This window comes from Elephas maximus, chromosome 26 (genome assembly GCF_024166365.1).
Source record: "Elephas maximus indicus isolate mEleMax1 chromosome 26, mEleMax1 primary haplotype, whole genome shotgun sequence".
Lineage (NCBI taxonomy): Eukaryota > Metazoa > Chordata > Mammalia > Proboscidea > Elephantidae > Elephas > Elephas maximus.
The window spans coordinates 19,045,555-19,622,270 of NC_064844.1; the positions used below are offsets into that span (position 1 = coordinate 19,045,555).

At 43.5% G+C, this 576,716-nt stretch overlaps 2 protein-coding genes, 2 long non-coding RNA genes and 3 pseudogenes across 9 annotated transcripts; 4 read left to right on the forward strand and 3 right to left on the reverse strand.

Annotated features, from left to right (window-relative positions):
* Positions 1 to 31,880: 31,880 nt before the first annotated feature.
* On the reverse strand, positions 31,881 to 32,367 carry LOC126068091 (60S ribosomal protein L21-like; annotated as a pseudogene).
* Positions 32,368 to 44,779: 12,412 nt separating this feature from the next.
* Positions 44,780 to 405,768, forward strand: THADA (THADA armadillo repeat containing). Of its 6 annotated transcripts, XM_049870447.1 has the most exons (39): positions 44,786 to 44,876; positions 49,280 to 49,379; positions 49,594 to 49,688; positions 50,575 to 50,705; positions 51,038 to 51,186; positions 51,306 to 51,338; positions 51,624 to 51,672; positions 56,905 to 57,092; positions 59,591 to 59,685; positions 60,703 to 60,923; positions 63,533 to 64,224; positions 66,054 to 66,205; positions 67,256 to 67,411; positions 68,134 to 68,256; positions 72,718 to 72,841; positions 78,670 to 78,821; positions 80,547 to 80,760; positions 85,408 to 85,543; positions 85,829 to 85,965; positions 89,709 to 89,867; positions 91,434 to 91,591; positions 100,975 to 101,084; positions 123,826 to 123,958; positions 125,922 to 126,035; positions 127,924 to 128,046; positions 137,589 to 137,680; positions 190,594 to 190,683; positions 191,761 to 191,892; positions 229,911 to 230,079; positions 285,991 to 286,106; positions 310,551 to 310,645; positions 338,374 to 338,753; positions 339,373 to 339,491; positions 339,840 to 339,912; positions 342,530 to 342,683; positions 348,315 to 348,446; positions 403,316 to 403,485; positions 403,575 to 403,713; positions 404,594 to 404,709. In XM_049870447.1, the coding sequence occupies exons 2-39, from the start codon at positions 49,304 to 49,306 to the stop codon at positions 404,611 to 404,613; spliced, it is 5,601 nt and encodes a 1,866-aa protein (XP_049726404.1). In that variant the 5' UTR covers positions 44,786 to 44,876; positions 49,280 to 49,303; the 3' UTR covers positions 404,614 to 404,709. The 6 variants fall into 6 exon arrangements, with proteins under 6 accessions (XP_049726401.1, XP_049726404.1, XP_049726400.1 ...); XM_049870444.1 differs by lacking the exon at positions 403,575 to 403,713 and having other exon boundaries at positions 44,780 to 44,869; positions 404,594 to 405,768; XM_049870443.1 differs by lacking the exon at positions 403,575 to 403,713 and having other exon boundaries at positions 404,594 to 405,768.
* On the reverse strand, positions 211,858 to 217,906 carry LOC126068073 (uncharacterized). Its single transcript, XR_007515539.1, has 3 exons — positions 217,793 to 217,906; positions 217,026 to 217,115; positions 211,858 to 211,928 (listed from the first exon to the last, which is right to left on the reverse strand). It is a non-coding gene; the product is annotated as an uncharacterized LOC126068073 (long non-coding RNA).
* On the forward strand, positions 361,602 to 370,061 carry LOC126068071 (serine/arginine-rich splicing factor 3-like; annotated as a pseudogene).
* Positions 405,769 to 409,769: 4,001 nt separating the features above from the next.
* ZFP36L2 (ZFP36 ring finger protein like 2) lies at positions 409,770 to 414,064 on the forward strand. The gene is made up of 2 exons (XM_049870450.1): positions 409,770 to 410,127; positions 410,635 to 414,064. Exons 1-2 carry the CDS (start codon positions 410,077 to 410,079, stop codon positions 412,075 to 412,077), a joined length of 1,494 nt encoding a protein of 497 aa, XP_049726407.1. The 5' UTR covers positions 409,770 to 410,076; the 3' UTR covers positions 412,078 to 414,064.
* An 89,482-nt stretch (positions 414,065 to 503,546) lies between these two features.
* On the reverse strand, positions 503,547 to 504,124 carry LOC126068070 (dnaJ homolog subfamily C member 12-like; annotated as a pseudogene).
* A 28,924-nt stretch (positions 504,125 to 533,048) lies between these two features.
* LOC126068072 (uncharacterized) lies at positions 533,049 to 547,444 on the forward strand. The gene is made up of 3 exons (XR_007515538.1): positions 533,049 to 533,293; positions 546,781 to 546,898; positions 547,267 to 547,444. It is a non-coding gene; the product is annotated as an uncharacterized LOC126068072 (long non-coding RNA).
* Positions 547,445 to 576,716: the final 29,272 nt, after the last annotated feature.

Consider the following 576,716-nt stretch of genomic DNA (forward strand, 5'->3'; position numbering starts at 1 on the left):
GGGTTTTGTGTCTTGCCTGCTTGACTGGGAAACGATGGTCCCATTAACCAAAGTAGAGAAGTGATGAGGAAGGACTAGTTCAGGGGAAGAAAGATGAGATCTGGCTGGCATGTACCGAGTGCAGCCTGGGGTGCCAATGAAATATCCAGGAGGAGAAAGCCAGCAGAAAGTTAGGCAGGCTGAGTTGGGGAAAAAGGCCTGGTCTTGGGTATATGTTTCAAATTAATCTTCATAGGGGGAGATCTTGCATAATGGTTCTTCTGTATGGTCACTTGGCATGCTGGAAGCAAGGACAGAGGAGTTGGAGGGAGCAGGGATAAGGGAGACGGGTAAATATCATGGAAGTAGTGGCTGGTTCTTTAACTCAATGCCATCTAAAAGGAGGCAAGGGAATAGGGGAGACTGATCTTACTAGAATGAGCATGTGGCTTCTGGAGCAGGGAAAGTGGAAACCCTAGGTTCAGAAGGTAGAAGCCCCAGCACTTGGGGAACTGTATCAAAGGCAAGAGATGGAAGACTGGGAAAGAGAAACAGGGCTGGGAGGAAAAAGCTCTCATCTGGTGACTGGGGTACAAGTCTGGCATACAGGCCTAGGCAGCCTAGACTGGTTACTACAACCCAGGGGACCAGGATCCAAAGAGGCAGACAAGAAGCTGGGCCCTACCACTGGGCACGGACCTGGGTGGCTGCCTTCCTTGTGTGTCCTCAGTGTCCAGGGCACAATGGCCTGCTCAATTCTTTGAGTCTATAGTAAAGGCAGGACTCTCCTCAACCTTACCTCACCAGGAGAGCTGGACTCCTACTATCACAGATCGGCTATGGGCAGCCTCCTGTAGTTAGGGCCACGCCAGGGTCAAGACTGGAGGTGAGTTTAGTGGGAATCAGTAAGACACAGAGAACCAGTCTGCACTACAAAGGTGGAAAAAAAATGCACTAGAGCAGAATTTTGTGGATCACTTATTTTAAGGCAGCTGAAAGGAGGAGAAGAACCATTGAAGTAGATTGAGGGATAGTCAGCAAAGTGCTGGCCAGGAACCATGAAGGTAAAAAACAAACAAAACACACGCAAACACAGCTCTACACAAAGGTTTGTACAAGAAAACAGTGATGGGGTGGGTAGTCTAGGCAGAAATACAGCTGAGAACTAAAAATCTTCCCTCTCTCTTCATTGTGTTGCATAAAGGGACAGCTTAAGCCAGAAGTGAAAGGAAAAAAAAAAAAAAAACATAGCAAAACTGACCACAACATCCCCTGACACTGACAACTAGAGAAAAGACACATATAAGAACATTATTATTTGTAAAAATTGAGAGATGAAAACGGGATCTTCAAAAGATGGAGAAAGCTGAGGCCAAACAAGACGGTAACAAGCAGAGAAAAACTCAGCGAGGAGGCAAGATTTGAATTGGGGAAAGGTTCGGTTAATCAGAAGCCACTGGTTACTGCATTATCGGGATGAGGGTGGGACGAACCGTCTGAGCCAAGCCCACCACAGGAGGCGCTATCTGTGAACAGAAATGAATGAATGAGGAAGGTGTCCCTGAAGGAGATGGAATCATCCTGCCCAGCTGGAGGGAAAAAGATTTCACATCAGTTGACAGTCTCCAATCCCAACAGCGGACCTTGAGGAGCAAGGTCAACCACAACCTAATCTTGCAGTATCTGTATCAGTTTTCTTCTAACATCATTACCTTTGGAATATAAGTTTTTAGAAAACCAAGCAGGGTGGTTGAAGAGGGATTTGCTTGCCCTGAACTGACTGTAGTAAAACCCTGGTGCGTTTAACGGGTATTGGAAGCTTGCACAGAGCATTTATTTGAAGATACACAGCAGGAAAATTCCAGGAGTTGAGGTTAGGAGGAGGGGGCAGATGAAGCAAGGGAAATGTAAAGTGAGAGAGGGCTGTATGTAGGACCAGAAGAGAGTCAATGTCTTTTTTAACTCAAGGGGTTGAGTTTGCCCTGAGCTAGTTAAAGTAATGTGAAGTGACTTGGAGCAACATTTTGAACTAACAATTGAAATGAAAAAGTTATTACTTGCATCTTTATTTTCAGTAAGTCTTTTCCTTTACTTAACCAAATTCACATGGTGACCTTTTCCTTTGAACTATAGCGTGCTATGTTAACATGCAATATACTCAAATCAATATAAAAACTTTTTTAAATGCCCCGTAGCCATTTTAAAATATTTTGCTTCCTGATTATACAAGCAATATAAACTTAATTTTATTGGGAAATACGAAAAGATAGAGAGAACAAAGAAGAAAACTAACCCCACCCACAACTCCATGACTGGTAACCACTTTAACATTCTGCTGCCTTTCCTTCCAATCTTGTTTTTAAAAACGTACTATGTTTTCTCTAACATATGAGATTATGCTAATGTTTTATCTTGATTTACGGGTAATATTTTATTTAGAGCATTCTCCTTGTCATCAAGTATTATTTGAAAATATTTTAAATGACTGCTTGATATTCCACCATAAAACCAGTAATGCCACCATAGGATTCCCTAATTTATTCAACCATTCTTTTGTTATTGTACAGTTAGTTTATTTCCAATTTTTCCCTAGCATAAAAACATGACCATGTCAATACTTTTATGTTTACCTAATCTAATAGTCATTTGGAAGACTTTTTTATAACAACTTTATTGATATCTAATTGGTGTAGCATACAATTCACGTATTTAAAGTGTACCATTCAATGTTTTTTAGTATACTCAGAGTTTTGCAACCATCACCATAATCAATTTTGGCATGTTTTCGTCATGCAAAAAAAACCCATATCCTTTAGCAGCCACCTCTCTATCCTTCCATGTCCCCCTCCTCCAATCTTAGGCAATCTTTCATCTACTTTCCTGTTTTCATCATGTCATATAAATGGAATCATGCAATATGTGAGCTTTTGTGACTAGCTTCTTTCACATGTTTTCAAGGTTTATCCATGTTGTAGCATGTATCCGTACTTCATTCCTTCTCATTGCTGAATAATATTCCACTGTATGGATATACCACATTTTGTGTATCTATTCATCAGTTGACAGACATTTGGCTATTATGAATGTTGCCAGTTATGGATATTATGAATAATGCTGCTATAAATATTCATGTACAAGGTTTTGTGTGAACATATATTTTTATTTTTCTTGAGTATTTATGTATATATATAAATATATACATATATGTATACACTCAAAATCCCCACACGTTTGTCAGTTTGTCGTACTGTGGGGGCTTGCATGATGCTGAGATGCTGGAAGCTATGCCACCGGTATTCAAATACCAGCAGGGTCACCCATGGTGAACAGGTTTCAGTTGAGTTTCCAGATTAATACAGATTAGGATTTTCTACTTCTGAAAAAAATTAGCCAGTGAAAACTTTATAAATAGCAGCTGAACATTGTCTGATACAGCGCTGGAAGATGAGCCCCTCCGGTTGCAAATAATCCAAGAAGTTGGACTATATGAAGAAGAACGTGGCATCATGATTGGAGGAAGACTCATTAACAACCTGCAACAAGCATATGACACAACCTTGCTTGCTGAAAGTGAAGAGGACTTGAAGCACTTACTGATAAAGATCAAAGACCACAGCCTTCAGTATGGATTACACCTCAACATAAACAAAACAAAAATCCTCACAAATGGACCAATAAGTAACATCATGATAAAAAGAGAAAAGATTGAAGTTGTCAAGGATCTCATTTTACTTGGATCCACAATTAACACCCATGGAAGCAGTAGTCAAGAAATCAAAAGACACATTGCATTGAACAAATCTGCTGCAAAAGGCCTCTTTAAGGTGTTAAAAAGCAAAGACATCACCTTGAAGACTAAGGTACGCCTGACCCAAGCCATGGTGTTTTCAATTGCCTCATATGCGTGCAAAAGCTGGACAATGAATAAAGAAGACTAAAGAAGAATCAATGCCTTTGAATTATGGCAGTGGTGAAGAATATTGAATATACCATGGACTGCCAGAAGAAAGAACAAATCTGTCTTGGAAAAAGTACAGACAGAATGCTCATTAGATGCAAGGATTGGACATATTATCAGGAGGGATTAGTCCCTAAAGAAGGATATCATGCTTGGTAAAGTAGAGGAAGACCCTCAACAGGATGGATTGACAGAGTGGCTACAACAATGGGCTCAAGCATAACAACAGTTCTGAGGATGGCACAAGACTGGGCAGTGTTTCATTCTGTTGTACATAGGGTTGCTATGAGTCAGAACTGACTCGATACCACCTAACAACATACTTAAAAAAAAAAACAAACCCATTGCCATTGAGTTGGTTCCAACTCATAGGGAAGCTGTAGGGTAGAGTAGAAAGAGTAGAACTGCCCCATAGGGTTTCCAGGGTTGTCTTAAATAAAAAGTTTTTGATCCATTTTGAGATCCAATTTTTGTATATGGTGTGAGGTATGGATCTAACTTCATTCTTTTACATGTGGAGATACAGTTGTCACAATATCATTTATTGAAAAGACAGCTTTTTCCCCATTGAATTTTCTTGATGCCCTTGAATACTATACAAAAGAAGAAAAATTACAATTTAGATTTTTTGTCTTGGAAAATGACTAGGTTATTTTATGTTCAGATTGGTAAAATTTCCTTTCAGTCACCAAATTATTTTGTCAACTTTTGGTACCTCTTGATATAGTCTTAAATCATTTTTTAAAAGTTTCCTTATATTTGGAAAAATAAGTTCCTAATAATCATTGTTGCTTATTGTTACAAGTTTTTACAATGCTTTCTGCATTTTTTTTGTTTTTGTATTTATGTCTTGTAACTTGTCTCAACCATTTTTTTTAAAAATTCTTTACTTTTGAAAAATGAAGTTCCTAATAATCCTTGTTTTTTACTGCTAAGTTTTTACAATGTTTACTGTGGATTTTTTTTTTTTTTCCTTTATATTTATGTAAGTCATCCCATTGCTTTCTTGCCTTCATGGTTTCTGCCAAGTAGTCCGAGCTTATTCTTATTGACTCTCCTTTCTAGGTGACTTTTTGTTTATCCCTAGCAGCTCTTAAAATTCTCTCTTTATCTTTGGTTTTGGCAAGTTTGATTATAATATGTCTTGGTGAGTTTCTTTTAGCATCTACCTTATGTGGAGTTCCATGAGCATCTTGGATAGATATCTTGTCATCTTTCATGATATCAGGGAAGTTTTCTGCCAACAAATCTTCAACAATTCTCACTGTATTTTCTGTTGTCCCTCCCTGTTCTGGTACTCCAATCACTCGTAGGTTATTTCTCTTGATAGAGCCCCACATGATTCTTAAGGTTTCTTCATTTTTTTTAATTCTTTTATCTGGTTTTTCTTCAAATATATTGATGCCAAGTGCTTTATCTTCAAGGTCGCCAATTCTGCCTTCCACTTGCTCAATTCTGCTCCTCTGACTTTCTATTGAGTTGTCTAATTCTGTAATTTTATTGTTAATCTTCTTAATTTCTGATTGCTGTTCTGTCTATGGATATTTAAAATAATAAATTATAAAGTAAATAAAATATTTTAAAGGAGCCTGGGTGGTGTAAGTGGTTTGCAATCAATTGCTAACTGAAAGGTTGGAGGTTCCAACCCACCCAGCAGCACCATGAAAGAAAGGCCTGGTGATATTACAGCCAAGAAAACCCCGTGGAGCAGTTCTACTCTGTAACACATGGGGTTGCCACGAAGTGGGGGCTGACTTGACAGCAACTAACAACAACAAAATTTATTGATATAAATGTTTCTCAATGATTGTATACTTTTCAAGTAAGTTTAAGGAAGCATATTCATGTCTAAGCACAAAGACTAGTACAATAATTTTTATTACTGTTCTTGCATGCCTTCAAGTCAATCCTGACTCATAGTGACCCTATAGGACAGGGTTTCCAAAGCTGTAAATCTTTACAGAAGCATACTGCCACATCTTTCTCCCACAGAGTGGCTGTTGGATTTGAACCGCTGACCTGTTGGTTAGCAGCTGAGCACTTAACCACTGTACCACAAGAACTCCTTGGTACAATAGTAGTCTATCAGAGTATTTTTTCCAGGATTCTAGATTCACAATCGCCTTTTTCCTTTTTGTTCATACAAACTCTGAAGAAGTACTAGGGGTGTTAACTCAAATATGGTATAGTCTTCAGAGGCCTGTTGCTTACTTCAGAATTTTACTCAGTAGCTAAGACATAGGCACATTGTCTAAAATTGCAATAGCAATAGTAAAATGTGTAAAAACCTCAACTGATTTAGCTCTAAATTTAGCTGTATAAACCCTTCTATTGCTAGAAAATTCTCATCACTTTTTAGCTAGTCACCTAACCTTTCATAAAATATTGTTGCTTTGCCCTTCACACATCACTGCAACATGAACTCAGCCACCCTCCTTCCTTTACCTGGAAAAGGAGGCCCCATGATTAGTAAATCCTTGTTAGGGAACTATGCATGTCCCTTACATACCTTCTACAGGCTCACTTGGATATGCATGGTTTAATTTTGTCTGTTAATGGCTCATACTTAAAAAGAAAAACTAAAAATTGCCAAGCAGGCTAAGCTATTACAGACTTGAATTTACCCTTGATATGTAAGCTTCTCACAGAAATCGAATCAGTTCAAACGGCCAAATTAACTGCTCTTTCCCGGGTCTGCCAGCTAACAAAAATAAAATATTAGTACTGATAGTAAGTATTATTTGGGTTAGTCGATGATTTTGAAATGCTTTAGAAACAAAAAATTTCCTGGTCGTTGCAGGAAGCCCTATAAAATGAACAGCAAATTAAAGAACCTGGAGCTGCTTTGTTATAACCTAAAGAAATAGCCACAATAAAAGTAGAGTTTAGGAGGCAGGGCCAAGATGGGAGAGTAGTCAGATGCTTCCTGTGGCCCCTCTTACAACTAAGCCTCCAAAAAACGAGTGAATTGATTTATATGATAATCTAGGAGCCCTGAACATCAAAGACAAAGTTGAGGAATTGGACTGAGTGGCAGGGGGAGGGAGAGACAGTTCAGAAGCAGCAAAAATTTGCCTGACCTGACCTGGCCAGCACCCTGCAGGTTGGATTGGCTGGTGCATGTGGGCTGGCAAGTGGTAACACTTGGGATGCATTTTCCACACTGGGAGAAACCAAGCAGCGGAGTCTGCACAAGCCTCCGGAGCCAGTGGAAGCAGTGCTGGATCTGGGACAGTTAAGTGCAATTGTCTAACCTACAGTGTGGGATCAAAATAACACTTCCCCCCCTCCGCCTTGAAGTGCCTCTCCCCTTCATCTGCCCCCTTCCCGCTCTGCTCAGGTCCCAGTCTGGCTTCAGCAATTGCTGTGCCCCCTGGGCTGGAAGTGGGACCCGTCACTCACCCTGAGCCATTCTCCTGGCTTTGGAGGGGGAAAAAATTAACAAAAATAGAAAATAGGAAAAAATAATTGCCAGCTTCTGTGGCAGACCTCAGGGCAGGCATAGCCCCTCTGCCTAGATCCAGGCATAAGGGATCCACTGATTTTGAATGCTTTTCACCCCTGTCTAGACCTGTGTGGGCCCATTTCAACAGTGTAGTCCCTCATTACGATAGTATGACACGGTATATACCTGAAGTCTATTTTCAACTGCAACAGCTAAGGAGTAGTGGCAGATTCGTGACATTTGACACTACCCTGCCCATTAAGTAGGGTCCTCAACTGCCCTGGTGACATAGTGGTTAAGTGCCACGGCTGCTAACCAAAAGGCTGGAAGTTCAAATCTACCAGGCACTCCTTGGGAACTCTATGGGACAGTTCTACTCTGTCCTGTAGGGTTGCTATGAGTCAGAATCAACTCAACTTTTTTTTTTTTTTTGGTCATCTACCCATATCAGGAACCTGAGGACTAGTGGCTCCACCCCACTCCACCTAGCCACCCATGACAGGGATCCAAGAAGTGGTGCCTCCCAATCCTTACAGCCAACAGCATTGGGTGCCCAGAGTATAGCTGCAAAACCTACCCACCTAGAGGTTGTAAGGAACAGGGACACATCTTCCACCCAGACACTCAGGGGCAGCCATCAGCCTACTACCTTGTTCAGCACATAACCCCCTACTGTAGCCAGATACCTGTGCCTACTCCAATCACCCCTACCTGTCTAGGACTGTAGGTGAGACCCTGCACCACACACTCAGTGACCGGTGAGCTGGATACCTGAGCTGAATCCACACAAGAAAAGTAAATGAACTCCTGGGCTTACATACCCAGTAGCAGCTCTAACCACCCGGTGATGGAACGTGAGAGCTTCAAAGATGCCAATAATCAAAGTAGCTCACATGACCAGCCTATTTGGGCATATTAAAACAAAACAAAACAAAAAGCTAGGACACAGTAAACAAACATAAAATAAAAAAATATAGTAACTTATTGTTGGAGACAACAGTTAATATCAAATCACATAAACAGGCAGACCATGATGGCTTCAGCAACAACCAAAACAAGGAACCAGGAAACCTCTCAGAGGAAGAGAAGGTCTTGGAATTACTGGAGATAGAATTCAAAAGATTAATATACAGAGCTTTTCAGGAGATCAGGAAGGAGATAAGGCAAAATGCAGCCCAAGCCAAGGAACACACTGACAAAGCAATAGAGGAATTTAAGAGGGTTATACAAGAGAAAAATGATGAACTTAACAGGCTGCAAGAATCCATAGACAGACAGCAAATAGAAATCCAAATGATAAACAATAGAATTTCAGAATTAGACAACCCAATAGAAAGTCATAGGAGCAGAATTGAGGCAATGGAAGTCAGAATGAGTAAGATTGAAGATAAACCACTTGACACCAACTTATTTAAGGAGAAATCAGATAAAAGAATTTTAAACAAATGAAGAAACCCAAAGAATTATGTGGGACTCTTTCCAGAGGAATAACCTCCGAGTGACTGGAGTACCAGAACAGGGGGAAATAACAGAAAATACAGAGAGCATTGTTGAAGATTTGTTGGCAGAAAATTTCCCTGATATCTTGAAAGACAAGAAGATAACTATCCAAGAAGCTCATTGAACCCCACACAGGATAGATCCTGAAAGAAAGTCACCAGGACATATTATAATCAAACTTGGCAAAACCAAAGACAAAGAGAGAAATTTAAGAGCTGTTATTGGGTAGGGTTAAACAAAAATTCATCTACAAAGGAGGGTCAATGAGACTAAGCTCTGACTACTCAGCAGAAACCATGCAGGCAAGAAGGCAATGGGATGACATACATAAAGCATTGAAGAAAAAAAATTACCAACCAAGAATTATCTATCTAGCAAAACTGTCTCTCAAATATGATGTCAAAAAATTTAGGGAATTTGTAAAAACCAAATCAAAATTACAAGAAATGCTAAAGGGGGTCCTCTGGTTAGAAAATCAATAATATCTGATAACAACCCAATATTAGAACACAGGACAGAACAACCAGATATCAACCCAGATATAGAAGTCACAAAAATAAGTAAAATCTAAAACACTGAAAATAGGGAAACAGATGTCAATATGTAAAAATGACAACATTAAAACAAAAAAGAGGGATTAAATAGTGTAGTCATAGAACTTTCATATGGAGAGGAAGTTAAGGTGATATCAAGAAATAAAAGATTGGTTTAAACTTAGAAAAATAGAGGTAAATTTTAAGGTAATCACAAAGAAAACTAACAATCCTACATATCAAGATAAAAAACCAAGAAAAACATACTCACCAAATACAAAATCAACAACAATGAAAATACATAAAAGAAAAACAACTCAGCACAGAAAATTAGGTGGAACAAAGAAACTGTCAAGCACACACACACACACACACACAAATATATCAAAACAACAGCACTAAAAAAAAAACTCATACCTACCAATAATTACACTAAATGTAAATGGACTAAATGCATCAATAAAGAGACAGAGAGTGGTGGAATGAGTTTATATATATATATATATATATATATATATCTATGTTTTTATATGCTGCCTACAAGAGACATACCTTAGAGTTAAAGACACAAACAAATTAAACTCAAAGAATGGAAAAATATATATCAGGCAAACAACAATTAAAAAAGAGTAGGAATGGCAATATTAATGTCTGACAAAATAGACTTTAAAGTAAAATCTACCATGACGGATAAGGAAGGACAATATATAATGATTAAGGGGTCAATATTTTTTTTTACACCAGGGGGACATAGCCATAACAAATGTGTACACACCCAATGACAAAACTCCAAAATACACAAAACAAACTTTAACAGCATTGAAAAGAGAAATAGACAGCTCCATAATAATAGTAGGAGACTTCAACACACCACTTTCGGTGAAGGACAGAACATCCACAAAAGAAGCTCAATAAAGACATGGAAGATCTAAATGCCACAATCAACCAACTCGATCTCATAGACATATACAGAACACTCCCCCCAAGAGCAGCCAAGTATACTTTCTTTTCCAACGCATGTTGAACATTCTCCAGAATAGACCACATATTAAGCCACAAAGCAAGCCTCGACAGAATCCAAAACATTGAAATATTACAAAGCATCTTTTCTGACCATAAAGCCATAAAAGTAGAAATCAATAACAGAAAAAGCAAGGAAAAAAATTGAAACACATGGAAACTGAACAACACCTTGCTCAAAAACTACTGGGTTATAGAAGAAATTACGGATGGAACAAAGAAATTCACAGAATCAAATGAGAATGAAAACACATCCTACCAGAACCTTTGAGACACAGCAAGAGCAATGCTCAGAGGTCAATTTGTAGAAATAAATGCACACATCCAAAAAAAAGAAAGGGCCAAAATAAAAACATTAACCCTACAACTGAAACAAATAGAAATAGAGCAGCAAAATAAGCCCCCGGGCACCAGAATAAAGCAAATAATAAAAATTAGAGCAGAATTAAATGAAATAGAGAACATAAAAACAATTGAAAGAATTAACAAGACCAAAAGCTGGTTCTTTGAAAAGATCAACAAGATCGATAAACCACTAGCTGATACAAGAAAAACAGGAGAGGAAGTAAACCCAAATGAGAAATGAGATTGGCGATATCAAAACAGACCCAACTGAAAGAATCATAACAGAATGCTGTGAAAAACTGTACTCTAACAAATTGTGAAAACCTAGAGGAAATGGACAAATTTCTAAAACACACTACCTACCTAAACTAACATAAATCAAGTTAAAACAACTAAATAAACCTATAACAAAAGAAGAGATTGAAGAGATAATTAAAAAACTCCCAAAGAAAAGCAGACCTGGCCCTGACAGCTTCACTGGAGAATTCTACCAAACTTTCAGAGAATAGTTATCACGCCACTACTACTAAAGGTATTTCAGAGCATAGAAAAGGACAGAATACTCCCAAACTCATTCTGTGTAGCCAGCATAACCCTGATACTGAAACCAGGTAAAGACAGCACAAAAAAAGAAAATTATGGACCAATATCCCTCATTGACATAGATGCAAAAACCCTCAACAAAATTCTAGCCAATAGAATTCAACAACGTATCAAAAAATAATTCACCATAACCAAGTGGGATTCATACCAGGTATGCAGGGATGGTTCAACATTAGAAAAACAATCAATGTAATCCATCACATAAATAAAACAAAAGATGAGAACCACATGATTTTATCAATTGATACAGAAAAAGCATTTGACAAAGTTCAACACCGATTCATGATAAAAATTTTCAGCAAAATAGAAATAGAAACAAAATTCCTCAACGTAATAAAGGGTATTTATACAAAGCCGACAGCCAATATCGTCCTAAATGGAGAGTCTGAAAACATGCCCCTTGAGAACGGGAACCAGACAAGGATGCTCTTAATCACCTCTCTTATTCAACGTTGTGCTGGAGGTCCTGTTGTTGTTAGGTGCCATCAAGTCGGTTCCAACTCATAGCAACCCCATGCATAACACAACAAAACACTGCCCATCCTGCGCCATTCTCACAATTGTTACTATGCTTGAGCCCGTTGTTGCAGCCACTGCGTCAGTCCATCTCATTGAAGGTCTTGCCCTTTTTCACTGACCCTCTACCTTACCAAGAACTGGAGGTCCTAGCCACAGCAAGAAGGCAAGAGAAAGAAAAAAAGGGCATCCAAATTGGTAAGGAAGAAGTAAAAGTATCTCTATTTGCAGATGATATAATGTTATACACAGAAAACCTCAAAGAATCCACAAGAAAGGTAGTGGAACTAATAGAAGAGTTCAGCCAAGTATTAGGACACAACGTAAACATACAAAAATCAGTTGGATTCTTGTACATCTACAAAGAGAACTTTGAAGAGGAAATCACCAAATCAATACCATTGGCAATGGCATCCAAGAAGATAAAATACTTAGGAATAAATCTATCTAGAGAAGTAAAAGACTTATTTAAAAAAAACTACAAGACAGTACTGCAAGAAACCAAAAGAGACCTACATAAGTGGAAAAACATACCTTGCTCATGGGTAGGAAGACTCAACATTGTGAAAATGTCAACTCTACCCAAGGCAATCTACAGATACAACTCAATCCCAATCCCAATTCCAATGACATTTTTTAACAAGATGGAGAAAAAAAGTCACCAACTTCATACGGAAAGGGAAGAGGCCTTGGATAAGGAAAGCATTCTGAAAAAGCAGTGCAAAGTGAGAGGGCTCACACTACCTGCTTTTAGAACCTATTATACTGCCACAGCAGTCAAAATAGCCTGGTACTGGTACTGGTACAACAACAGATACATAGACTAATGGAACAGAATTGAGAATCCAGATGTAAATTCATCCACCTATGAGCAGTTGATAGCTGACAAAGTCCCAAAGTCCATCAAATTGGGAAAAGACAGTCTCTTTAACAAATGGTGCTGGCATAACTGGATATTCATCTGCAAAAAAATGAAACAAGACCCATACCTCACACCATGTAAAAAAAACTAACTCAAAATGGATCAATGACCTAAATACAAAACCTAAAACGATGAAGATCGTGGAAGAAAAAATAGGGTCAAATCTAGGAGCCCTAATACATGGCATAAACAGAATATAAACCATAACTAACAATGCACAAACAGAAGAGAAACTCGATAACTGGGAGCCCCTAAAAATCAAACACTCATGTTCATTAAAAGACTTCTTGGGAAAAAGTTTTCGGCTATGGCGTATCCGATCAGAGTCTAATCTCTAAAATCTACAAGATACTTTAAAGCTTCAACAACAAAAAGATTAATAACCCAGTTAAAAACTGGGCAAATGATATGAACAAACACTTCACCAAAGAAGACATTCAGGGGGCTAACAGATACAGGAGAAATGCTCACGATCATTAGCCATTCCAAAAAAACCAAACCAAACCTCTTGATTCCAACTCATAGTGACACTATAGCACAGAGCAGACCTGCCCTGTAGAGTTTCCGAGGAGGGCCTGGTGGATTTGAACTGCCGACCTTTTGGTTAGCAGCCATAGCACTTAACCACTACGCCACCAGGATTTCTCATTAGCCATTAGAGAAATGCAAATCAAAACTATAATGGATACCATCTCACCCCAACAAGGCTAATACTAATTCAAAAGACTCAAAATAATAAATGTTGGAGAGGTTGTAGAGAGATTGTACACTTATACACTGTTGGGGTGAGGTGGTATCTTACTGTAGTTTTGACAAGACAGGAAACATTGGTGGAGGTGACTGGTTTAGATTTCCACCTTTGTTCAGCTTGAGGTGCCTGTGGGACATGCAGGCATTCAAGAGATTTATATTAGTTTTCTTTGCTGCCACAACAAATTACCACAAATTTAGTGGCTTAAACAACACAAATTTATTATCTTACCGTTATGTAGATCAAAAGTCTGACATGCACCTCACTGAGCGTTTAGGCGTTGGCAAGGCTATGTTCCTTTCTGGAGATACTGGGGAAGAACTCATTTCCTTGTCTCTTCCAGCTTCCAGAAGCGGCTGACATTCCTTGGCTGGTGGTCCCCTTTCTCTGTCTTCGAATCCAGCAACATTGCACCTCTCTAACCATTATCCTCAGTCCCATCTCTCTCTGACCCCAGACAGGAAAGGTTCTCTAATTTCAATCACTCACGTGTTTGCACTGGGCACACCCAGATAATACAGGAAAATCTCCCCCTCTCAAGGTTCTTAACCTTAATCCCATCTACAAAATACCTTTTGCTGTGTAAACTAACAGATTCATAGGTTCTGGGAATTAGGGTGTGGACATGTTTCGGAGAGTCATTATTCAGTCTGCCACAAGTTCAAGTCTGAAGTCAGAAGTCACATCTGGACTAGAGATCATATATCTGACAGTCATTATCACATAGATGATAGTGAAGGCAATGACAGGAGGGCAACTCAAGAAAAATAGTGATCTTGTCCCTGCTCACCTTGTCCCTGCTCACCTGGCTCGCCTTGTCCCTTATTCACCTCTTCTCCCACCTCCCACATACGGACTGGATGTTCCTGCCGCACCTGGATACTTATTCCTCCCAGAATGCGCTGATCTGTTTCATGTGTCCAAGGGTTTGCACATGCCTTTGCCTCCGTGTGGAATGGCTGGAATGCTACCCCGTCTTCCCCATAATCACCTCTACATCCTGAAAAACCCTTTGTCATATGGCTTCTCCTGACTTACAAAAGCCAAAGTGATCACTTCCTTCTTTGTTCCACCACTATACTCAGTTTTCTCTCTGTTATAGCCCTTAGCAATGTTTTTCTTCAACATTAGATGAAATTCCTTAGGGAACAGGAAATAAGTCTTGTGTACTTTGTATCCCTAGGCACTCAGAATCCAAAGGGCCTGGCATAGAGTAGACAGTCACTAAATGTTGAATGAATGAGTGAGTAAGTAATTCTGCTTCTGAGTGTAGTTTCCTGATTCTATTATTTAGAGAAGATGATAACTGGAAAATCCCCGGACCCTCTTGCATCAAGAAAACAATGGCAGTGCCATTTGTCTGCAGTCGAAACTAATTAGATAGAAAGGTATCTGTTTATCTGTGTATTTGCATTCTTGTTCTTTTTCTGGCTCTTGTTTGGTTAGTAAAGGGCATGAAGAACTATAAATATGTCTTATCCATGAATGTGTTACTATTTGTCTCTGAGTAGGTGCTGTGGAAGCAGAAGCTGAGGTGGGGCGTGGCACACAGGATATTGATTAGGGATCAACATGTGGGAAGGGAGAGGGAAAGCACAGAAATGGCAATAGGGAGAAGGCAAAGTGCAACGCAGGCTCAATAAAGCCTCATCCAAGGCCTCCGGGAGCCCTGGACATACACCATCCCAGCCAGAGTTGTCCCACCAGCTGCTGCTGCTGACTCATTTCTGACTCATGGTGACCTCATTGTGTCAGAGTAGAAATGTGCTTCAGAGTTTTTCAATGGCTAATTTTTTGGAAGTAAATCACCAGGCCTTTCTTTCTTTTTTTTTTAAGTGTGCTTTTAGTGAAAGTTTACAGCTCAAGTTAGTTTCTCATACAAAAATTTATACACACATTGTTATGTGCCCCTAGTTGCTCTCTCTATAATGTGACAGCACACTCCTCCTTTCCACTCTGGATTTCCCATGTCCATCCAACCAGCTCCTGTCCCTTTCTGCCTTTTCATCTTGCCTCCAGACAGGGCTGCCATTTAGTCTCATGTATCTACTTGAACTAAGAAGCACACTCCTCGCTAGTATCATTTTATGTCTTGTAAAAAAAAAAAAAAAAAAGCCCGGTCTAATCTTTGTCTGAGGAGTTGGCTTCAGGAATTGTTTTAGTTCTGGGTTAACAGAGAGTCCGGGGGTCATGTCTTCCGGGGCTCCTCCAGCCTCAGTCAGGCCATTAAGTCTGGTCTTTTTACCTGCACTTGAGTTCTGCACCCTACTTTTCTCCTGCTCTATTGTGTTCCCTGTCAGGGCAGTCATTGGTGGTAGCTGGGCACCATCTAGTATTCTGGTTTCAGGCTGATGGAGTCTCTGTTTGACGTGGCCCTTTTGTCTCTTGGGCTAATATTTTCCTTATGCCTTTGGTGTTCTTCATTCTCCTTTGCTCCAGGTGGGTTGGGACCAATTGATGCATCTTAGATGGTGGTGGCTCATAGCTTTTAAGACCCCAGACACTGCTCACCAAAGTCGGATGTAGAACATTTTCTTAATAAACTTTGTTATTCCAATTGACCTAAATGTCCCCTGAAACCATGGTCCCCAGACCCCTGCCCCTACTACTCTGACCCTCAAAGTGTTTGGTTGTATTCAGGAAACTTCTTAGCTTTTGGTTTAGTCCAGTTGTGCTGACTTCCCTTGTATTGTGAGTTGTCCTTCCCTTCACCTGAGATAATTCTTGTCTACTATCTAGTTAGTGAATATCCCTCTCCCCTTCCAACCCTCATAACCATCAAAGAATGTTTTCTTCTACATTTAAACCTTTTCTTGAGTTCTTATAATAGTGGTCTCAAACAATATTTGTCCTTTTGTAACTTCACTTAGCATAATGTCTTCCAGATTCATCCATGTTATGAGATGTTTTGGGGATTCACTGTTGTTCTTTACCATTGTGTAGTATTCCATTATGTGAATATACCATAATTTGTTTATCCATTCATCTGCTGATAGGCACCTAGGTTGTTTCCATCTTTTTGCTATTGTGAACAGTGCTGCAATGAACATGGGTGTGCACATTTCTATTCTTGTGATGGCTCTTATTTCTCTAGGATGCATTCCAAGGAGTGGAATTGTGGGATTGTATGGTGTTTCTATTTCTAGCCTTTTACAGAAGCACCAAATCGATTTCTAAAGTAGTTGTACCATTTTACATTCCCACCCAAACCCCATCAAACCCATTGCTGTCGAGTCAATTTCGACTCACAGCGACCCTATAGGACAGGGTAGAACTGCCTCATAGAGTTTCCAAGGAGTGCCTGGTGGATTTGAACTGCTGACCTTTTGGTTAGCAGCTGTAGCACTTAACCACTACACTACCAGGGTTTCCTACCTTACCACCAGCAGTGTAAAAGTGTTCCAGTCTCTCTACAACCTCTCTAACATTTATTGTTTTGTGTTTTTTGCATTAATGCTAGCCTTGTTGGGGTGAGGTGGTATCTTACTGTAGTTTTGATTTGCATTCTCTAATGGCTAATGATCATGAGCATTTCCTCATGAATCTGGTAGCCGCCTGAATGTCTTCTTTGGTGAAGTGTCTGTTCATATCCTTTGCCCATTTTTTAATTGGGTTATTTGTCTTTTTGTCGTTGAAGTTTTGCAGTATCTTGCAGATTTTAGAGATTAGACACTGATTGGATTTGTTGTAGCCAAAATTTTTTTCCCAGTCCGTAGGTTGTCTTTTTACTCTTTTGGTGAAGTCTTTTGATGAGCGTAAGTGTTTGATTTTTAGGAGCTCACAGTTATCTAGTTTCTTTCTGGTGTTTGTACATTGTTAGTCATGTTTTGTATTCTGTTTATGCCATGTATTAGGGCTCCTAGCGTAGTCCTTGTTTTTTCTTCCATGATCTTTATTGTTTTAGATTTTATATTTAGATCTTTGATCCATTTCGAGTTAGTTTTTGTGCATGGTGTGAGGTATGGGTCTTGTTTCATTTTTTTGCAGATGGATATTCAGTTATGCCAGCATCATTTGTTAAAGAGACTGTCTTTTCCCAGTTTAACCAACTTTGGACTTTGTCAAATATCAGCTGCTCATGGGTGGATGAATTTATGTCTTGATTCTCAATTCTGTTCCATTAGTCTACGTATCTGTTGTTGTACCAGTACCAGGCTGTTTTGAGTACCGTGGCAGTATAGTAGGTTCTAAAATCAGGTAGTGTAAGGCCCCCCATCTTCTTCTTCTTCTTCAGTAATGCTTTACTTATCTGGGGTCACCAGGCCTTTCTTCCAAGGTACTTCTGGGTGGACTCAAACTGCTAACCTTTTGGTTAGTAGCTAAGCACTTAACTGTTTGCGCCATCCAGGGACTCCACAGTTGTCCCACAGTGACCGGAAATAGCCAGGCCTTTGTACGCAGAAGGAGTCCCTGGGTGGTGCAAACAGTTAATGAGTTCAGGTGCAAACAGTTAATGAGTTCAGCTGCTAACCAAAAGGTGGAAGGTTCAAGTCTACCCAGAGCCTCAGAAGAAAGGCCTGGCAATCTACCTCCAAAAAATCAGCCATTGGAAATCCTATGGAGCACAGTTCTACTCTGACACACAAAGTTGCCATGGACACCGCAACAATTTTTTCAGGATGCCATTGTAGTTGGGTGTGGGCCTTCTTGGGGAAGGAGTCTCCCTGGACAGGGCAGCAGTTTAGACAAACCCTGGAGGAACTGACAGGTGGAGACTGTCCATTGACTGCATCCCCAGCAGTCAAGGCAAAGAGTCCTTCCCTGAAGTGGAATCTGTGTGGCATATTTCTGTGTCCTTGGAGCCTTACCGCATAAACTTACAGGCGTAATTTCAAATGAGGTAGGCCATGCTCAGATTTCCCTAGCAAGAATGTATGTATTAAAAACAGTGTGGAAAACATCAAAGTTGTACGATGGAAATCAGTGTATTGCGCATATACCAAACCAAACCCGTTGCTGTCGAGTTGATTCCAACTCATAGCGACCCTATGAGACAGAGTAGAACTGCCACATAGGGTTTCCGAGGAGTGGCTGGCGGATTCAAACTGCTGACCTTTTGGTTAGCAGCCGTAGCTCTTCACCATTGTGCCACTAGGGCTTTGTTGGACGTACACTACAGATATGCTTTTCTCAGAGATATTATTGTAACTTGAGGCATTGCGAGTAGCTTCTTGTTTTTGGGTTTGATGGGCAATACTTTTATGCCAGAATTTTGTTGTACTTGGTCCCAAAAGATATCTAACTTTTTCCATGGCAGATTGCATACTACTCTTCCTTTGAGGTGCTGTGAGGTGCTGTTTCCACCCCTTTCCGTGACATCAAGAGCCAACTATCCAAACTTAAACTGATTTATATGGTGGTGCTGTACTTTGAAGTTTAGTGTTATTCTTTATGTTATAAAACCATTCTCCAAACCTATTTTAAATCAACAAAGCCAACTGATTTCTTAAAATTTCTTCAATATCGTAGATATTATTGAAGACTTTTACTTGTAAAGGTACTTTTTTATCTGAAAAAACAAACTTTTTCTCTGAGCCTAAGACTTTTTTCTCTTTTGCTCCTTTTTTCCACCTTTGTTGTCCTGAATCATTCTATTCTACCTTTGCCTCTTCTTTCTGCCTGTGTTTCTCACTGACTCCAACTCATGCTTCAAGTTTTCCTTCGTAACTCTTTTATTTCACAGCGTATATGGTTATTGCTATCAATGGGATGTAGGGCTCACCAAGACCACACTAAGAGTTAACTCTGCATTAAAACAAAAAACAAACGTTAGATTCCTACAGACACCTAAAAGATTAGTCTGTCAGGTCCCAACACTTCTAACTGTTGAGACTCAGCTATGCACTTTTATCTCTAGCTGCAACTGGAGGTTGCATTCTCCTTTTCTGTGTTTTTACTAGACTGTATCAGAATAACATGCAGATCCGCTCAGCTGAGCTCACTAAATGGCTTTGGTGCATTTGTGTGTCAAACAATGTAACAGAAAGGTATGCTGCATGAGCATACTGGGAGGACGAAGAACCAACACTTGGTCCAATCCAGAGAGTTCAGAAAGAGTATCATGCATGAAAGCAGGAGCAGAAGCTGGAAGTGTAGCCCATGGAGGTGCTCCTTGCTGTCCCAGGGAGCGTCTGCTGTATTCTATAGGCCACAGAGACCCATTGAAGAGTTTTAAGCAGATAAGTGGTTTGTATTTTGGGGAAATCATTCATTCGCTCTGGCCTGGCATGAAGGATGGCTCCAAAGCAGAGGTTCTTATAGTGTGGTCCCTGGACCAGCAGCCTCAGCATCATCTGAGAACTTGTTACCAATGCAGATTATGGGATCCCACCCCAGACCAACTGAATCAGAGACTCTGGGTTGGGGGCTCAGCAGTTAGTTTTCTAATAAGCCTTCCGGGTGATTCTGATATAGATGAAAGTTTGAGAACCACTATTCTAAATTAGCAGGAAACTTTTGGCAATGTCTGAAGCAGGGCTGGGATTAGGGTAAGGTAAGTGAGGTGTTTGCCTTGGGTTCAAAATTAAGGGGATGCCAAACACCTCAGTAACCAACATAAATAATATCTTACAGCAATATTATACAAACAAAATTAATGCAAAACGTCCACAATAAACAAAACATCAACATTTTAAATAAAGGCAGGCTGTTGTTTGTTTTATGACCCTGTATTTTTTTCTTATTATTGCACAAAAGAGCTCTGTGGTTAAGGTGCTTGGCTGTTAACCAAAAGGTCAGTGGTTCAAGCCCACCTGCTGCTCCATGGAAGAAGGATGTGGTAGTCCATAAAGATTTACAGCCTTGCAAACCCTGTGGTGCGGTTCTACTGTCCTATAGGGTCGCTATGAGTCAAAATTGAATAGAATAGATGTCACAGCTAAACCAGGGGACAAGGTAGGCAGTGAGTTTGGTGGGCATTATTGTATAACAGCAACAGTTGTTTCCAGTCAGCCTGGAATGTGGCTATCACGTTCCCCACCAGGCAGGTTTATGAAGGTCTCCAATGGTCAGTGAACAGATGGGGTAATGCGGGGTTGAAGGCCAGCTTCATAGGTGTGCAACTATGCAATGGTACAGGGCCTAGGGCTCAGAAGGGCTCAACACTGAGAAGAGCCTTGCACTTTTTAACTTTGTCCACTTTGTTCAAAATATGGGATGATATTTTGATAAATGTATAAAGGGCACACATATTCCTTTTGTCTCAGGCTCCAGCATGGCTTGACGCAATACTGGTCTGGAGACATTTTGGATTGTGACAACCAGGGATGCTGCTGACATGCAGTGGGCAGAGGCCAGGGTTGCTGCTAAACATCCTACCATGCACAGTACAGACCCCACAACAAAGAATTATCCAGTCCAGAATGTTAATAGTGCTGAGGTTGAGAAACCCTGGTCGAAAGGGACAACTAGGGAGGTTTTTTAAAACTGTATCTTGAATGGGGCAGTGACAGTAAATATGGAAAGGAGAAGACAGTTTTGAGAACTATGTAGAGCCTGATAATCAGCTGAGAGGGGGCGAAGTTCGGGGAAAGAGGAGGAGCTAGTTAGGTAGAAAACCAAAAAACCAAACCCATTACTGTCGAGTCGATTCCAACTCACAGCAACCCTATAGGACAGAGTAGAAGTGCCCAATAGAGTTTCCAAGGAGCGCCTAGCAGATTTGAACTGCTGACCTCTTGGTTAGCAGCTGTAGCACTTAAACACAGGGGTTTAGGTAGAAGGAAGGGAAAAAAAGGATTTTGAGGTAGTACATCCAAATGCAGATGTTTGATAGAAGGCAAGCCTAAAGCTTCAAAGATAGAGACTGCAGAATTGTCAACATATACCTCTACTGTGGTCCTCTGCCCTACCCAAGACTTCTGCGCAATTCCATCTCCCCTGCCTCAGGGAATAGATGCCACAGCTAAACCAGGTGACAAGGTAAGCAATTTCTGGATTTTTTAGTTTCAGGTGATTTTTTTCTGAAACTCTTGGCAAAGATATAGTTTGTGCATTTCAAATATTTAAGCCCTCCCTGAGGGAGCAGGAGAGCAGTGGGATGCAGACCCCAAATCCTCATAAAAAGACCAGACTTAATGGTCTGACTGAGACTAGAAGGACCCCGGTGGTCATGGTCCCCAGACCTTCTGTTGGCCCAGGACAGGAAACATTCCCAAAGCTAACTCTTCAGACAGGGATTGGACTCGACAATGGTTTGGAGAGGGACGCTGGTGAGAAGTGAGCTTCTTGGATCAGGTGGACACTTGAGACTAAGTTGGCATCTCCTGCTTGGAGGGGAGATGAGAAGGTAGAGGGGGTTAGAAGCTGGCAAAATGGACATGAAAAGAGAGAGTGGAGGGAGGGAGTGGGCTGTCTCATTAGGGGGAGAGCAATTGGGAGTATGTAGCAAGGTGTATATAAGTTTTTGTGTGAGAAACTGACTTGATTTGTAAACTTTCACTTAAAGCACAATAAAAATTAAAAAAAAAAAAATTTAAGCCCTAAAGGGCTCAGGTGTGTAGAGATCATTGTCCTAAGTAACAAGCTGGGGATAACAGGAAAGGATCCAAGCACTTTTCCTTGAGAGGAAATAAAGATTCCACAGGTTGGGAGGAGAGGAGGAACAAAAGGGATGCAGAAAAGGAGGTGGCTGGGACAAAGGGGATTGGGTCAGGCGGGACTACATGACAAGGGCATAATCAGCATCAAACCACCCTGGCTCCATCTGAGCAGGCATGCCTCTTGATTGTACCAAGGTGCTATGTCTGGGGAGAACCACCCAAGATCTGCAGCCAGCATATCCCTCAGGAATGGCACCTGCCTATGGGCAGCCCTATTCTTCAGATGGTCTCTAAATTCAGGTGGAATATACTCAAGGTCATATTTTGGCTCTCGTGGACTTGCTCTGATTTTCTTCAGTTTCAGCTTGAACTTGCATTTGAGCAATTGATGGTCTGTTCCACAGTCGGCCCCTGGCCTTGGTCTGACTGATGATATTGAGCTTTTCCGTTGTCTCTTTCCACAGATGTAGTCAATTTGATTTCTGTCTGTTCCATCTGAAAAGGTCCATGTGTATAGCTGCCGTTTATGTTGGTGAAAGAAGATATTTGCAATGAAGAAGTCATTGGTCTTGCAAAATCCTATCATTTGATCTCTGGCATTGTTTCTATCGCCAAGGCCATGTTTTCCAACTACTGATCCTTCTTCTTTGTTTCCAACTTTAGCATTCCAATCACCAGTAATTATCAATGCATCTTGATTGCATGTTCGATCAATTTCAGACTGCAGCAGCTGATAAAAATCTTCTATTTCTTCATCTTTGGCACTAGTGATTGGTGCGTAAATTTGAATAAGAGTCGTATTAACTGCTCTTCCTTTAAGCATATGGAAATTATCCTATCACTGACAGCGTTGTACTTCAGGATAGATCTTGAAACGTTCTTTTTGATGATGAACACCATTCCTCTTCGAGTTGTCATTCCCAGCAGAGTAGGCTATATGATTGTCCAATTCAAAATGGCCAATACCAGTCCATATCAGCTCACTAATGCCTAGGATATCGATGTTTATGGGTTCCATTTCATCTTTGATGATTTCCAGTTTTCCTAGATTCATACTTCATACACTCCAGGTTCCAATTATTAATGGATGTTTGCAGCTGTTTCTTCTCATTTTGAGTCATGCCACATCAGTGAATGAAGGTCCCGAAAGCTTTACTCCATCCATGTCATTAAGGTCGAATCTTTTGAGGAGGCAGCTCTTCCCCAGTCATCTTTTGAGTGCCTTCCAACCTGGGGGGCTCATCCTCCAGCACTATATCAGACAATGTTCTGCTGCTATTCATAAGGTTTTCACTGGCTAATGCTTTTCAAAAGTAGACTGCCGGGTCCTTCTTCCTAGTCCGTCTTAGTCTGGAAGCTCAGCTGAAACCTGTCTACCATGGATGACCCTGCTGGTATCTGAACACCAGTGGCATAGCGTTCAGCATCGCAGCAACATGCAAGCCCTCACAGTACGACAAACTGACAGACACGTGGGGAACAGAAGAATCAATTTGACGCATTGAACACTAGTGACCGAAGGCCAGATGAGTTGTGGAATGACATCAAGAACATCATATATGAAGAAAGCAAGAGGTCATTGAAAAGACAGGAAAGAAAGAAAAGACCAAGATGGGTGTCAGAGGAGACTCTGAAACTTGCTCTCGAACGTCGAGCAGCTAAAGCAAACAGAAGAATTGATGAAGTAAAAGAACTGAATAGAAGATTTCAAAGGGTGTCTCGAGAAGACAAAGTATTATAATGACATGTGCAAAGAGCTGGAGATGGAAAACCATAAGGGAAGAACACGCTTGGCGCTTCTCAAGCTTAAAGAACTGAAGAGAAAATTCAAGCCTCGACTTGTAATAGTGAAGGATTCTTTGGGGAAAATATTAAACGATGCAGGAAGCATCAAAAAAAGATGGAAGGAATACACAGAGTCATTATGCCAAAAAGAATTAGTCGATATTCAAGCATTTCAAGAGGTGACATATGATCAGGAACCTATGGTACTGAAGGAGGAAGTCCAAGCTGCTCTGAAGGCATTGGCAAAAAACAAGGCTTCAGGAATTGATGGAATATCAATTGGGATGTTTTGACAAACAGATGTAGCGCTGGAGGTCCTCACTCGTCTATGCCAAGAAATGTGGAAGACAGCTTCCTGGCCAATTGACTGGAAGAGATCCATATTTATGCCTATTCCCAAGAAAGGTGATCCAACTGAATGTGCGCAATGTCATTAATATCACACGCAAGCAAAATTTTGCTGAAGATCATTCAAAAATGGCTACAGCAGTATATTGACAGGGAACTGGCAGAAATTCAGACCGGTTTCAGAAGGGGACGTGGAACCAGGGATGTCATTGCTGATGTCAGATGGATCCTGGCTGAAAGCAGAGAGTACCAGAAGGATGTTTACCTGTGTTTTATTGACTGCGCAAAGGCATTCCGCTGTGTGGATCATAACAAACTATGGGTAACATTGTGAAGAATGGGAATTCCAGAACACTTAATTGTGCTCATGATGAACCTTTACATAGATCAAGAGGCAGTTGTTCAGACAGAACAAGGGGATATTGATTGGTTCAAAGTCAGGAAAGGTGTGCGTCAGGGTTGTATTCTTTCACCATACCTATTCAATTTGTATGCTGAGCAAATAATAGGAGAAGCTGGACTATATAAAGAAGAACAGGGCATCAGAATTGGAGGAAGACTTATTAACAACCTGCGTTATGCAGGTGACACAACCTTGCTTGCTGAAAGTCAAGAGGACTTGAAGCACTTACTAATGAAGATCAAAGATCACAGCCTTCAGTTTGTATTGCATCTCAACATAAAGAAAACAAAAATCTTCACAACTGGACCAATGAGCAACATCATGATAAACGGAGAAAAGATTGAAGTTGTCAAGGATTTCGTTTTACTTGGATCCACAATCAACAGCCACGGAAGCAGCAGTCAAGAATTCAAAAGACGCGTTGCATTGGGCAAATCTGCTGCAAAGGACCTCCTTAAAGTGTTGAAGAGCAAAGATGTCACCTTGAAGACTAAGGTGCACCTAACCCCAGCCATGGTATTTTCAATTGCATCACATGCATGTGAAAGCTGGAGAATGAATAAAGAAGACCAAAGAAGAATTGACGCCTTTGAATTGTGGTGTTGGTGAAGAATATTGAATATCCCATGGACTGCCAAAAGAACAAACCAATCTGTCTTGGGAGAAGTACAACCAGAATGCTCCTTAGAAGCAAGGATGGTGAGACTGCATCTTACACACTTTGGACATGTTGTCAGGAGGGATGAGTCCCTGGAGAAGGACATCATGCTTAGTAGAGTACAGGGTCAGTGGAAAAGAGGAAGACCTTCAGTAAGGTGGATTGACACAGTGGCTGCAGCAATGAGCTCAAGCATAACAACGATTGTAAAGATGGCTCAGGATGGGGCAGTGTTTCATTCTGTTGTGCGTAGGGTCGCTCATGAGTTGTAACCGACTCGACAGCACCTAACAACAACAACAACATGGGCAGCCCGCCTTTGTAATAGTTCATAACACTTGTAGGCTCCAGGATACAGGGAAAGCACCATCACCTATCCTTGGGTAGAGCTGAAGACAGCCACACTCCATTATGGATGAACACCATAGTGATCTCCTCCTGTGCTATGGATTGAATTGTGTCCCCCCAAAATGTGAGTTTACTTGGCTGGGCCATAATTTTCAGTATTATGTGGTTGTCCTCCATTTTGTGATCTGATGTAATTTTCGCATGTGTTGTAAATCCTAACCTCCATGATGGAATGGAGCCCTAGTGGTGCAGTTGTTAAGACCTCTGCTGCTAACCAAAAGGTTGGCAGTTCAAATCCACTAGCCACTCCCTGGAAACCCTATGGGGCAGTTCTACCCTGTCCTATAGGGTCGCTATGAGTTGGAATCAGTTTAGGTTCTTTTATGATGTTAATGAGGCAGGATTAGAGGCAGTTATGTTAATGAGGCAGGACACAATCTACAGGATTACGTTGTATCTTGAATCAATTATCTTTTGAGATATAAAAGACAGAAGCCAACAGAGAGAAGAGGGACCTCATTACCACCAAGCAAGAAGAGCGAAGAGTGGAGCATGTCTTTTGGACTCAGGATGCCTGTACTGAGAAGCTCCTAGACCAGTGGAAGATTGATGACAAGGACCTTCCCGCGGACCTAACAGAAAGACTTCTCCTGGAGCTGGCGCCCTGAATTCAGACTTCTAGCCTTCTCAACTATGAGAGAATAAGTTTCTCTTTGTTAAAGCCATCCACTTGTTGTACTTCTGTTATAACAAACCCACTGACATCAAGTTGATTTGATTTCATATGACCGCATAGGGTTTCCAAGGATATAAATCTCTACAGAAGCAGACTGCCCCATCTTTCTCCCATGGAGCCGCTGGTAGTTTTGAACTGCTGACCTTTCGGTTGGCAGTGGATTGCTTTAACCACTGTGCATAACTAAGATGCCCTACTTTAGTTAAGTTTCATAGGTACATTTCTCTGAAACTGTTTCTAGACATCTTTTGTTTTGTTTTCCACCTCCAAATTTTATATCAGCAGAGAGTAAATTCAGTTTTCGCCTCAAATATTTTCAACTTTCCTTATTCCCATGAACAAAAGGCAAGGCTTTTTCTTTGATGTTTAATCTGATGGGATACATTTTTTTTTGCTACAAGATCATTGTTTTCTATTTCTCATTTTTTTAACCCCTGTATTTTCTATAATGCTGCACCCCTGGGTATCTCTGAAGGCAGAGGTGATGTCTTGTTTAACATAGTATCCCTCAACCACGGTACAGTGCCCAGAACATAGTAGGTGTCTGTACTGGATGCTGTGGTGTGCTGCCCAGAATCCCCTTTAGGACCAAGGCACTCACTCCCCCAGACGCGACCAGTTTCGGTTGCTGCAGCTCATCCAATAATTGAGCCAATAAACCGGTGATGCAGCTGTTCAGTTACCTTGCCAAGCCAGCTGCAGAGCTCCCAGCAGGATTGGTCGGGCCTCTGGTGCAAGTTCTTTTCAGTTCAACTCTTCCTGACCAGTTTTGTTTCCTTCAAACCTTTAGGAGAGTTGTTCTCAAGAGTACCTCACAGTAACCCTTCTTTGTACAAATCTCTGCCTAGATTCTGTTTCCTGGGGAGCCGACCTAAGACAGTATTTAAAAAACATTGGTTGAACAAATGAATACATGGATGGACTGCGTGGTTTCTCGTTCCGAGCAGAGATATGTGGAAAACGCCAACATTTATTTGTATATTTAACAATTTATTTTGTCATCTCAGGCCCTGAAAGTCAGAGCCCAGACTCAAATCATTCACCCAGCTTTGGGGTCATATATGACTTTTATATGATTGTAGTATCAATACTTAATTGTTTTCGTTATATTGTCATATGACCACCAGATGGCAGAGGTGACACTTGGAAAGCCAATCTCTCTGGCCCTGGGTCACCTACTCCAGAACTGAACATGAAACTCAAATTACCCATTTAGTACCATTAATTCCCAACCCATGTAATTATGGCATTGTTTCATTTTGTAGCAAAGTGTCTGCCACAACTGGCCTCATTTGCATATAAAAAGGAGAGCTTGGAGTATACTGAAAACAGGCCTAGAGTATGGATCAGAGCCACTGCATGCTAGCTAGCTATTTGCTCCATTTGAATATGGTTTTTCATCAGTAAAAAGATGAGCATACCAGCCCTGCATGCTTCACAGGTCTGTTGTCAGGAATAAATGAAGACGATTGGGGATGATGGAGGGGCCTGGTTGAAGGGACCACATGTGTTCCTCCCTAGTCCAGGAGAGCTCGGGGAGCCGGGCAGAGAATCAAGGCTGCAGAGACGGAGGGATATGGCTTGGGCCCCCAGCTCCCTGTCCTGGCTCACAGAGTGAGGGGCTGGTGTGAGAGATGTTCTCTAAGGAAGCCCTGGTTCTGATACACTTGATTCTAAGTCAGACTCTTGGGCCTGGAAGTTATTCCTACTGTTGTGGGGCCCTCTGAAGTTTGTCCTCCCTCCTAGAATAGCACAAAGAGTTCTACGTGCTGGGGTGCAAACAGTGTGGTTTATTTCTTCCAAGAATCCTTAGCTCCTGTCCTTCTTGCTTGTGGGTGCTATGAGAGCATCAACAAGTAACTACTTTTGGATGAGTTTCTCACATTTCTGTGGGATAGTCCTCACCTCATTGCCTGAAGTCACCCATTTTCCCACACCAATGTCTGGCTGAAGAAAGAGGTAGAGCCCAGATTCAGTGTAGTTTGATCCACAGGGTGCTATATGTGTTTAGTTTCACCAGTACTAAGGCTGCCTGAGCTAAAGGGCTGAAGACAACAGCCCAGGCAAGTACACTAGAGTTGGTCTGGCATGGATAGTGAGGTCAATGGAGGCACGGAACCTGGTGTCCACTCTCCACTCCATTTTCAGTTCAGGAGTGTATTAGTTTCCTACTGCTGCTGTAACAAATAACTACAAACTCAGTGGCTCAAAACAACACAAATCTATTATATTATAGTTTTGGAGGTCAGGAGTCTGAAACGAGTCTCACTGGACTAAAATCAAAGTGTCCGAAGAACTGCATCCCTTCTCCAGGGGAGAATCTGCTTCCATATTTTTTCCAGTGTCTAGAGGCCACTTACATTCCTTGGTTCATGGCCCCTTCGTCCTTCTTCAAAGTGCATCACTCCAATCTCTGCTGGTGCAAGTTCTTTTCAGTTCAACTCTTCCTTTTGTTTCCGTCAAACCTTTTTCTGACTCTGACCTCCCTACCTCCCTCTCAAAAGATCCTTTGTGAGTAGATTGGGCCTGCCCAGATAATTCAGAATAATCTCCTTACCTCAAGATCCTTAACTTAATCACACCTGCAGGGTCCCTTTTACCATGTAAATTAACATACTCACAGGTTCTGGGATTACCACATGGACATCTTGGGGGAGATTTTACTCAGTTTACCATAACCCATAAACCCATTGCCATCAAGTCAATTCCGTAGGAGTTGTGAAAACTGAGGGGGAATGAGACTAGGAGGGCTTTTGGTTTAGGGTCAAAAGTGAATAAGAAAAATAAAATAAGAGATCATTTGTTGAGCATGTATTTTGTTCTAGAAACTACAATTGGCAGTTTACATGTCCTACCTTATTTAATTCTCACAGCAATGTAGCAAAGTAGGTGTTATTACAGCCAGGGACAGATTACCTAGTAAGCAAGGTAAGCATCTGCTTTAAAAAAAAAAAAAAAAAAGGGCATCAACAAAACAGAGACACTAGTTATCCAAAGCAAAAAACCAAAGATGCCAAGCAGACAGGACACAAAGAGAAGTAAGCACCATAGTAGAAGAGAACTGGCAGGGCACTAAATGAAACTGATACAAGCTCCAGTACGTGAGAATGTTCACTCAGGGTCACGATGGCACCCACATGCAAGGGTGTTTAAGCTGTAAGGTCCCTACCACCTCAACACCTTCGTTGACATCTGTCTCCTGTGGTCCCCTCCCACACAATTGAAACTCCTTATCTCGGTGGGTCTCTTGGGAGAATGCTACACATACATGCGTTTATATAACTCACGTATCCCATTCAAATTTGTGAGTAAGCAGAGGAGGGGACACTAAAGATTAACAGACTTTAGGGCCCTTGAAGTAGCGAAAATGCATTTTCTTTACTGTTTTAATATTAGGGAGAGAATATATTTTCTCATTTGTTTTAGTATAGCTGTATAAAGTAAAAAACTGTGATTAATCTCTAGTCCTTGAAAAATAGTGCAGGCTCTGTTCAAAATATAGCTGAGCAGCCTGTTCCACTCTTAAACATAACAAACACCCTAATACCTTACAACATGTTTTCTGCTATTCAAAATAGTTGATTGAGAGCTTGACGTGGCTAACGCCATAATGATGCTCAAAGTAATCTCTAAACATTTTTTAATTGCACCAGCTGCACCGGTCTCTTCCAAAGGGGTGCGAAGCTATCTGAGCTCCTGCGGCCTTGGTCTCTCTTCTTCTTTCTTTGTTCTCTTGAGAAATGGCCTTCAGCCTGAAAACCGACGGGAAGGCTTTCTTTCTTGCTCCCTATCTCAGCCACAGTGGACTTGGCAAAGCAGCTCCATTAGCCGAGAGATTCTTATGAGAGTTTTTCAGCCTGTTATAAATATACTGATTAGAGTCCAGGTGCTTGACAACTTTATCTTTAGTTTAATAGTTTTTGTAGTTGTTTTGTGATGTATAAGACCATCTGTGGACTACGTGCTCAAAACATTAGGTAACCCTGATCTTTCCTGTGTAAAACCCTCCCATCAACCCTTTAGGGCAGACAGAATTTGGGAGAAATTTAACCCCCTCTGTCTCTTGAATACCGGTATTCAATAAAGCCTTCTTACTGCTTATCTCCTCCTATCTCAGTATTGGCTTTGCGGCAGGCGGCTCGAACCCGCGATTTGCGGTAACACCCTCACACACCTTAATCTGGCCCTGAGTACAGCCATTATTTTAAAAAATGAGGAAACTGAGGCTCAGAGAGGTTAAATAACTTGCTAGTCACTGGTGAAGTTTGATTTAGGAAATAATTTTGGAATCGTTATTCCCTGTCCTTGAGGATAGAGATTGTGACCCAGCTGGAGCCGTGGTAACAAACAATCTTAAAATTAGGTAAACATGTGCATTTGATTGGAGAGAAATTTCCGTTTCAAATACTCAAGGAGACTAAGACAGGGTATGACCAATTCCCTTTTGGACAGGCTGCATTTGAGATACCTTTCTGTCACATTCAGTTGCAAATACCAACTGAATGTGCTACGACCATACAAAGTAGCTTCATGTTGCCATTAATCCAGGAGGAATTATAACACCAGTGATGAAGAGCCAATTGTGGAGCCTGACTCTTTACATTTTTTACGTGCACTACCTGTACCTTTGAGCAAGTCACTCAACTGTGTCTGTTTCCTTTTATGTAATTAGGCAAAGTAGTATTTAAGGAGCCCTGGTGGCACAATGGTTAAACGGCCAGCCGCTAACCAAAAGGTTAGTGGTTTGAACTCACCCAGTGGGCCATCTGCTTCCATAAAGATCACAGCCAAGAAAACTCTATGGGAGCAGTTCTGCTGTGTCTCATGGGATTGCTATGAGTCAGAATCATGGGGTTGCTATGAATTGACAGCACCCAACAGCAAAGAAAACAGTACCTGTTCCCACGCTTTCGGTGTAACGTAAAATGTCACATTGTTTATATGAATTGCTATATAAATGTTTGCCCTTGGTTAGAATAAAAGACATTCTAGCTTCAAGTTACTATAAGCACTAGTCTCTGAACTGTTTCATGAAAGGTCCGTGCAATTTGGAACTAGTATATAATTCACCAAGAACAGGACACTTTTAAACAATCCATTTTTAAGTAACAGGCTTCAAAGGCAAGTTCCTGATTCTTAAAATCCAACTACTTATGATACAATCGTGAGTAATGAATGTTCCCTGAGCTTAACTGTAAGGCCACGGGTAATCCTCTATTTATTTTTACAAATTCTTGTTTTTTCACGGTGATATATAGGGGTTAATGTCAAATTAATATATTTTATAAATAACATGTGGCTGTTTTCTAAGGACTAATCGAATGACAGCCCTTGTTGATCAGTAAGCCACCTTGCATTTTTCAGCAAGCACTAAATTTTAATAGAAAAGACACTCATTACCCAGCAAATTAGGAAAGAAAGCATTCTTTAGATACTACAAAACCAAAGAACTAACATTTTGACATCGCAGACATCTTTGTTTTACACCTCTTAGGCCATGAATTCATAGGGAATGGGTTACAGCAGCTCAGGCTCCTTTCCACGGGTTCTCACAAAGTGTGCTTCTCAGGGTGGAGCAGGCTGGAGCTTCGGTTGAACCCAGGTACCTCTCTCTTTGGCTCCCTTCTTTTTCTGATCATTTTCCTTCACGTCTTTCAGGAAGCTATCTCTTTTCTTAGAGTGCTTAATGTGCTTAATTAATACACACATTAATTCTCTTGGCAAGAATCTTGCCCTTAACTAGCTTGTTCCCAACAACCCCAACAGCATGCTGGGTAACACTGCAGACTCTTCCAGTTTTGCCATGGTAACATTTGTGAGGCATTGCTTTTTGAACAGTGCCCATTCCCTTGATGTCTACAATATCACCCTTCTTGTAGATTCACATGTATGTGGCCAAAGGAACAACCCCATGTTTTCTAAAAGACCTAGAGAACGTATAACAGGTGCCTCTTCTCTTTCCCTTTGTGTTCGTCATTTTGAGAATTCCTGCAAGATGGCGGTTCTGGCTGAAAGCAGCAGCGCATAACTTGCTGATGTTATCGTTCTCAGATGTTCAGAGATCAGATTTATAAAGATATTGATAATAAAAGGCAATAACAGTGAAAATTAAAAAAATGAAGTATTAGACTTATTTCAGGACCAATTTACAACAAAGTCGTCAGAACGGAACTCATGTAAGTCAGGGACTGCCTGTAGGTGTGCTGCCACAGAGCTGTATCGTGAGACACTAGAACAGAACATTCAACTAGAGAAAGAAGATACTATTTTATGTGTATATTAAAATAAAGTTGAATAGCCCTATTTTGTAGACTGTCTTCCAGAAGTGTCCACAGAGGTAAAAAAGGGGCAAGAGTGTTAAGTATGTTTAGCGCTGTGATGGTTAAAATTCTGTGTCAACTTGACTGGGTCATGATTCTCAGTGTTTTGGCAGTTGTGTAATGTTGTGATCACTTTCCTGTTGAAATTTGGTATGTGATCACCTCCATGATGGAATCTCCTGAGTGGGGGGGGGCGGGTGGCCTGGGCGGTTCACCGCCCCCTCAGCCTTCATCTCTCCCCCTTCCTCTGCCTACTTCCTTCCCGCTCACCTTGCAAAGGTTATTGGCTTGTACTGGACCCAGCATCTGTTTCTTGTCTGACCTCTGGTTCTTGGGACTTGAGCTAGCAGCTTACCTGTCCATCTTGGGATTCGCCAACCTTTACAGCCTGTGAGCAAGAGTCCTATTCCCCAACCTGCCTATCTTGGGTTTGCCAGCCCCTGCAGCTAAGTTACTCCACAGAAACCTTGCGTTCTTGCCTGCAGACCTTGGAGATTCCTTGACCGTCACAACCTGTGAGCGGGATCCCTGCTCTCCAGCCTGCTCATCTTGGGTTCACCAGCTTCCGCGGCTCCATGAATTGGGAAAGGACTCTATCCTGGTCCAAGTACTTAGGATGTTCCAACCCCTACAATTCCTTAATATAAATCTCTCTCTATATATTTATATGCGTTGCTGGTTTTGCTTCTCTAGATAAGCCCCGCTAAGACAAGCGCATACCCATGAACATTCTCAACTCAGTCTCAACAGAGGATCAGCACCAGGAAGCACGCATTCATTCAAACTAGAATCCCACAAATCACCCTTGATTCTTTCCTTTCATTTAACCAAAAAAAAAAAAGCAAACCCAAATGCATTGCTGTTGAGTCGATGTCGACTCATAGCGACCCTACAGGACAGAGTAGAACTACACAACAGGGTTTCCAAGGAGCAGCTGGTAGATTTGAACTACTGACCTTCTGGTTAGCAACCAAGCTCTTAACCTCTACACCACCAGGGCTCCTTTCACTTTACCCATGTCAGATATTTCACTTAACACCCATATTCAATTAGTCATTCAGTTCTGTCAATCTAGACTTCTAATCATTTTTTAAATCAATTTTTATAACTGTAACCCACAAATAAAGAAAAACAAACCCATTGCCATCAAGTTGATCCAATTTGACTCAAAGCAACCCCATAGGACAGAGTAGAACTATACAACAGGGTTTCCAAGGAGCAGCTGGTGGATTCCAACTGCTGACCTTTTGGTTAACAGCCAAGCTCTTAACCACTATGCCACCAGGGTTTCCTATCCCACAAATAGAGCAGTTGAAAAAGAGTAATTGAGGTATTGAACTTCATACCTCCAAAAGATTACCCAAAGCAGTCCAGTTCCTGTTCTCAATGCTGAGAGAATTCATCCAAGGAAATAAGAATACATTAAAGCATACAAGTAAATGGATAAGGCCATAGCTGTGGGGTTCCCACCCTGGCCTGGCTGCTCTGAAGGCTGAGGGCTCATTAACTTGGGGCGTGATTGCCCGTTTCCAACGTCAGCCTGCCAAGCACAACACTTGGGAAGTTCAGATCTAATCCATTTTTTTGATAGCTGGACCATATTTGGATCTTGAGATAGAATGATACCTGGCTTTTGGAAGCTAGCCCTTGTTCCCCCACCCATTTACTGAGGAAGCACAGCCTCCACTAACCTGCTAGTTCTCTGCTCTATGAACCTGAATTCCTGCCCTGAAGCCCAGCCTGACATTCACTTGGCATCCCCTCATCCCAGTGGCCAGGCCCTGTTCTCTATATAACCCAGGTACTGGTTGGGTGCCTGCTGTGAATGGAGAGCTCAGAATGAGGTTGCTCATGCTCACTTGGTATTATCTACCTGTGGGATTTTTGCCTCTATACTGTCATAATTTTATGGATTAAATTGTGTCTCCCCAAAAGATATGTTCTAATCCCTGGACCTTGTGAATGTGATCTAGTTTGGGAATACGATCTTTGAAGATGTTATCAGTTAACATGAAGTCATGCTGGAGTAGGGTGGATCCTAATCCAATATGTCCCTGGCTGGTGCAAACGGTTAATGTGCTCAACTGATAACCAAAAGTTTGGTAGTTCAAGTTCATGCAGCAGTGCCCTGGAAGAAAGGCCTATTTCTGAAAAAATCAGCCATTGAAATCCCTATGGAGCACAGTTCTACTCTGACACACACACATGGGGCCACTATGAATTGGAATCTACTCAATGGCAACTGATTTTTGGTTGATCCAATATGAATGATACCCTTATAAAAGTGGAGAAGAGACACAGGGAAGACAGCCATGAAAAGATGGAGGCAGAGATTGGTGTGATCTGCAAGTCAAGGAATGCCAAGGATCACCAGCTGTCACCAAAACTAGGAGAGAGATATGGAACAGATTCTCTCTCAATGCCCTCAGGAGGAATCAACAGGGCTGATACCCTGATTTTGGACCCCTCACCTCCAGAGTGGTGAAGCAATAAATTTCTGTTCTTATAAGCCATCCAGTTTATGATACCTTGTTACAGCAGCCAGAGGAAACTAATACAGCATCTATATACATAAAACCCAAGTCCACCAATATCAGATTAGCTACCTATACTCAGGGGTGTCTTGCTCGCTCATCAGGGAAAAGGAAAGACAGGATGGCAGCTCCTGGGATGCTACCGTGTGTATTTTAGACAAAGAATACTCCATTGTCTTGCAGGCAAGGTTCGAAGGAAGCAGGACTGGGGTGAACTTTGTAGGTCATTCTAAGTTGCTAGTGATATCAAGATAGGACAAGAACAGACTTTTATTTACTTGTTTCTTATATATGAAGCAAAACACTCCAGCACTTACATATCCAAATGAAAATAGTTTCCTTCAGAGAAATCACCTGGGGAGGTCACGTTCTTGTTTCTTCAAAATTTGGTGTATCTCATAATATTTTAGAAATCTTGTTGAATTTTTTTTTTTTAATGTTTATTGTGCTTTAAATGAAAGTTTACAAATCAAGTCATTCTCTCACACAAAAACTTATATACACCTTGCTACACACTCCCAATTGCTCTCCCCCTGATGAGACAGCCCAATCCCTCCCTCCACTCTCTCTTTTCATGTCCATTTCGCCAGCTTCTAACCTCCTCTACCCTCTCATCTCCCCTCCAGGGAGGAGATGCCAACATAGTTTCAAGTGTCCACCTGATCCAAGGAGCTCACTCCTCACCAGCATCCCTCTCCAAGCCATTGTCCAGTCCAATCCTCATCTGAAGAGTTAGCTTTGGGAATGATTCCTGTCCTGGGCCAACAGAAGGTCTGGGGGCCATGACCACCGGGGTCCTTCTAGTCTCAGTCAGACCATTAAGTCTGGTCTTTTTATGAGAATTTGGGGTCTGCATCCCACTGCTCTCCTGCTCCCTCAGGGGTTCTCTGTTGTGCTCCCTGTCAGGGCAGTCATCAGTTGTAGCTGGGCACCATCTAGTTCTTCTGATATACTCTCTGGTTTATGTGGTCCTTTCTGTCTCTTAGGCTCGTAATTACCTTGTGTCCTTGGTGTTCTTCATTCTCCTTTGCTCCAGGTGGGTTGAGACCAATTGATGCATCTTAGATGGCTGCTTGCTAGTGTTTAAGACCCCAGATGCTACTCTCCGATGTGGGATGCAGAATGTTTTCTTAATAGATCTTATTGTGCCAATTGACTTAGATGTCCTCTGAAACCACGGTCCCCAAATTCCCACCCCTGCTATGCTGACCTTCGAAGCATTCAGTTTATTCAGGAAACTTCTTTGCTTTTGGTTTAGTTCAGTTTTGAATGTTCTTTTTAAAACTTTCTCTTCATTGTCCTCAATGGTATGGAAATCTTTACCCTTTGGAGCTGGATTCAATGTTTAGAAACCACCAAAAATAAATTTAGGACAAGTAGGTATGATCAGGAGAGTGGCACATCGATCAAATCGTTAGGCCATAAATAATAAGACTGGTTTTCTTACGAAGTCAAAATAACACAGAATAATGACAAAAGGAGAGCTTTAGAAATTTTAAGTAATTATAACAAGATTGGAATAAGTGCTTTGAAAAATCATACTAATTTGGATATACAAGCTTTGGGATGTTGTTTTAACCAATCTGTGGAGTTGTAAAGAAGATATTTTTGTTTTTGCACAGTTAGAACCTTTAGAGCAAATTTTACTAAAACCTGAGACCTGGACTAAAAGGAAGTCTTGGAAGATAATTTATGATTGATTAGATAGTGGAAAAGATTCCAGAGATTTACTTCTTATATATATTTACATTTCAAGGAGGGGAATGAGACCTGGGATCACGGATACATCCCTGGCTTATAAAACCGGAGACACGTGGCTTATCTTTCTCCTGAAGAGAATTATTTACATTCAAAAAGTTAGAGTAAAAACCCAGGATCCTGCCCTTTGCATTTCCAAGGACACTCTCCCAGGGAAGGGATCGGTATAGCTGCCTCTCCTTTCTATACAAATGCCTGGGTACATTTTTTCCCCTTGTTTTTAGTTCTTTGCCTATAATACAGACTCCATGTAGGGTTTTATTCATTCGGCTCTCATTGTGTTGCCTCAGGCATAAGAACTCAGACATGTAGTTGTTGTTTGCTGTAAGCAAATAATAATAATCTGTTGTACTCCAGAAACCTCATGTGTGCATTCAAGATAATATTAATAAAATGGATATTAAAAACTTACTGCAACCTGTACCTTTTCTAATAGGTTGGAACTATGTTTTATAAGCTTTGTTTTCTCCCCTTGCAGGACCCACTAGAGTTCTGCTCTCTAAAATTTACATCAAGCTTTTCCATCACTTTCTGTCCTAGGGATTCCTTCTCCGGACGTGCCAAAGAAACCATGATGGGTATCTATGAGTCCCTCCAATGAAGAGGGCTGAGAATTCGGATTGGCATACGGACAGAGCAAATTGACCTCATCTGTCTTTTCCAGATAAAGTCTATTCATGGGCTGCAGAACGATGGATGTTTTGGGTGGCAGAATAATATGGGAAATGATGAAGTTGCTTTTTGCAACAGGAGTTCAAAACAAAACAAAACTTTCTCTTCAAATGTATTTTAATCAAGAATGGTGTTATCCCCTCTAATGAGGCCGGCCACTCCTGAGGTTCACCCTTCGGCCAAAGATTGAACAGGCACATGGAACAAGACAAGATCATAGGGGTGTACCAGCCCTGGGGCAGGGACTGGAAAGTAGGAGGGAACAGGAAAGCTGGTAATAGGGAACCCAGGGTTGAGAAGGAAGAATGTTGACATGTTGTGGTGTTGTTAACCATTGTCATACAACAATGTGTGTACTAACTGTTTGATGAGACACTAGTGTGTTCTGTAAACCTTCATCTAAAGTTCAATAAAAAAAATAATATTAAAAAAAAAAAAAGGATGGTGTTATCCCGGCTACAATCTATGACTGTGAGACAATACTTATTTCGTGTTTTAAGCAACTATGATTTGGGATAACTTGTTTCAGCTCTCATACCGCAAATGAGTTCTTTTTGTGGTCTATTTAGTACCACATTTCTTGCTTTTTTTTTTTGGTGATTTTGCTATTTAAAATGGCTCACAAGAGTAGTGCTGAAGTGCTCTCTAGAGTTCCCAAGTGCAGAAGGCTGTGATGTGCCTTATGGAGAAAACATGTGTGTTAGATAAGCTTCGTTCAGGCAGGAGTTATAGTGCTATTGGCTGTGCGTTCAAGGTTAATGAGTCAACAATAGGGTATACCCAGATAAAGGAAGAGGAAATTCACCAATCTGTATATGAGGCTCTGTACACTCCAGAAAGTGCTAAAATAACATCTTGTGTGTAACGAAGTTATGGAACAGTGGCTCAATTTGTGGATTCATAAAATAATGGTTAAAAAAACAGTAGTGGACAGCATTGTTGTGTGGCTCAGAACTAAAGAAATTACAGTCACATTACCCAGTGTCAGGAAAACCATTCTTTGCTAATGTTTTATTATTATTATTTACTTACAAGAAATAGATATTAAATAAGGTGAATCCTGCATATTATTAATTACTTATAAGAAATAGATATTAAATAAGGTGTTTTGAAACAGAAGCACATATAAGACAAGATTATGTGTTGATTGGGTGATGAAAACGTTGTGGCCAGAGGCTCACAGGAACCTAACCCTGTATTTCCCCTAGGGACAATGGTTCAGGTTATTCGCTAATTCACTGTTCATGGTGACTTTACAATAACTACCACGGATAACGAGAGTCAATTGTACTCTACTTTCTTTTACTTACGTGGCAACAAACTGTGACGTATACCATCTTCTATTAATAAATAACAGAAATTCATATTCATAGCTCCAATATATACTTCTGAACTTCACTTTAAGCATGAAACTATTAAATAAGTCTTTTTACAGGGGCGTTGCTTAATGATGTAAGTCACTCTACACTGCTGGCGGCTTATCAGGTTGCATTTTTTAGAATGTAATGATGATTATGTAACTGAAAGACTCTAGTATGCTTTTCTGTTCCGGAAAACAGTTCTTACGGAACCCCTGATGGTCAGTTGTACTGCTTCTGAGGTTTTGGCTGGTATAGACTCTTTTATGAACAGGCCACAGGCAATGAAAGCCTTTTTGCTTTTATGGTTCTAAAAGGTCAAATTCTAATATCCAATTGTTCTTTCAAATGTAAAAGAATTAATCTTGTTATGTACGAAAACGTGTTACTGAATACTCATAAAAAAGTATTCCCTTCCATAATTGAGGGGAAAATATTTTAATAGCTGCATATTATAAAGCTAAATTATATTGAACAAAACACAGACATATGGATATATAAGCGTGAAATCCATTTACATGATTCTATGTCGTCTGCTTTCACTGTAAGATGTCAGCTAAGTGTGTTTTCATTTAAACTTTTAAATACTAAAGACCACTGATTCTTTAAAAATTTCTTTGAAATGAATTATTACAAATAAAATATGTAAGTACTCTACTTTGTAACACATGGGGCTGCCAAGAGTTGAAACTGACTTGACAGCAACTAACAACAATTTTAAAAAGTTTGTGGTCCAAATTTATGCTATTGTGTTCTGGAAAACCTTAAGCAGAGGATTTAATTTAAAGTGATCTCAAGTTTGGTAGTGTTGCCAGGTGACCGGCAAAACTAAAGAGTGTCCTCTGCTTCCAACATGTTACTATTTGAGTCTTTAAAACCAAAACCTTCTCTTGCTCGTCCTTCCCCTAGGAGTTACCATGCTATTTGTCTGTTCCTTTTCTACTAGAAGTGCTAGAGTTGTTTCTACTTGATTTTGCCAATTACTTTCCTCCCAGTATCTCTTAAACCCATTCAAATATGCTTCAAGCAAGCTTTTGCCCCTACCACTCCACCAATGGTAACTGTATCCTTCCAATTGCTCAGGTCGGAAAACTTGGAATCATCTTTGACTCTTTTCCACATACCCTGTATCCTTTTCATGACCAATGGGATACACGGTTGCCCACCAACATTTTCTGCCTCACAACTTCATTGAGAAGCTGCTTTCCCACTGACAGTGCATGCTGCTGCAAGGTAGGGGCCTTTATGACTATTTGAAACTGAAAAAACAAGTGTGTGCCCCAAATTACTGTTTCTACAGGGTGTTGTATCAGGTGTATGCATTTCTCGTAGGAAAACTAGAAATTTTGAAGAATTTTTGGGGACATATATGTCCCAGTGGACTTGGGAGGAAGTAATCTGGAGGTAGAATTAGTGGGACACTGTCTGTCCCTCTGGACTCTAAGGGTAGGCTTGTGGGAGGGGGCAAGAAAAAAAAATCATACTATCTACCAAAAATTCAACAACACTCAATGATTCAACATGCTTCCATTAATGAAAAGACATGGATGGTATCAACAAAAAATTCAAAGGAGAAAATAATCAGGCTTGAAAGGGATATCCTACCCTTTAGAAAATCCTCTACTTCCAAATTATACCAGAATCTGTCCACTCCTCACCCCATCCACTGTTCCATCTTGGTCTGATCCACTATCACCTTGCCTGTGTAGTTTTCAGTAATAGCTTCCTGCTTCCATTATAAGTTTATTCTCCGTGCAGGAGCTGTGGTGATTCTTTTAAAATGTAAATTAGATCCTATTATTCTTCTGCTCAAAATGACTCCCTATTTCACTTAGAGTCAAAGTCAAAGTCCTTACAATGGATTGTACGGCCATACGGACATAATCTGACCCCCCTTGCCTCATTCTCTATTACCTTCCCTCTTGCTAACTTAACTTTAGCCACACTGGATTCCTTGCTGTCCTTCCAACAGGCAAATCCTTGGGACTGTTGCACTGGTTGTTTACTCTTTATGGAATGTTTTTCTCCCTCAGGAGTCCACAACTCTTACACATCTTTGCTCAAATATCACCTACTCAATGAAGCCTACCCTGACCACCCTATTTAAAATGGCAACCATTCTCCCCCATTCTTATCTTCCGTTCCCCTTGTTTTTCCTATAGCTGCTATCTATGTTTATGTTTAGTATTTGTTATGTTTGCCTCCTAGCCCACCCCCTTATTATATAGTGTGAAAAGTCACAATATCTGTTCCTTACTTTCAAATGGTTCAGCCAGAATAAAAAAAGGGCTGTGATCCATTCATGCTATGTAATTATTTTAGTAAGCCTGAAACCACATTTAAGAAAACAAAACAAAAACAAAAAAGGAAAGAAAATATAAGAGCTCCTGTTAAGAGCAATAGATAATTCAAGAAATCTTTGTTTCAGTTACATGTGTTTGAGTACATATATGGACTTGGTTTCAAAGACAACATATTTCTTAATATCAGACTCAGTCAAAAATATTTGAAAAAAAATTGCCGTAGAGAAAATTCTGCATGGTTATCAGCTGACATGCACAAGCAAGTTCACAGCAACACTGTATGAGCAAAAGCCGGGAACAATTCAAATGTCCAGAGGTAGTAGAAAGGATACATAAAATGAGTGTCATAGATTGAACTGTGTCCCCCAAAATATGTGTCAGTTTGGCTAGGCCATGATTTCCAGTATTGTGTGGTTGTCCTCCATTTTGTGATATGATGTAATTATCCTATGGGTTGTAAATCCTAACCTCTATGATGTTAATGCGAGCCTTGGTGGTGCAGTGATTAAGAGCCAGGGCTGCAAACCAAAAGGTCAGGAGTTCAAGTCCACCAGCCGCTCCTTGGAAACCCTACATATTATAGGTTTGCTTTGAATCAGAATTGACTTGACAGCAACATGTTTCTTTATAATGTCAATGAGGCAGGATTAAAGGCAGTCATATTAGTGAGGCAGGACACAATCTTATAGGATTACGTTGTATCTTCAGTCAATCTCTTTTGAGATATAAAAGAGAGAATTGAGCAGAGAGTAGAGGGACCTCCTACCACTAAGAAAGAAGAGCTGAGAGTGGAATGTGTCGATTGGATCCGAGGTCACTGTGCTGAGAAACTCCTAGATGCAGGGAAATACTGATGACAAGGGCTTTCCCACAAATCCAACAGAGAAAGCCTTCCCCTGGAGCTGGCACCCTGAATTTGGACTTCTAGACTCCTAAACTGTGAGAGAATAAATTTGTTTGTTAAAGCCATCCACTTGTGGTATTTTTGTTATAGCAACACTAGATAATTAAGACACTGGAGGTATATTAAACTATGCAATATTATACAATAGTGAAAGAACCACGACAACCTGCTTTTATGTTGATGAATCCCAAAACCCACGCTGAAAGAAGCAAATTACTGGAGAATACATATTATATATGATTCCTTAACAGAGCTGAAAAATCAAACAGAATAAGATATTATTTAGTAAACAAACACATCAGTTGGCCAGCTGACTGGAAGAGATTCATATTTGTGCCCATTCCAAAGAAAGGTGATCCAACAAAATGTGGAAATTATCAAACAATATTATTAGTAAAATTTTGCTGAAGATAATCAACAGAGAACTGCCAGAAATTCAAGCTGGATTCAGAAGAGGACATGGAATGAGGGATATCATTGCTGGTGTTAGATGGATCTTGGCCAAAAGCAGAGAATACCAGAAAGATGTTTACCTGTGTTTTACTGACAATGCAAAGGCATTTGACCATGTGGATTGTAACAAATTATGGATAACATTGTGAAGAACGGGAATTCCAGAACACTTAATTGTGCTCATGTGGAACCTGTACATAGACCAAGAGGCAGTCGTTTGAACAGAGTAAGGGGAAACCGCATGGTTTAAATTCAGGAAATGTGGGTGTCACCACTGTATCCTTTCAGCATACTAATTCAATTTGTACGCTGAGCAAATAATCTGAGAAGCTGGACTACGTGAAGAAGATCATGGCATCAGGTTTGGTGGAAGACTCATTTAACAACCTTCGATATGCCGATGACACAACCTTTCTTGCTAAAAGAGAACTTGAAGCACTTACTAAAGAAGATCAAAGACTACAGCCTTCAGTATGGATTACACCTCAATATAAAGAAAACAAAAATCCTCACAACTGGACCAATAATCATGATAAAGGGAAAAAATATTGAGGTTGTCAGGACTTCATTTTACTTGCACCTAAGATCAACACCCTGGGAAGCAGCATTGGGCAAATCTGCTGCAGAAGACCTCTCTAAAATGTTGAAAAGCAAAGATGTCCCTTTGAGGACTAAGGAGTACCTGACCCAAGCCATGATATTTTCAATTGCCTCATATGTATGTGAAAGCTGGACAATGAATAAAGAAGACCGAAGAAGAATAGATGTGTTTGAATTATGGTGTTGGTGAAGAATACAGAATATACCATCGACTGCCAGAAGAACAAACAAGTCTGTCGTGGAAAAACTACAGCGAGAGTGCTCCTTGGAAGCGAGGATGGTGACACTTTGTCTTACACAATTTGGCCATGTTATCTGGAGGGACCAGTCCCTGGAGAAGGACATCATACTTGGTAATGTAGAGGGTCAGTGAAAAAGAGGAAGACCCTCAAATGAGATAGACTGACACAGTGGCTGCAACAATGGGCTCAAGCATAATGATTATAAGGATGGCACAGGACAGGACAGTGTTACATTCTGCTGTACCTACGGTCGCTATGAGTCTGAGCTGACTGGACAGCCCTAACAACAACAAACGTGGTAAAACTGTAAAGAAAAACAAGGAGAGATAAAATTCAAAAAAGTAATGCTTAAAAACAAACAAACCCAACAACATGACTGAAGGTTTGGAGCCTTGGTGGTGCAGTGGTTAAGAGCTCAGATTCAAACCAAAAGGCTGGCAGTTTGAATCCACCAGGGGTTCTTTTGAAATCCTATGCGGCAGTTTTACTCCGTTCTACAGGGTCGCCATGAGTGACACAGTGGCTGCAACAATGGACACAAACATAGCAACGGACTAAAGGTTTAGGGAACCAAAATGTCTCTCAGTATTTCCTATGGTAACATTCCTGAAGATAGTATCCATGTCTATTTTCTGATCTTGCCTCCCTGTTCCAGTTCCTAATGTAGTGTTTGACAATTATTTATTTTTTTTACAGGTTGAGTCATCTGACAACTTATCTTTGAAAAAATCCTAATCACGGGATAAACTTTCAAGGCCAGCACCTGGCAACGACCTGACAATAGAACTCATAACTATTTGTTGAATGTACAAATGCACTTTGGCATTTCAGCACTTCTCATTTTAAAATTCTTATTGTGGCTTCAGTTCAATACCCACTCAACAACCCACCCCATCAGCAGGCACTGGAGGCAGTGGGCACATCACTTCCACTGCCTGGAGTATTTCCTCCCTGTCTCACGATTGGGTAAACTGAGTCGGGGAAAGGCTGGCACGTTTGAGTTGAGGCAAAGATGGCGAGGCCTGTTGAGTCTGCAGCACAAGCCGCTTAAATAGAAGGAGACGGGCAGTTGCACCTGCGCTTACAGAAATACCAACGTCTAATCAAATCCACGCTATAACGCCCACTTCCCGGCGACATCTCCGAACTCTTGATTGGATGAGCTGCGTCCGGTCAACTCTCGCGATGATTCCTCCTCCATGCCCGCTGCCTCTGTCCCTTCGCATCGACCCGGTAGTCGTGTATAGACCACGTTGCGAGTCACTGACACACCGTAGGATTCGACCAGCTTCCGGGACTCATCCAGGCAGCGGCGACTCTTCTCGGACGTCTTAGGCACGAGGTTTGGTTCCCAGGCGGCTTGCCCAACGGACCCGCGGCAGCTCGTCACTGCCTGTCGCTGGGCGCAGCCAGTTTGTGGTGGCTGCCCGGCGTTGCACCCCAATTCCCATCTTTCAGTATCGCGAGATTTTGGCGGTCATGACTCTGGTTTCCGGTCTCTAAGGTTTCTATGGAGACAGAGCGGTAACTCGTTTGTTTCCCGTCATTCCCGGGACTCCAGGTGTCTCGGAATCGCCCATAGAACGCGGGAGTCAGCCGGAAAGGTGTAGGTGGGAGTGAAGCAAAGACAGCCAGTGTGACCCACGAGGAGTACAACCTGCTGGGCACCCGCCGGCCACTTAAGATAGGGTTTTAGGGTGGGCACGGATTTTCCTTATTGGGAAGGCCCAGTGCATCAGGACACAACGTTTAGCATCAAATGAACACGCATAAGCACTAGACCTATTTTTGTGCAGTGTCGAGGATTCCGAGGTCAGATCCTGCTGCGAACCTGCTTACCGTTTACCAGGAAGTAGTTTACCCAAGTAACTTCCTAACTTTGTACACTGGTCACTTCCTTAGGAAGTGATTCTCATTTATTCCCTGAGATCTAATCATACCACGTTTCAGATTCCTCCCTTGTCAGTGTCTTCCTAGCTGTGTCCATTTTTATTACCATTTTCCATTAACTGGATTCTTAATTCCCAAATAGATCTTAGGTTCTTACAGTGTCAGGGACTAGACGGTCGCTTAGATACAGAATGGATTTTAGGTACCAGGTAGTCCACCTTCCTGGTGTTGAAGGCATTCATTCCTTCCATAATATCTCTGGCAAATGCTTGTTAATTCATTTGTCTATTCATCAAATATTTGCTGAGGACTGTTTCAGGCATTGAGAATTCAAGCAGTGAAAATAACAACAGGTAAAAGTTACTGCTTTTATGGAATTTTGCTATCAGCAAAGACAGTCAACATACAAGTGAACAAGTTAAGTAATTTTGGTAGTAGCCGGTGCTATGAAGAAAATAAAATGATGGAAATGGTGTGTATGTGTGTAGGAATGATTGTGCGTGCAGGAGATAAAGTGATCATGGAAGACTTCTCTTAGATGTCATTCAAGCAGAGACCTGAATGATGAGGAATGAGCTTTGCAAAGATCTAGTGGGATGGGCATTAACAAGCAAAGGGATCAAGAAATGCAGACACCTTATATGGGAATAAGAGAATTGGGAGGTATAAAGCCCCTGAGATAGTAAAGAAAAGATTGGTTTGAGATGAAGTGCAAAGAAATGCAGTTGTTGTTGGGTGCTATCAAGTCAATTTCTACTCAGAGCCACCATATGTGAGGTATGCGACAGAGTAGAACTGTGCCAAAGAGTTGTCTTAGCTGTATTTTTTAGGGAAGCAGATTGCCGTGTCTTTCTCCCCCAGAGCCACTGGGTGGGTTAAAACTGCCAACCTTTCAGTTAGCAGCTGAGCACTTAACCGTTTGTGCCACCAGAGTTCAGGGCCAGATTATTAAGGGCCTTGAAGGGTGTGGTCAAGAGTTTCAACTTTATTCTAAAAATAATTAGAAAGTTTCAAAGAAGAAGGTAAATAGATTTGATCAGGGTTTTGTCAACTGTGAAGAGAATGGGCTCTTTGGAGGCAAGGGTAGGAGTGAGGAGACCAGTTGGAGCTCTTGCAGGGGTTCGGTTGAAAAATATTCATTCAGTTTGTTTGGACATTCTCACTGTTGGGAAGTTCTGTTTAAAAGGCAGCTCATTCTGACCTCTGGACTGCTGAGTTATCCCTTTGTCTTGAGCTGGAATCTCCAACCCTGAAGCTCACTGTCTTTTGCTAATGCCATAGCAATACAAAAGAAATCTATTCCCTCTTTCTGCATGACAGTCCCACGGCTATTTTAAGGCACTTGTCCTGTTATGTTTTCTTCAGAGCAGACACCTTTGGTTAACTGAGTTGTTTTCTGGAGAAGGTGCTCTCCAGGCCTTTCAGAAATCTGGCTGTTCATTGACAGCTCCATTGTTTATTATGGCTTCTTCTTAAAGTATGGCCACCAGCACTGCATGTAAGTTCCACATGGCACCTGACCTGTGCAGAAGACTGAGGGATCATGTGCTTCTCTGGTCTTGATAACTTCGAATGTTTTTGTCAGTCGTGTCATGCTGGTGGCTCATGCCTTTCGCCTCCCATCCTGTATTTCTGTTATTTTTTCCTAAATGTAGCATTTTACGTAGATTTCTGTTTTACCTTGGTAAATTTCATGTTACTCATTATTCCACGTTATCCCGTTCAAGACCTAATTATTTCCTCCTTTGAATTTTTGTTGATAATTACGTGTTTTCACTAATGAAGGCATTCTGATTAAAGGACCAATTCACAATTTTTGTTATGAATTATGGATTTTGATACCCATTATCTGGGATCACGTGCATCCCAGTGGACCCTAGACAACATAAATCCTGCCAATATGCATCAATGAAAAACTACATTAAAAATTTTTTTATTTCTAGAAATTTGCAAAATATGGGGTAAAACATGAAGGTACCTGGCAATGACTGCACGTACATTTTATTCTAGTCTCCTTCTTCTTAGCCTTTTTATTATTTTAAGCTTTTAAAAACATGGTACAATGCATTCTTCCTTACTGCAGAAGTAGTACTTACAGCCCAAATAAATAAAGCCAAGAGTTTTTTTATCTCAGGAAAAGTACTACAACAATGCATTCTTCATTACTGCAAAAGTAGTACTTTCAGGCCAAATAAATAAAACTAAAGGAATTTGTATCTCTGGAAAATTACCACTACCATTTATTCTTCATTATAACAAAAGCAGTACTAAAAGCTTAGAAGCAAAAACAGCTGCCTTGCAATACTGCAGAACTGCTTACAGTGGTATGTTCCACCTGCTACATGTGGAAGCAATGATTGGGCCTTAAGAGTGGATGTAGGGTAAGAATAGCTTACAGGAGTTCTGAGCTCTTGAAAAGTACCATTGCAATGCATTATTTCTTATTTCAAAGGCATTATTTACTGTTTAGAAGCGAGAAAAGCAGGGATCCAGTAACACATGGAAACAATGAATGGCATCAAGGAGAAAATGGCCGCCATGACTATAGCATGAGACTGGCAATAACTTCTTCTTGTGATAAGTACATTCTCACGAGAACTTAGTAACCAGGAAACATTGTGAGGAGGCTTATCTCACGCAAAAAAGGCAAACTTGTCAAAAGTTTATGAAATTCATACATCCAGGAGGCATCACCTAAGACAGTGCTCAGTCTACACAAAAATAAGGCTCCAACTTATGGTTCTTGAAATTCACGCATTTCAAAAGTCTCCACCTTGAGGCTAAACACTAAAATTGGGATACCTTCTTTCCAAAGAACTCCAGGGGCATAAAAAGTGGGTGTGATAGTGTCTGTCCCGGAGGTCTTGAAAGGGTTGTTGAGGTGTTTTTAATCCTGATTCTACATCCAACAAAGTTACCCAGCTTTGTGTCTTTTGTAAATTCACTGTTATGTTCTTTAACATCTGCATGATAAACATTGCCAAAAATACTAACTGCACCAAGAAAAGAGCCCTGTGGCATTTCCCTAGACACTTTGCTCCAGATGACATGGGCTATGAGTGTGTAGTCTTTGAGTTCAGCCCGTCATGAAACCATTGATCTGTTAATTAAAAGCAAACCCGCAAGGATAGCATACAAGAATATCCTTTAACAAATACTTTGCAGAAATCAAGATACAGTGTGTTACGGCACTTCCTGATCTATCAGTGGAGACCCTGGTGCTGTAGCAGTTAAGTGCTATGGCTGCTAACCAAAAGGTCAGCAGTTTGAATGTACCAGGTGCTCCTTGGAAGCTTTATTGGGCAGTCCTACTCTGTCCTATAGGGTCACTATGAGTTGGAATCAACTCAATGGCAATGGGCTTGGTGGGTTTTTGGTCAGTCTAGCAAGTCATTGAGGTTAGTTTGGTCCAGATTATTTTTGGAAAACCTATCCCGGTTTCTTTTGTTTTTACTAAAATGAAGGTTTGCTGTATTTTAAAATGCGTAGACTGGTCACAGTAGGTAAAAGTAACTTTAGATAATGACTCTTCTGAAGCTTAAAAAAAGCTGCTCCCCCCCGCAAGAAAGAAAAGACAAAAACAAACAAACAAAACCAAAAATCCTTAGACCAGTGGGTCTCAGCCTGGGGCAGCTTTGCTTCCCGGGCGATATTTGGCAGCGTCTGGAGACGGTTTTTTGGTTGTCACAACTGGGTGGAGAGGTGCTACTGGCATCTACTAGAAGCCAAGGATGCTGCTAAACATCCTATAATGCAGGACAGGCCCCACAGCAAAGAATTACGTGGCCCAAAATGTCAGCGGTGCTGAGGTCGAGAAACCCTGCATTCGACAATACTGTAACTTCTTTCTTGCAGTGACTGTTATTAAATCTATTTAAAATGGGTATAAAGAAGAAGAAAGAAATGCAAGTTGCTGCCTTGACCATCTATCGTCAGGACCTTGAGACTTTGAGATGTAAGTGATTTCTGACTTTACCTGTTTAATATATTTCTTTTCTAGTTTGCAAGCAGAGTATTTTAATCTCTAGGAAGCCCATATCACAAAATGTTCAGATTCTTTCTATTTAATATTCCATGTTTCCGTAGATTCAGTTTTGGATGTACAATGGTTTCCTTAAACTTGTATTTTTCAATTCAACCTTTTTTTTTTTTTTTTCGGTGTTATGTAGCTTTTGCTGATGAGGAAGGAAAAAATCTAGCTTCTTTGCTATTACATTGTGTACAGCTCACAGATGGAGTATCACAAATCTGTTCTATCAAACAGGTAAGGCTGAATTAATAACTCGATGCATCTTAAATATTATCATGCTATTTATGGACTTTTTGAAAGAATTGACTCTGGCTACCAATTAATTCCTTAATATCGATGTAATATCAGTGTACCATTAAATTTTTTTTTTTCTGCTCATTATATAATATCTTTTTAGTCAAAGCCGCAGGTTTCACTTCGGTTGGAGCTGTAAATCAGAGAGGATAATAAGATAATTGTACATACTTTTTTTCTGGAGATAAATCATTTCTATTACTGAATCTGAATCTTTGAAACTTTTTAGCAGGCACCTTTTAAAATTAATTCAGAATGTAAAGATTATCCTTATGGAGTATTGTCCTCAATATTAGGACTTAGACCATTGGAATTTGCATAGTATTTTTTTAGAAAGCAGCTAAATGTCTTGTTGGTTTTTGAATAGTGCTACAGAATTCCTGGAAGGAGCCGTGGTGGCAAAGTGGTTAAGTGCTAGACTCCTAACCGATAGGTTGGCAGTTCGAATCTATCAGTTCTGCTGGAGAGAGATGTGGCAGCCTGATTCTGTAAAGATTACAGCCTTGAAAACCCTATGGGGCAGTTCTACTCTGTCCGATAGGGTTCCTCTGAGTCAGAATCAACTTGATGGCAGCTGGTTTTGTGTTTTTTTTTTTTTTTCGGAATTCCCATGCCTTCTCATTGAGATCTGTGATTCTCAATGGAGATGGACTGGTGGGTGAAGTGGGAGTTGGGGTCATGGATTAAAGAGGTTAATAAGTACTGAGATAGGTGTTTAAATCAGAATCCTTAACAGTGCAGTGTGAAAACACTTGGTGTGATATAGTTGAGACTTAAAAGAGTATCTGGAACCAATCACTATGGTTTTGAATTTTTTGGATTACAGATTGTACCTTTACTAGAGAAGGAAGATAAAAATGGCGTGTGTGATCCCATTATTCGAAGTTGTTTGGATATTTTAGCAGGCATCTATCTTTCTTTAAGTCTAAAAAATCCCTTGAAGAAAGTATTGGCAAGGTAAGGTCTTAGTTATCTAGTGCTGCTGTAACAAATACTGCAAGTGGGTGGCCTTAAGGAACAGAAACTTGTTTTCTCATAGTTTAGTAGGCTAGAAGTCCAAATTGAGGGTGCCAGCTCTAGGGGAAGAGGGGAGGGGTCCATGTGTTGGGGAAGGGGCTAGGGAGTCCTTGTCTCAGCTTCTCTAGCATTCTTAACAGGTGTTCCTTGGTCATTTGGCTGTATTCTGAAGGTTTAATTCAATTTTCCTACAGTCGTATAATTTCTCTCCCTCCCCACATATCACTGTGCTACTAGGCTGTCAGAGTTTTAATTTTTGGTTCTCTCTTTAGCTCCCTAAATGGCCTGCCTGAATTTTTTCTGACTGAGGCTGTGCACAGTTTTACTTGTCGGCTTCAGGAAGAATTGAATACTACTGATCTATACTCGTATAGGAAAGTAATGGACAATATATCTTCCTGTCTGGAGAACTTTAACTTGGGTAAGCCAGCACTCTTCTAGTACTTTTTCCGGCACTCACCTCTCTCATCATTGTTTTTCATCAGTGATGCTAATTCTAGTCTTGAAACTCCTTACCAGTATTGATTTTGCCCCCCATAGGTAGAGCAAGTGTTAATAACCTGCTTGAAAATGGTAAGTCTTATTATTTTATTTTATCCTGAGATGTGATTGAGTTTATGAGTTATTTTGGGACTGATTCTTATACATTTCTTGGCAATGAGTAGAGTGTTGCAGGTAACTGCAATCATCTCCTTCCCTTTTAAATCTCTGCTTCTGTAATATAGTATCATTTCAGGAAACAGTGATTTACAATATTTTCTTGTACTGTTTTAAATTTCTTGTTTATATATATATATATATATGTATGTGTACACATACACATAGACACATATATATACATATGTTTGTTTGTTTCAGTGCTTCATTTCCTGCAAAAGAGTTTAATTGAAATCCTGGAAGAAAATAGGCAAGTATTTGCATACTTGGGAATGTGTGCCTGCATGCTTCAGTTGTGCACTGCTTTTGTAAGAAGAAGATTCCAGAATGTACCCCTTTTCATTACTGTCCATTAATATTGGACCTGATTATTTAAATTGTTTGTTTTTAATTTTTAAAAATGAAATACATTATTATGAAAGTGATAATAATAATGCAAAATAACAAGAATGAGAGAAGCTCTTTGTTTCCCCCTTCTGAATGTTCTTTTTCTATAGCATCCTGTTCTCATTTCATTGGTGAAATAGCCTCTCTTAGCTCTCTGAAGATATTAAAGGTAGTTTTTTCTTTCTTTTTTTAAGTTTTCTTGTTTCTACACAGTATCATTTTCTTCCTACTTGCTTTTTTTCTGTTTGCTGGTTTTGGTCATTATATTTCTTGCTAGAGGCTTTCCTCAGTGTCTAGTGGTTTTTGGCTTAGCACTCATATTTAAGAATGGGCACTATAAGTTGATTTGAATCTTTGTGCGTATGGGTGGGGTTGATTGCAGGTTTTATTGTAAGCTGGTCTAGCCGGGCTGTTTCTTTGGGACCCTCCCCGATATCAGTAACTTTAGGTCCTTTTTCTTGGCCAGTGGATTTTCCACGGAAGAATCTTCCAATCCATTGTCCTAATATTCTGGTTGCTGAGAGAAGAGAGGTGAAGTCTTGGCATTTGGCATTCGTTGTGTATATGTTGACCTAACTTGCTTGTTTTTTCAATGTGGTATTGCTTCCTTATCTGTGTGTGCTGTCTTCTTGTCCAGAGACCTGCTGTTTTACCCTCTTTAGAGGTAAACCAGTTGCCTGTTGGTTTGGGGATGGTAAAACTAGGGTTCTTATTGTTTCTTATACAGACTTATAACCAGTCTTCCTGTTTTCAGCCCTATGTTTAGTCCTACATCAAAGAGTACCTGATGTCAACAGTTCCTGAGCCTTTTGGGTATGCAAATCAGGTTACTTTTGGGCTTGTCCTCTGTTGGCATAGTATTCACCTTTCTTGATTTTGCTAAGTTAGTGTGTTGGTTAAGATTGTGTGTCAACTTGGCTGGGCCATGATTCTCAGTGTTTATATGTGATCACCCCCATGATTAAATCTGCTGTGAGTAGCCAATCAGTTGAAAAGGAGTTTCCTTGGAGGTGTGGCCTGCATCCGAATAAAAGCAGATGTTCTGGCTTTTTTGCTCACTCTGGATCCTGTGGCTGCCTCCTGTCCACCTGACCTCTGGCTGTTGGCAATGGAGCTACCAGCTTATCTGCAGACCTTGTGATTCATCGATCTTCACAGCCTGAGAGCGGGAGCCCTGCTCTCTGACCTGCTGATCTTGGGTTCACCAGCCCCTGTGGCTACGTGAATCGAGAGAAGCCTCTATCCTGACCCATGGACTTGGGACGTTCCAGCTTCTACAACTGCGTGAGCTGTTTCCTTGATATATATTTTTCTCTATGTGTATTTATATGCTTTACTGGTTTTGCTTCTCTAGAGTACTCAGCCTGAGACAGTCAGGTATCACTCTGCTTTGCAGCTTCCAAAGTTTTATTGTTACTGTCTTATTGCCTTTGTGTATTTATGCCATCTGATATTTTAAATCCTTTGGCTGTTGATTTAGCATTTCAGGAGGGAGTGGAGGTAAAGCTTATGTGCCATCTTTAATCCAAGGTCTGGCTCCTTTTTGCCTCACCAGGAGTTCCTTCTCCATCTCCTTTTAGGCTCCCCTCCCTCTCCTCATCTCTTAAATGTGGATTCTGTCCTTATTCTGTTCTAACTGCTTAATCTTGCCCATTTCCTTGCTGGCAGCTATCGTCTATATACTCGTGATTCCCAGATTTTTAACTCTAAGCTAGATCTCTTCTCTGAGTGGTAGACTCATATAGTCAACAGCCTCCTGTATATCTCAGCCTGGAGTTTAACAGGTGCCTCAGATTCAGCGTATCCAAAAGAAAATTTGCGTCTTTTTACCCCAAATCTTTTCGGTATTTTCTATGTTAACGAAAAGCCCTCTGATTTACCAAGCTATCCAGACTAGAAATTGGGGTATTATCCTACCCTGCTCCCTTTTGCACAAGCCCCTACATTTAATTTGTGAGCAAGATAAGGCTTCTTACTTCTTTCTCCTTGATTTCTTTTGTATCTGTCTACTTCTGTCTATAATCAGTACTTAGCCTAGACCCTCATCATCTTTTACCCAGGCTAATAATTTTTTTATTTTTTTTATTACAGTAGTCTTCTGGTTGTTCTCTCTGCCTGCAGTGCTTCCTTCAATAATTCATCCTTCTTATTCCTTACCTATCATGTGACATCCAGTGTGTTGGCTAGAGATTAAAAGCCAACACTCAACCTAAAGCCTTCCATGATCTGATGTGTCCTTACCTTTTCTGTTTTATTCTTCACTACACACCTCTCATACCCTGTGCTTTAGCCACAGCAACCCACGTGCAGTTATTTAAACCTGCCTTGGAGAGTCACAGTGCTGCCTTTTGCTCATGGTGCTCCTTCTACTTGGAATGGCTTTCCCTGCTTGTCTACTTGGGAAAACCTATGAATCTTCTTTGAAATTCTATTTAAACGTCTATAAAGCTTTGCCCAACTCTGTCCTTGCCTCCGTCAAACTTGCCAGCCTTATTTTGTGCTCTCAGTATGCCTGTTCATACTTTTATCACAGTGCCTGTTAAATAGTTATTGTACTTATTTGTTATAGGCAGGGCCATCTCATTCATATTCATATATACTGTGCCCCACACAGTGTATGGTACCTAGTAGGTTCTTGTTAAACATGGTAAATGTGAGGAGATGCTTAGATGAGACTTAAGGAATGTGTGTTAGCCAGACAGGAAAGGTAAGGGTATTCCTGGAAGAGGGGTTAATGCAAAAATCTGAGAGAATATATCACCTTTTGGGATGACAGTTACTTCCATGAGACTGGAATATAGGATTTTCGTGAGGTCTCGATGACTGATTGCATTTGGAAAAGATACTAGTAGAAAAAAACCAAACCCAAACCCGTTGCCGTTGAGTTGATTCTGACTCATGGCGACTCTTTAGGACAGAGTAGAACCGCCCTGTAGTGTTTCTAAGTAGTGGCTAGTGAATTTGAACTGCTGACATTTTGGTTAGCAGCCATAGATCGACGTATCTCTTAACCATCGCACCACCAGGGATCCAGTAGAGAGAGAAGCGGGAAGAATGAGAAGAGGAGACATTGCTGAGGGATCAGTGTGATGACTGGTCTTGGATAGAAGGAGTCACACATGGCTCTTCCACTGGGAAGAAAGAAAAGATCTAGAGATGATGTGGATACAGAGAACTTTGTAGATAGTTGGTTGATGGGGAAGAGGAGCAGGAAGTTAGGGTAACCCTTCACTTATTCAACAAATATTTCTTGAGCCCCTGCTGTGTTTCAGGTACCATTCTAGGCTCTCAATATATAGCAGTTTACAAAATCAAGGTCTGTGTCCTCATGGAACTTACATTCTGCCTTGTGGTATCTGGCAATAAACAATAAACATGAGGAAGTAATCTATATAGTATGTTAGAAGGTAATGTGTGCTGTGGAAATTAAAAAAAAGCCGAGCAAGGTAAAAGGATCCAGAGGGCTGCTGAAGATAGGATAGGTTTCATTAACAAGTGGATGCTTGAGCAAAGACTTGAAGAAGGTGAGGTGTGAGCCATGCAGATATCTGGGAGCGGAGTGTCCCAGGCAGAGAGAACCAGCAGTGCAAAAGGCCCTGTAGTGGCAGTGCGCCCAGTGTGTTCAAGGGTTGGCAAGGACACGTGTGGCTGGAGGGGAGCGAGTGAGGAGGAGAGAGAGGTGGGCAATGAGGTCGGGGCAGCAGGAGCCAGATGGTGGGCCATGGTAAGGACTTTGGCTTTTGCTCTGAATAAATGGGGAGCCATTATAGGCCCTGAGCAGAGAAGTGATGTGATCTGACTTATGTTTTAATAGGCTCACTCTTGCTGTATGTTGGGAATAGACTGAAAGGGATAATGATAAAAACTGGGGGACTAATTAGGAGGCCATTGCGGCAATCCAAAGGAGAGATTGAGTGGCCAAGGCCAGGATAGTAGCCATGCAGGCAGTAAGAGCCTGGATATATTTTGACGGTAGAGCCTACAGGATTTCCTTATAGATGGGATGAAACCCACTGCTATCAAGTCAATTCCAACTCGTAATGACCCCGTAGGACAGAGTAGAATGACCCCATAGGGTTCTAAGGCTGTAAATCTTTACAGAAATAGGCTGTCACATCTTTCTCCTGCCACCCTTTTAGTTAGCAGCTGAGCGCCCAACCACTGCATCACCAGGGCGCCTATAGATGGGATACAGAGTATGAAAGAAATAGAGGATTTGAGAATTGTTACATAGTTTTTATAGGATAGAGATCCCAGCAGGTGGAGAAGGTCTGGGGTTGAAGATGAGTCGCGTATTTTGGGATGGAGCCCTGGCAGAGCAGTGGTTAAGAGCTCAGCTGCTAACCAAAAGGTCAGCAGCTCAGATCTATCACCGGCTCCTTGGAAACGCTATGCAGCAGTTCTACCGTGTCCTGTAGGGTTGCTATGAGTCGGAATTGACTTGATGGCAATGACGTTTTTGGTTTTTAAACATCCACGTGAAGATGTTGAGAAAGCAGTTAGATATGAGTCTGGAATTAAAAAAAGTTAGGGCTGGAGATAAAAGTTTGGGAATTATCAGCATATAGATCATAATTTATAGCTTATATGGTCAACACCAAGGGTATGATAAAAGATGACTGGAGGTGGAAAAAAGAAGAGGACCAACGACTGAGTCCTGGGAAGCTCTAAGTTTACAAGACCAGTGAAGGTAGAAGACCCAGCCAAGGGGTCCGAAAAGGAGTGACAGTGAAGTAAAAGAAAATCTAGACGAATCTGGCATCTCGGAAGCCAGATGAAGAAGACATGTCAAAGTGGAGGAGTGATCAACGTTGTAAATTGTGTCATTTGTTCTTGTTTTTTTCTCTTTACTCTGTAAAGTAGAAATAAGGTTGGTCACTGGCTGAGAAAGAGGGAAATGTTGAGGTAAGTTAAGAATGTTGAAAGTTTGCAATGACTGTCTACTTATTGGAATATTATGGGCACGGAAGAATGTCTACTATAATCTAAAATTGATTTTGATACTTTGAGGAATGTGCTTACTTTGGAGAGAGGTGGGAATGGTGACACTTTTATCTGAATTTCCTTTTGTAATATTGCCTTTTCTTCTTTGTAGAAAATTGACTGGAAATCATATTGCTCAGACACAGTTGATGAATGACTTGTTGGTAGGCATTAGACTTTCAGTGACGTTAGTACAGAAAGTACCAGGCTTCCAGGGAAATCTCTGGAAGGCTTCCAGTTCTCCGATCTGGCAAAGTATGTGTGGCTTGCTGAGTATTTTCACCAGGTTTTTAAGCGATGGTAAGTGTAACAGCGAACAGATGATTAATTCCGATGTGTGTCAGTCAGCTTTTCCTAATGATTGCATGAGATACATGACAGTCACCTGAGATGTGGAACTTCCCCTCCCTGCCTGCCACCCCCAAAGAAGGGACTGGTTCTGGATTGTACGGTTTTAATGTTTGCTTCTTTCAAATGTACTGGTTCAGCAAGGGATAATGTTAAATTTATACGTATACTGTATGCAAAGCACAAAACCTAGCAATCTTACTGTTCAAAAGCAACAGACTTTCAATAGCAAAACGAATATTTTTAAAGGAAATTTCTGTTTCTGGAGGGAAGATCTAGAAAGGTTAGTGTAACCCATACATTTCTCTTTAGCAGGGGGTGTTATCTTCAGTTAATTACAGTAGTTGCTGATTGTGGGGCTGGTTTATATTTCGTATACTGTTTCTGTCCGTATGCACAGTACCACTGGACACCCAGATAGTAGATGAAAGGAAAGTGTTTTTTTTAGTAGTATTCCACTAATAACTGAAAAAGAAATGGTAGAATACCATCATTTTGTAACTCGTATTGAATGGTTATAGACATGAAGCATTAACAGGTGCTAACATGACAGAAAGAGAGACAGCCAGTCCACATGTATTCTTAGAGTCTTGCCATCACGGAAAGGATGGAACCTGAGACCGATCCAGTCTCTAGGTCCAGTTGCCGATTTGCAGAGAGAACAGGGGAACACACTGAACTGCTCCAGGAGTAAGCAAACAGCAACGTCCAAGTGGTGGGAAACTACAGGTCAAATGGCCAGGGTTCTTCAGCAGAGAAATTTGAACAAAAAGAAAAGGAAGGAGGGGATGCCTGTAGATTAAGAGAGACTTAGAAGACATGAAATTAAACAAACAAACAAAAAAAAAACGGCAAGACTAAACTGTAACGTCTAGGTATGGACATTTGGTCGATAAAACTATATAAAAACGTTCCTCTTGCTGTTCAGTTGCTTCCAACACATAGCGACCTTATAGGACAGAGTAGGACTGCCTCAGAGGGTTTCCAAGGCTTTCATCTTCATGGAGGCAGACTGCCACATCTTTATCCTGTGGAGCAACTGACCTTTTGGTTAACAGCCAAGTGCTTTAATCCCTGTGCCACCAGGGCTCCATATATAAAAATATAAGGAACTGTTTATTATTATTATTTTTTCCATTGCCATGGAGTCAACTCAGACTCACAGCCACCCTACAGGACAGAGTTGAACTGGCCTGTTATGTCTCCAGGGAGCACCTGGTGGATTCAAACTGCTGACCTTAACCACTAGGCCACCGGGGTTTCCATGTTTATTGTTAGAGTCAGGATAATGCTTACTCAAGGTGAGAGGGAGAGGGTTGTGATTGGGATGGCACATGAATGAGCCCTCAGGGCCGGATGGCCAAGTTCTATTTCTTACGTGGGTAGTGGGCACAAGAGTTCCTTCTGATAATTCATTAAGCTATGTATTTGTTTTGGGTGATTTTCTGTGTCTGTGTTTTACATTACACTAAGAAGAGTAACAAAACAAAGTGATCCCTAATGAATAATATGGATACATAGTATCTACCTAAAAGGTTAAATTACTTTTTCTCCCCTCCCTTACCCTTTGGCTGGGCACACGGCTGCCCTAATCAAAGTTGCAGTTCTGTTACAGAGGATAAGGGCAGAATGGATATGTAGTAGGTAATTTGTAGTAACTGTCATTCTTCTTATGCCAGGTTCACCAGACCATTTTGTGTAATTTTCTCAAAACAAGAGGCTAATACAGATAAAACAAAAGGATAGTCAAATCAAGACTGGTTGCATTAGGACGGTCCACTGAGAGCATAGTTTATAATTAGCGCTGATACAGACTCTTTACATAAGCCCTAAAAGCCCTTTAAGAAAAGTATGTGAATGCCAGAGTTGGGTATGGTGGCATTGGTGGAGGGGCTGAGACAGGTGGTGGAGTATCGCTAGGTGTACGGGGGGCCGTAAATGGAGAGGAAGAGGAGTGGCTGTTACGGGAGAGAGCAAGGACTCAGCATTTATTGAGTACCTATGAAACATTTGTATTCACATAAACCTTAACAGCATTTGTGTTTGATAGGAATTGTGTTTTTTTCTCCCACTTTAGGAAGGGTGGTACAGAGGTTAAATACTTGACTGCTAACTGGAAGGTTGGTGGTTTGAACTCCCCAGCTCTCCGAGGTAGAAAGACGTGGCAGTCTGCTTCTGTAAAGACGACAGCCTTGGAAACCCTATGGGGCAGTTCTGTTCTGTCCTGTAGCATTGCTATGAGTTGGATTCAACTCAAGGGCAATGGGTTTGGTTTTTGGGTTTTTTATAAAAGGGAAAGCTAAGTCCCAGGGAAGTTAGCTAACTTGCCCAAGGTGTGCTCATCTAGGAAGTGATGGCCAAGCTAGAATTTGCTCCCAGGACTGTCTGACCCACCGTACCAGCATATCCATTGTCATTTCATGCATGCTTTCTGCTTCTTTGCCAAATAGATGACCTCTTACAGACAATTCAGAGCACATCCGGATTAGCTATCATTCTCTTTATTAAGATTATGTTTGATCCACCTGAAAAGATCCCTGGTTTGGTAAGTGCATCTCCTTTTTAGAATTGTACTTTAGTGACTTAAACATATGTTTTAAAAATATAACATGAAGAAAAGTAACATTTGTTTATTTTTTGCATAGTCTGAATTGTTTTAATGACCTTTTTCTCTTGTAATAAGAATATATGTTTATCATTGACAATTCTGAAAATTCAGATAAAGAAAAAGAAGATGATAACAGTCAGCTGTAAGTCCATCCCACAAAGATAACCACCATCAGCATTTTTGGTGTATATCATTCCAGTTTTTTCTGATGATATTTGTTTGGTCCAATCACTCATCAATGTCGTGAGGCACGCTGTAATATTAAAATTATGCAGAGATTAATATATAGACATGCATACAATAATGACTCAAAGGCACTGGGTTCTGGTATACAATAATAACTTCTTAATAGTTTTGTTTATTAAAAATAACCTAAGTCGTGTATTTTGGACAGGAAATATATTACAGTCAGTTGTTCAGTGAATTTGATCCATATGGAAGATATAATTTGATAATTTGGACCACAGTTCCTGTGTTTTTTTTTTTTTTCTGCTGTGTTTACTACTAGCAGATTTTTTTCCCTTACTGTATTGTATAGAAAATTATTTCAGCCTTCTGCCTGACTTTATGCAAAATGTACGTGCACTGTTCTATGAGATCATATGAAGTAATTATCATTGGAAAAAGTTTTTTTTTTTTAAAGTTTGAAATTTTTATTTCTCAGATCACCACTAAAAAGCCTTAGTGAAGCTCACCCACCTGTAGGTAGTGCTGTTTTCTGATCTCAACCAGTATATTCATATCAACAAAATCGTTCATGTACAAAGATTTTTTTTTTTAAATTTTGAGATAATCTTACTGCTTGTGTCTTTATTTTATTATTACTATTTTTAATAATAAAAGTTTAGTTGCAGTTATTTTTCCTGGAATGTTTTAGGGGAAGGAGGTTTTTGGATTCTTAAATTAAAGTATTAGAGACTTTATTTATTTGTGTGAACTCTGTTGTGTTCCCAGATTAGCAGTTTGCTCCTTCGTTCGGTGGACTGCGCCAGCATCCCCGAGTGGTTCATGAGCAGCTGCAGGAATCTCTGTTGTGCTGAGGTCCCTGGGTCAGCTCTCTTATTCCTGTGTCAGGGGACGCTTGCCATGTTGGACTGGCAGAATGGGAGCATGGGCCCGTGTGGGGAGGCCCTGCTCTTGGATACTGCACATGTTCTTTTCACCTTGAGTTCACGGTGAGTTTTGATGATGCTGGCTCACATTTTATTTTGAGTTTTGTTTTGCTTGTAAGGCATAATTGGAAGCATTTCAAAGATGGCCACTGAACTGGCATATTTAGTAATTCTACGGAAGGTGGTCAGGAAAAATCCCAAATTAAAAATGATATGTGTGTAGGTCCGATGACTGCCCTGACAGGGAGCACAACAGAGAACCCCTAAGGGAGCAGGAGATCAGTGGGATGCAGACCCCAAATTCTCATAAAAAGACCATACTTAATGGTCTGACTGAGACTAGAGGAATCCTGGCGGTCATGGTCCCCAAACCTTCTGTTGGCACAGGACAGGAACCATTCCCGAAGACAACTCATCAGACATGAAAGGGACTGGACAGTGGGTAGGAGAGAGATGCTGATGAAGAGTGAGCTAATTATATCAGGTGGACACTTGAGACTGTGTTGGCATCTCCTGTCTGGAGGGGGGATGGGAGGATAGAGAGAGTTGGAAGCTGGCAAAATTGTTACAAAAGGAGAGACTGGAAGGGCTGACTCATTAGGGGGAGAGCAAGTGGGAGTACGGAGTAAGGTATATATAAACTTATATGTGACAGTCTGACTTGATTTGTAAACGTTCACTTGAAGCTCAATAAAAGTTAATAAAATTAAAAAAAAATGATATATGTGTAGGGACTGAAGTGGGTGTGAAAGAAGAACAAGAGAAGATGAACTGATGATGGGAGAGAGAGTTACAGGAATTGCTGGTGTAGATTAACCTGTAATGAACATTTCTAAAAGTAATTTTGACATTCAGGCCCTATGCTGGCATTTTTAAAAACTATAAAAATTTCTCTATATATAGTGCTTTTAGAGCTTATGAGGAATTTCAGCATAGGAGATCTAGTTTGATCCTCACTTCTAAGAGATAGGATAGGAAGGCTTTTGTGGAATGAGTAAGGTGAAGCTAAGAAAAGTAAATGCTTACCAGAGAGCGTATTGCCAATAAGAACCCGAACCAGAACTGTAACCAGGTCTTCTGACTTCACTTGACTGTATTTTCTGTATTTTTGGTGTTTTTGCCATACTGGCTGAAAGTGATCATTGTATTTAAAACGTCCAACCATAGATACAGCTTGATAGTAATGAGCATGTGGATAAAGAAGGAACACTACAGTGTTCTAAAATAAGATTTTTACATGTTGTTTAGTTTCAGTGTTTAAAAATCATGCATATTTTAAAAGAATTTTGTAATTATTCTTTATTATGTTTTTAATAAGTTTTATTGAGATATAATTCACATGCTGTACAATTCACCCATTTAAAGTGTGAAATTCAGTGGTCTTTACTCACAGAGTTCTGCAACCATCACCACAATTAATTTTACAACATTTTTGTCATCCCAAAAAGAGACCTCATACCCATTAGCAGTCTCACTCCTCATTTCTTCCTAACCCCCCCTCCCCCAACCCTGGACCCTCATTCTGGGTTTTTTTTTTTAATTGTGGGAAATACGTAGGTAACAAAACACTTGCCTTTTCAGCAACCTTCGCACATACGGTTCAGTCACATTAAATATGTTCATTGTGTCGTTCAGCCGTCACCATTCCTCAGTGTCACCTAAGTATTGTGTCTTCCTTTCTCTCTCCCTCCCACCTGTCCCTGGTAACCACTAATAAACTTTAATCTCTGTATACTTACCTATTCTAGATATTTCATGTAAGTGGAATCTTACAATATTTGTGCCTTTGTGACTGATACTTCACAAAGCATAATGTTTTCAAGGTTCATCCATGTTGTAGCATGTACAAAGTCTTTATTTCTCTTTATGGATGAGTAATAGTTCATTATCAGAGAATATCAAATATACCATGGACTGGCAGAAGAATGAACAGATCTGTGTTGGAAAAAGTACAGCCAGGATGCTTCTTATAAGGGACGATAGCGAGACTTCGTCTCACATACTTTGGACATGTTATCAGGAGGGACCAGTCCCTGGAAAAGGACATCATGCTTGGTAAAGTAGAGGGTCAGTGATAAAGAGGAAGAGCTTCAATGAGATGGACTGACACAGTGGCTGCAACAGTGGGCTCAAACTTAGCAATGATTCTGAGCATGGTGCAGGATCAGGCAGTATTTCGTTCTGTTGTACACGGGGTCACTATGAGTCAGGACAGCACCTGACAACAAATATGTGTACCACGTTTGGTTTATCCATTCGTCTGCTGGTGGACATTCAGGCTGTTTCCACTCTTTGCTTATTGAGAATAGTGCTGCAATGAACATGTCTGTACACCTCTGTTTGTGATCCTGCTTTTTGTTCTTTTGTCTCATTATGTTTTAAAACATGCGTGAAACCATCCTCATAATCATGATAATGTACATTTCCATCACCCCCAAAAGTTTTCTTGTACCCCTTTTTGGGCTAGCTTTGATAAGGTGAAAAGGTTCTTATGCAAATTTGAAATCTGTTTTGTCCTCCCATGTAATTTTTTATTGCTGTAAATTTTACAATGGTTGGATTTTCTGGTTATTCTTTATAGTTTTTTTTTTTTTAATCTAAATAATTACAATATTGAATTTCTTTTACTAGTTTACAATAATGTGGCTCTTTTTTTTTTTTGTCTTATTTAGGATCAAGGAATCAACTCTAGAAATGTTTCTGTCTAGAATCTTGGCTTCTTGGACCAATTCAGCCATCTACGTCCTCGAATCAAGTTCTCCAAGCCTAAAGAACAGTCTGAATGGGAATTCCAGCATAGTCGAGAGACTTTTGGGATATGTCTATACCCACTGGGAACATCCATTGGATGCCCTGAGACACCAAACCAAAGTCATCTTCAGCAACCTGCTCCGGATGCACCAGCTCACTGCGGAAGGGGCGGATTTGGCCACTGAGCCTTTCTTTTGGGGACTAACTGAGAGTCTTCTGCGATTGGAATGGCATGTTAAAGGGAAGTACACGTGCCTCGGTTGTTTGGTCGAGTGTATAGGAATCGAGCGTATTTTGGCAGTAGATAAAACTATCCCATCTCAAATATTAGAAGTGATGGGGGAGCAGCCATTGGTTCCTTATGCAAGTGACCTCTTGGAAACAATGTTTAAAAATCATAAGAGTCATTTGAAATCCCAGGCTGTTGACAGTACTTGGATTGACCAGTTGCATGAGACTTGGATTTCTCCTCTACTTTTTATACTATGTGAAGGAAACCTAGATCAGAAATCTTATGTGATTGATTATTACTTGCCAAAATTATTAAATTGCAGTCCTGAGAGCTTAAGCTACATGGTAAAGATTCTTCAGACTTCTGCTGATGCTAAAACTGGTAAGAAAATGAATTTTTGTTACAGTAATTTCTATTTATGATGCTTAAATGTGGGTATGTAGGTAAATGCTGGGAGCCCTGGTGGTGCAGTGATTAAGAGCTCAGCTGTTAACCAAACGGTGGGTGGTTCAAATCTACCAGCTACTGTTTGGAAACCCTCTGGGCCAGTTCTGCTCTGTCCAAGGGTTGCTGTGAGTTGGAATTGACTCAACAGCAACAGGTTTGGTTTTGGGTAGATGTTGACCATATTCAAGCTTAAATATTATCACTTTTATAAATAAGTATGTTAACGATGGAGATTCAAAATTGAAACGACTGTTGCTATACATAGTGGAATGGGTTTTTTAGCTGAAGTAATTTCTATAAGTTAAGCAGTGATTCCAGTTTATTACTAGGTTTTAATTCATTTTACTAAGTTCTTATTTGTTACATTTTGTTGTCAGACTGGAGTAAAAGTTTGTGCATTTTATATAATTTGCCCCTTCAGATGATTGAAAGAGTAATTAAAAATCACGTTGGGCAAGGCCAAGGACTGGCAAAGTGACAGTAGCAAGTTTTTCTCTCTAGGGGAAAAACACAATTTAGAGACATGACCTTGAGAAACACTGTCTCGTCATTTAGTGTCGGAGCAGATGTTACATTTGCAGCCCAGTGATCTTGAAAGAATCACTGTGTTAAAGCACAATTCAGTGATGAATGTGTAAAATGATCTTGACTTATCCCTGGAAATCTTAAAATTTTCATATTCTGTATAACAAAGCAGGAGTATGATAGTCTGTAGCCCACTTGAAGACATATTTCCAGTGAAAATAATTAAAACCTTCATATTTCAAAGAGTAACATGAGATACCTGGAAGATTTGATTCCCATAGACAAAAATGAGCCACCAGTTATAATTTTTAACAGTGGTTGTTCTTGGCTTTTTGAGAAGTCTTCTAAAATTCAAGATTTGCAAGTCCATTCTGAAGTAAAATAAAAATAATAAAACCCATTGCAGTTAATTCCTACACATAGTGACCCTATAGGACAGAGTAGAAATGCCCCATAAGGTTTCCAAGGCTGTGAACATTATAGAAGCGGACTGCCACATCTTTCTCCTGCAGAGTGGCCTGTGGGTTCAGACTACTGACCTTTCAGTTAGCGGCTGAGTGCTTTAACCACTGCGCCATCAGGGTTCCTATTCTGAAGTAAAGTCGTCTTATTTTTATAAGAAGGCGCTCTGGGAGCCATATCGCCCGTCACCATAGTAGTGGCTGATGTCCTAGCCCGTCAAAGCATCAGGCTCATTGGGTAAAGACTGTTATTCCTCAGGACAGGAAATCACCAGATCCTCCTTTCACCTTCTTTACTATTTAGAAATAGTAACTCCGAAGTATACAGAGAGGTTCAATGCTTGTTTTCAGAGAAGTGCTGGCCTTTTATCACCGAGGTGTGTCTTCTGTTTCTGGCTGAAAGCCATTTTAGTCTTTTTATTGGTTTTAATATTTCTCCACTGATGTTTTTCTGGATTCATTTTCTGAGTGTCAAGGAAAAAGTAAAGATACAAACAAATAAATTATGATGTTTTTAAGTTAGGAATAAAAGGATTATGCTTATTTGAAATGATTGGCGTAAGAACTAGTAGATGATTTAAAGTCACGATTATTTTCTAATACGTACTTGAATTCATGTTAGAATTTAGTTTAAAATGTGAGTTTTATTTCTTGAAATATAATGTTCATTAGAAACGTGAAGACATGGCTACTGAAAGTGGTTGCAGCCATTGCATAGCACAGTGACGGTGTTTGTTGTTGTGGTTCCTGACCAAGAGCAATCTTTTCTGTCTTTAGGGTCTTGTAACAGCAGAGGGGCTCTGGGAGCTTTGATGGCATGTCTGCGAACAGCTAGAGCTCACGGGCATCTCCAGTCTGCCACTGATACCTGGGGAAGCCTTGTGTCCAGCGCGAGAATAAGGCAGGGCTTAATTCATCAGCACTGCCAGGTAAGTAAACATACCTGGGAATTCACATGTTCAGTAGTACCTTGATTCGTTCATTCATTTAGCAGTACAATATAGAAGCCATTGCATTGTGCATAGCACTGTTCTTTTTTTTATTGTGATTTAGATGAAAGTTTACATAGCAATTGGTTTCTCATTAGACAATACACAAATTGTTTTGTGACATGTCAACACTCTCCCCTTTTCCACCCCAGGTTCCCTGTTTCCATTCGTCCAGTTTTCCTGTCCTTTTCCTGCTTTCTCATCTTTGCTTTTCAGCTGGTGTGCTCATTAGTCTCATACACATGATTGAACTATAAAGCACATCCTTCACGTGTGTTATAGACCTGTTTAATTTTTCGCCGAAAGGTGAACCTTAGGAGTGACTTCAGTACTGCATTTAAAAGGGTGTCTGGGGGCACCCTTGAGGCTTCTCCAGTTTCTGTCAGACTAGCAAGCCTGCTCTTGGTTTTTATTTGTGAATCTGAATTTTGTTCTACATTTTTCTCCCACTCTGTCCAGGATCCTCTATTGTGATTTCTACCAGAGTAGACAATGGCGGTAACCAGGCACCAAGCACCATCTAGTTGTTCTGGGCTCAGTCTGATGGAGGTTGTGGTGGTTGTGGTCCGTTAGTCTTTTCATAGGCACTGTGTCTTTAGCAAGGACCAGAGTGGGAGCACCTAGAAACCAGGAGACCACTTAGAAGTACACGGTAGTAATACAAGGGTGAAGTGATGAGGTCCTGCGTAAAGGGGTTGCTGAGACAAAAAGAGAAAAAGGAATGAAGTTGAGCATGACCATGGAATAAGAATCTTGAAGATTGTTGCCTTTTGTCAATATCCAGTTTTCACATTTAATCAAATAATTTTATAGGAAATAACCACAGGATCTCTGGGAATAGGGAACCTTTCTGGTGTATATGCAGGTGAATTGAGGTTTAATCCCCACCCCCGACCTTGGCAGCCTGTGTAAATAATTAAGTTTTTCAAGTGGTTTAGACTTCACCTATTCCATTGGAAAGTTAACATTTTATTGCTTGTTGTATTTTAGGTACGGATAGATACATTAGGCTTGCTTTGTGAAAGTAATCGAAGCACAGAAATTGTTTCCACAGAAGAAATGGAGCTGATCCAGTTCTTCATTACGTACAATCTTAACAACCAGTCCCCGGGAGTGCGACAACAGATCTGTTCTCTTCTTAAGAAGGTAGAAGTTCCCATCATGGAGTATGGGAATGATTGTTGAATCGTTAGGAAAGTCGTGAATTCTGCTCTGAAAATAATTTTTTGAAAGAGTCCCAGATTTTGGGAAAGTGAAATGGCCGTGGCACTGGACCACCATGTTTCTTCTTGTGGCCCTTCTGTGACTTGTGGTTCTGTAATTCACAATGATTAAATTTGGGATTAAAATCCAGTGTGAAAAGTCCTTCCATTCTGGCAAAGTAAATGAACCTCGTGCTCTTTTTTTGAAAGGAAAAAATCTAGTGCTGGAGTTCTTGGGGCATAAGGTGGTTTAAAAAGATTTTGGTAACGGGAGGAAGGAAGCCCGTTTGCATTTTTCTAGTTTCTTTAAGCGTCTCATGAAACAGTCATTATTGAATAGTCCAAATTGAATTAATCACGCAACACATTGATGGGGTAAAGAATCGGTATAGAGATGAGTATATCATCTTCAGGTTCATGCCAATTTCAAGGAAATAGGAAAATTGTGTGGTGTAATGACTGTATATTCTGGTTTGCGGTAGTACTTGGTTTTTGGTTTCAAATATATAAATGTTAATATTCTCTCAAAACGAAACACTGCAAAATATTAAGGGTTTAAAAACCAGTGCCCTCCTTCCTTGAAGTTTTAAACTTCCGTCGCCTTTTAGGCTACCATTTTAATTTCAGTGTGGCTCACATGCGCTTCATTTTTCTTTTTTTCAAAAGTTGTTTTGTAGGATACAGGAAAGTTCTCAGGTACTGTATAAATTGGAGCAAAGCATGTCCAAACATGAACCAGAGAATGAATTACCCAACCAGCACCCTTCTGTTTCTTTACAGCAGTACAAGGTAGGTGATGTATTTTTAGTCATAAAGACCTTTAAGAAACCTGAAACAATTATAAACAAACATTAAAGGAAAAGAAATGGAAGTCTCTTGGTCAATAGTGTTCTTTTTTCCTGCAGCCTAGGTTTTCCATATTCCTTCTGGTGCTTTGGTACCTCTCTTGTGGTGGCCTGGGGTTGTGGAACCAGAGGTAGATTTCTGGTCTGTCACAGAATGCCTTTAATGGGCTAATCTCAATAATTTACAGCTTATGAGCTGGATGAATTTAGTACTTTTAAAACAAAAAAGATGGTTGCCTGGCCCTGAACTCCCCTATGTCATCCCATGTTAGAAGACTGCTGGGTCTGAGCTTGCTTCTCCTTTAGACTAATTGACTTACAGTTGCTTAATGTTAGTGACTCCTGGTCCGTGGTCCAGTTTTGAAGGTTCTTGTCTATCCCATTTCGGGGCGAGCTTGAAGAGTAGGGCTGGGTTTCAGAGCACTGTGTTGATAGGTTAGACGGAACCCCAGGTACAGCAGCTCCAGCCTAGACCAGAGCTCATCCTGACAACCCTTCCCCTCCATTTCTACCCATCAGAACCGAACAAGTTTTTCACTGGGTAAGAATCCCACCCCAAATCTAGCCTTTCACAAGCAGACCCTTGTTTTCTCCCAAGGCCCAGATAGAGAACGGTGCTCATCTATTTTATCTCATTTAAGGAAACAGGTATAATAAATTAATGATACATTCGAGCCATGACATATTCATTGCCTACTCTAAACATTACTATGGGTGGCTTGGTTTTCAATTTTGTACTTAAAAGGTAAAAAACCATCTAAAGAAGAATATTCCTTCACCTTTGAAAAGTCCCATTGTGAAGATTAGAAAGTCACAACCTGAACTTAACGTCATAGGTTTAGGTCCCAGTTCTGCCACTTATTCATTGACTAACTTAATGGGACTCCTCAACTGTACAGCAACCTCCTTCAGAAGGTTGCTTTTGAGAACCAAGAGAGATAGCTCTTTTTAAACTATAAAACCTGTACCTGTTGTCGTCAAGTTGATTCTGACTCATAGTGACCCTATGGGACAGAGCAGAACTGCTGCATAGGTTTTCCAAGGAGTGCCTGGTGGATTTGAACTGCCAGCGTTTTTGTTAGTGGCCGTAGCTCTTAACCACTATAGCACCAGGGTTTATAAACTACAAGTCACTCTGAAAATGGCAGTTGTTTTTTGGCCTCTTTTTGATCATTGCTAGATTTAAGAAAACACATCTCTTCTGCTTATCTTTGTAAGGGATAAGGTGAAATTTATGAAATCTCAGTTAGATACTTAGAACACAAAAACTATATTGTGGATGCAGGTTCTGAATTTAGTCACGCATTGCCTAATGTCCACGGTCCGTTCTGTGAAATAGGACGTTGTGTGAACACCATATTATATATAAAGGCAGTCCCTGGATTACAAACAAGTTCCATTACTAAGGCTGTCTTTAAGTTGAATTTGTATGTAAATCAGAACAGTTAGGTACGGATTGTATCTAATGTCAGCTAGCCACATGTTTGTATTAGTATATAGTATACAGTGTACCTTTCTACACATAAAAAATGTTATAGAAACATTTCCAGATACACTAAAACATCTTTAACATAATAATACAGTAATGATAATAATAGTGTTTTGATCTGTTATGAACCACTGTATATACCTTGAATTTTTAATATAATAGGTTTTCTGGGTGTTGGTTCATAACTACAGCTTATATGTAAGTTGGGCATTCCTAACCCGGGGACTGCCTGGGTAACCTTATGAGACCGTGGATGTACATACGGTCAGAGGTTGCCTGAACGAACGTTATGTGGTGTGTGACTGTATATATAAATTTCTCAGTTTAAAAAAAAATTTTACTGTGCTTAAGGTGGAAGTTTACAACACAAATTGGTTTCTCATTCAAAAATTTATACACAAATTGTTTTGTGATATTGGTTGTAATCCTTGCAATGTGTCAGTGCTCTTCCCCCTTTCCCTTTTCACCTGGGTTCCCCATGTCCATTCGTTCCGTTTTCTTGTCCCTTCCTGCCTTCTCGCCTTTACTTTTGGGCAGGTGTTGCCCTGATTTCTCAGTTTTGCTTGTGACTATCTACTTTGTGAAAATTAGTCTTTGAGTCTTGATCTGAGTCAATTTTATGATATCAGTAGTTTTTGATATTTTCTCCCAATTTGTAGTCTCCTTTGGTTTTTGGAGGTTGCGGCCTTGGCATTGTATCATCATTGTCATCATTGTAACAGTGGTGCCATGCATAGTGTGGTAGGCTCAGTGCGTATCGACACACCAAGTGCTGGGAGGGAAGAGGAGGTGATTAATTGGAAATGATGTTTTCTGGTCTCGTGAAGGAGTTTATTTCATACTTAACCTATGGCTGTCAAGTTGATTCCAACTCATAGCGACCCTATAGGACAGTCTAGAACTGCCCCATAGGGTTTCCAAGGCAGTAAATCTTTCTGGGAGCAGACTGCCACAGCTTTCTCCCATGGAGCCGCTGGTGGGTTTAAACCACCGACTTTTCAGTTAGCAGCTGAGCACTTTAACCACTGTGCCACCTGTGCTCCTTATTTCAGACCTAAATGACTAATATTAATAATTAGAGTACTTTTAAATTTACAAAATGCTTTATATGCACGTTGTCATTTAATATTTAACAACAAAGCTGGGAGGTAGGCATCATTATCTTTGCTTAACAAGTTCAGTAACCTGCCCCAGGTCACTAGCTAGTAAGTGAGGGTAGAGGCTGGAGTCAAATCCAGATCTGCTGTTTACTCCAAAATCCAAATAATTTTTTTCCTAGTACCAGTTTAAATGGAGGCTTAGAGGTAAGAAAGTGCAAGGAAAATTTGGAATGGTGAATTCACTGGTGTGAGTGATATAAGATACTTGGGGCAGTGGAGGTGTTGAGTCATGGGAAATCTGGCTAGAAAATCAAGTTGGGAACAGGTAGTAGAGAGTTTTAAAGGCTAGGCCACGTCGTTTGGAAGCCTCAAGGGAGCCGTTAGAAGTGACCAGAACATATACTGAATGTGTTGTGTGGGTGGGACACTGTGCTCAGGATGAGGGATCCAAATGTGTAAACTGTGGTCTCCGCCCCTAGTGTGGTCACAGAACTACAGGCAGTCCCTGGGTCACCAGTGTCCGACTTACGTACAAACCATAGTTATGAACCAATCCCTGTAAAGCCCATTGTATTAAAAATTCCAGGTACGTACAATGATTTGTAATAACAAATGGGCACTACTTTGTGATGCGCATCAAAACATTATTATTATCAGTATTATGTTAAAGATGTTTTAGTGTATCTGGAAGTGTTTCTTTAATGTTTTTTTCTGCATGAAAAGGTATACTGTATACCAAGACAAGCGTTTGATGTTAGACATGAACCCTACCTAACTGTTCTGAAATAAGTACAACTTTGACTTAAAGACAGATTTAGGAATGGAACTCATTCATAATCCAGGGATTGCCTGCATAGTCTAAAAATGTAAATAACGATACAGTTAGCATTTTTTTTAGCATAGGATAATTCTTAAAGGATAAGCTTGTTGCCCTTTGATTTAATATCGGTGCTCTTTTACTCATTTTTATAATTAAAGCCAGTTTAACTAGAACGTTTTCCAATAATTACACCATTACTTTGAAACCCAATAGATTAATAAACTCATAAACTCTCAGGACTTGAGAGGGACCAAAGGGTAAATCACCTAGTTTGCATGTTAGGACTTGAAAGGGACCAAAGGGTAAATCACCTAGGTTGCTTGTCATTGCCCAGAGGTCTGGATGCAAGGACCCCATCCAGAGTCAGGTGGGACTGGGGCTGTCTGTAGTATATGCTTTTTTTTAATCTGCCCTCTAAATTACATTTCATTAAAAGTTTTCATTTTATAATCCTTTGTATAAGCAGTATGGTAGAGCAGAAGTTCTAAAGGAGCAGGTAGCAGACAGTGGAATAGTTGGATCTTTGTAGGAATTATGTCATTAAAGCCAAATTTATCATGCAGTGTATATTGGATACTTCTTTGGTCATTTTAAAACTTTAAAAAGTGTCTATGCCTTTGCTGCCTGAGTGGAGATTAGCTTAAACTCTGGTGAGGAAAATCAGTATTCTTAGAGCCTTGGCATGAGCTAGGGCTGACAGGGCTAGCTTTCACTGAAAATATGTCTGGACTATGATAGGAATTGTCTGGACTATGATAGGAATTTTCTTTCTTGTTCACCTTACAAAGATGGGGTTCAGGAAAGTCACGGCATAGCTCACAGTCAAGGTGCCAAGCTGAGTTATCAAGGGAAGTAAGCAACTAGTGTTGTTAAAAAACAGTCTTTGCTGTCTTATTAAAAAAAAACCAAAACCCACTCTTAAAGGTGATACTTTGAAGGTAAGCTCTTGTGAGTTAACTCTATTATACTTACTGTAATTTTTTTTTTTTTTTTCAGAATTTCATGTCATCAATTTGCAGCAGTCTTTTTGAAGCGTTATTTCCTGGGTCTTCCTATCCAACTAGATTTTCAGCCTTAACCATTTTAGGCTCAATAGCTGAAGTTTTTCCTGTCGAAGAAGGTAAGTTTTCAATAATGTTTGATAAGAGTATTCTTTTGTCTTTGAAGACATGTAATTTTTCAGTATTCTCCTTTCCCTGGTGTTTCAGTTTTATTGTCTTTTCTTTAGATTCTTAGGAGAGGTTTTATCCTCTGTATGTAATTCTCATTTGGGCATTATTAAATTTGCCAGTGAGGGATATAAAGGAGAGAAACTGTTTTCAATAACCATTATTTGCCAACTCTAAACGATAGTTTTCATGGACTGTACTTCTTGTGGAAAGAATTCTTGCTCTCATGTGTTTGCTGCTGTTTTAAGATAGCGCCCAATCTGCTCTGTAAGTTAAGTTTTAAAAATTAAAATAATAATAGTCTGTTATATGTAGCATTCCCCAGTGAGTCTCTGCGGTTAATATGTGGTTTTCCTAATATGCTATCTGTTTCATAAGCCTCGATCTGGTTTCAGGAAGACAATGTGAGGCTGTCATTTCCAGGCATTCCGATATAATAACGGTGCTTTGTTTTTCCTTCTGTGGGGTACCCAAGGGGGTGAACATTTAATTTTCCGCTTTTACTTGTTTTTTTTTTTCTTCCTTTTTGGCAAGAAATGATTCTTTTTATCCCCATACATGAGTGTGTGTGTGTGTGTGTGTGTGTTTCAACGTGGATTTCTTGTTTTGCTCAGGCTTTGTGACTGTGGTCAGAGAGGAAAATATCCTGTTCAGTTGCTCTTTCTGACAGAATGGACAGAGGGCCAGAGTGCTTTCCACTGCAGTCGGGTTTCTTTATAGTGTACATTTTTAGGCAAAGTGTAAGTTTTTAGCTTGGGGGAGGGAGAAATTGGTTGCTGTAAATACAGGCTTGCTTCATTCGAGGAAAAAAAGTTTTGCAACTTTTTATTTTGCAAAAAGCTTAGCCCAACAGCGAAGTACAGCTGTACACCCTCTACCTAGATCCATCAGCTGTTAGTATTTTGCACGTTTGCTTTCTCTCTCTCTTGTGAATTACGTAACCACAGCACAACGATCAAATTTAATGTTACCTAATAGACAATTCATATTCAAATGTTGCCAGTTATCCCAATAAGTGGCCCTTTATGGCAAAAAATACATTTTTTTCATGATCCAATGCAGCATCCAGGTTGCATTTTGTTGCCATGCCCACGTAGCCTCCTTTGATCTGGAATGGTTTCTTAGCCTGCCTTTGTCTTTAATGACATTGACATTTTGAAGACTGTCTCTCAGTTTGGGTTTGTCTGATTGTTTCCGTGTGACTTGGTTCAGGTTATGCAATTTTGGCAGGAGTATTGCATAGGTGATGTGGTGTTCTTGTCAGGGTATTACGTCAGGAGGTACATGATGTCAGCTTCTCCCATTACTCATGATGAAAAGTTTGATCACTTGATTAAGGAGGGCGTGGCTGGCTGAAAAATGGCCCCTCCTAAAGGTATCCATGTCAAATCCCTGGAACCTGTGAATATGAGCTTATTTGGAAAAAGGATCTTTATAGCTGGGATTAAGTGTAGAATTTTGATATGAGATGATCCTGCGTTATCCAAGTAGGCCCTAAATGCAGTCACAAGTGTTCTTGTGAGAGAGAGACAGAGGAAAATTTAACACACAGAAGAGAGGAGAAGGCAGTGTGACCATGGAGGCAGGGTTTGGAGAGATGCTGCCACAAGTGAAAGAATGCTAGCAGCCACCATTCTTTGAAAGAGGCAAGGAATGGATTCCTTCCTAGAGCCTCTGGAGTGAGTGTGGCCGCGCCAACACCTTGATTTCAGACTTCTGGCTTCTAGAACTGTGAGAGAACAAATTTCTGTGATTTTAAGCCACGAAGTTTGTGGTAATTTGTTAAAACAGCCACAAGAAACAACTACGGGGTGTCTATCAACTTTAGGCACCTCTGATGGTACCTCAGCTAAACTTACAGAATAAGTTTGTACCTGAGAGCGATCTATTACTTTATCAATTTAAGAAAAAGTTCTCTGTACATTTAATGTAGTTATAGTAGCACCGAAGAAGCCCTGGTGGCACAGTGGTTAAGTGCTTGGCTGCTAACTGAAAGGGTAGCAATTCGAACCCACCAGCCACTCTGTGGGAGAAAGATGTGGCAGTCTGCTTCCGTAAAGATACAGCCTTGGAAACCCTGTCCTGTAGGGTCACTATGAGGCGGAATTGACTCAATGGCAATTAGGTTTACGGTAGCACCTAGATGTATGTGAAATAACACTAGGCTGAACTGTAATGGTAATTTTTAAATTGAGAGAGTTCACTTTAACAGTGAAAAACATGAGTCATCTTCCTAATGAGTGAGTCACCTGTAATTGGGCAGTGATTGATGGCATAGTAATTATGTTAGGTAAAGAGCTGGGAGGTAGTGCAAATAGAGTTAAGCCGTATTACACCCATTATATTAAAGGAGGCTAAATTTCATTGGTTGCTGACTCACTGCGACCCCAGGTAACAGAACTGCCTTATAGGGTTTCCTGGGCTGTAATCTTTATGGAGGAAACCCTGGTAATGTAGTGGTTAAGAGCTACAGCTGCTAACCATAAAGGTTGGCAGTTCGAAATCACCAGGTGCTCCTTGAAAACCTTATGGGGCAGTTCTGCTCTGCCCTGTAGGGTCACTATGAGTTGGAATCGACTTGACGGCAGTGGGTTTGGCTTTGGTTCAGTCTTTACAGAAGCAGATCGCCAGGTCTTTCTCTTGCAGAGCTGCTGCCAACCTTTTCAGTTAGCAGCCGAGCACTCAACCATTGTGGCACCAGGGCCCCTTGGCAATGAAATAAAGGATGGGAAATGTAAACTTATCATTCATCTTCATTGCAAGGACGTTTAACATGGGGTTTTTATATTTCATGGAAGGGCAGTGACTTGGAATCTGTCAAAATAGCTTTTGCTTTTCCTCAAGCATACCCTGTGTCCTAGTTTCCCAGGGCTGCCATGATAAAATATCACAAAGTGGGTGGCTTTACATAGTTCTGGAGGTTAGAAGTCCAAATCAGGGTCTCGGCTGTGGTGATTCCTTGTGGGGGCTTTGAGAGAGAAACTGTTCCATGCCTCTCTCTTAGTATCTGGTGACTGCTGGCAGTCCTTGGTGTTCCTTTGTTGCTTACAGACGCACGGCACCTCCCTCACCCGTTTGCGTCCCCTTGTAAGACACTACTCAGAAGGGCTTCTGATTAGGACCCACCTACCTGTAATGACCTCGTTTAACTTAACTGATAACAAAAGAAAAAAGCACTATTTCCAAATCAGGCCATATTCACGGGTACAGGGATTAGAACTTCAACATATCACTTTGGGGATGCAAGTCAATACAAAATACCCTGGGCCAAGAATAACCCGTATGCATCTTTCTTACTCAGAGTCAAGTGTCACAACGCTTAGGGTGAAAATTGGATTCCATAATTAGTACCTGTAGGGTTTGTTCAGCAAATATTTATTTAGCACTTATTATATGTCAAACAGTGTTCTAGGAGCCAAGAATATGCAGTGTACAAAACAAAATGCCTCCGTTTTGAAGCTTATATTTTAGCAAATATGTGGAGTGTCAGATGGAGGTAAGTACCATGAAGAAAAATTCCAGTAAAGGAAGGGGAGGCTGTGGAGTGCTTGTTTGTGAGGGTGGGAAGTGCTAGCCATTTCAAGCAGTGGGGTCAGAGAAGTCTTCAAAGTTGAGCAGAGCTTTTGAACAACCAGTGGGTCAAATAAGAAATCACAAGGGAAATTAAAAAAATACCTTGAGATAATTAAAAAATGAAAACAGCAAAATTTACCAGATGCGGCGAAGGAAGTGCTTAGGGGCAATTTTATAGCTGTAAATGCCTACATTAAAAAAGAAGAAAGATCTCCAATTGATAACCTAGCTTTACACCTTAAGGAATTAGAAGAAGTGCAAACAGAACCCAAAGCTAGCAGAAGGAAGGAAATAATAAAGAATAGAACAGAGATGAATGAAATAGAGAACAGAAAAACAATAGTATCAGTGAAACCAAAAGTTGTGTTTTTTTTTTAATTTATTGTGCTTTAAGTAGAAGTTTACAAATCAAGTCAGCCTCTCATACAAAAAGTTACACACACCTTGCTATGCCCTCCCAGCTGCTCTCCTCCTAACAAGACAGCACATCCCTCCTCTCTACCTTGTGTTCTGCGTGTCCATTCAACCAGCTCCAGTCCCCCTCTTCCTTCTCATCTCGCCTCCAAACAGGAGTTGCCCATATAGTCTCATGTGTCTACTTGAGCCAGGAAGCTCACTCTTCACCAGTATCATTATCTGTCTTACAGTCCAGTCCAATCCCTGTCTGGAGAGTTGGCTTTGGGAATGCTTCCATCTTGGGCTAACAAAGAGTATGGGGACCGTGACCTACAGGGTCCCTCTAGTCTCAGTCAGGCCATTATGCCTGGTCTTTTTATGAGAACTTGAGATCTGCATCCCACTGTTCTGCTCCATCAGGAATTCTCTGTTAGGGCAGTGATCTGTGGTAGCTGGGCATCATGTAGCTCTTCTGGTCTCAGGCTGATGTAGTCTCTGGTTTATGTGGCCTTTTCTGTCCCATGGCTCATCTTTACCGTGTGTCTTTGGTGTTTTTCATTACTCCTTTGCTCCAGGTGGGTTGAGACCAATTGGTGCATCTTAGATGACCGCTTGTTAGTGTTTGAGACCCCAGATGCCACGGATGCAGAACATTGTCTTAATACATTTTGTTATGCCAGTTGACCTAGATGTCCTCTGAAGATGACCAAAGCCTTGTCCCTGCTACTCTAGCCTTAGAAGCATTTGGTTGTATTCAGGAAACTTCCTTGCTTTTGGTTTAGTCCAGTTGTGCTGACTTCTCCTGTATTGTGTATTATCTTCCCCGTCACCTAAAATAGTTCTAGTCTTTTTTTTTTTTTTTACTATCTAATTAGTGAATACCCCTCCCCCTCCCTCCCCACCCTCATAACCATCAAGGAATATTTTCTTCTGTGTTTAAACTTTTTCTAGAGTTCTTAAAATAGTGGTCTCATACAATATTTGTCCTTTTGCAGCTGACTAATTTCACTCAGGATAATGCCTTCCAGATTCCTCCATGTTATGAGATGTTTTGTGATAGTTTTTTATGTTTATCTCTTGGTTGGCTGAAATTCATCTTTCTTTGAGAAGAGTTTTTGAGATAAGTCCTTGATTTCTTGCACATTCAATAGTGTTTATATTGCTCTCATACTTGAATAAGAATTTGATAACACAATTCTTCGTCACACCTTCTTTCCCTGAGGATTTTGTAAACATTGCTCCACTGTCTTCTAGCACTGCATGTTGCTGTGGCGAAGAGTGAAGCCAGCCTAATTTTTTCCACTTTGTAGATGAATTGAACGTTCTGCCCGAATGGCCAAAAGGGACTTCCTTTATCTTTGACGTCCAGTAACTCTGTTAGGGTATATCATCATACATATTCTGTCAGTTCATCCTGAGGCGTGGTAGGACTTTGGTTCCAAGTCAAAACGTTTTATGAAGATTTTTTGAAGACATGTTCCTAAATTTATTTTTGTTTATTTAGAAAACAAAAAAAGAAAAAAAAACTTAGGAATTTCTGTATAATACCCTTAGAATGGAACGTTAAAAAAAATGTTCATTTTCTATTTGGAGAATGTAATACTAATTATTTTGCCACTTTAGCTAATAAATTAATGGAAAAACTACTCTTTTATCCTACTTTGGATAAAGTATGAAGTGAGAATTTTTGTGCTAATTTTCTATAAATCTGGCCAAGTAACTTTGAAACTGTAATTTCTTTTTCTGTTTTTTTTTTTTTTCCACTTCTAAATTGGTGCGGTTTTGTTGTTGTTGTGGTTTGCGCTTTTAGGTGGAATCCAAACAGTGTATCTGCTGAGCCATGATATTGATGCTGGTCGTTTCCAAGCACTAATGGAATGTTTTACTAGCACTTTTGAGGACGTGAAAGTTTTAGCGTTTGATCTTCTGATGAAGTTAACAAAAACCGTTGTACAATTTCAGGTATTTGGACTTCTCCAATGTAAATGTAAACGTGGTATCTGCATGAAAACTTTCTATTTTAGCAGCAGGGGAAGCATCCTGTGAATTACCCGGGCACGTTCTGTCTGCCCTGTCTCACATCTGCTGACTGCTGTAAGTTATCATTACTACCTCCATTGCTGTTGGCTCATAGGGAGGAGTGGGGAGGAATGGTGAAGAAGGAGGAAATACGGTAAATGAAAATAAAGCCCAAAGCAGTAAGCTTTGGCTTTTTTAATGCTCTGCTATAAAGGAGGTATAGGAAACAGTAGGTTTGATTGTTTACAGGATTATTCGTAGATTTTTGTTAACTGCAGCCTCCCCAGTTCCTTTGGATGTGTTAATATTTGATCAAAACACATCACTTACAGTAATTAAAGGTTTTCAAGATAATCTCCTTCCTTCGTAGGCTAGGAAGCTGAATATAAGTGAGATATAAAACAAATTTCTGGTCTTCCAGCAAGCAATAGCTAAACTGAGACTGAAACTCATAGAGTGCTTGAGGTTAGCAACAGTTCTCTTGCTAGGCGCCGTGCTCCATCCCCTGCCCCCGCATTCCTGTTCTGACATTTTCTTCTTCTGCTCTGACCTTGGGGTGAGAACCAAAGATGAGCTTGGACAGTGAAGCCACAGCGTGGAGATGGGTCTGCAGGGAACCCCCTACCCCAAGATGATGGAACAATGACATTCAGATGTCAAAGACTATTATGTTCTTACTAATTGACTAATAAAGCAATTCAGGGACTGAATATATTATAAAAATGACTTAGATGCTTTAGGCCGTTGTTCTTATGTGTTTTAGGTCATAGAAAATGAAAGACATCAAACAGCAAAAATTAAAATAGAAATAAACTGATCTTTGGATCAGTACATTTAATATTTTTAATATTGTGTAAATCATCATTAAATACTAGCATACCTATAATCGACTTCAAATTTAAGTTTACAGTAGTTTTCCCTCTTATATTAGACAGTCGTGGAGTAATCCTAGTAGAATCAGCCCAACCCTGAATTCCAGGTTCCATGCAACTTGTCAACCAGGCACTTGGGACTGGGACCTGTGTCTCCTGTTCTTAGCCTGTGTCTTTCCATGAATGTCACAGTGAACTATCCTTCATTCTTTCTCCTTTAGGACAGGCTAAAAAAAATTTTTTTTTTTGTTTTTATGTGAGTAGATGTTTATATGCGATAAAGGTGTGGGAGCTGTGTTGCAGAATTTCTGAGGCCGATTGTATCATTTTGTTTTCGATGTATTGCATACAGGGAGCTTTACCAGGAACAGCCTTCCTGTGGATTTGCATTTTTCCGCTTGAACTAGCTGTATTGGAAGGGGGAAGAGGGGGAGGATGAGGGCCAGGTAAAACGTAAACCCTGACAGACAAAGGAACTGACTTAAATAGGAATAACAAAGGTAATCTGGCTGTAGCCATAGCAAATTTTCTACAGGAAAAACACACAGTTTTATTGAAGAAAGAAGGTTTTTCATTTTTTTTTTTTAAAGAGCTTTATCTATGTTGAATTCCTTAATCGAATTTTTTTTTAAGACCCTCGTCACTAGAACCAGTGATTATTTATTACTGTAATAGAAGCTCCAAATAAATTAATGTTACTGTTGAATTGTATGGCTGATTCTGTTTTTATGTATGTGTTATTTCTTCAAACTGAAGAAATCTTTCAATGACAAACTGAGGCTGTGCTTCATTCCAGGGTTCAGAGAAACTGCAGGACTTGTTCCAGGCAGCACTGGAGCTCAGCACAAGCACCAAACCGCACGACTGTGTAACAGCCTCCTACCTGCTGAACTTCTTAATCTGGCAGGATGCTCTGCCGTCACCTCTGTCTGCCCGCTTGCAGACTCAGCAAGTTGCGTATGGCGACGGAGAGAAGTCGGCATCTGTGGTGGAAAGGAACACATTAATGGGTTTGTATTGAGTAAATGACCTTTTGTTTTTATTTGTCAAATCCATACATCTTACTTTCTCGCTATTCATTTGGTTAGAATATCTAATGGTTAAACATTTACTTTGTGGTTTTTTTAATTTAATGGTTTACGAGCCTATAAGGCTGTCGGAGTTTCTCTCAAGCAACTGAATAGCTTACTCAGCTATAAGTTTTCTGTAGCGCTTTTGAACAGGAGATTCCTGTTAAATATGTAGATGTCCAAATGTACATTCATATAGTTCTTTTTTTAAATAGAAGTTCTTTGACAAGAGTCTTTTTTTTTTGGCAGAAATTTTACAATGGTTATAGCCAGGCTATCTGTATTATTTCTACATAGAACAGAGTTCCTTTGTCTGTTGGGGTTTATGTTTTAACTGACTGTCATACCCCTGCCTTTCACCCTTTCTATATGACCAGTTCCAAAACTCAGGGTCTTAGGTGGTTTAGATTTAATGATTTTCAACAAACATTTTTGGGGATTCTCGTTCTATAAATAAGGACAAATGTGGAATTTTTTTTTTTTTTTTTTTTAATAGAGGAAAAGGAGGTCAGTTATAGAAAGAGAGTTGAAAATTACTCTCTTCATGGTGGTTGAAGAAACCATGAAAAAGAGAACCAGTGATGGGGAAGCCCCAGATGAGCTGATAGGGAGTGGTCTGCAGTTGAGGTGAACCAGGATTGCATGCTGCATATAAAGCATTCAATTTCAAAACATGTTAAAACTTTAACAATTTATAAACTTTTCGAAATATACAAATGCATATTTAAACATATATATGGTTTAAATTGGAAACCCTGGTGGTGTAGTGGTTAAGTGCTACGGCTGCTAACGAAGAGGTTGGCAGTTCCAATCCGCCAGGCGCTCCTTGGAAACTCTACCAGGCAGTTCTACTCTGTCCTATAGGGTCACTATGAGTCGGAATTGACTCGTTTGGTTTTTTTTTTTTTTTTTTTTGTATGGTTTAAATAATAATAGCAAATTTTCACCGTTTTTTTTCAGGCACTGGGTGTTCCCACCCAGCTTAAGAGGTAGAACAGCACCCATACTTTTGAAGCCTCTCCGTTATCATACCCCTTTCCCCAGATAATTACTATCTTATATTTTGTAATAATCCTTCATTTTGTTTTTCTTTACAGTTTTACCACATGTGTATATATCATTAAATGATGTTTGACATAGTTTTGTATCATTTTGAATTTCATATTAGTGGCACTGTACTGAAGGAGCCGTGGTGGCACAGTGGTTAAGCCTCCGCTGCTAACTGAAAGATTCATGGTCCAAACCCCCGCAGCTGCCCCGTGGAGAAAGCCGTGGCATCTGCTTCTGTAAAGATTACAGCCTTGGAAACCCTTCGGGGCAGTTCTACTCTCTCCTCTAGGGTTACTATGAGTTGGAGTTGGCCCCATGGCAGTGGGTTTGGTTTTGGTTTGGCATTGTACTCTATGGATTTTACAAATTTACCACAATTTATTAATCCATTCTCCTTTGGTAGACTTTTTTTTTTTCCTAAAATAAATAATGCTGATGTGAATATTCTCATACTTATCTTTCAATCGACACATTTAAGAGTTTATCTGTGGTAAACATAGAAGTAGAATAGCCTGGTCATAAAGTATGTGTACTCTCACTTCAGGAGATGATGCCAAGTAGGATTTCAGATTACACTCCCACCAGCAAATGATGAGAGTTGTGTCGTATCACATCATCACCATAATTTGCTATTGTTAGCTTTAAAAAATTTTGCCAGTAGCAAAATATAAAATCATATCTCATATCTCATCTTGCACTTTAATGTGATTGACACATGGGTCAGTTTGTTGCACTGTGGGAGCTTGTGTGTTGCTGTGATGCTGGAAGCTATGCCACCGGTATTCAAATACCAACAGGGTTGCCCATGGTGGACAGGTTTCAGCTGAGCTTCCAGACTAAGCCAGACTAGGGAGAAGGACCTGGCGGTCTACTTCTGAAAGAATTAGCCAGTGAAAACCTTATGAACAGCAGTGGAACATTGTCTGATGTAGTGCCAGAAGATGAGCCCCTCAGGTTGGAAGGCACTCAAAAGATGACTGGGGAAGAATGTCTCAAGAATAGATTGGATGCATTCAACACTAATGGCCAAAGACCAATCGAGTTGTGGAATGATGTTATACATGAAGAAAGCAAGAGGTTATTAAGAAGACAAGAAAGAAAGAAAAGACCAAAATGAATGTCAGAAGAGACTCTGAAACTTGCTTTTGCATGTAGAGAATAGCTAAAGCAAGAGGAAGAAATGATGAAGTAAAAAAGCTGAACAGAGGATTTCAAAGGATGGCTTGCGAAGACCCAGTAAAGTATTATATAATGAAATGTACAAAGACCTGGAGATAGGAAACCAAAAGGGAGGATCACCATCACCATTTCTCAAGCTGAAAGAACTGAAGAAAAAACTGAAGCCTTGAGTTGTAATGTTGAAGGATTCTATGGGGAGAATACTAAACGATGCAGGAAACATCAAAAGAAGATGGAAGGAATACACAGGTCACTGTACCAAAAAGAAATGGTCAATGCTCAGTCATTTCAGGAGGTGACATATGATCAAGAACCGATGGTACTGAAGGAAGAGGTCTGAGCTGCACTGAAAGCATTGGTGAAACACAAGGGTCCAGGAATTGACAGAATATCTATTGAGATGTTTCAACAAACAACGAATGCAGCCCTGGAAGTGCTCACTTGTCTATGCGAAGAAATTTGGAAGACAGTTACCTGGCCAACTGACTGGAAGAGATGCATATTTGTACCCATTCCCAAGAAAGGTGATCCAACTGAATGTGGAAAGTATCAAACAATATCATTAATATCACACACAAGTAAAATTTTGCTGAAGATCATTCAAAAGTGGTTGCAGCACTACATTGACAGGAAACTGCTAGAAATTCAAGCCACATTCAGAAGAGGATGTAGAACCAGGAATATCATTGGCGATGTCAGATGGATCCTGGCTGAAAGCAGAGAATACCAGAAAGATGTTTACCTATGTTTTATTGACCATACAAAGGCATTTGACTGTGTGGATCATAACAAATTATGGATAACATTGCAAAGAATGGGAGTTCCAGAACATTTAATTGAGCTCATGAGGAACCTGTACTTAGACTAAGAGGCAGTCATTTAAACAGAACAAGGGGATATTGCGTGGTTTAAAGCCAGGAAATGTGTGTCAGGGTTGTATCCTTTCACTACATGTAGTCCGTATGCTGAGCAAATAATCCGAGAAGCTGGACTGTATGAAGAAGAACGGGCATCAGGATAGGAGGAAGACTTATTAACAACCTGTGATAACCACATGATACAACCTCACTTGCTGAAAATGAAGAGGACTTGACGCACTTACCAATGAACATCACTATGGACTACACCTCAACATAAAAAAAAAAAATCCTCACAGCTGAACCAACAAGCAGCATCATAATAAATGGGGAAAAGTTTGAAGTTGTCAAGGATTTTATTTTATTTGCATCTTCAATCAAAGCCCAGAGAAGCATCAGATAAGCAGTCAAACCCACGTGTTGCATTGGGTATATCTGCTGTAAAAGACCTCTTTAAAGTGTTGAAAAGGAAAGATGTCAGTTTGAGGACTAAGGTGCGCCAGGTCCAAGCCATGATATTTTCAATCGCCTCATCTGCATGTGAAAGCTGGACAGTGAATAAGGAAGACTAAAGAAGAATTGATGCCTTTGAATTATGGCGTTGGTGAAGAATATTGAATATACCATGGACTGCCAGAAGGACAAACAAATCTGTTTTAGAAGGAGTACAGCCAGAATGCTCCTTAGAAGTGAAGTTGGCAAGACTTCGTCTCACATACTTTGGACATGTTATTAGGAGGGACCAGTTCCTGGAGAAGAACATTATGCTTAGTAAAGTAGACGGTCAGCAAAAAACAGAAAGACCCTCAACAGGATGGATTGACACAGTGTCTGCAACAATGGGCACAAACATAGCAACAATTGTGAGGATGGCACAGGATTGGGCAGTGTTTTGTTCTGTTGTACATGGGGTCACTATGAGTTGGAACCGACCCGATGGCGCCTAACAACATCAGTGTGATTGAGCGTCTTTTCGTGTGTTCATAAGCTGCTCATTTTACTTTTCTGTGAAATGTCCATTCATATCCTTTGTTCATTTTTACGTTGAATTGTTCGTCTTTTACTTGTTGATTTTAGGAGTTCTTTATATATCTGAATATTAATTTATCGATTACATACAATTCCAAAATTAAAACCGCTCCATCCAGAAAAAAGGAAACGCAAAACATCTTCTGGTCAAACAGGACATGCCAAATGGGTGTGGAGTTTGAGACCCCAGGTAGATGATGAGTAGAAGGAATGACTCATCCACAGACAGATTGCTCTCAGCAGATCCAGGGAATTAGGGAAGGACACTAAGGTCTACCTTTTAGGATACCAGGTCATAATGAGAAATGGTTAACAGGCTGGGTAAACCTTGAAAGATCTCTTTTTTATTCAAAACCTCTGGTGTAAGAGTTCAAAGAATTAGATGTTTTCACGGAAACTGTTTTGTCATTCACAAATTTACAAGTCTGTTTTTCAACTGGCATTACTTGGACTTCCTGTTTGCTTTTCCTAGTCATCAAATGCTTGTTGGAAAATCTTGAGGAAGAAATATCTCAGGCTGAAAATTCCCTGCTTCAGGCAGCAGCATCATGTCCGATGTATGGACGAGTCCACTGTGTAACAGGAGCTTTGCAGAAGTTGCCTTTAAAGTAAGTATGTCCACTGCTGACTCCTGGACACTCGGCACTGAGCAGTCAGCTCTTACTGGGTTGTGTCCTGGGAAAGGAATGTAGTTCATTGCCTTAAAGACAATGGAAAATTAGATTTCAAAATTTACATGTATGTGAACATATATTCTTTTAGGTTTATGAAATATTTCATAGATTGCAAAATTTTGAAATGTAAGTTTTCTCATTCCTTTTTATCTATTAATTTCTATTATGAAAAATTTATTTTTGCTTTTAGCATAAATTCCTCTCACATTTTTGTTGCAGCAGCCTGCAGTTGGTGAGCGAGTGGAGACCTGTGGTGGAGAAGCTCCTTGTGTTGTCCTACAGGCTGTCTGCCGTGGTGTCACCTGTCATTCAGAGCTCCTCCCCAGAGGGCCTCATCCCCATGGACACAGACTCAGGTCAGCAAGGAAAGGAGGGTAGAGTGACATGGTGTGACTATTGTGTTTTTCTTTTCCTTTTTTTTGAAAATTCCTTTGGCGGTATATAAAAGCTAAATGGGGGGGGGGAGGGGAGAGAAGAAATTATTAATACAGTGAAACCTGTGAGAGCTGGAACTCAATGGGACTGCCTTGTTTTTCCAGGACTCCCAAGCTTTCTGCCTTTGACAGGGCGCAGTCTTACCACTTTTCTGTCGCTTGTTTAGTGGAAAATATTTGAGTTTTCCTTATCTGGCAGGTTTCTGCCTTAAACAGGTCCTGGCTTTTGTAAGTTTTCTATAGTAGTAGTGGTATTTCTGCCTTGTTAGTAATATTTGTTAACTATTAAAAAATAACCAGGTGATGAGCAAGGTACCTCCTCCTCTGGGTTAACAGTATGAATACTGTTATTTCAGAACACAACCTACAGGTGGATGCAGGGACTGGGATACTGGGGAAAACACATTAGAGGGATGGGCAGTTGATGGAGTTCAGTTAGTGCAGGTGACTTGTTAGGAATCTGGAATGGGCAACCAGTTAACATACAAAGACCAGTGTGCCTGGGTTATCTAGTACTGCTCTAACAGAAATACCACAAGTAGATGACTAACAAACAGAAATTTATTCTCTCACAGCCTAGTAGGCTAGAAGTCCAAACTAAGGGCGTCAGCTCCAGGGAAAGGCTTTCTTTCTCTGTCGGCTCTGGGGGAAGGTCCTTGTCATCAATCTTCCCCTGGTTAAGGAGCGTCTCCGCACAGGGACCCGAGATCCAAAGGACGTGCTATGCTCCCGGTGCTTCTTTCTTGGTGGTATGAGGTTCCCTTGTCTCTCTGCTCACTTCTCTCTTTTATATCTAAAAGGAGATCGGCTTTAGACAAAACCCAATCTTGTAGATTGAGTCCTGCCTCATTTATTTAACGGCAGATAATCCCACTTCATCAACAGCATGGAGACAGGATATGCAACACACAGGAAAATCACATCACGTGACAAAATGGTGGACAGTCACACTATACTGGGAATCGTGGCCTAGCCAAGTTAACAAATATTTTTGGGAAGCACAGTTCAGTCCATGACAACCAGTTAATGGAAAAAAATTCAGAGGAGATACTCAGCATGCCCAAAATTGAAGTCATGCACTTTCCTCTGCCTTTTCCCTCCCAGCCCCTGCTTCTTCACCAGAGATCTGTTTATGCAAGTCAGCAGTCTAGTACTGCTTGGCCTCTCTCCCTTGCTCCTCGTATCTGGCTTGCCTCGTGTTCTTACAGTGTTACACTTTAAATATTTCTCAAATCTTTTTTTTTTAAATCGGCATTTTCTCACCCAGCTGGTTTCTGTGCATCCACTATTTCCGTCCATTTCCTGCATCCAAAGTAATCTTCTTGCTGCATCCAAAGTAATCTTTTCTAAGTATGTAATTGATTGAAAACCAAACCCAAATCCATTGCCATTGAGTTGATTCTGACTCATAGCGACCCTATAGGACAGAGCAGAACTGCCCCATAGGACTTCCAAGGAGCAGCTGGTAGATTTGAACTGCTGACGTTTTGGTTAGTAGTCGAGCTTTTAACCACTGTGCCACCAGGGCTTCTTATAATTGATTGCATTACATGTAATCTTTGCTTAATGCCTGTACCCTCACCGCCCCTCCCCACAACCAGGTCCTATAATGGTTTGGCTTCTGCTACCTCTCCAGTCTGTTAGCACTTTCCCCTTCCCATGGAGCTTTTCTTCCCATGAAGCTTTCTTTCTTGGAATTATAATTTTACAGGGATCCTGCCTATGTATTTGCTCCCTCGTGCTTAGCGCAGTGCCTGGTAGAAGTAGATAGGCAATAAATATTTGTTGATAATGAATAAATAAATGAAGGAAAAATTTCTGTAAGGAGGGGAACTAAGCTCAGTGCCTGGATATGAACTAAGCTCAGTGCCTGGATATGCCAGGTGGCACATTCCTGTACTGCAGCTGGCCACAGGATTGGCTCAGAAAGGTATGTGCTCACATGGGATTGTTCCTTTACACAGAGAAAATCATGAGGGAAATTTACACTTGGTGTGGAAATAAAGTTTGTAAATGCATTTTGGAGCACAATACACATTGAATGTATCAGAAACACACACTGTACCATACGCTGCAATACCTTGGGCTGATACGATGATAGTTTAAGTGACCTGAAGATGTGTGTTTTATGTAGAAAATGGTGGCTTTTTCACTTTTACTAAAAATGAATCAAAGATTAGTGATGGTTCATAATACTAAAATGGAAGTGTTTTTGTTATTTATTTTTGTATTTATATTATTTTGTATTTTTTGGCTAGTGTTAGTCTAAATACCAAAATTTGATGCTTTGGTTTTCTGGCTTAAACAGTGCATGGAGAGAAGGAATGTCCAATCTTAGAAGTAAAGTTTGGATTAGTGTATTCTGGATGAGAAATATTGAGTGTTTCTGTCACCTCTTGTGGTTAGGACAGGCAAAGTATACCAAAATTCTATTTGTTAATGAAGAGTTTTTAAACATCCTTTGGTCACAAAAACCATCTTTGGCTCACAGGCTTTTCCTTAATTCTGCCTTTTCTTTTCTCTTTTGGTTGTCTCCATTTTTCCCTGCTTCTCCTTCCCCATGTTAGCTGCCATACATTCTGAATTCCTTGAAGAAAGTCTCCCAGAAAGCCATAAAAATGGATGGGTAGAGTTCTTAAAAATTTATTCAGATCCTTCCTCTTGTTTCTTGGTCTTCCCATGGTTTCTTTTGGGGCCAGTGTTACTTTTTCATGGCTGTCGAAGTTTGTTTCTTTTTGGCAGAATTTCAGGGAAGCAGCAAGTGGACATAAGATGTTGGTTGAATCGTCATGATAGCAGTTTGGGTGTTTGTATTTCCCATGGTACCTAAAGTATAAGTATATAAGTGTATATAGTATGTAATATATACTATATACTGTATATTTATTTTTTGATTTGGTAATTGATCGCAGATGATTACTTGTTGCTATTTTTAAGAAATCTGAGCCTGGCTACTAACTATTAGGTATCCCCTAGCTGTCCATTCATTCCTCTCAGCCTCTGCCACTAGCCAGCTTCTGTTCTAGGCACTGGCGATTCAGCAGTGAACAGACAGACAAAGTCTTGCATTCATGGAGCTTTTATTTCCTAATTCAGTGAGTGCTTAGGAAATAAAAATGAAGTTTAAAACTGACTGTAAAATATACTTTAGAAAGCAGTGTATTATATAATGCATTTCAAACCCAAATATGGGAGTCTTTATGATATTCCTCAGCTATAAAAGTCTGCTTTTATGAGAGTGGGGTTTTCCTTTTCTGTTGGTCCTTTTACTTTTAAACCTTGATAACTTATGTTGTATATAGGGAAACTATATCTTAAAACAAAATCTATTGAAGTTTATTACTCTTCTTCCACATGACTGAGTACCGTGTTTGAGATTCTCAGGCAACACACCAGGAAAAGCAGAGTGAGTGAAATGGGCCTTTGTTTTGTGGACAGTTACAGTCGTGTTCTTTTGTCACATCTGCAGTGGAAATTGCCTTGTGTTACCAGTACATGAAAACTTTATGAAGACCCTATGTAAATAATTTTCACATTATCCACCCTGAGTCCCTTTTAATAGAGTTGATTATCAAGTATTAAAAATTACAGAACGTTTGAGGGCAGGTACCCCCAAGGGGTGAGGTGGAACTGGCGTTTCAGGTACTCTGGTCTCTCTCCCTCAGAGTCGGCAAGCCGCTTGCAGATGATTTTGAATGAGATTCAGCCACGAGATACTAACTATTACTTCAGTGACGTCAAAATAGTGAAAGAACGTGATAGTTTTGACTTGGAGGACTTGAATGCTAGTATGCCAAATACCGATACTTCTGCAGAAATCAAAGGTAAGATACATAAAATTGATATTGTAAGCAGTGTTTAAGTGAAATGTAAAGTATACAAAATGCCCTTTATATTGAGTAAACCACAGGCTGCAGATCCGAGAAGAACATTTCTTTCAAATAAAGTTTTCTTTGAGCTTATAAATGGTTTCTTTTGGGAATGAGGTTATAAGACTTTAGCCAGAAAAACATGTGCCCCAGTGCAGCTTATAAGGTGCTGTGACAAACAGCCACGGAGCACCCACCTTGACAGTCCAGGTGACGCTACAGCAGTGTTGCTGGATGAACCTGGCTGCGGACAACGTCAGCTTCTTCTGGCAGGAAAGTTCACTTTTGTCTACTGAGGAAGTCCCTAATGTCAAGCACTTTTGAAGAAAATAAACCTCATTAAAAATGTGACTGTCTGTTGTGCCAAGCCTCCAGAATTTGAGTTCTCAAGGCTTGTTCTAACATTAGCTGTCATTATATAATTTTCTGTACACTCTAAAAAGCCATGAGAAGCAGTAGTTTTTGAGTGATTTATTTATATTCTGCTACATTCTCCACTAGGTGGGGATATTGCCTTGTGAAAATTTCTTTTTGTGATTTTTTTTTTGTTTGTTTGTTTGTTTGTTTGTTTGTATTACACCAAATAACATAAATACATGTTCATTGTAATAGTTGTAAACAGTATAGAGGTAAATGTAAATTAAAAACAAATTAAAGTCCTCTTTCACATGCTGTCTAATCCCACTTCCTCCCTCTTTAGTGTAAATCCTTTTAGACCTATTCTCTGTATTTATGGGAGCCCTGGTGGCGCAGCAGTTATGAGTTTGGCTGCTAACCAAAAGGTCAGCAGTTCGAGTCCACCAGCCACTCCTTGGAAACTATGGAACAGTTCTGCTCTGTCCTGTAGGGTCACTATGAGTTGTAATCTACTCAACAGCAACGGATTTTATGTGTTTATGTGTATTGTACATTTATTTTTTTAGTTTAGTGGGCTTTTTAAGATATAAATGGTACTGCACTGTATCATTTTGTTAAATCATCTTTTTTTTTAATAGTAGGTCTTGGATATCTTTTTAAATCAGTACTGAAATTCTTTTAAAACCGGAATAAGAGAGTGAGGGTAATTGTAATTTATTGACCGTGGGATTTAAATGTGTTTTAAAAGATAATTTGTATTTTCTTTTGATTTTAAAAGTCCTGTCCTATTACTGATGTAATAACTGCCTTCACCAAAACAGATGATTAAGTATATTTATTATAGTCATATTATATGGATGGCAGAGTTTGTTTCATTAATTTCCAAAGGTTAAGCTTAAGTTTTGAAACAATGTGTGTTATTTTTGAATTTATTTGAAAATAATATGTTAAAAATACTGGGCGTGATTTCTCCTCACAGCACATGCTCAACAAATGGTAGTTATTTTCTCCTGAATAAATATAACATATGACAAATTGGTTTGCTCAACCGGATTATTCTTGGGGAAATTATGAATAAGCTTGTTCTAAGAAACCTGGGCAATGAGTAATCAAAGTGTCTAGTGTTGCAATAGATTTTCTCTCTTTCTATCTCTTTTTTTTAAGGTAAAGGAGAAAAAACATGTGATGTAACTGCTCAGATGGTGCTGGTATGTTGTTGGAGAAGCATGAAGGAAGTCGCTTTACTTTTAGGGACGTTGTGCCAGCTTCTTCCCATGCGATCTGTGCCAGAATCTTATGGTGGATTGTTGACAGTGGAACAGGTAGGGTAGATGTTTATTTCACCTGGTGTAGTTTCTGATCAAAGCATCAATCACAAGCTTTTATTTATAACCCAACTTGAAAAAGAAAAAGAAAGGCTTTGAATTTTTCTTAAAATCCTACAGAGAAAAAACTAAAAAAAATTTATGGTTGTTTAGGAACTTTGACCTTGCAACACATTTTAAAACCATGGTAGTTTTAGAAATATTTTTCTTTTTCTGACTAAACTATGTTAGTCAAGGTAGATTTTTACAAAGAAAAGAAAGTATGATAATGGATCTCGTGTTCCCCACTACACTGATGATAAAGTTGTAGTCACTTCGGTTTTTTTGGCTGACTTTTATTTTAAGACCACAAAGTTAGTTCACCATCTGGGACTGTTCAAGTGACTTGACTGCAGTGTTTACAAGAAATTAGCTTACCACAAGCATTTCATTTGGAAATATTTTAGATTTATTAGATTTCTGTTTTTAATTGATTCCCTCTTCCTTTCCATATGGTTTCAACAAACCCATTTCCCACCATTTTCCAGCGAAGATATACCCGTACTTTCATTTTTAACCTTTTTCAAATAAAGAGAATATTTTCCCTAGGGTGTTACAACATTCAAGAACAAAATAAATATTGTAGTATGCTGATTATTTCTGTGAGAATCATGTGACTAGTGCCATGGAAATAATGCTAATATTTTTATTCTCACACTCTTTGTGGCTCTTGAGCTTACATCTGGTTAACAGCTGGACTTATAATGTTGCAAGGCCCCGAGATGGAGAAAGGCAAGAGAGAACAGTACACTGCCAGCATTATTATGTTCCTCGCTCTCTTCCAAATCAAATAGGCATCAGTGTCCTGGCGTTACTTGCAGTCATTGCTGGTGCCTGCCTACGGTGCCAATGCCAACATCTTCACTGAGGAATCCAGCTATGATTAATGATGACTTCACTGATGTTCACCACCTCGCTAAGGAGTAAACATGTGCAAAGTCCCTTGGCTTCCCAACTTTCTTTCCAAGGACAAGTTAAAACATCTAGTTTTTTTGGTTTGTTGGATAGTGCTTTAAACAAAAGTGAAGAGAAACATGTTTTGCTTTCATTGTACTTGAAAAAGACCTGAAAGCTTCCTGTGAAAATCATTTTGCCTTTACACTTTGTACACAGCACCCAAATGTTATGACTTTTATTTATAGGGAATAAACATGTAACATTGAGAATTAATAGAAAATGAGAAAGATGCTTGTAAAAAAGAGAAAACCAACCAAACAACAACAAAAAGACTCAGAGAAGCCAGAACTCTTCCAGTGACCTTTTTCCTGCGTAAAAAATAGAACCCTGTTTTTTTTGTAAAATAATAGTTTCCCTTCTAATGAAGTCCAGCCGTTTTTCCTTGTGGAAGGTCATGCTGTACCCTCACATACGTAGGTTTGAGAAGAGACCGAGTGGGTGATCAGGAATATACATGATAGCATTGTTCTAAATGGAAACGCTGGTTTTCGTTACAAACTTTATTCCTCAGCTTGATGACCTTAAAAAGAAATGTCTCAGTGTAGGAGCACTTAATCCATGAAAACCCAGAGTCAGCAAGAAATTAGTGTTTGTCGCATTATGTGAGGAGTCCTGCTTTTAATAATGAAATTTTGCTCTGTGAAATTCCTGTAATTAAAAGTACCCCCTTGTAGTTAAAACTTTTAAGAGTTAAAAGTATAAACGACAGAGAAGAATGTCATTTACATTTAAATGGCTGGGTCATGCCTAAGGCACACTCTTCCTTCCAAAGTGCAAAGTCGCTCTGGCAACGCTGGATCTGTTGTGCACACCTTGTGGCAAAACTACTGATTTAAGAGTCAGCACCGAAGTGTGAATACAGCAGACCTGCGGAGACAAAGGCAGTGAATGGACTTCCAAGCTCGTTGAACTATTAACCTAAAGATTGGCAGTTCTAACCCACCAGTGTCTACACAGAAGAAAGGCCTGATCATCTACTTCTCTACAAGAGTTGCGCTGTTCATTGCCGTTGGGTTGATTCCGACTCATGGCCACCGCCATGTGAGAAGAATACAGCCAAGGAAGCTCTACGGAGCAGTTGTACTGTGTAACGCATGGGGTGGGGGAGAATATAGGACTTGGATATCTTATTCCCAAGGATAACTTGGGGTCCACCTTTCTGTAAATGGATAAAAGAAGCTGCTTCAGACAGCCTAAGATACTAACATTCTGCCTGATGCTTCTCTACTAACCCTTCACTCTTAGAATTTGAGATTCCAGGGCTGGAACGTAGAAGGACCGCGAAGATTTCTTTTATAGCCTAATTTTTTAAGGCCACCCTGATTTTCAGGCCCTTTGTTAAAGAGGTGATCACTTCAGTTCTACATACATTATTATATAGTGTATAGGTAGTTAAAAGGTAGTGAGATTACAATTTGGGGGTTTTTGTGGTTGTACAAGAACTGGTACTCATTTGTGACCCTGAGTTTTCAGTGCTGTCTCCACAAACTACCTGAGGTGGAGGAATCACAGAGATGGTATTATTCATCTCTCTTGTACAAAAGGAAACTGAAACCCCTGGATGTTCCCCCTTTTGCCCAAGATCACAAAGCTGGTTTGTGGCAGCTTTGGGATAAGAACCCAATTCTTCTCCTTCCCATCCTGTGTTCTGATGTGGCACAGGGCTACATGCTTTGTTCTGAACAGCTACTTTAATTTTTCTTTTACATTCAATTTTCCCTGCTTCCGATACCCAACCACATTTTTGCAAACAATGGGATGGTAAGGGAACTTGCTAACAAAAGTTTTAGCAAATGGCCCATCTCCCTAGGTCACTTCTTGTGAAGCAGTGTGTCCCACCGGCTTCACCAAGACGAAAATCTGTTCATTGAGAGGCACGTCTGCCTTTCCTCTTACTCTGTCAGCACATAATGAAAGGTTCTTTCATAACGTCCCTGTCTGAGAGGCAGAGATAAAACCAGCTCTGAGGGTTGTAAGTCGAGACCCTTAAAGAGTGAGTAGGGCATGCAACTTTATCTCAACAACTTCCTGACTTGTCTGCGTCTGGGTTTCAACCTCGAGGTTTTGCTGATATAGAACTTTTGCTTGATACATGTTGTTCGTCCTTTTTCCATGGGCTATCTGATACCCCGTGCTACTGATTTCATGAAGCAACTTCCTCTATCTGTGTATTAATTTATACGCTTATGTATTCCCCCTGATATTCATAAAAAGAAGCTTTTGGGTAGAGTTTTCATACTTGCTTTTCCTTTCCTAGTAATAACTGCTATGGAAATCATGTGAACAAAAACAATTGCCAGCTGTTAGAAATGAGCTGTTTTCTTATTCCTGTTTTAGATTTTATTGTAACTTTCATGATGCACGTGGCTAACTGGGTTCGGAGGTTCCTTCTGTATCTTTTGTTACTGTTTTAGATTTTCTGTAATGGGCTACAAGTGGGATGTACATTTACTAGCATTCATAAGTTAAAGAAATTGCCTTTTGTATTTTCCTTTGCCGAAGTTTGTTTTCCTCCCCCCCTAGAAATTACGAATAAAAATTCATTGAATTATACTGAATGCAAGTCCACTTTAAGCTTTGAAATGAAGTTGAGCCTATAAGCACATCACTAAGTCACGTATTTATTGACTGCCTTACTATTAAGGTGTTATGGGGATATAAAGAAGTCTAACGTGGTTCTCTGACCTCAAAGGGCTTTAGAATCTAATAGGGGATATAAGAGAGAAGTTCATTTTAAAAAGTCAGACTAAAGAACAAAGTCAAAATGGCAAATGGTTAAGAATTTCCTAGAAAGCAAAGAATAAACATTCTGGTAACAAGACATCTGAATGCCCGAAAACTATTACCTTTGTTCTTATAGTGTGGGAGAACAATGTTTGGGCTTGGAAGAAATCCCGTATTAGTAGTAAATCACTATAGTAGAGAATGTACAGTTTAGAACTTCATTACCTTACTGGAGTATAGACTTTTCTAAAATATTCTGTTTAACCAAACTGGAATTAGAAACTCTGAACTGTTGACATTCCCAAGGTTTTAAGAAGTGACTTTGTCTTTTTTTTTTTTAATTGTGCTTTAAGTGAAAGTTTACAGATCAAGTCAGTCTCTCATACAAAAATTTATATGCACCTTGCTATGTACTCCTAGCTGCTCTCCCCCTCATGAGACAGCACACTCCTCCTCTCTACCCTATATTCCCCGTGTCCATTCAGCCAGCTCCTGTCCCCCTCTGCCTTCTCATTTCCCCTCCAGACAGGAGCTGCCCACATAGTCTCATGTGTCTACTTGACTCAAGAAGCTTGCTCCTAATTAGTACCATTTTCTGTCTTACAATCCAGTCCCTGTCTGAAAAGTTGGCTTTGGGAATGGTTCCAGTCTTGGGCTAACAGAAGGGCTGGGGACCATGACCTCCGGGATCCTTCTATTCTTGGTCAGACCATTAAGTCTGGTCTTTTTATGAGAAATTTGAGGTCTGCATCCCGCTCTTCTCCTGTTACATCAGGGATTCTCTGTTGTGTTCTCTGTCAGGGCAGTTATCAGTTGTAGCTGGGCACCATCTAGTTCTTCTGGTCTCAGGCTGATGTAGTCTCTGATTTATGTGGCCCTAAGAAGTGACTTTGTCTTTAAGTAAGAATTTAAATTAAGGTTCAGGGATTAAAGTCTCACTATTTTACAATGCAAAATAAAAACAAAAATGGACATTTATTGATTGCTACTCTGTGCCAGGTACTCTGCTAAATACTCATATGCATAATCTCATTTATTTCTCAATTATCCTGTGAAGTAGGTTCTAGTTTTATCCCCATTTCATAGATGAGGGAACTGTGATTGCTTAGTGTTAGTAAGTGGTTGAGTAGAGTTTCTGAACTCAGTCCTCTTGGCACCGGAGTTCCCGTTCTTAACCACTGCACATACTATTTGTAGAACTATCCCACCTATACTTAAAATCCTACTGGGATTACCTAGTATATAGTGAGTAGGATTAGCATTAATTTCTCTACTGTATTGCTTTTTATCGTATAGATAAAAGATAAATAATGTATTTGCATTTATCCTTTTTAGGTTTTATGTTCTGTATGAGCATTCAGCTCCCCTAATTAGTCTGCTGGAAACCCTGGTGGTGTAGTGATTAAGAGCTACGGCCGCTAAGCAAAACATTGGCATTTCAAATCCACCAGGTGCTCCTTGGAAGCTCTATGGGGTAGTTATACTCTGTCGTATGGGTCGCTATGAGTCGGAGTTGCCTCAACGGCAACATATTTTTTTAATTAGTCTGCTGATAAATTATAAATGCCTATAGACATTTTTTTTTTATATAGATATAGCCTATTGCTGTCTTCCTCTGTAGAAATTTATACCTAATCCACAAAGCTTGTTAATTTGCTGGCAGATAGGTATGTTTTATAAAAAAGTGAGAAGCAAGATAAAATTTAAAAAGACAGTGACTAGAAATTTAATTTGAAGAGCAGAAATCAGTGCCAGATTTTTACATTCTACCTTACTTTCCTTTAGAAAACCCTGAGATGTATGTTATTTATTAAAAATAATGAAGGCATTATCATGTTAAAAGAAAGCCTTCTGGGAAATTTAAACGGAAACTCAGTGGTATATAGTAGAAAGGCAATTGAATTGGGTTTTTCAGAGGACTTCTAAATTCTGTTTCATTTTTAAAATTAAATCTGTTTCTGAGCCTGACTGCTATCATTAATTTTCTAAGTAGTTTGGGTTAAATCTGTTCCCTGAAGTTTGATTGTCCACTGGGAGGGTTACAGCATGACCCTTCCTCTGTCCTGTTGCTCATAGACTGTACTGTGTTGCTGACTCTTCTCGCCCTTTATAATTGGGCACACTTGTACCTCACTGCACTGTCTTCCTCTGTCTTCCAGCATGAAACCTCTACCTCAGTCAGGTAGGTCTGCCAACCTTCCCTGCTATATCCTGTGTTCATTCATAAAAAAAGATCTTGCAAAGTGTCTGGTAGGTAGTTGATGTTAGTTGCTGTCAAGTTGGCTGTGACTTCTGAGGACTTTATGTATAACAGAATGAAATGTTGCCCAGGCCTATGCTATCTTCATGATTGTTTGTATGTTTGAGTCCATTGTCGTGACTATTGTGTCAACCTGTCTCATTAAGGATTTCCCTTGTATTTGCTGACCTCCTACTTTACCAAACATGGTGTCCTTTTTTAGTGATTGGTCTGGTAGGGAGCAGGTACTAAACCAGTTGCTGTCAAGTTGGTTCAGACTCATGATAACCCCATGTATGTCAGAATAGAACTGCTTCCTAGAGTTTCCAATGGCTAATTTTTTGGAAGTGGATCGAGAAGTCTTTCTTTCAAGGCACCTCTGGGTGGACTTGAACCGCCAACCTTTCAGTTAACAGCCAATCTTTTTTACCACCCTGGTACCCCAGCAAGTATTTAATAAATGCTTAGTCTCCCAGCCTTTTCTCATGTTAATTAACCTACCTGGAACGCCCTCTTCCATTTTGGTCCACCCAAGTATCCTTTTTAAGGTCTAGACATGAAGCCTTTTCTAATAATTATTCCTGTGCAAAAGGGTCTTTCATTTCTTAGAACTCTTATGCTTCTAATGAGTACCACCCAACATATTGGTTTTCTCTGCCTATCAGAAGTGAAAGCCTCCTGAAGACAGTGATCTTGTTTTGTGCTTCTCTACCACCCCAGCACTAAGCTACTATGCATTTGACAAGGTGCTAAAGAAATAGTTGGTGATTACAGGAATCTTACCCTCTCTTTAAAGGGAAAAATGCAGAATAAGCCTGGGTAGGTTTTTTCGGAGGTTATTGAGTATAGAATGAAATGAGAAAAGCTTTCTAAATCTCACTTTAGTCCTTTGGACTTTATTCTGTTTTCTGGGGGCCAGGATTACCCATGGGTGAGGCCCACCCTTGGGAAGACCACCCACTGCTCACACTTCTGCAGTCTGATTTTATTAGATGTTTTTTGGTTTAGTTCCCCTTTGAAGGGAGTTAGGTTAAAGGAAGCAGTGAAAATCTGATCTTTGCTTATAGAGTAGATTGTGAACCATTGTAAATTCACAGAGACACACTGTACCAGTAAAATTTAAGTTTCTCTGAAGTGTGGTTAATATTTGTAACATTATGAAAAAAAAAAAACTAAGGAAGTTAGAGAGATTCCATTTTTATGGCTTCTGTTTTTATTTTCTGTGTCTTGAAACACCTTAGAAGTCTTCTTTTGTTTCTCTAATAATAGAAATTATGGTCATAACAAATTAGCTAGCTGGTGTTTCTTCTGATCCCTATGTTGTAGGATTAATGACCTTTACCTCTGTCTTGGGGGTTGAATTCAGATGTAAGGCTTGATAATTTGGCTCAAAATATACTCTGATATTACCGTAATGAAGATAAAATCATAAGGCTTATCTTAACTGTGTCTTTTGACAACTAGTAGTATGTGGCCTTTAAAAAGTCTTAAAAATTGAGAGTATCATTGGATCTTTACGGGAAATCATTAACTGAAGAATGTGACACGTCACTCTCTGGGATATTAAAGTGTTAGAATTTCATTGTGTACTTTTCTGGTTCTTTGTTGGTCTCACATCTGATTCTTGTTTCTCTAAATGCATCATTCGTTGCCTCTCTAATCAGATTTTCAGAGTGTAGATTATGGCTTTACTTTTCCTTTTTTTGGAACCCCAAATGTAATCCAGTTGAATTGAGTTGGATTATAGAATATTGGTCTATTCTGAGCTTTTAAACTTATTAGCCCATTTAATATAATACCCTCTGAGGTAGGTATTGATATTAACTCATTTAATACAATGACCAGTGAGGTAAGTATTCATATAAGGCAAGTACAGTTTACAGATGAAGAAACTGAGACACTTGTCCATGATCACATGGTCAACTACTCCTAGCACTGGGTGAGGAGCCCTGATAGAGCAGTTGTTAAGCACTCAGCTGCTAACTGAAAGGTCAGTGGCTTGAACCCACCAGCCGTTCTGTGGGAGGAAAGATCTGGCAATCCACTCCCGTAAAGATCATAGTCTAGGAAATCCCATCGGGCGGTTCTACTCTGTCCTGTAGAGTTGCTATGAGTTGCTGTGTGCTGAAGTAGAAGGTGTTTCTAAGTAAGCATATTTGAGACATCTGGGATAACTTGCCTTTTCACCGTACAGCCTTGCTGGGGACACCTAGATCAAGAGATAGCTGACTACGGCTTTGGTCTGGAGTTTTATACAAAACCTGACTTTTCTAAAGCTGATAGCTACCAGCCAATGCACTTCAAGCATAGCCGCCACTCATCTGTCAGTGGAAGCTTTTGTGTTGCTGTGATGCTGAACAGGTTTGCATAGAACTTCCAGACTAAGACAGACGAGGAAGACAGATCTAGTGCTACTGATAATCAGCCATTGAAAACCCTGTGCAGCACAACTGTCGGATCCTGTTGTGCATGGAGTTGCCGTGAGTCAGTCAACAGACTCAAGGGCAACTAGTACAACAACCCATGAAAAACAAACAAACAAACAATTGCCGTCGAGTTGATTCTGACTTTACCCTGTAGGACAGAGTAGAACTGCCCCATAGAGTTTACAGGGAGCACCTGGTGGATTCCAACTGCAAACTTTCTGGTCAGCAGTTGTAGCACTTAACCGGTATTACAGCAGGCACCACTAAATCTAATGGTAGGAATGCACAATCTTCCTAACGAACTTAACAGTTAATTCTGCACAAAACCCTCAGTCAACAGCTGATTGTTGATTAGTTTATAATCACGTGATTTAAAACCTGTAAAGTATCAAATTTGTCTGCATTGTGTGAAGAAAGGCAACATGTAGGAAAGCGATTGTTTGGTGTTCTGGTAAATTCCATGGTTCTGACTCAAAGTGAAGGCTGTCACTTTTTTGGGAGCCCCTAAATATACTAAATTGTCATTGCCATTAACATTTGCCTATCCTAAAAGGTAATTATTTCACCTAGGCCTGGGTGTGTGAGGGTTGTGTGCCTTGCATGGTTTGCTGATGGTATTGAATGACATGAATTATCGAACAGTGAGGTTTTTGTGAAGCTGGCAGCTCACAGCTCTAGTGCAGCAGTTAAAGATGGCGGACTCTGGAGCCAGCCTCCCTGGGTTCATGTGTTGACTCCACCACTTACATGCTGAGTGACTTTGGATAAGTTCCTTAGCCTTTCTAGGCCTCAGTTTCCCCATCTGTAAAGTGGATTTAATAATAGTACTTACTTTATAGGATTAGTGGGCATTAAAAAAAATGCTTAAAACAGTACCTGTCATATAGTCCACGGTAAACAGTGGGCATCTGTACCTGGGTTCTAAATGATATGCTGCTGTACATAAACCTGTAAATGTGTGCATAAATTGAACATTTATTTTTTATTTTTTAAAGGTAAAAGACATAGGAGATTACTTTAAACAACACCTTTTACAATCCAGGCACAGAGGAGCATTTGAACTGGCTTACACTGGCTTTGTGAAACTCACTGAAATCCTAAGCAGGTAAAACAAAACAAACATCCTTTTGTGTAAGTTTTGTACAGACTTGATGTACAAGCCATGCGCTCGAAGTTATGTCTTTTAATGTTTAAAAGAGTGAGACTGCAGTTGGCGATAAAACTCTTAGAAGAAATTGTTTCCTTAGGTTTCCTTGTGGGTCTTACTAGGCATGATTGAGTGAAAGGTCCAAACCGCGTGCTCTCTCATTGAAAGGGGATTTGAAGCAAAGGCAGAGATTTTTGCTAAAAATAGCTTTGAAATTACGATGTCTGTTCATTGAATGAAATAAACGTTTTGGCTGTTTGAAAAGTACTTGGCATTTGGAATAAAATAACGCTCACCAGTGTTTTCGGATTTGTGTATATTACAGACAGAGAAACACTTTAAGGATTTTGTTTTTTGCTTCATCATTTTATCTTACAGAAAAATTGAAAAGAACAGTAAGTAGATCAAAAAGTACAGGGGCTTTTCCTATCCTCTTACCCTAGAAAGATATTTATGTAAACTTCATGTATTTAGAGAAATGTGTTATTACTGTTAGACATTATAGGTGCTGATAATTTCATTCATTCATATAATAGCTTTCCTCCAAAGAGCTTGGGAGGAAACCTTAAATTACTTAATGACTAAGTGTTCATGGCAAGTGTTCTCTAAATAAAAGGTAGTATTTTCCAGGAAAACATTTCCATTGCCTGGAAACTTTTTGAAATGAAGCAGAGTTCTGCCAGCTTTGTAGCCTCAGCAAACATTTTATTTTGAGCTGTTAAGACATCTACTCCTTGAATATTTTTGAAACACTTTTTTCACACTCCTGGTAAAAACATTTATAAAACATTTTGGCAGTTATGAGCTGCAGAGGGTCTTTAAATGATGCTTTCAAAATGTCTGTGACATTAAACTGCTGATCCTGAAAATATTGTGTTATCTTTTCAACTCTGTTTCCAGTGTAGACATGAGTAGTTTTTTCTCACAACAGACTTCAAATCAATGAAATATATAATGAGCGCTAGCTGTGTGCTTGGTACCATGCTTGGTTTGGTGGGGGATAGTACTGCTTTATAAGACACGATTCCTGTTCTTAAAGACCTTATGGTTTAGTTTGAGAAATAAGCAGGTATGAAATTCAAAATATTTAATTAGCATGGGCACTGGCTGGTCAGAACAGACACTGCTGTGAATACCCAGCCTTGCTGTATATACGGATGTGTGCTGGCTGAATACCAGCCTGGGAAGTCAGACCAACACACTTGAAAGAAGGTAGACAGTCCAACATAATTAGGTGCCAAATTTTGGGTGAAATTTACCAATTCTGTAGGAACAGCAGAGAGAAAGCAACAGGACTAGGCTGGTGGACTTCATGGAGGAGGTGGAATTTATGCTAATGAATAAGGTTTAAGCAGATAGAAGGAAAAGGGTGGCATTTTTTGTTAAGGGAAATATGAACAAATGTTCAGATGTGTGCCATGTTAGGTGAACAAGAAAGCCAGCTTACCATGGTGGGTTGAAGTTTAGCAGGAAATACCTTAAACTGGATAGATTGAGGTGATTATGGAGTATTTTGAAAGCAGATTTGCTGTAGGAGGGATGGAAAGATGCATTGAACGTTTTTGATCTGCAATAGATGATAGGAGGCATCGTAATCTATGAGACAAGATCTCAGTTCTATTTATATCTGTTTCATCTATTGGCAGTGATGTACAGAGATTAGTTAATCTTCTTAGCTTTTGATCTCTTCATCTCTCGTGTAAAACAAAGCAACAACAACAACAACAACAAAGAATGTCCTATGACAGATTCCTCTGGTTTTTGCTGTATGGCTCATATAAAATAGAGATTTATGAAAATCTCAGGCGTAAAAAGCATTATAAGTTTGATGTTGGTTGTGGGGTTGGTATGTGAAAGCAGTTTTTAGGTTGGAGGTGCTGGATTAGATATACTGTAATGACAGATTATAGTCAAGAGAGCCTGGAATCAGTTACAACAGTGTAAACCTGAGACAAGGGCTTCCTTTCTGAAGATGGTTCTGGGAATGGAGAGAAGGAAGTGGTGTCTGAGTTAACATTTGGCCCCGTGTAGTAACAACTCCACACATGACCTATTAAATGCTTAGAAGTTACAGATGTATTTTACTATGTTTCATGATTTTGTATTTCAAGAATTAGGTCAGGCTCAGTGGGGTGATTCTTCTCCCCAGGGCATTTACTGAGATCATTTGGTGGTGGGATTCATTTGGCAGATTAGCTGGTAAGGAAGGTCCAAGACAGCTCTGTTCATATTTCTGGCACCTTAGCTGGGATGTCTGAAAGGCTGGTGTTATGGATTGAATTGTGTTCCCCAAAAATGTGTGTCAGCTTGGCTAGGCCATGATTCCTGGTATTGTGTGGTTGTCTTCTATTTTGTGATCTGATATGTTTATCCTATGTGTTGTAAATCCTAACCTCTATTATGTTAATGAGGCAGGATGAGAGGCAGTTATGCTAATAAGGGAAGATGAAGTCTACAGGATTAGGTTTTGTCTTGAGTCAGTCTCTTTTGAGATATAAAAGAGAGAAACGAGCAGAAAGGAGGGGGGCCTCATTACCGTCAAGCAAGAAGAGCCAGGAGCAGAGCATGTCCTTTACACCGGGGTCTCTGTGCCAAGAAGCTCCTAGACCAGGGGAAGATTGATGACAAGGACCTTCCCCCAGAGCCAGCAGAGAGAGAGAAAGCCTTCCCCTGGAGCTGGGACCCTGAATTCAGACTTCTAGCCTCCTAAACTGAGAGAATAAATTTCTGTTTGTTAAAGCCATCCACTTCTGATATGTCTTTATAGCAGCACTAGATAACTAAGATAGCCAGGCAACTCTGTGAACTGGAGTACCTATGTATGGCTTTTCCAGCATAGCAGTTTCAAAGTAGTTGAACTTTTTACATGGCGGCTGGCTTCCCCCCAGATGGAGTATTCTAAGAGAACCAGGCAAAAGCTGCACAGACTTTTTCTGACCTGGCTTTGGAAGTCTGATAGGTTTGCTTCCGTCACATTCTTTCAGTTACAGGAGAGTCATAAGGCCAGCACAGATTTAAGGGGTGAAGAATTAGACTCCACCTTTTAGTTCGAATCCACCAGCCACTCCTTGGAAACCCCATGGAGCAGTTCTCGTCTGTCCTATAGGGTCGCTATGACTTGGAATCGACTCAATGGCAGTGAGGCTCGAGTTTAATGAGGAAGTGAAAAGATGATACTGTAGAGGTGCATGTGGGAAGGAAGATATCGTTGTGGCCATCATTGAAAAATACAACGTATTGCATGAATGTGGGTGATGGTGATCACCGGGGAATCCAGTATGGCTCCTGTGGTTTAAACCTTGGTTTCCAGAAAAATGGGATTGATGTTAATAAAGCCAAGGAAGCTGAAAGAGGGAATTTGTTTGATAAGGATGAATGAGTTTTGGATATTTTTCGTGTGAGATGATGATGGCGTATCCTGGTGGAAATGTTCTAGTCAGCATTTGGAGATGGTTGATGAGATATAACAGAAACAGAGATGTAGATTTGTGAGTCATTTCCACAAGCATCCTCCTTAGTAGGATTGCAGTCTTGACGGGAGAGTATAAAAGGAAGAAAGAACAGAGGCTTTTGAACAACTGTAGTTGAATGGTATGGTTTAAGTGGAATGGGGAGAATTGGTAAGGCCCAGTGCCTGGTATCTCAGACATCTCCCAATCTACTTTAAAGATCTGCTAGTGGCTGTCACTACTGGCTTTTAACCAATCTGTTATAAGTTGTCAACTGTTGCTTCCAAACCAAGTGGTTCTTGATCCCTTTGGAGACATTTCAAATATGCTGAACAGAATGTTTTGCAAAGAACATCTTTAAAGTGTGTGTGGCTTCCTTTTGTCTGGTTTTTATTTTGAAAAGAAAAATTTTTTTCTTTTGGACTCCTTTTGAGAGCTTTTCATAAGCTCTTAAGTTATGAAAAAGTTGTTGAGGCATTGAACATTTAAAAAGTTGGTGAAAAGAAATCTGGGAGTTCGTGAAAAGCCACTGAAATTAAGGCCAACTGCTGGCCACCTCTTGAACTACAGCTGTGTTGCGGAAGGAAACACTTAAAGAGATTTATGGATAAATAGCTGAAGAGTTAAACAAGAGCCACATTTGTTTGCATGGATTTTTAATAGGATTATTCAGAATGTCTTTAAATGTAAACTGACTTCACTATTAAACAATCACTGAAGAGTAAATAGAAATGGGAGACGTCATTCTCTTTTCTGGGAATCTTTTGAAAGCAACAATTACACATACATACATACAAACAATGTGTTGAGTTTATTTTCTAAAAATCTATTTTTCTTATATAGTGCTTTCTATTTAGAATTTGATGGAGGATTCATATTTTCATTTAAAAAACACAATTACCAGCTTAAGTGCGTTAAGGTCATAACTCTAAGTTTTTAATGAATCTCACATTTGCTTGTTCATTTTCTATGACCTTAGTCTTTTAAGTTGTCCTCTCGGTGAAAATGAACAGAGTCCTTAACTCGAGGGTGTTAAGTTGGGAAATCTTGCTTTTGTTTGTCTAACCATGAATTAAAAGCCTAAACCTAAGGAGACAGAATTGCTGACTCCAGTCAGAATCTAGAAGGGAGGTCCGTGACTACTTGATGTTGTCTTACTCTCCATATATTTTGAATTGCTCTGCTTATTGAAGTATAGCTTAGTCTACAAATGTATATTGCAATAAATACAATCATTTTTCCATTACTGACCAGAAAAAATAAACTGCTGACATCTAGCAGTTTTTGTCATAAAAAACTAGAGCTGAGTCATAGATGCCAGCAGTTATATGGTGCGCAAAACAAATTTAAATCTGTATTTAATTTTCCTTGGTTAATTGTAACTACTACCATTCATATTGAACAGAAAACTTCTTATGAATAATTGAAATAGAATAATGAAATACTTTCTTCTACCTTTCTGGACAACTAAAGACCAGGTCTCTAAAGAGCAAGAAATTGACCAGAAATAAATGTAGAATGTAAAATGTCAGATTTGGGGGAAAAAAAAAATCATTCAACTCTAAGTGAAAGAATACACAATCTTGTCTAAACCTTTATTCTCAATACCTTTTATTTCTCATTCAAGTGTCCTATAAATTTAATTTGAAATATTAATAATTAAGTAAAGAATAAGTGGAGATACACCCAGGGAAACCATGTTCTTTACCGAGAGAAAAAATTAAAAAATTTTAATTTCCCATTATTTCTGTAGATTAAAAAAATTTGAGGGAGAACTAGAATGTTGATTTTTAAAATTCTAAGTCTTTGGTCTGTGACTTGCTAGTGAATTTTTATTTTTAAGCCTATTCCTATAGATCTGTCAGATATTACATTCTTCCTGGCACTTGGATCACTCATTTTTAAAGCCATCATAATAGTATTTTGTCATCTAGACAGACAAACAACTGAGAAATCCTGTTCTCAGTGAGTAACCTCAATCCCAGCTTTATTAGTAAAGTCCTAGTTTTTTAATGTTAATTTTTCTCCTTGGTCTCAGAGAACAGTGATGTTAAATATTAATAGAACCGACTACCTGGTGTATCTCTCCATCTACCTCTTGTAATCCACTGCACCTTGCCTTTCTTCCCAAGGCCACCAGATGGGTAATTCAGTTTCGATTTGGTCATTGTTGTTATTGCCTGGGCCTGCAGCTGAGGACTCAGAATAGCCCTCTGATGTTTTAGCCTGCACTAGACCTCACCAGGTTTTGATGGTGGTGAGGGAGGTTAAGATGGCCTTTGTTGGTAATGTAGCCTTCTCACTGGATCTCATTTGGGCAAATCATTTTTCAGGCTTAAAGTTTCTCCATGCTTCAGGGTTATGTTCCCTTTTTAAAATACGCGTGGACGTGCCAAAAACCTCTCTGCACATCTGTCAGTGTTTAGCTTAATTGAAATAATAAACATGAACCTTAAAATAACAAACATAATATTTAACCAAAGGATGAATGAATGGACTGGAGAATTTAGTGTATGAAATAATTGGAGATTGGAAAATCTCTAAGTTAGGCAAAATAACCACCCTGAAAGAGTTTGAGGAAACGAAGGCAACATTCTCAATTAACAAAAGTAATATAACTAATCAGAACTCAGCAACATCAGAATAGCTCTGTGTTACCGTGCCTAGGTGGATGGTTTCTGCATGAAGCCATTGGAAAGCTGCTTTTTGGTCAGGGCCCCTGATTTATTGGCACAAAATAGTCTCATTACCAATTAGTTGGGTATACAGCATATGTAATTGGATTTCAGTCTGCGAGTTTTATGCTTATCTTAGAATACTTATCCACTACAAGTGAGATCGCTGTGTGCATGGAAGTTGGGCTAATCTGTTTATGGAACAACATAATTTGTTTGAGTGATCTGCTCAAGACGACACAAAGGCCTGAATACCAGCTATAGCTCCATCTGTTCGCTTCTCTCTTACTTTTAGTAGGGACTCAGGCCTCTTTCCTATCAGCTTTTCTTATTTCTGGCCCTTTTTTGACTGTGATGAACAGGAAAATCAGAGTGGTCTGATTCTTCTCCCTTCAGCAGCCATCTCCCTTGAGTGCAGAGGAAAGAATAACTGAACTGTGAATTAGAGCTGAGTTCTACCTCCCAGCTTTGTTGGCGCTAGGAAAGGCATTTAACCTCGCTGGGCTGCTGTTTCCTCTTTGATAAAACAAGAGGACTCGGCTCTCCTAGGCCTTTTTCAGTGCTGAACATTCTACTGATTATAGTTGCTGCTTTCTGGTTTCTGATTGGAAAGTCTGGAAATTTCAGGGTATGAAAGATTGAGGGGAGTTAGATACATTTTTAGTAAACCTCCTTTAGAACTGGTAAACTGATCTCCCAGGAGTATTTTGTGGGTTCATAACATTTACTGTTAGTGAGTCATTTATGAAGATCCTTGAACCCCTTATAAGAAAGTTACAATTTTATGATGTACTCAGAGGCTAAAGACACTGTACATTTGTATTAATTTGACATGGGAATGAAATAAAACAAAAGGGCCTTTAGGCAAAGAGGATATGTTTGCTTTTTTAGTGGAGAGACAGTCAGTAACAAAAGCAGGATTTTGGAATTCCCCATGGCTGTGGTTGGTGACTGCATTGAGTTGGCACAAGCAACCAAGGACTGCTTCACTAGGGAACCTTTCCGTCTTCCCTTCTGACCCCTGGATTGTGTGATGAGGAACCAAAACAAACAACTAGAGTTCGCTGCATTGTTCTTGGGAACCTTGCATGGTTCCATTTCTAACACTCAGTTCCTTCATTATCACAAACAACTCTGGAGTTTTGAGATCACTTCCTTATAATCTTCCTTTGCTGGGGACTAGACAGGAGATTGAATAGACATTGAACTGTAGGTTAGGCTATTGTATCTGTATAGGCACAGGCACAGTGACCTTACCATTGAGAAGCCTTAACGTTCCAGGCCCCGTTTTCTACACTTGGTTTTTCAGTTTTCTGCTTACGTGAAGGCACAGCTAATGTGTAATAGCTGGGACCACCACTAAAACCTGTTGCCATGGAGTTGATTCCGACTCATGATGACCCCGTATGTTACAGAGTAGAACTTTTCCATAGGGTTTTCTTGACTGTAATCTTTATAGCAACAGATTGCCAGGACTTTCTTCCGGTGCCTCTGGGTGGGTTTGAATTGCCAACTTTTAGATTAGTTGTCAAGTGCAAACTGCTTGAGCAACCCAGAGGCCTTGGGTCTAACACTAGTCCTTGTTAAATCATTCAACGAGATGGTTCTTGAACATCTACCGTGTGCCAGATCTTATGGTAGATGAGCTTTCTTTGATCACCATAGGTGTGGTATAGTAGGCCTGAGTTGCTGTGAGCCAGGAGACGAGAAGGAGGGTCCACATCTGAAGCAGTCAACTCTGTGGAACTAAGAGACTTGTGAAGACCTAACAAGGGGCTGAGGCTTGTGTGGAGCCATGGTGAGATGTTTTGGGGGGCATTCTCATCAGGAGCTTTGAGTACTTATATATTTTAAGGCCGTTACTTTCTCTATTTGTTACAGTAACCCCGGTAATAATAGCTCATTCAGTTTTCAAAGCATTTTTATAATGATCTTATTTTCAATCTTAGGCACTGAGAAGTCAAGCAATTTGCCCATAGTCACACAACCAGTTGGTGGCAAAGTCAGCACTAGAAACCAAAATTTTTTTTTTTATAGCTTCATAGTGTCTCCATGATTAACGATTCAACAAAACTTTATTGATCACCTGATTTATATAAGGATTGTAATAGGAAGGCACTCTAGAGTCTAGAAGGATTGGTAAAACATCATCCTTGTTTTAAAGGATCTTCCAACTTCGCATTTTAATCTTTGGAATTAGATGAATAAATTAGATAATTGACAAGATAGCAATTAAAGGCTATCTGTGGAACCAGGGATATCATTGCTAATGTCAGATGGATCCTGGCTGAAAGCAGAGAATACCAGAAAGGTGTTTATCTGTGTTTATTGACTATGCAAAGGCATTTGCCTGTGTGGATCATAACAAATTTTGGATAACGTTGCAAAGAATGGGAATTCCAGAACACTTAATTTTGCTCATGAGGAACCTGTACGTAGATCAAGAGGCAGTCTTTTGAACAGAACAAGGGGATACTTCGTGTGTGTCAGCATTGTATCCTTTCACCATACTTATTCAAACTGTATGCTGAGTAAATAATCCAAGAAGCTGGACTATGTGAAGAAGAACGCAGCATCAGGATTGCACGAAGACTCGTTAACAACCTGCATTATGCAGATGACACAGCCTTGCTTGCTGAAAGTGAAGAGGACTTGAAGCATTTATGATGAAGATCAAAGACTACAGCCTTCAGTATGAATTACATCTCAACATAAAGAAAACAGAAATCCTCACAACTGGACCAGTAAGCAACATCATGGTAAACGGAGAAAAGAATGAAGTTGTCAAGGATTTCATTTTACTTGGATCCACAATCAACACTTACGGAAGCAGCAGTCACGAAATCAAACAATGCATTACATTGGGCAAATCTGCTGCAAAGGACCTCTTTAAAGTGTTGAAAAGCAAAGATGTCACCTTGAAGACTAAGGTGCACCTGACTTAAGCCATGATATTTTCAGTCGCCTCATATGCATGTGAAAGCTGGACAATGAATAAGGAAGACCGAAGAAGAATTGACACCTTTGAATTATGGTGTTGGCAAAGAATGTTGAATAAACTATGGACTGCCAAAAGAACGAACAAATCTGTCTAAGAAGAAGTATAGCCAGAACGCTCCTTAGAAGCCAGAATGAGGAGACTGCATCTCACATACTTTGGACATGTTGTCAGGAGGGACCAGTCCCTGAAGAAGGACATTGTGCATGGTAGGGTAGAGTGTCACCGAAAAAGAGGAGCACTCTCAATGAGTTGGGTTGACACGGTGGCTACAGGAGTGGGCTCAAGCATAACAATTATGAGGATGGTGCAGGATTGGGCAGTGTTTCATTCACTTGTATGTAGGATCGTTATTAATCGGAACCGACTGGACGGGATCAACCAACAACAACATGGACCCTGCTAAGTAGCTTTAAGATTATGAACAAAGTACATATGTGCTTGCTGTGGAGTTGCATGGATGGGACAAATGAGAAACTGCATGAATCTATAAAATAAATGGAGATAAAGTTTCTGTTGCCAGAAAGCACACTTTTACTCTCCAAGCTACCTTTATCCTACTCCTTTCTTCTACCTGTACTTGGAACCCTAGATCTGTTCGTTCAGCATCATCAGCAGGTGATTTTGACTAGTGCATGGACTATTTGAAGCATGTAATTTTTGAAAGCAAACACTTCTTTTTACATGGTAGAGAGTTTTTGTCTTCCAAGCCTAAAGAATGTGTTCCTGCCAAGTATATGGGTGTAGCCTTCCCACTCTAGTTCAAGATGATTAGTCTGAAATTTTTTTTTTAATGTTCCAGGCAGCTAAAGTTTTGCTCTGTAAAACCTCGGACTTGGCTGAGGGTTTGAGAAAAATGGAATTTCTCATAACAACATTTATATGGTACGTGTTTGGTGGTGATTCTAAAATTATTAGATTATCTTTCCACCTACTTTCCCTGACAGCCTCACGTTTTTTTTTTTATATCTACAATATTTTTATGCACATAACTCATACTGTCTACATTTGTTTACCAACTGCTCCCTTCCTCCCTTGAGGTATTTTCGTAAGCGCTGCTATGCCAATTTTTTTTTAACATATTGTTGTAAATGGATGGAACTTCATGGATGCGCATGATTAGTTTCCTGACAATTGGGTTTTGATCATCTCCCAGAAGTTTTGCTTTATGTATTGTCTTTAAACGTACTCCACATTTAAATGCGAAATTGGTTGATTTGGATTTGCAGTTGAAATAATTCCATATGCTAGTGGTGAATCATTCAATTAATGTAAGAAAACAGTTTATTAACAATAATAAACTTCCCGTTACCCAAGGGAGTTGGAGTACTTCCAAAAATGAATGAGAGACAGTTAATTCAAGCCAAGTGGGTCTTCTGCTGAATAGATTTTCTGCAGCATACTCCATTTCCCCCTCCAGCTAACTTTCTATCCGTATCACCCAGCTCATTTAGAACTACTTTAATCCCCACCCTGATGGTAGGTGTTCAGGGATTGAAATACATTTGAATGAAATTCTGAATAAAACATGATTGTTTTTGTTGTGTGCCATCAGTCGATTCTGGCTCATAGTGATCCTGTAGGACAGAGTAGAACTGCCCCATAGAGTTGTCTAGGCTGTAATCCTTAAGTGAGCAGATTGCCAGGTCTTTTCTCCTGAAGAGCTGCTAGTGGGTTCGAACTCCCGACTTTCAGTTAGCAGACTAGAGCTTAACCGTTGCACCACCAGGGCTCAACCATAAAACAGGATTAGGAAGTGTCTTGGTTATCTAGTGCTGCTGTAATAGAAATACCACAAGTAGATGGCTTTAACAAAGAAAAATTTATTTCCTCACAGTAAAGTAGGCTAAAAGTCCAAATTCAGTGCGACGGCTCTAGGGGAAGGCTTTCTCTTTCTGTTGGCTCTGGAGTAAGGTCTCTGTCCTCAATCTTCCCTGGTCAAGGAGTTTCTCAGGCACAGGGACCCTGGGTCCAAAGGATGCGCTCTGCTCCCAGTGCTGCTTTCTTGGTGGTAATGAGGTCCCCAACTCTCTGCTTGCTTCGTTTTATCTCTTGAAATATAAAAGGTGGTACAGGCCACACACCAGGGAAAATCCTTTTACACTGGCTCAGGGATGTGGCCTGAGCGAGGGTATTACATCCCACCCTAATCCTCTCTAACCACAGGCAGAGATTACGATTTATAATACACAGGAAGGCCACAAAATGGACGACAACCACACGTGGCCTAACCAAGTTGACATATATTTTTGGGGGCCACAATTCATTACAGGAAGGTAATCAAAAAAAAAAAAAAAAACTCAAGTATAGTCTGTGTTGCATTCCTAAGCCACATGAAAATGCTGATTGAATCATGTGCTGTTTGGAATTATTATCCTACTGGATCCCTTCCTTGGGTACAGCATAGTGCCAAGCTACTACTGGATACTTTGTAGATCTTTTTTTTAATGAATGAATAAGATTCACTGAAGCAAATAATAGAGAGTTGACTGTACCTTTATCATGAGCCAGGTCAAGCCAAACATGTAACTGAGCATTTATTTAGGGCAGGCAGCTTGAAGTAATGCCTTCTTATTAAGCATCAGCTTTGGTGTCAATCCACGTTATAATTTATTCTGCCACATTAGCTGTATATAACCTTGGGCAAATTATTTAAATTCTCTTCTTTTTTTTATCTGATGTTTAAAAATTAGTGTGAAATATTTGAACATTCTGAAAAGTATAGAGAATACCGTACTGGATAGTTGCGTAGTCATATCCTAGCTTTTAAAACCTTAGCAATCTTGCCAAATTTATTTCACATTTTTGAAATTTAAAGTATTACAGATACTCTTAAAGCCTTCTGTGTACTCGACACTGATCCTAGCCCCCTTTCTCCCTCCACAGAGGTAATCGCAATCTAGAATTTGGAGTTTATTATTCCTGTGTATATTTTTCTATTATTATACATAATATAGTCAAATAATATACAGTATTGTATTGCATGTTTTAAATCTTTATGTAAGTAGTATTATATGAATATTCTCCTTTGTTTCACTCATTTTTTTTTTTAGATTTATCCATATTGATACATGGATCTCTAGTTCCTTGATTTTTATCTGTATATTGTGTTTCTTGATATGGGAATACAGTGATGGAAATGGTTAAGCCTTCAGTTACTAGCTGAAAGGTTGGTGGGTCGAACCTACCCAGAGGTGCCTCGAAAGATACACTTTTGGTGATCTGATTTTGAAAGGCCACAGGCTTGAAAACCCTATGGAGCAGTTCTCTCTGCACACGTGGGGTCACTATAAGCTGAAGCCAACTCGATAGCAACTAACGACGACAGCTTGTGAGGCATGTGCTTTTTCTTTGTACAACGTAATGTTCTGTTAATTATAATTATTGTATCTAATGTTTATTACTGAAATTGATTTTTACTTTTCTTATAACATCTGTCTACTTTTGTTATCAAGGTTATACTCGTCTCATAAAATGCACTGGGTGATCTTTTCTCCCTTTTCAATTCTCTGAAATAGTATAGGGTTGATAATTCTTATTTTCTAAAAAATCTATGTAATTCATTAATTGGTTTCTTTTGTTTTTAATTATCTTACTTTCTGCCTTTATTTTATTTTATTTTTATTATTTTCTTTCTTTAAAGTTATCCTGTTGCTCCCTCTCAGGCTTTTCAAGTTGAATTCTTAATGGTTTAGTCTTAATAAATTTTTAATAAATGTTTTTAAAGCAATACATTTACCTCAAGCACTTTAGCCGCATCTCACAAGTTTTGAAATGCACTTTCATTGACATTCATTTGAAATATTTTCAGTTTGTATTTAAGATGCATTTTTTAAAGTTCCAGATTGTGGAGCTGGTTGTTTTTGGTTGTTGTTGTTGTTGCACTGGGGTTTGTGATCTATTATTTATGATTTCTTGAAACTAAATCCTTTGCAACTTACTGTATGGTCCAGTTTTTGTAAATTGGACCATTTCTCCTTGCAAAGAATTTGTATTGAGAGCAGAATAATACGAGGGTGTGCGTATTATTAGATCAAGCTTATTTTTGTTGTTCGTATCTTCTAAAGCCATATTAATTTAGGTGTGCTTGATCACCCAGTTTCTGATAGAGGTATATTATAATTTCCTACTGTTTCTTGTTTTAATTCTGTTGGTTTTTGCTTTATATATTCCAAGGCTATGTTGTTGATACATTTAGGCTCATGAATGTTTTTTCTTCTTGGTGATTTATTCTTCTTTTAACTATGTTGTTCCTTTATTCTTTTTCAGTAATTTAAATTCAATCTCTTTAACAGTTATTAATATTGCTACATCATCTTTCTTTTATTTAGTATTTGATACAGTTTTTCCATTTCTCTATTTTCATACTTTGTGATGATTTAAAATGTGTCTCTTGTCAGAAGCATATAGCTGAATTCTATCATTCTTGTCATTGTTGCCTAAAATCTTATTTCTACCTTTTACGAAATAGAAGTTTTTTTTTTTACATTTGGGTTGTTTAATGTTACCAATATCTTTTATTAGTTCTTACCTTCAGAGTTCTTTTTCATCCCTCTTCTTCAGTGTTCGTTTGATCAAATATTTATGAAGCACCAACTCTGTGGCAGGCACTGTTCTAGGCACTAGAGATGCAACAATTAAAACACACACACGCATCTATAAATTTACCATAATGGAGCTTACATTTTAGTGGAAGGGCTGTAGTCAATAAACATAATAAATAAAGCATATAGCATGTTGAAAAGCAACAAATGCTGTAGGAAAAAAGGTGAAAAGCTAAGTAAGAGGGAATGGAACTGTGGGATGATGATGTGGTTGTGATAAGTAAAATGGGCAGGAAGTCCTTGATGAAAAGGTGACATTTTGAGTAAAGTCGTGAAGGTGAAGGAGTGGGTTATGTGACTATCTAGAGGAAGGGCATTCCGGAGAGAACGCTATTGCAAAAGTCCTGAGAGACACCATCTTGAGATTTTTGAGAAACGGCAGGTAAATCATTTGTGACTGAAGTGGAGTGAAAAGGGACAGAGTCCTAGAGGATGTGATCAGAGGGGCCATGAGGACTAGACCGCATAGGGCCTTGTAGACCACTGGACGGACTTCGACTCTTAACTCTGAGTGAAATGGGGAGCCGTTGGAGGATTCGCGAGCAAAGAAGTGACACGAGCTGCCTTTTTAAAAGAATTACTCAAGACTGCTATGTTGAGAACAGACTATAATAGTCAAAGCAGAAAGAGCAGTGAGGAGTTTACGGTATTACTGTGATGGAGGAAAGAGATGGTGATGGCTCCCATCTGGATATTAGCAGTGGAGGTGGTAAAAAGTGTTCTGAATCTGGATATAATTTGAAGGTAAAACAGACCTGAATTTGGTGTTTGAGAGAAAGGATGACTCTAACATTTTTGGTCTGAACCCCTAAAAAGATAGATTTGTTGTTTGTTTGCTGGGATGGAGAGGACTAGGTCAGGTAGGTTTTGGGGAAAAAATCAGGAGTTCATTGTGGGGTATGTTAAATTCGAAAGGTCTAGTAGACATCACAGAGCCCTGGGGGCGCAGTGGTTGAGAGCTCAGCTGCTAACTAAAAGATTGGAAGTTCTAATCCACCAGCTACTCCTTGGAAACCCTATAGGGCAGTTCTACTCTGTTCTATAGGGCCACTATGAATCAGAATCAACTTGGCAGCACTGGGTTTGGTTTTTGGTTTATCACACAGTGATATCGGGCACATTTTAGATCTAGGCACAGAGTTAGAAGTTGCCCTGTTCAGAGTCTTCCTAGGCCTTTTTCAACAGCTGGTGTTTTTGACAGCTGCAGCCCCAGACGGCTCTGACTGTCTTTTTCAGCCTCCCCTCTTGAGAGGTAAGCCCTGGTGGCACAGTGGTTAAGAGTTTGGCTGCTAACTAAAAGATCAGCAGTTAGAATCCACTAGCTGCTCCTTGGAAACCCCATAGGGCAGTCGTTCTCTGTCTTATAGGGTCGCTATGTGCCAGAATCGACTTCATGTCAACGAGTTTTGATTTCACAAGAGAGAAACATACTGCCATCTAGTCGATTCCAACTCATAGTGACCCCGTAGGGTTTCCAAAGCTGTAAATTTCTACAGAAGCAGACTGTCACACCTTTCTCTCGTGTAGTCATTGTTGATTTCACACCACTGGCCTTTTAGCTAGCAGTCCGGCACTTTAACCACTGTGCCACATGGGCTCGTTCGTGAGAGATAAAGCCACTGAAATGCCCTGTTTCTTGGAAGCACTGTGAGCTGGCCCACAGGAGCTGACTTCCTGGCCCCCACTGCCTGCTTTCGCATCGGGAACCCCACAGATCTGTGGTGCCAGCACTCTTGCTGCTTTGCATTTCTGTGCTGCTGTTCCAAAATGATTGTTTTATTTTTTTCGCTCAGCTGTTTTTGGAGTTTCTATTTACATATTTTATTTTTAGGGGCCAGGGATGGTTCAGTGGTAGAATTCTTGCCTTCCACATGGGAGACCCAGGTTCGAGTATGACCAGTGCACGGCGTGCGCAGCTACCACCTGTCAGTCAGTGGAGGCTTGCGTGTTGCTGTGGTGCTGGACAAGCTTCAGCAGAGCTTCCAACTAGGACGTAGTAGGAAGAAAGGCCTGGCAATCTGCTTCCCGAAATGAGCCAGTGAAAATCCTATGGATCACAACAGTCTGATCTGCAGTGGATCATGGGAGGGAGGGAGGGACTGGACAGTGTTTTGTTCTGTTTGGCATGAGGTTGTCATGGGTTGGAGGCTGACTGAGAGCAGCTAATAACATTTCTGTATTGTGGTATTAGTGTTACTATCGCTATGAGTCGTAATCGACTCGATGGCAGCGGGTTTGGTTTTGGTTTATGTGCTATTGGGGAGTGCTCTAATCAAAATGTAAACCCACAGTTTCGTCTTTATCACAAATTCAGTTGAAACTTTTAAAAGACGCTTTTCTCATAGAAAACGGATATTAAGAACTTATTAAATACTTCACAGGAATAAAGTTACTTATTTCTCCCGACAACCTTCATTTTATACAAGAGGAAAGTGAGAAATGGGGAAGTTTTGAAACTCGTCCTGAATCACAAAGCTATCAGGTGGCAGAGCAAGGATTGTAAATCAGATCACTTGGCACCATAGTCTGTACCCCTGCCCACCGTGATGTGCTATGTGCCTCTCACCTGCCAATTGGGGAAAGTAATGCCTCCCCACAGATTTGTTTTTTGTTTTTTTAAGTGAGATAAGGTGTGAAAAGCTTGATATTGTACCTGACATGTAATAAGCATTTGAAAAATGTTTATTTTTCTTTCTTTTGTAGAGGGCAAAACTATTTTCAGTATGATAATTTAAACAAAACTTGTAATAAGATTTTGCTTAAAATACAGAATATTTCATTTTACTAAAAAGGGTGGGAGTTCTATTATTAGACCAAATTCCCTCCTATGGCTACAGGGGTGTGACTGGCCTGGAAGACATGCAGAACCAGGAAGCAATCCAGGAATCAGAGAAATAGGGTCCAGTGGCAAAGCTAAAATTAAAAAAAGCAGACAATTGAAGGGATTCTGTAGAAAAACCCACATGATCCCGGGGATTTCCAGACTAGAACAAGAAGTTTTGGACTTGATGGTAGAAGCTGGTGCCTTGAGCATTTCCCAGAGCTGCTGAGGTTTGTGGGCGCTTGGCAGTGGGCAGAGAGAGCCCTGTTGAGGGTACTTTGCCAGCCTTGAACTCGTTGAACTTTCTCATGGCTTTTGTTTTCATATTTCCCAAATTAACAAGCAACATCTAGTCCTTAGTATGCGACACTCAAGGGAATCACTAGACCTTGTCAACTGGAGTCCCGAGGTGGTGTGAATGGTTAATGCTCTCAGCAGCTAATGAAAAGATGGAGGTTCAAATCCACCCAGAGGCACCTCCAAAGAAAGGACTAGTGATCTACTTCTGAAAAACAAGCCTTTGAAAACTCCATGGAGCACGGTTCTGTCCTGACACACATGAAGTCACCATGAGTCAGAATTGACTTGATAGCAGCTGGTTTGGTCAACTGTTCACTGTTACAGTAACCAAGAATCTAAATCAGGAAATTACCTTTGGGCCTTGACTCAAGCCATTTCCTTTGTCAATTCCATCTCCTGCTTCCTCCACTCCACATATGCAGGCCTCCCGCCACTCTCCCTACGTATCCTTCAAAGTCCAGCTCAAATCTTACCCTTCCAGGACCTCGTATTGACCCCTCTGTATACCTTATGCCTAGTAGTTACTCTAAATACATCACCAGGGATAGATCTTTTGAGTTGGGTTATTTGGAGGAAGCTTCATAACTTCCTTCAAGAAGTGTGGAGACCGTATGAAAAGCAAAAAGCATAGTAGAGACTGTGAACACATACAGGTAGTCCCCGATTTGTGACGGGGTTCGGTTCCAAAGACTCTGTTGTAAGTTGGCTCTGATGTAAGTTGAATACCTCTTTTTTTCCTAGTTTCCATTATTGCCTTTTTTATCTTTATAAATCTGACCTTTATTTATCTGTAGGGTTGGAAACATTACATATAAACACAGATATATTTTAATACATACGCACATAAAAAAATACGAAAATCCTAAAAATTTACTCTGACAATGAAGACGAGTTGGATGACATTGGCGTTTTGTCAGTTATAGTAATAACTCCACTTGTGGAAGGTTCTGGGTCATCTGGATTATCCCTGGGAGTGGGAATGATGATTCTCATCAGAAAATTAGCAAGAGTTGTCTTTATTGTTCTTTTCTTTTTTCTGCATATGTTTCATGGTAATGTCTCGCTGCTCTTTGAATCTGCCCATCAGATTTAGCAAAGCGATCAATGCTTGGGTCCATGTTTTCAAGCAACTGAAGCTCCTGATTTAGTTTAGGAAAAACTTCAGCTGATCCTTTCGCTGTAAAATTTTTTTGACAACTTCTCTCCTTCCTCTAACTCATCCTTTCTTAACTTCTTCAGCATTTCTTTCTTCTCAAAATCCATTTCCTTTTTTTTTTTAAATAATATTTTATGTGTTTTAGGTAGAAGTTTACACAACAAATTAGGTTTCCATTTAACAGTTTTTATCCAGATTGTTCTGAGCCATTGGCTACAATTTTTACAATGTGTCAGCATTCTCATTATTTCTATTCTGTTTGTTCTGTTTCCATTGATCTAGCTTCCCTTTCCCTCCTTGCCTTCTCATCTTGGCTTTTGGGTACATGTTGACCATTTGTTCTCATATAGTTAATTGTTTAAGGGAGCACATTACTCATGGGTGATACTGTTTATTTTATAAGCCAGTCCATTATTTGGCTGAAAGGTGATGTACAGAAATAGCTTCAAATCCAAGTTCAAAGGTTATCTTAGGGAGATAGTCTCGGGGTTCCTCTAGTCCCTATCAATCAGCTATATTTTTTTAATGGCTATTGCAAGCAAAGTGAAAACTTCAGAAGCTTAAGAAAAGCTTGGTTCCTGACCAGTGACCAGTGCAGGCCAGGACAGGGTCTCTTCTCCCTGCAGTGATTTCATGGCCTCAGGGTTTTCATCTGCTGCCTCTTTCCCTTGTTGGAAAATCTGTTAAGTTTTGATCTGTCACTTCCCCTTCCTCATCCACATGGGCAATATGAAATTCTAAATTCCGTGTTGCCATGTGGATGATTTTTCCACCAATCTCTTCCATCATATCCTGATCAAATGCTTAGAGCGTGTTCACATAGCTTGGAAATTTTTTCCATATCCCCTGTATGCATTTTCCTGTGATTTCCTCCCAGGAAGATACACTAAGGATAAGATGTTAAAAAATAAAAAAGACAAAGTCATAAGTGCAGTTCATTGTAACTTGAGTACATCATAAGTCAGGGACTGCCCGTTTCTGGAGTGTTGGTGGCGCAGTGGTTAAAGCAATCAGCTGCTAACCGAAAGGTTGGTGGTTTGAAACCACCAGTGGCTCTGTGGGGGAAAGATGTGGCAGTCTGCTTTGGTAGAGATTTACAGCCTTGGAAGCCCTATGGGGTCGCTATGAGTCAGAATTGACTCGATGGCAGTGAGTTTTGTTTTTTAACTGTTGTTAGTTGAGAATGTATTTATCTGGGGAGTGTGTTGTGTGTGTGAGTATGGGAACCAGCAAAGAGAACAGCTGTACTAGAACAGAAGGCCTGTGTAGGAATTTGAGAGAGTTAAGACTAGATTTAAGTATGTCAGTTGGGGGCAGGTCATAGGTGACCTTTTCAAGCTGAAAGAGGAGTTTGATCAAGATTTGGTTCACAGTCCCTGTAATTTCCAGCAAGGGAGAGTGATGCATGTTGAGGTGGCCTTCTCTGATCCTAGATGGGCCTGCCTTCTTGCATTGGCTGGCTTTGTTAGAACTTCTGTGTGGTCACTCTCTGTAGGCTCAATGAGTGTCAAGGAGCGCTACTGAACTGGTATTTCTTGTACTAGTATTTCAGTGTACTTGGTAGGAAGATACCTCTCATGCCCTGCAGTTCCTTTCTCCCCTTAGTTTTTCCCCCATAGTGAATTTCCATAGGGGACTTGACTTTAGACTGCAGCATTATCTATAATCCAGCTCTAAATTGCCCATGGCCCTGTGATGAGGAAGAAAATACAAGTAAATGAAATCCTCAGGTAATCTTAGAGCAAGTAGTTTTCACTTTCCTCACCTCTGTAACTCCAACTTTTTCTTGGGTGATTAAATCACCGAAAATGGCTTTTGTTTTAATTCTCTCTCCTTCTCTTTTTTTTCTTTTCCCTGATCACCCATTCTGGAGTGAATTTGGATGAAAAAAAGGCAGCAATTCCCTAACTGTATCATTTAAAAAAACAGCAAAAGCAAGCCCGTTGCCATCGAGTTGATTTCAACTCCTAGCGACCTTATAGGACAGAGTAGAACAGTCTGGTCTCATAAGCCCTTAAAAACTACTCTGAGGAATTTGGATTTCAGTTTTTGATTGGGCAGCTATACCAAACTGCCAATGTTAGTAATAAACTAGAGAAACTATTTTTTGAAATACAAGACATTTAGTTTTAAGAAGGTGTAAAATTCAATGATTAGGAAATTACTTCAATCCTTAGAACTGTAAAAGTGAGGGAAGATTTATTTTTATTTCGAAAATTTTCAAACAGATATGCATTTAGAAGTAGAGAAAATAATGTAACGAACTCCCTATGCTCATCACCCAAATTCAGCAGTTACCAAAGTTTTGGCCACATTGGCTTCATCAATCTCTTTTCATTGTGGTTTGCTGAAGTATTATACAGTAAATCCCAGATCTGTTATTCTTACTTCTCTGTACTTAAGTGTGCATATCTAAAAAATATGGATGCTGTCTTCCCTGTACACAATGCCATTGGCACACCCTATAAATAATTGCTTGGTGTCATGTAATATCTAGTACGTATACAAATCTCTCTTATTATTTGAAAATATCTTTTTTTATGTTTGGTTTGTTCAAATCAGGACCTAAACAAGGTCCACATATTGCATTTGGTTGTTAATGTCTGTGGATCTCTTTTAATCTAGTGGCTCAGATTTTTGATGGGTGATTTTAGTGGCTAAGTGGGGAGAAAACCCCGGTGGTGTAGTGGTAAAGTACGACGGCTGCTAACCAGAAGATCAGCAGTTCGAATCTACCATGCGCTCCTTGGAAACTCTATGGTGGCAGTTCTGTTTTGTCCTAAAGGGTCACTATGAGTCGGAATCGACTCCATGGCAACAGGCGTAAGTGGGGAGAATATGTGGGAAGAAGTAGGGGTGAGGTGTTTGATTTTAAGCCATACTTTTTAAAAGGGAACTTTTTTTTTCTTTTTAATTTGCTTTATTTTGCAATGCCTTGTTTACAGTCTGATAATGACATTTAATTCCCAAGGCTTACTGATTTTGTACCAATACTCTTTTTTTTTAATTAATTAATTTTTAAATAGTTTTTTTTTTAATTGTACTTTAGATGAAGGTTTACAGAGCAGACAAGTTTCTCATCAAACAATTAATACATGTATTGTTTTGTGACATTGGTTGCCAACCCCACGCCATGTCAACACTCTCCCCTTCTTGACCTTGGGTTCCCAATTACCAGCTTTCCTGTCCCTCCCTGCCTTCTAGTCCTTGCCCCTGGGCTGATGGTCCCATTTAGTCTTGTTTTGTTTTATGCACCTGTCTTATTTTTGGCTGAAGGGTGAACCTCAGGAGTGAATTCAGTACTGAGTTAAAAGGGTCTCAGGAGGCCATACTCTTGGGGTTTCTCCAGTCTCTGTCAGACCAGTAAGTTTGGAGTTTTAAAAGGGAACTTTTAAAATTACAGTGTGCTGGTATTAGGGAGATTTGATTATAACCCTTACGACAAAAAACAACAACAACAACAAAACCCGTTGCCGTCTAGTCAATTCCGACTCATAGTGACCCTACAGGACAGAGTAGAACTTACATAGAGTTTCCAAGGAGTGCCTGGTGGATTCAAACTGCTGACCGTTCAGTTAGCAGCCGTGGCACTTAGCCGTTATGCCACCAGGGTTTCCAGCACTTATGACTGAACTAATATTTTTTATGCTATGTCAAACTTTAAAAAAAAAAAAATCCTCCTTAAAAATAATATTATTAATACATTATTTTGTTTGAAGTAAGTTATAAGTAAGATATACAAGTAAGTTGCTGTTGGAATGTTTAGTCAGAAACTGAAGCTTTCTGTCTTACAGCAAACTAGAATACAGAATAATATTCTAAAATAATGTTTCTAAGAGATCTGCTTCTCACTGCAAACATCAATTCTATCTCTGTAGAATGTGTTCCCCAATTTAAAGAGGAGCATTTTTCCTTAGGATTTCATGTGTTTATTTTTATATACTATTAATTTTAGTTAAATCTAGTTATGATGCTCCTATTAAAATAATTGTGTAGACCTGCCACTGAATATGCTATTTCCTAGGAAAATGTTATACAGTCGGGTAGGGCGTATGTTTAAAAATTAAAAACAAACAAAAAACTCTTAAATATTTGTAAGCACTCTCGGATAACAATGTAAGGAAACAGAGCTCACTGATAATAATGTTCAAATGTTGAAACCTTAAAACATTTAAGCCTCTTCCCATACAGCCTGCTTCCCTAATTCTCTACTGGATCTGCTTGAACATTTTATTGTAGTATGCCACGTTTTGAGAGAGATGAAAATGATTACTTACTAAAATAGAGTTTAAAATGTGTTTTCTTTGGATATATATAATTTCTGCAAATATAGAACATAAATTGCAGTAAACTAAAAGTTATATCCTCTTTGTTGGAAGTCTTGAGTCTTGTAATGTAAAACATCAGTGAGTGATTAACCTTCTTCAGAACAAGCATGGGTATCAAAGCTTGTGTGCAGATAACCACTCACACAGAGCGGTTGTAAGTAATGGCGTCTTCTGTAGCTTCAAATCCTAAGACCCATAATAAAGAGGAAGGTAGGTGAAAAGTAGACATTAGGACATTTTCATGGTTTCCTCCCTCTAAATGTAAAGGTATGTATTCTTCTGTAACGGTGTTAATGTTTAGCAACAGTTTGTGCTTTTACTTTTTGGTACCTGATAATTCCCAACATTTGCTTATATATGTCTCTTAGGTGCCCTAACGTGAGTCTGCAAAAGCTCCCAGAACAGTGGTTATGGAATGTTTTAGAGGAAATTAAATGCAGTGATCCTTCATCGAAACTCTGTGCTACAAGGCGCAGTGCTGGGATTCCTTTTTACATACAGGTACTTATCTCTAAGACTAAAGCTGTGTATTTCATTGTGTCTTTCCTTCCTTTTTTAATTCTTTTTGCACATTCCTAAAGACGCTTTGTGTATTTGTTTTGTTTATGACAATGGGCATCAAGTGCAGAAGTTGTTAGCTTGATTCAGAGATTATCAGGGGATAATGATGGTAGACAGATCGTGGTGACCTTCAGAAATCAATTCCAGTCTGTTCTGACCCGTCCTGAATGAGTGTGTGGTTCATTCATTGGTCTGTAATCCATTCTGACCTAGTGAGTTTATGCCTCATTCGCCTGAGCACAGATGCTAAGGCAACAGCAAGGTCTAGTTGCATATTCTGAGCTGTGTGCTTATTCCATGTCTGGTGCCCATCTTAACTAAATATTGGTCATGATGATAGAGCAATCAGGAGATGCACTTTCTTACCCCTTCCTTGGTGAGACGGTCATAACTATTGCCAGCCCTTTGAGGAAAAGAAAGCCATGGCTCCCAGAAGACATTTCAGTAACAAAACATTGCTTTCTTATTTATTTTAGTTTAATAAAATCTAAATTATTAGAAAAACCTGCTCAGAGAGCATCCCTATTTCTCTTAGTCTGATTTACCAGTAAAGTTATATTCCTTGTTATTATGGAATTCTGCTTAGCATTAAGTATAGAGAAAAACTGCCTACTTTGTTTGTCAGTTTACCTTTTGAGGAATTAGAAAGATATAAAGTTTTTTTGAATAGTCTTTTAAAAAATGATATATATTTTTTCTGAGCATAAGTATACCGTGAGAAATATTTTTAAACCTAACCGTTTCGTGTATGTGTCTTTATTTGTCTTCCCTTACACGCTATAAGTGCTTCAGAAAAAGCTGGGTAGCTCGACACTTTCACTCTTTTGGGAGCTAGTAGCAGCTTATGAAAACTAGAGCTAGAGGAGGGGAGTTGAGAATGTGACTAAAGTGATTTTTTTTTAGACAGCTTTCTTGAGATACAATTCACATGTGATATAACTCATGCATTACAAGTACAGAATTCAGTGGTTCTTTTTCTGTATCCACAGGTCTGTGCAGTCATGATCACAATCTGATTTTGGAACATCATGCATTAGGAAATCTGTGCCCATTAGCAGTCAATCCCTGTTCTTCTCTGCTCCTGCTACACTCAGCCCTGAGCAGCCACTGGTTACTTTTTCTGTCTCTAGGGATTTTCCTCTTCTGGACATTTCATATAAAATGGAATCATATAACGTGTGGTCTTTTGTGACTAGCTTTTTTCACTTACCATGTTTTCAAGGTTCATCACATTGTAGCACATATCAATACTCCATTCCTTTTCGTGCTTGAAGTGGTTTTGGTATCTTGTTTTTATGTTTATTGGATAGTAGCAAAGTATTATACCCAAAGTCAGTAAGCTGCCCTTTGAAAATTCAAGTACAGGACCCCTGTGGAGTTTATAATATTTTCTTTTGTCTCATGGAGCCTCAGATGTTCACACCAGGTCCTCCAGGTGTAGACTCTAGTGAAGGAGAATTAAATATTGATCAATCTCCAGTGAGTTTTAAAATCCTTATAAGAAATTTAATCCAGAGATTTTTTTTTTTAAAAAAGAATTTTCTTGGTCCAAAAATTTGTTATTAAAATCAACTTACTTATTGTATCTGAGACCTGCCATCCAAATATGATCCTTAAGGTGTTGTCAACAAGAGCTATTTTTCAACCTTAGAGTTATTTAATTAGTAAGCAAACTGGAAGTGACTTTAGAGATTGTATGATTTCACTGTCTAGTTTTACAGAGGAAGAATCTGAGAAGTGGAGAGGTTAAGTGAATTGCCCAAGGCCACATAACTTAATAAACTTGTCTGGATACCACGTGTTTTTATAAAGGGGATTTTGCATTTTTAGATTGATTCTGGGAAGCAGCAAGGAGGCGTGTGTTACAGAAGAACTTTGTTAATTTTGCCTTGACTTTCCATAGGCACTGTTGGCATCTGAACCAAAGAAAGGCAAAATGGATTTGTTGAAAATAACAATGAAAGAGTTAATCTCTTTGGCTGGACCTACAGATGACTCACAGAGCACAGTCTCCCAGGTAATAATGGAAATACTCACACAAGCCCTGCTAAGAAGGCAGTGCTTTGCCGTGCCTTTTAAATTTAAAGAAAAAAGTGGTAAAGATATAGAACTCATTTTCATAGAACTCTTAAAGACAGGACAGACATTTGGAGCTTGTTTGGATGTTTTTTTTTTTTTTTTTTTTTGTCTTTCCTGTCTTTTTGTTGATACTGACCAAAATGAGCTATTTTTTACACTGATATCAGTATTTAGGAAACCCTGGTGGCGTAGTGCTTAAGTGCTTTGGCTGCTAACCAAAGGGTTGGCAGTTCTAATCCACCAGGCACTCCTTGGAAACGCTATGGGGCAGTTCTACTCTGTCCTGTAGGGTCGCTATGAGCCAGAATTGACTCCATGGCACTGGGTTTTTGGTCTCAGTATTTAACGGATAAGATGGGCTATAATATCACTATTGTATCTCAAAATGAATATGCAGCTACTTTAGAATTTCACGTATGCTTCTGTGAATTGGTACGTGTTTTGTAACTCAGCAGTTGTGTCTTTCTCTAAAATGTAGTATTTCACTTTTTGATATACTCACATTTTACTTTTAGCTGGTATTTAGTCCCTTTGAGTCATTACCTGTGTGCATGGCCTTGGGTTAAGCACTCCTCCCAGCTTCACTCTGTTAACCCATTGCCCTTGAGTCACTCTACCACTAGGTAGTAAATTCCTGTCAAATAATTCTAGTATCTTACATTTTAGGCTTTCTCAGTAAATGCTTCAGAGTAGGATGTTCCCGTCATCTTGACTGGACAGTGAGCACTTTCATTTTTAGTCTTTTTTGAAAATAGAAGCATTTAAGGTATAAACCCAGTAAACCCAGTGCCATCAAGTCAATTCCAACTCATAGCGACCCTATAGGACAGAGTAGAACTGCCCCATAGAGTTTCGAAGGAGCGCCTGGCGGATTCGAACTGCTGACCTTTTGGTTAGCAGCCGTAGCACTTAACCACTACGCCACCAGGATTTCCATTTAAGGTATACGTTTCTTTTTTTTTTAAGTAACACGTTACCTGTGTACTATGTTAATATGTAGCATCTTTGTTATTGTTCAGTTCTAAATATTTAAAAAGTTTTCTTCTTTTACTAGTGTTTTAAAGTGTCAGTTCTTAAACTATTAAAAAAATTAATTTGAATGTAAGTCCAGTGTGATCACAGCACAATCTATAAGATATTAATAATTCGGTATTTGTTGAGACTTTATTCGTGGCTAGGTTTGAGGTCGTTTTTTAAGATAAACATTCCGTGTGTGCTTGAAAAGAATGTGTTTTCCTATTTGTTGTTAGCTGCCGTTGAGTCAGCCCCCAATTCATGACGACCCCATGCAGAACATAATGAAATGCTACTCCATCCTGCATGGTCTCCATGATCAGTTATGGTTTGGGCTGTTGTGATCCATATGGTCTTCATTGGCTGATTTTTGGAAGTAGACCACCAGTCCTATCTTCCTAGTTTGCCTCAGCCTGGAAACTCTGCCGAAACCTGTTCAGCATCATAGCAACACTCAAAGCCTCCACTGATGGATGGGTAGTAGCTCCTCATGAGATGCGTTGGAGTCGAACCCGGGTCTGCCACATAGAAGGCGAGAATTCTACCACTGAGCCACCATTACCCTGCCTCCCCTTGGTTAGGTGCAGGATTTACATATGTCCAGTGTACAAAGCTCTTTTTATTGCACTCTTCAAATCTTATTAACTTTTAAAAAATTGCTTCATTAATCATTGGGTGAGTCGTCTTATTTGTGGTTTGTCCAGTTCTTCCTGTAATTCTAGTTTTGTTTTGAGGGTATGCAATTGGATATATACAGATTTAAAATCATGATGGTTTTCAACCTACAACTAATCTTGAACTTTTTGTTCTAGGTTCATGCTTTAAATATCCTTAGAGCTTTGTATAGAGATACACGCCTGAGAGAAAATATTATTCCTTACGTGACTGATGGAGCTAAGGCTGCAATTCTGGGCTTTACATCTCCAGTCTGGGCAGTAAGTGCTTTTTCCATTTATTTCCATTGCCTTAATTATGCTTCTGAGTCGGTTTTAATCAGCTAACCTTTCACCGAATGGTAAAAAATATATACTGTATTTTATCAAAGAGTTTCTCTAAGGGATAAAACCTTAAATCGAGCTACATTTTGACCCTTGTTGTCTTTTGATTTTATGTCCTCCGTTGGCTTATTAGCCATAACTCTTTGTTTTCTTCTTTTAGTGAATGCTTTGGGGTTTATAGTATGTATCTTTAATACCTTATCATAGTCTGCCTTGAAATGATATTTTACCACTTCACGTAAAGAATAAGAACCCAACAGTAATGTACTTCCATATCTGTTCTCCCCGTCTTTGCAATTCTTTTCATACATTTTACTTTTAAAGGTATTCCAAATGCACACTACCTTGTTACTATTTTTGTTTGAACAGTTAATTCTCTTTTAAAGAGGTTTAAGTAATAACAAAACAGTCATGTATTGACCCATGTAGTTGTCATTTCCGGTGGCATATTGGATCCGTATTTCATTTTGCCTTCCTTTTAGAAGATACTTTCACTGGGTATTGACACTTAGGTTCACAGTTTTTTTCTTTCAGTGCTTTAAAGATGTTCTGTTTCCTTTTTTGACTGCCTTGTTTCTAAGGAGAAATCTGCTGTAATTTTTATCTTTGTTCTGTATATAATTTGCCATTTTTTCTTCCTCTTTTTGCTTTTTAAGATTTTATCACTGATTTTGAGCAGTTTGATTATGATGTGACTTGGTGTACTTTTCCTCATGTTTCTTGTGCTTGGGGTTCGTTTAGCTTCCTGTATCTGTGTTTTTATTGAATTTTGAAAATTTTGGTCATTATTTCTTCCATTTTTCTTGACCTCCTCCCCACCGTCTTTTATTTGGGAGCGCCAATTACATTTCTGTTAGTCTTCTTGAAATTATTCCCCATCTTGTTGTTGTTGTTGTTCTTCTATTTTTCTTTCTGTGTTTCACTTTGGACAGTTTCTGTTGCTTTGTCTTCATTACTTATTCTTTCTGCAATGTAGAATGTGCCATTAGCCCCATCCAGTGTATTTATTATCTCACTCATTGTAATTTTCATCTCTAGACGTTCAATCTGGATCTTTTTTATATCTTCCGTATCTTTACTTAACTTTTTGGTAACTGCTTTCATGTCCTTATTTGCTAATTCTAGTATCTGTATTTTCTGGGTCAGTTTTGATTTTTGATTGATTTTTCTCATTATGAGTCATATTTTCCTGCTTCATTACATGCCTGATGATTTTTGATTGGATACCAGGCATTGTGAATTTTGCCTTGTTGGGTGCTGGATATTTTTATATTCCTATAAATATTCTTTGTTTTAGGAGGCTAAGATAATTGGAATCAGTTTGATCCTTTTAGGTCTTGCTTTTAAGATTTGTTAGGCCAGACCTGAATAGTCTTTATTTTAGGGATAATTATTCTCCACCACAGAGGCAAGATTCTTCTGTGTATAATACCCCAACGCCCTATGGAGAATGAGATTTTCCATTCTGGCTTGTGGGCGCACTCACTATTCCACGTCCTGTTTGAGATATAGGCACCATTAGCTCTAATCATTTCTGATGATTCTTTCCTGGGCCTCAGATAGTTTTCCTACACGTGTAGACTGATGAAGTACTTAGCAGTATTCCCAGGGTGGCCTGGAAATTCTTGTAAGGCTGTAAACTTTGACAATCATAAGACTCACTTCATTTGTTTCCTGTCTGTAGGGCATCACTGTTCTTCAGTGCCTAATGTCCAGTGTCTTAAAAACTATCATTTTTAATGTTTTGACCGTTTTTTGGTTGTTTCAGATGGGTGGGAAACCTGGTCCCTGTTATTCTGTCTTGGTTGAAAGCAGATACTCTTAGTATCTTAATGTACCTGATGAACTGTTCTTTTGTGAATCTGTGGGTTCTGAGTATCAATGTGTTGAGTGAGTGCTGCAAATATATATACCCTATCAAAAGTTGAAAAAGTGAACACTTAAAAAACATTAAAATGGAGGAGGTTAGATACTGAGTCACATTTTCTTTTGTAGTATGACCACTGTCCAGAAAACTTTTGCTTCTCATTTTAAAACGTTTATTGAAAGAACTCTAAAGATAGTGGACAATACTTAGTATAATTGTTAGATTTGAGAAAGTAAACTTTGAAGTGGGTTTTTGCATGATTCCTGGGAGAAGTGCCATGGTTTTATTGTTCTCTCACACCATCATGTTTTGTAGAATAAAGGAGAACAACTATGGTTTGTAAATGCTTAACGTATGGCTTAAGAAGAAAAAAAAAAAAGGAAAGGAGAAAAGAAGCTACGTCTTAATAGATTAACTGCAGAGTGAGATATTTACCAGAAAAGCTGGCTTTCCAGTTAGTCAAACCGTTTCATATCTGTACCATGAGTCTCTGATTGAGAGTATACTGCAGTGGTAGCCAAAGGCACAGATGCCCCATGTGAAGCGGAATCCTCAAGGTTTCCAACTGCTGCCTGGAAACTGTGCATCTTCCTGTAAGAGATACAGACTTCTGAAATTTTGTCTAAGAGTGTTGTGTAACTACTCTTGAGGACACAGTGTTTACCTTCTGCATTTACAGGAAGTAGAGCAATACCTGTATACCGTCAGTACAGTCACAGAGGACCGTGAGCAAAACTAGCGATCATAAAACCGATTGCCAGAAACATCAGTGTTCTTTTCTTCAGGCTGAACAAAGAAATGTTACATGTGAAAGTGCTTTCAAACGGTGAAACCTGATGATTTTTCCAACTTTGTAGCAGATCTGAAAGTATCAGAAATGAGTGGTTCATTTTTCGAAACATCTTCTTTGAGACCTTTTAAACATTTACACATGTGCACTGTAGAAATTTCAAAAACGCAGAAAAGTATAAAAAGAAATTAAAAATCACCTGTTAAACCACCATACAGATATAATCATTATCAGCATTTTCTTGTTTTTAATGTGGGTTTCATATGTATACAGTACACATGCATACACACATATATCCAAAAAATATAGATAGCCTGCTTAAATTATATGTGAGTGTTTTATATCATTTTATTTCTTGGGACTTTTTAACACTGGTTTCAAAAGAATATTTTTGCTTCTATTCAGTTTGTTTGCTTTATTAGAGAAAATAAACTTCATAGCTACAGTTATCCATATTATGGCTTTAACATATTGATGTTTATTTTCTTTTAACTACCTATAAATCAGATTATAAATTATTAATAAATAAATTATAAATCAGATTAATCAACGGATGTGAAAAAGTCCTCTTTTACGGAACAGTTTGCCACAGCGTTCCCTGTTGAAGTCATTTGAAATATGACTTCATGTGAAATGTGGTTTGATTTACAGAAATTCGATTTGCAGACATCTCCTCAGGAATAGATCTTCTGCCTAAAGCTGGCCATATTATTACTTTTGACTTAATTGGTTTTGCATATAAGTTAGAAAGGAAAAAAAAATAAGTAAAATGATTTTATTATTTTTTTAACCTTAATTTTAATTACGCAGTAAAGGAATTTACTTTTATATTTAAAAAAAAAGATTACTTTTATTGAGACTGTACAAATCTTTGCTGCCTTTTAGACTTTTTTAAAAAATTGTGCTTTAAGCGAAAGTTTCCAAATCAAGTCAGCCTCTCATACACTTATATACACCCTGCTATGTACTCCTAGCTGCTCTCCCCCTAATGAGACAGCACACTCCTCCTCTGCACCCTGTGTTCCCCATGTCCATTCAACCAGTTCCTGTCCCCCTCTGTCTTCTTATCTCCCCTCCAGACGGGAGCTGCCCACATAGTCTCATGTAACTACTTGAGCCAAGAAGCGCACTCCTCACCAGTATCAATTTCTGTCGTATAAACCAAAACCCAAGCCTGTTGCTGTCGTCGATTCCGACTCATAGCGACCCTATAGGACAGAGTAGAACTGCCCCATAGAGTTTCCAAGGAGCGCCTGGTAGATTCAAACTGCTGACCTTTTGGTTAGCAGCTGTAGCACTTAACCACTGTGCCACCAGGGTTTCCTTCTGTCTTTAAGTCCAATCCAATCCCTGTCTGAAGAGTTGGCTTTGGGAATGGTTCCAGTTTTGGACTAACAAGGTCCAGGGACCATGACCTCTGGGGTCCTTCTAGTCTCAGTCTGACCATTAAGCCTGGCCTTTTTAAGAGAATTTGAGGTCTACATCCCACTGTTCTCCTGCTCCATCAGGGATTCTCTGTTGGGTTCCGTCAGGGCAGTCATTGGTGGTAGCCAGGCACCATCTGCTTCTTCTGGTCTCAGGCTGGTGTAGTCTCTGGTTTATGAGGACCTTTCTGTCTCTTGGGTTCTTATTTACCTTGTGTCTTTGGTATTCTTCATTCTCCTTTGCTCCAGGTGGGTTGAGACCAATTGGTGCATCTTAGACGGCTGCTTGCTAGAGTTTAAGACCCCAGACGCCCCTCACCAAAGTGGGATGCAGATTTTGTTATGCCAGTTGAACCTAGATGTCCCCTGAAGTTACGGTCCCCAGGCCCCCATCCCTGCTACTCTGGCCTTCGAAGCTTTCGGTTGTATTTAGGAAACATCTTTGCTTTTGGTTTAGTCCAGTTGTCCTGACCTCTTCTGTATTGTGTGTCTTTCCCTTCACCTAAACTTTTAGGCATTTTTAAAGTATAGGGAAAATGTATTGTTTTGAGTGTATTAGGCTTTAATTCATTTGACTAATGAATGTTTGAGGCGTACCTACCGTGTTGCAGGCAATAACTAATCACTGGGAATATAAAAATAAATAGGACATAACCATCATAATGGCTGTGTTATTGACTATTTTTCATGTACCTGGTGTCATTTTCAGAGTTCCCTGGGTGGCACAAATGGTTAGGCACTTGGCTACTGACCAAAAGGTTGGCGGTTTGGACCCGCCCAGAGGCACCTTGGACGATCTCATTCAGAAAGGTCACAGCCATGAAAACCCTATGGAGCAGTTCTACTCTGCGCACATGGGGCCTGCATGAGTCAGAACTGACTTGCTGGCAGTTGGATTTTTTTTTTTAATGCATCATTTACATTGATAATCTTATTTAATGCTCAGAAGAACCCTGCAAGGTAGGTGTTATAATAATCCCTATTTAGAGCTAAGGAGAACAAGACTCAGAGGTTTCTCAACCGGGCTTTGAAACTGGCTTCCACCTCTTTTGAGAAACCTTCCATTAGAAAGCGTTATCTGCAGGGGAGTGATGGAATCTGATGGATGCATTTAAAAGTGGAGACTGGATTATAAGGTCGCAGGGAGACTCATCAGAAAGCTATTGTAGTAGTTGTGCCATGAGAGGATGGTGGTTTGGAATAGAGAAATATTAGTAAAGATAGTGAAAATTGATTATCTTTGGCATGTATTTTTAAGATGAAGCTTGGCTTAGTTAAAAATTTAAGTAATATAAAGTAATGTATAGATACATATATAAAACATTATCTCGCATGTATGGAACCTGAGAATTTTCTGGACGGTTTTTGTTTCAAAAGATCTCATTCTGCTTTTTATGTTCGGAGACTACAGAACACCTTATTATTCCTTGCATCCTCATTGCAGAGTACTTAACTCTCAGCCTGCCAGCTGGCTTGGAGACCCCACTGAGTATGCCACTTTAGGGTCCTTCTAAGACCCACCCTGAGCATATATTTTCACCTGGGTATATCTTTAGCTTGCTTTTCTCTGGCCAGCGCTGGTTCACAGTACACATTGAGTTTCAGAGGAGGTTAGGAAAAAGACTCTTTTGAATCTGTCTGGTAGAGCTGCTGTATGTACTCTCTGCCTCTGTTGGCACAAATGTCTCCAGGGGCTCTGTGGATAGTTGTGCAGGTTGTTCATTACACAAGGATGCCAGTCTGAGGGCTGAGTAGTGCTGAACCCCAGCCATGCTCCACTCACTAAGCTAAGTACCTTAGCATGGAGCTTCGTGCACTTAGGCACTTTTTTTTGAATTTGTGCAGAAATGCTGTATGGGCTAGTGGAGGTCCTGTCTTGTCTTTTGTCTTCTCATGGGAGAAGTGTCTCACTGCTTTGGAAGAGGGTCACCATGAACTGCCTGTTCCACTTACTATAGGCTCAGCAGTTTTCCTGTGTTACAGATGAGGGACTTGTTAAAGGTAGCATGGCAAAGAAGTGATGGAAGGCAAATTAGAGCCCAAATCTCATTTAATTTTTTTTTGAGAAAACATTTCTTTCTACTACAAAGTGGCACCACATACTCTGGACAGAATTCCAAACCAAAAACCCATTATTGTCGAGTCTTTTCCAACTCATAGCTACCGTATAGGTCAGAGTAGATCTGCCCCATGGTGTTTCCAAGGAGCAGCTGCTGGCTTCGAACTGCAGACTTTTTGGTTAGCAGCCATAGCTCTTAACCACTGTGCTACCAGAACTCCGCTGGACAGAATAGGTATGTAAAAATGTCATACGTGGATCTCATCCTCAAGGACTTGACTGTCTTTTAAGGGTAGGGTATAGAGTATGTAAATGACCATATTACATGGTTGGCAGTTATAAACAACATGAAAGAAAAATACTTGCGAAGTATGGGGGAATTAAAGCCCCTGGGACTCTGTACACAACAGCTTGCTTTTTTAGTGTAAAAGGGAAATACAGTTGTATTCTAGAGCTGCCCAATACTGTGAGCAGCTACACTAGGCACCTCTTTCATACTTTTTGAATGTTTGTCAAAGGAGCATTTATATAATGTAAGAAAAGATGCACCCACACACACAAAGCTATATAGAGTTTTGTGAATCCTAATTTTTATTTATTTGACTCTTTTATATCTTACAAAAGCCTACGTGGAAGTCCTTTCATGTCAGAAATGAAAGGAAAAGTATGTGAATGGGGTTTGCAAATCATGTGTCTGATAAAGGTCTAATATCCAGGATATATAAAGAACTCTTACAAATTGATAGTAAAAAAGACAACTCAATTAAAAAATGGACAAAGGATTTGAATAAATATTTCTCCAAAGAAGATATATAAATGGCCAATAAGCACATGAAAAATGTTCAGCATCATTAGTCATTCCAAAACCAAAACCAAAACCAAACTCATTGCCGTTGAGTCAATTCTGACTCATAGCGGCCCTATAGGACTATAGAGCTGCCCTATAGGGTTTCCAGGTAGCACTTGGTGGATTCAAACTGCCGACCTTTTGGTTAGCAGCCATAGCTTTTAACCACTATGCCACCAGGGGGAGATGCAAATCCAAAACATTGAGATACCACTTCACACCCACTAGTATGGCTCTAATAAAAAAAGGTGAACAGTAACAAGTGTTGGGTAAGATGTTTGGGAGAATTTGTAACCCTCGTGCATTACTGGTACAAATGGTACCTCTGTTTTGGAAACCAGTCTGGCAGTATTAAACATAGTATTACCGTATGATCCAGCAATACCATTCCTAGAGAACTGAAAATATATGTTCACACAAAAATATGTACACAGATGTTCATTATAGCATTATTCATAATTGCCAAAAAGTGGAAACAACCCAAATGTCCACGAGCTGATGGATGGATAAATAAAATGTGGTCCATCCATACGATGGAGTATTATCCAGTCATAAAGAGGAATGAAGTGTTGGTAACATGCAACAACATGAATGAAACTTGAGAACATTATGGAAAAGAAACTAGACGTAAGAGGCCACATATTTGTATGATTCCTTTTAATATAAAGTGTCCAGAATAGGTAAATCCATAGAGACAGAAAGTAGGTTAGTTCTTGGCTAGTGCAAGAACTTTTAACTTTACTGCATCTGGCAGCCATTATATCAGATATTTTGGTTTGGGGGAAGGTAAAACTTGCATTTTTGGTTTATTTTGTGTAGTTGTGTGATTTCTGAGGGCAGAAACGGTCTAGATGTCTTTACCAATTGATGTCAAACCTGGGAGTCTTGGTGAACTATTTCAGTAGGCCAGATAAGAGGTAATCAAGCCTGTGCTAGGGCCAAGTTGATGTTGATAAAACAGCAGAACTGATTGATTTGTTGCTTGGTGACATTAGGCAACGCATAGTAGGGCTTGATCAGTGTTTTGTTAAATGCTGACTGGATATAATTGTTTTTTTTAATCTAGTTTTAGGATTTCACTGGAACTTTGGATTGGGCCAGTGTATCTAAAGTTCATTACCATGGAGGAGTTGAGTTAGCACTAGGCTTCTAGAGGAGGGATTGCAAACTGGTGACCTATAGTCCAGACCTAGCCCACAGCTGAGCTTTATTTGGCCTCCATGATGTATGTGTGTGTAATTTTCTTTAATTTGTTGCCAGCGTTTCAAAATAGCGAGATTTCACATAAAAATTGAAATTTCTGGCTCCTCTTGAAAAAGCAGAAGATCTGGCAATACTGAGTTCATATTCCCTCAGGGCAACAACGTAGTTGAAACCGAATAATGACTGAATTAGGCGCAGTGCCCCGCTGCCTCTGTCACTCGCTACCTCTATCACTCACATCCTCGGGGGCTTTTGCATTTGTGACCCTCGCTCCAGAGGTTTTAGGAAGCTGTTCTTTAAGTCTTACACTGTTCTTTTTAATGGACACTTCTTCTTATATTGGTATTTAACATACCATGTGGTTATGACACCTACCTAATTAGAATGTAAGCTCTGTGGTGGCAGTAAGTGTGTGTCTTCTATTTCTGGGATATTCTCCATGGTGCTGGCATATTGTGTTAAGAGCTGTAGGGAAGTCAGTACATATTTATACATTGCTATGCTGATTTGGCAAGATAATTGAGGAAGCCCAAGATGCCATGGCTTTCCGGATATTTTTATAATATTCCAAAGCATCTTGACAGTTTGGTTTGGAAGCAGGCGTGTTCTAGTATTATCATTTTGAGAAATGATTTATGTTTATAATGATATTTCCTTCCTCTTATTTTCATTAATCGGTTGTCTCAGATGATTTAAGGGTTAAAATTACTTGATTAGGTCACTGACATTGTAAGGTTAACACAGAGCATTTTAGATATTAATTACAAAAATTTCCTTGGCCGTGCTAATAATGTGGATTCTTTGAAATTAGATCTTACAAATATTTTCTCATAGTAGATGATTATAGAAAATGTATTAGAAGAGCTGAAGTCTTTGCTAGGATATTCTTCGTCAGGAAAGATATGGAAAAATGAATTCATTGTTTTTCTTAAAAGAAATGTTATTTGATGATACAAGCACAAAGAGATAGAACGATGGTGGATAATATTGGAAGTACAGGAAGGAGCTTCATTGTGTACATGTGGTTGGACTGTCGAGCTCAGTTAAAAACAAAGTCATTGAATCAATTACTACAAAGCTTTTTAAAAATATTTTCTGAACATAAACCGTATTTTCTTGAGTCCCACCCTATCCAGTTGGGTGGTAGTGGTAGTTGTTAGTTGCTATCGGGTTGATTCTAACTCACGAGGACCCTGTGTGATTTGGCATGTCTACTTTGAACTTTGTAAATGTTGGTTTCATGCTGTGAGTATTTCTTAACCCTTAATGTATGTTTATTTTTATATTAGGTGAGAAATTCATCCACACTTCTCTTTAGTACCTTAATCACAAGAATTTTTGGAGTTAAAAGGGGAAGTGACGAACTTTCCAAAAAAAATAGGTAAGTTACATGTAATGTTACTTCTTACAAAACATTATCCTGCCAAAAATAATTTTCAAAATTGTGCTTGCTTTTATAGGTCGTCAAAAGCATAAAACTATAAAAATACTATAGTAATTTAACCTAATATGGCCAAGTCTTAAGCCCATGGGCAAAAATGTCTACTCTTTAGTTAGTGGATCTTTCAAAGCAACAGAAATAGAGCAAAGTAGCAAAGGCTGAAATGTGGCGCTTGTTTGCCAGCATACCGGCTAAGGCTCTTTTTCTTTGTGTCTTTCCCAGGTATTTCTGAAATGCCTTAAATTACTTTTTCTTGATATGTCAAGTGCTGACTTTGTGAGGCCATTGCTTTTACAGCTGGAAGTTTAAATGTTTATGATACACTCATTAGAACGTGCCCAGATTACCTTTCTATTAAACTGGCTTAGGGAAGGGGTACAGTTACCGATCTTGATCACACAATAAGTAATGCTCTTTACTTTTAGGCCTCGAGTTTTATGTTTACTCTCTTAAGATATGTTTCTCTTAACCAGATTTTTTTTAATGCCTAGAAAGAAATCTATGAAAATGTTTTCATTATGGGTAATTTTTAAATATAATGTACAAGTTTTTTTGTTAGTTTGTTTTTAAGGAGAAGCTTTGAGTAGCTCTTTAGCACTGAGGAGGATTCAGTGGTCCTCTAGCTGGGTTGCAGTTGTCAACACTAGATGTCACTGTTGCTGCGTGTTTAATTATTTTCTTAACGTCATTGAAGGTCCAGTTTTCCTCAGTGGTCCTTCTCTTGAGGATCTAAATTTGAATTATGCCCAGTTCTTCTCCTAACCTAAAAAAAGTTATCACATTTGAAATTTAGGTTTCAAACTGTTGCTTATTAAAATATCGTTTCCTGGGATGGAACTAAATCTTAGGAATTAGAAAATATCGTGAAAAAATTTCATGATGCACTGGTGGTAATAATTCTAATGAAACCTGTGGTAGTTCTGAATTGTCATTTAAATGGCCGCTTATCACCCTATAAAATTCACCAAATATTTAAAAGGAAGGCAGCTTCTTATTAGTATGAATCCCTTGAGAATAGTCAGGAAACACTAGAGAGTTTATTTTTAACTGGGTTGTGTTTTTTAATTAATGATACAATTATTCCTTTGGAAATATGACTATAATTTTTTTTTTTTTTACCCTGTTCTTAAAGAAATTCTTTCTGCCAGCATCTAGAAATCACTAGTATTTGTTTCTCCTTAACTTTGTCGGTTTTGTTAATAACCCTATGGTGTGCTAGAGTTTAAAACAATTGAGGCATGTTATGAGGCCATTATAAATAGTTACAAAAATACAACGGAGCAGTGGTAGAATTTTTACCTTCCAAGCTGGAGACTTGGTTTGATTCCCCGCCAAGGCACCTCACATGCAGCCGCCACTTGTCTGTCAGCGGAGGCTTGCGTGTTGCTGTGATGCTGAACAGGTTTCAGGTGAGCTTCCAGACAAACATGGACTGGGAAGAAAGGCTTGGCAATCTGCTTCTAAAAATCAGCCTCTGAAAACCCTAGGGGTTACAATGGTACGATCCTCGTATACATGGAGTCGCCATGAGTCAACTTGATGGCAGCTAGGAACAACATAAAATATGATATGAAGCTATCAAACAAGGAAAATGAATGTTTAAAACTCAACTTAAGAATGAAAGACATGGTTTTGCCTTATGTTTTTTGCGGAGTGATTCTTGGCTATGTATACAAATTTTACTACGTACACATTCACTTAGGTTGCATCTGGAGGTGGGCAGAAGAATAGAGCAGTGAAACCACACAGTTTTAACCTTTTTGCCAAACCATGCTGATAGGAACCATCATTATACGTTTATTCCTCTTGAATAGCAAAGGTTATAAAATATACAACTTTCCTAAAAGAGGGAAATGTAGTATTGGTATAATTGCTTTGAGTAAAGCTGAAAAGTGAAATAAGGGAAGTAGGAGGTGAATGTTTTTAACGTGATGAACATTTTTGATAAGAGCCTGTATTTTAATCATTTAAAGATTTGTGTGTATCAACCCATACACAAGTCTCCTGCTCTCTGTCTGTTTAACTCTTGAAGAGTGTGTTTCTTGGCAGCACCCGCTAGCTTTGCTCTGCCAAAACTTTGAGTGTTTTAAATTTGCAATTATTTGTAGTGGTTTTTCTTCTTGTTGTAGTTTGTTTAATTATGTCACTTTTTATTGAAATGTTTATATGTGGGTTCCCTACAGTATTAACTCCCTGGAGGCAGGACTGTTTCTATCTAGTCTATGTGTACCTAATGGGCGCTTTAAGATTGCTGGTAGTAATGATGTTGTGTTGGCTGGTTACTCAACCATTCAGTAACTAACCTTAGTTGATGAGACCTCACGGACCAGCTGAGTTTGCTTCCGGAGCCACAGGTTGTCCTGAACACCATCTTGCAAAATGTGTGCCCTTGGTCAGAAGGGAACTGGACGTAAAAGGAAAATCTGCCTTTTCCATCAAGTGGGAAAGAAAATAATAATCTAGGAGTAAACACTTGGTTTCTAGGCATTTTGCTGCCACTGGAGATGACCTTAATAGACTCCCTGAACCGCTTCGCGCTTCGGTTTCTCCAGCTGTATAAAAGGAACGTGCTCTGCGCTCACAGGACTGTTCTGAGGATAAAGCAGACTACTAGAAGCTCATTTTCTTTGAAAATATTACACGTCCTAGGCGAATATAGATGGGGTTTGCTTTTCCCCTCTGCTGCCACAGAACTTGTTACTGTACTCATCCCGTTGTCTTGCTGTTAGGTGGTGCTTTTTGAGGACATGATCAATAGCTTACCTTTGTATACCTAGTGCCTACTGTAGTGTCTGGCATCTAGTAGGCATACATAAATACTTGCTTAATGAAACGTAAGTAATAAAGTAAGTTTTGTTACTGTTGGAGAGACGAGAAGTCTGGTTTTTTACTCCTGTCTTTGGTGCCATATAGCCATGATAACCAACTGAGACAAGTTAGTTTTCCTCTCTGGCCTCAGTTTCATTTTCAGTAAAATAAAAGGTTCGGAATATCCTTGAGGTCTCTTTTTTCTGTTAAATACTAAGGTAAGGCTTTATGTAAGGAGCCTTGGTGGTACGGTGGCTAAAGTGCTTGGCTGCTAACCGAAAGGTTGGCAGTTTGAATCCACCAGCAGCTCCTTGGGAGAAAGATCTGCCAGTCTACTTCCATAGAGATTATAGCTTTGGAAACCTTATGGGGCAGTTCTACTCTCTCCTGTAGGGTCACTGTGAGTCAGAGTCGTCTTGACGGTATCGGGCATTAAGGCTTTATATAATTGTTACTGAAATCGTAAATTTGACAAATTGCCATATTCCCAGTGCCTAGAACAGTACCTGTCATGTAATAGGGCCAAGATTTCCCTTTTCATCTATCAAGAAAGAAGGGGATTCTACCTCCCCATTTGTAGGTAGATAGATTGCCTTTCTAATGCGTGGGCTTCGAGCCCATTAGTCCTTTTGGAGTTGTGTTCTTTGGATCATGAAGAGTGAGAAAAGACAAGTTTCACTTGTGTGTTTTTAAATAATGTGATTACATTTTAATTTCCTAAAGCTTCTTTTCTTTCCATTTATTGCCACCTGACTGACTTGACCTGACAGAATGAATAACTGATCCTTGGTAGAATCGGACCCAGCATAGCTCTGCAATCTGGGAAGTGTGCCGAACTATCAAAATATCTCCATCTGTACTGTCAGTAAGCTTACCTTGATAATTCCTCATTTCTTACTGAAGAAAGTAGTTGGCATCAAGTTGATTCTGACTCACAGCGATCCCATGCGTGTCACAGTACAACTGTGGTCCATAGGGTCTTCAATGGCTGATTTTTTAGACATAGATCATCAGGCGTTTCTTCCGAGGCACCTCTGGGAGGATGCCAACCTCCAGTCTTTCAGTGAGCTGCTGAGTGTGTTAACCGTTGGCACCACCCAGGGACTTCTTAACTTTGCTAATCCCAGCTAAATGACAAATGTCAATATATAACAGTTTGAAAAGCATTGTTTTGGACTTATTGGTGTTGAGTGGTTAAGAGCTCAGCTGCTAACCAAAAGGTTGGCAGTTTGAATCCACCAGCCACTCCTTGGAAACCCTGTGGCGCAGTTCTACTCTGTCCCATAGGGTTGCTATGTGTCGGAATCGACTCCATGGCAACAGGTTTGATTTGGTTTGATTTTTCCTGTGAATTCAAAGAGCACTGGTGGAGCAACAGTTAAGTGCTTGGCTGCTAACTGAAAGGTTGGCAGTTCGAACTTACCCAGCGGATCCATGAGAGAAAGACTTGGCGATCTGCGTCCGTAAAGATTACAGCCTAGAAAACCCTATGGGGCAGTTCTCCTCTCTCACATGGGGTCATTATGAGTTGAAAATCAACCCAATGGCACCTAACAACAAAATTCAAGGAACCTTGGTGGCACCTAACAACAATGACAACCATGAATTTAGTATTGACAAGAAAGAGGAGTATATGGGAAATATAAAATTTAGACTTTGTTTAAGGGGCTTACGATTCAGCTAGACAGACAAAAATTGTTAATTGGTGAAAATGATGACCACATATAATAATCAGCCAGACAATGTGATATGAGTGATAAATGTGTTAGGAATTCATAGATGGGAGAGTTGAGAGGGATATTAGGGGGAAAATTGTGTCTTTTACAAAGTTTTGAGGGTGAACAGATTTGGGCTACATGGAAACGGGTAGATTGAAAAAGAACAAAATTTGTTTATTTTGATGTTAAGTGCAATCTTCATCCTGTCTTGTTGGAACGAGCTCATATTCAAATTAATAGTTCTGAGCAGTTCAGTACAATTTAAGAAGAAAGTGTGTTTGTAAAAACACTGCTAGGTCTGAGTGAAATTATTTCCAATGACTATGTTAGGAGATGTTAAATTGCAGTTATTTTGTTTCCCAGGGTGTAAATAACAGAGAATTATTTCAGTTCGTTCTCTTAACATTGTACTGGTGTAGGTCTGGAAGGAACCTCCAAGGGTCATCCAATCTAGTCCAGCACCCTGCCTTATAAACAGATTTTTGAAGCAATTTCCAGACAGACTGACTTCTCTCCTGTTCCTATTTTCTAGGAAAAGTGATTCCAAAAGTTTCTGTGGTTACCCACTCCATTGTTTAGGAAAGAATTGGGTTCCCAAAACTAAAACTGAGAGCTGTAGGGCAATTGGGTTTTTATAATTTAGAGACTGTGATTTTTAGAATTCTGAATAGTTTATTTGTTTTGAACTACATAGTAGCTGTAGCAAGTGCCTAGTCCGCCAAGCTGAAAATCAGTTTTTTTTTTTTTTTTAACTGTGGCCAGGACCCAAAGGATTCTCATTTTCTTCACTTAACAAGCATATTATATCTTTACTCTGGGCCAGGCCTTCTGCTGGGCACTGGGAATCCAAAGATGAATTAGCTGTACTCGGTGACCTAGGGAAATTGCCAGTTCAAAGAAGACTCTGGCAGTTATCTGTGGTACTGGAGTTTTATTCCTAGTGGAGAAGAAAGGAAGAAGTTGTGAAGGGAGATGGCGTGTTTTTTGTGTCTGTTAGTATGCTTTGCATGTGTCAGACCCTTTGTATCTGACTCACTTAGCCCTCACCACAGCCCTGCGAGGTAGGTAGTGCCATCCTCATTTCACAGGGGAGTAAATTAAAGTCAGTGAGGTTTAGTTACTTGCCTAAGGTCATATACCCAGAAAATGCCAGAACTAGAATACAAATCCAGTTCTGTCTCCAAATCACATGCTAATATATATCACACCACACGGAGCCCCTCATGAGCAGCGAGCCACTTTTTAGAGTTTGATTTTAGACTTTACATTGTCAAGTTCTATGGAAAGAGGTCATCTTCACCGAAAGTCTGAACGTGACCAGGTAATCTCACATCGGCCCACAGCAGGTTGATTTTAGGCAGAAAGGTGGGAGGACCCCAGAGAAGAAGTTTGTTTTAAGGTGGCCTTAAGACCCTTCCTATGGATGGTGGAAGGCAATATGGACTGTGCATCTTTTGGCTCGTGAATGTTTTCTTCCTCAGTGAGCGTCACACTGTTTTCACGTAGACAGAGGTGAGGGAGGAGCAGGTCTCAGGAGGAGCGGGTCTCAGAGTTGCTAGTGCCATACTGTAAACCCTGGAAGGGAGAAATCTTAGTTTTCTGATTTGTCAAGTAGGAAATAAATTAACCCCGATAGAATATCAGTATTGCCTTAAGGAATTTACCGCTTTTTTTACGTTTACCTCTGTAAAACTTGGCATTTGATGATAGTTTGGTGCTGTGGGGAAGAACTGATAAAGTAAAAGAGCCGAACAAAAGATTTCAAAGGACAGCTCAAGAAGACAAAGTAAAATATTATAATGAAATGTGCAAAGACCTGAAGTTAGAAAACCAAAAGAGAAGAACATGCTTGGCGTTTCTCAAACTGAAAGAACTGAAGAGAAAATTCGAGCCTCAAGTTGCAGTATTGAAGGATTCTATGGGCAAAATGGTGAACAGTGTGACAAACATCAAAAGAGGATGCACAGAGTCACTGTACCAAAAAGGATTGGTTGAATTCATCCATTTCAAGAGGGAGCAATATGATCGAGAACCTATAGTACTGAAGAAAGAAGTTGAAGCTGCACTGAAGACGTTGGCAAAAAGCAAGGCCCCAGGAATTGATGGAATACCAATTGAGATGTTTCAGCAAATGGATTGCAGTGCTGGAAGTGCTCACTTCCCCGTGTCGAGAAATCTGGAGGACAGCTACCTGGTCAGCCAGCTGGAAGAGATCCATATATATGCCCATTCCAAAGAAAGGTGATCCAATAGAATGTAGATATTATTGAACAATATCATTAATATCACACGCAAGTAAAATTGTATTAAAGATAATTAAAAAACGGTTACAGCAGTACATCCACAGGGAACCGGCAGAAATTCAAGCTGGATTCAGGAGAGGACGTGGAACAGGGGATTCATTGTTGATGTCAGATGGAACTTGTCTGAAAGCGGAGAATACCAGAAGGGTGTTTACCTGTGTTTTATTGACTGTGCAAAATCATTCGACTGTGTGGATCATAACAAATCATGGATGACATTGTGAAGAATAGGAATTCCAGAACATTTCATTGTGCTTATGAGAAACATGTACATAGACCACGAGGCAGTCATTCGAACAGAACAAGGAGATGCTGGGTGGTTTAAAATTAGGAAATGTGTGCATCAGGGTTGTGTCCTTTCACCATACTTACTCATTCTGTATGCTGAGCAAATAATCCAAGAAGCTGGACTATATGAAGAAGAATGTGGCATCAGGATTGGAGGGAGACTCATTAAAAACCTGCATTATGCAGATGACACAACCTCGCTTGCTGAAAGTGAAGAGGACTTGAAGCGTACTGATGAAGATCAAAAACTACAGCCTTCAGTGTAGATTACACCTCAATATAAGGAAAACAAAAATCCTCACAACTGGACCAATAAGCAGCATCACGATAAACAGAGAAAATATTGAAGTTGTCAAGGATTTCATTTTACTTGGATCCACAATCGACGCCCATGGAAGTAGCAGTCAGGAAATCAAATGATGTATTGCATCGGGCAGATCTGCTGGAAAAAGTCCTCTTTAAAGTGTTTTGAAAAGCAAAGATGTCACTTTGAGGAGTAAGATGCTTCTGACCTAAGCCATGATATTATTTTCAATCACCTCATATGCATCTGAAAACTGGATAATGAATAAGAAAGATCTAAAAAGAATTGATGCCTTTGAATTATGGTGTTGGAGAACAGTATTGAAATGTACCATGGACTGCCAGAAGAAGAATGAAAAATTCTGTCTTAGAAGAAGTACAGCCAGCGTGCTTGTTGGAAACAAGATGGTGAGACTTCATCTCACATACTTCGGACATGTTATCGGGAGGGACTAGACCCTGGAGAAGGACATCATGCTTGGAAAGGTAGAGTGTCAGTGAAAAATAGGAAGACCCTCTTTGAGTTGGATTGACACAGTGGCTGCAACAATGGGCCCAAACAGCAAGGATTGTGAGGATGGCGCAGGACTGGGCAGTGTTTCATTCCGTTGTACATGATGTAGCTGTGAGTCAGAACTGACTCAATGGCAACTAATAACAACAACAGGCTCAAATGGAACTTTAAAAAAAAATAACTGATAATTTATAAATGGAGTTTCTATTAGCAACAATAATACCAGTTTGGATTCAAATAATTTAAAATTAAGAGCTCCAGTGTTTTGATATGGTCTGGAGGTGTCATTTGTATATTTTCCACAATTATTTATAGAACATTCAATCTGGTTCTTTTGTCAGAGTAGGTAAATGAGTATTTTTGGAGACTGAGAGTTAAAGTACAAGTCTTGCATAACCCTTGTTGAGAAGTTCTTTAAATTGGAATTAAATACATACTGATGCATGGCCTACAGGGGAATTTCATGTTTCAAGGTTTTGTTCATTCTTAGATTCATGGATTACATATAGGAAAACCACAAAGAAAAATTTTAACTAAGAAATTCTTTAAAAAGAAATATGTTCATGAACTTGAAATGGGAATTAGTCATTGTGTTCTTAACTATTGACTTGCAAGGACCAAGTAATCTTTGTTCCTTAGTACTGCTTCAGGCCATTGCCTTCTTTAATAATGAAGGCATTGTTGCTTTAGTTTGAGCATGTTCTATGGAATTTTGGCAATGTATGCATCCTCTTTCTGCATGTTAGTAAGAGCATGAGTAAATATTTTTTCTTAGCTTTGGTATTTTTGCAGCTTACATTTTATATGAACCAGACTAATATAATACCAGGATTACATAATTTAAGACGTCAGGATTGCTTCCAGGATTATGAGATAAAGTCTTGCATGTATCAGGGGGTTTACAAACAGTATTTGTTGCTCATTCAGTACCTGTAGAGAAATTCCACAGACCTATCTTCCAAATGAGCAAATGGAGTCAAAGAGGTTAAAGCCAGAGGGAACAGTTTCTTTACAACTTGGATAATGTTTGTTCTTTATTTAGAACTTTGTCCTTATAACCGTTGATTTTAGTAATGTATAGTTTAGAAATACCAAAAATTTCCAACTACTGTTGTTATGTACTGAATTTTGTTTTATGAAGAATAATAAATTTCTTTAATTGAATGCTGGTTCTGTGCCTTGGCACTCTGGTATGTACGAAAGTATTTTATGGCATAGACGTGGATTTCAGAGAGCTTATTATTTATTGAGAGAGAAGACCAACACGTGAGCTCGTTTAGAAAGATAAGTACCAGACTCTGGTACTGTCAGGAGCTGGGGGCTCATAGGAAAGCGAGGTCAGTCTCCATGCAGGAGTTGGGGCTTAATCTGAACTTGAAAGGATTCGCAGGATTTGGATAGGTGGAAAAGAAGTTGCACGTGGGGTTATAGAGCATGGACAAAGATGGAGAAGTCAGAACACACGTTGTATGTGCCCAAGAAAGTTAGAAAATAAACCAGGATAGGCCAGAGAGAACAGAATGGAACCATTCATTTATTCATTCTTAGAGCAAAGATTCATGGACCATCTACTGTGGATTGGCACTGTACTAGATTGTGGAGCTTCATCACCAAGTAAAACAGACATCCTAGGAGCTTAGTTTGGGTTGTATGTGACATAGGAATTGGTTAGGAGTTTTTGTCTCAGAGTGTTCTGTGGTAAAGGCATCAGTTTAGGACTCGTTGGAGAAGTGATTGCATACTGTGTCACTGGCTGATGGGATTGGAGAACCCCATGTGAGGCCCTGGAAGATGAGTGCTCTCTCTATTGGTTGCTAAATTATGGTTCTAGCTTGGTGTGGTTATTTCAACATTTATTCTTTTTGTCACTTTTTTTTAAATTCAGTAGTGGCTATGCTAGAAGAGAATATGTCATTTTAAAAATAATTTTTTTGTTGTTGAAAATATGTACAGCAGAATATACACCAATTCATCAATTTCTACATGTATAATTCATTGATATTGATTACCTTCTTCAAGTTGTGCAAAGATTCTTACCTTCCTTTTCTGTTCCTCCCCCCTTAATATAAACTGCCCCCTAAGCTTTCTATCTAACCTTTCCAGTTGCTGTTGTCAATTTGATCCTGTATAGATAGTTCTTTAAAAGAGGACAATGCTCAGGGCAGGGAATAGGTCATATGTTTTTAAGGAAGACTAATTTCCCTAAGATATTAAATGTTTTCAGTGAAAAATAGATTCTAGAGTCAAGCAAGTTTGGCAAATGCTGGATTAAGTAAAAGTAAATGTTTCTTTATGATAGAATTTTTCAGAACCTTTAATATGCTATGGTGTGTTTTGTGAATCTTCAAGAGTGGAATATAGTATACAGTATTTCCCCAAATTATTTGACCATGGAACTCTTTTTTTGTCTTCTTTGAAGAACATGTATTACCGTCTTGTGTGCCATTAGACACAGTTTGAGACCTACGACTCTGGAAATACTGTTGGGAAGCAGGTGAAAGGTGTGTTTCAGATATACAGGAGCAGTACCATTTTTGAGAAAGAAAGGAGTTCATTTCAGATATGTCTTGACAGCAGCAGAAAGCCTTAGTTTTATTTGCTGTTAAGTATACTATAATTAAACAAAACCAAATAGGGTGGCTGTGAGTCAGAATTGACTTGACGGCACTGGGTTTGGTTTTTTTTTAATACTATAATTTACCCCAAGTTGTCAGATTAAAATTCAAAATAGTATCCTAGCACATAGTCCAAACCAAAAAAACCAAACCTGTTGCCATCGAGTCAGTTCCGACTCATAGCAACCCTATAGGACAGAGTAGAGCTGCCCCATAGGGTTTCCAAGGAGCAGCTGGTGGATTTGAACTGCTTATCTTTTGGTTAGCAGCCAAGCTCTTAACCGCTGCACCACTAGGGCGCATAATAGGTAGTCAATATATGTGAATCAATGAAAATTTTATGATTAGAAACCTTTTAAAATCCTATGATAATTAAAATGATTCTTTGCGAAAGTAAACTTTATAACTATCTTTCTACATTAGAATCTTCTGCCATTTTGTCAGGAGGAGGTAATTTGGTATGAGGTCATTGGTATGAGTAAGATTGTGCCTACAGTAAGATTGATGAACTGAACAGCAAGCTTAGTACCTAAGCTAGAAGACTGTGTGTATGTATGTATGATGCATATGTAGGAAGAGGGGAAAGAAGCAGTAGTGAGCTTTGAAATACGACAGAGTAGAGCTGAGCTCTGTACCTTTGGACTATATGTCTTGTTAGTTAATTAAGCAGCATACTCTGTTGTCCCTGATCTCCCAAATAATAGCTCTATTTGTTAATATTTAAACAGAGGCTTGAAATAATTCTCATTTGTAACAGAACAATGTTTTTGGCTGCCAGAACAGAAAACTCAAATCAAAATTTTAAAAATAAGGAAAAGTTACGATCTCATATAACAGGAAATTTTAAGAGGGGTTGGTTCATTCGAAGACCCAGGTTCTTTCCATTTTTCTACTGTGTCATCCTTGATGCGATGGCCTTGGCCCCAGGCAGGCTTCCTCTGTAGCTACCAGCCATCGCATCTAGATGCAACCGTGTTTAGGCACAACACCCTGTGGTCCTGTACATCTCTGTTTTTAAGAGTGACAACAGTACCTCATGTTTGTGTTGCCATGTCCCCGCCTTACAGACTTTTCTTCACATCTTGTTGGCCAGAAATAACATGTGCGTATGTCCCAACTTATCCATGGTAAAAGAAATCGATCTACGGTAATTAGCTTGGACTAATCAGTATTCTCCAGTTGGGACTGGGGTTGGTGCCAGCCCTCCCTGAAACCAATGACTACTTGGAGAAAGGTGAACACCCAACCAAAGTCATAGGAGGAATGAATATTGATTAGGCAATTAATGTTGTCTGCTTCTACTATCTTCTAGGCTATCTCAAAAGTTTTTTAGCCTAAAAGGAGAGCATAGTTTTTTTTTCCCTTATTTATGTGTTTCCTTCATATGACTTTTTGAAAATGTGAAATAGTACAAGTGTCGGGATGTATGGTTCTGTATAATTTGTTCCCGCAAGCAAATGCTGATTTCATCCCGGAATAAAGCATATGTCTTTGCACATGAGAAGAGTTTGTAGAGCATAAAAATAGAGATTCTGAATAGAATGGAATCGATTTCCAAGTCAGAAAATGTTATTCTGAAATTCTCTCTGGTTTGAAGCTAATTTCTAACAGGCTAGTAGAATATTAACATTGTTTTTTATTATAAACTCAAATTCACTTGGGAATTTGGCCCATAGATCATATTTTTACACAAATAATGCACACTTTCTACATTTGTTTGCCAACTGCTGCCTCTCTCCACGAGGTCTTTTTGTAAGTGCTGCTATGCCAATGGTTTTTATATGTTGCTGTTAAAAAAATTAGCATAGTGTGCTTAGGAAAACACCTTGGCGGGGAGGGAGCACTCGGCAAACATAGAGGGCACAAGTTATTTGCATAAAAATATGGTGTTTTTTATATATTAAAACATTGGTTTTCTTATTGTAAGATCAAGCAGTATGAAGTAAAATGATCTTTCTAAATGTACTGGAATTGGTAGTTAATTATATTTACTTTGGAACCACAATTTCTATTCTATTTTCATTGAGTATAGTATTTTGATGTGACTTTTTTGGCCTCTGAACTTATATTGAGCCAGTTGTCCAAAAGAGTCTCTTTATCTGCCAAGTTTTTTTTCCTCCTCTAAACTGTAAGTGTTTTGTTCTGTACAAGCTGCCTCTCTGGAAGTGGAACATAAGGCTGTCTGGGTCAGGGCAAAGCAGCTGGGCTTGACAGAAGATGGGGGTCAAACTAGCTAGGTTTGGCAGAGATCACTAAGTTTGATCCAGTTGCTAAATCTTGGAGGGCTAGAATTTTCCCTATAATTTCAGTTCTAGAGGCATCTACTGCTCTTAGTACGTCTTTATCTTTCTCATAATATTTATGATCACTCGTGTCATGAACAATTGATTTAGATACATAAATATAGTCGATTGCACACATCCCTTAATTGACTCGATCTCCTCTCCCACCCCTTGCAGTCAAAGCCCTGCTAGGCCACTGGCTACATTTCTTTAATTGGTAGTCTCTTTAGGTGAGCCAACATTTTTTTCCTTCATTATTCATTCAGAAAATACACTTACTAGGATCAAGTCTAAATAGTTGAGAAGGTGAGGTGAGACAGGAACTCAACTGTAAACTGAGCTGTAATACAAGGGGGAAAGCAGTAAGTACCCTGTACTCCTTCCCTCTCCCTCAGGAGTACGCGTGCCCTACCCCTCCCGTTTCCTCACATCAGTGCCACCATTGCCGTAATTGCCTCTCTGGCCCTGTTCTTGCTCACACTCTTCAAACACACATCCTCTTTAAACCTCCGCTTCCTTCCCATGTCTTTTGGTTCTTATTCCGCTAAAGCAGGAAAATCTCATTGGTCCATTTCTTTATCTTTCTGCTGCATATGTACATCAGTAAGTGATTTGGATCATGGCTGATAAGCACCAGAGCAGTCTTAGTGCTGTGCACTCCCTTGTGTGTTTGGAAATTAAGTGTGTACTAAAAACAGTGTCATGGGCCTCTAAGTGTGGCGAGTGCACAATTCTCCCCAGAAACCCAGCACAACTTATCATCGCCTTCCCCTTTGAGGTTTAATGAAACCAGTTTTTCCTTAAGCAGGTATGACAGAATAGAGCTGCTCCATAGGGTTTCCGAGGCTGCCACATTTTTCTCCTGTGGAGGGGCTGGTGGGTTTGAACCACAGACCTTCCAGTTAGCAGCTGAGCGCTTAACCCACTGTGCCACCAGGGCTCCTGTCCTCTGGCATTAACATAGATTAGGTCTCTCTCTCTCTTTTTTTTTTTTTAACTGTAGAAGTAAAATGTTTCAATGGTGAGGTAAATAGATTTCTGAAGGTTGCCTGTGACGCTACCATTTTATAGCATTTATCTCTTTGGAAGAAATGTATTTCAGTTGCCATGTGACCATTTATAAGTTATGGTCTTTCCACAGATGGACAGACCGTTCTTAAATACTTTCTTGTTTTTATCTTTTCTGTTTTCAGCTCTGCTTGCCTTCAAAATCATGTTCTCATGCACTGCTAGACGGGTTGGCTCATCCACAGAAATTGAGTTCCGTGGGTTCTATGGCATTTTCTGTGGAGATTTCTTTCACAAGAAACCTTCCTCCCTCGTTAAAGGGAAGTTTATTGATTTTTCAGGGCTTTGTATATAATATCACTCTTTCTAGCATTTTTTATCAAAATAGCAGAAGGAATCATATTTCTTGATTTATTTGTCTTAGTCTTGTGTGCTTGATCTGATATCTGTCAATAAATGTGTATTAAGCATCAACTATATGCCAGATTTAGTGCTAGGCACTGTGAAGGATACAAGAATAACCTACTCTTAGGGAGCCTACAGTGTGCTTGGGGGAAAAAATCCTGGCAGGCACAAAATATTTAAGAAACAGAGAAGTCTCATTGTGAAGTGACAATGGTGGTAAGACTTCAGAGTAGGGAATGAGAACTACTTACCAATCAAGGATTATACTATTGTGCTCATATAACCCATTTAGTTATCCTTAAAGATTATATATTCTCCCCATGATATACATGCCATCACCTGTGTGTTAGGAAATGCTTAGAGCTATGCTTCTTTTTACAAGAGGTTTCTCTACTTCTCTTAGGGGCTCTGGTGGCACGGTGGTTAAGAGCTCTGCTGTTAACCAAAAAGCCAGCAGTTCAAATCCACCAGCCGCTCCTTAGAAACCACATAGGACAGTTCAGCTCTGTCTTACAGGGTCACTATGAGTTGGAATCGATTCGACAGCAGCGGGTTTAGTTTTTTTGGTTCTCTACTTCTCAGAGAAACTAACTAATCTTTGAAGTATGTAATCACCAGTGAACTGGTGGCAAAGAGGAGACAGCTTCAGCTGGGGAATATTCACTCTGAATACAGAGAAAGCTAGAGTAACAAAGATACTCTATGACATAGATGTCAGTATTTGTATTACTTTGGGGGAACCATAACTAACAATTTAGCAATATTCTTGTTCCCCTTTAACCTGTATATTTTGATCTGTTTACTGAGGAGAACCCTTGATCTTTATATAAACCAAACCAAACCCATTGCTGTTGAGTCAATTCCGACTTTTAGTGACCCTATAGAACACAGTAGAATGACCCATAGGGTTTCCAAGGAGTAGCTGGTAGATTCAAACTGCTGACCCTTTGGTTAGCAGCCAAGCTCTTAACCACTGCACCATCAGGGCTCCTGATCTTTAGATACCCGATGGCAATTGTAAATTGAAGAAAAACACTGATATTCATTATTCATTAGGCTTGTAGACTCCAAATTCTTTTCTTCTCACTTGTTCTTTCTCATCACAGCCAGCCTTTTGCCTCTGGGGTTCTTCCTGGCATCAGTACCCATAGATGAGCTTTCTCTGCAGTCAGAATGAATATTCTCCAGCTAGGATTGTCTCCTCTTTGCCACCAGTTCATTGCTGATTATATAGGCTAGCTAAATCTGGTTGGAATTGCATAGCCTTTCAGAGCCAGATGGGTGAATGGATTAGGCCAAGGTCTCGTCATTAGCCTTCAAAACTCTACTTTAGTGCTGTTTTTCTATGTCGAAAGTAATATCTGCTTGTTTTGAAAAAATACAAAGAATACGGAAAAGTTAGAAAAAATCTTGCTCTCTTTACGCAAACTCAGCCTTCGTTATCATTTTAGTGTATTTTTCAGCCATTAAAAAAAAAATCAATATGTGTTCACTTTTTATAAAATATATTTGTGATTTTTCTTTTATTTCTTTTTTTACTTGTAGGAAGTATTTTTCATGCAGTTATATACTCGTCACGTATTTTATATTTTTGTAAATTCGTAAGTAACATCCCTTATATTGGAGAAATCATGGTTTATTTAATAATTTCTACTGTTGAATATTTAGTCTTTTCCTCCACTTAAATATTTATTTGATTCTTGGTGAAAACATACACAACAAATATATATAGCTATTTAGCAGTTGCGACATGTACAGTTGAATGACGTTGGTTACATTTTTCATGTAGTTCACCATTCTCGCCATCTCTACCCGTATTGTTTCATTCCTCCATTTCTTAAATATTAGTACAGTAAAACCTGTGAAAGCTGGAAACTGTGTAAGGTGGAAACCTGTCAGAGAAGGAAAGCACAAGTATTTTGCACTAAAATGAGTGATGGGAAAGTGGTAACCTGTCAAAGGCGGGAAAATTGCGAGACTGGGAAAAACAAGGCAGTCCCCTCAGGTACCGGCTCTCACAGGTTTCACTGCAATAACGGTGTGGGAAAAAGCTTTATTTATAAAGTGTTTTTACATGTGTAGGGTTGTTCCCTTCAGATAGACTCCCCTGGCTGTGTTCTCTGGATCGCAGGCTGTAAGTGGTCTTCAGATTCTATTTAGGTATTGTCAGAGATCTTGATCAATTGATCTTCTTGAAAAACAATTTTCTCACGTCACCTTCCTCTTCAGGAATTGTCACTAGTTCTCTGTTGCCTGCAGGCTAAAGCCCAAACCCTGCGTTTGGCCTTTTTTTCTTTTTTGTTTAAACTCTTTTTTTTCTGTTTTAACCAATCACCTATTACCGAGCATTTACCTTCCATCTAATTTCTCACGCTATCAAATGGGTGCTCTGAATACCCTTCTGCGTTGTACCTCTGCCCATATACTTTGTATTACTTCTTTGGGATAAATGATCAGAAATGAAAATATTGGGTTAAAGAATATAAACATTCCCTGAAACTGATAGCCAAGCTTCTTTAAATAAGATGATATCAATTTACAAACCTAGCAGCATGTATTATCTTCCTAGTACTGGATATTATTATTTTTTTGTGCAAGTTTAAGGGAATATGAGGGGGAAATTACCATGTTGTTTCAATTTACATTGCTTTGCTTACTAGCGAGATTGAATATTTATTGGTTAATTATATTTTCTTCAGCTTAGCATTCAAGGCCCTCTATAATTTGGACCTGCCCTTTTCACCTATCTTCTGTTATTCAAACACCTACCAGCTACCCTCTCCCACCCCAACAAACACACACACTCTAATCACGCTGATCTCCCACCATTCCCTTGAATGTCGTATACTTTTCCTTTTTGGCACTTTGTTCATGCTTCTTTGACTACAGAATGCCTGCCCCTCCTCTTCTGCTTACAGTATGCTGGTTGTTCCTGTCCTTCCAGGTTTAGCCTGAACCTTCTTGTTTCCTCTAGGAAGTCTTCCCTGACCTGACCGTGGCTTCTCTGAGAGTAGGTCTGTGTGTCCGATGCTTCTTTGTACCCAGAGCCTTACACAGGCTCTCCCTACAGTGAGGCAAGGAAGCGATGCAGTGATGTTGCGAAGAGGATGCATGTTGAATTAGACAGACCTGGATTTAACTTTCTGCTCTGACTTTGGGCAAGTTATATTGTCCCCTGAGCCTCAGCTTCCTCATCTCAGCATCATCATTAAGTGGGTATGATAACAGTATCTACCTCCAGAGTTACCATGAGGCATAAATGTGGCAGTGCTTATCAAAGGGCCTCCCAGAAACCCAGTGCCGTCAAGTCGATTCCGACTCATAGCGACCCTATATGACAGAGTAGAACTGCCCCATAGAGTTTCCAAGGAGCATTAAAAGCCCTAGTGCAGTGATAATTGGTACATAGAAGGTCTCATTTAGCGATAATTGTTTTTAAATTAATCAAATGAATAAACTGATCATCCCAGCACTGGTTGTTCTCTCTATGCTTGGAGCTCCTTCCAGTGTACCCCAGACGATGTAAACTATCTCTGTCTTGTGTTGGTTGTTGTTTCTTGTGAGTTAGCTATTTGCTCTCAGAATAAATCCCAAGTTCTTAAGGGAAAGGATTGTATTTTAGGTTTTTTTTGCACTGTGTAAATACATATTGCATGTAGTTGAGTGGCTTTGGTGGCAGTAAAAATGAGGGCCACGCAGCAATGAGGACCTCATTTTCAGTTTTTTACTAAAGCCTTTACTGGACCAATTACATTCTTCTAGCGCCCTAAAGAAATGTTTAGATCTGTTGCCTGTTCAGCCAAATGGAGTTATTCAGTAGAAAGTGGTAAAAATATCCAAATAACCTCACTTTTCCATATAATGTATCAAAGTGTTGTATTCATTAGTATTTGTGAGAAATCTATGGTTAATACCACAAAAAGTCAAACTAAACCAGATTTTCTCCCTTTTTAACTTTCACATGCCTGGGATTAACAACAGTGTTACTCTCTAATTTACACCTGGGATTTCCAAGCTTTCTCAAAAAGCTAAAACAATGATTCATATTTAGTCACCATGTGACTGGATTATTTTCACTCATTTGAAATAAAAACAACAAAAAAAATCCTGGGTAAAGATCTCCATGTATTTTAACTGGTGACAGATGCTATGAGCAGAATTTCTACTTAAGTCAGGCATTTTGGACATACACCTCAAGCCTCGTAATTAAGCTTTATGCCTTTCCAAGCATAACAGTTAACCGATAAACCTAAATATCAGCCTGGTCTGGCTTAGCTCAGCGGTCTTTTGATTTCTTCCAGTCTGTTTGATGTGGAGGCTTATTGAGATTTATCTAGTGAGCTGTTCAGAGTTTGCAGGGCTGAGGGCATCGGCTGTATTATATAAGATTCCATTAGTGACAGGAGAATGTAGACAGTCTCTACAGTGTAGATAATTTAGTCAGTTGTGCTGATCATGGTTCTGTTGAAATTTTTAAAAGTATTGTCAAAGTTTTTTTTTATTAATACTCATTGATTTTTCTTATTTCCCAGTTTATACTATGAGCCTCAAAACAGATGTAGTTTGACTGATTCAATTTAGTAGAAAGTTTCTTAACTTTTAAGAGGAGTCTCTAGATTTGAAAACTTTTCCAGTTATTTGGACTGGTATAGCCACAAGAGAAATAAAAATAGAAATATACAGTAATCAGTTATAAAAATAAATATTTGCAAGCGGCGATACAGAGGCAGGCATTAGTACGTTGTATTATTCATGGTAGTAATAGCATCGTTATACCCAACTTCATAATTTAAAGGATGCAGGGAGCTTTCACGTACTTACATATAACCCTTGTAGGAATATTCAATAAGTGAGTATTATCCTCATTCTAAATGACACACTTGGAATTTAGATTATAAATTTGCTCTGGGCCGCAAATCTAGTAAGAGGCAGACAAAACGCATTGCCGTCGAGTCGATTAGTAAGAGGCAGAGGTGGGGTCAAATTCAGATATGATTCCTAATCCAGTTATTTTTCCACTATACTAAAACTTTTTGTTCTGTGATACACAGTATTTCTAAAAGTAACAAAGTTTTGTGGAACACCTCTTCATTGGTTTAATCACACCCTCTTTTCCTGAGAAGTAGAGTAAAATTAGACACATTTGCCCTGCTGGAGGTAAGAAAATAAGATCCACCAAATTGGAAGGCTAATATAAAGTATTCACTGTTTCTGCCTTGGTTGCCTCGTGTATTGAATGGGGGTAATACCAATGAGATTAGATGAGTGTCTGGCACACAGTAAATACAGGCACGGACGTTTAATCTTTGTGACACATTCTGTGAAGTAGGACATGATGTGATTTGGACGTTATGATTATATATAGGTAGTCCCCAGATTAGGATCGTCAGATTGCGTACAACCCATAGTTATGAACCTATCTTGTAAAGCCTGTTATATTAAAGATTCAGTACATATAGTGGTTCGTAATAACAAATGGGCACTACTTTGAGACGGACGTCGAAACATTACTGTGTTACTATGTTAAAGATATTTTAGTGTATCTGGAAGTGTTTCTTTAATGTTTTTTATACATAGAAAGGCACAGTATATACTGTATACTAAGACCAACATTTGAGTAACTGACATCGCATACTAACTGTGCCTAACTGTTGCAACTTACATACAAATCCAACTTGAAGACAGTTTTCGGAATGGAACTCATTTGTAACCTGGGGACTGCCTGTAATAGGCTTTACGGGTATTGGTTTGTAACTATGGGTTGTACGTAAGTTGGACATTCATAACTCAGGAACTGCCTGTATAACCTTATGTGACCGTGGGCATATATGCGGTCGGACATTGCCTGAACGGATGTTATGCGGTACATGACTATACATTTCACTACTGTTAATATTCATTTACTCAGTGGTGAGTGCCAGGTAATGTGCGAGGCAAAGTCTTTGCTCAAGGATGTCACGGTCAAGTGGAGGAGACACACTCCAAACTCCGTGCCATTAGGATACGTGTTCTGGTATAGAGGCATGCAGGACAGATGTTGACGTCTAGAGTGGGGATGAGAGTGGACTGTCAGGGAAGGCTTTTTGTAAGAGTCAGAGCATGAGCTTGGGGATGTGTAGACGTTCTGCAAGTGAAGGGAACCAGTAGAAGGAAGGGAGAGTGGGGGGTGCTGGTGACAGGTTTGCGTGAACGCATTTCTTCAATCCAGGATTTCTTGAAGACTTTAATATGCTTTTATATACTGTTAAGCTAACAAATTTAAAGGTACCGAGTCATGGAATCCTTTTTTAATGAAGTATCTTGTGAAGAACTATTTTATTGTGGAAACTATATGTTACAAAACATTTGCCATTTCAACATTCTTCTCACATACAATTCAGTGGCATTAACTTTGTTCATCATGTTAAGAATTATGTTTTAAAGAACACACTTTGGGAGACTCTGGATGGATTGGGTGGTGAGAAATGAGGGGCGTGAGTTGGGTCAGAAACATGGCAGGCAGGGAGGATAGAGAGGAGGATATTGATTAGAGATATTAAGACAGTAGATTTGACAGGACTTGATGAAAAACCAAGGGACTAAAGGAGAGGAAAGAGAGTGGGATGATGGCGGATTTTTGCTTCGGATAGTTCCCAGGGCTGGTGGTGCCATTCGCGGAGATGAGGACTTAGGAGAAACAACCAGCTGGTGGGGGGAGATACCGAGGTCAGTTTTGCACCTGTGCTTGAGATGCCTGAAGGGCATCCAATGGGACCATATCTGTTAGGCAGTTAGATATACGTGGTCCGGAGCATAGGAGCAAGGTGTGGTCTGGATGAAGGAGTCACAAGTGTATGGATGGTGTTTTATGCCGGCAGAGTGAATGAGGTCACCAGGAGGGCTGAAGGTAGACCACTGGGGCAGCGCTATTTAAGGGACCTGTGGAGGAAGACGATCTCTCAGCAGAGACTACTTCAATAATGTAACATTCTTTGGGGTACCCTTTGACCCCGGTGCCCTTCCTTTCAAGACCTCTGAGTGTTTTGTTTTGTTTTGGTGAGTACTTGGATCTACCCATGCAGAAAGTCTACTTTGTGGGCTACTCATTCTCCCAAGAATCTGGATAGTTGTAGAAGGAGGCACTTCAGCCATGCCCTAAGCTCTCTGAGGAGAACTGTGGGATACCCCACCCAACCCTTCTGAGCTCACTGGGGAGGAGGGAGAGCCATTCTGCATTGCTAACTTTCTGAGTGTTCAGTCCTTAAAGGTATTTCTCTCCAGAGAAATAATGAAAGAAGTATTCCACTGGATTAAACAAGTTCAATGGATTTTAATTTTCCCAATAGACTATTATTAAGAAATTGTTTTGGAGATTTTCTCTCTGAGTGGGATTAGCTAACCTACATTTTTCATTTGGTTAAGTAGTTCTTTAATTAGAAACCAAGATTTAGGGACCAGTTTCCCATTGCTTTACAGCGTAGAAAAGGTGTGTGAAACTGCCAAATGAAGGTTTTCCTTGTGATAGCGAGAAGCAGGGGAAACGAGGAAATTATAATTTGTTAAGGGAAGGAATCTGTTCATCCAGTGTGCCTGCTTTTATCTTCAGTTCTGGAAGTCCCTGCCAGCGGGTTTTTCTCCCCTATTCTTGTCATGCCAGGAGTTGCATATTTCTGGCAAAATGTTCATTACTGGCTAGGGGTGCATAAGAAGCCCTTTGCCAGAGAATTAAGCAAGCAGAAGTCTGTCAAAACAAATATTCTAGTTTGAAAATACAGTCCCAAGGGAGAAGGGGAAAGGACGGCTGGGGGAGGTGACCGGTACGTGTTCTGAGGCTGAATATTTATTTCATCAGAATTGTATGTCCTGGAAGGCTGTTATTTGTCAGAATGCTGGTGGAGGTTGCACTGTGGTGCTTTAAATGCCCTGATGAGCAAGGCTGGGATTTGCTGGGGATTTTCGGTTTGTTCTTGTGTTTGGTATTCAGCTCGTATGATGACAGCCATTGCAAGACAGTGAAACAGTTTGATGACAAATAGCCTTTTTTAATTTTACATTCAAGAGACATTTAACAAAGCTTACATTTACATGGAAAAACTCTCAAGCTGGCGGCTATTAAACACATATCATCAAACATGCCCATAAACACACAGTCCACTTCATAAGCATTCATTTGACTGGGAAATGCCAACTTTATTTATATAAATTTCAACGTAAAAAATTCTTGGCTGATGGATTCAAAAAAGCAAAACGTGTTTTTATCCCCTAACTTTTCCTTTGACTTCTTCCTCATTGCTTTAAAAAATAATAATAATAATTTTATGAATAAGTCCATGTATCGATTGAGTAAATGCAAGGTTTTTGGCTTTCTTTGCTAGGTAAATGTTTAAAGCTACTAGTAGAGAAGTTGCTGGTCAAGTGGGGAAACCCAGGCCGACATTCTTGTTGCTTCCACTGGGCTAGGGTGGGGGCTCACCATATTAGGCTTCAAGGATAAAGACAATTGCAGCACGAGTGAATTTTATGTCTTCCACAGGACTTCCTGACCATATAACTGCATATACCTGACATTATTTTTTGAGATAATTTAAAAAATAAAATATACTGCATTGTAATTTTGAAACAAGTGATAATAAGCAATAGCATTGTTAGTGATAAAGAGATATCTTCAAAATATTAATAAACTACAGGTCAGTGTATTTTCATCTCCTTCTGGTAAATGTGAGACTTACTGCTGGAAGCAACTCAAGGACCGTATGCCTTGATCCAGAGCAGTGGAAGGAAGCCTTCCAGCTCCTTGATCCCCCAATTTGATGTACTTGCGTTACTAGAAGAAAGTTTAATTAATGTAAAAATTCTTTAGTTTTAGTAATTTGAAAGAATAAAAGTTTTTGAGGGGTTGAAAAGATCACTGTGTGCACCATTGGAATTTGCCTTTAGTAAATGTAACATTTGTTTTCTAAAGAATTATAACAACATACTTAAATTCCAGAACAGTAAGCAAAATAGCTTAAGTTCACTGACTTGAAAAAACATTCTTTTATACTGCACGGTTCTAAAATAAATACTTAAAAGAAACAGAGAGCAAGCCATTCTATCTTGGATTTCATTTTCCTTCAGATAGAACGGCTAGAACAAACATTCTTGCTAGTTAACATTGCCTGTGTTTTTATGAAGTTAATAACTGACCTGTCAATCACGCCCTATATAAATACGGTAGTTGAATGCTTTCTGCTTTAGAAGCACTTTTATTTACAAGAGCTGCCAGCCAAGATTTCCAAAGGACTCCACGGGCTGTTTGCTTTGATCTGTTTAGAGGGCTGGTCTCTTTATACCTGTTGGTTTGCTATTTATGATACCTTTGTGTAATCAGGTATGGGGAGAGCAGATGTGCAGAATAAACACATCTTAAGGAAACCAAGGCTCAAGAGAAATCATGTAATTATGCACCAACAGCTTTAAAAAAAAAAAAAAAAAGGAGAGAATATTTTCTTAAATCAACTTAGTTGCTGTTATGACAAGAGAACAGATGTTGTGGTATTCACCCCAGAGAAGCAGGAGATTTTCCCTTAAACCTCAGCGTTAATGAATGGAGGTGGTGTGTGTGTCCCCTTAGCCTTCCAACTGGCGCTCTCCTCTAGATTGGTAACTTGCTGGAATAGTGCAGCTCTTCCCAGCTGGCTGCTGCCTGTGACCTTTTTTCATTTGCTCCTTCCCTCGGAAATGTTTACCGCATGTCTCTATCCAGACAGTCATCTCTCTGTGGGAATAGTTACTTTTGCATATTGAAGTAGAAATGCCTTTTAATGTTTAAGGCAGGTTTCTAAAAAAGGGCGGCTTTCGGTTGTTTGTTTGTTTTTGATTTTGATTTGGAATTTCCCCCCAGGACTGAGGGGACCTGAAAGCCAAATTCATCTTTGTATCCCCTACCATGCCGAATACAGTGCCTTGAGTAACATCAATGCTCAGTGAATGGAAGAGTGGTGAAAATTAAGAGAAACAAAATTCCTTTGGTCTCGTTTCTAAAATGGCCTATTCTGAGTTTGGTGTCTTTCACCTTTCAATTAAATGTTGCCCTAATAATCTCCCCATACTATATATATACATATTACCTTTCTCTAGGAATCTGAGTGTTTGGACATTTGGGAGAGATTATTAACTTCTATTTCAGTTTGAAATAAAAAAGCTTCTCCTGCCTTTTTTAAACTGGAAAATTTACCAGCACTTTATAGTGCTATTAGAAGAGCTAATTGAGAGATTTTCAGGCACTTGGAGGAGTTCACACTACAACTTTGGGAAATCCTTTTTATATTTTTCATGTTGATTTTACTAGTATTTTTAGTCAGAAATTTTCCCTTTTGTGACACTGGTATGAATCTTGGATTTTCAGAGTAAGGGTGCCTGAGCATGTCCCAAGATTTAGAAAGCAAAAACTTTTCTTAACCAGAGTTTTCTCCTGGCTTTGTTGCTCAGAAGACTTTCAACACCTAGTAGTATTGCTATTTATTTGGTCCCTTTTTTATACTTTTTAAAAGCCAACACCAATATGATAATCAACATGGTATAAAATGCAGCCAAAAGTACCCTTGGTTCAGTAGCTTCCTCAGCTAATCACTTGCTGGAGTAAAGTATTTGGTAAACTTGGAGGTAGATTAAAACTTGGCTTTAAACTCTCAGTGTTCCCTCTACACAGCTTTTGGGGTCAAAGGTGGTAAAGCTCTAGGGTTGTCTGGAGCCAGCGCAAACTAGTGCAGACCTGTTGCGTATGTTGAGGCAGGTGCCTCCAAGGGGATACGAAGCTGCCAAAATTACATCTGAGCATCTTCAGGCCTTTGCTTGCAGAAGAACCTGTGTTGGAAGTAGAGTGGTACAGAGCAGCTGAGACTGAGCCAGAGAGGCAAAGGGGAGTGCACCGGTATTTTCTGTACCATAGGAAGAAACTGCCTCTCCAAATGATGCCCACAGGGACAGTTTTGAAAGTCCAGTGGTACAGCTTCGTTGGGAAATTAGCAGAGGGAGACAGTTCACTCTGATGTTTTCATTTTGCATTCGTCCCAGGCTTATACCTATGGTAATTAAATTTTTTCGACCAAGGCCCTATTAACGCGCACCGTCGAGATTGATGACTAACAGCTCTTCCTTCCAGGTGCGTAAGGAAATCTGTAACACGTAAAGCAAAATAAAAACCCTAGTCAGGTCTGGGGGGAGGGTGAGGTAGGGGAGTCGGTGTACTTAGGACTAGGTTTGCCTTTCAAAAACATTTTTCAGTGCTGCTTAAAATGAACCTTTCAATGGTTCCTGCTCTTACTCAAGTACATGTGATTTACTGAATGACTAAAACTCAGCCATGGTGATATGATTTTATGTGAAGGTTTATGAAAAGATACTGCTTTCTGAACTTTTGGCAGATTGGTAAAAAACAAAATTCTCTCCTTAATTCTTTTGTGTGGGCAGTGTAGATGTATGTGAAAATGTTTAGGATGGACCCCAACACAGTCCTTAACGTTACTCATTTGTCCAAAACTTCAAGTAGCTTTCCAGTATTTGAAAAATAAGGCTCAGATTCATTACTTTGGCATTCTAGGCCTCCCATGCTCTTGGCCCTAATTTAGTCCAGCCTGCTCTCCTACGAGAGCTTTTTGCTCTAGCCTTCTCTGTTATACATCCCTGCCTCAAGTGTCCTCATGCCATCCTTTACCCACCTTATACTTTCTTCCTCCCTTCTACCTCCTTACAGCCCTAAAGAGAGGTAAAACCTACCTCTCCTTCAAGGTCAAGCTTCACCTAGAATTCTGTAGGGTTTCTCCTCATCTGCTTTTCCAAATCTGTTAGCATTTTGGTTAGCCACACCTCTTGTGAAACTTACCTTCCTGGAGCCACCCCTCAGTAGCCTCTCCCCCTGCTCTTGGGCCTTCAGAGTTAGGTAATACACTTCTTTGGCCCTTACCATACTAACCCTTCAATTGTTTTTTTCTTAATGAATTTCTGTCTTGTCTTTTAAACTTGACTTGAGGCTTAGAATTGTATCTTCTGTGTGCTGTCCTCCAGAGCACGTAGCACCGTGCTTAATACATATTTGTCAGTTGGTTGATTGATTGGTGTGTTTCTCTGGCCTGATGTATTTGCAGTTTGTAAAGACAACAAGCTATTTTCAGAACCACTGGGTGCCTTTGTACCAGGTTTATTTTTTGGCTAGTCAACTTGGTAGTGGAGATGTTAGGCCCAGCTCTGCCCAGAGAATCTATTTTCCACGTCTTTCTATGAACAGAATGGTGTTACAGTCACACTCTGGAGCAGTTTCACCTGGGTCCTGCCAACTCTTTCTTACGCTGACAGGTGACCCATGGTGAGTGTTCCTTAGATCTCATTTCAGATTTTTGGGTAACTTTTATTTTTAATTAAAGGAAAGCTTATTTCTAAGACCCTTCTTGGACCAAAGGCAAATTGATTCAAAGTTTACTTTCTTGACTTTAACTCACTTCAGCAGGTGATAACTCAGGTGGGATTATGCCTCAGCAGTGATTTGACAGGATCCTTGTTCATGGTAGTTATTGGCTTTTCCAAAATTAACCTTTTGGGTATAGCATGAAGCTAGCATCCTGGTATCTGAACCATGTAAGGAACTGGCTTTCTTCTAATTTTGTTTTGAGTTTGAGGAAGAGGCATACTATGCCAGATTGGGACTTCTGAGTCTTCGGTGCTTAACTCATTTGATCTGAAAATTACTGGTAAAATTACTACTTTTGCCAATTGTAAAATCAAGGCTTAGACTACTGACACAGCATGCCTTAGGCTTCTGAAAGCTTGGGCCAGCCAGACTCTGAAAAGACATTCATTTATTTATTTTTTGATTTTTATTGTGCTTTAAATGAAAGTTTACAAATCCAGTCAGTCTCTCACACAAAAGCTTATATACATCTTGATACGTACTCCCAATTGCTCTCCCCCTAATGAGACAGCCTGCTCCCTCCCTCCACTCTTCCTTTTCGTGTCCATTTCGCCAGCTTCTAACCCCCTCTACCCTCTCATCTACCCTCCAGGCAGGACATGCCAACATAGTCTCAAGTGTCCACCTGATGATCCAAGAAGTTCACTCCTCACCAGCATCCTCTCCAACTCGTTGTCCAGTCCAATCCCTGTCTGAAGAGTGGGCTTTGGGAATGGTTCCTGTCCTGGGCCAACAGAAGGTCTGGGGGCCATAATCACAGGGGTCCCTGTGGTCTCAGTCAGACCATTAAGTCTGGTGTTTTTACGAGAATTTGAGGTCTGCATCCCACTGCTCTCCTGCTCCCTCAGGGGTTCTCTATTGCATTCCCTGTCAGGGCAGTCATCGGTTGTAGCCGGACACCCTCTAGTTCTTCTGGTCTCAGGCTGATGTAGTCTCTTGGGCTCATAATTACCTTGTGTCCTTGATGTTCTTCATTCTCCTTTGATCCAGGTGGGTTGAGACCAATTGATGCATCTTAGATGGCCGCTTGCCAGCATTTAAGACCGCGACACCATTCTCCAAAGTGGGATGCAGAATGTTTTCTTAATAAATTTTATTATACCAGTTGACTTAGATGTCCCCTGAAACCATGGTTCCCAAACCCCTGCTCCTGCTACACTGGCCTTTGAAGCATTCAGTTTATTCAGGAAACTTCTTTGCTTTTGGATTAGTCCAGTTGTGCTGACCTCCCCTGTATTGTGTGTTGTCTTTCCTGTCACCTGAAGTAATTCTTATCCACTATCTAATTAGCGAATACCCCTCTTCTACCCTCTCTCCCTCCCCCCTCTATTAACCATCAAAGAATATTTTCTTCTCTTTTTAAACTTCTTCTCAAGTTCTTATAATAGTGGTCTTATACAATATTTGCCCTTTTGCAGCTAATTTCACTCAGCATAATGTCTTCCAGATTCCTCCATGTTATGAAATGTTTCACAGATTCCTCACTGTTCTTTATCGATGCGTAGTATTCCAATGTGTGAATATACCATAATTTATTTATCCATTCATCTGTTGATGGGCACCTTGGTTGCTTCCATCTTTTTGCTGTTGTAAACAGTGCTGCAACGAACATAGGTGTGCATATATCTGAAAAGAGATTTAAATTGGACAGGATGGACTTAACGCACACAGTAGTCAGTCCTTCACATTTGTGTAGTGCTTTTTGGCGCTCCTTTGTTTATTCAGTCAACAGATATTTTTTGCACACCGACAGCCAGGCTTTGTGCTAGATTTGTGGGATGTGATGGTGAGCATTCAGCAGATATTTTACTTCTCTGTTTATTATTTCATTTTTAATTTGAGGTTTATTTCCTCTTATTAGAATGTCCGCCCCTTAGAGGTGGGTCTTTGTCTCATTCACTACTGTATCTCTAGCGTGGAAGGCGATGCCTGGCATACATAGCAGGAGCTCGGGAAATATCAAATATCTGCAGAAATTTCTACGATGAAGGAAGTAAGGGCTGCTGTGCGGGCACATGGGGGATGCATGTAGTCTGGGCTTGGGAAATCAAGGAAGACACCACAGAGCAAGAAATACACAGGCTGAGAGGAAGGAAATACAATATTTAGCTGGCAAAGAGGAGTGGAGGTAGAGGTGAGTGCTCCTGTGCAAAAGCCATGCATGTGTGGAGGGGTGTGTGTGTGTATGAAAATGAGCCATCACAGAACTTGATTGCTGTGCAAAGTGCAAGGAGGGGCTGGCCTGAGATGAGCTGGGGGACCTTGTCAGCCCATTCAGGGACATGGGAGCAAGGGAAGTATTTTGAGCAGAGGTATAACAAGGTTACATTTATTTTAGTTTGCTCATTTTGGCTGCTGAGTGGCGAACACACTGTGCCTGGTTTGGAGATAAACACTGAGAACTGGGTGATCAGAGTTTGTTAGAATAATGTAGGCTAATGGTACCCAGAGTTTTGGATTTCATGAACCAGCAGCAAAAAATAATAATAATAATTTTGAGGGTCTATATATTAAAAAAAAAAAAAAGTTTTTTTTTTTTATATAATAGGGTTGCTAACCTTTTCCTTTGCTTAAATAAGGACACAAAAAAACCAGAAACCCAACTACCAGCTGCCAAAATCATTTCATAAAATAAAGACCATTTTAGCACACACATAAACACATAAGAATCTCAAATAAACATTAGACATTTAAATCCAGTACATTTAGCTTTATGCGAAACTTACCACACAGCTCTGGTTTTTCTCATTTTCCTCATCATGAACAGGTGCCAGTGTGAGGTCTGATATTTGTAACCAGTGATCTAAGCTAGGATAAAAACCTGAATTAGTGTAGTGACAATGGGGACTGAAAGAGGTAAATAAAATTGAACTTGGTGATTTCAGATCTCTTTCACATCTCTTATCTTATTGGATCCTAGTGGTAACCATGTGAGGTAATTAGGTCAGATATAATTATCCCCATTTAGAAGATGAGGAAACTGAGACCCAGAAGTTAGGTGATTTACCTGAGTCACATAACTGATTAATAGAAGACTCGAAACCACCATTCAGTTGTGTAGGACTGTAGACATGTGGCTCTCCCACCCCACCCCTTTTTGGTTTTGCTCAGATTTCAGGGAAGGAAGGAACATGAGTCTAGGCTCCATGTGAATCATGTCTTTTGGGGCAAAGCATATGATACAGTCTATCTTTAGAATAAAACAATATTTTAGTGATGACTCTTTGATTCATCCTTATTTTGAAACATCTATTACCAATCTATGAACTTGAGTAACCCTGTTTAAATTAGGCCAGAGGAGACCAAGAGACTTCTTTGGCTGCATTTTCATTTTTATTCTATACTATGCCTTGTCCTTTCTATAAATAAGTCTTGGTGTTTTTATCCTATTCATGGATTTTTTTTGGAGGGGGGAGGTGTGTGCAGATGGAAATGAGGCATTGTGTATATATGGGGGTATTTATCTCCTACTACCTATGTGTATGTGGGGTCTTTATCTCCTAGCACCTATTTTTTTCCCCTCTTCTGTTCCATAGTGTACTTGCAGATTAAAGTAATTTGGTGCTATATAAAGAGTAGAGTACAGTTTATAACGGACTACCCCTTGTTGAAAGGCAAAGAAAGGAAGTGGAAGTGAATAAAAAGAACAAACTTGGACTTAAAGGAGGAAAAAATGAAGCAATAACAGTTTGAATTGGACAAAAGGAAAAAATGTGTTAGAAAATATTCGTGGGCAGTTCTCTGTAAATGTCTTTATAAACAACATTTTTGGTGTGTAGTCATAAAATCCTCTGACCTATGAAACACCAATTTAATGGAATTAATTAAAAATAGGTGGAATGCCAAAATTTACATATGTAAGCTATCAGTAACTGGTCTTTCACTTAGTTCTTTTTATTTAGTCTTTATACCAGTCATGTTTGTAAACTCCTTGTGTTCTGGCAAATTGGGGGAAATTTTTGGGAAACCGTTAGTTAGAGTGTCTTTAAATTATTTCTGTATAGTACTCAACCACTAACCAGCTCATTGTAATTACAAATTATTATAAGGAAGATGGTTTCCTTTTACAGGGATAAAATATATATATGGATATATATTATTGAAACCCCTATTTGTATGTATGTTCAGTTATGGAAGTGTCTGTCTTCATGACTAAAACCAGCACATCAAAAACCAATATTATTTTCTATTATGTGTAGAGAGTGTGAGAACAACATTGTATTCAACCATTCGGACTCATAGCAACCCTACAGGACGGAGTAAAACTGCCCCATAGAGTTTCCAAGGAGCACCTAGCGGATTCGAACTGCCAGCTCTTTGGTTAGCAGCCGTAGCACTTAACCACTACGCCACCAGGGTTTCCATACAACCATTTCCAGCATTATATACCGCCTTCATCACTTCACACACACTCTGTGTGTGCATATGTGTGTTGATACCCTCAACCGTGTGTTTATAATCAGTGTGAATCTATCCATTCCTAGCTTTTGCCTCAGATACCCAGTTTAGTGTATAGTTCCTACAAAGTACAGGTGTTAACATGCCCAGAATACTTTATAACATTTGTTTTGCCAAACCCAGATTTTAACCATATTTTAATGTCTGCACTCCCTGGTGACGCAGTGGTTAAGAACTCTGTCGCTGACCAAAAGGTTGGCAGTTCGAATCTACCAGGCATTCCTTGGAAACCCCATGGGACAGTTCTACTCTGTCCTGTAGGGTCGTTATGAGTCAGAATCAACTCAACGACAATGGGTTTGGTGTTTTTTTTTTTGGTTATTTGCATTGCAAGAATGAAAATGACCATGTTCTCTGGTATTCTTGGATCTTGGATCTTGGAGTGTGATGACCTTAATGGTAACTTAAACCAATCTCCTCTCTGTTCCTTTCATCTGCCCTTCAAAGTGAATAGGGGAAGGAAGAGGGCTGGGTGGCAGGAGCCAAGGCCAAAGGACAATGTGTGTATAATTTGTGGAGAAGGTACAGTGCTGCATTTGTTGAAATATTATCTCATTTCTCACAGTCACTCTGCAAAGTAGACACTGTTATTCCTGTTTTATAGAAAACAAAATGGAAAGGTATTTAGCAAGGCTGAATAAATCACCGGAGATTACATTGTCAATAAGTAGCAGTCCTCTGGTTCAGCTTATTCCAAACCTTTGCTTTTCTTTTACATTGTGTTCTTCATTCTCACCCCACCACAGAATATTAGAAATACAGCAATAATTTATGGAATTTACTTTCAGATTTTATTCTATGATATAGTAGCAACCTTTTCTATGATGTATATTATTTAAAAAAAAAAAAAGAACTCACAATTGGAAATAGGCTTCATGTCACAGATAAATAGTATTTGAACTGCCTTAGTTGTGTGGCATATTATTACCTTTGTTTGAACCTATGGCATTATTTTGCTTTAAATGTGATTATATAATTAGGATGGGTATTTGGCCTAACATTTGTGACTTTTACACATTTTTTTAAAGACTTTACTTGGAGGTATTTATATACTTCAAATATTTACTGGGAAGTATCTTTGTAAGGTTAGGTAAAACATTTTACCAGACTCACTCCTAGTTTCAATGAGTCTCTGTTGGGGAAGGTTAAATAGCACTGTAGAGCAGTCTTCTGGCACTCAGGCCGTTTCTCCACTCAAATAACGGGGAATATAATTGATGGTCTTAGTAGTAAGGTCATAAAGTCAAAAAGAGTTACCACAGTGTGGTCAACATTTTGACCATAAGGAACAGCATGTAAAAGTTGGTCAGCTGGAAGGACTTCCTGTCTCCTTAGTAACTATTGTGTCTCTCTTTCTTTAGAGTCATAACTGAATAGGAAAGGAAAGAAAAATCTTCTAAGTAGAACATTTTGTGTTTATAATTTGTGTCTTTAGATTCACATGGTAGGAAGTTTCTGTGGGTGAGGATAAACCAGAACATATCCTTTGTGTGAACGACTTTCCACTCTCTTGCTTATTCAGGGTGGTCTTCATTTGTGTCCTCTTCTTATGGGCCTTTGTTACTCTTGTTTGACACACTACAGCTCTTAACATATTTCTGGTTTTAACTGACAGAATTATTTTTTGCCTTGCATTGTACGTGTATGTGTGTATTAATGACAGAGACCACAGTTGTCCCAAGAAAGAGCTACGACCTATAATTTATAGTCAGTGAAAAAAAAAAAAAAAGTTTTTCTAGGTCTAGAAGTTTTTTTTTTTTTTTAGTGGAAGAAAAATAGAAATAAAAACAACAGGAAAAAAAAAAAAAGAATTCAGTAGAAGCAGATATAATATAGAGACCAGAAGAAAACCTTTTTAAAAAAGTAATTAATATTTTCAGAGAGAAGGGATGAAACTGATTACACGAAATAAGAACAGGGTGCTGTTTTTAGAAGAACAGAGAAGAAGAGCGAGCTCTAAGAAATAAAAAATTAAGAGCCAAAGTAAAAATTTCAATATGGAGAAGAGTAAAAGAGTTCTTTCAGCAGATACAACCAGAGAGAGAGAGAAAGATAAAACAAGAAAAAGAAAAAAATAAGAAAAATTAGGAGATTAATTCAACATCTAAATTATAGAAGTTCAGAAAGGCGAGCAGAGAGAAGCAGGGGCAGGAAATTGTCAAGGAAAAAAATATACAAGAGAATTTCCTAGACCTAAAGGACATGAATCCCTGTGCAATGAATGAAAAAGCGATTCACACCAAGGCATATCATCACAAAATTTGTAAAATCTTCTAGGGAGAGATAGATCAGTTCACATACAGAGAATCAAGATTCAAAATGGCAACATAACTTGCAGTAGCAACAACAGAAGCTCGAAGTCCGTGGAGCTTTGCCTTCAGAATTCTGAGGGAATGATTTCCTTCCTGGTGTTTTATATTTAGTCAAACTATCAAATGTGGAGATAAAATAAAGAGAATGTATTTTTATAAAAAAAAATTTTTTTTTTTTCACGGACAGAGAAATAGACCATTTTCTCTGTGCCTCCAGAATGTAAATGAGGTGCAGCGCCTAAATATCTTTTTTAAAAGCAATTTGTTGAAAAATATTTGTATAGCACACCAATGTTTGCTACTTCTCTGAAAAAACGGTATATATTATATGTATATTTTTAATGTTTTTGTATGCACAGAGAAAAGGTCTAGAATGGTGTAGGGTGGGATTTCTTTTACTGTTTAATCTACACATTTGTGTATTGTCTGATTTTTTTTTTTTTTTTAATAATGAGTATATATTAATTGCAGTGAATAGAGTGCAAGTAAAAAGAGGAGAAGAAAAGAGACCTGACTTATTCGTTCATTTATTTTTTTAAATGTAGGAAGGGCATGCTCCATCAGTCTCCTCTACTAGGCACTGCAGGAGATACAGTTGAAGTAGCAAACACAGCCTTTGCCTTTGAAGGATTTGGGGTCTGGCTATTGAGGGGAAACACACGTGGATGGGAAATGATTCTCAGCCATGTTGAAAGTCTGCCCCTTGATCCCAAAGTACAGGCTGCTTTTGGGGCCAAGCAGATGGCTTCCCCAGGGCCTGCAAAGAGGTAACGTACTAACTTCAGAGTACTTTAAAACTCAGCTTTCGTGAGAACACTGAGCACAGGACCTCAATCTTGCAATGTCTGATTTAATAAATTTTATTTGCATTTCTACAGAAACTGACAGGCTTCCCGCTGCCAACCCCAGGAGCCAGAGGTTAGGTTTTTAATAATAATAACAATAATGAGTTATACTTGTTTCAGATTAGTTTTCTCATTCTCCAAAAAAACAAATGGCTAAGATATCCAAAATGTTCCTTTCACAACTCTGCCAAATGCTGGCTTTTCCTCTATGTCCAGAGATCCAGCCAATCTGTTGAAAATTATCCCTGTTTTTGAGTACTTCCAGGCAGTTGTTCAGGGGGAAGACCAAATCCTGTCGTCTGAGATGGACATCCACTGAATGGGGACTCTTTCACATACCCCTACAGCAGCTGGAGTCATACTTGTGTTCTGAGTCTTACTTCATTTCTTCTAGTTGTGAATTGGGGAAAATATATTTACACCAGACATCACATTATACCTAGTTATAGACAACATTGTGTATTAATTGGGAACGCAACATTTGCCTAGTGACGTTTGTTAGTTCTGTTTTCTCTTGTAAGTCTTGGACTGCATGTTTATAAACTTAGAAAAAGCATAGGCTCACTGAGGAAAATGAAGTGTTGAGCCTGAATAGGAAAAAATGTGAACACAGGTCTCTTCTGGTTTGATTTGCTTGGGAGTTAGAGTTTTGGGGATGGTATTCTAGTGTGTTAGTAGGATTCTCTTAATTTAAAGACAGAAGACTTAGAGGGCCAAATGGAATATCTGTGGCCCAGGGATCTCTGAAAATGCTTTGTAAGAGCAGATGGTTAGATTTTTAAAGATTAGTTTAACTGGCAACTTGCCTGCTCATCTACGGTCTTAAAGTTGTAGGTGGGCCTGCCTCTCAGTGAGCGAAAGTGGAAGCTCAGGTTGGGAACCGTAATCTGGCTTGACGAAGCTGATTGACAGCGCAGGAGAGTATGCTATCTGTCCCAACCATGGGGACTTGAGCCCCTTCATAAACCAGCCTGTGTGGGCCACAGTGTGTCCTCTACTTGCTAAATGGATGCCTGGCATGGCGATGGTTGGATTACTTGTGTAATAGAAACCTTGAAAAGCCACCTGGTTGGGAAATAAGAGAGTTGGGTTCTAGTCCTGTACTTGCCCCTAACCTGTATTTTGATCTTGGGAGACTTACTTAATTCCTCTGGACATTAGTTAACTCATCTTTGAAATTAAATGATTAAACTAATAGATCTTCGAGGGTTTTTCTAGGTCTAGTATGTTCCTTGAAGTCTGGGATCCCTTACTTGGATAATATGAATTAGCAAGTCAATATTAACCTTAGTGAAAATGTCTATATGGTTTAGTGTAGAATTTTTTTAAAGTTAATCAAACAAAAATGTAAGAGGGGTAGAAACCAAAAAGCTTAATTTGGAATTATGCTAAATTAGTCCTCAAACTCCTGGTTGAACCATCACTATGATTTCAAGGCTTGCTGAGTGTGAGATGCTGACTCTGGGACCTTTGACATCTCTTCTTTCCAATCACTTATTCTGTTGTTACCTAGTGAGAAATGCTGTTGTCAGCCCGGACCAGGGGTGGGGAGAATTCCAGGACAGAGTCAGACATGGTCGTCTTGGTAGGATTCCAAACCCAAATTTCTTTTTTATTAGTTGCTTCTATTTTATTAGTTTGCATTTGATCATCTCTTTGAAATGTGCTTGCACACTTTGTCCTCTTTGTAGGTTTCCATTTGTGGATATACTTTTCCTTACAATGAACTTGCTCTTTCCATCAGCAATCACTCTGGCAAGGAGACATCGGCCCTTAGCTTGTTTCTGTCCTCTGGGTGGTTTTATATGCCAGAATTTGGGGAGTAGCTAGGTTTAATAGCTTATTTGGTTTCCATTTGAAATTCTGCTGAAAGCCTCCAGGCTTTTGCCTTCAGCATTTGTTTTCATCTAATAACCGGGTTTATAGTGTTTGCACCGGGGCCTGCGAACAAGTCCTATTAGTGAATTAATTTGTTTTTTTAACTGAGCACAGCCTATGCCTTTGCGGCTGTTTACTATGCAGTTCCTTACTCTTGTGTGTTTTTGCTTGCCTTTGCTAGTTTTTTCTTTTTCCACCTTCGTACATTACTCTGTTGATCCCTGTTGCTGAGCTGATTGAGAATAAAAGAAGATGTGTGTATGGCGGGGGGAAAACCTTAGTTTTACTTGTAACACATGTTTTGCCAAATGCTTCTTTTCATTTCATGATAGTTTGCATCAGGATGCTATTGTTAAGCTCAGAAGCCTGCACTCTGGCATTTCAGCTTTTCGTATCTGTGGCAGATGTTAGGGGCAAGGTCTCTAAGAGAAATCGAAGCATTATTCAAGTGACTGTTTTCTAGGCTGTTAGATGGCAGGCTGGATTCCAAGCCACAATCTGCCAAAATGGCCAAAGTTTAGATGTTCTCTAAACCAGGGCTCCAACCTGATTCAAATCCCTGCTGAGAATTTGCATTTCTATCAAGTTCCCACACGATGCTAATGCTGCTGGTTAGGGACCACTTGTGAGAATCACTAGTAGAGCAGTGGTTCTCAAAATTTATTAAACATAAGAACCACCTGGGGATCTCATTAAAATGCAGATTCTGACTCGGTATATCTGGGGTGGAAATGCAAGTTCTTAGTAGGGGTTTGAACCCGAACGAACCGGTTCAGAGCCCTGCTCAAAACTCAAAATGGCATTACCAAGATTAGACATGGAATGTGTGGACAACGGGAAGCTCTGCACAGGGCTGGAGTGGGAACTGCCTTCAGCACGTGGCTAAACCCAGACAGGGACAAATCCTTCTGGATTAGTGTCTGGGTTGGTGGCAGGGGGCATCTATGAACAGACCTACCTATGTACCAACATAGGAGAAGCATAGAGAGTGTACCACACACAGGCTACTACAATGAAATGAGGTCAAATTTGAGGTGGAACAGTGATCTTGATATATTATTAAGCTTAAAAAGTAGGTTATAGAATAATATACAAGGATTAGAAAAGCATAAATGGACAGATGCCAGAGCGTCAAACTCGTGGCTATTTTGGGCTTCTGGTGACTTTTAGGTTTTTCTTTGCAGAATTCTTTTTTACCCAAGTCTTCCTCAATAAATAGGTAGTGCTAGAGTAATTTTTAAAAAGTGTTTAAAATAAAATGACACCGAAGAGGCATTTTCATTCATTCAGTACCTACTCTGTCCCAGGCCCTGGCTAGCCTCTGAGGAGCCCAGCACTAAACCAGTTAGGCAGAGGAGTGTCTTCTTGGTGCAGCTCATAGCTACATTGTGCTCTTGGCTCCTTATTCTTGATGTTAGGCAAGTAGGTTTACTCAAGTAGGTTCTGTGTTTCCCTCAAGGACCCCTAGTTGGTTGTTCCTGCATAATCCTTACCTTATAGGATAGGGGATAACTCACCTTTTACATAGTCTGACAATTCTCAGTTTAAAGCCTACTTTCTTCTCATCCTCTATCTATCCTGGCATGGTTTCAACTATGCCTGCCTATTTGATCCCATTCACAATTTTTGGTGGACTCCTTTTCCTCTTCCTAGGAACTTGAATTTATGGAGATTCTGTTTTTCCTTTTTGGTTATTACTTCTTCTATTTTTGTAAAGTTGCTGGGCCAGTTCATGACCACATAGATAAACAGATTTGAGATGCCTGTCACTGGAGAATTACCCCCAGGGCTCGCTATATTGCGGAGGTAACATTTCAGCCTATTTGCTTGTTTGGGTGAACTAGAATTGAACTGTTTGCAAACCGGTGAAACAAGCTTCATCTGTTTGTGTTTTAAAAAATTTTAAGCCCTGGCAGGATGCTTGGAGCCCTGGTGCGGCTCAGTGGTTAAGGTGCTTGGCTGCTAACCAAAAGGCTGGCAGTTCGAACCCACCAGCCGCTCCATGGGAGAAAGATGTGACAGTCTGCTTCCGTAAAGACTTATAGTCTTGGAAACCCTAGGGGGCCGTTCTGCTCTGTCCTACAGGGTTGCTGTGAGTCTGAATCGACTCAGTGGCAGTGGGTGTGGGGCAGGATACACAATTTATTAACTTAAGTGATGATTCTGAATGCTCTTAGATATAGCTAATGATGTCCTTTAAGAAATTAATTTATACGTAGTAATTTTTTTTCCTTACTGTCTTAGTCGTAATTGCTTTTCTCCTTGTCTGTCTTAAGCGCTCTGCCCTTTTGTGTCATTCGTTCAGCAAATGTTTATTGAACATCAGCTATGAACTGGGCATCATACTTAGTATCTGGGATCCTGTGGAAAATAAGATAGATATGTTCTCTGCCCATGCAGGGTGTATGATCTGGTAGGGGAAAGAAACAGGTGAGCATGCAATTGCACGTATGACGTACTGCTAGTGCTGTGATGGGAGAGTCTAGGTTGTTTAACACCAAGGAGAGGCACCTAACCAGACTTGAGACATCAGGGAAGATGTTCTGGAAGAAGTCAGCCTAAGCCAAAAATTGAGAGATTCATTTGAGTTAGTCTGGCAAGAGGGGTGAAAGAACAGAGAAGTGTTTTCAGTAGATCCCAGCATTTGCCAAGATCTGGAGTCTGGAGAGGGCATGGAATGTCCATAGAACCAGAGGAGTTACTATATGGCCAGATTGTAAAGGTGGAGAGGCACAAAATGGCTGTACAAGTGAGTCACATTAAGTAGAATTTCTTAAATAGTCAGACTAAGGCATTTAGATTATATCCAAAAAGCAATAGGGCGCCAATAATCTTATAATGTTTCATGATTATTTTGTGTTTTAAAAAGAGAACTCTTATGACAACAGAGAATCGGCCAACCCAACTTCCGCCTTTTCTTGGCTTGACGTTCTCTTGTCATCCAGCCAACCCGTCTACCCACTTGGTTTCTATACCTGCTCACCTCGTCCCTGCTGTCTTCTCGCCTCTTTATCCATTTTTAGCATTTTTTCAAGGCTCATCTTGGTTAACATCTTTTCCACAAAACTCCCTAACTTCTCCAGCTCCCAATGATACCTTTTCTAAATCTGAACTCTTATTGTAAATATCACTTATTCAACCCTTACGATATTTTGCCTTACACTTTCATATTCTATATATCTGCCTGTCTTCCTGACCAGATTTTAAGCTCCAAGAGCAGCGACTGTCTTATATTGTTTGTCCCTCCCACAGGACAAAGCACAGAGTCCAACATGAATTATTCAGGTGCTTTTAAAAAATATTTGCTACTGAAATAAATGCAGTCGCATTACAGTTTTGATTAAGTAACAAATGAGAGGTAAGACTCTTAAGTTCCAGATTCAGAGGAAAGGGATTCAACCGTGTATTAAAATGGTTAGAGAACGTCTGATGGTTGGAACCAATCCACTTCTTTTTCCTCGTACAACGTTTATTAAGGCTGCTACTAAAAACAGGATTCCAAGCAGCAAGATGAGGCCAGCTCGCGGATTTGACGTCAGCCATGTCCTCAGGGTCTCAGACCTAACCAGTTGTACCAATCCTGTAAGCCATCAGGGTCCACCATGGAAAGCCAGGTAGCTTTCTCCTGAACTTCCTCTATTGACCTTTACACTTAGCCCCAGGCACTAACCCAGGGACAGCAGGACGTTTTAGCAATCGTGCAGACTTTGCCTTAACCTGTATGTTGGAAGTCTAGGACAATTCTTCATCCGTAATGACCCTATCCAGTGAGTTGACGCAGACGCAAATGACTTTCAGGGCTGAGGTAGTAGCATTGAACACAAAGTTAGCCAACACGTATTGTACTGAATTTGACTCCCATAGTAGGAAGCTGCTCACAGGGTGTGTAAAAATAATAAGTCAGTTATACCTCTGGGAAGCTCCCCTGAATAACCAGGGGTAGCCTCATTTTGGAGAGATCTCCACAGTCAGTCATCTGAGGGCTGTGGTCCACTGGTGGTGTTTCCTTAAACATTTGATGTTTTCTTATGACATTCCCTAAGGTGCAAGTCACTGTGTTTTTGCGGGGGAAGCAAATTAATGTCTAGCATTCACAAAAAGAAATATAGTCCCAAGGATACACGTGGTGTCCCTATACAGCAAGTGTTATTTACAGTTTTGGCCCCCTCTACATTATTTGGGAGGCATATGTTGACAGGGCCTCTCACTTGGCCTACCAGCCAGCTGGTAAACCTTAAAGTTACTAGTTTAATTCAAATAATTGAGTCTAGTTCTTGTTTTGGAGAGACTGCCTAAGGGCAGTTATTCCAGCCTGTCCTGTTCGTCCATACCACCAGCTGAGTGGCATTCAACTGCCCCATGCAATGATTATGCCATGACTGCAATTTTGCATGAAGGTTCAGGTGCTGCGGCCAGGACTTTTCCGTACACTTCCTGATAGACTTCTCAGTTGGGTTAAGGGGAAAAGTGATCAAACTGTGGTGAGAGGTGTCTGGCAGAGGATGGCAGACCCAACAATTAGTTAAATTTAATGCTTTTGCAACAGGTTGGGAGAGCCACACCAGGATGTTTTCCTTGGTGAGGAAGAGTCTGGGGGAATTTAAGAAAGACAGAGACCTCCCCCCTCCTCAGGTCTGTATTCCCTCCCCAGGTGTCAAGATTGTTTTCCCTCCACTACCACAAAATCAGTGTGTCCCTTTCCAATAGCTATAATTTCATCTTTGCCTTTTTTCAGTCATCCCCTACTTGCAACTAGACCTTTTGTCTGGAAGGGTCAGGTGAAAGAGAGACAAGACATTTCTATAAAACTTACAGAAACTATTATATTTCCCACTTTGGCTCGTGTAGGCCATTGTAGCAAATGGTGCACTCAAACAAGTGATTATTACCTTTATGATACAGAACTATATCAATCCTACAAGAGAACCCAGGTGGCTGAACAGAATTAAGTTTGAATTTTCTAGACACCCTTTGGCTAGGCTGCCACCTGGAGCATGGGCCAACTAGGTTGCCTGGGGTTGTTGTTGGGGGAAAGAAAGAAGCATTATGCCAAGAATGATCAGAGCAGAATCCTGGATTTTCAAAATAGCTGAAAAAGTTTCATGAATATATTATTTTGCTTTTTTTCTTTATGCTGTGTTTTGGGATACAAATTGTTTTAAAAATACTAATTGATGTAGTTGATTTTGTCAGTTGCCCCTATTAGTTGATGCTTTTTGAGTCTTGTTTAATAAATCCTATTCTCTATTATCTTCTAAAGAGTTTAGTATTTTACCTTTTCCTTCTAGGGTTTGAATCCCTGGAATTTAATTTTGTCCATGTGGGTAATGAGTTGCCATAGCACCTTTCTTTATCATCTGCAGTACCAGTTCTTTGTAAATCAAGTTTTCATATATGTATTTTCAATTTCTGTACTCTCTATTCTATTTGATCGCTTACTGGTCACCACAGTGTCTTAATTACAGGCATACCTCAGAGATACTGCGAGTTTGGTTCCAGATCGCTGCAATAAAGAGAATATCACAGTAATGTGAGTCACACGGATTTTTTTTGGTTTCCAAGTGCATATAATCCATTAATAATTGGAACGTAGAATGTACGAAGTGTGAATCTAGGAAAATTGGAAGTTGTCAGAAATGAATTGGAACGTATAAGCATCAATATCCTAGGTATAAGTGAGCTAAAATGGACTGGTATTGGACATTTTGAGTCAGGCAATTATATAGTCTCCTATGCTGGGAATGCAAATTGAATGGCTTCACGTTCATCATCAAAAAGATCATTTCAAGATCTATCCTGAAGTACAGTGCTGTTAGTGATAAGATCCATAACCTATAAGGAAGACCAGTTAATACAACTATTATTCAAATTTACACACCAACCACTGAGGCCAAAGGTGAAGAAATTGAAGATTTTTACCAGCCTCTGCAGTCTAAAATTGATCAAACATACAGGCAAGATGCACTGATAATTACTGGTAATTGGAATGAGAAAGTTGGAAACAAAGAAGAAGGAACAGTAGTTGGAAAATATGACCTTGGTTATAGAAACGATACTGGAGATTACATGGTAGAATTTTGTAAGACAAACGAATTCATTGCAGGTACCTTTTTTGTCAGCCACATAAATAGTGACTATACACATGGACTTCGCCTGATGGAATACACAGGAATCAAATCGACCACATTTATGGAAAGAGACTGTGGAAAAGCCCAATATCATCAGTCAGAACAAGGCCAGGGGCCAACTGTGGAAGAGACCATCAATTGCTCATATGTAAGTTGAAGTTGAAGAAAATTAGGACAAGTCCATGAGAACCAAAATACCACTTTGTGTATATCCTACCTGAATTTAGAGACCATTTCAATAATAGATTTGCTGCATTGAACACTAATGACCGAAGACCAGATGAGTTGTGGGATGACATCAAGGACATCATACATGAAGAAAGCAAGAAGTTATTGAAAAGACAGGAAAGAAATAAAAGACGAAAATGGATGCCAGAAGAGACTCTGAAAGTTGTTCTTGAATGTAGAGTAGCTAAAGTGAAAGGAAGAAATGATGAAGTAAAAGAGCTGAACAGAAGATCTCAAAGGGTGGCTCGAGAAGACAAAGCATTATAATGAAATGTGCAAAGACCTGGAGACAAAAAACCAAAAGGGCAGAACATGCTCGGCATTTCTCAGGCTGAAAGCACTGAAGAAAAACTTCAAGCCTTAAGTTGCAATATTGAGAAGGATACTACCAGGAAAACATTAAACAACTCAGGAAGCATCAAAAGAAGATGGAAGGAATACAGAGTCACTGTACCAAAAAGAATTGGTCGACCTTCAACCATTTCAGGAGGCAGCATGTGATCAAGAACCAATGATACTGAAGAAAGAGGCCCAAGCTGCACGAAGGCATTGGTGAAAAACAAGGCTCCAGGAACTGACGGAATACCAATTGAGGTGTTTCAACAAATTGATGCAGTGCTGGAAGCATGTACTTGTCTATGCCAAGAAATTTGGAAGATAGCTACCTGGCTAACCGACTAGAAGAGATCCCTGTTTGTACTCATTCTAAAGAAAGGAGATTCAACAGAATGCAGAAATTATTGAACAATATCATTAATATCACACACAAGTAAAATTTAGCTGAAGATCATTCAAAATCGGTTACAGCAGTACATCAATAGAGAACTGCCAGAAATTCAAGACAGATTCAGAAGAGGACATGGAACGAGGTATGTCATTGCTAATGCTGAAAACAGAGAATACCAGAAAGACATTTACCTGTTTTTTTTTTTTTTTTTTTTTTTACTGTGCAAAGGCATTTGACTATGTAGGTTGTAACAAATTATGGATAACATTGCGAAGAAGGGAAATTCCAGAACACTTAATTGTGCTCATGAGGAACCTATACTTATACGAAGAGGCAGTCATTCAAACAGAACAATGGGATACTGTGTGGTTTAAAGTCAGGAAGGGTGTGGATCAGGGTTGTATCCTTTCACCATGCTTATTCAGTCTGTATGCTGAGCAAATATAATCCGAGAAACTGGACTGTATGAAGAAAGAACACAGCATCAGGATTGGAGGAAGACTCACTAACAATCTGCGTTACACAGATGACACAACTTTGCTTGCTGAAAGTGAAGAGAACTTGAAGCACTAACTGATAAAGATCAAAGACCACAGCCTTTGGTATGGATTATACCTCAACATAAAGAAAACAAAAATCCTCACAACTGGACCAGATAAGCAACATCTTAATAAATGGAGAAAAGACTGAAGTTGTCAAGGATTTCATTTTACTTGGATCCAAAATCAGTGCCCATGGAAGTTATTGCTGTTGTTAGGTGCCATTGAGTTGGTTCTGACTCATAGCAACCCTATGTAGGACAGAATGAAACACTGCCGGGTACTAAGCCATCCTCACAGTCATTGTTATGCTTGAGCCCATTGTTGCAGCCACTGTGTCAACCCATCTCATTGAGGGTCGTCTTCTTTTTCACTGAACCTCTACTTTACCAAGAGTGATGTCCTCCTCTAGGGACTGATCCCTCCTGACAACATGTCCAAACTATGTGAGACGTAGTTTTGCCATCCTTGCTTCTGAGGAGCACTCTGGCTGTACTTCTTCCAAGACAGATTTGGTTGTTCTTTTGGAAATCCATGGTATACTCAATATTGTTCTCCACCATCACAATTCAGAGGTGTCAGTTCTTCTTCAGTCTTTCTTATTCGTCGTCCAGGTTTCACAGGCATACGAGATGATTGAAAACACCATGGCTTGGGTCAGGTGCACCTTAGTCTTCAAGGTGACATCTTTGCTTTTCAACACTTTAAAGAGGTCTTTTGCAGCAGATTTGTCCAATGCAATGCATCTTTTGATTTCTTGACTGCTGCTCCCATGGGTGTTTATTGTGAATCCAAGTAAAATGGACGTAACAGTCTGTTGGTGTCAGAATTGGTAAAGATGACGGAAAGAGGAGGCTTGTCTGGCTTCTGCCTCGTGGGAGTCAGCCTTGTGCTGCTGATCTTGGTTCTCCTTCCCCCTTGTGGAGTTAGAGGAAGTCAGACAGTGCCCTCATGCTGTTTTTACAGTGTGCAATAGCATTATGTCTAAAAGAACAAGGTACATACCTTAATTAAAAAAATACTTTATTGCTAAAAATGCTAACCATTATCTGAGCCTTCAGTGAATTGTAATCTTTTTGCTAGTGTTGGATCTTGTCTCGATGTTGATGGTTACTGACTGATCAGGGTAGTGATTGCTGAACGTTGGGGTGGCTGTGGCAATTTCTTAAAATCAGACGACAGTGAAGTTTTGCCACATCAGTCGACGACTCCTTTCACGAACGATTTTTCTGTAGAGTGTGATGCTGTTTGATAGCATTTTACCCACAGTAGAGCTTCTTTCTAAATTGTAGTCAGTCTTCACAAATGCTGGTGCTCCCTTATCAACTAAGTTTATGTAATACTCTAAATTCTTTGTTGTCATTTCAACAGTGTGCACAGCATCTTTGCAGGATGCTCATCCATAAGAAGCAATTCCTCATCTATTAAAGGTTTATCATGAGATTGCAGCAATTCAGTCACATCTTCAGTTCCAGTTCTAGTTCCCTTGCTCTTTCCACCACATCTACGGTTACTTCCTCCACTGAAGTCTTCAACCCCTGAAAGTCATCCATGAGGGTTGGAATCAACTTCTTCCAAACTCCTGTTAATATTGATATTTTGACCTCCTCCCATGAATCATGAATGTTCTTAAAGGCATCTAGAATGGTGAATGCTTTCCAGAAGGTTTTCGATTTACTTTACCCAGATCCACCAGAGGAGTCTCTATCTATGGCAGCTATATATAGCCTTAGGAAATGTATTTCTTAAACAGTAAGACTTGAAAGTCAAAATTACTCCTTGATCCATGGGCTGCAGAATGGATGTTGTGTTAGTAGGCATGAAAACAACTTTAATCTCTTGTACATCTCCATCAGAGATGAAGACGGTGACCAGGTACATCTTCAATGAAAGGAATCTTTTTTTCCTGAGCAGTAGGCCTCAACAGTGGGCTTAAAATATGCGGTAAACCATGCTGTGAATGGATGTGCCGTCATCCAGGCTTGGTTGTCCCATTTACGGAGCACAGGCAGAGGAGATTCAGCGTAGCTCCTAAGGGCCCTGGGATTCTCAGAATGGTAAATGAGCGTTGGTTTCAACCTAAAGTCACCAGCTGCGTTAGCCCCTAATGAGAGGGTCAGCCTGTCCTTTGAGCTTTGAAACCAGGCCTTGACTTCTCCCTCTAGCCACGGAAGACCTGGGTGACGTTGTCTTCCAACCTGAGGCTGTTCCGTCTACACGGAGAGTGTGTCGTTTGGTGTGGACGCCTTCACCAGTCAGCTTTTGGATAACTCGCTGCGGCTTCTACATCAGCAGTTGCTGCTTCACCTTCCACTTGTATGTTATGGAGACAGCTTCTTCCCTTAAACCTTGTGAACCAACCTCTGCTAACTTCCAACGTTGATTCTGAAGCTTTCTCACCTCTCTCAACCTTCATAGAATTGAAGAAAGTTAGGGCATTGCTCTGGATTAGGCTTTGGCTTAAGAGAATGCTGTGGCTAGTTTGGTCTTCCATCCAGACCGCTAGAACTTTCCCCGTATCAGCAGTAAGGCTGTTTCACTTTCTTACCGTCCGTGTATTCACCGGAGTTGCAGTTTGAAGTTCCTTCAAGAACTTTGCCTTTGTGTTCACAACCTGGCTAACTGTTTGGCCCAAGAGACCTTGCTTCTGGCCTATGTCAGCTTTCAACATGCCTTCCTGCTAAGCTTAAACATTTCTAGCTTTTGATTTAAAGCGAGAGATGTATGACTCTTCCTTTTACTTGAATACTTAGAGGCAAATTGTAGGGTTATCAATCGGCCTAATTTCAATATTGTCATGTTTCAGGGAGCAGGGAGGCCCAAGGAGAGGGAAAGAGATGGGGGAACGTCCTATCAGTGGACCAGTAAGAACACCCACAACATTTATTAAGTTTGCTGTCTTATATGGGTACAGTTCTTGATACCCCAAAACAATTACAATAGTAACATCAAAGATCACAGTTCATCCTAACAGATATAATAATAATGAAAAAGTGTGGAATATTGTGAGAATTACCAAAATGTGACACAGAGACATGAAGTGAGCACATGCTGTTGGAAAAATGGCACCAATAGACTTGCTCAATGCAGGATTGCCACAAACTTTTAATTTGTATAGAACATGATATCTATGAAGTACAATAAAACAAGGTATGCCTGTATTAAAGTTTTATGATATTTCTAGCTGTCCGATTGGGTAAGTCCTACAACCTTGTATTTCTTCAAGATTGTTTTTGCTACTCTTGGTCTTTGGGTGTCTGTTAAATTTTAGAATCTGCTGGTCAGGTTACACATACATACACACACACCCCTATTATAATTTTGATCGGAATTGTATTGAATCTGTAATCAATTTGGAGAGAATGTCATCTTATAATATTGAATTCCCCAGTACTGTCTCTCCTATTTAAGGCATATCTCTTTTCTTAAGGCATCGCTCTTTAAAAATACAACAATGTAGAAACGTGGAATCTTGACCTCTACCTCACACCATACACAAAAATTGAGATGGACTGCAGACCTCAATATAAAAGTCAAAACCATAAAATGAGGAGAATTTCTTTGTGACCCTGGGGTAGGAAGAGATTTCTTAGGACATAGAAAGCATGAATCACTGAAGAAAAAAGTTTGATAAATTATTGGACTTCATCTAAATTTTAAGACTTCTCATCAAAATGGAGCCCTGGTGGCATGGTGGTTAAGCACTTGGCTGGTAACCAAAAGGTCAGAGGTTCAAACCTATCAGCCGCGCCATGGGAGAAGGATGTGACAGCCTGCTTCCATAAAGATTTATAGCTGTAGAATCCCTGTGGGACAGTTCTGCTCTGTCCTAGAGGGTCGCTATGAGTTTGAATTGACTTGATGGCAGTGGGTTTGGTTTTGGTTTACTCATCAAAAGACATCATTAAAAAAAAAAATAGGCAAACAACCGACTGGGAGCAAGTATATGCAATTCATATATCTGGCAATGGAGACCAGCAACCCAGTAAAAAAACTGGCAAGAAACTTGAATAGATACTTTGATAAAGATGACCAGTAAGCACATGAACTTTATTAGTCATCCAAATGCAAATTAAAACCACAGTGAGATCCCACTGCTTACCCACTAGAATGACTAAAAGGAAAAAAAAAGAAAACAATACCAAATGCTGGAAAAGACGTGGGGCAACCAGAACTCTCACTCGTTGTTGGGAGTGTAAAATTATGTAACCACGCTGGGAGAACATTTTCACTAAATGTTAAGCACACTGCAGTTTTATTCTCAAATATTTATCCAAGAGAAAAAAAAAACATATGGCCACAAAAAAGCTGTGTACAAGAGTGTTTATAGCAACTTTATTCATAATAGTAAAAAAATGGAAACAGCTCATACCCATTAACGGGAGAATGGATAGACTTGTTTAGTCATAAAGTAGGATACTATTTAATAATAAAAAAAAAGAAACCAATGTATATCTACCAATATAGCTGAATCTCATAAACTTTATGATTACGTTTATATGAAATTCTAGAATAGCCAAACTGTGGTGATAGAAATTAGATTGGTGGTTTTTTTAGAGGGGTGACAGTTGATTTGGAGTTGATGAGGGAACTTTTTAAGATGATGGACATTTTATGAGTCTTAATGGGGTGTTGTTGTTGTTAGGTGCCGTCCAGTTGGTTCCGACTCATAGCGACCCTATGCACAACACAACGAAAATGCCAGGTCTTGCGCCATCCTTACAATCCTTGTTACGCTTGAGCTCATTGTTGCAGCCATTGTGTCAGTCCACCTCGTTGAGGGTCTTCCTCTTTTCCGCTGACGCTGTACTCTGCCAAGCATGATATCCTTCTCCAGGGACTGATCCCTCCTGACAACATGTCCAAAGTATGTAAGATGCAGTCTCGCCATCCTTGCCTCTAAGGAGCATTCTGGCCGCACTTCTTCCAAGACAGATTTGTTCGTTCTTTTGACAGTCCATGGTATATTCAATATTCTTTGGCAACACCACAATTCAAAGGCATCAGCTCTTCTTCGGTCTTCCTTATTCATTGTCCAGCTTTCACATGCATATGATGTGATTGAAAATACCATGGCTTGGGTCAGGGGCCCCTTAGTCTTCAGGGTGACATCTTTGCTCTTCAACACTTTAAAGAGGTCCTTTGCAGCAGATTTGCCCAATGCAATGTGTCTTTTGATTTCTTGATTGGTGCTTCCATGGCTATAGATTGTGGATCCAAGTAAAATGAAATCCTTGACAACTTCAATCTTTTCTCCGTTTATCATGATGTTGCTCATTGGTCCAGTTGTGAGGATTTTTGTTTTCTTTATGTTGAGATGTAATCCATACTGAAGGTCTTTGATCTTCATTAGTAAGTGCTTCAAGTCCTCTTCACTTTCAGCAAGCAAGGTTGTGTCATCTGCATAACACAGGTTGTTAATGAGTCTTCTTCCAATCCTGATGCCCCGTTCTTCTTCATATAGTCCAGCTTCTCGGATTATTTGTTCAGTATACAGATTAAATAGGCACGGTGAAAAAATACAACCCTGACGCACACCTTTCCTGACTTTAAACCAATCAGTATCCCCTTGTTCTGTCCTAACAACTGCCTTTTGATCTATGTAAAGGTTCCTCATGAGCACAATTAAGTGTTCTGGAATTCCCATTCTTCCCAGTGTTATCCATAGTTTGTTATGATCCACACAGCCGAATGCCTTTGCATAGTCAATAAAACACATGTAAACATCCTTCTGGCATTCTCTGCTTTCAGCCAGGATCCATCTGACATCAGCAGTGATATCCCTGGTTCCACACCTTCTTCTGAAACCGGCCTGAATTTCTGGCAGTTCCCTGTCGATATACTGCTGCAGCCGTTTTTGAATGATCTTCACCAAAATTTTGCTTGCGTGTGATATTAATGATATTGTTCTATAATTTCCACATTCGGTTGGATCTCCTTTCTTGGGAACAGGCATAAATATGGATCTCTTCCAGTCAGTTGGCCAGGAAGCTGTCTTCCATATTTCTTGGCATAGACAAGTGCGTACCTCCAGCGCTGCATCTGCTTGTTGAAACATCTTAATTGATATTCCATCAATTCCTGGAGCCTTGTTTTTCGCCCGTGCCTTCAGAACAGCTTGGACTTCTTCAAGTTCCTGATCATATACCACCTCTTGAAATGGTTGAATATCGACTAATTCTTTTTGGTATAATGACTGTGTATTCCTTCCATCTTCTTTTGATGCTTCCTGTGTTGTTTAATATTTTCCCCATAGAATCCTTCACTATTGCAACTGGAGGCTTGAATTTTTTCTTCAGTTTGTTCAGCTTGAGAAACGCCGAGCGTGTTCTTCCCTTTTGGTTTTCCATCTCCACCCCTTTGCACATGACATTATAATACTTTACTTTGTCTTCTCGAGAGGCCCTTTGAAATCTTCTATTCAGTTCTTTTACTTCATCAATTCTTTCTTTTGCTTTAGCTGCTCAACGCTCAAGAGGAAGTTTCAGAGTCTCCTCTGACATCCATCTTGGTCTTTTCTTTCTTTCCTGTCTTTTCATTGACCTCTTGCTTTCTTCATGGATGATGTCCTTGATGTCATTCCACAGCTCGTCTGGTCTTCAGTCACTAGTGTTCAATGCATCAAATCTATTCTTGAGATGGTCTCTAAATTCAGGTGCGATATACTCAAGGTCATATTTTGGTTCTCGTGGACTTGCTCTGATTTTCTTCAGTTTCAGCTTGAACTTGCATATGAGCAATTGATGGTCTGTTCCACAGTCGGTCCCTGGCCTTGTTCTGCCTGGTGATGTTGAGCTTTTCCATTGTCTCTTTCCACAGATGTAGTCCATTTGATTTCTGTGTGTTCCATCGGGCAAGGTCCATGTGTATAGTCGCTGTTTATGTCGGTGAAAGAAGGTATTTGCAACAAAGAAGTCGTTGGTCTTGCAAAATTCTGTCATTCGATCTCCAGCATTGTTTCTATCACCAAGGCCGTATTTTCCAACTACTGATCCTTCTTCTTTGTTTCCAACTTTTGCGTTCCAATCACCAGTAATTATCAACGCATCTTGATTGCACGTTCGATCAATTTCAGACTGTAGCAGCTGATAAAAATCTATTTCTTCATCTTTGTCCCTAGTGGTTGGTGCGTTAATTTGAATAATAGTCGTATTAGCTGGTCTTCCTTGTAGGCGTATGGATATTATCCTATCACTGACAGCGTTGTACTTCAGGATAGATCTTGAAACATTCTTTTTGACAATGAGAGCAACACCATTCCTCTTCGAGTTGTCATTCCCAGCATAGTAGACTATATGATTGTCCGATTCAAAATGGCCAATACCAGTCCATTTCAGCTCACTAATGCCTAGGATATCGATGTTTATGTGTTCCATTTCATTTTTGACGATTTCCAATTTTCCTAGATTCGTACTTTGTACATTCCAGTTTTCGTTTGTTAATGGATGTTTGCAGCTGTTTCTTCTCATTTTAAGTTGTGCCACATCAGCAAATGAAGGTCCCGAAAGCTTTACTCCATCCACGTCATTAAGGTCGACTTTACTTTGAGGAGGCAGCTCTTCCCCAGTCATCTTTTGAGTGCCTTCCAACCCTGAGGGGCTCATCTTCCAGCACTATATCAGACAATGTTCCACTGCTATTCATAAGATTTTCACTGGCTAATGCTTTTCAGAAGTAGACTGCCGGGACCTTCTTCCTAGTCTGTCTTAGTCTGGAAGCTCAGCTGAAACCTGTCCTCCATGGGTGACCCTGCTTGTATCTGAATACCCATGGCATAGCTTCCAGCATCACAGCAACACACAAGCCCCCACGGTACGACAAACTGGCAGATACCTGGGGGAATGGGGTGTAGATTACATAAACTTATGCATAAATGTGAGTATATGCATTTTTTAAAACTGATTGAATGGCATACTTAAGATCTGAGCATTTCATTGTATGTCAAATATAAGCACGTAACTCTAGAGTTGATAAAAATGGGCAGGTTAGAGAATATACATGCCACTCCTTCACAGTAGTCCTTCAGGAGTTATGAAGACAGAGTATTTTCCTAAATGCTGTATTTAGCTTGAGCTTTTTAGTCAGCTGTTCAGACTGAGGAACTATTTTAGGACCCATTCAGAGTTCAAGTGTAGTTAACCTGCCTTTATAAAGTTGGAAAAGGTAATCCTTATAGATTTTGGCTGGGATTTGGCACTTCAGAAGCTCACCTACCAGGTCTGTACTTCTGATAACCATACTCTAGACCAGTGGTTCTCAACCAGGGAAGATTTTGCCGTCAGAGTACATTTGGCAACGTCTGGAGACATTTTTGATTGTCATGCCGTAGGGGTGGTAATGCTACTAACACCTAGTGCGTAGAGGCCAGGGATGATGCTAGACACCCTACAATGCACAAGACAGCCCTCAACAAAGAATTATCTGTTCCAAAATATCAGTAGTGCCAACGTCAACAAGCCCTTGTCTAGACCTGCCCTTATCACTGAAACTGAGTCAGTCTCATTTCTACTATACTCATAGTCTATACTTAGACTATTGTGTTTCCTATACTCATAGTCCAAATCAATTGTGGAAAATTGGCATTTTCACAGATTACCATATTTTTACACAAATAACACATTTGTTTGCCAACCACTCCCACCCCCTGCAAGGTATTTTTGTAAGTGCTGCTTTTTTTTACAGCAACGTGTTTTAAAAAATTGGCATACATATTTATGAATATGAAAATACCTCACAGGAGTAGGGCATGGTTGGCAAACAAATGTAGAAGGTGCGTGTTATTTGCGTAAAGATACAGTATGTATTTCTTTCCTGACAGAATTTTAATATCAAATATTTGTAAACACATATAGTTTTAATTTTTGAGATAAAATTTCATGTGTTAAGAGCATGTCCAAAATCAAAATCATTATATGTATTATCTCTGTTGATTGTTAAATTTCTGAGGCACTTTGTTACATATCCAAATGAGCTTAGTTATCTTCCTTTAAAAAAATAAAAATAAAAGACATTATTATCAGATTAGAGGAAAAAAATAATAGTAATTTATCTTATTTTTTCTTCTCCACAGATTGACAGGGAGAGAATTTTTCTCTCGTTTCCCAGAGCTCTACCCCTTTCTTCTTAAACAGTTGGAAGCTGTAGCCAATACTGTGGACAGGTAAGGTGTGAATAGGGCGGTGCAAAGTGAAATCAAGGATATGAATTACTTTATTGAGACTTTTTCTTCAGGAAACAGGTTTTAAATCAACTTCTTCCTTGTAACATGATGATTTAAAACAAGACATTCTCCTTTGCTCCATCACGTTGCCTGGCTTTCTACAGTAGATTTGTTCATGAAAAATTGTGTTTTATCTAATTTAATCCTCTTTTTAGTGTTATACAGAACTAAACTAGCTTTGTAGCATCGCGTGGTGATTCCTTTTGTTAGGAATTATTTTCTTGCTCTTCTATTTTTAATCTGTGAGTTTACATTATTGAGTTTGCGTACTGCACACCTGTCATTTTTTCTCACTGACCTGTTACGGCTGACCACTGTGGAGCTCCAGTAATTAGGTGACTAATCTGGTCAACTATGATCAGAAATGGTATTGGTTTACATGAGCAAAGATGGCCAGTGACCCTGGATGCATAAAGCAAAGCCATGAAGAGGGCTCCCAGTCTGATCAGGGCATATGGAAAAGTTCACCATTGCCCTCTCAGTGTATGCATGTCTTAGAATATGCACTTTTGTGTTCTTCAAGCAATTTTTGCTCTTGGTATGAGTTTATACTAATTGTCTATAATGGGAAAATAAAATTACTTCAGTGAATTTTACTTCTGTTTATGATACATTTCCTCACATTAGTAGTTTGTGCAGACAGGCTTTCCTGGCCTTAGGAAGTGACTGCCTGTTCATATTTTCATAAGTCCATTGGAATGGTGGAAATCTCCCCTGGAAGAGGCACTGCCCGCTGTGGGAACAGCTCTAATAAAACAGGAGACTCGGGTTAGTGATGAGCCTTAGAGTAGAGTTGTATGCAAAAGCTCAGTCTGTGGCTTTGCCAATAGTTCTTCCATATTAGGAATGTCGGGTAGATAGGAAGTGAAATGAGAAAAAGAAAAAAGAAAAACTAGCCCTTGATCATAGAGAGTCTCACTTCATATGGATTGATGATTAAAAAATGTTTGAAGATGTAGCCTCATCTCCTACATTTTAAATCTTTTATATTCAGTAATTTTTTTTTTTTTTCTTTAGTGATTCAGGGGAACTAAACCGTCATCCAAGCATGTTTCTCCTACTTTTGGTGTTGGGAAGGCTCTACCCTTCTCCGATGGACGGCAGTTCCTCTGCTCTCAGCATGGCACCTTTTGTCCCCTTCATTATGAGGTACTATCATGCTTCATGGAAATAATGGGGTGGGTATGGAACTTATTTCAGAAATTACTAGATTTGTTTTTTACTTTGGAAGGGGTCTTGTGCAGGCAGAGGCTGGAGGCTCTTTGCCCTTGACTGGTCTTCAGTGTTTCATAAAAACCAAAAAACCAAAACCAGTGCTGTTGAGCCGATTCCGACTCATAGCAGCCCTACAGGACAGAGTAGAACTGCCCCCATAGAGTTTCCAAGGAGCACCTGGCAGATTTGAACTGCCGACCCCTTGGTTAGCAGCTGTAGCATATGCCACCAGGGTTTCCTTCAGTGTTTCATAGGAGTGTTTATATTGTGGGTGTAGGAGCTCAATAGGGCCTGTGTAGGTAATGTTTCCTTGGAGCCCTGCCTACTAATAAACGTATGGTATTGATAGGGATGCCCCCTTTTGTAAAACACAGCCTCGGTGTTTGTATTATCTCTGTATTGAGGGGTGAATCTGGCCAGCATGGGACAGGCAGCTCCCCTGGCCAAGTCTGCCAAGTCCTTTCATGAGTGCCAGGCCAGGCCTTGGCATGTATCCCCTTTCCAGGGGTTCAAGAAGACTTCTGGATTGTCACTCCAGAGGAATCTGCTAGTGAGCACAAGGGGTAGCAAGTTAGGTGATAGTTCTGTCACTTCCCATTCATTTTCTCTTTCAAATTTTGAGTACCTAAGAATGAGCCATGAATACAGATTACACATGGACCATGAATAATGACAGACTTTCCTTCTAGAGCCTAGAATCACTTCTGTACATGTTTGAGTCATCTCCCAACCTCTGATCACCTTTATCATGTTGGATCAAAAGCCTCAATAAATAGACCTCTAAAATTAGTGAAAATTTCTTGTAAATCATTTCAAAAGCCCTGTTGTATTAGTTAGCTTTTACCTTTTTGCTTACCTCTTGACAGAACAGCACCTTCATTTTTATGTATCTACCAAAAATTGAAATGGACTGGGAGCATGATAAGAATACCAACCTCGAGAAAGTGTGTTTGTTATTTTTGTGGTGTCCCGGGCTCCACTTCCTGGTTTCACAGAGCTGACTTACGCATTTTAATGTGAGAAACCATTAAACACAAGATTCTAGCATGTGATTTCTGTAGCCGTTGTTTGCACCAAGCCTGGCTGTGGCTGTTATCTGTGATCACAGAGATGACTCACTCAGTCGACTGGTTTTTGTTTTTTGATTCGTAGTTACCAGTCTCCTTCATCTAGCATTTGGTAATTCATTTTAGGAATTTGAATGGTAAATTACACTTTCAGGGGCATTGAAAAATTGTACTTTTGTGTTTAACTGGAAAGGACTAAGAAATGTTTCAGAAAGTTGATGCAAGAGAGAAAGCCATGTGCACAGAATCACAGTGTACTTTAGAAACAAAGATAAGCTTTAGGACCTTGTCAGCCTGCGCTGAGAACATTCAATTTATGGAAGCTTATTACTAATTATTCTGTTATTTGTTGCATCCTAGAAACCAGAAATTACTAAATCAAAAATATCCTCCCAAACTGGTAATTAGCTTACATATAATCAGAATGCTCATGTTTGTTGTATTAAAAGCACCTATTATATATTACAAAGATTGCATTAATATAAAAGATTGTAATATTTCCATTGTACTTAGTGCATTGTTTTGTAAACTCAAAAGGCACAGAGTAAGAAGTGTACAATTTTCCTGTCCTTCCAGTGGAAATACCTTGGTCAGTAGTTACTTCCTATCTGAATAAAGACTCACAGAGCACCAACAATGGGGAAGGACCACCACTGATTGTTGAGTTAGTCAGTATGCTGTGATTTATTGTGTGTCCATGGGTGTTACAGAACAGTGCTTCTCCGACTTTAATGTGTAAACATAGTACCTGGGGAATTTGGAAGTTCTGAGTCAGTAGGTCTAGGGTGAAGGCTGAGATTCTGCCTTTCAAACAAACTTCCAGGTAATGCTGATGTTGCCGGTTTGTAGACCACACTTTGAATGGCAAGATTAAAGATACTTGAGAGGGAGGGAAAGGCCCTTCAGGAATTTACAGTATAGTTTGGGATATTAAACTTACGTGAGAAATAGCTAATAAACACCATATATATGTATATGATTTATATATGCAGATGATTTTGAATAACTAGAAAATGGTAGGCTCATGTTTGATGAGGCTATTTAGAGGGGTTATAGGAAATAGATTTTGACCCAGGAATGAGAGAAGAGGCAAGAAACTATTCTGAGCAGAGAGGTTAGTAGGAAGTAGACCAACCCTTGTTGAACCCTGACTTTTGCCAGGCACTGAACTGGGTATTTTTCTTACAATGATTCTGAGAGGCAGGTGCCATCACCCCCAGTTTATCAGTGAGGAAATTGAAGTTCAGAGAGCAAGCCAGTTACGGAGCTGGGATTTGAACCCAAGGGTATTGGGCTTGTCAAGGGTCTTAGGTGTACTCTATTATACCACTGTAACCAGATCTCTTTTGTGTAGCTGAGAACTTTAGCTACACTAAACAGGCCCATGAGGCCCGAAATTACGCAACTCAGAGAGATGAGAAGCCTGTGTCCACCAGCTTGTGAGTACATGCTGTTTTCAGGATGTAGATGCATTACCCCCACCTGCAGTGGGATCTGCTCTTTACTTTGCTTTCCCAGTAGTGACGGTGGCTTGGTTGGGTGCAGGCACACCCTCAAGCTCCTCAAGCTCCCATTTGTGAGACAGTTGCCTGGGGTCATGGGGTCAGTCCATGGTGGGTACAGAGGAAGCCTGGCTCTTCTTTCATGACCACCTTGTGCAGTGAAGTGGAATGACCTTGAATTCAGAGTTAGAAAACCCAGTTTGGGGTTTCATCAGCACAACTACCCTAAATATTCATGGTCACACTGGGGAGATGAGGTATAAACAGATTTTTTTTCATAGTGAATTTGGTAACACTGTACACATTTGATTTTTAAATTACTTTTGTGAAATCCATTCACAAATATAGTGAATATAGCCTGTCATTCCAGTCAGTATTTGTAGTTCTAACTGAAATAAAGATTGGGCTGTTGTTGACCTGGGGTCCTAGCTGAAAAGATGCCGCATGCACAGTGGATGAGCAGTGTTTTGTTTTTGTAGCACCATTGATGGTAACTTATGTACTTGGGAGAGCTCTAATCAGACTCTTGGACGCTGAGTTTAGCTAAAGAGGAATTTTGCGGCGCGTGGGAGGAGAGCAGAGGTTGCTCTGACCGAGGGAAAGTGAATTGCACAACGTGAAGAAGATGAAAAGCCCAACAACAGCTTTTTATTTCTTTTCAATTTATTTGTACTTACCTGCTAGTTCCTTCCTCTCTGTACATGTTTGTATTATTTGTATTTTTAGACCGGTAGCCCACATTTGGGAGTATATCCAAGCTTCTTCCTCTGTTGATTTTCTTTGTTGGCTTAACTCTTAGAAGTCACTGATTTGGATTTTCCAAAGTTATGGGTACATGCAGTTATGATTGTCTGTTGCATCGTCTTGGAGCAGAAATACTAATGTTAAGCCCAGTGTCTTGTTTACAGAAATGTTTTGTGTCCAGTGAATTGTATGTGCCTAGCGCTGTGCCGGATCCAGATACATAGCCCTATACCATGTGAACATGATGCCTTCAGTTTAAGACCATTTACCATTCAGTTCAAATAGTACAAAGCCGTGATGGCATACTTTACAGGGGACCCCTACTGACTTCCTGAATACAGCGAACCAGTACCCATTGGTCCGGGGCTTTCTAGAGGCAGAAGTCTCTGGGCATGTGTTTTTTGAACTGCCTTTCACAGGTGAGTTGCAAGTTTGAATTGATGAGCTGTAGGAAACCACATCTGCCTCAAACCTAGGAGACAGCATGGAGCCCTGGGCTCAAGGGCAAATGCCTGGACTTAGGAGACCTGATTCTGTCCACGTTCTGCCTCTTAGCCACCAGCTGTGACACTTGAACAAGATTCTTTACCCTCTCAGGGCCAATGTGGTTTCGTGTGTGTGTGTGTGTGTGTGTGTGTGTGTGTTGGGAGGGTATCAGTTGAGATGGAAAGCATCTTCTATTGCTCATAACTGAGATCTCTTAGCATTTGATCAATACCTGTGGGAGAAATTGCCCCACTACCTTTTATTTGCTTTTTTAGGTGCTTTTAAAAGGATCTCCCTCCTACACCCCTTTTTTGCACTTATGTTCATTCCGACTGACTTTTAGTATGACTTTCCCCAAACCATTTCAGTCATTGTTCCCTTTAAATGAATTTTAATTGAAGTCTGCCTTTCTTCTGAGGAATATTGAAGTAAAAATAACAGTACAGTTTTAATTAATCACACGTCAGTAGAAATCACCAATGGGGACTTATGCCGTGGAAACTTTTTTAGTGGAGATAGGAAAATCTAGCCAACAATTAAAAAAATCAGAAAATATGTTTTATTTATTTAGAAAATATTTCATGGAACCTTTTGAATCTATTAGTCTTAAAAGGGAGGACTGGAGGACAAAAACTAAGTGTCAGTTGGTCCTTTTAAGCCTATGACATTGGGAAATTGACTTTTTTTTTTTTTCCTTGAAAGTGACATAATTCAGGGATTATCACTTTGCTCCTTACCCCGATTATGACGTGAAAAGAATTCGTTTTCCATGGTGTAGAGTTGAGGTCTTTGCAGCAGATGGCAGTTGACGCCTGCTTCCTTTTGTAATTCTAATACTGGAGTTTTCTTCAAGGCTGCACATCCCATTTCTATCTCTTCTGTCTTCCCAGAATCCCTATAGATAAGAAGAGGGCAGGGTTTGCCTTACACAGAGATAAAGGAAGCAGAGAGCAATTCAGACACTGCTGGGAAAGCAGATATGCCCTTGTCCCATTCTGTCCCTTTCAGGTCCTTGCCATCTCTCCCTTCCTTGAGTGGCTGTAGCATTTGTTGCTTAAACTTTCATTTCTGCCTCACCCAGGTTTGGGCACAGAGTTGGATTAAATTATTAATGCAAAAAAAATATGAAACTAGTTGTGAATGAGACTATTTTTGTCTGAGCAGATCTGTATACGAGGTACTCAAGGGACTCAACAAAGACCCATTGCCACCGAGTCGATTCCGACTCATAGTGACCCTATAGGACAGAGTAGAACTGCCTCATAGGGTTTTCAAGGAGTGGCTGGTGCATTTGAACTGCTGACCTTTTGGTTAGCAGCCTGAGGTCTTAACTACTCCGCCACCGGGGCTCCAAGGGAAGGGACTCACGGTCCTACACTGTTAGAGCCACGTTTTATATCCTACTGATGACTAGTTGTGTATGTAAAGGTTGGCTGGCTTTTGTGTTGTACCTAGCCGCTGAGGAGCCTTGTGTTCTGCTATGATCTCTGCCATTTGCTTTTATTGTGACTTCACCTCTGTATTTCCTTTTCCATTAAATTAAGGTGTTAGATTGGATGCAGTCTAGGTCCTCCCTGGCATCATGAGCCTGTGACCTGAGGTCTTCCTGGACTGTGAACTCTCCTCTGACTACCGTCCAGTGAACGACTCTGGAGGCCCGCCAGGCAGCTACCCTGCTCCATGGCTTCAGCACGGCTTTAGAGCCAAATAAGGAGAGCCTGGACTGATAAGAGTAGAAGGGGAGGGGTACCATTTTTCTGTACAGAGTCGTAGAATTATAAAGAAGCCAAAGCATGTAGGGGAAAGCCTCCCAGATTAACGAGGCATGAGTAGAGGACCCCAAGAGGAGAGCTCCTGTGTGCTTCAGGTTGTCCATCCATATGATGGGGGTAACTTACAAAATCGCAGATAAACGCTCCTTGGTTTCCTTGCTGAGAAAAATTCTAAAGGAATAAAGGGATTGGTAGTAGAATGCTGACAGAGGAGAGCAGACTCTCAGCTCCTGCTTTGGCTTGTCTCTGCCAGGAAGCTGGGAGGATGGTGCTGCAGCCAGATGTAGGCGAGGCAGTAGAAAAGAACCCTGGGTCCTGTGAAGGCAGAGCAAGGGATCCCAGAACCATGTCAGGAAGTTTTGGGAAAGGAGGGCTGACAGTGTTGTGCCAGGGGCCTGCAGAAGGATTTTCAGAAGAGAGGGGAAAAGACATATTTTATCAGTGACCAAACATTCGCGTTGGTATTGATCATTTTAGATTGAATCATTAAACACATTATTTGCAAGTGTTTTGTACTTCATTTGCTGAAATGTTAGTAAAGATTGCCTAAGACTAAGTCATGGCTGAGCCACCTCGTTTGTTTGTTTTTTTTCCTAATGGAATTGCTAGCCTGGTAGGTGAGGACAATGCTGTTTTATTCATTTCAAGTACTTAAATGAAGATAGACCACATTGCATGCTTATTAAATTCATGTATGATGTAAACATAATAGGTTATGAATCAAAATTCAAAACAGTCTTCAAGCATGAAAGTGACCCCAAGTTCAGGCTAGTGGCTATTACCTCTGTGTGGCTGGGGAGGAGGTAGATGAAGTTGAGGCGGCAAATACTGGGAGCTTCACTTTTGTTTGTGATTGTTTTCTTAAGTTAGGTACTGGGCACATGGTTAAATGTTACATTATTCGTTATAATTTTTTTTGTTGTTGTTAAGTCTAATATACAGGCAGTCCCTGGGGTTACAAATGCCTGACTTACGGACACCTGGTACTTAAGAATAGATTGCCGTAAAGCCTATTATATTAAAAGTTTGAGTTAAATATAATGGTTCATTATAAGGAACTCATGTACTACTTTGTGATGTTCATGAAAACATTGCTTGATTTGGAAGTGTTTCCTAAGTGTTTTATATGCATAGAAAAGTAAAATATATATTATATACTAAGAATAACATTTGACTAACTGACGCTAAATAAGAACCATATGTACCTGTTCCGACTTACCTACAAATTTGATTTAAAGACAGACTTAGGAACAGATCTCGTTCATAACCCAGGGACTGCTTGTAGTCTATAAGTGAAAAATAAAATTCAGTGTAGCCTTGGAAAGCTGGATTGAGGGACTGACAATATCAGATGACATTTACTAGCAATATCTATCATATTCTGGTTTTTTTAAAAATCAAAATTACATACATACAGAATGAGGGATATCCAGCTTCATGGCAGTTTTCATGAAAAAAATCCTGGGGAATGGGATTTCCTGATGAGCCACCGGGAAACAGCATGACACCGTTGCCAGAAAAGTGGATGCAACTGTAGACTGCCTCCAAACCAGGGAGGTTATAGTCCCACTGACCTTTGCTGCTCTGACCAAACCCACATTATTCTGCTTAGCTCTGGGCTCCCATTTTAGGAGGGTCGTTGATAAACTAATATTTATCCAGGGGAGGTGACCAAGATGGGGAAGAAGCCAAACATCTGGAAACAGTTAGACTGGAGAAGACTTAGGGGCAACATGGTAATGGCCTTTACATGTTTGACAGGCTGACATATGGCAGAAGGCACATCATTTCTCTTTTTGCTCCCAGTGGGTAACTAGGAGATAGATTTCAACTTTTAATATAAAGAAGAACTTTGTGAAAGTTAGCATTCTCCATCAAGAGAATGAACAGATTTCCATAGCACTGAACTGCCTGTCAGTGAAAGTGTTCAAGGAAACACTTTCGTTTCGATCACGTGTTAAAAAAGCATGTTTTTTAAAAGAATTTCTGCAGTGCAACTGAGGTTGGCCTAGATGACCATCTAGGCATCTCTTTGGAATGCCTTATTTGGGAACAGCACAACAACTCAGCCGTAGATTCCAAATGTGCATTGAATGAAATGGTAAACCTGCCTCTAAACCTGTGGCACATACTTGTACTTTTTTATTTATGAGTTTCTCCACCTCCCAAAGAAAAAGAAGGTGGGGTGCCATTTTTGGCATGGCCCACAGGGTCACGGCGGTCTGCTCCTAAATTGTACCCTCCAGGAGTTAATCCACTCAGATTTAGCTTCTAAGTAACTTCTGTAACTTTGTTATTAAGAAGATAGTTCTGAAAACATTTTTTTGGCCTATGTGATGTTATGTTTGAAAAGCATTCCTTATTAATTTAATTATCTTTTTTTTTTTTTTTTTTGTGGTTGCTATATTTTTCTCCATTCCAGATGTTGGCTTAAGCCACACTTGTTTTCTGACAAGTATAAGGAACATCTGAGTCTTTGAGAAATCAGAGATACTTTTCAGAGGAGTGGTTAAAATAGATAACTCTTTGTTGTCTAAACTTCCAGAAGAATCTTCTTTGAACAGAGTTGCCTGGTGAGGGTATACCCATTGCTGTTGAGTTGATTCCTACGGATAGTGACCCTATAGGACAGAGTAGAGCTGCCCCATATGGTTTCCAAGGAGCAGCTGGTAGATTTAAACTCCTGACCTTTTGGTTAGCAGCCAACCACTTGACCACTGTGCCACCAGGGCTGCTGGAAATAGTATAGGAGTCACCAAACCTAGTTCATTGCAAATGGAAACACCTGAGAATAGGGCTTTCTTCCTTCTGCCTGGCCAGCTTGAAGGTCTAAAACTCTTAAGTACTGGTGTCCGCCTCTCATGCGACTATCACTAAATTCCACAAGACTTAGAGAATAGGGTTAAAAGGTAGGATTCCACCTATACCATCTGATCTGCTAACAGTTGTTGGGTGGAAGAAGGGACCTATGACCCATGAAGGTGTGGAAACCCTGATCTCCGATTGCACTAGTATGAATACCTGATGCCAGGTCTGGCTTTGGGCAAGATTGTCAAGGTGCAGCGGTTCAGTTCTGCTCCGGGCTTTTCTCAGCTGCTCGGCTTTCTTCTTTGCCTGTAAGCCAAACCTGTGCCCACTCCTTCCCTTGCATGGACTTGTAAATGACTCTAGTGTCATCTTCACTGGGGCTATTTGTTGTATTATGGAGACTTAAAGTTTGAAATAAAACAATGAAGCTCTGATGTTGGAATCTTAGGCTTACATATGGAAGGACCTTAAAGCAAGGGTTGGAAGCTTGTTTGCTGATGCTGGTAGTGGAATTGAACTGTTTGGGCAGCTGCCAACACTGCCTCCTTTTCACTAGGAAGGCTGTGCTCCTGGCCTTCTGAATTTCTGCATTCCACCCCAGGGTAGCTGTGGTTCAGTCTGTGGAATGGAATCATGTTCTCTGCGTTGTATTTGTTTGTTTGTTTGCAAAGAGCTCTGGCATTAAAAAAAAAAAAAAAAAACTCTGATACCTGTCACCAATTTTTCTCTCTCCATTCCTAGAGAGGGGCCTGACCAACTTCATTTCTCGTGCCAGGTCTCTTTTCAGTCCATTTTCTAAATATGTTTTTAAGCAAAAGGAAGGAGGAGTTCACCTGCTCTGGAATGCATCGACAAAGCAAGCTAGAGAAGCACAACCGGTAGCGACTAGCTTTTTTCAGTGTTATCTGTTACTTCAGCAGACCAACTCGGGTCATGTTAGAACAAGCGATTTGATCTGCAAACAGCCTCATTCTTGGGTGAAATTTCTGACAATGATGAGGATCTGTGGCCTATTGCTGACATTCACTCTAAAAGTTGGAATCCAATCAGTTACTTAATTAACCAAGTATTTGTTAAACATCCATTGTGTACCTAGCCAGCGTTAGGTCTTGGGTAGGATGCGAAGTATAGAAAAAGATCCTCATCCTTGAAGAGCCTACAGTCTAGCTAGAGAGATAAAAGACATGCTTATGAACCTGAGATACTGTTTATTAGCCACTTAATTGTGGTTGTATGTGATGTATACGCTAAGCGTATATGATACTCACTAAGGACTGAGGGTTATAAAGGGTGGGAAGAGCATCAGTGGCTTGGAAAAGTTCCAGAGGTTTTACCAAGTAGCAAGTCAGGAGGAGTACCTGGGAAGTCAGCCTGTTTCCTTGGGACTCTTAGAACTCCCCCATGGTGATTAAGAGCTCCTATAAGAGGAGAGAAAAGTCATGCCCATTCTCTAGATAGTGGGATACAATAAAAGATAAGATAGTTTTATGATTCATAACTTTGAAGTCATCATAAAGAGCTTTACTTCCACTGGGACCAAGACTGCCCCAGGAAATTGACAAAATAAGTGGTTTGCTGCTTGATAGGAGAAACCATTGAGGGTGATTTTTTGGGTAACTTTAATAAATAGTATTTGCCCAAAGTGTTGTATTTAGATATTATGGAAATGATGACGAGTAGTGGGAAATTTTTTACAAATTTTACTAGTATTTAAACACTTTTAGTGTTTAATAGCATTTTTCAAAAAGGAGCTTTTATTTCCTGAGTCTTAAATCTTTTCTCCCCCACACGTCTGTCAGTTTGTCGTACTGTGGGGGCTTGCATGTTGCTGTGATGCTGGAAGCTGTGTCACCGGTATTCAAATACCAGCAGGGTCACCCATGGTAGACAGGTTTCAGCTGAGCTTCACGACTAAGACCCAGTAGGAAGAAGGACCCGTGGGTCACCTTCTGAAAAGAATTAGCCAGTAAAAACCTTATGAATAGCAGCAGAAAATTGTCTGATATAGTGCCAGAAAATGAACCCCTCAATTTGGAAGGTGCTCAAAATACGACTGGAGAAGAGCATCTCCTCAAAGTGGAGTCGACCATCTCCTCAAAGTGGAGTCGACCTTAATGACGTGCATGGAGTCAAGCTTTCAGGGACTTCATTTGCTGCTGTAGCATGACTCAAAATGAGAAGAAACAGCTGCAAACATCCATTAATAATCGGAATATGGAATGTATGAAGTATAAATCTAAGAAAATTGGAAATAATCTGAGATGAAATGAAATGCGTAAAGACCAATATCCCAGGCATTAGCGAGCTGAAATGGACTGGTATTGGTCATATTGAATCAGATAATCATATGGTCTGCTGTATGCCAGGAATGACAGCTCGAAGAGGAATGGCATTGCATCCATCCTCAAAAGGAACACTGCAAGATCTGTCCTGAAGTACAACGCTGTCAGTGATAGGATAATATCCATACTACTACAAGGAAGACCAGTTAATACAACTGTTATTCAAATTTACGCACCGACCACTAAGGCCAAAGAGGAAGAAATTGAAGATTTTTACCAACTTCTGCAGTCTGAAATTGATTGAACATGCAATCAAGACACATTGATAATTACTGGTGATTGGAATATGAAAGCGGGAAACAAAGAAGGATCGGTAGTTGGAAAATACAGCCTTGGTGATAGAAACGATGCCAGAGAACACATGATAGAATTTTGCAAGACCGATGACTTCTTCATTGCATATACCTTTTTTCATCAACATAAGTGGTGACTATACACAGGAATGAAATCAACTACATCTGTGGAAAGAGCTGATGGAAAATCTCAGTATCATCAGTCCGATCAAGGCCAGGGGCCAACTACAGAACAGACCATCAATTGCTCATATGCAAGTTCAAGTTGAAACCGCAGAAAATTAGAATAAGTCCACAAGAGCCAAAGTACAACCTTGAATATATGCCACCTGAATTTAAAGACCATCTCAACAATAAATTCGACGCGCTGAACACTAATGACCGAAGACCAGACAAGTTGTGGAATGACATCAAGGATATCATAAGTGAAGAAAGCAAGAGGTCATTAAAAAGAAAGAAAAGACCAAAATGGATGTCAGAAGAGACTCTGAAACTTGCTCTTAAATGTCAACTAGCTAAAGCAAAAGGAAGAAACGATGAAGTCAAAAAGCTGAACAGAAGATTTCAAAGGGCGGCTCAAGAAGGCAAAGTAAAGTAGTATCGTGACATGTGCAAAGAGCTGGAGATAGAAAACCAAAGTGGAAGAACATGCTCAGCATTTCTCAAGCTGAAAAAACTGAAGAGAAAATTCAAGCCTTGAGTTGCAATATTGAAAGAGTCTCCTGGGAAAATATTAAACGATGCAGGAAGCATCAAAAGAAGATGGAAAGAATACACAGAGTCACTGTACCAAAAAGAATTGGTCAATGTTCAACCATTTCAGAAGGTATCATTAGGAACTCATGGTACTGAAGGAAGAAATCCAAGCTGCACTGAAGGCATTGGCGAAAAACAAGGCTCCAGGAACTGATGGAAAACCAATTGAGATATTTCAGCAAATGGATGCAGCAGTGGAATTGCTCATTCGTCTGTGCCAAGAAATTTTGCAGACAACTACATGGCCAACTGAATGTGGAAATTATCAAACAGTATCATTAATATCACACACAAGTAAAATTTTGCTGAAGATCACTCAAAAGTGGCTGCAGGAGTATGTGAACAGGGAACTGCCAGAAATTCAAGCCGTATTCAAGGAGGATATGGAACCGAGGATATCATTGCTGATGTCAGGTGGATCCTGGCTGAAAGCAGAGAATACCAGAAAGCTGTCTACCTATGTTTTATTGACTATGCAAAGGCATTCAACCATGTGGATCGTAACAAATTATGGATAACGTTGCAAAAAATGTGAATTCCAGGACACTTAATTGGGCTCATGAGAACCTGTACATAGATCAAGAGGCAGTCATTCGAACAGAACAAGGGGATACTGTGTGGTTCAAAGTCAGAAAAGGTGTGCTTTTGCCATACTTTTTCAAACTGTATGCTGAGCAAATAATCTGAGAAGCTGAACTATATGAAGAACAGCGAGGCATCAGGATTAGAGGAAGACTCATTAACAACCTGCATTATGTAGATGACACAACCTTTGCTTGCAGAAAATGAAGAGAACTTGAAGCACTTAGTGATGAAGATCAAAGGCTACAGCCTTCAGTGTGGATTACACCTCAACATAAAGAAAACAAACATCTCCACAACGGGACCAATAAGTAACATCATGATAAATGGAGAAAAGATTGAAGTTGTCAAGGATTTCATTTTACTTGGATCCACAGTCAACACTAATGGAAGCAGCAGTCAGGAAATCAAAAGATGTATTGCATTGGGCAAATCTGCTGCAAAAGACCTCTTTAAAATGTTGAAAAGCAAAGATGTCACCTTGAAGACTAAGGTGTGCCTGACCCAAGCCACGGTGTTTTCAATCACCTCATATGCATGTGAAAGCTGGACAATGAATAAGGAAGACCAAAAAGAATTGATGTATTTGAATTGTGATACTGAAGAAGAATATTGAATATACCGTGGACTTCCAAAGGAACGAACAAATCTTTCTTGGAAGAAGTGCGACCAGAATGGTCCTTGGATGCAAGGATGGTGAGACTTCATCTCACATACTTTGGACATGTTGTCAGGAGGGATCAGTCCTTGGGGAAGGACATCATGCTTGGCAAAGGAGAGGGTCAGCAAAAAATAGGAAAACCGTCAACAAGATGGATTGACACTGTGGCTGCAACAATGGGCTTAAGCATAACAATTACGAGCATGGCGCAGAACCAGGCAGTGTTTCGTTCTGTTGTACATAGGGTCACTATGAGTTAGAATCCACTCGATGGCAGTGAGCTTTTGGTTTAGTAACGGGCAATCCTTGCAGCTCCTGAGCTTGTAGATTCCTCTGCCTTCTTCAGAGTCAAATAGAGTCTTCTGCCCTCCCCCTGTGTCTGTGCACATGTTTCTTTGTCTTGCTCTTTATATAACTCAGACGTGGCTGGGTTTTACATTCACCCTAAAGGTCACTGATAGGGCCTCAACAAGAGCCCTAGTGGTGCAATGGTGAAGTGCTCGGCTACTAACCAAAAGGTCAGTGGTTTGAACCCACCAGCCACTCCACGGGAGGAAGATGTGGCAGTCTGCTCCCATAAAGATTACAGCCTTGGAACCCCTATGGAGCAGTTCTACTCTGTCCCATAGGGTTGTTATGAGTCGAAATTGACTTGATGGCAGCAGGTTTAAGTTTTTGGTATGGCCTCAACTGATTAATTGTATGACATTAGATTGTATTATGGAAGATAACTGCATTACATTTGATTAGATTGTATTCATAGGTATGTTACTTGCTGATGAGTCAGCTTTGACTCAAGGTGACCCCATGTTGAAGAGAAGGAAACATCGCTCAGTCCTGTGCCATCTTCGCAATCATTCGTATGCTCAAGGTGTGGCCATTGTGTATTTTGAATGGCTTCTAACCTAGGGGACTCATCTTCCAGCATTATATCAGACACTATTCTGATGTGAGCCATAGGGTTTTCAGCACTAGATCACCAGACCTTTTTTCCTAGTCCGTCTCAATCTGGAAGCTCTGCTGAAACATGTCTACATGGGTGACCCTACTGATATTTGTAATACCGGTGATACAGCTTCCATCATCATAGCAACACACAAGTCACTATAGTACGATAAACTGACAGATTCACAAAAATATGTGGGTTAGGATTCCAACATATATGGGGGGGGGGTGCATTATGTTTTGGCTATTTTTCCCTGACTGTCACAATCTTTTTCCTCCCTCTCCTCTGGGCCTTGACACTCACCAGTGTATTTATGATTTTCTAGTGAAACAAGTCGTGCACTGCACAAGATAGATTCATCCTCGCTTCGTCCTTCATATCTTATTTTCCTCACTCACCTGGAACATTGAGGCTCTTGATTGCTCATCTTTCCTCCCCTTCAAACCAGTTACAGATAGTGTCTTCTTCACCGTTCATTCTGTTGTTTAGCCATTATTCATTAAATGCATTATTGAGGGCCTACTGTGTGCCCTTTCCAAACCTGATATCTCTACAGGAGAAAATAGAGCCATGGGCTCTCCCATGGAGACACTCACACTAGCTACCATCATAGCTCTCTCCTTTGTTTTGTAGGCAGACTCTTGGACAAGGTAGTCTGTGTTTACAGTCTCCACTTCCTACCGTCCCATTCATTCCTGACTCCACTGTGGCCTGGCTACTGCTTCTACCACTTTACTGAAATGGTACCTATGAAAGTCAAATAGGAGTGACCTCCTAGCTAGTAAGCCACTGGATGCTTTTCAGTCTTGTCTTTCCTGGTCTTTCTCTGAAATTTGACACTCTTGCACACTCCCCTCTTCGTGCCACTCTTCCCTCTGTGGCCTTCTCTGGCCATTGCATCTTTTTGCTCTTAGAAGGAGCCCTTCCTTCTGCTGCCTGTCCAGTGCTAGTGTATCTCTTTGTCCAGTCCTCAGCCCTCTTCTGCCCTACTTTGCATGTACTTTCTGAGGGATGCTACTCTTAGTCAGTGATGCCTCAGACCTCAATCCAGAACTTGTACAGAATTGTAGATTCAACTTTCTGTTGGACAAGGCCCTCTGTATGTCCCATAAGGCCTTCTGTATGTCCCATAGACACCTGAAAGTCCGCAGTTTCAAAACTGGGCATATTCTTTTTGCCTTCACCTCAAATGTACTCCTCCTTTTAAAGCCCCTCTTCAGTTATCTAGGCACTACCCAGACCCCAAGCCCCCAGTGTAGAGAAACCATCCTAAATTTTTCTTGGCTTCTTTTCCTTTAATTTAGTATTGAGTTATGTCGGGTCTGCTTTCTGATTTTTAAATTCCATCCTTTCTTCTTCTTTTCTGTTAGTGCCTTAGTCAGGCTTTTGTAATTTCTCACAGTATCTGTTAAACTGGGCTTCCTGCCTCTGGTCCTCCCTCCCCTCCCCCCAATGTTTTACCCACTGCTGCAGGTTACCTTTCTGAAACACACATTTGATCACACCACTTCCCTGCTTAAGACCTGTTAGTCGTTTAGCATGGCTGAAAAGGCTTATCGTGGTCTGCCCCCTGTTTCTCTTTCCTGTCCATGTCCGTCCCTGTGTACATGCTGTCCCACTGAAATATTTGTGTTTCCCAAATGTTTCTTTGCATAGGCTGTTTCTTCTGCCTGGTGTTCCCTTTCTCCCATAATCCATCTTTCAGGACTTAGTTCAATATCACCTCCTCTATGAAGCCTTCCCTCATCTTTCCCTGAAGGTCCCTGTCCAAAAGCCCAGAGTGGCACACACCCTCTTCTGCGCTACACGCTCCTATTCTTGCCCCCACTTCTTTGCTCCCGAATGTCTGGTCCCTCACTAAGCTGTGCACTACTTAAAGCCAGAGGCTGTGTCCTGTTGATGTCTCTGTCCTGAGAGTTCCTTCTCGTCACCACATCACCACTGAGAGTGCTTGTTGAAAGGGCAGCGTAATGTGTTTTCCCAGACCTGCGGCATCAGAACCTAGACAGCTGGGTCCTGGAATGGGCAGTTTAACAAGCCCCCAAGCCAGTCCTCTGCACACGGGCCTCACACGATGTCTGGCATCATATTCTACCTGGCCAGCTGTAGTCAGAGGGCTTCTTGAAAGGAAGAATGGTAGAATCACAGAGGATTTTCCTGTTATCATTTGCTGTGTTCATGTAGACTAAATAACAAATGAGCAGTGGTTTAAAAAAATGACTAACTTTTGAAAGTATGCCAGTAAATTCGAAATGCTTCGGTTTTTCCTTACATTGATTTTCATTAGCTTGAGGGAGCCAGGGGTGGGTGTTGATAACATTTCTTTGGAGATGGAGAAGCCAAAACCCAGAAAAGTTGAGCAATAATGTGGCCACAGTCAAAAAGTGATTCATTAAGGAGTCAGGGTTTGATTCATTTATTCACTGACTCTACTGATACTTATTGAGAACATAGATTATGTGTCAGGCGCTGGAAATACAATGGTGAATGAGACAGCCGAGGCACCTGGCATAAGGGAGTATCCTCTATGTTATGCTGCTTCGTGTCCCTATCTTCTTTGCTCTGACTTTATCCATCTAATTTGACATAAATGACAGTAAAAACAAGCAGTTATTATGGGCTAGGCACTGTTTGAGACCTTTACACATTTCAACTCATTTAATCATCAGGACAGTACTGGGAGTTTTAGTACCATTATTATTCCCATTCTACAGAGAGGGAAAGTTGGACAATGAGAAGTTTCAAAATATGCCCTAGGCTATACTCCTAGTAAGTGAAAGGCTGGGAATTGAACCCTGGCAGTCTGGTTCCAGAACCCATGTTCTTAAGCCACCTCCCTTAGCTCCACTAGCACTTCCCACCACTCCGACCTTCTCATATGTTTCTGATGCGATGTCTATGAAGTAGAACAAGCTAGGGCTCAACATTCCAAGGTTAACCTACAATTTTAAATAACAAACATGTGGACTTACTTTGCTTACTTGAGATAGTCTCCCCCCCTTGGGCATTGCCTTGGCAGTGGTCTCAATTTTCAAATCTGGAATCAGCAGAAAAGGAAGAAAAACTTGCAGTTAAGCCCAAGTGGTTGTGACAGGTTGCTAAATAAAACTGGCTCAACTGAAGTTCTGAGATGCTTGAGAAATATGGAGAATCTTACAACAGAAATTTTTCTCATAATAGGAATCATGGGTTATTGCAGTTATAAATGTCTTAGTAAGGACAGAAATGCTTCTTGAGGCCAAGAAACTTGAAATCTTAATGAGATTATTTTGCAGGCTGCTATTTATGCATAATTCTTAAGCTGTTAGGAAATATAGTTTCTGCTTTACTGTGTCATCCTAAGTTTCCACTGTAAAAACTTTACATAGCTTTGGAAATCTTCAGAGTTGCTGAAAGAAAAAGAAAAAAATGATACTAACCAGCATTTAAGCATTTGAAGCTTACAGAGTATTTTCACAAACAGCTTGCCTGGTCATGGCTGCTTTTACTCTGTTAGAATGAAAATGGAATCACAAAGATACCAATACATGTTGAAATTTATAAAAATTGCACACATTGTTTTACGTGGTAATCCTAAACTGGTTTGGAGGCAAGGTGAGTCTGAATCCATGAAGTGACAAAATTACCAGATACCAAGAAACTAAAGTTTAGTTGCTCTAAGCTGCATTACAGTAACTCGAGGGAACTGCTGTGATGGCAGGATAGCAATGGCATTTGGTTAATGTCTGTATCCGTTGATAATCCACACCACCAGGTGGCTGAAGTAGGTGAGATCCCCCTTAGTTCCTGTGTTTGTATTTTCGTATACGCGGTCCCACATCCTCCTTTCACTAACCAGCCGAAACCTCTTTGGAGGGCACACTGAGGTGAGCTGTGCCCCCTAGGCCTCTTGGCATCAATGCCTTGTCTGTGACTTCTGTGCCTTGCTCACCAGCCCCCAAGAGATGACCATGTTTTTCCCAACTTTGGATGAAAACTCTCAGTGCCAGAGATAAAATCAGGTGGGTCCAGATTAGTGAGACTTTTCTGCTCAGTCTCTACAACACCCAGAGCATTAACAAAACGTTCATTTGTACGAAAAGCTGCTACTATGTAAGTCAGCCTGCTTCTTTTTGATTATTGCAGTCATACAGGAAAGGGCCAACTGTTTTGGTAGTAGGGACTATGGAAAGATATCTAGGTAGCCAAGGAAAAGCTGAATTGTTACTGAGAGATGTGTCATACAGACAAGAAAATAACTTACAGAACACTGGGAGGAAAATGTTTTCAAAACACCAAAGAAATGAGTCTCTTGAGCTGTCCCTTAGGGTGATGGGTGAGTAGTGTCAGTTTGTCTCTTGCTTGATATTTTTTTTTTTTTTTGTCCAGAAAAATCCCTTTTTCCTGTAAAGCCAGAGCTTAAAGCTCAGCTTCTTTTCAGTTTGGACAAAATAATGAGTAAAATTCATTTAATACTAGTTATACCCTGCATAAGTCTAGTGAAGAGAAACTTAAGAAATGTAATTCTTGTTTTCTAGCCAAGCTTCAATGCCATATAATTAATATAATTCAATCACTTACCCATTTTTTCCTCCTGGCTATGAATTAAATTCAGAATTTAAAACTGGACTTAGAAAAAACTTGAAAGAACTAGAGAGGGATTTGCAGTCTTCTGCATGGTTGAACACGTCCCTAAAGTAACAGCTTTAGAATATTCCTGTCCTGATAGAATTTGCTGCTGAATGCTGGCCAGCAGAGAGGCTTCCTAGTGCCCACCCCTTCCCTGAACCACTGGGAACTGTCACAGGGCCCTGGATATGAATGAACCTAGGGGGCTCTGCAGGATCACCACACAGCCTGGCGTAAGGGCACAAGTATCTGTGCTCTGGTTTAGAAGCCCCAGGCTGTGGGCTTTGGAATTGGCCAGCTACTCTGGCTCAACCTGGGATAAATATTCCTGGGTTCTAAGTAGAATGGGGAATTCAGCCCTGTTTTTCCTAGGTTCTTCCTCAGCTAATCCATGACATGTTGTTATGACATCTGCGTGGAGTGGCCATGTTTGGAGGGAGACTAAGAGAAAGTTTTCTGTGACTAATTAACCCATACTCCCATCCCAAACCTCAAACCCACTGCAGTCGAGTTGACTCATAGCAACCCTATAGAACAGAGTACAGCTGCCCCATAGGGTTTCCAAGGCTGTAAATCTTTAAGGAAGCAGTCTGCCACATCTTTCTCCCATGGAGTGGCTGGTGGGTTTGAATTGTCAACCTTTCAATAAACAGCTGAGTGCTTAACCACTGTGCTACCAGGGCTCTTTCAGACTCCCATAGCAGTATCTTTTTTCCTCAGGGAGGAAGCCACTGGGAGGGACAGATTCTAACCCCACGGTAGCCATTGGCCAGGACTAGCTTTACCCAGAGGAGGGTAGTCAATAGCTATATGAAATGATTTGAGGCGTCTTACACAGTGTCCTCTACCTTCCTGATTTTCTCGGATCCCCCCTCCCTTCAAACTGAATCTTAAATTTTCACTCTTTTAGTATATTGTTTTGATCTCTTCTAAAATGGAAATCTCCATGGGTGGTGTATTGCTTTAAGTTTTTGTTAGTCATCTATGCCTTCATATGAGTGAGTTTAAGCTTCTTTGGTTTTGACAGGAAGAGAAGTAGGAGCCATCGGTTGGGTAAAGTGTTAGAGATGAGATAAGTCTGGGGTGATGGGGGAGGGTGCAGAACTTGGAACTGAGGCACAAAGCAAGTTGCCCCTTCACGCTTGGGACCCGAATGAGGACTGCAGCCCCTTCGCTCCTGCCAGAATTTGCTCCCATCCTTTCAGCGAAACAGGGCATCCTGTTTTCCATTTACCTTTCCCTTTTGGCAGGGAAAGATGTGGAGGTCTTTTTACAGCTTTGACTCTTCCTTACCCCTTCTAGATGTAGTTCCATTTCCTTTCCAAGATGAAAGCTTGCCTGTCTCCTCCCAGAATAGTTCCAGGCAGCAGAACACAGTGAATCCTCCCAGATAAAAGACTCTGCTGATAAAATGCCAGATTGTTATCAGAGAAGCAAAGTGAGGGGAGTCCAGCCCGTATCATTAATTACTTGGCTACAGCTTGTTTATATCCCGTTAGTTTGGTGCCTGTTTTTCTTAGACAGCTTCTTGTCTGTGTTCTGAACTGCAGTCTGAAGTTTGTAAAAATTATTTTCTGAAAAGTCTAATGGCAAGAAAGGAATATCAAGGTTTCTATCTTCCATCTGAAAGGAAATGGACAAATGCTGGTTTTGGCAGTTCATTCCTCATCTCAAGCATACAAACCCTAGTGTGGTGAATAAACTTTGGCTTTGAAGACTTAAGCAGGAGGTTACCTGGAAATAGAATGGCATTCATCTCTGCAAAGCCATGAGTGTCAATTTCTGAATGACTGGCTATCCAGATGTGGAGACCATCTGGAATCTAAAATACAACCACTTGCTTCCTGACAACTCCAATGCTTTGTTCGCTGTTGGAAATGCCAGATGATTGGGCTGCATGGGCTGTATGGGATTGCTTAGATGCTGTACAGGGGACTGCTGTTGCATATAAGGAGTTATTCATCCTTGTAACACCTGTGGGGCTGTCAGTACAGAGAACCGTAATGAACAAAGAAATCGAAGAGATTGTTTTACCATCATCATATGGACATATTGGGAAGTTTGGGACTGGAAAATGAGCCCTTTCTATCTCGCAAATGGTTGCCTCTAAACGACTTTAGTCACTCTCCATCCACAGGTGACTCAAAAAGGGAAGGAAGAGTTTCTTGATGGCTGAAATAATAGTGCCTGTTGCTTGAAGGGCTCCATGATTAGAAGTAGTATTAGGTAAGGTAACCTCATTTGTGATATCTGGTAGCCCTGAAGTGGCTGAGCACATGTTTCTGCACCAAATTAGACTTGCATCTGATCTTTTATTGTCCCTGTGCCATTCTGTCACGTCTTTACTAACAAGATTTTTGACCTGTGATTCTTACTGTCAGATAGAACCAGCCCTCTCAGCCTAGCTAGTGATGGGTTTGTTTGTTTGTTTGTTTATTTGAGGACTTGGTTGTTGCATTTTTCTTGCCAAGCCAAGGAACTTTTCAGACCCTGCAAACGTGTTACCTCGTGACACAGCCACAGTTTGAACTTCAGGGAAGAAAAGAGGAAGCGAAGCAAGGCGGGGTGGGAAATAGCCCTGCTTTGAATCCTGAAAGTTTTTCTTGTTAACCCCCAAAGCCCTGAACTCACAGCTGTGACTAAAGACGTCCTTTTCCTCTGTGAGTTAAATGTGTATGTATCTGCATAAGCATGTATCCCTGTCATCATTTGACAGTAGTCTTGAGACAGTCACCATGATTTCAGCAATATCTCTTTTCTCATATTTACGTTAATATTTTCCTTAGAAAAACGCAAGAAAATACAGGAGCTTAGGAAGAAGTTAAGGTGAATTTAAAATACATAAAAGCTCAGTTTGGGTGAAAACCAGTAAAAACAAGCCCTGACCTCCTCATAGGTAAGAAAGATTGTTATTTTTGAAAGATATATTTTTTAGGAAATAAAGACTTCTCCAGAAATTGCATGAGTGGTGAAAGTAGTCTAGTGTGAAAGGCACATCTTAAAAATCTCCACTTTAAAAAATAAGAGTTTGATTTCTTCTAGACTATTGGTTTTGTCAGAATAACCATTTGAAGAATAAAAAGAAATGCTTTGAAGTGTATAGCCGAGTGGAGAACTTTTCTGTACCTTGTATGAACTGGTGATACAGATTATAAATGATAGCAAATTCCACCAGGATCTAAATACTAGCAAATGGAGCCAAAGCCTTAAAAATCTACTGATAAAATCATGAAAATGAACAGAAATGATCCAGATTGTTTAATTTTCTTTTGAAATGTTATATTTATTAAATCTTAGCACCCCAAAGTTAAACAGTATTGAATTTCACACATAGCACTTTATTTTTAGTCTTAGGTTGAAGGTTATGTCCTTGGCATGATTGAAGAATGACTCATACAATTTGCCCTGACTTTTTTTTTTTTTTTTAAAGGGGGGAAATAGGCAAGGAGAGAAGCTGAGAGGTAAGATGATACTAAATTGAGGCTAAATTTATAAATTGATTGAATTCAAAAGGAAATAAAGAATGTCACAATTTTTTTGTATTCACGTATATACCTTCTGCGCAGACTTTCTTAAATGTTACTTCTGCTTAAAATGCAATATAAAATATCTTCTGGCCACTAAAACCTCAGCAGGAATGAGCAGTGACTTTCTTCTAGTAAATGTCACAAACTATGTCCTAGCCAAAACCTTCAGTCACACAAATACATTGGAGGACCTGACCAGGATTCCTTATTGATATGTTCTCCATCTTAAAATATCATCACCATAAGATTAATATATTCAGCCTTGGTCGCAGTCTCGGGAAGGCCTTGAAGGTAATGTGATTCTCTTTATAATTAGTAACGTAATTAAATGCCAAAGGGTCTCAGCCATGTAGTAATGCAGTTTGCTTTTGAACAAAGATAACGCCACCCTGAAATGGTATACCTGTAACACTAGCATATCCTTAATTAGTGGTGGGGTATGTGTGTAATGAGTTTTGTTTCATCTTCAGACTTCGCACAGCAGTCTCCCTTGTGCATTCATTCGGACCCTACTGAATGATGGCGCGCTAATTGGGTTCCTGTGTTTTCAGAATTTGGGAAAATTCAACCTGGAAGGAGTTGAAACTTACCTTTTCACTATGGAGCAAGCAAATTAAAAGGGTGTTCAGGATATTAGGAAGCAGGTTTAATCTACTCAAGAAGAGGTAGGGGGAGGAGAAAATCCTTTTTACCTACATGAGAAATCATACTGCCAAATGCGGATGAGTTTATTGAAGCTGTCCCAACCAATTTGGCCCCACATGGCTGAATGGTTTGAGTTGTCAAGTATACTTAAAAGTAATAAAATTGAATTCCTTTTAATGTGTTTTACTGTTCTTCACTCCTATAGTGGTAAAAATGTCTTAGAGTCGGCAAGGCACCTTGGTTTTTAGAACCAGCACAGACTCTGGAGTCAGACAAACCTTGAATCCTAGCATGTCCACTCGCTCCCTTTGTGAGTTTGGACAAGTCACTTAATCTCTGAATTTGTCTAGAAGAGCATGTGGAAAATTTGGAACATATTTTCTGAAAAAAAAAAATAGTTTTTTAATTTTTAAGTCTTATATGATTAGCTGTTAGGATTTAAATATTTGTTGATTTGATTCTATAAGAGCACAGGAAGAAGTTCATTCTGGATGTAAGAGTTCAAAGGAAATAGCTGAGTTTATTTAATCTGAGGAGGAGAAGACTTGAGGTGTTTTAGAGACGGGGCTGGAGGCTGAGAGAATGTATAATTTAATTTCTCTGATGTATATGAAAAGTTATTCTTTTTTATAAGTAGCTTTATTGAGGTATAAATGACAAAAAATAAACTGCACATGTTTAAAGTATACAATTTGATAAATTTATATACCCATGAAACCATCACCACTGTCTAGATAGTGAACATTAACATCACCCACAAAAGTTTCCTGGAGCTCCTTTGTCATCCGTCCACAATCCCCACCCAGCCTCCACTCCCATCCCATCACGAGTCAACAGCGGCTTTGTCACTATAGATCAGCTTGCGTTTTCTAGAACATTTTATATAAATGGGATCATATAGTATGTACCTTTTTATTTATTTTTTTTTATGGTCTGGCTGCTTTCAGTCATCATAATTATTTTGAGATTTGTCCCTGTTGGTGTGTTTCTCATTCATTTTGTCCTTATTGCCCAATGCTGTTCTATCGTATGGATCTATACTGCAGTTCGTTTATGCATTCACCTGTTGACGGACATAAGGTTGTGTCCAGTTCGGGGCTGTTATAAATAAAGCTGCTAGGAACATTCACGTGAACATTGACGTACAAGTCTTTGTGTGGACATATGCTTCCACTTCTCTGGGGTCAATACCCAGGAGTGGAATGACTGGATTGTGCGGCAGGTATGTGTCTAACTATTTAAGAAACAGCTAAATTATTTTCCAAAGTAGTCCCATCAGTAGTATATGAGAATTCCAGTTCTCCCACATCTTTGGCAACACTTGATATGCTCAGTCATTTTAATTTTAGCCATTCTAGTGACTGTAAAAGGAGCCCTAGTGGCACAATGGTTAAGTGCTCAGCTGCTAACTGAAAAGTTGGTGGTTTGAACCTACCCAGTGGTTCCACAGGAGAAAGACCTGGCAATCTGTAAAATTGGTTCTCGTAAAGATTATAGCCAAGAAAACCCTGTGGGACAGTTCTGCTGTGTCACGTGGGATCTCCATGATTTGAAATCAACTCAGCAGCACCTAACGACAGCAGTGTCTAAACATGTGCAGTGGGGCAACCAAAAAAAAAAAAAAAAAGAAACCAAAGGAGGATGTAAAACTTTCCATGAAGGTATTTGTGATAGTTAAGGTTGTGTGTCTACTTGGGTGGGCCATGATTCTCAGTGGTTTGGCAATTATGATGTAATTTGATAGTTGTGGAATGATGTAATTAGGCAGTTATATATTGATATAATCAACTCTATGATGAGGTCTGCTGTGAACAGCCAGTCAGTTGAAAGGGAGTTCCCTTGGGGGTGTGACCTGCCTCCAGGATATAAATGGATGTTCCAGCCAGGCTTTCGCTTTGGATCCTGCATCCAGCTTGTCATCATCTGACCTCTGGTTCTTGGAACTTGAGGTAGCAGTTTATCTGCTGATCTTGGGATGCGTCAGCTTCCGCAGCCTGTGAACCAGCAGCCTGCCTTCTGACCTGCAGATCTTGGGTTTGTCAGCCGCTGTAGCTACCTGAGTCAGTAGAAGCCTCCAGCCTGACACCTGACCCATGGACGTGGAAGTTGACAGCCTCTATAGCTGTGTAAGCCATTTCCTTGAGATAAATCTCTCCCTTACTCTATATATGTATATAAATACACACACACACACACACACACACATATACACGCCTCACTGGTTTTACTTCTCTAAAGAACTCAGCCTAAGATAAGACTGTATTTAAAAATAGGGCTGGCAGTAGTCTGTTTGGAATGCTGTAGACATTGAAGTATAACTGAACTTACCTAACTGCAGTCTTCATTTGAGAAAAGACATCTCCCCTGGGACAAGTCAGTTGCTAGCACCTCAGCATCCCTTGCTCGTGTGTGCTATACCTGCAGGCCCCAAAAATACAGTTTCTTGGAATTTGTTAGAACTTTCCATATACTTTATTATGGGTTTATTATTATTATTTCCTCCAGATTTTAGCTTGAAGTATTGCTAGGAAATACAAGGAGGGTCATTTAGGGGCATTAATTAGCTTTAGCAAAAGCAAATTGCAGTCTCTGCAAAGTAATCAAATGAAAAGAGGTGCTCAAATTTCTTTCATCCAGTGGTAGCATAAAACGTTATTTTAGCTGATAGTATTCGGAAGATTCAGTTAACCCTCTGTAGAAGCAAAATCATTAACTAGGTTTCAGAAAAGAGGTCCTATGTGATTAAAGGAGTTGGGGTTGTTTTAGCCTGCGGAAGGGAAGACTAAGGGGGTGATTTAATGACAGGATTCCAATATAGTTAATGAAGGGTTTTCCTGTGTGTAGAAAACACTGGCCATTTGTTCTCTAACTCCACTGAGGCTCAAACTAGAGAACACTGGCTCCAACTATAGAAAGAGTAAGAGTAAAACTTTTATTATCAGCATCAGTATTATTCTGAGATTAAACAATGGAATAAGTCAAGAGAGGTCATAAAGATATTCTGAAATAAAATAGATAGCTGTCTGCCTGGAATGTTTAATTGGCCATTGAATTACAGGATTTAGTTATTGACCAGGACCTTAGAGATCACTTACCCTGGTCTCCTTTTACAGATGAGGATGCGAAAGGACGTCATGTAACTGGCCAGTGGCTACGTTGCTGGAGGCGAATACTTTAGATCGAGGATGAGTTTTAAAAGCAGCCTTGCTTAAGAGACACAAAGGGAACCATGTAGAAGTTTCTGCTTCACAGTAGGTTTCGTTTCACCAAAATAGCTACTTAAAGCTGGTGACTATGTATATTATTTTTTCCTAAACTCATGATGATTTTGCCAATGTGCTAACTTGAATGTGTCTCTTCTTGTTATTAAAAACGTTAAAGATTTTTAAACTTGGGCATTTTTGAACTTGTCTTCAGATAAATACTGTATTTTGAATTGATGATTTGACCAGAGGTGGTCCATATTGAAAGAAGACAGTAGGAAACACTGCCATAGTCTTTGGGGGAACCGGTCCCAGTCTGATATGGGGGTCTTCATAAACTGTTAGTTAACAGCTGGCTATGCTACAAAGACTAAATTAGGCGGACTGCTTTTGTGAATTACAATGTCCTGGAGACTAATTTGGAAACCTTGGTGGCATAGTGGTTAAGTGCTACAGCTACTAACCAAAAGGTGGGCAGTTCAGACCTACCAGGCGCTCCTTGGAAACCCTGTGGGGCAGTTCTACTCTGTCCTATAGGATCACTATGAGTCGGAATTGACTCAATGGCAATGGGTTTGTTTGTTTGTTTGTTTGGTTTTTTGGTTTTTGGAGACTAATTTCTCTTCCTTAAAGATGATACATTGTTAAGCTTTAGGTTTTGTTTTGTTAAACACTAGTTAGAGCAGTAGGAAAAATATTTAGGCCACCAGTTCTTTGGGTTTGGGATCTGCAAATATGAGTTCTAACACTTGGAGTTACTGGGATAAATTGCTTATAAAGGACTCCCTATCTGTTACAACAAAAGAAAGAAATTGGCATAAGGCTGCATTACTTGGTTGTGGTTACATTTTATTTGGTAACTCATCATTCTGTACATGTTCCCACTAGGTCGTCTAGAATGAAAACTTCTGTACGTATATAAAATATTATATACCTATTTCACAGGGTTTACGTGAGCACTAAAAATGAGATAAAATATTGGAAAACAACTAGCACTTTGCCTGACACCTAGCAGACACTTGGTAATATTTCTACCAGCTCTTCTTTGCTTCCTTGGCTTTTAGCCTAAGTATTGGAATCTTCCAGAAACGGAACAAATTTTTGTCAAAAGGAAAAGAAATAAAATCATTCACATTAAATTTTTTTTATTTAATGGTTGTTGTTCACCCATATCAGGGGTAGCGTATGATCAAGAACTGATGGTATTGAAGGAGAAGGTCCAAGCTGCACTGAAGGCATTGGCGAAAAACCAACTCTAGGAATTGACAGAATATCAATTGAGATATTTCAGCAAACAGATGCAGGGCTGGAGGTGCTCACTCATCTATGCCAAGAAATTTGGGAGACAGCTACCTGGCTAACCAACTGAAAGAAATCTATATTTGTGCCCATTCCAAGGAAAGGTGATCCAACAGAATGCGGAAATTGTTGAAAAATATCATTAATGTCATACGCAAGTAAAATTTTACTGAAGATAATTAAAAAATGGTTGTGGTAGTTTATCAACAGGGGCCTGCCAGAAATTCAAACTGGATTCAGAAGAGGATGTGGAACAAGAGATATCATTGCTGATGTCAGATGGATCTTGTCTGAAAGCAGAGAATATGCTTACCTATGTTTTATTGATATGTTTGATAACAAATTATGGATAACATTGCAGAGAATGGGAATTCCAGAACACTTAATTGTGATCGTGTGGAACCTGTACCTAGATCAAGAGGGAGTTGTTTGAACAGAACAGGGGCATACTGTGTGGTTTAAAATCAAGGGAAGGTGTGTGTCAGGGTTGTATCCTTTCACCATACTTATTCAGTCTGTGTGCTGAGCAAATAATCCAAGAAACTGGACTATATGAAGAAGGGGCATTAGCCTTGGAGGAGGATGCATTAACAACCTGTGGTATGCAGATGACACAACCTTGCTTGCTGAAAGCAAGCATTTTACTTAAGAAGGTCAAAGACTATAGCCTTCAGTATGGATTACATCTCAGCATAAAACTAGACCAATAAGCAACATTATGATAAATGGAGAAAAGATTGAAGTTGTCAAGGATTTCATTTTCCTTGGATCCACAATCAGTGCCCATGGAAGTAACAGTGAAGAGATCAAGTGGTGTATCACATTGAGTAAATCTGCTGCAAGAGACCTCTTTAAAGTGTCGAAAAGCAAAGATGTCACTTTGAGGACTAAAATGCATCTGACCCAAGCCATGGTATTTTCAGTTGCCTCTTATGCATTTGAAAGCTGTACAATGAATAAGGAAGACTGAGGAAGAACTGTGTGCATTTGAGTTATGGTGTTCGTGAAGAGTATTGACTGTACCATGGACTGCCAGAAGTCAAATCTGTCTTGGAAGAAGTGCAGCCAGAATGCTCCTTAGAAGTGAGGATGGCAAGACTTCATCTCACATACTTTGGACATGTTATCAGGAGGGACCTGGAGAAGGACATCATGCTTGGTGAAGTAGAGGGTCAGCAAAAGAGACGACTCTCAACAAGATGGATTGACACAGTGGCTGCAACAATAGGCTCAAGGAAGACAACTATCATGAGGATGGCACAGGACCAGGCAGTGTTTGTTCTCTTGCACATGGTGTTACTATGAGTTGGAACCAACTCGATGGCACCTGACAACAACAGCGACATTTTTAAGTTGCCATCAGTGTATATAGCACTCCCACTTGACTCACAAGATGCTTAGATTTTACGAGGTTTTAGTATCAGAGATAAATAGTCAACTGAAAAATCAAGTGTTACTGGTCGAAGAAAGATTGACTCAGCACCTATGATGTGTCTAGCCAGTCTTGGGCTACATTATGGGCACTTCGAATGCCCGAATGAGAAGTTTGTATTTGATGTGGCAATGGAGAACTATCAGATTCTGAAACATGTGAAAGCTAAAAGCATAACAAATTTTTAAAAAATGAGAACAAAAACATTCCTTCCGAAAGCCTGCCCCAAAATTTACATTTGAAGGCTGAAAAGCAGAAGAGGATAAATTCTGTCTTAACCTTTGTGTAATTTCTTAAATTGACCACCTGATCCTATGTGAAAAGCCATCCACTGTAAATATTGAACCCCATGTTCTAAAGGCTAATGGGGTGAGTTTCAACTATGTTAAATCACTTTGAGAACTTGCCCTTTGAGCAGTGACCGTCACCACAAGAAGACCTAGCATGTTCAGGACCGATTTCTCCTACCCATCTGCCACGTGGAAGCAATGGAGAAGACATGTTGAGGCCCAGAATTATGTTCAGCCCCTTTAAAGATTCAGTGACAACCTGAATGGGTTCATCTCTTGGTCTTCCATGGAGCAAGAGCAGAAACAATGTGAAGGATTTTGATGTTGAGAGGAGTGTGAAACTCTTCCACTCAGTCTGCAGGAGCAGGAGTGAGCCCAGAGCTCCTGGCCCGCTCACGGCTTATCCCAGCCCCAGAGCCCAGAATGCTTTTCTAGCTGTAGCTTGAGGAGATCAGTAGACCAGTAGGCAGCTTGTTGATACAGGGTCAGAGAGGTAACCTGCACATGGATTGGGAGGGAAGACTATGCCAATATTTAAAACTAAATCCAGTGGTTATTTTCATTATTTTGGAAAATTTTATACTGTTTATGTTTGATATTTATATATTTTTTCCCTGTATACTCCATTTTATTTTGGATAAAGACTGACTTAATGATTCCTGTTTAATCTCTAGGGCTTCTGATGTCTTTATGTTGCTGTAAAGTCTTTTCCATGTTTATCCCACAGTCAGGAAGAATCATTAATAAGGTATACCGTGTTCCAGTGCTCTCGAGAAAACCTTTCCCAGCTCTCTAGAATGTTTGGTTGGAATCTGAAAAATTCAGTTTCAAATAGCATTTGTTGTTACATAGGCAAGAAACGACTAAATGGATGAGGTCATATTTCATAATGAAATATGTTTCAATCAACTCGATGGCAACAGGTTTGGTTTTTTTGTGTTTCAGTATCAGCCAATACCAGTAACCAGGGATTAGCATTCAGAAATCATGCACTTTTTATTTACTTAAGAAACATTCATAGTTCTGAATAAAGAGTATCATTCAAAAAGCTTTTTTAAAGTAAGATACCTTCCCCCCCGCCCCCCACTGGGAAGTTCCCTTGCTTTATTTCCTAACACTAAAAGTTGACGTTGCCTTGCATCTGTGACCCTGTGTCCTTGCCACATTTGTGGCCAGGTGCTGTGCCCAGTTCATGGATGGGCAAGTGCAGGGATGTCAAGGTAATGGAGGCAGATTCCCAGCTCTCAGCAGCTCCATTTTATGCCTCTTTGGGATTAACAGCCTGTGGCTAGTCAGCCTGGGCATCTTAGAGGCAGTTAGAGGTGACCCTGAAGAAGACTGCATCTCCTAAGGCCTCCACTCTGTGGTTGAGCTTGTAGTTACAGACGGCTGTTTTTAGATGTTCTATTGTGGCTTATTGTCCACATTCCTTCATAAAAATATTTTTAAAGGTTTTAATGTGTTGATGAGAGTTGATTTGCAAAGATCAACTACTGCTTTGAGCTGCTGGTTCAATACAGACGTTTAAACTAAAAATTCCGTCTGCAGGTACATATATATATTTTTGTCTGTGGGACCTGGAAATGTACCATTTTTCCTTAGTTACTGTTTACTGCTGTCATTTCCCCTCACTACCCAAACCAAGGATTTAAAAACGTGAAACTTCAAAAGTAATTGAACTCATTACCCTTCCAAGAAATATATTTGAATTTTAAAAATTCATGAGCTGGGCAGAGGGCAAGATTACAGTAAATGCAACTTTTAAGTGCTAGTGGTTTGAGTTGCAGGAAAAGAAGCAAGTAGTTCAGGTGGTGGTAGAGCCTTTGGTGAGTTGAAAATTGATACAGGAAGGGCAGGTAGAGAATCTGGCAACCTCGATGGTCCCTGAGCTCACCTGAGAATGTGGAAAAAGGGCTTCAGGACAGCCACATTTCTAATCAAAACATATTCAATAGTCACAGGACATGCTGAAATGTCTGCTTGTGCAAATTCACTGGGTACGAACTTATTTTTTTTAGTGGTTTTTCTCTTTCTGTGCCCTCATACCTACACCTGTACATGGTTTCCTGAAGGCAAGATTTGAAACTAGGAACCGCACGCAACAGAAAGAAAAAAGAAAGCTTTGGTAAAATAGTACTAGAATTGACTAGAAAATAGAATTGGGCTCTAGACCTGGGAATAAAGGCAGTAGACCACACATAAACAAATCAGTAGGCCCCAAGGAAACTCAGTTCTCCGTCTGTCCTTCCCACCTCCTTTTGGAGGAGGATGAGTAGGCCTTTGTGAACACTTGGAACATGTTTGCTACAGACAAGGCTCTGTGCCCTCAGCAAGTGAGACAGAGAACACTAGAGAACAACAAGGGGTTTATACATGGTGAATAATGCTGTTAAGTTATCAAATTATTTTGCCTACTAGATTCAATAATGTTGTTAGGTGCCATCAAGTTGGTTCCGACTTAGAGCGACCATATGGGACAGAGTATATCCACCCCATAGGGTTTCCAAGGAGCAGCTAGTGGATTCGAACTGCTGACCTTTTGATTAGCAGCCGAGCTCTGAACCCCTGCACCACCAGGGCACCGTAGCTTCCATTGATCGATCACTAACTGTCTGATAAAGTGGTTGCTGTTGAATCATCTCAATCCATGCCTACCCTACGTGTGTCAGAGTAGAACTGTGCTCCACAGGGCGTTCAGTGACTGACTTTTCAGAAGTAGATCAGCAGGCCTTTCTTCTGATGGGCCTCTAGGTTGACTCAAACCTCCGTCCTTTTGGTTAACAAGTTCATTAACCGTACCACTCAGGGACTCCAATGGTCTTTGTGTTGTACATGCATTACCTCCTTTAAGCTTCACGGCAACTTTATGAGATGATTACTCTTCCCCATCGTTTAGAAAATAAAAATTTTGAAGGCTTACTGACTCGTCCAAGGTCACACAGCTAGGAGTTGGCAGGACTTAGATTTAACTTAGGCCCGCTGGATTCTACCACATGTTCTTAACTTTTGTCCTCTGTGCTATATTATAAAAACAAGAAAAATTATAAAGACCTTGTTCCTGCTCTCAAGGTCATTTCCACCTAGCAGGTACGATTTCGATAAAGAGGAGTTCCCCAAGGGTGCAAGGGTGCAGGAACTTCCCAGAGAGAGTAAATTGCAGTGCAGTGGTGCCATGGAACAATAAGGATGGTCATCTAAGGATCAAATAATTGTTGGCTTGATAAGGCATGTACAGAAGGAAGATTTTAAAAAATTGTGAAACCTGAGGCCTCTCAGCCTGCTGCTTTCTCACTCATCCTTCAGAAACCAAACCAAAAAACCAAACCCATTGTGGTCAAGTCGACTCGGACTCATAGTGACCCTATATGACAGAATAGAACTGCCCCATAGGGTTTCCAAGGAGCGCCTGGTAGATTTGAACTGCTGACCTTTTGGTTAGCAGCCAAGCTCTTAATCACTCTGCCACCAGGGTTTCCTCAAAAGGTAGAATTGTTGCTGTCGAGTGATTCTGGCTCATAAGGACCCCATAGGGTTTCCAAGGCTGTAAATCTCTACGGAAGTGACTGCCACATCTTTCTCCCTCAGAGCTGCTGGTGGTTTCGAACCGCCAGCCTCTCAGTTAACAGTTGATTGCTTTAACGAGTGAATCACCAGGGCTCTTTGTATAATGGTGCAGTACATATATAACCCATAATGCATAGATCTTGATAGTCATGATAAATGCCTGTGTTACTGGCTTATGTACTGTACTATACTTTCTATCGTTATTTTAACGTGAACTTCCCTACTTACAAATAAAATTTTACTGTATAACAATGTATGCCTCCACCCTCGTGCAGGTGGTAGCATCCCGTCTCATGTATCACGTGTCTCTTGAGTGTTGTAGTGTTATTTCTCAGTTAAATTATCTTTCGAAAATATTACTGTGAAGTGTTTCATGGCTCCCAAACACAGCAAGAACTATTGCTAGTGATTGCAACAGGAAGGCAAGAACTATTGCTAGTGATTGCAACAGGAAGACGCAAAGGAGAAGTATCAATTTGGAAGCGAAACAAAAGGTTATTAAACAACAGGAAGGTGGAAAATCAGTGAATGCTGTTGCTCGTGATTTAGGCATATTCACACGTGTTCTAAATCACATAATGTCCTATTTCACAGAATGTGTCATGCACGTTAAGTGACACATGACTGTAGTGTTTATAAAAGCATGTAGCCAGTCCTTGCACAAGGGGACATTTAATAAGGCTTAGTTTCCTTCCTTTTTGAGTAGTTGCACCGAGGGCCAGTTTCGATTCACACAGGGAAAGGCACAGGCCTGGGAGAGCACCTCTGGGGCATACCCAGGTCTTCTTTCTGCCTGACCCACTTGGGCAGAGCTGGACATGGTCTCTCCAACCACCCCGCCTCCTTTCTGGGTTTCCCACCTCTGTTCTTCTGCCAACGGCCTGTATTCACTCCTCCTAGCCCTGAGAATCATTGGCTGATTGGCCTACTTTCCCACTAAATAATAGGTTCCTTGTGGCCCGGGCAGTGACTTTTCTCTCTGATGCTCTAGTACCTGACCCATGCATGCTTGTAGTAAGCACTTTGTAGATGTCTCCTGTGCCTGACCTACAGGCATGCCATGTACATGTGAAATCTTTCAGGAGAACTGGAACAGATTCTCGATAAATATAAGAGAGAAACTCCTGGAGTGAAAGGAGGTGGAATGGAGGGGATGATCCCAGCAGAGTGGTCCTCCTCTGCTTAGACTACTGCATTCTAAACTCTCCAGGGCTCCTAAGTGTTAAGTCCAAAGTGTGTATCAGCCTCATTGGAAGGTTCTTTATCTCCTCCTGAAAGTCATTCCAGCTCTCGCTCCCATCTCTGTTTTCTGGGTTACTCCACACCTGTGTCTATCCATGGGTACCACTGACTAGTGCTTATCAGGTTATGTATCTGGCTCCTCCTCTAAGCTCTTGGTTCCCTCTAGGCGGCGTCTTAGCTCTCACTCTCCATGTCTCTAAAGCAGAGCACATACTTGATGGCCACACTGTAAAGTCATCCAGTGTATGCAAGGAACAGCTGGAGATTCTTGACCTCAGGCAGGGAAACTGCTCCAAGGATTTAGACACGTGTCAGGGTATCATGTATGAACCTCCTGAAATGGTAGGGGAAATTGTGTGTATATGTTCATAAATATGTTTCACTTGTGAGACAGTCCTTAGTTTATATTAGATTCTGAAATGTTTGCATGATCCAAAAAAATGTTAGGAAAAGAAAAAGCACCCATTTAGAGGTTTTCCACATACTTGTAAATTAAGGTTTGTGTTTTTGTTAGCTAGGAGGTATTTCTTATGCTTTCTCGATTTCCAGGTGGAAGCTATAGCTTGGGGTAACCAAAGAGCTGGAGCTGGGCGTGGTAGATGGCGGTTCTGGCCTGGGCGCTGCAGCTTATACATCCTGGAGGGTCCACAGAGCTTTTAGGAGCTTCATTCTATTTTTCATCTGTTCCTTTAGCCTTACAGTGCCCTTCCTTTCTTAGAGAAATGTTGCCTAGCAAAGAGATGACCTGTATGCAGGCGTTTTATAAACTGCCAAAGCCTGTATATGCAAGTATCACTGTTACAGACATGTCATTTCTCATGTCACATAGTTCTGAGAACACCGTAGGCAATCGATAACTGTGATTAAAATGAGCTTGGAAATGGCTCATTGGAGCGAGAGAGCTGGAGGTTGAAAGGCACAGGTGTCTGCTGGTCCCTGCAGATTCTGTGAAAAGCTTGGTCTTCAGGCCGAGAGCACAACCAGGGCTGTTGAGGAAACAGTTTTCAAAGAATGTTAGAAGTGGGAGTGACCTTCCAGATCCCAAATTCATTTGCTTTATTTACAAAAGAAATAGAGACTCAGAGGCTGTACCACTTTCTCTCAGAAACACTTGAGACTATTCCTCATCACTTTTAATGGAGTGGAAAATTCTCTTTGCTTTCCTGCCATTGACTTAGCCTATCTTTTTCTAATGAAAACAGTACAGAATTTGTTCCATGATCTTAATACTCTAAAGAGGCCTGTAATTCCTAGAATGTTCTGGTTCTATGCTAGATACAGGCACCAAAAAAAATCCCAAACCCGTTGCCATTGAGTCGATTCCAATTCATAGCAACCTTATAGGTCAGAGTGGATCTGCCCCATGGGGTTTCCAAGAAGCAGCTGGTGGATTCCAACTGCTGACTTTTTGGTCAGCAGTCAAGCTCTTAACCACTGTGCCTCCAGGGCTCCAGATATAGGCACAGTGCAATGTAATAACTTTGTTTTTCCAAAGAGTCTTTCTTCTTGGAGTGCTGTCATAGACATCACCTCAGGGGATTCAGTAGAAGTTATCACCACCAGTTCAGCTGGACCGAGACTTGGAGAGGTTACAGTGACTTGTCCAAGTCGCAAAAGTCAATTGGTGGACAAAGAAGGATAAAAATCTAGGTATTTAATTTGCAGTTCTTCTAGCCACTAGATTCTGTTATGTCCTTGAAGGGAATCTCTGCTTAATCTTGGTTCATTTATTGAGCCAAAGTAGAAGACTCTATCTAGAGGGAAGATGGATTTTAGCTTGAAATATATTTCACTTGGGGCTGAAAAGGCTGTGTGTATCCCCTCACGCCAGCCCACATACTCTTAGAAGAAAGCTAGGTTTTCTTATCAGCCAACCCTTTTCTCCAATAGCTGACAAAACAATAGCCTGGAAATGTCTTTTTTTTTTTTTCTTAATGGTTATATCCTTCCATTTAAACAATTTGTAATGGAAAGGAGTTTGATATTGCATTTAATCATTGCTTTGTAATGAACGTTACTTAATTAAATGTTACTTTAAAAATAAGCTTCTTCTCTTTTTCTGTAATTGCATTACCCTTTCCAGGGAAGGTTTTGTTTCTCTTTTTACCTGGTTGTATATATTTGACCGGGTATCTGAAAGCAGAAGATTCTGGCGCTTCTCCCACTTTCCATTCTTTCTCCTGCCTGGATGCGAGATTCCTTTGGGAAATCATCATTTGTAAAAGGTCAGCAGCAAAAGGAGGGGGATTCTTTAGTGTACAGTTACTGCTAATTAGAAACTAAACATCTGTAACCATGTCAGAGTTATTTGTATTTGAAAAGAAACATTTATATACAAGAGCCCTTTCGGTAACATAAAACACTCCAACACAAAGTGTGTGTGTTGGAGGGGGTTCGGGTGAGGGGGAACAGATTGGGAAGTTTAGGACAAATGACTGCCGAGCTGACGTCATTTGCAAATTAAATCTCACAGCATTTTGAAAGAATTTTCTTTTCTCTGTCAGGCAAAGTTTTCTCATTCCTCTCCCCCTGGAGGCCAAAGCAAACATTTTATTGCATTTTCCAATTACAGATTCAACATTTAATCATTTTAAAGGAAAAATAAGTGTGAGAGAAGATGAATGAGTTGTTAGAAATGTTAGCGTCAATTGGGAAATCTCTGTAACCCCAGCCCTCAGTGTCTTCCCATGGAATGATGCTCAGCTTAGCTCTTTGAGGTCCTGAAGGTAAGCGCTGGCGGACCTACCTTCTTAGGGGAAAAAGCGGCACAGTGTTTGGATTTGCCCTATACTGCTTTCTCCTCTTTCCCTATCTCCTTCTCCTTACCCCCATGATGAAGTTCTGTTTAGGTCATTCCATCTGTACAGAAATTGTTATCTGTATTTTTATTCTTATATTGAGATAACTGTTGGTGATGCCTCCAGGGTGTTAGAAACATTTCAGTCATTGTGCTTTGTCCTTCTACAAGCTAAGCCTACATGGCCACGTGGTCATAACAGTCCAGATCTTACCAGAAATTACCTCATGTCCTAAATACCAAAAGCTGGAACACTGCTGAATTCTGGGAAAAAGCCAAGAAGCCATCTCTTTCCCCTATAGAGTCTGCCATCCTCCGATCTTTCCCATCTTTATCTTATAAGTTGAGTTATTTTTTAAATTGGTTCAAAGATCATACAGTCTTGAGAGTTATAGTCAAGAATTTATGTAAGCTAGAACCTACCATACTGGACTTTCTCCTCAGATAATCGTGTATCTGTGAAGGCTCTCAAGGTCACAGTTGCAACAAAATGGTTATGAACTCCCAGGTTCTGAATGTTTACAAAGTCAGGAGGCCCTCGGACAACCTGCCTTTCCAATGACCTTTGTAGAATCTCAAAATACCACTTGTCCATGATTTTCTTGTATTTAAGAACTGGCTCGTATTCAAGCTCTTTGGGTGTGAGTCAGTGCAGAGTTAAGGATTTGTTGACTCGCTCTTAACAGTAAGTTCAAACCATGTAGTCTTCCATTTGTGGCATTCCCCAGTCTGGCCAGACTCACTTAGCTTCCACTGTTGTTCATGAGCGTCTACGTCATCTACCTATTTCCTCTCAGACATACCCTGAGCATTTCTACTCTTGCTTTATACTGCTGTCCTTGGTTGAAATGGCTCCCTGGTTTCTTTTGGCCTACTTGAATCATGCTTGCTCTTCTGAGTTTTATGCTTTTGAACATCACAACCCACAATCTTACCCTCCTCTGACTTCCTACAGCCATAACGTCAAGATCATTTATCATTTTTTCCTGTAGTCTCTTGTGCCTTTGGTCATCTTTTCAAATGTACCTCTCACCTTGCCAACCAGAGTGTAAGCTCCTCAAAGAAAGCGTTGACTCTTTTATTTCTCATGACACTTACCAGGATGCTTTTGGTCATTATAAGTGCCTGATAAATAGTTGTTTGATTGTTGAGGAGTAAGTAATTTTTGCTACTGTGCATTTATTATTGCCAAAGCCTATCTACATTTATCCCTGTGATAGAATTATAGATGTTAATGGTGTTTATAACAAAAGCCAAGTTACCTGTAGAACTAACAGAAGGACAACAAACATCATTTGGAATAAGGAGCAAAACATCATCAGCATATTCAAAGGCAGAGATACAGAGATGAGTATCGAATGGTCCTGTGTTTTTGTTTCTTCCCAGGTGTGGTGGCTCACCTGTCTACCGATCCCGTGAGATGGCAGCTCGTGCCTTGGTCCCATTTGTTATGATAGACCAAATCCCAGATACCATCCGAACTCTGTTGGCCAGACTCCCTAACTGCACTGACCAGTGTTTCCGGCAAAACCATATCCATGGGACACTTCTCCAGGTAAGTAATGCCACAAAAGGATGAATTTTGGTGTCTCGTCTGCTGTTAGCAGTTGAAGATTTAGCACAGAGACTTTCAGCTTTACCTGTAGAGGTATTTCCTAGGTGTGCTTTCTTCATCACAAACATGAGTACAGTGTCACACTACGATTCTGTCAGATCACCTTTTGCGTTAAATCCTGTGTCGTCCACATCATACTTTCCCTTTTGGACTTACTGACCTCTCTGACCCAGATAAAGTTTTGTCTTTTCTGTCAAGTATGCCTGAAGAACATTCTGGACCACTCCTTGTTCAGGGTGAAGCTGTGAGCATTCCACAGAAGAGAGGTTAACCCAGCCTCTTACACACATCAGGGAGAGTTTGCCCTGCAGCACCAAACCATAGTACATCAGAGGACAGTATCAAACCGTACTCATCTCTTGTCTGCTGAGCTGTAGGACATACTTTTATTTCAAATAAATATGCACATTTATTTATTGTTTTTATTGAACATTTCTTCTAGAAAAGACTGAAGTACAACAAATGAATGAGATGTAGACTTTTTATGGGAACCGCCCTTTTAAACCCTAACTAAACTTGGAGACAGGTGGTACTGGTGAGATCTGTTGTTGATACGGCTGCTGAGGTCACTCACACTGGGGCAGGGCTGAGGGTGGAATTTAATTGTCAGGCCGTGTCCCTGATTTATGAGCAGAGCTGAGAGATGGCCTTGAGTTCCTGGTACATGTTATAAGCCTGAGGCCTGTGCTGCTGACAGGGCAGGCGGTGTGTAAAGGGGATATTGGTACAGGACTCTGCAGTCTGATGGCCTGTGTGTGAATCCCACATCCACCACTCACCACCCGCACATCTGTCTCTTCATTTTTGAAATGAGGATAACAGTAGTGTACTCCTCACGGGATTTTATAAAGAATAAATGAACTGATATGCTTAAAGTGCTTAGAACAGTGCCTGGTACGTAATAAGTGCTGTCTGTCTATCTGTCTTCCTACCTACCTAATACTGTTTTTATTATCATAATTTCAATGAGACTTTAAAGAAAACTAATATCTCTGGTAACTTCCCCCAGGTGAAAATATGATAGATCTATCTTACCTTCTTTCTCTGCCTGATTTATATATTCAGTAAGTATGAATTGAGTGCCTGCTACATATGACTGCATCACAGACAAAGCAGTGGCTAAGTCAGTCCTTGCCTTGACAAAGCCAAAAGACAAATAGGCAAAAACTGCCTAGATAATAGGCAGCCTCAGTGTAGCATACTATACATAGGGGACACACACAGCAGAGCTCCTGAGCTGTCTTGGGGAAGTCAGGGAAAGCTTCCCAAAGAAAAGACATCTAAGCAGAGAGCAGAAGAAGCTAGCCAAGTGAAGGAAGGGCAGGAATCTCCTTTGTAGAGAGAACAACATACAGAAAGGCTCAGAACAACATATGGAAAGGGCAGCCCTTCTGGGAACTGCAAACGTGGGTGGGACTGAATTCTAGGTTGGCGGTTCTCAATCTGCTCTCAGGACATCTTTATACTCTTAAACAGTTATCGAGGGCCCCAAAAAGCTTTTGTGTATGTGGGTTATATCTGTTCATATTTAAGTAGAAATTAAAGCACGGAAAACTTAAGCATAGGTGATATCATCACCTATCATGGAAACCGCCACTGTAAACTCACGAGAGAATGAGAGTGAAAGAGGAAAGTAAGGTCTTAGGATCACTTTGAAAATTGTTTGTTTGTGCAGACTTCCTAAAAGGATTCACGTCCCGCTAAGGGCCCCAGACTGCAGTTTAAGGTCCTCTGGTCTATGTTATACACATCAGGGGTCTTTGCTGGTTTCTTAACTATAAACTCTTTTCTCCTGCTTGAAGTGCTCATCTCTCTTGAGTCCTCACTATATCCCTGTGATGAAGAGAGGGGCAGGGGTTATCTTGGTTTTAAAGGTGGGCCACTGAGGCCCAAAGGTCACCGTTGGCCAAGTCAAATAAATTAGCTCTCTTGATTGTGGCTGTCAGGCTCTGCTACTTCTCTGCAGGAACGGGGTTGGCACAATGAGTAATACAAAACAGGCTTTTCAAAGTGTGAACCACAGATGATGCAGCTGGGTTAGAAGGCAAGCTTGGATTGTCAGGGGCATCAGCCCTCAGATTTCCTTTATTGACGATCAGCTCTGGGCTGGCCTTTGTCGGAGGTGATGTGGTTGGGATTGCTTCTTTGGTTCTTTCTCCAGTTGTATACACAGGCCTCTCAGCCTAGTTTCCCACACACACCACTAGAAGGCTTGGCTTTTGTTTCATCTATCTGCCCAGCAACAAAACATGGTCTTTTGATCTATCTCTGGGGTGCCTTTGATATTCCTAAATTTACTTCTGCTAGATAAAATGTGAGATGGAAAAACACTATGAAAAGGTAAAAATCGTACAACGGGATGGTTGTGGCGGCTCCCCTGGTTCCTAAGTGTTGGTGAAATGAAGGGCTTGTTGAAAAACAAAACAGCGGGGGTGCTGGGTATTGTGTTTGTGTTTGCCAAACAGATTACTGCCTTTATCAAGGTTGGTTTACTCTGGTTGAAAAAAAGGAAGTCAAAGGCATGTGAAAAGCCTTTTTGTCTGCTCATTGGGGTGTCTCCTCTGTATTGTAACGCTTCTGTTTCACCCTGTTGTTCTTTATGGGGAAAGCACAAGGGGTAAGGTAGGGAGGGCTCTTTTTTCTCTCCTTCCCACAGTTTATAGATTCCTCCTTCACATAAAGTTACCTTTGAAATCAGTGAAAGGTCTGCACCTGGAAAAGAGATCTCAGGGATTGAAAGGAATGATAATCTCCCTGGGACCTGGAGAACCAGCTAAATAAATAGAAAACTGTTATTTTTTCTAAAACCAGGAAATCATTTTGTAATCAGAAAACAAAATTCTTCCACAGAACATTTTCTTGAATTATACATTTTGGCTTCTTTGAAAAAAATGTTTACAGAAATATATCAAAGCCCAGAGTATTTCTATACCGTGCCTTGAAAAGAAGAAATGTGCTGATCTCTGAATCTTCTGGGACTATGGAAGAAAGACTCAAATTATAGGACGTGCAAAAAAAAAAAAAAGGAACATGTGGGGTTCATTTCTTAATTATTTTAAAAACCAGAGGTTCATAATTGCAATGTTGAAGTGGATGGAAGTCGCACATATTAGAAAAGGTGAGATTCTGCAGCAGGTTTGTAAGAGCCAGTGGTAAATGACATTAAATCTCAATAAAGGCTAGATAAGAGCCATGGACATTACCTCATCTGAGAACAACACTGGCAGGGATGCCCTGTCTTTTAAGTAGAATTAACCGTCTGTTTTCGTGGCCAAAACTCTCCATGTTGGGGACTTAACATTATTACTAGGTTACTTATCACACCAGGGAAATCATATTGGAGTTAAAAAAAAAAAAGTTCTTGGGTATTGAGGAAGAATTTGGACAACTATCCTGAGGGAAGATTCTGATGCCTGGGTACTTAACTCACATTTGGTGCTTCATGCACTAGTATGAAGTAAAAATTTAAATTTTGAGTTTCTGACTTCCTAAGCTATTTTGGTTATGTTTCTGATAATATAAATATATGAAAGGTGATCCCTGCTTATTCTTTAATTAAACTGTTTTATATAATTAAACTATAATACAGTTGAGGTAATTTAGCTTGTAATGAAGCAGAAAAACTACCTCGCATTTTCATGAGTATTCTAGATGAAAGTTTATTGTTTTTTTATTTAAATAAATCACAGTTCTCCTCATCCCTTTGCAGGTGTAAACATAATCTACGTTTTTCGTCTAATGTTGACGTTAAAATCTGGAGTTTTTGCCAACAGAACCTATTGAATACTTGAATTCTCTCATTCCCCTTTTCTTCCTAACCCACCAATTTGGAGCCTTGGTTTCTGTACTTTGAGAATTCTGAGTCAAAAAGATTGCAGTTTTCTGCTTGTGGCGCCAAGCAGTGGTAGTCCATACTTGGGTTAACATGAAATATTAGCCAGGGATGGACTTCATACGGCCTAGATGAAGAATTGAAGGTATGCGGTAGAGAAGTAAACTGAACATCTGTTGAGCGCTTCCTGTGTTCCCCATGAATTACATGTGCGATTTCATGAACAGTCTCAAATAGCCTCAGCAACCCTGTAAGGTAGGTGTTATTTTCTCCTCCCCCTCAACTTCCTCGTTTTTCTGTTTTTTTAATGAGGAAATTGAGGTAAGCCTGAGAGGGTGACTTGTGTAAAGTCACAGAGTGAGTGAGTGGTGGAGATAAGATAATAACCTCTAAAGTCCGTGCACTTTGTTTAGCCTCAGAACATGCTGCCTCTCTGATACTTGATGTGAATACCAACTTTTATGCCTAAAGAAACCAAGAATCCACCTCAGCTCTGTTTTTTATCCCTTGTCACTCAGTTGGTCTCCTTAAATCTAATTTGATATGGTACCACACCTCTGAACACAACATAAGCTCTTCAGTTTATAGAGAAAGACAGAGGAAGTCAGTGAAATCTAGAGAAGCTACAACTTTAAAAAATACCCTCCCTCCCTCTTCTAGTCTCTCTCTCTCTCATTTCCTTTTAGTCTTCCATTTAACACTCTTAACCTTGAAATCTTATTTTATTAATTATGCAAAGGCACTATTTTATTGACTATGCAAAGGCATTTGCATGGATCATAACAAATTACGGGTAACATTTCCAAGAATGGGAATTCCAGAACACTTAATTGTGCTCATGAGGAACCTATACATGGATCAAGAGGCAGTCGTTCGAACAGAACAAGGGGATACTGTGTGGTTTAAAGTCAGGAAAGGTGTGTGTCAGGGTTCTATCCTTTCACCGTACTTATTCAATCTGTATGCTGAGCAAATAATCCCAGAAACTAGACTATATGAAGAAGAATGGGGCATCAGGATTAGAGGAACACTCATTAACAACCTGCATTATGCAGATGATACAACCTTGCTTGCAGAAAGTGAAGAGGACTTGAAGCACTTACTGATGAAGATCAAAGACCACAGCCTTCAGTATGGATTACAACTCAACATAAAGAAAACAAAAATCCTCACAACTGGATCAATGAGCAACATCATGATAAACAGAGAAAAGATTGAAGTTGTCAAGGATTTCATTTTACTTGGATCTACAATCAATGCCCATGGAAGCAGCAGTCAAGATATCAAATGACGCATTGCAATAGGCAAATCTGCTGCAAAAGACCTTTTTAAAGTTTTCAAAAGAAAAGATGTCACTTTAAGGTGTGCCTCACTCAGGCCATGGTGTTTTCAGTCACCTCATATGCATGTGAAAACTGGGCAATGAATAAGGAAGACCAAAGAAGAATTGACACCTTTGAATTACGGTGTTGGTGAAGAATATCGAGTATACCGTGGACTGCCAAAAGAACGAACAAACCTGTCTTGGAAGAAGTACAGCCAGAATGCTCCTTAGAAGTGAGGATGGCAAGACCTCATCTCATGTACTTTGGACATGTTATCAGGAGGAATCAGTCCCTGGAGAAGTATATCATGCTTGATAAAGTAGAGGGTCAATGAAAAAGAAAAAGACCCTCAAGCAGGTGGATTGACACAGTGGCTACAACAGTGGGCTCTAGCGTAACAACGATTATCAGGATGGCGCAGGACCAGCCATTGTTCTGTTGTACATAAGGTCACTGTGAGTGGAGCTGACTTGATGGCATCTAACAACAACCACCTTGAAATCAGGAGTCCTGGAGGCACAGTACTTAAGCACTTGGCTGCTAACTAAAAGGTCGGTGGTTCGATTGAACCCACCAGCCACACTGCAGGATAAAGACGTGGCGGTCTGCTTCCGTAATGATTACAGCCTTGGAAACCCTGTGGGGCAGTTCTACCCTTTCCTATAGGGTCGCCTGAAGTCGGAATCAATTCAAGGGCACACAAAAACAAAAACCTTAAAATACAGAATCATCCCTTGGGACCTAGGCTATAGCCAAGTCCACAGTTGCCATGCCTTCTGTCATTCTTCAGGGTTTGATAAAACCTCCAAACTTGGGCAACCATGGGAATGGTGAATCATACACGTAGGGCTGATGGGACCAGAAACAAGTGGTGGGGATTGCATTCAATTCATTGAACACTGTGGCATGCTCACCCTGAGCTAGGCCTATTGTAAGTTCTGGTGAAAACAAGGAGTTTGCCCTTAAGGCTCTTATCTTCCTTCCAGTGGGATGGTTGTGCGTTAGAAGCCAAGTGAGCCATCAGGGATCAGGGAGCATACAAGTAACAGAAATGGAGGCAAGGCAAAAGATAAAGCAGCCAGGCAGGGCATCAGGCATAAATCAAGACTCTGAAACTGAGCCCATTTTTGCTTTAGAATATCTGGAAAAGGGCCCCTGATATACTCTGTACTGGGGCTAAAGTCAAGATCTTTATGCAGGTAGGAACAAGGGTACTGGGCTGGCAGGGACAGCATGGAGATACAAATAGAGGCACATCTTGGTATTACCTTTGTGGGAAGGAAAAGCAGAAAACCAGGAAAGAAGAAAAGGTAGGCCAATTTGGCCATTCAGTTTTGTGAAGGAGTAACTGCAAGAAGTGGGGATTGGACCAACCATCGTTCTGCCTCCGTTACAGAGAGGAATAATGGAGGCAAATAGAAAGTCAGCAAGAGAGGCAGCCTTAAGTATAAGCTCTATGGGGGTTTCTTAAATCAGGAAGCAAATGAATGTTTATAGAAAAGATATTATTTTTTTATTATATTTTATTAATGTTGTATCAAAACTTATGGTTAAATACAATTTACAAGAATTATCAATTCTATCTTTAAATAGGTAAGAGCCACGTTAAGACTACACCTTATACTTTAAGAGTTTTATTATCTTACTCATATTTCTTGAAATATGAAGCGTAAAGTAGAGTTCAAGCTGTCCAGAAATGGAACATTTTTTGTTAGATTCTATTTGGTGACCTAAGATGCTGGCCTGTGTCCATTGTTGTTTAGTTTATATAATTCAGAATCAAAAATAAAAGCGTGAAGTTATGCTGATGTTGTGAGTTATAAATGGGCTGCTGGTCAGTGCGCTTTTTCTGGTGTGAGTCATAATTTGAAGGAAAGCTCACTGTTGTCGCTAGTGGTTAGGTTCAGTCTTTCTTCCTGAGGACTTGCATTAGTGGGAAAGGAGGAAAATCCTAGTTGTTCGGAAGCTCCACAGTCCAAGAAGGGCTCAGGAGAGCTTCTCAGTTGGCATGGCTGTAGGTGTGCCAAGACAGGTATTGATTCCTTTAGCTCTCAGAGAGTCTGAGTGGGGCTGGAGACTCCAGGCCATCACCTGCAGCTGGGAGCAGCCCCGTCTGTTTGACCCCACAGTGCCAAAGAAAGATGATTTTCTATGTGTGCCGTGACATGAAAAGGATTGGGGAGCACTGGGCCTTAAGAAAAGAATTAGAGAAAGAAGTGAACCTTGTTAAAGCTTACCTTTTGGCAGGATATTCCTTTCTGGATCTAGGCCCAGGAAAGTCATTTTTAATTAAAATGCTACTTTTGAAGATGAATTAATCCCTTCTTTATAAACATCCAAAAGATTTGGTGTGTGTTACCTGGGGAGCATTGGCTGGGTACAAGAGACAGCTTTTCCCTGCCTGCTTCCACAGCATCAGCTGTAGTGTGGTGTCGTTGGTCACCAGACAGGCCACTGCTGCTTCTGTGTCCTGCTCTGAGCTCATAGTGTCGGCCAGGGCTGTTTGGGCCTGAGAGATTTGTCAGCCGATGTGCCCCGAGGCGTTTGTCACTGATGGGGATTAGAGTAGGGGGAGTAGTTCTCAGTAGTTATTGTCTACAAGGCTCTAGAGGGTGGGTATTATTCCCATTTTACTGATGGCAAAACTGAGGGTTAGAGAAATTAGGGGATTTGTCTAAAGGTATGAAAAGGTAAATGGTAACAAATGGAGCTGGAGTTCAAATCTAGGATCGCCTGCCTTGTAAGCTTGTGTAGTTAACACTTTTATATATGATATAGAATGTACATAATGGATTAATAGAGTAGAATATAATTTAGAAATAACTAAGTATATAAAGAACACAGACTGGAGCCAGATAGTCTCGCCTAGACCCTCGCTCTGTTACTTGGTGGCTGTGTTACTCAGCGTGAGTTCCTTACCTCTGTGCCTCTGCTGCTTCCTCTGTAAAATGGGGTGATATAATCTGCTACCTCACAGAGTTCTCATGAGGATTAAGTGAATTAATACACAGGCAGTGCTTAGCAGGAGCCCGGTGTCGCAGAGGTTAAGAGCTACAGCTGCTAACCAAAAAATGGAATCCACCAGCTGCTCCTTGGAAACCCTATGGGGCAGTTCTACTCTGTCCTGTAGGGTCACGATGAGTCAGACTCGACGGGGTGGCAATGGGTTTGATGTCTTTTTGGAGTGCTTAGCAAGGTCCCTGGCATGTGGCAAGTGCTTAGTTAAAGTTATTGTTTTTATTAGTACCTGCTGCTTCTGCTGCCGCCGCTGCCACTCCCACCAGCTTTGTCACCACCACCACCGACAGGAGTTGGTGGTCCAAAAATGTGAAAACCACTGATGTAGATAGCAAGGAGTCAGTGAAGGGGTAAAGAAAGCTGTGTGTCAGAAAAATTTATGTCGTACTTGAAATAATACTGTAAAAAGTGTCAGGGTTTCTACTGATATGTTAGTGTGTGTATAAGAAAGAGAGAAGTCAATTTTCAGCAATTTTGACTTTAAACGTGTTAGCATGCTTCACAAAGAGCTTCCTCTGGGCAATTGCTGTGTTCTCTACTTCACTGTGGATCGTATTAAAGTTTATAAGAGCTGAGATTAGTTCTGATTTTTAAGGGTAGAATTCCTGCCTGTCAGGTGGTTACTTCTTGCACCTGTTTTGTTTTGAATTACATCCCCTCTCTCAGAGCCCATCAGAAACTCGGTGAATCAGAACAGGAACGCTGTCCCGCTATCTCAGACAAAGGAGCCTTTTACTGTTCGAAGGGGGAAATTTGAAGTTCATAAAGCGAAAGAGAGATATAAGATCCTCTCAGATAGATTAATCTAGCACTTCTTGGAGTTCACTTTTCATCTTAGAAGACACGCTTTCCAGCCCAGCCCAGCCCAGCCCAGCCCAGCCATTTTACTCTTGTTGTTGGAGATTTTGTGACTGAAGATAACTCTGAAGATACTTTTAAAACACAGCAAGCAAAACCTCACACTGTGTGCACATTATCAGACTTTCCCAGAATCCCTATAAAATACCTGAGGCTTTATGATCCCGTTGCGTGATGGCATTTGTTGGCTGGTTCTCCCTTCCAATGAAAATAGCTTTATTTGTTGTTTGCCTGTAGTGTATGCCAGTCTAACAGGCAAAATACAAACCTTGGTGTTTCTAATTGAGGTAGTATTTTCTTGGATTGCAAGGTATATGTGCTTGTCACATAGCCCTAGGATTTATTTAGAGCACCCAGGCTATTTCAGTTACTAAGAACTCAGTTGACTGCTTTAAAAGCAGTATGGCTGAGTATAACCAGGCAATTTGGCAACCACCCCAGGGGCCTGAAGTAAAACCAGCCTGTGGGCCAAAAGGAAAATTTAAATAAGTAAAACTTTTTTCTACGTTAAACCATGTTATTGTTCATGACATTCTTATATTTCTCTATACTGTGTGTCTCCACCCTGTCCACTCTGTCCTTCCATGGCAAGGTTTCTCAGCCTCGGCACTGTTAACATCTTGGGCTGGGTAATTCCTTGTTGTGGGGGGCTGTCCTGTGCATTATAGAATGTCTGGTAGCATCGCTGGTCTCTACCCACCACTAGATGCCAGTAATATTCTCCCCCAGTTCTGACCATCAAAAACATCTCTGGTTGTTGCCACATGGCCCCAGGAGGCAAAATCACCCCTGGTTTCAAACCTTCGTTCCATGGTATCTGTGGATTTTTTTTCCATCCTCCTGTGAGGACAACGTGTGATGCAGCAGTTTTAAATACTGATGGTCATGAAAGAAACCATCCCTGATCCAAGAACAAATTGTGACGCAACAGACTACAATGAGCCGTGCAGAGGAGTGAGAGAACAAGAGGGGAAATATAAAACTCAGACTGGGATCACAGAGGAAGCATGTTTCTTCTCTCTCTCTCTGTCTCTCTGCCGGACAAGTGCTGTGAACCTGTAAGCCAGCTTCCTTTTAAACGCCTAGCTTCTCAGCTTGCTTCATGTCCCTGTCCCAACCTGCCTCTGATCCACTTACGTAATACATAGTTAAAACTTAATTCTGCCCTCCCCAGACTCAGATGGCATATAAAATTCTAGGTTCTGTTTACCTAGGGGAGCTTGGGAATAATGCTACATAATTAGATTTTTCTTACTTCTTTGACTTGAAACACTGATTTACTGCTGGGTACAATTGCCATCTATTTCATCAAGCCTCTCTTGGGTAGGGACAAGGGGCTGTGTGGATAAATCTCTGAGATTAGAGATCCTGCTGAAAACTTGACCCAGGGCATCAAAATTTTGAGTTAAACATAAACACTTCTCCAGATTCCCAGAATCAGGCCTCAAAAAGGAAACCAGAGGGTAAATCTAGGTGAGGGTGCTAAATATACATGGTGGAGATAGTGTGGTGAAGTAATGCTTTTTTAAAAAGGCTCTTAAATGTTGTGTGTACTTCATATACGCAGAAATCTAGAAAGCAGTACTAAATTTGTGACTCGACACTCAAAAACCTTTGGCCATATAAAAAATGAGTGTTTCTAGACCAAATCCTCTTTTAGATATTGTCAGGTAATTCTGTTGTGTGCTTTTCTTTGTCTGTTTGGAAGAGGATAGCTACAGCTATTAAAATGGAGTCTTTACTTTTTTGATACGGTTACATATTTGAAAAAAATTAAGCAAATTAAATCTTGTTTTAGTTTCTCTCATTGTTACTATCAATAACGTGCAGTTTCTGTACCTCCTCATATCAAGTGAATGTAGTTAATAATTGGGGAAGAATTTACACTTCTGAAGGTTTTGGTAAATCTTTTTTTTTTTAATTTCTAAGTTTTGCAAAGTTGATTTATCAGTCACTCTAGTACATTAATTACAGGTGTGATGGTTAAGGTTATGGGTCAACTTGGCTGGGCCATGATTTTAAGTGGTTTGGCAGATATTGTGTAATCATCCTACATTTCGTGATCTGATGTGAGCAGCGAATCAGTTGAAAGGGGAACCTCCTTGGGGGTGTGGCCTGCATCCAGTAAATGTGGATGTTCTGGCAAAGCTCGCCCTCTCTGGGTCCTGCATCCGACTTGTCATCCTCTTACCTCCGGTTCTTGGGATGTGAGCCAGCAGCCTGCTGTCTGACCTTCAGATTTGGGGATTCGTCAGCTCCCACAGCCCTGTGAGCCGGCAATCTGCCATCCAACCTGCCAATTTTAGGTTCATCAGCCCCTGCAATCATGTGAGTCAGAAGAAGCCTCCAGCCTGACACCTGACCCACGGATTTGGGACTTGCCAGCCTCCATAACTGTATGAGCCATTTCCTTGAAATAAATAAAACTGTATGTATATATACGCTTCCCTGCTTTTGCTCTTCTAGAGAACCCAGCCTAAGACAAGTTTTTCCATTAAAATGTAAAGAATCGGTAGGAATACAGATACCCCGTTATAGTTCCTAGAACAAACACATGTGCAGTGTTTTTAGGTCCTCTCAGTTTTCCTTAAGAAACCTCGTTCCAGTGGACCACTGTTTAATTCCTCTTGCTGTTGAAATACACATACACTGACATATATTCCCCAGGTGTTTTGTGATTTTGCAAAACTACTTTTGGATAATGAATTCTACCAAAGTCACCCTCAGGGTTTTTCCTGTCTAAATTGGTAAGAAGGAAAAGTTAGTCTGTTCGTCTTACGTAAATACCGTCCTTATTTGCCTTGTTTATTTCCCTGCTCCTCTAGACCCTCAGATAATAATTCATTTAGTCAACAAAATCATGTATACATTAGCTTCTAGAACAGTGACTGACATTCTGGCTCTCTGCCTACCCATGTCCCATACTCTAATCTTTGCTCTTGGGTTGTCAGGGGTTAAATGTGCTTCATATGTGTTAACTTCTCCCAGGTAATATTTTTGTCTTAATGTAATAGTGGTTGAGAAGGAAGGCCGTGGAGTCAGTCTGGGTTTAAATCCCAGCTCCGCTGCCTGCTGGCTGGATGACTTTAGGTAAGTCATTTAGCTTTTCCTAGGCCATGGTTCCCTCCTCTGTAAAATGGAGAAACTGATAGTACCTGTTTTCTGTAAGTAGTTGAGACAATTAAATGAAATAAATGGAGTGACTCTAATGGCTAGATTTTCAGAGCAGTGATAGTGTTCTTTAGGGCAAGAAAACTTGTTGCTGTTGAGTCATTTCTAACTCATGGCAACCCCATGTATTACAGAGTAGAAGTGTGCTCCATAGGGTTTTCTGGGCTATCATCTTTACAGAAGCAGATTGCCAGGGCTGTCTTCCAGACACCTCTGGGTGGGTTCAAACCGTCAGCCTTTAGGTTAGCAGCCAAAAGCAAACTGTTTTCACCAGGTTTTGACCTTTAGAACAGGAAGAGGGTCTCTTTTGAAACCGTTCAAAAGTCTCCTTGGTTGTGGTCTCCTAAATTGTGGCGTGTGTGAAAATGAGTCCCGTGGTCACTCGCAAGTGCAGCATCCTGCCAGGGATTCTGAGCAAGTCTAACTCTCCAGGTGTTCACTGCTCTTGTCAAATGAAGGTGTACTATTGCCTCCCTGCTTCATCCTCCACTTTTTTTTTTTTTTTTTTCTATTAAATGTGGAGGATGGGTGTTAGGTACTTGAACTGGTGGCACTGTGGAACAGTTGTTAGGTATGGGCGAGTATCAGACATTTCAATATCGGACCCAAGTTCATACTGGTGAGGGGTATTGACTGCCAGAAGAACGAAAAATCTGACTTGGAAGAAGTACAGACAGAATGCTTAGAAGCGAAGATGGCAAAAGTTCATCTCACATACTTTGGACATGTTATCAGGAGGGACCTGTCCCTAGAGAAAGACATCATGCTTGGTAGGGTAGAGGGTCAGCAAAAAAAGAGGAAGCCCCTCAACAAGATGAATTTTGACACAGTGGCCACAATAATGGACTCAAACACAACAACAATTGTGAGGATCGTACAGGACCAGGCAGTGTTCTGTTCTGTTGCGCATGGGGTTGCACTGAGTCAGAACTGACTCGACGGCACCTACTAGCAACAACCATCCTTGGTTTTTGCTAGGATTCCAATTGTTTTCTTTTGGGGGATGCCTTTTTAATCCCAGTAAGTGAAACTTCCGGTGAGGGCGAACATTTTTCATTAACTTCCTGAGATCCCAAAAAGGGTTCTAAAATTGTTTGGAGTTATTTTTTATATAAATGCGTTTTTTATTGTGACTTTGAAAAGTTTTCAAGTTCCAGAAAATTCCATCAGTTTTGTTAATCTTCAAAGAGATCAGTATAATTAACATCTTAAGTTTGCTGTTGAACTTTTTTTCTTCTTTATTCATTGCTTAAGCCTTTTTAAAGTGCCTTTTTTTTATCTTTCATAGGTGATAAAATAGGCTTTTCTTGTAAGTTTAAGTCAGTTTATAACAGATAGACTTTATGCCTTTCTTTTCTTCTTAGATTATAGTACATAATAGCAATTTTTATATCTAATATGTCGTTTCTAAAATGCAGTTTCAGACACTTTCTCATTTTAAAATTGATTTTTCCAAATATGTGAGACATTTACTTTCCAAATTAGCAAACTTCTTTTTGTACTGATCATTTTATTTAAGAGAGAAAATTTAAATAGTCATCAGGTGTCATTGGCAGCTGTCTATTTAGAGAACAGAGGTGAGGGCGGAATTTGCATTAAAATTCATAATTGAACACATACACACACGTATACATTTAGGCTTAAGGTGCTAGAAATTTGAGTCCATGTGCTTCCAAGGAAATGCTGATTATAAATTCAAAAATCGCTGCCGTCGAGTCGATTCCAACTCATAGTGACCCTATAGGACAAAGTAGAACTGCCCATAGGGTTTCTAAGGCTGTAATCTTTGTGGAAGCAGACTGCCACAGTGGAACACTGGTGGGTTCGAACCCTGACCTTTCAGTTAGCAGCCAAACGCTTAACCACTGTGTCACCAGCGCTGCGATTGTGAATTAGAGGTGTAATATAACCTGTACCCACCAGCTCAAAGGGTACAAGGTGGTAGCTTCCTGGAGAAAATCCACACCAGTGCCCGTCAGCCTGTAATCCTCACGTGATGGTGGGGCTCTTGCTCATGCTCCTTCCTAAGACCTCCAGGACCCCACGTGAGAAGGAGAACCATATTTCTCTGCAAATGTGTCTCCAAGATCAGCATTTCATCTATTCTAGTAAGTGTATGAATCGCTTTGTTAATCTTCTTCTGTCCTGGCTTTGCCTCCTTTGTTGTTTCTCTGACTTCTGCCCTTTCTTCCTCCTGATGGCCAGCACAGAGAAGCAGAAGCGCATAGTTCCCAGCTGCCTGTCCATTCCCGAAGTTAAATCTTAGATATCACCACATTGAGCACAATACTTGTGTTTTGTCATTTTTAAAATCATATAGAGGTGGTCTGTGTTTGTGTTAGAGGTTGGACTGGCAGTAATGGTGGAGACCTAAAAACATCTACAATTTCATTTAAAAACAAAACAAAAATAACAAGAAAAATAATGTCTCATAGGAGCCTGCCTCAGAGATTGTGTTCAGTTGAGTATATGAGCCCTGGTTGCGCAGTGGTTAAACCACTTGGCAGCTAACCAAAAGGACAGTGGTTCCAACCTCCCAGCTGCTCCATGGAAGAAGGATGTGGCAGTCTGCTTCCGTAAAGATTACTCTTGGAAACCCCATGGGGCAGTTCTCCTGTGTCCTATAGGGTCGCTATGAGTCGGAATCGACTCAGTGGCAGTGAGTTTGCTTTGTTTGCTGATTGCCTTCAGGATTGAAAATGTGTTGTGTTTTCCCTTCCTGACTGACCTGTTCAGAGATGGGATAGGTTGCTGTCGAGTACAATGAGCATTCATTTCAGAAGAGTCAAGCACAGTCTGGAGAGCCTTGTGCAGCATTGGCACAACCTGGGAGCTGGTTAGAAATGCAGAATCCTAGGCCACCCCAGCTTTCCTGAGTCATAATTTGCATTTTCACAAGATCCCCAGTTATATTTGTTTGCTCATTAAAGTTGAGAAGTCCAGATGAGCCTTTTTCAGAATGCTGCAGTGCAACTTCAAGAGGTAGTTAGGTGGCTAGACTAACTGTCCTAACAGTCGGTGATTGTTGAATTATGCCTTTGTTCACTGGAAGAGGAGGAGGCTAGAGTGATGCTGGTTACCTGGTTCATTAGCTGAAAATGCTGATGGTAACCCATATAGTTAATATTGTGTATTACATATATTGCTTTGTGTATTCAGGCTATCTACCTAAATTCTTTATTTCACCAAGAAGGTAGCAAAATTGTAGAAATTGTGTTTTACCTCCAAAACATCTATAACTAAGCATGTAATAAACCCTCGGGTTGGTTTGTTTGATTAACTTTTCCAAGAACCAGTTTTGATATTGTTGATCATCTTTATGTGGGTGTTTGGTATTTCATTAATGTTTGCTTTCATCTTCACGATTTCCTTTTTCTGTACTTTCTTTGAGTTTAATCTGTGGTTCTTTATCTGGCTTCTTGAGTTGGATGCTTATTTCATTAATATTTTATCTTTCTTTTTTTTAAGTGTGTACATTTAAGGCCATAAATTTTCCGTAATGTCATTTTAGTTTCATTTGACAAGTGTTGATAGACAGTGCTTCATTTTTAAAAGTTTTTCCGCTTAAACATGCATGTTTGGGGGATTCTTATTCATTGTTTTTATAATATTACCTTGTGGTCAGAATTCATAACCTGTAATGATATCCCTTCTTTGGAATTTGTTGAGGCCTCTTTTAGGATACAGTAATTGTGTCGATTCTGGAAGAAATACAGTCAGAATGCTCTTTGGGAGCAAGGATGGTGAGAGCTTGTCTCACGTATTTCGGACACGCTATCAGGAGGAACCAGTCCCTGGAGAAGGACATCATGCTTGGTAAAGTGGAGGGTCAGTGAAAAGACCCTCAATAAGATGCCTTGGCACCGTGGCTACAACAGTGGTCTCAAGTAGAGCAAAGATAGTGAGGATGGCGCAGGACTGGGCAGTGTTTCATTATATTGAATTTAGGGCCACTATGAGTTGGAACCAACTTAACGGCACCTAACAACAACAATTGTGTAGATTATGTACTTGAAAGACTATGTTGTGTTAAGTCTTACGTATTCTTACTGATACTTTTGTCTACTTGATCTATCAGTTTGTGAGTGCTGTGTTATAATCTCCTAAAAGTGAATTTGTCTATGTGAAGCAGTGTTCTTGAAGTGCCTAAAATGTTCATTATTGTTAGTGCTGCTTTTTTTTTTTTTTTAAGATTATTCCTTTTATCATTAGGTAATTTCCTTCTTTATCTCTGTTAATGCCTTTTGGCTTAAACTCTGTTTTTGTCTAATATTGGTATTGCTATACTATCTTTCTTTTGCTTAGTATTTTTCTGGCGTATCTTTTTCACCTCAATTTTCATTCTTTCTTTGTCATTAGGTATTAGTTGTCTCTCTGGTAAATAGCATATATCTAATGTTGTCTCTGTATATAACCTGATAGTTACTACGTTTTGTTAATAAACTTTTTAACTTTATAGTATAGTTGTACAGAAAAGTCACAAAGGTAGTACAGAGAGTTCTTGCACACCCCTCAGCCAGTTTCCCCCATTGTTTATCATCTTACATTACTGTGATGTATTTATCATAACTAAGGAAGTAACTGGTACGCTACTATTAACACACTTTATTCATAGTTCACTAGTTATTTACCTAATGTCCTTCTTGTGTTTTCGTGATCCTGCCCAGGTTACCGTATTACCTTTAGTCGTCATGTCTCATTGGGCTCCTCTGTACTGTGACGGTTTCTCAGACTTAACAGTTTTGAGGAGTACTGATCAGATATTTTGTAGAAAGTCCCTCAATTTTAGTTTGTGTGATTTTTTTTTTTTTTTTCTTTTTCATGGTTAGAGTAGGATGATGAGTTTTGGGGAGGAAGATCACAGAGATGACATACCATTCTCATTACATTATATCAAGGGTATATACTGTCAACATGACTTATCATGTTGATGTTAACTTTGATCACATGGCGTAGAAGTAATGTTTGCCAGGTTTCTTCACTGTGAAGTTGCTCCCTCATCCCCTCTTTCCATACTTTACTTTTTGGAAACAAGTCACTAAGTGCAGTCTACTCTTAAAGGGGGTGGGGAGGGAAGGTAAAGCTCCTGGATGAGGGAATATCTACATAAATTATTTAGAATTCTTGATTGTGGAATATTCCTCCCCCCAATTAATTATTTGTTCAGTCATTTATTTACATCACTGGACTCGTGGATATTTGTTTTATACTTTGACATATAATCCCATGCTACGTTATTTGTGTTGTTGCTCAAATTGTTCCAGGTTTAGCCCTTGGGGGCACTTTGAGGTTAACACCTGTGTCCTTGACAGGCTCCTATTCTTTGTTTTTTTGAGCACTTCCTTACTTTTTGTCACTACAAGATAGTCTAGGCTCGTCTTGTATATTCTTTGTCCTAGACTTAGAATTAATCATTTCTCCAAGGAACTCTGGTTCCTTTTATTGGTGAATGGTATTAGAGACCAAGATCTGGGCACTGCGTGTGCTCATTGCTACTGGAATGTCATTGTTTCTAGGCCCTCTCAGTGGACAGAGCTAGGAAGTGTATGTATATGTACTAACCCATGTAGACATATATATCTATAATTATTTCTGTCTCCATTGACCTGTATGTATGTATATACATATATATGAATATATATATTCAGCTAAACATGAGTTCATACTGATGTATTCAACTCTAACCCAGCCCTACAGGATTCATTCTAGCCTTTTCTCTGTGTTTGTCTGCAACTTTCATGTCCAATACTGAGAAACTGTTTATTTATTTCTTAAATTTCATTTTACTTATACAGCTGCTTCAGAATTGTTAACCCATATCAATGGGAGAAAAAAACTTTACCAGCTAGAGTACAGTGTTGCTGTATAGTTCCTTTTGTCTTCAGTCTCATGGTTTCCAGTCAAAAGTCTGTTATTTAGGTCAGCACCTGCAGTGAGGTTATGGCATACTTTCGGAATACAGTTAGGTTCCTTTGCCACAATTAGATTCTTTTGTCCCCCAACTTCCTAGTTGATATTTTTTAAATTCGCATTCGTTAAAGTTCACTCCTTATGCTATAAAGTTCTATAGTTTTGATAAATAAATAGCACCATGCATCCTGCACCACAGTACCTTATAGATTAGCTCCACACCCTGGGAAATCGCCCACACTTCCCCTTAGTCAAACACTCTCCTTCCCTTAACCTCTGGCAGCCAAACTGATCTGTTTTCCATCCCTGTGATTTTCCCTTTTCCGGATTGCCATGTGAATGAAATGATAAAATATGTAGGCTTTCATCCTGACTACTTAGCAAAATACATTTAACATTCATCCATGTTGTTGTGTGAATTAATAGCTTGTTCTTTTTTATTGCTGAATGCTATTCCGTTGTATAGATGTACCAGAGTTTCTTTACCCATTAACCTATTGAAGGATATCTTGGTAGCCCCCAGTTCAGGGCAATTATGAATAAAACTGCTGTAAACATTCACATGCAGGGTTTTGTGTGGACACAAGTTTTGAAATTCATTAGGTAAATACCTACCAGTGCAATTGCTGGGTTGTATGATATGTCTATGTTTAACATTATAGGAAATGGCCAAACTGTCTTCCAAAGTGGCTGTACCATTTTGCATTCCCTCCGTAAGTGAATGAGAGTTCCTGTTGCTCTCTGTCTCTGTCAGCATTTGATATTGTCCGTTTCTTTGGGTTTTAACTATGGTTAAGTGCACAACTGCTAACTGAAAGGTCTGTGATTCGAACTCACCAGCCGCCCCAAGGAAGAAAAGAATTAGTGATCTGCTCCCCTAAAGATTATAGCCAGGGAAACCCAATGGGGCAGTGCTACTCTGTCCTCTAGGGTCTCTGTGGGTCGGGATTGACTTGATGACACACAACAACAACCCAATAGGTGTGCAGTGATGTCTCATTGTTGTTTTATAGTCTTTGTCTTTTAGTAAGTGATTTAAATCCATTTATATTAATTATAATTCCTAATACCACTAAACTTTTTTGCCGTATTATTTTGTGTTTCCTTCTTTGTTTCTGGCACCTGGAGATTCCCCTTCTTGCTTTTGAGTTTTGTGTTATTTAATACATTTTTGTTACTTTTTGTCTAATTTCTATTTAAAGCAGGAGGGGGAAACTTCATGTGTCAGCTCAGACAGCCATATTGACTGAATTTCCGAATCCCTTGGTGTGAATGAGGTTATCAGGTTCATTTCCCCTCCAGGCCTGTGGTAATGGCACATATGAAAACATATTAAATATTCAAGAGAGAGAGGGGCCCATTGTATAGGCTCTACAAACAGTCCTAAACAGTTCACAATTTTGCCAAAGGCATTTTTTACCTGCTCTGTCTGTAGCTCAGTGAGTATGCTATATTTATGCTAACTCAGCACTTCTGACTTTTCTTTCCACTGCCTTGTATCACTCCAAGAGCTATGTTCTGCTCAAGAAAAGAACCTTTGAATCATAGAATTTTAAACCTGTAGGTGATCTTCCATCTGCTGACTATACAAATGAGAAAGCAGGCCTGGGGGAAAAAAAAAAAAAAACGCCTGGGGAGCAGACCTAAATTCCTTAAGGCTGAGGACTGCCTTATTCAATGTTTAAATTTTCAGTGTCTTACCACTGGTTCTGGCACATAGCAGGGGCTCCTTAAATGTTTGTTAACTGTGAGGTCACACAGGCATTTAGGGGCTAGAACCCAAGAATCTTAATCCCCAGGACTAGCTCCTTGTGGCTCCTCCTTTCTAGTCTCCTCACCTTAAAGGTAGCATTTCTTTTTTGTAGAGTACTGGTGGGTAGAGGGCCGCGCTCTGTTGTATGTGGATTGCCAGAGCCTCTGAAATGGCCATTCTGAGTGTCAGTAATTATTACCATCTGACTTCATTTGAGTGTGGCATTTGGATCTCGGTCTGAAAGGTAGCACAGAGCCTAGACTGTTGGCCCCAAACAAGTTTGGGTTCTTTTACTTCTAAGTGGGGCAGAATTAGGCTTCATTCATTTAACATGTAGCCTTCAGTAACTGTGGCTAAATGTTTAGAATATGGATCTTTGTCATATTCTTTCCTTATTTTGTCTGGGGGCATCCTAGTAAGTCCCAAACACCAAACTCAGATTTGGGGAAAGGACATTAGTTCTGTGTGTTTTCAGCTTTAGAATCGAAGAGAACTTTGAAAATGACTTGAGCCGAATGGAGACCATTTTTGAAGAACAGATCATTTCCATTTTTTAAAAGTATTGCCTCAGTTGTCCCTTGTGCTTGTAGAAAGCAGTCATCATAAGGAGGGTCGTACTGCAGCAGGGTGAGCAACAGTGTCTTTGTGGCCTGGCAGCCTCAGCATAGTCAGGCAGAGGAAGGTGGTCTGCACTTTCTAATCCCTACCTTTATACACAGTGCTGTGTCTTAAAAAAATTACACCAAATAAAATACAAGAGGGTATTGCTGGTTATCTGTGGAATCCTTGGAGAGGGCAGACAGAGAAGGGCCGTTCTGTTTTCTACAGGTACACTTTTACCATGCTGTAAATATTGGCTCTGAGACTTTCACAACATTGATGAGGCCTCAGGGACCCCTCTTGGTCTGAAATGGCTTGCAGTTGGGTGGCGTTTCTTGTGTTGGGTTGTGAACACTGACACTGATTTTACAAAATCCTCTTGCAAAAATGTTTTTGCTTGCTTGTGCTTTGTTTTCTCCTTCTTCCTGGAGACCTTACTGGTACAGGCTGTGGGCCGATTTTCCTTTGCTGTCTTGCCACCATCAGCAGTTCTGTAACAGGATTAAAGAAAGGGAGACCTCAGTTCCCAAAAATAGACAGAAGTTCAAGAGGTTTACTGCCCAGCAGAGGGAAGTCAGGATAACCAGCATTATATTCTTTTGGCACACAGATTTTCAGTTTCCCACATTGGGACCTTGTATATAGAAAAGGAAAAGTTAGAAAATTTTCCTCAGTGTAAAATTATGTTGAAGCTCACTGTAGCTTCACTTTAACACTCCTCCTTATCTGAAAAAATTTGGTATAAAGTAGATTCATCTTGGATGCCACCCAATGACTGAAATACCAAAAGGCTTCCATTGTAGAGTATAAATAAGGAATGAACCCAAGCATATTTAACATTTTAAACCTAAAAAGTATAGAGAGAAAATACTGTGTTTTATTATAGTTAAACTTCATTCCCACCTGATCTGCAGTATATGGTCATGCACTGTTGATATTTCTCCATTTGTGGAGTGTCAGTGACAGTTTAGACTGGATTACTTTGTGACAGAGGATTGTGAAGTGGAGAGAGGCTTTAGATCCATACAAACCTGGGCTTGACTTCCTCTTTCCCCACTTTCTAGATATTTGGCCTAGGACAGGTCACTTAAACTCTGAACTAAAGTATACCCGTTTGTAAAATAATGATAACAGGTATTCTGCAAGTTTGACGTAAGGAGTGGAGATACCATACGTACAAATCCCAGCATAGTGCCTGGCATGGTATATTTTTCTTATAATGGGAACTATCATTTATTGGGAAACTCTGGTGGCGTAGTGGTTAAGTGCTTATGGCTGCTAACCAAAGGGTTGGCAGTTCGAATCCACCAGGTGCCCCTTGGAAACTCCATGGGGCAGTTCTACTCTGTCCTACAGGGTGCCTATTAGTCGGAATTGACTTGACAGCAATGGGCTTGGGCATCATTTATTGACTATGCAAAGGCATTCGACTGTGTGGATCGTAACAAATTATGGATAACCTCACAAAGAATGGGAATTCCAGAACACTTAATTGTGCTCATGTGGAGCCTTCGCATAGACCAAGAGGCAATTGTTTGAACAGAGCAAGGGGATACTGTGTGGTTTAAAATCAGGAAAGGTGTGCATCAGGCTTGTATCCTTTCACTGTACTTATTCAATCTGTATGCTGAGCAAATAATCCAAGAACCTAGACTATTTGAAGAAAAATGCAGGAATAGGATTGGAGGAAGATTCATTAACCTGTGATATGCCATCATACAGCCTTTGCTTGCCGAAAGTGAAGAGGACTTGATTGAAGCACTTATGATGAAGATCAAAAACTACAGCCTTCAATATGCGTTAAACGTCAACATAAAACAAAAATTCTCACAACTGAACCTATAAGCAACGTCATGATAAATGGAGAAAAGATTGAAGTTGTCAAGGATTTAGTTTTACTTGGATCCACAATTATGAAAGCAGCAGTCAGGAAATCACATGACTTATTGCACTGGGCAAATTGGCTATAAAAGACTTCTTTAAAGTATTAAAAACAAAGATGTCACCTTGAAGACTAAGGTGCTCCTGATCCAAGCCATGGTATTTTCAATCATCTCATATACATGCAAAAGCTGGACAATGAATAAGGAAGACTAAAGAAGAATTGATGCCGTTGAATTACAGTGTTGGTGAAGAATATTGAATATGCTGCAGACTGCCGGAGAGCGAAGGAACCTGTCTTGGAAGGAGTACAGTCAGAAGCAAGGATGGCAAGACTTCGTCTCACATGCTTGGACATGTTATCAGGAGGGATCAGCCCTTGGAGAAGGGCATCATGCTTGATAAAGTAGAGAGTCAATGAAAAAGAAGGCCCTCGAGGAGGTGGATTGATTGACACAGTGGCTGCAACAATAGAGTCTAGCATAACAATGATTATGAGGATAGCACAGGACCAGGCATTGTTTTGTTTGTTGTGCATAATGCCACTGTGAGTTGGAGCTGACTCAGTGGCACCTAACAATAACAACAACAACCTTGAAATCAGGAGTCCTGGTGGTGCAATGGTTAAGCACCTATTTTCTTACGTGTTTCCTATTGCTGTTTGTATACTACAATGGCAGAGCTGAGTGGTTGTGAGAAAGAAATCGTTTATAGAAAAAGTTTGCTAACCACAGGCCTATTCGATCTTCGGTGGCAAATCTTAAACACATTTTGTTCGATTTACCTGTGTTTCATGTTTTTTGATGCTATTAGAAATGGCACTGTTTTTTATACTTCAAATTCTAATTGTTTATAGCTAGTGCATAGAAAATAGTTAATTTTTATATATTGACCTTATATCCTCCAACCTTGCTAAATTTATTAGTTCCAAACTTTTTTTTAGTATATGTATACACACACACACATACACATACATATATACACATACATAAATAACATACATACATATACATATTCATTAAAAAATACATATTCATGCATATATGTATATATATATTTGAAGATTCTTTGGGCTTTTGCTACGTAGACAATCATGTCATTTATGAATAAAGACAGTTTTATTGTTTCTTTCTAGTCAGTGTATCTTTTGGTTTCTTGCCTTGCCTTATTACACTGGCTAGGACTTCTGGATGATGTTGAATAGGAATGGTGAGAGTAGGCATCCTTGCTTTTCTCCAGCTGTAGGAGGATAGCATTCAAGGTCTTTCATCATTACATATGATATTAACTGTAGGTTTTTCCTAGATGTACTTTGTCAATCAGGTTAAGAAAGTTGTACTCTATTCCTAGTTTGTTGAGAATTTTTATCATGAATGATGTTGAATTTTGACAAATAGTTTTCCTGTATCAAGTGATCATATGTTTGTTTGTTTTCAGTTTTATTAAAGTAATTTTTATTTTACTGGCATGATTATACACACAAATTTCAGTAAAAGAAAATATTAACTGCACTTATTTCCTGGCTATAATTATTATTTATTTCATTTCCTAGTTGTTCTAAAAGTAATTTTGTCATATACAGGAGGGGAGAGAGAAAGGATAATTTCCAGGTGGTAAATATTTTTTTAAATATAGTACCAGTCCCTATTGCTGTAGGGTCAGCTCTGAGTCACGGCCACCCCATGTGTGTCAGAGTAAAACTGTGCTCCTTAGGGTTTTCTTTCTTTCTTTTTTTTCTATATGTTAATTTTCTATAATTGTTGCTGTTGTTGAAAATATACGCAGGAGAACGTATACCAGTTCAACAGTTTCTACATGTACCATTCAGTGACATTGATTACCTTCTCTGAGCTGTGAAACCATTCTCACCCTCTTTTTTCGAGGTTTTCCTCCCCTATTAACATAAACTCACTGCCCCCTAAGTTTCCTATCTACTGTATCGAGTTGCCGTTGTCAGTTTGATCCCATGTGGAAGGACCTTAAAGGAACACAATGCTTAAGGTAGACATTCTTTCCTAGTTAAGCTAAACTATTGTTTGGTTTTAAGAAGACATTAGAAGATATTTTTGGTTTAAGGCTTAAATATTATCTCAGGGCATTAGCTTCAGGTATTTATCTAACCTCCATGTCTCTAGGAATTTTGAATTCCATTAGAATTTTAAATTCTGTTCTGCAGTTCCCCCTTTTGATCAGAATTCTGTGTGGATGGTGCTGAATTTTGACAAATATTTTCCCTGCGCCTATTAAGTGATCATGTTTCCTTTTTTCTTTAGTCTTATTGAAGTCATTTTTTTATTAATTTTTACTAGCATGATTATACATGCAAAACTCAATGAAAGAAAATATTAACTATCTGCATTTCTTTTCGGGCTATAACTATAATTTATTTCATTTCATACTTGCACTAAAAGTAATTTTTGTACATCAGAACTTGCAGTAGTGGTAGCCAGGCACCATCCAGTTCTCTGGTCTCAAGGGTAAAAGGGATGTTTTGTTTTGTTTTGTTTTTGAGTATGTTGATACGGTAAATTATTCTAATTGATTTTTTGAATGTTGAGCCACCCTTGCATTCCCAGAATAAACTCCATTTCTTCATGATGTTATTTTTCTTTTCGTATATTGCTGGATTAGGTTTGATAATATTTTATTAAGGGTTTTTATGTCTAGACAAAAAAAAATTTTAAAGGAAGATCAGTAGTTTTATAACTTGCTATATCAAATCCTAAAACATAAAGGTGCATTAATTCATATTTATTGTACTCTACATTATTAAAAAGCATGGCACTAACTTAGAAAGAAGGATCAAAGGACAAAATGGAGAAACCAGAAACAGACACTGGTTTATAGGAAAGTTAGTATATTATAAAGGCATCCTAAAAGATCAGTGGCTGAGGAGTCTACTGGTTCCTTTTCTCTGTAGAGTAGTTCCAGCAGCATATAATCAGGCCGCTTGGGAATGACCTCCATGATCTCCTTCTGAAGGTCTTCCATCTTCATCAAAGACTTCTGAGGCTACTTAAGTCTATCTCTTTCTTCATGCCCAAACTTGAGAAGTTTCTGGAATACACAGATGAAATGGGTGTTCTTCCTCTCTCTGCAAGTTGTGACCTCAGGGCCTGTCTCAACAGGATGGAGAGAACAGACTCTTCTGGAGGAAGCAAGCACTCACTCTAGGAGTACTATGAACATGTCCAGAGGGTGACTTCCTCCTGTATGTAGAAGGATTTACACACCTGCTGGGAGCCAGCATGGTGAGGAAAGGATAAAAAGCCCTTCTTCCTTCCATCCTTAGGGCTGTATGTTTTCTAAGCCTTATTTGTTTATTCTTTGGGCTTCATCCCCTTGACCTCTCCTTTGGGGTATTGGAGAACATAGAAGCAACTTACATTTGACTTAAAGAAGAATTATTGAAGGAATTTAAAATTTTATTGTAATTTTTTTTTTTTTTTTTTAATGTTTTAATGAAACCCTAGTGGCATAGTGGTTAAGTGCTACGGCTGCTAACCAAAAGGTCAGCAGTTCGAATCCACCGGGCACTCCTTAGAAACTCTACAGGGCAGTTCTACTCTGTCCTATAGGGTCACTATGAGTTGGAATTGACTCGATGGCAATGGGTTTTTATAGGTGATAAGATTCTTTTTTTTTTTCAATTCTTTTTTTATTGTATTTTAGATGAAGGTTTACAGAGCAAACTAGTTTCTCATTAAACAGCACACATATTGTTTTATGACATTGGTTAACAGCCCCACGACATGTCAACACTCTCTCGACCTCGGGTTCCCTATTTCCAGCTTTCCTGTCCCCTACTGCCCTCTGGAAACCCTGTTGGCATAGTGGTTAAGTGCTATGGCCACTAACCAAAAGGTTGGCCACTTTGACTCCACCAGGCACTCCTTGCAAACTCTGTGGAGCGGTTCTACTCTGTCTTATAGGGTTGCTATGAGTTGGAATTGACTCGATGGCAATGGGTTCAGGTACTGCCTTCTAGTCCTTGCCCCTGGGCTGGTGTGCCCCCTTAGTCTCTTTTTGTTTTATGGGCCTGTCTGATCTTTGGCTGAGGGCTGAACCTCAGGACTGACTTCATTAGTGAGCTAAAAGGGTGTCCAGGGGGCATCCTCTCAGGGTTTCTCCAGTCTCTGTCAGGCCAGTAAGTCTGGCCTTTTTTTGTGAGTTAGAATTTTTTTCTACATTTTTTTCCAGCTCTGTCCAGGACCCTCTACTGGGATCCCTGTCAGAACAGTTGGTGGTGGTAGCTGGGCACCATCTAGCTGAACTGGACTCAATCTGGTGGAGGCCATGGTAGTTGTGGTCCATTAGTCCTTTGTTCTAATCTTTCCCTTGTATGTTTAGTTTTCTTCATTCTTTCTTGTTCCCAAAGGGGTGAGACCAATGCAGTATCTTATATGGCCGCTCACAGGCTTTTAAGACCCCAGACGCCACTCACCAAAGTAGAATATAGAACATTTTCTTTATAAACTGTGCTATGCCAATCGAGCTAGCCAAGACCATGGTCCCCACAGCCCTCAGCCCAGCAAGGGAGTTTGGATGTGTCTGTGAAGCTTCCATGACCTTGCCTTGTACAAGTTGTGAGGGTTTCCCCAGTATTGTGTACTGTCTTGCCCTTTACCAAAGTTACCACTTATCTATAGTCAATTTAGTGTTTTTCCATCCCTACCCCTCCCCTCCTTTGTAACCATCAAAGATTGTTTCTTTTTGTGTGTAAACCTTTTCTTGAGTTTTTACAGTAGTGATCTTATATGGTGTTTGTCCTTTTGTGCCCTCTAGATTCATCCACGTTGTGAGATGCTTCACAGATTCATCACTGTTCTTTATTGTTGTGTAATACTCCATTGTGTATATGTATCACAGTTTGTTTATCCGTTCATCTGTTGATGGGCATCTAGGTTGTTTCCACCTTTTTTGCTATTGTGATGAGTGCTGCAGTGAACATGGGTGTGCATATGTCAATTTATGTAACAACTCTTATTTCTCTAGGATATACTCCTAGGAGTGAGATTGCTGGATCACATGGTATTTCTATTTCTAGCTTTCTCAAGAATTGCCATATCATCTTCCAAAATGATTGCATCATTTTGCATTCCCACCAGCAGTGCATAAGTATCTGATCTCCCCACAACTTCTCCAACATTGATTTCCTGTTTTTTTGATTCATGCCATAATGCTGGGGTGAGATAGTATCTCACTGTGGTTTTGATTTGCATTTCTCTGATAGCTGGTGATTATGAGCATTTCCTCATGTGTCTGTTGGCCGATTTAATGTCTTTGGTAAAGTGTCTGTTCGTTTCTTTTGCTCATTTTTTAATTGGATTATTTGTCTTTTTGTTGTAGAGGTGTTGGATTTTCCTGTAGATTTTAGAGATTAGACCCTTGTCTGATTTATCATAGCCAAAAATTTTTTCCCAGTCTGTAGGTTCTCTTTTTACTCTTTTGATGAAGTCTTTTGATGAGCATAAGTGTTTAATTTTTAGAAAATCCCGGTTATCTAGCTTGTCTTCTGGAGTTTGTATTGTTGGTTATGGTTTTATCCTGTTAATCCTGTGTATCAGGGCCTCTAGCGTTGATCGTATTTTTTTTTCTATGATCTTTATAGTTTTTGACTTTATGTTTAGGTCTTTGATCTGTTTTGCAATAGTTTTTGGGTATGGTGTGAGGTATGGGTCCTATTTCATTTTTTTTGCAGATGGACATCCAGTTTTGTGAGCAGCATTTGTTAAAGAGACTGTCTTTTCCCCATTTGATAGACTTTGTGGCCTTGTTGAAGATCAGGTGACCGTAGGCAGCTGGATTTACATCTGGGATTTCAAATCTGATTCATTGGTCAGTGTATCTGTTGTTGTACCAGTACCAGCCTGTTTTGACTACCGTAGCTGTATAATAGGTTCTGAGGTCAGGTAATATAAGTTCTACTTTATCCTTCTTCAATCGTGCTTTACTTATGCGGGGCTTCTTCGCTTTCCATATAAAGTTAATGATTAGTTTTTTCATCTCTTTAAAGAATGTTGTCGGTATTTGGATTGGGATTGCATTGTACTTGTAAATTGCTTTGGGCAGAGTTGTCATTTTCACAATGTCAAGTCTACCTATCCATGAGCATGGTATGTTTTTCCATTCACATAAATCTCTTTTGGTTTCTTGCAGTAGTGTTTTTTAGTTTTCTTTGTATAGGTGTTTTACATTCCTGGCTAGATTTATTCCGAAGTATTTTATTGTTTTAGGGGCTATTATAAACAGTATTATTTTCCTGATTTCCTTTTCATTGTTCACTTTATTGATGTATAGGAATCCAACTGATTTTTGTATGTTTCCCTTGTATTCTGCTACTCTACTGAATCTTTCTATTAGTTCCAGTAGTTTTTTCACGGAAGCTTTTGGGTTTTCTATGTATAGTATCATATCATCCGCAAATAGGGACAGTTTAACTTTTTCTGTAATTTTTTTTTTTTTTTGTAATGAGGCAGGATACTAATAGTGATGAGAAGGTAAATAACAATTGAAAACCAAATAATTGAATTGCCATTTATTATTTAAGCTATATATTGTACTTTGGAGCCCCGGTGGTGCAGTGGTTAAGAGCTCAGCTGTTAACGAAAAGGTCGGCAGTTCGAATCCACCAGCTGCTCCTTGGAAACCCTATGGGACAGTTCTACTCTGTCCCATAGAGTCACTATGAGTCAGGATCTACTTGACGGCAATGGTTATTGTACTTTAACCACATAAAACTTATCTTGATTATTCTGTATTCTCCCATAGCATTTAACAGTAAACCCTTTATATAGGTTTCTTGAATGAATTAATTAGATAAACGCTGTTTTTTAGTAATTCAGAGAGTGTAATAGTGTTTTCTTCTTCTTCTCTATATTTACTTTTGATCCAAGCCCACTAAAACCCACTGCCGTTGAGTCGATTCCGACTCATAGCAACCCTATAGGACAGAGTAGAGCTGCCCCATAGAGTTTCCAAGGAGCGCCTGGCAGATTTGAACCGCTGACATCTTGGTTAGCAGCCGTAGCACTTAACCACTAAGCCACCAGGGTTTCCTTACCTTTGATAGCATTAGAAATTAAGTGTTTCTGGGTTAACTTAATGGAGATTTCAAAACATTTATTAGAATAACAGTCTACTTTTCTCAAAATTAGAAGAGTCCAGCTGGCTTAGAGGTTAAAGCACTCGGCTGCTAACCAAAAGGTCAGCAGTTCGAGCCCAGCAGTTGCTCCATGGGAGAAAGATGTGGCATTCTGCTTCCACAGATGTTACAGTCTTGGAAACCCTATGGGGCAGTTCTACCCTGTCCTACAGGACCACTTTGAGTCGGAATGGACTCAATGTCAGTGGGTTTGGTTTTGGGTTTTCTTTTTATCAAATTGGAGGGTGAACTGTGCCACTATGAAATATATTTTGGATAGCCTGTTTTTATGACATGGAGAATGGGAGTACTGAACGGCAGAATTAGAAAACTCATGCTGTAGAAAACTTTGTCAACTGTGTATTGGTTTGGTGGTGAGTTGAGGACCTTCACGTCCCACAATACAGAGTTCTCAGAGTGGTTAGGAACTCCTGCCCTTAGAACTGCAGGTTTAATGGCTACTTCAGCACTCACTTTGTTCAGTAAAAAGAGTGAGATTCTTCTAGATTAAAGAGGAAACCTCATTCAATTGAACTTTACTATTTTGGTTGAATTTTTTTCTTTTTAGGGGGGAAGGTAGGGCATAATTGTGACATGAAGACTGCACAAAAATTTACTCTCCCCCATTAATGTGCTCATTACAAATGAATCTTCCAAATTTGTTCAGGTTCAGCTTAACAGAAAGACTACTTGGCAGTCATTTATTTATGTTAGTGTAGTTCATGTTACTGACCATATTTGAAATAATGAACCAGCAGCTCTTTAAAAATTATTTTTGTTTAAATAGATTTCTTGTGCCATCAGATTAGTCTTTCCCCAATTGTTTTGTCTCCAGGAAGTGTTGCCGTTTCTTAGCTATTCGCCACTGGTCTGTACACATTTACTTAGCTGAGCACATCATCATCTTGGCCCACCAGAGAGGAAGTTTGTATTGTGAGCAGGTGCCAACAGGCAGCTAAAAGATGGGAGAATGTGTTTGGGTGAGTGGTAACAAAAACCCAACACCTCGGGAAGAGTTATCTCAACCATCAGAAATCCAGGATGAGTTGTATACCCTGTGCCTGGCTCTTACAATCCATCACCGCCTTGGGTGGTGGATATTTAAACAAGGGGCGAAGTTAGCACGTAAACATAGCTCCTAAAATCACAAGTGATTTCTTGGCACACCAGAAAAGGGAAACGGTAGAGGATACACTCTGAGCAATTAAGTGGTCAAATTGTGTGTGGGGATTTGGAAAACAGACCAAAGAGACTCTGTCCATGGACTGTAAAACAGTTTTAGTTGGAGAAACTGAAGGTTTAATTTATTTTGTTTACTGAGGAGTTGATGTGTCCAGAGATAAGGTAAAGAATCAAAGAGTTTGAAACTCAGAGTCAAAGATCTCCTTTATAGCAAAAGATGCACACTCCTTTCTTTATCTTAATTTTTGTAAGAACGCTTTCTTACTGAATATTTATTTCAACAATTCCTGCATGTATAATTCAGTGACATTGATTACATTCTTCTGTGATTGTGCAACCATTCTCACTATCCTTCTCCAAATTATTCCACCATTACTGATTATTTTTAAATATAAAGAGGCAAATTCTGAAGGTTTATTCCCCCTACACAGAAGGCGAGCACTGCTCTGTGTTATATTATAAACAATCAGTATCTACTATTAACATTTTAAGTCAATGTGGGAGGTGAGAATTCTAGCCACCAATGCAAATGAATATTGTAATGTACTTTTTAGAACAAACTGGATGGATAATCTTATGTCATGGAATGGTTTATTGAGTTATATTATTGCAAGTAAAAACTATGTAATTAGGCATATGTAAAAACTCATGAAACTGTGCACTTAATTCAGATTTGGCACTTTACGTTGTATTTCAATTTAAAAAACTTTAATTAGGGATGGTGGTCAGCATTTAGGAATTTGGCTTGATAATTTGGGGAATTGTGAACCTTATAATACTATGAAGAGGATGTTCTTTAAAAAAAAATTCCTGAGGATTGCAATTTATGGCTAATCAAAATAAGGGAGGATTTTTTTAAATCTGTGTTTGAATCACTGTATAGAATATTTGGCACAATTAAAGTCTGGAGGCTGAAAAAGAATAGATCGTGGGCATATTTTTCAGGGTTCACTTCAAAGCAGAAATATAATATTCATTAATCTTGTTCTTTGATTGTGATGTTAGCTCCTTTGTTACTGTTGAGTTTACTTTGGCCTGAGTGCTGGCAATTAAATGGCACAGTGAAGATTACTGGAAAACATTAACTTGTTATTGTTAGTTGACATCATGCTGAGGTTGATGGGAAGTCAAGTTTATAAATAGCCTTGATGCATTGATTTAGAAATCTCCTGAGTTTCAAGGATGAATCTCATCATACAGACCATTCATCGTTTACATTTGAAACTTTTTATTTAAAACGGAGAATGGTTTCATCCTTTTGGAAAATATAATATTGAACATAGCTGTGGTACACCCCCATTGAAACTTTTGTTTTCAACATTAACGTCTTGAATAAATGGGCTTCAGATTTTTTGCTCAACTTTGTGTCTCTGAATGTTGTGTCAGTGGTAATTTTACACTTTTTAGCAAGAGGCCCACATTCCTTTCTTTTTGATGTAATTCATTTATATTTTAATCTAGAATGGTGTTCATGTTTTGAGTAAATATCTTCTCAAGTAAACATCCTTGACCATTTGCACATTTGCCATGTTTGACATGAAGCTTCTATCCATTTCAGAAAAGGGCGTTCAGTGTGTCCTTGCCTGAAAGCAGGCCTGCGACTTGGCTTTTATGATGTGCAATCCCATGCAAATCATTAACCCTGAGCCAGATCTTCTCTCCTCCCCCAAGCGTGATGGTGGAAAGACCACAGGGTCAAAGCAGTAATCCATGAGGGATGAAGGAAGTGGACTCTCTTACAAGGAACCTAGGCAGTCAGACAATGTAAAACAATAGTTTCTAGAAATCTGGCCAAATCTCTGAATAATCACCTTCCTCTTTCAGGCCAGGAGACAGGCCCTGAGTCTGAATTCTCTCTTCCTCCTTAACCTGATGGTGGGAAGGATTCAATGCTACCCAGGTAGCCTTTAAAATGTGGATTTTTTAGGGTTTTTTTTTCTTTCTTTCTTTTTTAAGGTTGCCTTGGAAACTCTATGGGGCAGTTCTGCTCTGTCCTATAGGGTCGCTATGAGTCGGGATCGACTCGACGGCACTGGTTTGTTTTTTTTTTTTTGGCCTCTTTTGCTGATTAGTCAGTAAGGTTGTAATTAAGCTCCAACTAAATACTCAGCAAGAGCCCTAGTGGCACAGTGGTTAAACACTTGGCTGCAAACCGACAGGTCGACAGTTCAACTTCTCCAGCCGCTCCACGGCAGAAAGAGGTAGCAGTCTGCTCCTGTAAAGATCACAGCCTTGGAGACCCTATGGGGCAGCTCTGCTCTGTTCTGTAGGGTCTCTGTGAGTTGGAATCAACTTGACAGCAATCGGTTTGGTTGGGTTTTGGTTAAGTACTCAGCGCTGTGCTGATTAATCACTGAGTGGATATAACACAGTACAAATTCATCACCAGAATCTTAGAGCATGGCTGGGGAGTTACAGCCAGCAAACATGAAACAAAAAAGTTGGTGCATGGAATCGAGTAGTATTCATTTGAAGTCGGAATTATTAGCATGGCTGGGAGTAGGCAGGATCTTCATTAATAAACCCTAAATAATTGAGCCCATCTGGCCGTATGTCTTCAGAACTCTGGTTACTAGGACAATGACAAAACAGGCTGTCAAAGTTTCCCAAACTTCCCTGACATGGGAGTCATCTGGGACACTGTTTAAAGCAGAGATTCCCAGGCCCTATTTTTGGCAATCTTGATTGTATTAGTCTGTGATAGGACCCCAAAATCTGCCTTTTTAATGAGGTACCTAGGTGATTCTTATGGTCAGGCAAGTTTGGGAAATATTGGGTTGAGTTAAGAGAGGAAGGAGGGGATGAATCTATGTACAAAACTGAGCTAATATGAGAGACAGGCAATTCTTGTGTCAGGTCAAGGGGAAAACAGGGGAAGATGTATTCTCCAAATGTAGGATATTATAAATCACTAGGTAATTCACCGTCAGGGTTAAAGGACCAGGAAGATAAGAAAATCCTGGAAATTCTTAGCTCAAATATTTAATAGACAAAAAGTGTCCAGAATTTCATTTCATCACTGATTTTCTCCCCCATGCTCATTACACTCTAGAGGGGGGTGCTCCTAGCCATTCATGTGGAGAGCAGGCAGGAGACATGAGTAAGAAGGAAGTGTTTGAAATAGTACATGGTATTAGCTTGGCAGATGTGAGAGGAGACTCTTCCAAGTGTAAAGGGCAACTGGCAGGGCTGCCCCAAAGCAGGCGTAGAGGAAGCAGGCGACTGAGTGAGCAATTCAGTAACAATGTTTGTGGTCAAGATCAAGGGGCCTGAAGTAAGAGTTGTGGGAAACAAGGGCAAAGATAACCATAATAATTATAATTGTGCATGACACATCGTGTAAGGAATAAGGAGCGCAGCAGGGCATGTAAATTCTTGGTCCTCATGACATCCTCATCCAGAGAGACAGAGGGAAGGATGGTAATATTATCTCAGTTGTACAGCTGAGACTGGGATGTGTTGGGAGAGGGAGTGTCTGCTGTGAGTGCACTAGAAGGGAGTTAAGAATTAGAGCCAGTAGATTTTCTGAGCTATGGTGTTAGGTGTTAGGTTGGATAATTGTTGGGAAAATGGAGACAAGCAGAAAAGGACTATCTTGAGTTGAGGCGGTGAGTTTAGTTGTGAAATTTTGAGTAGATTTGAGCAGAGGTGAATGGAAAAATTTAGCAGATTAAAAATGGTGGGGAGTGGGGATAATGAAAACGTTGAGTTTCTAGCTGGGGGCAAAGGGAAAGTAGATACTGTATGGGAAGCAAAATTGATGGTCCCCATTAAGTGTGTGGTATAAAATGAGCTTTTTGCCTCCTTGACATGACTTGTAAATGGCATACTGATTGTAATGACAGTCTTAACCACCTCTTCTCTGGTAAGCGTAATACTTTTTAAAATAGTTTGCAGCGGAGAAAGTTAAAAGGTTATTTAACCTTTGCCTAAGGTTTTTGTCTGTGTGTTTCCCCCTTTGTAGTTTTAGGGAGATGGGAAAAGCAATAGACACCAGAAAAGCCATAAAGCGGGTCTTTACCATCTGCTCATACGCCCCAGTGTCTCAGTGTCACCTGAGAATTCTCTCTTCATAGTTAGCACACCACAGAGCTTGCCTCCACTAATAGACTTTGCTGTTGTTAATTAGCATCTGATAACAGTTATTTGTTTTGTTTTGTTTGTTTTTGATAAGGGATTAAAAAAATAAATATGGAGTTCTAAGAACATCTAATTAATGCAGGCTCACAATACCAGTTGACACTCTAAAGTAAAATGTGTAGTTTACCAAGAAGCCTTTTTTAATAGTTGAGGAACTCTATAGAGAATTCAAAGCATGTCCCAGAAATAATATCGAATACAATATTACAATATTGAATATTGTTGACTTGAATGATTTGCGTAGCTTATAACTTCTTTAGGAACCTTGATGGTTTGCTTCTCAGCCTGAGTTTCCTCCAATATTACAAGTATCATGTATAAACACGTGCTTCCTCATTTATATTCCTTTCTCTGTTTACTTTCTCTCTTCATCCCTTCTTTATACCCCAGTCCTGTTGAAACAGTTAAATCTACTATGTTTTTCACTGAAATCATTTTGAGATCTGAGAAATGAGAAGAGCCTCGTGGCCATAGAGTGACTACCAATTCTATGTAAGCAATTCTAGATCTGCTCTGGTCTTTTTGTCTGTGACATTTTCCTAATTAAAACTCACATTTTTCTAACAGTGAGCCTTTCCTTCTTCACCTCACCCTACTTAGATCTTTCAGTAACTGGATCCCTATACATTGGTGTCTCGTTTACTAGACAGTAATTTTCATTCAGAAACCCTGGTGGCATAGCAGTTAAGAGCTATGGCTGTTAATCAAAAGGTTGGCAGTTCAGATCCACCAGGTGCTGCTTGGAAACCCTATGGGGCAGCTCTCCTCAGTCAACTCAACGGCAGTGGGTTTGTTTATGAATTTTCATTGATTGGGATTTTTTAATGGAATTAATTTTATTTTATATTTAATGGGATTGCATAAAACCCAATTTCCTTGCTAAATCTGTGCCAAGTTGGGGGGAAAAAAAAAAACGTTAACAATTTAAATATTGCCTTTTTTCTCAGTGAGCATGTGCACTGGAGTAAACAGTGAGGTGGGGGTTGAAATATTCTGTCTAATGTCTCTGATTGGGCTGAATACAATTCAGGGGTAATTATATACAGTATTCACCTTAGTCACTGGCTTTAGACTCTACTCCCATATAGGAAGTGACTCTATTGTATGCTGTCTCCTCAAATAAATCATCAGCTCCTGGGAAACAGAGATTACCTCTTCTGCACCACCGTTACACCAGGAGACCCATGCCTTCTCATCTGAACAAATGTAAATTATTAATCCCACCCCTGGCGTAGCTGCAGACCTGAGCCTCTCCTCATCTTCCCGTTATCAGTAAATGGCACTCCCATTCATCCACTTTCTAAGGATGAACCCTAGAGATCCAGTTTTGATTCCTACCTTTCCTTAGCTTGTCTTCTAGTCTACCAGTATCGCCTGTTTCTCTTCTCTCCATCTCTACACTGCTATCCTTGTCCAAGCCACCCTTACTTTTTGCTTGGACAACTGCATTTGCCTCCTGTCTGGCCTCTCTGCTTATACTCTGACCTCCTTCAATGTGTTCTATATATAGGGCAGAAGGACCTTTTAAAAACACAGATGAGACTAACTTAATTCCCTGTTCAAAACCTATTAGTGGTTTTCTTTTTTTAATTGTATTTTAGATGAAATTTTATAGAGCAAACTAGTTTCTCATTAAGCAATTAATACACATATTCTTTTGTGACATTGATTGCCAACTCTACAACATGTCAGCCCTCTTCCCTTCTTGACCTTGGGTTCCCCGTTACCAGCTCCCCTGTGCCCTCCTGCCTTCTCGTCCTTGCCCCTGGGCTGGTGTACCCATTTAGTCTCGTTTTATTTTACGGGCCTATCTAATCTTTGGCTGAGGGGTGACCTCAGGTTTGACTTCATTACTGAGATATAAGGGTGTCCAGGGGCCATACTCTCGGGATTTCTCCAATCTCTGTCACACCAGTAAGTCCAGTCTTTCTCTGTGTGTGAGTGAGTTAGAATTTTATTCTACATTTTTCTCCAGCTTTGTCCGGGACCCTCTGTTGTGATCCCTGTCAGCAGTCAGCAGTGGTAGCTGGGCACCACCTAGTTGTGCTGGACTCAGTCTGGTGGAGGCAGTGGTAGTTAGTCCTTTGGGCTGATCCTTCCCTTGTATCTTTGATTTTCTTCATTCTCCCTTGTTCCTGACAGGGTGAGACCAGTGGAGTATCTTAGGTGGCCACTTACAAGCTTTTAAGACCCCAGAAGCTACTCACCAAAGTATAATGTAGAACATTTTCTTTATAAACTATCTTATGCCAATTGAGCTAGATGTTCCCCGAGACCATGGTTCCCATAGCCCTCAGCCCAGTAATTCGGTCCCTCAGGGAGTTCGGATGTGTCTGTGGAGGTTCCATGCATGACCTTGCCTTGGACAAGTTGTGCTGGTTTCCCCAGTATTGTGTACTGAGATTAACTTAATTCTCTGCTTAAAACCCATTAGTGGTTTTCCGTCACACTTAGAATAAATCCAAACTGCTTACCTTAGCTTATAAGCACCAAAATGACCTGACCCAGCCTGCACCTCCAACCTCATCTCATGCTGCTTTCCTCCTTTCATTCACCTCTAACCCCATAGAGCTTCCTCTTAACACCCAGGCCTTGTTCTGCCCCAGGGCCTTGGTACATGACATTCATTTTGCCTGGAAGACACATTAACAACTGTTCAACAAATATTTGTTGAGTGAAGGAATGAATCAGCCAGAAGCTTCGTAAAGACATAGACTATACTAAGTGCCACTTCTCAAGATTGGGTATAATACATGGTAGCAGTACATGGACTAGAAAGCCTAGTGCAGTGGTTCTCAACTGGGGGCCAGTTTGCCCCCAGGGGACATTTGGCATTATCTAGAGATATTATTGCTTATCACAACTGAGGGCATGCTTTCAGCATCTAGTGGGTAAATGCCAGGGACGCGTGAAACATCCTGTAATCTCTACAACGAAGCATTATCCAGCCACAAATATCAGTAGTGCTGAGGTTGTGAAACCCTGCTTTTGACTTCTAGGAGAAGTCAGTTTTAATAGCTCTGCTGGGCCTCAAGTCTATCACATTACTAAAAAAGCCTGTTTAAATAATACCAGGAAAATGAATTCTCATGATGGATGACTACTCTCCCATCCTCAGGCACTATGTGTTATTTCCACAAGAGTAAATGCCTCTGATCCACAAATGTATGAGCCAAGATTCCCCTCTTGGTGGGTATCTTGCTCACGTCCTTATAATGCTAAGCTGAACTCAGCCTTTCCATTCTTCCAGTGATAAAATGACCACTAATCACCAAAGTGGAAGGTGTCCCTCTGGATCAGGTGAGAAACCTCCGTCTCTGCCTCTGCTCACTTTGAAGGTTTCTGAGTCAACTCTTTTTGTAGAAGCTGGAATTCTGCCTGTTAGAGAGGTGTGATTTATTCTACTAGGAGCTCACCCTTAATTTCAGTGAAATGGAGACTAACCTTTTTTTTCCCCCCTTTCTTCTTATCAAGAATCTGTGGAATTTCAAATACATGGACATGTATTCCTATACCTTTTAAATTAAGATGACCATGTAAGATCCTAAGTCTTGTTGCTATGTAAATATCCAGATATCCATTTTGTGAGACTAATGAACCACAGGAAAGACACTTTGGTTTTTTTTAATAAAATGAAAGTAAAGTGACCGAATTCAGCCAGGAAATGACCTGTGTGGAAGCAGAAGTATTTGTTAAAGTGTTCCCTCGTTTGGGTCATTTGGAAAATACTTAGGAAAATAAGAATGTGCTTACTTGGCCTATTTTAAGGAGTTTGCCTCTCAGAGGCAGGACAGAGGAGCTGGAAATTGTACCTCTGGATATGGGAATTTATGGAGTGTGCCCCGTTAGAAAGAGTATCAAGGCTAAATCTCTGGAGGGTCATAACTAATAGCGGCAATAACTTCAGGGGTCACCAGATTATTCCTCTGAGATAGTAAATGGCACAATGTACTCTTAGATGTAAGTCACAAATAGAGGAAATTCAGTTCATGGAAGAAAGGGCAAACTTAATAACAAGTACTATACTTAGACTTCTTAAAGCACCTGAGGAATAATTGTTAATTTATCTGCCCCACACTTGGTCATTGTTATGAGCTGTAGTAAAATGATTAGTCAAAAATCACCGTTTCTGGGAAAATAATCTCAATGTTACCACTAAGAAAAGTACTGCTAAGAAACAATACTGCAACAGACAGCAGTCCAATGGATAAGCAAAAACACCTGTCAAAAAAGAACCTAAGCAGGTAGCACAAAGGAGTGAGAAAGCTACTAATAACACAGAACCAGGAGAACGGCTGGAGAAGGGTGAGGTGCGTCTTCCTCTGTGCCAGCACTGAGCGCTGCCATAAAGTGCACCACAGAATTCAAAGTACATATGGGCATATGCTATCCATTAATAAGGATGACTCATTTTTTAAAAGTAATTACAAAACACTTTTCAAATCAGTGATCATTTAGACTTCACAGTTATCTCATGAGATGCATTGTATTATTAGCTCCATTTTATAGATGAGGAAATTAAGCTCAGAGAGGTTAAATAATTTTTCCAGGGTCACCCAGCTAAGGCCTTCTAGGCCAGATTTCTCAACGTCAGCGCTATTGACATTTGGGGCCTGATAATTCTTTGTTGCGAGGGGTTGTCCAGTACATTGTAGGATGTTTAGCAGCATTCCTGGCCTCTCCCCACTGGATGCCAGATGTCCCCCTTTTCAATCTGTTTTCAGACATTTCCGAATGTCCCCTGAGGGCAGATTCACTCCCAGTTTAGAACCACTGGTGTAAAGAGTAAAGTTTACCAACATGAGTCCAATGGGTACGAGAAGGAATGTACTGTTGTTAAATTGTGGTCAGTTCCAGTATTTGGCTGGGAGGACTTGTTTATGGGGAAAACTCTTAACTTCTCTTAGAACTTTCCTGAACCTGGTCCTCATAGTCTTTCAGCAATATACTGAAAGGAGCCAAAGCTAAGATGGATTATGGATTGGTGGATGGATGGTTACTTAGCTAGAGTCGTTATTTCATTCAGCCATTCATCCCGCAAATACCTAACAGTTCCTGGGAGTATGGTGGAAGGTTTTCATGGAGGCATCAACGTTTGAGCTGAAGTAGGTTAGAAGTAAGAGGATGAGTTTTCTTTGGATGAGCTGGGGGAATGATGAATTCATGTAGATGATGTGACATGTCATAGGCAAGGAGCAGCAGGCTGATGGCCCTTGCCACAAACATACTCCAATCTTGCATTCATTGGTCATTTTCCTTTGTACACCAAACCGGTTGCAAGCAGCCTTGGTGTTTACTTTCACTGTTGAGTTAACTATTGCCTTGAAAGTACTGTTTATCTCAGCCCACATGGTAATTGCCTTAAATTTAAAATCAAATCAACAAACTTTTGCACTCCAGCAAGGCTCTGTAGGAGATAAAACGACATGGTTTACATAAAAAGATAAATAGCAATCAGGGCAACATATCTTAGGTGCCAACTGAGTGGTTCAGATAATAAATACTATGGGATGAGTGGATGGAGAGATTACCACAACCTGAAATTGTCAAGGAGAGCGTCACAGAGGAAGTTGGTAAACTGAACCTTAAAGGGGAAGAAGAAATAATATGCAGTCTTTATAATAGAGTGCTCATCTCACCTTGATGAATTCACCCAGCATCCCATGTTAAAAGGTACTTTTTAGAGGATTATTTTAATACTAAAACCAAAACCAAACAGTTGCCTTTGAGTTGATTCTGACTCACGGCGACCCCACACGGTCAGAGTAGAACTTTGCTGCATTTGGTTTGTTTTCAGTGGCTGATTTTTCAGAAGTAAATCACCATGCCTTTCCTTTACGGCACCTCTGGGTGGACTTGAGCTGTCCACCTTTGGGTTAGCAGCTGATTGCGACTCAGGGCCCCATTGTAATACTATCTAGGTCTTATTGAGTCAGAATCAACTCCACAGCAATGGGTTTGTGTGTTTGTTTTTTTTTGTTTTTGGTCTAGGTCTTATTAGGAAAACATGGTTGCATAGTGGTTAAGTGCTGTGGCTGCTAACGAAAAGATCAGCAGTTTGAGCCCACCAGGCGCTCCTTGGAAACTCTATGGGGCAGTTCTACTCTGTCCTATAGGGTCACTATAGGTCGGAATCGACGCCAATGGGTTAAAGGTCTTATTATCTTGGAATATATCTAATAAAAATATAAAATTCAGTTAGAATCTGTGATAATTGTCCAGAATTTGTTTTCAGCTCAACCAAGAAAACTCCTAAAAGTAAAAAGGCTTTTTGATCACTGTCAGGGTTCAAAGATTGATTTCACTGACCCTTTGCTTCGTGTGGACCTGACAGAATCTCCATTACCCAAACAAAGATGCCCTCTTAGGAAACTGGGCTCAAGGTTTGGAGAGACCTTCCTGCGGCCTGTCTGTATGGTTTGGGGTATTACATATACCCGGCAGGATTGTGGGGTGCACAGGTATAGCTAAGGGATAGTCTTCTTAAGACACTGCCTGGTTTATTCCACAAATCCGAGCCATCCAGGAGATTTATAATTCTGCATAAAATGGACGCAGCAGATGTTCCTGGACCTCACTGCTGGAGGTGTAGAGTGGGAAATGAACAAACAAACAGGGGAAAGGGGGACAGAGGAGCCACCCAAATCCCCATCCTAGGGGCTTAGAGGAATTGGTTTTTTTCCCCTCTTCCATGTGAAAATATAAACAGTCCTTTTATAAACAGTTGTCACTTTTTGACTTTTAAAGATTCACAGTCTTTCCCTTTTGTTTACTTTGATGACCTTTGAAATAAGCTGCAACCCAAAGACTTGGAAAAAAATTTCCATCATCATTTTTCAAAAAGAGGAGTCTGTTTAGCACAGTGCACTGGAAGCCAGCAAACTCCTGAGGCTGGCCCCAGCCCAGGCCAGGTTTGCAGGCCCTTTAGGTGAGGTTCTTAAATTCAGTTGCCCCCCAATTGCAACTCAGAGTAATGTGTATTACCAGCCTGAAGACCAGATGCTGAGAGCTCAACAGTTTCTGTGGGTCAATCTCTTTTTACAAAGCAAACTTTACCACTGCTGTAAAACCTGAAAAACACAAATTAATGTAATAACGTCACATTTCCTTTGGCCTTGTTGGCTGAAGGGCCAATGTTGGAGATGTCACTGCAGCTCCAAAGAGTACCTCCTCTGGGGGCAGCTTTCTCTACCCTCAGCGGACTTCTCCTCTGACTTGCTGTTCCAGCCACAGTGGGCGGGAAGTCAGAGGAGGCCAGGGAGGAAGGAACCTTGGAGAAGTCGTACAATCTTCCCTGGTATGATGCTTTTAAAAGTGCGTTTTCTATGAGTTCTTTTTCTTGGTGAAAAATACCACACAACTACCTGCCCAATAATTACTATGTGAATTTTCTCATGGAGTTGGGGAATACATGTTAAAAAGAGCAGTTTTTTTTTTTTTTTCTGAGTCCAAAAATTAATGCATTCTTCCCATTATGGTGATAGAACAGTTGTGTATTTTGATTGTGGTGATGGTTATACACAAATCCACAGATAGGATGAAAACTGCACCCCCCCCGCCCGCCACACACACACACACACAAACGCACATGAAGCTGAGTGCATGAAAACTGAAGAAGTTCTGTAGTCTAGCTAACAGTAATGTACTTACGCCAGCTTCCTGGTTTCATTATAGTACTATGATAATATAAGATGTCACCGTTGCGGGAAGCTGAGTGGAAGGTATTTGAGATTCTACTACTTTTGTAAATTTTTATGAGTTTATAATTAAAGTAAAAGTTTTTTTTCAAAAGACAATGCATTCTTATTATAAAAATTTCTAAATTAATAACAGGAATAGGCAACATAAAATGTCAAAATCCTACCCTCACTGTTAATAAATTGACAGCAATAAAAAATAGGGGTCATACTATTTCTGCATCTTGCTTTTTCACTTAACAGTATGTCTTAGAAACCTTTCCATGTCAGTCCACGTAAATCTACGGTATTCTTTTTAACAGCTGTATAGTTTGGCTATCAGGGTCACTGGTGGCTCAGCGGTAGACTTCTCCCCTTCCACGTGCAAGACTCAGGTTCGACTCCTGGCCATCACACCTCACGTGCAGATACCACGTATCTGTCATTGGAGGCACGTGTGTTGCTATGATGTGGAACTGGTTTCAGTGGAGTTTCCAAACTAAGATGGTCTAGGAAGAAAGGCCTGGTAATCTACTTTCAAAAGTTACCCAATGAAAATCCTATGAATCATAAAGGTCCAATCTACAGCCTATCATAGGGGACCTCAGCCGATCATGGGAATGGCATGGGCCCAGTCTGCAGCAGATCATAGGGATGACACAGGACCAGGTGGCGTTTTGCTCTGTTGTGCATGGGGTCACCATAAGTTGGAGGCCAGCTCAACAGCAGCTACTAGCAACAACAGTTTGGCTAGATATGACTGGATTCTTGGGGGGATATGCACGTAGATTCTATTGTTTATTTCTAAATTTTCCCATTACAATCTGTGCTGCTGAAGACCCTCTTTGAGCATCTATATTTTTGCCCACATCTGTAACTGTTTAAGGCAAATTCCTAGAAGTGGGTATTGTGAGACTGAAGAAAGTGCATGTTTTCCATTTTGATAGCAACTGCCAGACTGCCAGGTGGCTGCTTTGTCCGACTCCGGGGGACGTCATTTGTGTAGAATGCATCGTACGTGCATTGATATGACCCTGCTCGTTACCCTGCATAAAGACTGTGACGATTTACTCTTCCACCAATGATGAATGAGGATGTCTGCTTCCTCATCCAGTCCTTAACTGGTTCCTATCATCCTTGGCGGGGAGGGGTCCCTGAGTGGTACAAACGGTTAATGTGCTCTCTGTTAACCAAAAGGTTGTAGTTCCAAGTCAACTCGGAAGTGCTTCAGAAGAAAGACCTCTTGATCTACTACCAAAACATCAGCCCCTGAAAACCTGTGGAGCACAGTTCTACTGTGACACACATGGGTCGCAGTGAGTCAGAATCGACTCCATGCCAACTGGTTTGGTTTTGTCCTTTTTTAAATTAGGTGCCAAATACAATGGCTTTTTTTTTTTTTTGTAATAATTTTTATTGTGCTTTAAGTGAAAGTTTACAAATCAAGTCAGTCTCTTATACAAAAACCCACGTACACCGTGCTACACACTCCCAATTACTCTCCCCCTAATTAGACAGCCCGCTCTCTCCCTCCACTCCCTCTTTTCGTGTCTATTTCGCCAGCTTCTAACCCCCTCCACCCTCTCTCATCTCCCCGCCAGGCAGGAGATGCCAACATAGTCTCAAATGTCCGCCTGATCCAAGAAGCTCACTCCTCACCAGCATCCCTCTCCAACCCATTGTCCAGTCCAATCCATGTCTGAAGATTTGGCTTCGGGAATGGTTCCTGTCCTGGGCCAACAGAAGGTCTGGGGGCCATGACCACCGGGGTCCTTCTAGTCTTAGTCAGACCATTAAGTCTGGTCTTATGAGAATTTGGGGTCTTCATCCCACTGCTCTCCTGCTCCCTCAGGGGTTCTCTGTTGTGCTCCCTGTCAGGGCAGTCATTGGTTGTAGCCGGGCACCATCTAGTTCTTCTGGTCTTGGGATGATGTGCTCTCTGGTTCATGTGGCCCTTTCTGTCTCTCGGGCTCGTATTCGCCTTGTGTCCTTGGTGTTCTTCATTCTCCTTTGATCCAGGTGAGTTGAGACCAATTGTTGCATCTTAGATGGCTGCTTGCTGGCATTTAAGACCCCAGATGCCACTCTTCAAAGTGGGATGCAGAATGTTTTCTTAATAGATTTTATGATGCAAATTGACTTAGATGTTCCCTGAAACCATGGTCCCCAGACCCCTGCCCCTGCTACGCTGACCTTCGAAGCATTCAGTTTATTCAGGAAACTTCTTTGCTTTTGGTTTAGTCCAGTTGTGCTGACCTCCCCTGTATTGTGTGCTGTCTTTCACATAAAGTAGTTCTTATCTACTATATAATTAGTGAATGCCCCTCCCACTCTCCCTCCCTCCCCCGCTCGTAGCCACAAAAAAATGTTTTCTTCACAGTTTAAACTATTTCTCAAGTTCTTATAATAGTGGTCTTATACAATATTTGCCCTTTTGCAACTGACAAATTTCATTCAGCATAATGCCTTCCAGGTTCCTCCATGTTATGAAATGTTTCACAGATTCCTCACTGTTCTTTATCGATGCGTAGTCTTCCATTGTGTGAATATACCATAATTTATTTATCCATTCATCCGTTGATGGGCATCTTGGTTGCTTCCATCTTTTTGCTATTGTAAACAGTGCTGCGGTAAACATGGGTGTGCATATATCTGTTCGTGTGTAAAGGCTCTTATTTCTCTAGGATATATTCCAAGGAGCAGGATTGCTGGATTATATGGTAGTTCTATTTCTAGCTTTTTAAGGAAGCACCAAATCAATTTCCAGTACAATGGCTTTTTAAAAACTCACTGTTTTGTTTGCACTTCTTTAAAAATGAATGAAATTAAGCATTTTTGTCATATGTTTATTAAAAAAAAAAACATGTTTATTAGCTATTTGTATTTCATCTGCAAATTGCTTGTTTATATCTTTGCTAAATACTTGCAGTTTCCAAAGTGTGTGCCAGGTCACTGTGGAATATTCAAAATGTGGGGGAGAAGCACAGAGATGCTTGCCATGTGTCGGACATCATGTGAACTACTAGCTAGAAATAATTTAGTTTCAACATTAGATTGCACTGCAGTCCTTTTCATGATGCTAGATTGAGTATTTGGTAGCTGTGATTTTAAAAAGCAAGGACCACAGAGAAGTTAGTGTGGAACAGAAATGACAGCTGTAGAGTCCAGTGATTCCAAGGCTTGAGAAGTTGTGAAGTATCTAACAGGCACACACATCCCATTATTAATTGTGGTTATTTCAGAATGAAATAAAAATATTACTTTTGCTTTCAACTTATGTATATTATTTTTTCAAAAGCTACTAAGTTACTGGAATATAAATGCTTTTTAGGTTGTTTGGACCTAACTACTTAATAAATGGAACTATGATGTATTTCTTTTGGCTTACGGATTCCTTGAAAAATAATTGAGTACTAAGGGTTCCATGAGTGGAGAAAGTTTGGGAATCCTTGCCATATTTCATTCAGTTATTTTCTTTTTTGTTACTGATTTGCAAGAGCTTTGTTCTTTAGGGGAATTAGCAAATATTTTACCCCTGGTTTGCCTTTATTTTTCATTGTAGTAGTTTTTACTTTAAAAAGTTTTCAGTTTTAATGTTGGCATATTTATGCTTTTTTTTCCATCCATGGCTTCTTATTCATTCTTAGAATGCCTTTTTGTACTTCAAAATTACAAACCATTTTCCTGTTTTCTTCCAGCACTTTTACAGTTTCATTTTTTACATTTGATTCTTTTCTTCCATCTGGAATTTATTTCAGTTTAAGGATTTAGGTAGGAATCCAACTATATTATTTCACAAACGACTGGTTAGTTTTCTTAATACCATTTGTTGAATAAATCAATCTTTTCATTACTGTTTAAATGCCATTTTTATCATCTACTTCATTTCAGTATTCAAATTTCTAGTGAATTTATTTCTGACCCTCTAGTCTCTATGTCTCTTATAGCACTTCCTGTTTTCCATCTTGAATTTTAGTTATTTATGTACATATTTTATTTCTTACACTAGATCGTAAGCTTTTTCTATACTGATTTTATCTTTTTGTCCTTTACACTTAGCTGTTCGCTTTTCTCTTTCCTTCCATTCCTCCCTCTCTGAATTTTTTTTGTTTTAACTTTCTGTTGTAAAATAGGAAAAATTTAAATATATACAAATGTAAATAGAATAATATAATGAATCCCTATTTACCCATCACTTAGTCTCAACAATTATCGATTCATGACTAAGTTTGTATCATTTGTACAGCTACTAACTTCCCCCCTCCTGTATTGTTTTGAAGTTAACTGTGTCTTGACTGAATAAATCACCTGTATTAGTTTTCAGTGATAAGTTTTGCTCCATAAGAACTCCCTTTTTTTTTTTTTAATTGATCTTAGTACTGTCTTTAAGGAAAACGAATAGTTAAAGATTCAAATTTACAGAAGAGATAAATTGTCAAGGTCCTCCTAAAACATTTAAACTGGGATTTATTTTGCAGATAAATAATTTGCAAGTTTTAAAATTGTATACAAAGCTTTTCAGAAATATATCTGTGTTCTAAAGTTAGAAATCCTTTAGTCAGAACAGATACTATGTCAGGGTTTAGCAAATTATTAATTCTTCACATGCAAACCAATGTGTGTCTTTTGGGTTAAGGTTGACTACCTTTGACATCACTTTCTAAACCCTGCCCTTCCTCAATAGCTCTGGGACCCTGGATGTTTCTTATGGGTGACGGGACTCCTGATTGCACCGTAAAATTTGGAGCACCAGGCCTGAGATGACCCAAGACGAATGTATACTCATTTTCGTGTTAGCACTATATACTTCCCCAGCTGCTCTGTGTGGGGAGAGTTTAGAAGTGTCTTTTTCATCCCAGTTGCTGTAAATGGGTTTTTTTTATCCCAGTTGCTGTAAATGTATGTTCTATTTCTGTCACCATGGCATGGGGGGCGGGGGCATGGTGGCATACCAGATCCGTAAGGGCTCTATTTATTGAGCCCCTTTCTGGATGCCATATAAAGCAACATATCCTCGGGGTCCTGGCAGCGCTGACGAAGAATGGACACAGCCCTTTCCTTCAAAAAGCTAAACTTGAGGGAAAGAGATTGTAGACTGATAACCATGATGATAGAATTAAAGTGAAAAAAAAAATCAAATGAGTTCTTGGGGCACTGAGTAAGAAAAGAGTAAGTCAGGGCAGGGGAGGGGAGTGGGGACAACTGATGAAAGCTGAGGAAGCTTGTATGGAGGAGGTGGGGTTTAAGCTGGGCCTTACAGTATGAATGGAATTTCAGTAGGCTGACTGGGGAGAAGGTGAAGGGAGAAATGGAAGGAACATCCTGGACAGAAAAGCATTTTAAGTTGTCGGGAATGAGAAGTCATCCTTCGTGGCCACAGAAATAGGTTCATGAAGTGGAGAAAGCAGGAGGTAAAATTAGAAAGGTAGTGTGAACCTTAGTGGCCAGCAGATCCTTGAAGAGGTTGAAGGCTTTTGAACTTGGGAATGATATGGTCAAGGCTTGGCTTTAAGAAAAGTTCTCCAACAGCCATGTGTGAAATAAATTTGAGAGGCAGAGAGCAGTGGGTTAAGTTGTTTTTGTCGGAGAGGTATGAGGTCTTGGGCTCCTGGACCAGAGGGGTGGGAGCAGCCATAGAAAGGAGGGAATGGATTTGAGACACGGAATCAACTTCCAGTCACCCGCAGACTTTGTGTTTTTGTCCATTTTAGTGCTTAAATATATTCATGGCCTCTTTCCTGTGATTCTTTTCCCAAGCCAGAGTCAGCTAGGAAGTAATTACACTTTGTAATTAGTATCCCTTTCCTGGCAGCAACAACACAGCCCAGGAAGGTGTCACTTTTTGGGAACTTAACCAACACCTTCCTAAGGATGTATTCTTATCTGATAAACAGGTTGAGGTTTAGGGCAGCAACCATTTGAAATGCTTCCTGTCCTGCCTTCTAGCACTGGTGGGTACCTGTGGGTGGCACATGTCCACCAAGCCATTTCTTCTAGGGAAGGACGAGGTGGAGGAACTCTCCCAGCCCCAAGCATTCCAGGGTCATGCCCCCACCCACACTGACCCTCTAAGGCTGGTAACAGCTTGGTTGTTAATCAAAAAGAATAATATATTGAGTTCTTTGTATAGGTGACGTGGGCAGGTGTACTTACCCACCAAGCACTGCGCTGTGCACTGTGGAAGCTAGAGGCAAGAGGGGTGCTCCTGAGAAGCCTGGGTTCTAGTTGGGGAGAAGATTAATATGCTTGAAGCAGAAAACAGATCCTAAACCAAGTGGTAGTGATTAGAAATTACATGTAAGTTAGAGAACTGTCTTGCCCCCCACCCCCCACCCGCACATATAAACACAATCTGTCTTGTGAATGATTTTTGCTCTAATTTGTTTCCCAGCAGTGAGATGATTAGGTATGTTGCTGTGAATTAGAAAAGTTTAGCTTTCTCCTTCGGCCTTTCCTCTTCTCACCCCCACTCCCCTTCCAGTCTGACTTAAATCCATAAAATACTTCTGCTGGCCTTTAGTTCTGTTTGTGTGAATTAAGTTGACAGGATAAATATTCACATTCCCAACTACAGGCTGAAACAATGTTTGCCTGTTCTGCCCAGTGAGTCGAGAAAAAAAGGGGGCCTGACATCACCCTATACTGTACATTCCCGGCATAGACCATTTATTTAAGTCCCTGAAAAAATACAGATGTTTTACCAGCCGAAATAAAATCCTGTGCAAACACCAAGCTTGGAAAAATGTGGCACTGGCTTAGCTCTGGGGGTTGGAGCAAAGTGGCAGATACAGAAATTTTATACTTGGCTGAAAGCGATAGGGCTCAAAATTGTTCGCCCACAGTCTGCATGCTGCAAAAGAAAAAAATAGAACTTGTTTTTAAGAAAATACGGTTGTAAAAGTGGATAGGTTAGTTGATGTGAAGTGTTTGGCCCTGTTAACGATTGCAATGCATTCTCCCCGTTTATATCTGACCTTTGAAATGAACATCTCTTTTCTTCCCGGAGTCGTCCCTTTCCATGGCCTGCCTCACCTTGCCCTGTTATTGCTGGATCCTGCCGGGTTCTGGAGCTCAGCTGCTGTTGATTTTATAAGGAGGAAAATTGCCTGGAAGCCATGCTTGGTGAAGAGGAAAACCCATCTCAGCGTTGCATTCCCAAACAGCCATATATCATCTTGATCTTGTCTAACACAAGGCACTATTTTGGTCCAGCAGCGTAAACCAAGCATATTTTACTGGTGCAGTGCAAGTTTTTTCCAGGGGTCTGTCTCATGACTCTTTTTAGGCCTGTGGCATTTGTTCAAAGAGCATTCATTACATTTGCTCTGTGAAGTCGCTTTTAAGATTCGAAGCTGCCAAAATGGACCCTGTGCTTTACACAGATGCCTGGGGCTCCCCAAGGTCTGTCTGTGTTTAGAGTGAGGCAGGGGGCAGGGCAGAGGGTAACTGCTTCCAGGTTCTCCAGACTTTTCTCAGATTTTTTTTCCTCAGAAACAGAGTTTCATGAAGGCTAGAGTCTCAGGGGCAAGAAATCCAGCCCACTCCCTCACTCCCCCTGCGCCTTCTCTCAGCTGCTTGCATGACTCCTGGCTCCCCGGGCCATGGCTGACTGCCTGTCCCACCACTGGGCAGCCCCCTGGCTGTGACATTCACCTGCACAGGTGATGCTGTTGGCTTGCACTTGGTCATTGCACGTGTGCTTTCGGTCTGCTTCTGTCTGGGTCACAACTAGCTTAAGTCAACAAAGCTGTCTCGTTTCTTTTGCTGACGACACCAGATCTTATAAATCTACCTCTAACCTTTCTCCAGGAGCCCTGTGGCACAGCAGCGAAGAGGTTGGCTACTAATGAAAAGGTCAGCAGTTCGAATCTACCAGTCATACTCCTTGTGGGGCAGTTCTGTTCTGTCCTATAGGGTGGCTATGAGTCGGAATCGACAGCAATGGGGTTGTTTTTCTTTCTTTCTTTTTTTTATTTTTTTAACCTTTCTCCAAGGAACCTACTCTAACTGGAGGAGAAAAAAAAAAAAGTTGCTGTTGAATCTATCTGGCTCATGGCAGCCCCATGTGTCATAGACTAGAGCTGAGCTCCATAGGGTTTTCTTGGCTTTAATCTTTATAGAAGCAGATCATGAGGGCTTTTTTCTTTGTTGCCACTGGGGGGGCTCGACCTGCCAGCTTTTAGTTAGTAGTTGAGAGCAAACCGTTGGCTCCACCCAGGGACCTCTGCTATAACTAGTGGTAACCACATGTCCTAGTTTGTCACTAGCTGTGATAAATAATAGTGCCTCCTTTCACTCTCAGAAAATTTCCTAGTTTGGACAATAAGTGATGTGCCATGCTAACCAGAGTAATCGTCACAGGGACGTTTCCATCCAAGCTCATTGAATCCCCCTTTCTTATTCCCAAACCTTCTACTTATCCTCTTTGAGCTTGGTCTTGAAAGACGGCCCGCATGCACCAGCTGCCCTAGTTGAGAGTGTCTTTCCTGACTCTCAATTCCATGTCTAAAGCAGTTGCAAGTGCCTGCCTCTTCAGCCTCCCAAATGTCTCCTTTCCTTTCCATTCCACTGCTGCTATAGTTTAGCTTGTGTGTATATGTATGTGTGCAGGGGAAGGGGGTGTCACACAATCAGAGTTTTCCTGGTGCCAGGCAGGTAAGTGAATGAAGGGGGCTGGGGACAGACATGTGACCCTGTCGGTTCATCCTTTGTTTTCAAGCTTTTCATAGAGATTTGGGTTCAGTAAATATTTCATTATCCTCTTAATTCTCCGCACAGGAAAAAAAAGGCAGAAGAGCAGTGATAAATGGTGCTGGCCCTCCGCCCTGGTAATGATGAGTAATAGAGAGTAGTGGGGACTGTGGTGAAGCATAGAGTGCATTTCTCATCACGGGGTTCAGCTGCTCTGCAGCCCAGGCCAGGTGAACGTGGCCGTGCAGGAATGTGGGCCCACTCTTGCCAAATCGTCCTACTTTTCAAAAGAAGTTGGAATTCAGGATGGTTTTGATATGAAATCTCCTGATTCATAACTGTGGGTTTAAAACTACTGTGTCGGCCAAACCAAACATCTGCAGCCACTCTTGGCCTGCAGGGTATCGGCTTTCCACTGGGTTAGACCCTTAGCTCCTCTAGTCTAGACTTGTTGTAGTTGTCCTGGTCATCCTGCCCCTTCTAATCCAGCCCCGCATTGCCCAGACCTTCCTTTCCCAGTTAACAGATCTGATTACACAGGCGGTCTCTCTGAAGAGATTTTTCCTATTTCCAGATTTAAGTGCATGTTCCCTAAAGTTGCACTCAAGAGCTTTCTTGCTCTGACTTGACCTCTCTCTCCAGCTGCATCTCCCATCACCCTCCACACCTCCTAGATGTGTTCTCTTCACACAGAACTACTTGCTGCTGTTCCCTGAGCAGTACCAATATTTTAATACCCACCCCTTTTTTCCGCAGTGGTTAAAGCGCTCAGCTGCTAACTAAAGTGTCAGTGGTTGGAACCCACCAACACTCCAGAGGAGAAAGATGTGGCAGTCTGCTTCTGTAAAGGTTACAGAAGCCCTATGGGGCAGCTCTACTCTGTCCTTTAGGGTCGCTATGAGTTGGAATCGACTCGATGGCAGTAGATTTTTTTAATTTAGTTTTCTCTGCTTGCATACTCTTTCCACAAGTCTGGCAAGATTCTTTTCAAGGTCAGATATGGATATCACCGTGCCTGCAAAGTCTTCTCTGAGTGTTTATTTTTGGAATGGAGGCTGGAAAGGAAGGAGCAAAGCAGAACTAGGAAAAGAATTAACGTTTTTATCAAAAGCCTAGTGTGTGCCAAGTACTATATGTATTCTTTTAAGTCTCTCTATAATCCTACAAGAAAAAAACTAAAAACAAAACTGTTGCCGTTGGGTCAATTCTAACTCATAGTGACCCTATAGGACAGAGTAGAACTGCCCCATAGGGTTTCCAAGGAGTGCTTGTTGGGTTCAAACTGCCGACCTTTTGGTTAGTAGCCGTAGCTGTTAACCACTACACCACCAGGGTTTCTATAATCCTACAAGATGGATACTATTATACCCAGTTAGTCATAAGGAAACAGGTTAAATAACTGTTTGGGTTCAGTAAATATTTCATCACCCTCTTAATTCTCCACACAGAAAAAAAAGGCAGAAGAGCAGTGATAAATGGCGCTGGCCCTCTGCCCTGCAACTAGAAACTGGATTTGCACCCATGTCTACCCAGCTCCAAAGTCTGTGCTCCTTCCACTGTTCCCCATAGGGTTGGATTCTTAGCACTAGTGTGAGTGTCGCTCTTTACAGTATTGTGATGTCTTCCTGTTTCCTCCCTGCCAGATTAGGAATCCATTGGCATGAGGGACACAATGTCACTAACACAGAGCTTGGCACCTAGAGCAGCTCCTTGATCCCTTATCAAATGTAATTGACTGGATTATGAACTTGTGTCCTAAAGGCCTTTAAGTAGCCACATCAGTTCATTTCAGGAAATACTGTTGAATTTCTACTATGCCTTGGACTTGGAGGATGAGGTCACGCATAAGAAGGAGCATGTTAGTGATGCTACCATGCAGGTTATAAATCCTGACCAAGTAGAGTCAGGGAAGCTATTGATTTTCAGTTTATCCTATGTTAGTTTATTATGATTAGAATACATGCTACAGCACCTAGAACAGTACCTAGTAATAATAGTTGTTTAATAAATGTTGACCGAATGTTTGACTCTCGTTCCAAATTTGGGACACCTAAAACGACACTAAACTTCCCAGTGTTCCCGTGTACATCCAGTTAATCCTTCTCCTCAGTTCGTGGCAGTTTGGGTTTTTCTGTGCTTGGTGTAGTACAACTCTGTATTATACGCTGTTTCCTCGTTATCCCAGGCCTGGGCCTAACTGCCCTCTCAGCTTAGAAGTTCTAGACTAGAACTTAGGAAAGGAGGGGGAATAAAATGGGTGCCTCGCTCTCACCATCCTTAAGAGCTAGTGGACCCATGATCCTTCCCGGGAGCTGCTGCGGCTCCTGGGTCTGACCTTGCAACAGCGCACCTCACCCTAGCCTCGTTCCTGGACCTCACCCCATGGGATGGCCTCATTTTTCTTGGATGAATTAAGCGCAACGCCAGATATCATGTGAGGATCACCACGTATGCAAATATTTTCATTAATTTCCTTAAAGAAAAAAATTACCTCAAAAACATTAACCAATTTTATATATATTTCCCTAAAACACTTTTCTTTACTCACTTTTTGGTTTTCCTCTGTCTTTTTCTCTCCCTCTCCTTCCCTGCCCCATGTTTTCCATGACTTCTCTGACCCTGTCTTTCCTGATATTTTTCTGTCTCTTCTCCATGCTTATTTCTGCTATGGTTCCTGTCCACTTGTGCGATGTAAGTAGACCACTCTCCTCTCCTGGTGAATAACCAGGATCACAACGGTTGCCTGGTCTGTGCCCATAGTGACCGAATTGATGGGCCCGTAGGCCGATTTTCGTAAACCAGAGCTACCAAGCGTTTCAAAAACAGTCTTGTTTTTGCCAAGGGAGGTGAGCAAATATAGGACTAAGTTTAAACATCCATCCAGAGTTATTTTTGAAGTGATTTCTTCTAAATGAGAAGCATTTGAAAATCTCACAGCTTTCTTTACAAGTAAGTTCCAAAGTCATATGTTTTGCTGGTGTCTGCTGATTAATTAATTACAATCTTGTGACACCGTGAAAATCCCTGGTGGTTGGTTTTATACAGCTGTGGAGAAAACTAAAGCAAGGCCCAGCGACTTTGCCAGTTCTTTCAGGATAGTGGGCATTGAGGCAAAGGGAGATATTTTTTCACTGGTGGTGACCACAGAAGGACAGAAGCCCCAGCCAGACCCGTTTCTCCAGACTCCACAACGGGCAGTTTAGGTCCCTGCGGGGGTGTGGTGAAGTGGAGACATTTGATCTGCTGCTTCTGAAATAACAGATCGGTTATTAGAGAAAGGATTTTTAGTCTCCATATCGGAGCTCGTGTGCACGCTCCTGTACAACTACTTCTTTTTAGAAAAAAAAAACAGTGGTTACATATAGCATAGGAATCAAAATGTATTTTGATTCTCTAAACAAATATGCACTCAGGTTGTGTTTGTTGTTGATAGTTGAAGATGTCAGACCCAGGCAAATCTGCCAGCTTCTACCCGTTTAGGGTCTAATGCCTCTGGATCTGTTTTATCTTGGCCTCTTACTTTTTCTCCTGACTCCCTGCTATACCCAGTGCTCCATTATTTCACTTCTGATAGCTCCTCCTTGACAAGAGCAGAAGAAAAGGAAAAGTTATAGCTGGTTGCTTAGAAAGCAGCATTTAAAGCTCTGGTGAAGGATTTGATAAGGAAAGAAAAGAGACTGATGAGTTAAAATCGACTTTTAAAGTTCTTGGTGCGTTTCTCTGTACTTGCTTGGCTCCTGTCACCCCTTCTCCTTGATGTAGATAAAGGGGGCCGAGACCGAAGGACTTCTGGGATGCATTTTTCACCTTGGCATTAGATGAGGTCGGAAGATCTCATTTATGCTCTCATTCACTCTCCTTCTCTGCTGCAGGTTTGTACTGTTCACAGAGGACTTGTTGATGTCATTGCTGAATGTGACTCCAATACACACACGCATGCATGCATGAGGACACGTGGAACTGTGGCCTTCTTTCTAAAAATAGGCAGCTAAAGAGACAGCGGGATCTTTCTCTGCTTAATTCGAGTACTGTACTTAATTCCAGTATCTACGGCCGTGTGAGATGAAGAGAGGGCCACATCTGCATTGCTGCCTCTACTCTTGTCTCCTCAGAGAAGATCTGCCAAAAAAAAAAAAACAAAACTTAGTTTATGGATATCACTATTTGCAGAGGCAGGGAAGCGTTATTGTGTCTGCTCCTTTAGCCAAGCCTGTTCTGATGAACCCAGGCACGTAAGCCAGTTCGGCCTCTTGGATGATTACTTTTTCCTCTGCAGTAACACTCTGACTTTAAAAGGCACATTTTATTTTCTTCTGAGACTACAAATATTGAGAAAGGTGTTTGCGTTTCTTCACTGAAATCAGTTTTTAATTGTTTGTAAGTCATAAGCTCTAGTTTCAAATGACGGTTTGGTCACAGGGTGGTTGCCTTTTTTGGAATTGTGCACAGAGCCCAGGGCACAAGTACAGATGAAGGATGTAGGTTTCTCACCACCACTGGGTTCTCCAAAACCAACATGGCTTTTCTGCAAAGAGACCAGAGCCGCATTCTTCAGGTGTCTGTTTTCTTTAAGGGGGATATTTTGAGGAAACCTAAAAGGGAAGAACTGAACATTTAGGAAAAACATATTTTCACAGCAGGATATTGCTTTTTCTCTTTTTTCGGTTTAGGTTTTTCATTTGCTACAAGCCTACTCAGACTCCAAACACAGAACGAATTCAGACTTTCAGCAGGAGCTGACTGACATCACTGTCTGTACCAAAGCCAAACTCTGGCTGGCCAAGAGGTATGTTAAAACCCCACATGAGCAAGAAGTTATCAGGGGTTAGGAACACATTCGAGAGTTGCTGTTTCTAGTTGCGGGGACTTCTAAAAGCCTTTGGCATGAGTTTTCTAAACTTTTTGGAGTATGTATCCTTTTAGAACTTTGGGTTGTGGTAAAGAAAGAAAAATATTTTCTCGACGATTTTTCTAACACTGCTGCTTGCCTGAGGGGCATGTAATATGGCTTTTTATCTGTCCGCAAATCAGCCTGCCCTTATTAATACCTGCTGCGTGCCCAGCCCTGTGTTAGATACTGTAACAATGAAAAGCAGTAACTGTCTAAATCACGTGGTAGTAACTCTTAGAAGTCCCATGGCAATTCAGAGGTTAGAGGGCGGTGTAGGACTTGAGCAGGCACCGAGAATGGACAGGATGTGATAGGAGGAGGGGACAGAAGTGGCCATTTTTAGGTGGGTAGTACAGTAGGTTGAATAAACAAGGCAGAGAAGAGTGAATACGTTATTTTTTTTCATCCTTGTCATCATTATTTTATTCTAGAACATAGAACATTTCCTATGTGAAAAAGGAAGGAGAAAGAAGAATTTCTCGTGTCATTCATATGGCATCCTCTCTGTAAAACCGTATTCAAAAATCCATGTCGCAGGATGCTGATATTATAGGACAAGTGTTAGCATGAGAGCCCCAGCAGAGAGTCTGAAAGGGGCCCACCTGCTACAACATCCTGTGCTGTAGGACATGGCATTCATTAAAGGCTCAGTGTATTGACTGCCTAATGTTGCAGCCTACCTTTTTTATTTTTCGAAAAAAATACACTTTTGTTGGGCTCCCCACCTTATTTGCTCAGTCACGTAATGACGCCTGCAAATCAGTTCAATTCAATAAAGTATTATTGAGTGCAGACTGCTTGCCAAGCTTTTTGTTAGGAAATACCAGGGACGCAGAGATACAGGAGACCTCGTACCTGTTTTCAAGGAACTCATATTCAGGTGGGGAGAAAGATATGTGAATAAATAATTTTTATCCTATATGATAAGTGTAATAACAACATATGTAGTAGGTACAGGAGCAACCCGGAGAAGGGACAGGGGAGAGCTGACTTTGAACTGGCCTTCAAGAGATGAGTAGAATTTTGCCCGGTGGACAAGGTAGGCTTAGGTGACAGTATATGCAGAGACATGGTGGTATGGAATGGTGTGGTAAGTGTGAAGACTACAAGGAGGTTAGCCCTTCTGACACCTAAATTATAAGGCACATGTGCAGAGAATGAGGCTGAATAAATACATGGAGGCCACCCGGCAAAAGCTCCTAAAGGGAACTTTTAGAAGGGGAGCCAGTGAAGGATGTCCGATGTGTGCATATGTGTGTGTCAATATTGGTCTAAACACCCGTAGCTTTGGATAGGGATACTGATGGGGAAATTCTAAATCTGAGTTTTGTTTTCTCCCTTATATTTAGAAAGTAGGATTGGTTAGCCATAAACTGCTTTCCTTCAGCTTAGGGTCATTTGCCTTCTGCAGGGCTCTTAGACTACCCGCAAAGATGCATCTACTGGGAAAACAGGGGGGCTGAATCATGATCACGCTTGTGCTCTTAGCTGTTTACCAATTAATTGCCAGATCCTCCTAGTTATTGTTTCTGGAGACCAGGAAATCAGGGCTTTCCCGAAATAATCCTGTTGAAACCCCTATCTCTATCTCCAGCCAGAACTGCCCCAAGACAGAATCCTAACTCTCCGGTTCTTAACAGTTCTGTAAGGAAGGAGTTTCTGCCACCATAGCTTGGTACCCCATCATGGTTCTCATGGAAATTCATCACCCGCCGGCTCCCGGAGTCCATTCCTTCTTGTCAGATGGGGTGGAGTAGCGGAGTTGCAGGCGTTCAGTGCTGTGCCTGAAGACGGATGACTCAGCTGCCGATCCTCTTCAGCTGGAGAAGTTCTCCTGGCCTCTTGTAACCTTCCGCATGGTCGCTATTGCTATTTTCATCATCTCCCCCCTCCTTCTGATTTTCTCCGTGACTTTGCAGCCCTAGAAAACAAAGGCACGAATCACTGGCAGTTTGCTGGGTTTCTGCCTTCCTTGCCCAGAGTCCAGGAAAGCCACTTCTCTGTTTCCAGTGCAGTCAACTCTCTGTTATCCAAGTGTGAATTTCCCACTTTGTGGGTGGTCTGTAGATGGTTCCTAGCACCAGACTTCCTCTTGATTCCCAACATGACTTTTATTAGTATTAATCAGGATGTGTTCAGAGGCCAGAGTACTGAGTTAGGGAGGAAAGTATACTGCCAAAGCACAATGTGTTCCAAAGGAATTTATTGGTCTTCCTTGACAGGATAACCTTGAGGTTCTTGAATGGGAAATTATAGAGTTGGGTATAAGTGAGGAAGTCTCAGCCTGCTATATGCCTGCTCTGTCCCTGAGACCATCTGGGAGTGTTGCCTCAGGAGGTGTTTGTCTGCACTAGTAACTCCATGCTTAGGTGGACCTACTCTGGGTCTTAGTGTGGCCTCCTTCTCAAAGCAGACCCCTGTCTTCACATTCTCACCTGCCTGTCCCGTGAAAGATGTTATAATACACAGTATTCAAAATTCAACTGCTGAAGTGGTTTATGTTCCTAGTAATTTACACATGAAAGAGGAATAAATGTTCCTTTGAACCAACTAAGAATTTTCTGTATCTTTTGAGTATAAGCTATGAGACACTAATGTTATTGCAAAAAAAAAAAAAAATGTTATTTTAAATTTTAGCCCTAACACCTTTTCCTTCTATAATTTATTTGATCATTAGCTTGGGTTGACTCAGTCCAATAAGTACAGAAACATTAGTGAGGGTGTCTTTTGTCCTTTTATGCCCAAAGAAGATTTTTTTTTTTAAGTTCATTGGAACCATTGGGTAACCAATTTACTTTTTAAATTTTGACCCTGAAATTGAGGGCACGTAAAATAAAGACTTTTGTCGTATGTTTGTGTTTGACTTTGCAAGATTAATAAGGATTTATACGAGGTGATTAAGCAATAGCCATGGAGTTGTTGGGGAATTTTTGGTGATGAATGGCCAGCTGGCAACATAGCCTGAGCAAAGGACTGGGCATCTGCTCTTAGAGGCCGCTTTTCATTCCAAGATGTCAAAGCCCTTATGGAAATCAGCTCATTAATCCTTCAAGTCCCTTCCTTCCCCGTTTCACTCCATCCTCCTTCTAGTTCACTGTCTCTCTCATGGTGCAAAGTCCATTTACCACTGAAGGAAAACTAAGCTGATCCAGGCCAGGAACTGAGGGAGAATAGGGGTCAGTGGCTAGCCTGGAGAGGCTGGCTGTGGGCACCATGAAAGAGGACTTGCTGTATGCAGATTCCAGCTTGGCTCTCGCAGCTGGATCATCGGCTCTGCCTAAACAGGAGGGGCTTTGAAAAAGCCCTGTCAAATAGGACTCAGAGGAGAAAAGACATGTCTCTGGTTGAGAGTTGGAATTTCTATCATATTGTGCTTAAAATTTCTCCGGAATGAATTTGGTTATCTAATGTCTCTTTCTTTGGTTATAAAAGGAAAAAAAGAATGTGCGTGTGTGTGTGTGTGTGTGTTCCTTTATAGTAAATTTAGTGAACTGATCCAACTGTGATGATCAGCTACTAAAGTTTTTTCACTTTTTTTTTTCTTCTTGATTGTGAGTGTACTGTATGCTTATCACAGAAAATTAATCAAGTACAGAATTTGGAAAAGAGAATAAGAGTCTATTCTCCTCATATCCAGTGGACACCACTATTGCTGGTTAAGAGCTTGATGTGGTTACTACTTTTCTTCTATGCTTTTTTTTTTTTTTTTGCAGAGTTGAGGTTACACTGTATGTATATGTTATTTTTCACTTAACAATATCCTAAGAGCATTTACTATTATTATTAAAAACTCATTGTACCCCATCACACCTCCCTAGAGGCAATCATTGTCCTGCCTTTTTATGATAACTATTTATTTGCTTTTCTTCCTGCTTTTACCACCTGTGCATCTCCAAAAATGAAAGTTCTTCCCGTTTTTTAATTTAAAAAAATTCTTTGAAAATGTCATTTTTTTAAAGGTAGTGTATTTTTGTCAGAATAATTAGCTATTAAGTTTACTTAAACCATTGCTTCATTGCTGGCTATTCAGTTTGCTACCCATTTTTAAATGTCATAAGTAACGTTCCCGTCAACATATCAATGAATCTTCCCATCAAGAGTACATGGGAGACCTCCCCTAAAATTTTAAAAATTAAGTTAAGGAAGCTTAGGCTTTTTGAATGCCTGTGGCATGCCAAGCTCTGTATTAGATTTGTAAGTATTATTTCATTAACTCTTCTCAAAATTCCATTAGTATATGCAAATCCACTTTTCTGCAGTGTAAAACAATTGAGCAGACAAACCCTGTGTCTAAGACCCCCAGCATAGTCAACAATTCATCTTGGCATGAGATAAGAGAGAAGTCAAACAAGTAGGTATTTTTTCATTTTTCTCTTACTATATTACTATACTGTTTGTACAGTACCCTCACGTTTTTATTGTTCTGGCTCAATGAAGTCTTCTCCTGGGCTCTTCACAGGCCTGGGCTCAGCCTGCGCATACCATACACTCTTGCCAGGGATCAAATGGGTCATAGATGTGTTTTGTTTGACTTGCATGGGCTTTAAATTGTTTTTTAATTAGTTGTTGACATTTAAAGATCAAGAAATTTCACAATAAGCCTAAATTTCCAGCTTCTCTTGAAAAACTAGGAGATCTGGAAATACCAGGCTCACATTCTCACAGCCACCATGGGCCATAGCTGAATATTGGTCTTCCTCTCTTGATGGCTCTCCCTGCTTCACCATTGTCCTCTCCCAGCCACTTCTCTCATTATGTTACCTGCTGAGTTTTCATAGAAATAAGAGTTTGTGACTCTTGGTATACGCAGTTATTAAGTACCAGAGTGGCCGATGGTGAGTTTTTACGCCACTCCACACAGTACTTCTTCTCTATGCTGGTGGCTGCATATTAGAATGATCTGGGGAGGTTTTAAAACCTACCTATGCCGGGCTCCACTCCCAGATTTTCTGATTTACTTGGTCTGGGGTGGGCCCAGGCATTGGTACTTCTTAAAAGTTCTCCAGGAGATTCTAAAATGCAGTCAATTTGAGAACTGTTGATGCTTTTGTGTCCATCCCAACTGCTTGAGGGAAAGGGGAAAGGATGGAGTGCCATTTGCCCCTCCAAAATTCAGAGTCTGAGTTCCACCAAGAGTTTCATCCATCTGTCAAAATTGGCAAACTATTGAGAGAAGACCATGGAGCCGGGGCTCCCCCACAAAGTTAAGTGGAGTCTGTAGAATTCCAGGGAAAGGCATGGTGGGAACCAAGTCTGATGAAGTACGGAGTAAAATAGCAGAAGGCTTTTGGATTAATCTTCTCAGGCCAAAGATTCATCCAGAAAAGGTGGATTGGCTGCCTCGCTAGCCTGCTACCCAGGAGTTATAACTCATAGAATGTTCCACTGACATGCCAGAGTGAAGGATACAGACCATTTTGTAGTTTCATATATGAGTGAATTTCCAAGGTTGGGTGCTTAAAAGCTAATTTAGCAAGTTATTTTAAATTACATCAGTTGCTCTCAGAAGTACCATTTAAACCTGATACTCTGGTGTGGTTGATTATCCTGGAAGCTCATGGCACATTTTCATTTTTTGAGGCTTAAATAGAATAGACTATACTTGTATCACTTAATTCAGTAAATATTTATTGAGCTCTGCTGTGTGCCAGACTATATTAAATACTGTACTATTTATTAAAACCACTACTTCGGTGTAGAGAGGGCAACAAAACAAAGGCTTACAAAATAGAATCATAGGACTAGAATTTTAGAGCTGGAAAGAATCATAAAGTTTACGGTAGTCTGCTCCCAGGCCCATGCAGATGGGAAACTGTGGCCCAGAAAGGTCAGGCGATTTGTCCAGAGTTGCCCAAATGAGCAGGAGCAAGATCCTGCCTGGCAACTGTTAACATTTGTTGAGGACTTACGGCTCAGCTCCTTGTCAGGCTCTTTCTACTGGGCCCCGCCTCCTCCATCTGTTCAGGCAGTGTTTTTATGTCAAGGCTTTGAATGGCGCCAACTTAAGCATTCTCTAGAACAGGGCTCTCAAACTTCAATGTGCCCACAAATCACCTGTGGATCTTGTTAAAATGCAGGTTCTCGTTTTAGGGCCCGAGGAGTCTGCATTTCTCAGAAGCTTACAGGGATTCCTGTGCTGCTGGTCTTGGGACCACAGTACATACTTCGAGGAGCCCTCAGTTTGAAATACACCCTCATGCCCTCATTTGTAAGGGCTCAAGCCTGGCTCTTGGAGTCACACGAGAGGTCTGAAGCTATGGAAGTGATCATCCCAGGACTCTTTCCCTTCCACCTAGGTGACCTGCAGTGAGGGGCTGCTTGTCTGGGTAGCCATCCCAGAGGCCTCAGCACCTGGGGTAGGAGCGGTCCTTTGTTGGCATGTAGTGAGTAATTACCATTTTGAACAATAACAGTCTGATATTCTGGTGAGAAAAACAGGCTGTCAGGAATACAACAGCAAATCCCAAGGTTACTAGAAAAGCATCCTTGGGGAAGAAGCTTTTGAATACAACCATGCCGATGTGGGGAGAGATGGTGGTGGAGCCAATGTTTTTGAGCACCTGCTCTGTGTGCCAGACCTAAGGATTTGATGATTTGTTACCCCAAGTTAATTCTTTTTTATCTTTTAGAAATTCTATTTTACACTTTTTAAAAGAGCTTTTTTTACACTTAAAAAAAAAAAACCAGTGCCATCGACTCATACATACACATATTTCCATCTTTCGCTCTTAATTATACATAAACCCAGAACAAAAAAAAAATAAGTAAAATAAGTTCGTTAAGAATCCTAAATGTATTCACCTTCAGAGTTCTACTCTTGACTGAATCACCTTTCAACTCTGAGCCATTGATGTCCATGTCTTTCCACAGAATATTGTCATCAAGAGCATTGGCCCAAGTGAATTCTTATTTGTAAAAATTAACTACACGATCCATCCACTTCCTGTACAACCTCCCCATCAGTGCTCCAAACACCCCCATTCACCCCTCATCTGCTTCTCATCTCCTCTCCATCTTCTTAGCACAGATACTTCCAATCCCTTTTCCATCTCCTTCCCTGCCCACCCCCTCATACACACTCCCAGCTGTTACCCCATTTTCTCTCTTGCTTCCCCATCCCCACTGTCTGAGTGGTATGTGCACTCCTTAAAGGCCTGCTGATTTAAATGAGTAAGGAATATATGCTCCTAGAGATGAAGCTCTATAAGCTTTTTGTGGCACACCCAGCTCTGCCCTAGGGGGTCTGTGGCCAGCTGCAAAAGTTCTGGTTTAGGATTCTGTTTTGTTTTTCAGCTGAAGACAGCATTTATTTTCTAACCACCAGATTTATTTGCCCAAAAGACTGCAATTCTCAGGCAGAACTTCTGGGGTTTAAGGCTGATTCCACTTTTCTCAATGCCCCTTAGTCCCTTCCCAAATCCCTCATGCCTCTTGGACATGTCCCCTCCGACAAGGAAGAGGTCCTTCTTTCCCAACAACTTGAAGTAAAGAGAGGCCTCAGCGCTTTGCCATAGCTGTAGGTTGCTGCGTCACTCCCATGCCATGGAAAGGAATCCAGTCCAGAAGGATTGTTAAAGTATTCAGATGACCATGTAGCATTTTAAGGCTATCATTTGTGGTCCCTGCAAGGGAAGCAAGCCTTAACAGGAGTGGTTGGTTACATAGCAAGTTTCCACCATTGCTGGGGGTTATGTTTTGCTTTTGGCTTGTTTCTTCTTTCTCTCTTCTGTCCCTCTCTCCCTTGCTATCTTTTTTTTTTTTTTAATCCCCATCAAATAAAAATTTCCCATCCCCTCCCCCCTACCACCACCTCGTTTTTAATTTTAGAAAAACGGGAGGGTGATAACTGCTTTTCTTTCAGCTCCAGATTCTACTGGGGGAGGGAGGCTGTCATTAGGAGTGCTCTAATCCTCCAGCTCAGCCTATTTGAAATCTCCTTGAGCCTCGAGTAGATTTGAGTGATGAGAGAAAAGGAATTGGTGTGTTTTAGACCCAAGCTTGTTAACATTTGTTCACTTCCCTTCTAGACTTCTCAGGAATGTTTAAGGTCATGCTACCTCGGGATGAGATCCTGTTTGTATTTTTTAAAAACAGAAAGAAACATTAAGTTACCACATTTCAGTCCAAACCAGTGGAACAAGGTACAAAACATATTCATTAGATAGTCCTTTTAAAAATATACCTCTTGTCTTGAAGGAATAAACTGTATGAAGTATTTCTTGTTGACAGGCTGAGCTTACGGAAAGCAGTCTGGGTAAAATCAGTCAGAAGTGATCAATATATTAAACCGAGCCTTTGAGTAAGTTCCCCTAGATCAAAGCAGAGAAAAGTACAAAATAGTCCTTTTATGCAACTGCACGCCAAGAATTCATCCCCCAACTGCTTCTTATTTCTACTTTTTAAATATAGAAACCTGCGAAATTAACTAGGGTGACAATTAGTTTGATAGAGGGATCAGAAGTATCTGTCTTGTTCCACTTGTAGCTGTTGGCTTATTGGAGTATTGCCGTTGGAAGACTTGGGCAATGTTGTCATTGCCTGGCTCTGTGTGGGAGTGCAGGCTTTAAGTATCTTCAACACATTTTCATAATACTATGTAAAACCCTAATATAGATTTTTAAAAAACCATTGCTGTCAAATTGATTCCAACTGATAGCAGAGTAGAACTGCCCCATAAGGTTTCCAATAAGCAGATGATGTAGATAGTAGGTTATTTTTTTTTCTTTAGCATGTAACACGTTCAGTCTTCTGGGGAGGCAAATGAACACCCTGGATACCATCAGTGAGTCCACTCACAATGAATTCAAACTACTTCAGATTCACAGACAGTATGTCAATGTAGTAGGCACAGTGGGAGATACAAAGATGAGTAAGGTATTATCCCTCTTTCTAAAACCAAGTGGGTAAGATAGGTATGTACTTAATAAACTGTATACAAGAAGTTGGTCAATTCTGAAATGAGGTTAAAGGGCATTGGGGGAGCTGAGAAGGAAGAAATAAATGCCAACTTGTGGGATCTGAAGGAAATCTAACAGAAGATAGAAATCTTTAAAGGCTGAGTGAGACTTAATTGTTAGATAAGGTTAATAGAGTAGAGAATGAGTGAAGTTATACTGGTATAGAGCCCTTGCTGTTAAGTATATTGTGATAGTGTCATTGCTCAGGTACAAAGAATGAATCTTAGTACTGTCAGTGTTCAGTTAAGTAGTATCCAATCTAATTGAAAAGAGAGAATTTACCCCTGGGAAACAATTAACCTACGATGAAGTACATATAGAAGTTTTAATTCTATAGTATATATAAAAAGTTCAGAAAAGGATGTGGACTGGGATAGCCAGTGTCAATGGATTGAATTGTGTCCCCCCCAAAATACCTGTCAACTTAGCTGGGCCATGAGTCCTGTATTGTGTGATTATCCACCATTTTATGTGATTCCCCCATGTGTTGCAAATCCTTTCACTGTGATGTAATGGGATGGATTAGCGGCAGTTATACTGATGAGATCTATAAAATTAGATAGTGTCTTAAGCCAATCTCTTTTGAAATATAAAAGAAGCAAGCAGAGAGACAGGGGGACCTCATACCACCAAGAAAGCAATGCTAAGAGCAGAGTGCATGCTTTGGACCCGGGGTCCCTGCACTGAGAAGCCCCTCGACTGGGGGAAGATTGATGACAAGGATCTTCCTCTAGAGCTGACAGAGAAAGAAAGCCTTCCCCTGGAGCTGACACCTTGAATTTGGACTTGTAGCCTACTAGACTGCGAGGGAATAAATTTGTTTGTGAAAGCCATCCACTTGTGGTATTTCTGTTATAACAGCACTAGAAGACTAAGACAGCGAGGGAGGGCTTTCTGGAGGAGTTAGGCATTTCATCTGGGTCTTAAAGCATGGGTATGATTTGGAAACTCCAGAAGGGGCGGGAAAAGAGCATGCCAAGATGGCCGACAACATGTGCAATGGCATACTGAGGGGGATGCATGTGGACCAGTGAGGAGATAGAGCCGAAAAAGAGATGGTGTGTTTTGGAGAGCAGTGCGAGATTTGGTAAGAGCCCAGTTGTAAAGGACCTTAAATGCCAGCCAGCGAAATTTGGATTTGACCAAGAGTTAAGAGAAAGTCAGTAAGCTCAGGCTCACACTGGTAAGGAGACTGCTGTCTGTATGCACGTGAGATGCCCTGGGAAGTATCTTGAAGGTTTTCCAGCTTCTCTTGACTGGCAACAAAATTTCTAGCATCTCCTGAGGATTAGCAAAAAGCTCTCTAGTAGCAGTTGATCAACTCTCTGTCCCTACGACCTGGAAGCCCATGTTGTCTGCCTGGGCAGCTAGTGATGAGAATAGAGATGTTTATATGCACATTAGACCACATGTCTTTTGTCTTCCCAATGTTGCTAAGAGGACCATAGAACCAAAGAATTTTGTATCAGGAGAAGGAATTTAGAGATCACCTAATCTAGATCATCCAGAATTCATCTGATCCAGTAGAATCCTTTCTTTGAACAGAAGCTTAAGTGGAAATTCAAGATGTTAAAAATAGTGGGGATGGTAAATATAGTTCAAGCTGAGATGGGGGCCTGGAAGCCCACCTGCTTGGCTTCCTTCCCATTGGGAGTCCCAACAGGGACTAAGAGGAGCACCCTAACTGCCTGTTTCAAAACATCGATCTAATCCACATCTATATTTGTAGAAGAAGAAATTGAGAGAGGGCAGGTGACTTCCTCCTCCTTGACAGATGTGCTGGCTGAGAAGATGGCCCAAGTGAGGGATGTAAGAATCAACCTTCTTCTCTGCCTCTTACTCAGCTTCCTTCCTGCTACTGCAGCCTGATCATCCTCACAGAAGGACTACAGCCCCTACCCTCAGGCTGCCCAGGATTCTTTCCCAGGTGCTACCCTCCTTGGACAGGGCCCCGTCCAACTCCAGACCTTTTTGCCATCAAAGTTTAACTCTTCTGGGTCCTATTCCCTCAGAAATCTACTCTCAGCTGACGGGCAGCCACTTAATCTGACCAATAAATTCCTGCTAATACATTCATGCTACAGTTTAGTGTGTAAATAAGTTGATTCTTCTGGGTCACACAGCTTTTCAGTAGTGATCTTTGGGAGGTGGTACCTTAACTGAAGCCAGTAACTCTGAAAGCAGGCTTTCTGGCAATGTGCAGGCCTGACAGGAGCATTTCTTTAGTCCTGCTCTGCCTCCTGCTTCTCTGCCTTCATGTTGAGCTCACCCAGCCCTGGTACTTTTTTGTCTTGTGTGGCCAGGCCTTAGGCTACCTCCCAGAAGGCTAGTGGGGAATATGGGCTAGTCTTGTGTGAATGGGCTGAGGGGGCAGCTCTGAGAGAGGCCCTTGAAAACCTCACTTTCCTTTCCTTCCCTCGTCTGCCAGTGGTGCCCAGGCTTCTTCCGTGATTGGACTGGCCTGCAGACCTCTTGAAATAACAGCTTCCCACGCAAGCTCAGAGGCTTATTCCAGGGTTCCTTGAGCCAGAAGGGACCCTCACAGGCCTGAAAGCCCTGTATACCTGGATGACCATGGGGAGGGTTATTTTTAAAGGCCTTGGTGGATGGCAGAGCTTCTGTGTCACCTGTAAAATGCACTGTGCTGAAGTTGAGAGGCAGAGTGCACTCAAGGAAGCAGGTCTGGGTTCTAGTTCCCACTTGGCTACTAACCACCCTGCAACTTCTCTGCATCTCAGCTTTTATCATCTGTAAAGTGGAAACTCTAAAATAAGAATGTGAAATAGATGAGGGGAGGGAAAGAGGGAGGGACATGGTGATGTGAAAGTATAAAAGAACCAAGCAAATATAGGGAATATATATTGTCAAAATAACTCTTTATTCACAAAGTCGGCCATGTTTAAAACGTGCCTTCCTAAGGGCCACATAAACTAGAGACTACATTCTCCTGAGACCGAAAGAACTAGATGGTGCCCAACTACAACCGATGACTGCCCTGACAGGTAACACAACAGAGAACCCCTGAGGGAGCAGGAGAGCAATGGGATGCAGACCCCAAATTCTCATAAAAAGACCAGACTTAATGGTATGACTGAGACTAGAATGACCCCAGAGGTCATGGTCCCCAGACCTTCTGTTAGCCCAAGACAGGAACCATTCCCAAAGCCAACTCTTCAAACAGGGATTGGACTGGACTATGGGATAGAAAATGATACTGGTGAAGAGTGAGCTTCTTAGATCAAGTAGACACATGGGACTATGTGGGCAGCTCCTTTCTGGAGGGGAGATGAAAGGGCAGAGGGGGTCAGAAGATGGCTAAATGGACACGAACAGAGAGCGTGGAGCGAAGGAGTGTGCTGTCTCATTAGGGGGAGAGCAATTAGGAGTATATAATAAGGTGATTATACATTTTTGTATGAGAGTCCGACTTGATTTGTAAACTTTCACTTAAAGAACAATAAAAAAAAAAAAAAGGCCTTCTTGTCAGTCCTCAGAGAAACAGCTGTGCTTGGAGCCTTGCTCTCCACCAGACTGGCTCAGTCGACACAACACCAGACCATGTAGTTGTTAATGTCCTGCAAACCAAAATACTCTTATTGTTTGGCATGATGTCTCACTTTTCATCTGATTGTGTTTGGGACACATAGATACAGTTTGTTTGTCTAAATAACCTTGATTCTGTTCTTGGTTTTTGCCCTGATCTTGGATAGGTCATTTAAGCTGATGAGTTACATTGTTTATTTGTGAAAATGGCAATAATAATGCCTATTTTTTTTCCTCGTTAGGAATTTTATAAACTGAAGTAGGAATTTTCTTTGCAGATAAAACTTAAAAAAAAAAATACATTGATATTATTATTATCATTGTTACTATTATTGCCAGAGCTAATTTCCAAGCAAGTTCATGTTAGCACAGTTCTGTTGACTGTGCTGTTAGAAATTCTCACGTTGTGATATACATACTAACTTCTCATGCAGCTTCCAGAAGTTTCCACGCGCTTATTTGTCATTATTTTATACTCCTAGGGAAAAACCAAAAACGCCAAACCCATTGCCATTGAGCCAATTCCGACTGATAGTAACCCTATAGAACAGAGTAGAACTTCCCTATAGGGTTTCTAAGGCTGTAATCTTTACAGGAGCAGATCACCCCACCCTTCTGCCACAGAGCAGCTGGTGGGTTCAAACTGTCAACTTTTCAGTTAGCTGAGCACTTTAACCACTGTGCCACCAGGACTCCTTCCTAGGGAAAAAGCAAGGGGAATTCTGTTAGCATTGTATGTAATAACTGAAGCTTTGTATCCTCCAAGGCCCACACTGTACAATAATAGGTTTCTTGAATCCCACTTTTCTCCCATAATTCCCAGCACCTAGCTTATTAAGTTATTAACCAGCTATTTCTCTGGCAGCATATTAAACTTGACTTTTAAACACGCTGGTGGGGGGTGGGGGGGGAACAGCAGGAACATGCATCTCATAAAAGGAATAAAAAACATACACCCTCTAAAACGGTTTCCTCAGGCTTTGAACAAATCCCAAGCCGCATACAAGGGTCCTTTTTCATCATCCCTGCATATAGCATGAGTGTTAGTGCATTAATGAGACAAAGATGCCTCATAGAAAGATGGGAAAACATGAGGGGCTCTGGGGGGTGTGGGAGGCTCCCCGGTGGTTCTCTGAAAAGGCAGGTGAGCTCCATTGGAGGGAAAGGGCAAATCTGTGGCACTGAGGCTGTGGTCTTCTCTCAAGCAGCAGCATTCTGAAGGGAAGCACAGGAGGCTTTGACTTTGGCCCTGACCTGCAAAGGGGGACCCCACTTCGCTTCTGCAGACAGCCCGGGCCTTGCCAAGTGCCCACCCAGACCTTGATAAAGTGGTTATGGCCTTCTGCTTTCACAGATTCATCCCCCAGGAACAAAGTCTGATTTCCCAGAGGAAGCCTGGCTGCTCTTTACACTGGTCTGGTACATTTGGTCCCTCGCTGGACAGACTCACAGCTCTTGGTCTCTCACTTTGTGCATGGCAACTCAGTTAGAATTCCCTGTAAACTGGTCAGCTACCAGAGCAGGACACCGAGATGGCTTCACTTTAAAAGGAAAATCCAGCTGGGAGGCTGTGGAGCAGGGTGTATGTGTGGGTGTGAGTATAAACACTTGCAAAGCTCCAGACCGAGAAAGGCTGGCTGGGTGTTGTAGCATACCATAAAAACACAACGCTGCCACCACACCCCCAGGGGGAGGGCAAGGTAAATGAGCAGTCTCGGGTAGCCAGCCAGACCCTGCACACTGCTGCCAGCAGATCTGAGTTCTGGATGTTGCAGTGGGGAAAATAACTTGTTTAAAAATATATATTCTGCTATTCATGACTGTTTGGCATTTTGGCTTGAACAAATCCCCTATTGTTTTTGCACAGAATGCCATAGGATGGTTGCTTGGCTTGGGGTTGTGGTGAAAATGGAAATCAGAATGGGAGGAGGGGTTCTTTTTATTTAATTTACACTTCCATGTTTATGTGGCTTAATGAGGCCTGCATCAAAGAAGCACCTCTTAGCTCCTAACCATAGCAGCTCTTCCTTTTGTAACCAAATGTAAGGAGAGGCAGGGGCTGGTCTGCAGACAGCTACCCCTTCAGAGACTGAATGGCCCAGAACCACAGAAATAGCCAGTGCTATCTCTGGGAGACCAAGGAAGGTCAACAAAAAATCTCCTGTTGAGTCAGCCATTCAGATTATCCGGAGATTGTTCCTTATGGTTTTGAGGCAGGTTTCCTAGAAGACCAGGCTTTGAAGTGAGTTTTAAGTAAAAGGCATGGTGTGGCTGGACATGTATCCAGTGGGGGTCACAGCAGGATGTGGGGACATGTTATATACTGTCTTCTCCTCCTTCTTCTACCTCTCCCCCTCACTTCTCACCTGCCTTCTCTCTCCTTATTCCTTGCCTTCTCCTTTTCCGGGTTTCTTCCCTTCAGCCTGTTGTGGGCCTGTTGATGGTGGTCCCCATCATGTTAGCTGTGCTGCTGGTTCAATGGCAAGAAGCTGCCAATGCTTGCTGCTCATTGTGGTTAAAAAGAAGTGCTACAAGCAGCCTGTGTAGGAGCCAAGATTAGAAAGGAGCCCAGCCTGGGCTGTGAGGTGCCCCTGCCTGGACTCAGACCCAAAGTCATCTGAGCCATGAGCCTGTAGCTGCACCTACTTGATTTTCTAGACTTCACTCTTCCTACATTTGGCCAACTTGTTCTCACCTTTGTATCTTTGCTCCAGTGAGCCCTCCTCCTGGAATTCCTTCTCTCTCCTTTCACCCACCCAAATCCTTCTATGTCTCCAGAACCCTTTGCCATGACATTCCCTCTGGTTGTTTACTTTTTCGGCACGTACCTCTCGAACCCCCAACACGACCGTAAGCTCAGTGAGACTCAGAACCTTATTTTCTCCCTCCCCTTTATGTCTTAAGTAGGATATTTCCTGTGGGCAGTCAATAAATGTTTCTGGATTAATATAGTTAAACCATCGGTCTGAGTCAGGGTTCTAGGGAGATTGTTCGCTGGGGCCTGAAATGACTCCAGACTCTAACTCTTGAAGTCCAGGGCAAATCCCAACCCAGAGATCAGGTCTCTTGGCTTAAAGGCCTAACAGATACTTGCAGCCTAAAGCTAGAACAGATTTTTTCCAGCCCTCTGAAGATGGCAATGAATTCTTCTGGAGGAGTTTAGTTTGTCCAGAGTGAAATGTCACTTCCAGGGAACTCTCCCAGGCTTCATACTTTTGAGTGGGGACCTGAGCTCTTCAGTTGGCTTTAGCTGATGGGATCCCATTGGGGGCTTCACACAGTGACTCTGTGGAGCTTTTGGAGTTCTTAAAGATCACTCCTAAGGTCTCCATTTGAGCCTCTGTTCATCCATCCTGTATAATTTCCTGTTGTCCCCCCGCACCCCTGCCCTCCCCCCACAAACCCTTTGTACTTGTTATTCTCCAAACATGTCATGTGCCCAAGTCTTTGGACATGCTGCTTCCTCTGCCCAAGGTCAGCCTCTCAGATTGCTCCTTACTCTCCAGTTTCTGCCTAGGTACTTCCTGACTTAACCCAGGCAGACTGGGCAGCTTCTTCCACTATCCTTAATTTTTACTCTGTCAGCTCAGCCCCTCCTTTGGGGCACCCATCATACTCTAGTATAATTGGTTGTGGGTTTCTCCTGTTAGTGGCATTGAGACTTTCTTGACAGCCACGCACAACACGAAATACATTTTACACATAACCTAACGTGTATATTTACATGTATCTGTGTAGCGTGTGTCTGTGTACTGATAGACACACAAACACACTAGACACATACAACCTTGAAAGCGTAATGTTAATTTTAATAATATCTCCGTAAGATTTGAACAGTCTGCCAAGAAAAGTGAAAAAAGAGAATTTACTCAAGATTTATCATATTTAATTTCAGGAATGTTAACTTTGAATATATCCACTATCACTCTGGAAACCAAGCATGACCCTATTGATATTGTTTAGTATAATCGGGGCGGTTTATTACCTAGAAAAGAAGTTAGAACAAATTAGTCAGTGTTACTTAAAATTGTTGTATTTCACAAGTTATTTATGTCTTATATAGAAGATAATGTATTAATAACCCATTCTGCACAAGTACTTTATAGATATCACTGAAACACACTAACAAAATAATGTTTACCCTTACTATTTGTGATGTGCTCTGATAACATTTTCCTTCTTCCTCCCTCCCTTGCCTTCTTTACACCCCCCTCCCTTTCTCTTACGTTGGTTACCACCCACTAGTTGATTTCATAATCAACTAAATGGGTCCTAACCTGCAGTTTGAAAAACACTGTTCAGGACTCTAAGTTCCTTGAGGGCAGTGACTGTGTCACGGAATCATTTCAGTTTCATATTCGCAAACTCTGGCACTACTCCTGGCTCTCAGTAGCCTCTTAGTAAATGTTTTCTGAATGAATGAGCCTCAGTTAAAAAGTCTGCAGCCACTGGGATTCCGGAAGGGACAGGAGAAGTGAATAATTTATCACAGACTTCCCAAGAGCTCCCGCTGTCCACTAGACAACAGGGCCATTGTGGAAGTGTCTGGGAAACCCTGCTCTCCCTGCCCCGCCTTCTGCCTCCCCCCAACTTCCAGGAGAGAGGGCAGGAGGTTTAATGAAGTTCCAAGATTTCCCAACGCAAAAACATATTAGTCAGGTTCTAAGGCAGATATTTGTCAAGGGGCAAATGATAAAAAGAGTGGAAAAAAGCAAAATTCTTACCAAGCCCTCCATTTCATTTTATATGTGTAAACTCGGTCCTCCTAGTACCTGCTTCCTATTCCTTCTAAAGCCATTATTCTGCTGTTTTTCAGCCCATCTGTTAGACCCTGACCACTTCTGACTTTTTACAAACACTATAAATCTTCATTATACCATGCCCCATACCAGGATTTTTCCATTTGGGCGTAGAAAAAAAAACCCCAAGCCCACCAAAACCCTGTGGCTTGGTTTCCTGTCCAGCTGGCTTGCTCTTCTCCAGGATTTCATTCCCATCATCAAAGTGGCTTGACAGACCAAGAACAAACCTCTGGCTCACCCTGAACTCAGAATGTACCATTTCCAAGTCAGAACAAACACCAAGTAATAGCGAGAGAAAAAGAAAGAAAAAAAAAAAATCATTTTCCTGACTTAGAAGCCAGTGCAGAGCAAAGCCCAACACTGTGACTCCAGACAGGGGCGTTATGTGGCTGTGGCGGTCCTCGGAGCTGGGGCCAAGAAGGTAGGCACCAGGCCAGAATTTCTCTCTGCATCTGTTTTGAAGGAGAAGCCATGGGTGGACTCCTTTGTGGCTCCAGATCCTCTTTTTCCTGGAATTCAAAGCAGCAGTGTTTGAGGGAACCTCCCATGATCTAGAGGACTACATCAGGCTTGGCCCCGTGCCTCACAGTTATGGGAGCAGAGTAGTCTTTGAAGCATCCCAGGAGACTACCAAGGTTGTCAGCCTGTGCCAGGTCTAGGGAAGACACAGAACACATCTGCCTGGCAGAGGTCTCTAAAGATTACCAACCTTTCCTCTAGTCATTTAGAAATTTAAAAGAAAATTAACTTAGCTAAAAATCTCATGACAACCAGGCTCTTCAGACTTGGAAGTCAAGTCAGTTTCCCCAGAATGTTCCCTTACAGTTCTATATGGCTCCACAGGCAGGAAAATATCCAAGGTAAGAAGCTACAACTCTAGCAGGCCACCTGGGAGCAGGCAGTAAATTAGTACACTAAGACACACCCAGTTAGTGTGAAGTAGTCTGTCTCCTGCAAGCCTGGCCTGCCTTGCTCCTGTTCTCACCTTCTCAACACATTCTCTACTTCTTCCTAAGCTGGTCTCCCCCAGTTCCTAGACAGGCCAAACCGATTCCTCTCACATCTGTTGCCCCTTTTCAAAATCCCCTTGTTGACTTTTATCTATCTAATTTCTTCCCATTTTTCATGCCCCAGTTGGAATTACATCAAACCAAACCCATTGTCTTCGAGTCAATTCCAACTCATGTCAATCCTATAGGACAGAGTAGAACTGCCCCATAGGGTTTCCTAGGAGCAGGTGATGGATTCGAACTGCTGACCTTTTGGTTAGCAGCCTGAGCTCCTAACCACTGGGCCACCAGGGCTGTTGGAATTACGTAACCCCTACATAAACCCTCTCCATTTTTCCAGCCCACCCTGGTGTATTCATTCTCTTAACTCTTTATATTCTGTCTCAAAGCTTGTCTTTGTTTCTGCCCCCAAAACTAGATAGAGTTGTCCAAGGGGAAAAACTTCTCGTGTGTATCTCCTCCCCAGCGCATACCTCACAGCTGAATGGACAGGACACATTCTGTTGCTATTTGCAGGCCCTCAGCTCAGTCCTGGGCTAGATATCTGATGGCTCATTAATTTATCTGTCCCAGGGCTAACTCCCTGCACAGGGTTTTCTGACTTTCTTCTCTTAGTGGCTTTTTCATGGGCGGGGGAAGTCCCAACTGTTAAACAGTGGAAATGCTAGAACTGAGAATGGTATCACTGAAGAAATTTTCGTAGACTATGGGCTTTCCATGGTGGGTGGAAGAGTAATGACGGGAAGTCACGATTGAGAGACTTCAGAAAAAATAAAAGATAGTGGCAGAATTGGAGACCAAACACATTCCAAATAGGTAAAAACCTTCAACTTTGTTATGCCAGTTGACCTAGATGTCCCCCAAAACCATGGTCCCCAGATCCCTGCCCCTGCTACTCTGTTCCTCAAAGTGTTTGATTGTGTTCAGAAACTTTCTTAGCTTTTGGTTTACTCCAATTGTGCTGACTTCCCCTTTATTGTGTGTTGTCCTTCCCTTCCCTTTACCTAAGATAATTCTTGTCTACTATCTAGTAGTTTTTTATCTAGTTAGTGAATTCACCTCTCCATCTCTCCTTTACCCTCATAACCATCAAAGAATATTTTCTTCTGTGTTTAAACATTTTTTTGAGTTCTTATAATAGTGATCTCATACAGTATTTGTCCTTTTGCTGACTAATTTCACTCAGCATAATGCCTTCCAGATTCATCCATGTTGGGAGTTGTTTCCAGGATTCATCATTGTGCTTTATCATTTCATAGTATTCCATTGTGTGAATATACCATAATTTGTTTATCCATTCGTCTGTTGATGTGCACCTAGGTTGTTCCCATCTTTTTGCTATTGTGAACAGTGCTGCAGTGAACATGGGTGTCCATGTATCTATTCGTGTGACAGCTCTTATTTCTGTAGGATATATTCCAAGGAGTGGGATTGCTGGATTGTGTGGTACTTCTATTTGTAGCTTTTTAAGGAAGCGCCAAATGGATTTCCAAAGTGGTTGTACCATTTTACATTCCCACCAGCAGTGTATAAGTGTTCAGCCTCTCCACAACCTTTTGAATATTTATTATTTTGTGTTTTTTGGATTAATGCTAGCCTCATTGGGGTGAGATGGTATCTCATTGTAGTTTTGATTTGCATTTCTCTAATGGCTTTTTTTTTTTTTTTTTTTTTTAATGGCTAATGATCTTGAGCATTTCTTCATATGTCTGTTAGCTACCTGAATGTCCCCTTTGGTGAAGTGCCTGTTCATATCCTTTGCCCGTTTTTTAATTGGGCATTTGTCTTTTTGCTGTTGAGGTTTTACAGTATCTTCTAGATTTTAGAGATTAGAGCCTGATCGGATATTCACATCCAAACATTTTTTCCAGTCTGTAGGTTGTCTTTTTTACTCTTTTGGTGAAGTCTTTTGATGAGCATACGTGTTTGATTTTTAGGAGCTCTCAGTTATTTAGTTTCTCTTCTGATGTTTATGCATTGTTAGTTATGGTTCGTATTCTGTTTATACCATGTTTTAGGGCTCCTAGCATCACCCCTATTTTTTCTTCCATGGTCTTTGTCGCTTTTGATTTTATATTTAGGTCTTTGATCCATTTTGAGTTAGTTTTCGTACATGGTGTGAGGTATGGGTCTTGTTTCATTTTTTTTCAGATGGTTTTTTGTTTTTTTTTTAATCCAGTTATGCCAGCACCATTTGTTAAAGAAACTGTCTTTTCCTCATTTAACAGACTTTGGGCCTTTGTCAAATATCAGCTGCTCATAGGTGGATGAATTTACTTGGCAGTATAATAGGTTCTAAAATCAGGTAGTGTGAGGCCTCCCACTTTGTTCTTCTTCAGTAATGCTTTACCTTTCTGGGGCCTCTTCTGTTGTTTTGTTTCTATGTAATTTTGGCAGAGTTGGACCTTGTATGCATGACATAAAACCCAGAAGACATAAACAAGGATATTGATATATTTGCATAAAACTAAGCATTTCTGAATTGTAAAAAATATTCTAAAGAAAGTTCAAAGACAAATGACAAACTGGGAAAACATATTTGTAACGTATGTGACAGACACAGGGTAGATTTCCATACAAACCAAAAGGAAAAAGCTTCTACAAATCAAAAGGAAAAAAAAATCAACAAATTAATGGACTGGGGATTTGAACACAGTTCACAGAAAAGGAAATTCAAATACCTTTTTTTGCAAAGCATGTGAAAGGATGACCAGCCTCGCTCATAATAAAATAATTTCAATTTGAAACAGTGAGAGATTATTTTTCACTTATATTAGCAAAGGTCAAAACAGTAATGCACAATGTTGGCGAGATTGTAGGAAAACTAGAATTCTTAGGCACTGTTGGTGAAAATGTAAATTGATAACAGCCTCTTTGGAGAACATCTTGTTGAAATGCATAAACCTTGATCCAGCAACTCCTCTCTAGGAATTTCTCCTCTGGATATTTATTCATAAGCATGAATCTCATAGACAAAGGTATTTATTAGAGCATTATCTTAAGTAGCAAAGAATCTCAAACAGTCTCAATTCTTTCTGTAGGGGACAGGTATGCCCACAAAATGGAGCGATGTACAGCCATTAAACCCACGCATCTGTCAGTTTGTCGTAATGTGGTGGCTTGTGTGTTGTGCTGATGTTGGAAGCGATGCCACTGGTACTTCAAATACCAGTAGGGTCACCCATGGTGGATAGGCTTCAGCTGAGCTGAAGACAGACAAGGGAGAAGGACCTGGCGATCTACTTCTTAAAAAATTAGCCAGTGAAAAAACCTTATGAACAGCAGCGGAAAATTGTCTGATACAGTTCCGGAAAATGAGCTGCTCAGGTTGGAAGGCACCGTACAGTGGCTGCAACAATGGGCTCAGGCATAACAACAATTGTGAGGATGGCGCAGAACTGGGCGGTGTTTTATTCTGTTGTACATAGGGTCACTATGAGTAGGAACCGACTTGATGGCACCTAACAACAACACAACCATTAAATAAAAAGCAGCAAATCTCTATATTCTTAATAGAATGATATTCAAAATATACTAGTGGAAAAAAGTAATGCTCAGAACTCAGTATGGAGTAAACCACAATTTACGTAAAAACAAAACAAACCCACTGCCCTCAAGTGATTCCGACTCATAGCAACCCTATAGGACAGAGTAGAACTGCCACATAGGGTTTCCCTGGTGGATTCGAACTGCCACCTTTTTGGTTAGCAGTCGAAAGCTTAACCACTGCACCACCAGGGCTTCAGAAATAAACAAATGGTATTTTTTCTTGTTAGGTGCCGTCGAGTGGGTTCCAACTCATAGTGACCCTGTGTACAACAGAACAAAACATTGCCCGGTACTGCGCCATCCTATGTTTGTGCCCACTGTTGCAGCCACCATGTCAATCCATCTCGTTGAGGGTCTTCCTCTTTTTCACTGACCCTCTACTTTACCAAGCATGATGTCCTCCTCCAGGGACTGGTCTCTCCTGTTAACATGCCCAAACTACATAAGGCAGAATCTTGCCATCCTGGCTTCCAAGGGGCAGTCTGGCTGTACTTCTTCCAAGACAGACTTGTTCATTCTTCTGGCAGTCCATGATATATTCAGTATTCGTCAGCAACACCATAATTCAAAGGCATCAATTCCACTTTGGCTTTCCTTATTCATTGTCCGTCTTTCACGTGTATACGAGGCAGTTGAAAATGTCACGACTTGTGTCAAGCACGCCTCAATTCTCAAAGTGACATCTTTGCTTTTCAACACTTAAAAGACATCTTTTGCAGCAGATTTGCCCAATGCAAAAAGTCATTTAATTTGTTGATTGTGGATCCAAGTAAGGTGAAATCTTAGCCATAGATTAAAAACAAACAACAGCAACAACAAAAAATCCACTGCCATAGAGTCAATTCTCACTCACAGCGACCCTATAGGACAGGCTGGAATTGCCCCATAGGGTTTTCAAAGCTGTAAATCTTTACGGAAGCAGACTGCTGTATCTTAGATGCCTGTGAATGACTAGAATGTGCCTGGAAGGGTATTCTAGAAAGTAGGGATAGTGGTTGCCTCAGAGAGTATGGGTTGAGGGTGGAGGTGTGGAAAAGGGACTTAGTTTTCCATGCATGCCCTTTTGTACTCTTTGAATTATACCAGGTGCATGTGTTACCTGTTTTGTAAAAAAGCTAAGTGCAGGTATGAAATTAGGCCAGATCCAAGTTATCGTATAAGCTGCTGCTTACAGTAGGGTAGGAGCCAGGGGGCAAGCAGATACTGTAAGTGAACCAAGCCAGTGGTATAGAAATGGAGTGCGTCAGCAACATCATAGAGACCTTGAAACAAGACGGTTTAGCTTCAAATGAGAAGTACCTGATAAGCTTTTCATGCCAGAGCATATGCCAACCCCAGGATATGGGCAGTTCAGGATAGAGATGTGGATAAACTTTCGGGGAGATGATAAAACTGTTCATTTACAGGGAATGAGAAGGAGGGTTTAAGGATAAAGCCAACTGGAAATCCACTAGTCAGAACACTTATGCCAGTTTCACCATCATTCCCTAACCTTATGTTGGAGGCAGAGGAGAAGGGCAGGAAATTAACATTTAAGCATCAACCATGGGCCAGGCGCTGAGGTGGGCATTTTGTGTGCTGTGCCACACTGAACGCTCACAACTCCCACGGAGGTGATACTATAGTTCTCGTTTTGCAGGTCAAGAATCTGATTCAGGTCACAGAGATGAGTGGCAAAGGCAAGATTCAAACCCAGGTCTGCCCCTACTGTTTTCACTGATCCTGCTGAATCACTGGGCCCTTTGTGGTCACTATAAGTGGAGGCTCAGAGTCAGGGGCCTTCAGTGCTGTTCTCAAGAGACAGCCCTCGTTCTTCCTTTTTTATCTAGACCCCCAAATCTGAGCCCACTTACTTTTTCCAGCGTATGGTTCCGAGAATGAAATAAGCTTCTCCGTTTCTTGAAAGAAGAAAAAAATCCATTTATTGGGAAAAGACTATCAGCTCATGTTGTTAATGCTTGCCAGCTCCTTATTGTAAGTTCATAGGTACAGTTCGTCATGTCTGAGTGCGCTTGCCAGCTCCTTACTGTAAGTTCATAGGTATGGTTCGTCATGTCTGAGTGCAGTTCTTCTTACTCAGAGTGATTTTCACAACGAATGATTTTTTTTTCCATTTGTCCTCTTAAGAAGGGAATAATAGCATATAGTTCCCCCACCTTGATTTCCAAATAGCTGGGATAGGATGTTGGTTTTTGTCTGTTTGTTTTCAGTTTATTTGGAACCAGAGCATAAAATTTTATCTATATTGTTCATGCATAGCCTTGAACTCCATCATATGCCCTTGGACTTTGAGTTGCTGACGTTCTCTCCATTGATGATTGTCTTTTTTTTTTTTTAGCATTTGTCTTAACTCCCTTAGCCCCATGACATGCCTGGTAGAAAATATCCATTTCCTGCTTCATATGACCTAGGCTTCTCATATGACCTAGGCCTCCAGGGAGGAAATAACAATTCATTTTCTGCTCTTTACCTTCCCAGGCAAAATCCATGTTTGGTGACCAGAGCTGTATATATTGATATTCTCTTCCTGTTGACTTGCTGCCTTGACAAACCCGCAAAGGGCAACCAGCCAGGTATGATTCATAGTTATATCACATTTTGGAATGGTTACAGGTCTTTGAAATGTAGGTGGGGTTTTGAGTGGTTCTACCACACACCCTCCCACTCTCTACTTTTTGAGACTAACTGCACATTAAAATTAAACAGAACATTATAGTTCCCTCATAGAAGCTTCTCAAGGAAGGTTGTCCTCATTGAGTTGGAAATTTTGCTGTTTATTTTCTCTTTGGTCATTCAGGGAAGAACGTGAACTCCACTCAGATGTCCTCTGTGTCCCTAAGACCTTGACTCTTTGGTTTCATGCATTTTCTTTGAAAGGTCGTCATTGTCAATAAGTGTGAGTTCATTCTGTGGAGATAACTGAGCTGGGCTCATTTGATGCTGGTGCCTGGCTGTTTGAGACTCTGTCTCAAATCCACCCCTACACCCATACATGTATGAATTGCTATCTCAAGCTCTGACTTCATACATGTTCCTTAGTCATGTGTGTTTCTGGGTATGGCCCACAGATCCATGTACAGTTGTTCTATTTTAATCACAATTCACAAAGTGGCTTTCTTAAAATAAAAGGGAGAAGGGCAACTCCAAATGATTTTTTTTTTTTTTTTTTGATGTGTTTATATAAGAGGCCGCAGGAAGTGCTGTACATGAGTTCCAGGCCACAGACTGAAACTGATTTTCATCAACACAAACTGGAATGCAGAGTAATGAGCCAGCAACTGGTTAAAATCAGCCTCTTCTAATTGATTAGGCCTGTCTAAAGGAGGCTACAATTACAAAGTCAGATTCTGAGTACAAGCAGGCCAGGCTTTTCCTCTGTTACATTTAGTCTGTCAATGATTTGTTGTCTTCAGTAAATATATTCAGGCTGTCCGAGTCCAGCTCTGTCCATATGGAACCCTGTTCCCAAATTCAAACCAATTTAAAATGCTTGAGGGGTGTGCAGAACTGTCTCACCCAGATCGATGTGTATTAGCCCACAAAGCCCCTGTGGCCGTGTAGAGGTAATACAAACACTCCAAGACTTTGATCAGATCCACATCCCTGGGCAGGGATAGCTGTCGTATCTGCTCGGTAGAATAGAATCATTTAGCTTTATGGCTATCAGACAGTCCTGGTTTATGCCTAGTGTCCCAGAACAATTATGAACAGTGCCCCCTATACTCTCAAAAGTGTCCAAGTTTCAACAATATAGATTATAAGTTACCCTAACCACGTAAGGGACCTTAGAGTTGTACTCACTTTATTTTTTTTTTTTTTTTAAATAAAGTGAGTACAACTCTAAGGTCCTACACTTGAGCTAATTGGGATCAAGGGATTATAAGGAAATTATGAATCAAATGTTAGGACGTGCGTCATTTTAGGTTTCCACCATTTCCTTATTTCAGTTCTAAAGTCCATAAAAAAAAAAAAAAAAGTCCATATAGCTTTATAATTCTTGTCTGCCTATGTATCTAAAGGTAAAAGAATTACTCGCTACTTACAAATCCATTCATTGGGATCCTGTCAGAATTGCATGATTGACTATAATCATTAGTTTATTTGAACTGAGTTTTCCTTAGCTTATTAGCACCATTATTCTTGTCCAGCAGGGTTAACCCTTGAATGTTGTAAAATGCCCTTCTCCGTGTTGCAACTACCCATCCTTTACTGATGAGCTGGGATCATCCATCAAGATGACTTTGGTCTTTCATACAAGCTCTTAAGCTTATACCCCAATTAAATGTGATCACAAGCTGCCTTTTATAATTCAGTGGTGTTTCTCTTACATCCATGTAAGCATTACTCCTCTTTAAGTTGTTACTTTGCACAGTAAGATGTGAGGGGATGGGATGTTTTCACTCTTACTCTAATATGACAGCCATAGCTCTAAATGTTTGTCCTATACTGCCCGGTACAGCAGTCACTAGCCACATATGGCTCTTGAGCACTTGAGAAGGGCTGATCCAAATTGAAATATACTGTAAGTATAAAATACGTGCTGAATTTTGAAGACAGTATTAAAAAAAAAAGTAAAATTTCTCATTAAGGGCTTTTATATTGATTATATGTTAGAATGAGAATATTTTTGATGTACTGGGTTAAGTAAAATGTATTAAAATTAATTTTATCTGTTTGCTTTTGCTTTTTTAAATGTGGTTACTATAAAATTTTGAATTATATTTGTGGCTCATATTTTATTCCTACTGGGCAGCACTGATTTTGCTCATTCCTTTGAGAACTGCCCTCATAAACCACAGGACGTGTGTGTGTATGTATCTGTATGTATGTGTGTATTAAATTTGGTAGCAAATTTCCTTCCTTTGAAGATGGATTAATATTTTTACAACCAACCAAATGTCAAATGAAATGGTGATTAAGATAGATAGCACTGTTTGGGTAAAAATCAACTGGGAGCTTAAAGTAATGAAATCGATTGTGTATTTCATAAATTGTTTCCAAAGACAGTTTGAGCAGTAGATAAGTGTATCACCAAATTAGGTGATCATTCATTCGATATGTGGATTTCTATATATTTTCAAAATAATGTCATATTATAGTTTCACCTTGTAAGCTCCTGGAAAGAATGGACCATATCTTAGATTCTTTATCCCTCAGGTTAGCAACAGGCCCTCATGAAATGGGGATGTTGTTAACTGACTGATTGAAATGCATAGTTCTTATTGGTTTTTAGAATAGTAACGGTTGTCATCAAGATACAAGTCTGATTTCAACCCGGGCTTTAAATCAGGTGTTAATTCATTTTCTAAATGTCTGTACTTATATCATGTGTACGTATTCGTAAATATGTGTATATCTACCTCCATTATTAGATACAGACATATTTACAAATACATACACATGATATAAGGAAAGGGACGGACGTTCAGAAATTGAAGTAACGTCTCCATAAAAGCTCAGAATAGGACGTATACTCCCCTTCATTAGCCCTGAGGCCAAATGTTTCAATTCCGGCTCTGCTGTTGACTAGCTTTCTGACCTTAGGCAAGTTGCTTAACCTCTTTGAGGCTTTTTCTCATTTGTAAGTGGGGATAATAATAGTATCTATATCTTTAGGTGGTTGTCAACTAATACATATAAAGCCATATGTAAAGAGTATGCTTTATGGAAGACTTAATACAGTGAAAATGTCATTTCTGCCTAAAGCAGTCTACAGATACAATGCAATCCCAATACAAGTCCTAACATCATTCTTTACTGAAATGGAAAATCTAGTGACCGACGTCATACGGAAAGGAAAGAAACCCCAAATAACCAAAACAATATTGAAGAAGAATAACAAAGCAAGAGCCCTCACACTTTCCTATATCAAAGCATACTGTACAGCCACTGTAATCAAAACAGCCTGGTGTTGGTTCACTGATAGACACATAGACCAGTGGAATAAAATTGAGAACCCAGAAATAAATCCAGCCATCTATGGACAACTGATTTTTAGGCAAGGGGTCAAAGTCCATTCAATGGGGCAAAAATACTCTCTTTAATAAATGATGTTGACAGAACTGAATATCTGCTTGCAAAAAAGTGAAACAGGACCCATACCTCATACCATACATCAGAACTAACTGAAGATGAATCATGTTAAACCTCAAATCAAATGTTGAACCTAAATCTATAAAGTTCCTGGAAGAAGACATAGGGAGAAAACTATGGGACCTAATCTTGTGCAAAAATAGGGTAACACACGTAACAACAAATGCAAGAAAAGCAGGAGACAAAATAAATGGGACCTCATAAAAATTAAAAACTTTTAATACTCATCAAAAGAGTAAAAAGACGGCTTACAGACTGGGAAAAAAATCTTCAGAAGTGACATATTCGATAAGGGTCTGATCTCTAAAATTTATAGAAAACTTCAACAATTCAACAACAAAAAGACAAAACAACCCATTTATAAAATGGGCAAAGGACATGAACAAAACCTTTGCCAAAGAGGACATCCAAGCAGCCAACAAACACATGAAAAAATGTTCATGATCATTAATCATAAGAGAGATGCAAATCAAAGCAACATTGAGATACCCTCTCACCATCTCAACCTGGCTAAAATAGTATTGATTAAAAAAAGAAAAACAGATTAACAACAAATATTGGCAAAGATGTGGGGAGATTAGAATTCTTATCATTGTTGATGGGACTGTAAAATGGTACAACCACTCTGGAAAATGATATGGCGCTTCCTCAAGAAACTAGAAATAGAACTACCCTATGTTCCATCAATCCCACGCCTAGGTATGTACCCTAGAGACCTGAAAGTAATAACGCAGACATATGCACACCTATGTTCATTGCAGCACTATTCACAATAGTGAAAAGGTGAAAACAACCTAAATGCCCATCAGCAGATGAATGGGTAAGCAAAATATGGTACATACATACAGTGGAATACCACGCAGTCATAAAGAGCAATGATGAGTCTGCAAAATATAACAAGGACGGTTGTGGAGGGCATAATGCTAAGTGAAATAAGTCAAGCACATAAGTACTAATATTGTATGATCCCTTTTTTTATAAAACAAGAATAGATACATATAAAGAGACCAATGTTCATTAGTTGTTACCAGGGAGAGGTGGCAGGGGAGCACGCTTTAGATCATGGATACTTGTTATTTTTGGTGATGGGACAAGTGGCAGTGAATGCGGATATCGTGAGCACAGCACAACCAAATTAAATGATGTCACTGAGAAGCGCTCAAGAGAAAAGGATACCTGTACTAAAGAATTTGACATGCATAAGATGCCAACAACTTCAACAAAGACCGAAAAATGAGTGTATGATCACATCCGGATGAGTATAGGTATGTAAATACACAGGTAGGTACAGGTTGTACATACATGAGAACAGATAGAAGTATCTATGTTACATACAGATAGTGTGTGCAGGCACATATGTTCAGTGAAGACACAATTACAGATACTCCTCAGACATAACCAGGCCCCTCCTGAGATTGGTTTTCTAGGTTTGAAAGCTTAGGACGGTAGTCTCGTGGGACAACTCAAGTCACCTGAGTTCACAAAGTTCATATTCTACATCCTAGTTAGGTGAGTAGCATCTGGGGTCTTAAAAGCTTGCGAGCAGCCATCTGTTGGTCTCTACTTGTCAGGAGCAAAAGAGTAAGAAGGTAACCAAAATCTCAGAGAAGGAACAAGTCTATAAGGCTGATAGCTGACACAAGCCACAGCCTCATCCACCCTGAGACCAGAAAAACTAGGTAGTACCTGGCTACCACCGCTGACCATTCTGACAGGAGTCACAATAGATGGTCCCACACAGAATGGGAGAAAAATGTAGAACAAAACTGAAATTCTTTAAAAAACCCAGACTAACTGGACTAGTTGGAACCAGAGGGCTCCCTGAGACTGTCATCCTGAGATAACTCTTTAAACCTTGAACCAGAACTGTCTCCAGAGGTCACCTTTTAGCAAAATAGCAGAATGGCACACAAAATAAAGGATATTCCCTGTAAGAACAGTGCTCTGCTATATGAGACCAAAAGGTCAACATTTACCCTAAAGCAAAGATGCGAAGATGAGGGGGCAGGGAAATGAGAGTACTGGAAATGGAACAACCAGAACACATTTAAAGAGAGTATTGACACATTGTGAAAAATGGAACTAATGTTAAGAATAATTTATGTGAAAATTGTTAAACGGGACCTAACTTGTTATGTAAACTTTTACCAAAAACTCAGTAAAATATATGTATTTTTTAAATTATTTTAAAAAAAGAAAAAAAAGAGTTGCTCCTAACATTTGAATTGTGGTGTTGGAGAAGAATATTGAATGTACCATGGACTGCCAAAAGAACAAATAAATCCATCCTGGAAGAAGTACAACCAGAATGCTCCTTAGAAACAAGGATGGGAGACTATATCTCACATACTTTGGACATGTTGTCAGGAGGGGTCAGTCCTTGGAGAAGGACATCATCATGCTTGGTAAAGTGAGAGCAAAAATGAGGAGGACCCTCAATGAGATGGATTGACACGGTGGCTACAACAGTGGGCTTAAGCATAATGATTGTGAAGATGGCACAGGACCAGGCAGTGTTTCGTTTTGTTGTACGTGATGGTCACTATGAGTCGGAACTGACTTGATGTTACCTAACAACAATATTTGTGTCATGAAAATTCAAAATGTTTGCTCTTTAGAAATCTAAAAGAAAGTAGGTAATCCAGGAAAATACTCGTTAGTGTCTCTGTTGGTTTTATTATAAAAGCTTTGCTTTTATATTAAAAAAAAGAAGGTGCTTTATATGGCACAGAGTAAGTGCTCAATAAATATTAACTACCATCAATATTATTAACCAAACCCAATATTATTAACTAAATCCATATTATTATTACCATCCTTATAGTAATTAGCTGGTAACCATCTAATCCGGTCCCCTGCAACTTGGCTGAATTGTGTTCAACCCCTCACATTCACAGTCGTCATATTCTTAAACATCTTCAGAGAAGAGGAAATGCCTGCCTTCCTACAAAAGCATCGAACTATAACATATCCGGCTGAGAATGTATCCAGTATCTCTGGAATCCACTGGATTGGGGCTGCCTCTGCCCCTCTGACTGATGCAGAAAAGGGTTATTTTTTAGTTGTTGTTCATTTATTTTTTCATTCATCAGACATGCTAGCATCAGCCATGTGTTGACACCTATATCTGGAATGTGTCTTGGATTTACAAGTAGGTGTGATAAAGGATGGCAGATGCTTTAAAGGAAGTGTGTATGGGATACACTAAAGAAAGAAAGGTCATTTCTACTTGGACGAGCAGGAAAGGCTTCATGAAGGAGGAGGCTGAGACTTGGTTGAGCAGAGTTTTGACAGATGAGTAGGAATTTGCCAGATGGGAAAGTAGAGGAGCGTAGCCAAAGCCACAGAGGCACAGATCAGCACGGCCTTCAAAGAGCTAGGTCAGTGTGGCAGGAGTGTTGGTTCGAGGCCAGGTAGGTGACTAAAGTGAGGCTGGGGAGGCAGGACCTCAATCACAGGCCAAACACTAAGCAGCTTGGGCTTGATGCTATAGACAGAGGAAATTAATGGAGGATATAAGCTAGAAAATGGCGTTACATATTGTCTAAGACAAGCTAACTTTTCTCTTTCTGTGCCCTCATCCTCATAGAATTCTTAAAACCCTGGCGGAGCTAAGTCCCTGTTGTCACACAAAAAGAATGTAACTGCAAATGCATTCCACTGAATGTCAGGGAGATTGGCCCACGCATGGGACCGGTAATCAATACTGGGGGCTTAGCAGGTGGGAGATGTGGGAATGGAGCACGAGACAAGAATCACAGGCAGCACCCGGCTAGAACTAGTTGTTTCAGATTGGTGGCGTTATAGGAGGGCTTCCCCCTCTTATTTCCCATTTTACTAATGTTATGGAACATAGCTCTGTTTCATTTGTGTGTGTGTGTGGGACGGGGTGTGTGTACCTGTATTTAAATGTGAAATGCATTCAAATATGAATCTCGAAGGGAATTAATTAATCCAAAAGAAATAATAAAATTTCAAGGAAACTTTTTTGGGTGGTAGAGAATTTGCTCCAGCCTTCTCAAATCGTATTCTGTAAGTAACCTTGGAAGGCCACTCCTACCTCTAAAATGTCTTTGAATCACGTTGAAGGGCTGGGGCATAAACAACATGAAAAGCAGTGAAGGGGAAAGGCAGAGAAGGTGATTAGAAAAGCTTAAGATAATGATGCGTTTTGTACAATTCAAACTTTTATCTTAGGACTTGCCAATCATTTGAGGTTTCCTCAGCCATTAACTAGGTCTTAAAAATTGCAAGTCTGAGGGTTTTGTTTTGAGTTTTAAAGTGACTTAAACCCACAAGGACTGTCTGTCCCCTGTATTCTTTTTCCTCTTCTGAATCCAGCTGTCATCGTGAGTATATATCAGTTTCCTGCTGGAAAGAAAATTATAGTCTTCAATTGGGGTTGAGAGAATGAGGGAGAGAAAGCAAGAAGCTATGAGGACTTAGCTGGGGTACAGGCCTGGGCAGAGAGCTGGGAATGGAGAGCTTAATTCTAATTTTAAACTCAACTTACAATTATTTGCTCTCAGATTGGAAATTTTCCATTGAAATCTCTCTTTTCTGAAATAGCATCTGAGACTTGACTAAATATTTAGCCCTTTACTCTGAGGTGGACTTTGTTTCTGTCTCACACCCACACCCCTGAAATGTGTGTTTTTCACAGCTATTAAATTCAACCTGTTCTTTTACCAAGTATTTAAACAAATCTCTTACCTACTTGCACTTTCAGACTTTCAGTGTTAAGTTCTCTTGGTGGATTTATGAGTGGGTTTTTCCTTTTCTTAGTCTCTGTTTTACTAATTTGATGTAGCGTGGTTCTTTTATAATTATGTGAACCTATAATGTATTGAAATGTGCATCTTAAAGAGGATTAGGGAATCCAAAAGAAATAAAGAAATGACGTAAGAGCAATTTCATAGAAATGTGTTGGTGGAGAAGGGTTTGCCTCTCCCACTCTGCATCATATAAGTGATCTCAGAAAGCTGCTTCGACCCCTGAGGTGTACATAAAAAAGCAAACCCATCGTCATGAGTCAATTCTGACTCATGACAACCCCATGTGTTACAGAGTAGAACTGCAATTGCCAGGCCTTTCTTCCACGGTACTGCTGGTGGGTCCGAACCATCAGCCTATAAGTGAGTAAAAAAAAAAAAAGAGTAGTCAGGCACAAACTCTTTGCCATAGGCTGCCCATTATACTCTTCTTTCTAGGAAACATGGTTTTCAGTATCTTCTTCCTTATCGGAATCGTAATAATAATGGCTAAAATTTATTGCGCACTTAACTGTATGCCACGCACTGTGCCAAGCATTTTACATGCATTACTGCATACAACTCCTTCATTTTAAACCAAGGAGACTGACGTCCAGAGGAAACTGCCTGATGTCACATAAGTAGTAAGTGGCAGAGCCTGAGTTCTCCAGCTACCCATGCCGTGGCCCCACAGCATAATCGGGACCAGACTCACTGCCTCAGGGAGGGGTGTCCACAACTCTCTTTGCTGATCAGTTTCCCAGGCTTCTGCCCCTCCTGCAGAACCCTTAGGCCTCAGTTCCCCTTCGCAGGAGCTTCCAGCTCGCATGGCTTTCTGTGGACGTCCCTGCCCGTGTTTCTGTTTCCTATCCCAAGGGTGTGTGGAACAACGTGAGGGCAAACCAGAGAGTGGAGCAGGCAGTTACTAGAAAGAGAAAGCGTGACTGCTCCCAAGCTGCCACCTGCCCTTTTTCCCTTTGAAAGTGGAGCAGTGTTCAAAGCTCTTCCCAACACCAGGCTGCTGGTGACTGTGCTTTGTGGTTTCTTTGTTAGCTGGGATTCATAGTTCAGGTCTCATCATCCTGCCAAGTGCAATCAACGTTTTGTTTTAACTGGAATGTAACTTTTATTATTATTTTGTTTCTAAATGCCTTAAAAGTGACCAGCTTGCGAAAGTGAAGTCAGAATCCCTAAATATCTAAACGCCCAGTCAATGTGCTTTGTAGATCAGTTTAAGATTGGAAGACAAGCTCTCATTTTTTACCGCTTGTATTTATGTAATGGAAGTTAGGTAACGTAAGCCCTCCCAAAGGCCAGCTTAGATGTTGATGGTGCCTAACTGGTAAAATCTGTGAGAAGGATTCAACAGTGCTTTGTATTTGTACTGCCTAGGACATGAATGATGTATGTGTGACATGAATAAATATAAGGTCAGCGATTCTTATGACATACTAACCTCCTTTACCTAAGTTACTGGGAAATATAGCCAAACAATTAGGGAGAATAAAAACATTGGCAACTTACAAGCATTTGCTTTGATGATCTGGTCTAATTAGGTTAAATTTAACTAATTCCATCTGAACAAATTGAAAACAATTCTTATCTGTTCCCTTGGTTGTGCACTTTATCAGCGTTGGATACAGATGTGTTTAATATGACATAAGTTGGTGCTATTCTCTCAGCTCTGGGTGGGAGATAAAAGAGAATTGAGAACATATTTTTAGAGTCTTCTGGGGACTTTGTATTTCTGGGCCTGCCGCTATGAAGTTTCAAGGGGGAAAAAAAAACTAGGCTTTGTTGTCAATAAATTGGTTGCTTTCCTCCAAAACACGGACTGTCATCTGAACTGCTTCTTTTGCCAAAAGTATCTTTCCCAAGGTACAGTGAGCTCCTCAAATAAACAGATGACTCCTAGCTGCTTTTCAGAAGTCAGAGTAATATAGGGTGTGTTATTAGATTGCTGGGTTAATGGGATGTTTACCCATCAGTAACGCCAAGCCTGGTACTGAGTACCTAGGCCCACAATTCTTAGAATTTTCAAGCTTAGAGATCATCTAATCAGTAGTTACAGTGGAAACTATAGCAATTGAGTGACCTCCCCAAGGTTAGTGAAAAAGTCAAGCCTTCCTGCTCACTCCTGTGGCTGAAGTTAAGGGGCTTATGATACTGTAGGCCAGGCGTCTGGACCTGTGCCAGAACCATATCATAAAACCACATTTCTTACCCCTATTTCCACCCCAGGAATAAAATACTGTTTAAATGAGCAACTAAAGTCTCAGAACATCTGTGAATTTCAATTTTTCTATGTGTTCCTGCCCCTCACTCTAGCCCCTCATCACAGATAATCTGAAACTGGTGGCCCATGTCAATTAAATGAGTTAGGAGTAGAGTTTGAAAGCCCTCTTTGCTCCCTGCACAGTGTTAGGAGTAGGGTGGCCAACCATCCTTGTTTCCTGGGACGGTCCTGGTTTTAGCACTGAAAGCCCTGTATCCCAGGAAACTGCTCAGCTTTGGAAAAACCAGGACAGTTGGTCATCCTAGTTAGGGGCTGAGGGAGAAGATTTAGCGTCTGCCCTTGAGTAACTTAGCATACCCTTGGAGAGACAAAACTTGCTTATATCAGATACGTGTAGAACAGTAAAGAAAAGGATAAGGAAGTACCAAAATCCCACTCTCTAAACCCCAATAGATGGCAGAGGAAGGTGAGCACTCCATGGACTAGAGATGGGTTTGGGGGTCAAGCTAAGGCTTAAAAGGTGAATGGCATGAATGGACATGCAGAGAATGGGACATAATACTCCAGAGGATGAAACTGCCCAAGCAGAGGCTGAGAAGCGGAGTTAAATCTGGTGGGACATAGTAAGAACGTGCGTCTGCTTGGATAGGGAGAAGGTATAAGTACTGAGATTTAAAGTCACATTTGTTGGGCCAGATCATAGAGAGCCTGAACTCAGATACCTGTTTATTGAAGGTATGTCATGTGCCAGGTGCTTCACTAGGCACTGGAGGTAATACTTTGCTCTCATGGAGCATGCAGGGTAGTTGGGAAGACACCCATTACAAAAATAATCACAAAAAATGATGAGTAGTAGCAAGAGGGGAAGTACAAGGAGAGACATAGCAGGGAATTTTTTTATACTTTTACTATGAAAATTTCCAAATATATACAAAAGTAGGGTACAGACAAAAACCAATCTTCATGAAACTCATCACCCAGCTTCCTCAGCCATCATTGCTCCATCATTGGTTCACCTATTCTCCCTTTTATTTATCTATTTTTATCTTGCAGCATTGCTGAACTCATTTTTTAGTTTTTTTTTTTTTTTTCTTTTTTTGGACTCCTCTGGACTTTACGTATATAAGACAGTGTCAACAGCAAAAAGAGATAGTTTTATTTCTTCCTTTCCAATTTCTTTCTCTTGCCTAATTGCCCTGGCCAGAACCTCCAGTATAATATTGAGTAAATATAGCAAGACCAGACATCATTTTCCTGATCTTAGGGAGAAAGTTTTCAGTCTTTCACCATCAAGTATGATGTTAACTGTGGGTTTTTCATAGATGATCTTTATTGGGTTGAGGACATTGCCTTTGATTTCTAGTTTGCTGGGCGTTTTTATCATGAAATGGTGTTAAACCAAACCAAACCTATTGCCGTCAAGTCAATTCTGTCTCATAGTGACCCTATAGCACAGAGTAGAACTGCCCCATAGGGTTTCCAAGGAGCGCCTGGTGGCTTCGAACTGCCAGCCTTCTGGTTAGCAGCCATAGCTCTTAACCACTACGCCAACAGGGTTTCCAAAAGGGTATTAGGTTTTGTCAGATGCTTTTTCTGTGCCTGTTGAGATGACTATGTAGTTCTTGTTCTTTATTCTATAAATATGTTATATGTCCATTACTTTTTATTGCTGAGGATGGTGCACAACAGGGCAGCGTTTTGTTCTCTTGTATATTAGGTTGCCGTGAGTTAGAACTGATTCCACGTTACCTAACAACAACAGTGTTCCATTGTGTTTATTTGTATTCATTCACCAGTTGATGGACATTTGGATTGTTTTCACTTTTTGGATATTGTGAATAATGTGGCTGTGAACATTCATATACAAGTCTTAGTATGGCCTTATATTTTCATTTACCTTGGGTAAATACCTAGGAAGGGGATTTTTAGGTCATATGCTAAGGATTGTTCAATATTATAGGAGACTGTCAAACTGTTTTTCCAAAGGGGCTATACCACTTTGCATTTCCACCAGCAATGTATGAGAACTCCAGTCACTCCACATCCTTACCTAGACTTGGTATTGTTCACCTTGCTAATTTTAGCCATCGTAGTGGTACAGTGATGTCTCTTTGTCATTTTACTTTGCATTTCCCAAATGATTAATTATGTTGAGAATCTTCTTGCCTACCTTATTTGTCATCCCGGTATCTTGTTTGGTAAAATGTCTATTCAAATATTTTGCAGTTTTTCTTTTTAATTGAGTTATTTGTCTTAGTGAGGTGTAAGAGTTCTTTATTGTGGATAGAAGGTCTTCCTACAGATCAGTGTTTCACATGTGTTTTCTACCTCTCTGTGCCTTGTCTTCTCATTTTCTTAAGTGTCTTTTGAAGAGCAGAAGCTTTTAATTTTGATGAAGCCCAATTGATCAGTTTTTTTCTGTTATGATTTATGCTTTTTGTATCCTAGCTAAGAAATCTTTGCCTATCTCAGGGTCACAAAGGTGTTCTCTAATGTTTTCTTCTAGACGCTTTATAGTTTTCAGTTTTGCGTTTAGGTCTATGATCCACTTCTAGTTAATTTTTGTGTATATCACGAGATAAGGTAGAAGTTCACTATTTTTACATGTGGATATCCAATTGTTCAACAGCATTGTTTATTTGAACATTCTTTTCCTGCCCCTTCCCCTCTTCTCTTTCTGGTATTCCACTTACACATGTATTAGGCCATTTGAAGTTGTTCCATGGATCACTGATACTCTGTTTGTTTCAGTCTTTTCTTTTATGGTAGTTTCTATTTCTGTGTTTCCGAATTCACTAGCCTCTTCTTTTGCACTGTCTAATCTGCTGTTAATTCACCGAGCGTATTGTTTTTTAATTTTGAACATTGCATTGCTCACCTCTAGAAGTTTCATTTGTCTTTTTTTTATACCTTCCATATCTCTCCTCATCATGTTCAATTTGCCTCTAGATACTTGACCATATGAAGCATGTTTTTAATTCTTCCTTTAATATCCTCATTTGCTGATTCCATTATTATTGTTATTTCTGGGTCTGTTTTTTTTTTTTTGATTGATTTTTCTTCTGGCTATGGGTCATATGTTCCTGCTTCTTTGCAGGCTGGTAGTTTTTTATTAAATGCAGACAATGTTAATTTAATTTGTTGGATGCTAGATTTTTTTGTTGTTGTTGGGTAGATTTTGTTTTATGTCTTTAAAGGGTTGGACTTTGTCCTGCCACACAGTTAATTTACTTAGGATCAGTTGAATTCTTTCAAGACTTCCTTTCTCTTAATCTTTGTTTTGATGGGCTCAAATTAAAGAAGAACCTTTAATTTAGGGCAAATTTAGCTCCATTATTAAGGTGACACCCTTCTGAGGTCTCTACCTAATACCCCATGCGTTATGAGGTCTCTCTACTCTGACTGGTGGGAATGTGAACTGTTGTCTGAGGTTGGGATTGTTTAGCCCACTGTTTTCTGGTGTTTTTTCCCCCAGCCTAATGGTGTTTCACCCCACGCATACACAGATTAATATTTAGCCAAAGATTCAAGAGATCATCCCTTCTGCAGATCCCTGGATTTCTCTCTGTGTGCAGATTCCTTCTCACTGGTATTCTGCGTCACAACTCCAGCTGCTTCAATCTTCCCAAATTCTGATCTCTTACCTTTTCAACTCATCAAGATTGCTGGGCTCTGCTTGGATTCTCCTTCTCTGTGCGGGGGTTTGGTAACTGCCACTAGGCAGTAGGCTCTGGCAATTGTAATACTTCCCTTGTGTGTTTCTCTTCTCTCAGGGATCGCAATCCTGTACTGCCTGTGTCCGATGTTTAAAAACAATAACTCGTACATTTTGTTCAGTTTTCTAGTTTACAGTGGAAGGACAGTTCCTATAGCAGTTAATCCTTTATGAGTGGAAGCAGACATTACTTCTATCAGCTTGTTTTGAAACCTCTTGGTTCCTCAGATGTAAAATGGGATAATACCCTCAGAGTATTGGGGTGAAGATCACGTAAAAACAATTGTGAAAACTCCTTGAAAAGTCACATTACAAGAAAAATCCAACATTGAAGGAAAAACAACTATTGATAGGCAAAGTTGATAGCACGAAGAAAGAACTGAGTGGCCATCACATCCAGAGTAGGAAGCAGAGGTTCTGCTGGTCCTGTGGCTGGGTAGATTTACTCCCAAACTCAGCTCCCTTGCTCCTCTGGGAGAATTTACATAATTCCACCATCCACAGTGAGCTAGACTGCATATTAAATAGGAGCATTCCCAGCTCTACCAGCTTCTGTTTGCTTCTGCCAGCTATGAACTGTGCCCTGCAGCACCGCTCCTGGCGGGTGTTGGTCTACACTCTAGTGCTGCCTAGGAACCCTTCAGTCTGAGATTGTTTTGTAAGATGCAGTGTCTTGAGCCTGGGGGCATTCCCAGAACTGTAAACTATAATGCTGGCAGGGGGCTAGGATGGATGGTCCTAGCCTCTCTTTTACAGGTGAAGCAACAGAGATTAAGTCCTAGTTACTTAAAGGGAACAAAAATCCTCACAAATGGACCAATAAGCAACATCAGGATAAATGGAGAAAGGAGTGAAGTTGTCAAGGATTTCATTTTATTTGGATCCACAATCGACACCCATGGAAGCAGCAGTCAAGATATCAAACAGCGTATTGCGCTGGGCAGATCAGCTGCAAAAGACCTCTTTAAAGTGTTAAAAAGTGAAGATGTCACTTTGAGAACTAAGGTGCTCCTGACCCAAGCCATGGTATTTTCAAACACCTCTTATGCGTGAGGAAGCTGGACAGTGAATAAGGAAGACTAAAGAAGAATTGATGCCTCTGAATTATTACGGTGCTGGCAAAGAATATTGAATGGAGTGCCGGAAGAACGAACAAATCTGTCTTGGAAGAAGTACAGCCAGAATACTCCTTAGAAGTGAGGATGGCGAGACTTTGTCTCACGCGCTATGGACGTGTTTATCAGGAGGGACCAGTCCCTGGAAAAGGACATCGTGCTTGGTAGAGTGTCAGCAAAATGGAGGGAGACCTTCAACGAGATGGATTGACACAGTGGCTGCAGCAGTGAGTTTAAGCATAGTAACCATTGTGAGGATGGCACAGGACCGGGCAGTGTTTCATTCTGTTGTACACAGGGTCACTACAAGTCAGAATCGATTTGGTGGCACCTAACAACAACAACACTTAAAGGAATCTCCCAGCCAGCTACTGATTCTCAAATTAGTTTTCACACTGTGTCCCTTTGCCTAAGGGTGGAGAAGAAGCCCCAGGTCCTTTGTGAATAACACATTTAGTTAAACAGGGACATTCCTAAAGTATCATGGTAGGGAGATTTCTGATTTCCCAATCCTATTTTTTTTATCCTCTGTAGCAATTCACTGACAAAGAACCAGAAGTAGTATATGTTTAGAAATAATTTCAGGTTTGTGTTTCTTTGGGTTGTCATGTGTTTATCTACAAGTATTTCCCGACTTCTTCCCTGTGTCAGGCAAAGGCAGGGATGGGATGGTGAGTGGAGGCAACAAGTAAGATGTTGGTCCCACCCAGTGCCTGATCAGCTCTTTGCAATGACTCTTTCTGACTCACTGTCACCCAAGCTAGGGGGGTCGGGTTTTTATTTTACGGGTAGACAAGATAGTCTTCAGATAGTACTCTCAGAAGTATACACTCCTTCCTCAGCAGCAGATAAGGAAGCATGTGCTTGGAAAATCATGTGCTTGACAATATGCTGGGAGAGATGGGAAAGAAAGAATGTTTTCCAAGGGGTGTGTGTGTGTTGGGGGGCACGCCTGTGTAAGCAGGGATGAAGGGGTTCAGAAACCTAGAAATGCAAGTAGGAAGGAAATAAACAACCGGTATAACTCAGGGTGCTTCTCAAGACCAAGTTAGTCTCCACGTCGTTCCACTCCATCATCCTACGTGTTTTCACTGCAGGGGCCCCTGGGGTCAGGATTACAGTTTACTGGGAGGGGCAGAGGATTAAATAGAAGAATGGAATTTCCTTTCGATAAGGAGAAGCCAAGACTTACTAAATCAGTTGATTTTTTTTGTTGTTGTTCCTATGGTTTCCTTTTCTCTCCAAATATAATTTTTTTTTTTTAATGAGAAATTGCGTAACAGGACATTAACATTCACAGAGTACAGATTATCATCTGTGATTATTTTTAGGACCAGTTTATCGACCATGGTTCCAGATAAGAGCTTTTGTTGGATCTGATTATGGACCTCTGACCGGAGTTAGAGTTCTCTGAATAGAAAAGGCAGGCCATCTCACAGTGGATTGAAAGTAAAATCTGCTTTGTGTTTTCTCACCCCTACTTTCTATAGGGTCGCTATGAGTTGGAATCGACTCGACGGCACTGGGTTTGGTTTTTTGGTTTTACTTTCTTTAGGAGGATAGAGGTGCTGGGGAGAGAGGAGAAGAGAGGAAACTTCAGAGCAATTATATCTGCAAATTTTTCTTGACCTGGTGGTAGCCGAGAATTCGGGGCTTTTGCAATATATGAAGGAGTCCCCTAAGTGGTCCAAATGATTAATGCACTTGGCTGCTAACCAAAAGGTCAGAGGTTCGAGTCCACCCAGAGGTGCCTTGGAAGAAAGGCCTGGTGATCTCCTGGGAAATCAGCCATCGAAAATCCTGTCAAGCACAGTTGTGCTCTGACACACACGGGGTCACCAGGAGTCAGGATCTGCCCTGTGGCAACTGGTTTGGTTTGGTTTTGGGACAGTATACGGAAGAGAAATTTGTTCATTAGTTCATTCATTGATTCATCCATTCATTTAGGGCAGAAGGAGCAGCCTTACAAGGTCAGGCAGAATAAAGAGCCTTCTTCTGAGGCTCAGTGGTAGGTGACCTCCACAGTGATACTGTCAATATTGTCATTTGTACAGCATCCCCAGTAAGTGGCTCCTTCCCTAGCAGTGAAACCATTTTTCTGTCTGGTTGGCCTTTTCAGCCCTGAGGAGGGTGCTTCCCCCTTTAAGGATGCTGATTGCTGCTTATAAGTAGAACAGATTTCCTGTGAAAAACAACTCTGGCCTCTGCCATCGCCATCTTAGCCAGGGCCAAGACAGTGTTGTCACTCTGGGCCTGTATGCTTTCTTCTCTTATCCCCTTTTATTTTGGCCAGTTCAGCACAAGGCTATCAGGTTGTTTTGATTAGTGACATAACAGTGAAGGCCAGGAACTGTATACTATTCAGGGGCTCTTTGGTTGAGCACTAGATGAAGGGGTTGGCTTGTGATTAGAGGCTGTGGTATACAAAACAAATACCATTAAACACTAGAATTACACACATTTAGCCTGGTGAGATGTTTACCCCACGAGAGGCATGGATGATCTCAGATGGTCTGAGGCAGCGATTCTCACAGTGTGGTCTCTGGACCAGCAGCATCAGCATCGCCTGGGGGACTTGTTAGAAATGCAAATTCTCAGGGCCTGCCCCAGACCTACTGAATCAGAAACGGGGGGTGAGCCCACTAAAGCTTAAGAACCACTGGTCTGAGGGAACAACACAGCCACCTCTCAGGGACAGACGCTCAGTGATTGGAATGTCAGGTGAAACTGCCCTCTCTCTTCTAATTGTTATTTTCCAATCTCGCTGTCTCTCTCTGTGCTGAGTACCTGGAGTTAAATTCGCCTAAATTAAATGCTCTTATGGTGTAACTCCACTGTATCCATAATTATGTGGTAATGATATCATCCACAGTTTTTTTTCAGTATGCCCTTGTTGAAGCTATTAAAGTCAACATGCATCGTTCAAGATTATGTTGGTTTCTTTTTTTAAATGAAGTTTTAACAAATCTGTACGAGTAGCTCAGAAGATCAAAGCTGAATGACACTGGGCCTGCCCTTGGGATTGTGCTCCCCCTCTAGGAAGGAGGCAGACTTCCCTGAGTAATAGAATGAAACGGGACCTGCTAAATATGACACTATCCCCATGCAAGGCATGTGCTGCTTTTCAGTCTTCCTTCAGCAGCCTGGTGGATGTTCACACCCTACCTTGGTTGGTCAGGGGATGTTGCTGTTAGTTGCCGTAGAATCAGTTCCCACTCATGGAGAAGCCATGCCTGCAGAGTAGAACTGCTCCATAGGGTTTTCAAGGCTGTGCCCTTTCAGAAGCAGATTGCCAGGCCTATCTTCTGAGGCGCCTCTGGATAGGTTCAAACCGCCAACCTTTCAGCTAGTAGACAAGGGCTTAACCGTTTGCAGCACCCAGGGAACCTAGTTAGGGAGTAGCAGCTTTGAAGTCTAAAGTTAACTTTAGCAATCATTGTTCAGGTTGCAAACATGACACTGATAGCTGCAACCTGCCTAAGACCTGAGAGCTGCAGAGGTAACACATCTGAGATTACCAGAGAGAATTGCCCGATGGCCCCTGTACTGCCTCATGCAAACGGAGTCCTTGGGTTTCCTTCGTAGGAAATCTCTGTTCATGATGTTCATGCTTTCCAAACAGGCCATCCTCAGGAAACTTCCATGAGGTTCTTCAAAGCTGTAGTTCCTAAATGCTGGTCTGCGGTAACATTTTCAGAAGCCCATGACAAAAGGAGAATTCTAGCAAAATGACATAATAGCAAATTTTCCTTAAAGCCAAAATTTCCTTAACTTAAGAACTTGTCCTTTATTATGACACTGCGGATCTTGTCTTAGTCATCTAGTGCTGCTATAACAGAAATACCACAAGTGGATGGCTGTAACAAAGACAAATTTATTCTCACACTGTCTAGTAGGCTACAAATCCAAATTCGGGGTGTCAGCTCCAGGGGAGGGCTTTCTCTCTCTGTTGGCTCTGGAGGAATGTCTTTGTCATCGGTCTTCCCTTGGTCTGGGAGAACCTCAGTGCAGGAACCTCAGGTCCAAAGGACGCGCTCTGTTCCGGCACTGCTTTATTAGTGGTATGAGGTCCCCAGCTCTCTGCTTGCTTCCCTTTTATCTCTTGAGAGATAAAAGGTGGTGCAGATCACACCCCGGGGAAACTCCCTTTACATTGGATCGGAGATGTGACCTGGTAAGGGTGTTAACAATCCCACCCTAATCCTCGCATAAAATTGCAGTCACAAAATGGAGGACAACCACACAATACTGGGAATCATGGCCTAACCAAGTTAATACACACATTTTTGGGGGGACATAATTCAATCCATGACAGATTCTCCTCCCTTTTTGATGTTAAGGTAGCTTTTCTTTTATGAAATGATAATCGATGATAAAGTTTTAACATTTTTACGTTGTGAAATAAAGTTGGCAACATATGCTAGCCTATCACGTTGCTTCTGACATTTTACTGGTCCAGGAATTCCAAATTTAGGGATAGTTTCTCCAGCAAACTTTAGGACATAGCACAGGTGGTAGGAGTATTTTCATTCTACCTGATCCAGCCATCACTGATGAAAGATAAGATGGAACCATTAAAGCAGGGCCTTGATTCTTTCATTGGAACACTTGGCTTTACAAGAAAGACAGGAAAGAAGGAAGGAATGAAGAAACCTGGAGCAATCAAAATTCAGACTGCAAGTAGGAAAGTTAAGATTTAAAAAGTATTCTAAAGAAGGTAGAGGAAGTCCATCAAAGAACTGACTTGATCCTGCAGACAGTGTACACTCGTAGAAACAAAAATAAGGACCATGCTTTGATCTAGAATTTGAGAAGCACATTTGATGTGGCAGGATACAGATCCTGCATCACCAGGGAAAAATCCCAGTAGTGAAAACCACTGGAAGATCCCTGCCTGCTGCAGAGGGGTGGGAGGAAGGGAGAGTAGAGCCTCTAGAACAGTAGCAGTTAACCCCAGCTGCCCACTAGAATCACCTGGTCCACTTTTAACAGACTTACAGGGTTCACCCCAGAGATGCGGTCAAGTGTCCCTGATGTGAATGTTTTAATGTGCTTTCTGGGCAGAGACCCACTGCACCAGAGGACAGCAATACTTCTTTGTTAGTCACTGCAGCTGCTTAAGGAACCCTGGGTACCACATATGGCTAAACGCTGGACTATTAACGGAAAGGTTAGTTGGTTAAACTCACCCAGAGGTGCCCTGGAAGCAAAGCCTGGCGATCTGCTCCCAAAAGATCACAGCCTTAAAAACCCTATGGAGCGGTGCTACTCTGCGCGCCTGCGGCCGCCATGCGTCAGAATCTACTCAACAGCAACTAACAATAGCTGCCCATGTTGAGGATTGGGCATTTCTACCGCCAGTCTCCTGTTCCAGCTAGAGACCCCTCACGCTGGGATGGTGCGGGGCAGCGTGTTCTCTGCTCCCCCTAAATGGGAGCATCACAACAGCAGAGCCTGGTCTCTGGAATTCACTGCCTTGGCCCCAGGATCTGAAACAGAGCTGGGCACAGAGTGAGCCGATGTTGACAGTGTTGAAAGCCTTCATTCATTCCTCTGGATTTTTGATGACTTACCCTCCTTTGGTGTTTTTATTTAAAGGAAAAAGGAGGGTGTGATGAAATTTCCAGTTCTTCACTATGGTGAGGTACTGGGCTGGAATCAGGTGCTTTCTGCCTGGAACTGCAACCCCTACGTGTCTACCCAGACACCTTACAGCCCCTGTGAAGGCCATCCCTTCTGAGCGTGGTTCTCACCTGGGCTGCATGGCAGAATTGTCTCCTGGCTTCTTAAGACTACAGATGTCTACACCGAAATCAGGATCTAAAAGAGTGGGACTCAGGCGTGCGATTCTGACAACCTATGGCTGAGAACCATCACGTCAGGGCAGTGGTTTTCCGAGTTCATCCCTGGACCCGCAGCGTCACTTGTGAACTTGTTAGAAATGCACATTCCCAGGTCCCACCCCACACCTACAGAAGCGGGAACGGTGGAGATGAAGTGCAGGCAGCAGTCTGTGGCTTCACGAGCCCTCCGCGTGATTCTGCAGCATGCTCCAGTCGGAGAGGCTCTGCTTTAGGGCGTCCCTTTGGGTTGTAGCCATTACACAACGGAGAATATTTTTTCAAAGTAGTTCAGAGAAAGTGCCTAAATGAATGACATCTGATAATTTTCTGTCTTGGGGCTCTGACCCAGCCTCTCTTGCTGCTGCTCTGTTGACACATTAATTCAGGGAACCTGTGTCTGCTCTCTCCCAGCTCTCCCTGGACAGCTGGTCCTGTCCTCTCCAGTCAGCCACCTCTAGGCAGCCTTTGGGGCCCATCTTGAGTTTTATTCCCTCCCGAAAGCCCCCCTTTTTACTTCTTCTAGTAGAAAATAAGTGCCCATTGCATTTATTTTGGTCATTCTTAAGACTTCTGTATTCTCTTTTCCTATCGTCTCCTTTGGGACCTTGGGTAACGTTTAGCTTCTCTGTTTCCTTATCCATAAAATGGGAAGACTAAAAATAAATTAATAATAAATCCTTAAATTAGTTCATACTTGTAAAGTACTTAGACTAATACTCAACCAAAGTCATTTCTAAAAGTAATTTTTATTCATAGCATTAAGTAATGTTGTTAGCTGCTTTTGAGCTGCTCCCTACTCATGGAAACCCCATGTGTTACAGAGTAGAACTGCTCCATAGGGTTGTCTTGGCTATAATTTTTACAGAAGCAGATTGCCAGGCCTTTTCTTCCCTGAAGCCGCTGGGTCAGTGCAAACCACCCATCTTCCAATTAGCAGCCAGTCAATCTACTTGTACCACCTAGGCTCCTTAGCGTTAGGAGGTATTTAACATTCTCTAAGAAAAATATTGGAAACCCTGGTGGCGTAGTGGTTAAGTGCTATGGCTGCTAACTAAAGGGTTGGCAGTTCGAATCCGCCAGGTGCTCCTTGGAAACTCTATGGGGTAGTTCTACTCTGCCCTGTCGGGTCGCCATGAGTCAGAATCGACTCGAAGGCACTGGGTTTGGTGTTTTGTTTTGTTTTGTTTTTGTAATACAAGAATAATGCCCGGCACACAGTAAATATTCAACAAATGTCAGCTTTTACATTTAGACATTATTCTAAGCCTTTTATAATTTTTATAGTTGTTGTCATTATTGTTATTATGTACTTGTCATTATCCTCCCATTAAAGCAAGGAGTCCTAGCAGTGCAGTGGTTGAGCGCTAGGCTGCTCACCGAAAGTTCAGCAGTTTGAACCCTCCCAGCAGTTCCACAAGAGAAAAGACCTGGCAATCTGCTCTCATAAAGATTACAGCCTTGGAAACGCTGTGGGGCGGTTCTACTCTGTCCTGTAGGATCGCTAGGTTGGAATCAGCTAGATAGCACACAACAGCGGTCTTAAAGCTCTTTGACAGCAGGTCTTTTTTCTTTCTCAACTCTGAATCATGGTATCTCTCAAAGTGCCTGACACATGCTGAGTAGGTGCCTATGGCACTCCAGTGAAGTCTGCAGGCAATGTGGGCCAAGGAGTCACAAAGGAGCCCTTCCTAAGCTTGCACCTTCTCCCCGAGCTCGCATCCCATCTCCCTCTGCCTTGGGGGTGGCACCTTAAGTCTCTGGCTTCTTCGTGATGCCATCTCTTCTCAAGGCCTTGGAGGAAGCAAGCGGGTGGGTCTAGGTGGCCACCTCTCTAGCCCAGCAGACTACACACTCTGAAATATCTCTTTTTCAGATAACAAGTTCCTTTGAAAATTATCCAGGATGACATAGACAATTCTTGCTCTTTTTAATTACATTTTAGAGAACAGATCCCTGAGCCATCAAATGCCAAACAAATGAAATTCCTTTTTAATGCATGTTGTCCTCAGGCAACGGTGGATGGGAAGGGAAGGAAAGTGGTACCTGGAGGCCAGAGTATCAGGGTCTATCTTTACTAAATTGTAATGGATTAGCTTTTCAGGCATTGGCAATAGGGATAACACAAAGGTTGACGAGTCTGACTGCCTGGGGTTTCCGTGCTGTTCTGTAAAGATGGCTGCCTCCTGCTTGAGCTGTGCTTCTGCCAAGTCTGCGTTAGGAGCAGAGGTGTGTCTGCAATGGCGGATGGTGGATGGCGGCCTCCATGGGGCACAGTTCTATTGGAGCCTGAGTTCCCACTTTGCTTCCTGGGACAAACGTCTTTCTGAAACAACTGGATGTGTTACGTGAATATTCTGTACTTTTAATTCCTGGATTATTACAAGCCTATATGATTTTTCAATTTTAGGTTTTTCTAACTGTTATCTTAAACTTTTATATTTCTATTATGTTTCTGATAATTTTTTGGAAGTCAGTAGGGTTCAATGAGTTAGAATGAGATGATGATGTAAAAAATGCCTTATATAAGCTGTAAAATGTCATTAAGATGCTCTCCCGTAAGCCACTTTAGGCTAAACTTATTAACTTTTTGTAGAATTGTCGGTTGATCAGAGAAATAATATAGACATAATATGTAAGTTTCAGCAAGGTGTTTGATGAAGTCTGTCTAATGCTCTTCTAGATAAAATTATCTGGACAGAATGATAAAGTCAGGAGGATTCCAAACTAGAATCAAAAAAAAAAAAAAAACCTCGCTGCCATCAGGTCCATTCTGACTCATTGCTACCCTATATGACAGAGTAGAACCGCCACATAGGGTTTCCAAGGAGCACCTGGTGGATTTGAACTGCCAACCTTTTGGTTAGCAGCTGTAGGTCTTAACCACTACACCGCCACGGTTTCTTTGTTTTTTTTTTTTTTGAACCAAATAGAGCTGGTTAATGAACTGTTGAGAGCTTGGGATTGGGTGTAGGGAGCTGTCATGGATTGAATTATGTCCCTCAAAAATATCTGTCAACTTGGCTATGGGATGATTCCCAGTATTGTGTGATTGTCCACCATTTTGTCATCTGATGTGATTTTCATATGTTTTGTAAATCCTGTCTCTATGATGTTAGTGAGATAGGTTTAGAGGCAGTTATGTTAATGAGGGAGGACTCAGTCTACAAGATTAGTTTGTGTCTTGGGCCAATCTTCTTTTGTGATATAAAAGAGGAGAAGCAAGCAGAGAGACAGGGGGACCTCATACCACCAAGAAAACAGCGCCGGGAGCAGAGTACGTCCTTTGGACCCAGGGTCCCTGTGCCTGAGAATCTCCTAGATTGATGACAAGAACCTTCCCCTAGAGAGAGAAAAGCCTTCCCCTGGAGGTGCCACCTTGAATTTGGACTTCTAGCCTACAAGACTGTGAGAGAAAAAATGTTTCTTTGTTAAAGCCATCCACTTGTGGTATTTCTGTTACAGCAGCACTAGGTGACTAAGACAGGAGCTGACACTTACTGAAGGCCTCTGTCCTCTACGCTGACCAAGTCAACCTTATTAGTAATTGTTTGGTTGTGGGCATTTATGGGCTGCCTGTCAAATTGAAGTTTACTCAATTTCTACGGGATGATGAATGTGTTGTATGAAGAATCTGGGTCCTGGGAGCTACCCAAGACTCCTCTCCTCAAGTCAGTCTCCAAGTTCTGCCACTTTTACCCCTTCAATGTTTCTCAAACCTACCTTCTCTCTATCCCTTCCTTACTTTTTGCCGTCATTTCTCTCCTGGACTGCGGTATTTTTTTTTTTTAGTAATTTTTTGTTGTTGAAAATATATGCAGTAGAACATACACCAATTCAACAATTTCTACATGTGCAATTCACTGACATTGATTACATTCTTCGAGTTGTGCAACCATTCTCACCCTCCTTTTCCAAATGTTTCCTCCACATTAACATAAACTCCCTGCTTGCTAAATTTCCTATATAATCTATCGAGTTGCACATGTCAGTTTGATCCCACATAGATAGTTCTTTAAAAGAGCACAGTGCTCAAGGCAGACATTCTTTACTAATTAAGCTTGCTTTTAAGAAGACTTCAGGAGACATTTTTGTTTTAAGATTTAAAGATTTTCTCGGATCAGTAGTTTCAGAGATTCATCCAGCCTCCATGGCTCCAGAAAATCTGGATTCCATGAGAATTTGAAATTCTGTTCTGCATTTTCTCCTTTTGACAGGATTCTTCTATGGAATCTTTGATCAAAACGTTTCGTAAAGGTAGCCAAGCACCATGCAGTTCTTCTGGTCTCATGGCAAAGGAGGCAGTTGTTCATGGAGGCAATTAGCCACACGTTCCATATCTTTCTTCTATTCCTGACTCTCCTTCTTCCTCTTTTTTGCAGTAGTCTTTTAACTGATCTCTCTGTCTCTAATATTATCCATCATCCCAAGCAAAGTGGAAATGTTCACCTGGCCATGTTGCTTAAAATAACCCCTCAGTGGCATTCTCTTGCCTGCAGAAGAATGTCTGAGCTCTTCCACATGGCCTAGGAGCCTCTCCATATCCTGGGCACACTACCTTTCTAGCGTCATCTACTGCTATTCCACACTTCACATTCTATGCCCTAGTGATGCCCTACTGTCTGTAGTTCCCCCCGGGTCTATTCTGTTTTATGCTTTTGAACCTTTGCTCATGTGATTCCTCTGCCTTCTGTGATTCCAGCACATTCTCACCTCCCTTCCCCTTTGAAACTCAGATGACCATTTACACCACTATATTTGAATTATCTGTTCATGTATTTCTCTTTTTCAAACTAGACTATAAACTCCTGAAGGGCAGTGATCTTATTTTATTTAGCACCTAACACAGAACCCAGCACATAGTAAGCAGGTGATACATATTTTCTAGAATATGAAAAGATCTTGACAATCTAAAAAGCAGACCAAACTTAACAAGATAAAATTTAACAGGAACGCACCTGGGTTTGAAACAAAGGAAACAAGTCTTAATCTTAGTACAAAGTACAAGGTGTCTGTTCTACTGTCTAGTTTGTTATGTAGTGCCTGGGGTCGGAAAAGCTTGCACATGGCCATCCACGCCCCAACAATTGGTCTTTATTCACCTGGAGCAACAGAGGAAGAGGGGGAGTCAGGAATAGGAATAAGATAATGGAACACGTGGCTAATTGCCTCCATGAACAACTGCCTCCTTTGCCATGAGACCAGAAGAACCATTTGGTGGCTGGCTACCATTACTGAACATTTTGATCAAAGATTCCACAGGAGAATCCTGATGAAAATAGAAAACGTAGAACAGAATTTCAAATTCTTGTGGACTCTAGATTTCCTGGAGCCATGGAGACTAGATGAACCCCTAAAACTATTGCCCTGAGATAATCTTTAAACCTTAAACCAAAAATATCCCCCGCAGTCATCTGAAACCCAAATGATAGTTGGCTTAACTAGTTAACAAGGTCTGCCCAGAGTATTATGCTTTTCATGGGCTCAAATTGACCACAGCAACTTGAAAGATAGGAACCTTAAGGGGCAGTGAGTTTATGTTAATAAGGGAGGAACAACTCAGAAAAGGCGGGTGAGAATCGTTGCACAACTCGAAGAATGTAATCAGTGTCACTAAATTATACGTTTAGAAACTATTGAATTGGTGTATATTTTGCCGTGTATATTCTCAACAACAACAAAATAAATAAAATCTAAAAAAAAAAAAAAAAGGCAGGAGAAAGATGACTCACCACCATTAGTAGAACACGAAAAAAAAGAAAAAAGGACTGTGGTTACGGTTGACTGTGCCGCATATGAGTCAACAGTGTGGTGCAACTGCGTTGACCTAGTGTCCAGAACAGGGAAAGTGATAGTCCTGCTGTTCATACCACGCCAGAGAGTCATGTTCCGTTAAATGAAGCATGTCCAAAGGAAGGCAGCTGCAATGGTGAGAGAAAGTGAGTCCGATTGTATGAGGAATAGTTGAAGGAACTACGGGTATTTCATCTGGAGAAGAGAGAGGGCCATAATTGAATTTTAATGCCTACAGGACCTCATTGGGAGCCTCAAAATACAGAATTAGGCCAGTGAACGGAAACTTAAAAAAGGACTATGTAACAATTAGATCTGCTAACACTGGAATAGGCTGGCTCGTGAGCTCAAGGCACTGTAGGGGTCAACCAAGAGCCTCTGGGAAGAGGTGTTGTACAGGGGATCCAACCTCTGAAGGGAGTTTGGACTAGATATCCTTTCAGGTCCTTGTCAACTCGGAGGCTCGGTGATTTAAGACATCACTGAGTTCATATTTATTGCATGTCAGGGAAGGGTACTAGGAGCACATTTTCAAATAGGAATGCCTTTGTCCCCCTAAGGAAACAATTTTTAATTACCCAAAGAGAAATTCCCTCTGGGCCAGAAGTCTGAACCTTAGTGGACATAGTTCATTTCAAATCTACTCAAGAAAAACATCAGACGGTCTCACCCAGTGTATTCAGAGCCTTCCATTCTCCCATGTTCTTTTGTGGGAAGTTGAATAAATACCTTTTTCCCTTTGCTTTTTTGCCTTTTAGTTCTGGAGAGCCTTGGCTTCTGGGAGGAAATCGATGGGATCATCACAGGATCAGAGCTGGTAACAGGGTTCCCCTATACCTTTACGGTACCAGGCCTGCCTCAGTACCTCCAGAGCCTCACCAAACTTGCCATAGCAGCTGTGTGGGCAGTGACAGCCAAGGCCGGAGAGCAGACAAGGAACGTCCCCATCTCCTTCTGTCAGCTCTTGGAGTCTACCTTCTCTGAAGTGCGCTTGCTGACACTGGAAGCCCTGTTGGAAAGGTTCTCAGCAGCAGCCTCTGGGTTAACAGAGAAGGAACTGCCACCCTTGCTGCACAATATGGGAGAGAAGTTCTTAATGTTGGCCATAGAGGAAAAGCACCCAGAATGCTTCTGCAAGGTAAAGTCTCTGGTATACTGACCATCCCCTTCCACTCCCCTCATTCTTTGGTGAACCTACCAGAATGATAAGACCATGAAGGCAGGATTGAGTTTGGGCTTTCCAGCGGCAATAGGAAGTAGATTTAGCATCCAGAGGGCAAAAGACTCTCTTTGTATAGTGTTTGGCATGGGTTCATGGACAGAAGGGCACTAAGAAAAGCTTTTAATGATAATGGTATTGATGTCAGAGATTAACTAAAGACAGAGTAAGCCACTCTGGTATGTTTAGGAAACAAATCATTGAAAATTGGCTGTAGACTGTGTCAGAGGGTTGTGTGTGCTGAGATGGCTATTTGGGGGCAGATGGCCACCTGGAACTCCTGTAGAAGGAAAGGGCTCTAGCCTAGGAATGTAGGCCATGTAGAGTTCAAGCCCAGGACACCAGGAGACTTGGGTTTGGCATTGTTTCACCTGCCTCAGTATCCCCAAGGTATTCAGGGGAAATAAGAAGTCAGTGGGAGCCTTTTGAAAGATAGACACCCTTGTCAGTACAAGAGATTCTTATTTAGCACCTGGAGACATTTTCCTGAGTATTTATTTTATTTTTTCATGGATTTGGCTTTTCATTCTACATACAGATACTGAAAATTCTTCATTGCATGGACCCCAGGGAGTGGCTTCCCCAGACAAAGTGCTGTATTCATCTAAGCCCAGAAGAGTTCTTGATCTGGACAATGGATATTGCTTCCACTGAAAGGTTTGCCTTCCAATGCACTGTGTGTAACCTTGATGTGATGTCTGGTCCTGTCAGTCAGTTAATTCTGTCATGAACTTGTGCATAATCCAGGCCTCAGAACGGAGGTCCTCTGTTTCTTTCAAAGCTTCAGCCTGGGAGCTACATTCTAAGCACAAGCAATAGAATGATGTCGGAGTTCCACATTAAATAACCAAAAAGTTATTGCTTCTGGAGGTGTTTATACAGCCAGGAGGCGGCGATTGCCGGCGTTCACATCTGTGTGGATGACAGACTGTCAGCAAAAACCGTCTGTGTATGAAATGCGTTCGATTTTACTTTTGTGTGTTTCTCGGCTTGCTTTTTTTCTAGGTCTGAAATTCAAAGCATAGCTCTGAAGCTTGCCTCCAAAGTGGTTGCCCACCACACGCAGGCACGTGAGGAGGTAAGACGGGTTATGTTCCTGTCCTGGAATCTGGGTTTTTATGCTCTTGTTTACCTGGAAGGGGTCAATAAAAGTGAACTGTCCCAGGCACAGAATCACCCTGACATGTATATTTAGCCTCTATACCCATGAGGGTAACACAGCTTCCCTCCCCAACACACACAGGCCCAAGCCCCTTGTTTTTTCCCATTTTTTTTTTTTTTTAGTTAGACTCTTTATTTAAAAAAGGAAAGGGCAAGTCAATTCTGAGAATATTTGGAATTGCAATTTACTGAACCAAGTCTGAAAATGTATCACCAAGGTTTAGCTATTCCCCCAGAACAAGGCCCGGCTGGCTCTGGATGGAGGCCCGGATGTGACCCACCTATTTTACATGTGCTTTGAAGGGAAGTGGAACTAACGTAAGCTAAAGAGCCCTAGGAAGAGGCCCACTTAGGTGTACAAGCAAGATACTACCAGTGCAGAATTACTCATTACAAGTAGAAGGCAGTCGATACCACAGCAAAATTAACCGAAGATCTTGAGTACACATTACCGCGATACCACAGTAATGGCACAACATGGCTGATTCTGAGCCCTAACTATAAACCCTGCACTGAGCTAGACATTGGGGATTCAAATATGAACAAAAACTAGAGGTACAGCCTATTGAGAGGAAAAGGGAAGTAGATAATTAGGACTCCCTGAGTGGTGCAAACGGTTAATATAACCAGTTGCTAACCAAAAGTTTGGAGATTCGAGTCCACCCAGAGACACCTTGGGAGAGAGGTCTGGCTACCTGCTTACGAAAAATTCAGCCATTGAAAACCCTCTGGAGCACAGCTCTACTCTGACCCACATGAGGGCACCATGAGTTGGAAATGACACAAGGGCAACCAGTACTGGTACTAGACAGGTAATTACATTATATGTTCCTGTAGGGAAGTATATATGGGCCATGGGAACCCAGAGAGGGAGGGAGTGTTTGGGGGAGCTGAGGACCACTTCATAGAGAAGATAGTTAAGTTCAGAGAACCTGAGCTGGACAGATTTAAAGCCAGAAGGTGAAAATTAACAGGCAGGTAAACAATTTTCCTGGGTCTGTCATTCAAAGGCGGACCAGGTTACTAAGGTTAGGAGGTCACTGTTGTTGTCGTGTGCTGTTGAGTGAATTCCCGACTCATAGTGACCCTATAGGACGCAGTAGAACTGCCCCGTAAGGTTTCCAAAGCCGTAAATGTTTATGGAAGCAGACTGCCCCATCTTTCTCCTGCGGCGCCGCTGGTAGGTTCGGATCGCCAGACTTTCAGTTAGCAGTGAGTGCTTTAACCAGTGTGCCACCAGAGCTCCTTTGGAGGTTACCTGGAATTGCAACAAGCCAAAAAAGACCGCAGGAACATGGGATGTGTAGGAAGGGAGGGAACTTGCTGCAAACAACAGCTCAGAGGAAATAAAATCACCAAGTTCTAAGAAAGTAGCCGCAGGGCAGCTCAACAAGTCTGCAGAAGATATCATGCTCCCCTGAAGCTGTTTTTAACTGGTTGTCATGTGCATCTTAATGAAGTGACATTTGATGAAAGTTGGGAATTTTCCAGGGAGAGAAAAAATTAGCAAAAGTTCTAAACACCTAAGAAACATTCCTGGGGAAAGCTGGGTTTCTTTGTACAATGGGAGGCAGCGCCTTCCTCAAGGTGCGAGAGGCTTACCGTTTTAGTTCTGGGTGCCCAAAGACGATTGAAGGTGTTTGTATTGTGAACATTTAAAGGGGTTCACTTGATAGGGCAAGTAAAGTACCTTCCGGACAACAGTCCCCTTTCTGGGAAATGTGAAAAACCAGGGCTTCATCTGAACGGTTGTGTTGGGATGCCATTTTAAATTAAAAAAAAAATAATAATAAGAGACCCATAAATACAGTGGCTTAAACCAGATAGAAGCAGTCCAAAGCAGATCTGGTGGCTTGACACTGTTGTGCCCCCACACACTCTACCCTTTTGTTCTGCTGTCTTCAACATGTGGCTTTTGCTTTATGGTCCCAGATGGTTAATTCTAGTTCCCACCATCCTGTCTGTGTTTTAGCCATCAGGGAGGGGAACCCAGGAGACGAAGGCCACACCCATTTTCTAAGGCATGATCTGAAAGTGCACAGACCACTTCCAGTGACATCCCACTGGTCAGAACTTCATCACACGGTACCTCCAAGTGCAAAAGAGGCTGGGAAGTGAGGCCTTTAGCTGGGTGGCCATGCGCCCAGCTGGGGTTCTGTAACTAAAGGAAGAAGGAGCCTCTGGTTATGGGGGACAGCCAGTACTGTCTGAGGCCACAGTCTTTCCCCCCAAGTTTTGTTTTAATGAAGCTATCAAATACAGCAGTTTCCTAATAACTTTCTTTTCATTAGAAAAAAAAATTCAGGAAACTTGCCCTCTCATTAAAGTGACTCCATGTTACTGAAAGACAAGTCAGATAGTCTTCCTTGGGCTTGTTTATTCCCTCTAGTTGGATGGAGAAACAGCTTTAAAAAACCTTTCTTCCCAGTGAGCTAAGAACTAATTTGCGAGCCCAGTTTGATGTGGCGCCTCCCTGGTACCATGCCAGCCCCCGGTTGCACCTTCTGAACCACTGATACGTTTTGTACACTCAGAACAGAGACTCCATGGCCCCCGAGCTGAAGCAGTGGGTCCAGTTGGTCATCTCGTCCTGTGAAGACCATCTTCCCACAGAGTCCAGGCTGGCCGCTGCAGAGGTCCTCGCCAACACCACACCATATTTCCTCACCAACCCCCATCCGATTATTGGTAAGTCAGCTGAGGGCGGAGAAGTCGATTGCATCTAACTCACCAAAGCATGAATAGACACACTAGACAAAAAAAGAAGGAAAGGTGAAAAATGGCAGCAGTCACCATACCATTGTATCTTTCAGATGTGTTTCAAATCTCTCCCGCCCTCTTAGTTCATATTCTAATCATTTTTTTTAATAATATTTTATTGTGTTTTTGGTGAAGGTTTACCAACAGTTTCAGTTCTCACTCAACAATTTCTACACAGATTGTTCGGTGACATTGGTTACACTCTTCATAATGCGTGAACATGCTCATTATTTCCATTCTGGTTGTTCCGTTTCTATTAATCTAGTTTCCCTGCCCCTTTACATTCTTGTCTTTGTTTTAAAGTAATTGTTGACGGTTTGGTCTCCTATAGGTGATCTTTTTTTAAGGCGCACAGTACTTATAGGTGGCATTATTTTTTGAGCCCATCTCTTATTTAGCTACAAGGCGATCTCTCAGGGGTTGGTTTCAGTTCAAGGTTTGAAGAGCATTTCAGGGCATAGTCTCAGGGAATCTTCCATCTCAACCAGTCCAGTAAGTCTGGTTTTTGTTTTGGTTTAGGAATTTGAGGTTCTGTTCCACATTTTTCTCCCATTCTATCAGGGTTCATCTATTGTGGTAGTGGTAGCTAGGCACCATCTAGTTCTTCTGGTCTCAGGTAGATGAGGCCATGGTTCATGTAGCTGTCTGTCCTACAGACTAGTTTCTTCTTTGAATCTTTGGTTTCCATCTTTCTCTTTTGCCCTGGATGAGTAGAGACCAATAGTTGTATCCTTGATTGTCATTTGCAACCTTTTAAGACCCAGACCCTAGTCACCAAACTAGAATGTAGAACATAACTTTATGAATGTGGTATGATGGATCACTTTTATATGGCCTTTCTAGCCATGGTCTTGTAACTCTCACCAAAAGACTGGGTGAGAGTATGCAAATAAGGTGCCTGTGGCCCACCATGGGCAGTGGACAGTTTGCTATAGTACTAATAAGGTACATGGCATTCTTGTGGGGATGGTACCATGCCAATAAGGTATATGGAACCCTAACAAGGGAATCGGTCAGTTTTGCCATCACACCAGGCTTAAAATGAGCCATCGCAGAGGCAGAAAGGGGGGACCTCACTACCACCAGGGTCCCTGTGCTGAGAACCTCCTAGACCCAAGAGACACAGAGAAAGAGCTGTAACACTGGAGACAGCCCAAGATAGTGAGAAGTGGCAGCAGCAGAACCAGAAGACCAGCGCAAGATGGTGCAGTGGGCTTCCCAGCCCAGGGAGCAAGGTGGTTATAGTGGGTGTGCTGACCCGCAGAGCGAGAGAGCTAAGCACCTTCGGTCAGGAAGCTTCCTAGCAGAGTGGCGTACCTCTGGGCACTTGTTGGTGGAGGTAGGCTTGCCAACCCATGCAGCGAGAGAGCTGAGGGCCTTTGGACCAAGGCTTACTGGTGGAGTAGGGTGCCCCTGGGCACTTACTGGCAAAGCTAAAGAGCTTTATAACACTTGCCTGAGCAGGGCAGAGGCCAGGCTCAGAGGCTGAGGGCCTGAGAGAGGCCTGCCTGCAAGCACAGCTGAAAAGAGGCTGTCCTGATCAAAGACCTGTATCCTGAGTCATTCTTGATCCTGAATTGTAATGAACCGTGTAACTGTGAGTATGGTCTGTGAGTTCTTTGTGGCCACTGCAAAGAATTATCGAAGCCAACAGAGAAGTAGAGAGCGCTGTGGGAAAGGTGGCTGGTGTCAGAATTGGTAAGAGGTTTGGAGGGTGACCATATGTCTGACCTCACTGCAGTCAGCCTTGGGCTGTTGATGCTGAGAGTGACTCCCCTCCCCACCTTGTGAAGTTAGAGAAGGTCAGACGCTGCCCCCATACCATTTTTACAACCAACTATTCTAATCGGTTTTCACAAACAGCCTCTTAGCTGGTCTATTTGTTTCTAATTTTGTCCCTCAATACTTCTCCCCAAAGCTTCTGAAGAACCTCTGTGGTCTTTCTGAAATGCAAATCTGATCATTTCACTCCACCACTTAAAACCTTTGAGTGGGCTCCCATTGCCTTCAGAATAAAATCTAAACACCCTCTCCCATGGCTCCCAAGGCCCTTTCTGTTCTCACCCCTGCCCATCCCTTTCACCTCATTGTCTGCAGCTCCTAACACAGACTCCTGCCTCACCAGTAAGGAATGGTTCTCTAAACAAATCACTGTTGGGCTGACCTCTGTTTGTGTTTCAAGTCTCGGTCTAACTGTCACCTCTTCCAGGAAGCCTGTTGCAATAATCTTGGTGAAAAATCTCAGGTCTCTTCAAGCTATGACAGCAAGGAAGAAGAGAGAACATGCTCAAAAGGCATTTAGGAAGTAGAACCAACAGGGCTTTGTGGTGTTGAGGTTAATGTAAAAGGAAGATTCCAGGATGACTTCCAGGTTTCTCACTTTAATTCCTTTCGCTGAAGTTAGTTTCAAACTTCAGGTATTTTTGCGATATAGAAGTGGAGATATTTTGAAATCAGCTGGTTGTATGGCTCTTAGCTGGCTTCAAGCCATGTTGTCCACCTCCGTGTCTCTTACCTTTTGTCTCTCCACCCTTCAAAGGAGTAATTAGGAAAGGCTGTCATGTTCAATGATGTTTAAGAAAACCAAGCTTTAGGAAATCGTAAGGAAAACTCAGGGCCCAAAGCCATGTCCTCTCCTGCCGTGTTTAACCCCATATTATCATGCTATGATTTGCTTCCCATCCATTAGCAGGATTCTGTTTTTGTTCACCTCTTCTGTGCCAGCCCTGGAGAATAAGGAATGTTTGGTATAGTTGCGGAGAAGGAGTTTACAGACTAAAGGAAGAACTTGTTTCTGAGAATGTGAGATTCAAATTTTAAGTGTTATCAGAGTTCAGGCTGATGAAGTGTTTCACATCCCTGGATCTCTCTGGGAAACATCGTTTTCTTTGATATCCTTTGACTTCTTTTTTCTTAGTGACTGAATTCTCTTAAACCGTTCCAGACATTTCTCTCTCACCCAAAGGGAGATCAAGAGGGGGACCTTCTGTGACTGTGACTTAATCATCAGACCCAGAGGAATGAGGGCTAAGATTTATAACTTCGATCAAGTGAATCCAGTAAAGATAATACTATTTTGCAGCACGTTTTCTGGATAACTTTGGTCACTACCCCTACCCTAGTTTGTAACAGGCAAAATGTAAGTTGAATAACCTGGAATTCCTGTATGAAGTTGAATCGTGGCCAAAAAGCCGTTGGTTCCTGATGAATTGCTTGATGGTACAGTGCCAGTTGTAGCAGTACAGGGAATGAGGAGGGCCATCAGTTGTGGCTGATGGCCTGCAAAACCATGACAAATAGATGCTGAACTGCGAAACAAAGGGCGTAAAAGTACATGGGACAGGTAGAGGGCAGAGCAAAGTCAGTTAAGAGAAAAATAGAAATGGACTAAAGAGGGAAGATTGAGAATCTTGGGGATATAAGTGACCATGTTAAAGGGGAAACTGTTAAGAAAGGCAAGTATTAAACCTTAGAGAACAATTAGAAAGGATTGATTCTGAAAGACTGAGTAAACTTTAAAGCCAGATCTGTGATAAAGAAGAGAATAAAACCCAAATGGAGCTGTTGCTGTTCTTGATATGACATCAGCGGCCATGACTCTGATACCAGGTTCTCCATGGGAAGATGAGGGAAGGGGAAGACAAAGGGAAGTTCTGAGGATAGAGTCGTGTCCTCATGGAAGGTATAGGGTTGATGTGTGACGATCCTCCGTGGCCCGTCATTGCTGACCCCTGCAAGGCTGGCCACATAGCTGGGCCCCACCCCACCTGTGCAACACATGTTGTTTCTGGGAGGCCCTGCCCACATCGCCCTCATGAAGTCTGACTCAGTTACACCAGACCACTCTGATCTTTCTCTGTTTTGAGTCACAGCTACACAGTTTCATCCTTGGCTACTCATTTTCTTGTGTTCTTCACTTTAGATTGCTTTCGTCTTTTCCTTCCGGTCGTCCACAGCAGCATCCAGCCCAGGGTGACTAGACAGAGTCTGTGCCCACGGGTAATGACGGTCAGGACCCCCATAGGGTGGATTCAGGCTTGTGCCTTTATCACAGTTTCATGCCCTTTTCTTGACCCCACTCCCCACCCTCAAGCATAATCTTGATTGAAACGGTGCTTTCGAAACTTATAAACTAAAGCAGTCACTCAGATCAGCACTGGGCCAGTTTCTCCCAAAGCACTCTTGGTACATAAAGTTTCCTTCCTGAGAATTGTGAGTCATGGGGGCCAGCTGGGCCCAGAGCCTTGGTCAGCCAGACAGCACCTTCTAAGGGCCTAGCCCGGGGCTGGCTGCCTCCAGAAGTCCTGCCGTCCCCAAAAAGCAGTTGCAACCCTGACCTTTCAGGGCTCTCTTTCCTCCAGTATTTACCTCCCTCTCAGGTCGTCCTTTCTTGTGGTACTCAGGGCGGGGTGGGGCAGGGGGGAGAAACGCTGTTGTCTTCTACCGTGAATTTGAAGCAGCGTTCCTATCTGTTTGTAAATTGCATTCTGGTGTTGTTAGGTGCCGGCAGTCGTTTCCGACTCGTAGAGCCCCTATGTACAACAGAACAAAACACTGCCCAGTCTTGCGCCATCCTCATAATTGTTGCTATGTTTGAACCCCTTGTTACAGCCACTGTGTCAATCCATCTGGTGGAGAGCCTTCCTCTTTTTTGCTAACCCTCTGCTTTACCAAGCATGATGTCCTTCTCCAGGGACTGGTCCCTCCTGATAACATGTCCAAAGTACACAAGACAAAGTCTTGGCCGTTCTCGCTTCTAAGGAGCATTCTAGCCGTACTTCTTCCAAGACAGATTTGTTTGTCCTTCTGGCAGTCCACGATATATTCAGTATTCTTCACCAACACCGTAATTGAAATGCATCAATTCTTCTTCAGTCTTCCTTATTTATTGTCCAGCTTTTGCATGCATAGGAGGTGATTGAAAACACCGTGGCTTGTGTCAGGCACACCTTAGTCCTCAAAATGACATCTTCATTTTTTAACACTTTAGAGAGTTCTTTTGCAGCGAATTTGCCCAATGCAATGCATCCTTTGATTTCCTCACTGCCGCTTCCATGGGCATTGATTGTGGATTTAAGTCAATAAAATCCTTAACAACTTCAGTCTTTTCTTCATTTGTCATGACGTTGCTTACTGGTCCGCTTGTGAGGACTTTTCTTTTCTTTTTGTTAAGACATAACTCATACTGAAGGTTGTAGTCTTTGGTCTTCATCAGTAAGTACTTCAAGTCCTCTTAGCTTTCAGCAAGCAAGGTTGTGTCATCTGCATATCGCATGCAGGTCGTTAATGAGTCTTCCTCCAGTCCTGATGCCGTGCTCTTCTTCATATAGTCCAGCTTCTCAGGTTATTTGCTCAGCATACAGATTGAATAAGTATGGTGGAATGATCCAACCCTGACGCACACATTTCCTGATTTTAAACTGTGTAGTATCCCCTTGTTCTGTTTGAATGACTGCTTCTTGGTCATCTATGTACAGGCTCTGCAGGAGCACAAGTGTTCTGGAATATCATTAATATTAACTGCATTCTAGATCTTCCAACTCCTTTTGGTCTTCTCAGGGTTGCAGGATACCCTTGCTCTCTGGAGATGTGTCTTCACCCTACTGCAGAGTGAGGAACAAGCTGTCAGAGATGCAGCTGCGGAGATCGTGACAACTGCCCTGTCACAAGAAAATACCTCCCAGTCAACAGGTACCTCATTTTTATCCTTTTGCATTGCCGTCTTGCTCTAGGACAGGGGTTGGCAAGTTTTTTCTGTAAGTGGCCAGATAGTGAATATTTCAGGCTTTGTTGGTCATTTTGGTCTCTGTATCAACACTGACATTTTAGTACAAAAGCAACTGTCTTAGTTCCCTAGTGCTGCTGTAACAGAGATACCACAAATGGGTGGCATTAAAGAACAGAAATTCATTTTGTCAAAGTTCAAGAGGCTAGGCAGTCCTTCAAGTTTCTTGGCTTGTAGATTCATCTGTCTCCATCGTCATCAGATAGCGTGTCTTCACCCGCATGTGCTTGCATCTCTGGGTGAATATGCTATTCTTTATATAACTCAGAAGTGATTAAAGATCCACCCTATACTGGTGTGACCTCTACAAATCGATTGATCAATTAAGTTAGATTTACATTATGGAAGGTGATTACATTACATCCCCAGGTGTAAGAGTTAGGATTCCAACATATATTTTAGGGGGACACAGTTCAATCCATAAAAGCAGCCATAAACAATAGGTAAACAAATGGACATGACTGTGTTCCAGTAAAACTTTATTTCCAAAAATAGACAGCTGGCCAGATTTGGTCTGCTAGCCATAGTTTGCTGACTCCTGCTGTGCGACATCACAGAGAAAAATTATTTTCAAAGGCAGAAACCTAATAAACAGTGCACGGTCTTTTGTTCGTTGCATTGTTGTTCTGTTTAAATAAAGCCAAGTCTTGATTGCCTGTGTGGTTATGTAACCCGGGAATTACAGCTTCATCACTTCATTCCTACATAAGTTTTTACATGTGACAAAAACAGGTGAGAATAAGTTAAGTTTTTCTTCTTTGTGCCCTGGCTCCTCATTTGGTGGACACATTAACCTGGGAGGCAGGAGGAAGGAGAAGGGGGAGCAGCTCACCCAAGTAGTTACAAGCAGCCCAAATCCACGATATGAGCTGTGATAGCCCAGGGCCCTGGGGTTAGCTGTCTGTGGTGGCAGGTGCTGTGGAAGCAAAGAACTGCTGGCTACAGGTGGAAAATGGTCTGCTGGGTAGAGTGAGATGCGAGGTCACCCCTCTGGACAAGTGGCCATCTGGGAGAGTGGGTACTTTGACTGGACTTGGCATTCCCTCTCCTTGGGGCTGGATGTCAAGGAGCATCTCTGGTCCCTCATCCCAAAGAGAAGCCAGAAAAACATTTGAGGCAAGTAGTCACAAGCTGAGCAAGCCGGTTGTCTTCAGCTGGGTTCTCTAGAAAAGCAAAACCTATAAAGTGTATAAATATAGAGAGAGAAAGATTTATATCAAAGAAATGGCTCACGTGATTGTAGAGACTAGACTGTCCCAAGTCTGTGGATTAGCATAGAGGCTTCTCCTGAATCCTGTAGCTGCAGGAGCTGGCAAACCCAAGATCCAGGTCAGAGAGCAGGGTTCCACTGATAGGCTGTGAAGATCAACAAATTCCAAGATCGGCAGATAAACTGATAGCTCAAGTCCCAAGAACCGGAGGTCAGACGAACAGGAGGCAGCCACAGAATCCAGAGCAAGCAAAAAGCCAGAAGGTCTGCTTATATTCAGATGCAGGCCACATCCCCAAGGAAACTCCCTTTCAACTGATTGACTACTCAGAGCAGATCCCATCCACATATAAACACTGAGAATCATGGCCCAGCCAAGTTGACACGCAATCTTAACCATCACACTGATTTACCTTAACAGCAGAATGGCAGGGGACACTGTATAGCTGTACAGTTTGTGATGAGGGCCCATGCTCTGTGGCCCCATGTCCCCGTGGCTTGGGCTGCTTACTGTGTTGGCACAAAGGGCTGCGGTCCCTGGAAGCTTCCCTTGGGATGTGTGAACTTCCCCATATCTGAGTCCTCAGTTGTAGTGATCGTGTGTTTTTCTCTGCTTCTATGGAAGAAGATAGTTTTTGGATAATCACCCAGTGATACTACTCTGGGGCAAGTTTAGTCAGGGTTGGCTGTGCTGCTCAGTGGGAAAGCATCCGGCCTAGTGCTGCAGTAAGGAGCAAGTAGGCTTCTCTCCACCCGCTCCCATCCTGTCAAAAGCAAAAGGGGTCTGTTTCCCTGTCATACTTCTTTGATATATAAAATTCTGCCACTTCTTCCTTTTTCCAGTTGCAGGTTTTCCTTAGAAGGAAACACAGGGCACCCAGCGAGTGCTCAGTAAATATTTGATGGAATATAATAATATTCATTAGGTTTTCCTAGGACTCTCATCCAGTGTTTGGAAAGATCATTTCGTAGAGGAATTCACTACATAGAAGAATTCTATCATCTTTGCTCTACTACTTTTATTTCTGTCAGAATTTTTCCATGTTTACTTATAATGAAAATATATTACCATGTTCTCCTTCTGTCTTTTAAAAAAGATCGCTTTCTTCCACCTTCTAAGAAATACTAGTTTGTCTTTTCTCAAGAAATAGAAACCAGTTCAGTTCACTACTTACGTACTGAGTGCCTCCTGCATGTAAAGCCTCAAGTGTGAGAGAGCCTCTGAAGGAGTGAAAAATTTTAAAGCTACTTGTCTGTTATTGTATTTTTCATCTTGGTCTTTAAAAAAAGATTTGAGGTGTGAAAAGAACAAGTACTCTATGACTCCTATAGGGTTGCTATGAGTCAGAATTGACTTGGTGGCAACGGGTTTGGTTTATCTATGACAACAACTAAATACAGCACGTTACCCCAGACCCAGTCCTGTACTATGGGGAGCAAAGCCATGAAGGAACTTACTAGAACAATTGACAAAATTGGCATATTGTTTGTAGATTGGATAAAAGTAGTGCATCAATGTTAGACTTCCTAAATTCGATAACGGCACTGTGGTTTTCTAAGGGAATATCATTGTTCTTCGCACACAGGCACTGAAATATGAAGGGGAAGAGACATAACATTTGCAACTTACTCTCAAATGGTTCAGAAAAAAATAAAGATACGTGTGCATATAAATATCAAAGAGATATACATAAAAAAATGTGTAGAGGGAGTATATGTGAGTTCTCTTGTGATACAATTTTCTCTGTTTGAAATTATTTCAGAATAAAAAGTTTTGTTTTTTTAAAATCGAATTTTCACATGGAGACAAGACCAACACATCAGCACCTAATGTTAGAACATCAACAATTCAGCCCTCAGAGGGACTTCTTCCTCCTCCAATTACATGCAAACGTTATCCCACACCTTTTTTAAGTGAATTTCTGCATCCAAGAAGTCAAATTCAACTGAGACTCCTCCGACTCAAAGATCTCAGCAATACAGCCTCCCCATTGTGGTGGCACTCGTTGAGACTGAGCTCGGCTCCCCAGTGTCCCACCTCTTCTGCCTGGTTAGCGAGGCTTGCTCAGAGCCTCCACGGTACAGCTTGATTTTCTCGAGCATAGAACACTGATCTTTTCTTTCAAACCAAAAATAGCATTGAAGACGAGAATCACTCTGATTTTTCGCTTTAGTCAGAAGTTTCGCCAACTGATTCTTGTTTTGTCTTAACATCTTGCCTTGTTTTAACATCTCTTAAGGCTATCAAGCAGACGAGTGCAACTTTTCACATTCCTTCAGCATAGGAGTTGTGTACTCTCCCGGGGATTTTGTGGAATATACTGCTCATGGTTTCTTTCCCCTTTGGTGTTCCAAGTTAATTATTACTGTTGAATCCTGACTCCCTTAAAAATATGTGTTGTTTTTCCCCTGAATCAGTGGTTTAATAAATGCCACAGCAAAAGATTATTGTTATTTTAGTATTTATTATCTTCCTTGAGAAGTCAAAATTACAATGAAAAAAAAAAATTAAAATCTCACTTTTCCTTCTAAAAAAAAAAAACAGGGACTCCCTATCGGAGATCTAATACTGTAATTGAGGGCTGCATCAGACAAAAATTGCTTTGATCTCATACCTGCTACAAGCGAACGGCCTGCTAGGGGGACCTGGAGAAGTGCAGGATGCACCCTACAGTAGGGCAGTGAGTGGACTTGTATGGCCAGAACACGGGGCTGGGGTCTAGCAGGAGAAAGGTGGGGCTTAAGAGGAGGAGCAGGAGATAAACCTAGATAGGTGGGAACACCCACACTCAGATGACTTTGAATGCCAACCCAAGGAGGATAGGCAGCCTTCTGTAGGTAACCCAGCAGGTTTTAGGCACGCTCTCTGGCAGCAGGGTGTGAGACAGATTGGGACTGGGGTGAGGGAGGCAGGGCTCCTCATGAGCTGTCAGCAGTAATGATGGGATGGAGAGGAAAGAATCTATTTGTGCAAGTATTAGGGTTAAACTCAACAGGATTTGGGGGCGGGTGCTTATGAAAGATGGGTGAAAACGAGAGGGTGAGATGACGTCAAGGTTTCAAGCTATGGGGGATCCAAGGGAAACAGTCTAGCTGTGCTTCGGGCTGCGGCATTCCAGGAAGGGAAGCTACCAGGAACCAGGAAATGCACCGAGAGACCACAAGTCAGTGTGATCTGGGACAAAGTATTCCTTAGGCCTTGAAGACATTGACAATGAAAACCAAGAGGGCAAAAGGGAGCCTTTATCTGCAATAGGAACAGACTGAACTGTACAGGCTCTGCCCTGCCCTCTCCAACGCTCAGCACAGTGATCCTGGGAGCCCCAGGATGGATGCGTTGTTCCCCTTTTTGCCTGCTGAACTTTCCTGTCCTTCACTCTCACGGAAGCATGAACCTCACAGCCTATTCACAGATCTCTCTGTGAGCCACCTCAGGCTCCTTCAGCCTTAGGAAGGATGGATTTCCCAGAGCACTGGCAGCAGGACCCCCTTCCCCACTTTACCAGTCAGGGAGCATGCAAAGAGGAACATAAGAAATGGCATTTCTAGGTTTTCAGGGAAGGGCATTGACATTTACAGCTTTGTACAGGCAGGACTGCAGATGAAGCTATGCTTTTCCCCTTTCCACACTCTGACTTTACCTTAAGCCTTAAGATGCTCTAGAAGGAGCTCCAGCCTGAGAACAGGAGGTACCAGGGTCATCGGCTCTGCTTAGTTCCTCCTCCCCTGGGATCCCAGCCCTCTTCCACCCCAGCAGGTCACTCATATTTGCTTTAATGCTATATGAGGATTTAATGTCAGATGGCATTTGAACAAAGGTTTTGGGAGGAGGAGGGAGCTGAAGCCTGGGCAGTATTTAAATCCATAAAGTTGTGTGATTCTTGAGTCAGGCAGAGTTCTGGGTGAGAGCGGGGGAGGAACCTGGGAAGGTACAGGTGACTTCTCTGTAGAAGTATTCTTAGGAAGACAAATCTAAAAGACTACAAAGAAATACCAACCTGTGGCTCTTTTTGAAATTTTAACTCCAAGTATTTCTTTCCCACTACCGGGTCCCTCCTCACAAAATGTCATGTAAAACTTCTGCTCATCTGGCCAAAATATAAATTTAGGTGGTAATGCGTTCAATCCTCTATAACACCCCAGTCTTTCCAGCCTCTTGGATCTCTTTCTCTGAATCCCTACAGCATTTAATTATGGCATCATCTGAAATTGTTAGGTGCCATCGAGTCGGTTCTGACTCATAGCGACCCTACGTGCAACAGAATGTAGCGCTGCCCAGTCTTGTGTCATCTTCCTAATCATTGCTGTGTTTGAGTCCATCGTTGCTGCCACTGTGTCAGTTCAACTTGTTGAGGGTCTTCTTCTTTTTTGCTGACCCTCTTCCTGCCAAGCATGATGCCCTTCTCCAGGGACTGGTCCCTCCTGATAACATGTCCAGAGTAAGTGAGACGAAGTCTTGCTGTCCTTGCTTCTGAGGAACATTCTGGTTGTACTTCTTCCAAGGCAGATTTGTTTGTTCTTCTGGCAGTCCATGGTATATTCTGTAATCTTCACCAGTACCCTAATTTAACTGCATCAATGCTTCTTTGGTCTTCCTTATTTGTTGGTCAGCTTTCACGCGCATATGAGGTGATTAAAAATACCATGGCTTAGGTCAGGCACACCTTAGTCCTCAAAGTGAACCTTTGCTTTTTAACACTTTAGAGAGATAATCCCAAATAGTCCTTGATTCTCTACTCTATATTAGCTTATCTTTCATGTGCTTTAGTTTTATCTTCCCAGCTAGCCCTCAAGTTGAGAGATTGGAGCCTCTCTTTATTAGGAACACAGTAGGTGCTCAGTGTGTGTGGATGGTTCGATCTTTACCACAGTAGGCTGCCTGACAGTAAGTGTCTTCGTCAGTCCTTAGTTTCCCAAGGAGATTAGAGAGCTCTGAGCTTTAACTTTGAAACAAGAAAATCAAAACCAATTTACTTGCTGTTGAGTTGACTCCCACTCGTGGTGGTCCCGTGTGTTACAGAGTAGAACTGCTCCACAGGGTTTCCTGGACCGTAATCTCAATGGAACCAGATCTCCAGGCGTTTCTCTCGAGGTGATGCCAACTGGCTTTGAACCGCCAGCCTTTAGGTTCATAGTTGAGAGCAAACTGTTTGTGCCTCTTAGGGACCTTCATTGAAACAAGACAGACCCCCAGAACAAGCCAACTGACCTTCATGCCGGAACCAGCTCAAGGGGCGGTGTTTTTCATTGATTCATACAAACTAGAGCTCTCCAACTCCCCAGTCTTTATGAGCGACTCACTGTCTGGGTCTTCCAGGGTAAGAGTTTGGCAGCCCTCAGACTGCAGGGCCAAGGAGCCAGCGGGGGCAGCAGGGGCAATGGCCCTGGGTTAAGACAGAACTTAACCAGGCTCAGGAGGCTCCTGTGCCTGGCCCTGTGAACTTTAGGGACCGGAATAATGATAGAGCTTAGCAGGGAGGCGGAAGAGTGGCAACAGGAACAGGATGTAGAAAATTGAGACTGAGAGGTTAGAGAGCAGTCGACAAGTCACATTGTGGGGTGAGGAGTCAAAACAGTCATGTAGCCCAGGGCAAGGGGAAAAAGAAAAGAACCGGTGCCTGCTCAGCTTCCCCAACAATGTATTCCTCTGCCCCCACACACAGTACACTCATGTACTCCCTCATCACCCATGCAGAGCCCGTGAGCTAGGGTGACAGTATGAATATGTCTCTCATGCTCAGCCCTTAAGTGAGCAGGGAGGGAGTGCCTGGGAAGAGAGATAGGGAGCCCTGGGTCACTGTGACATTACACTGAGGCCCCACGGTGAGACAGCCCAGTCACCAAAGCTGCCCTGACCCTATGGGCTTCACATTGAGTCACAGACAGTTCTGCTCCCGGAACCTCTGCCCGCCGAGGCCCCCTGCCCACCCAGAGGCAGGCCAGCCAGAGGCCCTGTGCTTTTTTCAGTCCCTTCAGGTTCACAGGTCAGGCCCTGGTAGGGCTTTCCAAGTATCCCCTCCCTCCTCTATCCACCGTCCAGTAGGTTCTTTCCCTAATCTACTCAGATACACCCTCTCCAGAGTAGCTTTTCTGTTCTCCGATCCCATAGCCGGGACCCAGACTCAGACTCCCCAAGTGAGTTCCGGCCTCAGGGCCTTTGCACTAGCTGCCCTGTCTCCCTGGAATGCTCTTTCCTGATTCCACAGGGCTGACTCCTTGTCTTTCCAATCTCAGCTTCAGTGTCATCTCCTCAGAGGACCTGCTTTGACCTCTCAGTCTGCAATAGCCACCGAGTCATTGGCGTCATTCGCTGTCACTTCACCCTGATTTAATGCTCTGCACAGTCCTTTCACATCTTATCATTTTCCTGTTTATTTACTTTTTTAATTTGTTGTTTGTCTCCCTCCACCAGAATAAAAGTTCTGAGAGGGTAGGATTTTGGTCTGTTTAGATCTTTGCTGTATTTCTAGAACCTGGCACATGACAAATGCTCCACCGAATGACTGTTGGATGATTGACTGGAGGAACACGTCAATCACAGTGAGAGGTCCTTGTGGCTCAGTGGTAGAATTCTCACCTTCCATGCAGGAGACCCGGGTTTGATTCCTGGCCAGGGCACCTCATGCGTAGCCATCACCTGTCTGCCGTTGGAGGTTTGCATGTTACTGTGATACTGAACAGGTTTCAGTGGAGCTAAGATAAACTGGAAAGAAAGGCCTGGTGATCTACTTCCAAAAATCAGCCAATGAAAACAGTATGGATCTCAATAGTCTGGTCTGAGATCCGTCAGAGGGTTGGCGCAAGTTGGGCTGTGTTTTGTTTGGTGCCTGGGATCCCCACGAGTTGAGCCAAACAACAGCAGTCAATCACAGCAGCTAAATTAAACTCAATAAAGAGATTAGTGTTTTTAGAATCAATTTAAGGGGGAGTGGAGCTATTTGAGGAGCCCTGCTATATGGTCGCTATGAATCAGAATCAACTTGATGGCAATGGGTTTGGTTTGGTTTACCGGTGCCGTGGTTAAGCTCTTGGCTGCTAACCAAAAGGTAGGCAGTTCGAATCCACTAGACACTCCGAGTGGGGGAAAGATGTGGCAGTCTGCTTCCATAAAGATTTGTTGTGTTATTGTTAGGTGCCTTCGAGTCAGTTCTGACTCATAGCAACCCCATGTATAACAGAACGAAAAGTTGCCCTGTCTTGTGCAATCCTCAGAGTCGTTGCTATGTTTGAGCCTATTATTGCAGCCACTGTGTCAGTCTGTCTCATCGAGGATCTTCCTATTTTTCACTGACCCTCTGCTTTACCAGGCATGATGTGTTTCTCCAGGGATTGGTCCGTCGTAACAACACGTCTAAAATAAGTGAAACGAAGTCTTGCTATTTTTGCTTCTAAGGAACACTCTAGCTGTAGACTTCTGGCAGTCCATGATATATTCAGTAATCTTCGCCAACACCATAATTCAACTTCATCAATTCTTCTTTGGCCTTCCTTATTCATTGTTCAGCTTTTGGGAGTATTATAGCTTTACAAACCCTATGAGGCAATTCTACTCTGTCCCATAGGGTTGCTGTGAGTTGGAATCCACTCAACAGCAGCAGGTTTGGTTTTTGGTTTTGGGATTCTGTGTGTCTGTGAAGTTGCCCTGAGGTGGTAGATGCTTGTTTACAGATGAATTAGCCACCTCAGGCCCCACCGCTTTCAGAGACATTCATTCAACCAGGAAGGGAGAGTCTACTCCATCAGCCTTGTGGCAGGCCCTAGACTAACTGCTTCCCCCTCACCGTTCCATCCCATCTCATGCAGTTTTCACATCATTTCTTGAGCAAGAGTTTCATCCATAGGGGCCCACGGGCCTAGCACAGGGCTGGGCACTGGGAAGTGCCTGGTGGGGGAAGACCTGCCAGGTAGTTATCGGGCCCTGGTCGGGGGCTGGGGTCAGTGCAGAATGAATAATCTGGAAGGCATAAGGGAGGTAGCGGCAGCTCTGAGAGTGGGGTCCCCTTGCTTCTGGGGGCCCTGTCCCACAGGCTGCTCGCCGTGCACAGTGGGTAACAGTGGGAAGGGAGGATAACCATCACCCTCCGGGTGCTCCTGCTTCATTTCACCTCCTTTATTCCTCACCACTGGTGAGACTATCTGTAAGACGCTTTACTGTTTTCTCCATTTAAGATATGAATAAACTAAACTTCAGAGAGTTGAAGTAATGTAATGGGCCCAAGGTCTCAGGGAATATGAGTGTCAGAGCCAGAACTGGCACCCAGGTTCCTGTGGTGACAGTGGCCTTGCCTTTTCTAAGCCAAGGAGGGCGTCCTGAACCTGCCTCTAGGTCTGCAACCTAAGAGTTAAGAAATCATAACCCAAGAAAATGGATTAGGGACCCCAGGGCTCAGATAAAGAGAGTTCGTCCTAGGAAAGGACTAGGAGCTGTGGCCGGGTGGGCCATTGCCTCGAGAGATAGTGGGAGGTCCTGTATCAAGGCTGATTCTCTCCCTGTACCGTCATCTCTTTCCTGGAGGAAGGGAATCACATAAATCAGGAGTTTTTTTCCCCGAGTGTCATATCATTAGTGGAAAATGGGCCTAAAACACAGATCTACTGAGACACATGGAATGGCACTCTCTCTACTGCCTCCCAAGCCTTGATTTCCAGAAAGGAAGTGGCAGAAATGTAGGGGTGCCCCTGGGAATAATCTGGACTCCTGGGATGGAGAGAACCCATTGCGGTGGGAGACGGTGCAGTGGTCATGGGCAGAGGAGGTGGAACGCTGCCTTGAAGTGCTGCTTGGAGGTGCTCCAGCAACGAAGGGTGGGGAGAACAGAGTGTTCTGTGAGACCAGGCATCTCCCAACAGTAAAAACCACACCCTGAGGCCAGCCCTGGGAGTCCACTGCCTGGGCCTCTCCTGGCCTCTCCCTCAGTGGCTGCCAGGGGGTCCATCTGTGGTGTGTCAGCAGGGCTGCAGGGGAGCGCACAGCAGTTAGGAAGTACAGCCTGGCTCCAGAGAGAACCTCTGCTTTACCAAGTGGAGGGTGAGGGGAAATGGCTGTCAAAGGAAGGTAGTTATGCAGAACTAGTTCTTTATTTTCTCATTGATTGAAAACAAAGGTGCTCAATTACAACCGGAAGCATAGTTCCTCTCCCAGCCCGCCCCCCCCACCTCCCGTCAGCTCCAGCTGCAGTGGAGTGCCTCAGTGGAGCTCCAGTTACCACATACCACATTTCACTTCTCATCAGCTGCTGTTCCCAGAGAGCCGGGCCCCCTGACGTTGGCCTGCGTCTCAGCAAGTGCGTCACTGGCAGCCAGCTTTCATGATGGGCAAAAGCAGATGCAAACTAATGCTCCCGTCTTAAATCTGGGAGCAGGTTGCGAGTGCTAGTGGGTACCCTGGGCAGCTGGGTTGCTGGGGTGATTGGATTGTTTCCATGGCCTCCCAGTGACTAAGCCCCAGAGAGACGACAACAGGCTCCTCTCTACGAAATGAGGGTCATTTTTGCATCATTTTGCCTCCTCTGTTGCTGCTCCCAAAAGCCAAGCTCCCTGGACCCAAGGTGACTGACCCCTCTGGGTGATGATAAGCCCACAGTCTGCGGCTTAGGCCATCTGGCGCTGATGTGGCTGCCAGGGCTGTGTCTTCCCTGTTAGTCCACGCCTGGCGATCTTTGTTCTCTTCTGGTCTTGGCCTCAGCTCTCCCCTTCTCTGCCCCCCTCTTCTGACCTAAGGAGCCTGCACTTTCCTCAGCTGGGCCATATCAAGGTACAAGACCCCTCTTCTCACCATCATGAGCAGCTTCCTCCTTGAACATAAAGCCAGTTTCTGGAGCTAGGGTTCACCTCCATGTCAGGGGTGCCCAGAGCCCCTGGGGCTGGTTAGGGTGACTGAGAAGTCTTACTGACCAGCAGCCCTCCTGCCCCCAGCTTCAGGCTTTCTTAGAAACTAATCTTCTTGAGCACCCCGTACATGTCTTTCATCTGATGCTGTCTAGTGCGCTTTTCCTACCTTGGTTCATCAGTCTACGTACTCGGCAGAGGGCTGGTTCTTTCTCCAATCCCAGCAAGCAAATTGTTGTCACACCCAAGCTGTCACAACGTAACTAGTACCAAAAAGTTCTGCAAGGCAAGGGTGGGGCCCAAGAACAGTCTGTACGTCTGGCCACTGTAGTAGCCCCTCATTCTTCCAGGTTCCGCCATTACCCAAGGAAGATGCAGAGGGTGACGTCAGAGACCTATAAAGCCCCCATCCCGCTCATGAAAACCTCCAAGTTCTGTTCTCAGATCTCTTAGAAGATGTCCGTGCTGGAGTGGGATAGCCCAGACTTCCTTCTGCCTTCTGCTCTTTTTGACCACAAGAAGCCACACGGCAGGGGCTCCTGTAGGCAGAGGAACAGAAGGTGGTGGGAGGGCATCAGAGGGAGTATTTTTATCTGCACACATGGGAGGAGTACGTGTGTACACATTTAGATGCATGTGTTGGTTGGTGTGTTGTAAATTGGTACACATTCTAAGATGTATCTTTGTAAAGAGTTCACAGAGCCACCTTGGGTGTGAGCGTATATGTGAGCGTTACCTGGAGCATGGGATATTAGGAGGGAAAATGACTAGCCTAGGAAGAGGAATATGCTTGGCCAGGGCACTGATGATGACAACTAGCAAAAGAAGGAAGTGTTCCCTGACTGTCTAAATGAGCAGGCTGTCCTCCCTGTAGTTCAGTAATTCAGCTTTTCAGAAGTTACTCTCCTGTGAGGCTGGTCTACAGGAGCAAAGGCAGAGAACACTGGATAAGAATCAGAGACAAAGAACTAGCCCTGACAGCAGCTTGTCTTCTCTCTCTTTTGTCTCCTTTTCCCTGCCCCTCCCCCGCCACCTCCAGCTGAAGTGCTAGACTACAACCAAGGGTCTTAGTTTGGAACAGTTCTGGAAATGGACTTTCTGAAGTATTTTCATGGAGTTTCAAGCATGGAACAGGTGGTGTTTTAGTCAGGGTAGAGATTTGGCTCCTATAACAAAGAAGACATGAGTGAACAGTGGCTGAAACAAGCTAGAGGCTTGTTTCTCCCTCACATAAAAGGCTCAGCGGATTGGTCTGATGGTTGCACAATCACTGGGACCCACTCCTCCTTTCCCGATGGAGAAGGCAGATCCAGCTCCCTCTGCTACGTCCCCAGTCCAGCGAGCAGGAAGGAGGGAAAGGAAAGGCCACCCTGGAAGTTATATACACACTTCCAGTCACTTCTCATCAGTCAGAGTCATGGGACCCTAACTCTCAGCAAAGGAGGCTCAGAGACAGAATTTTGAGCTAGGTGGACACACGTTTAGCTGAAAATCCTATTTCTGTATGCTGGGGAGAATGAATCTAGGAGGACAGCTGGCAGTTTCTGCCATAGCTGGCATGGTCCCCCCTTAACTTCTCCCCATTTCCTGTCTTGTTTTTACTCAGGTACTAATTACTGAGTTCCTGGAAAGTGCTGGTTGTGTATTAACAACTGGGTACACAGTGATGAATGAGATAGCACCTCTGGTCTTAAACTGGGAGTCTACTCCTGAAGAATTTATTCTACCTAAAGTCAACAGATTTCCCTTCATGTGCATCCAAATTATCATTTTTATTTTAGCAACTCACATGGCTAGTTTTATAAGAATAATACATCATAAAAATATTATCCAAAAGTTTTCACCAACTTGATGTATTTGGTAGCTGATTCCCATTACATTTCTTGGAACTACTACACACATCACCCAAAATTCAAAATCTGCATTATGTATGAAACAAGACCATAGTCTTGCAATCGTATTACTAATAGCTAGAATTTACTAGAAAAAGATATATTTATTTGGGGTGGGGGGGAGTGGCACTTTAGAAGAGACCCAAGAATGGGGGAATGAGGGAGAGATTCCAAAGTTGGTCACTTTACATATACTCTGCCCAGTCCCTCCTCTGTGCCTTTGCCTGTAGTGTTTTTCTGCCTGATACGTCCTCCCTGTGTTCCTCTGCCTCTGTAAGTGTTGCCGGTTCTACAAGGCCCAGCCCAGACCCTTTCCTTTCCACAAATTCTTCCCTTACTACTCTTCTAGGCCTTTGCATTTCCCCACGTGTCTGTCCATTTGTCATAACTGGGGGGGCTTGTGTGTTGCTGTGGTGCTGGAAGCTTTGCCACTGGTATTCAAATACCAGGGTCATCCATGGCTGACAGGTTTCGGCTGAGCTTCCAGACTAAGCTGGATGAGGAAGAAGGATCTGGTAGTCTACTTCTGAAAAGAATTACCCAGTGAAAGCCTTAGGAAGAAAGAAGTCCAAGCTGCACTGAAGGCACTGGGGAAAAACGAGGCTCCAGGAATTGACGGAATACCAGTTGAGATGTTTCAACAAATGGATGCAGTGCTGGAGGTGCTCACTTATTTATGCCAAGAAATTTGGAGGACAGTTACCTGGCCAACCGACTGGAAGAGATCCATATTTATGCCTATTTCCAAGAAAGGTGATCCAACCGAATGCAGAAATTATCCAACAATATCATTAATATCACAGGCATGCAAAATTTTGCTGAAGATCATTCCAAAGTGGCTGCAGCACTGTATCAACAGGGAACTGCCAGAAATTCAGGCTGGATTCAGAAGAGGATGTGGAACCAGGGATATCATTGCTGATGTCAGATGGATCCTGGCTGAAAGCAGAGAATACCAGAAAGATGTTTACCTGTGTTTTATTGACTATGCTAGGGCATTCAACTGTGGATCATAACAAACTGTGGATAACATTGTGGAGAACGGGAATTCCAGAACACTTAATCGTGCTCATGAGGAATCTGTACATGGATCAAAAGGCATTTGTTTGAACAGAACAAAGGGGTACTTCGTGGTTTAAAGTCAGGAAAGGTGTGCGTCAGGGTTGTATCCTTTAGCCATACCTATTCAATCTGTATGCTGAGCAAATAATACGAGAAGCTGGACTATATGAAGAAGAACACAGCATCAGGATTGGAGGAAGACTCATTAACAAGCTACAGTATGCAGATGACACAGCCTTGCTTGCTGAAAGTGAAAAGGACTTGAAGCACTTACTAATGAAGATCAAAGACCACAGCCTTCAGTATGGATTACAGCTCAACATAGAGAAAACAGAAATCCTCACGACTGGGCCGCCATGTCGTGGATGCCAGGGAAGCTAGAGCATCTGTAGGAGCTGAGCTGGAAGAGAGCGAGAAGCCCGTTGGAGCGTGTGGTTTGAGGCTTCTGCATTTCTAACTCAGGATTTCAAAATGCGTCGTGACTCCTGTCCATTGGACTATAAGGTTTATGTAGGTAATCTTCGAAACAATGGCGACAAAACCGAACTGGAACGGGCTTTTGGATATTATGGCCCACTCCAAAGTGTGTGGGTTGCTAGAAACCCTCCCAGCTTTGCTTTTGTTGAATTTGAAGCTCCTTGGGTTGCAGCTGAGGCTGTTTGAGAGCTAGATGGAAGAACACGGTGTGGCTGCTGTGTAAGAGTGGAACTGTCAAGTGGGAATCCTGGGCCATGTGCCTCTTGGGGTTGTCGCCCTCGGGATGAATATCATAGAAGTCTTCCACCTCATCGCAGATCTCCAAGAAGGAGACGCTTCTCTCGCAGCTGGAGTAGGTCCCCTTTTAGAGACAGGAGAAGAAAGAGATCTCTGTCTCAGGAGAGAAATCACCAGTCATCCAGATCTTTCTCTCAGTCTCATAGCCGACCCAGGTCAAATGAAAGGAAATAGAAGACCAGTTTTTAAGAGTAGTGGCGTACGGGAAATAACTTCATTTGACAGGAGTGTGTACAGAAAATTCAAGTTTTGTTTGAGACCTCATAAGCCTGGTGCATTTTTAAGATGTTAGCTCTTCGAGTTTGTTTATTGTCTCTTGTAACAGTGACACATGCGCAGATGTAATTCTCTATGGTTTGAAATGGATCATATGAGACATGTAATACCAAGAATTTATTACTTTACATTGGCCCCTTAAGCAAAATTGGATTCGTTTTGAACTTTAGTCTTGCATAGACTGATAATAAACCTCTAAATCTTGCCTAGGTAAAGTGTGATGTTTTGAGGTTATAGAAACAAAACTGGCAAAAATTGAACTAAGAACTTTAGTTTTGTCTATAGCTGGGATATAGGATGCAGCTGTAGTTGAATAAAGAGTCTTTAAAAGCTGCACCATTTAACTAGATTTAGAGGTTTTAAAAAAAAAAAATCCACTGAGTCTTCACAGTGTAGAGGTTGCCCAGTTGATGTAGAATCGGATAGGTTTCAAGAGTTCGTTTTTTACCTTCATTTTAGGTCATCAATTCCTTATGTGATTGCTGTATATGAGTAGATAACTATTTGTAACATCATTAATTTGGAAATTTGAGACAATTCAAAATACCAGTGTCCTGCCAGTTTAAGGGCGTATTGTAGAGATGAACTTTGAGTCACTGTGCAAGATTTTTTTTCATGCTGTCATTTGTAATGTGTTTTGTAAGAATCCTTGGGATTAAAGTTTTGGTTATTAAGAAAAAAAAAAATCCTCACAACTGGACCAATAAGCAACATCATGATAAACGGAGAGAAGATTCAGGTTGTCGAGGATTTTATTTTACTTGGATCCCCAATCAACATCCATAAAAGCAGCAGTCAAGAAATCAAAAGATGCATTGCATTGGGCAAATCTGCTGCAAAAGACCCCTTTAAAGTGATGAAAAACAAAGATGTCACCTTGAGGACTGTGGTGCGCCTGACCCAAGCCATAGTGTTTTCATTCACCTCATATGCATGCGAAAGCTGGATAATGAATAAGGAAGACCAAAGAATTGATGCCTTTGAATTATGGTGTTGAAGAAGAATATTGAATATACCATGCACTGCCAAAAGAACAAAGAAATCTGTCTTGGAAGAAGTACAGCCAGAATGCTCATTAGAAGCGAGGAGAGCAAGACTTTGTCTCATATACTTTGGACATGTTATGAGGAGGGGACCGGTCCCCGGAGAAGGACATCATGTTTGTTAAAAGTAGAGGGTCAGTGAAAAAGAGGAAGACCCTCAACGAGATGGATTGACACAGTGCCTGCAACAGTGGGCTCAAGCATAGCAACAATTGTGAGGATGGCGCAGGACCTGGTAGGATTTCGTTCTGTTGTGCATAGGGTCACTATGAGTCAGAACATAGTACCTAACAACAACAACAACCAGACCTTTGCATTATCTTCCCTTTCATCAGACCCACACTGTTTAGGTTGTATATTTTTTTCTTGGGTTTGACTTGCATCCTCTCACCAAGACTGTGAGCTCTTTAAGGGCAGGGGAGCTCAAGAGCACTAAACCTTTAGGGTCTGGTTAGATTGGGTGGAGTTAGGTTGGGATGAGTTGACAGGGGCCTCTCCAAGCAATCCAGTTCTATCATACCAGAAAATTAAGTTTTCCTCTTCTTTTAAAATCCAGTCATAATGGTTCTGCTTCAAAGCCTCAAGTGTGCTAATTTTTTTTTTTTTATGAAAAAAAAAAAAAAAAAATCAGACCACCCTCCCCTGCCCCCCACCACCCCTTAATCTGTTCCAAATGAGAGCTTTCAGGAAGAAAACTCCCAACAACCTACTCTGTTAAGCAAATTGGTTTCTGCTGTGGAGTGGGTTGGGGTGGGGAATTGAGTTAGGAAAATATATGGAACCTGACATAAAAGATTTGGTTTGTGTTTGGAAAAGGATTTGGGTTGTTTTCAGGTTTTGAGTTACAGCTTGGGTGTGTTTGGAGAAGCCGACTTGAGCACTTGAGTGGCACTTCGACCCATAGTCCTTGTGGGCTTTTCATTCAGCTCCTCCTACCAGGCTGAGCCTTGTTAGAGACGCCTTGCTTGCCAGGCTGGCTGAGGAAACCTTTCTTCATAAATAACTCCCAGGGGAGACAGGAGTGATAACAGCACTTCTTAAGTGGGGCCAAGCTGCCCCAAGCACTTAGGAAAGGCCGGGGGGTTCTCCTTGCCAAGGCATGTGAACGCTCTTAAAAGCTTTCAATTTCGTTACTCTTCATTTTATTATTTCTCTAACCTCTCTACCAGCAGGGTGATGGAGGCTCTGATTGTGAGACCTGTTTTTATTTTTCACACTCTATTTTTATACTTTGAAGCTGTGGTTATAAAACGCACGCTCAGAAATGTTGGCTCTGCACCCACGAGTCCCAGGAGGTTGTCCAGATGCACTGTGTCAGAGCTGCTCCCAGCAGCCTCTTTCAAGGCCCCTGCCCCACCCCTGGCTTTCGGGGGAGGGACAGGCAGGACAGCAGTTGCTGTAAGGAAGAGGCTAATCCTACCATGAGCACGATCCTGGCCAAGCATTTTAGATTTGACTCTGAGAAATTGGCAGAGATATTTTTCTGGTGGCTTCCCAAGCACACAGTGAGGGGTCAGAACCCTTAGGAGCAACATTCCCAGGTTCAGATAAAAGGGTCGTCGTCTCCATGTGCACAGCTGCCCTGGCCCTCATCTTCTTTCACCAGCCATGAGGAAGGTGTGTGAGCAGCATGGCACTTGGGTGTGAACAGCCAGCAAGACAGACTTCTTTGTTTCATTCACCACCGTTTGCTCGTAGTGGATGTCATGTTCATGGCACTGTCAAACTCAGAGAAGAGGCTTAAGAAATCTTCCAGCATGCTGACCTTTCTGTGTTCTCCAGCCAATTCTAATCCCTCCCTCTACCCTCTTGCCTTCTCTTTTCCCCAGGCTCCTCCCTTCCCTTCCCCCAGCCCAGGACAGATCTAGGAATTGCCTGAAGTTGTTTACACCTTGGCTGCAAGCAGCACCGGGTCTTTTTGAGCGCAGTTGTCCATAAATCTTAGATTGTTTTTCGTGTTTGAAAAAGCTGCTCCCATCAGCAAGTCATTTTTCACATGTAAGGGGCAAGGAAAAGTTCACCAAATTTCATACTTCAATTTCTTTTCACTCCATTTCACAACATCCACTCCCTAGAAACCACAGAAATTAAAAAAACAGTTCTCAATAGAGGTGGCCCATGACATAGCCTACTGGAACCAGAGCCAGCCTCCTGGTGGAGAGGGGGGAAGCAGGGACGGATTACCCAGTAAGCAAGAAACGCACGGGCCTAATTGTGTTTACTTATTAATCGGGAGTGTACAGTTTCACCTGAGCTTCACCGCGTTCTGGGTTTCACCACATCCTTGAAATTGTACGCTTCAGATTAGTACATAAACACAATTAAGCCCATGCGTACCTTGCTTACTATAAGCCAGTGCGTACCCTCAGGGACAGATTATCCAATAAGCAAGGTACACACAGGCCTACGTTGTGCTTACTTACTAATCTGTAGTAAACAATTTCATGTTTTTTCACTACATCAAAGATTCTGCTTCTAGGTATGGCTGGCATCTGTCCCTCTCCCAAGCCCACAGCACCTTCCTACAGAATCAAATTTATAATCACTGACAGGGGCGGATGATTCAGTAAGTAAGGTAAGCATGCCCTCACTTGTGCTTACTTACAAATCTGTAGTGAACAGTTTCATATGGGTTTCATTTTGATGTGGTGTGGTAAAACCTATGTGAAATTGTTCACTGCAAAATAGTAAGCACAAGAAAATCCATGCTTACCTTGCTTGTGGGATAATCCACTCCTGCATACCATGTTTACTGGTTAATCTGCCCCTGGGGGAGGTGAGAGTAAGGGTCTGTGAGCGTCCATCTCCTCTGTATGTGAGGTTTGCCTAGATAGGGGCTGGCTGGCTCTGACCAACCCACGGGGGAATATAATTTCAGAGTCCCACTGTTTTTATTTTAGAGTGGTAGATCTGGTGGGTGGGGAGATTTGGGGAGGCAAGGAGTGATATTTATAAGAAAAGGCTTAACTCAGCTGTTACTGTGAATTAAAAACAAGGAATATGGCATAATACAGCTAAAATATACTTCAGTTCTGTGTTAAAGGAGAGGCAAAGGAGGGAGGGAATTTGCAGTAGATGCGAAGAGAAAGGAGAAATGGAGGAGAGGGGACATACTGTCCGAGTCAGAAGGAAGAGGACCACTCCCCACCAGGCTCTGCTGTAAGTGTTGGGGACACAGCAGTGAACACAGCAGCCAAGCCACTGCCCTCATGGAGCTTATGTTCTAGCATCCCCCAGGAGAACAGATATTTGAGCCAAGGGATAGTCGGCTTGGAGCAGAATTAAATCCCTGGGCCCTGCAGGGGTGTTCATTTACCCATCAGTCCTTCAGCAAATCTTGATTCACACCTGCTCTGCCTCCCAGGGTCTATGGAGTGGTAGAGGCCACAGTTAAACGAGCTACAAACACACAGTGCAGCACGAGGTATGAGGAAGGCATCCAGGATGCTGTGAAGGCATATGACGGGGCACCTGATTGAGTCTGAGGGGTCAGGAGGGCATCCTGGAGGGAGGGTGGTCTGAGGTGGAGATCTGAAGGAGGAGTAGGAGTTGAGCAAACATGATGGGAAGGGAAGGCAGAGGGAAGAGTCTACCAGGAAGAAGGAACAGCTTTGCAACACCTGTTTAGCATGGCTGTGTTAAGATGCACTACATAATACTCCATAACGATTTTTTTTAATGAACGAGTGGATGAAATTATGAACCAACCCCCCTACTTCTAAACTAGTCCTGGGGCTGAGAGATCTGGGAAGCTGGGTCGTTTGGTCACCTCCTTTGGAATTCTCAACTGGAAGGTGCACACCATAGGGAAAGACAGAGCAGCTTGGCAGAGTCACCTGAGGGGCTGGAGACCATGGTAGATAGTTGAGAGACATCCTATCCTGAAGCGAGATTATGGGCTGCAAGCCTGGGCAGTCCCTTGTGTCCAAGGATTTGGTCATCATCCCTCCATCCAGTTAGCAGTAAACAATTACTGAGCATTTGGGGTCAAGCACTGAGAGCCAAGCTCCCTCTCCTTATCACCTAGTAGAGGATGACAGACTGAAAGCAATTAGGGTAGTAACAATAGGAAGGTTTGTGACTGAAGTCAGTACAGAATACAATGGAGAAGGTGGTCAGTGTTGCGTGGGTTTGGTGGGGAATTAGGAGCAATGGTAGGTCAGTGGTAGAGTTCTCACTTTCAGTGCGGAAGGCCCAGGTTCGATTTACAGCCAGCGCACCTCATGTGTGGCTACCACCTTTCTGTCAGTGGAGGCTTCCGTGTTGCTGTGATACTAAGCAGGTTTCCGCGGAGCTGCCAGACTAAGATGGACTAGGAAAAAAGGCCTGGTGATCTACTTTTGAATATCAGCCAGTGAAAATTCTGTGGATAATAGTGGTCCAATTTGCAGCCAATCATGGGGTGGCACAGGACCGGTCAGTGTTTCATTCCGTTGTGCGTAGGGTCGCTGTGAGTCAGGGGCCAACTTGGTGTCAGCTCACAACAAGCTCCTACATGACCAGCACTTTTCTAGGGTCTGGAGATACAGTCACATTCAAAGCAAAACCCCTGCCCTTGTAACCCATCTCAAATAAAAAGACAGTATTCACTAGATTAGGAGCCCCGGTGGTGCAGTGGTTAAGCACTCAGCTGCTAACCGAGAGGTCAGCAGTTGGAACCCACCAGCCACTCCATGGGAGAAAGATGTGACAGTCTGCTTTCATAAAGATTTACAGCCTTGGAAACCCTCTGGGGCAGTTCTACCCCATCCTATAGGGTCGTTGAGTCGGAATCGACTCAGTGACAGTGGGTTTTATTCACTAGATTGACCCTGGAAGAGAGTATCAGTTAAGGAATACGTTTAGCTAAAAAAATAAAACACAGGAGCTTAACTACCATGGCCTTTATTGTTTCCTTAACAGTATGTCTGGTGGAAGTAGGTGCTCCCAGAGTGGTTCATCACAACTGTGTCATCAGGGGCCTGGCGCTTTCTGTATCTCTGCTTTGTCATCCTCAGCTGTTGGGTCTCTGACCTCATGCTTGTTCTCATGGTTCAAGTATGGCTGTTGCACCTTCAGATATTACCCCAACATTCTACATAGAAAGGAACAAGCAAGATCATATAGTCTTCTTCTCAGAAAGGTTCTTTATATCTAGGAAGGAATAACACATCCCAGCAGGTATCTCCTTCAGTCTCCTGGGCCAGATCTGGGTGCATGGTAGGCTACAAAGGCTGAGAGAGGAAGTATGATGCAAATGAGACAGGGCTAGACACACCTCCTGGATCTGGATGCATCACCTCCCAGAACAGAACTGGACTTCTCTTAGCAGGGAAAGGGGATGACTGCTGGGTAGGCTACTCAGGTAGGGCTACCTATATACCCATGTGGAGAGGGAGTCCTGGGACACATTCAGGGAACTGTAAGTAGTCCCACATGAGCAGCAGGGGGTGTGTGGGAGTGGGCATGGGGGAGAACAAGTGCTAAGGTTCATCTGGCCACATCTGCAAAGGCCAAGGATGCCCTATTGATGACTTGGCCCTCTCGGGGGGGCATCACAGGTTTAAGTCGGGAAGCGAGGAGATCACTAGACAGTACACAGAAGGGGGTTGGGCACCAGTGCCCTCTAAAGCAGTGGTTTCCAAATTTCAAAGTGTCCTCCGATCACTTGAGGAGCCTGTGAACTTGAAATTCTGATTCAGTAGATCTGGGTGGGGCCTGAGATTCTGCGTGTCTGACAGACGCCCAGGTCCAGCTACCATACTCGGAGCAGCGAGACCCGAAACAGTGCTCTTGAGAGAGAAATGTTCAAACGTGTTTGCTAAGTATTTTAAAGTAACTCCCAATATAGCTGAAATAGGAATTAAGAGTTTCAGATCATTAAAGGAAAAAGGATAATAACTCTTAATTTAAAAAAAAAAAAAAAAAACAGGCAAAATCTGATGTACCTTTGGGGAACCCTGGTGTCTGCATGTAACTGAAAACCCAGCCAACAGTGGTTTAAACACGATGATAGTTTATTTCTCTCTCAAGTAAAAAAATGTCCATATGGAGGAGTCCAGACTAATTGGCCGCTCCCAGCCACAAGGGACCCAGGCGGCTTCTGTCATCCTGGCGTGTGACTTCCATCCTCAGGGTCGCTTCTTGGTTCAAGATGGCTGCTAGAAACGTTAGCCATAATGTCGTCCTAACAGATCAGAAGAAAGGGAAGAAGGAACAATAAAGAGCTTAAGCCCTCTCCTTTCTATGGACCCCTCCCAAAGTCCCATAAAACGCATCTCCTTACCTCTCGTTGGCTAAAACTTAGTCACATGGCCATAGCTAGCTGCAAAATAAGCTGAGAAGTGTTTGTAAAGTTACCTAGGTTTTTCTTGGTAAGTGTTAAGGAGTTGATTCAGACTCATAGCGACCCCATGTGACAGAGTAGAACTGCCCCATAGCCATAAGGTTTATGGGAGCAGATCACCAGGTCTTTCTGTCACAGAGCCTCAGGGTGGCTTCGAACCATTGACCTTTCAGTTAGCAGCCGAGCACTTAACCTTTGCACCACCAGGGCTCGTTAGGGTTCTTTTACTAAGGAAGAAGGGAAGAAGTGGTGTGGAGTGGCAGTTAGCACATCTAGCTACATGTTGCTTTAATACAAATTTGTTGTTCGCTGCTGTGGGTCAGCCTCTGACTCACGGCCACGCTAAAAAAAAAAATGCTAGATACACCTAAATGACATGGAATGGTTGAACACGAAGGGATGAACAAAACTATCCCAGGCAGATAGCAACAGAAAAGAAGGCAGGGGTGGCAATCGTAATATCAGGCAAACTAAAAATTTTTGAAACAAAAAGCACAAGATGGCAGGTAAAGGTATGATCCATCAAGAAAACGCAACAGGCTTAAACCTTTATGTGTCAAACAAAGTAGCATCTAAATACAAAAAGAGAAAAATAATAAATACTAGAAAAAAATGTTAAGATTATCATAATAGTAGCATGCTGTAACCTACCTTTCTCAGAATTTAACAGGTCAAGTGACCAGATATAAATAAGATTATAAAGGATTTGAATACGATATTTAAAAGCTGAGATATGTACAAACTTTGTACCCTACACACAGAAAATCAACCTTGCTTTGGGTCACCAAGAAAATTTCAATTCCATAATGTAGGAGTCTTTTTAGGCCACATTCTCACCAAATTGCAAGAAAACTAGAAATACGTAATAAAAAGACAACAGCAGAATACCACTTGGATATTTAAATACAGTCTGCTAAGTAAGGCACATCAATGACAAAACACAGACTCCTTCGAGGCCCAAACAGATAAAAGCACTAGGAAGATTTATGAGAAGTAGGTGAAATTCTCCTCAGAGGAAATAGTTGCAATATATTTGACAATTAATAAAATTGCTATTATCCATAACATACAAAAGAATTCTTTTAAGATCAATAGCTGAAGGTAATAAAAATATTAGGCAAAAGGTAAAATCCAAGCACTTTGTAGGAGAAAAAATAGACGTGAACAGTACACCTAGGAAAGACAATGCTTATCCTCCCTAACAAAAAGAACTGCAAACTAGAACAACAGTCCTGTGTTGTTTCCTGCACATCTTGCTGGCAAAGAATAAAATGATTGTGCTCACCCCGGATTGCTACAGCTGTGAAGGAACGGCCACAATCACACCTGGTGGAGCTATAAATGGATAAATTTTTAGAGGGAGTTTGATAGTATCTATTAAAATTTAAATGTATATACCAGTTGGTCCAGTGATCCCACTTAGAGGAATTTTCCCTATAGAAATATTTGCGCAAATATGCAAAGATACATATACAAGGTTGTTCATTTCAACATTGAAATAGGAAAAGAAGGAGCAAACTAAATGACCATCAAAAATTTCATTAAGTAAATATTGACACATCTGCATACCATGAAGCAGTTAAAACCAGAGAAATAAATCTATATAAACTGACATGCGAAGGTATCCATGATAGCTTGCTACCTGCGAAAAGCAAGTAGCAGGACAGAGGATCCAGAATGACCCCATTTTATGGTATAATAATAATTATTATTATATATAAAGATACATGTTTTTTAAGTCTAGAAGGCTATATGTTATGGACTGCAAACTCTGATGCCTACAAGGGCCTGGCCAGGGACATAAATGTGCAGACTTGCTGGGTGTCCACTCAGAGGAAGTAGTAGGAAGTTGTGGGGACTCTGCTAAACGGAAGAGCACATGCTGTCTCAATTGTAGCTCATTGTTGCCATTTGTAATGTTGCCAGGCTTCCCCAGTCAGAGTCCATGGATCAGGACTCATGTGCTACAACTTTCCGCTTCAGCCCTAATCTTGGCAAGGGCAGTAGCGGTGACCCCTGTCAACATTACTTTGAATCCTCTTCAACAGGCGCTGGATGAACCTGGAGATTTTAGTTGTGGGCAGCTTCACTGCCCCTCTCCTAAAGTGGACTCAGTCATGTCACTCCAAAAGTCATGGTAATTGAAGACCCTAGAACTGGGTGGTATAGGAGGTTTCTGAGCCTCCTTTTCCCCTGAATGGGTTGACTGAATGGGTACTCTTCCCCACTACCTCCCCTAGGACTTAATCTTGTTTTGGCTTTGCTGGTTCCTTAGTGCTCCTGCATGCTCAGTCTCCACCACAGAACCTCCCTCCCTTCCCTGCAGGCCCCAGAATCTTCAAGAGGCCCTGCACGGGCCAGGTTATCCCCAGTCCCCAACTTGAGCCCTCTGTAGGGTTTTAGTCTCTATGGTCCTTGGCAAGGAAACGGGCCACGACAGTCTCAGCCGTACTGGAGAAGAACAAGAAATAAACAGCTAACGGAGGAGGAAACTTGAGGATTACTATCCTTACTTGCAGATTTCTGTCCTACTCAGTCTGTGCAGCCTCACCCCTCATCTTCTAAAAATGCCCTTCGACTTGATTTTTTTCACAGACCCTCATTGTAAACACTAGCAGGCCATTGAGGCTGCAGTCTGAAGAATGAGGTGGCCTCCAGGGCAAGGTTGCCAGATTTAGAAAAGAAAAATACAAGGACACCCAGTTTAGTTTGAACTTCAGGTCAACAGTGAATAATTTTTGAATATAAGTGTGCCCCCATCCAATATTTGGAACATACTTAAACTTACAATAAGTATTCATTGTGTATGTAATGAGTCGGAATCAACTCGGCAGCACTGGGTTTGGTTTTTGGTTTTATAGAAAATTCACATTGAATTGGGAGCCCTGTATTTTATCCCACAACCCTTCTACAGTGTGCTGTTGTGGCTGTCCCATTCCCAGTGGGGCTTCTGAACACTCAGGCCTCTTTGTGCCTCCTACCTAGCCCTCCTCGCTCTCCCCGCTCTGTGTGCTCGCTCGCTTCCTGCCTCTGAGCTGCCTCTCTTCGAGTCTGTGGCTTTCCCCCACCCTCACCTCTCCTCCTTCTTTTTCCTCATTTTGCTCTCACTGGGCATAACATATAATTAGTTTACATATTTGAGCATTGTAAATAAAGTTTTGTGTTCCTTGCTGTAATTTAAATAGCAGGGGAATGTAACTTGCTGAGTATGTTTCATTTTCTTTTTATTGATAGGTGGCCTTAAGTTCATTTTTAGCCATGTGAATCATTCACCTTCACCTTGCGTGAAGAGAAAGGTCTCCCATTTCTGGAATGAACTCATGTGCATCTTCCCAAGACAGATGCCAAGGAGGGAGGTGGGGAGTGGAATAGATAGAGGTACAGGGGAAAAGGGGTACCCATTCAGCCAACCCACTCAGGGGAAAAAGGCTCCAAAACCTTCTGTACTGCCCCAAAACCTAGTCTTTTAGAATTAGGCCTGCTAACCAGGGATACGGAGCCCTGGTGGTGCAGCGGTTTAAGCGTTTGGCTGCTAACCAAAAGGTCAGCAGTTCAAATCCACCAGCTGCTTCTTGGGAACCCTATGGAGCAGTTTTACTCTGGTCTTATAGGGTTGCTATGAGTCAGAATCGACTCAGTGGCAACAAGTTCGGTGTTTTTTGGTTTAACCAGAGATACACCTCTCTCCCCTTTAAGATCCATCACCTGCCTCTTTACTAATGAGAAGCAGCCTCTAAGAGACAGTGAGAAGCATGGTTTGGGGCTTACTCACTGGGTCCCCTATAACCTTCCACTTGCATTATCTGTTTCTTCTGATGGGGACTGGTACGAAGGAAATTCCATTCTGCCTTTCTCCTCAAGATAGGTCAATTCTCTGCCCTCCCCCTACATCAGAACCTTTTGGTTTCTAGTTAGATCCCTGGGTGACACAGACAGTTTGAGCTTGACAACCAACCTAAAAATTGACTGTTCAGCCCACCTAGCAGTACTGTGGAAGAAAGACCTGGTGATCTGCTTCCGTAAAGATTATGGCCGAGAAAACCCTCTAGGACAGCTCTACTCTGTAACCCATGGGGTCTCCATGAGTCAGATTTGACTCAGCAGCAGTGGATTTGGTTGGTTTCTAATTGCTGCCACGAGGGACTCTGATTCCTGCCTTCTCTCACATTCTCTCCCTGCCTTTGTTTCTCCATCCCAACTGTCCACTCACCAACAGAGGGACCTCTACTTATAACCAGGCAGGAGTTTTCCCAACTGAAGAGCATTGCCATCTGGGTGAGAGAATAGTGATCTGGAAATCACAGAGCCACCTCTACTTTGAACTAGTTGATTCTACTCTCTTGACCTCAGTTTCATCATCTATAAAATGGGGGTGGTCATATATCTCACAGAATATCTGTGTTAAAATATGAACACCAACAAGTGTCAGAAAGTAAACAACATTCCATCCCCAGTCCAAATGCTAAAAGGCATTTTTTAATGTTGGTAAGCCAGAAAAGTGCTCTTTGTTGTGGAATCCTTTTCATTGACCAGATTAGAGAACTCTACCACTTGGTTTTGGAGGGGTCTTTCTATTCTTTCTATCATGGATTCATGAGCACTGGGTGTTCTTTCCTGACCTTTCAGGCAGGAGATAATTTAGAAGAGGCTGAAAGAATAGGTATGTCCCCTTGATATTTCATCAGTGTCGCAGTAGAGAGGAGTTGGCTGTTTCAGAAGCTGAGCCTAATGGTCTGTGACAGAGTTGAGAGAACTTCACCATGAAGAAGAGGCTCCTACATGAGTTTGAGGGCAGCGCCTGCCAAATGGCTGTAGTTGCCCAAAGAATTTTGGACCAGATCTCTCACCTTTGATGGGAATGAACTAACAAAGCCTCACCCAACCTGAGTCTGTTGCCTTTTGCTGAGCAAAGTCACGTCAGCTGTTCAGTACAGAAGCTTTACCCCAACTGGAAACTTGATCATGAGTGAGGTCTGAGAAATCTGGGCCCCCGGAGTGTGTGGAAAGCGGAGTATTAGAGGCTGTAGCATTCCGACTTTGATACTTGGACGTGGCTCCCAGATTCCCCTGGTTACAGCCATTTGGAGCTCCGAAGGACACAGGGATTTAGCCAGAGCCTCCTCTCAGCAGTTGCTGAGGGGCCCAAGCCCCTTGTCAACTTGAAGTTCTGTTCAATCCCACACCTCAGCAGCACCACAGCAGTGAGAAACAATGAAAATCAGCCACACCCATGGAAACTCATGTCAGGGAAAGAAGGCGTTTACAGGATCAAAGCCTCTTGTAACCCAAGAATTCCTCAGCAGCTCTAGTCCCTTAATAATTATGGTTTGGAGATTTGCCAGAAAGCAAAACCACTTAGCATGGCATATTTAACAATGAACAGTTTTCTGTGTTCATAATAGCCACAGTGCCGAGCAAATAGGCACCTTGAACAACAACAAAAAAAAGCCAAACCCACTGCCGGCAAGTCAGTTCCGACTCAGCGGCTCTATAGGACAGAGTAGAACTGCCGCATAGAGTTTCCAAGGCTGCAAATCTTTCGGAAAGTTGACTGCCACATCTTTCTCCCTACGAGCGGCTGATGGGTTCAAACTGCTGACCTTTCGGTTAGCAGCCGAGAGCTTTAACCACCTGGGCTCCATCTTGAGCAAAGGATGGGATATTTATGTGTGTATATGAAATAACCCACACCTCCCTTAAACCTAAACATACTTATGAGGTAAAAATGTGGCACTTCCCTCTGTCCTGGTACCTGCTTTATGAGTAAGTTGGAGAAAGCTACATACTCTGCCTCCTACCCCCACCTCCTCTGAGTTAAAAAAAAATAATCTTTAACCCAGAATTTTCCAAACTTATTTAATTGCCAAATGCCCTCCCCCCCTGCCCGCCCCCCGCCACCTTTGGTAGGTTTTGAATTTAGAGTTGTTTTAAGTATTTGCTAATATTCTAAAAAGTCAGTGTTCCAAGGAAAACTCTTCAGGAAGTGATGGCCATTGGGGGCAGGAAGGAGGGATTTAGAACAGTGGGAGAATGGAGGAAACAAGCCTCAAACCTGAGTGGTGATCCCTCCCCCACCTTGGGCCCTGATTCTGTGTGTCAGCATTTGTTTGGTGAACATTTCTCATTAGGGGAAATTGGAGAAGAATGGCTGCTTGGAAGAAAGTTCACTAAAGCTGAACCCTAAAGGGTGGGTATAGTTTCGATGGGCAAAGGTAGGAAGGTTGGGAAGCATTCCAGAAAGACAGGAACAGGACATATAGGGTGGGAAAGTGTGGGGCCTGTTCAGGAAAGAAAGAAACAAGTGTATGAGTGGGAGGGGGGTGAGTTGAAACCAGGATGAAGTGGACTTTTGTCTCAAGCAGGATTCTTTCAGACCCAAATGACAGAACATCCAGCCCAGCCGGCTTCAGCACACTGGAAGCATGTTGGGCCAGGTAACTGAGAATTCCAGGGCTCAGGTTGGCTTCAGAGGTGGTATGATTTAAGCTCAGTGTCCCAAGGACCCGGTTTCTTGCCATTTGTCCCCTCTGCTTCTGGGTTGGTTCTTCTTCAGCTAAGATCTCCCTTCCCTGCAGCTGTAGCCTTTATATCATCTTTGTTCAAGTCCTGTGTCAGTAAAGCCCCATGGCATCTTACTGGCTCTAGTTGAGGTCCAGGCCTATCCCTGAACTAATCTTGGGAGGCAGGGAACATGATGGCCTGACTGGCTTAGAACTGGGGCAGGTGCCTATGCCTGAAGTAGGGGGTGGAGTTAGCCGCACCCAAGCCACATGGACTAAAAGGTGGGAAAGAGCTGGTTCTCCAGGGGTAAATCAAAATACATTTATTCAAAGGAGGGGTATGGAAGCTGGGCAGCAAAAACAATAGATGTCCATTAAAACTGGAATGCCAGACCAAGGAATCTGGACACCATTTGCACTGAAGGACCAGTAAAGATTTTTGAACAAATGAGTAACATGATCAGAGCTATGTATGTATTAAGATTAATTTATACACAAGTGTTCGTTGCAGTACTATTCACAATAGCCAAAAGGTGAAAACAACCTAAATGCCCATCAGCAGATGAATGGATAAACAAAATGTGGTACATACATACAGTGGAATACTACTCAGCCAGTATAAGAAATGAAGTCTTGATACATGCCATGGTATGGATAGAACTTCAAGACATTATGCTGAGTGAAATAATCAGAAAATGACAAATTCTGTATGACTTCACTTATATAAAACGGCAAGAAAAGGCAAATATATGGAGACCATAGTTTATCAGTGGTTGCCAGAGGTAGCAGGGAGGAGGAAAGGGAGGGGGTTATTGCTTATGGAATATTGAGTTTCAGTTTACCGTGATGGAAAAATCACATTGATCTAAGGGTAGGGTTGCACAGCTGGTTATTTTAAGTGCTGTCAATAGGTTGTACACCTATAAAAAGTTGAATTGGCAAAAGTTGTGTGACTGATATATTTACAACAATAACTAAATGAACGAGCAGCTGCTGAGGCTACTCCTGGGATTTGGCTCCTCGGTTCAGAGGTTTAGGGTTATGGTTTCATGGGCCATGCCAGTTAATTGGCCTTAGTAACATGTTTAATGCTTCTGTTCTACCTCCTAGTTCATTGCATAGTGTCTGGGGTCTTAAAAGCTTACAAGTAGCCATCCAAGGCACAACAATTGGTCCGTATTCACCTGGAGCAACAGAGGAAGAAGGAGAGTCAGGAATAGGAGGAAGATATGGAATGTGTGGCGAATTGCCTCCATGAACAACTGCCTCCTTTGCCATAAGACCAGAACTGGATGGTGCCCAGCTACCATTATTGAACATTTTGATCAAAAATTCCATCGAAAGGGGGCAGAATGTAGAACAGAATTTCAAATTTTTGTGGACTCCAGACTTTCGGAGCCATGGAAGCTGGATGAACCCCTGAAACTATTGCCCTGAGATAATAGTTAAACCTTAAACCAAAAATATCCCCTGAAGCGTTTTTAAAACCAAACAACAGTTTAGCTTAATTAGTAAAAAATGTCTGCATTGAGCATTTTGCTCTTTTAAGTACTATCTGTATGGAATCAAACTGACAACAGCAACTCGAAAGATTAGATAGGAATCTTAAGGGGCAGTAAGTTTATGTTAATGGGGGAGGAACAACTCAGAAGGAGGGTGAGAATGGCTGCACAACTTAAAGAATGTAATCAATGTCACTCAACTGTACATGTAGAAACTGTTGAATTGGCATATTTTTTGCTGAGTATATTTTTAACAACAAAAAGTAATTTTTTAAAAGATTAATTCAGTTATAGTTTAATAGCTACCGTGTTTTTGGCACATAGTAGGGGCTCATTAAGTATATATTGAATGAATGAATGACAAAGAGAGATAAAAGTTGGATTGGTGGGGGTAGAAATTAAAAGTGGGGAGCATTTTTAGAAGGCCATTGTAATAGTTTGGAGGGAGAATTATTGGGTAATTTGTCCCTGCGTTTCTTCCATGTGCCCTCAGGCTCTCCTTCTCCCTCTCTACTGGCTCTCTCTCATACAAATATTTACATTACTTCCCTGCCGTGGAAACACATTTCCTAGACCCTGTTCTGCCTTCAAGGAAACAATTTAAAAGAATCATTTCTTGGAGAAATTTTGAAGCTGGGGAGGACAGAACTTTGATCTTGCATTAGGTGTCCTTGTAGAAGATAAGATTATCTGTACTCATTAGTGGTTAGCTTCACACTCCCTGATCTCAGAATCTACTCTGCAGTCATGGTAGTCGAAACAGCCTAGTACTGGTACAACAATAGATGCACAAACCAATGGAACGGAATTGAGAACCCAGAAGTAAATCCATCCACCTATGGACTGCTGATCTTCAACAATGTGTTGAACTTCATTAAAAATAGTAAAAAGAAAGTCTAACAGATGGTCCTGGCAAAGCTGAATACCCATTTGCAGAAAAATGAAACAAGATCCATACCTCACACCATACACAAAAACTCACTCAAAATGGATCAAAGACCTAAATGTAAAACCTAAAACTATAAAGATCATGGAAGAAAAAATAGGAACAACACTAGGGGCTCTAATACATTGCATAAATAGAATACCAAACATAACTAAAAACGCACAGACACCAGAAGATAAACTAGATAACTGGCATCTCCTAAAAATTAAACACTTTCGCTCATCAAAAGACTTTGCCAAAAAGAACCTACGGACTGAGAAAAAAATTTTGATTACAATATATCCAACAAGGGTCAATTCTAAAATTTATAGAAAACTTCAACACCTCAACGACAAAAAGATAAACAATCCAATTAAAAAGTGGGCAAAGGACATGAACAGACACTTCACCAAAGAAGACAGGCAGCTAACAAACACATGAAGAAGTGCTCTCGATTGTTAGCCATTCCCCGCCCCCCCGCCCCCCCGCCCCCTCCCCCACTGCCATCAAGTCGATTCTGACTCATAGCAACCCTCTTATAGCCATTAGGGAGATGCAAATCAAAACTGCAATGACATCGATAAAGAACAATGATGAATCTGTGAAACATTTCATAACATGGAGGAATCTGGAAGGCATTATGCTGAGTGAAATTAGTTGCAAAAGGACAAATATTGTATGAGACCACTATTATAAGAACTCAAGAAATAGTTTAATCAGAAAAGAAAATATTCTTTGATGGTTATAAGAGTGGGGAAGGAGGGATGGAGAGGGGTTTTCACTAATTAGTAGATAAGAACTATTTTTGGTGAAGGGAAAGACAACACACAATACAGGCAAGGTCAACACAACTGGATTAAACGAAAAGCAAAGAAGCTTCCTGAATAAACTGGACACTTCAAAGCCCAGTGTAGCAGGGGCAGGGGTTTGGGGACCATGGTTTCAGGGGACATCTAAGTCCATTGGCATAATAAAATCTATTAAGAAAACATTCTGCATCCCACTTTGGAGAGTGGCGTCTGGGGTCTTAAATGCTAGCAAGCGGCCATCTAAGATGTATCAATTGGTCTCAATCCACCTGGAGCAAAGGAGAATGAAGAATACCAAAGACACAAGATAATTGTAAGCCCAAGAGACAGAAAGGGCCACATAAACCAGAGACAACAGCCTGAGACCAGAAGAACTAGATGGTGCCTGGCTACAGCTGATGACTGCCCTGACAGGGAACACAACAGAGAACCCCTGATAGAGCAGGAAAGCAGTGGGATGCAGACCTCAAATTCTTGTAAAAAGACCAGACTTAATGGTCTGACTGAGACTAGAAGGGCCCTGGAGGTCATGGCCACTAGACCTTCTGTTAGCCCAAGACAGGAACCATTCCCAAAGCCAACTCTTCAGACAGGAATTGGACTGGACTAAGGGATAGAAATGGATACTGGTCAAGAGTAAGCTTCTTAGATCAACTAGACACATGAGACTATGTGGGCAGCTCTTGCCTGGAGGGGAGATGAGAGGGCAGAGAGGGTCAGAAGCGGGCCAAATGGACACAAAAAGAGAGAGTGGAGGGAAGGAGTGTGCTATCTTCATTAGGGGGAGAGCAACTAGGAGTCTATATATATACTCATAGGAGTATATAGCAAGGTGTATGTAAACTTTTGTATGAGAGACTGACTTGATTTGTAAACTTTCACTTAAAGCACAATAAAAATTAAAGAAGAAAAAAAAAACTACAATGAGATATCATCTCACTCCAACAATAATGGCACTAATAAAAAAAAACAGGGAACAACAAATGTTGGCAAGGCTGTGGGAAAATTGGAAGTCATATACCCTGCTGGTGGGAATGTAAAATGGTAGGTACAACCACCATGGAAAATGGTGTGGCACTTCCTTAAAAAACTAGAAATAGAATTACCACATGGTCCAGCACTCCCATTCCTAGGTATATATCCTAGAGAAATAAGAGTGGTAACATTAATAGAAATATGCACACCCCTGTTCCTTGCAGTATTATTCACGATAGCAAAAGGATGGAAACAACCTAAATGCCCATCGAAGGATGAATTGATAAACTGTAATACATACACACAATGGAATGCTGCACAACGATAAATAATGATGAACCTGCAAAACATCTCACAACGTGGACAAATCTGGAGGACATTAAGCTGAGTGAAATAAGTCAATCACAGAAGGACAAGTATTTATGAGAGCACTATTATAAAAAGTTGAGAATAGGTTTACACACAGAAAGAAACATTCTTTGATAGTTTCTAGGGATGGAAAGGTGATAGTAGATAAGTGTGAATTCTGGTGAAGGCAAAGACAGTACACAACTTGGGGGAAGTCAGCACAATGTGACGAAGGCAAAGGAAGACACTGAGAGGTACAAAAAAATAAAGGGCAACTTTTTTTTTTATGGTAAATACTATAACATATACAATCCTGCAACAACAGTAATAACACAATAATTTGTGAGTAGATTCATAGGCCAATATATATGCTAAATAGGTGAGGGAGGTCATACGGGAGTACACCTGTGTACATTAATAGGCACGGATGTGGATATTTTTACCTATATGTTTGTAAATGCTGCACGTATAAATGTGTGTATAACAGCACATAGGGAGCACAGTTATAGAAACTACTTAGACGTCGCAACTAAACTCCTGGACTTGAAAGCTAAGGACCCTAGTCTTAGGGGACACCTAGGTCAGTTGGCAAAACACAGTTTATAAAAATAATGTTTTACATTCTAGCCTGGTAAGTAGCGTCTGGGATCTTAAAAGCTTGCTTGCGGCCGCCTAAAAAGCAACTATTGGTCTCTTCCCACCTGGAGCAAAGGAGAATGAAGAAAACTGAAGACTCAACAAAGCAATTAGTCCAAAGGACTAATGGCCCACATGAATCACAGCCTTCTTTGATCTGAGACCAGAGGAACTAGATGGTGCCCACCTACCACTACTGACCGCTATGACCAGGATCACAACAGGTCTGGTTAGAATGGGTAAAAAATGTACAGCAAAATTCAAATTAAAAAAAAAAGACCAGACTTACTGGTCTGAAATAGACTGGAGGAACCCACAAGACTATTGCCCTAAGACAACCTTCCAACTTGGAACCGAAGACATTCCCGATAACAGATGGGGCTATGAAATAAGCATTAACACCCATGAAGAATGTGTGCCTTAGAATAATCAACTGCACGAAACCAAAAGGGCGACATTTGATGAGAAGGCAGGGAGGGACAGGGAAACCAAAGTAAAGTAAACGGGGAACTCAGGGAGGAAATGGGGAGAGTGCGGACACATTGCAGGAATTGAAGCCAACGTCATGGAACAATTAGTGTAAGAATCATTGATTGGAAAATTAATTGGCTGTGTAAATTTTCACCTAAAGCATAATAAAATGTTTTTTTAAAAAAGTGGTTAGGGAGTAGGATGCAGGGAGGAGAAGGTTGGAGCAGTTTATATAGAGGTTCAGTTAAGAGTCACGAAAAAATAAATGAAGGCATTGCCAGGGGGCCATGAGAGTGCAGCTCAGATTAAATAACATGAATTTATAGCGTGCCCCCTCAGCATACTGCCTTTCATCAGCTGGATTCAGTGGCTCAAAAGGGACACAGCAGATTGGGTTTGGGGAGAGGCAATTATGGAGCACCAGAGAACCTGGTAGCAGGTCAGGTTGGCAAGGAAATTGGGAGCTAGGTAGATCATCACAGCCCAAGGAGTCTGGGATGTATAGAGACAGGCAAGTGATGGCCTGGGAGGAGCCCTCTCAAACCTTTTCATAATAACTTTTAAGAAAAACTATTGCCTAAGCCTGGGAATAGGTCTGAACAGGGCATGAGGGTAGGGAGGTTTGAGAGTTTCTGAGAAGCCATTAAAGGGAGGCTCCATTCCCTCACCTTGAGTGTGCGGCATTTGACAAGCTGGCTCAGGACTGTGGCCGGTGCTGGATGTACCCCTGTTGGACACAACCTCCTAAGGCCAGACCGCATCTCCACCCGGGAGGACACAGGTCTGCAGTACCAGGCATGGCTGCATTTCCCAGGTCACAGCCGTTGAGCGTCCTGATAGCTAGAAGGGGCTGGCGGAGCCGGCCTGAGAGTGCACACAAATGTCTTTAAAGGAAAAGAAACAGGACACCAGCAAGCTTGATGACTGTTCTCTTCCAAGAGCACTGCTCTCTAATGTAATTGTACTCGGACATTTTTTTTGCATGATGTCAGGGAATAGCCTTCCTTAAAAGCTTTCAGGAACAAGCACAACTATAAGACAGACTCGGGCAATGAAATGGAAACCAGACGGGTCTGTGTAATTCAGGTAAAGAGATTTCTCTTCGCAGCTTTGTGATCTGATCTCTGCTCTCGGCATTCTGTGTAAAACTCTGTTTCACGGGATCCACTTACATATGAGTCTTACCTTGCAGGTGATTTCAGAAGTGAAATGTCTTGCTTTATTAGCAAACATGAGGAAGTGCAGGAAAGCAAGGGTTGCCTCATCAGTGGCTGTTCAGACCACCCTCCTAGGCTTGCAGCCTTTCTAAATCTCCATGTTCTAAACCTCCTGTCCTCAAGAGAGCCCAGGCCCCCGAAGCAGGGAGGAGGGCTAGCCCCTCTTAGCTCACTATCATTTTCAACCCCTATGGACTTCTGCGTCTCTCCACCACTCACACCCCTTCCCAGGGTTAGTTTCTTGGAAATGTGTCCTGGGGAGTAATACTCACTCGGGAGGTACTTTCTCACCCATCCCCTGGTCCTTCAAAGCCTCAGGTGTACATCTAATTGAACTAATTACCTACCCTCCTCCGTTCTGGGCACACTTGTCTGCTACATCCCTAGGGAGGGACTTTCTTGATGGCCATTCTTCCTAGATCTGCTCTGACAAGGAATAAGCAGGCACGTTGCCCTCCTTCTGCTACTAGATGGATAGATCTGGAAAGAAGCTGAAGAAATGAGGCTGGAGAACCCGGAATTTACCTGGAAATGAGTAAGGTCACCGAACGATGCTGGTAATCAGAAGAAAGACAATCTGGTTGGGGGGATGGGGTGCTGAGAGGATTTGGGGGCTACTAGAGAAGACTTCACTAAGAAGGCAGGAAGAACTTAATGAGAAAGGGACTCAACCACCCAGAATGAATAAAGATGTGAGCCTGAAACACGTCTGGCTGGAATGCCATCCGCTAGTGATGGGGAAGAGCCCTGGTGGCGCAGCGGTTAAGAGCTACAGCTGCTAACCAAAAGATGGAATCCGCCAGCTGCTCCTTGGAAACCCCGTGGGGCAGTTCTTCTCTGTCCTGTAGGGTTGCTATGAGTCAGAATCAACTCGACAGCAACAGGTTTTGCAGAGTGATGCAGAGTGATCCAAGAGAGTTAGGAACTAGTTTATTTTATAACAGTGGGGACACAGAGCCAGGCAGGAAGAGCCTTCATGCCAGGAAGTTGGGAAGTTTGGGCTTTGAGGAGCCACTGAGGGTTTTTAAATTGAGATTAATCTGGTTAGAGTTGCCTTAGACCATCCTGGCCACAGGGTAGGAGATGGAATGTTGCCAGGGAAGACCAGACTGGAAACAAGGAATCTGGTTAGAAGGAATCTGGTGGTGTTTTAGAGGAGGAATGAGGAGGGTGAACCAAAGAAGTGGCAGTAGGAATGGAGAAGAGCCAAATATGGAGGTATTATTGGTGGGTGCCATTGAGTCTGTTTTTTTACTAATAGTGACCCCCTGTGACAGAGTAAAACTGCCTCAAAGTGTTTTCTAGGCTGTAATCTTTACGGGGGGGAGGCCTCATGTCAGTTTGTCGTACTGTGGGGGCTTGCGTGTTGCTGTGATGCTGAACGCTATGCCCCCGGTATTCAGATACAAGCAGGGTCACCCATGGAGGACAGGTTTCAGCTGAGCTTCTAGACTAAGACAGACTAGGAAGAAGGACCCGGCAGTCTACTTCTGAAAAGCATTAGCCAGTGAAAACCTTATGAATAGCAGCGAAATATTGTCTGATATAGTGCTGGAAGATGAGCCCCCTAGGTTGGAAGGCACTCAAAAGATGACTGGGGAAGAGTTGCCTCCTCAAAGTAGAGTTGACCTTAATGACGTGGATGGAGTAGCACTTTCGGGACCTTCATTTGCTGATATGGTGCAACTCAAGATGAGAAGAAACAGCTGCAAACATCCATCAATAAACGAAACTTGGAATCTACGAAATACGAATCTAGGAAAATTGGAAATCATCAAAAATGAAATGGAATGCATAAATGTCGATATCCTAGGCATTAGTGAGCTGAAATGGACTGGTATTGGCCATTTTGAATCGGACATTCATATAGTCTACTATGCTGGAAATGATAACTTGAGGAGGAATGGTGTTGCATTCATTGTCAGAAAGAACGTTTCAAGATCTGTCCTGAAGTACAACGCTGTCAATTATAGGATAATTTCCATACGCCTACAAGGGAGACCAGTTAATACGACTATTATTCAAATTTACACACCAACCGCTGGGGCCAAAGATGAAGAAATAGAAGATTTTTATCAGCGGCTGCAGTCTGAAATTGATAAAACATGCAATCAAGATGCATTGATAATTACTGGCGATTGGAATGCAAAAGTTGGAAACAAAGAAGAAGGATCAGTAGTTGGAAAATATGGCCTTGGTGATAGAAACAATGCCAGAGATCAAATGATAGAATTTTGCAAGACCAACAACTTCTTCATTGCAAATACCTTCTTTCACCAACATAAGTGGCGACTATACACATGGACCTTGCCAGGTGGAAAACACAGAAATCAAATTGACTACCTCTGTGGAAAGAGACGATGGAAAAGCTCAATATCATCAGTCAGAACAAGGCCAGGGACCGACTGTGGAACAGACCATCAATTGCTTATATGCAAGTTCAAGCTGAAACTGAAGAGAATCAGAGGAAGTCCACGAGAGCCAAAATATGACCTTGAGTATATCCCACCTGAATTTAGAGACCATCTGAAGAATAGATTTGACACATCGAACACTAGTGACCGAAGACCAGAAGAGTTGTGGAATGACATCAAGGATATCCATGAAGAACGCAAGAGGTCATTGAAAAGACAGGAAGGAAAGAAAAGACCAAGATGGATGTCAGAAGAGACTCTGAAACTTGCTCTCGAACATCGAGCAGCTAAAGGAAAAGGAAGAATTGATGAAGTAAAAGAACTGAACAGAAGATTTCAAAGGGCGTCTCGAGAAGACAAAGTATTATAATGACATGTGCAAAGAGCTGGAGATGGAAAACCAAAAGAGAAGAACACGCTCAGCATTTCTCAAGCTGAAAGAACTGAAGAAAAAATTCAAGCCTCGAGTTGCAATAGTGAAGGATTCTATGGGGAAAATATTAAACAACACAGCAAGCATCAAAAGAAGATGGAAGGAATACACAGAGTCATTGTACGAAAAAGAATTAGTCGATGTTCAACCATTTGAAGAGGGGGCATATGATCAGGAACCGATGGTACTGAAGGAAGAATTCCAAGCTGCTCTGAAGGCACTGGCAAAAAACAAGGCTTCAGGAATTGATGGAGTATCAATTGAGATGTTTCAACAAACAGATGCAGCGCTGGAGGTGCTCACTCATCTATGCCAAGAAATATGGAAGACAGCTTCCTGGCCAACTGACTGGAAGAGATCCATATTTATGCCTATTCCCATGAAAGGTGATCTAACCGAATGTGGAAATTATAGAACAATATCATTAATATCACACGCAAGCAAAATTTTGGTGAAGATCATTCAAAAACGGCTGCAGCAGTATATTGACAGGGAACTGCCAGAAACTCAGGCCGGTTTCAGAAGAGGACGTGCAACCAGGGATATCATTGCTGATGTCAGATGGATCCTGGCTGAAAGCAGAGAATACCAGAAGGATGTTTACTTGTGTTTTATTGATTATGCAAAGGCGTTTGACTGTGTGGATCATAACAAACTATGGGTAACGTCGCAAAGAACGGGAATTCCAGAACACTTAGTTGTGCTCATGAGGAACCTTTACATAGATCAAGAGGCAGTTGTTCGGACAGAACAAGGGGATACTGACTGGTTGAACGTGAGGAAAGGTGTGCGTCAGGGTTGTATTCTTTCACCATACCTATTCAATCTATATGCTGAGCAAATAATCTGAGAAGCTAAACTATAGGAAGAAGAATGGGGCATCAAGATTGGAGGAAGACTCTTTAACAACCTGTGGTATGCAGATGACACAACCTTGCTTGCTGAAAGTCAAGAGGACTTGAAGCACTTACTAGTGAAGATCAAAGACCACACAGCCTTCAGTATGGATTGCACCTCAACATAAAGAAAACAAAAATCCTCACGAGTGGACCAATGAGCAACATCATGATAAATGGAGAAAAGATTGAAGTCGTCAATGATTTCATTTTACATGGATCCACAATTAACAGCCATGGAAGCAGCAGTCAAGAAATCAAAAGACTCATTGCATTGGGTAAATCTGCCGCAAAGGACCTCTTTAAAGTGTTGAAGAGCAAAGGTGTCACCTTGAAGACTTAAGGTGCACCTGACCCAAGCCATGGTATTTTCAATCGCATCATATGCATGTGAAAGCTGGACAATGAATAAGGAAGACCGAAGAAGAATTGACGCCTTTGAATTGTGTTGGCGAAGAATATTGAATATACCACGGACTGCCAAAGGAATGAACAAATTTTTCTTAGAAGAAGTACAACCAGAATGCTTCTTAGAAGCAAGGATGGCGAGACTGTGTCTTACATGCTTTGGACATGTTTTCAGGAGGAATCAGTCCCTGGAGAAGGACATCATGCTTGGCAGAGTACAGGGTCAGCGGAAAAGAGGGAGATCCTCAATGAGGTGGATTGACACAGTGGCTACAACAGTGAGCTCAAGCACAACAATGATTGTAAGGATGGCTCAGGACCGGGCAGTGTTTCGTTCTATTGTGCGTAGGATTGCTATGAGTAGGAACCGACTCGACGGCACCTAGCAACAACAACAATCTTTACAGAAGCAGATTGCCAGGTCTTTCTCACACAGAGCTGCTGGGTGGATTCAAACTGCTCCCTTTTTGGGTAGCAGCTGAGAACTTAACCGTTGTACCACCAGGGCTCCTTTTGAGAAGTGTTTAAGGGGTACAATTGTCAGGACAGTTACCTAGATACAGAGGTGAGAATAGGAGAAGCTGCTGAGAAGAAAGAACAAACCAGGAAACAGTAGAAGAGAGAGCTTCAAAGAGATCCAGAATACTGTGCAGAGTGCCAAGAGGTTCAAGTCAGATAAGGGGAGGGCGGACATGAGTTGGGGCAGGAGGGCTCAGGAGGCAGGTCAGACTACACCTGCTTGAGTGAGGACTCAACAGGGGTGTACTCGCCTCCTTTGTCTCCCTCAGGTTGTCAGGAATTTCAAGATAAATTCAGTATGCTTTGATCCCACTCTTTGGACCTTGAAGACATGGTGATGCTATGTAAATGCAAATTTTTAATCTGTAATATACTAACACTGATTAATTTTTATCAAGAAATTATTTTCCAGTATAACTCCATTGAGCCAATTTAGTTCCCTGATCAATTTTCTATATAGAAAACCATTTCTAATTTTCTTCCTTAATTTCTTAGATATCAGCTCTTTTATGTATAAATTTAACAATGAGGATTTTATTTAGGGTCAAATGTTTTAGTCAATGAAATTACCACATACCCAGTTTTTGACTTATGAGTTTGTTGTTGTTTTATGTTTATTTCCACCAAGTCAAATTTTTCCCCTGGTGATGGTGATTATTTATTGCAGTTTTCAGTGTTACTCACGACATGAATTCTTTGGTCAGGTATTTGTGAATTTTATCATGGGCTGTTTAGCCATTGTCAGTTTGGTTTTCTGTTGATTATTTTTCCCAGTAACATTCATGGCAAGATCAAAACATCTTCAAGGTCACAAACAACCTGCTTCTTCCCAGAGTTCCTCTTCCTCTTCCTCTCCCCACCCTCACCCTCCCCTCCAGCAGGACTGGTACGGAAAGGAAAGCTTTCCTGGGTGGTAGACTCTGGGGTCTCAGGACCCTTTAGACCCAGTTGCTCTCCCTGAGGCTAATATAAATCCTTCCAGCAGCAGCCTGATCTTTTCTCCTTTTTAGTTGGCTGAAAACCCAGAGCCCAGCTGCCCTCTGGCCTCTGAATTGTTCTCTCTTCTTGGCCTGTACTTGAAAGAAAGGTTTTCTGTGGGCTTCTCCCTTCCCTCCCCTACCCCAGGCTTCTCCAAGCTCAGCCACCCCACTCCCATCAGGGGGCTGAGGCAGAAGGGGGCTCCCAATGCCATGGGGAGGTAGACAGTAATTGCAGGGAGGCTGCGGGGGTTGTTGGTCCTAGGAAACAGATAGAAAAGGCCTTGGGATGCTTGGGAGTTAACTCAGCTTCAAGATAGAAAATGCCAGAAACTTTGCAATCACAGGCATTTAATATTTTGAGCACTGTTTATAAATCTAAAAATCACTTTGTGAGCTTAGGAGTCATTTGTACCTTGATTTTCTCATAACATGACCCTGTTTGCTCTATTTAGAGTCACGGAGGCCTGGGAGGTGGGGGTGCGGGTAATGATATGGGAGCTTTCGGGATTCAGGAAGAGGCTGGGGAGATGGTAATGTTAAAACCCTCCAAAAAAAAAAACCAAGCCAAGCCTACTGCCATCGACTCAATTCCGACTCGTCGAGGCCCTATAGGACAGAGTAGAACTGCCCCATAAGGTTTCCAAGGAGCGCCTGGTGGATTTGAACTCCCCACCTTTTGGTTAGCAGCTGTAGCTCTTAAAGCCCGAGACAGAAAGAAGTTATCTTCCCAAATTTTTCTGATTTCAAATTTCTAACCTTCAGTTACTCTTTAGGACCATAACCACCCACTGCCAACTATCTCTCACCGGTGTGAAGCAGGGGATGGCCAACCACCAATCTTGAGTTCTGTGCTTTTGTGCTCTGTGCCTGGACTGGGCATGTCTCCAAGGCCTCAGTGCTGGTCCCTGGCTAGCATAGTGCCTGTGCTCATGACAGCTTTGTGGAAGTGAATCATTTGGCTCCTTCCTCTCCCTCTCCGTGAGCCCTGAATGAGTTGAAACGGTTGAGGGTGGGAGTAGGGGACTGGGCGTGTACTGGGAGGTGTGACACTGAAGGTCAGAGAAGCTTCACAAAGAATTCAGAAGGAGCTAGTCGGTCTTGAGAGCTCAGGCTGAGAAGAAATCTGCTTTGTAAGAGGTAGAAACTCTTACAAATAGTGGGAGAAGCTGAAGAAAACGAGTGACTTCAATAAAAGGAAAAAGAGAACTTGGAAAAACCAAGCTGGGCGTGAGGAATGTCGAATGTGTCTACAGAACCCTTGAGCCCTGCCCAAACAGAGGAAGAGGAAGCTGTGAAGAAGGGGAGCTCACGTTACCCAGTTCCCCTCCACACCCAGAGAACACTTCCCAACTCGTGAGCATTCTAATTATAAGCCTCCACCCAAGGCTCTTCAGCCTACCCTCACTGGATAACTGGGCAGGGTCAGTCTGCCCCTTCCAGAAGGGAGTGCTTTGGGGCGAGTGGCCACCTAGAGATGAATATGGCACAAGGCACTTAAATCCATGAACATCGGAGGTGACTGAACACTTTGGGAGGCCCAGCAGAGAGGACTGCCAAGGAGCAGGCAGCATGCAGTAAACGTGCAGAAGAGGAAGGGGGTCCCCCTGGCAGGGAGGGGCTGACTTTGCCTCTTGCCCAGGGGGAGGGGGGCTGACACAGTCCAAGGAATCCTTGCCGAATGGAGGAATGCCAAGGCCAAAGGCAGTTGTCCAGAGCATCTCTGGTCTGGACTCAGCTCCCCCTCCCCCGTGGTCCCTTCATACACCTGGATCTTGTGGGCAGTCCTGGGTTATCCTGCTCTGGGACAGTCGGAGGATGAGGCCCACACGTGCCTTACCCTTCCCTGCTGAACTCAGGAGAGACCCACAGGAACAGGACAGTAAGCTGCATACGAAACTGGTGCAGAAGTCTCCTAGGGCTGCAGTCACAGAAATACCAGACACACGTGGTGTTAAAGAACAGAAGTTTATTTCCTCACAGTTCTGGAGGCTGAAAGTCCAAATCAGGGTCTCAGCCGTATCGACTCCTTCCTTGCTGGCAGCCCTGGGTGTTCCTTCTTTCCTTGGCAATCCTCACATGGCATCTTTCTTGCACTGTGCACACTTACAGACACACACACACACCTCTGTGTCTAACCAGCTCTTTTTACAGCTCAGAAGTCATTAGGCTTAGGACCCACTCTAACTGTGATCTAATGAACACAACAAAACCCCATTTCCAAACAGGATTACATACGCAGGTATAGGGGTTAGGACTCCAACACGTATTCTGGGGAAGCTCAATTCAGTCTGTAACAACTGGGTATACACAAGTGCCCTGAGAGGCTACAGCTCCCCTCCTCCCCAGGCTGTAAGCCCCTTGGGGAACCAGGTCTTTTTCACAAGCATTGTTGCCTGAGGGTGATGTTTGTTTGACTCCATTCCTTATTCTTTGGTGTGGTTGAGAGTGAGCAAATACAAGTGTTTTTATAAGCTTTGAGTACTGAGTGTACTATTAACCAGCCATAATTTAATTTATCAGTCCTTTTTTGGTGAAGTATGGCCTTCCTGAATGAGAAGTATACACTTTTAACTCTCATGATATGCTGATTGTTTTCATTCATATTGGCTGTATCCATTTTTAAAATCAATTAGGGGAAAAAAAATGTGTTTACCCAGTGATTTGAGGTGGGCCCACATTTTTTGAAATTATAGCTTTTTTAACTTTAAAAACATAGGTTTTAAGAAATTATCTTTTCTTTAAAATGAAAACAAAAGATTTTCTAGGGTATTTCAGATTTCATGGTAGGTCACCAGGAAAAATGTTTACATTTGGCAGATCAAAGATTTTATGGCATGTGGCTGTTCTGTGGGGATCTCATTTTTTGTGAGCTGGGTCCCCAGGAAAATTGGGGAACCTGGGCCATTTCTTGCATCCCAAAATAGCTAGAAAATGAAGAAAAAGCAGATTACTAATATTTGAAGACTTTTTTTTCCAAGTATTTTAAAAATTTCAGATGATAATGTTTTTATCCTTTTCCTTCAGCCCTGGAAACATGTTTCCAGCTCTAGACAGAAAGGCTTTGTAGGAAGCCCTTCACCCGAAAGGGCTGCTTTTGACCTGTTGTCACCTCCCTGTCCAGGGAGTTGGCAAGAAGAGGGGTGAGGATGCCTTCCTGGAAAAAGGAGATGAGCTTATTCGTTATCTGCCCCAAGTAGACGCCCGGGCCTCTGGTGAAAGCTGAAGACTTCCATCCATCCATCTGTCCACTAGACTGTTTGCTTGAAGAGACTTTAATCAAGGAACTAGTTGTGTGGGAAGGGTTGAAGCAAGATTTCTCAACCTCAGTACTACTGGCATTTTGGGCTGCTTAATTCTGTTGTGGGGGCTGGCCTGTGCTTTGTAGGTTGCTAAGGATCATCCCTGGCCTCCACACAGTGCATGCCAGTAGCACTACTTCCTCCTAATGAGCCAACCAAAAATGTTTCCAGGCGTTGACAGATGTCCCCTGGGGAGCAAAGGCTCCTCTAGTGTTGCAAACCACTGGGTTAAGGGAAGCAGTGAGTGATGTTGAGGCACCTAGAGACCAGCAACAGTAGGGAGCTCTTGTCACCCCTGTACCTGAGAGGAGAGGCAAGGAGGTTACCAAAACCCGCTGAGAGTTGGAGAGGGGGAGTGGGGCTGCCCAGCAGGTGCTCTGGCCATGGAGGGATGCAGCCATTGCCTGAATCTTGATGACTTATAGGCAGGGCTTTGAACTGGTTCCTTCTGGTTCAAACCCCTGCTGAGAATTTGCATGTGTAACAAGTACCCTGCTGAGAATTTGCATTTCCACTCCAGATATACTGAATCAGAACCTACATTTTAACAAGACCCCCAGGTGATTCTTAGGTATAACTTCCTTGTTAGAAATGCAAATTCTCAGCAGGGGTTTGGGCCAGAACTGGGTTAGAAGCCCTACTTACCGGGAAGGGTGCACGGTAGAAAAATCCCAACTCCTCTCTCTTCCAAACCCTCCAATATCCCAGTGTTTCCTTCCCATTGTTGTTGTTAGGTTCTGGTGAGTCAATTCTGACTTATAGTAACCCAGTGTGACAGAGTAGAACTGCTCCATAGGGTTTTCTAGGCTGTAATCTTTATGGAAGCAGCTCACCAGTTCGTTTCTCCTGTGGAACCACTTGGTGGATTTGAATTGCCAAACTTTTGGTTGGCAGCCACACTCTTAACCCTCGTGCCACCAAGACTCTTTTTCCTTTCCAGCAGAGGAATCCAACTAGAAACCAAATGACAAAGAAATCCATGGAGGTCAGCCTCCTGTGGCACCGAGCAGGTTGGAGACACACTGAGAATGTATCTAGGGGAGTGACAGACAAAATAACCAGCATTCTACCCATCCATCCATTTAACAATAAGAGGCAGCTTAGCAAAGTGGTCAAGAATACAGGCTCTGGAGCCAAACAAGCCTGGGTTTGTATCTGGCTCTACCACTTACAACCTGCGTGATCTCAGACAAGTTACTTCTCTAAACTTCTAAATCCTTACATGTAAAATAGTAGTAATAATTCTACCTCCATATGTTTTAGTTACCTAGTGCTACTGTAACAAAAAGTACCACATGTGGATGGCTTTAAAGAGCAGGAATTTATTATCCCATGGTTTTGGAGGGTAGAAGTCCAAACCATCAGCTTTAGGGGAGGATCCTCTCTTGTCATTTAGCCCCGAGAGTTTGAGTTCCTTGGCATTCCTTGGAGTCTGCCGTCCCCCTGTGCATGTCTCCATGCTATTTTGCTCTTTTTATAACTCAGAAGTGATTAGGTTTAGGACCCACCTACTCTATGACCTCCTTAACATAAAAAAAGAAAATCCATATTTCCAAACAGGGTCATATTTACAGGTACAGGGGTTAGAATTTTAACACATATTTTGGATGTGGACACAATTCAGTCCATAACAACGTGTATGGCCTGATACTTGGAATCTTGGAGTTTTCCCATTGCGGAAGTAATACAAGTCACAAATGAATTACTTAGTACAAGACCATACTCAAGTGCCAATTGAATGGTCTACTATATGCCCACTGCTATTTTATTGGTGATCATGGGAAAAGAAAATACATGGGGTTCAGCCATGGAATGCCCTCCCTTACCATCTTTGAACACATTCAGTGCTGTGCAGATGTGGGTAGAGGAAGATCAGAGTGGGCTGGAGAAATCTAGACCACAGGACCGAGATGGCTCCTGAAGAATGGGTAGGCCTGGCTAATCAAGGTGTTGAAGAAGGTTATGCCAGACGGGGAATGGTAAGTAAATCAAAGCAAGAAAGGTGGAGGGAGAGGGAAGGCCCAGGAAGGCAGTGGGAGAAACTATTGAGAGGAGGGCTTTGGTTAAGGACCTCAGCCAGCGTTCTCATCTGTACAGGTTGACCTGGGCCCAAATGCCTTCCCTCCCCAGTTCCCTAGTGTTGTAGGGGTCACAAACTCAGATGTCCCCAGGGCTAGGCAAGTGATGCACACCTGTGAAATGGGGCAGGTGGCAGGCAGTAGGGTGGACCCAGACCTGATGTTCAGCCGCCTTCTGTAGGGTGTGGCCGCTGCTCTGCTTCTGGCAGCTGTTGCCACATTAAAATGCAGACCCAGTGACACCAGATTCTAATTTTCTGAATTTGCAAAAGATGGTGGAAATTTGACTTTTTATGAGGAATTTCCGAGTTTGTTAAAGCCATGCGAGCTGCATCCAACTTGGGTAAAGACCAAACAGTCCATTAGCCCCCCTGCTTCTGATGGGTTCCTCAGGGTAGAGGGTGGGGGGAGGCAGGGGGCAGTGAGGCCTCTGGGAAGCCCCAGGAAGAGTTGAAGGGCAGAGTCAGCAGCTGAACCAAGTTTTTGGTTCCACACTTGTTTCTCATGAATAATTAAAATATGGGCCCTTGCCCTCTCGCGGATGAGAAGTGAAGAACCATGTGGAGAAGACTGTGGAAATAATGAGGTTGTGTGGAAACAGCCCAGTGAAACCTTAAAATATTTTCACTCATAAAAAGAAGATGACACAGTAATTCAGTGAAACCCTGCCTTTGCCTCCTCAGGCCTGCCTCACCCTGTCTTCTGCCCCAGCCTCACCTCTTCAGTGAGCAAGTCCAGTCTCTCTGCTACTCAGACTCTGGGCTCCTCCCTTCCCATCCCAGCTGTGCTTGGCCTCTTCCCCCTGCCTGGCCAAGGTTCCCCTGCTTAAAGTTCTCCCTCCTCCCAGTCCCCACAACTTTTCACCCTTTTCTGTCCTTTCAGTGCTGCTACTAATGATATGCTTAGTCTCCATCGTACACCCAAAGCCCATTAAACCATTGCCGACAGGTCAATTCTGACTCATTGTGACCCTGTAGGACAGAGTAGAACTGCCCCAGTTCTTAGACTATTCCCTGGCACGTCATGTGTCAGCCTGCCAAGAACTCTCTGAGAGAAAGGACTGGGGATTTTCCTCAGGATTCTAATAGTGCTCCCCACACAGGAGGTGATCCATAAGTACTTGTAGGCAGATAAAAGCTTGGATTGGTGTGTAGGTGGATGGTGATGGATGGACGGATAGACAGTCGGTTGGATGGCAGGGCCATCTAATACCTTCACCAACCCCCTAAAACTGAGGGATTTTCCACAGGTGCCTGAAACAGGATTATCCAGAGCTAGGGACACAGAAAGGTCACCGAGTGGCATAGATGGTTTGCGTTCAACTACTAACCTAAAGGTTGGCAGTTCGAACCCACCCACAGAAGAAAGGCATGGTGATCTGCTTCCATAAAGATCACAGCCAAGAAAACCCCATGGAACAGTCCTCCTCTCTAACACACAGGGTCGCCATGAGTCGGAATCAACTTGACGGCAACAAGTTTAGGGGCACAGAGAATCCAAACCATCACCATTTATTCAGCATTTACTGTACTGACTTGACTCTTAGGAAAGACTGGGACAGAGACTTGACCAACAGCCTTAGTCTAGAAGGCATCTCTCTCATGACGCTTGTAATCCATGGTCTGAAATAGTTTTCAAGGTTTGCACCTGGCGAAAATCCACACTGGCTTTTTCCTTTTAATTGGCACAGTTAAAGACGACCTCAAAGCCTGTGACTTCACCTGTCTACCTGCCTAGAAAGTAATGTTCACCTCCCTTAGCGGGAGAATACCAACTGGGACGCAGTATATCTCCCAGCCTCGAGGTGGGTCTCTTCACAGAGATGGGGAAGAAGACAGGGAGAGGGAATAGTTGGCCCTCCACCCCCACCCCGTGTCCACATCAGGAGTGTCAGCAAAAGTTGCTGATAGCTAGGCATCTGCCTCAGCAGGAGACCCACAATGTGGCTGGGGCAGTAGGCAGAGGAAGCCTAAACTGGAGGAGTCCTGAAACCTCATGTTGGCTCCCATCCTCTATAAGACAAGTGACTTATCCATCACAAGGAAGGAGGGCACTGCGTTCGCCAGTCCTAAATGTTGACTTGTTAGTTTCCAGCTCACTTCCAAATGACCGTCAGGCACCCTCGTGTCAGCCTGCCACAGACATGAGTGTCCTTCGGCAAACCTCCCTGTTGGAACCACTCCCCAGGGGTTCTGGAGTGTATTTCATACCCTGGTGGCATAGTGGTTAAGTGCTACGGCTGCTAACTGAAGGTCGGGAGTTCAGATCCACCAGGCGCTCCTTGGAAACTCTTTGGGGCAGTTCTACTCTGTCCTATAGGGTCGCTATGAGTCGGAATCGACTCGACGGCAGTGGGTTTAGCTGGGTAGCCTCTGGGAGGAGGAAGCTCGGAGACGACTAATTTCCCTAGTGTTCCAGCCCATGCTGCCTTCTCCTGTCCATAACTCCTGCAGTCTCGGGATCTGAACCTGATGTTCTCACTTTGCCTTGGTGTGTCTTACCTTCCCACCTAGACTGCCAGCTTCTTGAAGGCAGGATATTGGCATTTGCTTGCTTTCCCACCATGTCTAGCACAGTGTTGGCCATATAGATGTTCAGTAGCTATTTCCTATCTAACAAAGGGTCAGGCAGAATCCCAGCTCTTCCAGGATGTTGTCTCGGACATCTTCTCAGATCCCTCTCCATCCTGCTGACAGACCAGCCATTCACTCCTGCAGAGGCCTGTAGCACCTGAGGCCTGAGCTCCACAAGCCAGCACTTACCAGGTATTAACCGTCTGTGAGCTCAGGTAGACTGTGAGCTCTTTAAAGACAGGCACTGTGGTCAAGCGTCCTCCCAGCACCTAGCACCGCCTTAGGCACACAGTGGATTCTTTCTCTTCTGTAACAGCTTTATTGAGATATAATTCACATGCCGCACAATTCACCCATTTAAAGTGTACAGTTCACTGGCTTTCAGTATATTCTTGAAGTGTACAACCATCACCACAATTATTTTTAGAACATTTCCCTCTTTCCGAAAAGAAACCCTGTATGTAACCAGTGTCACTGATCATTATGTCTAAAAAGTCTAGAAACTGTTAAATGGGAGCAGGTTTTGCTGTGTACTGATGAGCAATCACTCCCCATTCCTCCAGGTCCCCTGCCCCCCAGCCCTAGGCAACCACTAACCTACTTTCCATCTCTATGGATTTGCCCAGTCTGGACATTTCATATAAATGGGATCATACAATGTGGGGTCTTTTGTGACTGGCTTCTTTCACTTAAGGAGCCTTGGTGGCACAGTGGTTAAAGCACTCGGCTGCTAACCAAAAGGTCGGAGGTTTGAACGCCACCAGCTTCTCTGTGGGAGAAAGATTACAGCCTTGGAAACGCTACGGGACAGTTCTGATTTGTCCTTACAGAGTCACTATGAGTCAGAATGTACTCGACAGCAAGGGATTTAGGTTTTTTTGTTTGTTTCTTTGACTTAGCGTAATGTTTTCAAAGTTCATAGTTTTGTAGCGTGTATCAATATTTTATTTATCAGTTCTTCAGCTGATGGATATTTGGGTTGTTTGCACTTCTAAGCTATTATGGATCATGCTGCTGTGACAGCTCATGTACCAGTTTTTGTGTGAACACGTTTTCACTTCTCTTGGGCGTATAGCTGGGAGTGGAATTGCTAGGTCATATGCTAACTCTATGTTTAACCTCTTGAGGAACCCCAAACTGTTTTCCAAAGAGGGTGCACCATATTACAGTCCCACCAGCAATGTATGAGGGTTCCAATTTCTCCACGTCCTTCCCAACATTTGTTATTATCTGTTTTTTTGATTCTAGTCATCCCTATGCCTGCGAAGCATTAATCTCATTGTGGTTTTGATTTGCATTTCCCTGATGCCTAAATTAAACATCTTTTTGTGTGCTTACTGGCCATTCCTATATCTTCTTTGGAGAAATGCCTGTTCATATTCTTTGGCCATTTTTAAATTAGGTCATTTGTCTTTTTGTTACTGAGTCGTAAGAGTTCTTTACATATTCTGGTTACAAGTCTCTTACCAGATACAGGATTTGCAAATATTTTCTCTCATTCTTTGGATTGTTGTTTCATTTCCTTGATGGTATTTTTTGTAGAACTAAATTTCTTAATATCGATGGCGTCCAACTTATCAAGTTTTTTCTTTGGTTGCTTGTGCATTTGGCATCATACTTAAGAAACGTTGCCTAATCCAAGATCACAAAGATTTACTCCTATGTTTTTTTCGAAGACTTTTATAGATTTAGGTCTTACATTTAGGTGTTTGGTCTGTTTTGAGTTAATTTTTGTATGTGGTATGGTATACAGATCCAGTTTCATTCTTTTGCATGTGGATATCCTGTTGTCTCAGCATGTTAGTTGAAAAGATTATTCTTTCTCTACTGAATGGTCTTGGTATCCTTGTTGAAAACGAATTGGCTGTAAATATGAATGTTTATTTCTGGACTGTATTCTGTTCCATTGATCTGTATGTCACTATGCCATACAGTATGCCAGTATCACATTGTCTTGATTACATTAGCTTTATAGTAAGATTTTAAATCCTGAAAAGTGGGTCCTCCAACTTTGCTGTTCATTTTCAAGACCGTTCTGGCTGTTCCGGGCACACAACAGGTTCTTAAAACATACTTGTTGCTTGGTCACTTGCTTTCTTGTTTTGCTGATGGACTGGTGAACCCATACGAGTCTGGCCAGCCTGCATATTTCGGTGAAAAATTCTGTCCCTACTCTTTAGCCTCCACTTCACGAGGCATTTGGCCGTTAGTTATCTAGGCTATTCTGGTGAGCTGCCTTAGACCAAGACAAGATAGTAAAAGAGAGAACTCGTGGGATGTATCTGACCCCTCAGCCAGGAGAATTGAATCCAACTCATCCTCTTCCCCTCTCCCTAACATCCCAGGCTTCCTTCCTCTTCTTGCAGGGTCAGTGTTTAGGTGGTTATAATTTTATCTAGGTCCACCCCAGGCAAGGAGTTCCTGGGTGATGCAAATGGTTACCTTTCTCAGCTGCTAACGGAAAGGTTGGCAATTCGAGTCCACCCAGAGGCACCTCAGAAGAAAGGCCGGGTGGTCTACTTCTGAAAAATCAGGCATTGAGAATCCTGTGGAGCACAATTCTACCCTGACACACATGGCGTTGCCCTGAGTTGGAACTGACTTGGCAGCAACTGGTTTTAGCTCCAGCCAGATCACCCCAGTCTTACTCTCGTGCCCCCGTCACTCCCACCCCTCTCGCCCCTTTCTAAGCATGATTCTTGGCAAAATGGTGTAGGATGAGAGCTCGCTGTCCTATCAGATGGGGCGGGTGCAGAGCCTGACCTCATGGTGGTCACCTTCATGTTTTGTGGACCCAAGAGGAGTGTTGCCTGAGCTGCAGCCCCTGATCTTGCTGGTGGATGAAACTTTTTTTCCCTTTGAGGCTTTCGGTCCTTATCTTAAGGAGACAAAAAAGATAGCTGGAGAGAGAGGAGTCGATCAGAAGGGCAGTTTTCTGAAAGACTTCAGGATAAACAGACCTGCCACTGGTACCACAATGCTGAGGACTTACCGCTTTGACCATTTTTCAAAACATGGCCCCCAGCAGGGAGCTTTTTAAAAAAAAAAAAAAAACAGTGATAAAACCAAGTCTGACTTCTTCATTTCCGTGGGGTGCTGGGAGTGTTTCTCATTGGCCACGCTGTAGGGTGGAGGGGCAGGCAGGAAGGAGTCTGCCCACTGAGACAGACTTAGCCTCGCACCACCGCTGCCAGCCATGCAAACTTGGACCTGTTACCCAACCTCTGAAACACAGCTCCCTCATTTGTTAACTGGGAATACCTCCCTCATAGGATTGTGGGAGCAGTTAATGATTCCACAGAAGTGAAGTGTTATTGTGAAGAATACTACTACCCAACCCCAACCCAGTGCCATCGAGTCGATAGTTATCATTTATTAATGCTTTCTTTGTGCTGGTTCCAATGTAAGTGTTCAGATGAAATCAAGGGGGCTAAAGGAAGAGATTTCATGATCTCCAGAGCCATGAACTGGTATCTTTTGAGCATCTGCTATGTAATTTCATTTTCTGCTGGTCCTCATATGTATTTTCAGTTCTTTGGGGCTCTAGAGTAGTTGAGAAAGACACAGAGGAGTTGGGTAGAGAAAAAAATAGAGTCTGTAGTGAAGGTGAAGGCCTGACTGGCACATGGCTCAGGTCTACAACCAGACTGGGCTTCTGCCACTGCCTCCACCTCTTCATCCTCCTGCTTCCTCCCCCTATAAATCCTCCCAGTTTAAATCCTGGTCCCAGGCTGCGGAGCCAGTAGCTTGGGACGTGGGGGTACTAGGGTGTAGGTCTCATAGGGGATTTATTTGGGGCTCTGAGGATGGTAAGATCAGCCCTTTTGGCGGCTTACGTGAGTCCAGCTCCCCTCTGTGCCCTCTAGGTCCTCCTGGAGGCCACCGACCTTGCTCAGCTAGCCATAAAAACCTGTGTCTCTTGAACATTGCTGTTAATTCTCAAACATGTGCTCTGCGTGCACACAGCAGTTGCTGATTCTGCTTTCTTTACAGCCACCTAGAGCTCTGTGACTGTGTGTAAGTGGGCTAACCTTTCTGAGCCAAGTTACCTCCTCTCTGAAGTAGCGATAATCGTGCCCAACCCATAGGATTAGAGATAAAGCACTTGATTAGGGCCTAGCACATCATCGGCCCTCATCGGGGCCATCAGGTAAGCCAGGCTCAACACCCTGGGGAGCAACAGTAAGCCTTCCATTCCCAACTCTGAGCCTTCTCCCCATGCGCTGAGTAAATCTCATTTGGGGCTCAGTGGTCAAGGACAGGCCTGTCTGCTGGAGTTGGAGAATCTGGATTTGGGACACACAAGCTCAGCAGAAGTGGGTCATTGAAAGACAGTTACTGGCGTGCGCTGGATCAGGTTCATCGTCTGAGGGGCGGGACTTCAGTCCCATATTTCAGATCTCCTCCAGGGTGCGGGTGGGCAGGGGCAGGGTTGTTAGCGGAAGTGAGGCAATACCCTGAGCCTCCCTACAAACCCATATTTAGGACAGTCTCAGGCAAAATGGTGAAGTAAGCAGTGGTTTCCCCAAGGCACCCCACTTCCTCTTTCTGTACCCCATTCTCCTCCTTCAGCACCCCTCCCCCAGGTAGCCATGGAGACAAGCCTCTGAAAAACGAATTCACTCTAAGACAGAGGCCAGCAAACTGGGGTCCAAGGGCCAAATACCGCCCACCACCTGTTTTTGAACATCCTATGAGTGACGAATGGTTTTTACATTTTCAAATGGTTGGGGGGAAGAATCCAAAGAAGAATATTTCTAGACACAAGAAAACCCGTGTCCATAAATGAAGCTTTACTGGAGCACAGTCACACCCATTTGTTTATATATTGCCGGTGGCTGCTTCCCACAACAACGGCAGAGTTGAATACTTGCGATGGAGGCCCTATGGACTACAATGCCTAAAATATTTATTCTTTGGCCCTTTCAGAAAAAGTTTGCTGATCCTCTGCTTTAAGGTATTAGAGATTTCATGTGCTGTGTGTCTAAGGGGATTTGCTTTCAGAAAGCAAAGGGAAGGGGCAAACTAATGGAATCCGGCCCGTGGGTGCCTACAGTGGAGACATGAGAGGGGATGCTATCCTGATACCTTCCAGTCACACTGGAGAGGCTGAAGGGAGAGAAGTGCCCATTCCTGCAGGTAGGGCTACTTGTGTCCACACAGGGATAGGGAGCGTGCGGTGGGCCATGAGGCCTGTGACTCATTGTAGCTGCGTAGACAGCAGGCCTCAGAAGTGGCTTCAGTGAAGCCAACCCACCAGTTTCCCTGCCAGTGGGAAGCAGTGATTTTACCTGGGCCCACACGGTCCCACAGTCTGACAGAGCCTCCTCAGGCTGGCACTGGGTGGCACGTTCATTGCTTGCCTCTCTACTCTCTCTGCAGAGTTTGCCTTCTGCCAGGTGGATGCCTCGATCGCTCTGGCTCTGGCCCTGGCTGTCTTGTGTGACCTGCTCCAGCAGTGGGACCAGCTGGCTGCAGGACTCCCCATCCTGCTGAGATGGCTATTGGGCGAGGGTGACGACCTCGTGGTCTGTGCAGAGAGCACGTGTCAGGTAATTCAGGCACCTTGAGGCAACGGGAGGCAGAGTTGGAGTGTCCTGAGCCCACTAGATACAGCACTTACAGGCTTGATTGGGCCTAGTATGCCCACTGCAGGTGTGCCCCTGGATGCTCGGCTACAGCAAGAACCAACCAGGAAAGTCTCCGCGTGATCGCGGCAGCCTGCTGGGTGCTGCTGTGGGCATTCGGGAAGCTCTCGTGCTGCTTTTGGGGTTCCAGTGGTAAGCGTTCAGATCAGTGGGGGAAGAGGACTTTGAAAGGGCTCCTGGGAGGTTGAGAATTTCATTGTGGAGGATGCATATTGGTCAACATTGGAGTAGCTCAGGGCTCCTCAAAATTAGGTCTGAGGGTCAAGCATTTCCAGAGAATCAGGTATTTTTCTAGGATACTTGCTGCTTAAAGAACACTATTAGCCCCCTTCAGATGGGGGGGCACAGTCAACAGACAGGGAAACTGAGGACCAAAACAAGCAGCAAAATCATCTGGAGAAGTGAAAATCAGACCCAGCAGTGTCTGACTCAGCCGGCCTTCCCGGCCTCCCCAGCAGACCAAGGGTTCCAAAAGCAGGCTGTTTATGGGAAATTTGGAGACATGATAAAGTGTCTGTGATAAAATGGCCTTGAGAATCCACAGCTTGTAGAAATTTGGTTTCAGACTTAAAGACTGGTGCCTTGTGCTTGATAATTCTTTGCTCTTTGTTCTGCTACTGAGATCTCCCTTCCTCCCTTCCTATTCCCACACACACGCCTTAGGTCTAGGGCCCACTCCCATGGTGAGGTTCCCTGGTTACCTAGCTTTCAACATCAGGCACCCAAAATATCTCGGCTTTGAACCACAAATACATCTTTATCAAAGGTCATGTTCAGTCTAGGGGGAAAAAAAATCCTCTCTGGTGGAGATGTACAACGAGTGAAAATAGAAGGTGACTTTCAAGGCAGCAAGTGGTGTGTACACGTGGGTGTTGACAGGCCAGAGTGGGCCCTCTGTCAGGTGGGGGAGGGGCCGTGCCTCTTCTGCATCTGGGAGGACTCTCCTTAGCCTAGGCCGGGATTTGGCGGCATTCCCTGTTAGGCTGACATTTGGCTTTTTCGTTGGGTTTAGGTGGAAGACTACCTGTTTGAAAAAGCAGATGTCAACTTTTGGGCTGAGACCCTGGTCTTCGTGAAATACCTCTACAAGCACCTCTTCTGTCTGCTCTCTAAATCTGGCTGGCGCCCCCCCAGCCCTGAGAATCTCCATCACCTTCGAAGGATGGCGTCAGAGCAGTACCACCTCCTCTCCCAGCTCTTCCGAGAGCTGCCACCAACCGCCGAGTTTTTGAAGACAGTGGAGTTCACGAGACTGCGCATTCAGGAGGAAAGGACTTTGGCTTGTCTGAGGCTGCTGGCCTTTCTGGAAGGAAGGGAAGGAGAAGACACCCAGGTTCTCAGTGCTTCTGATTCTCCTCCAGAAGCGAGTCACCTAACTCTGCCAAGAACAGAAACAGCGTGTTGAACAAAGAAGCTTCTAGGCGTAGAGAGCGTGGACTACCCCTCCGCCAAATCTGCAGGAAATGTGTTGAACATCAGTTCAAGAACTTTCCTCCTTCATCCTCCCCTGCTTCTGTGAGGCTAGTCTTATGTCCCTTCCTACAGAGGCATTTTTCTTCCGTTCACTTGTTCAAGTCAGCCAGGTTTACTGCAGCTACTGTAGGAAGTGAGGCCACCACGTTAAGTATGTACTCTGTTCCCAGGTGCAGGCCAGCTGCAAGCCTGAATTAGCCTCTTTTGTCCCCCAGCACCTCTGACATCCAGCCATAGCCTGTCTGCATTGACTGCCTGTGAACTGACTCTATAAAATTGAGCTTTTGGTTGGGTTCCCCCCTCCGCCCAGAATTGGGTTTTAACACATGATCCTCTCCGCCTTTTTTAGCTGGATGTAGGGGCTGGATTAGTTGGCCAACAGCCCATTTGATCCGATTTCTACATTTTATTCCATCTCAGCAAGGCAGAAATATGTTCCAAATGTTAAATCTTGAGAGAATGAAGGACCAACTTCATACAGATAATTTTGTTTTTATTGTTTGCATGTGTAAGGCCTGCAGTGACCTACACATTCCATCCTGTTAAAAGAGCCACTGAGAGCTCCTCTCACCCCAAAATACGTGTTTGTGATAATGCCAGGAAACCTGATTTTGCCACCCAGTGAAAACATACACTCTTGGCTGGCAGAAGCAACCTGGGGAAAGGAGGCCTAGAATAAATGATTTATTTGAAGCTTATACTGTTGACTATCGTTTGCTTGATGACAATTACAATAAGATACTCAAGATGCCAGTAAACACGTTTACCCATTTTAGTGATTTAATCTAGAAACCTTAAGAATTTTGTGCCTTTCCAAGCCCATTCCAGCCCTCTGGCCCAGATACCCAGCAGGTGTCGCTCTTGCACACATTTTGCTGCCGGGGCTCTGTTTTCCGTGGGCTTGCCATTTTCAATTTGTAATTGCGGAGCAAGCATTGTGGACAGTTACCTTGAGATTCATAGCTTGGATGGGTCTTAGCCTCATCTACGTCTATTTTTCATCCTAAAAAAGTTATCTGAAAAAGCCCTTTCAGTCATAGTGTAAAACTTGCCCCAGCTTTTAGGGTCTGTGAATATTTTTAAATACTTCTCAGGTGAGCACTCACTTAGAATTATTTTATTGATGTTTAATTCATGTCGAGAGTTCGATATGATCGTGTCCTACTGCTGAAAAGCAGCTATTTCAAATGTAATTTTTCTTTGAGTGAAAACCACCTAACGCTAAAAACACAGCCACGGTGGTGGAAGTATAAAGGGCCCTGAAGAAAGTCAAGGAAAGAACTGAGTGCCAAAGTTCTGTCCTTTAGAGGACAGGAAATGTGCTGGGTGGTTTTGCACCATTCGGCCCAAAATGCGGTTTTTGTGATCCTGAATTCCTTACCTGGTTAGGCATCTCTCAAGCCCAAACCTGATGGAAATGTACCAACCTAACACTTTTTTCTTCTGAGAAGATGTAGCTAAGAAAGTCGGGGAATTATTAGGGTAATGTGATAGCCATGAAGAGTCATTACTAAGCTGGCCCCAGCAAAGCCCAGCTCATTGGAAAAGGCCAGTATTCCTTTTTGCTCCATTTAGAATGAAATAAAAGCAGTTACGTAATAATAAAAATACTTCATACTAGCCAGTACTCTGTACCAGAGCACATACCATGTTTACATGCTATCTCCAGAATCCTTCTAACAGGCCTGCAAGTGGGTGTTCTCATCACTGTTAAATGGGAATTACCCTTGATTTTGATCTTGGCTCTGGCCAGCCTGGGAGGGCGACGCAGGTGCTCCCACTGGTTTTGTATTTGAAATCTTCTTTCTGACCTAATAGCCAAGGCTAGGGAAATGACTTCCACCCTTTCCTGATGCAGCCCCAGGAAGAAGCTCAGAGGACACCCTGCTCTAGGGGCCACTTCAGCAAAAAACAAAGCAGATCAGGGTTCTTGAATGCCCTGGGCATTTGCTCCAAATGTCAGCCACAGCCGCCCAGCCCTGTCTAGGGGCCAGTGCAGGCTGGGGGGTGAGAGAGAAAAGCAGTTTTCCACCACTTTTGAAGTCACCACCCTCAGCACCAAGCACTAGGGTCCGAGGTTTTGGTATCTGAACTTAGGATTCTGTGGACTCTCAGCCCAGAGCCCTCGCTTTCCTCAAGTTTATGCTTTTCCTTTTTTTTCTTAAATACTTAAGATAGCTTATACTTATCTTTTTTTTTTTTTTAAGAGCAGCTTTATTGGAGATAAAATGCACATACCATACAATTCACCCCATTTAAGTGTACCATTCACTGTTTAGTAAATTCACAGGGTGGTCCAACCGTCACTGCAATCTAATTTGCAAACATTTTTGTCCCCCATGAAAGAAGCCCATACCTATTGGCAGTTACTCCCATTCCCCTCCTCTTGGCGCCTGGCAACCATTAATCTACTCTTTGTCTCTATGGCTTAACCTGTCCTGGACATTTCATATAAACGGAATCATATATGGTCTTTTCTGACTGACTTCAAGGTTCACCAGTTGTAGTATCAGTACTTCAGTCCTCCTTATTGCCCAATAGTATTCTGTGTCGTGTGGGTATATATACCACATTAAATTCCCAACCCTCGGGTGATGGACAGACATTTGGGTTGTTTCCACTTTTGACCATGATGGATCATGCTGCTTTGAACATCCCTGTACAAGCTGCCTGTGGATATATGTTTTCACTTCTTCAGTATATACCTAGGAGTGAAGGTGCTGGGCTGTACGGTAGCTATATTTACCATTTTGAAGAATTGCCAAATTTTCCAAAACGCACCATTTTTACATTCCCACCAGCAGGAGGGCTTCAATCTCTCTACATTCTCCATTAACACTTGTTATTGGCCATATTTTTTACTACAGCCATCCCTGGTGGCATAGCAGTTAAGAGCTACGTCCGCAGTTCGAATTCACCAGGTGCTCCTTGGAAACCCTATGGGGCAGTTGTTCTATCTTTTAAACAGCCTTACATATATCGTCTCATTTGTGCCCTGACGGAGGTGAGAGAGAAATAAAACAAGATTTATCTTAATTTTACAAGTAAGAAAACCCAGGTAACAAGATGATGTGATTTGCCCAAGATCACACGGCTTGTAAGGGGCAGGGCCTGAACTCCAGTCCTACATTTCTGATCCTAAAACCCTGGCTCGGCAAGTGTGGGGTAAGGTAGTCAGTTCGTGAATGAAGGACCTGGCCCTTTCCTTCCAGTGTAACCCCCAGGAGATAGGAGTGCAAAGAAACACAGCAAGAAAAAATCAACACAGCAAGAAAAAATCAAGTTTGGGAGGGGGTGTGGGTCGTGTGACTTCCTTCTTGGCCGGTACCGGACCTTCCAGCTTGGGCCCAAGTTTGACCTGGGCTGCCAGGTGTGCAAAATCGTGGGCCGGGCTCCAGCTTGTTGACAGCCAGCCAGTGTAGACGCGAAGTGAGGAGTGTACCGACCGGCCTGAAATGAGTCTGCCCAAAGAAGTCAGCGGCTTTAGCCTCACTGGGCGCTAGAGGGGGTGCCTGTCCCGTACCCGGTCGGGGGCGGGGCGCTGAGTCGCGCCGAGCTGGCAAAGTGCATTTCCCAGCGCAGGCTGTTGGGGTGTGGAGCTGAAGAGAGGGAAGCAGCGGGAAGGCGCGCCCACCATCCATGTCCTCGGTGCCCAACTCGGGCTGCAGGCCTACCTCACCCGGGGTCTGCGGCCCGCACCGAATTAAGGCGGGGCGCGGCGTCCCAACCGCTGGAGAGGAAAGGGGCTTGGAGGACACTCAGGGCCCGAGTTGTGCCGGGGCGAGGAGCCTCGGTCGGCAGTTGGACCCCAGTCCCAGGAGAGCTGGGGAACGCCGGGCCGAGCAGAACAGTAGACGGACGGGAAGTGGCGTCCATGCTTGCGCGACTCTTCCAGCCTTTCCTCCCAGCCGGCTCCCCCGCCCGGGACGCTCCGCGCCTTTGGCCCTGGCTCAAGGTCTTGTGATGTGATTAGCAAAGCCAGTGCCTTGTCCTCAGACACTCAGCCCTGCCCGGCCGCCCCGGCACTCGAGCCCTGTTTACTGCAGCCTGGGCGGGGAGGGGGGCGGAGAAACGGGCCCCAGCTCCTCCGGGCAAGACCGCCGCATCGGTCGCCCGCGTGGCCGCTCCCACCCCCACCTCGCCGCGTCTCCACGTGCAGCTGGGCCGGAGCCGCCACCCTCGGGACTCAGGCCCAGAACCCCCGCTCCCCGGCCAGAGCACCCTTCGCAAATCGGGCAAGCGCGCGGACAGTTGCAATATTCAAGCATTTTGCAATTCGCGCGCCCTGTACAAAACCGAGGGTAAAAGATTAAATGAAAGCTCTCCAAGTCCGCCTGCCCAGCAGGATCGGGCGGGGAAAGGCACGTCTAGAGCTGCAGAACCCTGTCACTTTATACTTGCCGGGGCTTTCCACACCACAGCCCCACATGCGGGGAGCCGCACCTTCCCGCCGCCACCCAGCAGCACCCATCTAGGCCGAGCTCTCCACGCCGCCCCGCGCGCCCAGGCAGCCGGCCCCGCCCCAAAGCCTCCCCACCCCTCTCCCCCGGAGGAAAAAATTGGCGGCGGCCAATGGGAGGCCGGCAAGGCGCCTGACGTGCGCGAGCCGGCGGGCGGCGTTGCCTGGAGACCCCGGCCGGGTCAGCGTTCTGTCCCCTCCCCCGGCGCGCCCTCCCCGCGGCTGCAGCAGTCCCCGCTCTATATAGGGCGCGCGCTCGCAGGCCGCCGAGTTCCAGCAGTCCGCGAGCTGCCATCGGCTCCGCGCGGGGGGGGCGGGCCGGGCACCCCGGGGGCGCGGAGGAGCGCTCTTTGCTTCTCTCAACTCTCCCCCCACTCCTCACTCCAGGGCACTCAAACCAATCCACGCTGCTTCCCTCTCCCTTTTCTAGCCCCCCAGCAAACTTTCGGTCCCACCTCCGCCCCTCGCCCGTTATTCGTCGTGGCTCAAGCCCCGCCGCGCTGGCCCGAGGGCTTCTCCGGACCTCTCCGTCTGCAGCTGCGACCATTACAGGACCCAGAAACATGTCGACCACACTTCTGTCCGCCTTCTACGATATCGACTTCTTGTGCAAGGTACGCGGCGGAGCAGGGCGGGAGGAGGGCAGGCAGGAAGCCCTTGTTTTCAGACTTCGCTTCCTTTCCTGGCTCTCGGGGACTCCCTCCCCACCTTGACTTTTCGAATCGGGAGAAATCCCGGAGTTTGCAGGAGTGTGTGCTAGCGCCTGTGGGCGGGGAGAAGGAGCAGGGAGGGAGCCGCTGTAGCTGTTTATAGTTTCTCCGGGGCCGACCGCGGCCACGCTGCCCGGGGCTTCCCGGGCCGGGTTTGCGCCGCCCAGCCCGGCGGTCCACCGGCTGGGGTCACATGTCGAAACCGTGCGCGCCCCGCGGTGGGCAGCCTTCGCTGTCCGACTCCTCCCCACGCAAACTCGCTGCTTCTGCGCGTGTACGGGTGGAGGGTGGGGGCCGAGTCGAAATGTGCCAAGAAAAAAAAAATTTCCGAAGGCTGGAAGTTTACGCTGCAGCTGGCCCCAACCTTTCCCTTCCATTTTCATCCCTTCCCCGCTCCCCTCCCTTTGGCAGACGGAGAAATCCCTGGCCAACCTCAATCTGAACAGCATGCTGGACAAGAAGGCGGTGGGGACGCCGGTGGCCGCCGCCCCCAGCTCGGGCTTCGCGCCGGGTTTCCTCCGACGGCACTCGGCCAGCAACCTGCACGCGCTCGCCCACCCCGCGCCCAGCCCCAGCAGCTGCTCGCCCAAGTTCCAGGGTGCCGCTAACGGCGGCAGCTGTGGCGGCGGCGCTGCGGCCGGCGGCCCGGCCTCCTACGGCACCCTCAAGGAGCCGTCGGGGGGCGGTGGCACGGCCCTGCTCAACAAGGAGAACAAATTCCGGGACCGCTCGTTCAGCGAGAACGGGGAGCGCAGCCAGCACCTCCTGCACCTGCAGCAGCAGCAGAAGGGCGGCGGCGGGGGCTCCCAGATCAACTCCACGCGCTACAAGACCGAGCTGTGTCGGCCCTTCGAGGAGAGTGGCACGTGCAAGTACGGCGAGAAGTGCCAGTTCGCGCACGGCTTCCACGAGCTGCGCAGCCTGACGCGGCACCCGAAGTACAAGACGGAGCTGTGCCGCACCTTCCACACCATCGGCTTCTGCCCCTACGGGCCGCGCTGCCACTTCATCCACAACGCGGATGAGCGGCGGCCTGCGCCGTCGGGGGGCGCCTCGGGGGACCTGCGCGCCTTCAGCCCGCGCGACGCGCTGCACCTGGGCTTCGCGGCGCCCCCTCGAGAGCCGCGGCCCAAGCTACACCACAGCCTCAGCTTCTCGGGCTTCCCGTCGGGCCACCACCAGCCCCCGGGGGGCCTCGAGTCGCCGCTGCTGCTCGACAGCCCCACGTCGCGCACGCCACCCCCGCCCTCGTGTTCCTCAGCCTCGTCCTGCTCCTCGTCGGCCTCGTCCTGCTCTTCGGCCTCGGCGGTCTCCACGCCCTCCGGCGCCCCGGCATGCTGTGCCTCGGCCGCGGCCGCAGCAGCTGCGGCGCTGCTGTATGGCACGGGGGGCGCCGAGGACCTGCTCCCGCCAGGCTCCCAGTGCGCCGCCTGCTTGGCGGCCTCGTGTGCCAACAACGCCTTCGCCTTCGGCCCGGAGCTGAGCAGCCTGATCACGCCGCTCGCCATCCAGACCCACAACTTCGCCGCTGTGGCAGCCGCCTACTATCGCAGCCAGCAGCAGCAGCAGCAAGGCCTGGCGCCCCCGGCGCAGCCCCCGGCGCCGCCCAGCGCGCCCCTCCCTGCCAGCGCCGCTGCGCCGCCCTCGCCTCCCTTCAGCTTCCAGCTGCCGCGCCGCCTGTCGGAGTCTCCGGTGTTCGATGCGCCCCCCAGCCCCCCAGACTCGCTGTCGGACCGCGACAGCTACCTGAGCGGCTCCCTGAGCTCGGGCAGCCTCAGCGGTTCCGAGTCCCCCAGCCTCGACCCTGGCCGGCGCTTGCCCATCTTCAGCCGCCTCTCCATCTCCGACGACTGAGGCAAGAGGGCGCCAGTGAGGAGGAGGAGGAGGAGGAGAAGAAAGGGGGGCAAGGCCTCTGGGGGGGTGTTGGAGGACACCCCTGGCCACCTCGCCCCTGCTGGGGGGCGGGGATCGGACATAGGCCACTGGCGGACTGCAGGCCGGCCGAGCACTTGGGACTCGAACTCTGCTTGGAGCGGGCCCCACCCCTCCCCTTTCGGCTTCCTCTCGTTTTGCTTTTTTATTATTATTTTTATTATTATTATTCAGAAGTTTCATTGTTGAGCAAAGAAAGCCAACGAACATTTTGTCTTGGTGAACACAATATTCACAACAGGGCAGTTGTGATGCGAATAGAACAAAAAAGAAAAAAACAAACACTCACCTATTTTCGGTCTCCGATATATGTTTGGGACTTGAGGGAAAAAATCAACCCAGCACCAGCAGCTACCAACCACCATTCCATCTCTTAACTTGAAAAGCGTTAGTCATAGTCCAGATGTGGGAACTCTATCTTGAGAGAAGTTCCCAATTGTCATTTGTCTCTCAGACCAGTGTAAACAAACCAGCCAGCCTACCACCTGAACTAAACCTATATAAGCTTTTAGGATCCAGTATTCTGCCAAGAATATGCCTTTGATAGTAGCCCTCGGCCTTAGTTTATAATTTTTTTCTTTTTAACAAAGTTTATATCTAAGAAAAAGAACGATTGCATTCCGAAGTTTCATACAGGTTTCACTGCCCCCACTTAGTGGATGTTCAGCGTAAGAACCATTTTTGTCTGCTCCCTGGAAGCCTTGGACAGAGCTTAGTTTGTATCGTTGGGAAATAACTGCTGAATTTTTAGCTGTCTTGAGTTGATTCGCACCACTGCACCACAACTCAATATGAAAAACTATTTAACTTATTTATTATCTTGTGAAAGGTATACATTGAGAATTTGTTCATACTGTATTTATCAAGTATGATGAGAAGCAATAGATATATATTCTTTTATTATGTTAAATTATGATTGCCATTATTAATCGGCAAAATGTGGAGTTGTATGTTCTTTTCACAGTAATATATGCATTTTGTAACTTCACTTGGTTATTTTATTGTAAATGAGTAAAAAAAATCTTAATTTAAGAGATTGTATGTAATATTTATTTCATTAATTTCTTTCCTTGTTTACGTAAATTTTGAAAGATTGCCTGATTTCTGACACAGAAATCTATCTGGATGCTATGGAAGTAGTTTGAGGAGTATCTTATGAGTTTTCTTAGAATGTATAATGGTTGTAGCCCATCCAATTTTAAAGAGGAAAAAAAAAATGACCACCTACTTGGCGATCAGACTTAAAAGTGGCTTACTTTTGTAATTCCAACCTTATAAATTAGCAAAAGGTGTTTTTTGTTTGCTTAATTCCACCAGTTCTACTGTGACATACTGAGTATAAAGACATGTAGCAATAATGGGGTGGGGGGCGGTTAGTCTCAGTGCCTTTGGAAGGGCCCGAACTTGCCTTAAAATCTTCCTCAACCAAATAAGTATTTTGTTTCTAGTGCTTGAGAGAATTTGAATGTAGGATGGGTTCAACTGCACAAAAGGAAAAGATTTTACCACTTTTTTTTTTAAATATAGATAATAAAGTGAAGAGGCCGCCTCTTAGAGCTGAAATGTTATGTAGTACACGAATATGCCTTGTTTAATTACAGAAAGTTCCAAAACTTGTACTATTTTTTTTAACCCCTTGTAGGAAGGCAGGATTGTCTCCCAAGCTTTTCTGGACAGTGGATGAACGAGCAGTAGCTTTAGTTTGTACGTAGGTACCTACCGTTGGAGCACTATGTACGGATGTACTCTCTGGACTACCTTGACAGAGTAGGTTTTTGAATGTAACAAGATAAGTCGACTTGAGTTGTAATATATTTTGGGGAATCAGTTCACTACACATTGTGACTGTAAACATTGTACTGTAAATGTTTTGTAGTTTTCCGCCAATAAAAATTTTGGACAAAAAGTTTTTAAATGTGAAGGTAGCTTTCTTTTCAAGCCAGGAATATCTAGCTCTCCAGCTTCCTGTCACCTTGTCACGGACTTCACAGGTCTTGGAGAGCTGGCAGAGCCAGACTTAAGGGCTTCTGTCTGCCTCACCCGTATGTATTGTGTAGCAGGTTCTTGTAGCTGGAAGAAAGTAATTATTTGGACTGTCAAGGACATTAGCTGTTCCCCTTGGTAATAAGATTCATCCCAGTGCTGGCTGGCTGGCCTGTGGCCGGGAGGTCTGGAGGGGTGTGGCAGGCCTGTGAGTCACCAAGTGGGTCACGTGGCTGCAGAGGCAGCTGAGGGTCCGATTTTTCGCTGGGACAACTGCTTGGAGTGGGAGGGGCCTCTGCCAGCCTGTGGCCTGCAGGGCTTGCGTGGTGAACTGGAAGGGGGTGGGTGGGGGGAGCCAGCGTTTAGCTTGGACTTTGGAAAGCCTGGCTGCTTGTCTAGAGAGGCGTGGAAGAGAAGGAAGATTAAACAGGTTAAACTTATATCTGGGTGATGTTTGTTTATGCAGACAACTTCCTCTGGGAGTGAGCACACATAAGTTATTTATGAAAAAAAAGTGGTGTCTGTGCTTTAGACAGCCTACAAGTGGCCAGAAAGCAAATTCAAGCCAGGTCTCCAGAAAAAGGGAGGGCTGTGGCTGCTGATTCTCGGTTGAACAAATTTTTAGTATGGAGCCTCTGTTTCTCCTACACGTTTTAAAACAATCACTTTAAAAAGTTAAAATCGGGTTCGTAAATCAACTCATGTTTTTCCTTCTTCCTACACACACGCACAGTTCAAACACTTTTTTCCAAAGTAGGTAAGAGATTTTGCAATCGTTTGTTTTCTTATCTACAACAGCTGGGCTCTATCAACCAACGCTTGCATCCATCCCCTCTCTCTGGCCCAGCATGAGCCAGGGTCTCCTGTGACTCACAGCTGAGCCCCGAAGGCCTGGGGGGCAGACTGGTGGATCCTGCCAGGCCTAGGGCAGCTGTTTCACGTTAACGATGATTGCAGCAGTGTTAACTGGAGCGTTTTGGTGCTTGGCGCAGGCTGCTAAAGGGGATAGGGAGCAGTTTCAAAGTTCTCCCAGATGCCTGGCCCCTGGCTGAGGGCCTCAGCGGCAGGGGAGGGAAAGCCTGAGGCCCCGGAGGACCAAGGCAGCGCAGCCGCAGACCCTGCAGGCTCCCTGGCCTCTTCACCATAAAGAATGTGCAATGGGGAGGAAACGTCTACAATGTGGTGCTATTTAGGCCAAGTTAACATTTCAAAGGCCTTGTTTCTACCTCATTCCAAAACATATTTTTCTGAGCAAGTACTTTTGATCAGCTGGAATGTTAGACCTCTTTTTGGGCTAAGCCATATTCATTTTTAAAGATTTCTTTGAAAGCCCAACTGCTAGGATCTTAAGTTTTGTAATTTAGACCCAGTGGAACAGGGAAGGCAGTGGGTCCATTCAGAAATTTCCTCTTGCTTCAGGTCGGGGGTGGGGGGCGGGGGCGGTCCATAGGTCTTTATAGCACACCAAACTCTCTGCTATTGCTTGAGTCACCCTTACTAAAGTTTTCTTACACATTCAAGGAAATAAAAGTAGAAATTGCAAGTAAGGACAAGTCAAGATTTGGGGAGTGGAACTAAAAGTGACTCTGGCCCCAAGGCTGAATTGTACTCAAGATAAAATTCTATTGTAGTCAGTTGTGAAAATGAGCCCAGATGTGACGGTATTTAGAAGGTCTTCAGAGTGTCCTTTCCACTGGCTGTCTAAAGAGAAACATAGTTTTTAAGCAGCCCAGTTAGAGCCTGCCACCTAATGAATGATTTCAGAGGAAGGGTGCATGCGTGGAGTATTTTCCACCCCGCACTCTCTGCATCTGTTCCTGGGTGTGGAAAAGAAACACACACAATCTATTGAGAAGGGCAAAGCTCGGCGGCGCCTGCCCGTGGGAATAGCCTCCAGAGGCTCAGGAGCCCTGATGCAGGGAAGGCCCAAGCTGAGCCGGTAGCTCTTGGCTGCCAGGTCTGAGCCAGGAGCACTCAGATGCTCAGTGTTAAAATCTGCCTGTGGGGGTGGAGGGGGGGTGGTGGGGGAATGTCTCAGAAAAACCCCAGCGTGGACGGGTGCTTAGGACGCCGGCTAGACAGCGTTTGAACCTGAAGTTGGGAACTATGCCAGGTACTCGCTCTTCTTCAGTTTTGCTTGTAGTGGCAAGAGGGCGGATGCATCTCTCCACCGCGTTCTTTCTTGAAACCGGAAGTTGGGTCTGCACCATCCTTGCCTTGTAAATGAGGGAGGGCCTGCCGCTGGGCTTGCCGGGCAGAGCTTACCTGCTTTTCAGGGGCCCGCGGCCACTCTGCTTTGTTACCTCATTTAACTGTGTTTGTTTTTCCTTGTTGATGCTCCCCCGGGGGATGTGCAGAGCTGTGGCTCTCCCAGGCAGTTCCAGTTGTGTGCTACTGGCAAGGCCAAGGAGAGAGAGAGAGAGGGAAGCACGGAGGGCCAGGGCGGAGCCAAGGCCTGGCAGCTGGACAGGCCTTCCCTGGGAAGGGGGGTGGGGTGCCGGGGCTACAGGAAGCCACAGCACCTCCAGGGCCCACCCCTGACTAGGCGGTTCTCCCAGCCTCTTCCCACAGTTCTTCCTAGACCTAGAAAGTCTGAGTGTGTGTATCAAAGGGTGTGTCTGTGTGTGGGAATGTGTCTCTTGCGGGGGGGGGGTATCTACGTCCTTGTCTGTCTCTGTGGGTGTGGAAGTAATGTTTGTGGGTATTGCTCTGCGTGCAGGTGTTTGGGGCCCTGTGTCTGTGGTGTTGCTGTAAGGGGTATTGGTGTGTAGGTCTGTCTGCAGGGTATGTGGATTTGGGTGCTTGTTTCTGTGTAGGTGGTGGGGTGTGTGTAGGTGTGAGAGTCTGTGGATGTTGCTGTGTGTTTGGGTCTGGGCGTGGGTGTGTGTTGCAGCGTGAGGGTTATGTCTGTGTGTGTGTGGATGGTGGTTGTGGGTTTGGGTGTGTCTTGCTGTGGTGGGTATGTGTAGCTGCTGCTGTGTGAGTAGGTGTGTGGATCTATGGGGTGTGAGGGTCTGTGTGTTACTCTTTGGGCGGTTGTATGTCGATGTGTCTGTGGGAGGGGTGTGTGTGTAGATCTGTGTGTGGGTGTTGGTGTGGGCTTGGGTGTGTCTGTTGGTAGCAGTGTGAGCAGGTGTAGGGTATGTGGGTATCGCTGTGTGTTTAGGTGTTGATGTATCTATGGGGGGGGGGGTGTTACCAACACCCAGTGAGGAACAGCAGTCTTTTTTTTTTAAGCAGGCAGCTTTCGAGTTTAAAAACTGCTTTCAGAACCCGGAAATGGTGGCCAGGCTGTCACTCGCTTCCTACAGCACCCGGTGGGCAGGACAGGGCAGCAGGGGCTGGTCCCCCAGGCCTGTGGAGACCCCAGACCCACGGCCATGGTTGGTCACACCTGCCAGAGGCAGGCTGGGCTGCTCTCCCTCTGCATGGACATTTTTAGAAACAATTCTCTGGGCAGAGGGGGAGGGAGCTCTTTTCATCTGGGCAGAAATAGCTCTGTCAGATAGGGGTTCTTGTGCTCTCTGGGGTGAGAGGCGGCTCTGAAATAGAAGGAAAGATACTAAGGGCTTGAGACAGACAAGAAAACTCCTGAGATCACTGAAACTAAGTTTAAAATATTTCTCTAAAAATAAGCTTTGTTTTCCTTGTGGATTCCTCTGGCAACTGGGCCTCATGTTAGGGTGCTTAGCTGGCCTGGGAAGCCAGGCAGAATTTTTAAAAAAGCGAGTGTTTCCCAGCTGTGGCCTTGGAAAGTTCTCTGTTTTCCATTTATTAAACTCCTAGTTTCCGGCTAATTAAAATGATTTTCAAATAAAACTCCATGGCCCAGCAATATTTGATGAAACACAGAATTCCTGGTGACCCCTCTGCAGGAGGTCGGGGCTGGCTGGAGGCAGCATGTGCCCCCTCCACTGGGCCCTGTGAGGGTTTAATGGGGAAGGGGACAGGCCTTTGAAATGCAGGCCCCAGGGCCCTGCCTTACTAAGCCCCACCCCGTGACTGTAGGCTTTTCTCTGAGCCCGGTACGGGGTGAAAAGGGGCTATGTGAATCCCCTCCACCACCAATAACCTGGAGTCCCTGGACAGTGCAAATGGTTAGCTTGCTCAGCTGCTAACCAAAAGATTGAGGTGTGATTCCCCCCAGATGGGCCTCGCAAGAAGACCTGGTGATCTACTTGCAAAAAATCAGCCATTGAAAACTCTGTGGAGCATAGTTCTACTCTGACACGCATGGGCTTGCCAGGAGTCTGAGTCCACTCAACGACAGTTGGTATATGGCCTGTGAGATCCTCCCTGACCTGATTGCTTCACCCTGGCCCAACTACTCTTGAGACCTCAGTCCAGTCGGGCCAATGCGCCGTGGCTTTATTTGAGCGCTTACAGTACGCCAAGGCCTGTGCTTCTGTGTCAGAGTTGGGTGGGGCTTGACTGATTCCCCCCCAAGGTCAATGTATTACATAGATGCTAATCAGAGACTGCTGGCCAGAGGCACGTTTTGCTGAGGCCAGGGCTGTGTGATTCAGAAGCCTTGGTGGATCCCCCCCATCTGCCACCCTCAAATCCAACCTAGACATTAAAGGGGCAGGATGCCAGGGGTGCTGGGGTAGCAGAGGCAAGCTGATGGACCTGGTCCTTGCCTTCATGGAGCGTATAGCAGCTCAGCTGGGGAGCCAGACGTTAATAAAATAATTATAAAAACCAATGTACCACTTTGAAAAACAGCTTGGCAGTTCTTTTAAAAAATTTAAGCGTAGAGTTATAACCCAGCAATTCCACTCCTAGGTATACACCCAAAGAATTGAAAACATTTGTTCACACAAAAATGTGTACACGAATGTTCATAACAGCATTACTGAAAATAGCCAAAAGGTGATAACCACCCAGATGTCCATCAGTTGATGAATGGATAAACAAAATTCCGTACAATGGAGTATTATTTCAGCAATAAAAAGGAATAAAGTACTGATACACGCTACCACGTGGATGAACCTTCAAAACAGTGTGCTAAGTGAAGGAAGTCAGATATAAAAAACCAAAAAACCAAACCCGTTGTCATCGCATTGATCCTGACTCTTAGTGACCTTATAGGACAGAGTAGGACTGCTCCATAGTGTTTACAAGGAGCGGCTGGTGGATTCGAACTGCTGACTTTTTTGGTTTGTAGCGGTAGCTCTTAACCACTGCACCACCAGGACTCCAAGTCGGTTATGAAAGGCCACATATTGTATGACCTCATTTGTACGAAATGTCCAGAACAGGGAAATCCATAGAGACAGAAAGTAGATTAGTGGTTGCCTTTTCGGGGGGCGGCTGGAGGGAGGGGGAATGGGGAATGCCTGCTTAATGGGTACAGGTTTCTTTTTGAGATACTAAAAATGTTCTGGAGCCAGGTAGTGGCAATGATTTGCACAGCACTGAATATATTAAAAACGACTGACTTGGACACTTTTAATTGGTGAATGTGATGGTATGTGAATTATGTCTTAATTAAAAAAGCATGAAGTCACAGTAGAAGTCCAGGCTATCAAGCGGAAGGCGTGGGTGCTGAGGGAAACTCCATCAGGAAACCCACCTCACCAGGGTGCAGGAAGCCCCTGAAGTAAGAAGGGCAAAGGGTGGGTGGTGACTGACAAGGCAAAGGGCTTGTGAAAGTTTTCCAGGCAGAGGGAGCAGCTAGTGCAAAGGCCCTGCGGTGGGAGGGAATGCGCCTCCAGGGAGAGAGAGAAGACCAGCATTCCTGAAGGTGGAGAGCAGAGCAGAGTGGGGCAGGATGGGGCTGAAGCAGTGGGCTCAGCCCCAAGAAATCATTCACTTACTACTCCCCTCTGCCCCCATATTAGAGCATCATATCGATGATTTCTACAGTTATTTTCATACGTTATCCTTTGACCTTTTCTATATTTTAGTTAAACGTTTTCAATTAACTTATTTCAATAAAAGAAGTTGCCCTCAGTGGCTCCCCCAAAAATGCAAACACCCCCGGAAGGGGAACTCAGACTTTTCACCCCAGAGTCCAGGAGGTTACCACAAGTGGAAAGAACTAGGACTCTGGGGTCAGATATGGGGATGGGTCCCCCTGACTCCTCTGCCACCTGTAGGACACTTTGCGACCTGGAGCCTCCATTTCTCCGTTTCAGAAAGGTTATGAAGAAACAGGTTAATCTGTCATCGTCGTCGTTGCTGTTGAGATTGAGATAATAAATGCGAAGTGCCTTGCCCAGCGCCCAGAGATGGTAAATGTTCAACAAAAATTAGCTGGCTGTTATGATTATTACTTTTGTGTTTCGTTACCCTTCCCCCAGCTCATGCCTGGGGGGTCTTCTTGCTGGAATCCTTAAGGATTGATTCTAATAGCTACTAGTTAGGGGCTTCTGTTAGATACTAAAGCTTTACATGTGTTAATGACAGTCCTCCTAACAACTCAAGACAGTTCTGTTACTATCCCCAGCCTGAAGTTACTTGCCTGAGGCTATGCAACTAGGAAACAGCAGAATTCAGTCTAAGCTTTTGCTCCTTCACCTTACCCCCAGACTACCTCTTCTGACTTCTCTCTACCTGCCTTATTCCCCAGGTTTATAAAGTCCAAGCTTTCTAGGAGACCTTCTAGGACTTCACTCCGGAGTGTTTTGTGTCCTGCTTCATCTGTGCTTTTAAAACAATTTACTTTAACTCACTCTCCTGCTCAAAATGCTCACTCAGAATAAAACGTAAAACCTTTTTAACAGTCTACAAGTTTCTATGTGACCTGCTCCCCACCTCCGCCCCACCCCACCTCAACTCTTGCCTTTCTAACCTCAACTTCCCCCTCACTCATCCCATTCCAACTACGCTGGCCTCCTTGATGGGCCTTCAACATGCTGGGCTGACTCCCTGCCTCAGGGCCTTTGCCCTTGCCATTTTCTGTCAAGCTCTTCCACATGGCTCTCTTCCTTTAAGTTTCTGCTGAACTGTGGACTTTCCAGGGGGTCACCCAGACCATCCTCTCTAAAACAACAACTCTATCTGACATTCCTTCCTTCCTCTCGGCCAGCTTCATTTTTTTCCCTAGCATTTGTCACCCTCTGACATACTTTGAGTCGGAATCGACTAGACGGCAATGGGTTTGGTTTAGCTTGGGACATACTTTGAATGTCTTTGTGTATATATTTCTTCTTCGCAAGACTCTAAGCACCATGAGGGCAGGGGCTAACACCAGAGCTCGGGAAGCCATTGAAGGATGTAAGCCAGGGCTCACAGAACCACATTCACATTTCTGAACAATTTCTCTGGTGGTTGTGTGGAAAGCAAAGTGGATAAAATGATTTCTTATAAAAACAATTTTAATTCTAAAAACAAGTTTAAAAATCCCTGATTCTAGGGATGACAAAACTGAGGTTTAGAGTCTGGAGACTTCCTAGTTTCTGGGTTTCTGGATGAGCACGTAGTCTCTGAGAGTGAACTGTGCCGATAGGGCTGTTTATAAAAACTCTACATCATGGCTCTCATCAAAGCAGACCCAAGTCCTGGGCTCTGTCCAGTGGGCCCCTTAGGGAGGGCCGGGGGGCCTGCGGGTTGGACGTGGCCGGAGAGCTAGCATCCCACAGCCCTGTGAGCCCAGAGCTGCTGCAGGGCTGGCCCAGCTTCATCTGGGGCAGGACAGGGTTCAGGGCAGGCATGCAGGGGTTACAAGCAGGGGCTCCACAGGCCTGGGTTCCAGTCTCACCCCACTGCTACTCTCTAGCTGAGCAAATCTCTGCTCCTCAGTTTCCTTGTCTATGAAATGGGGTTGATGATGCAGCTCCTGATACATACACGAAAACCCCCATGAGTGTCAAAATATGATAGTGTGTGTGAAGGGTCGAGGAAAGCGCCTGGCTCACGGCCCCCCAGATGAAACTACGTGCCAGCTAGCAGAGTGGTCAGCAGCCAGATGGCCTGGCTTCAAAGCTAGCTCGACCACTACCAGCGTGAGACTGTGATCAAGCTACTAACCCTCTCTGTGCCTTGATTTTCTCATCTGTAAAATGCCAGGGATAGCAAGGCCTGCCTATCTCATAGGTTGAGGCTTAGGTCAATCAACCGATGTAAGGCCTTGAGAATAGAGCCAGGACACACGAAGTGTGACTTAAGAGTTTATCACTGTTTTGGCTTTTTTTGCATCTAATCAATAGACATCGATTTGAGGGGGATCAGGAAAGCCCCCACCAACCACAGCCTGCCCCCACCAAACCCCCCCCAACCACCTGGGCCTTGAGATGAGAGTGGCCCCTGCTTTCCTTTGGAAATTCTAGATATGCACTGTTCAGTATGGTAGCCACTAACGACACCTGACTATTTAAATTTAATTTAATTTAAAATTCACTTCCTCATTTATACCAGCCACACTTCAAGTGCTCGCAAGCCACAGGTAGCTAGGGGCTACTGTATTGAACAGCACACACCATTTCTAGCATCTCAGAAAGTACTCTCGGACAGTTCTGCTAGTCTAGAATGTTCTATTAAAATGCAAAGGAAGCCTCCATCAGGTAATACCTTGAAGGGTTGTCCCGTCCTACAACAAGCCCCAGGACACACCCTTGATGGCTCTCCCTCCCTCCAGGAGCCAAAACACAAATAAAAAAGGCCAGTGACCCGCCATGTGTAGAACTGTGCTCCGTGTGGTTTTCAATGGCTGTGATCTTCTGAAAGTAGATTGCCAGGCCTTTCTTCCATGGCAAGGATGGAAGGGATAGATCCGAGATTGAGATGGGTGGGTTTGAACCACCAACCTTTATGTTAGTAGTTGAGCACAAACCCTTTGTGCCACCCAGGAATCCGGAACTACCACCTTCTCCTGCAAACTGGGTGGAGGGGAAGGGCGGAGCTGCGCTGCACCTGACTGCCTACCACATGCTCTCATTTGCCCAGCAGCCTGGGGATCCACCTCCTCACAGATGCCCCGGAAGCACTTCAGAGCTTGACACCAGCGCCTCCAGTTGTCCCTGTCCCCATACACATAGTCCCACATCCATCTAGTCTCCCACACCAGAACCCTGGCTTCCTCCCGCAGTCCTTTCTTTGGCTTCGCTCCCCATCTCCGTGTGTAGGTTGCCAAAACTAATGTCCAGCTTCTAACTATACCCTGACTGTGCCTGCTTCTCTCTGTCCCTGCCTCCTGGGCGCTCAGACGTCTCACCTGCACACCTGCCGGAGGCCCCAGCTCGTCCTCTCCCAGCTGCCATTTCTCCAGGGCAAGTTCCTAAGACACTTAGGTGAGCACACCTCCCCCTGTCCTGAGACCCTCTGAAGGGTCCCACCACCCCCACTTCAAATCCAAGCTTCCAAACATGGCCTTCGAGGCTCAGGAGGCCTGGAAGTTCTCCCTCCCCTGCTCTGATGCTCACCATTCCTCCTCAGTGCTGTTCACACCCCTGGGCCTTGTTCTCTCTGAGCCCTGCCTGAGGCTCTGTCCTCGACATTCATTGAAGGCCAAATCTCAATCTCGGATCTATCCCTTCCACATCCGGGCCCACCCGGCCCTTTATCATAGCGCAAATCACCGTGTCCAGCATCAGCTGGTAATGTCTCTGTCTTCCTCTCTAGCCTGTAAGTTCCTTCAAGGCAAGAACGTCATTATCCTCCCGGCACTGCCTCCTTGCCTGGCTCCTACAAGTGCAACCAAACCACACCACCCTTAGATTGGTATTGTTCTCCCCATTTCACAGACGAGGAAAATGAACCTCAGGGAAATAAAGGGACTTGCCCAAGTTCTCCCAGCTCAGAAATGGTGGAGTCGTGATTCCACCCCAGGCCTCCCATGCCAGGACGGAGTGCCCTGGCTCAGAAAAGAAAGAAAGGCAATGCTTCTTGGTGACCTCTTGTTCATTTATTTTTTTTTCTCTTATTTCAAACGTATGGGTGTTTGTTTTGAATAACCAAACAGCATAAATTGAATTCCAATATGTGTAAATGAAAAACCCAAACCAAACCTATTGCTATCGAGTCAATTCCGACTTATAGCGATCCTATTTATATGACAGAGTAGAACTGCCCCACAGGGTTTCCTAGGCTGTAAATCTTTCTGGAAGCAGACTGCCACATCTTTCTCCCATGGAGCAGCTGGGGATTTGAACCGCTGACCTTTTGGTTAGCACCCGAGCATTTTACCACTGCGCCACTAGGGCTCCTCGTATAAATGCAAAATCTCCCTTATCCCTCCTCCTCAGTCCCACTCGGCGAAGGTGATCATCTGGTAACAGTTTGTGCGAGGTGTCCCAGTCGTGTTATCGTGCCACTGTAAGTATTTATACACACACAATCATAGATTTCTTGGCTGACAAACACTGGGTCATGTTGTACCTCCTGTCCAGCGGCCCACTTTCTTCCTCAGCGTGCTAGCACGTTCTTTTAACAGGTGCATGGTATTCCACACTATGAGGGCCGTCAGGATGGCTATCGCAGCCGCTCACAATTTTGCTTTCCAGACAACACTGCATGAATGGTCCTTGTGCACAGACTCTTACGGGAGTGTTTCTCTCAGATAAATTCCTAGACGTAGCATTGCTGGGTCACAGGGCAGCTCACCTGTTTCCAGGGATGGTAACGTGCACTTCAAAGCTTGAAATCTGCCAACCAGTAACCCTTCAAAAATGTTGCCCTGTGTTACCTCCCACCTGCTGTGCTAAAAAGGCCCATTTCCCACCTACCCCTGTTCGCTCTCTCTGTGCCTGTTCTGAGTTTCTGGAGTTCACATAATAGGCCTCCTCCTTGGGTCTGCGCGTTCTCTGACTCTGTTGCAGGTTCAAATCCTCCCACAGTTGTCCACTGCCCAGGCTGGTGCCAAAGACTGGGCTGTTGCTTGCAAGCGCCTGTACAGGTCTGAGTCAATCCTACCGGACGCTGGGCACCCGGGGCTTGGGGGACGACGGGGGTGGGAAGATTCTGCTCACTGAAACCATAGGGGGAGGCTCCCACCTATGTGACTGTTTGCGGAGGCAGCAGAAATCATTCAGAGACAGCAACGATGCCAGTTGAGGGGGTGTGTGTGCGAATGTGTATGAGTGTGAGACTGTGTAGGTGTGGTGTGGGGGAGTGGGTGTGAGTACGTGTGCATGAGTATGTGAATCTAAGTGTGTGAGACTTTGTGTGAGCATGTGAGATTGTGTGTGTGTGTCTGTGTCAGACTTTGTATGTGTGAGACTGTGTGTGTGAGCTTGTGTGAGTGTATGTGTATGTGGGAGTGTGTCAGTGTGTAAGATTTTGTATGTCTGTGTGGGTGTGTGAGATTGTATGTATGTGTGTGTGAGAGATTATGTGCGTGTGTGTGAGTATGTGAGATTGTGTGACTCTGTGAAAGTGTGTGTGTGACAGAGAGATTGTGTAGTGTGTGCTTGTGTGTGAGTGTGTGCATGTTTTAGGGGCGGTTGTGTCCGTCGTTATGTAATGGAGGCACTCCCTGGGGCCAACAAACCGCAGTGGTTTAACCGCCGGGCTGACCAGGCCACCAGAAGGGAAAGGAGGGAAAATGTAAACACTGTTCTGTGCCTTCCCCTTTCCGTCCACAGGCAGGCCCGAACAGGGCAGCTCTTCCAGTCTTCCATTCCAGCTCCTTAACCCCTGCAGCCAGGCTGAGGGAGGGATGATATTGGGGGGTACGGTACCTGAGGCAAGAGTCACAAGAGTTCTGCTGTGAGTGAATGTCTGCAGCTATTGATCATAGCCTGAGGGGCAGGACTGAGAGGACAGCCCAGGCAGGGCCTACCCTGGCTTCTCCTGGTCTGCCATGGGCCAGGCAGTCCCCACAAATGAGGCAAACTGCCTTCCTCGCCCCCAGAGTGGTCCTCTGTAAAGCTTTCGGGGGTCCCTGTGTCCCAGAGGCCCCTGTCTGGCATGACTCCATAATGAACCACTGTGGACCTCAGAGCCCACCTGTCTACATCCTGTGGTGGCCACAGGGCCTGCTGTCTCTCTCTCTCTCCTTCTCTGTCACACACACACAGACACAAGGGGGAATCTCCACCCCCCCTTCCCCACCCCCACCATACCATCCATGTTTAGCTCCCAGCTCCTCAGCCCTTCGTCCACGCATGCCCAAGGCTCTTTCCCAGGAAGCCTGACATCTGGCTGGGCACAGTCGTCCCCTGTTCTCCACTCATTCATTTTAATAATAAGGTATCCTCATTATGGCCCGTAGTCCTCACACCCACCCTAGAAGGCCCACCTTTGTGTGGATGAGAACCTGAGCAGAGAGTTCCAGTACATTGTCCCTGGCTACACAGGTCTGGGTGCTGTTTCCTTCTGCTGTACATGTGGTCGCTATGAGTCAGAACCGACTCAATGCCCTCTAACAACAACAACACACAGCTACACCCTGCATGTGTCTGGAGGCAGAACCTGTGTTCACACATCCAGTGGGCAGCCCTGCCTCCCCACACCATCCAGGCTCTTGGAGGGCAGGGACCCTGTTCCACCTGCCCCCCACCAACCTTCCCCAGTGTAGAGCCTGGCTATACAGCCACTGTGGCTTAGTCAGCGGCTATTTTTTTTTATTATATAGTCAACACCTTTTTAAAAAAACAGACTTTGTGTTTTAGAGCATATCTTAGCTAGTGCTGTTATAACACAAATACCACAACTGGATGGCTTTAAAGAACAGAAATTTATTTGCTCACAGTTCTGGAGCCTAAAAGTCCAAGTCAGGGTCTCAGCCCTGTCGTCTCCTTCCTTGTGGGCAGCCCCAGCCTTCCTCAGCTCCCTGGAGAACCTGGCATCTGTCTTCCCGTCTGTGCCTCCGTGTCTGCTACTCTTTACAAAACTCAGAAGCGATTGAATTTAGGACCCACCCTGCACTGGCATGACCTCAACCCATTGATTGATTATATTATATTAAATTGCATTACGGAAGGTAATTACATTATGTTATATTACATCCACAGGTATAGAGGTTAGGATTCCAACACAAATTTTGAGAGGATACAATTCAATCCATAACAGAGCAGTTTTAGATTTATAAAAAAAATTACTCAAAAATTACAGACAGTTCCCATATACCTTCTCCCCCTACACACAAAACCAGTTGCTGTCAAGTTGGGCCCCCGCATAGTTTCCCCCTTGTTAACATCTTGCATTATTGTGGTACATCTGATACAATGGATGAACCAATACTGATACACCATTGTTAACTAAGTTCTATAGTTTACATAGGAGCCCTGGTGGCACAACGGTTAAGCACCTGGCTGTTAGCCAAAAGGTTGGCAGTTTGAACACACCCAGCTACTCTGTGGAAGAAAGACTTGGTAGCCTGCTTCCGTAAAGATTACAGACTAGGAGACCCTATGGGGCAGTTCTACTCTGTCACATGGGGTCACTATGAGCCAGCACACAGCAACAACGTAGTTTACATCAGGGCTCTCTCTGCGTTGTATACTCTGTGAGTTTTGATAGATGCATAATGTCACGTATCCACTCGTCATGCATGGCCTCTTAACTGCTAATCAACTGGGTAACTGGCTGAACAGTATCGAATGGAATCTTTTACTTAAAATAATAAAGTGACATGTTAAGAGAAGGGTCTCTGGAGTTACACAATTGTATGATTTTAGGCAACTCATGAACCTCTCTGAGCCTCAGTCTCCTCATCTGCACAATGGGAATGGCCGTTGCACCTTCCTCCCAAGGTGACTGAGAGGATGACAGACAATGCTGCATGTGACAGCCTTGACTCTGCCTGGTTCTGCTTGGCTCTGCTGCTGACCTACCCCTTGCAGTGGTATTGGTGAGGCAACCATCTTCCCCCATTTTACAAGTGAGGAAACAGACCCAGAGAAATGCCTTCCCCAAGATCCGAAGAGCCTAGACTGCAACTGCAAAACACCGATCCCTGACCTGGACCCCTTAAACAATACACCAGAGTTTCTCATCCGGGTCAGTGTGGATAGTGAGGTAAAGTCCCTTGAAGGAGATTATCTTTCTAGACTTTAAAAAAGTGCCTGATGATCTTGAAGGCAGTGTCCTCTCAGAAGGACGGAGACTCTCACCCTTCCACCCAGTGAGGGAGGGTCAGTCAGGGAAGTGGTGGGCATCAAAGCAACCCTGCCCCCAAAAGAGGAAGACACTGGGCTCAGGCTGCTACTGCATGAAGGGTAGGCTTGACCTGGGTCTCCATGCTCCTACCCGCGCTGGGTCTTCTCAGGCAGCGGAGACAGAGCCACAGACCTGGTACTCATGGCGTGGGGGCCGCTAGAATGGGCCTCCCATCAAAATTCAGTTGGGTGTTCCGGACTGTGGGAGCTCCAGACCCCTCGGGGGATGCTGAGCCTACTGCCTCCACACACCCAGTGTAACCTACACCATCAGCCCCCCGAGCCTGGAAGGTCCCTCCAGCTGGGCCTTGAATTGGCCCGGGGGCTGCAGGCTGCTGTTCCTCAGAACCCTGCTCCCATCCTACCTTCTTGCCCCATCCTTTCCCCGTACAGCTTTAGGAAATCACCCTAGACCCCATTTCCATCATCTCACCCACATCTGCTCATATGATCACGTCCTAACTCTGGCATCCAAGAGCCCTGCAACCTGGCCCTGCCCACTTCATGGAGCCCCCTCCCTGGCCACCCTACATGGCAGAACCTTTACCCCAACCCCCAACTCCTTCCTGCTTTCATTTGTTTCTCCGTAGCCCTGTCACATCTAACATACTACATGACTTACAGATTTTTCTCTTCTATTGTCTGTTCCCACTAAAACATCAGCTCCAAAGATTCTTTTGGGGGCTATATTACTAACAACAACAAAAACCAGATCATCGGTACTTAGGACTGAGCCTGGCATGTAGATGGTGAGCAAGTAAGTGAAGGAACATCCACTTACCTACCTATCCAACATTCACTCCAGTGCCTTTACTCCTGTCCTGCTATGCTCCTGCCCGCCCAATGCCTTTGCCTGGCTGAATCATGCCACCTCCTGCAGAAAGACTTCCAGGATTGCACCCACTCACAGCACAACCTTCCCCTCTGACCAGATTCAGTGCCGATTGTGCCCAACCCAGTGGTTCTCCCGTTAAGCTCTGTTTTGTGTTTTCAAGTGTCCAGGGCCATAGCAACTTTCTCAGATGGATTTCAGGGGAAGAAGATGAACAGGGCAGGCCAGCTGCCTGGGGCTTCCAGGGACCAGGTGTGGACGGCTCAAGGCCTGGGAGGCCAGGGCTCAGTGCTACCTGACTGCTTTGCCCAACGGCAGGCAATGAGGCCTGTTCTTTCCTCTCTTGACCATAGGGCCCTTTGCTCTAAGGTCCACTCAGGCTGGGCCTGTGGCGGGAGGGCCCACGGTTGAAGGAAGAGACATCCTGGAATTTGGGTGGGCTGCTCAGACCTAGGATAGCCAGGCTGTTATCCACAGACCTTGCAGCCACAACTCAGCGCTGGTGGCCTCCAGTGGGTTGGGGAGGCTCAGGGCTCCTGGGCCTTGGAGTCCTTCCCTGAGAGCCCTTTGAAGAAGTTGTCACCAAGCAGGGTGTGTATCCAATTGTGTGTACAGGAGGAAGGGCAAGAAAGAAAATTCTCTTCACCAAGATGGAAACCCAAACCAGGGAGGCAGGTGAGCAGAAACCAGAAACCTAGAAAGCGGCGATGACTCAGGAGACAGCTGTGGTGCTGGCTGGAGTCAAGCACAAAGAAGCAGGAAGGACAGGGACTGAGGGGGGCGGCAGCAGTGGCCACCCAGCCTTGGACCAGGGGCCACCCAGCGGAGGATGGATCTTGTCCAGGAGCGGGCAGTTTAAAACATGCTGGGGAGGCCGCCGGTCTGTGAGGTTCAGGGATCCAGGATCGTGTTCTCTTCTTCCCTGAGTTCCCTGTCCAGCTGGGTCCATGAGGTCGCTCACCCTCAATGAACATTTCCTGGGTGGGGAGGAAAGAGGGGAGAAGATGATCCCTGAACTCAAACATCTAGCCTCCTCCAACAGAGAGACTGTTATGTAAGAATTACAAAACAAAACAAAACAAACCCATTGCTGTTGAGTTAATTCAAAAATCAGTAGATGAATCCTGATCAAAAGGGGGGAAGTGTGGAACTAAAGTTAAAATTCTTACAGAATCCAGACTTACTAGACCTATGGAGATTGGAGGAACCCTGGAATCTACTACTCTGAGGAAATCTTCAAACCATAAACCAAAATTATCTCCTGAAGTCATCTTTAAACAACCATTTAGCTGAATTAGTAAAGAGAGTTCACCATGATCATTCCGCTCTGTTGTAGACTTGTCTATATGAGATCAAACCGTCAACAGTAACTCTAAAGCATAGATGAGAAGTTTAGGGGGCAGTGAGTCTAAGTCAATGGTAGTGAAATAATATGTGTAGAAATAGCAAGAATGGTGACAACGTGGAGAATGTAACCAGTGTTATTGTCCGTGTAGGAATGGATGAATGGGTGTATGTTCAGCTGTGTGTATTTTCACCAAAATTTAAGTAAGTAAATAAATAAAACGTTCTAAGAGCTTAGACCCACCCTATCACAGCCCATCTATACAATGGTGGGTGCCGGGTGACCGCCATGCCAAAGAATGGGCTGGCTCTGCAAGTGCTGATCAGGGGGATGTCTGAATCTAAGCCGCACTATTGAATGAAAAGAGCGAGGGGAAGAACTGTGTGCTACAGCATTACCTCTTTTCCAGTACATTCTATTTAGCAGATACACATGCATGCATGGTATAACATTTTACTCTGACAAGCTGCACAAGAAACTGTTAATTGGTCCCCTGCAGAGGGAGGCTGAAGAGGGGAGAAGGGAGGAAGAATTTTACTTCTATTCGAAACCTTTTTCTTTTCTTTGACTTTCCTACCATGTGCATATATTCTTTTTTTTTTTTTTTAACATCAGCAGATGTTATCTGAGCACTTGGGATTATGGACCATTCTTCTCTATTTCTGTGGTGTCAAAAAAGAAAGAGGTAATGAAAGTTGGTGGGGAGGGGGGTTTGGTTTTGTTGTCTTGCTGTTGAGGGCAGGGCCTGGCTGGGGGCAAGAGGCTGAAAGGACCAAGGATCCAGGAAAGGGTCGGGAGACCCTACAGTGGAGTAGGGGTCCTGCCTTACCCCTCCTACCTGCTGAGAGGCCTTTGAGGGGCCAGACCAGGACCCAAAGCTTCAGAACCCTCTCTCATGATTGAGCTAAGCCACCAAGGGCACAGGCTCCTTTTCAACTCCAGCAACAATTGAGACTTCTGTCCCTTTGCCTGAGGTTTGCCAGCAATTTGCATGTCCCAACACTGCATCTTGTTCTCTGCCCCTCTGGTCCCAGGCTCACTCAGGGATGGAAGGTGGGAGCCAGCAGAGTCTGCTGTGTGCCCAGGTCCTCTCTGTGCTGGGTCCTGTCCTACATCCCTGCGGCAGATGCGTGGACAGGCCCCAGACCCCACTGGTTGTGCCTGACTGGCCTGGAGATTGCTAGGGTGTAGGGGTGGGGGTGACACCCGACTCTCTTCTGGATCCTGGCCAGCTGGGATCCCTAGTTTGCTGTCTCTGCTCACCCAGCACCAGGTGAGACAGCCTGTGGTCCCCAGTGTCACTGACCACTGGCTACCATGCCAAACCATACCCCACAACCCCAGTGGGCAGAGCTAACCCAGCCCTGACAGGTGGGAAGAGGGCTGTGAGCGCCATTTCAATGGCTAAGAAACTGAGGTCAGGACAGTAAAGTGACTTGCCAAGGTTGATAGTCAGCCAGGGAAAGAACAGAGCCTAAGACCCCAGTATCTCCGTCCTGGGTGCTCAGCCCTGAAGGTAAACTGATGAGAAGTGAGCTTGATACAATCTCGGGGGCATGTGAGGAGAAATCTGCCTTAAAAGTGGCCTGGGACTGAGAGCTCCCAGTTCCTCTGCACGGTGTCCCCTGTCAGAGGACACAGTTTCCCCAGGACCCTCCCTGCTCCCTGCCGCCTGGAAGGTGGGCTGGGGGATCTTCAGCTCCTTTGGAGGGAGGGAATGGAGAGAGGCCAGGGCCAGGGGCGGCGAGCGAGCAGGCCCCATCTTTGCCTTCACTGACAGCCACCCCTTCCCACCTCCCCACCCATTTCCTGGAGGAGCCTCAAAGATCTCCAGCCGTTGGCCCCCTTCTCCTCGGCTTCCTGTTTGGGTTCCAGAGAGACGTTTGGCCGTTTCTGCAGCTGAACTGGGAGCCGGTTGGCCTGGTGGGAGGGAGCACAATTGCTGGGAAGCAGATTATGGCTTCGGGGGGCTGCCGGCTTGAGGAGAGTGGGGGCCTGGAGTCGGTTGGAGCTTCATCTTGAGTCAACTTGGATGCTAAAGCCTCAGACTGGAGGCCCTTAAGAGGTCAATTAGACCAGCTCCCTGCCTTGTTTCAGGATCCATCTATGCCAGGCAGTCAGGCCTCGGACACCCCACTGCCTCACTCAAACCCCTACAGACAGACCTTCTTGGTGGCTGACCACCTGTGTGACATGGGCAGGCCACTTGAGCTAGGTGTGCCACAGCATCATCACCTGTAAAACCTACTCCGTGGGCACAGGTAGTATTAAGGTTGCGATCCATTAATAGCATAGTAATAGCAGCACTTGTCCTTACGGCAGGAGCGGTGGCAGCACAATGGTTAAGTGCTCAGCTGCTAACCAAAGGTTGGTGGTTTGAACCCACCAGAGGCTCCACAGGGTAAAAGAACTAGCAATCTGCTCCCATAAAGATTACAGCCTAGAAAGCCCTATGGGGCAATTCTACTCTGTTATATGGGGCCACCGTGAGTTGGAATTGACTTGACGGCACACAACATTCTTACAGTGAGGAGTCCCTCGATGATACAAAGGGTTAAGCATCCAATTACTAGCCAAAGGGTTGGCAGTTTGAACCCGTGCAGAGGCACCTCAGAAGACAGGCCTGGTGATCTGCTTCAGAAAGGTCACAGGCTTGAAAACCCTGTGGAGCAGTTCTACTCCGCACACTTGGGATCACCATGAGTCAGAATCAACTCGACAGCAGCTAACAACATTGTTATAGCACATGGGTGTGGTAGAAGGAAAGAAACCAGCCTTGTCCCCTACTCTACCCCTCACCCTCTGTCCCAGCCTTGCTGCCCCTGCCACACCCATAAGTTGACCCTTCCCCCCTACTCCAGACCCTCCAAGGGCCATGAAGAGCAGATGACACAGCCCATCCCAGCGGGCCATAGTTGATCAGGCAAGAGAGATACAGCAAGTGCCTTCTGGTCACCTACTTGGGAGGCTGCACGGAAAAGGCCTAGGGGACACTTGACGGCCACCTAAGGTTCAGGGAAGACTTCCTGGGGAGATTCTCAAGTCAGATTTGTTCAAGGATGAGGGGAGTCACCCTGGCAGTGGAAAGTGTTCAGGTAGGGAACCCATTAGCAAAGGTCCAGAGACAGGAGAGTACCTGATGTAGACAGGGCCAAGGTTGGGGAAGGTGCTGGGAGGAGGAGCCAGAAAGCCAGTTAGGACAGTCCACTCCTCTTCCTACTCTGCCTATTCCAATTCCCTACAGTCCGGGGCTGGCCAAGGCCTCTGTTGTCCCCTGAGATCTCAGCAGGATCACAGTCGATCCTTGCAGGCTCATTCTCGACATACACGATAGTCAGCCTCCACTAGGTGAGCAGAGTCTGAGGTCACTGCTCAACCTTGTGACTTCAGGGCAGGGATGGGGCCTAACTCACATGGCCCAGGGGACACAGCCCAACAGCTGGGGCCACGAAGGTAGGCCCTTTTGCCCCTGGGGAGGCCAGGTCACACACCCTCAGGGCCAGGAAGGGCAGGGCAGAGAGGAAGGCCCCATCCGGACCGCTGCAGGGAAGGAGTTCTTGGGGCCACCAAGGGTCCACATCAGTGTGGTGATTTGCAAACAGGAAAGGCATTGCCTCAGTTCCCTCCTGAGGTCCATAAGGAGAGAGGCTTCTCTTTTGGTGGCACTCAAAGATGCTTTTGGAATGAGCTGTGCAGGGTGACGGTTGGGGGGGGATCCAGTACCCACTGTTCCAGCCCTAGAAGCAGCCCACATCTTCTCCTGCCATTGTTCCCAACAAGAGTCCCTCAGAGGGGGACGTGAGACTGTTCCCAGCCCTACTGTGCCCTGGCAGAGAACTGCCTCCCTTATGAGACTGAGGCCTTCCTAGGCCAGGTACTTGGCCTCCCCCATCAGACTAGAGTGTTCTGGGAACAGAAATACAGAGCCTGGGTCTCTGCCCTCTCCTGTTCTCCATGCCCCCTGGCCGTTCCTGAGCCTTCTTCCCAGCTGGCATAAGGCCTGTGATGTGCAAAGGTTTCTGCCCCTTCCCCAGGGGCCTGTAGGGATGGCATCTCAGGCTCCAACCTTCTCCCTGGGCCGGTGAGGGTTCCACAGGGAGGTGGGGTAGTAGGAGGAGGGGAAGGCAGAATCGGCCACAGAATTTCAGGAGTCCAGCACAAAATGAAAATTCAGGCCCTTCTTAAAAATTAATGAATTTCAGGACAGTATTAGCAAAAAAAAAAAAAAATTTTTTTTTTTTAATCAGCTGAGTATTAAGCCAAGTGCGGGGCTCTGGCAACTGCACAGGCTGCACGGCCATGAAGTGGGCCCTGGGACAGGGGACAAGTGTTCCAGAAGGTTGCTTTTGCTTAGGCGAAGGAAAGGAGGTTAGAAAGGAGCAAGCACCCAAGGACAGGGAGGAACTGGCCCTGCTGAACTGTCAAGAAACAAGGAGAGATGAAATGGTTAGGTTGGATGGTGCCAGATCCAGAAGGATCCTAAACACTCAAATTTCAACTTGATCCTACAGTTGGAGAGGAAGACACTAAAGATTCCTGAGCAAGGATGGAGGCAAGAGAGTCTGGGCCAGGCTGGAGCAGTATGTCAGACCTGGGTAGGGCTGTGGAGATCCTTGGTTCCCCATTTGCTGAGGTGGAAACTAAGGCTAGGGAGGGACAAGGACTTGCCAGTGTCACCCAGCAAGGGGTGCAGAGCCAGGCCAGAGAGCTGAAGGCCTGGAGCTGTGTCTCAGGCTCAGATGTCTGTGGTCACCTAAAAAGCTGGACCCACCTTCCCCCACAATCTCAGTCCTGGGCCTTCTTCTCCTGAGTGCCCTTGCCTCTAGCCCGGTCTCAGTGTCTTTTGTGTTCCCCCTATCTCAGGGCCCATTGGTCCACCCTGGCCAGGCAAGGGGAAGAGTGTACAGAGCAGGGTCACTGCCACAGGAAGGCCAGACTAGAAAGGCAGCTGGGGCAAGGTGGCAGGGCCCATGAGATCCCTCTAGATCCTATCCCAGGGGCTGTTACTATCCCCTGCACCACCCCCCCTCCGAGCTTGCCCCATTCAACTAAGTGCCCTGTGCCCCTCTGTACTCCCCTTGCACTCCAGCACCCAGCTCCTGGGCCCACCTAAGGCATTTGGAGATCTCCCGGAGGCCTCGGTGCCCCCTGAGGTCCACAAATTTGTTACTTCCCTGTGCTCTCTGGGAAAATGAAGAGTTTCCAAACCAACCCATGCAAGTATGTGCAACCAAAACCCAAAACCAAACCTGCTGCCCTCAGGTCGATTCCGACTCTTAACAACCCATAGGACAGAGTAGAACTGCCCCAAACCGTTCCCAAGGAGCGCCTGGTGGATTCAAACTGCCGATCTTTTGGTTAGCAGCCATAGCTCTTCACCACTCCACCGCCAGGGTTTCCAAGTATATGCAAAGGAAAGGCAAATAAAATAGTGAGCGTCCTCAGTTAAAACCAGTCTGGGCGTTGGGTGTTGCTTCCCTCCTCCCTGTCCTATCTGATTCCTCTGAATATGTGAGAGAGAGTGTGTGTGTGTGTGGAGGGGCAGCGGCGTGTGCTGGGCAGGCCTTTTCCATTGGGGGCAGGGCCTGGGCTGCACTCTTCCCCATGGGAAAACCGAAGTGTGTGTGTGTGTGTGTGTGTGTGTGTGTGTACTCTTCCCCATGGGAAAACCGAAGTGTGTGTGTGTGTGTGTGTGTGTGTGTGTGTGTGTGTAACGTGGGAGATGGGACATGGTTTATAGGTGAGAAATGCTTCCAAGTACCCTCTGGGAAACCTTAGCCCTCTCTTGGGTCAGAGTCAGGGGTGGGGGTCGGGCCCTGGGGAGCATGACCAAGGTTGGGGCGGTAGAGGGGAGCAGAAGAGAGGGTGTCAAGGATGAGAGTCTGAGACAAGGGACCATGGCCCCAAAAGGAAGCCCCTTAGGGTGCTGGGCTGGAAACTCCCATCCATATCAGCCAAGCTCCCCTCCTCACTCATGCACATGGGGGCCACCTGGCGAGTGAGGCACTTGACCTGGAGGAGTCTGAGTTTCCTCAACTGTAAACACAAGCTGTGGTGTGAGAAAACCACTGTGCAGTGTTGATTCTAAGTGGTTCTGTTCTGGTAAGATGATTTACAACCTGCAGGAAGAGGAAAATGGTGGGTCCTTCTAGAAGTTTCTGCAAGAAGCTTAACAAAATGTCCTGAAGTGACCAGCCCCATTTCAGTAGCAGACAGGGAGAGAGAGCTAAATAAGAGCTGAGTTTGGGGCTGAGGCAGCTGTGAGAACAGTTGTTGTCGTTAGCTTTCACTGAGTCGGCCCCCAACCCATGGTGACCCCATGCACAACAGAACGAAGCCCTGCCTGGTCACAGTCAGTTGTGGATCCATGGGTTTTCATGGACTGATTTTCAGAAGTAGACTGCCAAGCTTTTTTTCTAGTCTGTCTTAATCTAGAACCCCTGCTGAAACCTGTTCAGCACCATCAAAGACCAAGCCAAACCCACTGCCGTCAAGTCAGTTCCGACTCAGCGATCCTACAGGACAGAGTAGAACTGCCCCATAGGATTTCCAAGGAGCAGCTGATGGATTCAAACTGCCGACCTCTTGGTTAACAGCTATGCTGTTAACCACTGTGCCACTAGGGCTCCATTCATAGCAACACTCAAACCTCCACGGACAGACAGGTGATGGCTGCACATGAGATGGATTGGCCGGGAATTGAACCCGGGTCTCCCACATGGGTCTCCTGCACGGAGGGTGAGAATTCTACCACTGAACCACCAATGTCCTCGAGAACTGTGTTAGGCCCATTTATATTTTGTATGGCTTTCAAACCAGGCAGGCTGGCCTCTGTCTCTTCCTGGCTATTTGAGCCTGGCTAAATCTTTTAACCTCATCCAGCCTCAGTTTCCCCATCTGTAAAATGGGGGTGATCGTGCCTGCCACCACGCTTGCCATGGGAATTCAGTTCATTTGGATACGTAGGAAGGTATTATGGATTGAATTATGTCCCCCCAAAATATGTGTTGTAAATCCTAACCTTTGTGCCTGTGGTTATAATCCCGCTTGGGAATGGGTTGTCTTTGTTATGTTAGTGAGGGAGGATTAGTGTGGGGTATATTTTGAGTCAATCTCTTTTGAGATATAAAAGACATTAAACACTCCACCAGACTCAGTCCAATACAACTAGATGGTATCCGGCTACCACCAATGACTGCTCTGACAAGGATCACAATAGAGGGTCCCTGACAGAGCTGGAGAAAAATGGACAGCAAAATTCTAATTCTAAAAGAAAGACCAGACTTGCTGGCCTGACAGAGACTAGAGAAATCCTGAGAGTATGGCCCCCAGACACCCTTTCTGCTCAGTAATGAAGTCACTCCTGAGGTTCACCCTTCAGCCAAAGATTGAACAAGCCCATAAAACAAAACGAGACTACAGGGGCACACCAGCCCAGGGGCAAGGACTAGAAGGCAGGAGGGAACAGGAAAGCTGGCAATAGGGAACCCAAGGTTGAGAGCAGTGTTGACATGTCACGGGGGGTTGTTAACCAATGTCATAAAACAATATGTGTACTAATAGTTTAATGAGAAACTAGTTTGTTCTGTAAATCTTCATCTAAAGTACAATAAAAAAAAAGTGAGAGAGAAAGAATTAATCAAACAAAAAAAAAAAAGAGAGAGAGAGATTAAACAAGCAAGCCAAAGAAGCAGGGACAGGGATTGTGGGGGCGGGGACGGGGGTGGGGTGGGGTGGGAGGCAGGAGACACTTGCCAAGCCACATGAAGATTGCCCAGGAGCAGAAGCTCAAAAGAGACAAGGACCTTCCCCAAGAGCTGACAGAGAAAGCCTTCCCCTAGACCCAACACCCTGAATTCAGACTTCTAGCCTCCTAAATTGTGAGAAAATAAATTTCTGTTTGTTAAAGCCACCCACTTGTGGCATTTCTGTTAAAGCAGCACTAAAAAAAAAAAAAAAAAACCATGCTGCTGTGGAGTCCGACTCACAGTGACCCCATAGGACAGGGAAGAACTGCCCCATAGAGTTTCCAAGGAGCGCCTGGTGGATTCGAACTGCCGACCTTTTGGTTAGCAGCCACTTAACCACTGCGCCACCAGGGTTTCCAAAACAGCACTAGATGACTAAAATAGGAGGGCAGTATAGGCCCGTGCTGGTGCTTGGCAAACTAAGGGTTTCCCTGTAAGCAGAAACAAGAGCTTATCAGTAGAAGTGTTACTTGAATACAGAATTCAGTTCTTCTAGAAAAAGACTGAATAAGCCCTGTGTTTTTTTTTTTTTTTTTTTATAGCGGCTGTGGTTCTCGCCCCACTGAGGCGGTTGACCTGGGGCTTGCACACTGGAGGGCAGGCCCCGGCCGGGGTGTGATGGAGCTGTCCCCGCCCCCAGCCTTTGGAGGGCCACATGGGCCACGCAGTTGAACTTCAAAGGACCGTTCTAACAGCTTCCTGCAGCTGCGAAGCGCCCGATGGCAGCCTGAATCACCCAGGGCTGAGAGAAGCTGGGGGAGCAGAGGCTTAGGGAGAGATTAGGGCCAGGTTAGTGTGATGGGGCTTCCTGGAGGCAGCCCCAGACCCTAAATGCTAGAGAAAAGAAAAGAAAGTCTTACTTGGGAGGGTGACCTGCATTTATGATTCTTTAGTGAAATAAAACCTAATTGCTGTAGCCCATAGGAGCCCTGGTGGCACAGTGGTTAAAGCACTCGGCTGCTAAATGAATGGTCGGTGGTTCGAAGGCACCAGCCACCCCACAGGAGAACGATGAGGCAGTCTGCTTCTGTAAAGATTTATAGCCTTGGAAACCCTATGGGAGAGTTCTACTCTGTCCTACAGGGTCACTATGAGTCAGAATTGACTCAACGGCAGTGGGTTTGGGTGTTTTGGTTTTGCTGTAGCCCAGGGTGTTGGGGCCTGATGTGTGTAAACTCAGGAGGGTCTTCAGGTGGAGGAAGGACTTGGGAGAGAAGATAAGAGCATTGATAAACTCAGTCACATGTCAGAATGTAGCAACACATCAGCAGTTAGCTCCAGGCAAATCCTCCTCCAGAAAGCCCTCCGGGAGTGCTCCCAGTGCTGGGGCTCACAGCTGCCAAGCTGCCGGAAAAGTCCTTGGCTCTGTGCTGTGGGAATAGGGAGTGTGATGGGGTGGGGATGTGTGGCGAGAAGGTGGGTTAGGGGCAGGGCCACAGTAGGGGCATGGGGAAGTGGTAGCCAGAAGCAAGGAGCTTAGAGGCCCTGTGTGGGGCTGGCCCATGGCAGGTGGGAGGTATTTTTAGGTAGGCTCAGGCGCAGACCGAGACATTACGCCATGGCCCGACAGGTGTTTAATATTTAATCCCCTTCTTAATCATTAACTCCCTGCCTGGCTGAGGAGGAACAGGGCTGTTGTCAAATCAGTAACCACAGGACCGGGAACAATGTCCACAGGTCTCGTTGCCTCTCCCGCAGCAAGGAGTGCTGCAGGCGGGGTCACTCCTGGGCCCCGGGGGTACTGGTTTCACCTCCTTTCCATGGTGACCTCAGGACATGGAGAGGTCAAGAAGGACCTCCTCTAGGCCCAAGATCACCCTCTAACCCCTGAGGCACTTAAGAGGGTGGGGGGCCCAGCTGGGGGCTGGTGTTCACTCAGGCGCCACGATTCCACTTCCTGCTCCCTGCTTCCAGGCTGTGAGACCTTGGGCAAGCCACTTAATCTGCGAGCCTCAGTTTCCTCATGGATGCTATGAGGATAATTATTCATATCTTAAAGGACTGTCATGAAATGTGGATGTACAAGGAAGTATTTTGTCAGTAAACGGAAGGTTGAGAGGGCAAACAGAGTAAGGATGGAAAGATACAGAGAGAAAAAGGGTTTGAAGATGAAAGAAGAAAGCTAGTATGCTCTTGTTTCCATTCACTGAAATGTAGTTCCTTTCAATGAAGCTTGTTTTCATTCAGGTCAGTGGGTGATTATTGACAAGGCTGTGTCCTCAGCTCTAAGCCGGGCTTTGGGGGTAATTTAAGAAAGAGTCCACTCAGCCCTCAGGGTGACTAGACTTCAGGCCTGAACCAGAACAAGACGGGCAGGCAGGCCGTGTTTGTGATGTAGGTCAACAGGTCAGGGCCGCAGGGGTCAGCAGGGTCAGGGAAGGACAGTGTGGGCTGGAGTGTGAGAGCAGGCTTCAGGGGTGAGGCAGGGCAGGGGAGCATCCTGAGGGATGAGTGGGAGGTGGGTGTGTGTGCGAGGCGGGGAGGACTCATGCATGTTTGCACGTACTGAGGGACGTTGTACCCATGATCCAAGCACATTAGCTGACTGTCCGCACATAGCGCCTGTCACAGGGTGCAATGAATCACAGCGCTCGGAGCACTCAGCCAGCTACACAGATACACTCACACACTTGGGTGCACACAGTTACTCCCATGTGCACGTGGACACACGCACCCTTGGGTGTGCATGCACCTCCTGTCACAGCCCAGCCCTAAGACTCTCTGGCTAACTCTGCTTTTGTTTCCCAATCTGTCCACTTTCCAGGCCTGGCTAACACCCGCTCGAGGCTTGACGTCTCCTGCGGTCCCATGAATGGGTTCGGGGTACATCAAGAGACCATTGTGTCCACCCCAAGGCAGAGTTACTTTCCCCTGTCCCCTCCCTGCAGCTGAGGGTCGAATGGGGCCCTACGTGGGCTCGGCCCCTGGTGGGATCCACCTGTGTGGACTTGGGGGAGCTGCAGGCAGAGACCTTGAGTCAGCATGGGGACCCAGACACACGCCCCAGGCTGCGCAGGAGACAGGCAGAAGGGGCCAGTGAGACAGGCCGAGGCAGGCCTGGGGGCAGCAGGCAAGGCTTCTTGGAGAAGGTGGATATAGAGCTGGCCTTTGGAAGGAAGAGGGATTGGAGGGACAGACAAGGGGCAGAGAGAGGTCCTGGGGAGCCACTGGAGCCACCGGAGCAAGCCCCCTCTGAGGGCTCTACCTATGTCCCATGCCCAGTCTGGGCTCAGGTCCCCAGTGCCAAAAAGAAGACAGGCAGCGACTCCTGAGAAATCGGGGTGAGGGTTAATAGAAACAGAAGTCTACACCCCCCACGTTCCCTCCCAGAGGGGGCTCTGAGGGTTGGATTGGGGTCTGGGGTAGGGGTCTTTCTCTGAGTTCTCTAAGCAAACACTAAGACACCACATCTAGGAAGCCATTTCAGACCTTCTCATGGTCCCTGCCCTGAGGAGCTTCTGGTCCAGTGTAGCCAGGACAGGGGATCAAAGACTGACATACAGCCCATCTGTGATGAGGCACTAAAGGACGTACGAACACCATGAGAGGCAGGCCATTGGTGGTTTTGAGCTCCAGCTCCGGATACAAACTGCCAGGGCCTGAATCCTACCTCCATCAGCTCTAGTTGTTCGATCTCACACTTGTTCCCTTTCTTTAACTTGTGCCTCAGTGTCTCATTTGTAAATGAGGGCAATAATAGTAAAGCACTTGCCTCTTGTGGTTGGGAGGGTTCCCTAAGATGCAGGGCCCAGCACAGTGCCTGGCACATGGAAGGTGCTGAGCCATGTGAAGAAGGAGACGCATTCTGACATGTTCAATGGAGTTTCTTGGAAGAGGAGGAAGGGGGGAGAAGACACATGAGCAGCCCTGAAGGACCAGCAGGGGTCCCACAGACTGGGGTGGAAGGAAGGTGTCCCCTCCTTAAGGAGCCAAAGCGAGCAGAGGCAGGAAAGGAAATGGCATTTCTGGGGACAACTGCCTGGAGGATGGAAGTGGTGGTGGCAGTGGAATGGGGAGTAGTCAAGGAGGGTCTGGCACATCAGGCTGTCCTGGAGCAGTGCAAACCTGGGGAGGCTTGTGAGTGAGGACTTTGGCAGCCGCCAGGCAGAAGGGTTTGGAGAGCAGGCGCCCACAGGGGGCATGGGTGGTGCTGGAACACAGCCAACAAGAAGGTGCGGGGACTGTGGATCTACTCTCCCCAGCTGGACTCAAAACTACTTCCAGCTGGGAACACCTTCCGGGAAGTTTCATCATAGGGGCGTTTGAGCAAGATCTTGGAGACCCCTTCTAGCCATGATGGTGACCCTGGGCAAGTCACTGCATTTCTCTGGTCCCCCATCTCCTTGTCTGTTGAATGAGAACGGGCATTCCTGCCCACCCTCTTCCTGGCAGTGGTGGTGGTGAGGGGTCTGGCTGGAACGCCCCTGGGGTACATGAGCCCCAAGAGGATGTTTCACTGGCCAAGGTCCTGCCACGGTTGGGCAGGGCGGTTCAGGGCTGGGGAGGAGCCAGGCTGCTGCTTTGCCCTTTCTTCCTGGGTGGCCCCTCACTTATCTGAGTCGGGGCAGAGCTGGGGTGGGCGAGGACGAGATACTCCTTCAGGGCCAGATAGCGTGAGAGGGTGATAAAGGGCGCAGGCCGGCAAATGGCTTAGAGAGAGGTGGGACCAGCGAGCCGGGGGGCTGGGGGTAACATTGCCCAAGACCAGGGGCTGCCACTCCCTGCCCCCTTTCCCCACCCCGATCTTACCCCAGGGCAGTTGGGCCCAGCCCCAGTCTTCACCCATCCCTTCCATGCCCCTGTGGGGTGGGAGGAGGGAAGAGGCCCCAGGGACAGGCATGTGATGGTTGGTGCTGTCTTTGCCCCCTGTTTCAGGGGATGGGGCAGAGGCTGGTCTATGGGATAAAGGGTGGATAACCAACTTGCCCTGGTTTGCCCGGAACTTTCCTGGTTTTAGCAAGAAAGCCCTGTGTCCTGGGAAACCCCTTAGTCCTGAGCAAATGGGAATGGTTTGCATGGGACTGTCCCCAAGGTTTAAACACTGAAAGCCTCTCATCCCGGGAACCCCCTCAGTCCCAGCTAAACCAGGACAGTTGGTCACCTAGGGCTAAAAGAGTGAGTCTTGGGTGGGCGAGGCAAGAAAGCAGACGAGCGAGTAGGGGACGAATAGGATGGGAGAACAGATACCACCTTTCCAAGGGGCCTGGCCTGGTTCCGTGCCCCAGATTCTTACGCCACCTCTACGTGTCGTCAAAGCATGTCGTGTGTGAGAGAACGAACAATCTGGAAGCCTGGAGTCCCTTCGCCAGGGGGCTTCTTTTTCTCAAGACTGGACCAGGTGGAGGGTTCTGGTGTGTGTGGCCAGGCCTTCTGGGTCCTAGGTTCCTGTTCCTCTGCCACCCATGAGCCGTTAGAGGTAGAGAGGTGGGGTTCGGGGGTGAATTGCTGGCCTCACGGCTTGCTGCTCTGGTTTGCGAGTGGCTGTTGTTAGCAGGGCTAATAATACTACAGATGTAACCAGCAGCTAGATCTCTGAGATCACAAATTGCTGGAAATCAGTCAGGGCATCTGCCAGGTTTTCGAGGCCTAGCTGGAAGTTTCTGCTCAGGCCTCTGCCTCTCCCCATACCCCAGGAGGCTCCCAAGGCCCCCACTTACCTGGCCCTGCTCTGCGTGGGCCTCAGAGGGTTAGAGCAGGTTCCTGAGACAGGCAGGCAAGCTGTCTGAGGTGGGCAGAAGGGATGACACGGGCACTTCCCTAGAGAGGGCTCCAAGCTGGCCTGCACGTAGGAACGGAGGCCTCCCTGCCCCAGCCTCGGGACTGGGTTTTATCCATGTTCACCATGTAAGAAGGATGGACTTCAGTTACCACTGTGCCAACACAGAGTGTGGAAATCTCAGAGACCCCACCTTGGGCCCGGCACCTCCACCACCCAATGGGCTTTGGCCAATCAATATGAGGCCAAAGCCCAATATGGCAAACAGGAGCAGGGCCTAGGGACAAAATAGAGCACCCTGAAGGGAAGGGGCTTTGGATTTTCTTTTTGGGGATGGGCCTGAAGGGGCAAGAGAGGAAAATGGTATAAAAAGCAACCCCTAAGAGTCACAGTGGCTGCATCAATGGGCTCAAACATAGCAATGATTGTAAGGATAGTGCAGGACTGGGTAGTGTTTCGTTCTGTTGTATGTATAGAGTCGCTGTAAGTTGGAACTAACACTATGGCACCTAACAACAACTAACAAGAGTTCCTTGTGGGCTGGCTCAGTCAAACCATGTGTTTGAGAGACTCCACAAGCTCTGGGGAAGTGTCTAAACCAATGCCCACAGAGAGACTATTTCTGGACCTGATGGAAAATCCACCCCACTTCCCCTCCAAAGGACCACCGAGTTGGTTGGGTTGGCGAAGTCTGTTGGAGAAGCCAGCTGTGGTCTTGCTATTAACAATTGGTTTGGCAAATGGGCCAGATTGAGTTACCCAGGTTCTAAACCTAGGCTCCATTCCTTCCAGAAAATCTTCCCTGTTCCTCTGACCCCACTGTCGGCATTAGAGGTAGGTGCCTGCTACTTACCAGCTGCTGTTGAGTCGGTTCCAACTCACGGCAACCCCATGTGTGTCAGAGCAGAACTGAGCTCCATCGGGTTTTTTATGCCTGATTTTTCTGAAGTAGATTGCCAGGTCTTTCTTCCGAGATGCCTCTGTGTGGACTTGAGCCTCCAACATTTCAATTAGCAGCCAAGCAAGTTAACTGTTTGCACCATAAAAGCCCATCTCATTTTAGGGCATATCACACCCTATTGCCTTTGCCTATTCACTTGTCTAGTATCTCCCACCATTCATGGTCCCAAGCAGCCACCTTCTCCGGTCACCTCTGAATCACCAACACCTCCCAGAGAGTGATGATGCTCAGTAGATGTTAGAAGATAAATGTGTGAAATAGGAGATGAGACCCCAACAGTGACCATGAGGTTGCAGACAGTGGGGCCCAGGGACAAGGGCCGGTGAGGGCACTCACAGCAGGGCCTAGGGGTCTGTGTGGGTGACCTGAGGGAGACAGCAAAAGTGCCCCAGGTGGGCCCCGATTCCTGTGGCTGTTTGTCTCTAAGTCAAACCCCTGCCCCCACACCCACCAGACGAGTCCACGAGACCAAACTGTGTGAACAAATGGTGCCAGTGGTCCAGGAGCCAAGACGGAATCCCCCGAGACTGGCCAAAGGGTCCCGTCCACCAAGACTCCCTGGGTCTGCCAGAGCTGCAGGGAGGGAGGCGGGGGCAGGGGCAAAGCTGAGGGCAGGACAGCATTGAGGGGAGAGGCTGAGGGAAGAGGTGCGGAGGGCAGGGGAGCCAGGCCTAGTTCGCCTTTGAAGGGCAGGCCTTCCTGGGGAGGACCCTTTAATCGCCCCCAATTAAACCATCGCCGGAAGCTTTTAACAGCCCCATAAGGCCTTTCAAGGACCGCCCTTTTGTTAGGCAGCCAAGCTGTTATGCAAAAGGAAAGCGGGCCTGGCCTCCGGACCACTCTCCCCAGGCCCCAAGGCTAGGCCGGGCCCCAAACCCTAGTCAGCGTCCAAAGAGGCTGCTTGTTTGGGAATCAAAGACTGGGGCTTCTGCTTTGATGTGGAAAAGCCCAGCCTTTCCCTGCCTCCCCCAGCTCCAGTTCCCCTGCTGGGGGCATGGGGCTTTAGATGCCTTTTCTCCCAGTTTCCAGATCTGGGGCTGGCTAGGCAAGACCCTGGCGTCCTGGGAGCTGGTCCTGTCCCATCCTTCAAGAAGCAGGTCTGCTGGGAGGGTGGAAACTTTCACTGCCCGCTCTGAGCAAGCGAGTCTGGCCTTATCTCCTCAACCTGCTCTCGAGTCTTCTAGACCTTGTGACTCAGAGTGTGGTTCTCAGACCCTCAGACACGTCTCCAGGAGACTATTAGATATTCAGACCTACTGACTCAGGATCTGCTCTTTTACAAAAATCCCAGTGACATTTGAGAAGCACTGCTCTTGTGTCTTCCTCTCCCTGGTCCCCCCACCTGCCAAAAAAAAAGCAAGATGAAGTGTGGCAATGATATTAGCTATGTTATTTGTCAGATGATGGGGAATAGACACTTCTACTTTCCGAAGGCTCTACAGTGTTTCATTTTAAACAACAAAGCCCTTTCTGTAGCAGTAGCTTCTGGAGGACTCCAAATGGCAGGCTTCCATTTGGTCATTTGGTCGACATCAAAACCCTTCACCCTTGGATAGGCCTCGTTTCCACATCTGCTCCCTCATTTCATCCTCAGAACTGCCTGCTGAGGGAGACAGGACAGGCATCCCCATTATACAGAAGAAGAAACTGAGGCCTAGGAAGGTTTGTGGACTGACCTGAGTTACTGGCAGGGTTAGAAGGGAAATTCAAGAAATCCCATTGAGGCCCTTCCTACTCTCACTCAGGTCAAGCAGGTCCCCCACAGAGAACTGCCAAGTGTTTGCACTGCACAAAGGCGCCTGGCCTGGGGAGGTGCTGGCATCCTGGAGTGGGCAGGGCCCCACGTGTCAGAGGGATGGAAGCCTTTTTTGAATTTACATAAAAGCCACACAGAAAAACGGAAGCCTAGAGCATCCAGAATTCCCCATTTCCCTCCTCTTCCTCCTCACAAAAGTTGCAGGTTATCAAGCACCTCCGGACGCACCAGGTGTCAGGGGCCAGATGCCAGGGGCCAGGCATCAGTGCTTTCTGTCACGATCCCACTTAGTCCTCACGACAACTTTCCGACTCATTCTTCGCTATTTCTTCCACTATTTCCTTGATGCTGGTTCCCTGAAAACCAAACAAGACCCCGGGTGCATGCCAGATGAGTCAGATTCTGTGGGACAAAGGTCTCTCTCCCACAGCAGACCCCGGGCGGACAGCCTGCCGCGGCCAGATGGAAGCCTGCAGATGTTGGTTTAAAAGCATTTTCGTATATTCTCCGTTATTGAACCTTGGGTCCCATCATGGGCGAGTCTTGAGTACCTTGGGATACAAAGGGGGCCAAGACCCACATTGTTTCTGTCTAAGATACTACACTACACGTACAGAAGGGCTGGCAAGACATTTAGGATCCAATAGGGCTATAGGTAGTGGGTGAGGCAGGCTGCATGGTTGAGTGGTTTTAGAGCAGAGGTCAGTCAGCAAGCTTCATAAAGAGCCAGTGCCTTTGTCTCCTGTCGTTGTTAGGTACCATTGAGTCAGTTCCAACTCACAGTGACCTTATGTACAACAGAATGAAACACTGCCCAGTCCTGTGCCATCTTCACAATCGTTATGCTTGAGCCCACTGTTGCAGCCCCTGTGTCAGTCCATCTCATTGAGGGTCTTCCTCTTTTTCACTAGCCTTCTACTTTACCAAGCATGATGTCCTTCTCCAGGGACTGATCCCCCCATGTATCTGTCGGTTTGTCGTAACGTGGGGGCTTGCATGTTGCTGTGATGCCGGAAGCTATGCCACAGATATTCAAACGTTAGCAGGGTCATCCATGGCGGACAGGTTTCAGTTGAGCTTCCAGACTAAGACAAGAGTAGGAAGAAGGACCTGGTGGGTCAACGTCTGTGAAGAATGGTATTGGAATAGCATTATGAATAGCAGTGGAACATTCATCTCCAAGTGCTGCTGTGACAAAGTAGTACCACAAAGAGCAGAAATGGATTGTCTCAGAGTTCTGGAGGCTAGAAGTTCATACCAGCGTATTGGCCATGTTGAGTCTTTCTGAAGACTCTGAGAGAGAAACTGTTCCATGCCTCTCTTAGCTTCCTGTAGCTCCCAACAATACTTGGCGTCCTAGGCATATAGATACATCTTCACATATCGTCTTTCCCTGTGTATTTCTATGTCTCTTTTATAAGACACCACTCAGATGGGGTTAGGACTCACCCTTCTCTGGTATGACCTCATGTAAATCTAACTGATAGCATCTTTAAACTAAGGCTTTATTTCCAAAAGAGGTCACATTCACAGGTACAGGGGTTAGGACTTCAACATATATTTTGGGGGGACATAATTCAACCCATAATAGCCAGATAATAAAATTTTTAGGCTCTGGAGACTGACAGTACAGTCTTTAATTTCTGTCACAACTACGCACCTTTACCATTGTAGTACAAAAGCAGCCATAGACAACGCCGGGGTGTGACTGTGCCTCAGTCAAACTTTATTTATGGACACTGAAATTTGAATTTCATATAATTTTCATGTATGCCAAAATATTATTCTTCTGTTGATTTATTTCAACCATGTGAAAACGATTCTTAAGTAAAGAACCTTACCTAGGACTTGGTAGGCTGAATTTGGCCCAGGAACTGTAGCTTGCTGGCCCCTGGTTTACAGCATGGACTTTGACGTTGTCAGTCTTGGCTTCAAGTCCTGATTACTTCACTAACCAATGGTGTGACCATGTGCAACTTTCTTAACCTCTCTGAGCCTGTTTCCTCTGTAACATAGGGAGAGTGGTGTTTGTTGTTGAGACGTTAAGGAAGGTGAAGGGTGTCAAGCACTTACTTCAGAGACTGGCGTGGAGTAGGCACCCCCTAAATGTGAGCAATGATTAATACAGCCGGCTGTTGGGAGGTCAGTGGGAGAGGGCGTGGAGGCTGCAGAAGTCAAGGAGGCCTTCCTGGAGGAGGTCTTGGGGAAGTTGGACCTTGACTGATATGAGACCCTCAAGGATGCAAGGGAAGGTTGGAGAGGTCAGGCCAAGGAATCTGGCCTCCATCTTGGGTCCAGAATGACCATCGAAAGCCCTGAAGAGGAGGCCCTCTTCAAAGTGGAGCGAGGGAAACTTCATTTAGAAAGACCGGCAGGAGAGGGTGTGGGGAGGGAGACATGGTTGGGCTAGGAGACGTGTTATCAGGTCATTGGTGAGTGGAAGCTAGGTGGCGGGGTGGTGTCTGTCAAGGAGAGTGTTTTTATCAGTAGATGAAAACATAGCTGGGTATTGTGTTTTGGTTTTAGTCATCTGAAGGTACTAAATTAGCCTCTTTCTTTACTGCAAGCACATTTCTAGGTTAATAGTATGAGCAGCCGCCTGTGGTTGTGCTGGCCTAGCTGCTGTCTTCCGGGATCTACACTCCCCACGTCAATATGGAGCTGCCATGTTATCATAGAGCCCATTCCCTTTGCCCTCACACTGACTGGGCCACGGGTAGGTGCCTGAGCAAAGTTAAGCCATTCAGAGTTCTCCCCTGAGATGTTGGAAGGGTTGGCAAAATTTGGGCTCAAAGAGAATATGAATAAGTTCCTCCCCTGATGGTGGGGCAACAAAATGTGAACCTCAGGTTGGGCCAGCAGCTATGTTCCCTGCCACATAGCTGGGCACAGCCAGAGAAGCAATGAAACAAGCTCCAACAAGGAGCAGGGCTGGGAAGATTGGTGGGAGCCCCACGGAGGACTGGATTCCTGTCCTTCTTGTGTGTGGCTTGGTGATTTGGTTCTTCCTCTCATTATGAGCAAACTCTAGTTTGCGTTGAGTTTCTATCACTTGTAAATCACGAAAATTACTAACCAAATGCATTGCCACAGCTCTCCTACCCATCGTTTACTGAAGATTTACTGTGTGCTAGGCCAGGTGCTCCACTGGAAACTCTATGGGGCAGCTCTACTCTGTTCTATAGAGTGGCTATGAGTCGCAACTGACTCGATGGCACCGGGTCAGGTTTCGGGTTAGGCAGCAGTGGGTCAGTGGTAGAATTCTCGCCTTCCACATGGGAGACCTGGGTTTCATTTCCAGCCAATGACCTGTCTGTCAGTAGAGGTTTGCGCATTGCTATGATGCTGAATGAATTTCAGCTTCCAGACTAAGATGGACTAGCAAGAAAGCCCTGATGATCTACTTCCAAAAATAAGCCAATGAAACCCTACGGATCACAATGATCTGATCCAAAACTGATCTTGGGAATGGCACAGGACTGGGCAACGTTTCATTCCCTTGTGCGTAGGGTCGCCATGAGTTGGGGCTAACAACAACAGGCCTTACATCCACTATTTAATATAATCCTCAGTCATTAGGCTGTGAGCTATGGGTGCTATTATCTCCACTTTACAGATGATAAAACTGAGGCCCCAACTTCATCTGACACTTAAATGGGGCTCTCCTCAGGCCTTGGGCCTGGGCCCTCTTTGATCCTTATTTTATTTATTTATCGTGCTTTAGATGAAAGTTTACAAATCAAGTCAGTCTCTCATACAAAAAATCATACACACCTTGCTATGCCCTCCCAGCTGCTCTCTTCCTAAAGAGACAGCACATTCCTCCTGTCCACCCTGTATTCACCATGTCCATTCAACCAGCTCCTGTCCCCCTCTTCCTTCTCATCTCACTACCAGACAAGAGTTATCCACATGGACTCAAGTGTCCACTTGAGCCAAGAAGCTCACTCATCACCAGTATCATTGTCTGTCTTACAGTCCAGTCCAATCCCTGTCTGTAGAGTTGGCTTCGGGAATGGTTCCAATCTTGGGCTAACAAAGTGTCCAGGGACCGTGACCATCAGGGTCCCTCTAGTCTCAGTCAGACCGTTAAGCTTGGTCTTCTTACACGAATTTGAGATCTGCATCCCACTGTTCTCCTGCTCCATCAGGGATTCTCTCTTATGTTCCCTGTCAGGGTAGTGATTGGTGGTAGCTGGGCACCATCTAGTTCTTCTGGTCTCAGGCTGATGGAGTCTCTGGTTTATGTGGTCCTTTCTCTTTGATTCTTATTGATCACTGTCTCCTAGGCAATTTTTCCCAGTCCCATGTTTTTAACTCCATCTCTACAGTTTCCAAATTTTAATCTAGACCCCTCTTTTAAGCTCAAGACTGATGCGCCTATTGTACCTGCTGCCTACTTGACATAGATATTTCAAACATAGATCTCTAAAAGTAAACTCTTGCTATTCCCCTCCTCCCATCAAATCTAACCCTTCCCCAGTTTCTTCTTTCAGTCACTGGCCCTACCTCCACCCAGAAGCCAACATCAGAATCCTGAGAGTTACATCTGACAACAAAATAAAAAAAAATTTTTTTTTTTCTTCTTCGACCTCCATAACCACCCTATCAGTGAGTCTTATTGCACCCACTATCTAAGCCCATCTTGACTCTGTCCCTTTCTCTCCAGCAATACTGACTCATCCTAGTCCAACCACATTCCCCCTCCCCTGGAAGAGTGTCCTCCTTGATCTCCTGAATGTACTCCAAGCCATTATCCATACAGCTGCTGAAGGCATTTTTGAAGCACAGTTCTAAACCTGTCCACCCTACTTAAAACATTTCAGTGGATCTGCTCCAAAGCCTTTCCCAAGGCCTTACCTTATCTGGTGTGGTCTTACCAGATCTGACCCTTTCTCCAACATCCTCTTGGGTCTCCCTTTTGCTTGCTAACTATGGCCTCGCTTCCGACTTCAGGGCCTTTGCACATATCATTTTTACAGTCTGGACAAAATTCTTCAATTTCCCCAGCTCCTATCATTCCAAGATATCTTTCAAGTTTTGGCTTAAGCCTTAGGGATGCCTTTCCTTGACCCTCCCAGGAAATATTATAATGCCATAGGTACCTTTGGAGCCCTGGTGGTGCAGTGGTTAAGAGTTTGGCTGTTAACCAAGAGGTCGACAGTTTGAACCCACCAGGTATTCCTTGGAAACCCTACGGGCCAGTTCTACTCTGTCCTATAGGGTCAGTATGAGTCAGAATAGACTTGACAGCAATGGGTTTGGGGGTTTTGGTATGGGCATTCTTTACTCTCTATGTTGTTGTCAGTTGCCATTGAGTCTATTCTGACTCATGGCGACCCCATGTGTTACAGAGTAGAACTGCTCCATGGTATTTTCTTGGCTATAACCTTAACGGAAGCAGATCGCAAGGACTTCTCTTCCACAGTTCTGCTGGATAGGTTCGAACTGCCAACCTTTAGGTTAGCAGTCCGGTGCAAACCGTTTTTCACCATTCATAGTATTCAATGGAGCCCTGGTGGCACAGTGGTTAAGAACTCTACTGCTAACAGAAAGGTCAGCAGTTTGAATCTGTCAGCTGCTATGTGGGAGAAAGGCGGCAATCTGCTTCCATAAAGATTCCAGCCTTGAAAACCCTATGGGACATTTCTGCTCTGTCCTACAGGGTCGTTATGAGTCAAAATCAACTCGATGGCAGTGGGTTGAGGTTTGGTATAGTACTCAATTATGTGTTTGGGTATGATGTGGTTAATGTTCGTCTTCCTTGCTAGACCATAACTCTCTGAGGGCAGGGATCAGGTCTGCCTTATTTACCATTTTATCTGTGGCACCCAGCACAGTGTCAGGCACAGAGCAGGTGTGCAGAAATACTTGCTGAATGAATGAGTGAATGACAGAGGCTTGGAGAGGACCCGTGACTTGCCCTGGGTCACACTACTAAAGGGAGCCTGGACAGCCTCAACCTCTTGGGCTCTGAAGTACACTGCATTAACGTCTGTGCAATATTGGCACCATTGCAGGAATCAGGAAGGAAGAGGCAGAGAAGCCAGGCCCCAGGCCCTTGGACTCACCGGAAAGCAGGAGGGGGAGGGAAAGACCAAGCTACTGGGCTGTGGCCTGGAGGCCAAATGGTGTGAGGACAGAGGGGCGAGTCTCAGGTGATGGGGCCCAAACATCTTTTCAAGACAGAACCTGTTTAAGACCACAGTGATTAGGAATGGAGCTGGGGGTGGGGTGGGGTGGGGTTGGGGGGGCAGGCGTTGGGATGGAGAGGAGGGCAAGGACGCCCACTAATGGAGCCCTTTTCCCCTAGGCACTGTACTGAGAGCTTTGCCGTTGTTGCCTCTCTTGTTAGGTAAGAAATAGAGCATCAGAGAGTGCCCAAAGTCACCTAGCTAGGCAGTGTCAGAATTAGGATTTGAATCTGGAACTTGAGCCTAAGAAATCAGCTTCTTGGGAAAATTGGTCCAGAGAAGAAAATGGCAGGACCGGGAGAGTCACTGCACTCCTGGGGCCGTCCTTGGAGTCCTTTATTTGTAATCCCAAAGGCTCTCACAGGAAACCAAGAAGCCTCTCTGTGCAACCCCTCCCAGGCTGGCGCCTACCTCCCTCTGGGATTTCCCCGCACAGCTTCCATTTGAAAAGGAGCTTAGGGCCTTGGTTGAATCCCGCTGGGGCCCATCAAGGCCTCAGCTGAGGGATGCAAGTAAAAAAACTGGCCTGCTGGGGGTGAGGGGTGGGGGATGGAGGCACTGGGAAATCCCCTCAGAGCCTGGCCTTGGGCATTGAATTTACCTTAACATATAACCCCTTTTCTGCAGGTAACATCACTTATGTATTTAAAAAAAAAAAAATTGCTCTTGAGTCGATTCCAACTCATAGCGACCCTATAGGACAGAGAAGAACTGCCCCATAGGGTCTCTGAACCACCAGCAGCTGGTGCATTCAAACTGCCGACCTTTTGGCATCTGAGTTCTTAACCACTGTGCCACCAGACTCTGTCCAGGGAACTTCTTTTTGTGTGGGGGAGGGATCTCTGAAAGTCCTGCTTTTTCCAGTCCCCAGCCAGGCCTGAAGAGATAACTGGCCCCTTCTTTTCACACATATCCAGGGTTTGTTTACCTCAAGTGAGCAAGCGGCCGCCCAGACAAAGGGGATGCGGGCGGAGATAACCCAATCGTTCCGGCCCCGGCTGGGCGTTGGGAGGGCCGGGATTGAACCCAGCCTGCTTTGGGCCTGGGCTGCTCGGCGAACAGCCGAATTGACTGCCGTGGCCTGGCCGTCCCGCTGTTTGTTGCAAAACAATGAGTCAGACCGGGGGAAGGGGAGGTCAAGGAGTGGCGGTGGAGTTGCCTCTCCCTCTCTGCCCTGCTTCAGGCCGGTTAGGCCTTTCCCAAGGTGGGTTCAGCCACCCCCTGCTCTCCTGGCCCTTGGTCCTTAGAAGGCTCAACCAATTTCCTTTTTTGATGTTTGGCTGTGATAGGAAAAGTATTAAAAAATAGAAAGTGCCTGAGACAGGAAAACAGTCTGAAGCTGAAACCTGAAACCAGGCTGCCTGGGCCAATACCCCAGCCAGGAGGTGGCCTGGCTAAGCCAGGATTCCACCCCTGGGCTCCTTCCCGGACACCCGGCAGTGGCCCATGGTGGCACCTTAAGTCCTGGCCAGTGGAAATGAGCAGCTGGAGGCCCAGGGCAAGTGGTCACTGGTTCAAGGTTGTACACAGGTGGCGATGGTCAGGGTGGTGGGGCAGAGCCTCTGGGAAGATCTGGTGGGTCCAGCCTACTGGATGGGAAGAGGCTGCAACATGGACCTCCTTTATTTTTCTTGGCCTTGCTAAGGGACATGCCCTCTCCCCCCATGTGGGAAGAGCTCCCCACCAGAGGTGCATTCCTGTGTGAAATAATTCTCTACTCCAACACTCACCAGATGAGCCAAGGTGACCACTCCAGAAGATCTGATTGGGCCATGGTGGGCTCCCCAAGCCACTCTATTCCCCCCTGGTCCTGCCACTTCTGGGCCCATTCCTCCCAGTTATCCAAGAAAGATAGTGCCTTTCCTCTTGTTGAGGACAGAGGGAATTTGCTCAAGGTTGAAGAGTAAATTCATTCATTCATAAAAACTTTGTTGGGCTGCTACTGAGCCAGACTCTGCAGAGGAAGGAGAGGGGAGGCCACAGGCTCTGGGGGAGCCTGCTGCATAAACCAATAATAGAACCATTACAGAATAGTGCATCGATCAGCACTCTGTTCATAGGCACAGTGGGACACTGAGGAGCCTGACCCAGCCTAAGGGATGGGGAGGCTTCCTGGAGGAGGCAGCCTGTGCTGGACCTTAAAGACTGAGCAGCAGTGTGCCAGGATGGGGAGTAGCAGAGGAGACTGTTCTGGGTCAGAGAGAAACCAAATCCATGAATTCCTAGGCCTTTTCAGGCTCTAACCCTTGATTTATAGAACCACGCAGTCATCATTACTAAGCTCCTACAATGGCAAAACACTGAGCTGAGACCTGGTGGAGGATGTGAAGAATGCAAAAGCAACTATCACGTGGTGTTTGCCCTCAAGAAGCTTCCTGGGCCAGTGGGGAAGAGATAACCATTGTCCATGTAATGCTGAGAAAAGTCAACAAGTGTTGGGAGCTCCATTGTGTATTACCATGCAGAGTGCTTTGTACATCTTATCTAATCCTTACAAGTCCCTTGTGAGATGAATGCTCTTAACATTTCCATTTACAGAGAGGAAACAGAGAGAAATATCAGTAGCTTGTCCTAGGTCACCACCAGGTAAGGCATGGAACAAGAATCTGAACCCAGGGACCTGATGGCAAAACCTGAACCCTTAACCACTGTGCTCACTGTAGTTGGGGGGAGGGAGGCAGCTGTTGTTGCCTTGATTCCTAGGCCAGGGAGTCAAGATTTAATTCAGTGGGCAGTGGGGAGCCAGCAGAGGCTTTTGAGGGAGAACATGACAAACTCTGATCTGTGTTTTGGAATAATAATGCCCGAGGCTACTTTGGAGGATGTGTTAAAGGCACAAAGCAAACGACGATGACTGCTGTGATGTCCAGATGTGAAAAGATGAAGGCTGAGTGGCTAGTGGGGATACTGAGGAAGAGGGATTGCTCACAGAGGAGGAAGACCAGGCCTCAGCCCTGCCTTGGCCTCATCCTCAAGAGAGTCATCCTTGTTTTACCTCTTCTGACAGCTGCTGTCAAGACAGTGGTCATTCATTCAACAAACATCAACTGAGCAACTACTAAGTGCAGAACAGTTCAGCCCTGGTATGCAAGAGGGATGAGACTTAGTTCCTGCCTCAGGGAGCTCAGGGTCTTATACAATGATCCTCAGACAGTTTTTAACATCATACGTGCTGCATTCTCCCTCTGTAAACTCCCACAGAGGAGCCCTGGTGGCTCAGTGGTTAAATTACTCAGCCATCAACTGGAAGGTCAGCGGTTTGAACCCACCAGCCATTCCACAGGAGAAAGATGTGGCTGTCTGCTTCCATAGAGATTTACAGCCTTGGAAACCCTATAGGAGTAGTTCTACCCTGTCCTGTAGGGTCTCTATGAGTCAGAATCAACTCAAAGGCAGTGGGTTTGGTTTTTTGGGACCTCCCATAGCTCCAAGAGTAGAGGGACTTTGATTTCAACTCTAATTGTCCAGGCACAATCTTTTCCCCACAACCATTTCTCTCAGGTCCCTGGAACACTCTGAGAGTCATCTTCTTACATTTGCCACAGGACCAGGTACAGTACTGAGTATTCATTTAGTATTTGCTGAGACTAATTAGTCTCAAAAAAAAAAAAAACCAAAAACAAAAACAGTTGTGGTCAAGTTGATTCCTGTCCTATAGGGCTTCAGAGGGAGAAAAACTGCTCTCCAGTCACAGTCTGACCTTGATGCCAGACTAGAGACAAATTCCTTAATCTGCCCAGGTAATTTTCAAAAGGTGCTTTAGGTCTAGAATCTCTGTTAAAGCGTGAAGGTGACTGAGCAAGCCCATCCTGTGGGATCAGGACCCTGCTATTGTAGGCTCAGTAATGACACACTGCTGAGCCTTTAAGGCCACAATTCTGTATACAGGGGGCAGATTTCTGAAAGCTGACAGTCACACCAAACAAGCTAATCAGTACAAGATATCTGGAACTAAAACCTGAACTAGGTGATGAATGGGAGGGTCCTGGTGAGAGCGAGGGTGGGTGTCCTTCATTACTGTGAGCCCAACACTACCCTAGACTTTGACTTGAGGCAGCTGAAGTACAGGCAGGCCTAAATCTAGAAAGGAAGGGGCCCTCCTGTCCTTTGGGGGTTTTAGTGCAGGTATCTTAGGTGTATGAAATGGAACAGGGCCTGGGAGCCTGCATGGGAACTAGTCAAGGGAGATCCAAAATGTTGGAGTGTATCTTGGGGACTTTTTTTTTTTTTTTAATGCTAACTCTCAAATATAATAAATGCAAAACACTTACACTGTTTCTGAATATTAATTTATTTTTTCATCATAATCCAAAGAAATTACCAACTGGTAAACTCCTTAAAGGAGCTTACTAAGCTCCTTTAAGTTTATTAAATTCCTTAAGGAGTCCTTACATGGTGCAAACACTTGGCTGCAAACTGAAAGTTGAAGGCTCAAGTCCACCCAGAGGTGCCTCAAAAGAAAGGCTTGTCAATCTTCTTCCAAAAAATATCAGCTACTGAAAACCCTGTGGAGCAGAGTTCTACTCTGGCACAAATGGGGTCACCATGAGTCAGATTCTACTCGATAGTAACTTTTTTAAAAATTATTTTTAAATTATTAATTTACTGATCTCAGGGCAATTTCTCTATGGAATAAAATTGCTTATTAAGAATACCATGGACTCTTCGTAAATAATTCTCACAACTATCAGGGGTATGAAAACCTCTTGGATGTGCTCTCTCCACTATAATCTCCCAGTTCAATAATATTCTTTCCTGGTTCACTGATTATTGGTGAGCCATCTCCAATTTCCTCCAACTTTTTTTCTTTTAACTCCTTGGGGGCTGTTTTTATTTTTTGGACTTGCATGTTTTTATTTCCTCTTTGCCCTTCCTTAGGATTTACTAAAGCCTTCTGGAAGTTTCAGCTGCCTCAGCTGTGTGTGTGTGTCTGATCTTGGTCGAGGGAAGGGAGGGAAGGGCTGCTGGGGGCAGGGCCAAGCACAGATCGGTTTCAGGAAGTAGGGGATGCTAAAAATTTGGGTTTTAGTGAGGGGTGCTGTCTCTCCCGCTCCCAGACCCTGTCCCAGCAGTGGGCAGTCTAGGTCATGACTGGTTCTATCTCTTCCTTTTATTTATGGCAAAAGCTGCAGGAGGGGAGTTCCCCTTCTCTGTTTGTTTTGGTTCTGTTGTTTTCTTAAAGAGCGGAAGGAAAACCATCATCACTTTTTCGGTTTTGTGAACAATAAAGGCAGGCAGAAAGGATGTTCCCTGGGCTGGGGCTGTGGGGCTGGGCTGTTGCAGGCACCCTCCCTGACACCTCCTCCTCCCTCTCCTACCCTCTCCGCAGAGGCTCTGGGCCTCTGGAGTCCCCCAGAACACAGAACAACCCCTCGGTGTAGGGTCACATTTAGGTGTTAGCTCTGCCTTTTAATAGCTTTTAACCTCTCTGGGCACATCTGTAAAAATGGGAGTCATCAGATCTACTCTACAGGGTTGTTGAGATTCAAAACAAAACAAAAATACTAACTTGTAAAAATACAGTGCTGGGCACACAGTAAATTTGCCAGAAATGTGTTTCCTTTGCTTCTTTCCATTGAGGTCTATCCCCTCAGCCCAGGAGTAGGGTGGATGGGTGGGGGTCTTCCCTACCAACAGAGGCCCGGTCTTCCTGCTTGTCCATAGCAGGCCTCTTCCCCAGCAGGACCTGGAGTAAATGGCAGGTAAGGCTGGGGGTCTTTCTTGGTTCCTGGGATTGTCCCTACTCTGTTGGGAGACAGGCTAGGCTTGCCCCTGAGTTTCTACTAACCCCCTAGTCCCTGAAGCTCCATACCTCACTGGATTATACCCCCTGGGACTGGCCCCTGCAGCACTGGGGCAGGCCCCCTTCTTTGACAGGTGGAGGGCAGGAGGGAGGCTGCCCTGACCAAATAGAAAGGAAATACCATCCAGCTTAATATCCTTTCCAGAGGAGGCCCTGGCCCCAGCTTGCTTTGAAACCTGGCCAAGACTCACCTCCTCTCAGGCACCAGTGTGTTAGTTTGTTAAGTGGTGGGATTGTCTCAAGCAGAGGTTCCTAAACTTTTTGAACACAAACACTCTTTTATAAAGTCTAAACATCTCGCAGACCAGCTCCCTCGTTTCCGTGATTATTGTTGTTGGCAGGTGCCATGGAGTCGATTTTTGACTCATAGAGGCCCCATGTGACAGAATAGAACTGCCCCATAGGGTTTTCTTGGCTTTAATCTTTACAGAAGCAGATTGCCAGGTCTTTTCTCCCATGGAGCGGTTGGTGGGTTTGAACTGCCAACCTTTCGATTAGCAGCCAAGCACCTAACTGCTATGCCACCAGGGCTCCTTCTCTGTGATAGTAGTTGTATTTTTAACATCCTTTGAGGAAAAAAATGCAAACGATAATATGCAAGTATACACACATTCAATAGCGCCCTTAAATGAGTGTGTATCTTGACCAAAAACGTCTACGTACGTTTGAAAATTTGCCCCCTTATATGGAAGAGATCAGTTGGTAGATGATGCTTGATACATAAGGAGGTTTGAGGCTCTTAGGGAGTCCCAGAGTCTCTGAGGCCACCGATAGCCCTGGAATTGGATAGTTCCAGGAGCTGACCCGGGAATACCTAATGGGCAGTCACAGGCAAGAATGTAAGAATGCAATCTGTGCGGTAGTTTTTCTTCAACACTTGGGCCCTGAAGACAAGTGCCTGGGCCTGAATCCTCGCTCTGCCACTTACCAGCTCTGTGACCTGGGCACGTTAGTTAACCTCTCTGGGCCTCAGTTTTGTCATCTGTAAAATGGAAGTGATGATAGTATTTGTGAACTTGCATGACAATTAATTGAGATAATGAATGCATAGAATTTAGCATAGGACACAGTCAGTGCTTCATAAATGTTACATTTAAAAGCAAGAATAAAACTGAGCCCACAAGTATTCTTACTTCCCCTCTTGCAGTTGCTGCTGCTTGCCATCATGTGGGCTGGTCTTGTCCCCTTTAGGGAAGTGCTCCTTTGTCCTCTCCATTCTTCAAGTGCAAGCTTCTCCGGGGACCCCTCCTGGCTTCTGCAGGCCACCTTGCCTCAGCCTCGTAGCCACCTTCAGCATGCCAAGCTCGCCCCACCCAGCAAACCCCTCCTGTTTTGTTCCCTGGCTGGGCCTCTTTCCCTCCAGGACAGCAGGATTCCAGGCTCCCCTGGCTGTTGCTTGGCCAGGCGCAGCCCCACTCCCACCCCAGCCTTCTCCACCCCAGGCCCAGCTTCTGCGGGAAAGGGCCAGTCAGTGGGGACCTGAGCGTTGGTTCCAACCACATGAAGGGAAGCACACAGAAAAACCATAAACCTGAAGGCTGAGTGGGATGTTTGTCAAAGCAGAAGAGATCTGTGGCCAGGGATGTGGAGGGAGCATGCAGGGGCTTGAGCGGAAGCGGGCATTTCAGGGGAGAGGGGATGAGCACTGAGGAGTTGGCATGGGCAGGGCAGGAAGGAGGCCCATTAACACTTCGGCCCCAACCCGCTTCCTCCGGCCAGGGTGCACACAGGCGCGTTTGTCCAGCTCTCACTGTGGCACTGTGTTCCCAGTACCCCTGCCCCCCAGCCCCAGGTGGGCGATGTTGCCTGGGCACAAATGCCCTTTATGGATGGGCAGTGCTAGAGGAAAGCAGCACCTCCTCTGGCTGGGACCACTCCCCAGAACTCAGCATTCATGCCGGGCTGCCTCCCTTCTGGCAATGCAGGCATCCAGGGAGCCTGGTTATGTGGGTGGAGGGGCATGGCTTTGTCCCTGGGGAGTCCCAGCCATGGGGCGCATCCCTGGTGAAGGCAGCCAGAGTTCCCCAAGTGAGCCTTTCTTCCAGAGTCCATCCTGGCGCATGGTCCCCTCACCCTGACTGCTGCTGCCTCCTGGGTGAGGTAGAGGATCCTCTCTGGGGGGCTTTAGAGGAGGGTGCACCCTAGTGAGGCCTGCAAAGGAGAGGGGAGGAAGGCAGACCACAGTTATCCTCAATGGCCCACCTTTCAGGATCGCAGGGAATACGGGCCTCAATCAAGCATTCAGGGGAGACCTGACCACCCCTCCCATGGAGTTCAGACCTTCCTTAGCCCCAGAGTTTATTCTCAGAGGGGCCCCTGGTGCTCTTCCTAAGGCGGGGTGACAGAAGTCACACATCCCACAGACAAACCGTCCCATCAGACTGGACTGAACTTTTGTCCCCTATTCACACATATCCAGGCCCCTGTCCCCTCTCCAAGGCCCACCTGGGTGTTTATTTAACTGTCTTTTGCCCATTTAATCCAGTTGACAGGTGCAGGCACGCGCTGGCTGCTCACCAGCGCCCCCTGGGGATGGCCCAAGGACCTGCACCCCCCCCAAGGCCCCCCTGAATGGCTCCTGTGGAGGCGGGAGGAGGGAAGGAAGGAGACCTGGCTGAGTTTTACTGCATGCTGCCCGGAACTCCAGCGACCCCTTTTCTGTAGATAGCACAGCCTTCCTTTTACACATGGGAGACTGAGGGTGAGTGGAGAAAGAGGGGGCAAGGCTCTGCCTTCTGGGGTTTGCAGTCTAGCTGTGTAAAAAAAGGGTCAAGTCAGGGTAGCTCATAGTGCGGGACAGACCCCCGTGCTGGTGGAGAGGCGTCCTATCTGGGGTGCCTGAGCGGAGTCCTGCCCGGTGGTGGTTGGCAGGCTCTGTGCTCCTGGTACCCCCTTCCCTCAGACTGGGCACTTCCCTCAGACCAGGGTGAGTGGACTACCTATGAGAGAGGGGCTGCACAGCCCTCCCCTCACGCCTTTCCTAGACCAGGTGCTCTGTCTGCTCTGCGGTGCATCCCTTTCCCCTGGAGCCCCGCCTGTGAATGTGACACCGCATCCCCCCACACCTCCCACACCCCCCAGCCACAACCACCAACGCTCAGGTTTATCTCCGATCCTTTGGACTGACTGAGGGAAATGGTACAAAGCCAGTGGCAAGGCTGGCTGTCCAGGCATAGACACCCCACCCCCACATAAGCACACAGACAGAAACACTTCCTCCACTCCCAGCACCCGCCTCCTCCTGACACTAGCAACACGAATATCCACACAGACACACCCCTCAGACACCTCAGGCACAAACAGTCTTACCACCCTCCCCCTGCACCCTTAGTGGCACAGATATACAATACACCCACCTATGCTCTACAACCTCCCAGATTCAACTGTTGAATATATAGCACCCTCCCCCACCTGAAGCTTTCCTCTGATCCCAACCTCACAGACACGTGTGCCAAAACCCCCTCCAAAGATCCCCCTCCTGGCCCCATCCACACAGAGACAAGATCACACACTCAGAGATACCAGCCACGTCAGAGTCCTATACAACACCCACGTATACACACACACACATTCTGCAGACACACACACCCCAGGGCCCTATGCCAAGCCCCTCATCCACTCCAGCGCTGGATGGAGGTATCTGTGTTGACAGACCACTTATTTATAGTTCATGGATTTCGAAAGATGTGTGTGTGTGTGAGAGAGGGAGAGAGAGAAAGAATGAACAAGTACATCGGGCAAGCAAAGGAGAGAGGAAGAGAAGGAAGGAAAGACTCTGACTCACTTCCAGCCTAACAATGCCACATCTCAGCACCTCAGGCCAGGGGGAAGGGCCTGTTTGTCAACACAGCCAGGGGGAAGGCAAAGCGAGGGACTGTCTCCAGTCCTCTTGGATAGGGGAAGCAAGCCCCCATCCAGAGACAGTTGTTTTCCCTGTCTGCACCTAGGGTTGAGAACTGAGCATCTCAAATTCCCCAGGGAACCCTTCTTGTCCCTGGGAGCCTATCTCTATGCACTCGGCTACGGCTACTTTCATCCCTGACCATACAAACCACACAGCGGATTGCTCTCTTTACCCTACCCCCACTGTTCATAGCCTGGCCCATTGCTAGCCTCTAGGATTTCACGTTCACCACCCAAACCCTCTCTATTACCCTCTGTCCCATCTCCAGGCCTTCCATCAAGTTGCGCCCCTTGCCTGGAGTGTCCACGTGCTCCTCCTATAACTGTCCTCTCCATCCTTCAGGCCCCAGCCCTGTCCCTGACTCCACCTCCTGGCCCTGAGCTCTGCCTGCTCCAAACCATGGCTCCTTTTCCTTGTTTTCTGGGCAGTGAGCCGCCCCTGCCGAAAAGCTAAACTAGTTGCTCCCAGAAGCAAACTGTAGAATTCTTCTTTTACCTCCAGGAATGTTCTACCTCAAACCCCGAACCACAGCCGGGACCAGGTGCCAAGGAGTCGACTCCAACTCGTGGTGACCCCATGTGTGTCAGAATAGAACTGTGCGCCGTAGGGTTTTTGTTTTCTTAAAAATAATATTGTATTTTCAGTGGAGGTTTACACAGCAGTTTGGGTTCCCGGTCAACAATTTCTACACGTGTTGTTCAGTGATATTAGTTACACTTCTCACAACGTGTGAACATTCTCATTATTTCTGTTCTGGTTATTCCGTTTCCTTACATTCTCATCTTTGGTTTAAAGTAATTGTTGACGTTTGGTCTCATAGGTGATTTTTTTTTTAAAGGAGCGTGGTACTTATGGGTGATTGATATTCACTGCTTTTTGAGCCAATTTGTTATTTAGCTGCAAGGTGACCTCAGGGGTTAGTTTCGTTTCAAGGTTTGAAGAGTATCTCAGGACAGTAGTCTTGGGGAGTCCTCCAGTATTAACCAGTGCAGTAGGTCTTTTTTTTTTTTTTAAGGAATTTGAAGTTCTGTTCTACATTTTTCTCCCATTCTATCAGGGCTCATCTATTGTGGCCCTGATTAGAATTGTCAGCAGTGGTAGTCAGGCATCACCGTGGTTCTTGTAGACTATTTGTCCTGTGTACTGGTTTCCTCTTTCAGTTTTTGGTTTCCTTCTTTCTCTTTTGCCCTGGACAAGTGGAGACCAATGGTTGTATCTTAGATGGCTGCGCACAAGCTTTTAATACCCCAGACACTACTCACCAAGCTAGGGTGTAGAACATAGTTTTATGAACTGTATTATTCCAATTGACTATTATTCCACTTGACTGAGATGTTGCATGAGACTATGGTCCTAGATCTTCAAGCCCAGAAATCCAGTCTTGCTAGATGTTTGGTTATGTCTAAGAAGTATTCGTAACTGTATTATATTCGTAACTATATGTATAAGTATATGTGCATATGGTCACACAGATGCATATACAATGCATATACCCATATATACATGCACACATATACATACTTATACATACATATGCCTACATACACACATACTGTATTTTTACGCAAATAACACGTGCCTTCTGGGCTTGTTTGCCACCCGCCCCACACTCTCATGGGGGGGCGTGGCCGGCAAACAAATGCAGAAGGTGCGTGCTGTTTGCATAAAAATATGGTATATACCCACACACATATATTTTGGTTGTTTTTGTTGTTGTTTCAAAATTAGGTATACCCTAGCAATTACTTGTATACTTTTTAGTGACATTCTTTACCTTTATCAAACTGTGTACACTTTCCACTCATTTGGTGTTACTTTTCCCATCACCAAAAACAACGAGTGCCTATTACCCACAGGCGCCCTGGTGGTGCAGTAGTTAAGAGCTCAGCTGCTAACCAAGAGGCCCGTGGTTCTAAGCCACCAGCCACTCCTTGGAAACACTGTGGGGCCGTTCTACTCTGTCCTGTAGGGTGACTATGAGTCTGAATCAACTTGAAGGCAAATGGGTTTACTATCTAGAGAGTGACTCCCCCCTCCCTGCCTCCATTTCCGTAGGGTTTTCAGTGGTTAATTTTTTTGGAGGTAGATCACCACGTCTTTCTTCCAAAGTGCCTCTGGGTAGACTCCAACCGCCAACCTTTCCCCTAGCAGCTGGACCTGCACTACTCAGGGACTCCTGGAAGCCAGCCGGTGCTCAGTAAGTTCTTGAGAGATGGACACTAAGAGACTGAGGAGGGGGTAAGGCGAGTTCTTTGGGGGCCTCTGCCCGTTAGAGGTAACTGGTTTCCCTCTGGACTTGACTCTCCCAGGCAGGGCCCCTCCCATCCCGCAGATCTAACAGGCTGGATGGTGAAGATTTCTCACTGGGTCCCACCCCACGGCAGAGCCCAGGAAAACAGTTGCCACAGGCCCAGAGGGCAGGGCAGGGCAGGGCCTCACCTACAGAGCACCTACTTGGTGCCAAGCCTGTGCTAGCTTTTCACATGAGCGTCACCTATCCGCACAGTAACACTGTGACGTGCAGGCTCTCATTAACTTTAGTTTACAGCCAGGAAAACTGAGGCCAGGAGAGGCTAGCGGATTGCCCAGGTCACCCAGCTGGTAAGTGGCAGATCCAGGACCTAAACTCATCCTGGTGATCCCCAGAGCCCATGGGCTTCCCACTGTACAGCATGGCCCTTGGCTGCTATGTCCCCCCAGTCCTTAGTGGCCTCTGCTCCGTCCCAGTTTTGCCTTCTGAATCTCACTGGTCTATGGCCTTGAGCTTTTGCTCTGTACTTTCTGCTTGAAACTGTGCCTATTTGTGCTTCTGTTGCGCCCCCCTCCCCCCATCCCTGCCAGTTTCCCTGACTTCATCTGCTTTAACTCGCCTCTGGAGCAGAATTAAGTTGGCTTATGGTTGAGGGTGTTTCTCTTTGCTCTTTTTCACGAGGGAGCCAGGCTTAGCACACACTTCTGAATGTGGCTGACTTTTCTTAAACCTGGGGTCAGAAGCTGGTCAGGAAGGAGCCTCGTTCTCCCTCTCCTTGGCACAAGCAGGGCCACGCTCACAAGAGTCTCTCTGTGTCTGTTTGTGACTCTCTTTCTGACTCTTTCTCTTACAGGCACACAAACACGTACATACCATAGCTGACTTGCCTTCAGAGCCTACAAAATCCCTGTTGCAAATAATGATGGAAAAACCAGGTAATGGGAGCCGGGAAATGCAAAGGGCAGACTCTCCTTGTGGCACAAACTCAAGGGTGTGATCCCAGCCCACAGATAGCATACAATTATTTGGTAATAAATTGCATTCCAACCCCAAGCCAGCAGTCCCTGGGTTTTTTTCCTCTCTCCCATGCTCTGTGCCAGACCCGCAATGTCCCAGTGACAGACGTAAAATATGGTTGTGATTTTCGTGCCTAACCAAAGTCAAGCCTGCTTTCCCAGATGAGTTTTGCTGGAAGATAAGGAACGCCCCAGATTCCTGTGGGCTGATGCTCGTGGGGGCGTTCCAGGGGAGGGGGAGATGGACACTTTGCCTTAAGGGCGCTTGGCGGCCCAGTTGTGAGTGGCGATTTGCACAGTTGGGGATGGGCCTGACCCGCCTTATGTGGCCTTCAGATGCAGAGCTAGGAACACAGGCCCAGCAGGATTGCAGTGAGGTGTGGCCATATGACTTGCCTTGGCAAATGAAATGTGTGTATATGCCACTTCCAAGCAGAAGAAATAAGAACTAATGTGTGAGTCCTCATATCTCCTTCTCACTGCCATGGTGATTGTGAGAGTTGATGTTGCTATGGAGCTTTCTTTAGCCTGGATCCCTGAGTGAGGACAACACTCAGAAGCTCCCTGATGAGCTTCAGGGCTCATTGGGTACAAAAAAGAAATAAATCTTTACTGTTTCAAACCACTAAAATGCTGGCATGTTTGTTATGCAGTGTAACCTAGCCTATCCTGCGTGATACACCTATCTTATTGGGTTGATGTCAACCACTGTCTGTCAGTTTGCTGTGCTGTGGTGGCTTGTGTGTTGCTATGGTGCTGGAAGCCATGCCACCAGTATTTCAAATACCAGTAGGGTCATCCATGGTGGACAGGTTTCAGTAGAACTTCCAGGCTAAGACAGACTAGGAAGAAAGACCTGAAAATCAGCCAATGAAAACCCTATGGAGCACAGAATATTGTCCAAGACTTTGACTTGCTCACTTTGGACATGTGATCAGGAGGGACATCATGTTTGGTAAAGTGGAGGGCCATCGAAGGTGAGGGAAATGCTCGATGAGATGGATTGACACAACGGCTGCAACAAGGGACTCAAACATAGCAATGAACTTGAAGATGGCACCAGACCAGGCAATGTTTTGTTCTGTTATACATAAGGTTGCCATGAATTGATGCTGACTCAACGGCGACAAACAACGACATAGGGTTGATAAGCGGATTCAAGAAATAATGTACAAAGGATGCTTAGCATAGTGCCCGCCCCTACATAGGTCACTGCTTCCTCTTTCACATCTCATTCTAATGGTACTTCCCTTTTTATGCCACATTGAACCAAGTCACAAATGTTTATGCAGGCCGACAAAGTGTCTGGTACAGGAGCACAGAGAAGGTGGGAGTGAGAGACATATATTCAGGTAACTATCACATGATGTGCTAAGTGCTGGATTACTGGGGTGAGTCCAGAGCTAGGTAATAAGTAACAAGAAGTAATAAGTCTTCTGGGGACCTCAAAAGTGAAGTTAGAACTGAATGTGAAAGGATTAGTTCGATTTCTAATAATGACAGCAGCTGCCATTTATTGAGCACCTGGTGTGTCTCAGGCCTGAACCACGCACTTCAAGTCTCCCCTACTCTCAGAGCTGCAACAATATCTGTGAAGTGGGTGCTATCGTTATCTCCATTTTAGAGATGAGAAAACTGAAGCCGGTGAGGTTGTAGTGAGGTTGCAGAACTCACCCAAGGTTGGGCAGCTGGTAAATGGCAGAGCTAGCCTGCCTGGCTCTAGAGCATGCGCTTTCTCTCCTCTGCCCCTCACCTCCTTCCCTTGTTCTAGACAGAAAGAGCAAGTGTGCAGAGACATAGGAGACATAGGGTGTGATGGCTCTTAACTGGCCTTCATTTGTTATTGTCAGCTACCATCCTGTTGGCCTCTGACTCATGGTGACCCGGTGCACAATGGGATCGAACCATTGCAATTCACGGCATTTTCATTGGCTAATTTTTGGAAGTAGGTCATCAGGCCTTTCTTCCTAGTCTGTCTTAGTCTGGAAACTGTTGAAACCTGTTCAGCATCATAGCAACACGCAAGCCTCCACTGACAGACGGGTGGTGGCTGTGCTTGAGGTTCACTGGCTGGGAATCGAACTCAGTTCTTCTGCACAGAAGGTGAGAATTCTGCCACTGAATCACCAATGCCCTTGACCTTCAGTCTAAACCCAAACCAAACCAAATCTGTTGCTGCCAAGGCGATTCCAACTCATAGTGACCTTACAGGACACAGTAGAACTGTCCTATGGGGTTTACAAAGAGTGGTTGGTGGATTCGAACTGCTGACCTTTTGGTTAGCAGCTGAGCTCTTAACCACTGAGCCACCAGGGCTCTGATGACTCCCCAAACAGTTGCATCACACAACTCCAGGGGTACCAGTATGAGAATACAATCCATGCTCTACTCTGTGGCCTGAGCGATGTTCCTAACATGTTTCTGGTAAAGTCACACCCCAGCTCATGAACCTTCCATGGTTCCCTACTGCATTCCAGACCAGGTCTGGCAGTCTCAGGCTGGCTACATTGGGTCCCTCCCAGCAGCAGCAGCCCTGGCTATACCTGTTCGTGTTCCCAGGATTCTCTTCTGAGCTCAGACTTTTATTGCCTTCATCTGCCTCTTGAGTTTTACTCAAGCTGTTTCTTCCACTTAAGATGCCCGTTCTCAGAATATTCATCTGCCTGAGCCCTGCCTTTCCTCCAAAATCAGCCCAAATCTTACCTTCTCTGTCTCTTTCTGCCCTAGACTTCCCTGCTGGAATCAAGCCTTTGGGAGTGTTTGTTGAGTCGATTTGATCTGTGTCGAATAATAGGATGAGCAAAGATCGTTCCAGTGGGGCGTAGATATTTGCTAATACTCAATACACAGATTTTCAGACAAGTATGTGATTTATAGATACATACAAATAGGTCAAAGGTGTGTGCTAAGAGTTGTTTTGTACCAATAGAAGTACACAGCCCAACAAGTTTGGAGACACTGCAGTACAGACTATGGGGAGTTGTTGAGGTTTGCCATTTACTGGCTGTGTAACTTGGACAAGTCACTCAGCCTCTCTGAACCCAAGCTTTCCTGTCTGTAAAAGGGGAATTATCTTGATGCCTTCCTCATGGGGTTAGCGAGGTCTCAGGAAATAAAGTTTGTAAAGGAAACTATGCTTCCGAGATATGCCCTGAGTCTGGGCCTGAGGAGGGGCAGTGCTGGGGGCATCCAGACTCTTGGTGGGTCCTGAAGGGGAGAGGATGGAGAAGGGCAGGAGGGGTGGCCCCTGTGGACTAAGACTCTGGGGCTGGCAAAGGCTGGGCTGAGACAATCCCAGTGGTGTTTGATAAAAGGCGGGGGCTCTTCTCTGGCCGAGTAAATATTATAAGAAAAGGCCGTCTCTAGGGAACCACTCCCTCCCGCTCCCCTCTTGAGGGCCAAAGTCCCCAGGGGCCAGTCTGGAGGCTCCTTTTATGTGACTGTAAAGTAATCCAGGGCCTGGCAGGGTCGAGGCTGGGCGGGCACTGACGCGCAGGGCGGCATTGATGTGGTCAATGATTACCTTTTATGTTTGGCCATAAAGACAACCGCCCAGCCCTCCGGACAATGCCCCCTCCAGACAATGCCCTGGGAGAGTGGGGGTATGCACACACACACACACCTGCCAGCCTGAGTCTGTGCAGACATCCTCACCAGCCATCCCCATCTCCCCCCGGGGAGTCCCTGGAGATCTGCCTCAGGAGCTAACGGGGGTTTGGGTGGCCGTGAGTGGGACCCAGTGAGGGACAAAGCACAAAAGAGCTACATTCGGGCCTTGGATGCTGCTGGTGGGTGTCTCAAGGCAGGGGGAGGGGTTGTCACCCAGACGCAGGTACCATCTCTCAATGGAAAGGAGGGAATTTGAGGACAGCTTGAAGTCCGTTCCCATTTTACAGGTGTGGCAGTTGAGGTCTGGGTGTGCAGTGACTTGCCCAGGGCTCCAAGGAAGGGGACAGCAGCTGAGCTAGGAGGAGGACCCAGGTCTTTTCTGACATTAACAAACTCTAGGCTCAGTGCCCCCGAGGGGGTCAAGGCTGGGAATTTCCAGGGATTAGTAGGGGGTTAGGCCCCTTCCCTGAGGCTCAGGAGGGAGCTGGGAAGAACCTGAGGGCTTGGCTCTGAGCTGACATTGGGGAGAGACCAGGGACATGTTCCTCCTGTGGCCACACAGGGCCTGATGTCCCCCCACAGGCCCTGGTTGGCTGTCTACAGCTCCATCTCAGCCTGTCCTGACGAGTGGAGGCCTGGCCAAGAGAGGTCAGGGCTGGGGCACAGATGGCCAGATTAATTAATATTCTACCTTCTTGTCTGATAAGGCTCAGGAACCTTTGTTCCAGTGAGAGAGGGAGAAGGAGCAGCCCCCGTCAGTAAGGTCTCGCACTAGTGGGTTCAGGCACCTGGACTTGGCTGCAGGTGAAGTCCCTGAGGCTGAAGCCAGGAGACCTGGATTCCAGGTCTGGCTCCCCCAACCTGGGCATCAGTCTCCTTCCCTGCTCAGAAAGGAAGGACCTTGCACTATCTTCTTGGCAGGTATGGTGAGGAGCCAAGCTGCAGACTCCACAGGGCAGCTCTTGGGAAAATCATGCATGCTATCTTAAGGAAAGAGGGCTATTACTGACAGTGATCATAAACGCTCTGTGAAGTTGGAGTGGCATTGCTTTGAGCCCCAGCCAGAATTCTCCAATCAACCTTTGGCTCTGATAAAGATAAGGGGACCCAAGGTGATAACACTCAAACCAGAAACTGTCAACGGGCTAATTAGGGCACTGGGTGCTGAGCCAAGCCCACTACATCTGACGGGGGAGAAATCTCAGGTTGGGGGGGCACTGGGGCTTTACCTGGGTGGGGGGAGGATATGGACTCATTGTTGTTCCAGAGCCTTATTGCCTTTCGGTCACCTATCTCCCTGTCCCCCTACCCCCACCCCCTGTCGACATTATATTACATAACACGAAATAACAAAATATAATCTCACATTGTGTAATATAGTATGATCTGCATGATGTCACACAGTGGAAAGAGTCCCAAATTGGGAGCCTGATTCTAGCCAGGCTCTGCACGTCCTTGATGCAGTTGCTTCTCTCTGACCCTCAGTCTCCCCGTCTGGAAAATGAGGGCAGTAATCCCCCACTGGGGTCCCCTCTAAAGTTCAGGCTTTTGTGCTAGAAAACACTGCACTCTGTGAACAAAACAGAGCATATCCCTGGTCCCAGCCAGCAATGTCAGAGTGTGTGTGACACTTGACAGAACCACTCATCAGGCTCACAGGGAGAGGGGACCGAGCACAGGGCTCCAGGCGAGGACAGCTCCCAGGGCTCCTGAATTCCTCTCTCCACCTGAGCCAGAGGCCGGGGTGCCCACTGCCAGATGGGGCATTTGGGGTCTATTTTTAACTTGGTGCCTGTTAAATATGGCATTGGGCTGAGGTTCCCTGCACACACACACACACACACACACACACACTGAAGTGGCCACCCAGAGGTGACCCAGGGTGGCAGTCCAGGCTGGGCCTTCTTTGAGTTGGAGGGGCTTCTGGGGGCACCAGCCTCACCCCTCTTCCAGGTTCAGCCCAGTAGAGGTTCTGTTTTGCATCCGCAAAGCCCAACCTGAGAACTGGGCAGGAGCCAGTCACTTTCCCTGGACACTGGGAAGAAAGGCAGGGTAGGGCGTCCACTCTGGGCAGGGCCACCTGCAGGGGTAAGGCACTGGCGAGAAGGAGTGACTGGGAGTGGGTGAGATGGAGTGGCGAGGGAGAAGGGCCCTGCCCAGCCTTCCCAAAGTTCACTTCTCCAGGCAGCAAAGAGTTAGCTGCACTGCCAGCTTGCCAGGCTCTGTGCTGGGCAGGCAGTGCCTCAGACACCCAGGACTGCCCACTGGCTCTCACAGGCCTGGGACAGAGGGAGAATGCCAACAACCCATGCCTGTGGGCTGAAGTAATGGCCTTAACAGAAGTCACTGCAGGGGGCAGTGGCCCTAGTCTGGGAGCACTTCCCTGTGCCTGTGCCTAGGGTAGTGGGTGGGGTGTGAAGAAGGGTATGAAGGACAAGGGAGAGTGTCAGGAAGTGGTGCCCAAAGAGATCTTTTTTTTTATATAATGTAGTTTTTATTTTTTAAAATTGTATTGTGCTATAGGTGAAAGTTTACAGCCAAATTAGTTTTCATGAAAAAATTTATATACAAATAGTTTTGTGATATTTGTTGCAATCCCCTCATTGTGTCAGTGCTCTCCCCCTTTCCCTTTCCACCCTGGGTTCCCCGTGTCCATTTGTCCAGTTTTCCTGCCCAAGTGATCTTGGAGGGCAGGTAGACAGGCATCACTCCTTCACCTCTAAGCATCAGTTTCCTCATCTGAACAATGGGTATAATCAATAGTGCTTTCTGCATAGGATTCCTGTGAGGATCAAATGACTTCATACAGGCCAAGCTCTTAGTACAGGCCTGACTCATAGCAAGTGCACGGTGACAGTGACTGTTGCCTGTTGACTGCTGATTTTACCGACAGGAAGGGAAAGGGGGAGGGCATTTCAGGCGGAGTGCACAGCAGCGTGGACATGGAGCTGAAAAACAGAAGATGAAATGCCCTGACCCTAAGCGGTCCGGCTGTGTGCCGTGTGTGTGTACGGATGGAGGGTGCAGGGCCACTGCGTGTGCACCTCCATCTGCTCTGTGTGTGCATAAATGGTGGGTGCAGGGCCACTGTGTGTGCACCTCCGTGTGCTGTGTGTGTGCACGGAGGGAGGGTGCAGAGTACCTGCGTGTGCACCTCCATATGCTATGTGTGTGCACAGAGGGAGAGTACAGGGCCCCTGCTCGTGCACCTCTGTATGCCATGTGTGTGCATGGATGTAGGGTGCAGAGCCCCTGTGTGTGCACCTCCGTATGCTGGGGGCAGGCGCAGGTGGTCAAGATGTGAGCTGGGCCCTGCAGGAATCGATAAACCCAGCTAAGGGCAAGTGGGGGCAGGATGGGCAGACCAGGGAGGGGAAAGCCCCTGAGTCTCAACCCCTAGAGCAGAAAAGGCCCCGAGGCTTTCTTTGGGGCTAAGGGAAGGTAACAAGTCCACAAGAGCCAAAGTATGACTTTGAGTATATCCCACCTGAATTTAGAGACCATCTGAAGAATAGATTTGACACGTTGAACGCTAATGACCATTAAAGACCAGACACGTTGTGGAATGATATCAAGGACATCATACATGAGGAAAGCAAGAGGTCATTAAAAAGACAGGAAACAAAGAAAAGACCAAAAAGGATGTCAGAAGAAACTCTGAAACTTACTCTTTAACATCGAGTAGCTAAAGCAAAAGAAAGAAATGGTGAAGTAAAAGAGCTGAACAGAAGATTTCAAAGGGCAGCTCAAGAAGACAGAGTATTATAATTAAATGTGCAAAGACCTGGATATAGAAAAGCAAAAGGGAAGAACACACTTAGCATTTCTCAAGCTGAAAGCACTGAAGAAAAAATTCAAACTTCGAGTTGCAATATTGAATGATTCTATGTGGAAAATATTAAACGACACAGGAAGCATCAAAAGAAGATGGAAGAAATACACAGGATCACTGTACAAAAGAATTCGTTGACATTCAATCATTTCAGGAGGCAGCGTATGATCAGGAACCAGTGGTACTGAAGGAAGAAGTCCAAGCTGCACTGAAGGCATTGGCGAAAAACAAGGCTCCAGGAATTAACGGAATACCAGCTGAGATGTTTCAACAGAGACAGTGCTGGAAGTGCTCACACACCTATGCGAAGAAATCTGGAAGACAGCTACCTGGCCAACCAACTGGAAGAGATCCCTATTCATGCCTATTCCCAAGAAAGGTGATCCAACCGAATGCGGAAATTATCAAACAATATCATTAATATCACACTCAAGTAAAACTTTGCTGAAGATCATTCAAAAGCAGCTGCAGAAGTACATTGACAAGGAACTGCCAGAAATTCAAGCCAGATTCAGAAGGGGACGTGGAATGAGGGGTATCACTGCTGATGTCAGATAGATCCTGGCTGAAAACAGGGAATACCAGAAGGATGTTTACCTGTGTTTTATTGACTCTGCAAAAGCATTTGACTATGTTGGTCATAACAAATTATGGATAACATTGAGAAGAATGGGAATTCCAGAACATTTAATTGTGTTCTTGAGGAACATGTACATAGATCAAGGGGTAGTCGTTTGAACAGAACAAGGGGATATTGGGTGGTTTAAAGTCAGGAAAGGTATGGGTCAGTGTTGTATCCTTTCACCATACCTATTCAACCTGTATGCTGAGCAAATAATCCGAGAAGCTAGATTATATGAAGAAGAAGGAGACATCAGGATTGAAGGAAGGCTCATTAAGAACCTGCGTTATGCAGATGACGCGACCTTGCTTGCTGAAAGTGAAGAGGACTGGAAGCACTTAAACTGATGAAGGTCAAAGACCACAGCCTTCAGTATGGATTACACCTCAACATAAAGAAAATAAAAATCCTCACAACTGGACCAACAAGCCACATCCTGACAAACAGAGAAGAGACTGACGTTGAAGGATTTCATTTTACTTGGATCCACAATCAACAGCCATGGAAGCAGAAGTCAAGAAATCAAAAGACACATTGCATTGGGCAAATCAGCTGCAAAAGACCTTTTTAAAGAGTTGAAATGCAAAGATATCACCTTGAAGACTAAGGTGTGCCTGACCCAAGCCATGGTGTTTTCAATCGCCTCATATGCATTTGAAAGCTGGATGATGAATAAGGAAGGCTGAAGAAGAACTGACATCTTTGAATTGTGGTGTTGGTGAAGAATATTGAATACACCATGGACTGCCAAATGAATGAACAGATCTGTCTTGGAAGAAGTGCAACCAGGATCTCAGCAAACATGGCAAGACTTTGTCTTTTGTACTTTGGACGTGTTATCAGGAGAGATCAATCCCTGGAAAAGGACATCATGCTTGGTAAAGCAGAGGGTCAGCAAAAAGAGGAAGACCCGCAAGGAGATGGATTGACACAGCGACTGCAACAATGGGCTTAAGCATAGCAATGATTGTGAGGATGGCACAGGACCTGGCAGTATTTTGTTTTGTTGTACACAGGGTTGCTATGAGTCAGAACCAACTCGATGGCACCTAACAACAACAAGGTAAGGTAGGTGGAGGGGGTTGTAAAAGAGGAGTCTGGGGGGTATGTGTGTATGTGTGTTTGACGGGCTGTGTTGGGGCTAGATGTCAGGGAGCAGAGCTCCTTAACAGCCAGAACTGATGCCCACTCCTGGAGCCCTGGTGGTATAGTGGTTAAGAACTCAGCTGCTAACTGAAAGTTGACAGTTTGAATCCACCAGCCGCTCCTTGGAAACCATATAGAACAGTTCTACTCTGTTCTGTAGGGTCACTATGAATCAGAATTGGAATCAACTCAACGGCCACAGGTTTGGTTTCTGGGGAAGGAACAAGAACTACAGTGGCCTTCCCCAGACTGGGCCAGTTCTGCTCTCCAGTACCGGGAGGTACCAGGCCCCACGCCCTGTTCTTGCTTAGCCCACCATTCCTCCCTGGCCTGCTTCAGCCCCACAACTGGACTGTTTCAACTCTGGTCAGAGTGGCTGGGTGTGAGTGTATGTTTTGTGAGCATGCGTGTGAATAAAAGTGCACAAGTGTGAATGTATGTGAGCATGTTGGTGTGCTAGTGTGCATGTGAAGAAATGGGCAAAAGTGTGAATAAAAGTGTGAATGTGTGTGTGAGGGTGTGACTGTGGCTGTCCATGTGAATGTGAGTGTGTGAGCATGTTTGAGTGTGAATAAGTCTGTGTGAATGTGAGCGTGTGTGAATAAACGTGCTACAGTGAATGTGTGACTGTGAGTGTGTGAATGTGTGCGAGTGTGAATTGTGTAAATGTGTATGAGAAAGGCTCAGAAGCTCCTGCTAAAGGTTAGGCCTGTGAGGGTGAGGGCCTGGCCCATCTCCTCAGACTTGGCGCCCAGCAGCTCCTTCCCACCAGATCCTCTGGGCCTTGGGGGCAGAGGGAACTGACGTGCTGACTCACACTGGACCAGGAGGAGAGGCTGGAGATGCCTGGGCCAAGAACTCCATAAGAGTCACCTGCTGAGCGGGCTGAGGGGAGTGCTTCAGGGCGTTTCCTGCAGGGAATTAGCAGCCAGGGCCGGGGCTGGGGGTCAGGACATAGAATAGAACACCACCCTGGGCTCCCTGAGCAGGAGGCGGAGGTCCTGGAGGGGTGTCTGGGAATATCTCTGTGGATTTGATGGGGCACTGGGTCATGAAATGCTGGCAGGAAAGCTGGTCCCATACACCCTGCATGGGAAGGCACTGGGGGCCAGCCCACAGCACCTAGCACAGGTCCAGTCTCCTTAAGGGAGTGGGACTAAGTAAAGCTGATGGAAAGAAATTCTCAAAGGCTGACTTCCTCTGAGAGTCCAAGAGAAGCTCGCCTAGACAGAGAGAGCTCTTTGTGGGCCTCAAGCCCACCCATACTCCTGCCACAGAGACTAGAACAGTCCTCACCTCACCCCTGGCACAATGGTTAAGTGCTTGGCTGCTAACCAAAAGGCTGGCTCGGTTTGAACCCACCTGGTGGCTTGGGAGAAAGACCTGGTCATCTGCTCCTGTAAAGATTAAAAACCTAGAAAATCCTATGGGGCAGTTCTACTCTGTCACATGGGGTTGCCATCAGTCAGAATCAACTTAACGATACCTAACAACAATGACCTTACTCCAGGGCCACTTCAAGCTTTCGAGCCCCAAGATGTAGCACCTGTGGGGCTGTGAGTGGGCTCCCTCTCAGCTATCCCAATTCCAGCCGCAGAGGCCCAATGGAAAAATCTTCCCTGAAAGAATCTGTCTTCGAGCTTTCTAGGAATGCTGGCTGGAGCGGAGCCTGGGGGAAGGGGAGGAGGTGGGCACGGGGGATGGTATTTCCAGAACAGACTTGGATCCAAACCTGAGGAGCATAGCGTTCCCCTGGGCCTGCTGCCTGGCTGAGGAGGAACCAGGAGGTCATAGGGGTGGATCCAGCAGCAAAGACGCAGCAGGCTGTGTGTGGGTGTGGAATGAGGGGCTGGAAATGGCCTGGATGCCACGTGTCTGGGCCCATAATGCCAAATACAGCCTGGACCAGGTAATTTCACTTTTTTTTTTTTTTAAATAAATTAAAGAAGAAACATGGTATAGTGTAGTGGCGAAAAGTGTAGGCTCTGAAGCCAGCCTGCCTGGGTTTAAATCCTGACGACTCTACCCACTTCTAGGGGTGCGACTTCCGGTTAATTCACTTATCTATTACAAAAAAAAATTTTTTTTTTTTTTTTTATTCCTGGGCCTCAGTTTCTGCAACTGTAAAATGGGAATCATAATAGTATCTACCTCCTAGGGTCATTGTAAGCATTAAATGAGCAAGTATAAATCATGCGCTTAGGCACATGCCTTACACAGAGTAAACACTATGCAGGTATGACTGGCCCTTGCTGACAGAATGAAATTCTCTCGTGCCAATCAATTGATTATTGCCAGGCCCAGCTGTCCTGAGGTCTGGCCAACTGGCCCACATGGGGTGTGGCAGGATGGAAGCGTTAGCACATCCAAAGTCCCCCAACTTGCTGAGCTAGCAGAGGGCCTTGCTTGGCACTCCCCCGTCCTGAAGAAAACCCTAGAAAAGTGCCTCGGCCTCCCAGGTTGCCAGTGGGTAGAGGGGACAGGCGATTGGGAGCTCCCAGCTTTGGCTGAAGGCCCCTTCCACGGTCTGCTGACTGCCCCAGTTCTCCCTGTAGGGCTGGGCCTAGCTCACTGGTCAGTTGCACGTCTTTCCACAGAAAGCAGGAGGGTTGCGGATGTGGCACGCAGGACTCATTCCGTGGGGGCTGAGTTCACGAGGGTGTGCTTGTCGGGGTTCAAAGTCCTCCAACCGTGTGTTCTCTCCCGCTCTCACTAGTACCCCATAGCAGCCAATCTACCATCTGGCACTTAAATCTCAGCTGATTCATATTTCTAATTCTTTACTCCAGCTAGTCAGTCAGTCAGTCAGTCAACAAACACCTATGGGTCCACGCTATGAATCTTTAGGTATACAGAGGTCTCTGTCTGAAATGACAGGGTAGGACTGAGATGGGAAAGGAGCTCCTGGCTGAGAGAGTCAGTGGGCAAAGACATGGTGGAAGGAGACAGCCTGTACAAGGCGTGCTCCGCAAATGTGAGGAGCTGGGGCAGGAGGTAGGGGTGGAAGGGCCCTGAGAGTCAGGCCAAGGGTCTGGGCTTCCTCTGGAAGGTGCCGGGGAGCCACCAAAGGTGAGACTTCGAATACCGGGAGGATGAGAGGGGTGTTCCTGTTGGGTCCAGTGGCTGTTCAACGACCCTTGCTGTAAGGTTAATGACCGTGAGGCAGGGGCGTATCTGATGTTTCATGTTGCCTTATACCTCGTAGACCACGTAATCTGTTCACCCTGAAGGTGTACAACACACTGGCCCTGTGGCATCAGGAGGGCCTGGTGTCTGGCTGTCAGTGACTGTATGTTTACCTGTTTGTGTGTCAGCAAGTATCTGTGGGGCTCTGATTCAGCCAATGGGTGTGTCTGTGTCTGTGTGTGTCTGCCATGATTTGGACACTCCCCAGGTGTTGGGGGCCTATTTTTAGAGATGTTATCCCATAGATACAGCCCCTACCCCTACCCCATCCTATACACACCTGCTCAGGTGAGAACACCTGGAGGTGATTCTACATCTTGGCTTGTGGTGGCAGCAGTAACAGAAACAGGACAGCACCTGGCTGAAAGGTGTGTCTCTGGGCACCAGACCAAGCAGGTGTTGCCTTCCCTGGGAGCCTGGCCTGGGGAGGAGGTGAGGGAATAGGGCAGGGAGGGAGGGGCTGGAAGGGGAGCTGCTGGGTCTTCAGGCCCTTCAGGGGCTTCAGAGAGTGACAAGGGGAGATAGGCCTGGTGGCCTTCTTGATCTATCTCTCTGCCTCTCCATTTCCCATCTTCCCACCCAACTGTCTATTCTTCTATCTACCCATTTGTCTGGTAAATCAGCCAGTTCCCCGTCTGTCACTCCATCTGTCAGTCTACAATTTGTCCATCCATTGGCCACCTGTCTGTCCCTCCATCCTCTGTGTCTCTGTCCACTGGTCCTCCCTGCAGGCAGTCTGCCTTCTCAGGTACGTCACTCTAAAGTCCAGTGATGCAGGCTGTGATCATGGCCCTGCCCTGCCTCCTGGGTAGCCCTCATGAGCAGACCTTCCTCATGCTAAGTGCCCAGTCAGCGTACTTCACACTGGTGTGCGTCATGAGATCCGAGCACAGCCATGGTGCCTCCTCACCAGTCCTGGAATGAATGGTCGGAAGAACAGCTTCAGATGCCCCTCCAGCCCCAGGCCTCTGGCTGGCCCAGTCCTCTTCTAGAAAGCCCTCTCGCCTATCATTTGCTCCGGAGAGTCCTCCCTGACCACTCACCCATGGGCGCCCCTGGCCACCACACACTCTGCTGTGTGTCCTCAGGTCTCAATCTGTGGCAGCAATGTGCAAGCGGTGGACCTCCTCCGCAAGCCCATCTGCCTGTGGAGCAGGGCCAAGTCTTCATAGATCTGGAGGGCCCGCCTGAAACGGGGAACTCCCCCAGAGCAGGGGGCCAGGAAAGCCCTGCCTCTCCCATAGGGGATTTCCCGTGACACAGGCCCAGCCGGAGCTTCCCCCACACAGAATTTCAACACAGTTATGTGGTTCCCCCAGGGAGGTTTTTCCTGGAGAAAACCGGGATCCCCACTCACCTCCCCAACACAAGTGCCAAACAGCTGCTTCCCAAAGCACTGCCTCCCTGGGACACTGTCCCCGCAACCTGCACCTTGGCTAGACCCGGTATGGAGGGAGTGGCCAGGCCAAGGAAGGCCGGGTCTCCTGCTGCTGCCCTCTCCAGGGCCTCATGGAACTCAGAGCATGGGTGAGGGTGTATGTGTGTGTTCATTTAGAGAGCACACACACCTAGTGTGTGCTGGGTGCTGTTACAGGCACTGGAGAAACAGCCTTGGGCAAAACCCACAGGGTTCCTGCTCTCAGGAAGCTGTGTCCTACCCAGGAGGCTGCTGGGCCTGTCCAAGGTGTGTGTGTTAGCCTGTGTTGGTGAGAGTGTAGCTACATGGATGCATGTGTGGATAGGGGCCTGTATGTGATCTAGGGTTAGCACGAGGAGCTTTGGTGTGCAGGCCTAAGTAAGAATAAAACCCATTGCCACTGAGTTGATTGTGACTCATAGTGACCCTATAGGACAGGGTAGAACTGACTCATAGGGTTTCCAAGGCTGTGAATTTTTACAGAAGCAGACTGCCACATCTTTCTCCTGTGGGGATGCTGGTGGGTTTCAACTGCTGACCTTTTGGTTAGCTGCCAAGTGCTTAACCGCTGCACCACCACATCTCCTAAGTAAGAATGAGAATGTATAAATGTGAGTGTGTGTCTTTGGTGACATCAGTGGGTCTGTGGCTGTCTGAGCCAGTGACTGTGTGGCTGTGCAGGTCCAGGATGGTGTGTGCATGCCTGCACCTGGTTTGTGAGACTACGTGACACCCACACCTGGCTGACTCTCAGGCTCTGGGGCTCTATCTTCAGAAGTGACAGGCTGTAGATTCACTTACCTGCTCAGGTACCCAGCCTCTGGGGTGGGCCCTGTCTCAGGCAGTGCCATCAACTTGCTACCACACTGACCCACATTTCAAACAGCACAGCCTCTGGCCTAAGTCCCACACCTGGAGCCCTACTTTCTGTCTCAGGAATGGCCCCCCATGCAGGAGAGCCCCGCTCTGGGACCCTTCAGGGTACAGCTGACCCAGCATGTTCAGCTCAGTCACCTGAGAGGTGCACCCAGCCAGGCTGGAGGCTGGAGGAGAGAAGGGAGTGGGTCAGGGATGGCCTCACCTCCTACCAAATGGCTGGGTCCCTCCACCTGCCTCCCCCAAGGGGGCTCCTTTCCTGGCTGCAGGTGGGCTGTCCAGACAGAGAGGCTAGAGGTAAGGCTGTCTGTGTGTCGCCCTCCCCTACCTCTGACACCTCCTCAGTCTCTCCCCTCCCTTCAGTTCCTGTCTGTCTCATCTTATCTTGCCGTCATCGGCTTTCTAAGAGTTAGGAAGAACAGGCACTGAGCACCACCTCTCAACCAGGCCAGCACTTGCTCCAGCTCTGCCACCTCTGCTCAGGTTGCCTCCCCTTGGGCTCAGCCCTACTGTGAGCTCAGGCCTTACTGACGTCATCTCACTCATCTGCCCAATAACCCTACAAGCTAGGTTTTCTTAGGCTCTTTACAGATGAGGAAACTGAGCTCAGAAAAGGTCAGCAACTTGCCCAAGGTCACATAGCTAGTAAATCGCAAACTGGAATTCAAACCCAGGCTCACCTGATTCCACCATGCCATTCAAATCAACTGGACTTAACAGCTCTTTATTGTTAACTCGGTCCCAAGCCCTATGCTAAGAACAGGGATAGAGACAGTATCAGGGAAGGAGACCAGGACACACACACACACACACACACGCACGCACGCACACACACACACACCACACATACACACACACACTCTCTCTCTCTCTCAGGGTTCTGTTACCACTTCCTGTTGGAGGGTGGTGGGACATCCTTTGGTTCTTTCTGCCCTTTCCCCACTCAGCTTTGGATGGGGAAGGGAAGGCAGACAGGGAGGAGGGGGTAGGTGCTGAATTACTCACCTCCCAGTCTTAAAACCTTCACACTTGTAACTTAGACCCACAGATGGTCCCTTTCAAGGAATGAGCTCCATTTCCCTTTAAAAGAGGGCGAGAGTATAAAAGGGAAAAACATTTTGTTCTGATGTCCCAAGATGTCATTTGGGGACAATTTGTCCCTCTCCTCCTATTTCTGCACACCTTCCCCCCACAAGCCTGGCCCTAAGACCACAAGTAGCATTGCCTCCACCCCCATCCTTCTTGGCATGGGCCTATTACCTCACTGGGCTTTCCTAAATCCCTGTCTCCAGTGCAGTGTCATTAGGCTGGGGGTGGGGGTGACCCCACAAGATGGTTTCTTCTCTGTGACAATCAGGGGGTTGGGAGAGAAGTCACGGGTACCTGGATATCCCAAGACTCAGATCAGATCCCTTCACTGTCTTCTACTTTTGTTGAGAGAAGACCCACTTGCTCTTGGACTGTAAGCTCCGTGAGGCCAGGACCTTGTCTGTTTGGTTCATAGATTTACAGACTTTTAAAATAAAAACCACTATCGGCCCCTGACACACTTTTGGAGGTCCCATACAAACCATGTGAAACATATGAAAATACACTCGATCTCACGTTAGTATAATTTTATGGTAAAATTTTTTGAAGAGTTTTCAAATAATGATACTTTTATCTAACTACATTTAACTCATTTAATTTGAGATTGACTCTAATTTCTTGAAAATCATCATGCATACTTGGGAAGTCTTTGAAGTGAGAACATCCAAGCCACCAACCTGCTTTCAAATGTAATGAAATGTTTATAATTTCCAGATATAACAGTGAATGAAGTTGACATAATATTATGTTTTGTTGTCATTAAGTTTCATTTCAATTTTCTAGTCTCAGAAGTATTTTGGAGTCAATGCATTTTCCCCCTGGTCTCAAATCTTCTTAAGATTTTTGAAAAGGTTTTAGGTTGTAGACAGCCTGGCGCAGGTTGTTGTTGTTGTTGCTGTTGTTAGGTGCCATCGAGCTGTTTCTGACTCATAATGACCCTATGTGCAACAGAATAAAACATTGCCCAGTCCTGTGCCATCCTCACAATCATTGCTGTGCTTGAGCCCTGTGCTGCAGCTACTGTGTAAACCCGTCTCCTTGAAGGCCTTCCTCTTTCTGCTGACCCTCTACTTTACCAAACATGATGTTCTTTTCCAGGGACTGATCCCTCCTGATAACACGTCCAAAGTACGAAAGACAAAGTCCTGCCATCTTTGCTGAGATTCTGGTTGTATTTCTAAGACAGATTTGTTCATGCTTTTGGCAGTCCATGTATGTTCAATATTCTTCTCCAACACCACAATTCAAAGGTGTCAACTCTTTTTTGGTCTTCTTTATTCATTGTCCATCTTTTGCACGCATGTGAGACGATTAAAAACATCCTGGCTTGGGTCAGGCACACCTAAGTCTTCAAGGTGACGTCTTTGCTTTTCAACACTTTAAAGAGGTCTTGCAGCAGATTTGCCCAATACAATGCATCTTTTGGTTTCTTGGCTTCTGCTTCCATTGGTGTTGACTGTGGATCCAAGTAAAATGAAATCCTTCAAAGTCAATCTCTTCTCTCTTTGTCAGGATGTTGCTTATTGGTCCAGTTGTGAGGATTTTTGTTTTCTTTATGTTGAGGTGTAATCCATACTGAAGGCTGTGGTCTTTGATCTTCATCAGTAAGTGCTTTAAGCCTGGTGCATAGTGGGTCCTTAAATATTGAAGACAGGTAAGAGAAAGAGAAATACAAATGATTTAGAAACACGAAAAAAGATTCTATTATCTCTCATAGTGAAGAATGCAAATTAAAATGAGATACCATTTTTCGTCTCAGATGGATGAAAACCAAAAAGTGGTTTTTGGTACAATTTGGTGCAAATTTTTATAGGACAACTGAATGATATCTATCGAAATGTGAAGTGCATCTTCCCCTTGCCCTAGAAATTACATGTTATGGAGTCTAGACTCTGGATATATTCACAGGTTACAAAGATGCCCATAGAAGAATTTTCATGATCGTGAAAGAGTGGGAACACAGTAGGTGTCCACCAATGCAGGACTGGTATAAACAGTGGGACAGCCTCAGTATGGAATATTATGCACCCATGAAAGAATGTCCAAATACCTTGATACAGGATTAAGTGGAAAAAATCAAGACAATGTGTAATGTTTGATTTCTTTTGTGAAAAAAAGAATATGCGTGCACACACAGGAGTATTCATATACTAGGAAATGCCTAGAAATACTTGGAGGGAGTTTCATCACTGGGAAGGGCGGTTGTCTCTGAGCAGGAAACTGAGATGGAGGGAGAATTACTTTCCCTTTTGCCCTGTTTAATTTTTTTTTTTTGAACCTGAGTACATTTCTTTTTTCATTAAAAAAAAAAAGCACACAAAAACTCCAACTAATGAAGAAATAGATAAACTTAAATGTCTGTGGGATACAAGAAGAAGAAGAAGAAAAGAACGGCTGGATGAATGAATTCTGGGTGCCATATGGGGGGAAGGAACAGCACTGCAGCCTGGGGCCCATGGGACTCCCATCACCCCATGGAGGAGTGAACGCAGAAAGGGCAGAAAGTCCAAAGTTTTTGATGATGTGGGAGGAAGAGAGGAGAGGAGAGCGGACGGCTTCGTTCAGCAGGGCCTGAGGATGGCGACGGCTAGACAGAGGGGAAGGAGGAGTGGTGGGGGAAGGTTTGAAGGCTGCCTTTCCACCCTCGCCCCTATCCCCAGCTTCTCCTCAGAGTGTACATCTATTTCAAGCCTGGAAGGTTCCAGGCCCTAGCATGGTGCCTGGTTTATAATTTGTGGCAGCAGATAATGGTTGACTGAATGGATGGACTCAGTCACTGGTTAACCCACACTCCTCGTCACTCCCATCTCCTGCCCAGCAACAACAACAATAAATGACTCTGTCACACTTGGGGCTGTCGTGTACAGCTGTTTAGGCTCTCCACTGCACAACTCCAGAGGGCACCACTTCCATAGACTACCAGGTAAGTGATGCTTCCTGAAGTGTGGAACATGGTGTCCCTGCAAAAAATTGTTTCTTCTTCTTCCAAGCTCAGGGGGACTGAAGCCACACTGAGAGTGAGAGGGGCTTGAGAAGGAGACCCTCCCACTCACCCCTGGCACTGGAGGTACCCCTCTCTTTCCTCTCCTGTCCCTCAGGCCCTTCCCCTAATTCCTCTCTAATTTGGTCTTGAGGTGACTTAACCAAATCTGCCGATTACTCTGACCTTCAACTAGTGTCTGGTACTTCCGGTATGGTCATGGATGAGACCCAGAGCCTCTCTGGGTCTCAGTTTTCCCATCTAAGACATGGGTAAATGTGTAAGGAGCAATCCTTGATGATCCTCCTTGACTTGAAGGACCTCATGAGGATAAAAGTTTGAAGGAGTGCATTGTTTAGTGACGTAGCATTCTCAGAAGGGCAAGTCCCAGCGTCCTGCCTGACCCTCCCCATGGGCCTTCGACCCAGCTTCAGGAGGCAGCATCCTGGAGAGGAAGTAACCTGTGCTGGGAGCAGGATACCTGGTCCAGTCCTGACTCTGATGATACCCGCTGTGTGCACTGAGCAAGCACACCCCTGCCTGGGCCTTAGTTTCCTCTCTGTCGAATGGGAGCTTAGGTTGGTTCTGTAAGTGGCAAATGCTAGGCTGAGTCCATTGTGGCCTTTTCTTTTTCTCTTTCATTTTTACAGTTTTTGTCTTTATTCTTTCTGAATACATGTGCATGGAATGTCAAGTACCAGAATAGATAATGAATAAAGTGAAAGGTCCTCATAAACCCAACCCTTGCTGAGAATCACTGCTAGATTTTTTTTTTGGATAACTTTCAATTTTGTTATAATTTCAAAAAAAACTTGCAAGGATAGCACAAAAACTCTGGTATAGCTTTTACTCAGATTCACCAGTTGTTTACATTTTGCCCTATTTGGGTTATTTATTTTTCCCTGTCTGTATATATGTGTATGTGTGTGAAAAAATTTTTTCCAAATTGAGAGTAAACTGCAAACACAGCGTCCTTTTACCCCTAAATACTTCAGGGTGTATTTCCTAACAACAAGGGCATTCTCTCACAATGCAAGTCTTACGTAACCCCTGCACAGTTAACAAAATCAGGAAACTTAGCATTGATACAATACTATTATCTAATCCACAGTCCACGTTCAAATTCAGTTGTGTCATGACCTTTTTAGAGGTCTGCAGCAAAAGTGGAGCCTAGTGAGTTTTTCTTAAAGCTTTAGTCTGATATCAGACTCTCCTCTTTCCTTTTTCTTCCTAATTCATGTTTGAGATGCCCCCTCTTATATGAAATGATAGAGTATAATGTGGTTTGTTATTTGTTTTTGATCTTTTACTTGGAAATATAAAAAGTGGATGCTCCGATGTTAGTCCTCAAACTTCTTTGCAGAAATCTCAAAGTGTGGTCCCTCCAGTTCCAATGTTCTCTGACTCCATGTCAGTCAACTCATATGAGCTGACTTTTCTGAGCCCTGTTGGGAGTGTGTAGGTCCCTGGGTAGTGCAAACAGTTGACGCTCAACCACTAAGCAAAAAGTTGCTGGTTCAAATCCACCCAGCAGCACTCTGATCTAGTTCCATAAGATTATAGCCATAGAAGGCCCTACAGAGTGCAGCTATACTCTGACACACTGAGTCAGGATCAACTCGATGGCAATAGGTTTGGCTTTTTCGTTTTATTGAGAGTACAGCTACTTCTATTGCTGAAGGTAGGGTGGGGAGAGAGAGAACAGCCAGGAACAGGCAGCCACAGCCTCTGCCCTCTAGAATCAATTGGTCTCTCACCCTGCAGAGTGGATCTTCATCGATTCCGGGGCTCTCCAGCATCTGTTTGTAGCATTCCCTACCTCTGAGTCTTGGCGGAAGACACACCTCCCTCCCACTGTAGCAACCTGATCTCGCTTTCCCAGCCTCCTTTGCAGCTGCAGTGCAGACATGTGACCTGACTCAGCCAATCAGGTATACCCACCCAGGAACTCTGACTCTTAAGCAGGTGATAAAAAGAAAGAGAAGTGGGATATATCTAACTGGAAGTGGCCACCACCGCAGCAGCAGTAGCAGCAGCAGGAGTGACATCCAGTTTTCAGGTGCAGCCAGCCCCCAGTGCCAGTCGCAGTGCCAGTTGTACTGTTGTCCTCCCAGTCTGTCCCTGAGGTGTGATTCTGGCTGGGGTTCTGGCTGTAGTCCAGTCCCCCCTCCTTCCTGAGCCAGCCTGAGGATTCTTGCAACCAAGAACCCACATCAGTAAATACAGAGACGTCAGTAAGAGTCCCCCTGAAGCGGTATTTGTGGGGATGGAGAGGGCCAGGGGCCTGGACTGTGGACGCATGGGGACTTGGTGAGCAGTGATTCTGTGGGGTGGGCCTCCACGGAGGAACCTAGTTCCCCTTCTCTGAATGTGGATGGGATGCCCTGTCTTGGTGCTAGGTGTGTAGCTCAGACAGGAAGTGCTATGGGCGAGAGGTAGGAAGAATGCAAGGCGAAGAGAGCCTGGAGCTGGGCTGTGACGAGGGTGTGAGAGAAGAGATGTGGGCTCAAGGGAAGAGAGAAGGGCGGCTTTGCAGGAAAAAATAGCTGGGCTGGGACACATGGTTCTATCTGCCCCAAATACTTTTCGAACCTTTTCTGTATGGCAATATGCTGGCTAATAAAAAAATCTTTATACATAAAGATATAGTGACACAGAGATTAAGTAACTTGTACAAGGTCAGAAAACCAGAAAGGGGCAGAACTAATATTCAAACCTGTGTCTGTAACTCCAACACTAATACCCTTAAGGGCTACTCTACACAGGTGCTCAGATGAGGGGGCTGTCTCTGCCTCAACCCCTGAGTTTTTATATACTTCCTGTGAGTACTTGGACTCACTGAAATATACTTCCTGTAAATATGTTGTGAGGCAGTATAGTTGAGTAATGGAATCTGGGTCCCTGGGTCACTTTGTAAATACCAATCCTCCCCTCCTCTTCTCACATCTAAAAACTCAGGGTCCAAGCGAAGGAGCTGCAGTGTACGCTGTCAATTGCTTACCCAATGACCCGTTTCCCTCCCATGGCCCTCCTCCGTCCCCACAGGGGTTCATCCCTCTCCTTCAGCGCTCAGGCTTAGTTTGAGGCAGTAATGGTAGCAATATCCCCATTACTGGGGACAAACTCAATCACAGGATAGGGCACAATTCTGGTTGATGAGCAGTGAGGGACAGTCTTCAGAAAGCTTCTGTGAAAAGATTTCCTTGATCTCAAAATGGGAAACAAGGATGAGGTGTTCCCACCCCCACTTTTTTTTTTTTTTTTTGCTGCTTGTGGACATTTTGTGACCCTGTGGGGAGCTAGCCAAGGACCAAGCAACATGCTAAGGATGGCAGAAAAGAAAAAGGAAAGAACTTGGGCCCTCGACAATGTTGTTGAGCTAAGGATTAACCTCTCCTGAAGCTGCCCTGCCACTGGACTTCATTTTCTGTGATGTGATACACTTTTTTTTTTTTATTGTTTAAGCCAGTTGAGTAGGGGTCTGTGTTTCTTGCTGGCAAAAACATCATTACTGATGCCTGAGCCATGGGATCAGAAGAATAAACGCCCAAAATACTAATATGCTAATAGCTGTCAATGGGGACAACAGCCATCACTCAAATGAGGAAAACTTGATTCCTTGACCAAGGGAGACCCTGAGAATTCCTTCCTTTTGCTGGTTCGGAGTAGGGGGGAGCGCGCAGCCAGAGGCCCTGGACTCTGCATCTTGTCCCAGCATGTGGGAGGGCTCAGGTCTAAGGAGGGCCCATCCTGGCTGGCTGGACTTCTGACTCCCATTTCCTGTAGGGTCAGCAGAGTGGGAGGATGGGATAGGCAGAGGAAAGCAGCTTTATTTACTGATTCAGGATGGAAAACAGATGTCCAAGCACCCTGCTGGGCCACGCTCACCCTGCACAGAGGCCGGGCCAGTTCTCAGCCCTGACTTCTCCCCCAAGCCCCTGCTCCCCCCATTGAGTCCAGATGTGACTTCTTCCAAGTTCTAATAATAATTTTGATTTGTTGGAGCTGAGCAACCCTCGCCCCCCCAGCTCAACCCTAAACTAATTCACCAAGAAAAATAGCAATAACACCATGGAATGTTTGTAAGACAGCTGGGGTGGGGTAGAACGGACTGTGAACTTGGGAATTAGACCAAGGTGGATTCAATTACGTCTCTGTCTTTTATTAGCCGTGTGATCACAACCACTGTATCAGTCATCAGCTGCTGTGTAACAGGCCACACAAAACTTGGTGGCTCAAAACATCAATTGTTTATTTGCTCACAGTTCTAAAATTTGGGCAGGGCTTGGCAGGACAGGTCATTTGTGCTCCACACAGTGTTGTGTTTGCTAAGTGACATGAACAATGGAGAGCGGACGCACGCATGAACAGAGCAAAATGTGCAAAATGTGTGTCCGCCCAGTTCCTTGCCTCCCCATTCATGGAGGGTAACCCGCAGTTCCTTTTTCTATCTGTCCTTCCTCATTCTAGTAAGCCAAAGCTAGAGAATGGTGGTAGGATGTAGAGAAATAAAAAATTGAGTTACTTTTGTGCAGTCTTTCCACAGTTCTGGTAAGAGTGAAATACGTATTCATATACAGGCTATGGAATATGAATTGTGTAATTTTGGTGATTCCACCTATGAGTTAAATGCTCTCATAGTTACATTTAAAACTGACGTTGCACATATAAAGTTGTATGGTGCAATGCATGCTATTATGTAAACTTTTGAATTTTTCGTAGAACAATATGAAATAGCAAAAACAACATGAAGAGTCAAGAGAAAGGGAGAGACCGTGGAAGGAAGGAGAAAGCTTTCTGTATTAGTAACTTTAACAGCACTTTTTTCTTGCTTTTTGAACAAGGGGCACCACATTTTCATTTTGCTTTGGACCCTGCAAATTCTGTAACCAGCGCTGCTGCCAGGTCTCTTAAGGCCTAGGCCAGAAGTGGCACAGCATCACCCCTGGCACCTCCTACTGGTCAAAGCTAGTCTCTTCCCTTGAGCCCAGGTCTCTCCTTTCACACTCTCATCATGGCCCAGCTCCAGGCTCTCTTCTGCTTGCATCCCTCCTACCTCTCACCCACAGCACCTTCTGTCTGAGCTGCTCCACCTAGCACCAGGACAGGGTGTCCCATCCACGTCTAGGCAAGGGACCTAGATTCTTCCATGGCTGCCTACCCCACAGAATCATGAGGCCAGCCCAGGGTCCAACCAAAGACCAAACCCATTGCCGTTGAGTTGATTCCGACTCATAGCAACCCTGCAGGACAGAGTAGAACTGCTCCACAGGGTTTTCAAGGCTGTAAACTTTATGGGAGCACTGCCACATCTTTTTCCTATGGGGCAGCTGGTAGGGTCAAACTGCCATGCACCACCAGGGCTCCTTCACCCAGAGTCCAAACCAAAACAACCAAACCTGTTGCTGTTGATTGATTTGGGCTCATAGTGGCCCTATAGGACAGAGTAGACCTGCCCCATAGGGTTTCCAAGAAGCAGTTGGTGGATGTGAATTCCTGACCTTTTGGTTAGCAGCCAAGCTCTTAACCAGTGCACCACTAGGGCTCTACCCACAGTCCAAACCAAAAACCAAACACATTGCCATTGAGTCAATTCCTGTAGGACAGAGTAGAACTGCCCCATAGGGTTTCCAAGGAGTGGCTGGTGGATTCAAACTGCCAACCCTTTGGTTAGCAGCCAAGCTCTTAACCACTGTGCCACTAGGGCTCCACCCAGAGTCCAGGGGAGGGGAAATAGAGCCCACCTTTTGAAGGGAAGAGTGACATTTGAACACAGAGATGGGAGAAATTGTTGGCGGCCATCTTTGAGACAAGGTATAACAGGCATGAGCCATAACCGTTCCTTGGGCTCCTCTTCTGTAAAATGAATGAATTGTATTTACCTCACAGAGTTGTTTGAGAATAAAGGTACATTATAGTTGCAGTTTCTGAAACATGGTGATGGCTCACGCAGGATTGATACCATCCCTTCTCTTCTCTGATCTTGCTTTATAAATGCTTACCTATTATTTCATTCATTCATTCATTCACTTCTTTAGTCACTCAATATTTATGGAGTCTATGAGCCATAAATATTCTGGGAGCCAGCGAGCATAGCAGAGAGTAAAACAGACAAAAGTCCTGCCCCATGGGTTTACATTTTGGTAGGGGAGACAGACAATGAATGAGGCAAACAAGTAAAATATGTAGTATACTGGATTTTGGGAAATGCAAAGAAGAAGAAAAAAGCAGGAGGGGGAATAGAGAGTGCTGAAGGTGGCTGGAATGTTAGCTAGTGTGGGATGACTTTTAGTAAATGCCAAATGAGGTGAGGGAGGGGCCACGAAGAGGTGGGAGTTGTACCCCCTCCCCCTGTATGCCTGCCCTACACACGCATGTTGGTACATGGCTGCACACCCTCATGCGTAGCCCTCCTCCCACTGAGCCCCTGTGCACGCGCCACTGACGTGGCTGTGGTTTTGAGGTCCCAAAGGTGCAGATTAGAGTCAAGGCATCCTGTTCTCTGTGGCTGCAGAGGTAGGTGGGGGTGGGGGACAGGCTCCTCCTGTGAACAAGCACGTGCAAAGACCTTTCCCCCTTTCTGTATGTGTGTGCATGCTCACATGCACACATGCACAGGTGCACTCACACACATGCACGCAGAGAGGGACGGACAGCTGGCCCCACCAGGCGGGCTGCTTGTAGACCGCAGGCACTGGAGCTGTGCACCTCTCTGTACCAGGCCTGGCAGGGGTGGGATGGGAAGGCAGAGGAAGCTGGCTGTGTGCTCCCCTCCTGGAGCCTGAACTTCCACCTTTAGTGAAGTTCCTGTTCTGCACGTGGTACCCAGCCTTACTGGTTGATTCTTTTCTTTAGGGTAAGCATTGCCCACTTTTGCATTCTCAAGTCAAATCCACATGCCCTGGGAGGGGGTCCTACATTCAGCCCTCAGTGGGGTTGATCTTGTCTGTCCCTGTGATCCATTGTGCACAGACTGGCTGGCCAGTCCTTGGGGAGCATGCTGGTACCCTGCTGGGAAAGCCTCCATGGCTCTCCAGGGCCTGCCAGATGGAGGCCCATTACTGCTCTTGTCCTGCCTCTAGGACCCCTCGCTTTGAGGGGTGGATGAGTGTGGCATCTGGAGCCTGGGTTCGATGCCAGCTCTGCATGACCTTAGGCAAGTCCCTTAACCTCTCTGTGCCCCAGTTTCCTCCCTCACAAGGCTATTGTAAGGATTAAATGGGTTCATGGATGCAAAGTGCTTAGCCCAGCACTGGTGTGCAGGAAAGCTGTCAATAAATGTTAGCTGTTACTATTACTGTTTCCTGACTCAGCTCGGGTGGGGACAGGAATGGAGTCCATCAGAGCTGCCCAGCCTAGCTCCAGCCTTGCAGGCCGAGCCAGCTGCTTTCAGGTCACTTGGGAGCTGGTTGGAGCCTCAGAGTCTTGGGCCACCCTGAGGACCCTAATGTAGCAGGTGTGAAGTGGGGTGGGCTGGAGCCACATCCATCTGTGGGGCCAGAATCCCCACAAGTCCTCAGGCTGGTCCAGCCCCTGCACGCTCCCTCTTCTCTCTGCATCTCCATGTTCCCTCTGCCACCCCACCGGGCAAGTCTCCCCTCAAGCGTCTCTGAAGGAAGAATGCCACAAACCCTGCTGCCAGAGCAGCCACACCCTCCTTCTTGGAGCCTCACTTTCCACAGGACGAGAGGGGATAAACATTCTCAGGTCACAGGACTAAGGGCAGGTGAGGTCAGGATGAAAGGTACCTGGCCCACGGCAGCCAATCCGGGCTAATCTTTGTTACCGCTGCTGCTTTTGCCTGTACCTTGCACCTGGGAGGGGTCTGCTTGCTGTGCTGGGAGCCCTCATCTCCCTGCAGGGTCCAGGAGCCCACGGAAGACATGTGGACCAGGGTGGGCTCCAGCGGGAGCAGAGTGACTAGAGTTTGGGGGGGGGTGGCGCTCACCCCAAAAACAGCCTGAAGGAGGAAGGAAGAGAGGAAGAGCTAAGCACACCCGAGCCCCCAGAGGAAGTTGAAAGCGGGGCCCCGGTGTGACAGTTCAAGGGCCAGCACCACAGCTCCCCGTCCCACCCCCATCTGCTGAGGTCATTGGGGTGTGCCCCCCCAGGCCTGTGTCTGCAGAAGCAGGGCCCCAGTCTGGGTGCCCCCAGCCATTCCACTGTGTATCTGGGCAGGCATCTGAGTCTTCAGGTCAGCATTGCTCTCCACAGGCTCCTTTCCTGAAAGGCAACTGTTTAACAGCATCTCTTCACCTCACCACCCATCTCCCCATTTGCCCCAGCTGAGGCCTTAGGAAATATTTATTAAGCTCCTACTATATGCTAGATGGCGTCCTGGTGGGGCAGTGGTTAAGCGTTTGGCTGCTAACCGAAAGGTCGGCAGTTGGAATCCACCAGCTGCTCCTTGGAAACCCGATGGGACAGTTTTACTCTGTCCTACAGGGTCGTTATGAGTTGAAATCGAATCGACTGCAACAAGTTTTATATGCCAGGTGGTTTCACAACATGAGGTAGGCATGTTGTAGGTAAGGAAGCTGGCTCAATGAGGCTAAGTAGCTTGCCTGAGGTCACATAGCTTTTTGCAGGTGGCTGGGCTGGCCTTCCAACCCAGGTGAAGATGATCTCAGCAGGTTCTAGTCACACCTATGGGTGAGTAAATTCATGCTGGAAGATCCCTTGGAGAGCTAGGGCAACGAGGCCTCTTGTTTGTTAAGGAGAAAATGGACACCCAGAGCTGGGAAGCCAGCGCCCCAGGCCGCACTGCAGGGTCTGGCCGACACAGGCCAGGTCACAGAACTTTCTTTTGGCATTGGGTGCCTGGGGGGAGGGGATTTTCTGGGAAGGCTCCTTCCTTCCCTGTCTCAGAGAAGCCTTTCTGGGCAATCCTAGGTGAGGTAGGCCCCATCACCCTCTATCCCTGGCCTGGCTTTATTTTTCATTGTGGCACTTACTGCCGCTTGCAATTATATATATATATATATATATATATATATATATATATATATATATATATATATATATATATTTTGTATTGTTTTTCCCCCTAACTATAAGTTCCATGAGCTCAGGAAGGGTGCCTGTCTTGCTCACTTGCACCTGTTGCTGAATGAAGGAAGGGAGTCAGGTGGTGAAGGAAGAAGCATGGGGCGGGAGGAGTGGAGGAACATGACAGCTTGGTGTCAAGACTAACTTATATAAGAGCAAGCCAAATGGAAAATTCTAGATGGAGGAGGGGAGGGAGAATGATTTAGAAACAGGAAGTACACAGCCATGCCGGCTGGCACATAACCCTTGAGTTGTACGGTTCTCAACTTGAATGACAGTCCATGGCACCCCTGGGGATGGGGCAGGACACAGTCTGGCCAACTACCTTGCCTGGCTCACAGCAGTTTGGCTCCCTCAGCAGGGCCCGCGGGAGCACTGAGTGGGGGCAGCTCTGCAGGTGCCCGCAGCTGGAGGGACAGGGTGTACCCTCCACAAGAACGCCACGTGGTCGCGGTTAGCAGTTTGCCATCCGGCGTTGTCTCCACAGTCGTCCGACCAGGGGGAGCAACTGTTGTGCTGTTAGAAATCTCTAGTACCCGGAGCACCCGGAGACATGGGTGGGGAAATCACCCCGACACACCCCACAAACACACACACCAAAAGATAAGCACAACAGTGGAAGGGCGGTCTGCTTCCTGAGCCAGCAGAGAACTCTGGAGGCAGAGGACACTGTGTTCTGAGGTCTCTTCACAGAGCAGACAACTCGGCAAGGAGCCTGTCACGGCTGCAGAGGCTGGCCCCTTCCTCCTCCCTGGGCCCACAGGCTGGGCACCACAACAATCGCCTGTGATGAGTCACCTTGCCCACAGTGAGCCCTGCTGGCCTGGCTGGGCGATGTTATCAGCTTCCCTGCTTACTTAATTCCTTGGCTGACATCACCACCTGCCTCAGTCTATTCCTTCTCGGCACTGTAGCTGCAGCCTGGCGTATCCGGGAAGGGAAGGCGGGGAAGGCCTCTTGCCAGAACCTACCCAGGCAGATAAATCGAAGCCCTCGGTTACGTGGCCTTCAGCCCTAAGGAGCTTGGCCTTGTTTCTTGTTTTGCTGCACAGGAGCCTCAGTTTACCTCCCAGGAGATGCTCTCTGGGGTCAGGTGTTGGAAGACTCTCCCACTCTTCCATCTCTCCTTGTGTCAAGGGTGTCTTCTTTCAGGAAGAGGCCTTCATAGAGACGAGGCTGCTTGCCCTTCAGTGTGTCCAACTGTATCCTTGGGGTGCAGTCCCCAAGTCCAGCCATCTGCAGGCATAGTTTCCTCTGAGCCTCTGTGATGGACCTTTGGGAAGGCTCAGGCTGTGCTGCCCTGCTGCCCTGCTGGCCTTCTGGCCATCTCTCCACCCAAACACTCTGCCCTGGGGCCTAGCTCTCTCAGAGGCCCCCCAACTCCTTCCTCTGCCCGTCTCCTAAGCAGCCTCCTGGGAGCCTAAGCCAGCCCTTCACCTCCACAGCACAGCACTTCCTCACCTTCCCTTACCTCGTCACCCTCTCAGTGCTGACCTCTGGCCATGTACATGGAAGGTGCCATAGGGTCAGTCGAGTAGTGACAGAGGTGAGCACGGATAGGTGCTGGTCCATCTCAGCTCACCCTGGTCTCCTCAGCAACCCAGCTGGGAGAGAAGGGAGTGTCTAGTCCTCCCCCATCATGTGAGATGAACAGCAAAGAGGGTGAGGCAGAGAGGCCCCCAGGAGAGGCTCAGCTCAGCCCTTGGTCTGTCATGAAAGATGGCCTAATTGGCAAGTAGAGGTGAGTTGGACTGGGCAGGGAAAAGAGCCAATCCTTGGGGCCACCCGGACAGCATTCTCTGTGACCCCCAGGAGACAGCTTCTCAGATGTCACAAGGAGGGGGAGGTTCCTAAATACCAGCATCACTTTTACTCTGTTTATTTGACCAACTGTTCCTCAGAAGAAAAGAGAAACAAACAAAAAACAGAACAAACCCAAAATGCCCTTGAGGGCACTTCTCCTATCACTCCATCAGGCTGATAAGCAAATCCTGAGAGCAGGTAGCATACCTGGGCCAGGGTGAGCCCTTCCCGCACCAGGCCAGGAAAACCATCAAAGTTCTGCCTCGCCACTCTGTACCCCAACACTAGCTGCCCCTTTTGGCTTCCTGGAACGCCGTGGAATACCATACCCAATAAGGAGCAGGTGGGCCCCAGACACCTGGAGGGCCAGCCTGGGCTCAGCTCCTCACATCAGGGTCTCACTGGGTGCCCTGCTGGGCCTCTGCTTCCCCACTTGTCAAATGGGGGAGCCATTGAGGAGCAGTGGGATAATAAACATGAGAGAGTTTGGGGAATGTTCACTGGCCAGGCAAGAGGCCAAGATCCTGTAGAGAAAGGAGAGGGGATTTAGGGAAGCCTTCAGAGAGGAGGTCCCACCTTAATGATTTAAAGTCAGCTGACTATGTTTGGTCTCGAATCTGTTAGGTTCCCTTTAAGCCCTGAGTTGAGTTCTCAGTAATGTGCCTAGCAAGGTACACAACTTTGGAGTGATAGGTACCACTGCTGAATTCAGCTTGTGGTCTGCTCAGATCCCTGGGTCCTTTTCCAGGTTCTACAGCACAATCTAGCCAGTTCTAGTGGGTGTTCCTGCTGTTGTATTTCCCTCCTTGGCCACATCCTAAGCTCAAATTCTAGTCTAGTTTCCTCAGTTGGAGAGTATAGCCTGACTTTGGCTGTAGTTTGAGTCTTTATGCCCCTTAGCCCTGAGCCCAAAGTTTACCTCCACTTAAATAAAAAATTTAAGTTAAAAAAAAAAAAAAACCTTAAATAGTGTACCTCAATTTCAGTCATCCCAGACTTAACTATCTTTCTCTTACCAGCCCATTCCTCCACTTGGATGCCGGCTCTTAGTTTGTGGTAACACTCCCTCATCACCCAAGCCAGAGGCTGAGTCATTCTTGACCACTGCCCTCCGTCCACCACATCTGATTAGACATCTCGTCTTGTGGATTCTAACACTTGGGTATCTTGAGGCTTCAGCCCTCTTCCCCATCCCCACCCAGTTTCTATGATAGTTTAGGTCCTTAGCAGAGGCATAACTAAGGTATGGCAGGCAGGGCGTGTGCCCTGGGTGCCACTTTAGGTGGAGGCACTAATGAGCAGTTTCTATTGGCCATCTCCGTTTCCATCGCCAGCTGTGAGAGATCATTCAGCAATTTAAAACCAATTGACAGAGGTGCTATTCTCTGTAGATAGGCCCCTGGCATCCTCAGCACTGTCCTTTCTCTTGCCAACAGAACCAGAGACCTCCTGATCCATCCTCCTCCCAGCTGATCCATGGTGCCTTCCCCTCTTGGTGGCTCCCTGCCTGCTTCTCTAGCCTCAAGACCCAGCCCTGCTGGACAGAGACAGACCATGTATGTTTTGGAACCAGCTGGACCCCTCGGCTTCCTTACGTTTGGTCAGGATGTGCCTGCTGCTGGGAACGCCCTTCCACTCCCTGACAGACTGGGAGTGTCCTCCTCCTCCAGGAGGACCTCCTAGAGTGGGCATATGTGGTCCGTTGATGGCTCCTTCCTCAGGGCCCCAGCTCTACTCTGTTTATCCCTCGCTGAGTGCCCACCTATGTCTGTACGGTGCCTCCCCAGCCACAGCCTCAGCCTGACCCTGGCCACAGACAGGGCCTTCCTCCTCTCCCCGTCCATATCCCCAACCCCACCAAGGGGCCATAGTAGAACGTGGTGGGCAAACACCAGGCCGAGGTGGTATCCAGCTTTACCCCTTTCCAACCGGGACCTCAGACAAGTTATGTAATCTCTGTGAATCCCCATCTGTCAAAAGTGGTAATAACGCCTACTTCCCAGGACGGGTAATTGAGCCTGTAAAGTGCTTGGCGTGGAGCCTGGCATACCACAGAGTGCAACAAATGGCTGTTGTTAATTACTAGGGCCTGGGAGAAAGCGTAGGTAACTCCGGGTAGCTGACATGTCTGCCCAGAGCCCTGGCTCCTCAGGGAGGCAATGCAGTTCCCCTACCAGCTCTCACTGGGCCCTCCAGCATGGCCTGTGTTCACACTTTCCCGTCCTTCCTCTTTCTGCCGTCGGTCGGCTCGCTCCACCTCAACCAGGGCTTGCCTAAGGCCGCTTTTCCCCATTTGCTGGAAGGAAATGGACCCTGTACCATCCACACGGGCTGGGATGCCCGCTGTCAGAATTATTTCCCTCAGCCTGGGGGCAGGTGGGCTGGCCGGGCTCGTTTTCCTGACTGTAACTGTTGTGGCTTGCTCCATAAGGCCTAGCCTCAAAGTTTGCCCCCAGTCACAGCTGAGTGGGATGCTGAACCAGCATGCTAGGAAACCTAGGTCTTCTGTCTCCAAAGTCAAGACTAGGTCCACTGCCCTGCTGCCGTTCCCTTCCACTCTTTTTTGCATCTATATGGTCTTAGTCTCTACATCTACAAAATGGGCGTAATCATCCTTTTTCCTTACTCCTCCAGTGGTGAGGGAAGAGTGGGTTTAGGCTGGAAACCTGTGAGGAGATGAAGACCTGCAGGCAAACCAGGCTGGGGAGGGAGGCCACACCTCCTGTTCTGCCTCCTCCCTTCCAGCCTCTGAGCCCTGTGCTGAGTCCACAGTGCCCCCTGCTGGCAAGTCAGCCCAGAAGCTCCCTGTGGGCAGCACCAGCTCTTCCTACAACCTCACCCTGCATTTCCTCACAGTGACAGCTGGGAAGGTCGCCCCTGCCCTCAGGGAGCCCCAGTCTGAGAGTGGATGTGTACCCAGGCCTCAGGAAACCCAAGCTGGGTGTGGGAAGCCAGGGCTTCTGCCTGAGAACAGAACTTCCTGGGCCTTGGGGTTCACCATTCTCTTCCGACGAACCGGAAGGGATCTATTCCAGAGAGAAATGCCTGCAGCCTGGCAGGAAGCTGGGGCAGTCTGCTCCAAACCCAGCAGCTACCCCTTGATTAGGGATATTTCCCACTTCTCCCCCACCCCCAGCCCCACAGGGACTGTGTGGGGGAGATGCTAGATGAGGGCTAAGCCTGAGAAATCAGGGTGGGGGGCTGGTCAGGTCCCATGCTCACCCTTGGGCTAAGCACCCTCATTAGCACTGCATCCAGTGATGGGTGGTCCTCCCTCCAAGCCCAGGCCCACCTTCTTCCCTATCAGACCTTTCCCCACATCACTACTGGCAGCTTGATTCTCTCAGCATTTCCTTGACCTTGTTCTGTGTTGGGTTCTGGGGACTCAGAGAAACAAGCTGGCCCTAGCTGGCTCTCAGGACCTTAGACACGGCACTCCTGCTCCAATGCCAAACCTGCTCCCTAGGCTCTGGGAAGAAGGGAGGCAGCCATGGTGAAGAGACATGCCCCAGACAAAAATCCAGCCAGGACGCCAAAAGCAGCAATAACAAAAGGCAAAACAGATAAATGAGATTTCATCAAAATTAAAAACTTTTGTGCATTAAAGGACTTTATCAACAAAGCGAAGATTCAACCTGCAGAATGGGAGAAAATATTTGGGGACCATATAAGGGTTTAATATCCAGAATGTATGAAAAACTCCCACAACAACGAAAAGATAAACCTAATAAAAAAAAATGGGCCAAGGATTTGAATTAGACATCTCATCAAAGAAGAAATACTGATGGCCAACAAACATATGAAAAAGTGCTCAACGTCATTAGTAATTAGAGAAATACAAATAAAAACCATGATGAAATACGTCATTTCCCACTAGAATGGTTATTATCAGAAAATGGAAAAGAACAAGGATTCATGAGAACATGGAGATATCGGAATCCTCACTCACTGCTAGTGGGAATGTAGAACGGTGCAGTCGCTGTGGAAAACAGTTTGGTGGTTCCTCAAAATTTTTAAAGATAGAACTACCGTATGACCCAGCAATTCCACTCCTGGGTATGTACCCAAAAGGACTGAAAGCAAAACGCAAGCAGATACTTGTATACCAATGTTTATGGCAACACTGTTAACAATAGCCAAAAGGTGGAAACACCCGAAGTATCCATACAACAGATGAATGGATAAACAAAATGTAGCATATACATACGATACAATATTGCATTGTATGTATATTAATATTATACAGTATTATTCAGCAGTAAGGAGAAATGAAGTTCTGACACGTGCTATGACATGGACGAGCCTTGATTCCATGAAAACACACTCAGTGAAATGTCAGCTGCAAAATATTACATGAAATATCCCAATAGGCAAATGTATAGAGACCAAAGTTCCTTAGTGGTTACTTAGGGTGGGGGAAGGGAAGGGAAAATGGGGGTACATAGTGGTACAGAGTTTTTGTTCGGGGTAATGAAAAGATTTGGAAATGGATAGTGGTAACTGTTGCATAAGGAGCCCTGGTGGCGCAGTGGTTAAGTGCTCGGCTGCTCACCGAAAGGTCAGCAGTTCAAACCTACCGGCTGCTCCTCAGGAGAAAGGTGTGGCAGTCTGATTCCATAAAGATTTACAGCCTTGGAAACCCTTTGGGGCGGCTCTACTCTGTCCTACAGGGTCGCTATGAGTTGGAATCCACTAGGCGGCAATAAGTTGGTTTTTTTGTTGTTGTTGTTAAATTGTTGTATAACTTGGTGAATGTAGTTAATATCGCTGAATTGTACATGTAAAATTGGATGAAATGTTTTGTTACATGTATTTCACCACAATAAAAGTTAAAAAAAAAAAAAATTCATCCAACTAGGGCTGTTTCCAATCCCCTCCCGAGAAAATCTCCCAATTGTCCCCCACCCTGGCCTCTAGTCTTTGAGGCTTTCCTCCCAAACTGCCTCCTCCTCTGACTGACTGTAGAAGGCCCAGATCAAATTCCTCCTCCTCCTCCAGAAAGGTTTCCAGCCACAGTGATTTTCCCAGCTTCGTACTTCTGCAGAATTTCCCGGCACACACTGCCTTGTCCTGTGTTCATTTATTATCTCGTCTGCCCCATAGAAGCTCTAGACCTCAGGAGGGAAGACCTATGTTATTGTGTTACTTCCTTCTCTGTGCTTTCTGGCAATCTAAATCCGTGGTTCTCATTTGGGGGTAATTTTGTCCCAGAACATTTTTGGTTGTCACAACTAGGGGGTTAGGTGCTATTGGCATCTCGTGAGTAAAGGCCAGGGATGCTGCTGAATGTCCACAATGCACAGGATGGCCCCCACAAAGAATTATTCAACCTAAAGTGTCAGTAATGGTGAGGTTGAGAGACCCTGATTTAAATGAGTCCATAGATTGTGTATTAATATACGGGCCAGAAAAAATGGGCAATGACTCCTGCAGGAGAATCCTTTATTCCATGGAAGGATACAAGGCAAGGCCTCAGGCCAGGCACCAGCTTGCCATCCCTGTGCCCTTTATAATCCCTCCTACACCCTGTCTGGGCCGGTTGTATCTTGTGTGAGGGAAGGCACACCTGAGCTACAGAAGGAGGAGTCAGGGCTTGTCTAGAGAGCTAGCGAGGAAGTGGGCTCTTTCTGGGGAATGCTTTGTGAGCCGGGAGTGGCTTGGCATCAGTTTGTTGTTGTTGTTAAGTGCTATGGACTTGGTTCCGACTCATAGCAACCCTATGTACAACAGAACAAAATGCAGCCCGGTCCTGCGTTGTCCTCACAGTCATTGTTTTGTTTAAGCCTATTGTTGCAGCCGCTGTGTCAATCCATCTCGTTGAGGGACTTCTTTTTTGCTGACCCTCTACTTCACCCAGCATGATGTCCTTCTCCAGGGACTGGTCCCTCCTGATAACACGTCCAAAGTATGAAAGACAAAGTATTGCCAACCTTGCTTCTAAGGAGCATTCTACCTGTACTTCTTTCAAGACAGATTTGTTTGTTTTCTGGCAGTCCGTGGTATATTCAATATTCTTTGTCAACAACATGATTCAAAGGCATCAATTCTTCTTTGATCTTCCTTATTCATTGTCCAGCTTTTGCATGCATATGAGATGATTGAAAATGCCATGGCTTGGATCAGGTACACCTTAGTCTCATAGTGACTCAGAGTGACATCTTTGCTTTTTAACACTTTAACCCGTTAAAACCTGTTGCTGTCGAGTCAATTCTGACTCATAGCGACCCTATAGGACAGAGTAGAACTGCCCCACAGAGTTTCCAAGGAGCGCCTGGTGGATTTGAACTGCCAACCTTTGGATTAGCAGCCGTAGCGCTTAACCACTATGCCACCAGGATTTCCTTTTAACACTTTAAAGAGGTTTTTTTTGCAGCAGATTTTCCTAATGCAATAGGTCGTTTGGTTTTTCTTTCTCTTTTTTAAAGCAAAGAGATTTATTGAAGGTTCAATACAGTTCAAACTGAGGAAAATATCCAACTCACAAAATAAAATTAGAACACTCTGAGATGGTGAGGTTACAAAAAAAACCAAACCCATTGCCATCGAGTTGATTCCAACTCACAGTGACCCTATAGGACGGAGTAGAACTTCCCCATAGAGTTTCCAAGGAGCACCTGGTAGATTCAAACTGCCGACTTTTTGGTTAGCAGTTGTTGCTTTTAACCACTACAGCACCAGAGTTTCCATAGGTTACAAAGACATATTTATATGCTTAAATCAGGAATTAACAATACAAAATTTCTGATTGGTGCTCAGTGATGTAAGGAGGCAGGAGGCAGGATGACTTGAAGTGGGGAATCAATAGGGATTGGTTCAAAGTGTATATGTGGGCTTCTTAGATTGGTTACCTTAGCTAATTGCAGAAGTCTGTGACTAAAAGGGGAATTTACAGAGTGGTAACAATCGTTTCTGGAACATTCTGCTAAGATGGCATCCCTAGCAAACATTCCCAGGGAGTTAGTCGTGTAAGTGATTTCTGTTAAGGGGCTTACATCAAGACCCTCCCTTTAGAGACATCGTTTCCACACCCTTAACTTACCCAAACAGAAAAAACATTTTTTTAGTTGCAAGATTAAGTCTGCTCAAAGTTAACCGTTGCTGAGGAGTAGGCAAAAGCTAAAATGGAGTGGGGGCTAAGGCTCAGGCCAGTCACTTTGGCAGAGTTAAATGCCTCAATTTTGGAGCTCTCACACAAACCAGCTGCCATCAAATCAATTCCAACTCCTGGTGACCCATGAGTCACCCATATGTATCGGAGTAGAACTGTGCACCACAGAGTTTTCAGTGGCTGATTTTTTTGGAAGTAGGTTGCCAGGCCTTTCTTCCAAGGCACCTCTGGGTAGACTTGAACCTCCAACCTTTCTGTTAGTAGATGAGGTTGTCAACTATTTGTACCACCCAGGGACTCCATAGCTTTTCCAAGAACTTGCTATATTCATGTGTTTTTCATTTTACCAAGGGCCAGTGAAAACTCTGTCCTTGTCTAGGGAAACCTTGCTCTAAAATCTTCCTTCTTCTTAGCTTTTCATCCACTCATTCACAAAATAAAAAATAACTGTAGACTACACATAAACACCAAGAACTCCAACCTAAAGAGAATACTTTCCTAACAGTCCCATTTTCGTAGTTAGGACATAATTTATAGATTTATCACTTGCTTATGTAACAAAAAAAAAATTTGCAAAACACATTACTTTCCTCAAATCATAACTTTTAAAATTCACAACTGTAAAAGTCAAGGTAGAAATCTCTATTTAAAGCATTAAAAAATATAATTGAATTATGAACTCATTATGAACTTTGAAGAAATTATTTCACTTCATGGGACTTAGACAATTAATTTGACATGTCATCTGAAGTCAAGAGAAACTATTTCTTGTACATCCAGCATTAATAGAGATTATGGTACATCAATGAACTATTTAAATACAGAGATGAATTTTTAAATAGGTTTCCATAAATAACATTCACAGGAAAATGCATATAATCCAATCTACTCCGGATCTAAGAGTCTTACTATATGCAAATATTGAAAGAAATTATTCTTCTGAAAGTTTTCTCCCTTAAAAAAATACGTTGTGAGAACAGTTTCACCCATGGAAGAAGCAACTGGCACTCAGCAATTTGCAAACAGGACATATAAACGTGAAATTTTTAGGTATGAACGAAGACTGCATGCTGTCAGCCTAGGGGATGGTCTGTTCTCTCCCTTTTCCATGGGACAGGGACATTTCATATTTCACAGTTTCTAAGCTTCCTCAGGAGTGCTGAGGGAGCATCTCCAGACCAGTGGAAAGGAAGGTGCCAACAGCTTACCTCCGAAAAACCTGGATGTGTGGGGAGAATGACTTTTCCAGGGACTCGGATTCTTTTTGCTCGATTTTCTCTGTGGTTGAACCCATCTCCCCTTTGTTTATTTCTCTTTGCTTGTTCCAGTCCTTATTCTCAATCTTGTTGGTTTGAGTCTGACCAGATTATTCTGGCCTCAGGCCTCTGACAGCCCAATGCATTGACGTTTTCACTGAGTCGCTCAAAGCTTCCCACTGCTGGAAGGCCATTGTCATCTGGCTCCTTCGCCAGTGGTCATAGCGGGCTAAACTCTTTTCATTGGTCAGAAACTCCTTTGCCTTCTGTAGTTTCTGGAAAGTGTCCACAGCTTTGGAGTTTTCAGGATGCTTGTCAGGGTGATATTCCGGGGCTCTGATCTTAAATTCTGCCAGGATTTGTTCAACCGAAGACAATTCGTCACATCCCAGCAATCTATAGTAATCTTTAGTAGTCTCCAAACTGTAATTCAGTATTGTATTCATTCAGGCTATTAACTCAGCTTTTTTTCCCTCAGAAACAAGAGGCACAATGAGCTGCAAATTAACAGAAAAAGCCTCCTTAAACCTGATTGCACGTTCAGCAGCACGTTCCAAACAGCACTCTTCATTTCTCGACTGCTGCTTCCGTGGGCATTCACTGTGGAGTCAAGTAAACTGAAATCCTGGACAACTTCAATCTTTTCTCCATTTATCATGATGTGGCTTATGGGTTCAGTTTTGTTTTCTTTATGCTGAGATGTAATCCATCCATACTGAAGGCTGTAGTCTTTGATCTTCATCAGTAAGTCCTTCAAGTTCTCTTTGCTTTTGGCAAGCAAGGTTGTGCCATCTGCATATTACAGCTTGTTAATGAGTTTTCCTCCAATCCTGATGCCCAGTTCTTCTTCATATAGGCCAGCCTCTCAGATTATTTGCTCAGCATATAGTTTCAATAAGTGTGGTGAAAAGGTACACCCCTGACACACACCTTTCCTGATGTTAAACCATGCTGTATTCCCTTGTTCTGTTGGAATGACTACCTCTTGACCAATGTACAGGTTCCTCATGAGCATAATTCAATGTTCTGAAATTCCCACCATTTGTAACATTATTCATAATTTTTATGATCCACACAGTTGAATGCCTTTGCATAGTCAATAAAACACAGGTAAACATCTTTCTCGTATTCTTTGCTTTCAGCCCAGATTCATCTGCTAACAGCAATGATATCCCTCATTCTACCTCCTCTTTTGAATCCAGCTTGAATTTCTGGCAGTTCCCTGTTGATATATTGCTGTAGCCAGTTTTGAATGATCTTCAGCAAAATTTTACTTGCGTGTGATATTAATGATATTGTTCAATAATTTCCACATTCTGTTGGATTACCTTTCTTTGAAATGGGCACAAATATGGATCTCTGCCAGTCGGTTGGCCAGGTATCTTCCAAATTTCTTGGCATAGATGAATGAGTGCTTCCAGCATTGCATCCATTTGTTGAAACATCTTGTCTTAGTTATCTAGCGCTGCTATAACAGAAATAACACAAGTGGATGGCTTTAACAAAGAGAAATTTATTCTTTCACAGTCTAAGAGGCTAGAAGTTCAAATTTAAGGTGACAGCTCCCGGGGAAGGCTTTCTCTCTCTGTTGGTTCTGGGGGAAGACCCTTGTCATCAATCTTCCCTCAAGTGGGTCTAGGAGTTTCTCAGTGCAGGGACCCTGGGTCCAAAAGGACATGCTTTCCTCCTGGGTCTTCGTCTTGGTGGCGGGAAGTCCCTCTGTCTCTCTGCTCACTTCTCTCTTTTATATCTCAAAAGAGATTGACTCAGGATACAACCTAATCTTGTAGATTGAGTCCTGCCTCATTAACACAACTACCTCTAATCCTGCCTCATTAACATCGTAGAGGTGGGGTTTACAACACATAGGAAAATCACATCAGATGACTAAATGGTGGACAATCACACAATACTGGGAATCATGTCCTAGCCAAGTTGACAAACATTTTGGGGGACACAATTCAATCCATAACACATTTCAACTGGTATTTCGTCAACTCCTGGACTGTTGTTTTTGGCCAATGCCTTTAGTCCAGCAGTACCATCGGTTCTTGATCATAGGCATCAGTTTAGTCACCTGTAAAATGGGATGGGGTAGCGCATTCCAGTTCTAATGGTCAAAGGTCCTGAACTGTGTCTCTTGGACTCACAGGTCTGCTGCTGGACCCCTGCAGTAGGGCTGAGGGCCAAGTACTTGCCTCCGGCCCCTTAAACAGATGTGGGGGCTATTGTGGCTATAACTGCGCTCCCAGGAAATAGTTGTAAGAGCAAGAATGCTTTGACAGGCTCCATCAAAGCTGCCTCTATGTCCCCTGGGTGTGAGAGGGTGGGCATAAAGAGCCTCCAGCTGGGACCAGCTGCTGGGCAGTCTCCTAGTGCAGAGGCGGAGTCTCTGAAGGGTGTTCCTTTCCCCTCGCTTTGATTGGGTGAAAAATATCCCAGAGGCTGTTTCCATCTTTTTGCTATTGTGAGTAGTGCTACAATGAACTTCCGTGTACGTATGTCTGTTTGTGTCCCTACTTTTAGGTCCCTAGGGTATATACCAAAGGAGCTCCAGTGGCACAATGGTTAAGCAATAGGCTGCTATTTGAAAGATTGGTAGTTTGAACCCACCCAGCAGCTCCAATGGAGAAAAATCTGGCGATCTGCTTCCTTAAAGATTACAGTCAAGAAAACCCTATGGGGGTAAGACAGTGTACAATACTGGGGAAGCCAGCACAACTTGTCTAAGGCAAGGTCATGGAAGCATGATAGACACATCCAAACTCTCTGAGGGACCAAATTACTGGGCTGAAGTCTCTGGGGACCATGGTCTCCGGAAACATCTAGCTCAATTGGCGTAACATAGTTTAAAAAGAAAATGTTCTACATTCTACTTTGGTGAGTAGCGCCTGGGGCCTTAAATCTTGTGAGCGGCCACCTAAGATACTCCAATGGTCTCACCCCGTCTAGAGCAAGGGAGAATGAAGAAAACCAAAGACACAAGGGAAAGATTAGTCCCAGGGACTAATGGACCACAACTACCACAGCCTCCACTAGACTGAGTCCAGCACGACTAGATGGTGCCCAGCTACCACCACTGACTGCCCTGACAGCGATCACAGTACAGGGTCCTAGACAGAACTGGAGAAAAATGTGGATCAAAATTCTAACTCACACACACACACAAAAAGACCAGACTTACTGATCTGACAGAGACTGGAGAAATTCTGAGAGTATGGCCCCCGGACACCCTGTTAGCTCAGTAATGAAGTCACTCTTGAGGTTCACCCTTCAGCCAAAGATTAGACAGGCCCATTAAAAAAATGAGACTAAATGGGCACACCAGCCTAGAGGCAAGGATGAGAAGGCAGGAGGGGAAAGGAAAGCTGGTAATTGGGAATCCAAGGTCCAGAAGGGGAGAGCGTTAACATGCCATGGGGTTGGCAACCAATGTCACTAAACAATGTGTGTATTAATTTTTAAAAAGAAACTAGTTTGCTCAGTAAACCTTCATCTAAAGTACAATTAAAAAAAAAACAAACCATATGAGGCAGTTCTGCTGTGTCACATAGGGTAGCCATGAGTCAGAACATACTTGATGGCATCCAACAATGACAGGAGTGGGGTAGCTGGATCATACGGTAGCTCTATTTGTAATTTTTTGAGAAATTGCTATACAACGGTTGTACCATTTTATATTTCTACCAGCAATGGATAAGAGTCCTGCTCTCCCCAAATCCTGGCCAACGTTAGTTATTTTCTGCTTTTTTGATCATTAGCATTCTGGTAGGGGTAGGTGGTATCTCATTGTAGTTTTAGTTTGGATCTAATGGCTAATGTGAACCCTGGTGCCATAGTGGTTAAGTGGGACAGTGGCTAACCAAAAGGTCAGCAGTTCAAATCCACCAGCCACTCCTTGGAAACCCTATGGGGGCAGTTTTACTCCATCCGATAGGCTCCCTATGAGTTGGAATTGACTCAACGGGTTTGGTTTTTTTGGTCGTAATGGCTAATGGGAGGAGCCTTGGTGGCACAGTGGGTAACCTCTCAACTACAACCAAAAGATAGGTGGTTTGAACCCACCAGCCACTCCAGGGGAGCATCTGCTTCCGTAAAGAGTACAGCCGTGGAAACCCTATGGGGCAGTAGTCCTGTAGGGTCACTATGAGTCGGAATTGACTGGATGGCAGTGGGGTTTTTTTTGAATGGTTGATGATGCTAAGCACCTTTTCATGTGCTTGTTGGCCACTTTAGTAAAAAAAGGGCTCATTTGTCTTTTTGTTAAGTTGCAGAAGTTTTATATTTATTTTTGATATTAGATCCTTATCAGATATGTGGTTTCCAAACATTTTTTCCCAGCCTGTAGGGTGTCTTTTTACTCTTTTGAGAAAGCCTTTTGATGAACACAAGTATTTAATTTTTATAAGGTCCCAATTATCCTTTTTTGTCTTCTGTTGCTTGCTCCTGCATTTGTTGTTGTATCTGATAGCAAAAATACAAGAACAACCCAAGTACCCTTCAGCAGATAAATAAAATGTGGTATATCTGTACCATGAGATATTACTCAGCTGAATATTTCTCATGGAATATTACTTATGTTGAGTGAATAAGTCAATCACAAAAGGGCAAATATTGTATGGTCTCACTGATATGAAATGACAAGGATAAGTAAATATATAAAAACAAATGGTTACTAGGGTAACCGGGGGCGGGGGAGGGCTGAAAGGGAGGGGTAATCATTCTTTGAGAAGTGCTGAATGTTTGTCTGTGGTGATGGGAAAATTGGCATCCACTAAGGAGGATGGTTACACAATTCGACTAGTGTAACTGATATCACTGGGCTGTTTGCCAGTAAAAAAAATGGGGGAGGGAATGACAGATTGAACGTTATATTTAATTTTACAACAAAAACAGCAGCAAAAAAAAAAAAAAAAAGGTTGCAGCTGTTGATACTACTTAGGTACAAATAGACACCTCATGAAATTAGTTTTCTTGGTCCAAAGGTTTAGGGTAATGATTTTGTGAGTCTATCCAGTCAATTGGCCTAATGTTGTTTAAGAGTTTCTGCTCTACCTTCTAGTTTGGAGAGTAGTGCCCTGGGGTCTTAAAACATCCAAGATACAACAATTGATCTCTATTTGCCTGGAGCAACAAGGGAAGAAGGAGACCCAGGAGTCAAAGAAGGAAATGGTCTCAGGTCTAATTGGCTCCACGAACTACTATCTCCCTTGCCACGAGACCAGAAGAAACGGATGGTGGCCGGCTACCATTACTGAATGTTTTAATGGGGGACCCAATAGAGGGATCTTGATCAAAAAGAGGAAAATTGAGAAACAGAACTTCAAATTCTTATTAGAAACTAGACTTACTAGATACATTGAGACTGGAGGACCCCAAACGTATTGCCTAGAAGCAACTTTGTTTTTTTTTTTTGGAAATGACTTTTAAACCTTGAACAGAAACTATCCCATGAAGCCATCTTTAAACTAAATAACAGTGTAACACAATAAAAAAGAAAAGTTTACCTTGAGCATTGAGCCCTTTTAAAGAATTACCCATATAAGATAAAAAAAAACAGTAGCTCTAAAACATAAATGAGGGCTTTAAAGGCCAGAGAGTCTAAGTTAAGGGTGGCGAAACAATAGGGGAGAGATAGTGAGAGTAGTGATACAACATTAAGTAACTAACCATTGTCAATGAACTGTACATGTAAAAATTGTTGAATGGGTGTATGTTTTGTTGTGCATATTTTCGCCAAAAAAAAAAAAAAAAAAGCCTCATAGACTGTTCACCCCAAGACAGCCCTCTCTGAGCCCTTCCCTGAGCCTCTCAGGGCCCTTCTCTGCCATCTCCCTGAGTGAGCTTTGGTGACCCAGGCTCTGGGCAGCTGAACAAGTCAGCTCTTGCCTCTGGTGAACAGCTCTTCACTGTGCAGGGCCTGGAGATGGTGCAGGAGGGGACGGGGGAAGTGAGCCCAGGGAGGCCCTCTCAGACCACTCAACCCAGAGGAGCCCAGGGCCTCTGGTTAGCTAGGAGTCTGTTATCAATTGAATTGTGTCCCCCCAAAATATGTCTTGTAAATCCTAACCCCTATATCTGTGGTCATGATCCCTGTTTGGGAATAGCTGTCTTTGTGATGTTAATGAGACAGGATTAGTGTAGGGTATGTCTTAAATCAATCTCTTTTGAGATATAAAAGAGATGAACCGAGCAAGCCAAGGAAGTAGGGGCAGAGATGGGGGAAGACGATGTCAAGATCCATGGAGTTCGCCAAGGAATCAGGAAGCAGAAGCTGAGAGACAAGGACCTTCCTCCAGGGATGACAGAGAGAGAAAGTCTTCCTGCAGAGTCAGCCCTCTGAATTCATACTTTTAGCTTCCTAAACTCCTCCTAAAGTGTGAGAAAATAAATTTCTGTTTGTTAAAGCCGCCCTGTCATGGATTGAATTATGTCCTCTCAAAAATATGTGTATCAGTTTGGCTGGGCCATGATTCCCGGTGTTGCGTGATTTTCCTGTATGTTGTAAATCCTACCTCTATGATGTTAATGAGGGAGGATGGGTGGCAGTTATGTTAATCAGGACTCAGTTTACAAGACTGGATTGTGTCTTGAGGCAATCTATTGAGATATAAAAGAAAGAAGCAAAGATATGAAAGAAAGAAGCGAGCAGAGTGGTGGGGGACCTCATACCACCCAGAAAGCAGTGCCAGGAGGAGAGCGCATCTTTTGGACTCAGGGGTCCTGCGCAAAGAAGCTCCTAGTCTGGGGGAAAATTGATGAGAAGGCCAACAGAGAGAGAAAGCCTTCCCCTGGAGCTGACACCCTGAATTTGAACTTCTAGCCTACTTTACTGTGAAGAAATAAACTTCTCTTTGTTGAAGCCATCCATTTGTGGTATTTCTGTTCTAGCAACTCTAGATGACTAAGACACACCTACTTGTGGTGTTTGTGTTATAGCAGCACTGAAGAACGAAGACAGAATTCCTGAGCAAGTGCCTCCCCAGAGCTTGGAGTACTGCCTTGGGAGGGTGACCTCTGCCCAGAGTCCAGTCCTGACTGGACAAGGATTTGTCTTTGAGGCAAACAAGCAGGAGGCAGAACTAGCTTGAAATGTGCTTGCCAGTCAGGCCCTTTAATACTTTCCCAGGATGGAAGTGCTGCCCAAGCAGCTCCTGCTGCATGGTGAGGTGTGTGATGTGTGCTCCTGTGTGTTCGTGCTCACATGTATGTGCATAAGCAGGTGTACACACGTTGTATGGAGACTGAGCTGAAATGTCTGCAGATCTTACTCTGTGGCCTTGTGCATAAGGATATGTTTTGGAGTTAGACAATCCTGGGGTGAAATGCTGAAATCTCTGCCGAGATACTTATTATTCATTTAACTTCTCTGAGCTGCAGTTTCCTCATCTGTAAATGGGATCAGGAAGAAAGGCCTGCCAGTCTACTTTCAAAAATTCGTCAATGAAAATCTTATGGATAGCAATAGAACACCGTTTGAATAATGGGAAAAATAACACTTCCTACCTTACAGGTTGTTGTGAGGGTTGGGTGAGGCAATGTATGCAAAGAACTTAGCATGGTTTCTGGGATACAGCTAGTGCTTAATAAATGCTGGCAATTGTGGTTGTTGTTATTATTATCATCGTTACTTGAGGGTAACATCTTGTTTTCCAGAATCCAGCTTTTAGGTAATCTATTTCTTTAGCCTGATGTGAAAAGCGAAGACCTTTGGCAGCTCTCTCAGTTTTTCTGAGCAGCTGGAGGAAGCACAGTGGGAAGACCTGTTAGCCCTGGAAACACCTTGGACATTTGGGGGTCAGGTTGAGAACCACAGATGGGGGGTGGCTGGGAATGAAGCTGAGATGGGCGGGCCCCTGTTGCCTTCAGGGGAATGTATGTGTGACAGCATGTATGCCTGGCAAGTGCGTGAGGGTGCGTGGGTGTGGTCTGTACTCTGGGTGTGTGCGTGTGTGTGGCACGTGGTAGCTCCGAGTGGCGGTGTGTGTGCCTCAGTGTGTGTGCTGGGTGAGTGCTAAGTAAGCTCGTTTCTCTCTCCGTCCTGTGTGTGAGGGTTTCTCAGTATGTCTGCCCTGGGCTTTTCTGCCTCACTGTTCCCTGAAAGAAGATCCTGGGTGGTGCAAACGGTTTGCGCTCAAAAACTAACTGAAAGGTTGGTGGTTTGAACCCACCAGTAGTGCCACGGAGGAAAGGCCTGGTGATGTGTTTCCATTAAGGCCACAACCAAGGAAACCCTATGGAGCAGTTCTACTCTGTATAATGTGGGGTCACCGTGAGTCGGAATCAGCGGGTTTGGTTTTTTGTTGTTGTTGTTGTTCCCTGAGTGCGTTTATGAGACTCTGTGCCTTTGCTTCCGTGTGTGTGTTTTTGTGTATACCTGGCCTTTGGGTTCTTTCTAATGGTGTTATTGTAGTTTGGTCTGTGGGAGCTTCATCTAGGTGAGGCGCTCGGGGGGGCAGAGCTGAATGGAGGAGCCACAGCCTTGCTGCCTAAGAAGGCCTCAGTTCGGAGGCCTCGTTGGATTTTGAAACGCTCTTTTCACGCAAGCTGAGGGTAAAGGTTTTTCTTTCCCCAAGTATATATTACTTGTTAATATGACTCTGAGCAAGGAGGGAGTTCAGCATTCCACCCTGGACTAATTCTCTCATTTTACAGGTGAGGGGCTGGGACCTGGCCAGTGGTGGAGAATGGCTTGAGGTTCGACCCCGCTGGGGCTAGGGGCTACTGTTAGGAGTCTTCCTTGCTCTACTCCCACCTGAGGGCCCGACCTCAGGCTGAGGTTGAAGTCTCTGCAGAGAATCACGACTTAGGCACAGCCTTCAACTGGTCCGAGGCAGGGGCTTCTTTGGGAACAGCCTCCTTGAGGGTAGGTTTTCCAATAAACAATGAATAATTTTTGCATGAGACATATTTATACTGTAACATTATTCATGACTGATCTGAAATTTAAATTTAACTCGGCATCCTGTATTTTAATTTGCTAAGTCTGGTAACTCCATTTCAGAGTCAGTGGGCTGGGGGTTGGTGGAGAAGCCGAGAGGCTCCAACCCAGTCTCCACCCCAGAACAGCCAACTCAGTCCAACCTAAGTCAGCTTGTTCTCATTGAGTGTTTCCTGGGACGAGCTTCATGCCAGAAGAGATGACGGTGACAAGCTCTGAGACCCACAGCCTCTGCCTGACGGGTTCACATGGTCTAACTCAGTGGACCGAGAGTGGCGGGATTAAGGTTATTTGCTCCAGCCTCTGGAATCTTGGATGAGGGGATCTGTGGTTTGCAGGTCAAGGTCACCTGGTCTAGAGGGAAACCCTACAAGAGGACTAAGATTAGAGTCCTTAGGCTTGGAAACGGGAAGAAATCAGATGGGATTGTGATGGGCGACCTAAGGGATGGATCAGGAGGTAGGTGGACTCGATGTCTGTTCACATGGTGTGTGATAGTACAGACCTCAGGCAAGACCCCAATTATGCTCCCCCCTGTACTGTCTGACCTGGCACTGTGATCCTTGGGTTAGGCATTGCTCTGAGGTCCCTCTCACCCAGTGCTGAGTATATAATCAGACTCTGTCCTTCCTGAACAGCCAGCCTAGGGACTCCAAGGCCTGGAGCCTGAGTGTTCTGGAGAGAAGGCCCTGAGGGAAAGGCCTCAGACAGTTCTGGTGGCCAGTGAGACCAGAGCCCAGGTCCTGAGAGGAGCAGTGGGCACTTTCAGAGTGAAGGGGAGGGAGCGCTGTGTCCAAGCTAACTCTGGGTTTTGTCTTGGGGGTAGGAGTGCACAGGATGGGAAGCATGGGGGAGGAAACAATGAGGAAGTTTCTGGAAATCTGTGCCTTTCACCTCCTTCCTGAACTTCCTCTCCCCTCACTCCTCCTCCCACCCAGACCCAGGATCCAATTTCCTGTTTTGTTTTTTTTTTCAAAACACAACTCAAACAGATTTAATCTCGAGGGATTGTTCTTTGAGGGGAACCTGTGGAGGCAAGTTGTCTCTGAGGTCGTAAAAGAAATAGATATAAAAAAATCAAGATTCTGAAAAACAAAAAGAAGCCCATGTGGCATGTGAAGCGGATTAAAGTCTGGCTGCTGGGGTTGTTTACTCTTCTCCACCTGTGTCCTGCCTGCGGTGGATATTAGCTGGCCCACAGCTCAGGGTCAGTATCTTTCTCCTGCCCCCACCTGCCCCAAAGTGGCCCCAGCCCCAAGCCCCACCTCGTGGAGACCCTTTAGAAAGAAACACATGGAAACCCTGAGTCTACTGTGGCCCTATTTGCTGAGTGAGCTCCTGGAGGCAGTTGCCATTGGGAGCCTTCCTATGCAGTGCTTCAGAGACAGGGCATTGGGAGTGAAACTTCAAGCTCTTGAAGACTGCCTCTTGCTATTCTCAGCCATTGTGGGGTGGGGTGAGATATGGAAGTGTGTGGTGGGATGGGTGTGGCTCAGTGTGTGGAACATGTGGTACCCTCTGGTGCCAGGTGACAGAGATGGCTCAGGGTGACACAGCATGGTGTGTTGGGCTCACCATGCCACAACCACAACCCACGTGGTGTAGGAGGGATGCTCCCTGACCACCACTCATGGCCACAGAGACAAAGGAAGTGGGGGATCCCACAGAAAGCCAGGGCCTTCCAGCTCTTGGGAACAAGCTGTCTCTCACCCACCATGGGCCACCTGCCTCTGTGGCCTTCTCCACCAAGCTTGAAATTCCTACTGTGGGTCACCAGGCCAGCATTTCCTAAACAGTCTTCTGAGGAACATTAGCATATCATGGAATGTAATATTCTCCCACAAACAAAACTACCAATATATATATTTTTTAATTTTATTTTGAGAACAGTATGTGTATGAAAAAGATAAACATGTGAATGCACGTATCATATGATAATCTGCTTAACAAAACAAGGTGCTCTATCCTGAGAGGCTATGGATTCATACTGGGACTTGTTCTATGGATGAATGAATGATGTGATTCTGTGGTCCACAGAAATTCTGTGGGCTGTAGAAATACAGCACTGGACAAGAGTCAGGACTGGTGCTCCTCATATGTTACAGTGGGCTGTTACACCGGTGGCTCTCAACGAACCATGCCTCCTGGTGTTCATGACCTTGTACAGTCCTCTCCCACACATGGGCTTGGTCATGTGAATTTCTCTGGCCAATATGACTTTGGCAAGTGTGATGCAAGCATAGACCCGGTCACCACTTGTTTATCCTCCTGAGACTTGCCTTTTGGAATGCTCATGGGGAAGTCGGCCACCAAGCTGTGAAGAAGTTTGGGTAGTCTAGTGAATGACAAGATAGCATGTGGTGACAGTCGAAATACTACATATTTGAGTGAAGCCTTCTTGGACTTTCCAGCCCATCCTAGCTGAATGAGCGGCCCTAGCTGATGCCACCTGGAGCAGAAGAACCACCCACAGAGCCCTGCCCACATCCACAAAAGCATGAGAAATGATAAAGTGTTGCTTTAAGCCACTGAATTTTGGGGTGGTTTGTTACATTGCAATAGATAACTGAAATACTTATAATAGGTGTGCAATAAATGTGTATGGAATGTGTGAATAGCAAATCACAATGCCAATTCTGCTGCCAATTGCTTACACTGGTCCAGGATACTCATTAAGCCTTGGTCTCATCTATTGTTTGTTGTGATTCCCCACAACAATCCATGAATAAGAAGTCATGGAGACTTGGATTTAAATTCTAGATCTCACTGATTCATTCATTCAACCAATATTTAAGTACTACTATGTGTTGGACAGGATCCTTGGTGGCACAGTGGTTAGCTGCTAAATGAAAGGTCAGTGGTTCAAACCCACCAGTCGCTCCATGGGGGAAAGACGTGGTGATCTGCATCAGTGAAGTGGAAACCCCATGAAGGCAGTTCTACTCTGTCCTATAGGGTCGTTATGAGTTGGAATTGACTCAATGGCAATGAGTTTCGTTTTTTTGGCTGTGTTGGACACTGTTAGAAATGGGGTTTCAATGGTGAGTAAAATGGACACAGTTCCTGTCCTCATGAAGCTTATAGTCATGTGAGGGAGATACACATTTATCAAATAATAACACCAATAAACATAAAATTTTAACAGTGATGAGTGCTACAAAGGGATGTCACCTAGTCAAGGGGTCAAGGAAAGCTTCTTGGAAGCAGCGACACCAAACCTGAGATATGAAGGGTGATTAGGAGCAAACCAGGTGAAGAGAAGAAGGGCGTTCCATGCAGAAGAAACAACGTGCACAAAGGGTGATCCCACTGGGGGGGCACCTGACTGAAGCGGAGAGAGAGGGTCAGGGGAATGGGGTTCAAGAAGAGGCTGGGTTTCACAGGTTGGACTGGTGAAGGCAAGGCTTTGTCACAAGAGCAGTGGGAAGCCACTGGGATGTCTTAAGCTGAGTTGGCACGGTCAGGTTTGTGTTTCCAAAAGATGACTCTAGTTGCTGGGCTGCTGTGTGGTGGGCGTGATGGAGTGGAGGAAGAGCTGTGTGCTGAGCAGCAAGGAGGCAGACGTGCTGGGAGCTTAGGCCAGAGTGGCAGTAACAGAGGTGGAGGGAAGAGATAGATTGGAGCGCTTTGGTAAAGCAAACCAGCTGAGCTTTAGTGCTAGACTGAATGTGGGAGGTGAGGAAAAGGGAGGACTCAGGAATGATCTGGGGTTTCTTGATTTAGCACCTGGGTGGGGGTAGTGCCATTTGGGGAGGGAGAGAAGATGGGGAGAACTAAGTCAGGGGTGAGGGAAGCCACCTACAAATTGGGTGAACTTGGGCAGGTTACTTTTAAGCCGCTGAATGCCTCAGTTTTCTCATCTGAGATAAGTGATAAAAGCAAGACACTGTGTGTAGAGGGTCCAGCTCAGAGTAGCTGCTCCTGCATATCAGGGCTTCACTCCCTCATCTTTTCCTCTGTGAGGTGGCATAGACAGATGCTTTCTCCCCATTTTACAGATGAGTAAGCTGAGTCTCTGTGAGGGCGGAGTCTTGCCTGAAGTCACATACTGTTGGAATCAGAATTCTAGGAAGGTGGTGGGAAGAGCCTTCCCTCTTTGCCTTTAACATCAGCTCCCAGATCACAAGAATAGAAATTATTCATTCATGAGCTTTCCAGTCATCATTGGAGGCCTGACACAGGAACAGAGGTGTTTAGGTGGGAAATGCAATTGGGGGAGAGGGCAGAGAGTTAAAGAGAGGGCAAGTTTAGGCTCCGTAGAGGAGGATGAAGTTAAACACCAGATTCACACAGTAGTCAATTCCTCAAATGAAGGCTGTTATACAGAGTTTATTTTTCACTCACATGAAGTCCAACATGGGTGCTTTGACTGACAGGCAGCCTTCCTCTTAGTGGAGATTCCAGCACCCAGGCTCCTTCCATCTTGTGGCTCTGTATCTCCTAGGACCTGAGGTCAGGGCAGAAAGAGGAGGTGGATGAGGCACGTCTGCTTCCTACTGTTGTCCTGAACCCAGGTGTGTGACATCACTTCTGCTCACATGCCACTGGCCACCCATGATGGCAAAGGTGCTGGGGGATGTAGTCTAGATGGATGCCCAAGAAGAGGAGAAAACAAGTTTGGTGACCAGCTACCTAATTCTGCCACAACAGGCCAGAGCTAATGTCCACATCCTGAATATCACAGTCAGGAGCCTGAGCTGAGCCAGGTCAGACTCCTGGGGAGTCCATCTCCTGGGGAGTCTTGATCTGTTGGTCAAGAAGAGGAGAAAGGCTGCTCAAGGTCTGTCAGAATTTCCCCAAGAGGGAAGAGGATGAGTCCTGGGGTAAGCAAGTTGAAAGAACCAGGCTTGATCCCAGTATACTGGCTGGTGGTTGGCAGGGAGCCACTCCTGGATGTACTCCTGTAGGGCCAAGGAAATAGCCTCTGGCCAAGGCCAGTGGGAAACTTGTCCTGAGTTTCCTAAGACAGAGGGCTGTGAGGAGCTAGTGAGCAAAGCCTCCCTGCATTATGCTTAATGAAATGTTTGTGGACTGGTGGAGAGGAGCATTGCTGTGAATTTCGAGTGGTTGGGGAAAACCTAATTGGGAAGGGACATTTGAGCAAAGACTTAAAGGAGCTGAAACATGAGGATACTTCTGGAAGCACAAAGGGAACAACAAATACAAAGGCTCTGTGGCAGGTATGAGCAGGCCTACTGTGCTCAGGACATAATTGTAACAATCTAGGCCAGAGATGATGGGTCAGAGCAGTGGGGAAGTGGGGAAAGGAGGTTAGGTCCTGGATCTATGTTGCCGGTATATCCCTCCTCTCCTCTTCTTTCCTGTCTCAGTTTTCCAGAAGGGACTTATGAAGACATACTGATGGGTCTCCACCTCTGTCCCATTTTCTAGACTAAGGCCCACCAGAGCAGGGACTGGGCTTCACTTCTCTCCTTCCCCTCCCACCTGGCACAGGAACCAGCCTATCAGCAGTGCCAGTAAAAATGTCTGTGCACTGAACACACACCCTCCTGAGTCATCAGATTAGTATTTTCATGCTCAGGTCTTCCTTCGGGACAGCATATCGCTCACTGAAGTGGAAAGTCTTATGTGGCCCAGATGCTCTGTCCCCTTCTGAAGAAGGTCAAGTGTATTCTAATGAAAGGACATGAGCACTGAGGGAGTCCCAGGTCTGCTCCCTCTGCTGTTAAGTGCTCAAGAGCTCAGCCATGTGAAACCAGATTCGTTAACAGTCGTCCTCCACACAACTTCACAGGTTCTATTCCCTCCCTGGGAAGTGACAGCATTTACACATGGCTGTGCCAGGCAGGTACCCCTGGTCCTAACCAGCTTGGCCCTCCTCTGTGGGGGCGGGGGCGGGGGCGGGGGTGAGGGGGAGTGAGGGGCTTTGCCTTGCTCACTCCTTGATGCGCAGGAAGAACCCCCAGGAGCTTGGTTCCAGAGTGTCCTTCACCCATCACCCACAGCTTTTGCTTAAGCTGGACCCTTCTCTGCAGTACCTCCTACCTCCCAATTTTCACAAAGCCGAGAGTACAAGTGATTTTTTACAATCCAGCACGCTTTCAGTGTTTCAAGACGGTTTTGTCTACAGACTTTGAAGAAGCCCCATGGTCTTAAATTGAAAACCTTCTGCTGCTTCCAGCTTTCCCCCGAGTCACATCTTCTTGAGAGTGACGTATTTCCTGTGCTGTCATGCCACCAGTTAACTGCCTTGTCACTTTCCCCTCTGGTTTTCTCTCTCGCTCTATGTTGTAGGGTTTCGTAGCTGAGTGGTTCAAGACATGTAAACTTTGCAACCGGGCAGATTTGAGTGGGAATCGTAGCAGCTTCCCTTCTTGATAGCTGTGTTATGCGGGACCGAGTCCTCCAAGCCTTACTTTATCCTTCCGTAAAACGAGGACCATAACAATGTCTACCGAAAAGCTTGGGGTGAAGATACCTGAGGTAGTTACATAATGCCTGCACCCACAAGAAATGAGCTATTATTACACTTACTAATAACCCAAAATGAGGCTGGTTGCAGGCCAGTGTCCCGGCCAGCTCTAAGCCTCGCCCATACTCACACTGGCCTTTCAGTTTGGTTCCATTCAGGCCATAGGAAATGAGACAGTCCTGCATGTTCTCGGCCTTTGGGGGAGTGTGTGAATCGCTAACCCAAGAATGAAGGCTTTGCAGGTGCCAGGGCCCCAGGGCCCCACCCTAACCCAGTGTCAAAGCGCTGTCTGCCAGATACTTGTCAGCGGTTACAACCTCCAACTGCCTCCTGCTGCCCAAGTTTTATCAAAAGCCCAGTTGAGAGAAAGAAAGTTCACGGGGGTTATTTAAAGGCCATGCATTCCATCCATTCTTCCAGATGAGTCTTATCCCTGAAATGAGTTGGACTATCACGAAGCTGAGTTGTTCTTGGTCCACAGTATTTAGCTACCACAGAATCTTTATTAAACTGGACTTGGAGGCTTCGCCTCTCTCTTGTGATGGGGGCTCCATGGAAAACGGTGGGAGGAGTCCCACCCCTGTGTTTATTTTAGGATGCTATTATTCACTGCCTCAGCCAGTGCTCTCAATAAGATCTATGAGTAGAATATATATTTTAGGCTTCAGTTCCCAGCAAAGCTCTGCATTCTGAGAGGAATTGGTGGGCTTCTGTCTTATGCTTAATGTGACTCATGACATTGGCCCCAATACCTATTTTGCTTGGGCTGCCAGGAAGCTCAGAGCCGAATTTAAGGCTTCAACTTTAAGAATCCTAGAGGATCATTTGGCCTGTTATTTAAGGGAGTTAATTTCTTGCCAGATGCTGATTTCTAACAGATGAGATTATTCTTGTTATTGGTGTTATTATTATTTTGTATGTACCTTGTCAATTCTTTGGTGGGACCAATGTGGGGATAAGTAAATAATCTGCATCCTGGAAAATAAGGGATTGAGAACGGGCCAGGGTGGTGGGAGAAGGACAAGGAGGAAGTGAAGGGGAGGAGGTAGCTCCAGGTGTGGTGGCTATGGGACTCCTGTCCCTCTGGGCCACTGTGGTGGTGGCGAAAGGTCTGGCTGAACCAGGGGATGCAAAAAGAGGATTTTCCATGAATTTGAAAAGAGAACCACAGCCATTGCTCAATTTGAACGTCTTCCAGTGCCTCCCCCCACCCCCCAGCCTTTCTGGGTATTTTTGTCTCGTTGTGAAACATTGAAACTTGCAGTGTCTCCTTTCTCTTCCTCTTCACTCTCCACCCCAGCCACCCCCATACACCCTTGATCTTTCTGAACAAACCACACTTGGCCCCTCCATAACCACCTCTTCCCTCCATCCCACCTTGAGTTGGGCTGCCCACTGTGACCGTTCACCCATCTTTGGGTGAGACAGGAGTCCCTCTGGCCTGAAGCCCAGGGCTCTGCTGCTGGAGCAAGTGGAGGGGCCCGGGAGTTTGGACACTCACCCGAGTGTAGCAACAGAGCAGCGTAGCATTAACTGAACACTCTGTCATTGTTAGGTGCCATCAAGTTGATTTCTACTCATAGTGATCCTATATGACAGAGTAGAACTGCTCCATAAGGTTTCCCAGGGTGTAATCTCTACTGGAGTAGACTGCCGGGTCTTTTCTTCTGTGGAGCCACTGGGTAGGTTCGAACCACCTACCTTTTGGTTAAAAGCTGAGCTCTTAACCATTGCATCAACACTTAGGAACCATTACTATCTCCATTTTATTTTGATTGAAGTGAAAATATATATAACAAAACATACATTAACTCAGCAACTTCCACATGTACAATTCAGTGACCTTGATTATATTCTTCAGTTGTACAACTATTCTCACTAGCCTTTTCCGAATCATCCATCACCATTAGCATAAACTCAATGCCCCTGAAGCATTCCCATTTTTATTTTATTTAAATTAATCCTATGCATCAGTTCATGGCATAGTTTCATCATTTGTTCTAGCAGGCCCCTTCATCTAAATATTTATTCATCTATCTAGTTCAGGGTTTCTCAACCTCAGCACATTTGTTGTGGGGCCTGTCCTGTGTGCTGTAGGATGTTTAGCAGCTTCTACCAACTCTTTAAAGTGTTAAAAAGCAAAGCTGTCACTTTGAGGACTAAGGTGCTCCTGACCCAAGCCGTGGTAATTTCAATTGCCTCCTATGCATGTGAAAGCTGGACAATGAATAGGAAGACTGAAGAAGAATTGATGTGTTTGAATTATGATGTTGGCAAAGAATATTGAATATACCATGGACTGCCAGAAGAATGAGCAAATCTGTCTTGAAAGAAGTACAGGCAGAATGCTCCTTGGAAACAAGTATGGTGAGACTTTGTCTCATGACTTTGGACATGGTATCAGGAGGTACCAGTCCCTGGAGAAGGACATCATGCTTGGTAAAGCAGAAGGTCATCAAAAAAAGAGGAAGACCCTTAACAAGATGGATTGACACAGTGACTGCAACAATAGGCTCAAACATAGCAATGATTGTGAGGATGGTGCAAGATCAGGCGGTGGTTTGTTCTGTTGTACATAGGGTGGCTATGAGTCAGAACTGACTCAACGGCACCTAAGGACAACAACAACAACAACCAACTAGATGCTAGTAACACCCCCCCCGCCATTGTGACAAACAATGACGTCTTCAGACATTGCCAAATGGCTTTGGGGGGGTAAAATCATCCCCCAGGTTGACACCTTTTTGTCCCTGTTCCTCACTCTTATTCCCTCTCTGATAGAAACATCTCTGATCCATTAACTGTGTATCCTCTGGTTTGTATATATCCTTGCAACTCTGTAAATTGCCTGTTCACATTATTTGCCCAATTTTCTATTGGGGTTGCCATCTTCTTCTTTTGATTTGCAAAGGGGAGTCCTTGTATATCCTAGATATTAACCCCATGTTGGTTTGGACTTGTCTTCTCTCTTTCTGTATTCAGTCTATTCACTCTCATTTTACAGATGAGGAGTCAGAGGCCCAGAGTAGTAGCTGCCAACGCTTACAGCACTATCAAGTGGTGCAGCCAGGACACAAGCCTGGGCTTCTGTCTCTAGAGCCCAAGATCTTGATGCCTGGCCTACAGCGAATTCCCTGCCATCAGGATGCACTTTCATGGGAAGACAGACAAGATCAAGCACTGAGGCCCGGGAGACTGCGTGTGTGTAGGGGCGGGGTGGGGGGGAGTTTGCTCAAGGTTCCACAGCTAGTCATCATTATCACCTGGATCATCTTGGTACGATGCTAAGTGTTTGGGGAATTAAATTTAACCTTTACCTGGTCCAGGAGTGACCGATAGACTGCATAGCCATCTGACAGGAGCCCCTGGCTCTTGGGAGGAGGGGGGATCTGAAGGTGTCTATGTGAGGACGGCTTTTGGCCAGCTCTGCCTGGGAGATGGCACAGATCTCACATCTTCATTATTGCAAATTTCTGGATTTGGACTTCCTGTCCTGGGCCTTTCCTGGACAGCAATGTTCCCCAGGGCCTGGGCCCTGGCTGGAGAGTGGTTCTTACTGGGCCCAGGGAATGAATGATAGAGAGCGAGCCAGGGAGACACAAAGGAGGGGGCTTTGTCCCCTAAATGCCATTCACATGACTCCCTGACCTCAGGGCCTTCCCCTTTCTCTTGTCTTTTTCTCCTTCACTGCATTCTGCCCCACTTTGGTTTCCCTTCCCTATTTTCCTTTTTTCAATCAGCACAAAACCCCACTGAAGGCCTCCCAGCTGATTTGGGGCCTCCTGCCCCTGGCTGAGGTGGGTTCCCAGTTCCTGGGCTGCAGCCCTGGGGCCATCCACTCTGGAGATGCACAGGGAGACCAGGCCCTGGAGGAGGCCCAGGGGCCCTGGGAGAGAGCAGGCAGGCAAGGGAGCCCAGCAACTAGAGGTTGGCCCTACATCCAGCCTTTTTGTGGTGGGCAGAGCCTCATACATGGATGGCAGATGCCCGGCACAGGCCACAGCCCCCGTTGTCCCCCCCCCTCACTGTCCCAGGACAGACACAGTCTGTTCAGCACAGACTTCTTCCCACCAGCCTCACCACCTTCTCAACAGAGAGTGTGGGACCAGAATGGTTTGGTGCCTGGGGCATAGGGCTTCACCTTTAGTCTCTAGAAGCCTTTTCCATACTGGTTCTCAACTGACTGGCCACTTGGTTAGAATCACCTGGGTAACTTTCCAAACAGACCTGCAGATTCTGGCTTAATTGGTCTACAGTGAGGCCCGGGACTGGGATGGTGTAAAATCTTTCAGGGGATTGTAATGTGGGGCTTGGCTTGAGAGCCCCTGAGGGAAGAGTGTCAGTGAGAGAGAGCAGTGAACATAGTTTAACCTAAATGCAGTTTAGGAGACCAGGATTCAAGCAAGGACAACCCTCAGCTAGCTGTGTGATCATGGGACAGTAGTACCTCAAGAGAACTTACTGATTGATGGAATTTTAGACTCGGTAGGGCCAGAAAAACCAACCAGCCCACGCCCTCATTCTACAAATGTGAGAACTATGTCCCGAGGGAGTAAGTAGATTGCCCAGGGCCCCAGGAAGGGGGCCGACAGAGGCAGGCAGGCACTAGGCCAGTCTTCTGGCTGTCTCCTCGTACTGTTCATGCTCGCCTGGGGCCCTCAACAAGTTCTCTTTAGATGAGATTGTTGGGGAGATGATGTCTCCGCAGTGGGGTTCGAGAGGGGGTCTCCCCACTGTTTACCAGAGGAAGAGATGGCTTCCAGAGCCTGGGAGGGGGAAGCAATGGCTAGAGTTAGAGGCGTTGCTCTCAGCCAGACTCGGCAAGAAAACGTTTGCAGAGCAGCTGACTTGGTGCAGCTGTTTTACAGAGCCTGTGGAGCGAAAGGGGAAGTTTGGCTACATTTAGAAAGTTGTCCACACAGATGAATGGTGGGGGTGGGGGTGGGGATGGGGATGGGGAGGGTGGCTGGGCTGGGGAGCTGGGGGAGGAAGGTTCACGATGGCGGGGGAGGGGGGGAGGAATCCCATCAGGGGCCTGAGGACAAGGGTTCTATTTGGGCCACATGTTGTCACTTTGGGAGCTCTTGGGGTGGAGGGAGCTGGGGGATGGGGGAAGAAAAGAGGAGGGAGAAAGAGAAGAAAGGGGGAGGGGAGACAGAATGAGTTCCCAGCCAGAGAGCCTGGCTTTTTCTTGGCCTGGGAGCAAACATGGTGTTTTTGTTCCCAGTGAGGTGTCTCTTCTAAAGGGGCGCAGGGAGACGGTGACAGTGCTGAGGCGAGGACTCAGCCCCATGGTAGGGGAAAGTTAAAGGAAGAACCACCACCCCCTCCTCCGCCACTCAACCAAGATTTCTCTGAACAGCCTGAAAGTTCCCATCCTGAGGGCCAGGGACGTATCCAGCTCCTCCTGGTGGACCTAGTGGCAGCAGGAAGAATGCTACACCAGGCTTCTTGCCCCTGGGTGGGAGCCCTGAAAGGTTCAGATAGCCTGACTGAAGGTGCCCATGTCTTGTGTTCATAGTCCTGCTGGTGTCTGGGACAAGAGTTCCTCTGCCCTGGTTCCAAGCAGCAGAGAAAAATGGAGGGAGTCTCCATACCCCCTGCCCCTACCAAGCCCACTGTGCTCTCTTACTGAAGGCCCTGCCCCCACCAGAAATGTGCTTGAGCAAAGCTTCTCTTCCCAAGATGCCCCTCACCCCAGGATCATGAGAAGAGGACCATAGAGACAGAGTCCATTGGTCCTAGCACTGACCATATTACACTGGCCACAGAGAGAGTGCTGCTCCTTTCTCAGTGCATGGTAGGGTCAGCAGCCAGGGGAATCTGCTCTAAGGACAGAAGTTAAAGCAGAGAGGGGAGGGCGGCACTGGCTGAGCCTGCTCACTGTGCCCTGGGGAAGAAGACAACCCAAGTCAGCTTAGTTCATCTCAACAAGACTCTCACTCCATTATTGAACAAGTATTTATTGAGCACCAACTATGTGCCCACCACTGTGCAAAGCGCTGGGAATGTAGAAGAGACCAAAACAGACAAAATCCCTGCCCCCAGTGGAGCTTGTAGTATGGTGAAGCCTCATCATGGGTCTGGTCTGTGTCTCTATAAAGCCCATGAGGGTGGCCACAGGGGATGGAGGGATGAAAGGCCCTTACCCTTGAGGAGTTGTGGTCTCACTGGGGAGACAAGGTTTACATACATGAAACACTCAGAGAATAAGGCAACGTTTAACAAGTTCATTGTTGCTTCTGATGACCATGTGTTAAGGTGAACATGGCCAGCTGTGAAGTAGTCTATAAGCAATCTGGGGATTGAGTTACTTCCCACACTTCATGGAAAAATGGCAGGATCTGATTAGGTGGGCCTGCCTACTAACGCTGAAAAAAAACACATCAGTTGCCTTGAGTGTATTGGACTGAAGTATTTGTATGGACCCCGCCATCTTTCTTGGTTCCTTTTTCCCATTGGCCAGTTCCCTTCTCTTCCTCCTCCTTCTACCTCACACAGAGCTGGAAACTTTCCATGGCACATGATTGGAGTCCAGGTTTGGCTGAATGCCTAATCTTTACAAAGAACAGTGCTAGCTACAATAGGGATACAGAGATAAGCAACACAGGTCTTACTTTTAAGGACCTTCAAATCGACTCGAGGTCACAGGTTGCTATATAATAGAAGACAGTGAAAAATGCTTGTGAGTGTGTATGTGTGTTTGCATGGAACAAGAGAGTCAAGTCCCAGCTTTGATGATGGGATTTAGAATACTGATGCTATGATGTGTGTGTGCACGCATGCGTGTGTAAATTATGTACGTATGTGCTGCTTACTGTTTTTTTGCTTAATTTCAAACTTTAGAAAAGCTATGAATATTGCAAGAAATTCCTGTATAGTCTTTTCCCAGATTCACCATTTGTTTACGTTTTATGGAATCATTTGAAGAAAAGTTAGAGATGTCCTGCCTTTTTACCCCTAAACACTTCGATGTGTACTGCAACGACATTCTCTCACAGTCTGTTCTCCTTTTAACTGAGCCTTAGTCCTCTCATTGTCAGACAGTGTTGGATTAGTCTATACTCTAAATAAAACTAATATTTAAGGGAGATGGCTAGATGATTTTTCTGGTTGACGCCATGAGGTGGCCTAGTCACGGGGGCTGCCTGGATCACGAGGTCCCCCTGGGAATCCCTGCTGGCTCCAGTGGCTACGCCCCAGTCTGCTTGTTATGGTACAGCTCCTCTGCACCTTTACAGGGCTGGCCAGGCCTTGCCTGAACTCGGTGCTCTCTTTCCTTCCAATTTGCTCTCCTTGAGTTTTCTGCACATTCTCCCACCCACAAATGTGAGTGTCTCGTGATGCTGGGCACCCTCTCTGGGCCTTGGAGGTCAGCCTGGACTCCTCTGAAAATACAGGAAGCTTCCTTTCTCTGACTTGCTGGGCGGTGGAGAACAAGGCTCTATGGCGCGGTCTGGCTCCAAGGCCTGCGGTCCTGCTCAGGACTGGCAGTCTTAGGCTGAGGGAACATTTTTCCAGAGAACACCGAGGGACAGAATGTCTCGGCGAGATGGGCTGGGATAGGCAGGGCTTTGGAAAGGCCCCTGCTTGTTCTGGGAGGTGTTCAGATGCTGAGGTTTTGGAAATCCGTGGTGACTGTTCATGGCTGCTCCCGGCACTGGGAGGAGGAATGGACAGGTGCCCGTTTCCTTGGGTTCAGTGAAGCCCAGCACTGCCGACCTGGGACCAGGGCCTAGGCTGGGCCTGGGGAGGGCACTGGGAGCCTGGACCCTGGAGCCATGAGATGCTGCCCACATCCAACGAGTCCCACCTGGAGCTCTGCTAGGCACTGGCCCTGACATTCAGCCAAGGGAGCCACAGGGCCTGCACTCAAGGGTGTTGCTGGTAGACCAAAAGGAGAAACCCCTGTGAACCCAGCAACAGGACATGCTGGAGGCATGTAACCAAGCAGACCCATCTTGTGGAGGGAGAGGCCGTGGAAAGGAAAGCTCAGAGAGGGCCTGAGCAGTGAGGGAATGCTTGGGGGAGGAGGTGAGGCCTGCGCCTCCCTCTTCAGCAGCTTCTCCCTTCTTCTCTTCTGCTCTTGCACACAGTCAGGACACCCAGGGTCCAGTCCAGCTGTGTTCTGTGACCCAGGCTAGTCAGGTTACTTCCTTGGGCCTATTTCTTCATCTGCAAAATGGGAAGTGAAGGACCTGACCCCGCTCCCCAGGGCAGTGCTGGGTGGCAGCCAAGCCTTGGTGGGCTACAGAGGCACTTAAAGAGCTTGTGAAAATACACAGGGCTGGGCCCCTTGGGAGCCTAAATCTCTGGGGTGAGACCCCTGCATGAGTAGATGCTTTTTTGAACAAGCTTCTCAGGTGGCCCCTTGGAGGAAAGGCCCAGGTGACTATGGACATCTCAGAGCCCTGACTTGACTGCTGGCTTCATGACCCAGACGTGGGTCTTGAAGCGTATTTCCTGGTGTTCAGGAAGGCCTGGTATAGGTGGAGCCCTCTGTCCTTCCACTCCACTGGGCCATCCAAGGTGCCGTCCACCACCCCCATCCACCCGGGAGCGGTGCCATGGTATGGGCCTGTCTGAATGAACCCCCTTCTCCTCCCCTAAGATCCTGCCTCAATGCCCCCATTACCATTTCCATGGCGCTCTCCTCCAGGGCCCCATGGAAATCACGAGGCTTTCTGAGGAGTCATGCAGACTTCAGAAAAGACCCCGGGCCCCCTGCCCACCGCGGACTCCCTCTCCCGCTCTAATCCCGCTCGGGGGAGAGACAGAGCTCCCTGTCTCCTCGGCGGCCTGTCCGCTCATTCTCCCACAGGGCTGACGTTGCTCTGCGGCCCAGCTGGCTGCAGTTTTTAGAAATAACAATATCCACGGGGGGAGGAGCGGCGGGGTGAATGGGCGCCTTTGTCCGGGGCCCTGTGAAGGCCGATTAATTATGCGCCGCGGAGCGCGGGGAGCGCTGCCGCCCGGCCCCCCTCCGCGGCTGAAAGGCCCGGGCTTGGGAGCGCGGCCACTGCCCGCGCCGGCCGCACAAAGGGCCGCGAATTAGAAAACCGGCAATTACCCCGCATTTTGTATTTACCGCTCGGAGCCCTTGTCTCACTGACACTGTGGACGGCCCCTCCCCGGGCGGCTGCACTTTGAGGATTTTCGAGGCCTTTCTTGGTTACCAGGGGCTACTGGGCAGAGGGTTGGGGCCTTGGGGAGAGGGGGAGGCGCCAAGTACCGGGAGGGATTGTGCGCGCTGGGGGTGTGTGGGGTGTGTGTTGGGGTGTGTGTGTGTGTGTGTGCCGCTTTCCAGGTTTGGAAGGAGCGCGTGGGTATCACCCGCCATTAGGCTGCGGGAGCAGAGGCCGGGGCAACCCTGGGGAAGTGGGCCGCCAATCTCATGCCCTCTCCAAATCTGGAGCCCATTTAGAATGCAGATTCCCGGGCCCCAGCCACAAGAACGCCCTTACTTAGTAGATAAGGGACCCTCAGGAAGCGGCATTTTAACAAGCAGTCCAGATGATTTTATCTTAAAAAAAAAAAAAATGGAATATAACTGAAATGTGTGGATCTTCAGTGCACAGTTCCATGCATTTTGAAAAATATGTACCTCTTCGGAAACCCTGGTGGTGTAATGGTTAAGTGCTACGGCTGCTAACCAACAAGTCCGCCGTTCAAATCCACCAGGCGCTTCTTGGAAACTCTATTGGGCAGTTCTGCTCTGTCCTATAGCGTCACTATGAGTCGGAATCGACTTGAAGGCAGTGGGTTTTGGGTTTGGTGTAACCTGCATCCCATCAAGATAGAGAACAATTCCATCACTCCAGAAAGTCCCCTGGGGCCTCTTTCCAGTCTCACCTTCCTGCTTCGCTCCCTAGGCAACCACTGTTTTTTATTTTTATCATCATCAACTAAGTTTTGCTTGTTCTTTTATGTCACGATAAATGGAGTGGTATGGTATATACTCTTTGGTTTCTGATTTCTCCCACTCAGCATAACGTTTTTGAGATCCATTCATGTGGTTGTGTTTATTAGTAATTTCTTTCTTTTAAGCAGTTTGATTATCCATTTGCCTGCTAATGGACACCTGGACTGTTTCCGATTTCAGTCTATGATAAATAAAGTGGCTATGAATATTTTGTACAAGTCTTTTTTGTGGATATATGTTTTTATGTTGTTTTGATAAATATCTAGCAATGGAATTGCTGGGTCATAGGGAAGGTGTTTAATGTTGTTGTTGTTAGATGCCATCAAGTCAGTAGTGACTCATAGAGATCCCATATGCAACAAAACACTGCCCAGTCCTGTGCTATCCTCACAATCATTGTTATGTTTGAGCCCATTGTTGCAGCCACTGTGTCAATCCATCTTGTTGAGGGTGTTCTCCCTCTACCAAGCATGATGTCCTTCTCCAGGGACTAGACTTTCCAGGTAACATGTCCAAAGTACATGAAAGAAGTCTCACCATCCTTGCTTCTAAGGAGCATTCTGGCTGTACTTCTTTCAAGACAAATTTGTTCATTCTTCTGGCAGTCCGTGGTGTGTTCAATATTCTTTGCCAACACCATAATTCAGAAGACATCAGTTATTCTCCAGTCTTCCTTATTCGTTGTCCACTTTCACATGCATATGAGACAATTGGAAACACCATGGCTTGGGTCAGGTGCACTTTAATCCTCAATGTGACATCTTTGCTTTTTAACCCTTAAGGGGGGTCTTTTACAGTAGATTTGTTTAATGCAATAGGTTGTTTGATTTCTTGACTGCTGTGCCCATGGGCGTTGATTGTGGATTCAAGTAAAATGAAATCCTTGACAATTTCAATATTTTCTCCTTTTACATGATGTTACTTAATGGTTCATTTGTGAGGAATTTTGCTTTCTTTATGTTGAGGTGTAATCTTTACTGAAGGCTGTAGTCTTTGATCTTCATCAGTAAGCGCTTCAAGTCCTCTTCATTTTCAGCAAGCAAGGTTGTGTCATCTATATAATGCAGGTTGTTAATGAGTCTTCCTCCAATCCTGATGCCCCGTTCTTCTTCATATAGTCCAGCTTCTCAGATTATTTGCTTAGCATACAGATTGAATAGGTATGGTGAAAGAATACAACCCTGGCGCACACCTTTCCTGACTTTAAACCATGCAGTATCCCCTTGTTCTGCCTGAACAACTGCCTCTTGATCTATGTAAAGGTTCCTCATGAGCACAATTAAGTGTTCTGGAATTCCCATTCTTTGCAATGTTATCCATAATTTGTTATGATCCACACAGTTGAATGCCTTTGCATAGTCAATAAAACAAAGGTAAACATCTTTCTGGTATTTTCTGCCTTAAGCCAAGATCCATCTGACATCAGCAACGATATCCCTGGTTCCATGTCCTTTTCTGAATTCAGCTTGAACTTCTGGCAATTCCCTGTTGATGTACTGCTGCTACTGTTTTTGAATTATCTTCAGCAATATTTTACTTGTGTGTGATATTAATGATATTGTTTTATAATTTTCGTGTTCCATTGAATCACCTTTCTTTGGAATCGGCACAAATAAGGATCTCTTTCAGACGGTTGGCCAGGTAGCTGTATTCCAAATTTCTTGGCATAGATGAGTGAGCACTTCCAGTGTTGCATCTGTTTGTTGAAACAACTCAACTGGTATTCCATCAATTCACGGAGTTTTGTTTTTCATCAGGAAACTCTCGTGGCTTAGTGGTTAAGAGCTACGGAAGCTAACCAAAAGGTCGGCAGTTTAAATCCACCAGGTGCTCCTTGGAAACTCTATGGGGCAGTTCTACTCTGTCCTGTAGCATCGCTATGATTCGGAATCGACTCGACAGCAACAGGTTGTTTTTTTTTTTCACCAATGCCTTCGGTGCAGCTTGGACTTCTTCCTTTGATACCGTTGGCTCTCGATCACATGTTACCTCCTGAAATTTAGCTTTAGTAAAAGAAAAAAATACTGTTAAATTGTTTTCTAAAGTCACTGTACAATTTTGCACACCTACCAGCAATGTAGGAGATTTTCAGTTGCTCTGCATCCTTGTCAGCACTTGGTATTCCAGTCTTTTTGCTTTCAGCCACTCTAGTGGGTGTGAGATGATATCTCACTGTAGTTTTCAGGCTGGGTGATTTTAATGAACTTCAAGAACTACACTTGGAGAAAACTCCTGTCTAGCCCAACTCTTGCATTTGTTTACAAGGCCCAGGGGTGTGAACTGAACTCCCCTAGGCTCACAGCTGGCTGGGCAGAGACAGGATGAGAACACAGGACTCCTGCCTACCAAACGAGAGCACTTCCCTTGATATCATGCTGTACCTTTGGACTACACACACTGTGTGTGTGTGAAGTGTGGCTCCTGCTATGCCTGGGACCATTTGGACTTGACCTGGAAGGGCACTTCTGAAGAGTATCTGTCTACTAGCCAACCAGCAGCATCCGTGGGACTCTGGGGGTGAGGGATAGGGTTTGGCCATGTATGTGTGAGTGGACACGCACAGAAATAGAAGCAGAGGGATGGTGCCTGCTTTCCTTGGCTCTTACTCACAGGACAGGCTGGCCCTGAGAGTCTCTCTGCTTCACCACCCATAGAGGCTCTTGGGTATTTCCTGATCAAGAACAGAGGGAGGGGGAAGGAGTCCTGAGGCTTCCAAAGTTTCCTTTGCTATAAACATTCTCTTAAGTTTGGCTTTAAAGACCATCCGGAGCCTGGCCTGACTATCCTATAACCTTGGATCTGGCTGCATCCATCTTGAATATTGTACTTCAGTGACAGTGGGCAGCTTGTACTCTGTTCATCCATTGCCTTCCCACCTTCACCCCAACAATGCACACTGTGGATGTTGTATTCTTCAAAGGTGCCTGCACCAAAAATATATCCCACCCTACATGCCCTTCTGCAATGTGACTGATGTTCCTCCCACTGAGAGACGGGTCTATATCTCCTCTCCTTGAATCTGAGCAGGAGCTTGGGCTGCTCTGCCCTGTGGAGTATGGCACAAGTGATGACCCTCTTTGCTAAGTGTCTTAGTTATCCAGTGCTGCTATAACAGAAATACCACAAGTGGATGGCTTTAACAAGGAGACATTTATTCTCTCACAGTCTAGGAGGGCAGAAGTCCCAATTCAGGGCAGCACCTCCAGGGGAAGGCTTTCTCTCTCTGTTGGCTCTGAGGGAAGGTCCTTGTCATCAATATTCTCCTGGTCTAGGTGTGTCTCAGTGCAGGGACCCCAGGTCCAAAGGACTCAATCCCTTCCTGGTTCATCATTTTTGGTGGCATGAGGTCTCTCTCCTCTCTGCTTGATTCTCTTTTATATCCCAAAAGAGATTGACTCAAGATAAACCTAGTTCTGTAGATTGAGTTCTGCCTCATTAACATAACTGCCTCTAATCCTGCCTCATTAACATCATAGAGGCTAGGATTTCCAACACAGAGGGTAATCACATCAGATCACAAATTGGTAGACAACCACACAATACTGGGAATCATGGCCTAGCCAAGTTGACACACATTTTTGGGGGCACAATTCAATCTATAACATTAAGTCATGTAAAGAATACATCTTCCATTTGGCTCTTTTTCTTGAAATGCTCACCCTAGATACCCAGCCACCAACTGTGAAGAGGTCCAGACTAGCCTGCATGCAGAGGCCCATGTGGAGAAGAACTGAGACCCCCAACCTGTGGCCTGCACCAACCCACCAAATTTGTGGGTGAATGAACCTTCAGATGGTTCCAACCCTAGCGTTTGATTCTTCTAGCTGAGGCCCCAGACAACACAGAGCAGAGACAAGCTATTGCGACCGTGTTCTGCCAGAACTCCTGACCCAAAAAACTCGTGAACACAATAAATGGGTTGTTTACACCAATATTTCAGTAACTTGTTATGCAGCCATAATAACTGGAGCACATGCAATGCTGATATTTTTTGCATCTTTTCAGTCTTAGCTCATGCTGCCTTTACCCACTCCCAATTCTAAGCTTAACTTTTTTTTTTTTTTTTTCCAGGTTCAGCTTGGAAGTCACTTTCTCTAGAAAGTCTTCACTTCCTCCAGACTGAGCAGGAGTGTCCCCCTCTGTACCCCAGGTACCTGCCCACATCCGTGTATTCTCTACATCCAACAACTGCATATTTGGATGTCTGCTTCCCCAGAAACAGGGCTCCCTGAGGGCTGGAACAGTGTATGCTTCCTCCTTGGACCTCTAAGAACCTGGCACAAAGTGTTTGCTGAAAGAAGGCATGCCCCTAATGCAGAGTAAGTGGAGGCCTGAATTAAGTGAAGTCAGGATTGAAAACCCCACTCCCTGCTCCCATCTCCTCTGGGCCAGGCATTGAGCAGGAAAGACAAAAAGAATAAGAGATGATCCTTCTCTTCAAGAGCTTTCAGTCTGATTCGGGAGATAGTAGCAGAAAGACTAGAACAGATTGTTGTTGTTGTTAGGTGCCATCGAGTTGGTTCCGACTCATAGCAACCCTGTGTACTACTGAACGAAACACTGCCCAGCCCTGCACCATGCTCACAATTGTTGTTATGCTTGAGCCCATTGTTGTAGCCACTGTGTCAATCCACCTCTTTGAGGGTCTTCCTCTTTTTCACTGACCCTGTACTTTACCAAGCATGGTGTCCTTCTCTGGGGACCAATCCTTCCTGACAACATGTGCAAAGTATGTAAGATGTAGTCTCTCCATCCTTGTTCCCAAGGAGCATTCTGGCTGTACTTCCGACATCAGACAGTGTTCCCCTGCTATTTATAAGGTTTTCACTGGCTAATTCTTTTCAGAAGTAGACTGCCAGGTCATTCTTCCTAGTCTGTCTTAGTCTGGAAGCTCAGCTGAAACCTGTCTGCCATGGGTGACCCTGCTGGCATCTGGCATAGCTTCCAGCATCACAGCAACATGCAAGCCCCCACAGTGCGACAAACTGACAGACACATGGGGGAGAATGCATTAGTAATGATTAAATGAGGCTCACAGTCCCCAGGAGGGGACGAGATCAGAGTGGGCTGGGAGAGTCAGGTCAGGGTTCCTGGAGGAGGCAGGACTTGGATTTAACAATACCAGGGTGCTAAGGCAAGTCCTTCTCAGCTAGAACTCCCAACTTGCTTCTCCACGCCCCTAATTGCTGTGGCCTCAGCTGAAGTGTGTGTGTGTGTGTGTGTACATGCATGTGGTTGGGGAGTGGACATTGGCATATGTCTCTCTTTGGATAGAGTCTTGAGGACAAGCTCACCCCAGCCATCTCCCCGGTTTGCCCCTTTCTCCTCCAGGGATCAGGGAACGCTGTGGCTAATCACGATAACCAGGGATGCATGGTGTGATGGCCATGGTGAATGCATGTCAGAATGATGGCATATCACTGGGCTCGGGGGAGGCTCTGGCATGAGTGGACAGCACAGCGGATGAGGATGCAGAGTGAAGGCAGGGCTAACATCTCAGGAACACCAGGGCAGTGATGCATGACCATGAGACCTAGAGACCCTCAAGGTGATGGCATACAGTGTAGCCATGTTCATCAGAGTCATAGTGATGGCAGCAAATCATGCCCAAGAATGCCCTAGAACCTGGACTGTTCTCATCAAGGCATGTGAACAGTCCAGAGGATGCCAGTGGGACAGTACATGTGTAACCCTCATGGAAGCATGTACAATGATAGATTTTAATGGTGGACCAAACATGCAGCAAGGACGCCCCAAGAATGCCCCAGTGACCCTGTACCAACATGTAGGGGAAAGCCACTGGAATGGATTTAGCCACATCACTGGCATCCCCAGTGGTGGACTGTGACAAGACCATGGTGGGCCCACTGATGCTGATGGAGCAAGCATGCCCTGAGGCTGGGACTTCCCTGAACCCAGGTCAGAAACTATTGGTCCTGCTGCCATCTTGCCTGTGACCTTGGGCAAGTCACTTCAGTTTAAGGTTGAGACCTGCCATGGCCAGGTACCATGCAAAGCACAAGTGAGTAAAAGGATGACAAAGATGTGGTTCCTGCCTTTGAGGAGCTCACACTAATATGAAGGGCAGACATGTGAGCATTTCAATATGAAGTAACAAATGCCTAGATGGAGGGGAGCATGGGGGCCTGTGGGAGCACAGGGCAGGAGCTGCAAGAGCCTAAGCACCCAGAGAAGAGCCTCTCAACCCTGGAAATTACCAGTCCCCTGACTCGTCAGCCAAAGGGATTGGATGGGGTGCCCCTGCAGGCCTTTTCAGTGCTATTGTTTCATGATTCATATTTTTGATTCTTTGACAATGGCTTGGTGACTTTGTGTTTGAAGATCACAGTGTCTTACATACATCTCTGTGTATGACAACTTACTGTTTTTAAAATGCTCTCATATACACTGTATCATGTATAAACCCCAAACCAAACCCATTGCCGTTGAGTTGATTCCAACTCATAGTTTCGAACCAAACCCTGTGAGGTAGAGGTGAGGAAACCAAAGTCAGAGAGGTTAAAAGTCTTGCTGAAAGCTTGCTCAAAGTCACACAGTGAGTAGCTCCATGTTCCAGGCTCTATCCTTGAGCCCAGCCTCCAGCTACGTTGCTTGTTCTGACTCACCATAGAAGAGGAAGGCTGTCTCTAGGTGATGGATGAGCCCTGGGGCAGGATGCTCTGTTCACAAAAGGAGGTGGAGTAGGCAATACACAAGCAGAAAGCTTGGCAGCAGCCTTGGAGGTAGTGCAGTGGGCAGCGGTGTTAAGGAGAAGTTCTGGCAGAAGCAGAAGCAAAGAAAACCAGGGTGAAGATTCAGGAAATACCAGCTCTGCTCTATGTGTGTGTGTGGCAATCAACCATTTCTGCTGAATCTCCGGAATCCTTCAATTTATTAATATGTAGTTCCATTTTCAGGGACACACATGACACTGTGGGAAGGGCCAGGGACTAACTCGGCCATGTGAGCCAGAAGGCCTGGCTTATACAGGAGTGATCAAAGCAGCACAACAAACAGACTTGTCCTAGGGGGCATCTCGTGAGACGGATTCCAATCTCCTGGCGAAAGTCCAAGTTGGAAGGATTCATCTTAAACCGAAAGTGGGCTCCTCGGGATTGACCTGAAAAGGAAGAGTTCAGAAGAATGTCGATGTCTTGTGATAACTGCAAAATCTATGGCTTAGAAAGGGCACTTGTTTAATCAAATCTTTGCAGATTCTGGATCATCGAAGCTGTACAACATATACCCATGTCTGACAGAGTACATATACCATGGTTTCTCTCTTTGGAGCTCACTGAAAAAAAAATCAAGGGTGCTCTTATCTTGACTTTAATGTACCCCCAAAACATGAACTCTTTCTGTTAGAAAATACAATGACCTGAGCTGTGTGGATTTTCAGGGAAAGATAATTTTGACATTTTAAACAAAATGGTCATAAAAATCTTAGATAAGGTTTCCCAAGGAAACCTTATCTCTTCGATAAGGCTGAAGTAGCCTAAAAAGACATAAAAACCAAATGCAATGCATACACCTGGATTGGATCCTGGTTAAACAACAACAACAACAACAAAAAACCTATGGGAGTCATTCTTAGGACAAATGGAGAAATTTGAATATGGATTGACTATTAGATATTATGGAATTATTCTTAATTTTGTTAAGTGTGACAATGGTTATGTATGAGATTGTCCTAAATTTCAGGAGAAATATGTTGAAGCACTTAGATATAAACTTATATTCAAATTATAAGAACATAAAATAAAAAAATTTAGGAAAGATATATGAAAAATTATGACAAGATGGTAACAATTGTTGAATCAGGTGGAGGATATTCATTGTATCACTTTTTTAACTCTCCTGAATGTTTTAAGATTTTTATAATAAAAAATTAGGGGGACACTATAAGCCTCTCTGAAAAAAGAATAAATGGCTACCTACAGCTACTGAAAAGTAAGCAGTATATAAACTTACTATCGAGCCTGAATGAGAGCTGTGTAAGAAAATTATAGGTCACTTACATTCATAAACATAGATGTAAAAATCCTAGGTAAAAAAAAGCCAAATAATTCTAGTAAGGAATAAAAGCGAAAGGTACCATGATAAAATAGGAGTTATGCCAGAAACACAAGGATGGTTTAATAAAAAATTCATGGGTGTAATTTGCCAGATTTAAGGAGAAAAACATCATCTCAATAGATACAGGAAAAGCATTTGAAAAAATTTAAACTGATTAATGATTAAATAACCAAACCAAACCAAACAAAAAAGCCAGAAAGGAGCTTCCTTAGCCTAGGAAAGGATATTAATTAAAAAGCTGTAGTATGTATCATCCTGTTGCCATCGAGTCAATTATGACTCATAGCAACCCTATAGGACAGAGTAAAACTGCCCCATAGGGTTTCCAAGGAATGCCTGGTGGATTTGAGCTGTCAACCTTTTGTTTAGCAGACATAGCTCTTAACCACTACGCCACCAGGGTTTCCAGTATGTATCATAGTTAGCAGTAAAATCTTCAGTGAATTCCCTTTAACAAGAAAAGGATAACCATTACTGCTGCTTTCACTCAATCAATAGTACATTGGGTCCTAGTCAGCCGATTAAGGCAAAAAAAAAAAAAGAAATTAAAGGTATAAAGATTAAGAAGGAAGAATTAACACTGTTATTATTCATAGATGATGATTATCTACACTGAAAATTGAAGAGAACCTATAATTAGGCCATATAATAAAACATCAGTATAAAAATTCTAAAGTACCATTTACAGTACCCACTCTTATAAATTGAATTGCGTCCCCCCAAAATATGTGTTTTAAATCCTAACCCCTATATCTGCAGTTATAATTGCATCTGGGGATGAGTTTTCTTTGTTATGTTAATGAGGCAATATTAGTGTAGTGTGTATTTTAAGTCAATCTCTTTTAAGATGTGAAACAGCAGATTAAACAAGGAAGCAAGATGGGGAAGACAGGTGCTATGCCAAGTGAAAATCACCACGATCCCAGAAGAAAAGATGCTGAAAAGAGACAAGGACATTTCCCCAGAGCCTGCAGAGAGAGAAGGCTTTCCTCTAGAGCCAGCACCCTGAATTTGAACTTCTAGCCTCCTAAAGTGTGAGAAAATAAATTTCTGTTTGTTAAAGCCATCCATTTGTGGTATTTATGTTATAGTAATGCGAGATAACTAGGACACCCACAAAGCGAACAGTACCTAGGAATAAATTTAATAAAACATGTGCAAGACATTCACAGAGAAAATAAGACAATTTTACTGAATTACATTAAAAAAAGACTAAATAAAAAAGATACACCACGTTCATAGATGGGAAGGTTCAATAACTAAAAAGGGCCACTCTTCCCAATTTAATCCGTAAATTCAATGAATTTCAAAGGATTTTTCAAGTAACTTGACCATGAAATATGGAAAAATAGTCAAGAATGATAAAGGCAAATTTAAGGAAGAAGGATAATAAGAGGGAATTTGCTTTACCAGGCTTTAAAGTTTTTTTTTTTTTTTTTAAAGGTGCAATAGTTCAAATGGTATGATATTGGCACAGGTTTAAGTAAGTAGACTATAGGAACAGTTTAAAGAGCTAGAAAGACCCCCACATATATATGGAAGCTTGATGTATGACAAAATTATTTTATGATTCAGCAGAGAAAGATTATTTTATAAATAGTGTCAGGGCAATTGGCTACCTATATGGAAAAAGATAAAATTAGATCGTGAACTCACTCTATACAATGGATTAAAACTCTATATGTGAACTGGCAGACTTAAACTTGTATAAGAAAATGTAGAAAATACCTTCATGACCTTTAGGGCGGAAAAGTTCCATACAAAGCACAAAAAGCACCAACCAAAGGAGGGAGACAGTATTGATAAATTGACCTACATTAAAATTAAATTCTGTGTGATAACAGGTATCAGAAACTAAAAGATAAGCTAATGACACAACTAGAAGATATTATTAACATATTATCGCCATAAAATTGGTGTCCAGAATATATAAAATACTCTTTCAAATCCACAAGAAAAAATCTACTCAACAGAAAAACTGGAGAAAGAGATTAGGAAATTCCCAAAAAGAGAAACTGAATGGCCAACAAATATACAAAAAGGCTTAAACGTACCATTAATCAGGGGGATGCAATTTAATAACAAGATACCATTTCACATCCATCGGGTTGACAGACATTAAAGTCCTCTTAACACCATCATTTCCATTGTGGCATAGGATTTCAGAAAGCAACATAAAAAGTTGAATATGTACATGCCCTACCTAGGAATTCCAATTGTTCTAAACTTTCACGTATAATGAGATATGTACGAGGGTGTTCACTCTGGCCCTGTTTGTATTAGTGAAAAAGTATAGACAACATAATTGTGCCTCTGGAGGGAAAAGAGCAAAATACTAAGCAGCAATCAAAATTATTGAAGTAGATTTATATATATTAATATTTTAAAAATTCCCCCAAACATGATGTTAAATGGAAAAGGCCAGTTGCAAATGGATGCATATTGTATGATATTACCCATTAAAAATGTATAACGTGCAAATGGATAGTCTCATTGTGGATGAAAACATGTGTAGTAGAAGTTCCAAATATGCTCATTATGTGTTTGTATATGTATCCCTATGACCTCCAAATTCCACTCCTGTATATATAATAGAACTTCTCACCATCCAGATAAATTCCCACAGCTGTTTGAGTCTTCCCAGCCTAGGCCCCAGACATGAAAGTCCAAAAGCATTTGAGTGACCCCAGCCCAGCCCCCCAGTTTCCCTGGAAAGCAGAACCTTCTGTTCCATTCCTGCGGTAAATGATTCTAAGAACAGGAGTAAGGGACCAGGAAAAATGAACAGTGAAGAAGGAAAAGTCAAATATGAGGGTGTTATTGATCATCTGGGGAATTGGGATTCAATCCCACTAGGACCTTCTGAGTACCATAAATACTGTGTTTTAAAATTATGTACCTAAGGGACAGAAGGGAAGAGAATTTATCCACGTCTTCCTTCCCTTAATGGCCTAGGGTTCCCCATGGATTTTAATTCCTTTGCACTTCCAGACTGTGCACACATGGGTGAGTTCCTGCAGTTGTAAGTTCATTACCTAAGAAGTGGTTCCTGCCACTTTGCATGAGAAGTCCTACTGTAGAAAGCAAGAAATATGTGGTACGAAGGAGTAAGTGTGCTGTCCCCTTGCACTGATGCACAGCTGTGTGGTGCACGGATGCCTAGAGTAAAAGATGGGCTGAGAGGATGTGAGACAGGACCCAGAGCTATCTATTACACAAGTACATAGCAGACATCATTTACTGTTGCCATGGAGTTGATTCTGGCCCATAGTGATCCTATGTGCCCCATAGGGTTTCCAAAAAGTGGCTGATGGATTTGAACTGCTGACCTTTGGCTAGCAGCTGAGTTCTTGCCACTGTGCCACCACAGCTCCAGGAGGCATATACAAGGATGTTATTTTGGTGGTTGGGAGTTGGGACAACCTAGATGCCCCTTACTGGGGGAATGGGGTATAAACAGGGTAAGTAAAATTGGATGATGCACAACCAACTGGATGTATACCCAACAACTTGGGTAGACTTTAAAAACACAGTGCTGAACGAAAAACGTAAGAAACAGAATAAAATCTATAGCACCATGCCACTTATATAAACTGAAAATACATGTACACACAACAGCAACATATGTTTTATAGGGGCACATACAAATAAAAGATACAGGCCGAACATATTAATGTGCTCACCTTTAGGGACTGGAATGGCGAATGGAGATTAAAGGAATAAATAAAACAAGAGCGAAACTTTGTGTAGGACAGTGATGAGAGTGTGCCGTTGAGGAGAGTGATGAACTCAACTTCTGCAACTAAGGTCCAGACAAAAAATGTCAAACTAAAATCCAGCTTAGAAATGACACTGCCAACTTTAGGATGGTACTCATCTCTTATGCGGGCAGGAGGGGGAAGGGGTATGGGACAGGGATTTAGCTGTAACTATGATGTTTTGTTTTTAATTGTGGTAAATATATATGTAACAGAACACTTGACATTTCAACAATCTTCACATGTACAGTTCAATGACATTAATTATTTCCATCAAGTCGTTCACCCATCACACTTTTCTGTTCCCAAATTTTCCCATCATCCTTATCAGAAACACAGTGTCCCTTAAGCATGGAGTGTAATGTTTTATTTGCTTAAAAAAGCTAAGGAAATCTGAAGCAAATATAGCAAAATGTTAAGATCTCTTGAACCTGGGGAATGGATACATAGGTTTCTGGTAGATGATATTTAGTATACTTTGAATATGTTGTTGCTGTTGTTGTTAGGTGCTGTCGAGTTGGCTCCGACTCATAGCGACCCTATGCACAACAGAAAGGAACACTGCCCGGTCCTGAGCCATCCTTACAATCGTTGTTATGTTTGAGCTCATTGTTGCAGCCACTGTGTCAATCCACCTCGTTGAGGGTCTTCCTCTTTTCCGATGACCCTGTACTCTGTCAAGCATGATGTCCTTCTCCAGGGACTCATCCCTCCTGACAACATGTTCAAAGTATGTAAGATGCAGTGTCTCCGTCCTTACTTCTGCGGAGCATTCTGGTTGTACTTCTAAGACAGATTTGTTCGTTCTTCTGGCAGTCCACGGTATATTCAACATTCTCCGCCAACACCACAATTCAAAGGCATCAATTCTCCTTTGGTCTTCCTTATTCATTGTCCAGCTTTCACATGCATATGATGCATTTGAAAATGCTATGGCTTGGGTCAGGCACACCTTAGTCTTCAAGGTGAGATCTTGGCTCTTCAACACTTTGAAGAGGTCCTTTGCAGCAGATTTACCCAATGCAATGCATCTTTTGATTCTTGACTGCTGCTTCCATGGCTGTTGATTGTGGATCCAAGTAAAATGAAATCCTCAACAACTTCAATCTTTTCTCCGTTTATCATGATGTTGTTCATTGGTCCAGTTGTGAGGATTTTTGCTTTCTTTATGTTGAGGTGCAATCCATGCCGAAGGCTATGGTCTTTGATCTTCATTAGTAAGTGCTTCAAGTCCTCTTCACTTTCAGTAAGCAAGGTTGTGTCATCTGCATAATGCAGGTTGTTCATAAGTCTTCCTCCAATCCTCATGCCCCGTTCTTCTTCATATAGTCCAGCTTCTCGGGTTATTTGCTCAGCACACAGATTGAATAGGTATGGTGAAAGAATACAACCCTGACGCACACCTTTCCTGACTTTAAAACACTCAGTATCCCCTTGTTCTGTCTGAGCAACTGCCTCTTGATCTATCTAAATGTTCCTCATGAGCACAATTAGTGTTCTGGAATTCCCATTCTTTGCAATGTTATCCATAATTTGTTACGATCTGCACAGTCGAATGCCTTTGCATAGGCAATAAAACAAAGGTAAACATCCTTCTGATATTCTCTGCTTTCAGCCAGGATCCATCTGACATCAGCAATGATATCCCTGATTCCACGTCCTCTTCTGAAACCGGCCTGTCGATATACTGCTGCAGCCATTTTTGAATGATCTTCAGCAAAATTTTGCTTGCATGTGATATTAATGATATTGTCCTATAATTTCCACATTCGGTTGGATCACCTTTCTTGGGAATAGGTATAAATATGGATCTCTTCCAGTCAGTTGGCCAGGAAGCTGTCTTCCATATTTCTTGGCGTAGATGAGTGAGCAGCTCCAGCGCTGCATCTGTTTGTTGAAACATCTCAATTGATATTCCATCAATTCCTGGAGCCTTGTTTTTTTTGCCAATGCCTTCAAAGCAGCTTGGGCTTCTTCCTTCAGTACCATCGGTTCCCGATCATATGCCACCTCTTGAAATGGTTGAATATCCACTAATTCTTTTTGGTATAATGACTCTGTGTATTCCTTCCATTTTGTTTTGATGCTTCGTGCGTTAATATTTTCCCCATAGAATCCTTCACTATTGCAACTCGAGGCCTGAATTTTTTCTTCAGTTCTTTCAGCTTGAGAAACGCCAAGCGTGTTCTTCCCTTTTGGTTTTCCCTCTCCAGCTTTTTGCACATGTCGTTATAATACTTTACTTTGTCTTCTTGAGAGGTCCTTTGAAATCTTCTGTTCAGTTCTTTTACCTCATCAATTCTTCCTTTTGCTTTAGCTGCTTGACGTTCGAGAGCAAGTTTCAAAGTCTCCTCCTACATCTGCCTTGGTCTTTCTTTCCTGTCTTTTCAATGACCTCTTTCTTTCTTCATGGATGATGTCCTTGATGTCTTTCCACAACTCATCCGGTCTTCGGTCACCAGTATTCAATGCATCAAATCTATTCTTCAGATGGTCTCTAAATTCAGGTGGGATATACTCAAAGTCATATTTTGGCTCTCGTGTACTTGCTCTGCTTTTCTTCAGTTTCAGCTTGAACTTGCATTTGAGCAATTGATGGTCTGTTCCACAGTCCGTCCCTGGTCTTGTTCTGACTGATGATATTCAGCTTTTCCACTGCCTCTTTCCACAGATGTGGTCAATTTGATTTCTGTGTGTTCCATCTGGCGAGGTCCATGTGTATAGTCGCCGTTTATGTTGGTGAAAGAAGGTATTTGCAATGAAGTTGTTGGTCTTGCAAAATTCTATCATTCACTCTCTGGCATTGTTTCTATCACCAAGGCCACCAAGGCCAACTACTGATCCTTCTTCTTTGTTTACAACTTTCACATTAAAATCACCAGTAATTTTCAATGCATCCTGATTGCACGTTTGATCAATTTCAGACTGCAGCTGCTGATAAAAATCTTCTATTTCTTCATCTTTGGCCCTAGTGGTTGGTGCGTATATTTGAATAATAGTTGTATTAACTGGTCTTCCTTGTACACATGATTAAAATTATTTTAAAAGTCACCAACCAAGATACTGCAAAATAATTTCATGACTTTTGTCAGAATTCATTTCTGATTACAGTTTAGACTCTGAATAGTTTTACAGAGCTGAATGACTGCTCCAGTGTATCAGTGACACAAGTCCCAAAGAGGAGAAGAAGGACATGAAGAAATTGGCTCAGCATTGATGCTAAAATAAATAAGATCTTTGGTGAATGGAAAATTTCATTGTCTATTGGTTACCGAGTGCAAACAGATGGCTAAACAGCCACAGAAAAATTTTTTTCTGATTGGTTTGGATCAGATCATCCTTTCAGGACTTTTTGAAAAGGTCATGGATTAGCTATAAGCCTCCCCAAGGATGACGAATCCTAGACAATTACGTGGAACTGCTGTAGACAACTCTTGGTGGGCTGCACAGTTCACAGTTAGGGCCTGTTCTCTGAGAACCATCCTGGTACCGGGGAACCTTAGCAGCTGAACTTATATTCTAGATTCTATACTATATGACTTCTTTCACCCAAGGTCATAACTGATTGGTACAGAGGGGACAGCTGAACTTAGCTGGGCCAATCAGATCTCTTCTTTCAAGAATTTGGAAATTCGAATGGAGAGGCAGAGACTGGGAGCTGTTGGAATAGAGCTGCTTTAATGGAAGTGTCCAAGGGAGAAGGTTCATTGGCTCCAGACGTTTAGGTCCTTGGAATTGTGCTGGTCTGGCCTTTCCTGAGGTTCAGTTGTTCAACCTTTCCTTAAAATTTAATGAATTTATATTGTTATTTGCCAGAGTTGCTTTCTATTACTCGTCCTATGGGGTAGGTTAATATTTTATTATCTTTCAGTCTGCCCCCAAGGGCTGCTGCTAACACAGATGGTGTCTTTGTTAAGTTAGAACAAAGTACCCCCTGGGCAGACAAATTAGAAAAATCTGTTCTTTCCTCCAGGCAGACATAGCCCCTCACCAAGGTGAAAGGTTTGGCCAGTGAGGCTGGGGTTCAGATCCTACTCCACTCATTTACTTGGCTAGGCCCCTTTATGCAGTGCACAGATGACATAACCACTCATGGCGGCCCTGCCAGTCCATCGTTTGTTTCCTCACTGACTTGTCCTCTGCATCAAGATATTTTTCAGAATATGAAGCATTATTCCAGACGTGATTTACTGGAAAAGTTGGTCTATCATGAAAGCCCTACGCAGGACTTTTATCCTCATGACAGAGATGTAATTTTTAATGTTTGTGTATGAAATCCTGTTCAAAATCAAGCCTTAAGAAAATTTCAGAAAACTCTATGGCCTGGTGAAGTCAACAGAAGCCTCATGTTCTGGAGAATAGTCTGCAAGCTTTAGAGACAGCTTCCACCAAAGGGTCTGGCAGATATTCTTGGAACGTGAAGGGACACCCTCCTTCCTCCATGTGAATGACCACAGTGAGGGTGAAAGCAAGAATGCAGGAGCAAGTTGACAAGGAGGTGTCTGCTGTCCACAGTGAGAGTCACATGGAAAAAACAACCAAGGCTTCCACACTCGGGAGGCCAGAAGATGCTGATGGCCACAGGGAAGAGAATGATCTCATGGAGGAGAAAATGCCTTGAGAGGAGGCTGCCCCAGCTGTGATCCCTTAATTAATTTTACAGGCAAGCAGCAATTCCACATGCTAAGAACTAACATGAGTCCTACTACCTTTCTGACTTGAATATAGAAAAGCAAGTCAAGGACTTTCCCAAGACAGGGGACCCACCTAGCCCCATATCATGTACCACCTACTTCTGTGTCTAAACATATAGGAAGCAGTGTTGACTAGCTGTTAAGGATGTGAGTCTGGAATCAGAGTGCCTGGGTTCAAACTTCTACTCTGTCCTTTTCTAGCTGTGTGACTTTGGGCTTGTTATTTCATCTTTTGTGATGTTTTTAAAACATGCCCATAATTCTTTGACTCTCCTTCCATCAATAAACAGAGTTTATGTTCCCTCCCCTTGAACTTGGGTAGGACTTTGTGAGTGCCCAGACAAATAGAATGCAATGGAAGTGACACTGTGATTTCCAAGGCTAGGTTAGAAAAGGCCATGATGCTTCTGATGGTTTCTCTTGGGACAGTCATGCTGGGAGCCTTCAGCCACCATGAGACAAATTCAGCTACCCTGAGGCTGCCTTGTGAAGAGACAACATTCAAAGGGAGTGATGCCTTTTGAGCCCCAGCTATCCAGCCTGCAGCTGTTTGAGTCTTCCCGGTCTAGGCTCCAGACATGTGAGTGAAAAAGCATTTTCACTGACCCAGTCACCATTTGACTACAAACTTGTGAGAGACCCTAAGCAAGAACCTCCTTGCTTAGCCCATTCAACCCCCAGATTCACGAACAAAATAAATGATTGCAATTGCTTTGGGATGGTTTCTTTTAATACGATAGATAACTGATACAGATTTTCCTGGTAAGTGGAAGAGGGGCGCCATTACAAAACCTAATCATGTGGCTTTAGGACCGGGAGGTGAGCGGAAGTTATAAGGGCTTTGAAGGTATTGTTAGTGGAAGCCTAAGGAGGCTGCTGGGCTGGGCTTAAGGGAAAGTGAGGAAAACATTATTGGATGCAAGTGGAAAGGGGACCTTTATTATGTGGTGGCAGAAAGTTTAGCAACAGTGTCACCTGAAGTGATGTGGACAATAGAAAATATACTAATGAACTAATGGTTTGGGCTAAGGATACTTTTAAACAGAATATTGAAAGTGACAACTTGGTAAGTTTTGCTGAATATGATAAAGACAGAGAAAGATGAATTAAAAAAGAAATGTTAATTATCAAACAAGATGCATATATATATATATATATATATATATATATATATATATATATATATATATATATATATATGATGCATAGAAAATATAAAAGAGCCATAGACTTGCTGGGTTTGAAAATTAAACTGTTTCTCATTCTCTGTCTTGCCAGATGGAAGATGATTCTCAAAGTATGAAAGGATTTCAAGAGAAAGATAAAATCCAGAGTGGGACTATAAGAATCTTTGTTAAAATCTCAGAAAGACCTAAGTCTTCATAAAATCTTTCAGGTAGGCAAAAGATCCTCTAATATTTCAACCTTATAGATCCTCTTTATTAAACAATAGGGCTTCTAAGAATCTTAAAGGAATTGTCCCACAGAAGCCTCACAAGAAGCTCAAGGTAGAGAAGAGCTTACTTTGATGAGATTTATGGGTATAGCTTTTGACTAATTGAGTGAACCACGATAAGATTCATAGGAAACTCACAAAGTTTTAAATATGATTATATTGTCAGAAACACCACCAGCTTGGACAAAAAGGGACAGAGTAGTGCCAAAGGCAAAAAGGCCTTTGGATCCTCAAACTTTTGTGGAAAGAAAGCAAGCTGAGATAACTACTCAACAGCAAACACCATTCCTTTTTTTTTTTTTAAATAGAAAGGGAAGGATGATTCAGAAGGTGGAACCAAGAGCCCAGAGGATAGAGTCAAGAGGCATGAAGAATCATTCCCAGGAACCAGGACTGAGTCCTAGTGAAGAAACTGGCAATATGTTCCTGGCTGGATTTTAGAATTGCTATGGATCAGTGACTGCTGTGTACTTCCCTTCCCCTCTTTCGAATGGGAGTGTTTATAGTGGTAATCCTATAACTGTCCCATGATTGTATGTTGGGTATGTACGGAGTAGATGACTTGTCCTTTTAATTCACAAGACTTTAGATAAAGAGGAATAGTACTCAAGGAACTCTGCCTGAGGAATTGCATTTGTCGAATCTCCTCTATAACAGGATGGTTTAGATGATGGGATCCTAGACCTTTAACCTGAGCCTGATGTCATAATAGGTGAGACTTTTGGGGATCTTTAGAGCGAGATAAATTTTACTTATGAGAGAAATGTAAATAATTTATGTCAAGAGGATAGACTGTGGTAGTTTTAAACACGGCTCAAATCTGTTAACACATATCCTATCGAGAAATGAGATCAATGTCCTCTCCTTCCTTCCCCCTCATCTGAAACTAGCCAGGCCTTTGTAAGTGCCTTAACAAATAGAATATAGAATGTGATGGAAATGACTTTGAATGACTTCCAAGGCTAGGCTAGAACAGGTGACACAGCTTCTACCTTGCTCTCTCTCTTAGGAAACATGCCCTTGGAGCCCTGAGCTCCCAAGTAAGAAGTCCAGCTATTCTGAAACCACCATGTTGGAGAGATCATATGAAGAGACCACTCAGAGATACAGATGCCTACGCGGGGGGGTGGGGGGGTGGGGGGGTGGGGAGGGCTCTCTGTGGTAAAAAAAACAATAAAGCGCCAATGGCAATTTGTTTTAAATTGCTGAATGATCTCTCACAGCTGGTAATGGAAACTGCTATGGCCAATAGAAACTGCTTGTTAGCACATCTCCTCAAGTGGCCAGTGCCTAGGGTGCACGCCCTACCTGCCATACCTTAGTTAGGCCTCTGTTCCTGAGGAACCCCAGCTGTTCCCACCCCAATTTATTCAAGTTGTTCCAACCCAGACGCCAGACATGCAAATGAAGTCTTTAACGTGACCACAGCCTCAGTTCCACTCTGACTGCAACTCATGAGATACCACCACCCCCCACCCACCAGCAGCCAGAACTGCCTAGCTGAGCTGATTTTTTTCTGACCCACAGAAACTAGGAGCAGTAATAATTTTTTTTTAAGCCACTAAGTTTTGGAGTGGTTTGTTATTCAGCACTAGATAGCCTTTTTCGGAGCCCTGGTGGCACAGTGGTTAAGAGCTCGGCTGCTAATCAAAAGATCAGCAGTTCAAGTCCACCAGCTGCTCCTTGGAAACCGTATAGGGAAGTTCTACACAGTTCTATAGGGTTGCTATGAGTCAGAATCAACTGGATGGCAACTGGTATGAATAATAAGACAGCCTTTTTAAGCAACATTTTCCTCAACCATAAAATTAAAAAACCCATTGTTATTGAGCCAATTCCGACTCATAGCGACCCTATAGGACTGAGTAGAACTGCCGCATAGGGTTTCCAAGGAGCGGCTGATGGAATAGAACTGCCGGTCTTTTGGTTAGCAGCCAAACACTTAACCACGGTGCCACCAGGGCTCCCATCCATAAAATTAAAAAAAATAGGACTAATAATAACAATACCTACCTCAGAGGGGACTGAGTAAGGAGTAAATGAGTTAAAGTTTGTAAAGCACTAGCTCAGGGCCTGGTGTGTGCATAAATGCTACTTACTTTTTAGGGAACTTGCCCATGGCTGTTATCCTGAGTGATAATTATGACTGAAATAAAAGTGACGTTAGTTTAAGTATACTCTATTCAGGAAGGCAATTTTCAATTTTCAATCTCCTCTGATGCATGCGAAAACATAGTAAGACCGAAGACTTGGTGCCTTTGAATTATGACGTCAGTGAAGAATGTTGATATACCACGGACTGCCAGAAGAACAAACAAATCTGTCTTGGAAGAAGTACAACCAGAATGCTCATTAGAAGCAAGGATGGTGAGACTTTGTCTCGCGTACTTTGGACATGTTAACAGGTGGGACCAGTCCCTAGAGAAGGACGTCGTGCTTGGTAAAGAGTAGGATCAGTGAAAGAGAAGAAGACCCTCAAAGAGATGGATTGACACAGTGGTTGCAATGAAGAGCTCAAACAGCAACGGTCCTGAGAATGGCGCAGGACTTGGCAGTGTTTCATTCTGTTGTACATGGTGTTGCTATGAGTCGGAACCAACTTGATGGCATCTAACAAGAACAATTCAGGAAGGAACTACATGCTTGGTGGTAAATATTTGGTGAATTAATTTAAAAAAAAGAACATTTTCATTCTGTGGTAGCTAATCTCCAGATGGCCCCCAATGAATCACACTCACTGGTATTCGTACCCGTGTGCAGTCCCCTCCCACATTGGACCTAAAACTCACCTTAACCAGTAGAATATGGCTGAGGTAGATCTTAATCAGGCCTTAATCAGGCCTGGTGGTTTCCATTTTTGCACTTTGGGAGCCCCGGGTTATCAGGTAAGAAGTCTGGATACCCTGCTGGAGAAAACCACATGGAAAGGCCAGATGGGGAGGAAGAGACCCTTGAGAGCACATCAGGAGAGAGGGATGCCCAGCCATCCCAGAATCTCAGCTAAGTCCAGCCTTCCAGGGTCCTTGCCGGGGTGCCAGACATGTGAGTAAGCCTTCTTGACTCAGCCAGCCCTGTCAATCTCCCAGATGTCTGTAGTCTCAGCTGCCATTTGGCTGCAGCAGCATGAAAGACCTCTAGTGAGATCAGCAGAAGAACTGCCCAGTCGACTCATAGAATTCTGAGAGATAATAAATGTCTGCTGTTAATTATAAGTCACTAGGTTTTAGGGTGATTTATTACATAGTAGCAAAAAAAAAAAAAAAAAAAAACCACTGCCATTGAGTCAATTCCCACTCATATCAAACAGGGTAGAACGGCTCCATAGGATTCCCAAGGCTGTAATCTTTATGGAAGAAGGTTGCCACATCTTTCTCCCACAGAGCAGCTGGTGGATTTGAACCGTTGATCTTCCGGTTAACAGCCAAGCACTTAACCACTGTGCTACCAGGGCTCCTTTATACAGCAGTAGCTATCCAAAAACTAAGTGCCTAGGACAGTAGCTGGCTCATAGGAGGTGTTCAATGAATATTTGTTGGATAAATGAATGAACCTCTCATCCTTTTCCTCCTAAACCTTCTCCTCCTGGACCTGGAGCTCCTGAGATGACCTCCCAGCCTACTGCTCACCCCTCAGCCTCTGTCTTACTTATTTTCCCCATCGAATTGAGGGGGAGGGGGCTAAAGCAAAACGGGTGCCCCTCTTGGGCTCTTGAGAGCACAAAAGCCTGAAATGAAAGTTTCGTTTCTGAGGAAAACTCCAGGCTGTTGATCGCTAGGGCAGTGCTCTTCCACTTCTTGGTATAGTAGGAGCTTTTTAAAGAAGAGAAGTGAGAATTGGCTCTGGAATCTATCTTGGCTTTGAAATCCAGCTCCTATATATCCTGACTGTGTGGCAATAAACTGATGATTTAATCAACTTCCTTATCTGCAGAATGGGTTCAAAATCAAGGCTTCAGTGTAAAAAGTGAGCATGACATCCCCTGTACAGCACCTGGCACATAGTAGGTGCCATAAGGATGTTAGTATGTCTTCAACATGGATGAACTTCACAGACATTATGTGGAGCAGAATAAGCCAGTCACAAGAACACATACTGTTTTTGATCCCAGTTAAGGAAGTTCAAAACCAGGCAAAATGACAGTCATCTAAGATGCATCAATTGGGCCCAACCCACCCGGAGCAGAGGAGAATGAAGAACACCAAACACACAAGGAAAATATTAGCCCAAGAGACAAAAGGGCCACAAAAATCAGAGACCCCATCAGCCTGAGACAGAAGAACTAGATGGTGCCTGGCTACCACCAATGACCGCCCTGACAGGGAACACAACAGAGAGTCCTTGATAGAGCGAGAGAAAAGTGGGGCACAGGACTCAAATTCATGTAAAAATACCAGACTTAATGGTCTGACTGAGACTAGATGAACCCCTGAAGACATGGCCCCTGGATTCCCTGTTAACCCAGAGCTAAAACCATTTCTGAAGCTAACTCTTCAGACAAAGATTAGACTGGACTATAAAACATAAAATAATACTCGTGAAGCGTGTGCTTCCTAGTTCAGGTAGATAAATACACGAGACTGAATGGGCAGCTCCGGAGGTGAGATGAGAAGGCAGGAAGTGTTATGAGCTGGTTGAATGGATACGGAAAACTGGGGTAAAAATGGGGAGTGTGCTGTCACATTATAGAGATTGCACCTAGGGTCACATAACAATATGTGTATAAATTTTTGTATGAGAAATTAACTTGAGCTGTAAACTTTCACCTAAAGTACAATTTAAAAAAAAAAGGCAAAATTAATTGACAATAAGAAAAATGACAAGAGTGGTTACCTCAAAGTTGGCGCGGGGCAGCAGAGGCGGGGAGGATATTTACCAGAAAAGCTCCAGGGAAGCTTCTGGGGTATTTGAATTGTTTTATATTTTGATCCAGGTGATATACGCGTCGCTATTGAGTTGATTCATGGCAACCCTGTGTTTAAGGTGTAAAACTGTGCTCCATAGGGTTTTCAGTGGCTGATTTTTCTGAAGTAGATTGCCAGAATTTTCTTCTGAGATGCCTCTGAGTGGACTCGAACCTCCAACCTTTCAGTTAGCAGAGGAGCACGCTAACTGTTTGCACCACCCAGGGGTTCCAGGTGGCATGCACATATATAAAAATTCATTGAGTTATACCCTTGAGATTCGCATTCTTTGCCATGTGCATGTTGTATCTCAATAAATAAAAAAAATAGATAGAAGCTGTAAAATGTTAGTGTACCTTCCCTTCAGGCAGGAGTGATCTTCAGGAGTCCCTAAATCCCAGGCCCTTTGCTCCCTCTGTCCCTCTCTCCCTCTATCCCTCTCTCACTCACCTCCTAAGTTAGTCCTGAGAGCAGCCTTTAGTAACAATACCTAAGCACTTTGCTCCATGAACTGTCTGGTACAGCAGGCCTAGCCCGGGGCTGAGTTCCAGGGTGCCAGGATGGGGGTTGCTCTGGGGGATGTGTTAACCTTCTGCTCCACAGCAGGCAGAGTGGCTGGACTGGGGATCCTAGGCACCCTTGGGGGCCAGTGAGCAGGAAGAAGGCCATACTCGTCCCACAAGGAGCCTGGGACTGCTGGGGGGTTCTGGCTGTTTGGAATCAGTGAGTAACGGGAGGACAGGCTTTGAATAACGGGCTTGGTTCCTGGAAGGAGAGCAGGGAGGGAGTGAGCCCCGAGGATGTCCAGGCTGGGACGAAATAAAGAGCTTGTTCTGCTCACAGCCGCTCTATTTGAGGACCTGGAGCCATGACATCCCTCAGAGTTTCCATTCTCTGTGCTGCAGCTGTTGGTTACGTGTTTCATTCAAAATGATTTGCAGGAAGCAGCAGGCTCCACATTCCAAGGTTTTTAGTCATTTTTTCTCTCAGAACTTTGGGGTTGGGATTAGAACGTTCTTCAAACCGCACTGTCCTCGGCTGGACTCCCAAGAGGAAGTGGGTGGGTCCCTGGAGAATGAGAACACAGGCCCAAATTCAGGGACAGAGTGAAAAAAGATTAAGGCCAACACAAGTACAGTTCGAGAGCGATCAGCTGAGCTGAGCCCAGGTGTGGTGAGGGATGGAAGCCTGGAGGGTGGCGACTGTGGCCCTCCCTAGCCATCGACCAGGGGAACGCAGAGCCTTTGGGGGTGTGTGTGTGTGTGTGTGTGTCTGTGAGTGTGTCTGTGTGTGGTGTCTGACGAAACAGAGTCAGTGGTGGTATTTCATCCTGATGGGTGTGTACTCAGCCCCTTACTTTGATCCTGGCCTGCATGCTGAGGGAGCGAGTGACATGGAGCTCCACTTGGTGAGGGGGCAGGTTGGGGCACAGAGAGGAGCACTTTATCAAATGGACCCCACCAATACACAAACCCAGAGAAACCACAACAAATGTTTGTGAAGTGTCTGCTACATGCCTGGCACTGAGCCAGGTGTTGGAAATATAATCGTGTACAAGCCAGACCCCATCCTGCCCCTGTAATTGGAAAAAAAAAAAACAAAACCCTAAGACCAAACCTGTTGTCAAGTCGATTCTGACTCATGGCAACCGCATGGTCACAGAGTAGAACTACCCCCTAGGGTTTTCTTGGCTGTAATTTTTATGGAAGGAGATCACCAGGCCTTTCTTTTGGAGCTCGCAGCTGGTTTCAAATCACTTGTGCCACCCAGGGACCCTGCCCTTGCAATAAGATCTAGAAAATATGGCCTGGAAGGTATCCATTGGAATAAGTGGAAAGAGGGCAGATAAAGGGAGTGGGAGACCAGCAGAGGCCAGATTACAGCAGGCAGAGGAAGGGGAAGGCAGCTGCTTATGGCGGGCCTGGGTCACAGAGATGGTGCAGTGCTGAGAGAGTGTGAAGGGAAGGCCAGAGACCAGGCAGGAACTGGGGTGTGATGGGGTGGCCAAAGCTCTAAAAGGAGGTGGACAGGAGCAAAGTCCCATGGACCCTGAAGCAGGGGTTTTCCCTGAGGTCATGAAAAGTCCCAGGCTGGCCCAAGAGGAGGAGGAGGGGAGAAAGAAGTAAGAATTCCCAAGCAGCCATCCAGCCCAGCACCACCCTTTCATCTGAGCTCCTGGGGTAGAGGAAAAGAAACCTGCGATAAGAGTCTAAATTCAGCACTTTACTGATGACAAAGTGCTTTTGCTCCCCTTGGTAGGCTGGCGGAATTCTAAATATGGTCCCCCAAGATTTTCCACCCTGATCCCTGGATATGGTATCAAACCCATGACTCTGTTACATGAGACGGTAAAAGGGGTTTCTAAGATTTAATTGAGGTTACTAATAATCAGAGTTAACCAAAAGGGAGATTAGTTGGCTGGGCCTGTCCTAATCACATGCACCCTTTAAAAGCAGAGAGTTTTCTCTGGCTACTGGTAGATGAGGAAGTCATAGATTTGATTTGAAAACCTGAAGGAGATTTGATGTGCCAGGGATGGTGTGAAGACAGAGGGGAGACTCTAGGAGCTGAGAGGGACCCCTGCCTGACAGCCAGCAAGGAAACCAGGACCTCAATTCCACAACTGCCAAAGCTGGATTCTGCCACAGCCTAGATGAACGTGGAGGAAGATTCTTCCGCAGAGCTTCTGGAGAAGAGCCTGGCCAGCTCACACCTTGATTTTGGCCTTGTGAGACCCCAAGCAGAGAACCCAGTCGAGCCTACCTGGAGCTGTGAGAAAACAAATGAGTCTTTTTTCAAGCTGTAGACTTTGTGGTAAGTTGTTACACAGCCATAGAAAACTGATGCGAATTGCCATTCAGTTGGCTCCCGACTCATGGCAACCCTATGCACAATGGGATTGGACCATTGGGATCCGTAGCGTTTTCACTGGCTATTTTAGGAAGTAGATCATCAGAGATTTCTTCCTTGTCCACCTTAGTCTGGAAGCTCTGCCAAAGCCTGTTCAGCATCATAGCAATACGCACTCCTCCACTGACAGATGGGTGGCGCGCCACGTGAGGTGCCTTGGCTGGGAATCGAACCTGGGTCTCCTGCTTGGGAGATCAGAATTCTATCACTGAACCAGCACTGCCTCCAGAAAAATGATACACCCCCATTTTCTCATTTCATCCTCAGAGGTCTTTGAGGAGGGTCCAATGGCTTCCATTCTGCAGATGGGGTAGTTAAGCTGCTCAGTTTGAAAGTGTCCAGGCAGAGGCTTAGGCCTAGGCCCAGCTGATTAGGAAGTACTTCGCATCGCCTGAATGGCCACAACTGACTCCAGGCATCTGGCCTTGGCCAAGGGCATCTTGTCTCCCAGGTCAGAGGAAAGGGCCTGCATCTCATACTCCCCTTTATTAAGAATCATTCTAGCATCTCCTTCCACGCTGCAGGGTGCAAAGTGGTCCCAGCCCTGCCATCTCCCCCAGCAAGAGCAGAACTGTGGGCCAAAACAAAAAGGCAGTGATCGCCACCTCCCCCTTCCTCACAGACGGCAAATTTGGGCTCTGTTAAAAAAGAGAGACCGGAGCTGGGGTCCCAGGAGGAATAAAGTTAGGCTTCACCTCCCCACCACGAGTAAAAAGCTTTCTGTGGCTGGTTGGGATGGGCATTTCTTCATTCTATACTTGTCTCCTCAATCATTCATTGGGTACACAGTCAGCTGCCCACTGGGAGTCCAGAGCTGTTTGTGAGGAGGAAGGTTATGTTTCTGCTTTATTGATTAAAACGCCCTAATGAAGGTTTTCTCATTCCCACATGAGGCCCTTTCTAAAACTCTTCTCTAATTCTTCCCAGATGTTGCCCAACTCTCTCTCAGATCCCCACCCCCATTCCCTGGCAGGATGGGACTGTGAATTGTACGTGGGTTCTGTGTCGTTTTTTTTTCTTTTTTCTGTGTCAGGCAGACCTGGTATCCAGGCTCTGTCACTTACTCACTGAGTGGGTGAGGTGTAAGGTCCGTAACTTCTAGAACCTTGGTTTCTTCAGATAGACTGTTTCTAAAAAGCCCTGGAAGAGCAAATATGGGGCCTGATAGGTGAGAGGGAAGTCATAAATATTGCTTTCTTTATCTGCCTGCCTCACCACAACATGAGAGCTACCTCGGAAACATTTTTTTGACAACCAGAAAATAATTTTTATTCTGATGACAGGCAGGCCTGGTCAGCCAGAAGCAAAAATCTTTAGTCAGCAAAGTTCGCCTCTGTGCTCCACCCTCCCAAAGCCACTTCCTCTATCTGCATCCTTCTCCTTCTTCCAGGGCCTCCCTCTACAGATCCCAGGCCCTGGGGGTGTGCAAACAGGAAGCCACTGAAAGACTTTTACAGTTCAGCCATGGTGAGGGAAGGCAATACCCCACCCTGTGGACTGAAGGGTGGAATCTCAGGCACGAGCCGGGAAGGCCAGTGTGGGAATGTTTTTGGGCAGGGGAGGAGGGTGTTGGTGAGGTCCCTCCAGGTGTCCGTCTAGGGGGAAAAATGAGACATGATTACGCAAGGCTCGCTCCTGCCCCGGCTTCTCTTGACTTTTTTTTTTTTTAATTTAAATCCTCCTTTAGAGGCAGCTTTTGCTGTCAAGGAATCTGGGGAAAATCTGCTTGATTTAAACTTACAAAGTTTTCATGGTAAGGGCTGAACTGGGCAGGTTCCCAGGACAGAGTGTGGGGTTGTGGTGTAGGCTGAGGGAGGGTCCTCTGCTTTGGGGGTGAAAGGTGGGAGGAGCTTCGGAGTCTGGACAGTCACCCCTACAGCAAGGAAGAATATGAAGGAATGGTGGGATGGCAGCCATGTTTTCTCTGTGCTTCCCGCTGTAGAAGATGGAGGTCCTGGGATGTTCTGGAAGGAGGGCATTTCAGGGCCACCGCAAGTCCCTGGGGATTGGGAGAAAAGCTGGTTCCTCACAGGGCTGCCTTCCAGGGCGGAGGCTGGATGGGTGCCAGGTGGGCTACCGCGAAGTGGGGCCCTATGCTGGGCCAGGGCCTCAGAGGCTGGGCCCTGGGCAGCCTCCTCCCTCCTCCCCTGGGGCTGTGGGCTCAAAGCTGAGCCAAGTGCAAAACAGACAGCCTCTCTGTTCCCACCCCCATCCTGACAGAGTCTGGTTTTCATCACCCATTAATCACCTCAGCTTCCCACAGCCTGTGTCTGTCTGTCCACACGCAGCAGCTCCCTGGCCCCTGGGGGCACAGACAGACAGACACACAGGCAGATGGTCTCTGGCTTGAGGAAGTTTAGGGTCACACTGGGGGCCACTCCCGACTCCAGGCAGGGGAGAGTCATGCTGCTTGGATTTGTTAGGTCACCCCTACCCCCAGCCTGTCCTGGAGCTGCCAGCCTGGTCCACCTCACCCTGGCAGCAGACGACAAGGGGCCATTAGCTGTCCTGTTTGCCAGGAAGGAAATGGGTTGGAGGGCTGAGGAATTCTAATTAAGCTTCTCCAGCTGGCTGGCCGGCTGAAGGGTGAGAGCTGGCACCTCTGCCCCCACTGGAGTTGGTGCCAGCCCCGTCCAGCCTGGCCTGCTGGATGTCCACCTGCCGCTGTGGGAACCCTGGCCTTGGGTTGACTCACAAGTCCCCTCAAGATTCCAGGTCCCTGCCAGCCCAGCCTGGCTCTTCTCATGCCACCTCCCTGCCCCATCCCTCTCCTTTAGCCTGTGACCTATGGCTTCCCTGAAAGAGACAGGGCCTCAGGGGCTGGGCCACCATGTGGGACTCCACCCATTCAAACTGTCATGGCGCCCCTTCCCCAACCCTGAAGACCTGGGTACTCATCTGGTTCTGCCCTGACAGGCTGTGTGGCCTGGGACTAGTCACAACCTCTCTGGGCCTCAGTTTCCTTGACTGTAAAATGAGGGTGAAAATTCCAGTTCTACCCACTTCTCTCAGGGTTATGCTCTATTATTACTAATTAGAATATCTACCATTTATTTAGGAGCCCTGGTGGTACAGTGGTTAAGCACTTGGCTGCTAACCAAAAGATCAGGGGTTCGAACCCACCAGAGCACTCTATGGGAGAAAGACATGGCAGTCTGCTTCCGTGAAGATTATAGCCTTGGAAACCGTATGGGGCAATTCTACTCTGTCCTATTTGATTCAATGGCATATGACAACAACAACTATTTATTTTGTATCTAATAAAATTAAACCAAACTTGTTGCTGTCAAGTCGATTCTGACTCAGCGGCCCGATAGGACAGAGTAGAACTGCCCCATAGAGTTTCCAAGGCGCTTCTACTCTGTCCTATTGGGTTGCTATGAGTCCGAATGGACTCAATGGCACTGGGTTTGGTTTTTTGGTTAATCCTTACAGAGGCACCCTGGTGGTAAAGTGGTTAAGAGCTAGGCTGCTAACCGTTAGGCTGACTGTTCAAATTCACCAGCTGCTCCTTGGAAACCCTATGAGGCAATTCTAGTTTGTCCTATAGGGTTGTTATGATTCAGAACCAACTCAGCTGCACACAACAACCATCTTTACGGAAGCAGACTATGCATCTTTTTCCCCTTGGAGCAGCTGGTGGGTTCCAACTGCCGACTGAGTGCTTAACCACTGTGCCACCAGGGCTCCAATTTGGTATCTACTAGGTGTGAAATATCTGCACTTGGTTGTAAAGAGTACAAGATGCCCTGGGAAGAGTGCATAGGATCATGGTCCCTGGCATCATCACCCCAGGGTCAGCCCTTAGGATCACTGAATTTGACTGTGGAATATGCCTTCTGAGTTCTCCTCCAGGGACCCCATTACCCTATAAGCAAGGTACACATGGGCTTACTTGTGCTTACTTATCTGTACTGCACAATTTCACCTGTTTTACATCACATCAAAGATACAGTGAAACCCATGTGAAATTGTGCACTACAGATTGGTAAGCACAAGTAAGCCCATGTGTACCTGGTTTACCAGTTAATCTGCCCACATACACCATTATTCTCAGGCACCAGGACCTCCCTGTCGACCTGGCTCTCTTCTGCCTTCTGAAAAGATTTGTCTTTTAAAAAGGAGACTACACAAAGCAATGCTTGTCCCAAAGACATGAGGTGCTAATGGTGGAATTATGCTGTTGTTAGGTGCTGTTGAGTCAGTTCTGACTCACAGTGACTCTATGTACAACAGAATGAAATACTGCCCGATCCTGTGCCATCCTCACAACTGATGCTATGCTTGAGCCCATCATTGCAGCCACTGTGTCAGTCCGTCTTGTTGAAGGTCTAACTCTCTTTCACTGACCCTCTACTTTACCAAGCATGATGTCCTTCTCCAGGGACTGATCCCTCCTGATAAAATGTCCAAGCTACGTGAGGCGAAGTCCTGCCATCCTCCCTTCCAGGGAGCACTCTGGCTGTACTTCCGTAATTCTGGTGGAATTACAGGCGTTGTTGTAGTTGAGCAGGGGAAGTTCTAGGTGGGAAGGGGGCGGTTCTAGGTGAAATGACTGCCAGCTTACCTTGCATGGAGGGGAAACTCAAATCACTATACTGGAACTTCCCCCTCCCAACCCTGGACTTGGTTCTTTCCCCCAAGTATCCCCCAAGGGAGCTGGGTGCACAGTGGCCATTATGGCTTGGGAGGGGAGGTAGTGACAGTTAAGAGGACCATTTCTGGAGTCTTGACAAACTTAAGTTTGAGTCCCAGCTCTGCCCTTGCAGGTTGGATGATCTTGGTCTCGGTTTCTTCATCTGTAAGATGAGAATTACAACAGTACTTGTCTACCTGGGAGGGCTGTCATAGGGACTGTGATATAGTATAGTGAAAGTGCTAAGCCACAGTGCCTGGCCTAGAGATGGCGCCCCATACGGGGTGGTATGCATGCCAGGAAGCCCCTAGATCTCCCAGTTACCATGGCCTGCTTACCCTCCAGGGTATGGGCTGAGGTTTGTGGGCAGCACAGTGCAGGGCTGGGAGTGGTGATGTGAGTTTCTCCCCAGTGGGGGCTCCTTCAGAGCAGAGTCTGAAAGCCTGGGAAAGACACCAGGTGTGGTCTTTCCTTCCTGGTCCAAAGGTCTGCAATCCCCCAGAGCTGTGTGGGGCCTTCTGGGGCCCCCAGGTCCGGTTCCACCCCCACCTCTTCCCTAGGGCAGGCTTCTGCATTTACCCACTTCTTTCGTGCTAGTCTGCTCTGGTGGGTGGGAGCAGCTTCACAGAGGATCTGAAGCAGATATTGATCCCTTAATGATTTCCACCCCATGCAGGAATGTGGCTCAGGCCCGGCTCCCAGCGCTGCAAGCTCACGCGAGGTCTCCAGCAGGCACTGAGCCCCTCAGAGAGCAAGGCTGCCAGAACCAGGATTCTTAAGTCATCAACTCCTTCCCACGAGTCCAGGATACACATCTGCATATCATTGCACACTGATTTGCATGTATTTGCATCTGAGTCCACAATGCCCTCCCCCACACTGTTCTTTTTACTACCTCTAAAAAAACCATTGCCTGTCCAGTTGTTCTGACTCATAGTGACCCTATAGGGCCCATAGCGTTTCCAAGAAGCAGTTGATGGATTCCAACTGCCCACCTTTTGGTTCACAGCCAAGGTCTTAGCCAGCTACCACCAGGGCTCCATCTTTCTGTGTCTAGCAACTCCAAAGTTGTAGTATATAAGGTCCCAAGCCCAACTCCATTCATTTCGAGCATATTTTGCGGGTGTACCGGCCTGTATCAGGGGCTGTCAGGGAGATGAGAGTCGGTGAAGATAGTCCTTGCCTTTGGGATGCTCATAGCTGCGGAAATGAAACTCACAGATAAGATCCAGGGAAAAGTACTAGGGTGCCCTCAAGTGTACGGTAGATACACCGGGTAGGGTGCTGAGGCCGGGGGCTAAAGCTTGTGTGGCTGGAAATTGAGGGCAGTGAGCTCCAGGCTCTGGGCTTTGTACCTGCTGGCCACTGTACTGGTTGTCCAGGGGGCTGTGTTTTCTGAGCCCCGGGTCCCGTGGTACTCTTTGGAGCAGTACCAGCACCAGCTGCCATCAAGCCGATTCCAATTCACAACGAACCCATGTGTGTCAGAGTAGAATTCGGCTACATAGGGTTTTCAGTGGCTGGTTTTTCAGATGTAGATTGCCAACCCTTTCTTCTGAGGTGCCTCTGGGTGGACTTGAGCCCCTAACCTTTCAGTTATCAGCTGAATACGTTAACCCCGTTTGTGCCACCCAGGGACTCCTCTCTTTGGAGCAGGCCCTTACAAACGGTTGCCTTGCTTGTACCACTGACCCTAGCAGATTAGGCCAAATGTGGGGTCAGAGCCAAAAGTGACCTTTGTGAGGGAATTGGGCTGAGAATTCTGAGTGGGCAGGGACTACTGCCCAACTCCATCCCCATTCGGATGATACAGACGAGGAAACTGAGGTACAACAGGGTTAAGTAATGTGCTCAACCCTGCCCACGAAGAGAAGGAGCTGGGATATGAACCAGGTAGCCTGGCTACTAGGCCTGTGCTCGTAACGACCATGCTCTACAGCCTCTCCTGAAAGGTAAGCTGGATTGGGCTTCAGGGCTGGAGTTAACAGACAATCGGGGGTGATATGGCAGGCTCTGGAGTAGACTACCTGGGTTCAAATCCTGATTACCAGCTGTGTGACTTCTGGGGAGCCAGTCAATTTCTCAACCGAGGTTTCTCCTGTACCCACCTCCGAGGTACAGGAGTCACTTCACACAGCTCCCACTAGGCACAGTAGTAAATGTTGGGGAAGGAAGATCGGCCTGGCTGGAGCAGGGGCTGCTGTGGGAAGGACAGGGGAACAAAGAGGACAAGGTTGGGCCTGGGGGAGCGAGCCCTAGTGCTGGGCCATTGGCCCCCAGTGCCCTCCATCATTCTGGAGAGGCTAGGGACTGGAGTAGATGTGTACTGAGCTGCCCAAGGCTCGGCAGCTTCTCTTCACTGTGTGGTCACCCATACGGATGTTGGGGATCCAAGAGTGGGGGCATGCCATTCACTTCAACCCCTGACTCTCAAAATGCCACCAGCTGCCCAGGGTCAGCCTTCAAGCCCAAAGGGGAATGAAAGTTTGAATTGGCCAGCATAGCACTTGAAAGTTACACCTTAAGGTTAAATTTTGCTTCTTTAGGTTCCTTAAAAAATGTCCAAGAAGGATGGGGACTTAATTTCTCCATACCAGTATGAAAGGTAACCAGACTCCATTGTCTAGGCAGGAAGAGTCAGGGAAGGGGGAAGATTGGAGGTATCCATGGAGAAGGGGTATCAGTGCTGAACAAGAGAGCAGAATGAGGAGTGATGGGACGTATGGAGATCAAATCAGAGGACCCCATTACAAGAATACATAACACACACAAGCAGACATGTACTTAGACAGCTGTTCCTGCTTACTTATAGGCCCACAGATCATTGTCAAGAGGCTCAGAGGGTGGTGGGCTGGCATGATAGTTTCTGGAATGTTCTTTCTTATAAGAGACTTTTTCTAGGAGTCCAGTTTGGGATAAAGCAAGGCAGAATGAATTAGCTTTCTCCTTTGCCCCTTTTATTTAAGGACATTTAGGTAAATTGAGTTTACTTACTAACTGGGGCTAAAAGAGAGGCTTGGGGCTTTGTCCCTTCATCTGCCCCACAGATGTCAGCAGGGAAGAAAGAGGGGACAGATGGGGGACCACTGAGACCTGCCTCCACTTTGGGTCCCCAACCCTGTGCACCAGTGGACCAGCCCTGTGCAGGAGACCCAGTGATGAGTGGCCTGGTGGTGTCAGGCCCCCACCCCGCTCCCTCCATCTCCATGATAACTCCTCCTTGGGCAAGTCGCTCTGTTCCTCTGGGGAGAATCCTCAGGGCCACACCCTTCCTTTTTCACTGTTGGCTTCACCATATTCCTGTTCTCTGGCCTCATCCCAAAACCTTGCAAGTTCCCTTCAGAACTCCGTCTTTCTATGTGGGCAATATCCTTTCTGACTTGGGTCCCCTCCTTCTCCCTGTGTAACTTACATGCACTAGAGTTAACAATTAACTGGATGAATTGCTAAATATGTGTGTACTCATGTGTCTCAGTTATCTAGTGCTGCTATAACAGAAATACCACTAGTGGATGGCTTTATCAAACAGAAGTTTATTGTCTCAGAGTCCAGGAGGCTAGAAGTCTAAATTCCAGCACTTGGGAAGGCTTTCCCTCTCCGTTGGTTCTGGTGGAAGGTCCTTGTCATCAGTCTTCTCGTGGTCTAGGATCTGCTCAGCACAGGGACCCCAGACCCAAAGGACACCCTCTGCTCCAAGCTCTGCTTTCTTGGTGGTAGGAGGTCCCTCTGTTTCTCTGCTCGATACTCTCTTTTATATCTCAAAAGAGATTGATTTCAAGATAAACCTGATCTTGTAGATTGAGTTCTGCCTCATTAACATCATAGAGGTAGGATTTACAACACAAAGGAAAATCACATCAGATAACAAAATGGTGGACAATCACATGATACTGGGAATCATGGCCTAGCCAGGTTGACACACATTTTTAGGGGACACAATTCAATCCATAATATCATCTAACCACTAGATCAAGATATCAAACATTTCCAGCTCCAGAGAGGGTCCCCTGGGTACCTCCCCAGAGAACACCATCCCCAACGGTGACTCTTCTGACTTCTATCACCATAGACGCATTCTGCCTGTCCTTGACTTTCATACATATGGTATCACAGAGTTTCTTTGTATTTGGCTTCTTTTACTGGACACAATGCCTGGGAGGTCCATCTGTACTCTTGTGTGCAGCAGATGATGCATTAAATGAATATACCACAAGTCGTTTGACCATTTTCCTGTTGATGGATATTTCCATTTTCTCAGTTTGAGGGACTATAAATAAAGCTGCTATGAACATTCATGTATATATCTTTCCATGGACACATGCATTGCTTCTCTTGGGTATATAACTAGGAGTGGAACTGCTGGGTGACTTTGGGTTTTAGGAAGTCACAGTCCTTCCTTCTCACTGGCTCTGAGACTTGGTCATCATAGTGAAACAAGTTGTCCCTCCTCTTAGTGCCCTCCCAACTCCCAGAGGCTTCTTTTTGGGAAGGTCAGGAAGCTTCTTCATGCTGCTAGGAGGAATTGGATAACCCAGGCTGGAGGGCTCTGAAATACTGCAGAGGGAGTTGTGGGCTCCCCTTCAGGGGCTGGAAGGGAGGTCTGGAGGGAGTGGGGCCAGGGGCTGTGCGGCAGGAAGGATGCAACTGAAGCTCTAGGGTTAGAGACCTGTCTAAAGCCACATGGCCAGCATGGCACCAAGCAGGAGTGTGAATTCAGGTGAGCCTCACTCTAGCCTGGAGCTCCTTCAACCACAGCAGGCTTCCCTCTCTATGGGACAGGTATTTAGGGAGAGTCAGAGGTCAGGGCCATGGATCTGCTGGCTGCCTGATATCAGCCTCCTACTCTTGCCTGCCCACCAGCTCTACCGATGGACCAGTCACCTCCCGGGGAGATGTTCACCGGCCTTGGACAGCCTGAGTCATAGCTAGGGCTGGAGGAGATAGGAAGGCAGGGCCTGGAGGCTGGCAGTGTCCAAGCCCCCATGCCAGGACCTGCCATGAGCCAGCCATGGGTGAGCAGGGGCAGCCCTCAGAGAACATTCCTGGAAAACAGTTTGCCCTGCGTAACCACCTCAGGCTTTCTTGGCCAGACCAGCAGTTGGTCTCAGGTTGGCGAGGCCTGGGATGGCTTTGAGCTTCTGGTGAGGCTTCAGCAGGTCAGGGTAAGGACTGCCTTGGCGTCCTGGGAACTGCAGTCGGGCATCTCCACTGGAAGGTTCTGGATGGTGGGTTCTAATACCAGGTATGCTTCATAAGATGAAGACTTCAGAGTACGGAATTAGGAATTCCCTGACTTTGCCGTTCTCCAGGATGCGCAAGAGGCTGGGCCCTGCGTGTGTGTTTCCGAGTGTGTACATCTACTCCTCAGCCATTCGTTCTGCAAATATTTACTGATTGCCTATTGTGTGCCACTGGGGGTTCCACAGCCAATAAAACAGACAAGGCCCCTGCCCTTGGAGGAGCTTATTAGATCCAGAACACACGTGTCCATTGCCTTGCATGTAACTGTGGACGTGAAGGTATGTGTCTGCTGCAGCACGTGGCTGGCTCTGCATTTGCGCGTGTGCATGTCTAAAGGAGGGGTCTGAGCATTCGTGTCTTTGAGCTTGTGTGTCTGAACGTATGGGTCTGAGCGTGTGTGTGTGTGTGTGTGTGTGTGTGTGTGAAGAGGAAAGAATTACTCATCCACTTAGAGGATGGTTCAAGAAAGGCCTCTCCCAGAGCAGTTACATTTTCATAAATAAGAATAATCAGATAATGAGTTCATTTCCGATTTCAAGTTCGAAGCCAACATTCCAATGAAACAAGACCCGCTGGCGGGCTGGCTGCTCTCTGTGTGGCTTGGATTAGCTGGGGAAGTGCAGTCTGCAGGGGGGCGGAGATAGTGGGGGAAAAGAGGGATGGCCTACAACTAAGGAGCGGCTGCGTGTACCTGGAGCTGAGATGCCCCTCACCCTTACACGGGCATCAGCACACACTCCCCCCACCCCCCACCCCCAGCCTGCATAACACCTGAACTTCCTCCAGCCATTCCTTGGGACTAGCGATGGGCAGAGTCTGGGCAGCTTTGGAAATGCAGATGGCCCCAGATGTGTGGTCCCCCAAGCTGCCACGAATCCTTGAAGGCCCAGAGAATGGTCTTCTTCCTGGGCACCCAGGCCAGAGCTCACCACAGGATGCCTGTGGAGAGCAGGTACAGCCAGAGGTTCTGATGGAGGCTGGGAGGGGAGACTGAGAGCAGCCATACCCGGGCCACAGCCCTGCTCCTGTGGACCGACACTGGGAAGTCAAGTCAGTTCCTTAGATTGGCCCTCACAGCCTGGCAGTGTTTCCTCCACCAACCTTGCTGGCCTCAGTTCTCCCCCTGCCTGTGCTCCTGCCGGACAGAACCACCTTCTACTCTGTCCTCTCTGGGCCTTTGTGTGGGTCGTTTCCTCCCCTTGTAATGCCCTTCCCCAACGCTGCATGTCCAAATTTATCCAGCCTTTAAAGTCTAGCCCAAATATCACCCCCTCCGTGAAGCCCTCCCTAACACTGCCAGCCAGGAATGCTTGCTTCCACTCAGCAGTGACCACTTTTTAACTGTCTATGATTTTTCTTCCTGGACTCCAAGTTCCCAGAGCACAGGGTCTGTGCCTCCTGCAGCTGATTTTCCTCCACAAGTCCTAACCAGCCCACGTTCGGGGCTGTTCCCCGAAGCTGGCCTGAGGGTTGAACGGAACTGGATGCAATAGCATGCTGCAGACCTATTTGGGGGGACCTGTGAAGCATTGGAAACCCTGGTGGCGTAGTGGTTAAGTGCTACGGCTGCTAACCAAAGGCTCAGCAGTTCAGATCCACCAGGTGCTCCTTGGAAACTCTATGGGGCAGTTCTACTGTGTCCTATAGGGTCGCGATGAGTCAGAATTGACTCGACGGCAACGGTTTTTTTGTGTGTGTGTGAAGCATTGTGCCCTGAGATTTGCCCGTTTTCTGAGTTCTAGGCCCAATGCCAGACAGAAATATATTGGTAGTTGGATGGGGCTTGGAGAAAGGCACCTGGAGGAGAAGGTATGGAGAAAGGAGAGGGGGTTTACCTAGGAGGCATTTCTTGGACCCCAGATCAAGACATCTGCAAGACTTCAGGGCATTACACTGAGGTGGGGATCTGGGGAAACCCTGGGGTGAGGGAAATGTGGGGATGATCAATTCAGAGGGGGAGGCTGAATATCGGCAAGTATCAAAGAAGAATTCACAGAGGCCATCGGTCCACCCGTCCATCCAGCCATTCATCCATCCAACTATTTACCCATTCATGCATTCAACAAGGAATATTAAATACCTACTGTGTGCCAAAGCTCTGGTGGCTTTACATGCGTAAGTTCACCTACTCCTCACAACAGCTGTGCAAGGAACCTATTATTCTCTCAGATGAGAAGTCTGAGCTTCAGAGAAGTTAAAATAAATGTTCACAGTCACACAACTGATAAGGGCCAGAGGCAGGATTTATACTCCAGCCAGGCTTTGCCAAAGCTTAGGCTCTTCTCACGCCAGTGGGGAACAAATGGCTTATTTCTCAAGTCTCTCCAGGGCTTCGGCTGAGCTGGATGCGTGGCCCTTGGGCAGTATGATTAAGCCTTGATCTTTGTCTGGGAAGTTCAGCCTTGTCCACACCCAGTGCCACCATCAAAATTTTGCTATAAACCAGCTGTTTTTATTTTCTAAAATCTTCCCTGACAAGACCATTGGTAGGCACGGGTTCTAACTCAAAGAAGCAGAGCTCCATGGTGGAATTTCTGGCAGTGGGGAAAGTTTTTCTGGGCGGGGGTAGACAAGATGTAGAACAGTCCTAGCAAGAAGGGCCCAGCATGGGTTAAAGAGGGAGGAAGTGCTGCAAATGTTCTCAAAAAATCACCTGGGAGGTTGCTGGAAATACATATTCCTGGGCCCTATCCCTATGGAATCTGATCGAGCGATCTAAGGTGGGTCCAGAAACCTGAATTTTTAGCAAGCTCCATAGGATTTCATTCAGTGAGGTTGGTCAGGGGCCCAACAAGAATTTGACTGAAAACAAGAAAGACTTCCCTTAATGCTCCTGAAACTCACATCACTCTTTTGTGCAGATTCATCACACAGATGATTGCGTTTACCCAAATACCTGAAAATCCTTAAGTTTTTTTTTTTTCACATGTGCCAACATACTTTCTTGGACCCAACAAGCAGTTCCTTACATATAACTTTCTTCAGACCCACCTCCTTAAATATGGCCCACCTGAACACACCTTTTTGGATCCCAATTTCATCCTTCAGTGTATTTACCACCTATCTTATTTACCTGTTATTGTTGTTAGGTGCCATCGAGTCGGTTCCGACTCACAGCGACCCTATGTACAACAGAACAAAACACTGCCTGGTCCTGTGCCATCCTCACAATCATTGTTATGCTTGAACCCATTGTCGTAGCCACTGTGACAATCCATCTCGTTGAGGGTCTTCCTTCTTTTTTGCTGACCCTTATTTTACCAAGCATGATACCCTTTTCCAGTGACTGATCTCTCCTGATAACATGCCCAAAGTACATGAGTTGAAGTCTCACCATCCTCACTTCTAAGGAGCATTCTGGCTGTACTTCTTCAAGACAGATTTGTTTGTTCTTTTGGCAGTTACCTAGGGCTGCCGTAACAAAAATACCAAAGCGAATGGCTTTGAAGAACAGAAATTCATTTTCTTATAGTTCTGGAGGCTGAAAGTAGAAATCAGGGTCTCAGTATCATTGGTTCACTTCTTGTTGGTCCCCCTGAGCATTCCTTTGTTCTTTGGTGAGCTTCACATGGCTTCTTTTTTCCCCCATATGTCCATTTCTCTGTGACTGATCTGCTCTTTTTATAACTCAGAAGTGATTAGATTTAAACCCATCCTACTTAGGTACAATTTAAGTAACATAACAAAGAAAACACTATTTCCAAACAGAATTACTTCCACAGGTATTGGGGTTAGGATTCCAACACATATATCGAGGAGAGGGGACTGAATTTACTCCATAACACCACACTTCTCAGCTTTGATCATCCGTAAATTTGAGAAACTGCTGCTCACGTGTTCATCTAAGTCCCTGATAAGCATGCCAAAGGGACCAGGACCAAGGCTTTATAAGAATCCCTCTCCAGTAAGGAACAGAAGGAGGAAATGGAATGTGTGGCTAACTGCCTCCATGAACAACTGCCTACTTTGCCAAGAGAGCAGAACTAGATAGTGCCCATCTACCAATACTGAATGTTTTGATCAAATAGTCCATAGAAGAATCCTGATCAAAAGGGGGAAAACATAGAACAGAATTTCAAATTCTCACGGACTCCAGACTTCCTAGAGCCATGGAGGCTGGATGAAACTCTAAAACTATTGCCCTGAGATAATCTTTAAACCTTAAACCAAAAATATCCCTTGAAGTCTTCTTAAAACCAAATGATAGTTTAGTTAACTAGCAAAGAATGTCTGCCTTGAGCGTTACGCTCTTTTAAGATCGATCTACATGGGATCCAAACGACAATAACAACTCGGAAGATTAGATGGGAACCTTAGGGGGCAGTGAGTTTATGTTACTGCAAGAGGAACAACTCAGAAAAGAGGGTAAGAATGGTTGCATAACTCAAAGAAAGCAATCAATATCACTGAATTGTACGTGTAGAAACTGTTGAATTGGTGTGTGTTTTGCTGTGTATATTTTCAAGAACAACAATAAGAAAACTATAAAAAAGAATCTCTCCATGGGGCCACAGGCAACAGACCATCATCTGAGGAGTTACAAGTCCTTCAAACTGGACCACCCACCCTCCCGGGTCTTGAAGGATGCTATGCAAGGCTCACTGGAGTCCAGCCATGGAGAGTGAACATTCCTCCCTCACCCTGTTAGCAGAACATGAAGGCTGCCTGAATCAGGCCCTGAGCTCATGCTTACTGATTCTGGATACACAAACCGATCTTTTCAAGCACAGTGTGTCTAAAACTGTGGCATTAGGCTCAGAGGTGGGTAGACTAGTGGTTGTTTTCCCTCCTCAGAGCCTTGGCATCCACACAGCTGCTTGGTACCTCGAGCGCTCTGGGCCAGGAGACCCGCACACATCTTCACTGCTGTGACCCAGAAAATGGAGTGGGGGTGGAGAGATAGGGGGAGGGAAAATTTTGGTCTTCTGTGAGGATGGAGGTTTGAATAGGAGGTAAATTTAATTAGTTGTAAACTTGAGAGTGAAACCTCTCCCTATCCACCGGTGGAAGGGTTGAGCTGCTGCCTTGTGCTTCCTGGGTGGGAACCCTCCACCCCCAGCTGGGCATTTGCAAAGTAGGGAGAGTGGGAAAGAGAAGGACTCTAAGACTTACTGGGAAATTTGATCAGTGACTGTAACGTCTCCAAACGCTTCCCGCATTTCTCAGAGGGCCTTCTCACCAGAACTTGGGTTTCTTTTAAGTAATCCTTTCTCCCCCTGAAAATGTGTCCCCCACCCTACAGGGGGGTAGAGGGAGAGAGGCAGGAGGCAAACGTTTACTGTGACATTCAGAGACTAGCAAACATTTACCATGCCATTCAGAGGAAGCAAGCGTTTACTGTGCCATTCAGAGACTAGCAGCCCAGAGTTATGGGATGCTAGTCTTTGAAACTACCATCAGCTACAGGAAAGGAAAAGTGGGAAGGTATTGGAGAGCAGAGTGAAGAGTGCTCCAGCCCACCCAGGCCACTCTGCTGGACTGGCAAGGTCCAGTGATTGGGGCTGTTTGGACAGGAGAGACTTCCTCCCGCTTCTCTGGTTCTGAAGCTCCTTCGCTGGGCTCAAGCTGAGCTGCCCTCATCCCTGGAGAATTCACGCCATGCTCCCTGAGGGCAGCTGTCCCTGAATTAATTCCTCTCCTTCTCTGGCTGCCCAGACCTTTGGTCTTTGCCTCCCTGGATCCCTCCTTTCTTTTAGGGCCCTGGGGAGGAAGTGGCCTGGTCCCTCATGTCTCACCACCGGCTCTTAGTCATTGGCCCCGGGCATAGACCCTCCCAGAACCTGGGGTTGGGAGCACTTTGCCACACAGCCCGCCCCTTGCAGGGGCTAGAGGCAGCAGCTGCTATAGTAGAAGTTTTGGTCTGGAAAAAGGAGGGGACATGGACTAGCTGAGGGAAGAGGCAAAAGGAGACTGCTTCCATACATTGCTGGCATCTGGATCTGTGAATGAGCAAGTGGCTCATTAGAGACTCAGCTCCCAGTCACAGTTTTGTCTGCTCCATGGAGGCAGGAAAGGCACCTCTCCCAGTTTTTCATGAGGCAGATATAAGAGACTAGGGGAAAAACGATAGATCCTTGCGTGGCACAAATGGTTGAGCACTTGACTACGAGCCCAAAGGTCAGTGGTTTGAACTTACCCAGAGGTGCCTCGGAAGACAGGTCTGGCGATCTGCTTCCAAAAGGTCACATCCTTGAAAACCCCATGGAACAGTTCTACTCTGTACATATGGGGATGCCATGGGTCAATATCGACTCAACAATAACAACAGGGGACAAATGAAACCAACAGAATGTCCTTCATGCCTGTTACCACCCCTGAGAAAGTCAAGTCCTGGGTTCCAGATCCAGCTTTGTTGCGTGCCCCAACCTGGATTCTTTTCTTGTGTATGTGGACTGCATGGGTGGGTTCACAGTGAAGTGCCAAGGATTTGAGATGATGCAGGATAAATATGGCCCATCTTCCCAAGCATCAGGTTTACCAGATTATGGGAAGAAAAACTTCCATCATTTGAAAATTAAAATAGCCATGTGTAAGTTATGAAGTGTTGTTGTTGTTGTCAGGTGCCACTGAGTGGGTTCCAACTCACATGTACAACACAGCAAAACACTGCCCAGTCCTGTGTCATCCTCACAATCGTTGCTATGTTTGAATCCATTGTTACAGCCATCGTGTCAATCCATCTCTTTGAGGATCTTCCTCTTTTTCGATGACCCTCTACCTTACTAAGCACGACGTCCTTCTCTAGGAGTTGGTCGCTCCTGATAACACATCCAAGTACATGAGACAAAGTCTTGCCATCCTTGCTTCCAAGGAGCACTCTGGCTGTACTTCTTCCAAGACAGAATTGTTCATGCTTCTGGCAGTCCATGGTATAGTCAATATTCTTCACCAACATCATAATTCAAAGGCATCAAGTCTTCTTCAGTCTTCCTTATTCGTTGTCCAGCTTTCACATGCATATGTTGTTGTTGTTGTTAGGGGCCGTTAAGTCGGCTCCGACTCATAGTGACCTTATGTAGAACAGAACGAAAACTTAGTCGTGCGCCATCCTCACAGTCATCATTATGCTTGAGCCCATTGTTGCAGCCACTGTCAGTCCATCTTGTCGAGAGTCTTCCACTTTTTTGCTAACCCTCCACTTTCCCAAGCATGATGTCCTTCTCCAGGGACTGGTCCCTCCTAATAACATGTCCAAAGTACATGAGACAAAGTCTTGCCATCCTCATTTCTAAGGAGCGTTCAGCCTGTACTTCTTCCAAGACAGATTTGTTTGTTCTTCTGACAGTCCATGGTATATTCAATATTCATCAGCAGTATCATAATTCAAAGGCATCAATTCTTCTTTGGTCTTCCTTATTCATTGTCCAGCTTTTGCATGTATATGAGATGATTGAAAATATCATGGCTTGGGTCTGGCGCACCTTAGTCCCCAAAGTGACATTTTTGCTTTCAACACTTTAAAGAGAGGTCTTTTGCAGCAGATTTGCCTGCTGCAATATGTCCTTTGATTTCTTGAATGCTGCTTCCAAGGGCGTTGATTGTGAATTCAAGTAAAATGAAATCCTTGACAACTTCAATCTTTTCTCCGTTTATCATGATGTTGCTTACTGGTCAGTTGTGAGGATTTTTGTTTTCTTTATGTTGAGGTGTAATCCATACTGAAGGCTGTGCTCTTTGATCTTCATCAATAAGTGCTTCAAGTCCCCTTCACTTTCAGCAAGGAAGGTTGTGTCATCTGCATATGGCAGGTTGTTAATGAGTTTCCTCCAATCTTGACTCTGCCTTCTTCTTCACATAGTCCAGCTTCTTGAATTATTTGCTCAGCATACAGATTGAATAAGTGTGGTGAAAGGATACAACACTGACACACACCTTTTCTGATTTTAAACCATGCAGTATCCCTTTGCTCTGTTTGAACTACTGACCTTTGGTCTATATACAGGTTTCCCGTGAGCACAATTAAATGTTCTAAAAATTCCCATTCTTTGCAATGTTACTCATAATTTGCTGTGATCCACACAGTCGAATATCTTTACGTAGTCAATAGAACACAGGTAAACATCTTTCTGGTATTCTCTGCTTTCAGCCAAGATCCATCTGACATCAGCAACGTGATCCCTTATTCCACATCCTTTTCAGAATTCAGCCTGAATTTCTGGCAGTTCCCTATGGATGTACTCTTGCAACCATTTTTTTAAATTATCTTCAGCAAAATTTTACTTGCATGTAATATTAATGACATTGTTCCATTACTTCCGCATTCTGTTGGATCACCTTTCTTGGGAACAGGCATAAATATGTATCTCTTCTAGTTGGTTGGCCAGGTAGCTGTCTTCCAAATTTCTTGACATAGACGAGCGAGCACCTCCAGCTTTGCATCGGTTCATTGAAACATCTCAGTTGGTATACAGTCAATTCTTGAAGCCTTGTTTTTTTTTACCAGTGCCTTCAATGCACCTTGGACTTCTTTCAATACCATCAGTTCTTGATCATACGCTGCCTCCTGAAATGGTTGAAAGTCAACTAATTCTTTTAGGTACAATGACTCTGTATATTCCTTCCATCTTCTTTTGATGTTTCCTTCATCATTCAATATTTTGCCCATGTTGTTGTTGTTGTTGTTGTTAGGTGCCATCAAGTTGGTTCTGACTTACAGTGACCCAATATACAAGAGAATGAACCATTGCCGGGTCCTGTGCCATTGTCATAATCCTTGTTATGCTTGAGCCCATTGTTGCAGCCACTTTGTCAATCCATCTCATTGAGAGTCTTCCTCTTTTTCTCTGACTGTCTACTTTACCAAGCATGATGTCCTTCTCCAGGGACTGGTCCCTCCTGATAACATGTCTAAACTACGTGAGACAAAGTCTAGCCGTCCTCACTTCTGAGGAGCATTCTGGCTGTACTTCTTCAAAGACAGATGTATTCGTTTTTCTGGCAGTCCTTGGTATAGAGTCCTTCAAAACTACAACTCCAGCCTTGAATTTTTTCTTCAGTTCTTTCAGCTTGAGAAATGCCAAGAGTGTTCTTCCCTTTTGGTTGTCTTTCTCCTGGTCTTTGCACATTTCACTGTAATACTTAGTCTTCTTGAGCTGCCCTTTGAAATCTTTAGTTCAACTCTTTTATTTCATAAGTTTTTTTCCATTTGCTTTAGCTGCTGTATTTTCAAGAGCAAGTTTCAGAGTCTTTTCTGACACCCATTTCAGACTTTTGTTTCTTTCCTGTCTTTTTTGATGACCTTTTGCTTTTTTCATGTATGATGTCCTTGATATCACCTCAGAACTCATCTGGTTTTTGGTCATTAGTGTTCAACACATCAAATCTATTTGTGAGATGGTCTCTAAATTCAGGTGGGATATACTCAAGGCTGTATTTTGATTCTTGTGGACTTGTTTTAATTTTCTTCTGTTTCATCTTAAACTTGCATACAAGGAATTGATGGTCTGTTCCACAGTCAACCTCTAGCCTTGTTCTGACCGATGATATCGAGCTTTTCCATCGTCTCTTTCCAAAGATGTAGTCAATTGATTCCTGTGTTTTCCATCCAATTAAGTTCACATGTATAGTCACCGTTTATGTTGCCGAAAAAGTATTTGGAATGAAGAAGCTGTTGGTCCTGCAAAATTCTATCATTCGATCTCTGGTATCATTTCTATCACCAAGGCCATATTTTTCAACTACAGATGGTTCTTTTTTGTTTCCAACTTTTGCATTCGAACACCAGTATTTATCGATGCATCTTGATTGCATGTTTGATTCATATCAGACTACAGAACCTGGTAAAAATCTTCAGCTTCTTCATCTTTAGCATTAGTGGTTGGTAAATTTGAACAATAGTCGTATTAACTGGTCTTCCTTTTAAGTGTATGGATATTACCCTATCACTGACAACGTTGTACTTCAGGATAGACCCTGAAATGTTCTTTTTGAACGTTTTCATGAAGTAGAACACAAAATTCGCATCAATTTTTAAGAAAATACAAGATTTCAAACAAGTCACAAACTTGGATTCCTTTTGGGCTATGCCCCCAGATACCCACTCGTCATTTCACTTCAGATAATTATCCCTACCCTGTTTCTTCAGTTGAGAAGTAGGATAACAGTAATTTTACATCTGACAAGAAGGTTGTAGAATGCATGGAGGGGGCATGAGGAAAAGCCAGGTGGAAGCAGGCATTTCCTCCTTCTGTGCCTGCAGCCTTCACACTCTGGGGCCGCTGTCCCAGGAGAAAAGCCTCTTTTAACGGTTCAGTGGATTTCCTCCAGCAGAGGTGGATGTACGGACCATGGTCTCCTGGCCAGGTGCCTGGTTCCCCAGGTCTGAAAGTCCTGGAGATTTCCCACCTGAGTCTTCTCCAGCCTGGGGACTCCAGGGGCAGGTGTAGTGTCTCCACCGTGGGGCAGCCTGGGGAAGCGAACAGGGATCTGAGCAGGGGCTGGGCACCCTTCAACTCTATCCCTAACCCCCTTCTCCTGCCCACTGACCCTGGAGAAGCTGGTGGGAGAGGACGCTGCAGGGGAGGGGATGGGGTGTGCCTTCTTTCTCTCTCTCTCTTTTTTCATGGTACGTTAGATGAAGGTTTACAGGACAAACTAGCTTCTTATTAAACAGTTAGTACACATATTGTTTTATGACATTGGTTAACAACTACCCGACATACTCTCCCTTCTCGACCTTGGGTTTTCTATTACCAGTTTTCCTGTCGCCTCCTGCCTTCTTGCCCCTGCCCCTGGGCAGTTGTGCCCATTTAGTTCTGTTTTGTTTTATGGGCCTAATTTTTGGATGAAGGGTGACACTCAGGAGTGACCTCATTACTGAGTTAAAAGGGTGTCCAGGGGCCATACTCTTGGGGTTTCTCCAGTCTCTGCCAGGCCAGTAAGTCTGGTCTTTTTTTTTTTGAGTTAAAATTTTGTTCTACATTTTTCTCCCGCTCTGTCCAGGACCCTCTACTATGATCCCTGTCAGGGCAGTCAGTGGTGGTAGCCGAGCACCACCTAGTTGTACTGGACTCAGTCTGGTGGAGGCTGTGGTAGTTGTGATCCATCAGTCCTTTGGACTAATTTTTCCCTTGTGTCTTTAGTTTTCTTCATTCTCCCTTGCTCCCAAAGGGGTGGGACCAGTGGTGTATCTTAGATGGCTGCTCACAGGCTTTTAAGACAGACACTACTCACCAAAGTAGAACGTAGAACATTTTCTTTATAAACTATGTTACGCCAGTTGAGCTGGATGTTTCCGGAGACCACGATCCCCACAGCCCTCAGCCCAGTAATTTGGTCCCTCCGGGAGTTTGGGTGTGTCTTTGGGGTGCTCCATCTTTCTGAAGGTCAGGTGGAAGAAATGTTTCCAGTGTCACAACACCTAGGAAGGAGGCTGGGAACTGCCAGCCTGCAGGCTGAATCTGGCCCACACCTGGATGTCAGTGTGGCTCATGCCATGCTTTAAAACTTGGAAGTACCACCTACAAGGCTAGATTTCTTATTTCTCCTGAAAAGCTCAGGTCTGATGCTAATCGGCTGGAGTAAACCATGGCTAGCTACCACCTTCACAACAGGCTTTGCCACAGTCATCTCCACCCCTAATGCCTCACACCAGGCCTGGCCGTCCATTTGATACATCCACATCACCTGTGGGCAGGAGCATGTGGCCTTCTGACCCACCCGGACTCTTGTATTGCCACCATCTTCTGAGAGAAGGGATTTTTGTTCAGCCCCACAGAAGGCTCTTTATTTCAAAGCGGAGCACTTCCGATCCTCTGGAGCGGCTGGCAGGAGCCCTGGTAGTGAAATGGTTAAGTGCTTGGATGCTAAACGAAAGGTCAGTGGTTGGAACCCACCAACCACTTGGTGGGAGAAAGATGTGGCGGCCTGCCTCCCTAAAGATTACAGCCTTGGAAACCCTATGGGGCAGTTCTACTCTGTCCTATAGGGTCTCCATGAGTCAGAATCCTGTCGTTTTTTTTTTTTTGTTTTTGGGAGTGGCTGGTGAGAGCCAGGTTGTAGGGGAAGGCCTCAGGTCCTCTTCCCACCTGGGTGGGACACCCCCTCCCTCAGGAAGCTCTGTCATTGGAGG

What these genes read in the sequence shown, in the direction of transcription:
- THADA (XM_049870444.1), top strand. Translation starts at nt 49,304, where the DNA reads ATGGGTATAAAGAAGAAGAAAGAAATGCAAGTTGCTGCCTTGACCATC. An exon ending in AAACCGTTGTACAATTTCAG is followed by an intron (nt 78,822 to 80,546) that starts GTATTTGGACTT and finishes GCTTCATTCCAG; the next exon opens with GGTTCAGAGAAACTGCAGGA. An exon ending in CTCACTGAAATCCTAAGCAG is followed by an intron (nt 101,085 to 123,825) that starts GTAAAACAAAAC and finishes TATGTCTCTTAG; the next exon opens with GTGCCCTAACGTGAGTCTGC.
- ZFP36L2 (XM_049870450.1), top strand. Translation starts at nt 410,077, where the DNA reads ATGTCGACCACACTTCTGTCCGCCTTCTACGATATCGACTTCTTGTGC. An exon ending in ATATCGACTTCTTGTGCAAG is followed by an intron (nt 410,128 to 410,634) that starts GTACGCGGCGGA and finishes TCCCTTTGGCAG; the next exon opens with ACGGAGAAATCCCTGGCCAA.